General features: G+C 52.3%; 7 protein-coding genes across 12 annotated transcripts in view; 2 read left to right on the forward strand and 5 right to left on the reverse strand.

Moving 5' to 3' along the window:
• The first annotated feature begins 4,974 nt into the window (after positions 1-4,974).
• On the forward strand, positions 4,975-16,752 carry SLC25A29 (solute carrier family 25 member 29). 3 transcript variants are annotated; one of them, XM_079769463.1, is made up of 5 exons: positions 4,976-5,319; positions 10,674-10,731; positions 11,084-11,172; positions 14,528-14,611; positions 14,908-16,752. In XM_079769463.1, exon 5 carries the CDS (start codon positions 14,929-14,931, stop codon positions 15,652-15,654), a length of 726 nt encoding a protein of 241 aa, XP_079625589.1. In that variant the 5' UTR covers positions 4,976-5,319; positions 10,674-10,731; positions 11,084-11,172; positions 14,528-14,611; positions 14,908-14,928; the 3' UTR covers positions 15,655-16,752. The 3 variants fall into 3 exon arrangements, with proteins under 3 accessions (XP_079625588.1, XP_079625589.1, XP_079625587.1); XM_079769461.1 differs by lacking the exon at positions 11,084-11,172 and adding an exon at positions 9,926-10,254 and having other exon boundaries at positions 5,295-5,319; positions 10,674-10,717; XM_079769462.1 differs by lacking the exon at positions 11,084-11,172 and having other exon boundaries at positions 4,975-5,319; positions 10,674-10,717.
• Positions 16,753-25,431: 8,679 nt separating this feature from the next.
• Positions 25,432-58,742, reverse strand: YY1 (YY1 transcription factor). Its single transcript, XM_079769879.1, has 5 exons — positions 54,810-58,742; positions 37,871-38,033; positions 29,138-29,198; positions 27,296-27,454; positions 25,432-26,595 (listed from the first exon to the last, which is right to left on the reverse strand). Exons 1-5 carry the CDS (start codon positions 55,471-55,473, stop codon positions 26,413-26,415), a joined length of 1,230 nt encoding a protein of 409 aa, XP_079626005.1. The 5' UTR covers positions 55,474-58,742; the 3' UTR covers positions 25,432-26,412.
• Positions 58,743-105,090: 46,348 nt separating this feature from the next.
• On the forward strand, positions 105,091-122,148 carry DEGS2 (delta 4-desaturase, sphingolipid 2). The gene is made up of 3 exons (XM_079769031.1): positions 105,091-105,238; positions 118,181-118,923; positions 120,531-122,148. The coding sequence occupies exons 1-3, from the start codon at positions 105,157-105,159 to the stop codon at positions 120,675-120,677; spliced, it is 972 nt and encodes a 323-aa protein (XP_079625157.1). The 5' UTR covers positions 105,091-105,156; the 3' UTR covers positions 120,678-122,148.
• A 146-nt stretch (positions 122,149-122,294) lies between these two features.
• Positions 122,295-231,738, reverse strand: EVL (Enah/Vasp-like). Of its 3 annotated transcripts, none has more exons than XM_079769029.1 (14): positions 231,260-231,738; positions 165,030-165,198; positions 156,259-156,436; positions 138,181-138,244; positions 134,942-134,997; positions 134,026-134,255; positions 133,227-133,348; positions 130,377-130,437; positions 129,007-129,070; positions 127,734-127,800; positions 127,576-127,638; positions 124,405-124,471; positions 124,019-124,076; positions 122,295-122,750 (listed from the first exon to the last, which is right to left on the reverse strand). In XM_079769029.1, exons 1-14 carry the CDS (start codon positions 231,262-231,264, stop codon positions 122,713-122,715), a joined length of 1,242 nt encoding a protein of 413 aa, XP_079625155.1. In that variant the 5' UTR covers positions 231,265-231,738; the 3' UTR covers positions 122,295-122,712. The 3 variants fall into 3 exon arrangements, with proteins under 3 accessions (XP_079625155.1, XP_079625154.1, XP_079625156.1); XM_079769028.1 differs by lacking the exon at positions 231,260-231,738 and adding an exon at positions 177,492-178,083; XM_079769030.1 differs by lacking the exons at positions 127,576-127,638; positions 231,260-231,738 and adding an exon at positions 177,492-178,094.
• Positions 231,739-243,981: 12,243 nt separating this feature from the next.
• On the reverse strand, positions 243,982-393,224 carry EML1 (EMAP like 1). Of its 2 annotated transcripts, none has more exons than XM_079769026.1 (22): positions 393,068-393,224; positions 307,657-307,839; positions 296,199-296,334; positions 285,176-285,310; positions 273,985-274,013; positions 270,613-270,742; positions 267,153-267,302; positions 264,926-264,995; positions 262,866-262,976; positions 262,035-262,130; positions 260,007-260,141; positions 259,158-259,257; positions 258,011-258,165; positions 256,606-256,731; positions 255,967-256,098; positions 253,259-253,326; positions 251,963-252,051; positions 247,947-248,044; positions 247,760-247,847; positions 246,286-246,381; positions 244,889-245,019; positions 243,982-244,330 (listed from the first exon to the last, which is right to left on the reverse strand). In XM_079769026.1, exons 1-22 carry the CDS (start codon positions 393,093-393,095, stop codon positions 244,205-244,207), a joined length of 2,412 nt encoding a protein of 803 aa, XP_079625152.1. In that variant the 5' UTR covers positions 393,096-393,224; the 3' UTR covers positions 243,982-244,204. The 2 variants fall into 2 exon arrangements, with proteins under 2 accessions (XP_079625152.1, XP_079625153.1); XM_079769027.1 differs by lacking the exon at positions 393,068-393,224 and adding an exon at positions 349,894-350,077.
• Positions 393,225-401,783: 8,559 nt separating this feature from the next.
• CYP46A1 (cytochrome P450 family 46 subfamily A member 1) lies at positions 401,784-427,180 on the reverse strand. Its single transcript, XM_079769820.1, has 15 exons — positions 426,961-427,180; positions 421,061-421,141; positions 420,428-420,509; positions 416,266-416,339; positions 415,716-415,802; positions 412,567-412,705; positions 410,725-410,835; positions 409,507-409,657; positions 409,312-409,374; positions 408,394-408,466; positions 405,217-405,301; positions 404,300-404,410; positions 403,411-403,499; positions 402,663-402,729; positions 401,784-402,513 (listed from the first exon to the last, which is right to left on the reverse strand). Exons 1-15 carry the CDS (start codon positions 427,080-427,082, stop codon positions 402,343-402,345), a joined length of 1,506 nt encoding a protein of 501 aa, XP_079625946.1. The 5' UTR covers positions 427,083-427,180; the 3' UTR covers positions 401,784-402,342.
• Positions 427,181-433,839: 6,659 nt separating this feature from the next.
• Positions 433,840-440,639, reverse strand: part of HHIPL1 (HHIP like 1) — a 16,702-nt gene continuing 9,902 nt past the window's right edge. Inside the window, exons 6-8 of the mRNA XM_079769327.1 lie at positions 440,072-440,153; positions 437,148-437,230; positions 433,840-435,034 (exon numbers count right to left, since the gene is read on the reverse strand). Coding sequence (XP_079625453.1) covers positions 434,385-435,034; positions 437,148-437,230; positions 440,072-440,153 — 815 coding nt within the window. The 3' untranslated portion in view covers positions 433,840-434,384. The remainder of the gene's footprint in view (positions 435,035-437,147; positions 437,231-440,071; positions 440,154-440,639) is intronic.

Raw genomic sequence — 440,639 nt, forward strand, 5'->3', positions numbered from 1 at the left:
CCACCCAGGAGCCCCGGGTAAGCTTGACCGGGGGGGGGGGGGTGGGGGGGGTGGGCAAGGAAATTAATTTCCTCCCCGATGCTGCAGCCGCCTTCTCTGTACTCCTCCCAAACCCTGGTAAGTCACCCTCAGAGGCTGTAGCCGTTACAGGCAGGCCTGGGAAGCTAAGAAAGAGATCTTTTTCTCAGCCTTTAGGGCGCAGCTGGGGTACGTGGTTCCTTTCCCATCCTTCCTGACCCTGCAGAAAGCCTCACATTCACATCAGAAACACCATCCTCTCAACCCTGAGGCTCCAGAAAGACTCAAAACTCTAACAGGCCATCGATTTTAGAAGCCCGAGGTTTATTGGAACCTTGTCGTAGTCCTTACAATACCCCCATCTTAGGGGTACAAGGGCCGAATAGAGGGGGAGGACTAGTTCAGGACTCATAACTAGTCAATAAGACAGTGATTCCTACCCAGCCAAGTGTCCCTAACCCTTAGGCTCCACTTGCCCAGACTCCAGAGGACACAGAGTGGTTTACAGTCCTAGATCTCAAGGATGCCTTTTCTGTATACCCTGCCTCCTCACTCACAGCCCCTGTTTGCCTTTAAAAGATCCCAGTCATCACAGCCGTCGGCTAACATGGACAGTCCTGCCCCGGAGCTTTGGGGAACAGCCCTCATGTATTTGGGCAGGCCTTCGAACAGCCCAAAAGACCCTTTTACAGGCTCTATCTTTAAGTGTCCCCACAGGTCAGCAGCACCGACTCCGAGATCCACCTGTCTGGAGGGAGCCTTCAATGCCAGCACAGGAGGAGGACGAAGCTGCTTTGCCATCAACTAGGTCACCAATTTCTACTCGTGTGAGCCTCTAAAGGACCCGAAACTCCCCTTTCGAAGGGATCCTGGGAAGTCAATGAGTGCCAGATAAGTAACATTCTCTGGTCTTTCTTTCTTTCTTTTTTTTTTATATATATTTTTATTGATTTTTTTACAGAGAGGAAGGGAGATGGAGAGAGAGTCAGAAACATCGATGAGAGAGAAACATCGATCAGCTGCCTCCTGCACACTCCCCACCAGGGATGTGCCCGCAACCAAGGTACATGCCCTTGACTGGAATCGAACCTGGGACCCTTCAGTCCGCAGGCCAACGCTCTACCCACTGAGCCAAACCAGCCAGGCTCTGGTATTTCTAAATAATCAGTATTTTCGTCTTTTTAACAATTCTTTTTCTGTCTTTCCATAAGTGTCACCTGAATCCTAGGCTGGTACCTGGAGGAGACCTTCTCTGTCCTCACTGGGACCCAGAAACACCACAAGATTCTCCTACTGATAGCCCCTCTCTGTAACCCTGGTACAGTACATTTCTCAAGCCATACTGGCTCCCCAAATCCCTAACTACTAAGTATAAGCAGCCCAATTCAGGGTCAAATAATCTCACGTAGATATATCTCTCCCACATCTCTTTCAGAGTAAAATGTGCTAAACCTTAGTCTATAGGACAACTTATGCTACCACTACCACCAGCCAGAACCACTTCTCAAGCCTCTACAGATTTCTATCCACAGAAAGCCCTTGACTGAGCCAGGCAAAGTCTGTGCCATACATAATACTTCTTGCTGCAAGCAGCTTAGCTAAAGGAAAAGGCCCCAAAGTGTATAATACCACCTCTATTAACTAGCGCCCCTCCTCAGGCCTTGGTTTATACTGTTTCATTATTACTCACCTTTAACCACTCTTGTTATGTTTCACTAGAGGCGTGGTGCATGAAAATTCGTGCACTCAGCCCGGCCTGCCCCCTCTCACAGTCCGGGAGCCCTCAGGGGATGTCCTACTGACACAGGGAGCGGGCCTAAGCTGCAGTCTGGCCTCCCTCTGCTGGAGGCGACCAGGCTGATCAGGGGAAGGCGCTGCCCCCATCACCCCTCTGCTGCTGCCACTGCCGGCTGTGGTGGCTGCTGGGCCTGAGCCCCGGGCCTGGCAGCCACTGTGGCTTTGTCCAGATGGACATCTGGATGGATGTCTGGAAGAATTCCCCCCTAATTAGCATATTACCCTTTTATTAGTATAGATAGCCTCCCATTTAGATGCCCTAAAGCTACAACTGATCCTCCTCATGGAACGGCAAATGGAGGCCGCTACATCCATCTTCTTTAGACCACCCACTTCTGATGGAACCCTGACTGCTGCCCCAAACTATGACCCCTTTGCCAGCAGGAAGCAGCCAGAAAGATGCGGCATCCCCTGTCCCCAAAGGCAGTTGGGGTTTCCTAATTGAAGTGGGGACTGAAACAGGAATGTTAGGGGAATATAGGGAGGCTTAGGGAATTTTTAGAATTGGGGTTCATGGAAAAACACAGAGCTACAGACGGGGAGAAGGTGCATCTCCACAATACAAGGAAGCCAGGTGCAGCTACATTTCCATAAGACAAGGAAGCAGTTACATTTCCATAAGACAAGGAAGCAGCAACAGGGACATCTCCATCACTGTAAGCCAGGTGCAGGCAGCAGCAACAGTTGCATTTCCATAAGACAAGGGAGCCAAAAAGGTCTATATTTACAAAATAGAGAAGGAAGCCAGAAAGAAAAGAACAATGAGGGAGGAGGGCATCATATGTCCCATGTGGTGTTCGGCCTTTGAGTTCAGGAGTTACTATAGTAACCAGGCTAAGGGAATAGTGACCAATCAGAGGGGATATCAAGGCACCAGGATCTGCAGCCTTTATAAGCCACAGGGAAAAGGAACTCAGTGGGACCCTTTCCCCCTCCCCACGTGGGAGTCCGTTCTGTGGGACTCTTTCCCCCTCCCTACGTGGGAGTCTGTACTTGTTCTTCAATAAATTTCCACCTTTGCCATACTACTCTCTGTCCGTGGATTCCTTCTTCGACGCTGGCGGATAAAGAATCCAGGTTCCAGTCCAAAAATTCCGTTTCACAACCCAGCGAATGACTGACAAGACACAGGGACGAGGGCTGCAGGAGTGCCAGGGGCATATGGTGGCCTGTGACAGACAGGTGACTGCTTATTATTGACACGGTTCTGATATTGATCTCGGCTGTCATGCCCTCCCGGCTGTTACCGACAATGCTATTCATGGCTACAGTTTAAGGAACGCCAAGGATCATCCACTAGAAGCCTTTGCTTTCCTTGCTAACGACAGTGAGCCTGGTCAGAGGTAACAGAGATGGAGGTGGTTTTGTTCATTTTTTTCTTTTTTGGAGTTGGTTTTGTTCACATCCACATTCGTACGAGGACTTGCACAACCCGCCCCAAGCGGGGCATTCACGGACCTGCACTGTTCAATGGTTCCATTATAATTTGACTACCTGCCCTGTGAAGGTACGGGACTTCCCCTCAAACCTCCAGACACAGGGACGGATGCTGCACGCCATTGTGCTTTACCTCCCGAGGTCTGGGCAACCCCGGGACACCCCTTCCTCCCTGGGAGCCAACTGGACACAGGGCTGCCCTGTTTAACGGTCATGGTCTCCGAGGCCTCCAGCCACCGGAGCAGCCCCCCACCGTCAACTCCTGCCCTGTTGTGGGTCTGGACCTCTGGGGCCCGCACTACAGCTACGGCTTTTCTGGCTTCTTGGTCCCCTTCCACCCTCTGCCCCCGCTGCAGCCCTGAGGCATGGAGCCGGGGCAGAGGCTGGAGAGGATTCAAACCCAGGCCTCCGGACCCTCACCGAATCCAGGGCCCACCAGCCACCACAAGCACTGCACTACGAGTCAGCAGACCTGGGTTTGGGTCTCTTCTTAATGACCGTTCCCCTTAGATTCTAAGAAGAATGAAAGGAAAGCACACTGATTGATGGTTGGCTTCCCAGGGGCCGCTGTCTCACTATTCTTCACTGTTTACACAGCCTGACATATACCCCCTCGTACCAAATATCCCCTTTAAAACCTGTCGATGGGATACATCCACGGAAACCTCCATCCTGATAGCAGAACCGGTAAAACTAGAGTCAACGGCTTTGTGGTCCTGACCGCAGGCGGCGAATAAGGAAGTTGGCCCCGAGTGTTATTTGACTCCCACAGTGAAGGAGTGAGCTCCCAGCCAAGCTCAGCCCCAACCGGACAGTCCGGGCTTCCCGAGGCGCTGGGGGAGGAGTGTGGGGGGAAGTCTCCAGAGAGTGGCCCCAATCTCAGAGACTCCCAGGGTGGGGGTGGGTGGTGGCAGCGGATTCGGCTGCTCCTTACCCCCTCCCCCCCCTCCCCCCGCTACCCGGAGCTGCACTCCGGCTCCCGGCCCCCTCCGGCCACAGGGTGTCCTGGCCGCCGCGTTGGACGCGCTGCGACGGCCGGGTTCTGCCCCGCGGCTGCCGGCCCGGTCCGGGAGCCTCCCCCTGCTCCCGCAGTCCGCAGGCCAGTGCAGGACGCTCCTTTTTCAGGTTCGCTCTCCGCCCCCCGAAATGCCGGAGCGCTCAGACCCTGAGACGCCACGTTTTGGGCCGGGCGACCAGGAGCCCCGGCCGCCCCCCCGCACCGGGGCGCGCAGGCGGGAGGGCGAAGGCTCTCCGAGGGGGCGAGTCGCCGCCGCAAGAAGGTCACAACCACTCAGTTGTGTCCGAGCCTGCAGGGTTGGAGGGTCCAGGCGTTTTCGCGGCAATGTCCCCATTCTACAGACGAGGACACTGAGGTCCAGCGGCGGAGCCGGGATCTGAGCCCAGGTCCCAGGTCCCAGGGCCCAGTCCGGAGCGAGCGCACCCCACGTCCCTCCCAGCCAGCGGGCACGCGTGGCGCACGCCGGAGGGTTCCTGGGCTCGCAGGCCGGGTCCCACGGCCCGGCTTCCGCGAACACCGCGGGTCTCTCCGGCCCCGAGCGGCGCGCGGGCGGGCGCACGAAGCACACTCTTTGTCTGCCTCGCCGCGCGCCTCCCCCGCCGCCCGCCCGCCACGTCCCCGCGCCCCGCCCGCCAGGCGCGCCCGCCAATGAGGCGCGGCGGCGGCGCGCAGGCCTCGGGGCGTTGTCCGCACCCCGCCCGCCCATTCGCTGCACCCGGCGCCCCGCCCGAGGCCCCTGCCCCCCACCCCGCCGGCCGGCCGAGGGGCGGGGCGCGCGGCCCGAAGTAAGGGACCCCTGGCCGGGCGCACCGCCTCGAGGGCTCGCGAGCCGGCCTGCGGGAACCTTTGCCGGGCGAGGAGCCGCGCGCTGAGCCGCCGCCGCCGCCGCCGCCGCCACCCCCGGCCCCTGCGCTGATCAGGCTCTGCGCCAGGAGGGCCGGGGCGCTCCCGACGGCGACCTGCCCCGCAAAGGGCCCGAGAAGGAGAAGGAGAAGGACGTGGAGGAAGGACGGCCATGGCACTCGACTTCCTGGCTGGATGCGCTGGGGGTAAGGAGGCGGGCGGGGTGCGCGCTGGGCGCCAGGGTGAGGGGCCCGCTCACCTGCGAGCGCTCGGCCCCGCGGCGGGCACTCTGGCCGGGGCTTCTCTTCGGTAAAATGGAGATGGCAAAGCTCCCATCTCACGGGGCTCTCGTGGGCGTGAACTGACACCAGGCCCGAGAGCTGGTGTTTTTAAATCCTTCGAGGCGCGTTCGGACCGGAGTTCCGGGGCCCCGCGGGCAGCTCTGATTTGGCGGAGACGGGGGGCCCCCAGGAAGGTGCTTCGCGGCCCCCTGCGCCCTCCTCGCCCGAGGCCCCTGGTGTCCTGCAGGTGTCCTGGGAGTTCGGGGTTCGGGGTAGGAATCCTCGTCCCTCAGCTCCATCCCATCTGGAGCGGGGTCCGCTCCCTGGGCCCGAGAAGTTTGGGGCTGGCTCCGCCTTCTCCTGCAGCCTTCTGGGCAGGGCAGGGGCACCGGATCGCCCACCCGCGGGCTGGCCTGTGGGCACCGTCAGGCGCCCGCTTTGGCACGCTGCCCCCTTCCTACCTTTATCCGTGAGCTGCTGGGGGGCGGACTCCACCCGAGTGGCAGCGTGGGCCTGACACGCCCTGTGGCTAGCTCTTGGGCTTACGTGGACGTGTCTCCCAACGTGGGACACCTCCACGCAGGCCGGGCCTCGATGCTGGGGTCCAGGCCGGCTTTCCCTGGAGGACCTGGGTCCCTGTGCAGTCCCTGTTTGCTTATAGCTTCTCTGCTTTTACTTGGACAGTTAATTTATTCAACAGGCATTAATTGGGAGCCAGGTTTAGCGATGGGAGTTTGGTGATGAGCTGGCAGGCCCTGCCTCCTGGGCAGAGAGAGGGCTGGCGGGGTGTCCCAGGCCCAGTCCAGCTCTGACCTCCGGCTTCTCCCCTCCAGCACCTGCCAGTGGTGGGCGCCCCGGAGGAAGAGGCGTGCCTTAAGCTCTGGGTGAGAGAAGGCTGGTGAGGGGAGTGTGGTGTGTGGGAAGGGATTTAAGAAATTACCAGACTGTTACCCAGTCAGGCCTCAGGAAACCACAGACTAGAGTCTCAAAAGCGGGTAGAAACCCCGGAGTTTTCAATAGGCCAGTGGAGAATTTCTCCCAGCCCTGGCACCAGAGGAGACAGCAAGGAGGGGCTGGGGCCTCTGGCCATCCAGCTCTCATCCCTCCACCCTCCGCTGATCCCACTCTGCTCATCCTTCCCTTCCCTTGATGTCTGCCCCTCTCTGCTGCCCCTCCCCCCCACCCCGTGGTGGCTCCAGAGGGTGGGGGGCTGTCCCAGGGCCAATGCCCTTTTCCAACTTCTTGGGGAACGTGGGTTCTCTCCGCAGAGGGGCAGGATTCCTTCTGTTTTCCTGCAGGTGTCCTGGGAGTTTGGGGTTTGGGGTAGGAATCCTCGTCCTGAGGCCGGGCCTGCTTAGAGGTGTTCGGTCACTCTGGGCTCTTGCTCAGGCAGCGCCTCTTCCTGGAATGCCTTTCTGCCCGTCCTCACCGGGCCCACCTGGGAGAGGCCCTATCCACGCCCCAGGGCCCGGCGGCCTGCTGAGCTATAGGCGCTTCACCAGCTGCCCCCCACTGTCCACTGGGGTCCCCACGCAAGCACAGGGTGGGTGGTGCCACCTGCCTCCCTGCTGTGCGAGCCGAGGCCTGAGGCTCCCAGGTGGACGAGGATGGACGTCGCTGCCGGGAGGGGTGCAGAGGGTCAGTGTGAGGGGGAGGGACTAGGACAAAATCATACGGCCCGCTCCTACCACAGGGCCGGCAGGGCGGGCCTCTCCCCTTGAACCCATGCAACAGTGACGTGACTGTATCCCAGGGCCGCCGTGGGCCCCTGGCATGGCCTGGCCCTTGCAGGGAGGCGGCAGGAACCATGTGCAGGGGGACACCTCCCCCTCAGAGCCTGGCCCCCAGAGGCCCCTGTCTGGCTCCTCAAGGCCTGGAGGCTCAGGGCAGATGAGGTCGGAGCTCCTCAGTGGCCGGGGTCCCTAGCTTCTGATTTCCCAGGTGGTGGGGGGCGGGTAAGGGGGACAGACAACACACCAGGTGGTTTGTCTGAGGATGGATCTCCTGTTCAGCTGGCTCTTAGAGAGGCCAGGCAGGACCTTGATTGACATCACCCTCCAGGCCTTGGGAGGCTCAGAATGCCTGCTCTCCCTCCCCAGCCAGTGCCAGCCTCAGGTCTCCTGCCTGCTTAGACCCTGGGCTCTGGTTGGGGGTCTCCCTGCTGGGGGCATGGATAGGAGGAAGTGCAGAGAGAAGTTCAATGTGGGCAGGGGGGCCCCCTGTGGGGAGGGCAGGCACCCCTCCCACCACCTCTGCTGCCAGGTGCCTTCAGGATGGTGGCTCCCTCCGCCTTTCTGGGCTGTCATGGGGTGGGAGGGTGCCTGAGAGTCCAGCTTTTGTGGGGCACCGGCTTTGGAGTTGGGAGACAGGGTCCATTTCTGTGGCTGCAACGGTGGCCTCAGGGTCCTCCCGGGGAGATGGCCCGGCGAGGCCTCCTGGCTCTCAGGTGACTGTGAGGGTAGAAGGGTGAGGCTCTGGGGGCCTGAGGCCCTGCTGCAGGCAGGCCCCGCGCCCACTCTGTGCCTGCGGATGTTCTGGGCGAGGGCGCGGAGACCCGTCAAGGGAGCGAGTGGGAATGCAGATGTCTGCCCTCGGAGACCCTGCCTGGGACCTGCCGGCAGAGGCCAGTGGGTGAGGGTCTGGCCCTCCCATCCCAGAGGCTGAGACAGGTCCCGAGCCTGAGGCAGGACCTCTACCGCAGGGCGGGGACCTCCAGCGCTCCCGGCGTCTGCATCCCTGGGACCCGAGGCTGGGCCCGGGCACAGGAGCTTGGTGGGCCGGAGCCAGAAGGAAGGCCAATCAGCACACCACGGGCAAGTGTTAGGTATCCAGAACACCCCAAATCCAGTCACAGCTGAGGAAGAGAGGTTCTGGATCTAGGATTTTCAAATTCAAAACATGAAATGGAAAAAAAAGGGGGGTGGGGCTGATCTCAAACTACAGGAGCTAAGTGTGTCTCAGGACCAAAGATACAGTGTGGAACCCTTGTCTCCTCATCCACCTGCGGACAGTGCTCCGGGGGGAAAGGCTTGGCCGTGGCGACCGTGATGAATAAATAAAAGTGGAAATTTTCTCTGATCACAAAAAGGTGAGTCTGCAGAATGACAGGGCTGGGGCAGTGCCAGGCAGGGCTGTTTTGAAGAAAGGCACACACCCTTGGCATCTCCAGTGGCATTCCGGAAGTCCACGATAAAATCTCCGTCTTCCTGTCCGAATAAATCAATATTGAAATTAAAGGCCTGGAAGCCAGAGGACTTCTGGGACGCCGCCCCAGAACCTCAGCAGACACAGAACCGTTCCCTGGCGGCCTTAAAAAAATGGCTTTAGTAGGAGAGCTGATTCCAGGGGGCATTCCCCAGTCGGTTACAGGGTTTGAGTCCTGGCTCCACCATTTCTTTTTAAAAAATATATATATTTTATTGATTTTTAAAAAAATATATATTTTTATTGATTTCAGAGAGGAAGGGAGAGGGAGAGATAGATAGAAACATCAATGATGAGAGAGAATCATTGATTGGCTGCCTCCTGCACACCCCACACTGGGGATCGAGCCCGCAACCCAGGCATGTGCCCTTGGCCGGAATCGAACCCAGGACCCTTCAGTCCACAGGCTGATGCTCTACTCATTGAGCCAAACCAGCTAGGGCTATTTTATTCATTTTTTACAGAGAGGAAGGGAGAGGTAGAGTTAGAAACATCGATGAGAGAGAAACAATCAGTTGCCTCCTGCACACACCCCCCACTGGGGATGTGCCCACAACCAAGGCACATGCCCTTGACCGGAATCGAACCTGGGATCGTTGAGTCCACAGACCGACACTCTATCCACTGAGCCAAACCAGTTAGGGCTACCATTTCTAATATGTATATTTTTTATTGATTTCAGAGAAGAAGGGAAAGAGAAAAATTGAAACATCCGTGATGAGAGAGAATCATTGATCGACTGCCTTCTGCACGACCCCTACTGGGGACGGAGCCTGCAACACCAGGCATGTGCCCTGACTAGGAATCGAGCTGTGACTTTCTGGTTCATAGGTCGACACTCAACCACTGAGCCATACCAGCCGGGCCCGGCTCCACCATTTCTAGCTGTGTGGCGTGGCCATGTTACATGCCTTAGTTTCCTCATCTATCAAATGGGCTAATAGTCCTTTCTATATAGGTATGAAGAGAGAGAACTAGTATAGGTACAAAACTGAGAATAGGAACCAGCAGGCAGAAACGCTACATGTTAGCTGTCTTAATTATACATAAACACTCCTGGCAGTAAAAGGACTCTAGGATGTACACACTTAAAATCCTACGGAGAAGCCCTGGCCGGTGTGGCTCAGTTGGTTGAACATTGTCCCCTGCACCAAGGTTCGATTCCTGGTCTGGGCACATGCCCGGGTTGCGGGTTCATTCCCCTGTGGGTGTGTGTATGGTAGGCAACCCACCGATGGGTGTTTCTTTCTCACATCGATGTCTCTCTCTCCCTCTCCCTTCCTCTTTTTCTAAAACCAATAAAAACATATTTTTAAAATAATTCTAGGGAGGAAAGCGTGGCAGTTACTCAGTCTCCCTGAGCCTCCGCATTCCCGCCGTGCGGTGGGGTAACGAGGCGTCTGCAACCTGCACAGCATGCAGGACTCTGCGAAGCGTTTGTGAGCCTTTGTCCCTCGAGGGGCGCTGAATGTTGGCAGGGCCGGGCCAGCACATCACCGGGCTCCACCACAGTCACAAGCTGTTCCCTGGGTATCGGGCGACTCCCACCAGGGAAGGGCGTGGTCAGCCGGCACTCGCCACGCTCCAGGTCCTGGATGCGTGTTTCCCGGGAATGCCCTGGGGGAAGTCGATGCTCACACCTGGACTGGCCCCGAGGTGAGGCGCAGACCCTGAGCCCTGTGTGAGCTCGGCCAGCTGGGGCAGAGGGGAAACTCAATCTGAGGGAGGGTCCAAGTCCAACATTTCTGGAGTCCCCTGCCACTGCCAGGGGTGTCGGGGGCAGTGGGACCATCTTAGAAATAGCATGTGCAGCCCCCCCCCCCCCCCCGGGACATCTGTTTCAACTGCGTGAGCAGCAGGTGAGGGAGAAACACCAGCGTTGAGTTGGACAGATCCTGGCGTGACCTTGGGGATGTCACCCTCACATGCTCCTTCCCTCCTCCCCCCCAGCCATGAGGATTAAGGGGCTCCCGGAGGAACCCGGGCGCACAGAAGATAATGGCCTCCCCATAGCTCCACCCCCCACTGCAGGTGTCTGAGACATCTGGGTCTCAGGTCCCCCTTTCTTCCTCCAGGTGTGGCAGGCGTGCTGGTGGGACACCCATTTGACACGGTCAAGGTGAGTCTCTTGTGGTTTTAGTGTCGCGCCTGTGGAGGCCCAGACAGGACAGAAGCCTGCAGGGTCTGGGTGGCTGGGCTCCTCCAGTGCCACCTTAGGAACCCCTCGGGGTCTTCCCACAGGCTCCAGCGTAACGCGGAGTCTGGGTCTCTGTGACACCAGATGGGTGACCACTTACCCTCTGAGCCGAGTGGGCCGTGCCTCCTGGGTCTGCCCCACATCTCCCAGCGGGGCGGCCCGTCCAGGTCCATCCTGGGGCTCGGCCAGTTGAGGCGGGCGGGGGGGGGGGGGCGGCTTCCCCTCGCCGAAAGCAGGGATCCCCAACTGTTCTTGCCAAACTCCTCCAGACCGCTTCTTAAAAGAAAGAAAAGCTCAGGGAGAAAATACGGAAATACAGAAAAATCCAAACTTGTCAGGATTCCCCAGGAAGGTGATCGTCGTTGTCAAGACATCGGGTGGGCGTTTCCCAGGGCAGGTGCCCACCTGCGCGGTGCTGTCGGGCGGCACGCCGCAGGCCCTGCGCCCCGAGGAACCCGAGTTCCGGGTTCTCAGACGCCTCAGAGCAGAAACCAAGCAAATCCGTGTCCTCCCTCCAGAGGTTCCAGCTCAGACTTTCCCTGTGGTTGGGGTTTGACGCCCTTGAACTAGCCAGGTCAGGGCCCTACCTTATCTGCTCCCCCGGAGCCAGGGCGGCTGTTGTACATGCAGGGCACAGGGCAGGCCTGTCCGCTGTGAACACTGCCTCCCGGGGGCGGGCAGAGCTCAGGCAAGGACGTCACCTCAGCTGGTTCGAGGCGGGCTTCGGGCTCCGTGAGTCCGGACCCAGGTGTTCCTCTGCCAGGAACAGGACTTGCGAGCTGGGGGCTGGGTTCCTGCAGCAGAGATGTTGGGGCCCCGCCCTGTGCACTGGCTCCTGGGAAAGGTCTGCCCCTGGGCCTGGTGCAGGGCCAGGCCTCCCTCCCGCTGGTCTGCGCAGTGACGTGGGCCTGTCACTGCTCCTGGACCCACACGTCCTCATTGCACCGTGAGGGGTTGGGCAAGATTCCTGAGGCCTCGTGGCGACCAGCGACCGGTGTGGACTACGCGGGACGCGCGGCCAGTCCCGACGAGCACAGGTTTCCTTCCATCGCACTGCGGGCGGGTCTGGGGAGGAGGCCGAAGGGCCAGGCTTTCTGACCACACAGCGGCCCCTGAGTTCCCTGAGGGCCACCGAGAGGGCCTGGTGGCGCCTGTCCGCACGGCTGCCCAGGCTCTGCTCCGCGGCCGCCTGTGAAGCCTGCCCACAGCCGGGCAGCCCAGGCCAGCCTGGCAGTGTCCACGTTGTGCTGCGTTTGTATCTGTGGTCACGTGCTGGAGAGGCCTCTGGAAGCTGCGTCCAGCCAAGAAGTGGCTCTCCACGTCCTCAGCCCAGCTCTGCGGAGGCCGCTCGGAGCTGTGACTCAGCCCAGGCCTGGCCAGGCCTTCTGCAGGCTCCCCTGGGGTCCCTCAGGCCGGGAGCACGGTCCTGGCATCCCTGCCCCCTCTGGGCTCCTGAGCCGGGACCAGCACCCCTTGCAGCAAGTGGTGGGGTGCAGGAGCTTCTGCACCTGCTGGGCTCATGCTCTTTGGAACCCCCTTACCTGGCACCTAGAGGGAGCAAATCTGTGACTTTTTTCCCCCCACCAGCAGCACATCTGGGCAAACTGTCTTTAAAATCTGCGTTTTTTATAAAAGGGAGAAAACCTGTCCCCGTCCTCACCTTCCGTGGCCGTATTGTCCCGCCCAGGGCTCACGTGGTGCTGGGCGTGGAGCACTCGTGGTCTAATGTAATGTTATAATGGCTTTATTTTTTTACTGGCTGTTTTCCATTATGAAAGCTAAACGCTCTTCTTACAAGGAAATTGGGAAATGTAGGAAAGCAGATGACCTCCCCCAGCAGACCAACCTGCCCCACCCCCCGTGCTTGGCCTCGCCCTGGGAGGCGGCGTTTCTGTGTGTAGTCACCAGGTACACACAGTGTTTTGGTTGGCTTTCTGTTACAAAAGTAATCCAAGTTGTAAAAAAATCTAACCGTCATAGAGACACATAAACGAAAAGGAAAAAAAAAAACCACAGTCCTTCATACATCGTCCCCGCCCCGTGGGTGATTTCTGCTGAAAAACAGAAATGTCGTACCTTCTTGCTTTTGCAAAAGTGGGATTTGTTTCATAGCTCTGCAGCTGAAATGAAAATTTATTTATTTATTTATTTATTAAAATATATTTTATTGATTTTTTACAGAGAGGAAGGGAGAGAGATAGAGAGTTAGAAACATCGATCAGCTACCTCCTGCACACCCCCTACTGGGGATGTGCCCGCAACCAAGGTACATGCCCTTGACCGGAATCGAACCTGGGACCTTTCAGTCTGCAGGCCGATGCTCTATCCACTGAGCCAAACTGATTTCGGCTGAAATGAAAATTTAATGTATAGCAAAGGGCAAAGGTGCTAAGAGTGCAAACCTAGGAATCATGGGAAAAGAACAAGCCCCCTCCCCTCTCCAGACCTCCCCCTCCTCACTCCCAAGGCCAGGGCCCATGCTCTTGGCCTTTCCTTGAGCCTCATGTAATCGGACCTGGGGTCCCGAAGGGGCGAGGGGACACCTGTGTTGTGTGTCAGCACACGGCCTCACAGCAGGGACGTTCCCAGTTATTCTAACAGACCCTTGGGACCGAAATTTGAGCCCAAACTGTGGTTTCCCTCCATGGAGCCTAGAACCACAGCCACGGTCTCCGGCCACGCGGCCCTCGCACGAAGGCGGTTTTCTGTCCTACTTTAGGGCCACGACCGCAACCGGGGACGCCGTGTCCAAGCCCCCTTTCGCCAGGGAGTGGCGCTCCCAGGGCAGGGGAGAGGCCCCCGTGCGATGTTGAAATTTTGTGTTGCTTTAACCGCCTTTACTTCCTGAGCTGGAGCTGCCTCCACCCTAGCAAAAATGTAACTGTTACAGGGGAGCTAAAGCCTCACCCAGAGACCAGGTGAACCCACATTTCTGTCCTCCCTGAACCAGACCCTGGGCCTGACCCCCAAGTTCCCTGTGGGCCTAGCAAGGGCAGGAGGGGCACTAGGACCTAGCACAGGTCCTGGGTTGGGGGCCTGGGCGGGGCTGGTTGAGAAAAATCATCCCCCTCTGGTTCAGGGGTCTTCCTGGCTTGTGTGAGAAGGACCACTTTTCTAGGGGCGAGGTCATTAGTCCTAGACGAGATCCTGACTCCCAACACCTTAACACTCTCCATTCTGGGCATCATAAGACGTGGGTCCTTGGGCCACATTTCACCCAGACCCAGGGGTCAGAAAGGTATAATTGACACTACCACCAATTGGATATTGATCTCGGTTGTCATGCCATCATCCCTGCGGTTACTCACAATACTCTCCATGGCTGCCCTTTAAGGAACGCAGGTAATCGTCAACTAGCGGGCTTTGCTCTCCTCGCTAAGGACAGTGAGCCCGCCCGGTCAGAGGTCACAGCATGGAACTTAAATCTTGGACACACAGACGAGTTGGTCTTGTTCACACGTAGTAGCCTCTGCCTGTCGAGGTCGTGGGGGCCCCTGCCCCTCTGGGCGTCGTCCCGTGCAGCTGGCTGTCTCTGGCTGTCTGCTCACTCATACCCCTCCCTGAAGAGGTGCGGGCACCTGGCCCCATCGCACCTGGGAATTCCGAAAGCCACAGCAAGCTAGCTGCGTGGCCCCCTGCCCTGTGGGGCTGGCCGCTGCCGCTGTCATGGGTGCCAGGGAGCGGGGTGCTCTGTCCCTGGCTTGCCCACCTCTCACTGGGCCCTCCTTCCAGGTGAGGCTTCAGGTCCAGAGCCTGGAGAAGCCCCAGTACCGAGGCACCGTGCACTGCTTCCAGTCCATCATCAAGCAGGAGAGCGTGAGTGGCGTGGGCAGGGGCGGGAGCCAGCCAGGAGGAGGCTGCGGTGCTGGACCACAGGGCGGGAAGGAAGCCGGGGGCCCAGCGGGGGAATCGGGACTCTGGAAATGGGGTGGTGTGGACGCCCAGGACGCTCAGATGGAGGACTCTGGCTCTAATGACGTTCTGTTTGACCCCTAGGAACACCGGGGGTGGGCTGGGGCTGCCGCCGCCTGCAGTGCAGATTCGGGGGAGGTAGGCTGGGCTGCCCAGGCCCCAGGTAGGAGGTGGGCACCTGACGCCCCTCTGCCCCGCAGGTGCTGGGCCTGTACAAGGGCATGGGCTCACCACTCATGGGGCTCACCTTCATCAACGCGCTGGTGTTCGGCGTGCAGGGCAACACCCTGCGGGCCCTGGGCCAAGACTCGCCAACGAACCAGTTCCTGGCGGGGGCGGCGGCAGGCGCCATCCAGTGCGTCATCTGCTGCCCGATGGAGCTGGCCAAGACGCGGCTGCAGCTGCAGGACGTGGGCGCGGCCCGCACCTACCAGGGCTCCCTGGACTGCCTGGCGCAGATCTACCGGCACGAGGGCCTGCGCGGCGTGAACCGGGGCATGGTGTCCACCCTGCTGCGCGAGACGCCCAGCTTCGGCGTCTACTTCCTCACCTACGACGTGGTGACGCGCGCCCTGGGCTGCGAGCCGGGGGACGCGCTGCTGGTGCCCAAGCTGCTGCTGGCGGGCGGTACGTCGGGCATCCTGTCCTGGCTCTCCACCTACCCCATGGACGTGGTCAAGTCCCGGCTGCAGGCCGACGGGGTGCGGGGCGCCACGCGCTACAGCGGGATCCTCGACTGCATGCGCCAGAGCTACCGCGCCGAGGGCTGGCGCGTCTTCACGCGTGGGCTGACGTCCACGCTGCTGCGCGCCTTCCCCGTCAACGCTGCCACCTTCGCCACCGTTACCATCGTGCTCACCTACGCACGTGGCCCGGAGGACCAGTCCGAGGACGAGGGTGTGCCCGCGGCCTCGGGGTCTGCGCTGGCCCAGCCCTCCAGCCTGTGAAGCTCCACCATGGACAGGCGTGGCCTCCCCAGAACCATAACCCGACGTCAACATCAATGGGCCCCCTGCCCAGGCCGGAGGGCTGGGACTCCATCACATCTGGCCCGATGCCATGCATTCGCTGGGTTACCTTGGCCACAGACTTGACTCCTCATTTTTCTCAGCTGTGACGTGGGGATGCTCAAACCCACGCTGAGCACTCAGGAAGCTGGCCCTGTTACCTGGAAGCTTCCAGAAACCCAGCCAACACTCCAGCCTTCCCTGGGATCCCACCCACCACCACCCCAGCTCTCCCAGAGACACTCACTGCGCATCCTCTACCTGGCAGAGCTCCAGGGCCCTTCTTGGCCACGGGTCCAGGCTCTGTGATGAGGACAGAGGCAGCCCCGGTGCCTCCTGGTATCAGAGAACTGAACCTCTCCTAGTGCACCCCAGCTTCTCCACATGGCACTGCTGGGGGTACCCCTACTGCTGCCACTCCCGGTGGAGGCTGATGTGGGACCACCGAAAGGCCCTGGGGTTTGCTGGAGGCTCCATATCCTCCATAGTTTTAAACACAGCCGTGGGGAGGGGAAGTCTGTACCCTCTGGGCCTCAGGCTGCCCATCTATAAAATGGGGACACGGGTCGGCTGATATCTAGAGCTCTGGCCCACTTTTCCAAAGTTGAGTGGAGGAGTGGAGAGGGAGATAGTATGGGCCCCCCACCCCCCACCCCCTTCTCCAGCAAATGGGCAAGCTCCTTGGTGCCTGGTGTTCCCGTGAGGTGGGAGGGCCCATTGGTGGCATGGCTGTGGCCAGTTTGGGCCCCTCCGGGTTGAGGGGGAGCCGAGCCCACGCTCTGGGGCTTCTACTCGAAGCTAGTGCTGCGGTAGGAACTCGGGGTAGCCCCGGCACATCCAGTACAGCGTGGCCACGTGACGGGGTGGGGAGGTGGATGGTTTTGCATGGATGGAGGTGCCTGTGGCCCCCTTAGCCCTGAGTGGGGCTCAGCCTCTGGGGCAGTGTGACAAGCTCCCCCAGGAGGCCCTGGGCAGGGAGACAGGACTCCCACCCTGTGCGTGGGTGTCACTGGTAATAAAGTCACTTGTTTTCTAAGAGGGTCAAGGCTTCATTTGTGTATCACAGAAGGGGCTTCATTCCACACCCTCCCCGGAGTGAGAGGGGCCGGCTCGGTGGTCTGTGCCCTCCGGCCCTGATGGCAGCCCCAGCGGTGTGACCTGGGGTCAGCTTTGGGGCACATCTTAGCCCCTCAGTTTCCTGGTCTGCAACAGGGGGCTAACGGAGGCATGAGGATCGAGTGAGCAAAGCCCAGACGTGCTGGGCGAGGGCTGGGCGTTCAGCAGGAGCTCCTGGGGTGCCTGGCTACCCCAGCCACAGGAGGCCTGTCCCTCTCCTCCCGCTGCGCAGGGCTGGGAGGACCGAGCTGTGCTCAGGTCAGACATGGCCGCTGGCAGGAGGGTGAGTGGAACTTCCCGCCCGAGATTAGACCTAACCCAGCCGAAGAGGTCCCTGAGGGCGCCTCGAGGAGGCCTTGGGTGCCCACCCCCACTTCTCGGCCTCTTGGGGTCAATCCTGGACACCCTGTGTCTCCCAAGCTACCAGCCTGGATGGAGGCTCTTTCCTTCCCAACTGCTGAGCCAAAAAGCTTTGCCCACGCACGGCGGGGGTGGGGGGTGGGGGTGGGAGGGCAGGAGAGAGGGCCCCCAGCTCTCCCTGCAGGAGGGGAGCCAGCTCTCCGGTGCCTTCACACCCCATTTAATCCCAGCACCAGCCTGTGATGTTGGGCTTGTCTGCAGTGTCCAGGGAGAGGAGGCCGGGAGGGGGCCGGGTGAAGTGTCCTCAGGTGTGTCACAGGCCCTGTTAACCCATGTCCCCTCCCTGGGGTCCCAGGCAGCAGCTCCTCCCCCCATAAGGTCCCTGGCTTCTCTCTCACTTCTCTTTCCTCTGAGAACCCAGGCAAATGCTAAAAACCAGGGTCCCCCACTCCCACTGTGAGGACGGTTAAACATTACCAACAGGTTGGGTGGAAGAGGGGTTGAGAGAACTTTTTTTTTTTATCAATTTATTTGACAATTTATTTTCTTCCTGACTTAAATTTATGTTTATTCTATTTGGAATAAGTAATCTATTAATGTGGCAAAAAATAAAAGTGCAGACGAAACCCAGACTGTGTAATGAAGGGGAAACCTGGTCCCCAGCACCTCCCCTGCCAGCACCCTCCCCCCCTGGAGCCCGGGGCTGTCTCAGTACCTGGAGGACGTCAGGCATGTCCTGGGTGAGCCCCAGCCCGTGGGAACACTCCACTCCTGCAGACTGTGGCCTAGGTACTGACTGTTCTTTGAACTTGACAGTTATCTTGGAGATGTGGCTCAAACAACAGGCATTTATCCTCTTGAAGGTCTGGGAGGTCAGAAGTCACATTCACTGTCAGCATTGCGGGCCGCTGGGATAGAGGGAGGACCTTCCCGCCCTCCCCCTGATGGCAGCGGCTCATCCCTGTGCACACACCCTTTCCAGTCCTCATAGCCTTCGTTTTGCAGGGGGAGGTGCCCGTGGGGAGGGCCCTGTCCAAGGTCACATGGCCAGTTGGTGCTGGGTCAAGAGCCCGAAGGCCTTCCTGGTCTGCAGCCCTCACCGCACCCCCGCCCCAGGCCTGGCTATGCACCTCATGGCCCACCTACGCCAACAGTCCAGGCTGATCCCCGGGCTCCCGTGGCTGCAGTGACCGACACCCCGGAAGGTTGTCGGTCACTGCACAGGGAGGGGCAGGAACCTTGGATAGGGAGGGGCAGGAACCTTGGACAGGTTCGGGACCCACCCTGTGTGCCCCTTGGTCTCGGCTCCCTTGCTGCTATGCCTCCTTACCTGGCACCCACCGGCTCTCCCAGGGGAGGGTGTGTCCTCTGTGACGACGGTGGAGGCAGTGGCCACGGGGAGCTGGGCCAATACAGCCCTTTGCTCACCCCCCACACTGGGAAGCCCTGCCGTGGCCCCCTCCCACCCAGGCCTGCTGATGGGCATTGTGTGTCCAGCCCTCCCAAGGCGAGGACGCTCACCTGAGCGGGGCGGTGTGCTCCACATTAGATGCTGCTGGGTGGGAGCTGTGCCCTGGCAGACTGGCAGGGCAGGTCTGCAGTGTGGACCGTCCATCCCTGGAGCTCCGTCAGGAGCTCTCAAGGTGTGGTGGGCTCCTCAGCCTGTTGGGCAGACCCTGAAAGCCACCCCTGGGCATCCAGGTGGGTTTGGGAAACCAAGTGGGCAGAATTGATGTCTGAGTGGATGTGAGGGGCTAAGAGATGGGAGGCCACCATGACACGCTCTTCTGGCTTAAATGTCCCTGTAGATGGTGGAATGCAGGATGGGAACGGGGGGCACAGAGAATAAATGGCTGAGTGGGTAGATGAGGGCAGAGGCTGCTGAGCACAGGGCCAGGTTGGGTTTTGCCGGAGAGACAAGGGAAGGCAAGAATGTAGGAGGGGCGGGAAGCTGGGACATGGAGCTTTGTGGGGCCGGATGGTGAGGAGGTGATTGGCTGAGGGCACTGGGGCGCAGTCCCATGGAAGTAGGAGTGGCAGTGAGAGAGCAGGACCCCAGGACAGAGACTGGGGGCTGCAGGTGTCGAAAACACGAGGTTTGGGGGTGGCCATGGCAGTGGCAGGTGGAGTGGGGTCATCAGGAGGGCAAGGCCATGGATGGACCGTCCTCCAGAGCGATGCTGAGGTGGCCAGTGAAGATGGGTGGGGAGCCAGCGGCCCAGCATTAGAATGAACGGGGTGACTGGCGGAGTGGGGCTGGGAGGTGGGGGAAGGATTTGGAAGTGGAAGTGGGCTGAGGAAGGGGAGCCCCGTCCACTGCTCTGCGCTATGGGGGTGAGAGAAAAAGCAGCCCGGCTTGGAGGGCTTCTGGTCCCTCTTCCCAACCCACACCAGGCCTTGACTTCACCCAGGACTGGACAGGGATCCGGCCACCTCTCCCCTGGTCTAGGGGTGCACTGGGAGCCCTCCCAACCCCAGGCCTTGCTCAGGTCTCCCCTCTGGTCCTACAAGGGCACCACGAGCACCCCCGCTCCCTCCCGGCCTCTCCTGGGGTCCAGCCTGCCCCAGCCACCCTTCTCCCCTCCACCCAGCTTCTGCTGAGGAAAAGGAAGCTCCCGACAAGCCCAAGGTCACCTGCCCTTCTGCCTTGCCGAATCCCGAGGCCTTTCCAACTGGAGTGTCCCCTTAGCAGCAGGTGGCCCTACAGGTGATGGAGGACAAATGAGTGACCCCCCCTCCCCCATCTTGTGGGTCCTCACACAGGGCCAAGCGTGTTTGCGGATGGCACGAATGGCTGTGGGCGCCAAGGTGCAGGCTTCTAAGCTTGCCCCGTGGACCTGGGCTCGGGATCCAGCCAGGCAGGCCTACGCAGATGGGTCCTGGCTGCCCCACTCTGTGTGAGCGACCGCAGCACAGCGCCCTCCGGTGGCGGAGGGAAGGCGCACCCACCGGTGCCGGCCCAGTCAGGGGTCTAAGGCTGGAGAACTGACTAACCCTCAGGCCTGGGGGCCAGAGCAGCGGGGAGGCAACTCAGGCAGCGGAGGGGTGGGGAGGATGGGCGGGCCAGCCCTGTCTGGGGGTGGTGCACGGGGCTGGAGAGCGGCTCTGGCCACCAGCTTCGGGGACACTGGTAAGCAACCTGTTGCAGTTGGTGGAAGAGTTGGGGCAGGGGTCCTCAAACTTTTTAAACGGGGGGCCAGTTCACTGTCCCTCAGACCGTTGGAGGGCCAGACTATAGTTAAAAACAAAAACTATGAACAAATTCCTATGCACACTGCTAAGTCGGCTGCTAAGCAGGACAGGCAGCGGCGGCAAAAACACCTGGCGGGCCGGATAAATGTCCTCGGCGGGCCGTCGTTTGAGGACCCCTGAGCTGGGGCTTGGGCGAGGCCCCTCCCCCTCCGGTCATCTTCTATCTTCTGTCTCCTCCACTAGAAGGAATGCAGTTCCATTAGCACCTGAAAAGGCCTGACACATAGTGGGGCTCAGGAGCTGCCGAATGAGTGAACCTGGGAGTCGGAGGGTCCAGAAGCTTTGGGAGTGAGAAGCTGCGAGGGGGGCTGAGGTTGGAAAAGTAGGTCAGGGCTGGACTTGGTCCCGTAGGAAGTGGGGAGCCTCTATAGGTTCAGGTGGGCAGGGAAGACCCACGCTGGAGCCCCATTTGGGAGATTGCACAGCGTGGAGCGTCAGGAAGCTGGAGGAGTGGCTGGGCCAGAATAGGCGGATGAGGAATGCTGGCGGTGGGGGCCCAGAGCCAGGGCCCCAGGCTGCCGTGCTGGGAACCCATGGGAACCGAGGCGGCCAGGGCTTCTTCCCTAGGGGTTGGAGATGAAGCCTGGGTTTGACTTCCTGCTGCCTAGATCTTTGCAAATGACCCTCATCCATGACATGAGTTGAATGAAATGGTGTCCACAGTGTCCGGCATGGTGCTGGGGACAGTTATACATGTTGTTACACCTAGGTGGAGATGCTGGCAAGTGTGAAATAGGGACAGGGGGCTCAGCTATGGGGTGGGGGTGGGGGCGGGGTGCCTCCAATCTTGGATCACCAGCTCTTCTTTGGCCCTTCACTCAGCAGCATCCTGCCAGCAGCCCCTTCCACCCCAGGAATGAAGGAGCTCTGCAGCGCCCGACTGCGTTGGCTTTTGGCCAAATCCTAGCTAGCTCCCGGTGTATTTTACCAAGTTTTGAAGAGCCTCATTACAGTCCAGTTTCTTACTGGAGTTCCCAGGACTATCACCTGGGGCTGAGAATTTGCTTTCTGAAAAGTGGGTGTTTCTCATTAAAACTCTTCCAGTCCATCAGTCCATCCCGAGGCTGAGAAGCTGAGCTAAGGAAGCATTTCCTGCTGGTGAGACAGAATGAATCCCGGAGTTTCCATTCCTGGGCCACAAGGGAACCCAGGAGGATCTGCCTCAGACCAGGCAGGAGCCTCCGGCCAGGTTCACTGTGTGATGAAACGCAGGAAAAGAGGCGGCTTAGAGGTTTGAGGAACAAACAAGAACCACAGGCATTAAAAAGCTTAACATTATGCGTTTATTATATCTTATAGAGCCATGTTATTATACATGCTTGGTGCTTCAAACTGGGTTACGTTAAATGTTTTTCCGGATGCAAAGCCATCTTGCTCGATGCTTGAGATGCGGATGCCTTAAATGCGATAATACTTCTGCATCTATGACCTATGAGCTAAGGAAAAACCAAGGACAATTCCAGAAATGGCAAAAAACATTTAAGAAAAAGATGCACATGAGACGCAACGCTAAGTCCTTGAGCCAGGGCCTACAGAAGTTACCAGAAAGCGAATAAAAACAATTGTTCTATGAAAATGACTTGACCAATCACCATCTGTAGATAATAGAGCCTCATAACAGTTACGGATATTGTAGAAAAGGTGGTTTGGTATCGATGCCTTTTTTCCCTCCATGTAAAGTACACGCAGACATCGTGCAGCCCCGCCCCCCCCAGAGCGCAGCCAACAGAATACAGCACAGCAACTGGCCCCTCCCCGTGACACCCCAATGCTGTTTCTTATGACAAGAAGCAGTCAATCTGGTCAAATCTGCCACTTTGTGGAAAGTCACTGTGCTGTAGGATGAACGTGCTACCATCACTCTCACCCTGTGCAGACTCCCACATCCTGGCCAGAACCATGGGGCCAGGTGACCAGCTCATGGGAATTTGATTTACTTGCTGTCAACGTTCCCTTCCAGTTTTTATAAGAGCTGATCAAGTGTGTGGACAATATGCCACCTGCCTTCCCAGCTTACACCTCTCTGGCTCTCTGCTCACCACTTAGGCCTGGAGGCGACGAGAAGCCCACATGTGGAGGCACCTGACTGTTCCTGTCTGATGCGGCTGCTCTGAAAGGCCTGCACGGCATTGTCTTCAGCGACCAGGGACCTGAGCACAGCCCACACAGTAACCATCAAAGTCAACCAAGGTCAATACGTTAGGGTGTAGGAGACCTAGCCACCCACTCAAAGTTTCTGAGCTGGCAAGAGGTGCCTTCTGCCATGTTGGAGAGCAGGCTGTGGAGCGCACGACCGAGCTGCAAGGGGGCAGAGCTGGGGTTAAAAGTTCGGGTGGAATGAATGTACCTGCTGGGCCTGACCGCTGACAAGGTGCACCTGCCGGTGGGTCCGAGGCCGTCCAGTGACAGGCAAAGTGCTGGCTTCGGCAGCCAGCGGAGCAGCTGCAAGGAAGCCTCGTGGCGTGGGTATGGCATTAAGTGGGTGCCTGTCGGCAGCTTCAGTTCTCACCACCTCTTTGACCCCTGGGATCCATGCTCTGGCTGGTGCCAGACGTCAAGAAAGCAGGAGGAACTTGGGAGAACTTAAGATGAATAACACCGTCTTCCTAACCCATGCGATCCCAAATCAGTCAGATACAAGAAGTGACCAATTCTCTCTGCCTGTCATGGGGGTACAACGATCAGATTTCCAACTGAAAAGCTTCCGAGGGCCCGGTTTTCCTGTGCCACAGACAAACCTGAGATAAGTTACAACAGGTAAGTTTGCTAAGCAGATGGGGGTGCGCAGAGACAAAGCCCTCTGCCCACCCCCCGCCTGCCCTGCCCTGCGTCCCTCCGGGCTGCTCGCTGGATGGAAGAGTCTCGTTTGTGAGGAAACAAAGCAGCATTCTGCTGGGAACACGGGCAGGCAGTGGGCTTCTTCTGCCAAGGGTCTTACTTCACTCAAATTTAGTAAAATAAGTGACGTGTAAAAGAACTGTACGTGAAAGCCAGATAGAAAAAATAATCTCGATAGTCCTCAAATCCTCAGGTCTTCAGTCTAGGCAAAGCACACAAACACCATATGAAACTAAGAGTGTGAGTTCAATGTCACCCTGGAAAATAAATGTCACTCTGAGGTGACAGTTCTTTATACAAATATTATGCTTCCCCCTAACTTCACTACCAAAGAGGGGGGAAATAATAAGAAATCCAAAAATAGAAAACAACATCTTATTAAATGTAAACGTATCCTCTGGGCTCTTATATTACATATCCTACAAACATGCAAGTATCTCAGCTCAGATGTAGGAAAATATGTCTATCAGTATTACTTATAAATCAGGTTAACCCTCAAGACCACCAACTGACTCACTGTTCGAACACCATGTCAAAGTTTTGTCATGTACATCCTCAGCAAACTTAAGAATTTTAACCACAGCGAACTGGGTTTCAGTTACCCCCCGTGAGAACGACTCTGCTCTTTAACTGTCACTCACCTACTCGTTCTCTATACAGGGGTTGAGTGTTCCGTCAACAAGGAACTTGGACAGTACATTTCAACCTCCCCCCGCCCCCATTACAGTCCTTTCAGAAACCAACTCTGCAGATGGAGAGAAGACACATGAACAGAGTCAAGGGGGGGTGATGACTTCTTCACTCAGAGGGATGGAAGAGATGACCAAAGGCATCCCCCTAGGGGTCAAGGCACGGGAAGAGGGACCAACCTCCTCACAGGGTCCTGCTTCTGTAGGTCATAGGACACAGAGTGGCTCTCTGGACTGCCAGCATGTCCCCACAGCACAAGGCTGCCCTGCCGTGGGCCCTGGGGGAAGGAATCCCAAGGACAGTGCCAGGACTAGGCTCCACGGTGGTGCAATGCTAGGAAGGGTTATGCAGCTCCAGACCGAATATGCCCCCAGGACTGCTTGCCTGCTGGCAGGAGGGAAGGAATGGGCGCTCACACCACGGGCACCTGTGGAGGCCTCCGCCCCAGGTCTAGCCAGAGAAGCACTCCGGGCGCTCAGCTTCAAAGGGGAGCTCCATCATGGCTTACCTCGCCCCCGACGGCCAGATACAGCCACTCCTGGCTTATCGAGGGGACAGCTGGGCTCTTCGGATTAACTCAGTTCCAGCAAACTACTCACTCAATGGAAAACAGATTCTGAACGAATAAAAAAATGGTCTCAAGTTAAATTTTTCATTTATGAATCAGAAGGCACTTCGAAATTCCGGAGAGCCACAGTGTCACTGCTCCTGGGCCACCAATCCTGCACAGGACCGGAGGAGGAGCTGGAGACAGGGCAACGTTTCTGACCTGACGTGTCCTGGACATCAGTTGAATAAATCTGGTTCAGCTAGTTTGTCGAGCACACAGCACAAAGACACACGGATGTTTGCATTCTGAATAAATGGGATTTTGCTGTATTGTGGCAGTTTATAAAATATTCCCATGGGTCTGATATTTGACTCGAAGTAAAATTCAAAAAATCATAACCGTACATTTAAGAGGTCACAATGTGAGAGGCAAAGTACTCATTGAGTACAATTCTCTTAGCTGAATCACCTTGCCAATCAGTACTCAGTGTCCATTTAGAAGCATGAGATTAAGCTGCTGGCGCTCAACTGCTACATGTGCTAGCACTGAGGACTCCACTGCCAAAGGACCCAAGGCTCTCAACCACACAGCACAACCAGGGCCTGCCTCTGGCTGGGCGAGGACCTGCTGGAGCCGCCCAGAGGCGGCCTGAGCACTGGACACCTGCTTGTCCCTGCCAGGTTAACACCTTACCTTGAGAACAAAGGCCAGGGTGCAACTGTCAGTCACATCTTTGCTGGGGGAGCAAAAATCAAAACCCAGTTGCCAAAGGGCCTGGTTGGGAGTCCTCTGAGGTAGTTCCTTAACTCGGGATGCCTGTTACCTACTCTCTCAGAACTCAGTCCATGCGGGAAAGTATTGAGATACCCATGCATTGCTTTAATCATAAGTCACTGTAACTGAGTGCAAAATAAAGGAAACTCGAGTTGCTTTATTTAGCTTCCAATTTCTGGGAGGCTCAAGAATTATAATTATTCTGGACAACAAAAGGAAATAAGACTGTGCTTACAGATCTTTTTCTGCCATATTCTTTCTGTAGGATTGCTATTTTATTGTTGCCCTTTCTGTTACATGGATGTACACACCAGGTGTTAAAAGGTACAATACATTCTACAACTGAGCACCACTTTCTGTAACTGAACAGGCAAAGAGATTACACTGAACATCAGCATCTGGCAGTATTTTTCGGAAAAAAAAATGTGACTAAAATGGGTTTAAATTGATTAACACTATTAAATCACATCTAATATTTGATACTACATGATTCAATACAGCTATACGATACAATTATACAAAATGTGTTAACATCAAAGAATACAACCAAAATTAAGATAGCAAACAAAACCTATATAACTTTTTTTTACAGGAAAATACTTTTGAAGTATGCATGTAACTGCCCATTCTTTTAAAGAAAATCTACTGCAAGCAAAGTTATCAACCTCCAGAAAAATCACACATAGCATTACTAAGCATATCCCCAAAAAGTGTACAATATGCACACTTGGAAAATACAAAATTAAAAAAATTGTAAGCAACAGGTGAGCTTCATATTTATAAGAATGTGAAAAGAAGTCCCATTTTTAGCACTGTTGTATAAAGAATTGTCTTTTGATGAGAAGTTCATGACTTGTCCTCATGTTGGGACCACACTTTACAAAACACCGTGTTTTTGAAACGAGATTACAGAGCTAGATAGTCATATCTTAGCAATGTCATCTTATTAAAGTTTTTTAAATTTTTACTACTTTATCAAAACATGTCCCTTAAGTGTGTAGGATTCATTTTTAAAATTCTTTCCTAGAAACAATATACAAAGGAGAGGCATAGTTATTCCCAAACACACTCCTGGAAGATGCTTTCCGAGGTCCAGAAGGCTCTTCTCTCTCGTCTTCTCACTGGTTGTTTTTGGCCTTTGCATGTGTTAAGATGTGAGATTTCAGGTTAGTCGACTGAGCAAACTTCTTATTACAACCATCGAAGGGGCACACATAGGGCCTGTCTCCGGTGTGGATTCGCACATGTGTGCGCAAATTGAAGTCCAGTGAAAAGCGTTTCCCGCAGCCTTCAAACGTGCACTGCCGGGGAAAGACCAGAGAACCTGCTCAGCGACACAAGGACCCACCGCTGCGCTGGAGGGCAGCTTACTTCTTTGACCGAACACTTTCCTCCCTGCCCAGGGGAAATTCTCTAGCTGTTCTAGAATTAGTGGGCATGGAGCTCTAGCTCTGCGAGAACAACTCCTAAGACCCACAGGAGCGCCCTCCTGAACCATTTAAATATCAAGTAAGAGAAACACTCGGATCTCTCTAAATATTATGTTATGGTCCTAAAACTTATGTACAAAAAAACACAGGAAAGCTTCTGGTGCCAAATCAAGAACCAGGTCAGGTTTACTGTCTGCACTGTGAGTTTGTTCCCTGGTTCATAGGCTTCTAAAATGAGACAAAATGTTAACTGTACTTACTCTCGTACAGTAAAATTTTAGAAGTCCCCTGCCAATTAGTGATTCAATATATTACTAACTACCCAAATTAAACTGCTTTGACCCCACCGTGGATGCACCCGAAATTTAGTTTTAGGCTTGCTCTTGAGCAATCCTTTCTCCTGATGTGATGGAGACTACAATGGTCTCCAGTATGTCACAGAGCAGCCCTCCTGTGACAGGACACCAGGCCATCTCTCCCTGAGCTGGAGCTGCCTGCCTACACTCGAGGTGTATGTGTATGTATGGGGGGGGGGGGGGGGGGGTGGGAGGGGGGGAGGGACTGGCTCTACCTGAAAGGGCTTCTCTCCAGTATGAACCAGTTGGTGCCGTTTTAGTTTTGAGCTCTCAACAAAAGCTTTGCCACACTCTGCACAGACGTGGACTCGGGGGCCGTGGGTGTGCAGATGCTTTCTCATGGCAGAGTTATCCCTGAACATCTTTGTGCAGCCCTTCAAACAGAGAGAGAAGCTTAGTGGTTCACACTGCAAAGTGCGACAAAGGGTCAACCACTGAACAGCCTTCACTGACACATTAAAACAAAACAACCCCCAGCCCCATTTTAATTTTACTTAGTATTACAGCAGAAATATTAAAATATTTAAGACAAAAAAAACAGACAGCTGAAAAAGGCCTTATCATTTAATGTAAACCCTTGTTTTACAGATGAGGAAACTGAGGCTTAGAGATGTCTTAAGTAGACTTGCCCAAGGTCACACTACTAATAGTAGCCGAGCTGGGAGTAGAACCCAACACCCTGGCTTCCAGCTATACCACCGCTGCCTCACCCAACTCCGTCCCCCACATGAAGTAACAGAAGCCCTGAGAAATAAATGGAGTTAAAATGACGGCAGTCCACCACTACCTTTGGTGGGCCCCATATTCTGTGCTGCAAGAATGGGCTGTCATTCTCCATCGCCTACTGTTCCCTCTTCTCTCTTTGCCTCTTTCCCCTTCTTGACAGAGAAAGAAGCAAGAGGGTCTCCAAGGAATGGCAACTACAGAAGAAATTTATTTTGTGAGACACTAGGAAAAGAAGCAGGCAAACTGATACGAGAGCGGGGCGGCAGATGGGAGGGTGGCGCTCAGAGAAGCATGTCCTGCCCAATTTCTTCTGCAGTTGTTGCCCAGTGATGGAGTGGGTGGGGGAAATGACAGACAGCACAACAGAGGACAGCACAAGCCAACCAGTGGACAGCTTCACAGGCAGAAGGGCGGGCAGGAAAAGCCACAGTTTTTTCACCTTGACCCCTAGGTTGAGTTTCCATTTAGAAGATGGGATTTTAAAGAAGTAGACAGAGAAGCTAGAGAGATGGCAGGCACTCAAAGGCAGAACTGTTTTCAAATGCTTATCTATATTTTGGTCCCAATGAATATCACTTTACATTTCAAACTCTCCACACGAAGAGCATTAAAAGGAACAAAGAACTTGTGAGTTGCATAGTCATTAGAGGTGACACCTCAAAGGTAAATCTGTCCTACAACCCGTCGTTTTAAAAAATTATTTATTCCATTAAAAAATTCTGCCCTTTGTTTTTCTGCACCTGTGTGATATTTTCTGTTAGTTTTACATCCAACTAAATTTGAAACCGACCCAAGCCAATACCTCAAAGTACCTTTTTGGGCTATCATTTTATTTTAAAAGACTAAATCACATTTGAAAACAATTAAGTACTCCTTTAGTAACACACAATTAACAGAGTAAATTGTGAAGAAAATGACGAAGTCTTATTAAGCTTACTTTAGCAACATCCAAAATAATCCCCAAATTCTTGTAACGCACCTACAGTCCCAATAAAGTCCATGGGTGAGCACACAACCCAATGTCTAAGACTGACTTGTTAATGATCCAAAAAGAAATAAAATCCTAACAGAGTATATTCAATATATAGTAATAATAAAAACACTAATGCCCTATAGTAACCCCATTTAATAGTATTTAAATTTAAGTGGCCTTTACTGAACAAAACTTACATTACAAAATATAGTCTCTTGAATTTAGACATCAAAGATTATATAGTTCCTCACTTAATCTAAAAAAACATGAAAACAGAAATAAAAAGTACAAATTTCTTATAATCTCTCTAAAACTTCATTAACAGTCTAATGAACACTTTCCCCCTAGCATTACTTACTTTATGAGGGCAAGCTATTGTTCTTGGAGCATCATCTTCTTTAATTTTTCTTGGCTTCATTCTTACCAAAAGAAAAAAGAGAGAGAGAGAGAGAGATTTGTAGGAGTGGGTAGACTCAACTGGCATAAATCATATAGTCCCTAAAATGTTTTCCTTACAGGTCCAAAAGCTAAGATTACAATATGCTTCCGTGCAGGGGAGGGACGAGACAACTCACATTCGGAATACCTATGCGTGTGAAGCTCTTCCCACTGGCCAGAAAAGAATGATGATGTTCAGAAAGACCGGGTTGCTGCCTAGGGTCGCAATGCTAATGAGCTGGTGGGGCAGTTTAGGATGGCCATGCTGTGATCTGTGTGACTCAAATATCTGCTCCTTCCCCGGAACTCTTTAAAAGATACAAAAGATCAGCAGCCCAGATAAACAGAGGAAATCTCCTAGTGGGAGTGAAACAATGTATCTAAGAGCAGTTGCTGTGATAATAGGGATGGCTTATACTCAGAGAAACAGATATGGGAGGCTCTTAAAAACATAGATCCCGCCCGCGCTGGCCGGTTTGGCTCAGTGTATAGTATCAGCCTGTGGACTGAGGGGTCCCAGGTTCAATTCCAGTCAGGGGCATGTGCCTTGGTTGCGGGCACATCCCCAGTGGGGGGTGTGCAGGAGGCGGCTGTTCGATGTTTCTCTCTCATGGATGTTTCTGGCTCTCTATCCCTCTCCCTTCCTCTCTGTGAAAAATAGGTAAATAATAATAATAATAATAATAATAATAATAATAATAATAAATATATTACAGCCAGCCCGCATTGGCTCAGTATTTGAGCATTGACCTATGAACCAGGAGGTCATGGTTTGATTCCCGTTCAGGACACATGCCCAGGTTGTGTGGGGCATGCAGGAGGCAGTCAATCAATGATTCTCTCTCATCATCTCTCTCTCTCCAAAATACAAATACTAAAAATATATATACATATATCCTAACACAAATACTTAAAAAAGGGAGGGGATCCACTCACACTGACAGAAAGGACCTTTTAGATCACACACAGGTGTGATAGCTTGGGAAGGGAACCTAACTGTTGTTAACTATAGTGTTGGCTACTTTAGGAGCCCCCGAGGGACTGGTGGACAGATGGGAACACCCATATCTCTTCATTCTGCTTAATTTTTAGCACACTATTGGTGTTTGTTTTTTTAAAGAAAATATGTATATATATATATAAGAGCATTTCTTTAAAAGGACAGAGATGTCTGGCCCTGCTTGCGAGAGAGGGAGTGCAACAAGAGTTCTGATCCCGTGAGCAGCCAGATTGAGCCCTGCATTAATTACTATCCAGAGAGCTTGCTGAGTGGGTAACTTACCTACCTGCTATTTCCACTGAGCCAACACTTGGTCTTTTGTCAGAACTTTCTCTCCAAATACTCCCTACAGAACTGTGTGTGGTGGAGGGGTGAGAAATTAATAAGAGTTCCTAGAAAAAAGAAGTACATCTCTGGAACAAATGTTCTTTCTGTCCCTAGTTTTGCCATCTCACATCCTACAGGAGGATGCATATTTAATGAACAACTAAGTCAATGATTCCTCACCAAGAGCCAATTGACCTCCACCTTTTTATTAGAGTTTTGCTGTCATCTTTGTAATTGCAAAGGCCCTAACGACATCCTTCTTCACCCTTCATCTGGGACAAGGACTAGCTTCTTACTTTATAAAGTCTAACTCAGGAATCACCTAAACTTTCCGTGCCCTGGAGGAGCAGAGGTGAAACAATTTATCTGGCAGCTGTAACTTATTTCTAAGGAATTTGTTCAAGACTACAAATTTCCTGTTTTACATGACAACATTTTCAGTCTAGTATCCTACCCGTACCCCAACATTGTAGGTACTGGCCTTTCTTGTACTTAAGAGAATTACCACATCAATTAGCAAATATTTTCTAAGTGCCTGTTGTGTACAAGGGCTCTGAGCTGCTAGCCTTTGTTATTTTAAATACCACTCAATCCTAGAGTTTGGTTGGGTCTGAGTTCATAAAACTAGATAGGACAAAAATTTGATGCCACTGCGCCACCTGGAGGTTATATCAAAGTTTGAAAAACTATAGTGGTTTATATGAAAGGGTTCTACTCCAAATATCCATTAAAAAGAGTAATTAAGGCCCTAGCTGGTTTGGCTCAGTGGATAGCGTGTCAGCCAGTGGACTGAAGAGTCTCGAGTTTGATTCCAGTCAAAGGCCATGCCTAGGTTGCAGGCTCAATCCTCAATAGGGGGTGTGCAGGAGGCAGCCAATCAATGATTCTCTCTCATCCTTGATGTTTCTATCTCTCTCTCCCTCTCCCTTCCTCTCTGAAATCAATAAAAAAGATATATTTTTTTAAAAAGAGTATATCAAGAACCAAGCTTCAGTCTTCCCAATTAAGAATGTTTTAACCTTTGATGACCCCACTGACGTGTTCTAGGTCTGGACTCTAGAGATAGCTACACTACTGAGTGCCTAAATTCATAAAATGGTCCTCACCTAAAGAGCGTCAATTTTACTGCCTGCAAATTCTCTCAATAAATCATTTTTTTAAAAATGCCCATTGGAATGACAAAGAAGTCTTACAGACAATCCTTTCCCTGACCCACCCATCTTGGGGTCTGAATGTGGCAACAGTGGAGGTCCCTGTACCAGGAAGGCAGGTGTGGCTCAGCTGAGTTTCCACACCCCATACATTTTCTTAGAGTATTCCTAGGAACTGCATCTTTAAAAACATGATAAACTTTAAATACACACAAAAGTAAAGAGAATGGTGCCATGTACTCAACTCTTAATTTAAAAAAAATGCTATTTATTGAGTGTTCCCTTCCTTTAAATGTCATTTTCAAAATGTGTGCAAGTTTAAAATGCATTTGGACAAAAAGGAAGTGGAAGGTGTTTAATTGCAGCCACTCTTAAGCTGCTTGGCAAATCACCCTGCTTCACTCAGAGCATCGAATGAGGCAGTAAATGCTGGTACCTTTTACACTCTATTCCAATGCAAACACTGGGAAAAGGTCATTTCCCAAAGAAGTATACTTGGAAAGAGTTTTGTGAATAAAGACTAAAATCTTCACAGCACCAATTTACATATAACTTGCAAACAAAAAATACATATTCTATATTTGAAATCCAAAAATTGTAAAAAAAAAAAAAAAAAAAAGAGAGAGAGAGACTAAAATCATATTACTACCATTTTGAATATCTTCTTGACTTGCCCAAAGTAGACAGAAGTAGCCAAGATTGGAGTTTTCATGGACTGTGATACTTTACACAGATCTTTTGATCCAAAGACGACAATGACAACACCAAAGGCACTACAAATGAGACGAAATGGGATGTGCGACTTGATGCTGACTTGTACTAGTTTCACGACCTTGAGCAAATTACTTAACTTCTCAGCCTCAGTTTCTTACTCTGTAAAAAGGTATAACACTGCCTACTTTAGAGCTGTGAAGGTTAAAAGTTGCACATTAAACTCTTGGGAAATGATAGCTATTATTTTCACCAGCTGGCTGTGTGTTAAATGGGCCTAGCTAAAAATGAGTTAATTCCTTAAAAAAAAAAAAAAAAAAAGCCAGTAAACCCAAGTCTAGTGCTCCACCGAACCACCTTTCAACTAAAGGACTGTGAGACTGGAGAAAGAGGCACCGGTAAAGTAAAAGGCCTCCTCGAGGTGTTAGAAATTATATGAGGAGCAGGTACCAACAAGAGATGTTTCCCTTTCAATTAACATGGAGAACCCGCTCCCTATGACATGATTGCTGTCTCATTCTGCATCTGTGGAAGGAAGACATGGTAAAGATTGGACTCCAGGACCAGGAACTGTAGGAATTTCCTGGTATGATTTCCTGCAGGGCATTGAGTAAACCAGAAGTTCCAGTCAAGTTAAATCTGCAATGTCCCAGAGCTGAGATTTACATTTCTGAAGCAATGATTCTTGAATGAAAATAAGCCTCTTGCCTGCAAAAGCTTACTTGACTTCAGACTGGAACCACCAATTGTGACCTGTGCTGACAGGACAGAGGTTTCTGTGTAATACAGTAGCATTTGCAAGCATGGTAAAGAACTATAAAAAGAATAATGCTGCCTTAGACAAGTGAGACAACATTTGTTAAATGAATTATCTCCTAAATAACAGTGCATAGTCATGTGATGATACTGAAGAGATTTAAGGTACTTTCAGCTCCATGATCACATTCACGTTAATCCTGTGATTAAAGTCGCAGGATGGGAAATGAACAACAAAATAACCAACCTGGGACTAACTTAAGCACTCTTTATTCTGATCTTTCTAGACCAAAAGTTTCCAAAGGGCTAACTTTAGTTAATGAAAAATGCACAAAAGTTGTCCATTTAATCAGGAACAGAATTTGCCAGGTCCCACCCACTGACCCTTTTGGAAGAATTTACTAAAAAGACATTTCAGGAAATAAGTGATCCATAGCTCCACCTTTCAAATACCATGACTTCCAAGTGTAAGTCATTATTATACTTGCCCACACACTAACTGATTTACTAAGCAGTCTAGGGTCAGTGCAGCAGGAGCCTGAAACATCCTGTGGTCTGTTGCAAGTCCAGTGCAAAATCCCTGCACCCAGTATATGAGGAGAAAAGAGCAGCTACCACACCTCCTTAAGCCAGCAGCCAAATTACAAGAGGAAGTGGATGAAGAGTGGAGGCCAGCAAAACAAGTTCTGTGGATCTTTATAAGCAAACAAGATGGGGTCTGGCCCAACAGTTTGAAACTTGGTGCCTTCAGCTTTCAGAGTCTCAGTCACCAATTCTGGGGACTCTGGGAAATCCCATTCAGCTGTTGTTACTCACATTCTCAAAATAGGGCATTCCTGGCTCAATATTTCTCACCACCACTACTGTCTAATTAGAGATTTGCTCCGTTTTACATGATCTTTCAAGATACCATGGGAAATGGGAGTGAGAATGAGCCCAACCCTATACACTTCATATACATTGTCAAGGTGAGCAAGATCTCATTCTATTGTATATAAGGGAAATCTTGAGCAGGTTGGCCATAACAGAAATAAACACATGCTATATTCAGGTGATCATGTAAATACTACTTACTACAGAACTTAACTATGTGCCAGGATCACCCTGCTTGCTCTAGAAATCCAAAGGAGTACCCATAAGAACCTTCTCCTACAGTGAGTCAAATGAGCTCTCTTCAAATACTGTCAGTAGTATGCCCCATTTTTATGCCATTGCTTTCCCTCATCCTGGCCCCCTTTTCAGGGAGTTTCTGACTTATCTTTTCATTTTTAGAAGACTCCCATACTACCAAAATCTTCTAGCTTCTTACTCATTCTGTCCACTACTGAATGAGATACTTTTAAAAAATATATATATATTATTGATTTTTTTTTACAGAGAGGAAGGGAGAGGGATAAAGAGTTAGAAACATCGATGAGAGAGAAACATCAATCAGCTGCCTCCTGCACACCTCCTACGGGGGATATGCCTGCAACCAAGGTACATGCCCTTGACTGGAATCGAACCTGGGACCCTTGAGTCCGCAGACCGACGCTCTATCCACTGAGCCAAACCGGTTAGGGTGAGATAGACTTTTCTTATAGCTATTCTCACAACCCACAGACTTCCTGTACCAAACTGCCTCTTGCAAAGCTGTCTTCTTGGTTTTCTTTTCACTGTATTCTTTAGGAAGTCTTCCTTTTGATGTCCACTCTCATTTTACTAGAATAGATCCTCAAGTAACCTCCTCGGAAAGCATGCATGCAACATAATAAAACAAATCTTGTATTTGATCGATAGCTTTGCTGGATCAAGAATTCTACATTTAAAATTTTTCCTCAGAAACCTCAAAACACCGTTCCACTGTCAGATAATTTCTTGTTATCTATTGCTGTTGAAGAAGAGTCTCAATCATTCTTTTGTAGATGAGCAATCTTTTCTCCCTCAAAAGTTTTTAGGTTCTTTATCCTTAGTGTTTTGAAATTTCATAAATGGTACCTTTAAGATATCTGGTACCTGGGTCCTCAGAAGGAAGATCTTAGGGAGCCCCGATACAGAGGCAAACCACGTATTCCACAACAGTGACACGTGTCTCCTGGGTTTAGGGCTGAAAGACCCTGGGCTTTCTGTTCAGAGGACTGGGAGCAAGCTTCCAGATCAGTGGCTCTGATTCTCCCGCAAGGTCAACAGCGCCAAGGGTTGTCCACTGCTCACTACCCACAGGTTCTCTTTCTGCAACACTCTGCTCCTTCACGAGGTCACATCACAATGTACATTTCAGTGCTGCATTCCCCCCTCCCTGGCCTCCTGCAGACTATTGGCTCTCTCCATGCTGTGCTCACTTACCCGAGTCTCCTCCTCCTCACCTGAATGATCCCCTGTTTCCTCTTACCCTCTGAATACCAGGGCTTTCCAAGGACTTCCTGAGGAGTCTTTTCCCTCCAAAACATCTTCCTCAGAGAGCTGACTTACCTAACACTTCCAGGCTTTCAGCCACCCCTCATCAGCCCCAACTTCCCGAAACCACCTCAAGTCCAGAATGGATGTTTCATTAGTACCTAAAATCAAACGCTGCCTTACCCTGAACCCCAGACCAGCACCGTCTCTCCATTTCCCATCATCTAAGGCAGGCGTCCTCAAACTACGGCCCGCGGGCCACACGTGGGTGTTTTTGCCGTTTTGTTTTTTTACTTCAAAATAAGATATGTGCAGTGTGCATAGGAATTTGTTCATAAACTATAGTCCGGCCCTCCAACGGTCTGAGGGACAGTGAACTGGCCCCCTGTTTAAAAAGTTTGAGGAGCCCTGATCTAAGGAGTAAAGATTTTTTTTAAAAAAATGTTTTTATTGGTTTTCTTTTTTATACAGAGAGCACCCTATCTCCCAGGCACACCTGACTGCTTGCTATTCTCTGATTATACACTGGATATGGAATGTGTGCGCCATGATCATGCCAATCTAGCATGCAGCCCACCACAGAAACCCCACCTACCCATCAAAGCTCCATGCTCTTCAAAACCCCAATCAAATGCCACTTGCCACAAAGCTTTCTTTGACCCCGTTGTCTTATTATCTCTACCCCTGAGGTAGAGCCTATATCATACATATCTCACTAAATTCTGAGTACCATAAGGAAGAGGTCACTAACTGTAAGAACACATGACAATATTAAACATTGGCATGACATCTGCCCTAATCTTCCCCAAATCTCTAATCTCACTAATGACTATGTATCCTACAGATTCCATCTATATTTGTCCTGGGGTGGGGGTGGGGTGGCTAATATTTGACACAGGTCTGCATTTAAAATATGAATGGCACATTAACAGCTGGAACAATGTCATTAACGTAAGTATTGAGCCTTAAATTTTTTGCTAAGCCATAACAAATTAGAAATAAATTAATGTATTTTTCTCTGTAACTAGTTTCACTGGACAGGAGAACAGTGTTGGAACCCTTGTTAAAACAATGGAATTCTTAAACTCATTTATTTATTAACATGTGGGGAAACTGAAGCTCCAAATGGCAAGAGGTCGCCCACCTTGTTTTTGGCAGGGCTGGGAGGAGACACTGGATACTCCAGGGCCTCCAGCTCCTTCCTACTCTGCTCTCGAGAGAAAGAAAAGAAGGTGCCCCACTCTGTCCTTAAGAGTAAGATCACAGCCCTAACCGGTTTGGCTCAGTGGATAGAGCGTCGGCCTGCAGACTCAAGGGTCCCAGGTTCGATTCTGGTCAAGGGCATGTACCTTGGTTGCAGGCACATCGCCAGTGGGAGGTGTGCAGGAGGCAGCTGATTGATGTTTCTCTCTCATTGATGTTTCTAACTCTCTCTCCCTTCCTCTCTTTAAAAAATCAATAAAATATATATTTAGAGAGAGAGAGAGAGAGAGAGAGAGAGAGAGAGAGAGAGAGAGAGAGAGAGAGAAAAGGATCACAGATTTCATTCTTCCTGACCCAGCCCTTACTAAATTTCCTGGGTGGTTCCAGGCTCCATTCAACCTCAGGCAGGGGAAAAGAGGACCCTCTGCTCCAGAGTTTATTAGTTCATTTCATTTTACTTAAAATTTTACATCTCTGTAAACTTTTCTATGCCCTTGTAAAAACTGCCCAATAATACTGGAAAATAAATAACGTAAAAAGGGCAGAGGCTTCTAAAGGGAACTCGGCCTGTTTTAGGCAAGACAAACATCCAATGGATTCAGACCTTCCTTGCTGCTTACCTCTTCACAGTCATAGGGTCCCAGCCATGAATACCTGAACTCTTACTGTCCCACCAGCTTACATTAACAAAATGCTGGGAGCTTCCCTAGTGCCCCAGTGAATCACGAACGCATGAAATCCTCTCTAGTGGTCAGCTGTACAAAGTAATAAAGACCCAGGTCTCCTGTAGCTTAGCCCAGGACAACACACTGCATATGAAACTTACAGGAGCAGGCCAGGGGATGGTATAAAGATATCCATTACCAAACAAATTATGTCCAATTTACTGATTCACAAGCAATGTCATTTATGGAATTAAAGAGTATTTACTTCATCTTATTGTCTTCAAGGATCAAAAATGGTGCCACTCACATTAACAGTATAGTTACTATTAAAAAGAAAACCAACTGCTTTTGTTTTCAAATGTTTCCCCCTAGAGCAAAAATACAAACCACCATTGTAACTTAGGCACAAAAAAATACAGCTGACAACACTCAAGTAAGATGAAAAGGAAGTTCTTGTAACTTACCTAGCAAATTCTGCCAGTTGTTTGGGATCTGAGAGGTCAATGCCAGGTATCCCTCCAGGAGGAAGTTTCTTTCCTGTCATGTACTCTGAATAATCAGGAGGTGAGTTCTCCCCAATGATCTGTTCTTCAACCACCGTCTCATGGTCAATATCTTTTTTTTCATCTGAAGCATACCAAAAGATGATCTTAGCTAAGTAAAAATGTCTATGTGGGCAAATACATTTTAAAAACTATATAAAGTGTTTTCATTACCAGCTTCTTAAATGGGAGATTTATAGCCACACCTTAATTTCTTAAGCACCCAGTCTTTTTCCTTAATCTCTTAAAATCCCATTTTTGCAGTCACCAAAATCTTCAATGCCAAACCCAGCGGGTCTGTCTCTGAATGCTCCTTCCCAGCCCACAGGGCGGTTCCCCAGCACCTGCTTCCCTGAATCCATCCACTTCTCTCTCTGGCTTATCTTCAGCTTCTTGCTTCTCCTACCACCTCTCTCAGAGTTCTGCTTTGGTCTATCACACACATTTCCTGTTAACCACCAACACTGCAACAAGTCTCACTTTATAGCCTTCACCTCAGGTAGACTCCTGCCTACCTCTCCAGCCTCCTCATTCTTCACTCTTCTCTCCTCACTCTGCTCAACTCTATTGGCATTTTAGTTTCTCAAATGCAGCACGGCTCAGCGCCTTTCCTCTGCAACTCGCTCTTGACTGTGACTTATAACTAACACCAGACTGCCAGCCCCTCCAGGACAGGGGTGCTGGTCAGTCCTGACCCCATGTATCCGCAGAGCCTTGTTCAAAGTCTGCACATGATTGGCCCTCAATGAGCACCTGGCCTGAAGAATGCAGGACACATCTCTAACTCATGTGTTACCAACATCTCAAATCCAATAGGGTAAAGGAATATTGACTCCCATAATTAATCTCCTGCATCACAGACATCAAATCCTATTGATCATTTTTAAAAGGTCTTCTCTCCCTTTCTCCTACCACCATCACTTTAGTTCTAATCATGTTCTGCTCTAGTGATGCTCCAAAGGATAAACTGATACAGAAAATAAAACCTGATACACTTTCACTGGTAGTGCCTCAACAGAGTATGTATAAACTACTTCAGCCTGGCACTCTGGGTCCTATGCTGTCTAGTTTCATTTTAACACATCTAGGCTCAACCTCTATTTCTCCTGTACACGTGACCCTCCATACTCCAACCAGCCATTTCCCACAGGTTAATTCACAAGTGCCTGGCAAGATACTCCATAAGCAGGAGTTCCCCCCTCGGCTCTCTCTAATTCCAGCCTACCTCTGAGCCTCCCATTCTTACTTTCAATTTCTATATTATTTATTGCTATTAACACTGCCAAACACTAAAATCATGCTGTTGTGAGTTTTTGTCGGCCTCTCTCCTAAACTGGAGGGAAAGGCCCAGAGCCCAAACCAGCCTTCTACAGCTCTGGCGCCTAAAAGCAGAAAATAAGTGCTCCAAAAACACAATGGTAACGGAAATGTTCTTTTTCTCCACCAAAGTGATTCACAAACAGCAGGAGCACTAGAACTTTCAGAAGTGAAAGCTTGGTTGTCCAACTCTTGCATTACCTTCCACCAGTTTGTTAAAACCCATGACCGAAAACCAAACCAAATTCTGCAATTAATGTCACTACCAAAAATAGCACATGGCTGTTTAGCTAGCACCCTGCTCTCTGACACCAGACGTGAGGGAAAGATACAAGTAGAACAGGTAGGTTCATTTGATTCAAGTTCCGTTCCTCTCAACAATGAAAAGCACAGAATACAACTGCTTTAAACTTTAAGCGCCTCTCTTCGCCCATCACTCTCCATTTTAGGAACTCTTGTTGGTCATTACAAGGAATTGCAGAATAGAACAGCAGCAGACATTTCACTGAATGTGTGTGTGTAGGCACTAGTTTAATCACACATACATCACCCTACAAAGTGGGAAAATTAGCAACTGCATTTTACAGAGGAGAAAGATGAGGCACAGAAAAGTTAAGTCAGTAGCAAATGTGAACTCATGAAGTCTAAGACCGTGTGCTTAGCCGTTACGCTCAGCTGTCTCTTATTTGGAACTAGAAAGGACTAGATAGAACTGTGCACCTGAACCTGGATAATTTTGTTAACCAGTGTCACCCCAATAAAATTAATAAAAAGTAAAAATAAAATAAACCACTTGGCACAATGCCTAGCAAAAACAAACACAAAAAACACTAGATAATATCTCCCGGGTTACCCATTGAGAGATGAAGAATATCCATCCAGGAATGAAGGGGTCTAAGAAAACAACAGCTGGGTGTATTAATAAGAAAGTTCAAGAAATGTAGTTATTGATCGTAAGTCACGAGGCTGGGGTTCTGCACTGTGACCAGATTCTTTCATCCCTCTTCTTTTCTCAGGGCTGAGGCGATTCTTTCACCTCCAATCTCTCCAACTCACACGACTGCTACTATGCATCAACTAACTTTCAAGTGGCACAGAAACACATTGGTGGGCAGGGAAGCTATTTTTCTTCACTGATGTTTTATATTTCTGATATTAGAATGATACCAAGACTCAGAAACATTGCTGCTCTGAGCAAGCTACGGATGAAAGCACATCTCAAGTATGCTGGGGCAGAAAAAGACTGACCTCCTAGCATAAAGAAGTCAGGCTAGGCCCTGACCGGTTTGGCTCAGTGGATAGAGCATCGGCCTGCGGACTCAAGGGTCCCAGGTTCGATTCCGGTCAAGGGCATGTACCTTGGTTGCGGGCACATCCCCAGTGGGGAGTGTGCAGGAGGCAGCTGATTGATGTTTCTCTCTCATCGATGTTTCTAACTCTCTATCCCTCTCCCTTCCTCTCTGTAAAAAATCAATAAAATATATTAAAAAAAAAAAAAAAAGTCAGGCTAAATCACTCGCTGTATTAGTTCAAACTGTGACTAAGGGCTTCCTATGTGCCTGGCATTGTTCCATTTCTGGCTGTTGAGGAACAAAAGCCAGAAACAAAACAAAGTTTTTGCCCTCTGTTCTCAAGATCAAGGTGCCAGCCAATTCAGTGCCCAGCAAAGGCCCTCTTCAAATGCTTTCTTGCTGTGTCCTCACATATCCAGAATTCCTGTCTCTTCCTATAAGAGCACTAATCCCATTCACCAGGGCTCTATCCTCATAACTTAATTAGTTCCCAAAGGCCCTAACCCTAACATAGGGATTAGGGCTTCAGTTTCTGACTTTTGGGGTGACACAAACAGAAGTCAAATGAGGAAATACTTAAGGCTCAGTTCTTAGTTTCAATATTCAAGATGAAGCATGGGGGGTGAGGGGGAAGGACGACACTAAGATGATTAAGAATTAGAATACAGCCCTGGCCTGGTGACTGGGTTGGTTACAACGTTGTTCGGATACACCAAGGTTGTGGATTCAATCCCCATTGGGCACACACAAGAATCAACCAATGAATGCATAAATGGATGAAACAACAAATCGATGTTTCTCTCTAAAATCAGTAATTTTTTTTTTTAATGAACAAAATAAACCCAGAGCAGAGGCTGGCAAGATTTTACAATCTCTAGGAACAGCCTGTGGGTCAAGCTCGGCCTGTTCCACGCCACTCATTTTCATTTTTTCCTTTTTATCCTCACTTTTAAAAATTTTGGTAAAAGATATTAACACAGCCCCAGCCGGTTTGGCCCAGTGGATAGAGCTTCAGCCTGTGGACTGAAGGGTCCCAGGTTCGATTCCGGTCAAGGGCACATGCCGGGTTGTGGGCTTGATCCCCAGAAGGGGGTGTGCAGGAGGCAGACAATCAATGATTCTCTCTCATCACTGATGTTTCTATCGTTCTCTCCTCTCCCTTCCTCTCTGAAATCAATAAAAATGTATTTTAAAAAACGATATTAACATAATATTTAACTCTCTGTAAATGTGCAATTCAGTAGCATTAAGTACATTCACAATGTTGTGTAACTATCACCACTATCTATACCCAACACGTAATTGCCCCAACAGAAACTTGGTACCCATTGAAAATAACTCCTCCTTCTCCAGCCTCAGGTAAGCTCTATTCTACTTTGTTTCTATGAATTTACCTATTCTAAGTATCTTTTATTAGTGGATCCATACATTACTTATCCTTCTGTCCCTGGCTCATGTCACCAAGCATGTTTTCAAGATTTATCCCATGTTGTAACACGTATCAAAATTTCATTCTTTTTCATGCTTGCATAATATACCTGTATGGGCATACCCCATTTTGTTTATTCATTCATCTATTCATGGACACTTAAGGTTATTTTCATCTTTTAGCTACTGCGAATAACAGAATGATGGGTGTACAAATACACCTTCTATTTTTATAAATAAAATTTGATTGGAACAGTCATACTGATTTGTTTACATACCTCCTATGTCTGCTTTCCTGTTACAATGACACATGGAGTTGATTAGTTGTTGCAACAAAGATTGCAAGATTTTCAAAACCTAAAGTATCACTATCTAACAATTTTACAGAAAAGGTTTGCTGACCTTTGGTCTATTTAATGAGATTTCACTTAGGAAAAAATGGAATTAAACCACAGTGGAAAGCCTTATATTTGAAAAAAGAAACAATTTTTGATGGCGAGATTACTAAACAATGGGGTTTACTACCAAAAAAAGGACATCTGTCAAGGTTAAAACAGATTAGAGTGAAGTTTTATTTTGGAGGAGGAATAAATATGACTGGGCAATGACTTTGATGCCTGGGGGCAGGATAAGAATGTTGAGTTTCTTGTTTCCATTTCTTGGAGGATGGTGTATTACCAGCTAATATGGAGGACAATGGGGGGGAAGAGACTGTGCAGGAGCAGGTCTGGAGTTCCACTGAGATCTGTGTGACACCCAGTGGACAGACCTCAAGGAGGCACTTGGAGATGCAACTGTGGAGAAGAAATCTAGGTTGGAGAAATATATGGGAATCAATGGCATACAGACTGCATTTAAAGCCACCAAAGTATAGAATATTATCTACTGAAAAATATATAGACAAAGAGAGAACTCAGAACCAAAATCCAGATAATTCCAATGTTGAGAATGAGGAAGACTCTGCAAAGGAGACTGAAGAGGTATGTCCAGATGTAGGGAGAAAACTAGCTTTGTCTACTGAGACTTTTACTCAGTGACACACCAAGTACAAGTGGTTCACAGTGAAGGCAGTCTCTCCCAAGTACAGACAGTAAGAGCATGGTCTGTGCATAATTTAAAAACTGATTAGAAGTCAGTCTGCTTTTGATTATCAACATACACCCGCATTTCTAAACAATGTCAGTGATACAATATTCTTGCCTTAAAAAAATCTTGTTGGTCTAAGTTCCAAATAATTGCTGTGGTTACGGTACACTTCCATGTTTTTTACTTATTACTTAATAAACAGTGTATTAAATACCTGGAAATAAATTTGGAAAACTTGAAGACTGATGCACAGAAATTGTAAAGAGGGTCATTAACTCTTCAATAACAAAATGCAAGGAAATAAACTATTTACATAGAAAAAAAATTATATTCTGAAGAAGAGAGATTGCCAGAGAAATGACAAAAGATGCTGGGTTCTTTGACCAGGAGAAATCAAAGACAATGTTTGTCTCATTTTCACCAAGTGCTGGGCACATATTAAAATAACATCAAATAATGTCAGTGTTTGTTATTACTTAGCCATTTTATTTGATTTTTGCAAAAGAAAATATTCAGAAATCTTTGCCAAATAGAAATTTATGATGCTCTAAAAGAGAAATTAATATTTTATTAATTGAGTATGTTCAAAATAATAATTTAATATGTTCAAAAAATATAGCAGTAAAAAGTTACTCATTTCTTTTTCTTACAATTTTATTGTAAAATGTTTTACAATTGCTTTGCCTATTGCTTAGCAGCAAGTCTGTCCCATTGAGATAACACATTCAAATAAAGAAGACTTTCACTGGCCACATATTCATTTCTATGGAAATAAATTCGCCATATAGAGGGAAAAGATGTTAACTGATCCACTCTCAATGTCAAATGTTATGTACACACACTATTGAGCTGTACTTACTGGCAACGGGGTGATAGCAATACCCATCTAGGTAAAGCATGTTAATGAAGCAAAGTATCTAAATCTGCTTTAACCCTTTGCACTCGCTTGCTTTTTTCTCGATTCCTTTATTCTAATGCTAACCGTGTCGAGTCACACTCGACATCCGAGTGCAAAAGGTTAAAAACTTGTTGTATACAGTTGATCATTAAACAACACAGGCTTGAACGAAGGTTCATTTGTATGAAGGTTTTTTCAATAATACCTGTTACTATTTTCTGTAGGAAGTGGTTATAGGGTTAAGCCTGGGACTGACCTGTGGCAGGATCACACACAAGTTCATTTGGAGGGCAGACCCCTCCCAGCATAATTAAGCCTGATCCTGTAACTGATCCCTAGATCTTTCCTGGGTAGCTAGTGGGTTGTGGGAGGGGCAGCAAGTGCTGCCAAAACAAGTGAAACTTACAAGAACATTGTTAATTGCCTTGTTTGTCCCTGATTATAAATAAAGCCTCAGCTTTGCAGTCTGGATCTGTTCTGTGGCCTCAGCCAGGCACAGAAAGATAGCTTTCAAATCTATCTCTCCTCTCTTTATTTCTAATATTTCTCAATCCCTGGCTGCCTCCACTTAGAACCAGTTCGTTCATCTCTCTTTCCGCGTGGGATGCGGAAAAGGGAGATCCCCGCCATGTTTGGCCCCGGCCGCATCAGGCCCCCGCAATTTTCTATCAGAGGTGGGGAGTACGTGGAATTTCAACTGTGCGGATGTGGCACACATGACCTCTTCTTGTTCAAGGGTCAATTATGTGTATACTAGGTATACATACTCTCTGGAGTTTTCCTAGAGGGCGGACTTAGTTAACTACCCCTGTTTCAAGGAGACAGGGTCAATCCACATTAGAAGTTTCATTGCAATGAGTTTCTATAACCAGTGTTAACTTAAATTTAAAATTGTGATTACTAGAACACAACTGGGCAAAGCACATTAAAACCTATGTCACAATGCCCGGCTGGCGTGGCTCAGTGGTTCAACGTTGACCTATGAACCAGGAGGTAACGGTTTGATTCCCGGTCGGGGCATATGCCTGGAATGAAGGCTCAATCCCATGCAGGAGGCAGCTGATCAATGATTCTCATCATTAATGTTTCTACCTCTCTCTTCCTCTCTGAAATCAATAAAAACCTTTTTTTTTAAAAAAACACCAATGTCACAATTCCTATATGAAAAAAGCTGAGAATGCAAGGCACTGCTTCATACGGATAGTAGGGTGGTGGGGGGAGTTATATTGAGAACTTCTCATCAAAATTGTGGATTGGTCAGGTGTCACTAAGCTCTGGTCAAACACAAATGACCTGCTACAATCAGACCAAAATTTAGTTTAATGGCCTAAAATGGAACATGGAAAAGCTAGCCAATGCCACCCATAAATGGGACACACATTTTTAATTATTTCAGCAGGATAATCAATTCCTTCACATTTTAAAGATATTCTCTATTTTTTGCATATGAAACTATTCAAAGGGTAGAAAAGTTGTATAAGTCCATTTCTCATCTATGCCTTTTCCTTCTATGTTAGCAAAGCTATAATCACTGAAAGTCTAGTTTGAGAGGCAAAGCAAAGAGACTCAAAAGAATTTACAGTCCAAAAGGTATGATTAAGGAACTAAATGAAAAGGCTGGGAGCATTCTACAGGTCTCCAGAGAAGAGGTGAAAAAGTGGAGTCTCGCCCTACGTTTTGCTCAGTGGATAGAGCATCAGCTGGCGGACTGAAGGGTCCAGAGTTCAATTCTGGTCAAGGGCACATGGCCAGGTTTCGGGCACGATCCCCAGTAGGGGGCGTGCAGGAGGCAGCCGATCAATGATTCTCTCTCATCATTGGTTTTTCCTCTCTCTCACTCCCCCTCTCCCTTCCTCTCTGAAAGCAATAAAAATATATTGAAAATATAAAAGATAAATAAGGACTGTTTCTGGGCTATTTAAAAAGTGCAGTCTCGCCGAAACCGGTTTGGCTCAGTGGATAGAGCGTCGGCCTGCAGACTCAAGGGTCCCAGGTTCGATTCCGGTCAAGGGCATGTGCCTTGGTTGCGGGCACATCCCCGGTAGGGGGTGTGCAGAAGGCAGCTGATGGATGTTTTTCTCTCATCGATGTTTCTAACTCTCTATCCCTCTCTTCCTCTCTGTGGAAAATCAATAAAATATATATTAAAAAAAAAAAGTGCAGTCTCACCTGCCCTCCATGCTCCAACTAAACTGGCTTTGTGTGATTCAATGTCTGATATAAGGTACATGATAGCCCTGGCAGGTGTGGTTCAATTAGTTTAGAGCTGCATCCTGTACAATGAAAGGTCACTGGTTTGATTCCAGTCAGGGCACATGCCAGAGTTGTGGGCTTGATCCCCAGTAGGGGATGTGCAGGAGGCAGTCGATCGATGTTGTGCTCTCACATTAATGTTTATCTCTCTCCATCTCCCTTCTTCTATCTCTAAAAAAATAAAAAAGTATTTTTAAAAAAGACCTCTTTCCTTCAAGAGGCCTTTTCTTCCTATTCCTGAACCTTGCTTGGTTTCCTTGGTTAATGAATAAAGAGAATGGCACCTACCTTATAAGGTTAAGACAAGATAACACAGTAATGCCAACCATTCTGTCTGGAATAGAGGAGTGTGCAGAAACTCCTTCAGTCCACTTTCCCCTCCCTCCTGGGTTTAAGGAGACAATAGGTGCTATGCTTAATGGTTTTTAAAGAATGTAGTAAGCAAGTAAAGAACATAGAAAATCTTCAGTTAGGTTACACTTTAAGTCTTTTTGGCCATTCTAAGTGTGTGAAATGTGACACTAGATTGGTGGGAATCTGCATTACTAGCAGTCAGTGGTCCCCTTCAAATATAAAGCAGTTTATTTTAGAATTCAGTCCTAAGTAAAGCTTGATTTTCCTTATAATATTTTCCCATCTTGGAATCAGATAACAGTAGGAAGATTTCCTTTTGTACCTTGATTGCCAGGAAGCTCATTAGGGTTGACCCTAATGCTTCCTTATTTCTATTTTTTACTTCCTTATTTTGTTGTTGTTAATCCTCACCCAAGAATATTTTTTCCATTGCTTTTTTAGAGAGAGTGGAAGGGAGGGAGAAGAACATCGATGAGACCGGTTGCCTCCTACATGCGCACCGCCCTTGACCTGGAATTGAACCCAAGATCCTTTGGTGCGTAGGGTGGTGCTCTAACCACTTAGCAACTGACCAAGATGGACCCTAATGCTTCCTTTCTTCTGAGCCTGAGTTTCTATTTTCACCAATTCTCACAATTATTTACCTATTTACTTACTTATTTATGGGTTAATTCGAATTTATTTCTCCACACCTTCCATTTTAGGGCATTAACTTAGGTCTGACCATTCTAGGTGACTTTTAGCAAAAATGACATTCCTTATTTACCACTACCACCTCTTTCACTTAAATGGGACAGAGACTCATGCTAAGCAATAGGCAAAAGTGAGCCATAGGCTGTTTCCACCTTTCCCCACCAATGAAGACCTTAATTAAGGATAATATCACTTACTGAGTACCTGGTACCTGGTTTTATGCCAGCAACTATCACATTCCTTAATTCAAGCAAAAACCTTTAAGGTATTAACCCCATGTTTTTTGGTTGAAGAAATCAAGCCCCAGAAATACCGAGTAATGTACCTAAAGCACAGTGAGTCACAGATCTAGGATTGATTCTGAAGTCCATGCCTTTTCTAAAAAGGGAAGGTTTTTCCACCCCTCCCCATACTCAACACTTCTTTCCCACCTCTGTCGTAATAGAGGAGTGTGGCATTTGGGTCTATAAGCTAGGATTCTGCCTTGTGGACTCAACTAGTTACTGGTCTTAGGCTCTACAGCAGCGGTTTCTCAACCTGTGGGTCGAGACTCACAGGTTGAGAACCGCTAGCAGGGTCGCCTAAGACCATCAGAAAACACAGATATTTACATCACGATTCATAACAGTAGCAAAATTACAGTTATGAAGTAGCAATGAAAACAATTTTATGGTTGGGGGTCACCACAACATGAGGAACTGTATTCAAGGGTCGCAGCATTAGAAAGGTTGAGAACCACTGCCTGAGTCTAGAGCAATAGTTCCCAATGTGGGGCATATGCCCCGCAGGGGGGCAATTTGATTTTGAAGGGGGCAGTAAGAGAATGAGTTATGAACAGTGAATTTTTTCACATTTCTTATGGTTCTAAGGGCCTCATATACAATATATATTGTGACATACTTATGCATTTGAGTTCTCTATTATATGTTCTGAAACTTTGCTACTTTTCATATCACTTCATATCATTTTAACAATTTCTTAGTGATTTGTTTCTCAGTACTTCAACTGTCCTTTCGTTCTTTTATTTTTCTCTTTCATGGATGCCATGTTCACTGGAAGCTTGTTTAGACCAAGTTAATGGCCTTTTAGGTTTCCTCCACGTGAATAGAAGTTCACTTTTTGAATAATAAGAATTATATGTCACGGGGAGTGGGGGTGGGGGACACAGCAGGATTTTAGAGATGCTTAAGTGGGGCATGATCAAAAAAAGGTTGGAAACCACTACTCTAGAAAAAGTAGACAAGAAAATTAAAAGAAAAAGCGCAAGACGTTTGCAGACAGTGCTACAAAGAAAATAAAATAACAGTTATGAGATAGAGTGACAGAGTGTGTGTGCGCTAACTTGAATGAGCAGAGAAGGCCTCGTAGAGCTGAGACTTTTAAAACAAGGTTGCACTAAGAATGGGAGCACCGGCTCAGAGCACTGGAAGCAGAGCAAGTGCTAAAAAACAAATTTAAGGAACTGAAAGAAGGCAGGAAGGCTCGAGCATAATGGGAGTAGAGGGAGGAGCGGGAAGGAAGCAGGGGCCAAATCATGTGTGGCCCTGCAGGTTATGCTAAGGTGTTTGGATTTTCCTGACAATAATGGGATGTCTGTGGGTGTGGTTGTGGGTGTGTTAAAACATACAAAATATAAAGTTTACCATTTTAACCATTTCTAAGTCTATAGCTCAGTGGCATTAAGCATATTCATTGTTGTGAGGGGTTTTTAAGCCAGGGAATGAAGTCAACTGATTTCCAAGTCTTAGAAAATTCAGAAAAGAATAGATTGTGTGTGTATGTGTGTGAAATCCAGAGGTCTGTATTTAGTCCTTATTAAAAATCTATAAAAACTTATTTAATATAGAAACCATATGTATTTATACAAGAAAAGAAAGCCCATCACAACCAGTTAGATTGCTTTAATGTTTAGTCATATCTGAAACCACCGTGTAAGACTAACTGAATGATTATTAAGCATTTTACACAAGAGAGTTCCTAATATTCAACAACTAAAGAGCTATGCTTTAAGAAATGGAATATATTGTTTCCTACTGTCACAGAGGAATTCGGAAAGGAGAATTCCTTGGTATAAAGGAACTAAAAATGCTTTTAGGGATACCCCTACTCCAAACAAGTCATTTTACAAAGATCCCAAGGTCAGAAGTTAAGATTTTACAAGGTCAGATAATTTGGGTCAGTGCCCTCTAAAGAGGAAATCTGATGGTTTACTAATATGATTCCCAAAACCACTGGGCTGCTGTTATTGGTATTGAACCACTAAATTAAGTAGAATGGGACCTGCTAACACAATATAGCATTAGAAAATGGTTCCTTTCCTGTACTGAAATTAAAGCCCACCATACCTATAGGAAGGTACAAATTTATACAACGGAGTTCATTAACTTCTATGACCTCCCCACATCTTCCTAATGTTTTGCTAACAATAGGGAAATGTGTTATTTCCAACATCCAAGTAAGACAGCAAATTTTAAATATACAAGGTTTAAGAGTTTATCCAATATTATAAAGTACAACTCACGAGTAAATTTCCAGATCCTAAAGTTACAAAAAGTTTTCACTTTTGCATCCTCTTCCTATGGGAAGCAGTTAGAGCAAGATTTATAAAATGGTCACCTGGAAAGAACAGATCTGGAGGTAACAAAAAGCAGACCTTAAGAACTGTTCGTTCTAAAATATATATATGTATATGTGTATATATATATATGTGTGTGTGTATACACACACACGTATATATGTATATATATATATGTTTTTTGCTAATAACCTGTTATGGGCCCTAAATTTCGCCGCCTTAAAACAAACAGACCTAACTAAGCAGACTTAGTACATACCCGAGCAGGAGTCTGGCATACTTTCAAAATATTATTTTATTTATTCTCTTCCAAAAGCCTAAAATGCTATGAGGTAGGTCAGGAGTTCTGACCTTTTCCAGATATAGATTCTTCTTTCCCCACTAGGGAAAGTCTGCTGTTGAAGGTGGGAGGGAGAAGAAAAGGTCAATAATGTGCACTGGAGAGTCTAACAGTGGAGGCTTCATCAGTAAACCAGGCTTCCAGAGCTACCAGGTCAGGAATCAGGATCCCACGTAGCTGTTAACGTCATTACTTTGGAGAGGACTTCTTTGGCTTTGCTCCATGGAAATTTATGTTTATAGCATTCCTACTTAGTGATAAATAGCACGGTCAAAAAGGAGAACTTGAAAATCCACAGAAGAGTGGCAAATGTTCACAACTAGTAACGGCATATCTGAATTTTTTGAATATATAACATTAAAAAATTTTTAAAATATATTTTTATTTCAGAGAGGAAGGGACAGGGAGAAAGAAACATCAGTGATGAGAGAGAACCATTGATCAGCTACCCCTTTCATGCCCCACACTGGGGATTGAACAGTGACCTCCTGGTTCATGGGTTGATGCTCAACCACTGAGCCATTCCAGCCAGGAAACACTGAAAAAATGTTAAGACATTTCGATTTTCTTTCAATTTACTAATTCTAGTATCAAAAGTTTTCTGGTCTTAAATGTTTTGCTCAATCCACCACCAAGCACTTCTGCATGTGGTCTAACAAGATAATTAAAACATCAACAGCCTTGAGTGAAGGCCACAATTTTTAACTATCTGAAACATCAAGATTTTAAAGCCTTCTTAGGTCTCTCTCAAAACTAAATGTTTTAAATACTCAGCTTTTATCATTAGCCTCCCTACTCCATCTAATGCTCTAGAGTTAAGTGGTTTAGTTTACAATAAGCTCCGTAAAATAGTATGTCGCTCCTATACAGTAGTGATGAATAATATTGTGCCCCTAATCCAGCAATATTGAAATAGTCATTAATTATATGCCAGGGGGAAAAAAGAAAACATGGGCCTTGAAGTAATGAATTAAGAATAATGAAAACAGCTCTAGCTGGTTTGGCTCAGTGGATAGAGCATCCGCCTTCTGACTGAAGAGTCCCAGTGCAATTCCAGTCAAGGGCACATGCCAGGGTTGTGGGATCTATCCCCAGTAGGGGGCGTGCAGGAGGCGGCGATCAATGATTCTCTCTTATCACTGATGTGCTTCTCTCTCTCTCTCTCTCTCTCTCTCTCTCTCTCTCTCTCTCTCCCCTTCCTCTCTGAAATAAAAAATAAATAAATAATGAAAACAGTTGAACTGTGATTAAATAGTGAATGTGTTCAGCCTTACCTGGGCCTTAACCTTCTCATGTGAAAAATAAGGTCCTGTTAATCCATACAATGGAGCACTATTCAGCCATAAAAAGGAAGTACATCCACAACATGGGCGAACCTTAAAAACAGACTAAGCCAGACACAAAAGGCCACATACTATACAATTCCAATTAAATGAAATGTCCAGAACAGGCAAATCCAGAGAAACAGAAAGTAGATTAGTGGTTGCCAGGGGCTGGGGAGAGAAGGAAATGGGAGTGACTGCTAACAGGTATGGTGTTTCTCTTTGGGATGACAAAAATGTTCTGGAATTAGATAGTGGTCATGGTTGTACAACCTGGTGAATATGTATTAGAAACTACTGAACTGTGCACATGTGAATTATATCAATTAAAAAAGGAAAAAGCAGATGTCTAAGGACTTTATCTTTCAGATCTAAAACTACCCTATTGCTACTGCTGTCCAATTCAAAGGTACCACTGTTTCCCACCAACCATAGGTACCACTGTTACTCTGGTGGGAAATCAAAGAAGATGGCATATTAGCAAAAGAAACCGATAAAAACCAAATATTTGGTTTCCACAAACATGCTGGGGCCCCGTTCAGCCTTTTTTTTTTTTTTTTTTAAACCAAGAGGCACTAATAAGTAACTAGAGTCCTGAGAATATGACCCTATGTATACAGTTCCTTTTATTAAGAACTTCAGATAACTAAGCTTGGTGTTAGACAAACTGTCACCTCACAGAACTCATTCCAACCTAAAAGAATGTTTTAGTGAAACTCTAGTGTAGTTGAAACTTTCGAGACTAACATCAAATGAGAGAGAGCAAGTATGTGAAGCAGTGAGTACATTGCCTGCCTACACACACACACACACACACACACACACACACACACAGCTTAACAATTAACCTGCTTTGATTTCTTTAATAGATCTTTATTGATTTCAGAGAGGAAGTGAGAGGGAAAGACAGAAACATCAATGATGAGAGAACCATTGATCGGCTACCTCCTACACGCCCCAGTGGGGATTGAGCCACAACCCAGGCATGTGCACTGACCAGGAATCCGACCGTGACCTCCAGGTTCATTGGTGGACACACTCAACCACTGAGCAATGCCCGCAGGGCTGATTTCTTCACCTCTTAGCAATTAGCTCATTTCAGGTCTGAAGATGAAACTACAGTGTATGCAGAATTTTAACTTGGGACATGTATAGTTAATTACCAACTATTTACCTTCTCTTTGGCAATAATTCCAAACCACACGAAGAGGGCTAGTTTACCAAAAAACATGTCTTAGGAATAGGCCGTATTATGTTATTGCCATCAAATATTTACCACATTTATGCACAGAGGACTCTGTAACACCAGACATTCTTTAAAAAAAGGAGGTTGGGGGAAAACAATTACCCCATACTGTGCAACCAGGTAAGCAGCCACTTGCACAGGGATAGTAATGACTTTTAAACTAGACTTAAGTGTAAATTAACTCCCATTAGTCAAGCCCTAAGACTTTCCCCCCTGACTGATTTGATATATACCACTTCATCAAGTAAAGCCTCATTATCAAATTTTCATGGTATTGAAAATAGGTTAGCAATTTAGTAAGATCAAATGCAGAATCTGTAAAAATTCCCTGGTTTTCTAAGTCACCATAAAACCAACATGACCATACCATAAGAAAAAGTAAATTTAATGTTACGTGGTTAACATATCTACCTAAATATCGAATTTCAAAGAAATCCTCCATTCAGCCAACTCAACATAACCAACACTTTTTCTCCCTCCCTTATTCCATGCCTATTAGTGCAAAAACATGGTTTTTAGTACCAATATACTCAGTGGGCAATTATTCTGAGCTACCAAGACATACAGAAGGCATCTTTTGATAATCAGTAGGTCCTAAAGTAGAGATTTCTAACATAGAGCTCCTGCTAAACTAAGGGCCCTCTGAAATGCAGAGCAGCGCCTGTTAGCACTTGCTATTGAGATTGTGGCAGCAGCTCTGATCCCCTTTGCTTAGTTGAGTCACAGGTCCATCCAAACAGCTTTAGTTATTAGTTATCTCAACTTGGGGCTTTCAGTAGATACAACCAGACCAGCTTTTCAGTCCAGACTTTTCACCTTCTATTTAAATCATTCCTCTAAATTTTAAAAATCCTTTAATACTCAAAAGGTCACATTTTGAGACTCCATGCAATTTTGAGAATTTATGAAATAGCATTAAAGTAACTTAGTACTAAACTTAAACCATCACAGGTACTAGGTTAGCTACGGCAGGATTATTCTCAGCCTACTTAATATCCCAGCAATTTAACTTGTTAGATTCATAAATAAGATACAGACATAAAAAACCTCCTTTTGAAAACTATAAATACCCTATATAAGAGATTTACACATGCCTGAGATATTTTTCTGGCCTTCGTTCAAAGCAGTACTAAAATAGTAAAAAGACGCTTTTCTAGAGTACTTTTCACGGGAAAAATAAGGTAGCTTTCTACCAAGTAGAAAGCATGCAGAGACTAACAGTACTCGGTTTTATTTAGTGGAATAGCCAACCAACTTATTTGCAAAGAGACATACTTTAAAAAACTTCCGGAAACGTCAAGAGCTAACAATTATCTACAAACATTCGTGGGCCCTGTCCACGACGTGCTGCGGAGCGCGGTCCAGGCCGGGCCGCGACACGGTGACAGGCCTGCCGACGCCAAGCCCGCAGACGCCAAGCCCGCAGACGCCAGCCCGACGTGCCGCCCAAGTCCCGCCCCGCGAAGACGAACGCGGCCGCGGGCGGGGCCCGGCCTGCGCGGTGCGTGGGAGCAAAGGGCCCGGGCACTCCCGCCCCCTTCGGAAGGCGCCTCCCGGGAGCAGTGGAGGGTCCGGGGAAGGGGGCGGGGGCGGCGTGAGGGTGAGCGACGCCCTCTACAGGAAGGCGGGGAAGAGGCGGCGGCGGGACGCTGTGCCGGGCCGGGCGCGAGATCCGTACGCCCCACCAACGCCCTCTTCGCGCCCCGAGCCGCGGGCCTCGCGGGGAGCCGGGCGGGCGGGGGCCAAGGACAACGAGCCGACGGGCCGTCCGTTGGCCCGAGCGCGCCCCGCCCCGCCCCGCCCGCGCCGCGGGGCCGCCCAGTCCAGGGAAACTACGCCATTGCGGCCTAGCGGGCGGCGCCGCTCCTCCGCCGCCATCTTTTCGGGCCACGGCCGCCGCCCGCCGCCCCCGCCGCGGCCCGCCCGCCATCTTTTGGGGCCGCCATACTTGCCCTGCGAAGAAGATGGCGGCGCCCATCACACACATAAAACATGGCTTCCCTTCAAAACAAAAACATCCCGGGGGCCGGCGCGGGCCGGCGCGCGCGGTCGCTCACCTGAGGACCACATGGTGACCGAGAACTCGCCCTCCAGGGTCTTGATCTGCACCTGCTTCTGCTCCCACTTCTTGTTGCCCGCGTCCGCGCCGCCCGCCGTCCCGGCTCCGCCGCCGAGGTAGCCCTTCTTGCCGCTCTTCTTGCCGCCGCCCTTCTTGACGCGGCCGCCGCCCGACGACGAGCCGCCGCCGCTCTTGCCGGCCGCCGCCACGGTGACCAGCGTCTGCTCGATGTAGTCGTCGTCGCCGCCGGCCGGCGCGGGCACCGGGATGAGGATCTGGTCCTCGAAGCCGTCCTCGGCGCGCAGCCCGTCGGAGTCGTCGCCGCCCACCACCTCCTCGCGCGTCTGCACCAGGATCACCTCCTGGTGGTGGTGCACCTGGGTCGGGTCGTCGGTGACCAGAGGCTGCAGCGCGATCATGGGCGGGTGGTGGTGGTGGTGGTGGTGGTGGTGATGATGGCCCATGTGCCCGTGGCCGCCCCCGCCGCCGTGGTCTCCGCCGCCGCCGTCCTCATCGTCGTCGTCCTCCTCCTCCTCGCCCACCACGGTAGTCTCGATGGTCTCCACCGGGATAGTCTCCACCTCGATCTCGTGTAGCTCTACGATCTCGGCCGGCATCTCCGAACCGTCCGCGGCGATGTAGAGGGTGTCGCCCGAGGCCATGGCTGAGGGCTCCTCCGCCACGGCCGCGGCGGCCTCGGCTCCGAGCGAGGAGGCGGCCGGCCGTGGGGAAGGAAGGCAGAGGGAGGAAGGCGGCGGGCGGGCGGGGGGAGAGGGGGCGGGCGGCAGGGGGAAGGGGCGGGCGCGGCGGCGGCGGGCTTCCCCGCCTCCTCGCCTCGGTGCGCCCCGCGCTCGCTCGGCCGCTGCTCACCCCGGCGCCCCGCCTCACCGCGCCTCGGCCTCCTGCTCTGGCCGCGCCTCCTCCCGCCCTCCGGGCCGGCGCTCCGCTTCCCCCTTCCTCCTGCACCTCCGCCTCCTTCCACACAAATACCAACTCCTCACCCCGAGCCCAGATCTGGCCGTCGCCGCCGCCGCCGCCGCCGCCACACTGCGCTCGAGGTCGCCTCGCGAGACTTCCGCGCTGTCCCGGCCCACCCCGCCTCGCTCCTACTCGCCAGCTTGCCCTCTCGCTCCTCCTCCTCTGCCAATCGGTCAGCCGTTCGCCACCGAGGCCCCGCCCACTCTCCCAGGCTCCTCCCGGATTGGGGCAGGCGGGACGGCCCCCGCGCGCGCTGGCTGGCCCGCGGCGCGTGATGTCACTGCGCCGTCGCCGCTAGTCGCGCGACTCCCGCCCTCCGCGGTGCAACAGCGGCAAAACCCGTCGCCCCAGGCCCGGGCCGCACTCAGGATCCGGGCGTCGCCGCGGCAGCCGCTACCTCGGGAGATGGTGAGCGGTGCGCGCGGCCCGGGGCACCGCGGGGGAGGGACGGCCGGCCGAGCGCGGGGATCGGAACCGGGGGACCGCGTGGGGAAGCGGGCGGCGCGCGCGAGGCAGCCCCGGCGCCCCAATAAAGTCTGTTTTGACGAGAAACGCCTGAGCCTCCTTTTTCTCGCGGGACGGCGTTTGCTCTTGGCGACTGTCTTCGGGCAGGCGATGACGGCTGCGACAAGTGTGGGCGGACAACCGAGGAAAATGAAAATGTCCGCGGTCTGCCGCGCTCCCGCATGGCCCCGCTGGGCCCGTGGCGGAGCGCAGATTGGCCGCGCGGAGCGGGCAGGTGGAAGTGGCGCGCGGAGCCCCCAGGTCCACCGTTGGGAGGGCGTCCGTTATCCTTTTATGACCCGCGGAAACCTGGGACGGAGCCGTTGGTGCCTGCTTCCCGGTAGATCTTAGAACTGGGGGGACGTCCCGGCCGCTCGCCGTGGAGCTCGGCTCCTTTTGGTTTCCTACAGTTTCCTTCGGAGCTTCCCTTTCTTCGCTCTCCAGCCAATCATGGCTTCCCTTGACCTCAGTCTTCACCGATTTCTCACATTCATAGATGATGCTCCTTACGCCCACCAGGCTTTGCATTGGTCTCTTCCTTTAAAATAACACAATTTTTCCTGCCCTGTTCTTCATTATACCTGCCACGGAGCCTAGACTTTTCCTGGCACGAATTAGCGGGGCAAGTTGAACCTCCCTGAATAGCTAGCTCTATTACAGCGAAGTGGTTTTGCCCGTTTACTCTTTTGGCCTGTTTTAAAGCAATAGGAATAAAGGTGTGCTGATTTTTTTAAGAAAGCCATGAAAAACTGAAAACTTGGGAAGGTGTGTCTTTGCTGTACGCGTTTGGCCCATGTGAATTTCTTGAACGTGTATGTTCTCCATGTTTACTCTTGTCTTTTGGATAGTGTTTTTGCAGTTGAAGCCCCTGATCATATGAACTGTAATACATTAATCTTAGATCCATCTTGTTAAAACAAGTTGTTGTCTTTATGGGACCATATTAGGGAAATGTTTGCATTTTGATTAAGTGATTTGATCAGTCTTGATTTAATTCCTATTTCTAAATGGCATTGGACTTGAATTTTGAGAATAATACTGTAAATGAGTGAAAAATTAGATCATTTTGAATCTGAGATTTAAAACCTGAGTAATTCCCCTCGGAATGCTGCACCCACACAGTTTGGCAAATCTGTTGAAATACGTCCTTTATAGCTTCGTAGCTTGTAAATTCTGCAGAAATATTTCACATATGAAAACCAGTTGTGGGAGAATTTTTGTGGCTTAATTTCCCCATCTCTAGTAATTGATGGGAAAATGTCTTTGCAAGTTGTTGATACTTTCCCTTAAGAGAAGAGAAAAGGGGAAAGTACCCAATTAGGTAGCCTAGCTTCTGAGTCACAGATCTGTAGACCCCAGGCAAGTGTGGAGAAAGCTGAAAAGGGTTTTTCAAATTGTCAGGAAGGTGGTATGTGTGCGATGCTCCTAAATGCTATCCTAGCACCTGCTCATGAATAGTTTTTTTAACTTGCACTGGAGCAGGTGACCTGTCAGACTGGCCTCCAGTTTTCTGTGGGGAGAGATGTTCTTGTCTTCCGCTCTTTAGCTGTGGAGTATCTTTTGGCTTGACATGCAGAGACACTGCCCTGAATCAGCTCTAGCCTGCTTACACTTGCTGCTAAAAGTGAAAATGAATTTAAAAGATCAGATTAAATTGCAATTTCAGAGCCATGAAGCTTTAAATGTAGGATAATCTCACTTTTATTATGCTCTGTTTGAGCAGAATGAATTGGACCAATGAGCATTTCCTCTGAACTTCTGCCGTCCCGTACCCCCGCCAAGACAGATGATTTAACATCACTTAATCTGGTAGTTCTCTTACACCACCCGTGTTTTTACCCTCTCCACTTCCAAAGGCCATGGCTATGTCTGTCTACAGCTCAGTGCTTTGCACATGGAGTTATTGTTTGCTTCTTTCATCAAAAAAAGAAGTAGAAAGCACTGACAGAGGAGTTCTGTGGGATAGTGCTTGACCTTCCCACCTGTCTCAAAAGCTCCAGCTTTGGCCCTGGCAGGTGGTACAGTGGTTAGAGCATCAGCCCATGCACAGAAGGGTCTCCGATTCAATTCCCAGGCACATGCCTGCTTTGCAGGTTGATTCCCAGCCCCATCATAGCATGTGTGGGAGCAGCCAATCAGTGTGTCACTCTCACATTGACATTTCTCCCCCTCTCTCTGCCTTCTTTTTCCTCCCCCTCCCTTATTTTTTCCCTCCTTTTTACTCTCTCTAAAAATCAATGGAAAAAATATCCTCAGGTGAAGATTAACAAAAAATAAATAGCCCAGCCAGCATGGCTCAGTGGTTGAGCGTGGGCCAATGAACCAGGATGTCACTGTTCCAGTCCCAGTCAGGGCACATGCCCAGGTAGCTCAATCCCCAGTAGGGGGAATGCCTCTCATCATAATGTTTCTGTTTCCCTCTCCCTCTCTGAAATCAACAAAAATAAATTAAAAATAAATACATAGCCCTAACTGGTTTGGCTCAGTGGATAGAGCGTTGGCCTGTGGACTGAAGGGTCCCAGGTTCGATTCCGGTCAAGGGCATGTACCTTGGTTGCGGGCACATCCCAATAAGGGGTGTGCAGGAGGCAGCTGATCAATGTTTCTAACTCTCTATCCCTCTCCCTTCCTCTCTGTAAAAAATCAATAAAAATATATTTAAAAATAAATAAATAAATACATAAATTCTATCCTATATAATAAAAGGCTAATATGCAAATAGATTGAACAGTGGAACAACTGAACAACTGTTTGCTATGATGTGTGCCGACCACCAGGGGGCATGCGTGGAAGATGGCGGGTGTCGGCAGCAGGCAGCAGAGCGCGCAGCGTGGCAGGCGTCGGCCACGGTGGGATGGTGGAGCAAGTGAGTGGGAGTGCCAGACCAAGGTGGGATGCTGGTCACTGTCATCGGGGCGAGTCTCTGGTGGTTACTGAAAATTACTTGCTTCGGTGCGCCACGGTCCCGCCCAGCGCTTGCACCTGATGCTGGTGCCCAGCGCCGGCCCCTATCACCCCTCAGGGCTTCACCTTCCCCTGCTCCTGAGGAGCAATTGGGGCTGGCAGCTGCCTCTTGCATCTGCTACCAGCGATAGCCCCGCTTGCACCTGCTGCCGGCTCTGGAGCTGCCACTCGCACCCACTGCTGGCGCCTGGCGCCAGTCCCGATCACTCGGCGCCGTCAGCAGGTGGGAACAGCGGCTGCTGGCCCCGATCGCCCCTGAGGGCTTCTCCACCTCCCCCTACTCCTAGGGGCAACAGGGGCTGGTGCCAGCCCCAATCGCTCTACGCCTTCAGAAGATGCGAGCAGGGCCAGCGCTGTCAGCATGTGGGAGTGGTGGCGGCAGGAGCAGGGCTGCTGGCTGACAGGGAACCGGGGGCCGCGGTGGGAGGGGCCGGACAGGGTTGCAGAGGGTGGGCCGAGACCCGCCTCTGTGCCCACCGCAGCCTCACAGCTCACAGTTCTTTCAAGGTGCACAAATTCGTGCACTGGGCCCCCAGTCCTATATAATAAAGATGTAATATGCAAATGGATCAGCAGGAGGGTGGGGCTACAAGTGGGCAGCGGAGAGCTACAGGAGGGGGCAGGGCAGCAAGCTATGAGAGCGGGCGGGGGGAGCTACAGGAGGGCAGGGCAGTGGGCAGAGAGCTACTGGCGCACGGATTCGTGCACAGGGCTACAAGTATAATAATAAAAGCCTAATATGCTAGAAGAGAAACAGTCCAGAGATGGAAGACGCTGACCATGCCTTGCCATACTAGCAGTCAGCAGATGTGCGTCACTGCAGATTGCCCAGGACCAAACCAGAGAGGGTCGGATCTGCATTACCACCATTTGTCCACCATCCAGAACTGAAATATCATTGCTGTTATGAACACATAAACAACTGTTGGACATAGAAACCAGGACTCAAAAGAACTGTTGGCCCAGAAAGAAACTCACTATAGACTGATTCATTTGCCTCTCAGCATAACTATTATTGCTTGTCTCATTTTCGGTTCCTATAAGTGTATTCCTAGTATCACACGAGCTCACTCATCTAGGGGAAAAGATGAACAACATAGACTGAAGAACAAGAACAGCATTGATCAGACTGTCAGACCTCAGAGGGAACGTAGGGGAGGGTGGAGACAAGGGAGATAGATCAACCAAAGGACTTGTGTGCTTGCATATGAGCCTAACCAGTGATCACGGACAACAGGGGGAGGGGGGAATGCGTGTAGGGGGGTTTGGGAAGGGAATGGGGGGGTTGATGACAAATATGTGATACCTTAATCAATAAAGTAATTTTTAAAAAAAAGCCTAATATGCTAAGTGTCTGACCATTCGTTCCACAGTTCGACCAGTCGCTATGACGCACACTGACCACCAGGGGAAGACACTCTGACTGGTATGCTAGCTTGCTGCTGGTAACGGCAGATCAGAACTGGGTGAGACGGGCCAGACACGCCCTGGAGCGCTCCCACGGTCCCTCCCCGGCCCTGATTGTGCACTGGTGGGGTCCCTCCACATGGTCTGCGCCCTCACAATCCAGGACCCCTATCCCTGCAGGCCTGGCCAAGGGACCCCACTGGTGCACGAATTCGTGCACTGGGCCTCTAGTAAATGAATAAAAGCTCCAACTTTGTACAAAGCTTCCAGTCTACTGTGGAAATTAATATCAACTACAGAAGAAAGTAGAACATTAGAATTGTTAAGAGTTATATATATCTTTCTAGAATCTCTAAGAAGTTAAAGCTCACTAATGGTAAGGAAATGAGAATAACTCTGGAGGAGAGTCCTAAACAAGATTAACCCCAAGAGGCCCACACTAAGACACTTCATAATGAAAATGCCAAAGGTTAAAGACAGAGATAATCTTAAAAACAGCAAGAGAAAAGCAGTTAGTTGCCTACAAGGGAACTCTCCATAAGACAGCTAAAGTCTTCTTGACTTTGGACTAACACTGGGATTTTCCAGAGTGCCCTTGGAAAAAATCTCAAAATATATGTTCTCTCTCATTATGAAAGAAATAGTAAACTAATTAGGCTCACAAACAAGAAGTGATCGTAATTTTTGAGGGTATATTTGTATGAAATTCCTAAATATGTGCTATGTCAGATATAACTTTATAAGTCACAATTTTAAAATGTATGCCACTGAATTCCTTGTTAATTGTATTATATATTTTTTTAAATATACTTTTTATTGATTTGGGAGAGGGAGAGAGAGAAACATCAATGATGAGAGAATCATTGATCGTGCTGCCTCCTGCATGCCCCACACTGGGGAGGCTTGAGTCTGCAACCCAGGCATGTGCTCTGACTGGGAATCGAACCATGACCTCCTGGTTCGTAGGTTGACGCTCAACCACCGAGCCCTGCCAGCTGGGTGTTAATTATATACTAGTGGCCTGGTGCACGAAATTCGTGCATGGGGGCGAGGGGGTGTCCCTCAGCTGGGCCTGCACCCTCTCCAATCTGGGATCCCTCTCGCAATCCGGGCACTGGCTCCTAACTACTCGCCTGCCTGCCTGATAACCACTCTGCCTGCCGGCCTCTCGCCCCCAACTGCCCCCCCTGCCAGCCTGCTCGCCCCCAACTGCCCCCCCCCGCCAGCCTGCTCGCCCCCAACTGCCCCCCACTGCCAGCCTGCTTGCCCCCAACTGCCCCCCACTGCCAGCCTGCTCGCCCCCAACTGCCCCCCACTGCCAGCCTGCTCTCCCCCAACTGCCCCGCCCCCCGCCAGCCTGATCACCCCCAACTGCCCTCTCCTCCTGGTCTGATCACCTGTAACCACCTCTGCCTTGGCCCTGCCACTATGGCTTTGTCTGGAAGGTCTCCCAGTCTAATTAACATATTACCCCAGTGATGGCGAACCTATGACACGCGTGTCAGCACTGACACACGTAGCCATTTATGATGACACGCGGCCGCATGCCGAGGATGAAACATTTGCGACTAGAGTCTTGGAGTTAGTTTTTTCCTCAAAGTGACACACTACCCGAGTTATGCTCAGTTTTTTGGCGAAGTTTGACACACCAAGCTCAAAAGGTTGCCCATCGCTGTATTACCCTTTTATTAGTATAGACTAAGAGGCCCAGTGCATGACATTTGTGCATGGGGGGGGGGGTGTCCCCTCAGCCCAGCCTGCACCTCTCCTATCCGGGACCCCTCGGGGGATGTCCAACTGCCGGTTTAGGCCCGATCCCAGGGATAGGGACAGTTGGACAGCCCTCTCACAATCCGGGACCACTGGTTCCTAACTGCTCACCTGCCTGCCTTCCTGATAGTCCCTAACCGCCCCCCCCTGCCCCCGCCAGCCTGATCATCCCCTAACTGCCGCCCCCGCCCCCCCCCCCCACCACCGGTCGCCCCATGCAGCCTGCTGGTCAGTCGTTTGGTCATCCCTCACTAACCCCCCTGATGGCCTTGTCACCCCACAACGCAGCCTGCTGTTCTGTCATCCATCCCGTTATTTTGGTCGTGATGGCCCCTGGCTTTTTATATATTAGGATTGAATTTTCATCAAAAATAATTTCCCTTACCACAAACTAATTTAGCTGCCTATGAAATTGCCCTGCTCTGCATCAGTTACAGTATGGAGACTGTTTGACATGGGTGGGGCTAGTCTTCAAGGAAACCTGCCCAGAGAGGAGCTCATGGTCTCACTACAAGGCAGTACTGGGGTTTGCAGCCAGTGCCAGCATTTCCTGCCCTTGCTAGGCTGCTTCAGATCCATGCTAAGTTTCCAATAGAGTATTTAGAAAAGTTAGGATGAAAATTCATGTGTGTGCATCTAAATTGGTTGCCCCCAGTTTGGATTAGTACAAGTTAAATGAAAACTTACAGATGTGTGCGGTTTTCTTAGTCATTTAAACTATCATTATTTTTCCTAGTTGTGGGATCTATGAAATATGAGCCATTAAAGGGATAACTCTCCAAATCAATGCATATATTAGATATGGAGTTAAATTATGGTGACATGGCCTAACTGTACATGTCTATTAAGCCCACCTATAGGTGTTAGTCAGTCTTTTTCTGGGGCTAAGTGGTTTATTACAGTAAATGAATCTGTTATTGCCCATAAGTATAAGGAAAGTTGAAATCTTTAATAATAGATGAACCTCAAAAAAGGGCTTCTGTCCTGAGTGGCACACGTAGGGTAGGGCAGCTTGATTGTTCCACGTGCATACTCGACATTAAGAGATTTCAGAAGCAGTTTTTTTTTGTTATTTGGGCAGCTGGTGATTGTTGGTCCTGGCACTCCTCCCCTCCGCCCCAAATAATAATAATAGATGAGCCTTATTTTTCTCTATTGTTAGAATGCGCCTTCAAAGCAGCTACATCAACTTATTTGTATGGCAGTTGCTCCTGCCACTGCCCTTCCAAACCAATGCAGCCTGCACACTCCAGCAGAAGGGGCAGAAAATTCTCCTTCAACCCAATGTAATGCACCACCACACCTGTTTCACAGCATGCTTACTGCACTGTAAGAAACAGGATGCCTTATTCACGTGCTTGTGAGCGTGAGACAGGTTAGTGTGGTGGAATGGGGAGAGCTCTAGTGGACTGGGACTTAACCTTGTTCTCTGCGAGAGTGAGCGGAATAGGGGTTTTTTGTTTAGTTAAAGAGGACAGAACTAGGGGATTAGGTAAGCCCAGTGTTCCTGCCCCATTTGTGAGTACCTGCTCTTGCAGTGTGAGCAAGAGAAATAGCTGTCTTCATGATGCCTGCAGTACGGAGGGGAGATAGGCTGTGGACAGACAGCTCACAAATACTTGTCTTGGTTCTTGTCCTAGGAAGAAGTATAGAGGGCAGAGCCCAACCTCATCAGATAAAGGCCCTGGAAGGGTTGAACAGACCACACAGTGCCCAATGCAGCGCTTAGCTTTTTCTGTGATAATTTCTATATGAAAAGGGAGTAGATAAAATAAGTCAGGTGGTAAAATTGTAAACATTTGGGACAAGCCAATAACACTCAGTACAAAAAGTGTATTTTTAGCCTTGGAAATTCATCGAATTAATTCACTGAAACTTGTTGAGGATAGTTGAGGTTTCTCAGTACTTGTTTTCTAACATCATGTGCCACCTCCAACCCGCTTTTTATGAACCTTGTTCAAAATTCCCACCGTGACTTGGGGATTAATCCTGGAGATTGTTTGGGAGTTTCAGGCTTTGGAAGGTAGGACAGCTGTGGAACTGATCAGTGGGAAGGACACATGAGTCCTCACAACTTGACTTCGGGTCCTGGTCATGCCATTTATCATTCCAGGTAACATCAGCAAAGTCCTGGAACCTCTAAACTCTGCATTTTCTCCACTATCCAATGGCCTGAGCACTGCCAGTGTCAGGTTATAGGAGTAAGCGGAGATGGTAAGGGGACTGCCCAACTTGGGCAGGAAAAGTTGATGCTCCCAGGCCTGGTTCGGGTCCCTTCTCACGGTTCCTTTTCATTGCTGGGTGAACCAGCCCTGCCCACACCATCTCCACTTCTGTGCTTGTGCTTTGCCTCCACTGCCAGCTTTGCCAGGGCCCAGCACTCACGGGGTATCTTAGAGCAAATGAGAACTCATTTGCCGACCAGACTTTCTGTCATCAGCAATAGGTTTTTAATCTCTCGGAGCTAGGTGGATTATTTTCTATTAAAAGTAGAATAAACAACTTGCTTTTCTGGTTTGTGTCAGAACGCACTTTCTCAACGTTGGAGCTCCTTTAGGGAGTGTGTCTATATCTGTGATCCAGGTGCTGCTGTCTTCCTGGTCACTTTCCCCCTGTGACACGGTGCTTTGGATAGGGAGGGTAAACCCAAGAAGACTTGGCAAGGACGTTATCATGGTGGGTCAGCAGCTGCCACTCGACAAAACAGCAGCCTAGAGGTGCAAGACCGACAAGAGGAACACCATCAGCCTCTTCTCGCCACGCTTCAGCGAACCTCAGCCCAATTCAGAATTGTCACCAAACCGCCATGGCACTCTTCCTGGCACAGTTCTTCCCTCTCTTAGGTCATGTAGCGTTTTAAAGTTGGGTTGAAAGGATGGGGTGGGGAGGAAGGACTTCATTATGTTGTAAACTGTGCCATCCTATTTCTGCCTGAGAGATGGATTGGGAGTGACCACATACTATTTGCTTAAGTGGCATTGTCACTGTAAGAAGGCAATCTTGGATTGCCTGAATCTTTCCCTTTTTTTCTTTTTCACTGAATTTATTGGGGTCATACTGGTTAACAAAATTATACAGGTTTCGGGCACAGTTCCAGAACACATCATCAGTACACTGTATTGTGTGTTTACCCCCCAAGTTCCTGGTGACTTTCTGACCACGTCACCCAAAGGCAGTGCTTACTCTGACATGACTCAAGGCTAACGCCGTCGCAGATGCCACCCTCTCTACCATCTCAGCTTCTCCCGTGTTCATTGAAGACTTGGCACTTTATCTACAACTTTCCTCCTGAACCTAAGCCATACCTGACCCTTGGTGGACTTGAGCCAGCACAGCCTCCTTATATGTTGGCCTTCTAACTTGTTACTCTCATCTCCACCTCTTCAGCTGCCATGTCCTTGTCATGCTTACGAACAACACCACATCTGGAATCTTAACTCCCAGTATCCCATCCTCTCTGATGCTCACGCCTTCTCTCCCGTTACTGCTATATTTCAGCCTCACACCTTTCAATCCCTCTCTTTCCCAGACCAGAACACTGGTTGATCACAGCATCCTCGGCTGCCAGTACTACTTTGTCTGATGAAATGTCACCAAACACCACTTCTGAAACCCTGGGATCTACTGGAAACCCCACCGGTGTACGTAGATTTTTGTCTTCCTTTATTCATGGTCTCCAGCATCAACTGAGTGTATGTCACTTGAGAACCCTTCCTACTTGTCCTAAGTCAAACTCCCTGCACCATTTTGCTCAGCAAATGCTCTAAATGACTTTCCTCAATATCCTTAAGAAATCTGCTTCTGTCCATTTCTCATCCCTACACATTAACAGACAAGCTCCCTCCACTCGCAGTGCTGCTCCATGCTGAGCCTGTGTCCACCTGTGCTCTCGCCCGCCTCGTCCCTCACGTCCCTGCACGCTCACTCATCTTCTCCCATGCGCCTGCCATTTTCCCTGGCTCTCTGCCTTTGCATTACGTCCTGCTCCTTAAACAAGACTCTCGTGACCCTGTCTCCCTCCAGCCATTGCCTTATCCCCTTCCATTCGGAGACCAGGTCTGTTGTAATGGTCTCTGCTTTATCTGTTCATCCCGGGATCGTGTCTGCAGCAATGTGCCAGACATTCTGTCATCTACCTGGTCTTGTGCCCAAACAGGTAAAGACTCCTGACCTTGACTCATCCTCTCTCAACACTTGACATGGTCTGCCTCTCTGTCCCTGGGACTCCCACCACTCTCCTTTTTCTTCACTTCCCGTCTCTGCCTTTGCTTCTCTTGCTGCTCTGTTTGTTCTGCTTGTCCTCCTGGGTCATCTGATCCACTCTTGTGGCTTAACAACCACCTGTGTGCTGACCGTGCTTAGTTTCTGTCTCTCTCTGGATTCTCCCAGAGCTATAAGTCCATGCCCCACTGTTCCAGGTGGCCCTGCTCCTGTCCCACAGGCTCACTCTCACTGGGTCCACCGACCTTCCCTGCACCCTTCCTCCTTTCTGCTGGTGTCTCTCACCAGTTGACTCCTCTCACTCCCTAATCCTCACTGGTAGCCACCAAATCCTGATGTGTTGACCTCCTAAATATTTCTCAAGCGGACTTTGCTCCATTCCTGCTGCTCCTGTCCCATGCAGGCCCTGGCTCTCACCTAAACCTTTGCCAACCAGCTGCTCTACCCTCTGCAGTCTTCCTTCCCCAGGCACTCCTGAACTTTTCTAGCATGCAGGTCCAACACACCCTCCCGGATCAAACTGCAGGGGTTTCTGGGGGCCTCAGGGTCTACCAGCTCCTCGGCAAGGCATTCCAAAACGTTCTGGCCTCCTTTTCTGTCCTGCTACCTCCACACATATCCGCCAGGATGTTCATACTTTTTTCCTCTGCCTAAAATGTCCTTTCCCACCTCCTCAACTTTACTCCTCTTCCAAAACAGCTGAGACGACTCTAGGAAGCGTTCCCTGGACAGGTGTTTCCACAGCGCTCTGCCCCAACTGCAATTGTTCTTTTTTTTTTAAAAGAGAAGAAGGGAGAGGGATAGTTAGAAACATCGATGAGAAAGAAACATCGATCAGCTCACTCTTGCATGCCTCCTACTGGGGATGTGCCCGCAACCAAGGTACATGCCCTTGACCGGAACCGAACCTGGGACCCTTCAGTCCGCAGGCAGATGCTCTATCCACTGAGCCAAACTAGTTAGGGCTGCAATTGTTCTTATGCTATTACGAAAGTGGCTGTTAATGTGTCTGCTTTCCCACAAAACCACACCTTTGAGGGCAGGGAAGCAGGGCCAGACCAGGTAAAATATGGGTGGAAGCAATCAGCAGAAATACCTGGTGATGCTACTGCCTGTGTCCTCTCCCCTACTGCTTGGAAAGTCAGGTCCAGGACCCTTAGCTGCATTAAGGAAACATGGCGGAGTAGAAAAAGGAGTTCTGAAAGCAGACAGGTCTGGATTTGCATATTTGTTCCATCAGTTATTAGCTAAGTGGTCTCACGTGAGTTTCTTAACCTGTCTGGGCCAGTTTCATCTGTACATTAGGACTATTACTGTTTAAGATGGTTGCAAAGTTTGAGTGAAATAATATATACAAAGCCCCTGACATGTAATAGGTGCTAAATAAATGTCTTTATCTGTTACTGCTATTCCTCTCTCACTCCTGCTCCATCCTGACATCCAGCCTCACAGAAGTTTCCTTGTTCTTGCCCCTCGGTCTTCTTGCCTTGGCTCACACTCCCTTCATGAAGGAAGCTTCCTCACATCCACCTGCCTCTACTCGCTCAGATCTTCCCGTTAGAAAGAACCCCTTCCCCGGGCTCCTGTTCGCCCACAGCGTGTAGGAATCCTCACGATGCAGTCAGCTGTACTCATAGATGGTTCCTGGGTTGGAAGCTCCTGGAAGGTAGGGGTGTTTCTTCTACCTTTTTGAAGCTCTTTATGCTCAGGGCTGGGACGCGGAGACTTAAATAAATGGTGGCTTACTCTGAGGGGGTGGCAGGCAGGGGAAGGCTTCTTCACTGGGCTGAAGAGTTGTGAGAGTCTGCATATCAGCTCACTTGTCCTTAAGATTTTGAGTGATGGGAATTTGCAAGCAAATCATCATATGTCTGGAAATTAGACACAATTCTAGAAAATTCACTTCAAACAGTGAAAAAGCACCCATCTTGGAATTAGTTTATAATGTGAAGAAAGAATATTGCCTGCCCCAGATTGCATGAAAGTGATGTGCATGTCTCATTATCTCTCAGAAGCATATTCAAAAGAAAGCCATTAAGTAGACTGAGCTCTGGAAAGATCACCTTATTTTGACCAGCTCAGATGAAGCTGACATAATCTGTCATCCAGCCCTCTCAAAGCAAACGCATTACAAGTAAAATCCTGTTAGCACAGCTACCACAACAAAGAGAGTGCATGTAAAATGACCATCTCCTGTGGAAATAAATGCCTTATTGATTGATGTATTAATCCAGTGGGTAGCAGATGATGGGCGTACGAGTAAACATCTATTTTATAATCAGACAAAAGGTAGTAGGCCCTGGCCGGGTAGCTCAGTTAGAGCATCGTACTGATGCACCAAGGTTATGGGTTTGATCTCCAGTCAGGGCACATACAAGAAGCAACCAATTAATTCCTAAGTAAGTGAAACAACAAATCAATCAATAAAAATGTTTTTAAAAGTAAAAATATGGCCCTGGCCGATTTGGCTCAGTGGATAGAGCGTCAGCCTGTGGACTCAAGGGTCCCGGGTTTGATTCTGGTCAAGGCACATGCCCCAGTTTCGGGCTCAATCCCCAGTAGGGGGCAGCCAATCAATGATTCTCTCTTATCACTGATCTCTCCCTCTCCCTTCCTCTCTAAAATCAATAAAAACACATTAAAAAAAAAATTAAAGACAAACGTACTGTTGAACTCTGAAGCTAGGAGGAGGCTGGCAGCCCACATCTGGTTCACTAGGAAGCAGATTGTTGCATCACCACCGGGCGCTGGAGTTGGAGACCGCGTCCAGGCGCACGGTGTCTCTTGTATTGACAGTGCAGTGAACAGAGCTCTCCCTTACGGGACGACGGTCAGGATCACCTCCCTCCTCACTGAGACCCACTGTCGGTGGCTGCAGCTGCAGCATCCTGTCCCCCTTCCTTCACCCCCCCTCCGCACCCAGCTCTCACCTCTTCCTCCCTTAGGCTCGATCATTTTTCCTTCACCATCCCCCACACCCTTCCTCCCTGCCCTGGGCCACTCGGAGCCTGCCTCCTTAATGTAGTCAGTGTATATGTTCACACTCATCCCATTGATCGGCCGTGGCTTTCTGAGTTATGGTGTGGAGCTTTTTTTTTTTTCTCCCCCTAGAAAAATTCCAGCCCAAGTTATCTTTTCAGTCCATGGGCTTGTATTGATTTTTCTCCCCGCGGATCAATGATCTACAGGAAAGCCCCACCGCCCTGTAAGTACAGGCGGGAAGGACTCTCAGAGCCTCCGCTGCGTGCGCAGAGCTGCCCCCTGGCCCTGGAGTCGGGTCTCTATAAAGTGACCCCCAGCCTCGGGCAGGGGAGAGCGGGGGGCTGGTGCCTTTCCTGAGCTGCTCCCCGCACTGCAGAGAACAAGGTGCAAACATTCCCAGACTCCCTGGTACCTGGGCTTCTGGGCGAAAATTGGGTTGCTCCAGTCTGATGCCCAATTTTGGAAGACTGAGGTCAAGTAGGTGAGAAAGGCTCACCTGTCCGAATTCAAATAATGGGCGCGGAGAAAGACGTATGGCAAGAAACGAGACTTTTAATAAGTCCCAACGTACAGGCACACGTAGAGGAGTGATCACAGGCTATTTATCCCCTAGGGAACGAGAGTCCCTCCTCCGGTTCCTCATTGGCTGAGTACTATGGGGTTAACAGTTTCCTCATATGTTGCCTGGGTCTTATTGTCTCTTATTGGGTTATTTTAAAAAAATGGGCCGAGTCCTTTTCTAGTTGTCTCCACCTCCCCCCTGTCTAGTTGAGGCGGCCCAGGTGTTCCATCCTGGGCATGTCGGGGGTTTCCACCATGATGCTGGCTCACATCCACAGTTCTTTGTTCTTACAGCCTCTTCCCTCCTCCCTACATTCCGTTTGCCCTGGGGAAATTCAGTAACCGGTTCCATGAAACGTTGACCGTGATGAAGATGGATCACACAGGCCTATTTCCTACAGTAGGCTTTGGTGTTTCCGGTTATGGATGAAGAGGGGGCTCGGTAATAAACCTGAGTCCAGTGACGAAGTAGCCTCACAGGGTGGTCTGATCACAAATCCCTAGCTGGGCAGGTCCTGGTGGATAGATACGCCCCAGGCACAGAATTTTTTATTATCGGCCCCGCCCATTGTGTCTGTGCTTCTAGGTTAACACAGCTTTGCAAGGCCAGAGTGAACCTGTTTTTCAGGCCCCTCAAGGCATAAGCATCCTCCCGAGGGCACATAACCTTTCTTGTTAACTACCCTGAAATCCACCCCGCCTCGCTTTCTCCCGGCTGTCTTAATTCTAAATGAAAAGAAACTGCATTGGAGACCTTGCTCGTGGCCTCTCAACAATTTGGCTCGAGCTCATAAACATTTTCTACAGGTCTGAGCATTTCTTACGTCAACAAGGTGTATGTGATGTGTAAATTACAGCCTGAATTTAAAGTACCCAGTGGCAGAATCACCTCCCTCCTCACGGGAGGCCCACTGTCTCTACCCCATCCCTATCGCTCTGTTTTCTGGGTCCCGGGAGGCAGTTTGCAGCAGCAGTCACCCTGTGTTGGGTCCCTGGGTCACCATCGAGCTGCACACCGTAGCACGTAGCGCCCCCCCCCCCCCCCCCCCCCCCGCCGCCTGTGTCCCCATTCCTGGATCTCTGGCGCATTGTTTTCAGCCCATCCAGTGGTGTGGTAAGCTCCTAATTCCCTGTATTAGTCCTTGTCAGTTTAACATATCACCACTGCAAAGAGCCTGCTAAGGTCTGAATGTTTTCCCACCCAAAATTCACATGTGGAACCCTAAAGTCGATGTAAGAAAAGTTCAAACCTGTAGAGAATGTTTTATTTTTTTAAAATATATTTTTATTGATTTTTTACAGAGAGGAAGGGAGAGGGATAGAGAGGTAGAAACATCGATGAGAGAGAAACATCCATCAGCTGCCTCCTGCACACCTTCTACTGGGGATGTGCCTGCAACCCAGGTACAATGCCCTTGACTGGAATCGAACCTGTGACCCTTCAGTCCACAGGTCAATGCTCTGTCCACTGAGCCAAACCAGTTAGGGCACAAACCTGTAGAGAATTTTTATGAGTTTGAGCCAAATTGACAATTGCCAGGTATGAAAACCTCAAAGGATTGAGAAAATGCTCCAGAAAAATGGCAGTTTTGCATCTTATTTTATACATTACAATCAGAAGAGGAGGCGTACCAGGGTTACATGAAATCCTTTAGTGATAGATTTGGGAGATGGGAGAAAGCAAAATGGGAAACCTCTGGGATTGGATTAAAAGTGAAATGAGAAAAAAACAAAAAAGTGAAATGATAGACACATCTTTTACATCGGTGGGTGCGGGATACTCAGGTGAGGGCTCTGAAAAAAGGAAATTACTTGACATTCCTAAGGTAGTTAGCAAAGATAATAAGCTCAATTAAGGTAAAGATAGACTTGTTCAGGAAAAATACTGCCTTAGTACATGACTACTCGCTGAACTGCTTTTAGACACTTTTTTATATACTTTTATTGATTTCAGAGAGGAAGGGAGAGGGAGAGATAGAAACATCAGTGATGAGAGAGAATCATTGATTGGCTGCCTCCTGCACGCCCCACTAATTGGGCATAGAGCCAGCAACCCAAGCATGTGCCCTTGACAGGAATTGAACCCGCGGGACCTTGAGTCTGAAGGCTAATGACACTCTATCCACTGAGCCAAACTGGCTAGGGCAGGAAGTTTTGGTTTTTTTTTACATTTTTACTAGAGGCCCGGTGCACGAATTCGTGCACCAGTGGGGTCTCTAGGCCTGGCCTGTGGGATTGGATTGAAACCAGCTCTCCAACATCTCCCTAGGGGTCCTGGATTTCGAGAGGGTACAGGTCAGGCCGAGGGACCCCACCAGGGAACTATTGGAGCCGGGGAGGGACATGGGAGGTTGGCCAGCCAGGGAGCGACCGCGGGAGGGCTCCAGGGCGTGTCCAGCCCATCTTGCTCAGTCCTGATTGGCCAGACCCCAGCAGCAAGCTAACCTACTGGTCAGAGTTTCTGCCCCCTGGTGGTCAGTGCACGTCATAGCAAGCGGTTGAACAGCCTTAGCATATCATTAGCATATTACACTTTGATTGGTTGAACGGATGACCGGACAACCAGACACTTAGCATATTAGGCCTTTATTATATAGGATTGATTTCAGAGAGGGAGAGAGAGATAGAAAGATCAATGATGAGAGAGAATCATTGATCAGCTGCCTCCTGCACCCCCCCTCCCCCCCTCCCGGGGATCAAGCCCGCAACCCAGGGAATCAGTCATAGGTTGATGCTCACCACTGAGCCGCGGTGGCTGGGCTAGAAGGTTTTCATTTCAGAGCATCCTATGTGGTTGCTCTAGGTCTCTGAGTTTGTAAGGCTGTCTTACAGGTCTCCTCTGAGCTCGTCAGGTTTAGTGTGTCGCCCCTCTTGGTCCACACTAATCCCCAAAGATGTTCCGGTGCAGTGGTACGAGTTGTCAGGAGTGGAGCCTTTGGGGTGATTAGTCCGAGGGCAGAGCCCTGGTGAATGGGATTGGCGCCTTTATTAGGCCCCACCGAGCCCCTCTGCCCTTTCTGTCATGTGAAGTCACAGAGAAGGGTCTTCTGGGACCGGGAGAGAGCTGTCACCAGAACCTGGCCATGCTGGCACCCTGATCTCGGGCTTCCAGCCTCCAGAACTGTGAGAAATAAAGGCCTATTTTTATAAGCACCCCGTCTCTGGGGCTTCCTTATAGACAGCAGCTGGAACGGACTAAGACAGAGCCTTGCCTCGCCCTGGACCCCTGCTCCCTCCCTGCATGTCACAGTGTGTACTTGGGTGGGGTTGGGTGCCTCGTTTCTCTGCCATTCATTCCTCTGCCATTCGGCTGTGAGGTACTGGGTGCAGGCTCTGTGCATCGGCCTGGCCTCCTGCTCAGGGCTTGTCCGCGCTCACTGAGTCACCTGAGGGGTCCAGTGCCACACCCGCCCACAGCAGCGCCTCTGGCTGCACTTGGCGGCCAGCAGCCACTCTCCCAGGCCGTGTGGGGAGGGGAGAGCTCCATCATCGGCACTGTCACTTCCTCCTGTGACTTCAGCCTGTAATTTACACATTGCTTATGCCCAGGTTGGCGGAAGCTGGCTGGGTCCCTGCCTGAGACCAAGTTTCTGGGAGGTTTCACAAGGTTCTGATCCCGCAAGACCAGAATTCAGGAATTCTGCCAGGCCCTGGGTCCTGCCTGTGATGTCCTGAGGGCAGCTTTCTGGGCCTACCTCAGGGACAGAGATTAAAGGAGGCTGGGGCATGTATCAGCTGAAAAGCTGTAAAACAAGTTTCTGCTCTCTCTCAAGTGGAACAATTGTCTCAAGATCAAGGGAGGGAGGAAGCCACCTGGGTTGGTAAAACAAAGTGGATGGAGGTGACTTCCTGAGGCTCGAGGAGGCAGTGTGGAGTGGGACTCCGCCCTGTGTCGGGCTTCCTAAGGACCCTGAAGTCTGTGGTAGGCACAGAGTTCCCTGGGGCAGAGCATGAAGAAAGCGGATTGACCGAGAGCGAGGGAGGAAGCCAGGCAGCCTGCGCTGTGTTCCCGCCTGGGCGCGCGGGTCTGGGGCTGGACCCTGCCTTTCCTTCTGGGTGTGGCAGGAAGCAGCGCCTGCCCCTCCAGCTCTCAAACTCTGCTTCTGTAGCCAGGGGTGGTGGCCAGGCCTCAGCCGGCTGCATTGACCTCAGGAGAGATGTCTCCCAGAGGCATGGGCAAGGGAAGGAGATCGAACCTTCCTTCTTATCCAGAAAGGCTTCGAGGGGCTGTTGGGACCCATTCCCTCTATTTCAAGCAGCTAGTAAGTGGCAGAGAATCCAACCCCATTGCTGAATATGGGAATTTTACTGTCATAGTTTTCAGTGTTGTAAATAACATTGGCAAGGAATAAATTGTGTTTTATTCTTTTGGATGATTTTTCAGGAGCAAAATTACAAGGTCAACACATAGGAGCATGTTCATAGATCTTGATATATTATGATCAAATTTTGCCCCCAAATGGGTGCATCAACTTACAAGGCCAGCAACCATGGACCTGTTCACCTGAAAATGATCCCCCTCCCCCAGAAACACTGCTGCACCCCTGAAGCTGTGCCCAGTCCTGACCATGACCCTCCCTTCTCCCTGCAGGTGAGCCCAGTGCAGAGTTCCGTGACACAGCCCGGCTTTAACTGGGATTGCACTGAACGTGGGTATCACGTGAGACAGGGGACCTCCTTAGAATAAGTCTTCCAATCCATGGACATGGTATATGTCAACAGGTCTGAGGCCTCTTTATCTCACAATAGTTTTATCTCCAAAGAGCTCTTGTACATGTTGTTGTTGTTTTAATTCCTCACCTTAGGATATGCTTATTGATTTGAGATAGAGAGGAAAAGAGGGAGGGAGGAGAGAGAGGGAGGGGAAGAAAAGAGGGGGAGAGAGAGAGAGAGAGAGAGAGAGAGAGAGAGAGAGAGAGAGAAGAGAGAAACATCAATTGGCTGCCTCCCCCTTTATGTGCCCCCACTGGGGATCAAACCCACAACCTTTTTGGTGTACAGGATGATGCTCCAACCATCTGAGCCACCCCGCCGGGGCTTGAGCATGTTTTATTAAGAGGCCTATGTTTGATGTCATTGTAAATGGTTGTTCTTCATTTTCTAATTGTTATTGCTAGAATTGTTTCTCTCTGTGTGTGTGTGTGTGTGTGTGTGTGTGTGTGGAGTGGGGGGGTGTTGCACATTGATTTTTATATCCAGCAACCTTGCAAAACCCAATCTAGTAACTTACTTGTTGACTCTTTGATGTTTCTATCATCTCTAAGTAAGGAATTTTATTCCTTCTTTTGGAATCTTTCCTGATACCCTTTTTCCTTGCCTTGCTGCCCTGGCCAGGTCCTGCTTGTCCCGTTCCCACTCTCACAGGGAAAGCGGTCAGGTCAGGTTGCAGCGCCGTAAGTGAGGTCTGTCAGTGTGGGCTCTGTAGCTGCCCTTTATCAGAGCGAGGAAGTTTCTCCCTTCCCATTTTGCTAAGTTTTTCTGGAGAATAGATCTCGAGTTTTATCTATCTTCGACCGCAGAGAGGACGCCTGACCTCTCCTTTCTCCTGGTAAGTGGCAGATTATGCTGCTTTCCAATATGGAGCCTATTCCTGAATGAGAGTGCCCTGTGCTCGTTCACATTTCCCTTACCAGGTTTTGGTGTCAAGGTTATGATTGCCTCACGGAACGGGTTGGGCAGTTCCCTCTTTGTCTCCGTGGAGTTTGTGTAAGTGGGGCTGTCTGTTCCTCTAATGCACGTGAGAACCACAGGTGAAGACCCCTGCGTCTGGGGTTTGCTCCGTGGGAAGATCGACTGCTGATCAGCTTTCACGTTCAGAAATCTCATCCCATCCTCCCAGAGCCACCACCTCACAGCTGGACCGCTGGGCACCCTGGGGTCACTGTGAGGGGCCTTCCTGAAGCTCCACCTGGCTCCCAGCTCTCTCCTGCCCCAGGGCGTCCACAGTCCCACTGCTCCTAGGTCAAATCCAAATCCACAGCAAGACCCTCAAGTGAGGCTGGACCCCCCGTCCACCCTTCCCTTCCGCTGCGCCCTGCCGAGCTCCTGCCACGCCCGGGCTTCTCGTGTCACAGCTTCTGCCCATGAAGATGGACACAAAAGTCTGTCCCATCCTGGGACCTCTCCTGCCACTAAACCCGCCTCTACCAGGAAGCCTGCCCCTCCCCTTTAGCTACAGTTGCCTCCCTCCTGTAGCTCTGTATTTTTGCATATTATCAAAACTGATTTGGGTAGAATTAATTCTGCACTCAAGTGAATGTTCTGAAAGGGTAGGCATATATTTGTGACCATTCACTCAGTCAACAAACATGTCCAGTCCAGTGCACAAGCACTGTGCTGGGTGCTGGGTACTGGGATGCATCAGTCACTAAAATGGGTTCCAACCACTTCAGAACCTTCCAGTCAATGGGAAATAAAGCAGCAGATGAGGGGGAAAATCACCCAGAATCCCACCAAGGTATTGGAGCATTTCTTTTCAGCTTTAAAAATGCATGTCATGCCGAAACTGGTTTGGCGCAGTGGATAGAGCGTCGGTCTGCAGACTGAAAGGTCCCGGGTTCGATTCCGGTCAAAGGCATGTACATTGGTTGTGGGCACATCCCCGGTAGGGGGTGTGCAGGAGGCAGCTGGTCGATGTTTCTCTGTCATCGATGTTTCTAGCTCTCTATCCCTCTCCCTTCCTCTCTGTAAAAAATCAATAAAATATATTTTTAAAAAAATGCATGTCATAACCTGCCTAAACTACCTGGGTGGGGACATACGACTCTACAGCTTTACAGGTGAGGAAACTGACACAGAGAACTTAAGTCAAAGGTCAAAGGAATGGCGGGTCTGAATTTTTAACTCAGGCAGCCCAGCTCTGAGCCCGCTACCCTAACCCACCCACTACCTTTTAAAAAATATGAGTCAAGTTGTGTGTCCCTGTTGGAAACCCCAAATTATCACTTCTGCCTGACCTGTGTGGCCCCGTGGTTGAGTGTTGACCCATGAATCAAGAGGTCCCTGGTTTGATTGGTTTGATTTCCTGTCAGGCACATGCTCAGGTTTCAGGCTCGATCCCCAGGAGAGGGTGTGCAGGAGGCAGCAGATCCATGTCTCTCCCGTGGATGTTTCTATCTCTCTATCCCTCTCCCTTTTCTCTCTCTCTCTGAAAATCAATAAAAGCATTTAAAAAATATTTTTTCACTTATCTTACTATATTCATCTTACCATGGGAACTCTCCCTTCGAGGGACCTGTCCATCAGTTACCTTCAGATCCAGGCTGCCTGGCATGGAGTTGTCCCCAGTCCCACAGACCTGCCCCTAACCAGTCCAGCTGAGGTGAGGAATCCTGGGCCATTCCGCCTCTTGGAGCTTCCCTTGACTTCCCAGGAAAAGGGGACCCCAATGCATCACTTCCAGGGCTAGCAGGGAACCGAATGGCAGTCAGCCCTATCTATAAAGTGCCTGGCTTGGGGCCTGGTACCCCGATGATGCCCAGGGATGTTAATCCCTTAAGTCATCATCCCTCTCCTTGGTTCTGTTAACATAAAAACATTCAAACCTGTAAAGAATTTTTGTGAGTTTATTTGAGCCAAACTGTCGACATATGCCAGGAAGCAGAACCTCTATGAATTAAGATAATGCTCCCGAGAATGGTGGGTTACATCTGTATTTATACATTGCAATCAAAGGAAAGGGATGTAGGTGGGTTACATGAAATCTATTGGTGATAGACTAGAGGGGTGGGAGAAAGCAATGCAGGAAAACGCCTGGGATTGGATAAAAAGTAAAATGATAGACACATACTTCGGTGGGTGCAGGAACAATTAATATGATAACAATGAAGGAATTTGTGATATTTGTCCTGGCGCCCAAGCACATTAGGTTGTGCCCCAAGGGGTCCAGAAAAAGGGATGTTACAAGTTACCCAGACATTTCAAGGGTATCCTATGTAATAAAAGGCTAATATGCAAATTGAACGGCGGACCGACCAGTCACTATGACATGCGCTGAACACAGGAGCTGCCCCCTGGTGGTCAGTGCGCTCCCACAGGGGGAGCACTGCTCAGCCAGAAGCTGGGGTCACGGCTGGTGAGCACAGCAGAGGCCTCTGTGGCAGCACTAAGGTGTCCCACTGGGAGCGGGCCTAAGCCCTCAGTCAGACATCCCCCGAGGGCTCCCAGACTGCGAGAGGGCCTCTAGTGCTATCATAGATGCAAAAAGACAGGCTCAGTTAAGGTAAAGGCTGATCTTGTCAGTGAAGATACCAGCCTAGGATGTAACTGCTTTTATTTTTTTTTATTTTTTTTTTTAATTTCTTTATTGATTAAGGTGTCACATATTTGTCCTCATCCCCCCATTCCCATCCCACACCCCTCCCCTTGGATGCCCCAACCCTCTGTTGAACTTAAGCATTGGTTAGGCTCATATGCATGCACACAAGACCTTTGGTTGATCTCTCCCCCCTCCCCCCACCCTCCCCTATTCTCCCTCTGAGGCCTGATAGTCCGATCGATGCCTCCTTGTTTCTGGTTCTGTTCTTGTTCATCAGTCTATGTTGTTCATCATTTCCCCTAGATGAGCGAAATCATGTGTCACTAGAGATATACTTATAAGAATTGAATGTGCGACGAGCAATAATAGTTATGCTGACAGGCAAATGAATCAGTCTGTAGTGAGTTTCGTTCTGGACCAACAGTTCTTTTGAGACCCAATATCAATGTCCACCAGTTCCCTATGAGTACATGTCGGCACTGACCCCTCAGCTCTGGATGGTGGACAAATGGTGGTAATGCAGGTCCGACTCCCTCTGGTTTGGTCTCGGCCGGACCCAGGGGCACTGATTCACCCGGATCCAGGGGCCCACGGCCTCACCCGGACCCGGGGCCAGGCTCACCCGGATCCAGGGGCCCACGGCCTCACCCGGACCCGGGGCCAGGCTCACCCGGATCCAGGGGCCCGCGGCCTCACCCGGACCCGGGGCCAGGCCCACCCGGATCCAGGGGCCCGCGGCCCCACCCGGACCCGGGGCCAGGCCCACCCGGATCCAGGGGCCCGCGGCCCCACCCGGACCCGGGGCCAGGCCCACCCGGATCCAGGGGCCCGCGGCCCCACCCGGACCCGGGGCCAGGCCCACCCGGATCCAGGGGCCCGCGGCCCCCCCCGGACCCGGGGCCAGGCCCACCCGGATCCAGGGGCCCGCGGCCCCCCCCGGACCCGGGGCCAGGCCCACCCGGATCCAGGGGCCCGCGGCCCCACCCGGACCCGGGGCCAGGCCCACCCGGATCCAGGGGCCCGCGGCCCCACCCGGACCCGGGGCCAGGCCCACCCGGATCCAGGGGCCCGCGGCCCCACCCGGACCGGATGTAACTGCTTTTAGTTAAAGTTTAATTTCAGACCATCCTTTGTGGTTATTTTAGGTGTCTGAGTTTGCAAGACGGCCATGCAGGCCTTTCCTGAGATGGTCAGGTTAGCATGTGGCCCCTTTCGTCCAGTTCAGATCATCACTGTACCACGATACGTGTGGTGGGGGAGATACAGAGATGTAGACAGGCAGGCCACCAGCCTAGAGTAGGGTGATGGGTGCCTGGAAAAGGAGCGTGCACAGGGTCGGAAGAAGCCCCCAGAGGAACCTTAACTCACCGCCACCTGGGTCTGGAAAGGCCAGTCTGAGCAAGCTAGAAGGGGAAGTGGGGGGAAGGCAGGCTAAGCAGAGGGCACGGGCCGGGTAAAAGCTTGGCGCAGGAGGGACCAGGCGTAGAAGGCCAAGCTGGCTAGAAAGGAGGCCGCGGGGTCCCAGAACTGGCAAGAATGTATGTCTTCATATTAAAAAAAACGACAAACAAACTCCTTTGGGGTTTGAAAGCCGCTCCAGCCTCAGAGCGGAAAAGGGAAGCGAAGCAGCAGGTCCAGGGCGCACGGCGGGAAGAACACGCACTTGGCCTCCCACCGCCCCGCCCCCAGCGCGCCGCAGGTGAGACCCCGCCCCCGCCTCTGGTTGGCCTGGGCCGGGGACCTCGGGCGGGGACCTGAGCCGGGCCGACCAATCCCCGCGCGGGCAGGGCTCGAGCCCGCGGGTCTAATCCTCCCGCCCCAGCGGCCCTGGGAGCAGCGAGCAGACCGGCCCGCAGGGGGCCGGCAGGGGGCGGCTCTGGCCCCGAACACGCACTAATAGAGGCGGGGACAGCTGTGCCAGGGTTGGCTCTGAGCAATTCCCGGACGTCCGCTTGGCCAAATGACCAATTTCTAACAATTTCCTAGGATGTGTCCGTTCGCCCCCCCCCCGCCCTCCGGCACCCCCTGGGCAGTGATCATTTCTTGTGTGGTCTGGCGCGTGGTCACCGTCCCACCTGCTCTGCAGAGCCTCAGCGCTGGGCTTCCGAGGTCGGGGGGCCTGCGGGGGCCCTGGGAGTTACAAGTCCCTCTCCCTCCGCGGCCCCCGCCTCCTTGTAGCTCTGGGTCTCGGAGCTCCAGCGTGCGCGCCGCCTCCAGGAAGCCTTCCCTCCGCCCCCTCCGCTGCTCTCAGTCTAGAAGGTTATCCCAGAGTCCCGGCTTCGACAGGCTTGTTGGAGGGGTAGGGGAGGGGGTCCGTTAAGGGGAGGTAAAGGGCTGAAGTTGGCTGGGACCACCCTCCACTGCTGGGAAGAGATACGGAGGGGGCGACCCCTTGCCAAGACCCTTGTGAGCTGTGCGGTCTGGGACGCGGGGAGTCTTGATCTGGCTTCCGAGTTCCTGCCTGTGCCGGTCCCGGTGGAGACTGGAGACTAAAGCTTGGGGAGAGCACCCTCCTGAGGGCTGCAGGCCCTGCTAGGGAGGCCACTCTCTCCCATGGGAGCCAGGGCTTTGCCCCAACAAGGGGCACGAAATGGAACCCTATTGATTTGTCTCCTTAGGCCTGCTCTGCACTGTAGGTCAGCTCTAAAGGCAGCAAAGGGTATTCAAAAGGGTTTCTGGCTCCGATTCCCGGGCGTGGGGAGTGGGGGGTGGAAGGGGGTGGTATGCCCCACACCAACAACAAACAGCAGGGTGTGGGACAGTTCAACTCAATTCTGACCAATGGACCCGGAGACAGACTCACATGCCACAGGCGAGGGGCTCGGGCCCACAACACTGCCCTCCGCTTCAGAGGCAGGAGCAGGCCCAGCTGTCACCTGAGCTCCTGACTGGCCGTAAATCAGAGGTTTCCAAGACCCTGTCTTTGGGCTCAATCAATTTGCTAGAACGGTTTGGCAGTCAGGAAAACCCATGTATTCCCTGGATTGTTGCTTTATTACAAAGGACCTTAAATGGTGCAAATCACCAGTCGGATGAAGGTACTTAGGGCAAAGTCCCGAGTGAAGGAGTTTGTGTCCTCATGGAGCCTGGGGCCCGAAGGTGGCACCCGGAAGCATTGTCCTCCCCCCCCCTCCCCCCGGGAAGCTCTCTGAAAAAGGGCCAAGGAGCTGTTCTTTTCGGGGATTGTATGGAGGTTTCATTACCTAGTCACGACTGACTGTTATTGGCCATTGGCCATTGAGCTCCACCTCAGCCTCTCTCCCCTCTCTGGAGGCCCTGGGGTGGGACCGAAAGTTACAAACTTCTAACCACTTGGTTGGCTTTCCTGGCCAGCAGCCCTCACCCTTCAGTGGGGTCCAAAAGCCATCTCATCAACCTAACAAAAGACCCCGGTGTCACTCTCAACTCTTAGGAAATGCCAAGGATTTGGGGAACCCTGAGTTAGTTAACTATGGATGAAGACCAAATATCTTATAAATCACTACAGCGAAAGTGTGCAATAAGAAGTCTGGCCTTCGGCCCTAACCGGTTTGGCTCAGTGGATAGAGCGTCGGCCTGCGGACTCAAGGGTCCCAGGTTCGATTCTGGTCAAGGGCATGTACCTTGGTTTCGGGCACATCCTCAGTGGGGGGGGGGGGGGGGGGTGCAGGAGGCAGCTGGTTGATGTTGGTTGATGTTTCTCTCTCATCGATGTTTCTAACTCTCTCTCCCTCTCCCTTCCTCTCTGTAAAAAATTCAATAAAAATATATTAAAAATAAAAAGAAGTCTGTCCTTCGTTACTATTTTTTTGAGTGTATGTGTATTTTATTCCTTTCTTTTCCCGACTAGATCAACTACAGATTTAGCGATTGCCAAATTTTAAAATTTTGTTTCTACTCAGTTTATTTTATTTAGATTAGTTCTACTGATTTTTCTAAATCATCACTTTAAACTTTTATCTTTATTATTTCTATCCTTCTGTTTTTGTTATTTTGTTGTTGTTTATCTCTATCTTGAGTTAGATACTTAGCTCATTATTTTTTTATTCATCCTTATTGATGTGAATATTTAAAGCTATGAATTTACCTCCACGTACTGCTTTAGCTTAGGTCCTGCTATGCAGTGTCTGAACTACGGTTATTTTCTATGAAATTTTAACTTGATTTATTTTCTGACCAAAGACAGTTTAAGAGTTTCAAAACTGACAAGGTAGTAAGGTCTTTTTTGTTTTGTAGTTTGATATTAATTTCTGGTAATTGGAGAATGCTGTCTATTCTATACTTTCTTGGTAAATATTGTTTTTTAAAAAAATAATTTAATAGGTGGTCATTTGTGAACGTTCAGATGTTCACCTGCAAAGGAGTAGTCTGTTTTTAAGATAAAGAGTTTAATATACATTAATTAAATCTCAAATTATGTTATTAGGTCCTTTCTAATCTGACTTGTTTTTTTGTATGCACATCTATGAAAGATGAATTAATTAATACTTAATGGCAGGGGAGTTACCATGATCACCAAGGTGGTTTTCCCAGGTTGAGGCTTATCCATTGCTCTCGGATGTGCTGACCCCTACGATTTCCCGAAATGCGGGAAACTTGACTGTATAATTTGTGGTAGTGGAGCGGGGGTGGGGGGGGAAGAAAGATGAATTCAAATTTCCTACTACAATTGTGTTTTTCACTCTTTCTCCTTGTATTTCTTTCCATTGTAATAATGCAGATACTGTGTTATTTAATGCTATCGAACTAACTCAAAAAGAATCTCGAAGCTTTGCTAGAAATAAATGATAAGTTGTTGTTTTTTTAATTGAGGGAGAGGAAGAGAGAGAGAGAGAAACATTTACTTGTTGTTTCACTTATTTATCCATTCACTGATTGATTCTTGTATGTGCCCTGACCAGGGATTGATCCCACAACCTTGGCGTATCAGGATGACACTCTAACCAACTGAGCTACCTGGCCAGGTTGATAAAGATTTATTCAAGTATCTTAGAGTTTAAAAACTATGAACATAGCTAGACCAGTGTTTGAAAGAAGAAAGAAAAGTTAAGATTTTTTCTAGTAAAAAGTACCTTTTTGAGAAGTATTACTCCTGCACTCAGCCCTAGAATCAGTCCAGGATGGTTATCAGTCAGGTGTCAGACATCTGGATGAGGGCGCTGGGTGGTCAAAGATGGGCACCACGAACTCTGGTCACATCGAATGGTCTGGGTAACGAATGCCAGGTGGTCTGGATATGAGTCCTTTTGGGTGGGTGGGGGTCAAGTTCATCTGGAGGTTTGATGTATGTGTATCGAGGCATGGATGCAGGACTAGGAAGTTCAAAAGTTTAAATTCCCAGGCTTGTTAGAACAAGAATAGAATCATTTCCTCATGTCTCAACCCACTCGATTTTAGTAATTTAGCAGATTGACTAGAGCTGTGGTCAGCAAACTGCGGCTCTCGAGCCACATGCGGCTCTTTGGCCCCTTGAGTGTGGCTCTTCCACAAAATACCACAGCCTGGGCGAGTCTGTTTTGAAGAAGTGGCGTTAGAAGAAGTTTAAGTTTTAAAAATTTGGCTCTCAAAAGAAATTTCAATCGTTGTCCTGTTGATATTTGGCTCGGTTGACTAATGAGTTTGCCGACCACTGGACTAGAGTAACTCCATTTTATGTCTTCACTCTATTTCTCAAGGCATAAATATTAACGCACGCGCTCTGGTGCCGTGTAGGTACGTGACATCTTCCTTGTGACTGCACGCAATGTCATTTTAAAGTGCTCGTCCTGGCCTCGTCTAATGTTTTGCCTTGAACCTGACCCCTGCTTTCTGTTGGCTTTTGCCTGTGACCTCCTGCACCATCCTTCTAGCTGCTTTCTTTCTGAGTCTTCCTGTCCGGGCAGTGTCTTTCGCCTCCAGCTCAGAGTCAAATGTGAGCCATCTAACAGGCATTTCCCTGTACAATGAGTTAACCTACTTGCATATACTGATGTGACAAATCTTCTTAGACTCGGTGAAGTCCTCTTATTTAATACTCTCTAGGTTTTGCAGGTTATAAAATAGTTGCTTAATTTGGGTGCAAGTGTTTCTCCTGGTATATTGGAAATGTTGTAGCTGTGTACTTGTGGTTACTTTTATAATTTCACATAGCTCACTTAATCCTTTATTTCTCTAAAGAGCATCCATTGATTTCCAGCTATGAGTAGTAATGACACTACTATTTGTTTGTTTTTTAATATATTTTTATTAATTTCTGAGAGGAAAGAAGAGAGAGAGAAAGAGGGAGAGAGAGAGAGAGAGAAACATCAATGATGAAAGAGAATCATTGATCAGCTGCTTCCTGCACACTTCCCACTGGGGACCAAGCCCACAACCTGGGCATGTGCCCTTGACCTGAATCCAACCTGGGTCCCTTCCATCCGCAGGCTGACGCTCTATCCACTGAGCCAAACCGGTTTCGGCTTAAAAACATATTTTTAAAAAATAAAATAAAATGCTCCACTGATGTAGTAACAGCTCTTTGAATGAAAAGAAACCTGTCCCGCTCTAGCCGGTTTGGCTCAGTGGATAGAGCGTTGGCCTGTGGACTAAAGGGTCCCAGGTTCGATTCCGGTCAAGGGCACATGCCCGGGTTTCGGGCTTGATCCCCAGTGTGGGGTATGCGGGAGGCAGCCCATCAATGATTCTCTCTCATCAGTGATGTTTTGTCTCTCTCTCCCTCTCCCTTCCTCTCTGAAATCAATAAAAATATATTAAAAAAAAAAAAGAAAAGAAAAGAAACCTGTCCCATCCCACAGGCCCTGCAGAGGGCTGACAATGGTTGCTTTCCAGATGGAATTCAAGGGCATGTTGGTTTTCTTGTCTCTGAGCCCTATGTCCCTGCCCGGGCTGCGGGACAAAATTCTTGCCCTCCCAAGGGCCACTTGGAGGAGGAGTCCGGTTCCCTGGGCAGTGACCCAGCCCTGAGCGTCTCAGCAGGAGCCCCGTGGGTGGAGGGGCTCTGGCTGTGTCACCCTGGATTCCAGGCCGCACAGGCTCTGTGTCTCAGTGGGTGACGTCAGTTCGGCCTCCACAATGCTCTTCTTTCCCTAGCCTCTTTCATGAATCTGGGTGTGGCTGACACCCGCTCCAAAGCAGATCATGTTTGATAACATCTTATGAAAGTGTTCTGCACAGAAAACAATCAATTATAGAAGAAACACAGGCACTAAACTTATGGACCTTGGTCTTAGGATTTTATGAATCTGGCCCCAAAGGCAAGGGAAGTGAAGGCAAAAATAAATGAATGGGACTGTATCAAACTAACAAGTTTCTACCCAGCAAAAGAAACCACCCACAAAAAAAAAAAAAAAAAAAAGGCAACCAACCGAATGAGAGAAGATATTTGCAAACAACAGCTCCAACAAGGGGTTAATATCCAAAAATATGTAAAGAACTCTTACGCGTCAACACCAAACAAAAAGACAATCCAATTTACAAATGGGCAGAGGGTCTTGGCTGGTGTGGCTCAGTTGGTTGGGTGTTGTCCTGGGCATCAAACAGTGGCCAGTTTGATTCCAGGTCAGGGCACATGCCAGGGTTGCTCATTTGATCCCTCATAGGGGGCGTGCAGGAGGCAGTTGATCAATGTTTCACTCCCACATTGATGTTTCTCTCTCCCTCTCCCTATAAAAATCAATTTTAAAAAAATCTTTTAAAAAATGGGTAGAGAGCCCTAACCGGTTTGGCTCAGTGGATAGAGCGTCGGCCTGTGGACTGAAAGGTCCCAGGTTCGATTCCGGTCAAGGGCATGTACCTTGGTTGCCGGAAACCAAACATTGAGACATTGGAAGTTAAATGTGAAAAGGGAATCCCGAATGCTTTGGTCAACCTTAATCGCTCTGAATGGTCAGAGCTAGTCACTCATTGTTTAGTTGAGACATTGGTAGTTAAAGCAACTCTCACCTGTTAATCATATGTAAATTTTTGCTGATTGTCTATTATTGGAATTTCCTGCCTAAAGGACCTGGGTGTATCTCAGAACCCCAATAAAAGGGATGGCAAAGGCCAGAGCAAGGAGTAGTCCTCCCCCTAGAGGTGGGCTCCTGCCTGGCCCCCCATTTACCCAAGTTGATTCTTTTCTAGCTTCTCTTCATTTTGATTGCGGCCTTCTCCAGAAACCGGACCTGAATGGGAACCCTGAAACACGCAGGACGTGACAAGGGATTCCACATTGGTTGCGGGCACATCCCCAGTAGGAGGTGTGCAGGAGGCAGCTGATTGGTGTTTCTCTCTCATCAATGTTTCTCTCTATCCTTCTCCCTTCCTCTCTGTAAAAAAGCAATAAAATATATATTTTTTAAAAAATGGGTAGAGAAATAAACAAAAAGAAAATAAATGGGTAGAAGACCCGAACAGACACTTCTCCCAAGAAGACATACAAATGGCCAATAGATATATGAAAAGATGTTCAACTTCACTAGCTATTAGGGAAACGCTAATCAAAACCACAATGAGATACCACCTCACACCTGTTAGGATGGCTCTTGTGAATAAGACAAGTAATAGCAAGTGTTGGAGAGGTTGTGGAGAAAAGGGAACCCTCATTCGCTGCTGGTGGGAATGTAGACTGGTACAACCACTATGGAAAGCAGCCTGGCGATTCCTCAAAAAATTGAGAATAGAGCCAGCAATTCCTCTCCTGGGGATATACCCAAAAAACTGGAAAACATTTATTTGAAAGATATATGCACCCTTTGTTCACTGCAACATTATTCATGGGGGCTAAGACATGGAGACAACCTAAGTGTCCTGTGATCGAGGACTGGGTAAAGAAGATGTGGTACAATACACAATGGAATACTACTCAGCCATAGGAAGAGAGGAACCCAGCTCAGCTGGCATGGCTCAGTGGTTGAGCATCAATCAGTGATTCAGGAGGTCGAGGTTCGATTCCCAGTCAGGACACATGCCTGGGTTTTGGGCTCAATCCCCTATAGGGGGTGTGCGAGAGGCAGCCGATTAATGATTCTCTCTCACCATTGATGTTTCTATCTCTTCCTCCCGCTCCTTCCTCTCTGAAATCAATAAAGATATATTAAGTCCTAGCCTGTAGAGAGCACCTGGGAAGGCACATGAGCATTTCTTTAATTATTGTCAGCTGAATCCAGTGTCATTGGCAGAGCCACGTCCTGGAAACACACCTTGCCAGAGGCAGGTGTGTTGTCAGCTTGACCTTCACCTTAGGCGCCAGAGGGTGGGTTTCATTATCTAAATCCAGCCAAGCACCATGAACAAACAGGATTATCCTGGCCCACCCAGAAGAGACCATTACAAAGGAGCCACAAGAATGCACATAATCTCCTTTGTCTTGGGCTTTAGTAAAACTTCCTGGTATTTTGCTGTATAAAATAAACGAGCTGGCCCTGACTGGTTTGGCTCAGTGGATAGAGCGTCGACCTGCGGACTGAAAGGCCCCAGGTTCGATTCCGGTCAAGGGCATGTATCTGGGTTGCGGGCACATCCCCAGTGGGAGGTGTGCAGGAGGCAACTGATTGATGTTTCTAACTCTCTATCCCTTTCCCTTCCTCTCTGTAAAAAATCAATAAAATATTTAAAAATAAAATAAACGAGCTGTATTGGCTCTGGGTCACTGTCTCTCCATCAGAGGACAGCTGTCCTACCCGGCCCCAGCCTTTTCCTTCTATCTCAGTGTCTGTCTCTTTCTTTCACTTTCTCAGTTCGCTGCAGCCCCTACTCAGGAACCAGACCGCTCTCTAGCCGAGCTGGAAATGGAAAAGAGAAATATTTACACTAGCCAGTATGGCTTAGTGGATAGAACATTAGCCTGCAGACTGAAGGGTCCTGGGTTTGATTCTGGTCAAGGGCACATGTCTGGTTTGCAGGCTCAATCCCCAGTAGGGGGTGTGCAGGAGGCAGCCAATCAATGATTCTCTCTCATCATTGATGTTTTTATTTATTTATTTATTGTTTTAAGTATTACATATGTCTCTTTTTCCCCCATTGAACCCTCCCTGGCCACTCCCACACCCCAGGACAAGCCCCCATGTCCTGTGTCCTAGTCCATTGGTTATGCTAATATGCATGCATACAAGTTCTTTGGTTGATCTCTTACATGCCCCTCCCCAGCCTTCCCCTGCCTTCTCTCTGAGTTTTGACAGTCCATTAGGTGCTTCTCAGTCCCTGGATCCATTTTTGTTCATCAGTTTATGTTGTTCATCATATTCTACAAATGAGTGAGAACATGTGATATCTTTCTCCTACTGGCCTATTTCGCTCAGCATAATGCTCTCCAGGTCCATCCATGCTGTTGCAAATGGTAAATGTTTCTTTTTTTATAGCAGCGTAGTATTCCATTGTGTAGATGTACCACTGTTTTTTAATCCACTCATCTGCTGATGGGCACTTAGGCTGTTTCCAAATCTTAGCTATGGTAAATTATGCTGCTATGAACATAGGGGTGCATATGTCCTTTCTGATTTGGTGTTTCTGATTTCTTGGGATATATTCCTCGAAGTGGGATTACTGGGTCGAATGGGAGTTCCATTTTTAACTTTCTGAGGAAACTCCGTACTGTTCTCCACAGTGGCTGCACCAGTCTCCATTCCCACCAGCAGTGCACGAGGGTTCCTTTTTCTCGGCATCCTCGCCAGCACTTGTTTATTGATTTGTTGATGATTGCCATTCTGACAGGGGTGAGATGGTGGTACCTCATTGTTGTTTTGATTTGCATCTCTCGGATGATTAGTGACTTTGAGCATGTTTTCATGTGTCTCTTGGCCTTCCTTATGTCTTCTGTCAATAAGTATCTATTTAGGTCCTTTGCCCATTTTTTGATTGGATTGTTTATCTTCCTTTTGTTAAGTTGTATGAGCTCCCTGTAAATTTTGGAGATTAAACCCTTATCAGAGTTAACATTGGCAAATATGTTCTCCCATGCAGTAGGCTTTCTTGTTGTTTTGTTGATGGCTTCTTTTACTGTGCAGAAGCTTTTTATTTTGATGTAGTCCCATTTGTTTATTTTCTCCTTAATTCCCATTGCCCTAGGAGCTGTATCGGTGAAGAAATTGCTTCAGCATGTCTGAGATTTTGCTGCCTATGGGTTCTTCTCATATTTTTATGGTTTCCCATCTTACATTTAAGTACTTTATCCATTTTGAGTTTATTTTTGTGAATGGTGTAAGTTGGTGGTCTAGTTTCATTTTTTTGCATGTATCTGACCAATTTTCCCAAAGCCATTTATTGAAGAGACTGTCTTGACTCCATTGTATGCTCTTGCCTCCTTTGTCAAATATTAATTGAGCATAATGGATTAGGTCGATTTCTGGGTTCTCTGTTCTGCTCCATTGGTCTATATGTCTGTTCTTGTGCCAGTAGCAGGCAGTTTTGAGAACAGTGGCTTTGTAATATAGTTTTATATCTGGTATTGTGATCCCTCCAACTTTGTTCTTCTTTCTCAGGATTGCTGTGGCTATTTGGGGTCTTTTTTATTCCAGATGAATTTTTGGAGTGTTTGTTCTAGGTCTGTGAAATATGCCATTGGTATTTTAATGGGGATTGTATTGAATCTATACATTGCTTTGGGTAGTATGGACATTTTAATGATGCTGATTCTACCAATCCATGAACATGGTATATTCTTCCATTTGTTTATTTATCTCTTTTTTCAACGTCCTGTAATTTTCCGAGTACAAGTGTCTTAATTTTTTTGGTTCAATGGTAAATGGGATTTTTATTTTTTTTTAGTTTCTTTTTCTGTGAGTTCATTATTGGTGTATAAAAAAAGACATAGGTTTCTGGATGTTAATTTTGTATCCTGCTACATTGTCGAATTCATTTATTAAGTGTAGTAGTTTTTTATGGAGTCTTTAGGGTTTTCTATGTACAATATTATGTCATCTGCGAATAATGACAATTTTACTTCTTCTTTTCCAATTTGGATACCTTTTATTTCTTCTTCTTGTCTGATCATTATGGCTAGCATTTCCAGGACTATGTTGAACAGGAGTGGTGAAAGTAGGCATCCCTGTCTTATTCCTGTTCTTAGGGGAAATGTTTTTAGTTTTTGCCCATTGAGTATGATGTTGGCTGTAGGTTTGTCATATAAGGCTTTTATTATGTTGAAGTATGATCCCTCTATTCCCACTTTGCTGAGAGTTTTTATCAAGAAAGGGTGTTGGATTTTGTCAAATGCTTTTCCTGCATCAATTGATATGATCATGCGATTTTTGTCTCTCAATTTGTTTATGTGATGTATCACGTTTATTGATTTGCGGATATTGTACCACCTTTGCATCCCTGGAATAAATCCCACTTGGTCATGGTGTATGATCTTTCTAATGTATTGCTGAATCCTTTGTATTTCTATGGGGTCATCAATGATGTTTTTATCTCTCTCTCCCTCTTGAATCCTCTCTGAAACCAAAAGAAAAATACATACATATATATTAAAAAAAGAAAAAAACCGACGAAATACTGCAATTTGCGACAACATGGATGGACCTTCAGAATATGACTAGTATGCTAAGTCAAATAAGTCAGACAAAACAAACTAAGAACCATATGATTTTATTCATATGTGGGATATAAAACTGAAACTCATAGGCTCAGGCAACAGTATGGTGGTTATCAGAGGGGTGGTGACGGGGGTAGTAACGGAAAGGGGGCCAAATATATGGGGGTGGACGACGATTGGGCTGTGGGTGGTGGGCGCACAATGCAACATACAGATCATGTCCCAACGGAATGTAAAAATAAATAAATCAAGTGTTCTGGAGGTTTCTGAGGACCCCAGAGTTCCAGCAGCACCCAGCATTGCCTGGTGCCAATCCGTAGCTGTGCCAGGCAGGCCCGCCCGGCTGAGCCTCCTCTGGCTCCTGCGTGCCAGCCCCCCCAGGGCACCCCTGTCCCACCACACTGTGCACCTGCCTCTCTCCCGGTCTGGGCTTCTGCTGTGTCCTCCCCCCGCCCGCCTCGGGCTGCTGTGCTGTCCTCCCTCCCGTTTTTTTGTTTTGTTTGTTTGTGTTTGTTTTTTTTAATATTTTCATTGATTTTCTACAGAGTGGAAGGGAGAGGGATAGAGTTAGAAACATCAATGAGAGAGAAACATCGATCAGCTGCCTCTTGCACACTCCCCACTGGGGATATGCCCGCAACCAAGGTACATGCCCTTGACCGGAATTGAACCTGGGACCCTCTCAGACTCAGACCAACCAACGGTCATCTCCTGCTGGAAGCATCGGAAGCATCCGTCCCTCCCTCCTCCGCCCCTCACAGTCTGGAGCAGGGGTCCTCAAACTTTCTAAACAGGGGGCCAGTTCACTGTCCCTCAGACTGTTGGAGGGCCGGACTATAGTTTAAAAAAAACTATGAACAAATTCCTATGCACACTGCACATATCTTATTTTGAAGTAAAAAAACGAAACGGCAAAAACACACGCGTGTGGCCCGCGGGCCGTAGTTTGAGGACGCCTGGTCTGGAAGCTCAGCCTCACCCTCTGACTCACACCTCCGCTCCCCTCCCCGGGCTGGGGTGGCCACGGAGCTTTCCGGGAAGAACTTTGGAGGCGGACCAGGCCCACCTGCACCGGTTGCAGTTTGCACAGCTGGGAAGTGGGGGTAGCGGGGACACTGCTGCTCGTGCGCTGCGGTGAAGGCGGATGGGAGGGCGCCTGCCGCGCGGCTGCCCGTGCTTGGCTCTGGGCACACAGGTGGAGCCAGCCCTGGCCGCCAGCACTGGGGCTCAGAAACGAGGAGCTATCATTAGCACTGGCGGCCTGTTATTATTAGATCAGCCCTATAGGTTCTTTACATTAAAGGGCAAAATCTCACGTGACTACGCAGATGAACTTTCCCACGTCCTCACTGTGGCTCCAGGCAGAGCCCCCTCCGAGGGCAATTACTATTTTGACTTTTACCACAGTAGGTGAACTTTGCCTGTTTTTTTTTTTGTACTTTTTATTTTATTTTTTTATTTTTTAAATATATTTTATTGATTTTTTACAGAGAGGAAGAGAGAGGGATAGAGAGTTAGAAACATCGATGAGAGAGAAACATCGATCAGCTGCCTCTTGCACACCCCCTACTGGGGATGTGCCCGCAACCAAGGTACATGCCCTTGACCGGAATCGAACCTGGGACCCTTGAGTCCGCAGGCCGACGCTCTATCCACTGAGCCAATCCGGTTTCGGCTATTTTATTTTTTTAATTGATTCTTTTTTTGAGAGAGAGAGAAACGTCGAAGTGAGAGAGAAACATTGATCGGTTTCCTCCCGCCCGTGCCCAGACGGGGAATTGAACCCACAACCTGGGTATGTGCCCTGACCGGGAATCGAACCTTTTGGGGTACGGGATGATGCTCCAACTAACCGAGGCGCCCTGGCCAGGGCTGCTTTCTGTACTTTTTACAAATGGAATCATGCAGTCTGTGCTCTCAGGTCTGGCTTCTTCCACTCAACATCATTCTGCTGTTTGCCTGTATGCTGTTGTGACAGCAGCCATATTTGTATTGTCCTTCCCCTGGGACCTGGCCCCTGGCAAGGGGTTACTTCATAGGGAGCCTTGGTGCAGGCAACGTGACCCATTCAGCTTCTTCAAATACTAGGATGTGGCCTGAGCCGAGTCCATTGTTGAGAAAGGCACGCACAGAGCAGGGCAGAGGGAATGCCAAGGAGTTCGTTTTACAGGCCGATGCCATCCAGGTTGGCTTGGCTGTTTGTAAATACCCTGGCAGCGTCCTGAGGTCACTTCAGGCCTCCGGCTCACGGGGCCCTGCCCCGCCACTCCACCCTGGTCCATCCAGGCCCAGTGCCTGCTCCTCACCTAGCCTTGGTGTCTCCACCTGTCAGATGGGCCCCCTCTCTTGGCCTCTGTGATCTGGGGGGGCACCCAGGAGGTGAGACAGGCACAGAGCCGCTGGGCTTGGTCTCCAAGGGAGAAAGCATCCCTCACCCTGCTCCGAAGGCCCCAGGTGGAAATCTCCGGCTGGTGTCTCAGGCCCAAGGCTCCCAGGGGGTAGGTTCCCGTTGGTCACGAGGCCCCTGGCTCCAGGCCCTCCCTTACCCCCTCTGTGTGACCCCGTGCTGGCTCCATGGTAAATCCCTCCCTGTGAGGCATGGGGAGTGGGGTCAGGGAGTCAGTGAGCCAGTGACTGGGGTTTGAATGCTGCAGTCTGGGCCAGGGTGGAGCCAGCCCCCTAGACACATCCAAATTACCAGCATCACTGCTGCTGCATTTTAGGGCCATTATTAAGTAAAATAAGGGTCATTTTCACACAAGCTCTGTGGTAGGTACTAGGACGGTCTATCTGATAACCAAGAGGAGTCACTACTAAGTGGCTAAGAGTGGGCAGAGTGGGCAGCGTATGCAGTGTGGAGACACTGGACAAAAGGATGATTCACGGCCCAGACAGGACGGAGAGGGATGGTGTGAGATTTCATCAGGCAAGTCAGAACTGTGTGCCATTTAAAACTTACAACTTGTTTATTTCTGTAACTTTCCGTTTAATATTTTGGGAATGCACTTGACCACCGGTAACGGAAATTGTAGAAAAGGAAACGGAGGATCAGGGGGAACGACTGTATTAGTCGTGCTCTCTGGTCTCACCTCCTGGAGCAGGCCATTCCTGCACTCCACCTTCCAGGGGGTCCACCTCCGTTTCTCTGGCAGAGTCGACCAGAGCCTGACCCACTTCCCCTGGTTCAACCAGGGACCAACTTCCTAGATGCACTTGGCTCCTTCACGTGCCCCCTTTGCCTTAGCTTTTTGAAGAGGTGGACGTGTCATTGACCTAGCTCCTGGAGCAGGGCCTAAGAAGGAATGTCTGAGGAGGATTCATTCTTTTTTTTTTTATATATATATATTTTATTGATTTTTTTACAGAGAGGAAGGGAGAGGGACAGAGAGTTAGAAACATCGATGAGAGAGAAACATCCATCGGCCGCCTCCTGCACACCCCCTACTGGGGATGTGCCCACAACCGAGGTACATGCCGGTGACCCGGAATCAAACCTGGGACCTTTCAGTCCGCGGGCCGATGATCTATCCACTGAGCCAAACCAGTTAGGGCTTTTTTTTTTTTCAAGACTTTTTAATTGAGTTGGTTTTATTTTCGTTTGTTTGTGTGTTTGTTTTGAGAGAGAGAGAGAGAGAGAGAGAGAGAGAGAGAGAGAGAGAGATATTGGGGGAGAGAGAAATAACCACGTGAGGGAAACATTCGTCAGCTGCCTCCTAAATTCCCAATTCCCCCTAATGAGGTTATAGCTGGCAACCCAGGGATGCCCTGACCACCAATAAAACCCACAACCTTTCAGAGCATGGCCACACAGCCAACTGAACCACACTGGTCAGGGCAGAGGAGGACTCATTCCTGAATGGATTGTTTTACTGGACATTTTAATGGTCCCCTCCTGTGGCTGCCCCTCTGCCACGCCTGCACTCCCCACCCACCGCTAAGTCCCTCCCCAGCCCCGGGCATTCCCGCTCCCGTACCCCCCTCCCGCCCCCCCCTCGCCTCCTCCTGCAAGCTCGCTCCTTCCCTGTGCAGCCTCTGACCCCGCTGTCCTCCCAGACAGGGGACAGATGGGCAGAAAAGGGTTAACATAAGAATTTCAAGAGAATTTCTCTCCTCTGCCTTTCGCCCGCTGCTGAGACGCTGACTGGCGATCCCCGGGCCCTCTGCGGCCTTCTCCTCTCGGGCCGAGCTTGTGGAGGGTGGGATGGGGGGCCCCCTGGCCGCCCGAGCCGGGCTCCCACCCGCCGCATGCACATCCCTGCCCCAGGAGAGCCCCGAGGTAGGGACGGGGGTGGCAGGTTCTGGGGTAGGGTTTGCGCTGCCTCCGCGGGCCGGGGTTGTGCGCGGGGGGCGGGGGGGCGGGGGGGCGGGGGGGGTTAGGGGGTTGGGGGAGGGTCAGAGGGTAGTGCTCCCAGGGGTGGAACCGCGAGCGCCAAGCGCAAAGGGAAGGGTCTGCCCCGAGCCACGTGCGGCTCGAGGAGCGCTGATGGGCCTCCTGGCCAGCAGGGGGCGCGGGTGGGGCGTGGAGGAGGGCGAGCCCCAGGGATACTGGCCCGTAGGAGTCCACTACCTTAAAAACATGAAGCGCCCTAGCCCGTTTGGCTCCGTGGATAGAGCGGCGGTCTGAGGAGTGAAGGGTCCCAGGTTCGATTCCAGTCCAGGGCACATCCCCTGGTCGTGGGCTCCATCCCCAGTAGGGGCCGTGCAGGGGGCAGCTGATCAGATGATTCCCTCTCATCATTGATGTTTATCTCTCTGAAATAAATAAATATATATATATATATTAAAAAATAAAAACATTGTTAGAAATCTCTTATTCTTTTATTTTTAATTTTTATTTATTTTCATGAATTTATTTGGGCCAAACTGGCGGCGTAGGCCAGGGAGCAAGATCTCAAATGCTCAGCGATTTCTTGTCCCTTTAAATGACCCAGGCCTGCAAAGCTCAAACAGAGCAGAAATGTTAAAATAACTACCCTCGACCCAAAGCCTCGCCTCCTAGAAGTAATCCCTGCTTCCGGGTTGGGAGCATCCTCCACGCCTTCTCCAGAGCGTTTACTCACACAGGAGCAGGTGCTCACTCCCAGATGTCGCGCGCAGACGCGCACAGACACACATCCGCCCAGAGGCACTCGGGAACACACGTGGGAGCACTTGGATTGCATAAAGAGGTCGGTCAGAATAATCTGTGGTGTGGGCGTGTTTACGCCGAGGCCTCTCTAATGATTAATCATGTTAATTATGTAAATTTCCTCTTTACAGGTGTTGCTGGGCGAAACCTCACCTTCCCTGGCCCTCCCTCCTGCCACGCCATCAACAAGCAGGTCGCGTTTCCATGCCGTCTTCCACGCTGTGGGGAGGCCCAGCTGAAGCTGCTGGGTGCAGAGCGTCCGTATCTCAACTCTTCCAGCCGGGGACACCTGGCAGGGCGGTTCCGGTGTCCTGGGTGTGGGCGTGGGATTCAGGGAGATGCCCTGGGTGTGAGGGCACAGCCACGGTGAGGAGAAGTCAGAGGCCAGCAGCTGGACCAGGGCTGACCCTTGACCTTCTGGAGGCACGTGTCCGGTGTCCGAGACCTTTGGGACTCACGGATTTGTGCGGACCACAAATATTGATGATTCGCTGGAAACGCAATCACGTTGAACTTGAAAGAGATCCCCGAGAGACACCTAAGGAGAGGGCTCTCCCATATCCAGTCTCCGGTGTATCTGAACACACGCTGCCTGTGATTCTACCATTAACCTGCCCCAACCCTCCCCCTCCCCCACCCACACACACACACACACACACACACACACACACACACACACTCTGCTGAGTTCTGGGAGTTTTCCTCTTCAAAGCCACTATGGCCCGGGTGGTGTGTCTCAGTGGTTGAGCATCGACCTATGAACCAGAAGGTCACAATTTGATTCCAGGTTAGGGTACATGCCTGGGTTGTGGGCTCGGTCCCCAGTTGGGGGCGTGCAGGAGGCAGCCGATCAATGTTTGTATCTCATCATTGATGTTTCTATCTCTCTTTTCCTCTCTCTTCCTCTCTGAAATCAATAAAAACATAAGTTTTTTAAAAGCCACTATGCCCCAATTGAGGAGGTAACCCTAACCCCAACAGAGCCCAAGGGCTTGGCAACACTGATTTCACTGTGTGTGTGTGTGTGTGTGTGTGTGTGTGTGTGTGTGTGTGTTGGGTGGGGGGAGCTGAGCACCTTGCTGCCTCCCTGCCAGCATTTCAACCTCAGCTCCTCTGTCCAGGGACCAGCTCCAGGCCCTACTTGGAATGTGTTCTGTAGGGTGGGGCCAGCAGCAAAGGCAGTTAGTGGCCTCACACTCCCCACAAGATCTGAGCTTCAGGATGCGTCTCTGCAGGCTGCCGGGTCAGGTGGAGGCCCTGCAGAGGTGCATCCTAACAGGACCCACAGAGAGCTAGGGAGGGAGACAGAAGGGCACTGGGCTGCAGTGTGCCAACCCCGGGCTGCCCCTGTGCCTGGCTGCCCACTGGCATACCTGGGCCTGGGCTGGAGACCATGAGCATGCCAGAGCTTTGATTTGGAAACCTCAGTTCCGTGGACCTGGATGTCTGGTGCAGTGCTCACCGCTAGGCAAGCCTGGGCCGGATGCTGAGCCTGTTTCCTTCATTGTCCAGCTTCCAGAAGGGCAAGGCACGTCGCTGTTGACCCAGGCGTGGAGCTGGCATGGCCTGGAAAAGGACCTGGCTTCTGGCTTGGAGTTGGCTCTCACCTGTGGGCTGGTACCACATCCCCTGCTCCACATGGCCATATGACTGGTTTTGTTTGCATGTGGTCTGCAGTTGGAATTTCCTCCCCAGAAACAGGGCAGACTTCTCCAACTGGTTTTTATTTTGTCCTCAAGCCACATTCGAAAGTGACTTAATCAAAGAGGTGTCCTGAATGAAATCTTAGGGCCTGGCTTCTGGCAGGCCTGGGTCCGAGGGCCCCAGGACGATTGATGAGCATCCCAGGGCAGCCAATGACCCCCACTGCCCCATGTACACTCCCTGCCCCAGCAGCCTAGGAGTACCAGCGGACCATTGCTGGTGGCTGAGGGCCTACTACGTGCCAGGTGAGGTCTCGGGGTGCTTCCCATGCAACTGCTCTAGAAAGTAGGGTAGCTCTCCCCACTTTACAGATGAGGAAACTGAGGCTGGGGGTTTGTGAGGTGGTTTGCTCAAGGCCACCTGGCCTGTGAGGGGTGGAGCTGTGGCCGCACTTGCCCCTGTCTGTGTCCAGAGGCGGTGCTGCCCCTTGGGCAGGGTGGGGACGACATCGACCACAGACGCAGGCCGGTGCTCAGCCACCGCTCTGCTGTCCAGGCTGCTTTGTAGGATTCTTAATAGCCAAGCTCCTGAGTGAAACCACGAGGCCTGGCCTCCCTCAATTAGGTTTTATAGGGTAAGTCATGCTCCCCGAAGGCCCTGTTTTAACTTGCCTTGGGCCAGAGTAACTATTTTAAGTGGAGGTCCAATTAATCAAGCCAATTTGTAAACGCCAGAGACTTTAGTATCAACTTATTATTCATCCCGTTAGCCCATCTTGGCCCAATAGGGGATATTTTGGGGCAAAGAGTACTTGACTGTGGAAATTTAGGCAAAGCTGCAGTTTAAATGAGGTATGTCTAGTTTCCCTCTACTTAGTTACTTCCCTAAGATTATAGGGGCTACCATGTTTAAATTTAGTGGGATCCCCACATATGACTATCATTTCCTCCCCCCCCCCCCAGTATTGATTAATTCCATAAGGTTTTGTCAATGGGAGACCTGTTGTAGAGGTGCCAGAGCCAGTCAGCACTTTTAACAATATTTTTTATAGAAATTATTTTAGTATATAAATTCTGTTGTATATTTGTTACATATATATATATATTTTTAGGGTATAAGCTTTTAAAATTTTTTAATATATTTTAAAATTCTCACCCGAGGACCTGCTTACAGAGAGGACTTAGGGAGAGAAAGAGAGAGAGAGATGAGAGAGAAACATTGATTGTTGCCTTCTGTACCCTCCCTGACTGTGAATCAAACACACAACCCATGTATATGCCCTGACAAGGAATCGAACCTGCAACCTTTTGGTGCACAGGCTAATGCTCAACCAACTGAGCCACTCTGGCCATGCAGTGTATATACTTTTAATTTCCAATTCAGTCAAATTATGGACTTTTGTTTTATATATATATATATATATATATATATATATATATATATATATATATAATGTATTTATCATATCCTATATAATAAAAGCCTAATATGCTGGTCATTCGGTTGGCCATTCAACCAATGAAAGCGTAATCTTATATAATAAAGAATTAATATGCAAATTAACCCTCACATCCTCACAAGATGGCTGCCTACGACCAGGCCAGCAGGGGGGTTAGTAAGGGATGACCAAACGACTGAACAAGCAGGCTGTGTGGGGCAACCAGGCCAGCAGGGGGGGCAGTTAGGGGTGACCAGGAAGGCAGGAAGGTGAGCAATTAGAAGGTGAGCCAGTGGTCCAGGGTTGTGAGAGGGATGTCCTGGATTAGAGAGGGTACAGGCTGGGCTGAGGGGACCCCCCCTCCCCATGCACAGGGCCTCTAGTATGCTAATGATATGCTAAGGCTGCTCAATAGCTTGCTATGATGTGCACTCACCACCAGGGGGCAGACAGTCAACCAGTCGCTATGATGTGCACTGACCATCAGGGGGCAGATTCTCTGACCGGTAGGTTAGCTTGCTGCTCGGGTCCAGCTGATCAGGACTGAAAAAGACAGGCTGGACACTGGAGCCCTCCCATGGTCCCTCCCTGGCTGGCCAACCTCCCGCATCCCTCCTTGGTCCTGACTGTGCACTGGTAGGGTCCCTTTGCCTGGGCTGCACCCTCTCACAATCCGGGCTGGGGACCCGCCCCCCAGTGCACGGATATTGTGCACCAGGCCTCTAGTGTTTTTATAAATATACTAGAGGCCTGGTGCATGAAATTCGTGCATTGGGGAGGGTGTCCCTCAGCCCAGCCTGCACCCTCTCCAATCTGGGACCCCTTGAGAGATGTCTGACCACCCATTTAGGCCCAATCCCGGTGGATCGGGCCTAAACGGGCCATTGGACATCCCTCTCACAATCCAGGACTGCTGGCTCCCAACCGCTTGCCTGCCTGCCTGATTGTCCCTAACCACTTCTGCCTGCCAGCCTGATCACCCCCTAACCACTCCCCTGCCAGCCTGATTGACACCTAACTGTTCCCTGGCTGGCCCGATTGCCCCCAACTGCCCTCCCTTGCAGGCCTGGCCCCCCCCAACTGCCTTCCCCTGCTGGCCTGGTCAACCCCTAACTGCCCTCCCCTGCCAGTCTGGTCACCCCTAACTGTCCTCCCCTGCAGGCCTGGTCACCCCTAACTGCCCACAACTGCTCTCACCTGCAGGCCATCTTGTGGCGGCCATCTTGTGTCCACATGGGGGCATCCATCTTTGACCACATGGGGGTGGCCATCTTGTATCTTGGAGTGATGGTCAATTTGCATATTACTATTTTATTAGATAGGATAAAATATGTAACATTTATTAACCTTTAGTTTCTTTTCCCTGTAGCTAGGGGTTTTTCTTCCTTTTTTCCTTTCAGCCCTTCCCACCCTCCTTTTTTCTGTTTTAAGCTTTTAGCCTCCTGAGGCTGTGGGCTTGTTTTCTCTCTCAGGCGGATAGGAAAGAAAGGGGTCAGGGAGAGGGGCCTGGTGGCCGGCCTCTAGGCCACAGCCTCTACCTGGGAAGGCCCCTTCTCCTCTTCCTCACTCCTCCCCCACACTCCTCCTCCTCCTTTCTCTCCTTTTTCTTCCTCTCCTCTGTTCCTCCTTTCCCTTCTCCCCTCCTGCCCCTTCCCTCCTGCCCCCTGCTCTCTCCTCACCTTCCTCCTTCCCTTTTTCCTCACTCCTCCCCCACACTCCTCCTCCTCCTTTCTCTCCTTTTTCTTCCTCTCCTCTGTTCCTCCTTTCCCTTCTTCCCTCCTTCCCCCTGCTCTCTCCTCACCTTCCTCCTTCCCTTTTTCCTCACTCTTCCCCACACCTCCTTCTCCTTTCCCTCCCCCTCCTTTCCCTCTTCTTTTCTTCCCCCTCCTGGTCCCCCCTTCCTTCCCCTCTGCTCCCTCCTCCTCCTCACCTCCCTCACTCCATGGTCTCCACGGGTGTGATCCCACCTCCCACTGGATCAGGGAGTACTCAGGACGGCAGCCAGACAAACCCACAGCCATCAGGACCCTTCCCACAGGACCTGCGGGTGCCACGGTTGTGGAGGGGGTGCCTTCACGGACTCTGTGTGGTGACAGCACCCCGCTGGGCTCCTGGGAGGGGGGCAGGATGAATGGTACACATGGCACCTCAGTTCCCCACTGCTTAGTGCTCAGGGTCAGGAGGACGTCACACTCCTCCCCCTTTGGAAGATCCTTCCCTGAACTTAGCTAGGCAGCCGGGAAAGGGGCCGGGAACATCCCCCCAGAGCCCGGGCTCAGACCAGGGCCCCAGGAGGCCCAGCTTTCTCGGCCTCAGAGGGAATCGCAGCCGCCTGGCAAGTGCAGCAGCAGCAGGGACGCTGGGTGCCCGTGGTGCCAGCAGGCGGCGCACCTCGGGCTGCCAGGGACACTCGGGGGAACCACTCACTGAGCCACCCGCAGTCTAGTGGCCTGTCATTCCCAGTCTGAGGCCAGCCACCTGCTCCCTGCTGTGTAGGCTTCATTCATTTTTTTTTTTAATATGTTTTTATTGATTTCCGAGAGGAAAGGAGAGGGAGAGACAGAAACATCAATGATGAGAGGGAATCATTGATTGGCTGCCTCCTGCATGCCCCCTACTGGGGATCAAGCCTGCAACCCAGGCATGTGCCCTTGGCCAGAATCGAACCTGGAACCCTTCAGTCTGCAGGCGGAAGCTCCATCCACTGAGCCAAACCGGCTAGGGCTAGGCTTCATTCTTATTTAATTATATGTAACCAACAGGCCAGGAGGCGACTGCCATCCACAAGACGGCTTGTTAGGAATAGTTCCCAGGAGGTTCCCCCCCTTCCCCCATCCCCCACGCACCAGGGCGGCCAGGAGCAGAGGGAGGAGCGGCAGCCGGGGCAGGAGCCTCTCACCAGGTTTCCTGGGAAGGAGGAAGGGACAGGAGGAGGGTGAGCGGGCTCAGTATCGGCTTGCTTGAATAGGTTCATTCCAGTCGTCGGCCCAGTGTGTGGGGCCAGGCCTGGCGCTTAGGGTGGGGGACGCTGGCCTGGTCAGTGTGTCATGAAGGCACCTCCCCGGCGAGGCATTTACTGTCTCCGGAACTGGCTTCCCGGGGAGGGGCAGGCTCCTCAGGGTCAGCAACGCCCCAAGGTGTCATAGCTCGGTGACACACCGCGTGGGTGTGGGCCGCCGTGTTTGTGTTGTGGCCGCACACCACTGCAGCGCACACCGCCGTGAGACGCCTATCCACGCGCCGTGAGGGGAGGGCGGGCTGTCCCAGGGCCGGGCTCTTAGCAGTAAAGCGGTGCCGCACCTCCCCGCACCTGTGGGTCCCGGCTTTCATTTCCCGGGGCCTGTGCCCAGGAGGCGAGGCCGGGTCCCAGGCTTGGACCAAGTGGGTCCGGGCACAGCCTCCAGGCTCTTCAGCCTGCGCGCCTGTCCTTCTGCTGACCTGGGGGCCCTCCGTGGTACTTGTTTAACAAGATCTATTCATCCTTTCATTTAGCAAATCAGCATTAAGGGCAACTCCTTTGCCAGAAACTGGTATGGCTACCAGGGGTGACTCCAAGAGCGCAGACACCCTAGAAGAGGGGACAGGCCATCAACAAGTAAGTAAATACACGCTATAAAAGTCATTTCAGATAAGGATAGCCATAGTCACACATAATTACATTGTAACTATAATCTCCGTGAGAGAGGACTTCCGTAAACAAAACAAGGTAGGGGACGGGTCAATGTGCCTCTCCTCCATTCTCTGCCCTTCTAGAATTTCATTAGATGGAGGCTGGGATTCTGGCTTCCTTGTCTCTTTCCTTTTTTCATTTCATTTTATTTTATTATTTTTATTTTTTTAAAAAAATATATTTTATTGATTTTTGTACAGAGAGGAAGGGAGAGGGATAGAGAGCTAGAAACATCGATGAGAGAGAAACATCGATCAGCCGCCTCCTGAACACCCCCCACTGGGGATGTGCCCGCAGCCAAGGTACATGCCCTTGACCGGAATTGAACCTGGGACCCTTCAGTCCGCAGGCCGATGCTCTAGCCACTGAGCCAAACCAGTTTCGGCTCATTTTATTTTTTTCAATTGATTTTAGACAGGAAGGAAGGGAGGGAGTGAGGGAGGGAGGGGAGGGAGGGAGAGAGAGAGAGAGAGAGAGAGAGAGAACCATCCATATGAGAGAGATACATCAATCCTGATGGTTGACCAGACAACTCCAACCAGCTGAGCCTGGGGGCCTGTCTCTTGTCTTTCATGTCCTTTCATTTCAAGAGAGGGTTATTTGTTTTTCCCTTTTCATTTTTTCTTTATTTTTATTAGTTTTATTTTTTATATATACCTCTCTCCCCCTCTCCCTTCCTCTCTGAAATCAATAAAAACATCTTTTACAAATATCTTTCAAAAACATGTTTTCATTGACTTTAGAGAGAGAGGAAGGGAGAGGAGGAGGGAGAAAAATCGACTGGGTGCCTCCTGCACCTATCCTGACGCGCTGGGGACCCAGCCTGAGACCCAGGCATGTGCCCTGACTGGGAATCGAACTCGGTGACCTTTCCGTGAGCAGGACGTCACTCAACCAACTGAGCCACACCGGCAGGGCTAGTTTTTCTTTTCTTTTTTTTTTAAACAAGCAATTTATACTTGTCCATCTCTGCTTTATTTACTTACTCACTTTATGAATGAAACAGCCTTTTGCGTCTCTTGGGAGAGGTTAGCCTCTGACCTTGTCCGGGCGCTGCCCCTCCAATAGCCTGTCTCCCTGGGTGGGAAGCTCTTCCCTCGGTCTGGAGCGCCTCCCTCCGAGGCGGGCGGCTCTGGGCTCTGGGCTCTGGGCGGCTGGCTGTCACACGCCGCTGGCCTCAGGGGCTGGGAGGTGCTGTGCCCCATGCACTGGGCAGCACACACCACAGTCAAGACCTTTCTTTATTTTAGTATCGTATAACAGCATGGTGCATGTGTTACAATCAACAAACTAATATTGACACACCATCACTTATTTTGCTTTTTACAATTTTTATTTATTGATTTGAGAGGGAAAGAGAGACATGGACTTGTTGTTCCACTTATTTATGCATTCATTGGTTGATTCTTGTATGTGCCCTGACCTGGGATTGAACCCACAACCTTCGCGTATGGGGAGAATGCTCTAACCAAGTGAGCTACCCAGCCAGGGCTTGCCACACTCTTGTATTTGTTAATTTAATTTTAATTTTTTTTTTTTTAATTCCAGAGAGGAAGGGAGAGGGAGAGAGAGAGAAACATCAATGGTGAGAGAATCATTGGTCGGCTGCCTCCTTCCCATTCCCTACTCGGGACTGAGCTGGCAACCCAGGCCTGTGCCCTGACTGGGAATCCAACCCTGACCTCCTGGTTCATAGGTAGACACTCAACCACTGAGCCACACCAGCTGGGCTCAACACACTGTTTTTCACCAAAGCCCACCCTGTATTCAGAGTCCCTTGGCTTGTCCCTAATGCCCCGGTGTCCCCGTGGCCCCGAAGGCAGGGTGGGGTCCGGCTCCGCCAGGAGTTCGTCAGGGACACATCACCGGCCTCCGCGTTCCTGCCTTCGGGAGTGGGAGGAGGAGGGGAACACGGCGTGGCGGAGCTTCCGTGAGCACCTCCTGTCTACCGACTCGACAGCGGGACGTGAGCAGCAGGAGCGCGCGTGGGTCGGGGTTCCAGGGAGAACAGAGGATGGCTCCCCTGGACGGGCCGCGAGCGCCCCCGGCGTCCCCAGCACCACCTCGGGGCCAGGGACGGCAGCGGGGCGCGCTCAGTGTCATTTCCCCACGGAGGTAACCGAGGCCCCAGAGCCTCCAGGCCGGGGAGCCACCGCCCCAGGTTTGGCAGTCCCCGCCCCTGAGGCCCCGCCCCCGCAGTCCCCGCCCCCGAGGCCCCGCCCCCTCAATCCCCGCCCCCGGAGGCCCCGCCCCCAAGCCCCTAACTGGCCTCGCGCGGCGCGGGCCCGGGACAGGTGGAGCGCCGACGCCGTGCCCTGCTCCCTGCTCCGTGCGCGCTCCCGGCCCACCATGGGCAACAGCGCGGGTCGCAGCGACTTCGAGTGGGTCTACACCGACCAGCCGCACACGCAGCGCCGGAAGGAGATGCTGGGTGAGCGCCGCCCGGGGCCCCTGGGCACTCCCTACCCCTGCTCCGGGGCGCTGGGAGCGGCTCCCCTCCGCCGGCGTCCCCGGCCCGCGTCCCCCCGCGTCCCCCCGCCCGGCCTCTGCCTCCGTGTTGGGACCCGGGACGCGGGGACCGGTGCGCCGGGGAGCACGTCTCAGCTGCTGCGTCCCGGTGGGGACCCGGGCGCAGACCCGGGCGCAGACCTGGGGCCTCGGGACGCGGGACGCGGCGGCGCAGGTGTTGGCCACCGGGACCAGCTGCGGGGGATGCGCGGCCCCGGCCCGGGGACGCTCCCGTCACTCCCGCGGCCGCCGAGGGGGCGCCGTGTAGACAGAATGGGGGCACCCCGATGGAAGCAAATGCTGAACCAGAGATTCAGCTGCTTTAAAAACCAGAGCTTGTACCGAGGATCCCGCCCAGAGGATCCTGTCCTGGATCTTGTGGCTGAACGCGCGGTGGCCGCCCCGCTCTCGTCTAGGGTCCCACCAGGTCATTGTTACCCACATGCAGCGCCTTCCTCTGGGCCCGGGATCGAGGGATAAAGGGCCCGCACCTCCAAAACAGCTTTTATGAGATGCCACCGGGACGCGCCCACAGTGCCAGGCGGCGTCCGCGGGTGGACATGCGCCTGCCTCCCTCCCACACCCCGCTGGCAGCACTTCTGTCTTGCCGGTGAGGCTGAGAATGCGGGAGTGTCCGCTGTGGGTCTCATGTACATTTATTTAATAACCGGATTGCGTGGTTCTCTGGCCAGCGGAGCTTCTTTTTCTCGGGTTGGTCTTTTGCGTGTTGATTGTTAGAGCTCTTGGTATTGGAGGCTTTTAACCCCGTGTCTGACATGTTGCAACGCATTTTCTCCTTTACAACTTGCCTTGTGCGATCACAGGAGCTGTTTTCTTAATGCGTTTGGAGGGATTCGTTTTTGGCTGTAGTGCTTGCCCTTCGGTGTCTCCTCACCCCCCCCCCCCCAAGACTATGGAAATACGCACCTTATTACTTTTTAAAATTGTTACTGATTTTTACAGAGAGAGAAAGGAAAGGAGAGAGAGAGAGAGAGAGAGAGAGAGAGAGAGAGAGAGAGAGACATTGATTTGTAGAAGGACCTCTCTAAAGAGAGGAGCCACGGCCCGGCACCAGTCCTGGGCGCTGGCTGCACAGGTGACCAGGAAGGCCGGAGGACTGGGAGCAGGGGGCATCCTGGCCAGGCCAGGGGCTACACAAGTTCTCAAGGGCTGAGTCTCCAGGGAGCCTTGATCATTTCCACTCCCACTGGGTGCTGTGGGGTCCTCCCTTTGCATCTAGTTTGAAGCCTGGGACTGTGCCATTCTCCCTCCCTCCCTGGCATTTGCTATTCCCCTGCCTGAGTGTCCTCCCCTGCTCTGCCCAACGGGCTCTTGCTCAGTTCCGCCTCCTGCAGGAAGCCCCCCTGGCTTCCCTCGTGGACCCGGGCTGGGCGAGGGAGCTCCGTGGCTTCAGGCCAGGGGTCCTTGTCTCTTTGGGGCAGTCTGCAGGGGTCCAGGGCGTGGCTGTGCAGTGACCTCCTGGCAAGGACTCAACACGCACTCACTAGCCATGTGACCTCAGGCAAGCCAATAAGCAGGTGAGGAAGTTGAGGCTTATTGGCATTAAAAGGGATTCGTGGTAATACTTTCTAACAGAGATGTTGTGCAGGTGAAATGGAGGGAATGTTACGTTACCTTCCTGACAGCTGTTACCCCCTGCGGTCAGGCCCGCGTTTTCCCCAAGGACAGGGACCACCTGTGCCATTTCCAGCTGCAGAGATGGCTTATGGGTAACTGCCAGCCAGCATCTCTTTACAGAAGAGGCAGCAGCATGAGGTTCAGAGAGGGGAAGCGGCTTGCCTACGGCCACACAGCTTGGAGGCCACAGAGGCCGGGCTGGTGTTCAGGCAGTCTCCTGCTCAGGACGTGCTGCGGCCCTACCCAGGCATCGGCTGTGTCCCACCCAGGTGTCTGCTGTGCCCATGCCAAGCTGCCAGGGCAAATGGATGCTCAATAAAGATCCTAATCTCAGAGTCAGGACCCAGAAAGTCCTGGCACAGAGCTGCCGAGTGCTCTTCCGGCAGGGCCAAAGTCCACGTGCAGCTCTGCCTGCCTGCCTGGGTGGGGACCTGCTCCCAGGACTCGGTGTCCCAGCAGAAGGGGATCCCACGGCAGCCCCTCGGAGCCCTGTGTCCCAGGCGGGGCCCAGGCTTCCTGTGCTGGGAGTCTGTCTGGTGGAGATCAGAACCCAAGCCAGGTGTGGCCAAAAGGCAGGCTTTGGATTTGTCTTTTCAAAAACAAATAGCTTTGTGATTTTGTTTTTGTTCTTGACTTACAAAAATAGGGCACACGAATAGTGAAAAGCAGTTCAAATAATCAAAGGAAAACAAGGAAGTAAGACTGTTGGCACGGGTTGGATCATTTGCTCAGGGAAGAACTTGGCTGGGGATGTCTCGGCGGCAAAGCGGTGAGATCCAGACCAGAACTGGCTGAGCCCTCCGCTCCGCGCTCTGGGGATGTGGGGACGGTTCTCACCCGACCACAGGGATGTGGCTGCCGGGGGAGAGCAGGTGGGTCACAGGGCCATTCTCTCGCGCCCCTGTCCCTGCTGCAGTCAGCACACAGACCCTGCCCCCTCTTCCAGGCAGGCTGCCGGCGATGCCTAGTCTGTGCCCGCCCAGCCCCAAGATTCCACAGAAGAGAGGGGGTGCCTCCTTCCCCTCCTGCTCGGAGTAGCAGGACCTCCCCTGGAGCCAGCTAATCTCTGGCCCGAGCTGTGGGCCCTGTGATTGGTCGGTGAGCTGTGATGGGCATGCGGAGGGCATGGGTGAGGAGGCGGGAAGGGGTGCTGTGGGTCTGGCCCACAGCAGCACAGAGAATAGGTGATCCTGGCGGGGTTCCTCCTGGACCCTGACTGACCTGGTTATGTCCTCTGTGCTCAGACCCTCCCCGGGCCTCCCTGCTGGAATCCCCGCCTCTGCCTGGGCCCGTGTGGCACACCCAGGCCCTGGCCCGGCCCCGCCTTACTTTTCGCTCTCTAGCCACGTTGTGGAACGCACCCTGCCTTCTGCCCATTTCCTACTTCGTGGCTTTTGCAAATGCTGTTCTCTCTGCCTGGATTGGATTCTTTCCCTCTACCGAACTCCTATGCATCCTGCAGGTTCCAGCCTAAATGTCCCTTTTCTCTAAAACACTCCCTAACAACACACACACACACACACACACACACACTGCGTGCTGGTAAACGTTACGTGATCGAGTCTCTGGAGGGAACAAGAGCCCCGATCGGTAAATATTTGTAAATATTTCTACTATGATCAATATTAAGTGATCAACATGCATCATCACTGATCATGGAGTTGGGAAGTGAGGAGCTGGCCCACGCCACGACCTACCTCCCCCTACCTCCCCTTACCTCCCCCTACCTCCCCGCTGAGCTCCTCCTTCCTGCTCCCTGCTCCTCACCTTTATCTGCGGCCTTTGCCCTGTCTTCAATCCTGCCTTGATCTGTAGGGTGATTGCTTCAACTCTCTGACTTCCCCAGTCACCTGTGAGCTTCCCCGAGGGCAGGGCCAGGCCCACCTCCACCCGGCGTGGCCTGGTGCGGCCCTGGCTTCCGAGGGTCTGAGGGAGCCCACGAAACAGCCGGCGAGTTATTGGCTCCAGCCCAGCGCTTTGAGGGGCACGCAGTGCGAGGTGTCATCCTTGCAGCTGGTGGTTGGGAGGCACCCCGTTTTTGAAAAAAAATATTTTTATTGATTTCAGAGAGGAAGGGAGAGGGAGAGAGAGATAGAAACATCAGTAATGAGAGAGAATCAGTGATCGGCTGCCTCCTGCACACCCCCCACTGGGGATCGGGCCCTCAACCTGGGCATGTGCCCCTGACTGGAATCGAACCCAGGACGCTTCAGTCCGCAGGCCGAAGCTCTATCCACTGAGCCAAGCCGGCTAGGGCGGCACCCCGTTTTAAGTGGCATTTCTCAGCCGCTTAGTGAGGCTGAGCTGCTCTTCCTGCTTTCACGGCTTTCTTTTGTGAATGTCCTGTCATGCCCTTGGTTCCCTTTCCATCAAAGTTGTCCTTTTTCTTGATTTCTGAGTGTGTGTGTGTTTTTTTAACATATATTTTTATTGATTTCAGAGAGGAAAAGAGAGATAGAAACATCAATGATGAGAGGGAATCATTGATTGGTTGCCTCCTGCACGTTGGACTGAGCCCGCAACCCAGGCATATGCCCCTGACCAGAATCGAACCTGGGACCCTTAAGTCCCCAGCCGACGCTCTATCCACTGAGCCAAACTGGTTAGGGCCTGAGCCTTGTTTTTCACTCTGTCTTACGGTGGCCCTGTGCTGGCCCAGGTGACAGCTACCTCCCCTGGCTGGCCCGTGGTCTTTTCACTGGAGTATGTCTTCTGTCCTCTCTGTTCTGCCTCGTAGACATTTGCACGTTTTATGCACAGCAGCGCCCCGGGAACTTGTTGCTTGCCCACTGTTACCCAGCGAGTTAGAGGTGGGACCGAGCCGCTGTCTGTCCTCGGTCCCTGACACATGACCCCTGGCAGGTGCTAAATCACGTGTCCCCTTCCAGCCTCCATGTAGATGGGTGTGTGGCCCCCCCCCCCCCGCCTTCCTTGATTTGCACCAGCTTTTGTGAGGTATGATTTACATACTGTAACATTTACTCATTTTAAAGGCACAGTCCAGTGGTTTTTAGTCATTCAACTTAGAGTATCTCTGTTACCTGAAAAAGATGCCTTATGACCGCTCGAGGTCACTCCACAGCCCCACCCCATATTCTCAAGCCCAAATCCCTTTTTCTAAGTCCTCGCCCAGGAGTGAGGATATTTTCCCCATTGATTTTTAGAGAGAGTTGGGGGGAGGAGAGAGAGAAACATCAGTTGTCTGCCTCCCACTCTCTCCATGACCTGGATTGAACCTGGGTATGAGGTACATGTCCTTGACCTGGAATTGAGCCCACTACCACCTGGGCCCCTGGCTGGGCTGACACTGAGCAAACCAGCCAGGGCTCCAAATCCTTTTAAATATTTTTAAAAAATTATTGACTTGGAGAGTAAGAAAGAGAGAGAGGTGAGAGAGAGAGAGCCAGCGCCCCGTGCACACGTGAGAAACACCGGTCCATTGCTCCACCCGCCCATGCATTCATTGGTTCATTCCTGCACACATCCCAACTGGGACCGAACCCGCAACCCTGGCACATAGGGACGATGCTCTAACCACTAAGAAACACCGGCCAGGGCCAAATTCTTTAAAAAAAATATTCACTTTTTATTGAATTTTAGAGAGAGAGGAAGGGAGAGGGAGAGAGAGAGAGAGAAACATTGATGAGAGAGAAACAACACCGATTGTCTGCCTCCTGCACCTGCTCCCCCCTCCCCCCCCGCCCCGGGGGAGATCGAGCCTGAAACCTGGGCATGTGCCCTGACCAGGAATTGAACCCTGGCACATCGGGTGGACACTCAACCACGGAGCCACACCTGCGGGGCTAAATCCACATTCTTTCTCCTTTGAGTTTGGCTGGCCTGTCACTGGGCTTTGTGTGTGTGTGTCTCCTTCTCTTGGCACATTGTATCCGGGGCACACTGCCCATGCCCGGCACCCCACCCCGCGCAGCCTGGGAACCCCTTCCATCTCTGTGATCGGGGCCTGGCTGCCACAGACCTTCAGCAAATATTTGTCAACCAGCAAAAGCAGGTTTAACAAGCGGCAGGTGAGGAGGCGAACAGCGACTGCTGAAGGCACTTTGGGCCACTTTCCACCTTTTCTCGGTCAGACCGGGTCCCGGAGTGCCTCCCACGCAGACTAGACGGGGCGAGGCCGCCTTCTGGCTCCAGAGCGGAGAAGGCGGGAGGCTGAGCTGGGAGCTGGCGCACCAGGCGCCGGCCGTGCTGCGAGGAAGCGGGCTGGGACGCGGGATTAGCAGGGCTTTGGCGCCTTTGTCAGGAGAGGCTGTCGGAGGTCCGGTTACTGGGCCGTGGGTGGGGACCGGGAGGGAAGGCGCGGGCTTGTGTGCGTGCGGAGGGTCAGGCGGGAGCTCGGAGGCAGGTGGCAGCAGGAGCTGACTCTGCGATGGAACATTGGAGACTTGGGCCGTCACAGGAGACGGGCAGCAGTGGTGTTTGGCGGCCCTGGGGGTGGAGCCGTCCTAGCCGGTGCCGGTGCCGGGCCTGGTGTGTGACAGGTCCAGGTGAGAGAGGGGAGGAGCCCCGCTGGAGACCAGGGGGTGACTTCATCGCCAGCCGGACCCCAGGGAGGAGCGGAGGCCTGCGCTGAGGGCAGGAGCCTGGTGCCCGCCTGGGGACCCCGCTGTCCGCGGGGGTGCGGGCCCAGCGCCTCCCCTGCCCGGCTGCGGCTCTGCCATCTTCCCTCCGCCAGGCTGGCCCAGCAGCAGCAGCCAGGAGAGGTTCTGGGGGGAATCGTGGGTCCACAGCTGAGATTGGTGTGGGGTTAGGGTCAGGCTGCCCTCCCAGCAGGCGTGTCCTCCTGCACTGCTCTCTGGGTCCTGATGACCCAGCCTGTCATGTATGTAAATATATGTAATGCATGTAAGTGCACACACCTGCTGGAGCCCTGCTTTCCAGCCCCTGAGCACCTGCCGCCTCCTCACCCCACGGTGGCCATGTGCCCCCAGCCCCAGAGCAGACCCCACCTCCATGTGCCCCCAGCCCCAGGGCTGTCCGAGTGGGCACCCTGGTGAGGAAGCAGCCCAGAGAGGGACAGGGCCTTGCCCAAGGGCACACAGCGGTGGGCCTGAGCCGGGCTGCAGTGCGGCTCTCCTGAACCGGGACCCAGATTCTCCGGGCGCTTTGCCCGAGGCAGCCCAGCTCCTCTGGGGGCTGAGGTTCATTCCACCCTCCAGAGGGGCCCCTGGAAACTAGGCAGGTGTTTCACTGGTGGTGGAACCTGTTTCCTCTGCTCTGTGATGGGGGTGGTCCCCTCCTGGGCGTGTGTGTGTGTGTGTGTGTGTGTGTCTGGGTAAGTGTGTGTCAGATGCCAGGCATGCAGCCGCTGCTGGTCTCTGTGTCCAGGCCTGGTCCCGCTTGCATCCTGCAGGCCTGGCCTGGGGGGTCCCAAGGTCACGTCTGGCTCTGGGTCCCAGAGCCAGGGTCCTCTCAGCTGCCCCAGAGCCAGCCTTCCCCTGCCTTGTCTGACCGTCTCTGGGCCGCCCTGGGTCTCAGAGCCTCCCTTCTGTGCTGTGCCTGGACAGTGTGACTTCTGGCAACGCTGTCACTCACGGCCAGCGGCTCTGGCCGGGCCGCTGCCCGGAGCCGTCTGCACGGGCGTTGGTGTTGTCTTTGGTTCCAAGTGGCCACCCACGCCTGCTCTGGCTGAGGTCCCACGGGGGCAGAGCCTGGCCAGGGCTCCTGGGGTGGCTGGGGGGTACGGTTCTGGTTCTCTCCCCCTCCCCACTCCCACCCCCTCTCCTCGTCTGCCTTCCCTGAGCCCCCGGAAGAGGCCCTCCTGTCGGGCCAGCACTGCTTGCCTTGTCCGTGACCCCACCCTGCGTCCTGCCCCTCCATGCCCGCACACGCCCCTCACCACCTCACCTCTCGGCCATCTCAACCCTGGCTGTGCCGAAATGGCTCCTGCTGAGTCCCCCATGCCCTTGCCAAGTTCAATGGGCCCCTGTCTTGTCTTCCTGTGACTCTCCCTGACCTCCCCCAGCTGACACCCCAAGCCCATGGCTCCAGTTGCCCCAAGTCCTGCCCTGCCCAGTGACCTCAGCCTTGGGTCCGTGTGGCTGGTGATCCCCAGAGCGGCTCCCCGGGAGGTCCCCCAGGCCTCCCAACTCGTCAGGGAGCCGGAAGCTCTGGAACTGAAAAGGTTAGATATTTGTTTCCCTTGAGTGAGGATTGAGTTTCCATCTGGCAGGCGTGGGTGAAGGGATGGGGAGGCGGGGTGGGGAGCCAGCGGGCTCCTGGCCACAGGGCTGTTAGGACGGTCCAGAGGAGCCCTAGTCCTGGAGGGGCCTTCTGGGGACTCCACTGGAGGCCTCCCAGCACGATGGGTGCCAGCCCCCCTCTGAGCCTGCCCCGCCCCCATGCTTTTAGCCCAGGCGCCCGGGACCAGGCTGCAGGCCTCGGTGCCTGCTCTGCATGCTTCCCTGAGGGCTGTGCTGGGCCTGCGGACTTGTGGGCTCCTCCCTGCTCTGTGGGGGAAGGTGCTCTCAGGCCCAGTGAGGTGATCTTGGGGGTCGCCCCCGAGCTGCCAGCATCCAGCTGCCTCACCCCTCGGCCCCGCATTTCATTGCTCCAGCAGGATGGCCAGGTCCAGGGACCCTCCGGGCCGGGAGCGGAGGTAAAAGCCAACCTGGGCCAGTCTGGCCTCCCCGAGCGGCACCCACGGTCCCAGAGGTCAGAAATGGCCGTGCGTGCCCTCAGGTCTGAGAACTGTGCTTCCTAACTGCAGTCATAACAGCTCCGGGGGCTCGGGGGCTCAGGTGGGCATCCGAGGTGCTGAGCCCAAGCTGGGAGGTGGGGCGGCTGGGGGAGGGGCTGGGAACCTGGCTCCCTGTGCCTGAGCTTCTACTGGGAAAGGAGGAGGGGGCTCCAGGCCCCCCGAGGTGGCGGGGCAGGGGCAGGGAAGGCACCCAGGGGTCTTCTCCTTTGCTCCCACAGGCAGGACACTATCTGCTTGATGGAGGGCACCGGAGGCCCACTGTCCAAGGTCACCGCTGGCAGCTCTGTGCCTGCCCTGGCCTCTGAGGGGCACAGGAGTGGCCTGTGCTGGCCTGGGCCCTGGGGCCAGGGTCCGCTCAGCTGCCCCGAGCTTGCGAGTCAGTGCTCACCTGGCGCAGGTGTGGCCTGCCCCGCCCTCCGGCCCCAGGCCTGGCCCCCTTCCAAGGGGAAGCAGGGAAGGCCCCCCGCCCCCCCCCCCCTCCCGTGGAGGCTGGTGGCTGGGCTGGCTCCCAGGTGCACCTTGGCAGGTGAGGGCCTGGCCCCCAGTTGCCCGAGGGGAGAGGCTGGTGCCCAGAGGCCACGGCTGGTGAGCGGGAGGCTGGAGCCTCTGGGTCTGGTCCCCGCCCCGCAGCCAGGTATGCAAAGGTTCAGGGCACTTTGCATGCGATTGCCTGGCTCCCGGCTGTAGGCGAGGGCTGTGGGCGAGGGCATTCCTGACCAGGAGGTTGCTGGCACCTCCTTCTCGCCCTGGCCATCACGGGAAACTTGTTTCCCTGCCGGATTCCCGCCCCCAAGCCCCCATCCTCCACTGGAGCACCCATCTTCCTGGGCAACACCCTCAGAAGTATCCTGTTCACTGTGACCCCTTTTGGGACAGGAATACGCTGGGATGAGGCCTGCCCCCTGCCCCCCTCCCAAGTGGGGTCCGCAAGTTGCCCACCTGCCTCTCTCCCCCACCCCCCGCCTGGGTCTTTTGGTCTCTCTCGCCCCACCTGGTGGGATGATGCTGGGGTGCCGAGCACCCTATGGGACCTCTGGCCTTTCCTGGGCAGCCAGCTGGCCCCCCACTGTGCAGCCACGCCCCGAGCAGCCACCGCGGGGCAGGACCGGGAGAGCAGTTACCCAGCCTGGCATTGGCTCAGCAGGGTCCCCACCATCTCCCAGGCCTAAGGCTTTCAGGAAGCGTGACGTGCAGCGGGGGTCTGGCACTGTGTGCGCCTGAACCCTGCTCATTGGGCGCGTGTGCTGACCAGCCATCGCCAAGCATAGCGTAGCCTGAGTCCCTGCTCCCGCCTCCGCCTGGGCGTCCTGTGCTCACCCGTTCATCCTGCCGGTGACCGCGTCCGTGGTTCAGAGACGGCTCCTTGGAGCTGAGAAATTTTTTAAAAAGAGAAAAACAAAAACAAAACATAGTTAAAATGGCAAATTTTATGTTCTATATATTTTACCACAATTAACTTTAGAGAGAGGAGAGACAGAGAAAGAGAGAGAGAAACATCGATTTGTTGTTGCACTTATTGATGCCTTCATTGGTTGCTTCTTGAATGTGCCCTGACCTGGGATTGAACCCACAGCCTTGGAGTATCGGGACCGTGCTCTGCCACCTGGGCTCCCCGGCCAGGGCTTACATTCTTCTAGGTGTGTATTTAGGAGCGGAATTGCTGGGTCACATGGTAATTCTGTGTTTAACTTTTTTTTTTTTGAGGAACCATCAAGTTGTTGTCCACAGCAGCTGTTCCGTTTTTGTGATCTTACCAGTAACGTACAAACAAGGGTTCCCGTTTCCCCACATTGTCCTCACCGGTCACTTTCTGCTTTTTAAATGTAGCCATCCTGGTGCGTGCGAAGCAATATCTCATCGTGGTTTTGATTTGCGTGTCCCTAGCGACGGATGACACTGAGCATCTTCCCAGGTGCTCATTGGTTAGTTGCACATCTTTGGAGAAATGCCTATTCAAGGCCTTTGCCGGTTTTTAAATCGGGTTGTTTGCCTTTTGTTGTTCAGTGGTAGGAGATGGTTACGTATTGTGGATTCAAGATCCTTGTCCAGCCCTCGCTGGTTTGGCTCAGTGGAGGGAGTGTTGGTTGTGGACCAAAGGGTCCTGGGTTCAGTTTCGGTCAAGGACACGTACCTCGGTTTCAGGCTCCTCCCCAGCCCGGCCCTGGTCGGGGTGCGTGCAGGAGGCAACCAATTGATGTGTTTCTCTCACATGGATGTTTCTCTCTGTCTTTCCTTCTCTCTTCCACGCTCCCTAAAAATCAATGGAAAAATATCCTCAGCTGAGGATTAACAAAAAATAAAGTAAAATAAAGAAGATCCTTGTCCAGAACTGGGTTTGGAGTCACTCTGGACGCGGCTGCCTCCCAGTGCTCAGAGACGGCTGTGGCCTCCCGTGGCCGGAGGAGGGGGCTGACTCACGCTTTCTTCGCTCGCTCACTCTTCCTGCGCTGTGACCGCCGTGCTTGCGGAGCTGGTTGGGTGGTGTCGTTGGCCGGTGGCAGGGAGGGAGCTCCCAGGATCACGGGCTTAGGCCCCGGGTGGCTGGGGTGGGAGTGGGGCGGCGAGTCCTGGTTCTACCCACCCACGTCAGCTGCTGTTGGGTTGAGACCCATCGGCCACTCAGCCAGTGGCAGGCTGTCCGGAGGGCTGTGTGGAGCCCACATCGCCGCGGCTGCCAGCCGAGGCCAAGGCTGGGGGGTAGGCGGGCATGTGGGCAACTGCCTGGGGGATTCTGTTGGCTTCCTGGGCAGAGGTGGCCTGTGATGCTAGGATTCGGGGACCCCGATACCCCCAGCATCTCTCAGCAGATGAGGGCTGTCCTGCTGTCCGGGAGCCAGGACCGGTCCGAGGGGACAGACACACTGGGAGGCGCACCGTGTCCTCGCCGTCTCACACTGGACACCACAGCCCACAGAGGCGGCACGAACCCATGGCCACACAACTCCGATTGTGAGCCTGAGTCTTCCCTCTGGAGCAGAATCCCTTTGCCATGTTGCTGCGTTTCTCTCTGCATACTCCCAGGGACAGGCAGCTCACCACCTCTGAAACAGCCCGGTCTCCTGCTGGGTGGCTCTGACAGAAAGGGTGCTGTAGCCGGACATCCTGGCTTAGCTTTAGTCACGGGAGAGAAGTCACTACACCTTGAAGGCTGGCGTCCCCATGCCAGATGCATCTTCTCAAGAGGGAGGCTGGGGACATGGCCTCAGGTGCCGGCTGAGCCCGGGCATCACCCTGAGACGCAGTCTCCTCATCTAGAAATGGGACACAGGGCTGGCAGGAGGGAGGAGGGCCTTGGGGCGGTTGAGCTGGGCTGTCACATCCTTCCGGACCAAGCACAGAGGGGGAGCCACTGCCTGGGTCACTTGGACGGAAGAGCTGGGCAGAGCTGGGCAGGACTCAGCCTTGGCCTGGCCAGTCCAGTTGGGGCCCAGCCTCTGCTGCTGTCCTGGGACCCTCTTCATGGGACAGCCTGGGAGGGTGAGCCTGAGGCTGCCCACGGCTGAGGAGGGGGCCCTGGGACAAGCCCCACCCTTATAGCCTCAGTTTCCCTCTGTGCATCGCGGCGCTGAGTGCCCGCCTGCTGTGCCCTGGGAGGCGGGACGGAGCAGACCTGGCGGGCGTCTGTCACCCTGTCTGTCCCTGTCCCTGGACGTAGCACCCTCCCCGGCCTGGCCCTGCCGGCCCCTCCTGCCTGGCAGCTGCAGAGGTTTCTAGAAGGCACGGCTGTCTTGATAGAGGGTACCCTCCCCACACACCCCTTCTCCCTGTTCCTGCAGGGTTTGCTGCTTCTGGGCCGGGAAGGCCTCCGTGGGCGTGGCCAACCCCAACTCTCATGGTTTTTTCCTTTTCTGAGAAACGAAACATAGAAAATACAAAAGATACTATAACGAATACCCACCCTCCAAAATAAACACATTCAACATTTTATGGCCCTTCCTTCAGATCTTGTTTTAAGAACTGAAACCCTTGAGAGCAAGCCAGAGCCCTCCATGGCCCCTCCCCTGGCCGCTGCCCCTCCCGGTTCCTGATGTGCCTGGTCCACCTGGTCCCAATCCACGGCACCTGCTGCACTGCGTGCGGGTCATGGGCGCAGCCAGCGGCTCCTGGCTCTGCAGCTGCTCTGATTTCTGACCACGTTTCTGTGACCTGTGGTGACACCTGCTCTTTAGGCTGATGGCACAGCCCCCCTACCCCCCCCCCCCCGGAAGTGTCCCCAGCGCCCCCAGGCGGTGGGGAGGAGGCGGGTCTGACTGTCTGGGCGCCCACAGGCCTGGCTGGTCCTAGGTCCAGAATCACACGCAGGTCAAGGTCTTAGCATGATCCTCGAGGGCTAAGTATCCCGTGTCACTGCCCGGGGGCTTAGTGGATGGTGGAGGAGGACCAGAGGGAAGCCAGTGGGACAAATGGAATGAAGGGAGGAAGGGAGGGAGGAAGGGAGAGGGGGCATATGGCTGGGGGCCCATGCAGCCACACCCCTCTCACCGCCTTCTCTCCTGGCTCTACCTGCAGCCAAGTACCCGGCCATCAAGGCCCTGATGCGGCCGGACCCTCACCTCAAGTGGACGGTGCTGGGGCTGGTGCTGGTGCAGCTGCTGGCCTGCTGGCTGGTGCGGGGGCTGGCGTGGCGCTGGCTGCTCTTCTGGGCCTACGCCTTCGGCGGCTGCGTGAACCACTCGCTGACGCTGGCCATCCACGACATCTCGCACAACACGGCCTTTGGCACGGGCCGTGCCGCCCACAACCGCTGGTTCGCCATCTTCGCCAACCTGCCCGTGGGCGTGCCCTATGCCGCCTCCTTCAAGAAGTACCACGTGGACCACCACCGCTACCTGGGCGGCGACGGGCTGGACGTGGACGTGCCCACGCGCCTGGAGGGCTGGCTCTTCTGCACGCCGGCCCGGAAGCTGCTCTGGCTGGTGCTGCAGCCCCTGTTCTACTCCCTGCGGCCGCTCTGCGTGAACCCCAAGGCCCTGACGCGCATGGAGGTGTTCAACGCCCTGGTCCAGCTGGCGGCCGACGCGGCCATCTTCGCCCTCTGGGGGCTCAAGCCCATGGTCTACCTGCTGGCCAGCACCCTGCTGGGCCTGGGCCTGCACCCCATCTCCGGCCACTTCGTGGCTGAGCACTACATGTTCCTCAAGGGCCATGAGACCTACTCCTACTATGGGCCCCTCAACTGGATCACCTTCAACGTGGGCTACCACATGGAGCACCACGACTTCCCCAGCATCCCCGGCTGCAACCTGCCCCTGGTAGGTGGCCGCGTGGGCAGGGGTGCGGCGGTGAGGGGTGCACGGTGTCTGAGGAGGTGGGAGGTGTGGCGGGGTGGACCTGGGGCCAGGCTCTGACCTCCTTTTCCTTTCATGCTGACCATGGAGTGGCCACATTCTCAGTTGTGGTCTCAGGGCCAAGGGAGAGGCCCAGAGGGGCGGGGCGTGGGCCTGGAGAGTGACAAGGTGAATCCGGGCAGGGCAGGGGCTCGAGGCGCTTTTACAGTTCAGACCGCTTAGTGTAATGCAGACCTGATGGAGCCCAGCCAGGGCCTGTACCGGCTGTGCATCCTGGGGCAAACTGCTTTCTAGGGGCCCCACAGGGCAGAGAGGACAGGGAGGGTTTGTGACCCCAGGGGCTCGGCCTGAGTTGGTGCCGAGTGGAAGCGTCTGGGCTGGTGGCTCTGCCTTGGGAGGCCTGGGGATGGAGAATGTCTGAAGGAGGAGGAGGGCAGGGCGGGAGGAGGAGGCATTCAGTCTGGTGTGGGTGGGATAGGAAGAGCTGAGGTGCCCCTCAGGGCAGGAGAGGGGGCAGTGGGGTTTTCTGTGTGTGCATGGGGGTGCACATGCCTTTGGGGGTTTGCATGTGTGCCTATGAGTGTGCCGGCGTGTACATGTATGTGTGCGTATGGTTATGTGTGAGCATTTGTCTGGGTGTGCAGGTGTTTGCGCCCTGGCCTGTGTGATGGAGAGTCTGACATCCTGTGTGTGCAGCCCTCCCCCTCCCGTCCTGCTGAAGGCACTGAGGTCCGGCTCTGGGCTGAGCACCACCTCACTTAAGCCTCACCACAAGCCGATTTGGCAGGTGCCCGCCTTACCCATTATCCCCATTTCACAGATGAGAAGGTAAAGGTGGAGAGGGGAGGTGCCTGTCCCAGGAAGCAGCAGAGCCAGAACCTAGACTCGGGTGGTTGTGAGAGTCTTTACTTCCGGGCAAAGTGAACGGCCCCGCCTGCGCCCGTGCAGGTCACCTCGTCTCCCTGAGCCCGTCTGCAGCTCTCACGCAGGCCCTGAGCACTGGTGTGCCCCGTGCCCTCCATGGGGGCGGCGCTGCTGCTGCTGCAGGTGCTGAGGCGGGGAGCACTTCCCGGAGGAGGCAGCTGAGGGGTCGTGTGCAGGCAGGGGCGAGGAGCTGAAGGGGAGAAGGGTACAAATAGGCATTTGGGAAATAAGTACTGAGGTTGAGAGGAGGGCGATGGGGGGTGTGGTGGGAGCCAAGGCCAGAGGGTTGGCAGGCTGGGAGGGCATTGGACGGGTGAGGAGCATGAATGACCGGGCCAGGCTGTGCCTCGGAACTGGGCAGGTGCTTGAGGAGACAGCCCGGCCGCCCCGGCTCCTGGATCAGAAACTCCAGCTGGCTCCGGGGACAGGTGCATTTGAACCTGGGCAGGGGGCGGACTGTGCCCGGGCTAACGGCCGGCACCAGCCAGCCTCCTGCCGGGCTGAGCTGGACACAGGCACCCTGGAGATGACAGGGTGTGTGTCATTGTGTACACGCTCACGTGTCTGGGTGTACATGCTCACGTGCACACGTGTGGCAGAGGCCTGTCTGTGCCAAGGCCTGGCCTCTGACGCCCACCTCCCCGCAGGTGCGGAAGATCGCGCCCGAGTACTACGACCACCTGCCGCAGCACCACTCGTGGGTGAAGGTGCTCTGGGACTTTGTGTTCGAGGACTCCCTGGGGCCCTACGCCAGGGTGAAGCGGGTGTGCAAGCTGGCCGGGGACGGCCTGTGAGCTGGGCCGCCGGCGCCGGCCCGTCGCTGCGGAGATGGCCGTCACTGCCCTCGGCCTGGTGCTCAGAACTCCTTGGCTGCTTTGGTCCTGGACCCCCGGGCTGCCGCTTGTCCCCAGGTTCCGGGACCGCGCCGGGACAGCGGACACAGGCTCTGCACGCGGACTCGCTGCTGCCTCAGGCCAGGCCGCCCTTTCTGGGCCTCCCTGCCTCCCACGCTCTGTGCGCAGCCTCCACGGGCTGATTTGTCTGGTGTGCCCCGCCCTAAATTAAACCAGCGTTCCTTTCCACATCCACGGCATGCTTTTGAGGGGTCTCGGCCCCAGCCTGGGCCTGAGAACGAGGCCCCTGGCTGCCTGGAGGTGGTCCCCACCTGCTCCCGCCCCTGGGGCTGCTGCTGCTCCCACACTTGGGTGCTTAGGCAGCATTTCCTGAGGGCCCTGCCTTTGTGGGGGGCAGCCTTTGTGGGTGTAGGCAGCAGAAGGCCTTGCATGCCTGCCAAGTCCATGTGCCCCGAAGCCCTCCTTCATGTTCACCCTGCTGGGTGCTGCAGCCATGGCCTCCCCTCGGTCCATGTCATCTGCTCCAGTCCCCCCACCCCCTGCTCAATCCAGCCTCGAGCCTGCACCCTCGTGGGAAGCCTTCAGAGCCTCGAGGGTTCAGGCTTCACACCATGGGGTCTGTCCTCCCAACCAGCTGAGATATGGGACTTGAGATTCTCACAGACCAGGGGCCACAGTCAGAGGGAGACAAGCGGGTGTCCCGTGTCTCTGTGAGGGGGACATGGCTCTGGCCTGACTTCGATGAGGCCGATGGCACGGCTGACCTCGGGAAGCATCCTTCCTGTCCGCCCTGGGTCCCCTTCTCCCAGCCCTGAGACTGCAGGCCTCCTGGCCTGGGAGGCGGGAGGAAGCAGGAGAGCAGCTGACTCGGGCCAGCACTCAGAGACTGGAGCCTCGGGGCCCACCTCCTGGCGGGCAGATCAACCCTCTTCCCTTCAGAGCTGAGGACACTCAATGGGATGAAGCATGTCCAGAGTCTGACCAGGAAAATCGGTCCCGTCATCAGCCAGACCGGGGCCTGCCTCCCCCCTCCTCCCGTGGCCCTCACGCGGCTGGGCCAGGGGCTGGGCACACTGCTGTGTCTGGTGGCCGTGGGGTGGTCACTGGACTTCCAGGTCTGCCCACTGGCTAGGCCGAGAGGCAGACTCGCCCTGGCTGGTCTGAGAAGGGCTGGCAGGTGCCTCGGGGGCGTCCCTGCGGGGGCTCAGCAGAAGCCAAGCCAACCAAGCGGTGGAGGGTGCAGGGGGTTCCTCCTCCCAGCCCTGCTGGTCAGAGCGCACGCGGACTCCCTCTGATGTTCCAGGCCAGGGTGCCACTAAGACCACTTCCCACTCCCCTGTGGGTGTGGCTCCCGTGGCCACCCCAGGCCCCACAGGAAGTGCCTGAACTGCCTGCTCACCCTCCCGACCATCCCACGTCTGAATTCAGCCCAGCTACCCCCCAAGGCCCCCATCTTGTCCTACTACTCCTGGTCACCTGACGGGGGGCCTTCCCCCACAAGGGGTGCCCCAGCCAGCAGCGACTAAGAGGAGGCGAGAGAGTGAGCGGAAGCCGGTGTGTGGACAGTAAGCGTTTATTACCACGTGGACACAGACACCGAGGGGCGTGGACAGACTTCACACCGTGACGCTGGGAGGAGCTGCTGGCACAGTGCGCCAGGCCCAGGTGCGAGGGGCACCCAGGAGGAACGCGGAACCACCTAATGAAGCGTGTGGTTTGGGGGTGTCTTTTCTATAAACCAAAAGAAATTACACTTAAATAGACAAATATAAAATACAAAAAAAGGCGAGTAGACCTGGTGTTTTGTGTCAGGTAGAATCTAAAAAAATCCAGGAATTGAACTTCCCCCTCATTGTAGTATTTCTCACAGGTTAAGACTTGAAGTGAAACACATCCAGCTTCAGTGCGCGCTCGGTGGCTGGAGACCGGGGCTGCGCTCCTCCGTCCGTCTGGGCCGTGGTCGGGCCCTGCACACTTACGAGGTGCTGATTCCGCTCAGCTCCTGCCTGATGGCTGAGGACAGGAGGAGAGGAGAGGGAGGCTCAGGTGTGGCGGGAACCAGCCCCCCTCCTCCTCCGCTGGGCCTGCCCCCGGTGGGGTAGCTCCGGTGCCTCTGGTCTCCTGAGACCCAGGCTCACCGAGGTCAGAGGCCCGATGAGGTCTGTGGGCTCCCAGGCACCCCCAGCTGGCAGTCTTGCTAGAGGCCCACTGGGGTGGGGCAGTGGCTGCAGGAAGCCTTGGAGCCGGGAGGGGCAGGCAGGCACAGGTCTGGGCAGGTGGGCACCCCTCCCCCCACTCCCTGGCCGGAGCTCTTCCCCCAGGAGGGCAGGGATTCTGCTTCCTCCTGTCCCACCCCCAGCATTTCCCCCAAATCTGGGCCTTTCCCAGGACCGGGCCTGGAGCCAAGGCCGCCAGAGAAAGTCTGATGAGAGCGGGGCCTCGTCAGGTAAAAGGCTGCTCCAGGCCGCAGAGCAGAGCCCGCTCTCCCTGGGCCGCCCACCGCTGAGGCAGCTTCCCCCTGTGCCCGCTCCCACACAGGCTGCTGCCAGCCCCAGGCAGCCCCTCCTGGGGTCGCCCAGCTATAAAGCCGAGTTAATGGTTGGCCTGTCTCCGTTCTGGCTCCAGCTCCATCTCGCTCTCTCTATTCATTAACTCCTTATCTGTCCAGCTCAGGCCTGCGGGGACCCGACAAACAGGAACCCAGTGTTCTCCGCTGGGACCAGAACAGGGTGTGGCTCCGTCACCCAGGTAGGCTCTCACCCTTACCTCCTCTCTCCAGAGTCCAGGCAGCCCTCTGCCACCCAGCGGTGACTTCATCCCCCGCTGGTGGGGAGCAGGTGGGGCCCGAGGCGCCTCCCTGCTGTCCCAGGGCCGAGCCAGCCCTGCTGGGAGCCCCGTCCTCCCCTCTGGCTCCAGATCTGAGCCGCTGTATCGAAGGCTGGGTGGGGGCCCGGGCGGGTGTGACTCATGGTGGCCGACCCTGCCCTCTGGAACCAGGCTCCTTGGGGAGAGCCACCACCTGCTCCCCCAGCCCAGGCCAAGGTCACACAGCCGCTCTGCTTCCTGGGAGGTGTGTGCACTTAGCGAGTCCCTTCACTCATCTGAGCCTCAGTTTGCTTGACTAGAGAATGGGGAGGGCCTGTGGGCTGTTAGGGGGAGAAGGAAACCTCCCAAGTACAAAGCCAACGGCCTCGGGGCCCTGGACGCCTCCTGGCTGGGCCGCCCTGGCTCCGTGCTGTGCGGCTCTGCCCGCCCTCAGGACCAGGGTGAGCCCGACTCACCGTCGATGATCTCCTCCTTCACTTTGTGGAGCTCTCGGACCACCTCCTCCAGGATCTCCTGTGGGAGCAGAGCCTCAGAGGCAGGGACGGGAAGCCGGCCTTGCAGGGGTGAGGTGTTGGAAGGGGTGGGGGTATCCTGGGCCTCCCTCCGGAGCACAGCCCCTACATCACCCTCACCCACACCCTAGAGCTGGGGGGAGGATGGTGTGCCCGGGGATGGGACACCCTGGCCGGCCCCGCCTGGCCTCCAGCACCTCAGGCCCCGCGGACAAATGCTACCACCGCCTCCACTGCTGGCTCCCTGACTGTGCTGCAGCGAGGGCCCCCCTGGGGCTGCCCCAGTGTGCCCCCGAGGGCGTCCCAGCCGAAGGAAAGGACACGCTCACCTGCTTCATCCGGTCCAAGTCGAAGGCGTCCAGGGCCACGTCGTTCACACTTCCGGCCGGCTTCATCCTGGGGAGAGGACGGCGGGTGCAGTTGAGGCAGGGGGCGGGGACGGAGCCTGAGCAGGCACTGGGCGCACCAGGGCCTCCTGCTTGGGGCGGGCCCTGCGGGATGAGACTGCCCCGCCCCGTGGCCCTTCAAACCCTCTTCGCTGGTGTCTGTGGCCACTCCTTAGCTACCGAGGCGGGCTCGGCGCCGCCTCCGGGACCTCAGGGATGCTGTGACCATGTTTCCCAGCCCAAGAGGCAGGGCTCAGGGTCTGACCGAGGAGCTGCTCTCTGACCTGAGAGCTCTCTCAGGCAGCGATGCCCGCGCACAAGGCCTCTCCGGGAAAGAAAACACCGACCGACAAGCTAGTCCTCGCCGCGGGCTCTATGTTCGTGGCCAAACGGGAAACCAGCAATGGCGGCACTGAGTACAATGCGAACCGCAAAACCCGTGCAGCAAACACGCCCCTTACAGGCCTGACCGCAGGCAACGTCCTTGGACGTGGCTTTGCTCTTCGGAGGCAAAGGTTTCCGTTTCCTGGGCTGCGTCTTTGAGAAGTTTCTGAACTAAAGCTGGCTGGTTTGAAATGTAACGTCTCTTCCACATCAATCTTTCCTGGAAAATCTTAGCAGAACGCCCGATTTCTCTCCACGTGGACAGAGAGGTGGGCGGGGCCTGCGGGTTCAGGGCAAGGACGTGGCCGAACGGCTGCAGGGCCCGTGGGAGTGACGGCTGGTGGACACACCGTGACTGGACGGATGAGAGCGTGCGGTGAAATCGAGGACTGGTGTTGTCCACGGCCAGGGAGAGGAGGCGTGACAGCTACGGTGCTGGCGCAGCCTCGCTGGGAAACAGCACGAGGCTCCGCAAACAACGAAAACAGAGCCAGCAAGCCCACGTCTGGGTTTTATGTGGAGGAGATGCAATCGCTGGAGGAGGGAATCATGACAAGGTACCTGCACCCCCATGTTCACTGCAGCATTAGCCACAGCAGTCAGGACACGGAAGCCACCCAAGTGTCCATGGATAGACGGTGGGTAAGAAGGTGTGGAACATACATATGTGGAATTATTCAGGCGTGAGACAGAAGGAAGCCACGATTTGTGGCAACACGGATGGACTAGAGGGCATGAGGCTGTGTGGACTAAGCCAGGCAGAGAAAGACAGACATGGTATGATCTCACTTGTATGTAGAATCTAAAAAAAAAAAACAGACTTATGGATCCGCTCTGGGGATGGTGACTGGGTGGCAACACTGTATTGTGTGCTTCAAAGTAGCTAAGGAAGCAGATCCTGAGATTCTCACCGCACACACACAGGTAACCAGGCGAGGCTAACTGAGCTCCCTGAAATCACTGTACAGTGTACGCACATGTCGAATACCACGCTGTCTGCCTTCCACCTGCACAATGGAGGTGTCAATTATAACAACACAGCTGGGAAAATCCGCTGCATGCCATAGGAAACTTCAGTGGCCCAGGGCACAGAACTGAATTAAAACGAATGAATAAATAAAATGCTCCCCCGCCCTCCCAGATGAACTCAAGAGAGAGGCCAAACGTGGTCCCAAGTGAGTTTGTAAGGAATTGTGGGTTCAGCCTGAGACCCCCAGGGCCATCACGCCCATCTTGTAGGTTCAGTCCCTGTTGCAACAGAAATTTTCTCAGTCACCTGGGCCAACTGCCTCACCTCTCCGTGCCTCCGTTCTCTCCATACGGCGTATGTACACCCAACAGCCCCAGATGGTGACACTGTCACACTCCGTGAGCGCAGGGATGCCCCTGCCGGAGGGACGGCCACGCTAGAGAACGGATCTGTCTCAGGGCTGGAGAGTCCCCTTCTAAGGGGCACGGGCAGCCCGCCCTTCCTCCAGCAGCAGGAAGTGACCACCGTGCCCTGGGCACCCTGCCTCCTGCTGGGCCTGCTCTGTTCCTGCCCCTCCATGTACCTCCTTTCACAGCCGAGTGAGCTCCCCAACAGCTGACAGCCCAGCGCCTGTGTTGAGGGCGCGCACACTGGCCCGCACCCAGAACCCAATCGACGAGACGCCTTCCTGCCCACTGCCCTTCCTCTTCCCTGCTCACTTCGTAGCCACAGGGCCTCAGCAGTTCCACGCCGACTGGAAGGCAATCCCCCCAATCTCAGAGCCACCCAAATGCCACTGAGGGAGGCCTGCCCAGCCCACTCGCTACAGCGCCTGTCCCCAGTGCTGCCTCCCAGGTGACCCTCCGGGCCTCCCGAGCACCTGTCAGAACCCACAGCCGTCCAACCACAGGCCTTCCCAAGAGAGACGAGGTCCCTGCAAGGCAGGATGAGCAGGACCCCCCCCCCCACCCCCCCAACCTGGCAGACACAGGCCCTGGACAAGTCCTGGCTATCCCCGAGTCCTCCCCCTGCTCACCAAGTGTCATCGCCCCTCCGGCCAGGGCCAGGCCAGCGCGCTCTGCCCATCCCCCCTTTTGCTCTGCAAGACCAGCCTCAGAGGCCACCTGCTCTGCCACACGAGTGGCTTCCCTCAATCTTGGTGGCAATGGAGACATTTCTTACCCGGGTTCTGGAGCTGCAGTTAAGGCCAACCTGGCCTCTGGTTACTATGGGGCTGCTAGGCTCTGACTTTCGGGGCTTCCTCAGTTTCAAATATCCTATCCTGTTACCATACCAGCTCTGGGTTTGGGAAATATGGTCAGCATCCGCCGGAAACTGTACGGGGAGGAAGGTGAGGAGGCGGCGTGCCGGGCCAGGCCCCGCATGGCTGAGCTGTGGGGCGCAGCTGTGGCTGGTGAGCACTTCCTGTGTCCAGCTCCTGTCCACACAGCTGTCCACACGACCGCCTGAGAGGCAGAGGCCGACAGACCTCTTCACGGGGTGGGGGAGGGGGGACGTGCCAAACGACACAGGGAGCCCAGAGCTGGGACTCACTTCAGCTCAGCTCATGCCCTGTGGGCAGGCCACCCTCCCGGCCCGTCTCTCCCTCCCTGGGAGGGAGGGGGAAGCGGTCCCAGCCACACCTGGCCCCAGGTCTGGGGGAGATCGCCCACAGCACCGTTAGATGACAGGACAAGGACAGGGCTGGTGTTAGTCACGGGCAGGGGACGATGGAGGCCCCAGAGAGAGGCGTTTGGTACCTAGAGTGAGGCTGCGACTGAAGGGGGCTCTTAGCTTCGGGGCTCTTGGCCACGGACGGGGTTCTAGGGCAGGGGAATGAAACAGACATGTGAATGGGCACCATGGCGGCCTCGGCCCCACCGACGGCGCAGCTCGAGCCTCCCCGGGGCCCGCTCACCTGGACAGCAACGAGGACACGGGCTTCTCCACGGAGTTGCTCCGCTCCCAGGGCTTCCGGCCGGCCTCTGTCAAGTCAGGACGAGGAGCCTTAGGGCTGAGAGGACTCCCAGGCCCCGCCCAACATCCCCGACAGGAGGCCCCCTGTGCCCTTCAGGAAGCTCTGCTTTGGGGGAGCTGACGCCTGGCCTGTCCTCAGTCCCCTTTGGCCCCGGCAGCTCTCGCAGGCTGTGGATGACCCTGCTGTCCCCCGTGTCTCCCCCACGCAGGACCCGGCTGGCCTTGACGTGTGGTCTGGTTTCGAGCCTCACCATGAAAGCCCACCCTCCGTGAAGTGCAAACCAAGCGCCAGGGAGCTCTCAGCTACGCCCTCTGCCGTGGGCGTGGCGCCAGCGGGGGTGAGCGGGCAGAGGCAGCTGCGCCAGGTGCTCACCAGCCTGAGGCCCACGTTTGCTTTTGGGGGCCAGGCCCCTGGGGCCCCATGAGCACCTGCTGCCTCTGACTCCGTGGTGCTCCCCACAGGACAGCTGGCCCCTCCCTGTCCTGGGCGTGAGGGCTGGTTTGGTTTTCCCTTTTCTTTTTTAAATTAAGTGGCATTAAATGATATTTCCCTTTTTGTCACGAGATCTGTCAAACTGAATGGAATTCACTGACTTCGTGGATGAGCAGAGGCAGAAGGGAAAATGCCCAGGCAGCAGAGGCCGACCGCAGGCCAGGGCAGGGCTCCTGAAAGCCACCCCCGGGAACTGCTGGCACAGGCGCTGGGACGCATCCACGCTGCAGGCGTGTGGCCCTGAGCGAACCACCACGTAACCACACTGAGCTTCGACCTCCTACACTGGGCCAACCCAGGCCCATGGCCTGGGCGGGTGGTATTTACACACTCATTCACCGAGAGCCCACGCGGCATCACACAGAGCCATCCCGCCAGGGAGGCAGACGCGCCAACAGAGCCCAGGCCACGAGGCGGGGCAGGTCGGAGCTCCTCTCGTGTGGGGAAGGCAGGGCTGGGTGGGTGGGCTCTGCGGCCTGGCAGCTCTGATGCCCATGGGCAGCCATCCCCTGAACGCTAGCACTCCTTGCCCTGGGCACCGAGGGAGCCTGGGGCTCACCGGAGTGGTGGCTTTGGGGGAGGTGGCAGGGAGACCCCTAGCGCAGCCCCGCTGGCTGTCTCTGCTCATTTGTAAAGTGCGGCGGAGGGACCGGATCATGTTCCTGTGGGAGTGCCTCCTGCTCTGAGACCCTGCGCGCAGGCCGGGCAGGGCGCCTCTTACCTGAGGAGTTGGGTGGCTGGCTGGCTGCTCGGGTACCCGGAGATGGAGAGGTGCTGGGCTCTTCCTAAAATGGGGAAAAAAGCTTGGCCGTCAGTCTGCTTACAAAGGCTGTTGGGCAGGGGCAGGATGCCTGTGACCAGGGCCATCTAGAAAACCCTAGATTTTTTTTTAAGGAACATATGTTACTTTTATAATTGGCAGAATGAGTATTATTAACAAATGAAACCCTAAGTCCGGGTGGGAGGTGGTCTGGCCCATGGAATCAGGGAAGGAGAGGGCTGCAGGGAGACACAGGCTCCTGCCTAGTGGGGCAGACTCTACGGCTGCACCAACCCTCCGCAGCCCACCGAGGGCCCGACCCTCCGCACAACGGTGGCCTGAGCTCCTGGGTGTGCCCGCCACTCCCGGCCCAGGAGCAGCTTCTGCCTTGCTGTCCATTGTGAGGGGCGCAGCCAGGTGGGACCCACCTAAGGGACCTCTGCTCTTTGGGCCTGGCTCCCGCCTCTGATGGCTGATGTGAGGACCAGATGTCTGGGTGACCCTAGAGGGTGCTGTGCCACCCACAGCCCCCTTCCTTCCCAGGGACCAGGCTGGGGAAGGCTGTGAAGGCCTCACTTGTCCTTCACCTGAGAGGTGGTGCTGAGAATCGATCCTAAGGTTATCTCTGTCCCCATCAGCCCACAAGTTCATGAACGCTGCTGCCAAATGAGTTCTAAACCCTAGGTCTGTCCCTCAGCCCCTCTGTGGAAAGTCTCTGGAGTCACCTGGTGGGAGGTGGAGGCAGCGTGACAGGTAGGTGGGCAGAGCCGCCTCCCGGGCCCTCGGCCTGTCTGTGCTTTTGCTGACGCTGCTCCCTGCGCTGCGCTCTCTGCTCTGGTCTGGGCCTTGAAGCTCAGGGCAAACGGCGCTTCTCGAGGGCACCCCAGGCAGGCTTTTGGGGCTCCTCATTCAGCTCCCAGGGCCCCTGGTGCTCCTTCTCTCTCTGCCCTCAGTATTTCCTGTGTCCCCTCCCTCGGCTGAATGTAACCTCTGCCCTCTCTGGGGCCCCAGCACGTGCACAGCCTGGCCCAGGGCGGGGCGTCTCTGCCAGTCGCACAGCTGGTGCGGCTGCCTGGCCAGCGTGCCACAGGGCTGTCGGTGGGACTGGCCGGTGGGACTGGTGCCCAGAGCCGTGGGGATGACAATGAGTGCTCCACAGGCCCTCCCGTCGTCCTCCTCCTGCCCCCCTGTGCCCATCGCTCCTATAGGTCACCTGGGGACGTACCTATCACGTGCCCCAAGTGCACCTCATGCCCCAAAGGCCTGGCTTGAGGCCAGAGAGCCTTCCCGGGTATTCACGCAGGTGGGGTGTGCGAGGGGCGCTTGCTCACCGTTTGGCTTTCATCTTCCTTCTTATCAGCCGGCTTGTCAGTCTGGGAAGCCGCTTTTCTCCTAACACAGAGCAAGAAGCAAATCAGCTCCTGGAGGTTCCGCATCCATCCAGATGCCTCTGTGTGGACACGCTTGGCCCTCAGAGGATCCCGTGGGGGGATCTGACCTGTTTTGAAGCCCCCATCTGGTCTGTGGCCAAGTGTCCAGGTCTGTGCTGGTCCCAGGACCCTGGACACGAAACTGGCCTGGCCACATGGGACAGGAGAGGCCCCGTCTAGGCTGAGACCTGCCAGCCAGGGCTGTGGGAACGCTTCGTCTGCAGGCCCACTGCCTGGGTGAGCAGACCACCTTGCGGAGGGAGGAGGGACCCTTTTTGTTTACCACAGCATGGACCACCACTGAGAACGGACATGCTCAGGAAAGACTCTGAATAGCCGAGCTGATGCCTCTAGACAACTCACGCGTTTCCACAATCTTTAAAATCTCACCTAAGTGGCCGCCTATGTGTGAGATGGGAAAAGGCAGCTTTGAAATAACGCCCGATTCCCAAATCTACACACACAGAACTTGGATATTCCCCAAGACCTGCCTTTGGGGTCTTCAGCTCTATGAAGCCGCCAGTGCACAGAACTCTTAGATCTGGGGGGTGAGCAACCCATCAAGAAGGAAGCTGACGCCCGGCCAGTGTGACTTGGTGGTTGAGCGCTGACCTATGAACCAGGTGGTTATGGTTCGATTCCCAGTTGGGGCACATGCCCGGGTTGTGGGCTTGATCTTGATCCTCAGTAGGGGGCATGTAGGAGGCAGCCGATCAATGATTCTCATCATTGATGTTTCTGTCTCTCTCCTTCTCTCTTCCTCTCTGAAATCAATAAAAAAATATATTTTAAAAAAGAGAAAAAAGGAAGCTGGCCTGGCGAGTGGTGAGGGGCTGCAGGTCGGATGTCATCATTCGGGTGACGGAGCCCACACGGTTGGCTCCTCAGCCACACAGGGCTCCTTCTTCAGTCTTCTCGTCGTAGGAAGCAGGTCCACCCACCTATCGCTCCTCAGACACCATCTTCCTCCCCACACAGCAAATCTGCCTTTCCCCATCTCACTTTGGACAACTGGTGCAAGCCACCATCATCGCTTCCCGGACGACCCACTGTCACTCTGCCCTGTGATGCTCTGCTCCCACCCAAAGCAGGCCAGGCCACCCCAGCCCGGTGGCGCTGCAGGGAGGGCTCACAGCGAGGAGGCAGTCTGCCATTACCTGCATGAAGAAGTGGGCTCCGCCACATCCACCTCTTGGTGGACGTCAAAGAGCAACTCAAGCAATCCCGTCGAGTTGTGCAAATGTGTTTGTTCTCGGCGGGGCCCACCAGCGTCCGGGCGTCCCACCCGCTCTTGGCAACGTGCCTTTTCCGGTTCTGAGGAACTTCCTCTCCCTTTGGTCTGGGCCATCTAGGCCAAGCTGTCATTGTTAACGTGTTGGTTTTGGACTCGGGGGAAGAATGAATGTTTTCTTTTGAAAAACACCTTGTTTTTCCAGGAGGCCCCGCTCCCCTCTCTGAGATAGAATCCAACGCACCTGCGAGGAGGCTGTGCTCTCCACTCCCAGGGCTCAGGGTGCGGCTCAGCCTTCCCAGGCACTGAGCCCTCCACCCTCTGCTCGTTTTGCCTGGACTGCTCTTCTCTCCCACCTCAGCCCCAGAAGTGTTCTCGTCCTTCAAAACCGGGCACGTGTGGAACCTCCTCTGGGAAGCCCTCCCGGCTCTCTCCCCCAGGAGCCGTTCCCTCCGTGGTGCAGCCGCGGTCACCCTGCACCTGGTCACTGTCTGTCCCCTCTTGGTTACCTCTGTACACTCAGGCCCCGCTGCAGGCTTGGGAGGCCCTGTGCTGTGGAGGCCTTGGGCAGGAAATGCTGGCTCTGCCCCAGCCGAGAAGCGACAGACCAGGTACCTGCACGCTGGGGCCTCTGCTCCCACCTCACCCTCACAGAGCCGAGCGGATCTAAGGAGGTGAAAGGACACGAAGACCCCGGGCACACAGGGAGCTCGCACTCAGCTGACTTGGAGGGCAGAGGGGAGAGCCCGGAGGGTGACAGCAGCAGGAGGGGTCCCGGCTGGAGCAAGGTCCTGGCCCTGGCTTTTCTTGAACCACAGGGAGCACCCGACAGGTGAGCCATGACACCGGGTACCTGTCAGGGCATTCCTGCTGCCACGCCACATTAACGAGTAAAATCAAGTTTTGCAACTCTCCCGAGGAACTGTGTGATCTCTCCACTTGCTCAGGTTCCACCTGGGAAACGACTAAGAGCCAGGGACAGGCGAGTGGCCTTGGGCAAGCTGGAGCCACACCTGTGGGTGTGGGCAGAGATGTGGCTGGCAGGCCGCAGGGCCCAGCCAGGACACGGATGGAACTGTTCCTCCCCCTCAGCGTGACGTCCCCGGGCTCCGGCCGCCTCACAGTCCCCTTTCCTGTGTCCTCCACAACGGCTCTCACGTGGGGCAGCCATGCCGCCCAGCCCTGGGCCCACCCCGCGTTTGTGTTGGGATCCTAAGTGCAGGGAATACTCCTCATTTCCCTCTGAAACTATCGCCACGTTTCCCCCTTCTCAGGACGGCTGTACAGGAAAGATGCTTCAGTATCTGTTACACTGAAATGCGGAGGGCTTTCAAGTTCACGGACTCCGTTCGGCCTGACGCCTCAGACTGACCCCAGGACAAGGGGAAACTTAAGGGTTGTCCGCCTGGCTGAGCCCAGGTGACGAGGCGTCTTGGGCTCAGGCAAGGGCTCTCATTCGGTGCTGGGGCCGCTGAGTTGCGCCAATACCCTGAACACCCTAAAAACCCCTAAGCACCTACCTCTTGGCCAGCAGCTTGTTCATCTCTTCCATGAGGCCTCCTCCTCCGCCCCCACTGCTCGCCCGATTGGCGTCAGACTTGGAGGTCCCGCTGGGACTGGAGCCTCCGGACGCATCTTCGGGCTACGGGGAAGGACCAGCGTTCAGTCTGCTGTTGTAGACATCACTCGAGAGGAACAGGGCACGTGTGTGTGTGGACGTGTCATTCCCACGATGGCAGCACAGAGGAGGCCCGAGGGGTCATCGAGTCCCATCCCCCCGACCCACAGGTGACAAAACCAGAGAGGGACCAGGCCTGGCCAGTCACAGTGGATGCTCTCCTGGCGCGGAGCCAGCGCCCTTGCGTGACCCGAGGGGCGGAGACAATCCTTGGGAGGGAGCGGCCTCCCATCAGAGGTGTCAGAGCCCCAGCCGCGGCACGGTCCAGGGGCTCTCCTTCCAGGCTGCGGGCGGAGGGCTCGGGAAGTAAGGCTGGGCCTCGGGGGCTGGTTTCCATGAGAAGCACTGATGGAGGGAGGGGCCCCGGGCCCAAGTCCTAACTGCGCCTCATGAGGGAACTACTTCCTGCCTGCTCTGAAGGTCGCCGTGAGGGTCAGCAGCAGGTGACAAAGCTGCAAGCGGCTCCTGGTCTAGCCAGTGCCGTCCTGTCCGGTTCTCACTGAAAACAGCCGGCAGAGCTGGCGTCCAGGTTGGGAGGGCGGGGCTTTGCTCGGGGTCTCGGGGACAGGGGAAGGCTCTGTCTATTCAGTAGTTAGAAACTGGCCCCCCAGCCTATCCGGCCTGTGCTCAGGGGCGCTTACCCGCTGGACCCTCCTCAGCTTGGCCCCCGCCAGGGCAGCGGCCAGTCCTGACACGGAGCTCTCGTCGTGGCTTGCGCCCTGGGCTCCTCCGGCTGGCAGTGGGGGTGGGGGAGGGGGAGTGGCCCCCGTGGGTGGTGGTGGGACAGGGGGTGGGGGCGGGGGTGGAGGCCCACTACACGAGAGGGGGGCGCTGACTGCAGATGAGGGGTGCCCCGGTGGGAGGGTGGGTCCTGAAACACAACAGAGGGGCTCAATTAGTCCCTAGCCCCCCCGCCCCCGCTGTGCTTCCTGGGAGGGAGGAGGGACAGGGCAGCCTGTTGCTCTGAGGGAGCAGGGACAGCTCAGGCTGCCTCTTCCATCCCCTTGGGGTGAGCTTGGCCCTGCTCCGGCCACTCCCTAGGCTGGTCCCCGTATCCCCAGCATTTGGAGGCCTGGCTGGACCCACAGTGCCTAACACCCCGTGAGCTCAGCTGCCATTGTCCTGCTCTAATGGTGGGTCTCCAGGGGGAGGAAGGCCTTTGGTGGCTCAGACTGTACCCTTTGCTCCTGTGTCCCTTCTCCGCGCCTTGCACCACCCTAGGCGCCAGCAGACGCTGGTCCCTGAGATGCGACTGTGAGTGACCCTTGGCCTCTGGGGACTGTGGCAGGTAACTGTGGGTCACAGGGCTGACCGGGCCGTATGTCAGGGAGCAATGCTGAGTGCTGGTCAGTCCCCTGTCCCTGTCTCCCCTCAACATCCAGCACCAGAGGCTGAACCGCCCACTCTCTCCTGTCTCTGGGTCCCCTACTCTCATCGAATGTGACTGGCACACGTTGAGGCCTATGTAGCTCTTCACAGAGGGCCCGATGCACACTGTCACCGCCTCGGTGGGGCTGCCACCGAGCGGGTGTGGGGAGCAGGCCTGCGGGCTCTCACCTGTGGCTGAGGTTCTTCTCTCTAGAGACTCCTGGCGCTGCTGCTCCATCACTTGTCTGAAAAGCAAGAGAACCAGGGGGTCCACACCCACTGTGCGCCCTGGGCTGGGGGCGCTCACAGTGAGCTCCCCTTATCCCCTCCCTGGCTCCGATGGCCACTGGGCTTGCTTCCCCCACTTAACAGAGGAGGCACGTGACTGGTTCAAGATCTCCAAACAGGTAAGTGCCGGCAGCCTCCTGAGTCTCGGGCACCCCTAAACAGGGAGCCCCCCACGAAGGCTCAGGCACCATGTGGACGAGTGACCATGCTTTCCCCTAGGCTGGATGGGCCTCCTGGCTTTTGTGCCTGTGGCCTCAGCTGACCCGACCTCCAATGTCCTGTCCCTACGGCACCTGGGTAATCCCGGAACACTTCCCAGGCACCGTGGGCTGTCAGGAGCGGACACTCGGCGGGCACGTGCTCATTCTTTTCAGCCCGATGTAGCCGCAGGCCTGGCCTCCATGACGGGGCCATGTGGTGCGGGCAGTGCAGGCGCTGAGCCTTGCGGGGAACTGACACCGAGCTCCTTACGGCAGAGCAGCTTCGGGCACTCTCACAGGCCGGTCGAGTGAGGACACTGACCCACAAACGTGTCCGCAGAATCTGGGACGGTGGCGCTGGAGCAGGAGGGGGCTCAGGAACCATGTGGACCAGGGACGGCAGCGGCCTCCCCGTGTGTGCCCACCCTGAAAGCCTGCTGTGCAGCATGGGGCCGGGCGCTTCGATCCACCTGGCTCAGGGGGTATGTGGGCCGTGAGTCTGCGCCCTGTGCACGGCGAGCTGGCCTTTCCCTGGTGCCTGGCACCGGGTCCCACACGCAGCAGCTGCTCAGTAAGCGCAGCTGCTCGCATCTTAGAGGAAGGTCACAGTTTACTGCAAAGGCCATTCAGAGGGAGGGAGCTTTCTGGCTTCCATTCTGAGGTTCCTGGCTTTGTGGGCTCCGATTCTTCTCCGTAAAATAAGCATAATATCACCTGTTCTAGGGAGTTCTTTTAAGAGTTATACCTGGGACCTAAAAAATAGTAAAAAAGAACCTTTGGCATTAAAGGTGTCTGAAAAACTCCCAGCAGCACCTCCGTTAGCCTCTCCTTCTAAACTGCCGAGACATCACCCAAACTCCAATCTGCCCAGCAGAATTCACATTTAGAAGCCCTCAGTAAAATGAGGTGTTTGGAAGTATTTACAAATCGGGCTGCACTCATAACAGCTCACTGTGCAGGCTCCGTGTCAGCCATCTCTCCCTCTGTGTGGAGTGGCAGGAACCAGCGGAGTCCCTGCTCTGCGTTTGCCTCTTGCCGTTCACAGACTGACTTCCAGGGGCGCTCCGGCCTGCGGACAGGTGGCTGCTGGCAACACTGAACTGTCTGCAGCCAGTGGCCTCCCACGCCTTGGACGTGGGTGGTGGGTTAAGATAATGCAGCGTGGTGATGTTCAGCCAGTTCTGAGAGAGCTAAGGGAGGGTCCGCTTGGGCCCACATGCCCCTGGTGCACCTCTCGCAGTCTGGTAGGGCTCACTCATGCCCTCTGGGCCCAGGCAGCCCTGGGACCTGGCGGGGGGCTGAGCTGGGATGGAGGTAGTGGGGGGTAAACCTTGTGAACAGTTGCTGTTTTCATGAGAGGCCAGAAGACAGGCCCGAGGAGTTAGTCAACATGGGAAATGGTGCCAAGGAGTCTGTCCAGGGAGCATTCCCTCCCTCATTGCTTGACCGGAGAGAGCAAGGACTAAGCTAACACTGTCATCCTCCAGCACAAATGACCTGGAGGGTGTTGTGCTCAGTGAACACGTCAGACAAACACCATATTTCACTTACGTGCGGAATCTAACGAAAAAATAAACGAACGAACAAATTAAAACAGCCTCACAGATGCAGAGGACGGATGGCGGTGCCAGGGGGAGCGGGCTGGGGACTGTGAGAAAGGTGAGGGGACTGAGAAGTGAGCTGGGCGGTTACAGAACAGTCCCGGGAAGGGAGCACACACAGGGCGCACAGGCAGTCACATGGCAATAACCGTGTGCTGCAGGTGGTTCTGGGAAGGCGGAGGGGACCACTTTGTAAATCACACGATCACCTAACCACTACGCGGAACACCTGAAACTAATACAAAATACTGATGTAAACTTGAACTTAAAAATAAAATAGACACAAAAAAGAATGAAAACAAAAACAAAAATAAAATCCCTGTCCTATTCAAATGGGAAACTAAGGCCTGGGAACCTGCCGAGGGTCCTAAGTCCACGTCAGAGCAGAGAACCTTCTCTCCAGGGGGAGGGAGAGGCTGGAGAGAACACCCCGAGGGAGCCTCAGGCCAGGCGAAGCTGGGACATCCCTCCCACCCCCAGCCTGGGGTTCTACTGGCATTTAGCCACCGCCCTTAGGGTCCTAGTCTTTCTCAGAAGCTGGGGAGCATGGTGGGGATCAGGATGCAAAGCCTCACAGAGAGGCAAGGCCCCACAGGGCATGGCGGCCAAGGTTCAAGCCCTAGCCCTGCCTTTCCTGGCAACATGACCCGGGAGGCCACGCCCCCCTTGGCCACCAGGACCTCTGCTGTAATGTCAGGACAACAGCACTGCCCTTCCTCCCAGTTCGCACCCTGTAGGAGCAGCTTGGAGCGAGTGGGGTGCCATCCTAGGGCCCGTGCCCCCCAGGAGCTGCCTCCTCCACAGGCTGGCCGCACAAGGACATCGACGCGGCCCTGGCCCTGGCCCTGGCTCACACAGCGCTCTCATGGCCTGCGCCGCTTTAACCTTCCCAGGGGCTGAGGTCCTCCAGAGAGGCGTGGCACTGTCCAAGGCCGCCAGTGGAGGGGGGTGGGGCCAGGTCTCACGAGGCCTTCAGATAGAGTGAGGGGAGATGGCACAGGACGGTGCCAAGGCCGGGGCCTCAGTCAGACAGACCCGGGCAGCCTTGGCCACGTGACCCAATCCCTTCCCGTCATGACAACTACCTCCTCATACACCTGGAAGGCATGTTAGCTCAGAGCACAGCCCGCAGGACACGGCCCGGTTCATGAGGGCTGCGACAGGAGGCCGCGGGGCTCTCTGTGAAACAACAATGGCCTGGCCTCCCTCTTCCTCTCTGCTCAGGCCTGTTCCCTGTCCCGGCGGCGCCTCTGGGAGACCTGGCCCTAGCTGCAGTGTGTCCTGCGCTGGCCGAACGGTGCCCTGGCCACCAGGCTGGGCCCTGCTGGGGGGGCATTACCTTCTCTGGATGTCCATCTCATCAGGAGAGGGGCCATTCTGCACCTGCCGCTGGGTGGACGGGCCTGCGGGGCACAGAAGCACAGAGTACGGTGGTTAGTGGAGAAGAAAGGCCCGGCAAACACACCTGGCCCTGTCTTTGCCCTCCTGGTCGGTCCCATGAGGCGTCCTTGACCTTTCGACAGTGGCTCTGACACCTGTGTAACAGCCGGCCCCATCTCAGCCTCTCAATCACCTCTCTCGCCCTTTCTGTGGCTCTTCTGTCAGAGCCGATAAATGGATGGCGTTTTCACATGGTGCAGACCACCCCTTTTGGCTACCGACGCCTCTCTAACCACATCTGCCGTTTCCACTTCCTCACTTGCCACGTCTCCCGAAGCCACCATAACTAAAATCGCCAGTGCACTTACTTGGCGTCACCAAACCCCGCAGAGCCATTTCTTCCGACTTTTGAGCAAAGCAACAGCACTAGAGCAGGGAGGTGTGAGAGCCAGGGTCAGCCCTGGGCTGCCTGCACCTACGGGTCTGCAGCGGTGGGTGGGAGTGGCCGGTGGAGGCAGAGCTGTCTGAAGGCAGGGCCTGGAGCTGGGGGCGGGGGGGGGGGGCGGAGGGGGGAGGCCTGCACATGACCCATGTCCGCACGGGGCTGATGCTGTGTCACGTTTATAAGAAAAGCCAGGCTTCTGCCCCGACCCAAGAAAGAGCTGATTGTTCCTTGCCTTTGCCAGCTCAGGTGTCACGGGAAGCGTGGCGTCTCAGTGAGGGGGAGGGGCTCGAGCAGGTCTCATTCTCGCTGACCAGGAGGTGACAGCATCAGCCTGTGACAAAACCCACCGGGGCAGAAGGCCTCTCTGGAGGGGCTTCAGGCAGCGGAGGGGTGAGCGGGCTGTGCCCTGGAACAAGGGCCCGGCGGCTATGGTGACAGGACCTCAGAGCGGAAACGGACCATCTGATTGCGGGCAGCCTCCTGCCCAGCACAGGAACCCCGTGTGCCTCCCGGGCACGTACTCCTGGTGCGTCCCACTGCCTCCCAGGTGAGCAAGGGCTTTCTTACTCCGAGGTGCCAAACCCACCCACCCTCCAAGGCCCTATTTCCTCCACCATGTGACGCAACGTGGTCTGAATACTTTTCTCTGCTTGACAGCCCTTTCCAGACCCTATATTGGCCTCCATATCTGACAGTTTCAGACCCTGCTGGCCAGGGCCCCGGCATCTATCTGCTTCCGGCATGGTTTCCCTGAGCCATGCTTTGTGGCTTGCCCGCCCCCGGGTGGAGGATCCCGATGGTGGGTGGGGGCCAGGCTGGGTGGGAGGAGGAGAGGCCGCCAACACTCGAGGAAAACTCCCCGGTGGACCTGCCAGGCCTGCTCCTGGCTCCACGCCTCCTGCTGCTCTTGGGGGAGCAGGGGAGAGGCCTGCGGACTTTTTATAGAGGTGACCAATGATGTCTGGCGTGGTGGCCTGGCTGGAGTATGAAATAAGTGTTATGTTCTTTCCCTGTCTCTAAATACTTTTTTTCCTTTATTTAACACATCATTCAGTGCTCTAAAACATTTATTTTCCTGACTATAAATAACATGTAATATATGTTCATTAGAAAATGTGAAAAGTTTAACAAAGAAAAGAAACACTCTCAGTTAAAAAGATCCGGAGGGACAAGCTTTTCCCTCACCCAGCGGGCCAGGCTCAGGTCCCGGGCGCCTCCCTGGTCATCAGGAAACCAGAGCAGGAACATGAGAACACGGATGACAGCGGCATCAGCTCTCCTCAACGCCCTGATCCTAACTCCCAGCCCTACCCGACAGCGCCGCTTGTAACAGGCAAGGAAACAGCCCAGAAAGGGGAAGCGACTCGCTCAGGGCCTCACAGACGGCAAGCGGTGAAGCCAGGTTCAAACTACGTGCCAAACACACTTTTTTTCTTAAACTCAACCACACTGCGGGGTCGGATGGCCGGCTTGGGGAGGGAGAACGCAGGAGAAGGGGCAGCTGGCCCGCTGCCCAAGAGCCAGGACCACAGGGCCGCAGCCTCAGGGGTGCACAGCTTCTGCCTGGTGTCCACACAGCAGACAGGGGTCCCCCATCTCTGACCCACCCACATCCTGGCCGAGGCAGGAGGGAAGGCGTCCTAGCCCTGGTCTCTGTTGCTGAGCCCAAGGCCTGAATCTGGAGGTTGCCCTTCTGGAGGCTGAGGCCCTGTCCCAGAGACCCGGTCTAGTGCCAGGCCTGAGGACTGGAGCCACCATACCCTGGCCAGGCCCCACCCTGGGACCGAGGTCTTACACCCGGGCAATACTGGCTGCTCGGAGGCCTCTGCGTCTGCTGCACTGGCCTGGTCACAGGAAGTGTTTGCCATCCCTTTGTCAGGACCCCAGAGGGCAGCCAGCTGTCCACACAGTAGTCTGTGCTGATCCTGCGCTTGGGTCCCCCACCAGCCTGTCCTCCAGAGGTGGGGGATCTAACAGGGCCCTCGCTGTTCCCAGGGGCCCTCGCTGTCCCCGGGGGCTCTGGCCCCTGTACTTGAGACATGCTTTAAAATTAGACAGCTGGCATCTTAGTACGGAGGGAAGAGACAACACTGGGTTGCATAAGGCCTTCCATACATTCTGCTTAAACTAAGAAGTGTTAGTCTGCTTTGAGCTCTGAGCGTCCTGAACTTTAGAAGTACAGTCCCTCCCTGTGGAGGGGTCTGCTCAGTGGCCCACGGTACCCTTAGCAGTCTCCTGGCCGATTCCCCCCACTGGCCTGGCTGCCCCCTGGCAGAGGCAGGGTGGAGAGACCAGAGAAGGATTGCTCCCCCAGAACTGCGTGGGATCCCTTGGGAAATTGCTGGTACAGACATTTGTAGGTGCTTCCTCAGTGAGAAAATCTCAGGGTGGGGCACTGGGTGGCTGGTGGCCACTTCCCTGTCCCGGTGTTGAGTCACCTGCATGATTCCTGGTGGAGCATCGGAAGCTAGGGAGGAGGCCACAGGCTCTCCTGTGTCATGGAGTCACGTCCCACCTTCAGGATCCAGGCGAGGAGTGGGTGGGCCAGCTCCGTCTCCTCCACCCCATAGCTTGTAGTCACTGAGACCCACTGCTGCTGTGTCTGAACCCCGACAGAACCCATCCCCACGTGGCTGCCCCAGCATCTCCCTCCTGCGATGCCTCGGTTTATCTCGGAGCCTTTTCCACCCTCCCTCCTCCTGCCTGCCCTCCACACTGACCGTGCAGACTGCGCTCTGGAAACACAAGCCTGACTTTTATGGGGTTCGGTCCAAGCTCCATCGAACGAGATTCCAGCCCACCCCGCAGCCACTTCTCCTGGAAACGCCTCCGCACAGACCTGCCTCTGTTGCCCAGCTGGACCCCCCACCCCGGAGGCACACAGAGTGAGTGGTGGTGGCTCTGAGAGGTGAGGGGGCTGGCCCAGTGCCATGGGGCTCATGATGCTGACCTTGGTGTCATGATCTTGCTGAATCTGGGAGCTGACTGAAGTCGGGGGGCACAGCAGAGAAAACAACACTGGGGGAGGGGGTTGCTGGGCCAGACTCCAGCCATGAGCCCACCTGGGCGGGGGCTGACCCCGAGCCACAGACGGGGGCCAGACGGAAGGAGGCAGTGGGGCCAGGAGGTCTGAAGTCATCTCTGCGTTGGTCAGCGGTGTGTTCCTCCTTGCACCGCCCTGAGGCCTGGGGAGGCACCCCTCAGTTTCTCACCTGTGAGCAGGTGGTAATGAGCTCAGGCACCCTTTCTAAAGGCTTCCATACCTGACTCTGACATGATCTGACACAGGATCCCACCATGAGGGATGATCACACCCAGGAAAGCTGCCCTTGTCTAACAGAGAGGGGCGGGGAGAGCCGATGAGGCTGGGCTCCAGGAGAACGCTGCAGAGCTGGGGCAGGCAGGGAACAGGCGGGCCCAGGTCACGCTCGCCGCGCAGGGACTCTGCCAGCGCTGGGCCCTCGTCCCAGGACACAGCCTGTACACCTCCACATAGTCTGACTTTTTCGCTCCAGGGAGAGAACTGTTCTGTTCTCCAGGTTCCCCACAGAGTTCTTGGCCTCTGGTCAATACTCAATCAATATTTGTTGAAAATAAATGACTGGGCCCTGGGCAAATGGTCTGCGCATCTCCAGCCAACTGTGGAGACGAGAGCAGGTGACATCTGTACAGCTCTCTTCTCGCCGCTGGAAACTGGCTGGGCTGGGACTGTGCCCATAAGCCTCGGGACGTGAGAGCAGGTGAGACACTGCAGGCCAGCGGAGGAGGCACTTGGAACATACAGTGGGAAGGGAAGAGAGAACATACAGTGGGAAGGGGAAGGGAAGAGAGAACATACAGTGGGAAGGGGAAGGGAAGAGAGAACTCAAGTTTACTGGGCAGTTTACGGAGGAGCCTCATCGAATCCTCACTCATATCCATTTTCTCCACGAGAAGCTGGAAAGCTGGGGACGTAAATCACCAGTGGAACCAGCTCCAGGCCCAGAACAGAGGCTCTAAAGCCAGTGCCCGTGTGACCCCAGGGCACGTGAAGCACATGCTGGACTTCCCCTCCAGAGGAAGGAAGGGTGGGCAGAGAGGTGTGTGTGTATGGGGGTAGCTAGGGTCCTTCAGAGGATCAGGAAGAGCTGAGCACAAGAACCACGTGGGAGAGGGAGGGGTGGGGCGGGCAGGAGCACAGCCTCTCAGCCCCTTGCTGACCTCTGGAAAGTGAGGCTGTGGGTCCGCCTGAGGCTGCCCCGCCTGTCCCTGCCCTGACGCTCCGTCCCCAGAGCGCTTGGGTGAGGTGTGTGCGAACGAGTGCCTGTCCCAGGCTCTCGGGCTGCCCAGGTCTGGCCTCTGTGCGGGGGGCTGAAGGTGTGATGGGATTGATCACAGAGGTGTCCCGGGGAGGGCGGTTCTAGCCGCCGGTGGCTTCCTCCCAGTGCGCTGAGACCCACCTCGCTAGCACTGCTCCCAGCGGTCCCTGCGGGACCTGGCAGACGGTCAGTCTTTCCAGTGGTGGTGGCTTGGTGGCCGCTGGACAGCGAGAACAGTGCTTGTGCCCCCTCCAGACCTCTGCTGCCCCTCACTCCCGTTCCCAGTCCTTCCCCATTCCTGGCTGGCCTCTTCGGGACTGTTCCAGTTTATACAGACCCCCCCGCAGAGGGAACTTGGAGCCAGGAGACCCCAGTTTTTGCTGGCGTTCTGCCACAAATAATTATGGGGAGCCCCTCTCTGGGCCCCAGTTTCCTATTAAAACGAGAAGGACGGAACCAAGGCCATTGGGTGACAGTGTGAAGGGACAAAGAAGAAAATGTACCAGAATGGTAACAGTGGCTATCTCTGGGTTGTGGGATTGCTTTCCTCTTTTCAACTTCCACATCAGGCAAGTGAAGGACGCACTACCATATACTAAAGACAAATGGCAGCGTCCCCACAGGGGGAAGAGCCCTCTGGGACCCCAGCCCTGTGAGGCTGGCTGGCGCAGGGCACAGCCTGCAGTGGGCAGACGCGCCAAGCCACTGCTGACACCTCCTCCTGAGAAAGGCCCTCCTTCTGCCTACCCATTAACATTTATGAGGCGCGGGGACACCGGCCCCCGGCTCCTCTGGGACAGAGGGACGGCCAGGTTTCGAGTTAGCCTCCATAGGAAAGGCATCCCCTGGGCCTCCTGAAGGGACGGAACCTGAGCTCGCAGGAGTTCCTAGACAAAGGATCCAGCACCTGCTCCGTGAGGCTCGATGGGATTTCTGGCCAGCACACGACAGCCACCTGGTCGGGGCTGGGCAGAGGCCCAAGCCCCGTGGCGCCCCTCCCCCCTCTGCCATCTCTCTGGCTGGCTCCTCTCCTTTATCAGGAAGGCCCCTCCATTTTGGACTGACTTACAGCCACACTGTGACATGGGGGGAGGCAGCCTTCCCAGGCCAATTACCTAGCACGTCTTCTCTCGTTTCCAGGTTCCTGCTGCCAAGCAAGCAAGTGACCATGCGGGAATGGAGCCTGTGATCTGGGCCTACAAATCAGAGTCACCTTGCCAAGGCCACACAGGAATTGATGGCAGAGCTGGGACCAGTGCCCAGGACGAATGTCACCCAGTCCAGGGCTGTGTCCACCCCAGCACACTGTGCCCAGCACCCCCCTCCCCCCCACCCCCCCCCAGCTCAGCAGCAGACAAACTCCAACTGCCTCCCTTGTTGAACACCAGTTTCCTTGCTTGTTTACGTCACCCAGGTGTTTTTAGTGCCCTCTCTGCCCGGTCCTTACTACTGAGTTACTGAGTGCAGGCTCGCAGTGGGCTAAAGTGGGAAGCAGCCTGTTCGCTCAGACCAGCAGAGTCAGCTGATGCATCACCCACTGCAACGCTGCAGGAGATCTCCCCCAACACCCCCCCCCCCTGCCCCGGGCCACCAGTGTCGGTGCAACCCCAGGGTGACCGATGGCTTCAGCTGTGTCTCCAGGGCCCGTGTCTGCATGACCTGTGGGCCTGGGAGGTCAGCATGTGCAGAGGCAGAGACTCAATCCAGAGGGACTAAAGCCCAAGGCCACAGCCAGAGCGCCTACCGGTGGCTAGAGGAAAGTCCTTTCCCTGGGACAAGGGCGGCAGGAGGCCGCTGTGCCACCCCAGGGCCAGCGAGCAGCACTCCCTCCCCGAACCTCCCCTTGTACAGAGGATCCTGAGGGAGGAACACATCCTAAACGCTGTGGGGAGCAGCTGGAACCCAGGTCTCCCAGCTTCTAGGCTGGGACATGGCCACCAGCCTGCGTGGTCCCCCTCAGGCTCTGTCAGGCCAGTGAGCTTCCTAGTAAAACAGTGTTTCTCCCTTTCCCAATAAGCTCATTTCAGGACACACAAGCCTTTCAAAGAATCTCAAACAGAACGAAGAGCAATAAAAACCTGCCACACCCTGACTGTGTGAAAAGCTCCTGCACATCATTTTTGGATTAATCTGCTCAACTATCCAGGGCAGGGCCTATCAGACCTATTTATAGATGGGGAAACTGAGGCTCGGAGAGGGCGAGTGACTCGCCCAAGGCCACCTGCGTCTGGGACAAGTGCCCGCATGTCCCGACGCCCAGTCTGCACGCTGCTGCTTCTGCCCGCCCCTCCTGCAAGGCCTGCGTGCAAACAGCGTCCAAGCCCTCTATGGGTCAATGGCAGGTACTCGGCCCGGAGGTCCAGAGTGCGTTACCCTCCCCCCACTCCCACCCCAACCCCAACAGCTGGGCGAAGGAGGGGCCCGGGGAGCAGGAAGGAGGGAGGCGCCGTCACCTACAGTTCACTCTGCAAAGCACGGTGCAGTCGCAGTGGCAGAGGCAGAAGCAGTGGAAGGTCCACTCCCTGCTGACCATACGGCCAGGCCCCTGGGCGCAGTCCGGGAGGCGCGCTCCTCGCATCCTGGCCACTTACCTCTCCTTCCTCAGCTGCCTGGCTCCGGCAGTGGGAAACCGATCCTCGGGCGCCCGTCAGATGGGCTTCACGCTTCAATCTTTAATGCGGCTTCCCAGCTAACCTATCAGAACCCTCCTGTCTACCCGATTCCAGGGAGCCCGGGGGAGGGTCTGCCAGAGAAAACCTCCTGCCACGGCTCTCCTCGGGTCCCCTGTGGGCGATGGGATGAGACAGGTGGGCGCGGAGCCAAAGGGAACAGGTGACCGGCCAAAGGAAGAACCCCGGGCCATCCAGGCGTCCCTGCTGGCTGTTCCTTGGCCTACCTTTCCTCACCATCGTACAGGCTGCTATCCTAACCTGCTCCAGTGAACCCTGTTTTTTGTTTTTTTTTTTTACCAGCCTGACCAGCTCCAAGGCCCACAGGAAATGGATCCCTCAACCTGCCATCACGCCTTACTGTCACCAGACCTGCAGGGAGCTCATCTGCGCTTCCCTAACTGGCAGACCCACAGGAGTAACTCGGGTCCAGGCTGGGCTTCTGTCCGCCTGGAGCACTCCCGGGCCCTCTCCCACCCCCCTGCTCTGTCCTAAGGATTGCACTCACTGCCCACATGGAGCTGCTGGTCACCCCCCTGAACCGTGAGCTCCTTGAGAGGGAAGCCCAGGCCTTACCCTGCTCTGGACCCCAGCCCCCTGCTCAGGGCCTGGCACAAAGTGCGCAGAGAATGTCTGTGGGACATGCCCAAACTCGGCACCGCCTCCAACTCTCCCTGTCCGAAACCACGTCGGCCCCTTCGCACAAAAGCAATGGCTGCTTCTCATCACTGAGGTTTCTCCTGCTCTCCGCCCCCCACTTGTCCCCAGAGGGGCCAGAAACAGCAGAAAATGCTGTTTCTCCCACACTGTCCTCAGGTCACCTTCGCTGCCCTGCCTAGATCCCAGACGCGTGCTCTCCTACTGGGGGTCTTCGACAGCCCCCACCTGGTCTCTCTGCCCCAGGCTCGTGCCTTTGAGCCCCTGCTTTCAAGTGAAACAGAAAGCTTAGCTCCTCCATGCTGTTCCCCAGCCAGGAAACCAGTGGTTCCTGCTGGTTCCCCTGGGAAATCCTGCTTTGGGACCTGAGGCCTCCTACACTCTGACTTGCCTGGCCTAGGTCCCCCCCCTCCCCAACCCCCGCACTGCCTCCAGCCCTGTGTCCCCACTAGCGACCTGCCGGGGCCAGACACCATCTCCCTTACAGTCTTCCCTCGTGGATACTGACTGCTCCCTCTTCACCTCCCTGGACTAAAATGCAAAAGTGCAAAACACGAATGAGTCTCTAAGGCACAACGCTGGATTTCAAAGGAATTTGGGGAGCCCCCACTCACTGCCTAGGAAGGCCATCTGAAGGCTGGCATCTCCTCTCCCGACTCAGGGCTCACACGGGCCCTGCCTATCCAAATCCTTCCCCAGACAATTAGCACATCGATTCTAGTGGGCTCTGCACCTCGGGCAGCGGGTCACTTTCCCTCTCTGGGACGTAATCCATGCCCCTCCACCCCCTGGGCCGTGCTGGAGAGGAAGCATCAGATGCTGGCAGCAGCAGCGCCCACCACCTACTGACTGCTCACCAGGCTCAGGCACTGTTCTGAGCCCGTGGACCTGAAGCCCCTTAGAGCTAAATGGAGTCCTGGCTCTGTCACTTACTCTCTGACCTTGGGCAGGTGACTGAACCTCTCTAACTCTGTTTCTTGTCTGAAAATTAACAAAAGCACCACTTGTCTTGGTGTGTGGATCAATGGCACACTGATCAGCCTAGAGTGGATACAGTCCAACTCCACAATACCTGCTAGGTAGTTCTGAGTGGTTAGCATTTCATAGTAAATGTTGTCAATGAAATTCTCATAACACACCGCACGAAGAGGCCAGCAGTGGCCATCATTACCCCACTGGGCCACGGATGCCCAGAGAGATGAAAAAGTTGCCTGCGTCAAATTAGTGAAAGATATAGCCAGAACCAGACCAGGGCCTGCAGCCTCAATCCCATGCTGTCACAATAGCTCCCTCTGTCTCTGTGGGGCCACCTCTACCGTGGGTTCTGTTGTGAAAACTCCCAAAGGAGAGGCCTCAGTGTCGTACCCAGTGGGCAGACATCCAACTTGAGACCTGCCCGCCAGCAATGGGCCACTTTGCTTCCAGGAGCGGCACAGGGACATGTCAGGAGGAAAGCGCTGGAGAAACTGAAAGTGAAGTTGTTACCAGACCTGGGACGGGGCTCAGCAGATCTGTGTTCATTCTCCATCAGTCCCACCAGAGAAGCTGTGCTGGATGGGATCACAGACTCTCCTGCCCTCCCAGGTGGGCAGTGCCCACCAGCAAGGCTCAGACCCCGGCGGAGCTGGACGCCCAGGAGGGGAGTGATGACATTTCAACGTCAGTGTGTGCAAAAGGGGTCAGGAGGAACAAGTGCCACTGAAACCAGGCGGCTGGCTGGGTTTGAACCCCGTTTCTCCGGGTCCGACGTTCCCAGCCAGTTTCTCCACCTCTAAGATGAGGGTCTTGGCTGATATGACCACAGGGCCTTTTCTCATACCATGAGCCTATGAGTTTGTTAATGAAATGTATTTGTTTCTTCAACAAGTACTCACTCCCAATTTTTACTCCAATGGAGGGAAGGTATTCCCAGAACAGATCTCCAAGAACATGCTGTTAATGAGGCTGGCCACGCCTGCTCTGCTAGCGGCCCGTGCACTCCCTGACGCTACTCCTGAACTGGAATGGCCCTTCCAACCCAGGGGTGCGCACCCCAACAGCTTGGTGGGCTCTGGGGGTATGTGGAGAAACAGGGAGAATGCTGACCACCCTTCTACAATGAATGGTAAATAATTCAAAACAGGGAAATATTCATAGAGTAGAAAATAAAATCTGCATGAGTTTTTACGACACAAGACTTTCAAGGGCTCAGGAGACTGGGGGTCACTTTAGGCCACACACACACACGCGCGCGCACACACACACACACCCCAGACATAAGAAAGGCAGGCTGCTGGGTATGTAACCTGACTGGGAATTGATCTAGCAACCTTTCAGTGCATGGGGCGCTGCTCCAACCAACTGAGCCATACTCACCAGGGCAAGACCTGTACCTTTTCTTAAGGAGCATGGGAGTTAGCCCTGAGGGTGTCACCGCTTCGTCCACCCAGTCATGACTCGCTGTGTAGAGGGGTGAGAGGCTAGGAAAGTGTCTCGGGACTGGGTGCTCCAGCAGCAGCCTGCTTTCTTAGTGCTGACAGCTTAGAAACCATGTTCCCATCTAGTTTGTCATCTCAGCCTCACAGCTTTGTAGGTGGCTATTAGGTTCATTTTAAAGATGAGGAAACTAGGGCTCGGGGTGGTGAAATGGCTTGCTCCAGGTTTCACAGCTGCTGTGTGCCATGGCCTGGAGCATGGGCCTGGCGCCCTGTCATCTGCCCCCGACTCTGTGTCATTTTGTCAGTCACCTGGGTTGCCCATAGCTGCTCACTGTGCCCAACCCAAGGCTCATTAGGCAGGCCTGGCGAGGCAGCATTCCGTGGGAACCATTTGCTATCTCGGCCTGACCGGGCGTGGTGCCCAGGCTCACCTATGGAAAACTAAAAGCCCCGAGGACATCTTCCGTTAGTGTCAGGGAGAGAATCGCGGGCTGTGGAAGGAGGTACTTCTCCAGGAGGGAAGTACAAACACACTTCCTTTAAAGGAAGGCAATGGCGGCAGCAGGGTGTTCAGAAGTTGGGAGTCCCCAGGAGGGATACAAAGTCCCACCAATGTGCAGAGGGAGACCCCAAGGGTCAGGCAGAGCCTCTTCTGGGACCCCCAAACCACCAAGATCTGCTTGTTCCACCAGAATCCCCCTTACCATCCGGTCCTCCCCACCTGCTCTCAACCCTGCAGGCTCAGGCCAAGCCCTGCTTTCCTCACCCCGTGGCCCAAAGCACAGGCTGCAGCATCGCCCCAGGAGCTGGTGTGGTTAACTTTTCAAATATTGAAGAAAAGAGTAACTTCTGGTAGCTACAGTCATTGACAGCTGACCAAGAACCTTCACAAGCATCATCTCCTGCCACCCTCACAACCACCCTGTGAGGCAGGTATGACTAACCCATTGCACAGATGGAGAAGTGGAGTTTCTGGAAGAAGTGACTTGTCCAAGGGCACACCCTGCCAAGCTGTACTTGAACTGAGGTCTGAGTTCATGTCTGATGTACACGCACCTCAGGGCCACAGCAACTGCAGGTCCGTGGACACCGGGCTGCCGGCTGGGCAGGCGCGCTCCGTCGTCAGGGGTGGTGCGAGTTGGGCCAAGGTGACGGGTGCGATTTCTGTGTGAGACAATTCTATGTGCCATGTCCCTCAATCACAGATAGCACCCCTCACCTTGCGCCCAGTTTCAGGCTTGAGAGTGCTGCTGCTTCAGGAAGGTCGCCGTGGTCTTCAGAGGACGGTGTGATGGCAGGAAGCGCCAGGCTTGCGAACACACAAAACAGATGCGGGAGCAAATGGCGAGCCCTCCACTCACCAAACACCTAGGATGCAACAGCCCTTCTTCAGGGCGCCTGCCCTTGAGGGCTCACAGTCTAGGAAGCAAACCATGAGTCCAATCCAGTGGGACACAGCGTTCAGAGTGAGGGCAGGTGGGCAGCAGAGGGCAGGGCGCCCAGAGCAGGGAGCATGACCCCGTCGGGCATGGCTCAGCACCAAGTGAGGTGTGTGTGTGTGTGTGTGTGTGTGGGGGGGGGAACTGCAGTGAGCAAGAGCCCGGCTGCGAAGGGGCCTGGTGGGAGTGATCCTGTTCTTTAGAGAGGTCACCCTGGAAGTGCCAGCAGGGAGGACAGACTGAAGAGGGGAGAGAGGCTGCCAGGCAGGGTCCTGCTCCAACCCTTTGGGGGGAGGCATGGGAGTGTGGGGCTGAGGTGTACAGCCCTGTGGATGTGGCAAGAGCTCCCAGGCTCGACAGAGCATTGGTTCGGAGAACCTGAGACCTGACTGGGTTCAATGCTGGAAGAAGAGGACACGCCAAGTGGTGCTAACTGTCATGATGGAGCACAGGTAAAGCCCCACGGGGTGCGGGGAGCGGGTCCTGCCACGTGGCTGCAAAGGCTTCACCGAGGAGCAGGTTCTGAGAGCAGGGGCGGGGCCTGAAGGTGTGGGGGGAGGTGAGAGGGACGGCGCAGGGGGCTTCCTGCTAAGTGGCCGTGCCCTGTGAGACCTGGCCAGGAAGGGAGCGAGGGCCTGCCTGACCCAAGGTGAATCTGAGCAGAGGCTGCGCCAGACCCAGGCGCCTGGCACTCAGGAGCGGCCAGCAGAGGGCAGTCAGGAGCAAGGCCGGGAAGGGGCAGCTCCTTGGGCTTCCAGGAGCCCGAGCTGGGCCTCCTTCCTGTACCTGAGGGGAGTAAGACAGCCCAGAATGTCTTCATCTTTAGGAGAAAAACGTTCATAAAAGGTTTATGAGAAGCAGAATTCAGCCCGACTCTGACCTCTGAGGGGAACAGGGTGAGGAAGCGGCTGCCTGGGCAGGAGTCCTGCCTGGGCCTCCCCTGGCTCGCACTGACGCTGACCTGGACGGGGGTTAGCACAGGGACCCAGGAAAAGGTGGGAAACACTCACCACCCAGTCTCAGGACAGTCACATCCTGAAATACAGCCACGATGTTATCACAAGCAAGCCAACTAAGGGAGGCTGTACTGTTAAACCCCGAGGCTGATGAAAACAAGCGCTTCACCGTGTTTTAATCCACCCCACGTGCATTCCACTAAGCTACCAGGTGCTCCCCCTTTTCCTTTCTCTCAGAGCCGAGCCCAGAGCCTGAGCGGTAAGAGTGGAACCACTCCAGCTGCGTCAGGGAGAGGCCCCTCGGAACTCCTCAACATGACCAGTTTGAAATTCACTGCATTCAACCCCAAACTCGAAACGAAGGTGCCGTTGACTGTTCTGCTTCTGCTCCAGTCCTGCCCAGCCCCCCAACACCTGCCTCGGCACCGGAGGCTCCCACATCTAACCGCGGGCCCAGCTAAGGCCTCTGAAGGAAATCCACACGGCGCACTGAGCCTGCGCACCAGAGGCTTGAACTCCTCATTTCCAGGCACAGGCTGCCTGGTCAGCGCGTCTTCAGAGCTCCCGCCATCAACCTGCGCTCTGCGTACACCATGACCTCACTGGAGATAAACATCACCACGTCGTTTTACAGACGGGAAACTGAGGCTTGGAGAGGGTCCTGTGCAAGGTTAGACAGCCCATCTGCAACAGCCGGGTGGCTCCCGACTTCGACCCTGTGAATGAAGTCTATGCTACTGTCCCACGGGCCAGTCCTGCCTCAGAAGTCCGGGTGCTGGGACACGTACCCCAGCGCCCCTCCCCGCTCAGCCTACTGGATGGATGTGTCCCTGGGCCCAGGCCCCGGTGGTCTGAGCGGACGGCCTACTATACGCCGTGGGGGGCTCTCGGGCTTTCTCTCCCCTCTCCCTGATATGCTCAGGCTCAGTCACAGCATGAAGCGTGGCCAGCTCCCCTTGTCACTCCCGCCACCTCCTGGGAGTATCTGTGATTGTGATGATTAGGGGGTGTTGGACCTTCTGACCTGGGAAGAGTTTCTTGGGGTAATCTTAGTGGGAGCTGAGACAGAAAACCTGTTTTGGTCTGGGGTCGCCCCCTCTGTCCTGAGCTGACAGTAAGGCAGGGGAGGCCGTGGGAGCGTGAGCTGAAGGATATCCTGGCTCCTGAGGCGAGAACTCTGCGGAAACTTAGCCGCAAGGGCAGGTGGCTCCACCCACGGGGAGGATCTGCCTGGATTTCATTAGTGAGAACTCAGGCCTCCTGAATACTGGCTTCCTGTCCTCAGTTCTCCTCCTACAGCCTCACAGCAGCCCAGGTCCGGGGAAAAGGCTTTCGTAGGAAGGAGTGGGTGTCAAACCTGAGCCTCCTGGGCTGGAGGGAGAAACCAGAGGTGCAGGCCCCAGCTCTGCCCAACTTGCTGTGTGACCCTGTACAGGTACTGCCCTCAGCGGGCTTAGCTTTGTCATCTGCAAAATGTAGGTGCTGTTTCCTGACGCCCGAGGCTCCTTCCCCGCCCCCACTCCTCAGCCTCACCTGGGCCTCAACTATCGTCTCCCCCGCAGCAGGGGCTTTGAGGATGAAGGTTTTCTTAGAAATTTTCTCCCAGCAGGTGGCTGGATCCCATCAGTTTGGCCCTGCTCTCCTGGACAATGGAGCCGGCCTATAACCAGGCGAGAAGTTTTCGGATCACTAAAGCAGTGTCGCGGATGACTACTGGACCTGGGAACAAAGTACTGGATCTGGGAAAAAGCACAGGCAGGGTGGGGCAGCCGAAGGAAACAGCTGGACACAACAGCGATGAGGTGCCCACACAGGTATTGTGTCAGGTAATCCTCCAACCCTCAGTGCCCGATCCTATCTGCTTTACACACGAAGGGACTTGCTCAGAGTCACACTGCTTATCAGTGGAAGAGCAGATGTGCTCTGAGTGTGGAGTGGAGCAACAGAGGCACGATGCTCGCGCCCCTCCCCCACACCTAGCCCCACGCGTCTGGCCCATCTGGCTGTTCCGGTTACATCCTTTACAATAAACCAGTGACCTAGTGAGTAAAAGGTCTTCCTGAGCTCTGTATAAAGCTCTAGTAAATAAACTGAACCCCCGGGGGGCGTGGTGTGGGAACCTCTGATTTACAGCACGGTGGTCAGAAGCACAGGTGACTGACAGCCTGGGTCCCTGCTGGCGTCCGAAGTAGGCGGGGCAGTCTGAGAGACGGAGCCCTTCACCTTGGGGAACCCACCCTCTGGTATCAGAAGGGAGGCACAGAGGGCAGCGGGGCAGGGGAGGTGGGAGGCGTCCTCGGCACCACGACACCCAGGCTCCGAGGTGCGTGCTTCCGCCTCACCATGTTGCTTCTTTGGATGTGGACGGGGAGGAACGGTGTCCTCGCCCCAGCCCCTCTGCCAGGCACGGCACGCCAAGGGCTCTGTAAACCAGTAGTGGTCGGCAAACTCATTAGTCAACAGAGCCAAATATCAACAGCACAACGATTGAAATTTCTTTGGAGAGCCGAAAACTGACTTCTGCGCATGGGCCACGAAGTTTCAATCGCACTGAACGTGCGCGCCCGCACGTGGTATTTTGTGGAAGAGCCACACTCAAGGGGCCAAAGAGCCGCATGTGGCTCGCGAGCCGCAGTTTGCCGACCACGGCTATAAACATTGCAAGTTTAATCTTCACAACCCCCTGAGGAAGTAGGTTAATGATCCCTGGCCACAGGTGGCAGGGCAGGGGCTGACTATAAGCTCTCGCTGCCACCAAACAAATGCTCTCTTCACTACTACACACTGCCCCCACCGGAGGGAGGGCCAGCGAGCGGGCAGCCAGCGCAAAGGCTGAACTGCCGAGAGCAGGAAGGCTGGATCCGTGTGGCACAGCCGCACCATGGAGTCCCACCCCGCAGCCACAGGATCCGACCACGGAGACACAGCGTGGAGGGGAAGAAATTGCGTGGCGTGCACACACGATGAAGTTCAAAAGCCAGCAAAACTGCTGTTGTTAAAGATTCCTGGTTGTCCTGGCGCACACGTGTAAAACCTCAGCTGCCCATCTCAGACCTGAGCACGCACCGTCCACCGGCTATCCCAGGCGAAGGAGCAGCACAGCCCTCAGTGGGCGCGGGGCCCCCTCCACAGCAGCTCGCCGCGCGCAGAAGCAGACCTGCCACGGCCGATGGACCCAGACGGGCACCTGCTACTCAGGATGCAAGTGTGAGACCAGGCCACTCACACTGTGACCCACTCCCCCCAACAAAGACATCCCTTCACCCCGGCAGAGGAGGTCTGGGTTCTGAATCTGAGCTCCTGCCTGACACCAGTAAGTTATTCCTCATAACGGATCACAGGTTTCTTATGTGAAAACGGTAACAGGTGGATTAACTGATTTCCTTGTGATTCTATGGTGAACTTAATAAAGTAACTAGATTTTTATTTAATGCAAGCAGTTGCTTTGAAAGAGTTAGTTGTCTGACTCAATTGAAACCTTTTTCTTGTGTTTTGACCCTCAAGGTATCCAGATGTATAGTTAAAACAGAGCTGAACTCACATCCTGGGGCAGGTGAGGTAGTTCAGATCAGAACCTTAAACTCAGCTCCTTTTACAAGGCTCAAGGCTCTTGGGTGGCAACGTTTAATGTGCATTTGTTCATTTTGTGCCTACAATGTTTCAGGCCCTGCTCTGAACATTCCACACGTCATGGATGAGCAGCTGCCCCAGCACGCACCCCAAGTTCGCAGCAGAAAATCCACACTTTGGAGCCACTTCAAGGCGGGAAAGACCTCTGTAAGTACCTCTTCTGTGTAAGACTTATGGGAAGCATACTCAAAACATGTTCATTTACAAAAAAACAAAACAAAACAAAACAAAACAAGAAACACACAACAAACTTCCCTAGGGCTTAAACTGGGTCGCACAGCTGCAGTGAATCAGGACAATAGATGTCTGCTCGCTCCCCCAGGTTCTAAATACCACGACTCTCCGCTTCCCACCCCAGTTCTGGCAGCAGCAGCAGCAGCGACAGAAATTATACCCACAATACTAACACGGGGGGTCGATATGTGTCAGGCAGTCTGCTAAACACTTTACATTCTAGTCAGTTAAATGTAAAAATAACCCCGTAGCACCCCCCCTTTACAGATAAGGAAGTGAAGCACAGAAGAATGAAGTCATTGTCCCAGGGACCCTCGGCAGAACCAGTGCTCACGCCCAGCCGTGGGTCCCGGGCTCCAGCAAGGTAAGGTCTCTAGCCAAGTGCAGGACCATGCCTGTGGCCACTGAGTCACCCACGCCCGGGGAAGCCTCCATCCTCCCTCTAAGTTAACGCTGCAAATTTCCAATACAAGCCACATGTATTTTTTTGCTCATCGCTTTAACTGCCTACTTAGGAACTTTTGCTAGCAACCCCCACCCACCCACTGTCTGCAGAAATATCAAGTGCATCCAAGTCTTCAGGTTGTGGGGCCTTTCACTATGAGCCCCCCACTTTCTGGGTTCCTTTCCACCCCCTCTCCACCTGCACCCCGGGCCTTGGGAACGCTGCAGTGTCTGCTTAGCACACCCCGAGCTTTCATGCCCGGGTGCCCTGTGTGTGCTGCTCCCTCTGCCCAGGCGCGCCCCCACCTCTGCCTTGTGACCCTCTCATCCTTCAAATGCCGCCACCTGTCCAAGCCTCCCTGGCAGCCCAGACGGGCAGTTAGTTGTTTCCCTTCCTGTGCTCACACCTTACCGAGGACTTACCCCAGGACAGCGTAATTGGCAGCTTATGATTCATCTATTCACTTCTTATATATTCTGCCTACCAGGTTCTTACCCTTGGTCAATGTTTACTAAAAGTTTGTTAGGCATAAATAATCGAATTAAAGAATGAATGGCTGCTCCCTCCCTCCCACCTCTGCCGAGTTTGGATCTGGAACCTGGAAGCAGGTGACCAGCGTGACACAGGCCTGGACATATACTCCTAGGAACACATCAGCGCAGGTTTGTATCTCACCAATGGCAAGAGATGTCAACACCATACGTCTCCCTTTAAACCTACAGGCAGGCAGCAGTTCCTGCGAGCCAGCTCAGCGCAGGTGGGAAGGAGGGCGCCCGAGAGCCAGAGCTGTGGGCGGCTCTGGGAACAGGAGAGGAGCTCGGCGCAGCTGGGGCAGAGCCCCGCTTACCTCCTTCCTGGGAATTCATGATGTTGAGGGCAAACAGCATGGCGTTGGAGAATGTGGTCGCCTCCTCCTTACTGGCGAAGTTCAAGCCATAGACCTGGCGGGCGTCTCGCCACTGGTGGAAGGTTGGTGTCGCCTGATTGTACTTCAGCCCTTTCACGATTGAATAATTGATCACAACCTGGAGGAAAAAGAGCGAGAAATACGCGTAAATAAATAAAAGGTAAGTGAGCTGGAGGGAGCGGCTATGGGGCAAGGATAGTGTGTCCCCAGGGGCTACCAGAGGACAGGAAGGTGGGGGGCGGGGTGGGGGTCACAAGCAGGGGAGAGCATGGCCAGGCAGCTTTCCCACAGGATCTCTGGTCACGTCATTTAACTGTAATGCTGTGTAGTCACAACATCCAGAGGACAGCCCTGAGCTGGGAGTCGGGTTCCTTGGGTCCTTCCAGCTGTGTCGCCCCAAGTGGTCACTGCACCTCTCCGGGGCTCAGCTTCTGCAATTATAAAAGGGGGATGGTAATCCTGGCTGTACTGCCCTCATGGGATTACTGCAAAGGTCCCACTGTGATGCATAGCTCATCTAGACTTATAGACACGGAGATCCGAAGGGCAAAAGTCTTTTCCAATTCCGACATGCCTTCTAGGGCCCTCTGCATGAAGTCTAGTACTTGGGCTGCATTAATAAATGGGCCCGTAGTTAACAGGATCACTTGGAAAAGTTAAAATGTGCCACACCAATGTAAGCATTATTAATATCTTTATTATTAATCAAGCAAGAAATATCAACTGACTGCCAGCTCAATGCCAGGCCCACCAGGGAAAGCTACAGAGAGCAGCTAGAACCCGACATTCAGGTTCTCACAGCAGGCAGGGGATTCCACACCAGGTCCGCCTGACCTCTAGCCTTCCCCCTTCAGACGTGGAACAGGATTGTTTAGCTAGTCAGGCTCACGAAGGGTTGGGAGGCCTGGAGCCATTATTCTGCGTCCCTGTTCCCTCTGCTTGGGTGACTGCGTTTCTGACCATTATCACCATGAGTTACTTTCACCTGTTCTTGAACTATACAGATGTGGATTCTTATGGTATATATATACTCTTGTTTCTTTCACTCAACATAATGTCTATGAGATTCATTCATGTTATTACATTTATAAGTATTTAATTCTTATTTATTGCTACATGATATTTCGCCTTATATTTTAGAGAGAAGAAGAGAGAGAAACATCGATTAGTAACATTTCATTTTTTTAAAAAAATCCTCACACAAGGATGTGTTTTTTCATTGATTTTAGAGAGAGGAAGGTAGGAAGAGAGAAACATTGATGTGGGAGAGCAACATCAATAGGTTGCCTCACATACACCCCCTGATGGTGGTGGAATCCACAACCTGGATATATTTCCTGACTGGGAATCAACCATGTGACCCTTTGGCGCTTAGGAGCTCTAACCACTGAGAACAGCAGCCAGGGTACATTTCATCTTTTGATATGCCATAAATAATCCATTGTCCTGTTCATAGACATTTGTGCAGTTTCTAGCTGTTGGTTATTAATAAACCTAGTATTTTCAGACATGTCTTCTAGTGGATGCAGGTGTGTACTGAGTTGATACAGTCTGTCTAACCATTTTTCGGAAGGCTCTATCAATTTATGTTTCCAAAAACTCTTCTCACATCAGAATCATGGCGGAGTGAGAAGAGCCCTTTGTATCTCCCCTTAAATTTCCATGTCAGATTTCTATAATCCAACAAAGGTTCCTCTGCTCAGCACAAAAACATGCCTGAGAGACCCACAAATCAGTACACCTGAGGGTGGACATACTGGAACCTGCAGTGGATGTGTGACAGAAGGAAGGGCAGGGACAGTGTCTGCAGGTGAAGTTCAGCAGCTGCCAAGGCCCCGGCTGTGTTCAGTAGCAGTGGAGGAGTCAGGGGGTGGCCCCCACACTATGGCCTAGGCCCTAGAGGAAGATAAGCAGGGCAGAAGCAGGGTTGGTGCCCATAAAGCCAGCTCCCTTTCCCTCTTCTCCCCCACACTGCTGGGGAACACAGTAGCAGCAGGAGCCGTTATGGAGATGCCCCTAACAGCACAATGGTGCCTGGGGCTACAAGGCCACTAGTACAGGAGTCAGTGCTGCTGCTCCAGAACCTGGCTCCCCCACACCTGCCACAGTGGTGGTGCCCTGAGACTGAGGCAACCTGGACGGAGTGGGAACACCCACCACCCCGGTCACCCAGGAGTCAATTTCCACACCACCTGTGGCAACCAGGAGGTGCAAGTAGCGGTGGTAAGAGAAAACAAAACTTGCTCTACAGCACCATCTACTGGAAAACAAAAGAAAGATATCTAATTATCAATCTGCTGAATTAAGATCAAACGGTACCTGAACAAGAAGAGTCTATCCCAAGTGTACAGAAAATGACAAGTCTCCAGAAACCAACCTCAAAGTCATGGAAGACTGATATGTAAATGACAGAGAATTCAAGACGCAGTAATGAAGAAACTCAACAAGATACTAGAAAACTCAGAAAGGCAGTTCAATGAGCTCAAGAATAAAATTAATGGAAAGGAGTACTTTACCAAAGAGATTGAAACTATATATATATATATATATATCTGTGTGTGTGTGTGTGTGTGTGTATATATATATGAACCCACACAGAAATTCTGAAACTGAAGAACTCAATAAATGAGATGAAGACTGCATTAGGGAGCACTGGAAATAGAGCAGGCAAGATGGAAGAGAGAACTCATGAGCTCGAAGACAGAAATCTGGAAATGATTCAGGTGGAGTAAGAGAGAGAAGAACTAAGAGTTAAAAAAGTTAAGAACTCTATGAGAATGCTCTGACTCCATTAGAAAAATGGGTATCCCAGAAGGAGAAGAGAACAGAGAGCCTATTCAAAGAAATAATTGATGAGAACTTCCCAAACCTACGTAAGGAATTGGGTATTTGAGTATGAGATGCTAATAGAATAGCTAATTATCTCAACACAAAAACTACTTCTCCAAGACATGTTATAAATTATCAAAAGTTAATGGTAAAGAAAAAATTCTCAAGGCAGCCAGGGAAAAAATGACAGCAAGGAAACCCCATTGGATTATTATCAGATTTTTCAGCAGAAATCCTACAGAAGAGAGTGGAGTGATGTATTATAAACTACAGGTCCAGTGCACAAATTTGTGCATGGGTAGGGTCCGGCTGGCCTGCCCCGATCAGGGCCAATTGAGCTGGGCTGGCCAGGGGGAGGGGCCGCGGGTGGTTGGCCAGCTGTCCCCGCCCCCTGGTCAAACTCCCAGTCGAGGAGACAATTTGCATATTAGTCTTTTATTATATAGGATACTGAAAGAGAGAAACCACCAGCCAAGAGTACTATATCCAGCAGAGTTATCCTTCAGGTGTGAAGGAGAAATAAAGGTTTTCCCATATCAACAAAAGCTGAAGGTATTTAGCACAAGATCATCATTACAAGAAATATTGAAAGATACTCTTCTACATGAAGCAAAAACACAAACGTATACAAAACTTTGAGTAAGGTGACAGACAGAATCAGGATATAAAAGTTAACCTTTTGCACTCGGATGTCGAGTGTGACTCGACATGGTTAGCATTAAAATAAAGGAATCGAGAAAAAAGCAAGCAAGTGCAAAGGGTTAAAGGGAAAATAAGCATTAAAAATAACTATAGTTAGTACAATTTGGTGATAATTCCTGTATCATTATCCTCATGGAGTTATTGGGAGATTGAAATAATCTATATTTATAAAAGCCTAAGCAACCTTTATGACCAGTCAACTGAACAATTGGTCAACTGGTCGCTATGACATGCACTGACCACCAGGGGGCAGACGCTCAACACAGGAGCTGCCCCTGGTGGTCAGTGTGCTCCCACAGCCAACCTCCCATGGCTGGCCAGCCAGCCAACCTCCTGCGGCCCCTCCCTCTGGCTGGCCAACCTCCCGCAGTCCTTCTCCCGGGCCAGCCGAGTGGTCAGTGCACTCCCACAGCCAACCTCCCAAGGCCGGCCAATCTCCCATAGTCCCTCCCCCTGGACTGGGTGAGATAGCCCCGATCGGCCTCGATTGCCGGCCAGGCCGAGGGACCCCACTTGTGCACAAATTTGTGCACTCAGCCTCTAGTCCTACCTAATAATAGACGAATATGCAAATTGACCATACCTCCGACACACCCACAAGCCACGCCCACCATCCAATCAGAGAGAGCATGCAAATTAACCCAAACCAAGATGGCTACAGCCACAGAGAGCAAGGTTTCCTAGGTAACAGAGGAAGCCAAGCTTTCTGCCTGCCATTGCCAGGCCTAAGCCTCCACTCAAGCTACAAAGTTTCAATTATAGAAGGTAAACAAATTCAAACAAATGGCGGCAGAATGGAGCTTGAGAGAGCAGGCCAGGGTTGCTGCCGGCAACAGGGGAAGCAAAGCTTTCCGCACACCCTGGCCGGGCCCACCCGCTTAAGGCAACAAAGTTTCAATTATAGAAGGTGAATTAACTGCCACAGAAATGGCTGCCACCGCGGAGGGAGCCCCAGGCTTGGCTCCGCTCCAGGCTACAAAGTTTCAATTGTAGAAGGAAAATAAATTCCAGATACCAGGGCCTCCGCTTGGGTTGCCAGGGGGCGTGGCCAGCCTGCAAACCACCACAGGCCCCTCGCTCAGGCCACCCCACGCCCCAAGGGAACCCCCACCTGATCCGGGACACCCTTCAGGGCAAACCAGCTGGCCCCCACCCCTGTACCAGGCCTCTATCCTATCTAATAAAAGAGTAATATACAGATTGATCATCACTGCAACACACAATATAGCTGCCCCCATGTGGTCAAAGATCCTGCCCCCATGTGGACACAAGATGGCCACCACAAGATGGCCAGCAGGACAGGGCAGTTGGGAGGCACCCGGCCTACAAGGGAGGGCAGTTGGAGGTGATCAACCCTGCAGGAGGGGGCAGTTAGGGGTGACCAGGCCGGCAGAGGAGGGAAGTTGGGGGCAAACAGGCTGGCAGCAGAGTGGTTAGGGGGTGATCAGGCTGGCAGGCAGAAGAGGTTAGGGGCAATCAGGAAGGCAGGCAGGCAAGCAGTTGTGAGCCAGCAGTCCTGGATTGTGAGAGGGATGTCCGACTGCCCGTTCAGGCCCGATCCCACCAGGATCGGGCCTGAACGGGCAGTCGGACATCCCTTGAGGGGTCCCATATTGGAGAGGGTACAGGCTGGGCTGAGGGACAACCCCCCTCCATGCACGAATTTCGTGCACCGGGCCTCTAGTAAGATATAAAGAGACTAAACATGTAAGATATCCCTATTTGGTAAAATACCAGGAATATGTCTCCCTTAAAATGTCCAACCTTGTAATCCACACTGACTGGGAAACAGACCTGTGAAAATTAGTCTTCACTCTGGAGGTCCATAAAGTCACTGTGAACCAGGTTTCCTGCCACTCTCACAATGCCTTGGGTTATTAAGAACCTCTTTTATGTTCCTACTAGAGGCCTGGTGCATGAATTCGTGCACCGGGGTGGGGGGGGATCCCCTCAGCCTGGCCTGCGGGATCAGGCTGAAACTGGCTCTCCAACATCCCTTGAGGGATCCCAGATTGCGAGAGGGCGCAGGCCAGGCTGAGGGACCCCACTGGTGCACTATCAGGGAGGGATGTGGGAGGTTGGCCAGCCAGGGAGAAACCATGGGAGGGCTCCAGGGTGTGTCTGACCCGTCTTTCTCAGGTCCGATCAGCCGGACCCCAGCAGCAAGCTAACCTACTGGTTGGAGCGTCTGACCCCTGGTGGTCAGTGCATGTCATAGCTAGTGGTTGAGCGGCCTTAGCATATCATTAGCATATTACACTTTGATTGGTTGTACGGCTGACCGGTCGACCGGACACTTAGCATACTAGGCTTTTATATATATATATATATATATATATATATATATATATATATATATATATATATATATATATATATATGACTAGAGGCCCGATGCATGAAATTCGTGCAAGGGGCTTGGCCCCCACTGCCGCGGTGGCTGCCTCTGCCTCAGCCCCTGCCTGCTTTGGTGGCCGGGGGCCTCTGCCTTGGCCCCTGCTGCCATGGCTTCATCTGAAAGGTCGTCTGGAAGGACATCTGGTCTAATTAGCATATTACACTTTTATTATTATAGATTGCATGTTTATGAACATGCAATTGCAAGCACAAGGCTGTGCTGGTAACTTCTCCGCCAGACTCTAGATCTCCAGGTTAGAGTCAACACAGCCTCTCTGCATGCGCCCAGGAGTCACTGAGGGCTGCTGCCAGAGTCCCTTGCCCGGGAAGTCCTCCTCCCAAATGAGCCCGCCATGTGGTTTCCTCGGCAGGAGGCAGCGAGGTGTGGAGCCTCCTGAGAACAAGGTGAATATTAGTTTCCGGGAATCCTGTTCTCCAGTCCCGTGCCCCCTCCAGCGTACCTTCCATCTTCCCAGAGCACCCTGAAGGGCAACCAAGAGGCATGAAGGGGGGGGGGGCGGGGAGAGAACTGGTCATAATGAAAGCAATCACTTAGGGACACCCACTGTGATTCGGAAACGGCACTGGGTAATGGGCCTTCTGTCAAAGGTGGTATGCCCACGTCAGCCCCACACCAGAGTGGTATGCCCACGTCAGCCCCACCCATGGGTATGTTATGAAAATGGGTAAGATGTTTTGGTTGCCACCATAATGGGGACTAAGGGTGCTATATATCCTTCAATGTATGGTGTGGTGTACCTCTATAAGGCAGAACTAGAACTGATGAACTGGAAGAACAGGGAAGCCGCTTCTAGGAGGTTTTTAGAGAAACCTTCCTATCAGTAAGCTTGTCAACAAGGGAAAGGGATGCCTCTGAAGGTACCGAGAGTTCCAGGTTAGAGAGACTACCTTTAGTCAGGAGTCCTGAAGCGGGGATGTCCCTTTTAGCCACAAGAATCTGAAACTTAGGGCTATTTTGGCCAAAGCAGAAACACAGTCAACTGGCAGCCACTAAAAATAGTCTTAAGTTTCTGTTCTCTCTTTTCTTTTTCTTTTTTAAATCCTCACCCAAGAATATTTTTCCCATTGATTTTTAGAGAGAGTGGAAGAGAAGGAGTGGGGGCAGGAGGGGGAGAGTGAGAGAGAGAGAGACAGAAAGAGGGAGAAAATGAGAGTGAGAGAGTGAGAGAGACATTGACTGGTTGCTTCCCACATGCACCCAGACCGGGCTGGGGATTGAACCTGCAACTCAGGTCTGTGCCCTTGACCAGGAATCAAACCTGTGACCCTTCCGTGTGTAGGCTGACACTCTAACCACTAAGGCACACCAGCCAGAGCTGTCCTCTCTTTTCTAATTGCTAACATGCTGATTCTTGCAGATAGCAGCTAACCTGCTGTTCAACTTAGCCAAGGCCTGACCAACAAAGGATGCCAGAGATGCTATTTAGGTCGAGTGTTTCACAAATGCTGAAACCACAGGTCTGTTGATTTCACTGCTAAATGTGTCCCTTTCAGTCTCTAAGAGAGAGGGGCGAGCACTGAAGCACTAACCAGCGTCCCCGTGGCTAGGCCACACGAGCCCTCTCTCCACGTCTCTATTCTGGTCCTGTCACATTGGACTGCTCCGTCTTAGTCATGTGTGCACGACTGTTCCCGACATTGGTGGACCTATCCTGTATCTGTGGAGGTACCTACCAGGTTCACTCACAAACTACCTTATCCGACATGTCTGGGATGTACTATTAGGGAGAGAAATGACTCCAGATTCCTCAAATCAACTTGCTGTTCCTTCCAAAGTAAGACTTAGGGCAAGCATGTCAAACTCGCGGCCTGCAGGCCGCATGTGGCCCACAATGAATATTTTTGCGGCCCAGCCAATATAACAGTATGTAAGAATCTTTTTAATAAAAATTTCGTAACTTAATTTTTACAATATCCTGTTATACATAATTATTAATAACAAACTATAATGTTCACTAATGACCAATTACTATAATCATGTTGCATTCATTTCCCTTACGCACAGGCGCACCATTTCTCTCCACTAATACTAGCAGTGAATATTTCAGCAACTGATTGCCACATCATTAGTCTTGGACTGACTTGTTTGGTGTGCGCAACAGAAAATATTTCGCTTTCAGAGAACAAGAAAAATAGGTTTATTTGCGTTACACTTATTAATTTGTGCAGTTATTCAGTGCCTGGTAAGTTAATGTTCAAGAAAAAATATTTTTTATTAAAATGTTCTATTATTTTATGTTAACTATTACTCATTTATTTCAGCCCTTTGTATTCAGCATGTCTCTATCGAAATAAACCTACGTTTCTATGAAAATTGAAACTTTTGTGGGTTTTTTTGTGGCCCACATAAACTTAAAACTTAAACCTTGTTTATTTGGCCTGTGTTAGCCTTTGAGTTTGACATGCTTGACTTAGGGGGTTGAACAAAAAAATTTTTATATATTTGTACAATATATTTTTCAAAGCTGTTTCATATCTATTATTTTAATCTAATGTTACATTAACACACAGAAGTATGCAGGATGTGGGTTACTGTCTCTATGAGACAGATGTGAAAAATGGTGTTCAGAAAATATAATTTGCTCAAGGTCTCATAAGAGAATGTGGGGTCAGAATCTGAACCCAGATCTTCTGACGCCAAACCTGACCTTATTTCCTGAACCTCTTTTCACTATAGTGTGTGCATGTGTGTGTGTATGTGTGCACATGTGGGTGCGCATGCGCGGCACAGGCTCGGGTGTCACGGTGGCTCCGGCACTCACCTGCTGATCCTGCAGCTTCACTCCGACGACTCTGAAGGTGCTGCTGGCAGTGTTGTGGTAGATGTTGATCCGGCTGAAACCCTGCTGGCCGGGTTTGATGGGTACCCATTTCTTACTGGTGTCATCGTAGACCATCACGGAAGCCCGGGCTTGGCAGATGCTCTGTTCACTGCAGAGCAAGAGAAAACTTAAGTGTCAGGGGCAGCCATGAGGGATGGAAGCTGGCTCTGCCCTTTTCTGAGCCAGAGGCCACCTGCTATTTGCCGCAGAGAACCTCCTAACTGCCAGCGCTTCCTGCAGTCTGTGGGAGGGCTGCTCTGGGAGGCGGAGTCAGTCTCCAGAGACCCCGGGGCTGGAGGGGAGTGTGCTGTGCCAACACTCTCAATGGCGTGGAAAAGCACAGCTTTCCTTTTAGGGGCAAAGGTGCTGGAATGTGGAAGGAATTACAGTGACAATTGGCGAACTGTCCCCAGTCCTTCAGGCACTGTGTGAAACAAGGTAACGCATGAGAGCACTGGGCTTCACAACTGTGAAGTAGCCACCATCACCCCACTTTGTAGATGAAACAGAGGCTTAGAGACTTGGGAAAACTGATACCAATTCACACAGGAGTTCAGTGATTACATTTGGGATTTCCAACCAGTTCGTCCGCCTGTGGAGCACACGACATAGACACTCTTCTTCACAACAACGCTAACGCTCGCTCCGTTTGTGATACTGTGACAGGGCACCATCACACACGCTCCGTAGACAACAAAACATGAGGCGGTCCTCTCCGAACAGAACAGAGCGAGAGCAGTCCAAATAAACACTTGGCGGCACCAACTTTGCTGGACACACTGAGTAATAAACAACGTCATCTGTTCAGAATATGACAGGAATCCAGGGAAGAAGCAAAAGAAGCCCCTGGGAGAGGAAACAGCCGTCGCTAAAACCGGGCACTCCTGCCACTGACCGCCAAGGAAGGCCGGCTGCCTTTGCACACCAGCTCCTCATCCTGAGCAGCTCCTTGCTCAGCCTTCAGCGCATCAGAACCCGGGTTAGAGAGGTAAGACCCGGTTTTAAAGGCAGGCGCACCGACAACAGTGAGGTGTGGCCGCTATCAGAGAGGGAGGCCATATGAACACAACTGCGTTAGAATTAGAAACAGAAGTTAAAGCCCAACAATTTGAGCCCCAATAATTTCGTAGAAGCAAAAGTGTGTGCACTAATGGACGGTCATCGAAATGAGCCCAAGCTGTCGGGAAAAGTGACATTAGGGTCACTTTACCATATTTCTTGGAGGGAAATAAAATGTTTGAAAAAGGTCCCACTCCCAGCCCCAGTGGTTACTGGATGACGAATCGGTGGCTTTTAGGAGATCAGCCCTCGGGGACTTGGAAACCCCCACCTGGCCAAGGTAGTGGGTGCCTAAGTGTCCCCGAGGGCTGAGCTTCCTCAGGACCTGCCCAGCTCCCTGCTGACGTGGATGGCGGAGGATCAGTGTACAGATCATCATCATCATCATCATCATCATGGTAACAGTGGCTCAATGGACAGTGTAGACAAGCCTTCCCACATGTCCCCTCACTTCCCTTCCCATGAGTCCCTCGCACATTGGGTCCAGCCAGCGACTTCGCGTGCCAGTGCTGGGTGTCGAACCCCCTGGGAAAGCCTACGCTGGGCCTCAAACTTGCTGTCGACCTCCAGCTCTGCTCTGGGGTTTCGGAGTCCAGGGTACCTTGACATCAGCTGTCCACGCCTCATGCTGGGGGTTCTGTCCGGGAACAGATGCATCAGAACTGAGTCGCAAGGGCCTTTTGGTGCAGTTGTGCTGCATCTTTCCCCCCACAGTTCACCATCCATTTAACAGACATTTAAGGGGAAATCGGTCACAAGCAAAACTGGCACGGTCTTCCCTGTGTGATACCCTCTGGGAGGGAGAAACCAGCCTCTGCCTTCTGGCGCCTGAAACCACGTGTTCTTTTATTTTGTTGTTAATCCTCACTTGAGGGCATTTTTCCATTGATTTTTAAAAAGAATGGAAGGGAGGGGGAGAGACAGAGAGAAAGATTGATGTGAGAAAGACACATCAATTGGTTGATTGCTGCCTTCTGCATGCACGCTGACTAAGGCGGGGATCGAGCCTGCAACCAAGGTACGTGCCCCTGACCGGAACAGAACCCAGGACCCCTTCAGTCTGAGGGCTGATGCTCTATCCACTGAGCCAAATCAGCTAGAGCCCACGTGTCTTTTACAAAAGAGAATATGCTTAGGAAGAGGTGCCCTCCCTCTGGCTAGGCCTTTGGGCCTTGTCTTCATGAAGTCTGGTAGAAATTACACTGTACACAGAAACAGACCTCAGGTTAAATTAGTTTCCTTCCAATATAAACGGACCAGAATCAGGTTACGGGCTAAGCTGTGTCACTGCCATGCTCAGCCGCCCTGGACTGCCTCAGGGGCTGGGAGAGATCACGAGCTGCAGCCTGGTGTCAGTGAGCAAAACAAGGATGTTACTGAGCCTGAGGGATGTGAGCTGAAACCCCCGCTTTACCGCTTGCTGGCACGTGACCACAGAGGCCCTGAGGTGATGTAGAGCTGAGTGTCCTCACCGGGCAGGTGCCGGGTGGCAGGGCAGCGCTCTCCAGAGCCCCTGGGTGGCGGCCACGGAAGTGCCTTTCAGAGCTCCAGGAGAGCCTGTGACGGAGCAGAGCTGACTGGTGGTCCCAGTGGCCACCTCTCGGGATGCCACCATGTCGCACAGAGGCCATGCTTCTCCAGGCTGCTCCGTCAGTGCCCGACACGGGCCTCCTCGATGGGGAAACCCTGCTCGGCCTCCTCAGCAGCCTGTGTGCTGTGGTCTGAGAGGCTCCCACTCCGTCCGTCCTTCCTGCCCTCTCGCCGGCACAGATGTCGGACCTGCACCCTGGCCTGAAGCCCCCTGCCTGCTCCTGCTCCCTCCACCCTGCACTGATGTCCCCAGGGCCTTGGCCTCTGCTTCTTGGAAGACCCAAAGTGATGCACCTGCTACAGTGTAGGTTCCCTGAGGGCAGGGGCAGGCCCGCCTCATTCTGCTGTGCCCCTGGAACCTGGCACAGACCAGGTGCCTCATAAATGCTTAGGGTAGAATCTCAGGGCTGAGCAGAATCCTCGAGATGGCCCGATCCACTCTCATGCCTTCTAAGTGGCCCTAAGTGGACGCTGAGCCTCTGAATGAAAACCACCAGCGAGGGAAACCTGCCCCCCAAAGCAGCCCACCCTGCTGAGGAGTGGTCTCAGCTGTGAGGCATCCCTCCTGTTCTGGGACAGTCCACGCCCTGCCCTCCCGTGTTACAAAGGTGTCTGGACAGCGCATGACAGTCCAGTGGACGACTGAAGGGACATCTTGGTTCTTCCATCCATTATTCCCACGACATAGCCCCCTTGCCACCTGTCACTCTCCTTTAGTGAGTTCTGACTTGTTACATTTTCTCTGAGTGTCTGGGTCCTACAACTGGATATGACCATGGCATCTCAGTCTGACAAACACAGATGCCAGTGAATCAAACACATGTATTGACACTGAGCCGAATGTGACAGCCACTGTCCCCAGAGCTCACAGCCACTCAGGAAAGGGGACAGGTGATTACACCTTCCAGAGCCTGGAGGGTGGGGAGCTGGGGAGCCTCTCTGCAGGCAATGCTGTGAGTGCCCCCCAATAAAGAGCTTTCAGCCCAGTGAATCAGGAAGGAGATGTGGGGTGGTAGGGAGAGCAGAGGCAGGGAGGCAGGGCCAGGTGCCGTGCAGAGAGCGCACACCCCACACGCTTTAGGGGTGCTTGGACGGAGAAATAAACAAAGTACCCACTGCTGTGCTTGCCCCTAGTAGGTACTCAAACACCAAGAGTGACTTTTCTTATTGTAATTATCGCCATGGGTTCTTTCTGCTGCTGCTGTTTTAACACTAGGTTCAAACTGAACTCGTGGCTAACCAAAAGCCCTGCTGTCCCCGCCTCCCTGTGAACAGTGCTTGTCTACCTGCTTACTTTATTCCCACTGACAGAACCCAAGGGCAGGAAAGACCCGCTTACTCTGCTTCAGGGTTGTCTCGCTTACCATCCGTTTGGGGTTTTGTTTTGTTTTAATAAAATCCTCACAGAACCCAAAGGCTTCAGAAACTCCATCTGTCTAAATCACGGATCATTTGAGGAAAGCATGTTTGACAGACAAGTATTTTCTTTTTAAGTATATTATTTTTGAATGACTGCACTATTTTTTTTAACACGAACACACAAAATTCCTTTACTAAATTTAGAAAGTCTGTCCCACAGGCCCCATACACTTTGTGCCTGTGTAGATGCGGCCTCAGTGCTCCCATCCTGTCTGGCTCTGAGGAACCACGTGGGTCTGGAGAAAAGCTACAGCCGATTCTCACAGGGCTGCTTTTATATGACCAAACCACCAGCTGGTAAGTGGGAATAACTGGTGAAAATGCAGTTGGGTTTGAGCTACCAGATCGATGGATCGCCCCCCCCCGCCCCCCCCGCCCCCCGCGCCCCCGGGATCTAACACTGCTCACTCGGTCTAACCCTCCGGAAAGCACAGGTTCCTGCCCCACCAGCTGCCGCTCTATCAACCCCACTCCCTACTGGACCAGGGAGTTTCTGAATTTGTCCCAGGCTGGCAGCCGCCAGCCCAGCCACGCTCTGCCTATGTACAGGCACCTGGACTCCCTCCCCACCCTGCGAATACCTGTCAGGGCTTTTCCAGGCATTCCTACGAAAACCTGCAGAACAGAGTAAGTTCACAAGCCAGGGCAGAAGGGTGTAAAGCCAAAAAGGCGACAGAAAGGAACAGGGCTGATCACCAGAGGCTTGCGGGTGGAGAGCATCCGCCCAGGGTTGAGCAGGAAAGTCTAGCACCTAGGCCTGCGCTCGCTTCTGCCTCTCAGCACGGAACTCGCCCGTCTGTCCTGCTTCTCAGTGTCTGCCCCACTGGACTGTGAGCTCCCTGAAGGCGGGGCTCGCTTTTCCTTCCTACACCCAGCCCTGTACGTTGTAGACACAAAAGCTCGCTGAAGAAATGATTGTGAAGAAGAGCGTTTATGATGGTGTGCCCATGGGCACCTGCCTTTCAAACCCCACTCTATTTATTCTCAGAGAGCGGCTGCCAAACAAGAGCACCTGCTATAGATTAGCATCAGGTTCTCTGTCTCGCCACGGCCTGGGATCAGTCAGGAAACGCAACCCCGAGGGGTGGGCCTACTGCGCTGAGCGGGGAGGCTGCTGCCTCTGACGGTGCGTCTCGCTGGCCAGTTCCAGGGAACACGGAAATGCGGGCGCCGGCCTCCGCTCCTCTGGAGGCTCAGCCGAGGAGCCACATTCTTTGCAGCCTGGATCTCTTACTGGAAAGACAGGCTCATGGCCCCCCTGTCTCTCCCCAGCGCTGGCAGTGGCCCTGCTCGGCCCGATGCCCTGACTTGGTGGCCCCTTCAGAGGGAACAACCCATCGCTCTGTCCGTCATGTCTCCCCAGCAGGACTGGGAACCCGGTTTGCCTGGGACGGAGCGACTTCCAGGGAGGTAGGACATTCAGCGTAAACCCAGGATAGTCCCAGCAAACCAGGGTGCGTGTCACCCTGCTGAGAACTCCTGCTCTCTCACCCCAATAACGACCACAGGGTTGAGCACCTAATGAACCACTGATGGGAGCTGGCTGCTGGGCCTGGCACCTACTCTCGACCCAGCTCTCCCTTTCTCTCCTGTTGGCTGCCCACTCGATTCCTTTCCCGGTGCCCACTGGCACCTGGTCTCTGTCCCTAATATACTCATGGCCCCTGACAGACCCTACTCGATGGCCCCTTTGTTCTATCTAACTCATGCTGTCCCCGCTGCCTGGGGTGCTTTCCCAGCGTAGGCTGCCAGTAATTCCTACGTACCCTAAAGCCACCTCATTTAGAAAGGCCTCCTTGAAGACACAGGGCCAGCAAGGGCTCTTCCCCGAGACTGGCTCCCCTGCAGGGTGATCCAGGGCTCAGGCCACAGTTCCCTTCCCCGTTTATATCTGGATTTCTCAAACAGGACAGATTCTTTGCTGGTTCCAGGAACCGCATCCTTGCTCTCCTGTGACGCTACCCACACCTTGCCTGGTGCAGATTAGGGAGGGAAGGGCAGTCTGTCCACACAGCCCAACTGGCAGCCCGGTGGTAAGGCCTGGTCTGACAGCAAAAGCATCCTCTGGACATTTGGGCCAATTACATCGACTTCCTGGTGTTACTCAAGAAGTTAAAGAAGACGCTTCCTCTGCCTGATATGCGTTTTCCTTCCTACAGCCACAGGTTTGCACCTCAGCGTTGCTCAAAGCTCAGGTCATGTCGCTGCCTTCAGAGAACATCTGTTCATTCATTCCCGCTCGCTGCTAACTACCAAGAGGAAGACCCTCGGCTGGGCCCTGGGAAGGGCGTGGCATGTCTCTGCCCTTAAGGAGACCCCAGGACAGTGCCATTATGTTTTTCTATATGAGGGTGCCCAGTACCCAGCTGGTGCTGTCTGTGCCAAGGCCCTGTGAGCCTCTGGTTACTCTCCAGCTTTCATGGGGGACAGTTAGAGCTCATCTTCTTCCCCAGACCATGAGCCCCTTGAGGGCAGTCAGGTCTGACCACCAGGTCCCGCTCCACACCCTCCTCGAGGTGGCACGGTAGGTTCTCATTAACAGGCACGGGCTCAGTAGCTGCCAAGGGAATAAGCGAGTGAGGGAGCAGTGGGAGGCCAGAGGGAAGTGGCTATAAATAAATGTTCCCAAAGCCAAGCAGAAGCAGAGCCAGTCTGTGAAATCCTGACTTGTTTACTTTCAATATACAAGCCAGGAAAGTGAACTTGAAAAGCAGGCTGAGCTTCAGAGCGGCCGCACCAAGAACGCAGGCTCTGGCTACTCATCCGTGGCTCCAGGACAGGGCGCGCTTGACATCACCGCCCAGGACCACGGCCGGGAACAGCACCTGCCAGTTCAGTGGCCCCTGCAGGTCAAAGCCTGTGATTTCATGTGATGCTCAAAACAATGATTAGGAGGGAATGATCACCTTTACCCACTTTACACTAAGTGACTTCCCCAAGGCAGGGAGACACCCCTGGCCGGGACCCCACCTTCCTCCTCCTTTCTCTGGAGGCCTCTCCTTCAGGCTTCTCAGACCTCGCTCCCTCAGTGGGTCCGTGGACAGGCTGATGCTCTAACCACTGAGCACGCCAGCCAGGGCTAAATGCTTGCTTTGAGTTTGCCTAGTTTTGCCAGGTATTGTATTTCTCAGCCTTCAAGGATTCCTTGGGGGTGGGAGGGACCACAACGCACCTTCGATCTGGCCACCCCCATTCTTCCTATCTCTTTTCCTGCATTCGTTCACAAAATAAACCAAGACCACACCCCATTTACTGAGTACCGACCATGTGCCAAATATATTCCAAGGCCCAGTACTCAGACAAAACTCAACCTTCTCCTGAATAAAAGACGTCGTCTCTGTTAATGGGGGGGGAGGCCCACAGTGTACTAGTGTGTGCCAAATGCTGTGGGTACAAGAAGGGCATGCTTCATCCTGCCAGTGGGGAGCGGACCATTTCAGGCAGAGCGAACAGCGGCAGGAAAGGCTCGGAGAGGAGAGCGCAGCATCCTCAGCCATCAATCACCTGGGGCTGTAGCTTCTCCAGGCTCACCGGGGGAATGAGAAGACCTACACCAGGCATGTCATCACCAGGTCCCGCCAGTGACTGAGAAACAGAGGTTGGGAGGCACAGCCTCGTCAGAGCTGAATATCTGCAAGTACTTTTTTCGGATGGAGGAAACAGGCCTGGAGAGGGAAGTTTCTCAATGTCCTGCGGCTAATATGTGGAGGGGCCGGGACTAGGTTATAGGGCCTACTTTCTGCTGTACGATAGGGCTTCCTGCTTCACTTAGCAAAACATTTTTACTACACCTGACCTTTTATGTCATTTTTCCCCATTTGAAAGTAAGTTGCAGATATACTGCAATCCTAAGGTGTTCAGCCTACATCATTTAAAATAGTGACATTCTAGCCCTAACCGGTTTGGTTCAGTGGATAGAGCATCGGCCTGCGGACTGAAAGGTCCCAGGTTTGATTCCGGTCAAGGACATGTACCTTGGTTGCGGGCACATCCCCAGTAGGAGGTGTGCAGGAGGCAGCTGATCGATGTTTCTACCTCTCTATCCCTCTCCCTTCCTCTCTGTAAAAAGTCAATAAAATATATTTAAAAAAATAAAAAAGAAATACAATAAAAAATGACATTTTAATGTGTAGCTTAAGTGCCATTATTGTACCTAAGAAAATTAATAATTTGCCCAATTGTTCCTGAAATGTTTTAATCTTTAGGGATCCAGCATCCACTTCACGTGTTACATTTGGGTTGTCTATTTACCCTCTTTTTAAAGCTGGAAAGTTGGGCCATTTTTTTGTTTGTCATTGACACTGATTTCTGTGTGTGCAGAGTGTAGGCCAATTGTCTTGTAGGCTGTCCCCATTCTGGGTTGTTTCCCCTGATTAAATCCAGAGCAAACAGCAAGAATGGGACACAGGTGTGACAGTGGGGACCTATTGTGTCACATCCCATCAGGCACCCCCTAATGCTAGTTGCCTTCTCTCTGAGAGGCAAGGTGGGTGCAGGGGTGATCACCAGGTCTCTGCAACGGAAAGGTACATTTCCTCTGGGCAACTGGTGAGTCACCTGCAGGGTGACTGTTTTTCCTTAATGGGGACAAGTCTGAGACAGACTGAATGTGTTCTAAGGTTCGTTCTGAAATAGTTCACGCCTGTGAGAAGGTTCCCTGATGCCACCACCCAGACTAGGACATATGCTGCCTCCTAGGCGGTGAGTTCAGGGGGAGCCCCTGCATCCCCTCCCAGTCCCAGCCCGCTCCATGTCTCCATCGTGCCTCTCGAAACTTTCTGTCTCAGGACCGCTTTACACAGATAAAAATTACTGAGTGTGTCAAAAAGCTTCTGTTTGTGTCAGTTAGGTCTGTCCATATGTACCATATTTGAAAAGAAAACTGAGAACTTTTAAAACACAAGCACACATTGCATTACTTGCCACAGTGATAATGTCAACACATGTCATGCGGCCTCTGGGAAATTCCACTGTTCACTCATGACATAAGAGTGAAAAAGGCAAATAATGTCTCAATATTGTTATAAATATAGTTTTGAGTCATAGACCACTAAAAGGCAGGCCTCCTGACCACATTTTGAAAACAGTAAGTTAGATCTGCATATATTAACATGAAGAAAGTCGAATGGTGACGTTCAAGCCCCGTTTCTGTGAGCAAGAGAATTAAAGAAAGGCTCTTGGTAAATAAAGAATACATTTAGTGTTAAACCCGGACATCTTTTCTTCCATCCAGATTGGGTGGGACGATCAGACTGCGCGTCACGTGCCTCAAGACGTTCGCCTTTTCTCCACTATGGCCGCGTCCCAGATGCTCGGACAGCTGGTCTCGCCTCTCTGGGAAAACATCCACCAACTGTTGGGACAGTCTGAACCTGTCTCACACCCACACTTTCTTTCAAGGCTCCCAACACAGCCCTTTCCTTGGGGAGCCATCTGGTAGGCCATGTGGACATTAGGGCTATTACTAGTACACATTCCAATATATCCCAGTGTCCCCAGAGTCTGTGACTCTGACCACTTGTGGAAGTGGAACGAATTTCAACACAGCCTTGGGTCAGCTGTAAAGAGCTGGGTGGGCCGAGGACTGGGGCAGTATGCTCATCTCTGAGGGTGAATTAACAGCCCAGCTAACATCCCTGCCCATCAGCATGGCGACTCGGCTCAGTTCAATGAACACCTGGGTGAGGGCACAGCATTACCTAGGCACAGCGATGGTCAGAAATGAGTAACCCTGCCTCCTGCCCGGAAGAGTCTAGGCAGGGAGGGGAGATGGTGAATGAAGGGATGATGGGCAGAGAATCGCACGGGAGCTATAGGACAGAGAAGGTCTTTGTCTCATGGCATCCACCGTGTGAGATCAGAGACTGCAAAGGGCCTTGATTCTAACCCTTACTCTGCAATTTGGGGCCAGTTCCTTTGAGAGGCTACAGTGAAGTCTAGCTTCTGAAAACACAAGGGACCTGGCTTCACAGCCCAGCTCTGCCAGTGATACCAGTGGAACCTGGGACGAGTAACCTCACTTTGCTGACCCTGGTTTTCTTGTCTGTAAGTGGGAATGACAGCAGAGCACCCGGAGGATGAGGATTAAATACAGCGTATGCAACATAATTAGCATGATGCTTGGCATGTAACCCAAACGGGGATGGCTGTTGTTATTTTCTCTTTTATGGGTTCAATTACCTAAGAGAAGCCACTGGACGAGACCAGTTCCCAGCCACCTGTGCCAGGACACCTGAGGAACACGAACACTCTCACGAGAATCACCTAGGTCCATTATGCTAATGCTGCTCGCAGAAAGCACACAGCATTCTCTGGAACAGAAGACAGAGAAGCTCCAAGAAGCTCCCAAATGATCTGGTTACACATCCAGGGGAAGAGTAATGGGACACCATGGCCTCTGAGACCCCAGGCCTCAATATCCCGATCTGTGTACCTCACGGCTGGACCAGCCAGGTACTTTCACACTTCAAATTCATCACCAGGAGCAATGCAACTTTTTCCCCCTCAAAGAAATATTAAGGAATACTTAAAAAAGATGAGAGTTAATTTGGCTGAGGTGGAGGGTAAGGCCCCGAAGCACCTCTAACCTAGACGATCTAGTGCAGACAGACGGTCTACGGTCTCCTAGGTCCTTTCAAGATGGAAACCTCTTGGATTCCTACAATTTAAAAAGACCTTTAAAAACATCGCATGGCTTCCTCCCCACTCACTTCTGAGACCATTCCCTGCAGTCAGCAGCTGACATTAAAAAAAAAAAAATTTTTTAAAAATTGATTTCAGAGAGGAAGGGAGAGGGAGAGAGAGAGAAACATCAATGATCAGAGAGAATCATTGATCGGCTGCTTCCTGCACGCCCCCTACTGGGGATCGAGCCTGCAACTCAGGCATGTGCCCTTGACCAGAATCGAACTTGGGACCCTTCAGTCTGCAGGCCGGTGCTCTATCCACTGAGCCAAACCAGCTAGGGCCAGCAACTGACATTTGTAACTGAAAGAGACTTGGTTCCTCCAGACTCTGGAAGTAAGCATGCCCCTGAAGTAGCAAGTTTTCTGTTCTCCACAGCTGCACCCAGAAATTCTTTAACCCTCAAGGCAAATTACTAAAATATAGAAAAGTGGCTGGAAAGGAGCAGGAGTAAAGCCAACCATGAAAACGCAGCACGTGTGCCCGGTCCTGTTAGATCCTGGGCTCTGCCCCCCCCCCCCAGAGCGTCATCGGGCAAGTTCTACTCACTGTAATGTCAGTGTTAGCAACTCACGCAGCATGCTTCCAGAGAGCCTGTGTGTCCTGGAAAACTCCAGTCCTTCCTCCAGAGCCACATGACTGTGAGCAAGTGCCCGGGCTGGGCTGCCTCGCCCACAAAGCCAGTGATAGCACCTTCCTCATCTGCCCAACACGGTGAAATGAACCAAATAAGAAAACTGGGCCCTGGCTGGTAGCTCAGTTGGATAGAGCATCATCCTACTATGCCAAGGTTGCGGGTTCGATTCCCAGTCAGGGCACATTACAAGAATCAACCAGTGAATGCATAAATAAGTGGAACAAGTAGATGTTTCTCTCTTTCTCTTTTTCTAAAATAAAAGTTGGTAAAACTGCACTTTGGACACTGTGAAGTACTTTTTAAGCAGGGATTAAAACTTTATGCTAAGATCCAGAGCTGTAATGAGTTAATCAAATAAATGCCCCGTCCCAGGAGGTAAAGCTCTGCCTTATCACCCACCATCTTTCTTGGAGTTAGTTGTAGGGCAGAGGAGTCCTGTCAGATGTAACGTCACCCTCAGAAAGCCGTTAACCAAGCAGACACTGACCCGCTGTGGCCCACATTCGTGCTAAATAGCAACAGTCCCGGTGCTGACGGCCCAGGTAGTCCAAGTCTCTCAGGCTGAGGTCAGGACTCTGTTTGGCAGTCCACAAAGTTTCCATTGTGAAAGGAACCTCAGTTCTTCCCTCTTTGCTCCGCATTCAGAGAAAACAACCTGAATGTTTTCAGGCCATTCTGGAGAGACGAGCCAGGACCCATCCATAGCACCCGAGCCAAACCACAAGCCCCTTAGACAGATCAGACCCCCTCTACACACAGAAGCCATTAAAGACCACAGGCATCGAGAGACACAGGCCGTGCAATGGACAGACCAGCAGAGGCAAAGTGCACGGCTGTCAGTATCTTGCTGGGTGACCCTGGGTAAGTCCTATGCCCGCTGCTCTGTTCCTGGATCTCCCCACTGTACAACAGGGGACCTGGGGTGATTTCTATGGCCCCTTCAGCTCTACACCATTATGATTCTAGGTTTCCTCTTGACATCCCGCTGTCCCCTTGTTGGTCCCAGTACTCACACCATGGCCATGGCTGGAAGGCTTTAGCACAGGGAACCCGAAGAGGTGAGTCCTGTACTCCTACCAGGCTACGTTGATCACAGGACCACAGACCCTCGGGAGGCAGCAACTTGATTTTCAGACTCTACTTAAAACCAAACAGGAAAAGGAAGCTGAACCAGAGACAAAGGGGAAACAAACCCCAGCTGGAAACTGAAAGCTAGGTAGAAAATGGAGAAACAAGAGGCTCCCAGGCAGAGCCCCACCAGCGTGGGTGGCCGAGAGCCACGGTGGGGCCTGAACCACCACCCACAGTTGCAACCTCAGGCCTCCAAGTGCTTCCTGCAGAGGCAGGGGCCGGGGTGGGACCAGGCTGTGGTGCTGCCTCCACTGCTAACCCTCCAGCCCTATCTCAGAGCCCCCTGACAGGGCCACGCCTGGGCTCTCCCATCTGTTACAGGAGGTGGGTCAGCGCGCATGCTCCCTACAGGCCTTTATGAAAAGCTCCAAGACTCAGAAGCATCCTCACTCATCTTCCAGGGAAGAAGACTACATGATGATGCTGTAATAGCTTACTTAATAGTTTACTCTGGTAACCATTTAAAAAATATATTTTTATTGATTTCAGAGAGGAAGGGAAAGGGAGAGATAGAAATATCAATGATGTTAGAGTCATTGATTCCGCTGCCTCCTGTACGCCACTGGGGATCAAGCCTGCAACCCGGGCATGTGCCCTGATCGGGAATTTAACTGCGACCTTTTGGTTCATAGGTCGATGCTCAACACTGAGCCACACCAGCCGGGCTCTGATAATCATTTTGCACTTCTTTTGGGGAGCTGCTTCTCTCTAATGGTGATATTTCAGTCAGTGACTTAGGGCCTGAAAGGAACATGCTTGGGGATTACTGGAAACCTGGTGTCACTTGTTCTGTAAGTAACCTGGGGCTTCAGTTTCCTCAAGTGTGAAAAGGGGCTGCACAGGGTCCTCATGAAGATGATAAGATCCATTCATTCCCAATCTTTCATTCAAAATTTCCCGAGAACCCAGAATTACACACTGTGCTAGAAACTAGAGACAAAACACGGAAAAGAACACAGCACTTGTCCTAAAACAGCTCCCACAGTTTAGCAAGAGACTGACATGTTAGCAAATAGATGTAATAAAATGTTGTTACTGAGAGAGTAAAAACCAGCTGTACAGCGTACAGTACAAAAGAAAGATCAGCCCTAACCGGGGAGCTGAAAGCACTTTGAACGTTGACGATGCATCCTGCAAGGCTTTCAGCACTGCACAAGGTGCAAACCACAAATTTTGACATGTTATGACTTTTGTTTTCTTTTAGTTCAAAATATTTTCTCTTTTTCCTTGTGATTTCCTCTTTTATCCAGGCATCATTTTAGATTTTGTTTAATTCCTAAATATTTAGTGTTTTCCTACATCTGTTACTGTTATTTTTTAAAAAAAGAAAGATTTATTTATTTTTATTTAAGAAAGGGAGAGGGAGAGAAACATCAATGATGAGAGAGAATCATTGATTGGCTGCCTCTGCACACCCCACACTGGGATGGAGACCGCAAGCCGAGTATATGCCCTGAGAATTGAACCATGACCTCCTGGTTCATAGGCCGATGTTCAACCACTGAGCAACACCGGCTGGGCAGTTACTGTTATTTATTTTTAATTTAACTCTACTATGGTCAAACAACATACTTATTATGATTTCTTCTTTTGTTTTTCCTGGTATGACTTCAGGCCTTTAACATTTATGGAGACTGGCTTTAAGGCCCGGCATTTGGCCTACCATGGTGAATGTACTATGTGCACAAGGAAAGAACGTGCATTCTGAAATTAGGGGCAGCGTTCTAGAAACGTCAATTAGGTCCAGCAAGGCCATTCAGACCTTCTACGTCCTTACTGGTTTGTTGATTTATTTGTTTTTGGCTAATTGTTCTATCAACCGCTGAGAGAAAGGTTTAAGAAGACCTCCAACCGTGATTGTGGATTAGTCTACTTTAATGCTGCCCATTTTTATTTCAGGTATTTTGAAGCTCTTGTTAGGTACACATATTTTTATGACTCATATCCTCCTGATGTGTTGAGCCTTTCCTCAGTATGAAATGTCCTTCTTTATCACTGGCAGCACTCTTTGTCTTTACCTGACATTAATGTAGCCATTTGAGCTTTTTAATGCTATCTGCCAGGTATACCTTTTTCCATCCTGTATTGGTTTTCTATTGCTGCTGTAACACATTACCACAGGCTTATAGCTGGTAACAACACAAACGGATTATCTTAGTTTTGTAAGATAAAAGTAGGTGAGAAGTCTGACATAGACCTCAGGTGTTGCAAGCACTGTTTCCTTCTGGTCAGGGCACGTATTCTAGAGGATCATTTCCGTGCCCCTTCCCGCTTCCAGGGGCCCCCTGCGCCCCCTGGCTCAGGGCCCCCGCCTACATCTTCTCAGCTGGAGTGCAGCATCACTATGACTTCTCTTCCATCCCAACATCTATTTCAGACCATGGCCAGAAAAAGGTTCTCCACTCTTATCTCTTTTTATGGTCATATTTTAATTTTTTTGCTTTTATTTTTTTCCTATCTTTATTGAGGTATAATTGTAAAAAAACACCTGTGTATTTAAAGTATATGACTTGACGTTTTGATATATGTATACATTGTGAAATAATCACCACAATCAAGCTAATTAACATATCAATCCATATCAATCATCTCATAGAGTTATCATCTTCTTTTCTGGTGTCCGCCCTGACCAGGAATTGAACCTGCAACCCTTTTGGTGGATGGGACGACACCAAACGAGCCCACACTGGTCAGGGCTAGATACTCCACTTTTAAGGACGCATGTGATTAGACTGGGCCCAATGGATAACCCAGAATGACTGCCCCATCTCAAAGATCGTAACTTTAATCACATCTGCAAAATCCCTTTTGCCAGGTAAGGTAACATATTCCGAGGTTCTGGGATTAGGGTGGGGGTGGTAGCATTACTCTGCCTACTACACATCTTTTTATCCTCAACCCGCCTATTTCTTTGTATTTAAAGAGTGTTTCTTGTAGACAGAATATGATTTTCATCCAGTCTAATAATCTCTACCTTTTAATTGGAGTATTTAATCTATTTACATTTAATAATGTAATGGTATGGTTGGCTATTGGTCTGCCATTTTGCTATTTGTCTCATCTGTTTTTAGTTTATCTCTTCCTCCTTTCTTACATTCTTTTTTTTTTAATACATTTTATTGATTTTTTTACAGAGAGGAAGGGAGAGAGATAGAGAGTTAGAAACATCGATAAGAGAGAAACATCATTCTGCTGCCTCCTGCACACCCCCCACCGGGGAGTGCCCGCAACCAAGGTACATGCCCCTGACCGGAATCGAACCTGGGACCCTTCAGTCCGCAGGCTGACGCTCTATCCACTGAGCCAAACCGGTTTTGGCTCTTACATTCTTTTAAGTAAACTAAATACCTTTTAAAATTCAATTTTAGTTTTACTACTGTCTTTTTAGCTATATGTTTTTATATTATATTTTAGAGGTCTTTCTAGGTATTACAACATGCATTCTTAACTTTGAATACTTAGAATTAATATTGTACCATTTCATGCACAATCTAAAAACTTTACAACTGTGTAAATCCACTCCTATCCTTTATGGTATAGTAGTCATATGTATTACATATTCACAATAAAATGTCATATATTTTTGTTTTAAATGAACACACACACACATTTAATTATAAAACATTCTTTTATATTTACCCATATATTTATCCTTTCTGGTACTCTTCATCTTTTCTAAACCTGAGTTTCCTAGTATAATTTATCTTCTGCCTGAGGAACTTTAACATTTCTTCTATATCAGGAATGCTGGCAATAAATTCTCTTAGTACTTTTTTTAATCTGAAAAAATATCTTTATTATTGAAGGTACTTTTTTTCTGAGTAGAGAATTCTGAGAATTGTTTTTCCTTTCAGCACTTAAAAAAATGTTGTTCTACTGTCTTCTGGCACCCATGGTTTCTGATGAGAAGTCGGCCATCACTCATATTGTCATCTTCTGTATATAATGTACCATTTCCTTTGGTAACTTTTAATATTTTCTTTTTCTTTGGTTTCCAGAGTGTGACTCTGATGAGCTTAGTGTGGTGTTCTTTATATTTAGCCTGCTAGGGGTTTGCTGAGGTTCTTGGATATGTCAGTTAAGGCTTTTCACCAAATTTGGGAAATTTTTGGTAATTATTTCTCCAAGAATTATTCTTCTGCCCTTTGGGACTACAATTACACATATACAGATCTTTTGGTATTACCCACAAGTCATCAAGGTGCTGTTTTCCCCCCCAATATTATTTCCCTGGATTTCAGATTTCATGATTTCTATTGCTCAGTCTCCAAGTCCACGAACTCTTTCTAATACAGTCTCTGATCCACATTTAATCTCATCCAGTGAATTTCATGTCTAATACTAGGATTTCCATTTGGTAAATTTTTTATAATTCCCATTTCTCTGTTGAGATTCTCCATCTATTTACTCATTATATTCACCTTTTCCTTGAAGTCTTTAAACATATTTATAATAGCAACTTTGAAGGACTTGCCTGCTAATTCCAACTTCAAAGTCACCTCAGGGTCCACTGATTTTTTTTTCCAATTAAATACAGGTAACATCTTCTCTTTAATGTTCATTAATTTATGATTGTATGCTAGATGTTATAATTCATTGCAGAGAGTCTGGGTTGTATTATTTTCCTTTAAAGGTATTGAGTTTGTCCTGGCAGGCAGGTAAATTATTGACAGATCCTTTAGATGCTGTGGAGCTCTGACGAATTATTTTTTAAGTTCTATTTCCATTTTAAACTTAGTCCTAGGGTGTGACCCTTATTCAAGGACACAGTCCTTAATGCTAAGGTGTGGTTGTTCTGGGGTGCCTGAGGTGCTCAGTAAGGTGTCTTCATTCAGGTTGACTGGGATCTCCAACATCTCCTAGCAATGCATGACCTTAAGCATCATCATTCGTTAGCCTTTACAGTGTGCAATCTGTGCTAAGCCTCATGGACAGTCTCATTCTATACACAGATAGCTGGCCCTTAGCCAACAAGCCAAAGTGAATACCTATACAGACTTTGCTATCCTTGCCCTTACCATGAAGCCTCCTCTTCTCTATTTCCTTGCCCTGCAATGTCCAGCTATTTCAGTAGCCTGGGATTCCAATGTCTGCCCCCTGAGCTTATTAAGATTAGCATTTAGCTTGAGCTCCACCATTCTGTGCCAAGACCAGAAGAGACTCCAGCAGAAAGCCAGAGCTACTGTGGGGCTTATCACGTGTGTTTCTTTACTCAAGGATCAGAATCCTGTGCTGCCTGCTCAATGCCTGAAATACCAAGAATTTAATATTTTTTTTGTGAGTTTCAGTATCCTTCATATAGTAAGGTGCTCTGTATATTTTGTTCAGTTTCATAATTGTTTTGTCAAGAGAGCAAGTCCATCATCAGTAGTCTGTCATGGCCAGAAGCAGAAGTAGATTTATGATTCTTAAAGTACCAAAAGGTATTTATTCTTTTTCATTTTGTGTGGATTTCCTGAGGATGTTAACCTGGGTGTAAACACCTTCACTGAGAGAATGTGCCTTTCACTTTCATCCCTCATTTCCTGTCCTCCACACAGGCTACTGCTGCCTTTTCTTGGTTTCAGAAGTAGGTAACAGGTAAGAGTAAACTTTTGGGGGGCATTCTTTTAACTCACCAACCTAGCTTTCATAAGGCACTTGAGTAGAATTTATGAGAAAGTGCAAGAAATGTGGAAAGATTTCTGGCCAGGGTGTTATGCGACATGGAGTCTAGCCCATGCTTTATTATGTTCCTGGGCATTCACCTCCCCACTCTCCACCCTGGATTCCTCCTCCGTTCAATGCAAGGACTGGCTATGTTAATAATTATGGATTGCAGGTACAGCACCAATCCCTAAATCAGTTGGGTCAGGGCAATAAAAAATGTTGGAAAATTAGGATAGGAGCTATTGGCAAAGAGCAATTTAGTGAGAAAGTTAAGAAATGTCTGTTTTGTGTTACTATAAAGTGACCTCAGCACCTCCTATACTGTTTAGGATATGGTAGGTATGAGGTACATGTTGATTGCATGAATGGATATATGAATGAATAAATAAACGAAAAGGAAGGACACCAAATCTCACACAGGAAATTAAATGCTAAGGCATCTGGCTCTGGATCTTGAATAAAGTAAATATTCAATAAATGACAACGATATTGACTTGAATTGAAAGAGGCGGTTTCCATGTGTCTAGAGTCCAAGGTCAAAGAATGGCACAGGAAATGGATCAGGGAGCTATACTAAAAGACACTCTACTTAGTAGAGTTACTTATCTCAGCTTCTTTTTCTGTAAAAAGATACTCCTCTCCCCCTTGGTAGGATGTTTGAGCATAAAAGGGTCTATAACTAAGATATATAAAAAAATTATGTTTATATAATACTGGTTTTTCATGAGAATTTTCATGACAAGGTCCTTGTGTCTTAGGAGTGCAACAAAAGGGAATGGAGAAATGGCTACACAGAATTAGTTACCATCACTGACACATTATGAAAACCTATTAACAAAAGCTGCATGACCAACTGTAATCCAATTTGGGTTTGCCCTTCAAGACCCAATACACACATCACCTCTTCACTGAAGTGTTTATTAAACCCCAAAGATAGATAAAATTACTCCTACTGCTGTGTTACTTCTGTTACAACATTATCAATTGAGTTGTCACAGATGACTGACCTTTAGCTAGGGGCTATCATGTTTTAGTCATTTCAGAACCAATCATGCCCACCACAATTCTTGCTACATAGTGGGTTTCCTTTTGGGGCGACAAAAATGTCCTAAAATTCATTGTGATGATGGTGGCAAACTGAATATACTAAAATCCACTGACCTGTATACTTTATTTGTTTTGATTTTAATCAAGTAATTGTTTTATCAATACACTTTAAGTGGGTGAATTTTATATCTCAATAAAGCCATGGTTTTAAAATGCCCCAAATGCAGACCGAAATAGAATGCTTTAAAATGGGTTATGAATTAACAGTAGGTCTTTGAGATAGTTGAAAAAAATCGTCCCACCATCCGGGCTCACATCAGATACTAGTAGAAAGGGAGGATGACAACTGTCCAGTCATTTCAGTTCTAGAATGTGAAGAGAAGGAACGAAGCAGGGCACTCTGGCGGGATGCAGCAGCTACAGTCCAAGTGCTCAGGCTTCAAGAAAAGCTCATGAACTTGACCCGAGAACTAGTTGTTTCTCAAGCTATATGTTGAGTACTTTAATGTTTCCAAACCTTTTGCCCCCTTTCAATGATTTCCAATGGTTTTAGTGAGCATCTGGAGAAATAGGACCCACTGGCTACTTTTGGTTAACTATAAATTAAGTAAAACCAAAGGAACATAATGAGAAACTATTTTTTCATCATTCGAATTACAGGAGCTTTGTGTTTGTTTCTCAGAACTTTTGGTTTGGTCTGGTTTGATTGGATTTCATTTCTATGAATGGAACACCTGGATGAATCTGCGGAACCACTACCACAATCAGGAGCTAAAGTCCATCACTCCCAAAACCCCTCTAACTGTCCCTCAGGGGTCACACCCTCGCCCGCCACTCACTTCCAGCAACCCCTGACTTGTTCTCGTTTTCTTCTACAGAATATCATACTAACGAGATTATATGGGATGTAAACTTAAAACCCAGGCACTTGCCTTGACCAGGAATCGAACCAATGACCTCCTGGTTCAGGGGTTGACACGCAACCACTGGGATGCACCAGCTAGTGTCCTCTTATAATTTTAATTTGTATTTCTCTAATGAGTAATAGTGCTGTGTATCTTTGCATGTTTTCATGTGCGATCTGTATATAGTCACTTTGGTGAAGTGTCTATTCAAGTCTTTTGCCCATTTAAAAAAACCGGGCTGTTTTCTTACTGTTAAGTTTTGAGAGTCCTTTATGCATTCAAGACAAGTCCTTTGTACAATTTGCAAATATTTTCCTGAAGTCTGTCTCTCGTCTTTTCATTCTCCTAACAGTGTCTTTCACAGGATGACAGTTTCAATTTTGATCAAGTCAATATAATTTTAATTTGATGAAGTCCAATTTATCATTATTTTTTCCCTCTTTTTATAAGGGAAGGAGCTTTTGCTGTCACATTTGCAAACCCTTTGCCTAGCCCTAGGTTGTGAAGATTGTCCCAAATTTTCTTCCAGAAGTTTTATAGTTTACATTTAGATTTAGAATCCATTTTGAGGTAACTTTTGTATAATGTATGGGGATTAGGTCAAAGTTAATTTGGGGCATATTTTGCTTCATGTTCCAACTCCATCTGTGGAAAAGACAATGCTGAGTCCATTGAATTGCCTTTGCATCTTTGTCAAACATCAAGTGACATATCTGTCTGGACCTACTTCTGGACTTTTGACCCAAGTGTCCAACATCTCCATAAGTCATCTTGAAAAATCAGGAGGCCAGCTTGTTGGTGTCATATACATGTCTCATCATCAGAACTCAGAACCTGGATCAGGAACGGTGATTGGGTACCTGATTCATTTATTTTGTGATTCAGATTGTAGAGTATGTAATCCATTCTCTCTCCAGCCTGGACCACACATAGAATACTGAGATCAGTTTTTGATATTGCAATACCAGAGGTACTGGCAACCTGGAAGCATTCTGAGAGGGTGACTAAGATGATGAGGCAAAAGGAATCATAAGCCATGAGGACTGACTGAGAAACCGGGCTGTCCAGCCTGGGAGATGAAAGGGGGATGTGAATACTAGTTCTGAGCCTGTGCAACGGAGCTTGCTGGAAAGGAAGACTCCTTCTTTATGTGATCTCCTGGGAGCTGGTTAGGTGCAGTGCTGGTGCTGGGAGTCCATGGGGGACACCGCAGGCTTCTTGCTTTCAGAGGAGAAGCCATAGAGACGACGATCTTGCTGTGACAGAGGCCACCCAGCCGACTGCAGGTGTAACACACATCTGTGTTAGTAGAGGGTTGGATCTAACATTTGCGTTGACTCTGATTTTGCATGGTTGCCAAAGACGGCCCACGACTCTATTTTGTACAAATGACCTGTTTCTGTCTTTGGGTTTAATGGCCTCATGAAGAGCCTGAGGTCATGTGAAAGAAAGGTATTTGCCCAAGGTCTCAAAATAGTGGCTGCAAAACTGAATTTGGAAAGCAAGCCTCCTGAAGCTTGGTCCAGGCCTCCGCTTTATTCTCCGTGTTTGCTGAGAAACAAATAACCCATAGCTCCTTCTTGCAGGCTCTCCAATTTTGCAGGCTCACCCTTGTAGAGGCCTTTAACGACAAAGGCAGCCTCTTATTAGAAATGTTAACACTTTTTTTTTTTCAATGACAAGATGGGGGGGAAAATCATATCAAATCAGACCGGTCTCTTCTGCTCTGAGCTGTTTTGGGGTGACCTACTGCTCTAATTAGGTTGGAGAAAACCTGGCTTTCGTGAGGTTCGGAATATGGCTGGAGGAAAAATTGTCAAGGCTGGTTAAGTTCATCAGTGCCCCGCTGGCCTCAGCATTCCAGGAATTCATCGATTCATTCCACTGGTGAACCACAGACACAGACATGCAGGGACAGCAAATACCATGGCTGAGCTAGTCTGACTAATGTACCCAGGGCAGCACAGAGCAGGAAAACAGTCACCCTTCATTCACTGCTGGCCCCTCACCCCACACCTCAACCCCCCAAGCTCCTCAGATGATGGGGTGGGGGTGGGGGGAGAGAGTGCTACAGAAGGAAGTCAGGACCGAGGTTCATAGCTCCCTCTTCCTTTCTAACGTGTGATCACCTACCAAGGGCAGACACAACACCAGTCCTTTCTTGCTGACAGAGTTCTGGTGAAGAGCAAAGGAGACGGCGGGTGGAAAAGTGCTTGGCAAAGTGAAAAACACTGCACCTGCGTGAGGATTTACTCATTTAACAAGCGTGTGCTGGGCACCTGACGAAAGACATGCACTGTGCTAAACACCACGGGTACACAGCTGACAGACCACGGAACCTGCACCCAGAGACAGCCCGGTCTGACAGCGCGGCAAGGCTGAGGGTGGGAAAGCGTAGGTGGCGGCGCTGCCTGTCCTGATAGCAACAGAACCGCAGAATCACCTTAAGAGCACTCCCTGCTCTACAAACAGGGTCCTTTCTATTTAAAGTTCTCTTTTCCTGAAGCCAATAATACTGTCCTCAGTATGGCCAGTGAAAACTGTTATTAGGAAGGCAGCTGGTATGGCTTAGTTTCTTAGTCTAGGTGGACAGGAAATATAATTACTTTGTTAATGAATTAATTTTCACAAAAAACCCAAAACTAAATCCTTAAAAAAATCTTTGTCCAAGTTTCCCGACTGCTGTTTCAAGCAAATTCGCTGCCAATCTTGGCAGGAATCGCACACAGATGTGTGCCGAGTGGCACGTGCTAGACGGACATGGCGCTGAGCTGGGAGGCAGGAGACAAACGCCACCTGCTCTCGGCTCCCAGGCGATCAACTTCCCTTTCGAGCCTCAGTGTCCTCATCTGTGCAGTGAGAGACTCGGTTAGCAGGTCACCCAGCACCCCAGCCCCTCATCTGGGTCTCGCTTTCCTCATTTCTACTCTGCTTGTGAAGATTAAATTTAAAATGACTGGGAAAGACTGCTGAAAAGCAGAACATCCACTTGTCAGAGAAGCTTATCAGGGGAGTGTGGAGCTCAGCATGTGCCTTTATTGATCTATTTATTTTTTGTTAATCCTCACCCAGGGTATATATTTTCCCATTGCTTTTTATTTTATTTATTTATTTAGAGAGGAAGTGAGAGGGAGAGAGAGATGGAAACGTCGATGAGAGAGAAACATCGGTCAGCTGCCTCCTGCACTTCCCCTACTGGAGATCAAACCCACAACCCTGGCACCCCGACCAGGAATCGAACCTGCGACCTCTTGGTGCATTGAGCCACTCCAGCTGGGCTGCCATTGCTTTTTAGAGAGAGTAAGAGGGAAGTGGGGGGGGGGGGGGACATCGATGTGAGAGAGACACATCAATTGGTTGTCTCCTGCACACACCGGACCAGGGTCGGGGAGCGAACCTGCAACCCAGGTAACATGCCCTTGCCTGGGAACTGAACCTGAGACCCCTCGGTGCGTGGGCCGATATTCTAACCACTGAGGAACATCGGCCAGGGTGCACGTGGCCTTATTACTAACATAAAGGACCACTGGGACCGCCCGGGGATTTCTAGCAGTGGTTCTGACTACGGAACTGCAACTCCCCTGTGTGAGTAGGAAGGGTCTACAGAAAAACTGCACTGACAGTAATTACTATGAAGGATCAGCGTTTGCACGAGTTCCTCTTCCCATTGCAAAGCCCAATCTCTCCCTCCAGAGGCAACCGCTGGTACTAGTTTCGAGTATATCCCTGCTGTCCCTCACGCATTCAGGCAGGTTTGAGAGGCTCCCAGCTCCTTTTCTTCCCCATAAATGGGCGCACACCAGCCCCTTCTGTTCTATACCTGAGGTGCACAGGTGGGCGGCCACACAACCCATGAAACTGCCTGCAGCGTTGTGGTTTAAAGCATGGTGCACTTCCAGGGGACTGTGTTAATAACTTCATTAATATTTCAAAGGTGCTCTTGACCTCCAAAAAGTGACTGTCCCTCCACAAAAAGCACATGAACTGCCCTGAGCTCAGGGCTCACTAGCTACTAAAGCCCTGTCACAGCATGCTCCCCTGCTGGGGGTCACGGAGCTCACAGCTGAAGGGGCTGAAGGAGGTGCATCTCCCCTGGTCAGCAACAGAGGAGCTAGGAGCAATGCACAGTATGTGGAAGCTTCCGACATCAATGCAAATCGAATACAGAGCCAGGAATATTGCACACATCTGGAAATTCTAGAAAAGTGAAGGCAGTGTAAAAGCCAGGTTTCAAAGACCTAATACAAGAAAGTCATCGATAGCTCATTCATCATTTTCTCATTGACTACATGTAGAAATTATAATATTCTGGATATAGTAGTTTAAATACATTATTAAAATTACTTTTACCTGTTCTTTTTACTTTTCTTAACAGGGCTGTTAAATATTTAAAATCCCCATGTGACTCGCACTGGTGGTTATGGTAGTCCTGCTCTGGGGAATGCGGCACCACTATTCACTCTCCTCTGTTCTCCATCAATGATGACTGATTGAGCCCCACCTTAGAAATGTTCTCTTCTTACTCATGGGTACAGAAAATAGTTGGGCCTGATCGCCCCTAACTGCCTCTGCCTCAGCCCTCGCCATTGTGGCTTCAATCAGAAGGATATCCGGTCTAATTAGCATATTACCCTTTTATTAGTATAGACTAGTGGCCCGGTGCACGAAATTCGTGCACGGGGGGGCGGGGCGCGTTCCCTCAGCCCAGCCTGTACCCTCTCCAATCGGGGACCCCTTGGGGGACATCCCTCTCACTATCTGGGACCTCTGGCTCCTAACCGCTCACCTGCCTGCCTGCCTGATTGCCCCTAACTGCCCTCCCCTGCCGGCCTAATCTCGCCCCCAACTGCTCTCCTCTGCCAGCCTGATCTCGCCCCCAACTGCCCTCCCCTGCTGGCCTAGTTGCCCCCAACTGCCCTCCCCTGCCAGTCTGATCTCTCCCAGTCTCTGTCTCTGTTTTTCTCAGCAGTCCTCCAGGCCTCCCTCTTCCTCTTTCCCAACTGGGAGGGGGCAGGGCCAGTGGGGGCCCGCTCCATCCTCTGCCCGCCCTCCCTTCCATCCAGGCCTCTTCAGGCCTAGTCTGTTTTGTTTCCTCATTCTAAGAGAGGCTCCGAGAGTGAGCTGGGAGGGAGGGAAAGAAAGGGAGAAAAGGCTGTGAGCTGGTGGGCGCTGTGTGTGTCTGTGCGTGTGTGCGGTTGTGAGTGAGTGTGAGTGCCGGCCCCGCCTCCCCCGTCCCCCTCTCCGCTGCCACAAGTCCCCACCCACCGGAGCCTGCTGTGCATACAGCCTGGGCATTAGGTCGAGCCTCTGGTTGTCGTGGATGTGATGGACCCAGGGTTTTTATATATTAGGATAAAAATGCAAATTCAAAGACAAGTTAAGTGCCACTATTTCTAAACTCATGTGACTGCACATTATATATTCATACTAGAGGCCCAGCCTATGAAATTGTGTGAGCATAGTTCACCGCTGCTTGCCGCCGCCCTGCCCACCACCGTGAGCTGCTGCTTGCGGGCCAGGGGAGGGACCAAGAGGTGGTCAATGCACCTCATGGCGACTGGTCAAGCAATCGTTCTGGTCGTTATGCTTATGGTCCCTGGCCTTTTATTATATAGGATATCACTAATGAAGTAATAGCACCATGAATTTATGGTGTGTTATTTTATGGGCCAAACAAACTAAACACACAGGCAGAGGTAGTGAAGGTAATGAAAACTTAAACAGAGAAGCACCGTGGAGAAACCTGTCCACTTGGTCTCTAATGGCCCAGGAAAGGCGTGTGCTGGAATGTAAACCCTCTGGTCGGGAGGGGAAACGTAAAACCAAAGGGCAGGAAGATCACACAGGGTGAATTCCTCGGGAGGGAACTGCATTCGCTGTGTAGGAGTCAGGCGAGTTTTGTTGAGGCGAGTTTTCTGAGGAGCAGGTGAGCAGCCACACGCTACCCACTCTCTGCCCCGATGTTTAAAGTCAAAACTGGGGACCAGTGAGAAAGAGACATCATCCACCCACAGAGGAGGCGGAGGGGCCTGCTGCAGGTCAGAGAGGAGGCCGGGCCAGCCCGGAGGGAGAGGTGCACCAACCCCACGGCCTCTGAGGAGTTCAAGAGGAAAAACACAGTGATTTTCAAAGTGCACAAAAGCAGGGAGGGGAGAAAGCAGAGCAACAAAAGGAGCTTGTAAGAACGTGTGGAAGGGAGCATCGTGCTAGCAACACAACCGCCATGCACTGAGCCACTTGCCGAGTCGTCCCGGGACCAGGAGCCAGCACGCAGAGGGGCCGGGACCCGTGGGAACAAGTGTCAACGCCGCCTGGACACCAAACCAGGGAGGACAGAGTGGGTTCAGATGCTGACCAAGTCCAGCCCAGGAAACCACTCCCCACCCTCTTGGTCTGGGGGGATGGACTGCAGGTGCCGTGTAGTTAGAACTTTCCTGCGTGTTCATTCAATACCGGTAAGCCCAATTCTTTTATCCACACTGTGCGCCCAAGTCATTCATTTTATTTAAAGTTCCACTTTAAGAAGGATTTTTTAATATTAGGAAATGACCGAGCTTCATCCTAACCAATGGTGGGAAAGTAGGAAAGCTGCGATTATGGGGTAGTTCCACGAGGAGTCGTGTGTGGGGCTCTGCCCCCGCAGTCTCCTTCCCCTTCAGGTCTCCTGCGGCTCGTTACCTGCAGTCAGCCAGGGCCTCCTGGGGAATGACTGGAGGAGATGGCCCCTGTGCTTGAGGAATTCTGCTTTTGGGAGAGGCAGCATATATTCAAGAGAACCCAAAGGAAGTCATAAAGGTGATCAATAACCCAAACCTTGCCACTGAATTTCTAGTCTGTCAGTAAACAAAGCCATACTCTATCTTACAGCATCACGCGCGCGCGCGCGCGCGCGCACACACACACACACACACACACACAATCCCAGGCCACACAGGGTCCTAGGTTGTATCTGAGACCGTCTCAGGTAGCTTCCTACCTGAGTGTTTAAGGATCTTGGTGAAGTTCTATCATTGTTCTCTTTGAACTTTTTATTATAAGCAGTTATTCATTTTTCAATGACTAAAACCAGCTTATTGAAAAACAAACAAAACACTTAAGGGTGCAAAGGGACAAGTGAAATGAAAATGGGGCCCGGCCTGCTCTCCATGTTAGGACAGTCACTGATTGTGCCTAAGGCCCTGGCCATCCACACGCTTGGGCATTCAACACAAAGGAGAAGGTGGTGGCTCACCACGCCTGCCCGTCTGGGTCCATGGCTCCTGCCCTGAGAGGGCAGGGCAGGGTCCTCACAGCCCACCGGAGCTGAAGTCTGTCCAGAGAACGGCATGATGAGAGCAGTTGGTCTCAAATCTGCCGTATTTGCTTTGCCTGTGCTTAACAATTCTCTCCACGTGCCACAACTCCTTTAGATTTTAATTTCTTTTCTTCTCCTAATTTTATGGGGCATGGCCAATGTGGTGCCTCATTAAACCACAGTGCTTCCGGCTCTCTCAGCGTGGAGCCAGGACCCATGGGCCACCTTCAGTTCCCCACCCGCTGGCCCCCACGCAGCACGGATTTCTGTGCCAGCCTCCCGCCTCCCAGGGCCAGAAACAGGAGCAACAGAACAGGAATCAGGCGCGTTGAGCCCTAGAGCGGGTCCTGGGGCCCATGACCACGTTCTGACCCTTTCTAGGTTTGTTTCCTCATTCGTAAGGGAGTATATTTCGAACTTGCTGAGAGTGATGTTAATGAAATAGCATATTGTAACTAGAGCTTTTGGCACTTAATAGCTGAATTAGACGGAAGCTATCTGGCTGGATCCCTAAGGTCTAGCGCTGAATGAATGAGAGAGAACAGAGGGTGTTCAGTCAACATTACTTCCCTTTCCCGTTGGAAATGCCTCAAGGGACCCTGACCCGTCTGCTTCAGGAAAGTGAAAAGTCAATGCTGTGTCCAAAGGAGTGCCTCCTAGAGCTCGGAACCAGAGGCTACCGAACAGCTGTTTCAGCGCCGACACAGCCTTTTCTGCTTCTTTAAAATATATTTTTCTTTTTATTATTTTTAAAATATATTTCTTTATTGATTTCAGAGAGGAAGTGAGAAGGAGAGAGAGATAGAAACATCAATGATGAGAATCACTGATCGGCTGCCTCCTGCACGGCCCCCACTGGGGATCGAGCCTGCAACCCAGGCTTGTGCCCTTGGCCAGAATCGAACCTGGGACCCTTCAGTCCGAAGGCTGACGCTGTATCCACTGAGCTAAGCCGGCTAGGGCTATATTTTTATTTTTAAAAAAATATATATTTTATTGATTTCAGAGAGGAAGGGGGAGAGAAAGAGATAGAAACATCAATGATGAGAGAGAATCATGATCAGCTGCCTCCTTGCAGGCCTCCTACTGGGGGTCGAGCCTGCAACTCAGGCATGTGCCCTGACCGGGAATTGAACTGTGACCACCTGGTTCATAGGTAGACAGTCAACCATTGAGCTACACCAGCTGGGCCTGCCTTTTCTTCTAAAATCACACAGCAAGCCCTCCATGGACTGTCCCACAGATAAGGTCTCGACTCCCCTCGCCACCCTCCTCTCTCTCTTTTAAATGTGCCTGCATTCGTCAGCTCGCGCTGCCATAACAAAATACCAGTCCAGGTGGCTTAGTAACAGAAATGTACTTTCTCACAGTTCTGGAGGCTGGAAGGCGAGGGTCAAGGGGTCAGTAGGCTTGGTTTCTCCTGAGGCCTCTCACCTTGGCTTACAGGTCCACCTTTTTGCTGTATCCTCACATGGCCTTTTCTCTGGTGTCTTCCTCTTCTTAGAAGGACATTGGTTCTACTGCTCAGGGCCCCACACTCCTCACTTCATTTAATCTTCATTAACTCTTAAGCCTTATCTCCAAATATGGTTACACTGGCGTTAGGTCTTCCATCTATGAATATGGGGGACACAACTCAGTCCAAACCAGTGTCCCAGGCCACAGTGCTCTGTTAAACACCCGGATGAAACACAACACTGCAATGTGGTCTGACGATTCTGACGACGACTAGTGTGGTCACCTCCAGAGGAGGAAAAAATGGTACAAGTGTTAGTCTGCTTTTTCTTTATCCTGCGCAGTTTTTATTATTTGGAATTCTTTTTTTTTTTTAATATATATTTTATTGATTTTTTACAGAGGGGAAGGAAGAGGGATAGAGAGTTAGAAACATGGGTGAGAAAGAAACGTCGATCAGCTGCCTCCTGCACACCCCCCACTGGGGATGTGCCCGCAACCAAGGTACATGCCCTTGACCGGAATCGAACCCGGGACCCTTCAGTCCGCAGGGCGAAGCTCTATCCACTGAGCCACACCGGTTAGGGCATTATTTGGAATTCTTTAGGTTGTGACAGATTCTGATGGGGAAAAAGTGGAATTTGTTATTTCATACAGTGCAAAAACAACTACCTTCATGGCAGGGCCGAATGCCTGAAGCCCAGGCTCAGTGATGCCATGAGAAGTCGGTTCTTTGGCCATCACTGAACTCTACCCCATCTGCTGGTACCAGAAGGCTACCACCAATGACTTGAGGCTTTCATCATCCCACACAGCTCTTGATCCCAGAAAAAGCAACATCTTTCCTCACAGATCTAGCCCAAGACTCTTCCCTTAAACCAAGCATGTCAAACTTGTGCCAGCGGGCTGCGAGTTTGACATGCTTGCCTTAAACCAATCACCATAGCCAAGGGATTGAGTCATGTGTCACCCCCAAAGAGGGGGTGCGGGGTTGGGCCAGGTCAGATCACTGTGGAATGGACTGCTGGTTCCCCTCTTCTAAACCCTCCTCTCTAAACTGGCTGCTGGGCAAACAATAACTTTCTAGGAATAACAATGCTAGTAGAGGAAACAGATAGGCATGCTAAAAGATTACCTGCCTCTCTCATTTTAAAAAGTTCTCGATCTTTGCACGTTTTACTTATCGGAATGATCTCAAACTCATTCTCTGCCCAGGTGCTAACAAAAGACTGATCCAAGGTAAAGAATGTCTTTGCACATCTCAGCTCTTTCCATCAGTGAGAACTGCATGGGTGTGTGAAATCGCAGCAATTTCTCCTCCTGGCACTCCCGAGAAAGAGTCCGATTTGCCATGGACACATCAAGAGTAATTATATCAAGTCCGGCCTGTGTAGCTCAGTGGTTTAGCACTGACTTATGAACCAGGAGGTCACGGTTCAATTCCTGGTCAGGGGACATGCTGGCTTGTGGGCTTGATCCCCAGTAGGGGGTGTGCAGGAGCCAACTAATCAATGATTCTCTATCATCATTTATGTTTCTATCTCTCCCTCTTTGAAATCAATAAAAAATTTTTTAAAAAAATTCACTGTCAATTATCCTATATAATAATAGAGGAATATTCAAATTGTCTGTTACTCCGTAACGTCACAACCGATTGCAGGAGGCCGCCTGTGTGTGTGTGGCGGGGTGTTGCTCCAGAGACTGGGTGGAAGCGGGGAGGTGCCCAGAGGAGGTGGGTCCATCCCATGGTGGGGAGGGCGGGGGTGAGAGCCTGAAGTGGCCCCCTCACCAGTCCTTTGCCACCCATTGCTCGCACTCAGAGCACCCCACCACCCACCTGCCAGGGGAAGGAGCACAGCGCAGCAGGCGGGAGGCTTCCACGCTCTCCTCCGCAGCCATGATGGGTTGGAGCCGCCACGTTGCTCCGGAGATGGGGTGGAAGTGGGGAGGTGCCCAGAGAAGGCGGGACCAGCCCCAGGCGACTCGAGGGACTGAGGTGGGGCTTTAAGCGGCCAGAGAAGGCCGGAGGGGTGGGGGGCTGGGCCAGGCGCACTGGAGCTCTGCGTGGAGAGGTTCGGGTGTCAAGGCAGGGCGGGGCCACACGATTTCACGTGCTGGGCTCCTAGTATCTTAATAAAACTGAAAGAAAAATATTTTCAGTTGCAACAGACCAATTACAGAACCCAGAGATCACTCATTCATCCAACAACCACTAACTGCCCATCAAACAGCTGGAAGGTGCTGTGCTAGGTCCTGGGACAGACATGAACAACTAAAAAAAAAAAAACCTTTCAGGGGGAAAGAGAGAGGGGGAGATGGGAAGGGGGCATAGAGGGGATAAATGGTAATGGGAAAAATAAAATAAAAAACAACTTTCAGTTGTACTGCTTACAAAGCATTTTTGCATATATACTCACACTTTTCCTCACAATGAACCAATTTTACATATTAGGCAAGTGAAACCCAAAAAGTATAAAACAATTTGCACCAAATTACAGAGCCAATAAGAGCAGGAGTCTGAACTTACCCTCCAATGAGATTTCGAATCTCACACTCCTATCTTCTTCCATTATGTATTCTGCCCAAAGATTCTCTTCTTCCCCATTTCTAATTCTCACACTCAGATTACCCTTCAACTACAGCAGTATTTTCCTGAGCGTAACTAAAAATTAAGTGTTAAGCAATAAAAGTTCCTTCATCAAACAGATGTGGGAAGTTCAGGGGCAAAATTCCTACCCTCCATCCTCTACTTCTGCGAGATTTCTCATGCTCCCACACTGACCTTGCCCAGGGGAGTGGGGTGCACAGTGTTTCTCAAACAACTGACTACAGCCTTCCACTCCCCATGCAGCCTCCTGCGTGACTAAGAGCCGTCCAAAGCACAGGCCCCAGAGTCGGGTGGAACTGGGTTCAAATGCCGGCTCTGCGTGATGCTGGAGAGGTTATTAAGCCAGCGCACACCTTGCTTTTTTTTTTTTAAATCTGTGAAACAGATATGACAGTAACAGCCGCGATCTCCTAGGAATCTTACGAGAACAACAAAATCAGGGTGAGAGGCAGCTATGGAGTGACAAAGGCAAGCATGGACTTTTCAGTTAGAAGACAGGGCCAATTGCCAGCCCTACCAATGAAGCAGACCGTGTCACTTGGGGAGTGACCTATTCCCGGAATCTTCTCAGGCACGAGCCTGTCAGGTGAAACGGTAAGAACAGTACCACGCCCACAGACTGATGTGGAAATTGGAGGTGATAACAGGTCCTGGAACATGTGCCTGTACTTGCAACATGTCTTGTATTTGAATCTAGAAGAACCAGAAAGTTTACATTTTAATACGTAAGGACCTGTTAAACTTCATATTTGGTGCTGGCTCAAACCCTTTTGTAAATCCCTACAGCTCTGAAATCTACCATGTGGCCCTTTAGTCCTTGCTGCTGACCTGCTGCCTGGACCAGTTCTGCCCATGCAAACTGCTCGGCGGACTCATTTTCCCTCAAAATCCCAGGCATGCCTCATGTGCTGAAATGAACAGACACCCAAGAGGCAGCAACTGCCTTGTTTCCTGCCATTTCCCCTTCGAGGGCCTATAACAATGGCGTGTGGCAGGAGGTTTAAAAAAAGCTCATAAAAGTGAATAAATAAGTGCCGGGAAGCCACGATGCATCCGGCTCTGTTCAAGTGTGACAGGTGGAATGACAAGGTATCAAACCTTCTTTCTGCCTTCAAGTAACCCTCAATCAAGTCAGGAAAATACGACAGGAAAATTAAGTACTAGATTATTTTCTATACGTCCGTGTTGTATGGAGGTTCAGAAAAAAAGAGACATTCATGTGGGCTAGAGTGGGAGAAGGCTTCCTGAAGGAAGTGTGCACAGAGCCGGGTTCGGAAGGGTTTCATGGGGAGAAAACACAGGTTGTGCGCAGATGCCCGACTAAATCAACGTGCAGCGGAGGGAAGGCTCCTGCGACCGAGGTCCCAGAGAGCGCGCAGTCAGGCCAGGGAGGGCTTCGCTGGCAGGGACAGGGCTTTATACTGCCACCTGGTAAGGGACTGGGAGACGGTTCTCTCTTTGCCACCCTTCTCTGAAACAACCTGTGTTTAAGCTTTCACCCAGGGCAGGATGAGCTGATTCCCACTTCATTCACCCCTGGGATCTGGTTATCACGAGGGTCCCTACCAAGACCAGGACAACAATTTTGTCAATTGTAGCACATGTGTCCACCTCCCTCCACCCGAGAACCTCTACTTCCCTCAGTCTTCAACAAGGTGGAGAGTAACGCAGGTGGAGTCTTCACTCTCCGACTTTGGAAGTGCTCCAGTTCATCGGACTGGGAGAGCATCCTCTCCAGGAAAAGGGACTCCATAGGATCCCCAAGTTGAAGTTCTTCCCTGAAGTCCAACAGAACCTCCCGGAATTACCCATCATTTCTACAACAGCTGCTTCTGGATGGAAGGGTGCTCACCACTGAGCTCTCACTTGTAATTCACTTCGTCCCCCTCCCCCTCAGTGGAACAGACCTCACACATCAAACTGTCAATGCAGTCCACACAGTTCAACAGACATGTATATCTTGCGCCAGGCTCTGGAAATAAAGAGCGGTGAGGCCAAGGCATGCACCGGGGAAATGTCGGCACTTGGTGGTGGGCTCTGGCTGTGTCATCGTAATTAGACGGAAAACACTGAAGGCCCAGTTTGTCAACTGCAAGAACTTAATTAATCTCTCAGGCCAGTGTATCTGCGTGTCAACCAAGCCCCGATCCAAGCTCTCAGCTGATTAGTCACATCACAGTTGGTTCATTGTGTCATAAAATTTCAACAAGCAGGACTGTCATCCAAGGACTGCATTCCGGCGGTCTGAGCACCTAGGAAGACGGGAGTCCAGGGCGCCCCACCTGAGTGTCAGGCCTCTCTCCTGGCACCTGTGCAATTTCTAATCAGGATTAGAGTAGAACAGGATTTCATTAGTCTAATTAAATGCTTTGCTGCTTGAGGGAAATTAAAGGAATTAATTTACTGAGTATCTACTAAGTGCCAGGCATCTTGCAAAGATGCTTTAGCAAGTAATCTCATTTAATCAACCCAGCAACTCTGGGAGGTAGGTAATACCCCCATTTTACAGAGAGGCAAACTGAAGCACAAAGAGCTTAACCAAGCTGCTCAGGTAACAAGGCCAGTGGGAAACCAAAGGTGCCAGCGCTGCAGAGCACCGAGCAGTGTCCCCGACCACATGGTCCCTGAAGGTGAAGTGCTTACCTCTGCAAGGAGGTGAACTTCAGGGCAGAGAAAGTCACCAATCACGAGGAAAAGGCAAATCAGACATGGGTAACCGTGAGGAGAAGGAGGGAAGTCGCTCCTCCTTGGCTTTATCAGCCCACTCTCCTGACTCAGCCCCTACACCGCTCCCAACAGCCCTTCCCTTTATTCTCATCCACCCAAATCCTACGCTTCCCCAAGACTCAGATCTCCCTGAAAGTCCCCGTACCCCTCAATACCGCAGAACCACAGCACCGCTAATGGGATCTACCCCAGCTCACCTGCCTGTGCCTTGGCTGCCCCACCCCATGCTTTTGGTGCTGGTTGAGGACAGCAAATTCCTGAAGGCGGGGCTAAGGATCACACATATTTGCACCTTTTACTATGGCTTATAGTTAGTAGACGTCCAGGAAGTGTTTTTTGAATGAATGTTCTGCTATCAGCAAAAAGGCCCTCCCCACCTCTAAAAAGACATAGACAAAATTTCCAGAACCTACACAGCGGGTGCGATCTTTGCAACTATCCTAAGTAGCAACAAGCAGCGTGCGGACCCAGGCTGGTATCCTGTTCTGGACTTATTCCTCGCTGAGTCCCGTCACCTCTCTTCCCCTCCCCTCCCCTTCCTTCCTTGGGGGTGCCATTGGTCAACATGAACATACAGGTGTCAGGTGTGGGTTTCTATGCTACAAGATCTGTACATTGCACCGTGTGGTCACCACCCAAAGTCAAAGCTTCTCCCATCACCATATATTAGGATCTTCTTCTCTCCCCACCCTCTTCCCTCTGGCAACCACCACACTGCTGTTTGTGTCCACGAGTTTTCATTTATATCCCACATATGAGTGAACTCATATGGTTCTTAGCTTTTTCTGACTTCTTTCACTTAGCATAATGTTCTCAAGGTCCATCCATGTTGTTGCAAACGGTGCTATTTCATCCTTTCGTATGGCTGAATCCATTGCGTAGATGTACCACATCTTCTTTATCCAGTCTTTATCGTAGGACACTTCGGTTGTTCCCATGTCTTGGCCTTAGTTTTCTTTTGATTCATTGTTTTTAACATGAGATGACTACTGTGCTATGCAAAAAGTGTAAGGAATGGGAATGAGACCGAACTGGTTAAATATTAACTGATTAAGCTTCCACTAATTCCAAACTATAAGTACAAGCATTATAGCAAAACTTTATAATTTATACGCTTCTGTCTTACATATTATCCTCAAAGTAGCCTTTTCCTGTAAGCGCAGAAACTGCGGCCTGGAGAAATAAAGTGGCTCACCACGTACAGCGTTTAAGTTTACATTGTATGAAGTGTATTCAAATCTTTGGACTCTGATTCCCAGCACTGCCTCTCTTTGAATAAAACTCAACAATAACTGTAACACATTTAATAATAGAGGATAGACTGGTGTTTTAAAATATATACACTTTGCCATCTCAAGAGCTAAATTGTTTGTTTCCCAAAATAACATTTTGCTTGTGGCTTGTCAGACAAACAGGTGGAACTGCCAAGTCCATGAGATGTGTCTGTCCTTCCCCTCCCACCTGCTCTGTTTTTCTCCTTCAGCTCTCCACCCGCTGCCCACTTCCTCCAACCAGGTGCTCCTGGGATGGGTCTGGGTAAAAGTACCATTTGGGGGCTCTCTGTGTCCCTGAGCCTCCGTTTTCATTTATAAGACGCGATGTGGTTAAAGTTACCAGGGGCAAAGCACCTAGCAGTGCCTGGCGCACAGTAGATACTCAGCAGTCAAGTTGTGTACCTACCCCGTCCTGCCCAGTCCAGCTTCCATCTCCCGCTGATCTGAGATGTATTTCCACACCACAGTGGAATGTCACTGGACAGAAACATCTGTTTCTGCAAGGAATGCAGGACCCTGGGGAACGGGAGGGTGGGCTCTCCTTGCTTTCGAACTTCAGGTGTTCGCTGAAACCACTTATTTTAACTCGTTTCAATATTCCAGTCGGAGGGCAAGAAAAGGTACATCTTTCCCCAAAACCACATATCAATTTGCATGAATAAAGATAAAGCTAGTTGGAGTTTGAACCTTAACCGGTTCAGAACATTTAAAAATGAAAACAATTAAAACAGACTCAAAGTCGTAACTTCCCATTTTCATGTGACTGATTCATTCCACCTGTGGATTTGAGATCTGGCATTGGTATATCACAGTGGTCGGCAAACTCATTAGTCAACAGAGCCAAATATCAACAGTACAACGATTGAAATTTCTTTTGAGAGCCAAATATTTTAAACTTAAACTTCTTCTAACGCCACTTCTTCAAAATAGACTCGCCCAGGCCGTGGTATTTTGTGGAAGAGCCACACTCAAGGGGCCAAAGAGCCGCATGTGGCTTGTGAGCCGCAGTTTGCCGACCACTGTCCCAAGCCAATGGTTCTCTGGTTCCAAGACCTACAGCATCGGAATCACCTGGGAACTTGTTAGACATGCAGGTTTTAAGCCCCAACCGAGACCTACTTACTGGGTCCAAACGTCTGGGAGGGGGCCCAGCAATGAGTTTTCAGAGCCCTCCAGGTGATTCTTCTGCCTGTTACAGCTTGAGAACCACCTTGGCCTCAGCTAAAAAGCTAAGCTCCTCTGTAGTGCCTGTGCTGCCCCACTGTGATCACCTGGCACCGCACATGCGGGCCCGGTGACTGAAAAAGACAGCCGTTTGTCTGGTACTGTGCAGCGGTCACAAAATGCAATCACACCCCAAATGCCAAGTGCTCAGGGCCAGCTCAGGCAGGAGCCTGAAAGGGGTCAGAGACTTCTTTTCTGGCTTCTGGTACTTTCCATAGAGGGCCCACTTTCTCGGGTCAGCAGTGTGGTGGCCTTTCACTCGGACCCTTCTCACCTCTTCAGACCCAGCTCTGGGGCTAGGAGCCCTCCACAACGGGAATGGCTTTTTGATACACATCCCTCTTCAGGAAATGCAGGGAAGGGCTCCGAGCTCTGTTCAAGCTAAGGCTTACTCCATCTAGAATAAATGCTAACAATAAAATATGAACTTTACAGTCTTACTACTTTCTACAATTCACAGAACTCTTCTGAAACTCTCATAAGGATCAGAGAAACGAATTTTGAAACTGGGATTAGAACCCAGAACTCCTATTTCATTCTTTGTTTTTTAAGTGTTTTTATTGATTTATTTAAGAGAAAGAGAAAAACATCAATGTGAGAGAGAAACATCGATCTGCCAACTCCTGCGTGCACCTTGACCCAGGATCGAATCTGCAACCGGACATGTGCTGTACCAGGAATCAAACTGGTGACCCTTCGGTGCATGGGACAACACTCAATCAACTGAGCCTCACCGGCCAGGGCTCCTGTTCCATTTTTAAAGGACAAATCTACTGTAACGTGTCCAGCATTAAATAAATTCTTGTTAGCTGTTAATGGAGCTATTATAAAACAATAAGCCTGGTCCCTATGTAAGGGCACAGGCCCCATGTCACCAGAGCATGTTGCCACATGGAAGGAATATCCCTTTCACAAGCCCGACCCATCAGGAATAATGCAGGGGCACACTCTTACACAAAGGATAACTTCCTGGATCCAAACCCCAAGCTCACAGGAAGGGCGGGGGACCTGTGTGCACATCTGATGATTCTCTCAGCTACTCCCTTGATTTTGATTAAAAGGTCTCTAGTTTCCTCTTGCAAATAATGAAAAGTGGTTATTCTATTATCATTTTAATGTTGGTTGCAGCAACATTTGGAGGGAACAAAAAGGGCCTAAAAGACACAGAACTGAGGTTCCCGCATAATCTTTGCCCATCAACATGGCATTTATGCTCAGTTCTAAGATACACAGAAATCCCATGTGAGAAATGAGAAGCTGTCCGAGGTCAGAAGCAGACACATATATGCTCTCCTCCATATGTTCCACATGGAAACATGCACAGGAATGACTGATGGCCCTCCCATTCCACCTCCTTTATTTTCATTTCTTAGAAACTATCTCTATTGGAACATCCCTTCCCACATTCACCCCCAGACACAGATTCCCGGAGAAGAGATGGAGGAAAGAGAGGGAGTAAGATTCACAAAAGGCTCCAATTTGCAGCATTAATAATTACAGCAGCTGAAAAGCTTACAAAAGCAAAGAAGGCTCCTGTTAACAGGACATTATCAAGGCACTTCCCAGAAAACCGCCCAGCCATGAGATTACTATCAACGATGAGGAAAATCAGAGCCAAAATCAAATCTCAACTAAGCAGACACACTTGCAGAATTTTTCACCTTCACTGCTACCATTAGCATTTTTTAAAGAGAGCAGTCGACTCCATGAGTTTGACAAAGGAAGAAAAACAAAAGATAGCAACAGTCTCATTCTGGATAAACAGTTGCTATTCTGTATTCTTAACTCTACACCTGCAACAGCATCTCAAATGAGGCACAAGGTGGGGTCCTCGGCAAATTTACACACCAGCAAACAATTACCCACGCTGCATCTGTGCATGCAGCAAACACCCTGACCAGCACCACCATGCACCTCCGACCCCCGTGCCTGGGGAGACCCCACCAAATGCAGAGAAGAGCCCTTTCTGTGTGTGAGAACCAGCCAGAACCTAAGCTGTCATTACACAGCAAAAACCCAGCGAGAACAAAAACCCAGCGGCAGACAGATGTACGAAACCAGAACATACCTGAATTCTTCAAATGCGAACATGACCTAGACAGAGACAATTTCCTTAGATTGTCTGGTAGCCTTTTTGGTTCGGAGGACAACCATTTAGTCAGTCATATGGTGCAAAGTGCAGAAAAAAGAGGCGGGGTTTCCACACCCCCCAATATTCCGAAGTAAAAGGCTTTCTGCAGACAGGAGCCTGCAGCCTCCAGCTCCGCCAGCTGCTGACAAGCGGCAGCTAACAGGGGAGGCAGCGAGAAAACCATGTGATCATTACAGCAAGTCTGATTAATGCAGTGTGTGCTCCGGCTCCAGGCTGGGAGGCGGATTAGTCCAGAGAAAAAAGTGGAACCCGGGGTCCTGGGTAAACCACAGATCACATCCCACCTCCAGACCAGGATTTCGCCGGGTGGTAAAAGCTTAAAGGGATGAGAATACAACCTGTGCCACTGTGACCTACCTGATTACCTCATCTTCCTGTGCCTGCTGCTGCTGAAATGACCAGGTGTGACCAGTGTGGTCAGTAAAGAGAGTGGACAGTGCTACTGCCTCCATTTCACTGACAATTCTGCAGAATCCCATATTATACCTATCCACTACCCAACGCTATATCACAGATGCATACACTGCTGTGGAATCAGAAAGGCACGTTGTATGCCCACCACTGTCCCATGAACAATATGACCTTGCAGTCAATTGTGATGGTGATCTCACTTCTTTGATTATTCATTTATTGAGTATTTAATATGTAACAGGCTCTTACCAATTCCTTGAAGTACAAAAATTAGTGTAATAATTTCAGAAGTTAAAAACAGTAAAAAAGGAAACGAGGTGTCAGCCAAAAAAAAAGAGCAATGTTTTCCAGTTTGTAAAGCCCAAGTTGGTAAAATCTGGCAAATGAGCTGAGGCTGTATTCTAAAACCTGTCCTTAAGAAGAACCTTCAGCACTGGGGCTGCAAACCTTTATAAAACAAGGGGGACAGATCTCCAAAGAAACCCTGAGAGTCGCTCTTGACTTCTTTCTCTCCCTCACACCACAAAGATAATCAGTCACTAATCCAGATTCTACCTCATGAAGGTTTCCTTGAACCTGTCCCTTTGCCCACTCCCTGCCCACCGCCTGAGCCCCCACCTTCAGCCTCTCTCACCTGGTCTGTTGCATTATAACTGGCCTTCCTCTCTCCGTCCCTTCTCGCAGATCCTGCCAGAGCAGTGTTTCTGATTCTCACGCCCCCTATTTGAACCCTGCATTAGTCCCTCAGTGCCCATAGTGTTACGGAAAACCCCTCAGCCCAGCATACAGAATCTTATTTTTCCAACTCCTGTTTTCCATTAATACTCTTAATAATCCCCAAATCCAGCCAGACATTCCTAGTTCCCAAAATATGCCGGGGTCTCCTTTCTTCAGTCCAGGGGCCAACTGCCTAAATTACTCCTTGCTCCCTGTGACCTGCACCCTTCCACGCGCCCACACCGTTCCCTCGGCTGTCCGTCCCCAGGAGCCTTAGCATCCCGAGGACAGCTGCTCTCCTCGCGGTCCCTGAGGGGTGAGTGAGAGGAGTTACTCAATAAAGTTTTGCTGAATGAACCTCCTTTTGCCCCAGCTTTCCACCAGGGAGAAAGGGACCTCGTCCTCACGTTAGGTGCCCTGGGATGAACACACCCCTCTCCGTATGTTATCCCTATCTGAAGAGAAGTGAGAGTCCAGAACTTGCCTCAAAGAAACGAAGTAATAACAGCCAATTGGGGCAGACTGATTAGTAAGAAATTTGGGGGAATCCTGCGGTCCCTCAAACATATAGCAATCAGCAACTAAGCTAATCCAGAATGCCTTCCACGATATTCCTGACAAGTCTCCGCCTGAGACCCTTTCCTTGGCAGAATCATGATATAACAGGAAACACAGGACAGTCAGAATCATGCAATAACCCGTTGGAAGTCCCAGGTCTGCCACTTAGTGCCTGTGACCACAGGCAGCTGCTCTAGTCCCGCCTTCTCCCCACAGTGATCATGGGAAGTGTGCTTCTGTGTCCAGTCTACTGTCCACCTGGGATGCCTTAGACATAGTCTCACCCATGTAAGCCTCAGTGTGTGTGGGTGCTACACAGATAAAACCCCAGCACACGGAACCACCACCGGTGATTGCTAATATCACATACGCTTTAAAACCCCATCCAGTCCCGCCCCTGACCAAAACCAGCCTATGGTGATCTCTAAAGCTCCCAAATTCCTAGGTAGTCAATATCCTATATAATCCTATATAATAAAAGGCTAATATGCAAATAGACCAAATGGCGGAACAACCAGTAGCTATGACACGCGCTGACCACCAGGGGGCGTGTGCGGAACATGGCAGGTGTTGGCCTCAGCAGGATGGTGGAGCAGGTGAGCAGGGGCGCCAGACCAAGGTGGGGCGCTGGTTGCTGTCATCAGGGCAAGCCTCTGGTGGTTACTGAAAATTTTTTGCTCCTGCGCACCGCGGTCCCACCCGGTGCAGTCCCGCCCAGTGCTCCCACCTGCTGCCAGTGTCTGAGCCACCGCTCGCACCCGCTGCTGGTGCCTGGCGCTGGTCCCAATCACTTGGCACCATCAGCAGGTGTGAGCAGCAGCTGCCGGCCCTGATCGCCCCTGAGGGCTTCTCCACCTCCCCCTGCTCCTGAGGGGTGATCAGGGCAGCAGCCGCCGCTCACACCTGCTGACAGTGCAGGCCCCACTCACACCCGCTGCTGGCGTGGGCCCCAATCGCTCTGCACTGTCAGCAAGTGCAAGCGGGGCCAGCACCGTCAGTGCGTGGGAGAGGCGGTGGTGGGAATGGGGCTGCTGGCAGATAGGGGACTGGGGGCATTGGCGGATGGGCTGAGACCTGCCCCTATGTTTACCGCAGCCTTGCAGCCCACAGTTCCTTTCAAGGTGCATGAATTCGTGCACTGGGCCCCTAGTGTATATATATGCACACACATATCTATACCAATAAAAGGGTAATATGCTAATTAGACTGGACATCTTCCAGACATCTTCCAGACGTCCTTCCAGACAAAGCCATGGTGGCAGGGGCCAAGGCAGAGGCGGTTAGGGGTGATCAGGCCAGCAGGGGGGAGCAGTTAGGGGATGATCAGCTGGCAGGGGGGAGCAGTTAGAGGGCAATCAGGGCAGCAGGGGGTAGCAGTTAGGGGGCAATCAGGTCGGCAGGGGGAGCAGTTAAGGAGTGATCAGGCTGGCAGGGGAGGGAAGTTAGGGGGCAATCAGGCCGGCAGGCAGAGGCAGTTAGGGGCAGTCAGGCAGGCAGCCAGGAGAGTGGTTAGGAGCCAGCAGTCCCGGATTGCGAGACGGATGTCTGACTGCCGGTTTAGGTCCTGCAGGATCGGGCCTAAACCGGCAGTCGTACATCCCCTGAGGGGTCCTGGATTGGAGAGGGCCAGGCTGAGGGTCCCCCTACCATGCACAAATTTCGTGCACCGGGCCTCTAGTGTGTGTGTGTGTATAAATATATATACACACACACACGCATAAATATACATATTTAATCTCACGTATCATCTTGTGCTGAGGTGTAGCCTCTGTCCATTCCACGTCTCAGGCCTCTAACCAGGTGAGTCCCTGGTGACAGGGGCTGAGGGGACTGGCAGGAGGAAACCTAAAGAGTTTAGCTTCTCATGACCTCCATCAGAAACACTCTAAGTAAAAACAGCATGCTTGCTATGCAAACACAGCTTCAAGAAAATTAAATTATAATTTTGGGCCACCATCCCCAAATTCTTCTATTTTGTAATTATGGGGGCCTCACTACCAGTGACCTTTGTTTTTAGTCCTTTTTAAGCCTTCCCCCATGCACAGCACACTTCTGGTACATAGTAGGTCTCTGGTCAAAATATGTTTTTATTGATTTCAGAGAGAGGAAGGGAGAAGGGGAGAGAGAGAGAAACATCAATGATGAGAGAGAATCATTGGTCAGCTGCCTCCTGCAGGCTCCCTACTGGGGATGGAGCCCGCAACCCAGGCATGTGCCTTGACTGGGAATCGAACCGTGACCTCCTGGTTCATGGGTCGATGCTCAACCACTGAGCCACACACTCTGGGTTGGTCAATATCTCTTTTTATTTCACTCAATGCATTTTCATTCCAATTGAATTAACCTTTCCAAAAATTAAAAACAAAAACAAACAAAAAATGCTTCTTGAATTGATAAGAAATGTGTGAGTCCTACACTGTGAATTAATTTTTTCCCCTCAGATTACATAATTCAACTGAGCTTCTACAGTGACATTTAACTTTAAAATAATAATTTTAAATAAGCTACTAACCGAAAGCTAACCCCCAATACTGTAAAGCAAATACAACTGCAATACATCTTTCAGTCTACTGCTTCTCAAAAGCAGTTTACTGCTATTTATTTCTGCATTCCTGTCCATGTCTATCTATCTCCCCAAATAAGTGCTCTCTAAATAGCTGCCCAGGTCATTGCATTCACCCGGCAAGTGCTCGAAGGGCTACCATGTTAGATGCTGTTGGAGGTGCAGTGAAAGCCCTGAGCTTCTCAGTGCCTCTGCTCTAAGGAAGGAACTCAGAGACTGAATGGGTGAGAAAAGGAGAATAAAATAGGGCAATGTGCCAGAGCGACTGGGGCTATGACGAGGTGATGGGAAAGGCCCCTCAGGTAGTGATATCTACGTTGAGATGTGGATGATAAGGGGACAGTTATGCAAACATCAGGGAAAGGTCACTGCAGGCAGAGGAGACAGCTGGCACAAAGGCCCAAGGTGGGAGGGCAGCAGCCTGGCATTCCTCCCCCTCCTACCGTGGTGTGGTTGGCCTAGAGCAGCCAACGAGAGCGGAGGGAGATACGACAGAGCTAAGCAGGGCTTTATCAGCCAGGAAAGCCCTGGAGAGTCTGAGAGGGCAGTAACATGACCTGATTTTCACTGTTGGAAGGAAAGTGAAGCGGGAGACCAGTCAGAAGCCACTGCAGCAGTCACAGGAAGTGACGGGGTCTGGACTCGGTGGCACCAGGAGATAAGCAAGAAGCTGATGGGTTTTAGGTAGGTAGGGTTTAGAGATGGTCTTCCTCACAACTCGGTTGTTTCATGTGGTTCTTAGATTACTAGCAAAGACGAGCAAAGGTTAAAATATTTAAACAGAAACGCTATGGGCACCACTAGGACCAGAAGCCAATGAAGTTTAAGGACCTTTCTCATCTTTATCATTCTATCCCAGGGTCCGGCACCGAATCACTCGGTAAGTACCTGCTGAATTAATGAACCAGCAGTTTGTTGATTCAGAGAGAAGGTGTCATAAAGAGATGTAACTGGATTAGGCCAGCAGTCCTCTTTCTGGTGCAAGCATCCAATAAAAGGGCAGATTGTCCTTCTGAATAGACACATGCAGCTGCTCCAATGTCACTCAGATACTCAGAAACAGGCCAAGAAAATCTTACCAGGAAAAGAGGAAGAATCAAGAAGATAAAAGCACGTGAAGCAAATTCCCATATTCAATCAAGAAAGATCTCCTGGGCGCCGGCTATGAGTCCGCACCACCCTATCCGAGAGGGGAGGGAGGTCCAAGGAGACCCAGGCCCACTTCAGGCCTTGCCAACAGTCGGGAACAGACCACACACTCCAAACCCTGAAACGAGAGTCCAGATGGTGCATCGCAGGCACCGTGCCTGAAGCCGTGGCACAGGACTTTGTAGTTACTCTGTCAGTATTCGGGGTGTTGTCCCACTTGGACTCACTGTTCTTATCAAGACCCCTTGAGTCCTGGTTCCGCCATGAGGTGTCCATGAGCGTGGAGGGTAAAGAGCGGGGCAGTCTCAGCGCCACTCCTCACCAGCCGAGTGCCCTTTGGCAACTGACTTCACCTGCCAGAGTCTAGAGTCTCAGCTTTTTCACCTAAAAATGTGGGTAATTATTCCTGCCCTGCTCCCTTACAAAGAAACGGTGAGGGCCAAATACAATAGCAGGTATGCCAACGTTCTGTAAATTACAGGTGCTTTATAAAGAAATAATTGTACTATTATGAACAACAAAGGTCATGATCCTTTTCTACTTTGTGGCTCTGAGATCTTGATAATGCAGGAATTTTAAGTATTCACCCGGGCCATATAGTCAGATGACCCATAAATGCAACTTACTATCCAAGTGACCAAGAAGGAATTTAGATAAAACCTGTAATTGTAGGTATTCAGGGCTAAGATGACCTTAAAGGCAAATTACTCAAACCCTACTCAGCCTAGCCACTTAAGATGCTTATTCCTCAATATGTACTCATCCTTTTAAAGTGTAATTTAAAAAAAGCTAAAAACATAACTCCCACACAAACAGTATGTATGTGTGAAGGACTGATGTAACTCATTGGTGAGGGAACTAGCAGGACGCAAGGCTGGTTCAAAGGTAATAAGCATATACGCAGGACCAATGGACACACAATAGAGTGGTGAAGGCCTGGGAGGGGCGGGTACCAAGTGGAAGGGGTCAATGGAGAAAACAACAACAAACAAACAAACAAACAAACAAAGAGGACATCTGTAATACTTTCAACAATAAAGATAAATTAAAAAAACAACAACAAACAAAAACAAAGGTAACACGGAAACATACATAGTAGGTGGACAAAAAGAAAGCTGTGATAATCTTTAAAGTTAAATACAAAACTGGTTAATGTACCACAGAGCAATTAAACCAAAACTTTTGAGGTTATCTTTTCCACTAAACAGAAATCAATTTTAGATCACCACTGGACAAAAAAATCATTTGTAACTTACCAATTTTCTACAAGTTAACATTTAACTTGACAAAAGTAAGTCTCCAAAATTATCCCTTAGATGGACTTGCTGAACAATGCTCCGGAATGATACTGAAAAGCACACAATAATCTTTTTGCTTTTTCTCCAAGTTTTAGATACTTTTCCTAAAATACCTTTTAACTTTCTGATCCATCCCAGTCAACTGCATGATAAGAAGTTCTTTCCTATCTGGTCCATTTTTGCTTCTGCCTTATTTACATCCTCTTAATTTCTGAAAATCTTTCAAATGAATGAAGTTGATTCTAAATTACTGCTTAGTCTTCCTGAAATTTGGGGGGCCCTATTTTCCAGAACTTCCAGTCTTCAACGCTTCTCTGAATTCTAATGATCACATGCACGGGTCTCTTAAAGAGGAGAAAGGAACATGTTGAGCTCTTAAGGAAGAGAAAGGGAATGTCTGATTCAGAGAAGCTGATTCACAGAGTCCCCTCCCCCAGACTCTGGCTATTCTGGGGCAGTTACCACAATTAACACTAATTTCCTAACTTCAAAATCCACCCCATCACCCCTTCATTCCAATATAACCCTGCTTGAAAGTCACAAACGAAACCCACAACACAGTCACATATAAACTCAACCTACACTGCCAGGTGCAATAATATCAAGTCAAAGAGGAAATCTAGTGAATCAGAGAATGTCTTGTTCAAAGTCTGCATTTCCCACAGAGACTGGGAATTGGAATGAACGGATGCACATATCAAGTGACCTAAAGAACTGAAAGATGACTCAATTCCAAGGGCTTTGGCATGCTACGTGTCTTTCATGAAGCTAAGTGAGGAAGGGAATTTCTGGGGACTAGTCCCACAAAGCCTTCAGAAAAGGAGCCTGCGTTACTCCATTTGGGCTGTGGCACAACAAAATACCACAGACTGGGGGCTTATACACAAAGTTATTTCTCACAGTCTGGAGGCTGAAAGTCTGAGACCAGGTGAGGGCCGCTTCCAGGTGGAAGACTTCTCACTGTGTCCTGACTTCCGGGAAAGGCCTGGGAGCTTAGCCCGTCTCTTTGGTAAGGGCACTAATCCCATTCAGGAGGGCTCCACCCTCATAATCTAATCACCCAAACGCCCTCACCTCCTAACACCATCACACAGGGAGTTAGGATTCCAAAACACCAACTTGAGGGGGACTGGAGCACAGCATTCAGGCCATAGTAGAGACCAAGTGAATGAACACTGGGAATTCCTAGCACCTACTGGCAAGGCAGGAATGAAGGTATTTTGTTTTGAAGGTAGAGAAGTAAAGGAGAGGAATAAATGTGTATTTCTAAAATCAAACCACACAGGTCGAAAGGCACCTCTGTTGCCTCCAAAGGGAATAGTTGTCCCTATTTGAACCTAAGGCAGGGAGTCTGGGTCCCAATCCCGTCCACGAAACCTGTTCCCAGCCTGCAACCGCACTGCAACGCACTAAAAAGGAAAACCTTCACACAACACATCTGCTGACTGGAGAAGGAGTTAGAGGGGAGCCAGAGATGATGCTAAAGCAATTGCATGAATATATGCCTATGAGAGTTTGTGATTTGAGAAGTCCTGCTTTATGTAAATGTATTTTGTTCCCTCAAAAAGCTAGTTTTTCTTACTCACATTTTATTTCTGAAAATCAGGCTTTTTCTATTTCTGATTTCCTACTAAAATGTACAAGGGTGGTGTTTTTTCTCATCCAAAATAGCACTTCGTCTTAGTTTCCGAAAGAGTTCCCATTTGCATGAGTCTTGCAGTGTGTTTATATTATTTCTTACAAAAAGCTCCGACCCCAGCAGATAACTCTGGTGTGTGTGTGTGTGTGTGTGTGCCCACACACGCTCATTTTCACTAGAAGCATTGATCTGAAATACCTCGTTCACCATTACTGGAAATGGCAGGTCTCTCTGAGTGGTTTTTAAAGACCTCTAACCTTTAATCACATCATGGCACTCTAGAAAATGATACTATCTGTTTGCCACACTAGGGAATTGGATGAAGTTGCTTGCAATGGGAGTGACTGGCCTCGGGGCTGAGGCTCTGGTTCACAGGTGGTCGAGAGACCCAGATGCCAGCCCACCTTCCCTGGTGGTGGAGGCACACCGCTTGAGGGGATGCACTAACCCTCCACTCGAGGGGACAGGCACTGAGAGCGCGACACTGACAACTCTCCGCTCTCCTCTGCCCGCCCAGCAGCAGGTATGGAGCAGGGTTTCTGCACCTCCCGTATCAACACTGGGGCCAGGTAAGTGTCTGCTGTGCAGGCTGTCCTGTAGAGAGCAGGGTGGTTAGCAATATCCCTGGCCTCTACCCAGTAGCACTGTCTCACTCCCAGCTACAACAGCTAAAAATGTCTCCAGTGCAGACAGTCTGGAGGCAGGGTGCAGAATGCCCCCCAACCCCCTGAGAATCACAGGTATCCTTAGAGCAGCCAGTGGTCCTCAAACCTGACCGTGCATCACAGGCCCCTGGAGACCCTGTGCAAGCACAGAGTGGTGGGCTCCATTTCCCCCAAGTCTCCTGCTCAGTCTGGGGAGGGGCTGAGAATTCTCATCTTTGATAAGAAATCTCTCAGGGGATGCTGAGGCTGCTCGTGGACCCCACTCTCGAGAGCCACTGGCGTGAAGGGAAAGCATCAACTTAGAAATCAGGAGACTCCGCCCTGTTCCGTCTCTGACAGCAGTTGTGTGACCCTAGACAGGTGCTATGTTTTTCTCCTTTGATCAAAATGAGATTGGGCTGACATTTTTCGTAGGTCGCTGCTGCATTAGGGAACGCTATGCAGCCTCCGGAAGCCCCTGTCCTGATGTAATACGGCGGTTCCTGAAGTTCCGTTCATTCAGTGCCCGCCTGCTTTCGCACTCTCTTTTCTCTTGCCTTTGTTCAGCATTTTCTGTGGGACCCAAGGAAGGTAGTATCATAGGAGAGTTGAATGGTTTCAGAATGATATTTAGAAAATACCCAAGTGCTCATTTCTCTCATGTTATCAAGTGTACATCTTTTAAAAAGTACTCTAGTTCCAAATTTAACCAGCTACCTACCAAATCTCAGCTCAGCAGCAGCCATCCATGGGAGGTCTTGGTCACTTTGTCCTCATACCTGTTCATGAACCCAATTTATTTTTTTCTTTTATCATTTGTTTCTGTGTCATTTCTAGGGAACCGGTGCTTAACCCAGGGCCATGAAGATTCACTCTTGTATTTTCTCTGTAAGAGAATGAGAGTTTTAGCTCTCAGATTTAAGTTCATTATCTATTTTGAGGTAACTTCTGAACATGGTGTGAAGTAGTGCTTCAACTTCATTCTTTGGTAGGTGGATATTCAGTTGTCTCAACATTTGCTGGAAGGCTGTTTTCCCCACTGAAAAACGATGTCCTTGAAAAGCCAGTTGCCTAAGTACAGCGGTAGTGAGTTCAGTTTTAGACATGCTGAACTTGAGCTATATGTGTAGGAAACCAGGTCTTCCACATGGAGCCCAGGAAGCAGCAGAGTGAGCTCAGGAAATACTCGGGGATGACTATGCACCTGTGTGTTCACAGGGTGCTGCCTCGTCACCCATAGACGCGGCACTCTGCAGGGTACCACTCTGGTTCTCTTTCTAGTGATGCTCTTCTGTTGGGGACTGTTTCTTTCCCTGATTCACTCTGTTGCTTACAGTTCCATTTGCATAGTGACACAAATCCAGGAGAGCATTCCCTTCTTGCCAGAAAGGAAGTGTTTATAAACAGTGCCCTAAAGCTGCTCAGTTAGACATCTCAGCTGGTCCAAGAGAGCTATGCCAGTGGACACATCTGATTTTGATCTGCCCATAGGCACACAGGCTCCGAGGTGTGGTGTGTTTCTATGTTGTGTGATGGGTTTCATTTGTTGCCAGGCCCGGCGTCTTTCTGTGTGCAAGCCAAAGTTAGAGAATTTAAATGTTTTCACTGCTAATGGGCTTCGGCGGGTCAGAGCTGAGAGAGAGGAAGGCCCTTAAAGGGCCACTAACTAGAGCTTTACCATGAGTAACTGCAAGAACCGAGGACGTTTAAGTTAGGCGAGGCAAGCCTTTCTGAAGACCACTGTCTTCAAGGAACTGAAAAGCCAACTGAAGAAAGAATAAGCCAGGTCAAAGAAGTGCAGCAGGGAAGACCCGGAGCAGAAGATAATATCCCCTGGCCTCGTCCACCACAAACACAAATCAATCAAAGTAAAAACAAATAAGTAAAACTGTCTTGCTCAGACCTCTTTTCTGGCACTTCCATCTCAATGGCCTGTGTGCCCCCCTTCTGGCCTTTGTACTCCTAAGGCCCAACTCTCACTCGCGTCTGTAGTTCTATCTCTAGCCCCACTGTCTTACATATGCTAGGCACTCAATATACAGCTTGCAAGTAAACATTTAAGCAAATATAATACATGAAAACATACATAAGTAATGTATTTATAACAAAAGTCTACACTTTTAAAAAAATTCAGGTTGACTGTGGTAAATTTAAATTTTTAAAGTTTTTAAAGTATTCACATTTATTGAAATTATGCTAACATTAACTATTTCACACTACCTTTGTTGTATAAAATAATATCCACATGTGTTGATATTGCCTAAACCAGTGGTCGGCAAACTCATTAGTCAACAGAGCCAAATATCAACAGTACAATGATGGAAATTTCTTTTTTTTTTTTTTTTTTTGGAAATTTCTTTTGAGAGCCAAATTTTTTAAACTTAAACTTCTTCTAACACCACTTCTTCAAAACAGACTTGCCCAGGCCGTGGTATTTTGTGGAAGAGCCACACTCAAGGGGCCAAAGAGCCGCATGTGGCTCGCGAGCCACAGTTTGCCGACCACGGGCCTAAACCAATCACAATGTACACTTCTCTCAAAAACAAAAGCAAAATAAGGTCAAAGGGGGCTCTTCCCGCTCAGAGATCTAAAAGCCTGTGATCACTCCAATTATCTCCTGTCCCCCCTCTAAGCTACCACTGGGGGACCAAGCAAAATGTTTACAGCCGTGCAAACACACCGAGGACCCATGGCAGACACGCTTGGTCACACATGTCCACCACACACTATAAACACTCTTGTCTGAAGTCTAGTCAGCCTCTCAGCTGGGATGGCCGTGGTGAACAAGAAAAGGTTCCACACAATTGATTTCCTTTACCATACTACTCTCAGTTCTTTTAAAACCCAAGTCTGATCATTTCCTTATGACAATTCCTAGTGTCTGTTTTCTCCGGGTTTTTAAGTCTTATAGTCCCAGAGATCGGATCGTTTCTGAGTGCCACTGGCGGTATCTGAAAGCTCTTCAGACAACTTGGGGCTCCTCTAGAGACGATTTTCTTTTGCTCTGATGGGCAGGTAGGTCAGGGGTAAACACAACCCCAGGGCACCTTAATGTAGTCAGAGATCCGATGAGTCAAAGCAGCGCTCCAGTTCTGGAGAGGCCCCTCGACTTCTGGTTCACCCTCGTCCCTAAACAAACCTGGGGTATTTACTAGGGCTCCTCCTCCTGGCAGGTTCTGAACAGCAAGTTGTTATTTTTTCTCCTCACCCAAGGACACGTTTTTTATTTTTATTATTTTTAGAGAGAGAAACATTGACGTGAGAGAGAAACATCGATCCATTGCCTCCTGTATGCGCCCCAACTGGGGATCGAACCCACAACCTGGGTATGTCTCCTGACTGGGAATGGAACCTGCAACCTTTTGGGGGATGGGACAATGCTCCAACCAACGGAGCTACACTGGCCAGGGCCTAAACACCAAATTTCATCTCCCCAGCCAGTCCCATGAATCTGCCTAAAGCTCTAATCATCTTCTCAGCTGACAAGCTTCATGGGAAGGAATGGTGCCAGGTGCCAGGCTCACCTGTCCATCCTCTCCCATTGAAATAAAGCATTTATCAAAAAGTAATGTCATCATGTATTCCGATCTACAATCTAACATGCTTTACTGCTGGAAATGGGGATGCGGGACTCCGTTCAAAAGATGTGAGAGCTGGAAACCCCCAGCTCACACAGCAGGTGCACAGCAATGTCCACTTCCTGTCTCCATCCCCGCCCCCACCCCAACCTGTTTCAGCCTCGTCCAATGATCTTACTACCTTCTAGAGCTCATGCCCAAGTTTCTGCTGTACTGGGTAGGAGCTGGGGTCAAGGCCACAAAAATGGACAACACATGAGTCGAGAGAGCAAATGCTCTTGCCTATTTCTGCCCATGACTGAAGAGGAAAATATGATGGAGGAGAGTGAAAAAAGACCAGTCTGAGACAAGGAACCTGAACGTCATGTCCCTGTTACCCCACTGTCTGTGCACCTGAGGCAAGCGACCTCTGGAGTCTGTTTTCTCATCTGAGCAATGAGGGACTCGTATATTATGCAACACAATGAGCACTTCCTCCATTCCAGGTACAAGGCTAGGTGTTGAAAGCACAGTGCTGAGTAAACCAGCCCTGCCCCTGACCTCAGGACTAGGTCAGCAGTCCTCAACTCTGACTGCACATTCAACAGCCTAGACCAGTGATGGGCAACCTTTTGAGCTTGATGTGTCAAACTTCGCCAAAAAACTGAGCATAACTCGGGTAGTGTGTCGCTTTGAGGAAAAAACATTATTTCGCAAATGTTTCATCCTCGGCATGCGGCCGCGTGTCATCAGAAATGGCTACGCGTGTCAGTGCTGACACGTGTGTCATAGGTTCGCCATCACTGGCCTAGACACTTTGAAAAGACAAGACAACTCACTCCAGAGTAATGGAATCTCTGAGCTAGGGTCTTGGCACTGGGGGGAGGGAGGGCAGGGAAGAGGGCTTTTCAAATGTTTCTGATGCCCAGTGAGGATTAAAAACCACTGGACTTAGAGTAAGTTTCTGAATCTAACTTTTTATGACTTTACAAATGAGTACTTTTTTACAGGTCAAAAACCTCCAAAAAAAATAAAATAAATCCTGTGGTTTCATTAATAGTTTGGGGGAGAGTGACTAAGGGTAGGAGGTACCTTGCCATGCCAACAATCCTATGCTGAAAGGTCAAACTGCCGTGAGTCACCTCTAGTCTCAAGCACGCCTCCTGGGATTCAAATTCAAAAGCCACAGGCATCAAGTCATAAATGAGATCACCCCCCTCGCCCACCAAGGAGCCACAGATGCCTGCATCTTGCCCTTCTGGATGTGTTCCTCTGGGTTAAAGTACTACTTACCAAGCTTTGGTCATTCACAATTTTTGTCATGTCTGTTTACCACAAATGCTATTACTTAACCTTTTTCTTTAAAACCAACTCACTAGAACAACAAGAGTATTAGCCCTGCTGAATATTAAAACATAGTACAGAGCCTCTTTAATTAAAAGTGAGATGTTGGCACATGAATAAACACAGACCAATGAAACACAATAGAAAATCCAGAAATAGGTCAAATTAATTAAATATGATAAAAGACAGCATCTCAAAACACTGGGAGAAAATGGAATTTAATTGATTGACTGTGAAGATCTAATTGGCTTTATGAAGCGAATCATGAATTGGGCAGCATTTCATCTAGCAACTAGAAGGGTGCTCCCAGAAAATGGAATTTTATTATTATTATTATTATCCTCACCTGAGGATATATTTTTATTAATTTTAGAGAGAGAGGGAGGGAAGGAGAGAAAGAGAAAGAGAGAGAGAGAGAGAGAGAGAGAGAGAGCGAGCACAATTGGTTGCCTCCCATACTCAATGCAACCAGGGATCGAGACTGCAACCTAGGTATGTACCCTGGCCAGAATCGAACCCGAAAACTTTGGTGTATGGGATGACGCTCCAACCAACTGAACCACCCAGCCAGGGTGAAATGAAATTTAAAAAATTTTAAAATATTTTTTAAAAATTGGTTTCAGAGAGGAAAGGAGAGGGAGAGATAGAAACATCAATGCTGCAAGAGAATCCTTGATCTTCTGCCTCACACTGGGGACCGGGCCCACAACCTGGGCGTGTGCCCTGACTGGGAATCGAATCACAACCTCCTGGTTCATAGGTCGATGCTCAACCTCTGAAACATGCTGGCAGGGCCGAAAATGGAATTTTTAATAAGTGGTATTGGGATAACTGAAAAATTAGATAGAAAAGGATAAAATCGGGTCCAGCCCTCAAACCATATATTTTATTCCACAAGGATCAGGAAAACAAACAAACACACACCCCACTATGTAAGCAAGTACCAGAAAAAACACAGGTGAATTCAACCTAGAAGTGTAGAAAACTTTCCAGCACGAAGCAGTGAGTAAAGATCAATGGGTCTGTGCTGCCTGTCACTACTTGAGCCAATTAGGCAGAGACAGGGTTGAATCCTATATGAGCGTTTATTCCAATACTGCTGGCAGTATGGGAGAGCAGCAGGTCATCCACAAACATCTACTCTGCCTCTCCCCATAAACCAGCTGCTTATATTGGGGAGAAGAACAAAGATTACGTGGGGAAGTAGGCTAAAGGTTATGCCAAATGGGCAGTTAACAGATAATGCAGGCTGGAGATTGGCAAAGGCAGGAGCGGGAGGGTGGTCTTCAAAGGGCTGGCGGCTCTGATTTTTGCAACAAGGTTGTTAATCTTTCCATGATAATGGGCTGAATTTCTGGTGAGCTCCCCGGTCCCAGGTGCAACTCCCAGCCAGGTTAGAATGTGCTTTCTTTAACCAGAACAAAACAATTACGGTTAACAGAGCATGACTGATATTTCTTACAATTATAGCTGGACCCCAATATCCTATTTCTGCCACTATCAAAGAGACTGGAAAAAGAAATCTACTTCCTTTCTATTTAGTGACAATATCCACAAAACCACATGCATCAAGAACCCCTTCTGCATCATTTCGGCGCCACCTCTGCAGAACCAGCTTGCCCAGGCTCTGACCTGCTGCCCAGGGGATGCCATGCGAGCCCTCTCAGAACCCACCTGGGAACTCCTGTAGTGAGGACAATCCTATGTCACACAGAGGGCAGTATGGAGAGATGCTTCTCCTTCCTCCCCGAACATCAGTCCTAACCCATAATGGACACCTGTCCTGGCTCTTCCTCCTACACTTCTCTCCCACTCCCCATTCCTGCTCCCAGAGGTCACACGCCTTCTAAAGCTCCTCTCCCAGGAGCCTTCATCTTGGGTACAGCTTTCTGGAGAATCCAGTTAAAATTAGTGGAGTTAACACACTAACTGTTTCTAATACCCAGAAAAATACTTCGTTATCAAAATTTAAAAAGCATTCCTCAGGAGAGTAGCATGCCTCCCTACTCCCTGAGGGTGGGCTGTGAGTAGAGACTTCCGGGGAAGAGGACAGTATGATGGGGGGATAAATGAGTGACGTTATAGCGATGACACCTCAACAGTCATAAATCCTGCGGTAGTATCTCCCTCTATATGTGATGCATGGGACTTCACCACTGTGTCTTCCTCCCTAAAACGTATCACCCCAGTCTAATCATGAGAAAGGCACAAGAGAAATTCTAATGAGGGGCTCCCCACAATATGCCTACCCAGCGCTCCTCCAAATCGTTGAGGCGACCAAACTCAGGAAAGTCTGGAAAAGGACCAGAGCCCAGAGGAGCCTAAGGAGGTACAACAACTACTAGTCCATGTCATGTGCTGTCCTAGATGGGACCCTGGGATGAAAAAGGGAAGGAGGAAACTTGAGGAAAGGATGGACTTTGATTAATAATAATGTATCAATATTAGTTCACTAAGTATAAAAAATGTTACTATGTAAGATGTTCACAGGGGAAACTATATTTGGGACGGAGTATGGAAACTCTCTGTAGTAGCTGCTCAATTTTTCTGTAAATCTAAAATTGTTCTAAAATATAAAGTCTATTAATAAAAAGAGAACAAAAGCTTTTAAAAAGCTTCCTCCACCTCTGGCAATGGGGCCTGGGATCTGCATTTTGGAAAGAGATACACACAGTGATTCTTATGCACAGTAAAGTTTGAGAAACACCTGGGACACTGAGAGTTATCTATAATAACAAAAGCATGATATGCTAATTAGACCAGACAGCTGAACGACCTTCAGGACGTCCTTCCAGACATCTGGAAGACAACCTTCTGGACGAAGCTGGGGCTGCAAGGGCTGAGGCAAGCTGTCCTGGCTGCGAGGGCTGAATCAAGCTGCCGAGGCTGTGACCGACCAGCGGGCTGCGGCGGGCGGGTGGGCAGGGCCCAGGTGCCTGCTGGGGGCCAAAGGGAAGCCTGGGTCCCGGCTGCCAGAGGGAAGCCGGTGCCAGCAGCCGGGGGAAGGAAGGCCTACTCTTGCACGAATTTCGTGCACCGGGCCTCTCGTAGTACATAATGTCCTTACAAAGAAATAATGGAAAACACGCTCCACATCATGCCTCATGGCGGCGGGATGGAAACACAGACAAAAGCACTGTCCCCCCAGCAAGGCATTAATCCATTAAGCAGGTAATGAAACGGCTTTCATCTTGGATGCCAGCTTCAACTGCTTGGGGTGGCTGCCCGGAATGTTGCACCTGGAAGGACCCATGCCAAGCGGAAAGGAAGGCATGATTTACAGTCCATTTTACGGCGCCAGTGTCAATATTTACTAAGCATCTAGCAAGTGCCAGGCACAGTGCTAAGCTCTAGGGCCTAATCCTTTATGAAATGCAGGAGAAAGTGTAATTACAAATACAGCTACGGAAGAAGAAATATGAGATGCCATAGCGACAAATAACAGGGAAGGGCCCTCAGGCAGCCTAGAGGCCACGCACTGCCTCCCTGAGGAGGTGGCATTTAAACTGAGATTTGAAGGCTAAGAAGTTAGCAAGGTGAGAGGAAAAGGAGGTGGACTTTGGTCAACTCATGAATTAGTCCCTTAATCTTACTTAAGGATTCCTGGAGAGAGAACAGAGAAGACCAGAACAGTAGACACAGTTCCTCAAAGAGGCCAGAGTGGAAGGTAGGCCCTAGAGAAGGTTTAAGGGTGCTGGGAGCCTCTAAGGAAGGGACTCCGGGCAAATATATCACGAGGGGGAGAGGACTGGAGCAGGTGTGTAAGAGGCTTCCAAATCCAAGCTCGTGTGAGCTCTCGTAAGGTAAGCTGTCCAGTGTCTCTAAAGATACGGGAAGAGGTGTCTCTGGAGCTTTACACAGGCTTGTCTGTTTTACTCTAGAACGAGAAACACACACATCGGCTCACGTTTCCCCTTTTTCCATGGCTTCCATGAATTTCACAGCTAAATGCACTCAATTACATAAACTTTCTTTAAAAAAATATTTTTTATTGATTTCAGAGAGGAAAGAAGAGGGATAGAGAGAGAGAAACATCAATGATGAGAATCATCGATCGCTGCCTCCTGCACACCCCACACTGGGGACAGCCTGCAACCCAGGCATGTGCCCTGACTGGGAATAGAGCCACGACCTTCTGGTTCATAGGTCAATGTTCAACCACTGACGCACACCGGGTGGACACAGTAATGATTTCTTAATCTAAATACTCTGGTACAATGATCTCTACCCCAAAGTAGCATGCCTCCAGTTTTGTCTTTATTTCAATAGTTCTATTTTGTGTCTCTTAGAGAGAATGTCCCTGAATCTTTTGTAGAAGTTGAAGCATCAATAGCAGCTGTGGTTTCTAAACCCAATACTAATGATCACATATGATCGGTAAGTCATACAGTGACCTGACAAAAGGGCAGAATATTTGAAATCAGAACCGTGCCAGGTTTTCCTTCCTCATAGACGCAACAGACTGGGGTGGGGAGGTAGATCACTAACCTCTCTCTACGGAGCACTATACTCCAAGAACCTTCGATGTGTCCTCATCTGACCCTCACAAAACCCTGTGAAGGTGCAGCAGCTCTTCGAAGAGCCCTAAAGACACGTGCTCCGAGTATCTTTAGAGACAATGGCCAGCCCACCCAAAGCTTGGATTTAGGAGCCTCTCACACACCTTCTGACCTATGTTTGTGAAGGTTACCAGTAAGAAATCGGCTCCATGTCTGCCAGCCTTCAGGAATGGCTCTGGGGCAGAACCCAGGTCTGTCTGACTCTAAAACCCAGCCCGCTTAGAATACAGGGGACAAAATGTGACCTAAATCAGTTATAACAAACACAAACTTCATGCACAGCTACATTATCTCCAAAGCAAGGAGTAGATGACGTCTTTCGCACGGCCTTGAGGACAAAGACAGTGCATCTTCAAACACAGCAGCTAGGGAACTCAGGAACAGGGCTCCCTCCACTGGTGAGCTCAGGGAGCCACCCACTTCCTTCTTTTGAATCCTTTCCTAGTCCTTGGCCTTTTTTGGGGGGGGGGGGAGGAGGGGCGGGGTTGGAGGGAACCTCTAAGTTAAGACCAGGATTAAACTTCCTTTCATTAACTTTATCTCTTTCTTTCTCTCTTCTTTGTTTAAATTTAACATTCTTATAATTGTTCAATATTTGAAGCCCTAATGGCTGATGACTTCACAAAATAATTTGTTTCAATTTAACACTCAATAACTTTAAAAATGTTTATACCCTTTGGCATCAGTAATAATACCATTTTGCTAATTTACCTTAAGAATATAATCAGAGAAGCAAGCCAAGATATATGTACACAGACATTTACCATCATGGTATTTTAAATGATGGATTGCTAAACACAAGCTAACTATCCTAAAACTGGGGTAGTGGTAAATAAATTATGGTATATCATGTGATAGACTATTATCAACTATTTAAAATGTTTTCAAAGAATATTTATGACAAGGAAATGCATACATGTTAAATGCAAAATTTCCAATACAAATGCATAGTACAATATTAAGTTTGTAAAAATGTTACACGTACACATGAAAAAATTAAAGAAACTAAATCACATGTTTTACGGGATTATCCCTAACCAGCAGGATCAATGCTGATTTTTAAAAAAGTGGTGACTTATGCCCTCGCCGGTTTGGCTCAGTGGATAGAGCATTGGCCATGCACTTGACCAGGGTCGATTCCTTCTTTAGACCTTTCTATGTTTTTTAATTCTCTACATTCAACATATATTCCGTTTAAATCAGAAAAAAATATTTTTTAAAAGTAAAAGAAAACTGCCCCCAGAAATTATTATCTCTATGGGGAATCTCCTCCTTTTGGGCTAGGAAAGAGAAAACTGTGCCCTTGATGAGGGACCGGAGCCCTTCCCGCATCAACCCTGAGTGCTGGGCGTGCTCCTCGCTGAGTTGCCAGCGCATTACTACTGCGCACCTGATGCTCACCCGATAACCTGGAGTCATCGAGCGTACAGGCCACTGCAAGGCTGAAACCTGGGTAGTATACATGTTCCCTTTAAGGGGAAGCAATGTTTATGTGAAACAATGCCGACATAATTTATTTTCATGAAGCTTATTTATGTACAATTATCAACTAGGTCTAAATTTTTGTTTTACATAACTAGACACAAACAACCAAACCAGTAAGATTCAAGATGGCATTACGTCAAGATAAAAGGATGCAGTCGCTCAAATTAAAAATCGTCACCCACAAGGTAAATACGGTAATGACACTGCCATAAAACAGGTAGACAGAACAACGGAAGAGAGCCTAAAGGATGCACACACACAAGTCCCATAGCCCCGAGAGCTGGCCTTCCTGACGTGACTTCTAAAGACATCTGGAGGGATGCTCCCCCCCAGGCCCCCGCCCTCATTCTGCAGCACTAAGTTCAGAAATGTACTTGGACCAGCTGTTAGCGCGGGCTACTGGCGATAAACAAGGGCTGTGTTCGTGCCTGTGTGTCTTATACTGTACCTTGTATTCACACTGCACTCTGTAGGTACTCCAAGATGGATCAAGTGCCTTTGGCCCAGATGGGGCAGTCCCCTGGCACATAACCAGACCTCCAATATGCTAGTCTGGCCCTGACTTACATATACAAGGCTGGCTTGATGGGGGCAGGTAAGCTTTCTGAGGATCGGAGGTGATCCTCACTCAGATGTTACCAGCAGCGACTATGCACCCCTGAAGAGGATTTTGGGATCCAGGTGTTTGTACAGCCATTCAACTTAGAAAACATGGCTGATATCGCTGCCAGGTATCTACTGATATAATCAAGTATCTGATCAGCAATTTTGAAGAAAAATATAATTTTGACTTTCATCTCATTCCAATCTGAAGAATAACTTTTAAAAAATTCTTACATATAAAACAGAAAAACAACTTAATACGTAACCAATCTTCTAGAAGAATGCCGTCCTAAACATAGGAAATGATGAGGGGGGGGGGGGGGGAATAAAGAGAAAATTATTCAGTGACATAAAATTCTCAAACTTCTTTATATCAAATCTTTAAAAGATAAAAGGGAGATAGTGGGAATGTTCACAGAAGAGACTATACCAACAAATGACTAAAGTATATAAACAGAAATATATTCATATACTGTGTATGTGGGGTTTGTTGATGTTGTTTTGGTAGAAAGGGATTCAGTAAATGTCTGTAAATCTTTTAGGGATGGGGGATACTTGGGGGAGAGGGAGGTCTGGTTCCGTCCACCTCCTTACCCATATAATCCAGTACCATGGGGGACAGTAAGCCCTCAAAAAATGATTTCTGAAAGATATGAAAATACATTAAGGTCTGTTAGAAAAAGGTCTGTTACAAAAAGAATTCAGGCAGTAGACTAGAAAATAATGAAAACCTCAGACACAGCTTCTTCTTTTTTAAAAAAATCCTCACCTGATAGAATTCTTTTAGGTAAGAGTGGAAGGGAGGGAGGGAGGGGGAGAGAGAGAAAGATCGATGTGAGAGAGACTTATTGGTTGGCTGCCTCCTGCAGATGCCCCAACCCAGGTGGGAATAAACCTGCAACCCAGATACCTGCCCTTGACTGGGAATTGAACCTGAGACCCTACGGTACATGGACGGATACTCTAACCCAGGCGTCCTCAAACTACGGCCCGCAGGCCACATGCGGGTGTTTTTGCCGTTTTGTTTTTTTACTTCAAAATAAGATATGTGCAGTGTGCATAGGAATTTGTTCATAGTTTTTTTTAAACTATAGTCCGGCCCTCCAACGGTCTGAGGGACAGTGAACTGGCCCCCTGTTTAAAAAGTTTGAGGACCCCCTGCTCTAACCACTTAGCTCACCAATCAGGGCAGACACAGCCTTTTTTATCTGAGTAACTGATTCAACAGGACTTTTTTTTTTTTTAAACACATCAGAATTTTATTGCTTGAAGAATACAGCATATGAAATCACAAGAATGTCCAAATGCAAAATCACTAGGCTTCAAACATATAATACATTATCAGATGCAGTAAAATATTAATTAACCTGAACTCTGCATCAGAAAAAAAGGTGTGAAAAAATATCTAAGTTGTTTACTTAAGAAACAGAGACACTTAAAATAGCAAGTATAAGGATGTTACAGTACAAATTAGAAAAGCCAACACTTATTAACTTACTGTGTCTTAGACCAGACTACCTTTGGTACTTAAACTTTAAAAAAACACACAATCCCTTCTATGTTGTCCAAAGCACGTCATAGATACAATGTCAACTTCAACTTAAAACATTCTACAAAATTAACCTTTTTGTGGCATGGAGAAGTGTATTTAATAAATGTATAACAATATTTCACTTTTCCTAAAAGTCAACAGGACTTTTTTTGCTAAAATGTGGACCAGTGCTGCAAGTGTTCAGCTTATTGGTTAGAATGCATCTGCAGCCGATGGCTTTCTGAGACACTCCTTCGAAGGAAGAGTTTGGAGACTACATTCTAGACCTTTATCATTGGGTCACATCTTGGTAACCGAGGTTACCTAGGTAAAATGATGTGTTATTTTCATTTTAAAAATTCAGGATTGAACAAAAAGAAAAGTGCTTTTCATGGATGAAACAAATTGTTTATACGCATCCAAATCAAATGAGCTGACAACAGACGTGATGAACAGACATAATGAATAGATTCCCTTGACATTAGGTCCATTTGAAAGAGCCAAGTATTTGAGGTCCATGTAAATATACTTATATAGATATTTAACTATAAATAGTCTGCAACAGAAAATCATGTTAAACTGCCAACAGCATTTTAAAAATGTGTAAAAAACCAATGACTTAAAGGGAAAAGTGCTGACTGACTCATTTTGGAAAAAACCTTTAAGAACTTCCATTTCTATGTCCATGTCTTTTTTTTAAAAAAATCTGATCCAGCCCAGCTGGCATGGCTCAGTGGTTGAGCATTGACCTATGAACCAGGAGGTCACGGTTTGATTCCTGGTCAGGGCACCTGCTCAGGTTGCCAGCTTGATCTCTAGTGTGGGGCATGCAGGAAGCAGCTGATCAATGATTTTCTCTCATCATTGATGTTTCTCTCTTTCTCTCCATTCCTCTCTGAAATCAATAAAAATGTATTTTTAAAAAAAATCTGATCCAAAAGAATGGGACCTAAGAATGCTATTCCAATACTGTTGATAAAAAAATTAAATGTTCTATTCAAGAGGACCAGATAAACGGTAATTTTTATCAAATAAATAATAAAGGAAATCAAGACAGGAGAAAGATAGATCCATGGAAACAAGAGAGGAAAGCACCCACTTCTAAAATCCTTTGCTTCACAGTAATAATCTGAATTAAATTACCATATTTTCAATTAATTATATATTAAGAAGAACTAAAAATGTACTCTTAAAATTATCTTGATTCCAGATCTTTTCACGGACAGAGACAACCTAATGTAGTTCCAAAAGAACACGAGAAATATTATTCTCTGCAGCTTCTGAAGCCCGGCAACTTAAATCTCCTCCAGAATTGAATATAGACTCAAACTGCCCCTGAAAATGCAAACATCGGGGCTTCTTATTTCCAGCAACCATGGACTAAGTAAACCTGAACAGAGAACTAGAAAAGCAGGGAAAATAGAAAAAAATATCTGCTTGGAGGCTTCGGGAGGTGAACACAGTTTTGGGGACTGCTTTTCCTGGGAGGGTGAATGCTAAAAGCTGGGCATTGGGTTGCGGGTGAAGGTGCTGGGACGAATTGGACACTAGGAGGCTCTCAGAAGGACTGCAGCTCCGCTTAGAAACATCTCAGTCCCTGCGACTGCATTGAAGTGGCTCCAGATCTTAAGTGCCCCATTTGCCTGACAAAAGCAAATGTGAGTTATCACTAAAAGAGAAAAACATCATGTTAGGCCTCTAATTATTTCCACAAACAATTCCGCAAATATGATGTCCAGCACACAATTATAAAACAAAACAAGGCACGTAAGACAAGACAATATGAATGAAAACCAACAGAGGCAGACACTGGAAACGACTCACACGTACTCCCATAATCAAACTTTAATTATACACACTGTAGTCAAGGAGATAGAAGACGAGACTGAGTGTTTTGCCAGATAACTTTTAAACTATAAAATGAATTAACAAGTAGAAATTAAAGAATAAAAAATATGTACCTGAAAGTAAAAACTCAACTGACAGGTTTAATAGCAGATTATTCATAGTGGAAGAGGAAGAGGTAAGTGGGATTATCAGAATGAAGGACAGAAAGACAGACAGAAAACATAGAAGAAAGGTTAAGAGACACAAAAGATACAGTGAAATGTTCTAACATGTGTAACATGTCTAAATGTTCTAACAAGTCCCAGAAGGAAACGCGAGAGAGAATTGGGCAGAAGCAATATTTGAAGTCCTAATGGCTGATGACGTCACAAAATAATGAAAGACATGAAGCCACAGATTCAAGAAGCCCTAAAAACCTTAATTATATATTTTTAAAAATTGTTGAAAACCAAACACAAAGAAAACACTTAAAAAACAGTTTGATTAAAACAGACAAGTGATTTCTCAACAGAAACAATCCCAGTCAGAGATAATATCTTTAAAGTGCTAAAAGGAAACAGTGGCAAATCAGGAATTCTGTAACTACTAAAAAACCATTCAAAAACGGAGGAAAATGTTCTCAAATTAAGACTGTGGTGATGGTTGCACAATTTTGTAAAATTACCAAAAAACCACTGAACTGTACACTTTATTTATTTAAAAAAAGTTTTTAATATCCCAAATGGGAATCAAACCAGTGACCCTTTAGTGCATGGGATGACGCCCACCCAACTGAGCCACAGGGACAAGGGCACTAAAAACCACTGAACTGTACACTTTAAATGGGTAAATTTCATAGTATGTCAGTTATACTTTGATAAAGCTGTTTTTGTTTTAACTGAGGGATAAATAACGACATTTGCCAATAAGCACTATAAGAATCTGTCACCAGCAGACCTTCACTAAAGAAATCCTTACGGGCATTGTTCCGGCGGAAAGAAAAGGACCCCAAATGGAAGATGACAAATGTGCAATGCAGAGTTATGGGTAAAAGATGACCCTTTTGATAAACAGTGCTCTGAAAGGGTTAACTGGAGAACACAAGGCTTGAGCCTTACAAAATCTAACAAATGTCAAAGGGAAAGCTCATTCTGTTAGCCTAAGCCTTGCACAATATGCTCCCCTTGAGTGGTTATTTTATAGAAATTCCTGAAGACCATCACCCCTGCACAGCCCCCCGAGAAAGGACATGGCCATAAAACTATGAAGGGGGCGCGGTCCTGATACCTGGGTCAAGCCGAAGCCCAGTCTGCAGCTCTCCCGAGCGCATAAAAGGCCTGCTCCCTCCCCAATTCACCGCTGGCTCTTTCTTGAGTCAGACCACCTGCACCCAGGTGCCTCGAATAAACATCATTTTGATTACACTAAACCTTGAGTCCGTTCTGTGTGCCCTCAGCCCAACCCTAAACCTTTCATGCTCAATAAGTGGTGCTGATAAGAAATAAAATTTGAACCCATTTTCACAAAAATAAATTCCAAGTGGACTGTAGATCTTAATTTGAAAGACAAAACAGTAAGATTTCTAGATGTTATAGAAAACTATCATTTTTTTTCTAAAAAAAATACGTTTTTATTGATTTCAGAGAGAGAAAGGGAGAGGGAGAGAGACAGAAAAATCAATGATGAGAGAGAATCACTAATAGGCTTAGGAGGATCAAGCCTGCAACCGCAGCATGTGCTCTGACCGGGAATCAAACCCTGACCTCCTGATTCTTGGGTCCATACTCAACCACTGAGTCTCACTTTCGGGGCAGGAAGCTATCTTCTTGATCTACAAATAGAACTCGTACAAATTAGGAAGAAAAAGACATGTAAGCCGAAACCGGTTTGGCTCAGTGGATAGAGCGTCGGCCTGCGGACTCAAGGGTCCCAGGTTCGATTCCGGTCAAGGGCATGTACCTTGGTTGCGGGCACATCCCCAGTAGGGGGTGTGCAAGAGGCAGCTGATCGATGTTTCTCTCTCATCGATGTTTCTAACTCTCTATCCCTCTCTCTTCCTCTCTGTAAAAAATCAATAAAATATATATTAAAAAAAAAAAGACATGTAAACCCCAAAAGAAAACTGGGCAAGACATTTGAACAGGCACCTCATAAAAGAGGATACCAAATAAACATGAAAGATGTCCAACCTCATTAGTCAGCAGGAAACTGCAATTTAAAACCACTCACCGGGATGGCTAAAATTTAAGGCTGACAATACCAAGTGTAAACAAGGATGTGGAGCACAAGAACTCTCATACACTTGCTGGTAGGAGTGTAAATTCGTAAAAACACTTTAGCAACTTGGAACAGTATCAGCTACGGAAGTTAAAGATAATGCACATCTTGTGAGCTAGAAATTCCACAGCGAGGTATATACCCATGAGAAACGCATGCACCAGGAGACACATAAGAGTAGTCATAGCAGCATTAATAGCCAAAAGTTAGAAACAATTCAAATGTCTACCAACAGTGGAATGGATAAATCGTGGTGCATTAATACAATGCAATACTATCTATAATAATAACAGCGTAATATGCTAATTAGACCGGACAGCCCAATGAGAAGGCGGGGCTCCGGGGAGGCAAGCCCCCTTGGCTGCGAGGGCCGAGCCCCTTGCACGAATTTCGTGCATCAGGCCTCTAGGAGAGCAATAAAAATGAACAACTACAACAGAATAAATGAATTTCAAAAACATCTTGAGTGAGAGAGCCAGACACAAAAGAATACAGATTGTATTATTTCATTTAAATGAAGTTCACAAAATAGGCTAAGTGAAACTACAGACACTATAGTTTATGGTACATGTGTTTAGAAGGTAAAATTACACACACAAAAAAGCAAGAAGTTATCTCCCACACGTCGGGGCCGGGATGCCGCTGGAGCGGGAATTCGGGGCTGCTGGCAATGTTTTAGTTCCGACCTGATACCAGCAGACCCCTGGCTGGCTGGTACCCACAATTGGGTCTTGCACTTGATGGGCGTTCGGAAAGGAAGGGAAAGGGAACGAGGCAGGGGAGAGGAGGAAAAGCACCGCTTGGCAAGTAAACCGAAAGGCGGCTCAGAGCGCCGGCACCGGGCGGCTTGGCCCGGGGGTACACAGCCGGAGAGACGGAAGCCAGAGGGGCTTCGGACCGGCCTCCCGGGGCTGCAAGGCACCCATCCGGGCTTCGGCCACCATGTGCCACCGCGCGGCCGGCGCGCGGCCACACCTGCCTGAGGCGTCGACACCCCGCAAGGCCGGCGCGCCCGCTCCCTCCAGCGCGCCCCCACCTCGACACCCCCGGCAGCTCCCACCGTTCTCGACGCCCCCACGACTCCCCCGAAGCCAGCCCCGCGCCCCGCGCTGCCCGCCGCGTCCCCTCCCGCCGAGGCGTCCGCGAGGCTCACCTCATTGTCGCTGCCGGGGCGGGCGCGCGGGGCCGGGCGCGCGGCGCGGGGCGCGGGGCGTTAGCGGGGGAGCCGGCCCCGGGCGCGGCGGCTCCGCGTCTCGCTGGGCTGCGGGGGGCAACGGGGGTTCATCTTCTCGGGGCGGGTGTCCGGGCCGCTAGCTGCGGGGATGGGCTGCGGCCGCGGCGCCTGACAGCTGGGCCCCAGCCCCTGCCATCTTGGCGGGCGCGTGCCCGGGCCGGCGTGTGCGCGCGCCGCCGGGGAAGGTGGAAGGAGGGGAGGGGGCGGCGGCCCCCAGACCCGCTGACGGAGAGGCGAAGGCGAATTCAGCCCGAGGGCCGAGACGGAGGGTGCGCCCCTCCGCCCGCTGAGGGGGTGCGCGCGCGGCCGCTGAGGGGAGAGCGCGCGCGGCGGTCCAAGCCCGACACAAAAGGCGCGGGGCCCCACCGCCCGCGCCTCCGGGAGATGGAAGCGGGGAGCTGCGAGGGGCGGGGCCTTGAGGGGGCGGGGTCGTGATAGGTGGGCGGAGCCGTGAGAGGCGGGGTCGTGATAGGTGGGCGGAGCCGTGAGAGGCGGGGTCGTGATAGGTGGGGCGGAGCCGTGAGAGGCGGGGTCGTGGTAGGTGGGCGGAGCCGTGAGAGGCGGAGTCCTGTGAAGTGGCGCGGGGCCTTGGGAGGCGGGGTCGTGAGAGGTGGGGTCGTGAGAAGTGGGGTGGAGCTGTGAGAAGGGGATACGGAGGGGCGGAACTTTGGGTAAAGGGTGAGCGGTGAGGGGCGGGGCTTAAGGGCGGATACAGGAGGTGTGGGGTTGTGGGGGGGCGGGGCCTAAAGGAAGCGGGGCGTTGGGCCCGCACGTGGAGCGCTGCGCCCCGCCCCGCGCTAGGCGCTCCTGCACTGATGGAAGCCGGTGAACGCGCCAGCGTCGGTGCGCGGTGGCTGGAGGATGCCCGCCACCTCCGGCGCTGCAGTGCGCCCCGCCTGTGCGGACGCTGTGGGCAATCCCGACCCGAGGGGCGTCGAGGTCACCGACTCCTGACGCCCCTCTTTCTAAATAAAGAGCCACGGCTGGGGCTGGGAGTCGCAGCTTTTGGGAAATACCAGCACTTGAAGGATTTCCTGCGGCCCAACAAGAGCCCCACCCAACGCCCCAAACCTGTGAAGAATCACCTCAAAGTAGGTCAGACAGGTTTTCTCTGGTTGTTAAATCCCCATCCTTCCTAGAGGTTAGCCATTCCTCAGGGTCTCACTTCCCATATCCAGGTAGACATCGCTCCAAATCCCTTTCCCCTCTGTCACAGCAACATTGACATCATGTCTGCCTTTTAATAACCTGGCTAGCGTTTGACAGTGCCTGGCTCACAGTAGGTGGGCAGTGAAGGGTCGCTATTTTACTCCGGGCCCAGATTGAGAGGAGGCCCTGTGAGTGCTGTGGTTTTGCCCAAGATAAGGAAGTGGGGGAGCCAGTTCTCCCGCCAAGGTTTTTCTAACTCAGAACCCTAGCGCCCATCCAATGGTTTTCTGCGGTTGAATATCATTCTCGGGTGTTGCAGGTTGGTCTCTACATATTTATCCCCCTCCCCAACCATCTACTTGTCAGAGTTCCTTAGTGATGGGTTGTCACAGCTCCACTTTCCTTCTCCTGTTAGTTTGAACCTGAAGCTTTAAACTCAGAAGGGCACCTTGGTTCCCTAGTCTGGTTAGCAGCCCCTCCTAATCTGATTTGTCCCTCTCTTCCAAGGGTCAAGATTGGTCTTTCTTGACCAATCAGAAGAGACTTGTTAAGCCCTAAAAATTACTAAAATGGACAAGCCCAGGTCACTTGGTGTCATTCTGGCGTGCTCTGCAGAGGCAGGGTTACCCCTGGTCAATGCATCTCGAAGTTCTCTGAGAAGATTCCCTGGGATATTGGCCTGTTTATTCCCAGCTTGGTTTGTTGAAGCATGTGGCCCACTCTGACCTTCAGATCAGGCACTTTCCTTGCTGACTTGGAATTTGACAGGTTGTTACTATCCAGTGACTGGAAGAAGGTTTGCTGGGAAATGTTGATGGTAGAGTTGCTATAGAACACTAGTACCAAAGGCGAGGGGTACGTACCCACCCCCTCCATCAACCTTTCCTGCTAACTACCAATCCCCTGGAACAATAAAGATATTCGCATTCCTTTTTTTTTTTTTTTGGTTAATCCTCACTTGGTATTTTTCCCATTGATTTTTAGAGTTAGTGGAAGGGAGTAAGAGAGGGAGAGAGAAAAACATCTATGTGAGAGAGAGACACATCAATTGGTTGCTTCCTGCACACGCCCCAACCAGGGTCGGGGATTGAACCTGCAACCCAGGTACGTGTCCTTGACTGGGAATTGACCCGGGACCCTTTGGTGTGTGAGCCAACGCTCTAACCACTGAGCACACCGGCCAGGGCAAGACATTCACATTCCTTTTAGGGGGATCCGAGAATGTTGATGCTGGAAGGGACCCACAGATCCTGCCGGTGAAGGGTGAGGGCACAGCACACTGAGAAAGGGGAAGGGACCGGTCCAACATCACTCAGTGTATTCATGGAAGTAGCTGTGTTGGGCTCCGGAGAGGTCGTTTCTTGCATGTGATGTATGTTCCTCAGGGCATCATGAGCAGCAGGAAGGGTCAGGGAGGACAGGGGACCGCTTGTGCCCTAAGCTGCGCTCCGATTCCCCATGCATGGGTGTTGGTCTTTGTCTAACCAGCCCACGGAGGGGAGAGCGCGCACACCCAGCTGCACACCTCTCTGAACCTCCATTCTCATTCGAGAGAGGGGACACCTGATTCTGTCTGGCAGGCCCTGCTGAGAATCAGCACAAAGTAAGCTCCCCAAAAGCAGCCTTTCCGCCCTTCTCCAGCACCTCACTCACGTCTCCATCCCCTTTCCCTTCACCATGCATCTTTTGAAACATGTCTTTTTAGCGTGTTTCCATTTACCGAATAAAGGCGTTCTTCCTTCAAAGCTCATGGATTCATGTTTCCCATTCTTCTGATAAAAAGAAAATTCACATTTTGGGGGAATATGTGGCCCCCAAATGATTTGTTTGTGGAGGTCACCAGTTTTGGGATTTGAAAAATAGCTCACCGAAGTCAGTGACTTCGTGACACAACAGTCGTTTTCTGGAAATACAACACAATTTGTATTCATTCATTCATTCATTCATTCATTCAGTGTTTACTGAGCACCTACACATTTTTGCCTCCTCTCACACCCAGGCAGGCCACTGCCTTAGTCTACGTGGCAAATCATCTTCAGACCCCACCCCCGTGATCTTGCTCCTGGAACCCTGAGCCCCCGCATGCACCATTCTCCACGCTGCTTTGGGGCTTTGGGCTCAGCCCATTTTCCCTGCCACGATGGTCTTAGAGCCACCAGACTGGGAACTTCATGCATGTTTTGCTCCTCTTTGCCCCCCTGCGAAGAAGAACCGAAGACACCCTGCTGAAGCATCCTCCTCATCGAGGCAGTGTCTGCGGGGGTCGGACCAGCCTGTGTGCACAGGCATCACACGTTGGGAGCGGGAGTTCCTGCCTGTATTCTGGTTCCATCTGGCAGGAAATATACACAGCTTCCAGCCCATTTTGCCTTCCTCGTGCTTGAGGATGGGTCACAGCTGGCGCTTCTCATTTGACTCCGTCTCATGGGCTCTTTGGCTCAAAATACAACTCTCCTTAAGGTTATGTTTTACCCACTTTGAAGACTCAGGAGAGGGAGGGGCTCTTGGGAAAGGAGCCTGCTGGTGTCATACGGGGGGAGCGACCCCAGCTTCCTGATGGGGTAACTCAAAGCCCCGGGCCAATCAAGGGGAAGCTTGGCCAGATGTGGAGGGGACCTTGGGTACTTGCCCGGCAGATGACAACGTCTTAGTGCCATGGTTGGCAATAGGAGGAGGGCCGAGTCCCAGGCTGGAGCAGGCCTACCTTTCCGGAGGGGTCTGGGGCCAAGTCCTGCCGTCCCAGGCTGCATTGAGCGTTCCCACTTCATTAAGTTAAGAAAACTAAGCCAAGGACATGCCTCAGGCCAGCCGAGCCGGGAACCCAGAGGAAGCTGCTGACTCCACAGGAGCCTATGCCCTTTCCCAGGAGCCCAGGACTTTGGGAAGGGATGCACCCCGGCCTCCTCCCCCCGCCTCGGAAAGCCCCCCTCTCCAGTATCCCAGCCTCAGTCATCAGGTCCCAGCATGGGGTGTGTGTGTGTGTGGGGGGGGGCGTGGGGGGGTGCGTGGAAGGGGTGTCAGCCCTGGGGAAGAACTTCCTGGTCACTTCTCCCTGTTGGCTGTCTCACACTGGCCTTGGCCTTGGAGAGCCTGACAGCCAGGCCTTCGTGGGGGCCGATGGCACTCACTCCCACGTGGGGCTGGAAGGGCTGTTTTAAAAACAGTCCGTGCTTTTAGAATGTAAACTTTAACTAGGGGCAGTGAGAGACGGGAAACACACCGATCTAAACTCGGGTGGCACACTTTCTGCAAAGCGCCAGGGAGTACATATCTTTGGCTTTTTGCAGGCCATTCAGTTTCTTTTATAACTATTCCACCGGGCCTTACAGTTTGGGGGTTGCCACAGGCCATATGTAAATGAATGGGCATGACTGTTGTCCAATAAAATGTTGTTTATAAAAAAAAGAGCGGGACCTAGAAGATCAAATGAAAAAAAATTCCCTCACCAAACAGAGTAAAATAGGAGGAAATGGAAATTATCATTTTTGTCAAAATGAGACACGTAAGTGATACATTCAAGGGGCCCAACTTCTCAATAATAGCAGTTCCAAAAGGGACGAAGGAGCAGAAGCCATAATTGAGGACAAACTAGAGTTTTTAAGTTAAAAGAACTCACCAGAAGAGTGGGTGTTTCCCCCTAAGATCAGGAACAAGGCAGGTTACCTATCTCACCACTGCTTCTCCATGTTGTACTGGAAGCTTGTCAGGGCCATTAGGCAAGAAGACATCCCTAATGGAAAGCAAGTAAAACTCTTATTTGCAGATGACGTGACTTTGTGTATAGACAATCCTAAGAAATCCAGTAAAAAACTATTTAAATAAACAAGTTCAGTAAGGTTGCAGGATGCACAATTAATGTACAAAAATTAATTGTACTTCTATACACTTGGTTTGAACATCCGAAAATAAAATGAAAACAATTTTATTTACAGTAACTTCAAAAAGAATAAAGTACTTAGGTATAAATTTAACAAGAGACGTGTAAGACTTATACACTGAAAACGACAAAATGTCATTGAAAGAAATTAGAACCTTAAAACCAATTATTTTCAACCTTTCTCACCTCATCGCACACCTAAACCAATTACTAAAATTCTGTGGCACACCAAAAAAAAAATGTATTTTTTGCTGATCTGACAAAAATGTGAGTATAATTTTGATTCATTCATACTGGACAGCTATTGTTGCATTGGCTGTTGTCACTTTTTATTTGACTATCTTAGGGGAAAGAGGTCAGGGCCCCTGGCTAGTCAGTATCGTATGTTTAAAAAATTCTTGCGGTACACCCGTGTGCCTGTCGTGACACACTGGTTGGAAAATCGCTGCCTAAAACCAAATTGGTAGCTGGGGACCTCTGGATGGCGAGCGTTGGGAAGCCAGTCAGCTCCGGGACCAACTTGGAGAAATGTTATGCACTGTGACTGACCACCAAGCTGGCTTGTGGCAAGACCGCAGGTAGACAAGGCTGGGAGCCCAGCAGGTGACCCTGCTCTGCCTCCACTCAGTGTGTGGCCCTTGCTGGGCTTGGGCTTCCTCGAGTTGGATTCTACAGGGTAGACTTTGGTGTCCCTGGGGCAGCTGGAGGTGGCCGGGGAGGGGTGGGGTGTTGAGGGGAGTGGCGTGGGTGGGAGAAACGAACATAGGATCAGAGTATTCGTGGTTACCTCCCCCCGGACTCTTCAGCCCAAGCAGCGGCATTCTCGCTCATATCACCGAGTGGATTTTCCTGTGCGGTTTTGTCTGAAGAAAGCTTTTGCTGCTAAAACAAAGTTTGAAAGCCAGCTGGCCCCCCAGCCCCCAAGCTGCTTTCCCTCTCATCTTTTCATAACATTCACCTGCCACAGTTCATCGGCTCTGCCTTGATGACTTCGTGGTCTGTGAGCATTTTGAAGAAGTTCATAATGTGTAAGTTCTTCTCCTTTTACAAAACCGCTGCTTAATTTGGAACGTAATTTAAACTTGCTTTTCCCAAACGACCTAGAACTAGGCTAGTGCGCAGGGCTGACGGGCTGGGGAGGCGGGTACAGTTTCCGCACGAAGCCCCACTCTCCTCTGAGAGTGATGAGGTTTACAGCCCTTAGGTAAAAATAGCTTCGAGCAGCTTCCGGCAGGAAGACACTGACAAAGGGAAAAAGGATTCATTTGCTAAAAAAAGAAAAAGGCTCCCAAATTGCTACCATCATTTTGGAATTTATTTTTGCAAAATGTATCAGGGGGCAGAAAGATAATCTTGCGCTCAAGTCAGCCAGTCCACTCGCCCTGAAGAAGTAAACCTAGCTTAAAAAAAAAAAAAAAAAGCCCTTGCCCTAACTGGTTTGGCTCAGTGGATAGAGCGTTGGATTGCAGACTCAAGGGTCCCAGGTTTGATTCCAGTCAAGGGCATGTACCTCGGTTCCGGGCACATACCCAGTGGGGAGTGTGCAGGAGGCAGCTGATCAATGTTTCTCTCTCATCGATGTTTTTAACTTTCTATCTCTCTCCCTTCCTCTCTGTAAAATATCAATAATATATATTTTTAAAAAAGCCCACTGGCTAGCTGTATCCTCCTAAGAGGGCCATAGCTCCTGCGGGGTGGCACCACGCAACCCCCCTTTCTGGGCTCTGTAAACTGCTCCCCACAGCACTGCAATATCTCGTCCTTTACCCTTCAATTCTGTCCACACCTTGGTCAACACCTGTAGACCTTGATTAAACCCTCCTCAGACTACCCCGGTTAAACGTGCTGTCTGGTTCCTACCAGGACCCTGGCGGATACACTGGTAAAATGTATGAATGCCCCTCCTAAATGCATTTACTCATCCTCTCTAATAAAATGGTAATATGCAAATTAACCATCACTCCGCTACATAAACCACGCCCACCAGCCAAGCCACGCCCACCAGCCAATCAGGGTGAGTATGCAAATTAACCCCAATCCAAGATGGCTACAGCCACAGAGAGCAATGTTTCCCAGGTAACAGAGGAAGCCAAGCTTTCCATAGCCGTTGCAGGCCTAAGCCTCCACTCAAGCTACAAAGTTTCAATTATAGAAGGTAAACAAATTCAAACAAATGGTGGCAGAATGGAGCTTGAGAGAGCAGGCCAGGGTTGCCGGCAGCAACAGGGGAAGCAAAGCTTTCCGCACACCCTGGCCGGGCTCACCCGCTTAAGGCTACAAAGTTTCAATTGTAGAAGGTGAATTAACTGCCACAGAAATGGCTGCCGCCCCAGGCTACAAAGTTTCAATTGTAGAAGGAAAATAAATTCCAGATACCAGGGCCTCCCCTTGGGTTGCCAGGGGGCGTGGCTGGCCTGCAAACCACCACAGGCCCCTCGCTCAGGCCGCCCCACACCCCAAGGGAACCCCCACCCTTATCTGTGACACCCTTCAGGGCAAACCAGCTGGCCCCCACCTGTGTACCAGGCCTCTATCCTATCTAATAAGAGAGTAATATACAGATTGATCATCACTGCAACACACAATATAGCTGCCCCCCCATGTGGTCAAAGATCCTGCCCCCATGTGGACACAAGATGGCCACTACAAGATGGCCAGCAGGAGAGGGCAGTTGGGAGGCACCCTGCCTACAAGGGAGGGCAGTTAAGAGGGACCAGGCTTGCAAGGGAGGGCAGTTGGAGGTGATCAACCCTGCAGGAGAGGGCAGTTAGGGGTGACCAGGCTGGCAGAGGAGGGAAGTTGGGGGCAAACAGGCTGGCAGGGGAGCAGTTAAGCATCAACCAGGCTGGCAGCGGAGTGGTTAGGGGGTGATCAGGCTGGCAGGCAGAAGCGGTTAGGAGCAATCAGGAAGGCAGGCAGGCAAGCAGTTGGGAGCCAGCAGTCCTGGATTGTGAGAGGGATGTCCGACTGCCCGTTTAGGCCCGATCCCACCAGGATCAGGCCTAAACGGGCAGTCGGACATCCCTCCAGGAGTCCCAGATTTGAGAGGGTACAGGCTGGGCTGAGGGACAACCCCCCGCCGTGCACGAATTTCGTGCACCGGGCTTCTAGTTTAATCATAAGAATGATCCTGCAGAAGTAAGTCACATTGCTTTAGAGATGAAATAAGCTATACGGTTGCTAGATGGTCAGTGGTTAGAGCGTTGGTCAGCAGACCGAAGGATTGCAGCTTCGATCCCTGGCCCTGAGTGGGGTGCTGGCTGTGTGCGGGAGACAACCAATCGATGTGTCTCTCTCACACTGGTCTTTCTCTCTCTCTCCCCACCTTCTCCTTCCCTTCCATTCTGTCAAAAAAAAATAAATAAAATAAAGCCCACTGGACAAAGCTGTTCTCGGCAGTGCTGTGGGCAAAGGTGAAACAGTGAAGCAGGAAAAAATACTCAGGGTTGAGGGCGAAGGTTTAGGAATCCCATTCATTCATTCATTCATTCTCGTCCACCCAACACCTACAGGTCACCTGTCCACACCTGGTCCTGTGCGAAGTGCGGGAGGCAGAGCATTCAAGCCTCAGGGAGCTTAGGGACATGAGGGCTACACAGCGCTTACAATTCAATGGGATCGGGGAAGCACAATGAGCGGGGACACAAAAGAGGGACCAGAACTCAAGGTTAGGTACTCAAGGAAGGCTTCCTGGAGGAAGCGACTTTTCAGCTGGGCTACGCATGTTGTGGTCGCTGGCAAGGAAATATGGGAGGAAGAGTGTTAGGGCAGAGTGCGTGGAAAGACTGCGTGGTGGCAGAGCAGGCTTAGTGTCAGGACAGACAGCTCGGCTGTGGGAACTGAGCCGGTGTTACAGGGACACAGCCCCCCGAACAGGCCCTGTGCGCCACGTGAGGAGTGTTCCCTGAGAGCCCTGTAGGGCTTTAACCAAGAGAGGGACATATTTCGAAAGCTCGCTCACTGCGCTCACTGCCAGCGAGGCCCGTGCAGCCAGGCCAGCTGTGACAGGGGCCGGCCGGGGAGGAGGCAGGGCAGATCAGGGGGAGCCCAGGCGACAGTGAGTGTTGGGGAGGCAGAATGGTGCTGTGGTTCGTGAGAACTCAGGATCCGACTCCTCAGGTTCCCATCCAACTTCCTCGCTGTGTGGCTCCTCGAAGTTCAGGGTCACGGTCAGAAGCCGTCTCACAGGCTTGCTGAGAGGACGGAGGAGTCGCCATGTGTCAGGCACTCATGGTGCCGCGTGGGGTCACTGCTGCTATTCCGGTCACTTACTGGCAGCCGCTGATATGGGCAGCGAGTCAGAGAGAGGGCGAGACGGATGCCCACAGTGCTGGTCTGGGCACTCGGGAGGACCGAGTGCAGATGTGGGGGGAGGGGTGGGCGCGGTGGTTTGGGGCCTGAGACGGAGGCACCAGGGGGACGGCAGGGGTGAAGCTAAGGAAGCCGAGTCACATACAGGGATGTGGGCCTTCGAGAGGCCGGCCGAGCACAGAGGGCCAAGCGACAGACAGGGAGGTTCTTTCTAATGGGAAAGAGCTGAGCTGCCTCCAGGCTGGTGGGAAGAGCCTGCGGAAAGCACACTGAGGACAAATGCCCCCACAGGCGTGGCCTTTATGATTCTTCTTGCCATTGACCGTGAGAGGCCTGGACAAGGAGCCGCGATATTAATCACAGCCGCCTGCTAGGCTGCTAACAGGAGTTATTTATAACGAGGTTATAATGACATGGGAAATTGCTTATAAAGTGATACGAAAAAAGCGATATAAAGCCTTGTCTATGCAGTATGTCAACTATGGAAACACCCAAAGATGTTCGCGTAGGGAACTATGCAGGGAGAGATGCCTGGAAGCAGTGGTGCTATTTCTGGGTGGTAGCAGTCGAGCAGGCTTCCCTCTGAATCTGCCAGAATGGGTGCAGGTTAGCTTTTTCATTAAAAGGTCAAGTAAGCTTTATTTTATAAAAAGAAACCAACTAGGGTGGCTAGGGGCTGCCCCTGCCAAGGTCACCAGGGCAAATCCTTGCTCTCCGAGGGCTTTAGTTTCTACATCTATAGAAAGAGCGGGCTAAAGAAAAGGTTCCCCAACGGGTGTTTCTGGAGACCCTGCCTTCGGAGACGTCCCAGGAAGGAAAGGCCGTGTAGCCAGGCTTTGGGAACTCTGTGTGCTCACAAATTCTGAGAAGATCCATCCGGAAAAAAAAAAAAAAAAAAAGCCCTGATCAAACCTGTTGAACTGTCAAACACAAGGTCTATTAACACCCTGTGGAATGGTGTTCCAAGGAACACACTTTGGGAAACACTTCCCCAAGTTCCCTTGCAGCTCCACCATTCTACAAGGCGTTCAGATAAACATCCTTCTGTGGGGTTGGCAGAGCACCTGGGGGACCTGGGGGGAGGTGAGACTGTGGTAGCTGCTTGGCTGCCCTCCTGGACCCCACATCTCCCTTCCCCCCCACCAATGGCTGTCCTGAGCACCTGTGTTCTCCCAGCCTCTGCTCCCGGCTGATGCCTGAGTTCAGGTGTTGCCTCGGCCTGGGAAGGAGACACGGGAGGAGGGAACATGCCAGAACAGGGAAAATCCTCTCCTTTTCCATCTCTGCAAACTGCATTTCTGAAAATGCTTTCACATCACCTGATGTCATGACCCTCTATGACTGATGTGAGGATGGGGCAGCTGAGGTTCCCCCAGGCCCGGAGCTCTGGGATGCTGCCTGGCTCCTCCCCCCGTGGCCAGGGCCATTGCTTGCTATGCTAATGAGGGAGGGAGTGAATGATGAATACCCACAAGGCTAATCCTGGGCTGTTTAAAGAATTTCATTTAAATGCAGGCAAGTAGGAAGATAGCAATAATGGTTTACAATACTCTTTTTCTATTATTGAGCTTAAAATATAGTGGAAGTATACAGAAATAAAAATAGATCTTATAAGTAAACTAGAGGAGTTGTGCACAGATTTGTGCACCGGTGGGGTCCCTTGGCCTGGCCTGCAGGGATCGGGCCGAAATCGGCTTTCCAACATCCCCTGAGGGGTCCCAGATTGCGAGAGGGCGCAGGCCAGGCCCAGGGACCCCACTGGTGCACGAATCTGTGCACTGGGCTTCCGACATCCCCTGATGGGCCCTGGGTGCGGGTGAAGCAGATTTGGGGCTGACAGTGCCCTAGGTGCAACCTAACCCAGGGCCGATTCCGCAAGGAATTGGGCTCCCTCCTCTACTGGTCAGAGCGCCTGCCCCCTTGTGGTCATTGCACATCATAGCTACTAGGAGAACGGTCAGACGGTCGCTTAGGCTTTTATATATATAGATAATGGTTCCCTTTTCCTTCCCTGATATGGTTATTCCCTCAATTAATCATTTGAGAATGATTATTTATACACCATATGCAAATTATAGTCCCTAGGTGAGGAAAAATATCTATATATGAAACAGAATATAGTGTGAATCATAGCTAATTTTAAATACTTTAATTTATATACTTTCATGATTATAGGTCAATAAGAAATCCACTTTTCAGATTTTATTTCATTACAGAATATATTTGATAAGGATACATACAAACAGCTTCACCTTTACCACGTTCACTGGCGCCCTGTCTGCAGCAGCCGGGAGCCGTCTGTCACCACAACGCTTCGCCGTGTCGTGCCCAATCGGCTGGCGGAACAGCCAGGGCTGAGTCCAGACAGCTCGACTCATTTACTTGCCTAGAACAAGTAAAAATCTTAATATTTGTGTTTAAAGTCTGCTTATTACTCTTCTATTTTAAAATCTGAGATACATTCCCCAATGTAAACAATACATTTCAGTCTACCTCACAATCGAAATGGATAAGGCCTTCTTGACAAACGGACGGCGCCTACGTTTTACTCATCAGAACGCAATCTTCTTCCATCGCCCAGCGAGCCGGCCAGGCACAGAAGACAGGAAAGAAGCTGCCTTGTGTACCTGGCGGAGCCTCCCAGGCTCCCCGCTGCAGGCTGGTGGTGTCTTTTTGACTTGGTCTTAAAGTACAAATATACAATGTCCATAAACATAAAATAGTAAAGCCTAGCCTTACGTATTTATTTTGAATCGCTAAAATCCTATACAAGTACAATACCATATCATGCCAATTAATATACAGAGGAAGGTGGCCACATGTCTCCACTCGTGGGGCAGGTGGACGGGGACCACAGGGGGTGCCATTCACGAGGGTGTCAGGGCTGACTGCATGGGGCTTGGCGGGCATTTCTAGAACTCTGAAATGCCTGTATCCCCGGCTGAACCGTTAATCAACCCCCTTCCCGCCCGCCTCCCAGAGGGAGAACTGAATGGAACCGTAGACAATGGAACCAAATAAAGTCGTAGCTGCATTTCCTGACTCAGCTGTGCAGTCGGTTCTTCCCTCTACTCAATCCTGAGTCCCTTTAGGACCAGTTAACAGTGATCGTGATGCAGTACCTCGTTCTCATAAATATCCGGCCTCGCAGGCTTCACGGTGAACGAGCCAGCCTACGTACAGGATCTGAAAAGGCATTCTGTGACCGTTTGGAAGAGTTCATAGAAAAGGTAGGAAGGATATACCAGTTAACCTGTCGATGTCGCCGTGCTGTAAACCTTGGCTTTTTTTCTTTCTTTCTTTCTTTTTTTTTTTTTACATTAAATGTGTTTTATTTATTGTACAACAGAGAAACCTGAACTGCTGATCCGACGTGGCGCTCTCTGATCCACTACGCTAAGGTAACCGGTACAGGGAGTGGTTTTCCTGAGGTTTGTGAGAACTTTTCAAACAAAACAGAAATCACAGTGACCGAGTAACCGAGTCTGTGCCTTGGGGCCTGCGCTGCGCCCGGGTCCCCGCCGGCACTAAATGACCCGCCACTGCATGATGCTGGTGTCTTTGCCGCCCGTGGAGATGAGGTGGCTGTCATCACAGAGGAAGTCAACGTTGGTGACGTGACTGCTGTGCCCGCTGTACACGTGGCTGGGGGCCTGGGAAGAAGACAGGGAGGGAGCTCAACGCAAAGCGCACGAACTGGAGCGGAAGGTGTGGGAATTCTGTGCGCGTTCCCACATTCCTGCATCTCCCTCACTCGGCTGTGCTAGTCTGTGCCGTGCTCTGCACAGCTCAGGCGGGACCCGGCACAACCACTGGGGCACAGACAGGGGCAAGGGACTGTCCTGGGCGTATACATTCACTCCCAGAGATGCCAGGGGCGGAGGGAGAGGGGTGTCCTGCTGAAGGAGGGTCAGGGAAGGGAAGGGCCAGGAGGGGCGTGCTGGGCAGAGGTGCTGGCTCAGCACAGCAGGGCTGCAGCAGAGGGGCTGTGGTGGAGGGGAGAGGAGTGGGGCCCACGAAGGAGGCCACAGAGGTAGCGGAGCCAGGTCTAAGGGCTTCCTGGAGGGCAGGGGGAGCCCCTGAAGTGCTCGAGGGCAGCGGGTGACAGGGTCAGGTCTGCACCTGTGACAGGTGGCATTCACTCATGGGCCTTTCTATGTAAGTGCCAAACGCATCCCACGAGGGTGAGATGTGTGAAGACCAGTCCTTACCCTGAACTGCGAACAAGGGTAAGAGAAGAGGTGTACTTTGCCGAAGTCATCGCCCGTCGACAGGACTTTTTTCTCGTGGGCCCGACAGACGGCATTGATGTCCGTCCCGTCCGAGCCTTCTGGCCACACTCCTGAAACAAAGACCACAGGCAGCATTGAAAATACCAGAAACACTGGCCACGCTGCGTGGGGACTGCTTTAAAGTCTCGCCAAAGTAAAATCGCCCAAGCCCCGGGCTCAGACCAGGGCCAGGAGAGCGCTCTGTCTGGTTCGGCCTCTCCCTGTTCCTGCGAGCGGCTCACCCCAGGCCTCCCAGGAGCCCCTTCAAGGCTTAGCCCGCTCTGTGGCAGGGCAGGAGCAACAACAGGCTCGCTGGACTCCCACCTTTTGGGGGCCTCTTCTTTTTTGTCCTTTTTTGGGGGAGGGGGTGGCTTCTTGACAATGCAGCACAAAGTGCGCCAGAAACCCTGCTTCTGGACACAATGCCTTTCTTTTGTCCCAAAGTGTCTGATGGGAAGCTGACTAGTCCTCAAGCATGCGGTTTCCTAACTTTTCTTTTTTCGAGGTAGCTCTTTACATGTGAAAGTCTCTCCCAAGAACTTTTTAACCCTGAGTCTGAGTGTGCCTTTCAGACATTTCTTGGGGTCAGCTCTTTGTGGCTGCTGCTTGCTTCTGACACCGGGCAGGTGTTGTGTCTGCCTGCCGTGGGCCGGGGGAGGCAGCAGCTCTGGCTCTGGTGGGCATGAAGCCTGGTCTGGGGGTGGTGTCTCCTGACCATTGCGCCAGGAAACCCCTTGGGTCCCAGTCACTTCGGCTCTGAGAGAGCTGTGTGTGCATCAGTTTCTCAGCTGGAAGTTCTGCGGTAAACCCGGGGGTCCTCGCTTTTAATACCAGAAAATGGTAAAAATGCCAGCTCTAAGGAGATTTGTGAAATTCTGACCAAATGATTGACCTATAGTCTTACAGAAAGAGGTTATAAATACTGCTTTTTTCCTACTGCTTTGTGGCAATTTAATTTAGATCATTTATGAATATATTCCTAATCTGAACTTAGAAGTGAAAATTCGAGTTTAAGGACCAAGAAGATGGAGTAATAACTAGCAAAGGATGAGTGAATTGACTGAGGGCCATCGGCTCCATCTAGCCAGGAACTCGGGCACAGCCACACGTGAGAAGATGCTAGAGACCCACTTCACACACTAGGAAAGGGTGAACACCGTGTCCTGGCTCCTCTCGCCCGGCCCTTCCCGGAGCTGCAGGGACTGGGTCCTGCGGGGCTCACGCAGCGGCACAGCACGCTGACGGAACTGGCGACTCCGAGCCTTCCTGACGGTTAGGGGATATTCTGAAAGCGGACACACTTACATCTGAACCGCGTGAAAGCTGCGGGGACTTACCAAAGACATGGAATCCCAAAGTGCAGGTGTATGTAGCCCATTCGATGTCCCGTGTAGTTTCCACACTGACGACTTGCTTGCATGCAGAGGGAACCCCTGGAAAAAGCACACGCAGGTGTGGTGACACCTGAGCAACAGCCCCCTCTCCTTCTGGGGCGAGGCAGGGCCCTCAGAGCCTCATCGGCGACAGAGCCCTCAGGAGAGGGACCCATCCACCTCCCAGCCCAGCGGAATCGCACTCCTGGCCGGCACTGAGCCCAGCCCGGGGCCTGCGAGGGGGCCACCTCTTCCTCGCTGTCTTCCCCCAGTTTGGGCCTGTCTCCCCCAGTCTGGCTTCTCTTTTCTCTGACCATCCTCTGGCTCCTAGGCCTCTACCTGCTCCTGTCCTCCCTGGAGCCCTGAACACATACATGTTCTCTCTCTCTCTCTCACACACACACACACACCAATCCCTTTAACTCCAAGCATATGGAAACCAGTCAGCCAAGCACCTATGGCCTCCCAGGTGACTGGTTTGTTCCCCACATGAGCTCTTACCAGTGAAGTGTGAGACTGTGTCTGAGAAGAGGCTAGACCCAGGGCCTGCCCCTGAAAACCTTCCCGTTTCTGCCCCGCATCAGGCAGGACCTTGGAGAGGGCGGGAGGGCTGACCCTGGCGGCCTGCCCTGCTGGAGGGGGCATGGTCCCGGCCCAGGTATCTTCTCTTTTCCTCCACCTCCAGCTGCCCTGCCTATCTGGGCTCTTCAACAATTGGGCGATCTCTCCCCTTCCCCCCTCGGCCACCCGCTGGCTCTTGATGCCTATGGCCTCGTGTCTGGGCCCCGATTTCCTTGTCTACAAAAGGGGGTGAGCCTGAAAGGGCTGTGGCTCCTGGAGGAGATGGAGGTCGGAGCCGCACACTTTTCAGAACCTTCCAGCAGGTGGCGCCCAGGCCCTCATGCTCTGTGACCCGTGCTTAGCCAGAGCTGGGCATGCGGCAGGTGCTTGGCAAGTGTTTGCTGAAGCAGAGCACGGCACGCGCCATGTGCTCAGTAAGTGCCAGCCATTATGACCCTCACCACGCCCAGGTCCTGCCTGGGCACAGACACTGGCCAGAGGGTTTGGGGGAGGAGGGGGAGGGGTCCCAGGGGACTGCTGTCACCCAGGCGGGAGAGCCTTCGTGGTCTGCCTCAGGGGGGTGACGTTCCCACAGGGTCCCTCTCCCTGTGACGGCTCTGACCCCACTCTCTTCGGCCGCATCTGCCCCCGCCAGCCTCTCTCTGCAGAGCCTGGCCTTCTCCTTCTCGGGGCCCTTATCGCCTCACCAGGGCCATGGTCGGCCCGGTCTCAGGTGTCTCAGCAAGGACTTGAGGGGTGCCCAGTCCACCTTCTGTCTCACAGAGGACAGAGCCGAGGCCCGAGGTGTACGGCAAGTGGGTTTCTGCGGGAGGCCACCTTCGGTCTCTGAGGAAACGTAACCCCGGGTGCTACTCACAGTAAAGGATTTCGTAGTCTCCGGAGTTTGACACGAGGAACTGTGAGTTTACAGACCAGTCCAGGTGAGTGATGAAGCTGGAATGACCCTGGGAGAGAAACACATCGTATGAGGTTCCCTGGCCTAATGAACTCCTGACCAACAAGTAATGACCGCCGGCACGTGCACGAGAAGTACGTGGGCTTACCGAGCATTTGCCAACTCGCGTGTACTTCCTCCCGTTGTCACTGACTCCGTATATGTAGATACAGTTGTCATGGGAGCCTATTGCTAAGAAATTCCCATCTACAAAGATAGGACGGATTGTAATTCAATTATTAAAAATAAACACTTGATCAATTATAAGGGGTAATGCTAGTTGCCATCACAGATTTAGAAAACAGCCAGATTAATGAGTTATTTCAAAAAGAAAATGTGTGCTTGAATGGCTCCTCTACCACTTCTAGAACTACCTCTTGAAAACCGCCCCTGGCCAGTTCCTCTCCTTATAAAACCCTTCCCCACTCAGAAACTGAGGGGCCGAGGCTCAGTTTGTAAGTGGGGCCCACAAGGCCCTCCAGGATGTAGCCACTCATTGCTCACGGAGCTGCAGGCTCTCTCAGGCCTCTGAACACCACCTCCCCCGCTGCCTGGAAGGTCCTTCCCGCCTCATCTCTGTGCACACTGCCCCTCCCTGCCTGATTATTTGAAAAGATAAACAAAGTTGACCAATCTTTAACTAGATTGACCAAGAAAAAAGGAGAGAAAACACAAGTTACCAGAATCAAGAACGAAAGAAGAGACTTCACTACCAACTTCAGAAAAATGAAAAGGATTGAAAACAAATGTTATGAACAACTTTATGCCAATAAATTAGACAACTTAGATGGAAAAATAAACACTGACTTAAGAAAAAGACCAAAACATTTGAATAGATCTATAAGAAGCTGAGAAATTGAATTAGAAATTAAAAACCTCCCTACAAAGAAAAGCCCTGATAACTCACTGAATTCACATGAATTCTATCAAATACTTAATAAGGAAATAACACCAGTCTTTTATAAATTCTTTCAGAAAATGAACAAAGAAGAAACATTTTCCAATTTCCTCTATAGGCCAATAGCAGTCTCATAACTAAGCCAGACAGAACCATCACAAGAAAACTTCAGACCAATATCCTTCATAAACATGGATGCAAAAATCCTTAACAGAAGATTAAACAGAATCCAGCAAAATATAAAAAGGATTAGACACCATGACCACGTGAGATTTATCCCAGGAATGCAAAGATGGCTTAACATCTGAAAATTAATGTAATGCAGCATATTAATAAAATAAAGGACAAAAACTACATGATCAGCTTGATAGATACAGAAAAAGCATTTGGCAAATTCTAACACCCATTCATAATAAAAACTAAACAGGTTAGGAATAGAAGGGAACTTCCTCTTCCTACTCAACAATAAATGACCGTTTTCACCCTAACACTGGGAGCAAGGCAAGGACCCACTTTGCCACTTCTGTTCATCGTCATGTTCGGGGTTCTAGCAAATGCAATAAGGAAAAAATAAAGACACCCAGATTAAAAAAGATGAGTAAAACTGTCGTCGTTTGCAGATGACATGCTCCCGTATGAAGAAAAGTCCAAGAATTTTACACACAAAAAACCTACTAAAACGAATAAAGGAGTTTAGAAAGGTCACAGGTATAAGATCCATGTGCAAAAAATTTTTATTTCTCTATACTAGCAAACTACATTCTGAAAATAAAATAAAAGACAACTTCATTCACAATGGTATAAAAAGCAACTTAGGGACAAATTTAACAACGGAAGTATGAGACTTGTGCACTGAAAACTATAAAACATTGCTGATAAAAATTAAAGATCTAAATAAATGGAGAGACATTCTAAGTTCAAGGATTACAAGACTCAATCTTGTAAAGATAGCAATTCTCCCCATATTGACCTATAAGTTCAACATATTAAAATCCTGGTAGGCTTTTTAAAATTAGAACTAGACAAGTTGATTCTAAAATAAGGACCTAAAATAACTAAAACAATTTTGAAAAAGAACAACAGAATTGTAATAATTACACTATTCAATTTCACAACTTACTCCAAAAGTACAGTAATCAAAATTGTGTGGTATTGGTATATGGATAGTTATATAAATGAATGAATAGAACTGAGAATCTTGAAATAAACCTTTATATTTATTGCTAATGGATTTTTTTTTGTTAATCCTCACCTGAGGATATTTTTCCATTGTTTTTTAGAGAGAGTGGAAGAGAGGAGAGAGACACAGAGAGAGAGACATCGATGTGAGAGAGACACATCAATTAGTTGCCTCCTACATGGGATCGAGCCAGCAACCCAAATATGTGCCCTTGACCAGAATTGAATCCAGGACTCTTCAGTCTGCGGGCTGACACTCTATCCACTGAGCCAAATTGGCCAGGACATGTTAATGGGCTTTTGACAAAAGTGTCAAGATAATCCATTAGGGACAGAATTGTATTTTCAACAAATGGTGCTGGGACAAGTTGATATCTACATGCAGAATAAATAAACTTAGACTGCCTTCTCACCAGACACAAGCATTAACTCAAAATGGATCACAGACCTACATATAATGGCTAAAACAATAACCTTTCTAAAAGTAAGCATAGGAGAAAATCTTCGTGACTTTTGACTATGACACCATAAGCAAGATCCATAAAAGAATAAAATAGATAAACTGGACCTCATCAAAATTAAAGCGCCTGCTTTAAAAGACCCCATTGAGAAGATGAAAAGACAAGCCATACACTGAGAGAAAACATTTGCAAATCATATATCTGATAAAGAACTCATAGACAGAATATAGAAAGAGTTCTTATAACTCAGTAGTAAGACAAGCAACCCAATTAAAAATGGGCAAAATATTTGGATAGATAGTTCATAAAAGAAGATACAGAAATGACTGGTAGATACATGAAGAGATGCTTAACCTCTGTGACAGTCTTTATGGAAATGTAACTTAAAACCACAGAAGAGACCACTACACCTCTATTAGGAGGGCTCTACTGAAAAAGACAGACTATGGCAGGTGTTGGTGAGGATATGGAGAAACTAGATCCCTGACACAGTGTTGGTGGGAATGTAAAATGGGGCAGCCACTTTGGAAAGCATTTTTATCAGATGTTAAATGTAAATCTACCCTATGATCCACCAATTCCACTCCTAGGAACACACCCGAGATAAATGAAAGCAAATGTCTACAAAAAGTACTTATCATGACTGTTCATAGCAGCGTTACTCCTAATAACCCAAACGCAGAAACAATCCTAGTGTCTGTTAACTGATAAATGGATAAAGAAAATGTGGTATATCCACAAAATGGAATACTATCCAGTAATTAAAAAGGAATATGTAGGAGGGATAAATGGTGATGGAAGGAGACTTGACTTGGAGTGGTGAACACACAGGACAATATGTAGTTGATATATTATAGAATTGTACACCTGAAAGCTATAATGTTATTAACCAATGCCACCCCCAAAATTCAATTAAAAAAAGGAATAAAGTACTGATATACGCACAACAACACAAACTAATCTCAAAAACATTATTCTAAAAAGAAGAAGCTGATGTAACAGGCTCCATGTTGTATGAATCCACTGATATGAAATGTCCAGAACAGGCCATTCACAGATCAGCACAGCGCATTAGAGGGTGCCCAGAATAGGGGTAGAGGCGGAGGTTAATTGCTAACGGGCAGGAAGGGGACTTTTTGGGGGTGCTGAAAAGGTTCAAAAATTGGATTGTGGTGATGGTTGTACAACTCTAATTCACTAAGAATCAATGAGTTATACGTTTATAATGGGTAAATTATCGTATGTAAATTGTACTTCAATAAAGCTGCTAAAAGAGTCCTCACTTTTTTGAGACTCAGCGATATTAACAGAAGAAAGGATAAGATGTCTATAAATTGCTTCAAAATAACATGGGGCGGGCAGTGAGGCTCTAATAAAAAAGACGAACGAGACTGGCTGAGAGTCCGTAGCACTGCAGCAGGTGACGGATACACGGGGGCTCATTATGCTCTTCTGTCCAGTTTTGTTTAAAAATTCCCATAATAAAGAGTTAGAAAACAACACAAGCATAGCGAGCATCCTGGAAGGCATGTGAAACCTTCTGTAAAGGCATCTGCACAGAACTTCCCGGGAGCGGTGCGCGCTGACCTGGCGAGTACCGCATGACGGACAGCTGCTCGTTCCCATCCGTGTGCACGGTGACCAAGTCTTTCGTTTCTGTGTCAAACACAAACCACCTGTTGCCAACATGAGAAAAGCACAATACGCGATTTAGTGGGAAGTGAAGCAAGACGATTACAACAACAGTAAGGCTATTAGAAACTTTAACCCGGGGGCTTAATAAGTACTCTGTATTTACTTAGCAAGAACACGTATGCCCAGCTTTCCTGTACAGAGAAGGTCCTATCTGAGCACACTCTACCACCAGAAACGATTCGGTTACCAAGGCGATGACGGCTTCCTCAGGTTTGAGTTCTGCCACTTACATGTAAGAGGAGGGTCAGCTCTGGGCGGAGAAGTGGGACCAACACTAACTCGGGGTTGTGGCCACAGGAAGTGGCAAAGGGACCCCCTGCATGGCCCCACCCCAGGGTGAAGCAGAGCAGGTGCCGGAGGGGGGGCTGGGGCACCCTTAGGGGTGGTGATGTGCCGAACTGCGTGGAGTGTCTGACCTCCGGGAATGCTGGCGTGAAAGAAACGATGGAGGGAATGGAAGAAGAGCGAGCAGAGGGCTGGCGTTTGAAGTTAACCCCTCTGGGCTGTTTGCTCAGCTGTCAGGTGGGGGTCAGGGCCCAGAACCACCATGCAGACCCAGTGCTAAGCCAGTGCAGGTTGTAACAGACGCAGAAATGATTCGAATCCCTAATAAGGACATGGCACTTGGCAAACGCCGAAGAGCGGAAGGACCACACTCTCCGAGTGGAGAAGCGGGAGCTCCTGCATCAATCGGCTGCCTGGCCTTCGGAGGCACATGGCCAGGGAGTGTGAGCCGAGTCTGAATATGAGGCTCAGGATTGGGGCGGTTTCTAAAATTCTGAAAGGGCAGCAAGAAAAAGCATTCTTAAACTCTCAGTGCTGTGAAATGCTTCCTTGCCCGATTCCGAATTGAGGTTCCTCCCACCATGGGCAGCAGAGGGCTCGAGGAACCACGCATCCTGTGAAACTGGATGCAAGGGTGTGTGTGCCTGTGTGCGTGTGTGTACGTGTGCATGTATGTGCATGTGCCTGTGTGTGCCTGTGCATGCATGTGTGTGGGCACTCCTCCAGGAGAGGGGGCCACAGCGTCCCCTAGGGCTAAAACCTGAAGGACCCTGTTTGTTTCCCTGTGGGGTTCTGGCCGAACTTGGTAAGTCGCCAGAGGCTGGGGCTGCAGCCGAGAGCGCTGGCGCCCACCCGGGGAAACACGCCCTGAACCCCGAGCACAGCGCGCTGCTGTGGACTTACCTCCCAGTCAGTGTTCCAACTGCAACCACAGACCCTGAAGGATGAAAACCAGAAGACTGAGCTGGATCCTAAAACATTTTAAAGGAAGTGTAAATTGACGGCCAGACAGCACTGTAGCATAAAAACACAGCCCAGCCCAGTCCCTCAGGGCCGTGTGGCCCCATTTTAAATCTTTCCTCTCCAGGGAGGAAACTGTTTTCCTACTTGGACCACGTAGGACTTTCCCCTTTCTGTCTTACACCCTTTCACAGCTACAGTAGTCAGGTGACAGGCAGGAAGTAAGCGCCCGTCCTCCAAGTCCTGGGAGCCGGCGCAGGTGACCCCAGGCCGCAGGGTGAGCGCCATCTGTCGGGACGCATGCCCACTGCACCTGTTCCGTGAGGTGGACTCTGGATGAGTGCGGGACAGCCCGGAGCCCTGGAAGGATGGAGACGAGCAAGGCCCGTTCCCATTTGGGTCTGGGGGTACACACACGTGTTCAATGCTAACTATACAAGATGTACGTGGTGGATGACAAGCTGTGGGGTCCCAGGAGCAGGGAGTCAAGCGAGTCAGACAGGGAGGCGGGGTGGAGGCTGGGTGGAGGCTGGGTGGAGGCAGACGCCTGACTCCGCCTTCTGCCACAGAAAGACCCATCGGTGGTGAATGTGGAAGTAGACACACCAGTATTTGGGGGGGATCAAGTGTTAAGGGGACAATAATGTGATAAAAAAAGGTGGAAGCAATGTAGTTTGGGGCCCAGCTGAGGAACGGCCGTGGGTTTGCAATGCAGAGTCCACGGGGTGGGGGACGGGGAAGCGTGCGGGTGACACTGGGAACGGGGCTGCGTTGCTATGCTGAGGACTGTGGTCACTAGGAAATAACACAGCGAGTGGTCTTTTTCTTCCAGTAAAAGGAGTGCGTTATCGAATCTGTGCTAGACAGAGGGCCACCTGGCAGGGGTGTTTAGGACAAACTGAAGTGAGAAGAGGCTAATCCCGGGAAGACAAGAAAAGAGCAGCGATGGAAACGGAATTAGGAGAAGGAGAAACTTCTGGATAAACTAAAAAGATGAGACCAGAAGCTCTTCAGGTATTGATTCTATTACTGCGACGCTTTTCCCAAAGTGGGAGCTGTAATGAAGCTCAGGCTGCTGCGGACACACAAACAGAAGTCACGGCCACCTGAGGCTCCAGCATATAATTCATGAGATGAAGACACCGAGGTTCAGGGAGGTCTTGTCCAAGGTCATATGGCCAGTGGAGAAAGCCGGTAGGACTTAACTCTGGATGTTTCTGGCGTCCGGGTCAGTCCCTACCCTTACGCAGGTGGAGGGAGCTCACAGCCGGGTGCAGGAGTGGGTGCGTGCCCGGATTGCTTACAGCAGGGCTGCTGTGCTGGCCGGGCCCTCAGGGAGGGCCACCCTCCCGGACTGCCACTGTTCCTGCTGTGTCGGTGGTGGCTGTCAGATCTGCACAAACCCCTCATGTATTTTTCATACGTGAAGCCCCTGCGTGGGGACAGGTACAAGGCAGAACCTCCTATAGCCATGCCCTGCCATCTCGGGCCACACCATTCTCTCCTCTGAGCAGCCGGGCCACCCCTCAGGCCCTGGCATCCCATGATCTGCTCTCCCAGCAACCTGACCTCTGAAAGCAAAACGCAGGCGGCTGAGACTCAGACCCAGCGCACTGGGGCGTGCTGGCAACTGTGTGGGCTGCAGGGTGTGTGGGCCACAGAGGAGTCCCCCTTACACGGGGCCCTGCAGGATGTGCTCCTGGCCCACAGCAGCGGGAGCGGTGGGAGACCCCGGGTTTGGGGATCAGGTTGAGCTGGGTGAACACTGGCTCTGTCACCAACTCAGTGACCTTGGCAAGCGATGTGACGCCTCTAAGCCTCAGTGTCCGAATCAACAAGAGCAGGGTAAAAAGACTTCAACTCGCAGGCTGCACCCGGGTGAAGGGTATAATTAATGCACGCACGGTGCTTGGTATGCAAATGGCGCTCAATACATGCCGTCACAGCTGCCTTACGCGTAGGAGGACAGTTCAGCGCCGTGCTATGTGAACTGAGGCCTTCCATAAAAATCACAGACATGCGGACTTTAAAACGAAAGCTTTGCCGTTATCATCGAGTTGTAGAGAGAAACTACACTTTTAGAACAGTTTATAATTCGCATTCCAGAGGCACATGGTGAACAGAATGCAGGCTCAAACAAGGGCTTCTCAGCACCAAGCCGGTGGATGGCACAGTCAGGAAACCTAACCACCGACTCAGAGGGGCTGACTTGCTGTCAGAAAGTTCAACAGTGCCCGGCCGGTGCGGCTCAGTGGTTGAACGTCAACCTATGAACCAGGAGGTCCTGGTTAGATTCCTGGTCAGGGCACATGCCCGGGTTGCAGGCTCCATCCCCAGTGTGGGGTGTGCAGGAGGCGGCCGATCAATGATTTTCTCTCATCATGGATGTTTCTATCTCTCTCTCCCTCTCCCTTCCTCCCTGAAATCAATAAAAATATATTAAAAAAAAAAAAAGTTCAACAGCAACCTTCACAATTACATGGTGAGACCGCTCAGGAATGCTTAAAGCAACAGAATTCGAATTGAAGGAGATAAATTAAGTGACATTTGCATCGGGACAATTTTACATCTATCCATTTCATGCAAATAAATAAATAAACACGTTCCAGATGAATTTCCACCAGGAAAATGGGTGCAACGTGCACATCTACCTCTATTATCTTGTCCCAGACGGGCCGGTGACCGACGGCGTCCCAGAGAGTGGCGTGTCTGTCGTGCCCACAGGTCAGGAACTGGGGTTTTGAGGCGTGGATGGCCAGTCCCCAGAGCTCGTCAGTGTGACCCTAAAGAACCAAGACAAATGCACGCTCTCTGAAACACTACAAACACCACTCGGGAGCTTTCCTTTATTTTCTTTTTTAAAATATATTTTTATTGATTTCAGAGAGGAAGGAAGAGGGAGAGATAGAAACATCAGTTGATGAAAGAGAATCATCGATTGGCTGCCTCCTGCACTCCCCACACTTGTGATCGAACCCTCAACCCGGGCATATTCCCTGACTGGGAATCGAACCGTGACCTCCTGGTTCATAGGTTGACGCTCAACCACTGAACCACGCCGCTGGGCCCGGGAGCTTTCAGGGATTACAAGCTCGGCTTGCTGCCTGGTGTACAGTTAACCTCATCAGCCTCTTCCTCCCCCACCTCAGTCAGGACAGCCAACGGGAACTCCCGCAGCGCAGGCAGGCTGTGCTGGTATCAAACGCAGCCGTAACCTCCTCCGTGTGGAGCTTTATCAGCGTCCAATATTCTGTCACAGGGACGCGTGGGGTGGGCCTGCTGGGACGCACCTGAGTGATGGCCGAGAAGTCCCCCGACAGCGTGCCCTGCAGAACAAAGTTCCTGGTGGTGCCTATCAAGATCACGTCGCCTTTCCCCTCGGCCACCGTCCGTATCGGACCAAACTGTTCTGGAATCTGCATTGCAAAGAGGAGATGTAAGGCGCCATTAAAAATGCTTGTTTATATACCATGACAACAGCTCCTGTCACAGTCTCACACACACACGCACACATACACACACAGGTATGCACGGAGAGACAGGGAAAGGTCCACAATCAAATGGTTGAGTGAATGATCAAAACCCCAAATCTTACTTTTAAACTCTGAACATTTTATATATCTTAAAAAAATCAGCAAGAGTAAAGCTGTTAAAAAAATAATAATAAAGAATAAAGCATTTCTGCCCGGCTGATGTGGCTCAGTGGTTGAGTGTCAACCTATGAACCCAGGAGTCACAGTTTGATTCCTGGTCAGGGCACATGCTGGGTTCTGGGCTCGATCCCCAGTAGGAGGCGTACAAGGATGTGTCTCTCTCACATTGATGTTTCTCTCGATCTCTCTCTCCTCTCTCCCCCCTCTTATCCCCTTCCATTCTCTCTAGAAAAACAACAACACACAACTCCGTGAAGGGGAAAGTGATTTCCAAGTTCAGATAAAAGCCTTCCTTTATTAAGAGCAATAATCAGAAAACCAGGTTCTTCCACAGCCAAAGCACGGTGCGGTGCGGCACTCTCTGATGGAACTCGTGCTACAGGATGCAACGAGTTTGAGAGTCTGCCTTCCAGGCAGGAAATGTGCTACAGCGTGTCCCCTCTACGGGAGGGAGAAAGACCATCCACTGTCAGACTGACGTGGCATCTGTCTGCTCACAATTTCCTGGGGCCTGGGGGGGAGTGTGCGGAGGGAATATTAGATTTCTCGCCTCTGGCTCCTACCGACGGCAGGCTGCTAACCAGGTAAAAGGAGGTGACAGAGATGGTCAAGGACTCAGAGCTCACGGGAGAACATGCTGGCACTCAGCCAGGTGCAAAGTAGATACTCAGTAAACATTAGCTCAAAGCGATAATGTCTCCAAAGTAACACCCTGGAGATTAAAGTGAACAAAAGGAGAAAGATTTTAATGGTAAGTAGAAACGTAGACAATATTCCCTTGGAAAAGTGGGATTGGTTCTATTATAAAAATATTCTAAATGTGAAATATGTTACCACCTCAGATTTTATACATCGAATCCCATGTTAATAGCTGTACTTAAACTGCCTCCAGGATTTTAATAAAATACTACACTACTTAATAAAATGTTATCAAAACAACTTTCAAAACTGTAGGCTAAAGATTTCAAACCAACAAGGAAACTGGTTAGGACAACAGTTGCAGGTTCAAAACGGATGTCAATAGGACTGCTTGCTGTCTTACCTCGGTTTTATGAAGTTTCTGATAGTTTCCATTCCAAGAAATGAGCTTCCGGTCCTTCCCGCCTCCCGACACCAGGGTGCCGTCCCTTAACATACAAAGTGCAAAAATACCACCCTCGTGGGCCCCTTGAATGGCATAGCTTATTCGATTCGTACCTAGACACACCAAGAAAACCATCCTTAGTCCCTTGCGAAGAGGCTCACCTCGGCCCGCCGCTTCCACTCTTGTCTTAAGTTGACATTGTCGGTTAGGACATCACTGATGTGTAAGTCTACAAGGGTCTGACTGGCAGCTGTTCACAGAGCACCAGGCAGGCTGGGCAGGGCTACTGCACAGTTAAGGAAACTTGCTGACGCGAAGGCGGTGTGATGAGAACCCAGGGACCCGAGCTCCGAACGGGGACTCGAGTGCGGGGAGCTGTGTCTCCGGCCAAGCGACTTAACCTGCCCCATCTCAGTTTCCCCTTTGGCCTGTTCTAAGGGGGGAGAAAACACTGCAGCAAGCACCCGGCACCCAGAGGAGCGGGGACTCCACAGAAGTCACCCTATTGGCTGGAAAGAACATCGATGGGTCTTTCCCACCTTCACCACAGCCCAGACTCTAAGGTCCTGGGCCAGGGATGGTGTGTTTCTCCTTATTTCCTGGCACGTGGTGAGCGTGCATAGCTGCTCATTGAATGGAACTGAATGGATGTTTTCTGAGTGACGGCTCCTCCGTACCACGCTGTTTGCTCACTGGCACGGGGGACTCGGGTCTGACTCATCTGTATGCCCCGGCGTCTAGCATGCTGCCTCTCACATCCTGGTGATCGGTAACGTCTGCCAAATGCTATGAGAACCAGAATGCTTATTAAATATTTCACAGCTAAGCAAACAGTCATGGATGACTTCATCCTTACGATATGTTACTAGGTCTTCTAACAAAGCTATTATTCCATCCTAACATCTGGGCTTAACGAGTCTCTCGGTGATGGAGGGTCACTGCCTCTTGCCCTCCCCTTTCCTCGGCTCCTGTGTATTATGTACCTGCATACCTTGGGATTTCAGTCATCCTGTGGACTTACTGACAGACAGAGCTCACAGAAGTCGCCTTTGACCTCTCAGAGCGCCGCCAAAGCCAGGCAGCTTTGGGAGCAACCAGGCGTTACCTTTTCCCCAGACCAAGATGTTGCCACTCGAGTCTCCGGTAATGGTGTCACCGTTTTCAGAAAACGTCACACAGAGGACAAACTTGGGCTTCTCTTGCTTCTGCAAATGTTGCAAAGATACAAACACAGTCAGTCAAGGCAGGTTTTCGTCTGTATGAACACTCCCTGGACTCCCGATCATCCCAGCCGGGTGGCGCCCGCACTGATGCTTTTCACATTCCTCTACCGTCATGTCCCTTACGCTGTGAGATGGTCTGCTCTAACAGAAATGCCTGGGATGTATCAAGTTGCAGACAGTTCGAGCGGAGGAAGGTGTTGGAGGGGGCGAAGGGGCGGGTGGTGTTGTCATGGCTACAGCCTGAGGAGCGGGGTCCTGGCCCCAGAATAAAGAAACTCTAACTCCACCTCCGGGTGTCGCGGCCATTGTCCCCACAGAGAAGGTGTGCGGTTCCCGGGGCTCTCACAAGGCCCACGTGGCCGGACTAAAAGGCACAGAGTGTCCACCGCCCTTGGCAAAGGCGGGCCACCCAGATGCCCCCCTACGTGCCTTCTCAGCTGCTCTGGGCCATCATGGCCGCTCCCGGCCACCCTTCCCCTGTGCGCCCCGTGTTGGCCCACCGTCCCCCTCGGCATCACCACTGTCATCCCCAGGACACAGGGGCTCCCCAATCCTGTTAGGGATCTGGATCTGGGAATAGTCTTTGTCACGACACCCCCATTTGCACCCCCACGTTGGCCACTGAAAAAAAATGCTGAGACCGGATGCCTGACAGCATCCTGGCCACAAGCAAAGCCAGCTGATCACCAGACACTCAGTGAGAACAAACTGCCAGTGTAACTGAACTTCACCTCGAATAGTCCTTGCTTCTTAATGAGGCAGTTTCCTTCTAGCGTCCAAAAGTAGAGGTGTGATTTTCCGCAGGTGACGATGATGTTGGTGTCCGTGGGGTGGAAGTCCACGGCAAACACGGCTTCGTTAGAGCACTGAGTGGAACAGGAGACTCACATGTCTCGGATCTCGCAAGCCCCCACAAACAAACCACCCCCTCCTCTCCATTTTCCCCATTGAATTTAGCGTCTATAAACACCAAGCCTCTGGCCTTGGCCTCTCTGTCTCTCTCCCCCACTGGCCCGTGGCCTGAGGGCAGGGCAGGGGCCCCCCCTCTGTGAGGACCCATCACAGGAGTGGGTGCAAAGCAGGCCGGGCAGCAGGCATTTGTTGAAGGAGGGGTCGGGGCAGCAGGGGACTTAACTGCAGGCATTTGCCCTCCTCGTCCAGGCATGGATCCCAGCCCCGGCCGAACAGCAGGATCAGCTGGGGTGTGTCTCGTGCAGGTGCCAGGTCTTGTCCCCGTCTAGTGAGGGGACCTCGAGGAGGGCCTGGGAGTCTGCATGTTACACAGCTGCCCTGCTCCTGGACGCTTCGGCACCACTCGCCCTGGGAGTCCCTCCTGGTCTAATTCCTGGACTGGGCCGGTGGGATGCAGGAATGCAGCTCTTTGGGTTACCCTTCACCCCGTTATCTGGCTCCTATGCACCCTGGCCAGAGGAACAAGACCTGCCTGCTCCTTCCGCCTGATAATCAATTACACCTTCTCACACCTGGATAATAACCTGCCTCTGGTTACTGCCCACCTAGCAACGTAGCAGGAATGTCAGCGCTCGACCAGATACTCGAGGCAGGCTACAGCAGAACACAGGTGCCAGGAAACCTGAGATTAGTATACAGGGTCTGCCCCAGACTTGCAAGTGAGTAAGGTGCCCAATGCTGCCCCTCACGTCAGGGTAAGGTGCCCAATGCTGCCCCTCACATCAGGTGAGTAAGGTGCCCAATGCTGCCCCTCACGTCAGGTGAGTAAGGTGCCCAATGCTGCCCCTCACGTCAGGTGAGTAAGGTGCCCAATGCTCCCCCTCACGTCAGGTGAGTAAGGTGCCCCTCACATCAGGTGAGTAAGGTGCCCAATGCTGCCCCTCACGTCAGGTGAGTAAGGTGCCCAATGCTGCCCCTCACGTCAGGTGAGTAAGGTGCCCAATGCTGCCCCTCACGTCAGGTGAGTAAGGTGCCCAACGCTGCCCCTCACGTCAGGTGAGTAAGGTGCCCAATGCTGGCCCTCACGTCAGGTGAGTAAGATGACTCAATGCTGCCCCTCACGTCAGGTGAGTAAGATGACTCAATGCTAATATTAACGTGAGGGAAGCAATGTTCCCTAAGGTCCATGGATGCCAGGATGAGAAATATGAAGTTGATTCTATAAAATAGACTGAACCAGGACTTAACAGGGGGAAACATAAGAAAGGGTTCGGGAAGGTCACTGCTAGTTTGTGCAGGACGGATCCAAGGTGGGAGAGAGAAACCCTAAGGGCACCAGCACGGTGGTCCCACGGGAGCCTGGGACCCGGCGTGGCCCCTCCTTCCCCAGTGCTGACCTCTGGGCCCTGGGCTGGAGGTCAGACCTCCTCCCTCCGCTCCCCCCACCCCCATCGGCCCCTCCCCGCCCCTCCCTGCCTGGGACTCAGTGTCACCACACCTCCGGTGCCTCCTCAACATGTGGGCACACAGGGGACACTTGGCATTTGTGGAATCAAAGGGAGGAAAAGTGAACAAAGGAGTTTAAAGGGCCGTGGCTGTACAGTGAGGTCGGCAGACGCCGGTAGACACTGTGAAGAGAGGAAGCAGCCCCGCCAGGCTTGCGCATGGCATCCTGGGAGGAGCGGGGAGGGCGGGCCACCGGGATGCTGGGGCAGGTGTCCCCCGAGGCTGCCTTGGGATGGGGACCCGCAGCCTCTGAGAAGCAGGGAAGTGGCCCGTGGCCCGTGGCCTGAGAAGGCTCCACACGGACAATGACAGCGTGGCCGGCGCCGGGCTGGGAGAGAGACCTTGACGTCCGCCAGCCGCTCCTCCCGCTGCCAGTCCCACACGGACAGCACGTGGTCGTTGGAGTCGTCCACAGCGCACAGGCTGCTCCCTCCGTTCTGAAAGGGAAAGGCATTGCCGGGAAGACGGCATCCGAGGATAGAACAGGTTGAGCGCGATTAGAAATGAACAATAACTTTACTTTTTACATGGAGTCTGCCGCACGTCGGCTAAACAATGTTTGCCGACTGCCTTTGAGATCCCGCTGACTTGGGCGGACAGACAAGGAGAGCCGGTGAAGGGGGGCTGATGAAGGGACAGCAGCAGGAGAGGGGCTTCGGGGGGGGGGGTCCCCACCAGCCGGTCCACTAAAAACAGCCTCCTGAGGGCTGCAGAACCCTCCCCCGGCACAGCACAGGCCCGGGACTGACGGGGTTACTGAAAGGTTGTGCCAGGAGGGAGAGCACTGGGGTGAAGCGGGTGCCGCTTGGATGTGGACACAGGCATGCGCCTTGGATGTAAGTCTCTGAACTGGATGAAGACGTGGTTGACAGGGAGGATCTGGGGGAGACCCTGGCGCCCGTCCAGCCCCTGTGACAGACAGCGAACCAGCCTGTGAGGACAGCAGGGGCCTGCTGGGGTCCCCTAGGGAGGGGCAGGTGACATTCAAGGCCCGCGGGCTGGAAGGTCTGACTGGAAGAGGGTGGCTTTTGAAGGTGGGGACGGGGATGTCGGCGGGTTTCGGGGTCAAATCTGCACACCCCCCCAGGAGCCGCCCCGGGTAACTCTCTCCCTCTTTGGCCGCGAGCTGACTCCCGGTGGAGAGAGTGCGCTACCGCAGAGCTCAGACTTACAGACTTAGAGAATGCAATGCAGGTGACGGCTCGGTCAAAAAACCCGGCTCCGATGACGTGCAGGGTGTTCAGTGTCACCGAGTCCCAGATGCGCACGTGGGGGGGCAATTGCTGTTGAGAAAAAAACGCAGTCGCTATTTGTGAGAGTTAGCAAATATACCTTTACCTGGAAGCTACAAGATGACTTCAATTTTGTCAAGACAAAAGGTCTTTTTCTGCATTTGATAATTCTGTCTTTTAACATAAATGACAGATCCCCAATGTCTTCAGGGGACCACAGCCTCTGTGCCATTTAACCTTAGGTGAGGTCTGCCAAGTTTTACATTTTGAATAGCCAATTCTTGATCACATAGGAACTGATATTCTAATGTATACACCTGGACGCAAATGAATTATAAAATTAAAGAATGACAAGGAGAATGGAATCTCGTATAAGGACCAGTCTTACAAAGTTCATATTGTTGTGTGTGTGTGTGTGTGTGTGTGTGTGTGTGTGTGAATTCATCAGGATGGTCACCACCAAATCATTTTAAGGACTCTGTGGGGCCTGTAAGAGCAAAACAGGCAATTAATTATGCACAAATAAAATGTAGAACTGCTATGACTCAGTACAATACCCTCTCAATTGTGTTTCAATGTGATTTATACCAATTTTTTTTCTTCCTCAACAGAGAAAAGCAGCCCAGAACGATCAGCAGATTTGTCAAGAAAAGGCCCAGCAGTGCACCTAGCCGCGGACACGGTGGGGTCGGGTGAGTTAGGTTCTGGTGTGGACTTGTCTCTAAGCAGCTGGACGGCTGCAGACCGTCACGTGACCTCCCTGGACTTCGCTGTAACTTGGAAGGAGAGGCTCAGACAGCCATCCCATTTTCTCTGGCTGCAAAGTTCTCATATCAATGCCAGAAATGGAAATACGCGTTCAATTCACCGGAGGGAGGAACAAATGGCTTACCACTAATTTCAAAGAACTTCTAAGGTCATTTAACATTTAACAAAAACAGGAGACTCTGTTCCACGCATGTGTGTTTACATAATGGTGGTCTGATTTATTGTTCCTATTACTTCAACTGTAGAACTTCAATGGAAAATAGAAAAGTTAATATTTAAAAGTTGATGTTATTGAAATATTTTCCAAAAAATAGTAACACTTGTGTTTGCTGGAAGGCAATGTTGATAAAAATGGAAGTATTTCATGTGATAAGTATCAGATCATTTATTGCTCAATAATAAGCTATCCTAAGGCAGGTAACAAAAAAGCTACAAGGAGCCCTAGCCGTTTGCTCAGTGGTAGGCGCGTTGGCCTGAGGACTGAAGGGTCTCGGGTTCAATTACTGTCAAGGGCACATACCTCAGTTGTAGGCTCAATCCCGGGCCCTGGTCAGGGCACATGCAGGAGGCAACTAATCGATGTTTCTCTCTCTCTCTCTCTGTCTCACCCTCTGTAAAAAACAACTATCAGTGGAAAAATATCCTCGGGTGAGGATTAACAACAATCACAACAACAAATAAAAGCTACAAGGAGTTTTGGATAAGACATGGCAATGACCACAGCCCGCAGTAAGGAAGGAACAGACAGCCAGTTCTGAATTGTTCTCTGTTGAATTCCACTAACTCCCCCTTCGACTGCTGACGTGCTTACAGAACTTGTGCGAAAGCCCGGCGGTCTCTGCATCTCACACAGATGCAGACTCCGGGGCTGAGGTCTTGATTACAGGGAGTAAGAGAATGTGCCTGAAATCACTGGAGAGGCAAAAGGCCCACTTCAAATGATGTCGTTACGATTTTAACTTTACGCATTAAATGTGTACTTGGTATTTTAATGTTTATCGTGTATGTAAATATCTTAAGAATTAGTGAATTTTTAGGCAAGAATGATGTTATTTAAAAATTGGCTAAAATTAAGGTGAATTAAGGAGTTTTTAAGATTACTGTAAAATTTTAAATTTGCAGTGAAAAGTTCTAATGAGAGATCAGGAAGTGTTCAGTAGCTCTATATCTAAGCGGCTTGTTCACCAGCACAAGGTTCAGTGATACAAAGAGGAAGCGATAACGTAACTCACCTTCCCATCCTTGGACGTCCCCGCGACTTGTCCTGTTGCTATTGTAATCTTATCCGGATGAACTGCTAGGCTATAAAAAAAGATACTTATAAAATTCTTCCTCGTTAAAGGTAAGCTTTATTTTTTCCCTTGATCAAATATAATCTAGTTGACAATCCTATATAATAAAAGTGTAATATGCAAATCAACTGAACTGCGGAAGGACGGTCGGCGGGGGGTGGGGCCGGCGAGCAGGCGGCGCCAGATCAGCCAAGGTACATGCCAGCGGGCAGTGGGAGGGGACGGCAATCGGGGGCAGTGGCGATCAGCAGCGGTGGAGGGGTGATCGGGGGAGCAGGGCCAGCAGCTCGCCGCCAGCGCCTCCCCTGATAGGCCCGCCGGTTGCCTCCTACAGAGGGAGCCCAGACTAAGCCATCAGTGGGACATCCCCTGAGGGCTCGATGCTGCGAGAGGGTGCAGGCTGGGCTGAGGGACTGTCCCCCCCAAGTGCATGAATTTTTGTGCACCAGGCCCCCCCCCCCCGCGCTCTCTCTCTCTCTCTCTCTCTCTCTCTCTATATATATATATATATATATATGGCTAATATGCTAAGTGTCCGTCCGACTAGTAGCTATGACGTGCACTGACACTCAATGCAGGAGCTGCTGAGCTGCAGTGACTTGGCAGCAGCGGTTCTCGGGTGACACACCCTGAAACCAGAGAGGAGGGAGCCTGATTCCTCATGGGGCTGTGCGATTCCACCTTCAGACGTTGGTTATGTTGTTGCTGGGGCACTGTTGGCTCTGAATCTGGTTTACTGCACACTTGTATTTGCGTTCCACACCCTGTACAACAGCAACTTTGCAGAGTGCCCTCTCGCACTCCGAGACCCCTCGGGGGATGTCAGAGAGCCAGTTTCGGCCCGATCCCCACAGGCCAGGCCAAGGGATCCGACCTGCTGGAAGGACCCTGCTCACTTTCGCAGACGCCCTTTGAGCTATGGCACCACCCCAGGTGCAGTCAGCAGGGAAGGACCTCGGGAGGTTGGCTCCAGGATGTGTCTGGCCCGTATCACCCAGTCCTGCTCCACCGGCCACCTTCTAATTAATTTCCTTTCAATGTGCATGAATCCGTGCACCGGGTCACTAGTTCAAATATAAAAATATAGAATGCCTAACTTCTTACAGACTCACAGTAAATCATCTGAGCACCCCAATGGCTTTAGACAATTAGTGCCTATTTCATTTAATCTTAATTCCTTCATCTCTAGAGAATTTTCAACTCAAGGAAAAAGCATTTATTTTTTTGCTGGAAAATATAATTTTAATCTCAGAACTACTTAATTAGTAGTCTGCAAGCTTTTTAAAGAAGTCATTTTGATTATATCAAATAGCAAAGACATTACTGTTTCAACAGGACTTTTATAACGGACTAGGGATCTAGGGCAAATAGAAAAGCATAAATCCATCGCTTCATCCATCCATCCCTCCAAGATACATAAAACCCCACCGAACGCTGTGAACAAATTATGGGAATAGCAGAGCCAGCCCAAAACACGAGGCAAAGCATTTTACTTTTTATTAAAAAACTAGAGGCCCGGTGCACAAAATTCGTGCACTTGGGGCAGGAGGGGGGGGGGTCCCTCAGCCCTGCACCCTTTCACAGTCTGGGAGCCCTTGGGGGATATCCGACTGATGGCTTAGGCCTGCTCCCTCTGGGCCTAAGCCAGCAGTCGGACATTCTTAGCGCTGCTGCGGAGGCGGGAGAGGCTACTGCTACCGCTGCTGTGCTCACCAACTGTGAGCCTGGCTTCTGGCTGAGCGGTGCTCCCCCTGTGGGAGCGCACTGACCACCAGGGGTCAGCCCCTACATTGAGCGTCTGCCCCCTGGTGGTCAGTGCCCGTCATAGTGACTGGCCGTTCCGCTGTTTGGTTGATTTGCATATTAGCCTTTTATTATATAGGATAAAGACCCAAATTAGAAGCCGTTAGCATGAGATGTGTTAAGAAGGCTTCTCATCAGGGGCCTGTTAGAGCTATTGGTTCGGGGAAGGTGGGTGGGTAAGATTATGGGTTATAAAGAAATAAAACTACAGAGGTGCCTTAGAGAGCCAGGGAGCTAGCGAACGAATGGACAGCACAGAACACGAAAAGCTTCTCTCAGGCCCCTTTTCTTTAGTGATGTCCGATATGATGTTCCGCTAACAGTGCTGCACAGGTGCACCTGCCTCAGCGTGTGGGGGACTCACCACTTCACGTCGTCATTGTGGCCGGCGTAATGCCTCTGCAGCTGCTCCTCCACGTTGTACAGCACGACCACGGACGCGATGAAGTACACCGTCTCGCCCGTCGGGAGCAGGTACAGGTTGTTCCGACAGTCCCGGCCCCTGTACCCGTAGCTTCGTGTGTGTCAAGAGAAAACTTGTTTTCTTGCGAAGAGCTGACAAACGTCAGCTTTATCTAACAGGCACACCATTCTCCACGACTATTACCATCAATTTCACAACGTTAAATAATGTTAGGTTGCAAACGGGGCCGCATACATCTCCCTCCCTAAATAGGGAGGCAATGAAGTTGGAAATGGCCATTGATTTAATGTGAACACTTATTTTTAACAATATGAAGGTTTGGTTTTATTTTAAGAATATGTTATATATATATATATATATATATATATATATATATATTTAAATTTTTAATTTTTTAATTTTATTGATTTCAGAAAGGAAGGGAGAGGGACAGGGAGAGATAGAAACATCAACAATGAGAAAGAATCATGGATCAGTTGCCTCCTGCACACCCCACACTGGGGATCGAGCCCACACCCAGGCATGTGCCCTGATCACGAATCAAACTGTGACCTCCTGGTTCATAGGTCGACGCTCAACCACCAGCCACACCGGCCAGGCAAAAGTATGTATTATATTTTGAAAGCTGAATTGTTTAAGCTTGACCAAAAGTGGTAACTTATCACTTTATTTACTAAAGGTAACTAGATCAGACATTCATGCCGTCACCGGCAGACGAACTCTTTCTGATTCAGCCTATTAATCCTGGCTCTGGGAAGCGACAGCCGGGGCACATTTTTATGCTGAGCTGTTGGAATGTTACGTGGACGCCTGTCTTCTCTGCACCTCATCTCCCTTTAAATTTGGCCAAACCGGTGTTCTCAAAGGCTGACAACCGGGACATCCTGCCTCCAGAATTAAAGTCACCTGAAGCTGTAGACACTAATCTCACAAGAAAGCTACAATACTTGCACCACGGTTTGCCTCTCGCTCCTTCCCGCTGCCTCGCTTGCGTAACGTTTATCTCCAGTTATCACACTTGCTCAGACCTGCTGGACCGTCGCCGGGGCCCATGGGTGTTCACGTTCCCTCGTGCACCTCTGCTCTTCTGACGCTGGGAAACAGAACCAGGAGCGACAGGGCCCGCGGAACCTGCCCTCGTCCATGTCTCCTTGTCACTGTCGTCGTGAGGCACAAACCTACAATGGGGACCTGACGTGGCCATTGCTCTGTGGGTTAATGAGAGAGCAGGCCTGGTTCTAGAGTCACGACTGGGAAATAAATCCAATTCCTCTTATAGTTCGTGTCTTTTGTAGCTTGTATGGAAAACAAAATACATCTGAAAATGGTAAGTGAGGTTATCAATCCTACTCCAAGAAAAAACTTGGGAGCTTTGATAATTCCTTATGTTTTAGAGTATTTCAAAAAAAGTTAAGATGCTGATAATGGACTTTAACATACGATGGTTATTAAGTCAATTATGGGCTTCTTATTGTAACCTTGGAGCTCAATCTTTATAAAAGTACTTGTAAAAGGTGCAAACCACACACAGTCTCTCTCTCACACACACAAATAAAAAGTAAAATATTTAGGTCCTTCCTCCAACCACTCCCTGCTGCTTAGGCTAATTAACCACTGAGATTTTGGCATGAACACTTCCAAACCTTGAAAATTATTTTGCGAGAAAAACATGTGAACTTGGATGTGAAAAAGTAATCTGGAAAAAAACAGCATGCCACTTATTGGGAGCAAATTCCACTGTTTTATATTTTCTACAATATAGACAGGGAGTAGGCTGAGCAAATGCGATTTTTCAGTAATGCTTTCCAGATCTGATTCAGCCAATTTGACAATTACTGACTTAAAGAACTCCAATTCTATGAGCCAAAACAGATCGAAAAATTGGGGCAGGGAAATGCTTATGACATCTGAATCTGAAAAATAAAAAATATATTTTGGAGGGAGAAAGTTAGGTACGGATGCTAATTCTAAAAACATTCCAAAGCATATGATTCCATAACTTCAAATACAGTAGCAATTCTCGTAAGTGAAACCGCAGCAGCTTCCGTTTAAAACTGCTTCGTATAACCTGTGCTTAGGGCTTTGCATTCAACTGGAAATCAATCAATAGCTGTTTAAGGGGGCGGCAGGGTTTTTGCTTTGTCTTAAAATCTGCGTGGGCTGGAAGGTGGCCTCTGCAGGCTTCCGCTAAAGCAGTGGTTCTGAACCTTCCTAATGCCGCGGCCCTTTAATGCAGCTCCTCATGTTGTGGTGACCCCCAACCATAAAATTACTTTCGTTGCTACTTCATAACTGTCATTTTGCTACTGTTATGAATCGTAATGTAAATATCTGTGTTTTCCGATGGTCTTAGGATCGCGACCCACAGGTTGAGAACCGCTAGCAGGGTCGCCTAAGACCATCGGAAAACACAGATATTTACATTACGATTCATAACAGTAGCAAAATTACAGTTATGAAGTAGCAAAGAATTTTATGGTTGGGGGGTCACCACAACATGAGGAACTGTATTAAAGGGTCGCGGCATTAGAAAGGTTGAGAACCACTGCTCTAAAGCACAAGGAAGTAAAGTAAAGTAAAATAAAGTAAAATAAAACGTCAACCTTTAATTCAGCCCTTCCACAGGCTCTCAGCGTCTCCCCTAAGGAGCTTCTTCACTTTCCAAATCCCACCCACGAAGGCTGGGCAGCAGCTTTATTTCAAGGACGGTAGTCCTGTGGCCGACTGGCATTGTTGTGGCCTCGATTTGGGGGTGGGGGAGAGGATTTTTGTAGTGTTTAGGTGGGATCATAGCTATGCCACGTGGGGGCTCCCGTTGAGGACTGGGTGTTCGCGGACAGAAGCCGTTCAGTGAGGCCGTGTTAACCTGCAGTCAGCTCCGCAGGGGCGAGTCCTACTGGGTTGGCGGGGAGTATGTCCTTCCTTCAGCGCTCTCATTTTCATTAGAATCCTAATCTTTACCCATTGACATTATTTTTGCTAATTTTCCTTTTCTAGGAGTTTTTAAACTAACTTTATCCTATCAGAAAAATTAAAATAGAGGCCAGGAACTAGTGATGCATTTCCCCACAACCGCCCCGAAGAACCATTCAACCATATGACATTTTAATATTCTCTCTTCAGGAATACGATGTGTATGTATTTGAGTGAGGATCACAAATATTGACCTGAGGAATGACAAGTCGGCGTCCTTCATCATCGCTAGCTCTGATGGAACGACTTTTCTAGCCTACGGGGTGCTGACTTACGGCCAATCTTGTTAAATTAATGTTGAATGAGAGAATTTTTTTTTTTAAAGAAACTTAAGAGAAATTAAGCTTTAAGAGTTTCTACAGTTAAGCATCAAGCCCAAAGCACGGTCAGCGATGGCTCGTGTGAGCCCTGCACGGGGCGAGGATACACCCACTCCAGCTTGAGCCTCTTGGTCGGAAGGTCCACCTTGGCTTCCAGGTTGTAGGACTCCACCTGGTCCCTGGGCATGTACATGGTGACCGGGCGGCCGCGGAGGAACATCTTCACGTAGCCCTCTTCTGCAGGAAGAACAGACCGTGAGACAGCTCAGCCAGGCCCCTGTAAGCCGCGCCCCTCCTCTAGCCTCTCCATGAAGAGGGAAACCCCTGCCCTTTCCTGTCACTTATAACGAATGTCTAATTCCCCCTTGTCCTCTTTTGACATTCTGCTCCCTCAAGCACATGAAGTATATGAGAGGCTGTAAAAAGCAGGCAAGAACTGGATTCCATTATATTTTTCATGAGAGATTTCAGTGCTTACATTTTTTTATCATCAGGAGGGGAGAGAACGGTACTCCTCCCATATTATAACTAACACAAGAAATCCACGGAAACTTTTTGAGCTCAATGTATGTATATGTATGTATAATTTCCACATGGAAAGTCATAAGATATCCTTCAATGTTTAAATTGGTTGGTTACAGTGCAATGTAAACATGTATCTCTACGTGTCTTTTACATTGGACAATGCCGTCCCCTTTAAAGAACCTCAAAGCGGAAGTACATGCTAGGATGCATGCAAAAAGGGAAATGCTCCAAGAAAAGCTAGAAATGGAAAACAAATGAGCAAAAGGCCCATCAGAGAGGGAAATCGGGAAGTAAAACTTTCCAGAGCAAACACTTTCATAATAAAATGACTTTCGATGTTTTCATAAATTGTGGGGATAAAAGTAAAACCCAGGGATATATCGACATGGGCATCTCCTGGACTTTGGAAAGGAAAGAGCTTGGGGTTTTCCGGCTCGCGTTTTCAGGTCACGGTAAGACCAAAGGAAGTTCTGGTGTGCTTCTGAAGAATGCGGTTCCCGCTCACTGCGCTCGGATGCGAGACTGCGGATCAAAGGACCAGCCGAGAGGCACCTAAATCGGGGAGTTGGACCAGGGAGATCTGTGTGTAACCCCACAGAAAGCCATCCACAGGAGAAGGGTGGTGAGCAAACAGGAAATCATTCCAGTACCGCCAGGTACCGCAGTCACGCATTAGTTTGTCAGTCTTAGTCCCAAGGGTGTCAAACAGCGCCGCATGCAGTGCCGCCCAGCAGCACGAGGCCAGCTCCACGCGTTGCCGTGTGCGTGCCCCCAGGCCTGACGCATGCACGTGACACACTCCTCACTCTGCACGTGCAGCGGGACTCTGAGGTCAGAGCAGCACGCGTTCACGCACAGGGTGCCGCCGCCGGGCTGTGGCTCCTGCTGGAATGCTTCACTGGGACCAGCCCACCGGAGACCCACACTGCAGCCTCTCCTATCGGTCCCCCAGGCCATCTCACATTCTGCGGCCGAACCCATGAAGGCCCAACCTGGACTTCTCTGAGTCTCTACCCCAAATCCTTCACTTGTCTTTGACCTGCTGGGTGCAAAGGTCTAACTGCCCGGCCACAACCACCCACGTGGGTTCTCCTCTCTGGCCAGCTGCGTTTCCTGGCCACCCCACACATCTGTCCTGCTCTGGACCCCAACAGGCTCTCCTGGCCTCAAACCTCTTCCCGTCCTTACCCCCTTGCCAACGTCTGAGCTCATCAGACTGCAAAGCTCCCTAAAGAACCGAAAGCACCCGGCAGGCTGGCTGACAGCCGGGAAGAGAGGGGCCGGCATGACAGAGCTCCACGTTAACCCGGAATGAGTCCACCCACTCTCCTTGTGAGAGAGGAGTCGGACGGCAGGCTAGGGGCCGAGGGAACACAGCGCCACTTCGGCAGCACACGCAGAGCCGTGCTGTGTTTAATGGGTGTCGGAATGCGATCCAGTATATCGACCTGCATATCCTGGAGGCGGTGCTGCTTACGGAGGCCTCAGACTGAGGCTTACTTCCTGCACAAATCTCAGCTACTGTCTGTGCCCTAGGAAAAGCACCGGCTTGGCATGGTTTTGTCCTGGTAACAGATGTCCTCCATCTAAAGCCCAGCGCGGCAGGGGAAGCAAGGGTTTTCAGGCATGTTAGGGTGACAGCACACAGCCACCACACCCAGAGGCGCCGGGGCAGGCCAGTGGGGGTGCAGGGGCCATCGCACACAGTGGGGGCCATCGCACACAGCGGGGGCCATCTCACACAGTGGGGGCCATCGCACACAGTGGGGGCCATCTCACACAGCGGGGGCCATCTCACACGTGGGCGCCCAGGCCTTGTCCTATAGCTCTCTCAAGGCTTATCCAGATTTTTTGGGGAAAGTTCCTGTAATCAGCCAATAATCGACCACCACCCAAATGACAGCTACTCAGTAAAACGCTCAGGGGCTCAACTTCCAGCCAAGTGTGTGCGTCGCAGAAACGCTTTCCCACGGGGCGAGAGTCTGCCTGGCGCAGGAAGAGCGTTTCTGGAGCCGGGGCCACGGCTTGGCGCGCTGGGAGAGCTATGAGGGGCAGGCAGGCGGCCTACCTTGGCAGTGCGTCACCCGGCGCTTCCCTTGGGATTTTGGAGACAGAGACAGAAGGGCTAGGTAAAGAGACGTGGAGTGCTGCAGGGGCCTGCCTGGGGGAGCGCTCGCTAGCTCTCGGTGGGAGAGACTCCCCCCTCCCCCCCCAGAAAACCCTGGACACATTTCAGGGACTCGGACAGGGAGCCCAGCCCTGCAGGCTTGCGGTCATTACACGGTGCGGAGCGCTCTCACGCTCCCTGAAACGCAGTGAGCACGGCCGCACCGGCCGGCACACCCGGCACGCTGGCTTCTGTGCTTCAGTCCCAGGTGGAAAACACGGGGAAGACGAGAATGAAATGAGTGGATGTACCCAAGTACTCACGTGCCAATTTTTCTGCATTTTAAATGCACGTTTAAATAAGGTTAGTGCGCTATAAATAGTGTGTACCTTATTATGAAATGCGTTTAAAAGAGACCTAGGAAAGGTCCACGTGAACTATTTGTTTGCAGGTTCGGAAACCAGAGGCAGGAAGAGGAAGAAAAGCTCCTTGTGGCCAAGTTACAACTTGGTGCGTGGGAGACGCTCCTTTCCAGGAAACTCGAACGCTGATGCCGGGAACCCCGCGAGCGGGAAGGCAGAGGCGGCAGGTCTGAGGACCCCGGCGCCCCGTGCTGCCCGCCCGGCATCTTCCTCCTCCTGGCAGACGTATCGGAAACCAGCTCTTAAAGGGGCCGGTAAAGGTTTAGTCTGTATGATCTGAGCGGTGGGCCCCCCGGGATCGGCCGACCTCGGCCTCGCCACGCAGACACCCGAGTTCTGGTGCCGCCAGCGGCCCTGGCCGGCTGCTGCTGAGCTGTGCCCGGGCCCCGAGGGCAGTGAGGGCACCGGCAGGTTAGCAGACTTACCCGCGCTGAAGACGGGCTCCTTGGGTTTGCTGCGGAGAAAAGAAAAGCAGATTTTAAAGGGAGGCTGACCCCAGGCCCGTGAGACCCCACCGTGGTCAGCTGGCTTGTCACACGCGTGCTGCGTGAGGGGCACGTGTTAACGAGGAAAACAGAACCACGCAACTAAAAAGGAGCAAGTGTGAGCAAACGTTCCCCACACCGGGCCGGAGGCTGCGATCCCGCCTCCTCCCGAAGCGGAAACATCCGGTTCATCGGGGTGGGCACGGCCCTGCTAAGGGTGTAGGCTTGTTTTCCTGCCCGTGCCCTTCGGAAAGGCCACGTAAAGAACTTGTTTAAAACGAGCGGGCTCCTGGCAGAGGGGCTTGGTGAGGAGCTTCAGAGCCCGATTCCGCAGGGAGGCCACGGGGAGGGAGACAGGGCGGGAGGGAGACAGGAGGAGAGAATAGTGAGGGTTGGGGGGGCATGTCATCGGAGATGTGGGGACCCTACTGTGGACTTTGGCCAGGCTGAGGCCATCCCGTGACTGCACCCGGGAAAGCAATCCCCCGAAGCCTTCAAGGTCGGGCCACAGAGGGACGGAGGCCCCCCCTGGGCAAGCTCCCGGCAGGCGAGCCCCCGCGAGGAGTCCGAGGAGTCCGGGTGCCGGGAGACAGCCCGCTGCGGGGCAGCCCCTGCCAGAGCAGAAAGGAGCTCAGGCCGGGCAGGCAGCGCACCCGTTCAGACCCCGAGCCCGTGCGTAAGCCCAGGTCAGCGAGGCTCTGACATCCAAGCGTCTTCCCCGGCCGTCAGCCCCCCATCACGTCCCGCTTTCAGGTACAGAACCAGACACCCGCCCAGGGGCCTCGAGGAGCGTGAGCCCGTGGGGGAATATGAGCTCACTGATGTGGGTGTCCCTGAGCAGGTATCACCCTAATGTGGCTTTTCTCCTTAATTTTAAGCGTGAAACACCAGCCGCAGAACGGCCCCCGCCCGCGATGTAGTAAATGATGTCCTGGATTTCTGGGAGCTGCATGCCGCTGCGGGGCGAGGGGCCTGCTGATGCTGCCGCTGTCTGCACTCTGCTCATGTGCTCTCAGGGCCCGGGACAGGGTCAGCTTCCTGACCTCTGACCTCTGGCCCCTGAAAACTCCTCACTGCACGGCACACCCATGAGGAAAAGCCCCGTCTGACCTTGGCCTAAAGGCCCTGAACCACCTACTGCCCTTTCCACTCTGCCCACGTCACTGAGTCCAGCCACGCCGCCCTCACACGTGCCAGGAGCCCCGGGTCAGGCTCTGCGCAGCTGCCCCGTCCTGGCGGCCAGTGCGTGGCCAGCCCCAGGCCGAGTGGGGTCTGTGCCGCTCCACCTGCGGGCACCTCAGGCCCTGCTCCCGAGCCTCCCAGCCCATCGCCCTCACTTTCCTCTAACACCCTATTCGCTAAGCCATCCGTTTTGCCTTTCCCCCCAGGAGGTAAGTGCAGGGGGGTGGGGTCTCAGCGCTGCCCCCTGCTGCGTTCAGGCCAGGAAGCTGGTGACCTCTGGAGTCACAGGGACTTCCTCTCCGCTGTCCCTCCTCAGACTCCAGCAGCCTGCGGGGCTGTGCCCGGGTCGGGGCGGGGGGTTAGGGGTGGGGAGACACTGCTGCCTGGTACCTGGTACCTGGTACCTGGGATGAAGCCCCCTGGGGTGGGCCTGACTCCACTCTGCCTGCACCCCGGGGCCCCTCTCTGGTCTCCCATCCCTCCCCCGTGGACGGCCTGGCACCTGCCAGCCACAGTGTGGACTTCTCCAGCTCTCTGCTCTGTCCCCGACCTGCCCGCAGTCTTCCCAGCTCCCCGAGGTCGGTGGGAGGGGGTGTGGTGTGAGGGGCCCCGTGCCCAGGGCTCCAGGAGTCTAACCGCCCTGCGGTCCAGCCCTCCAGGCCACACTCAGCCTTCCAGACTCCGAGCCTCCAGCCGCCCTCCTTCCTCCCAGCACCAAGGCTCCCTCTGCCTGCAGCTCCGCCGGACACAGGCGGCCTTACTGTGACCCTGGTCCGGTTAAAACAGCTGGATTTCACAGGCTCCCCGTGTGTCCCCTTGTGGCGGGGAAGCACCAGCCCGCACTCCGCATTGTCTATATGATTAGATTCGCAGGAGGGTAAGGACACAGGCGGAGGGGAAAACAGATCACGGGCACCCCCCCCCACCCCCCCCCCCCCCCAGAGACCCGAGGGCAGGGGCGCAGGCAGGGATCTGAAGACGGAAGTTGTTCTGTCCAGCACGACTTTGGTCACAGAAACAGGAAAATATGAGAGCCACGAACACAGAAATAAGCCGCCCAGCGCCTTTCTGGGGAACGCGACAGCAACCACGGCCTGTGCTCCTCTTAGACAGGAAACCGCAGGCACCTCCGACGCCGAGGCAGCGCAGGAGGAGGAATGAGTCTCCGCAAAGGGTTAGGAAGGGCGGCCTGCGCGACACCGGACGGTCACCGAGAGAGGCACCAGGCGGCGCTGAGCTGTTCACGCTCCTTTACGTCTCGCCCTAAACTCTGCATCACTTTTTTGGCCTATCGTATTTAGAAAGCAGACTGTCGGTACGTTGCATTATTTTAGAAAGTTACATTTTTATAGAAAAAAAAAATACTACGTTGACTTTAGATTCCATTATCCCTGCCAACGCACCAACTGTCCCGAGAGGCGAGAAGGGCGCCCGGGAAGGTAATTCCACGCAGGGGTGCACGTCCCGCTAACACAGACCTAGAACACGGCCATGAGCGGAAGGGCAGGCCCACGGGATGGGTGAGAGGCCAATGGTCCAACATCAAGGACACTGTGGCCTCTCGTCAAAATCCGCGGACACGCGTCCTTCCAGAGCTCGCGGGCAGGGGAGCTGGGCGTGGGCACCCAGCCAGCACCACGTGAGACCTGCGTGGCTGAGTTCCCTGGAGATCGCCTCTCAGGAGTCATGCATTTGTCTGATTACCATTCCTTAGTGGGGGCTCACGGAAAGATGAAGTGGGTGACAACACTCTCGGGCGGGGGACTAGGCCCTGGGACCTGATGAGGCCTCGTCCATCCCTGTCCGAGCATGGAGTCGACACAGGCGTCACCACCCTCCCGAGAGGCCCAGGAGAGAGGTCAGCCCAGAGGGGAGGAAGGAAGTGCCCACTGGCAAGCCACCCCTCATCTCTTGGCCACCCCAACAACAGGCTGCGGCCAATACCTGCAAAATGAACAGCATTGCAATCCGGGTGGTTTTACTGCCGTGTTCTGGCAGGAAGGAGGTGGGCTGGATGAGCCTGGCTTACACTCCCTAGAGATGGGGGGGGGGGGCGGTTCAGGCCTCTTACAAGCAGGACCTGGGGGCTCACAGCAGGTACGGGGAGCCTGGAGCCTGGAGCCTTCACCAGACCCGTGGCTGGGTCTGGAGGCAGCTGATTTGAAAACCAGGCAGCTGGGCCAAGGTTTGCACTCCCACAGAGCAGCTACAACGAAGCCATGTTATTACCAAGTCCCGGGAAACGCTCTGCGGCCTCGGGGCGCGGGGCTAAGCGTGGCCGGCTTCCTTTGCATCCGATAAAGCTCACACGTGCCACCTGCAGCCGGGGTGTTTCTAAGGAGAGAGACCAGCGGGGACCGTGTCCAGACTCGATCCACCAAGTGTTCACTGCCTCCTCCTCCGAGTGGGTTCGCACAGCACTTTCGTATCTGCTCCCTAATTCACCCCAAGTTCCTGAAAGGGGCTCGGGCTGCACTGCAGGTCAACACGCAGGTGACTTGTGCAGCGGGAGCCCTGGGCGGCCAGCACTGACGGGGCCAAATGCTGTTTGAGCAGAGACAGTGGCTTTTGAAAATGACCGATAAGGCTGGACCAAGGAGGAGACCTCTGCAAAGTCGAACATCTTACTTCCCTGTGACTTATCACCTGGAAACACTCAGCCCGCAGCGCACATTCCGTGAGTCCTTTTCCAAAGACTGCACCTGATGACGTAAAATCCCTGCTGGAAGTCAAAATACTATCCCATGCAAACGAAGATCCTTTACAGAAACAGCCCCCACCGGCTAGAAATAGGGTCACGTAGGAACCCATCTATTGAAAAGGTTTAGAAGGCACTGAAGACCTTATTGGGGACAAAAACTGCTGCTTCGTAGACATTTCCCACCACTGCTCCCAGCGCGCCATGTGGGCGGAGCGTGGATGGTGAAGTCCGCACACCTGTGCTCCAGCGGGCGAGTCACTTCCCTCCAGGCCTTCGTTTCCTTGTCTACAAAGCGCATGAAACCACCGAGGGGCATTGTCAGAATCAACGAAGTCGTGTGACAAAGGGCCCAGTGCATGGCGACCGGTTACTATCACTTCCCTCTTCCTCCGGACTTCGCTGACACGAGTATCTGCATTTCTGGGCTCTTCACCTACCAGCCTCAAAACTAAAGCAACATTAAGAATATTAGCATTTACTATTTTAACATTTATTAAAGGATAAATGACCCCGGGGGTCTGAAGAATGAAACAATCTCTTCAGTTAAAAAAAAAAAAAAGCCAAATTTTAATCACTTAATTTCAGTGCAAAATGTTTCAGAATCTAAAATGTACTGTTAAAAGCATCTGCCAATAGGTGGCGCTGTTTACACACTTCTTAAATGGTTTTAAATGAAACAGATAACATCCTTTCATTCATTCAGCGAATATTTATTGAGCAGCTACTGTGAGCCAGGCCCTGTGCAAAGTGCTAGAGATGCAAGAATGGTAAGTGATGCAGCTTCTGCCTCCCAGAGCCCCAGAGGGCGAGGGCGAGGGTGTGGGTGTGGGGAGTGGGGAAGGGGTTCCAGTTCCGCACAGAGTGAATGGACTGCTCCAAAGCCACCTGACCGGCCCCTGGCTCGGCCCCGAGGGCCAGGGCGGCTTCCCAGCGGAAGAGGCACCCTGCCGGGACCGGGAGGACAAGCCGGAGCTCCTCCACACATCCCCGACACCCTCTCCCGACAAATTCCCAGACACACATAGAGGGTGTCCCCCAAAATGCATGCACACACTTTAACAGCTGGTCTGTTAAATGAAGAGGAAATGTAGTTTAATAAACACTGCCTTATAATTATTCAAAGTTGTGTATACATATTTGGGGGACGCCCTGCACATGTATGTCACTCAGGAGAAAGTGCTAGAAAGTTTAATTCATTAAGCTATGCATTTGTTTGTGTTTTTTTCTTTTTCTTTTTGGTATCTGTATTTTATAATAAAGATTTTTCTAAATATGCTATCTTCTTACTTAGGTTTGCATTTCTTCAATTAAGACTTGAGTTTGCCCATCTTTTCATTAGTTGGTATTTGTATGTCTCAGAGAGAACCGTCCAAACCCTTTACCCATTTTTCTGCTGAGCTGTTATCCTTTTTCTCACTGGTTTGTGCCGAGTCCTTTGGAAATGAGGGAAACTGGCCCTTTCCAGTTGCACGTGTCACTAGTGTCTGTTGAGAGAATGGATCTTTGTGTGCAGATCCTTTCCTTCACCACCACGCTTTGCACTGTGTTCTGCGCAGAGCAGGTGCTCAGGAAGTGAGGCAGTGCTGTGGAGCTGAGTGAGGAAGGTGACAGAAATGTCCAGAACTTCTGATTCCTCCCTTCCCCCGTGGGGGTGGAGGGGTGAGGGCTGAAACAGGAGTTGGAAGATTCCAAATGTCCCAACGAGGAGATGGGCCTCAAGACTGGGGAGTGGAGCTAGTGCACACGGCAGCACCCACTCTTTGGGAGAGGAAAGTAGTAACTGCAGCTACCATTTACCGAGGGCCAACAGTAGCAAGCTCCATGCTAAGGGTTCCACGTCCAGGATCATGTTAATCCTTACGACAGGCCCGGGAGGCAGTGCTGTTTTTTTAAAAAAATATATTTTATTGATTTTTACAGAGAGGAAGGGAGAGGGATAGAGAGTTAGAAACATCAATGAGAGAGAATCATTGATCAGATGCCTCCTGCACACCCCCTATTGGGGATGTGCCCGCAACCAAGGTACATGCCCTTGACCGGAATCGAACCTGGGACCCTTCAGTCCGCAGGCCGACGCTCTATCCACTGAGCCAAACCGGTTAGGGCAAGCAGTGCTGTTGTTGCTGGCGCCGAGGAAAAAAGCACAGAGACTGAGGATTCTGTCCACAGCCCCACAGAAAGTGCCGGGCTGGGAGTGACACGGCTACGGCTGTATCGCCTGTCCGTTTAACCTGTTCTATTATTGACTGGGGTGAAAATATACACTCAACAAATGTTTACTGAATCCCTACTATGTGCCAGGCAGTGTTCTGGAGGGTGGGCTGGTCAAACTGGATTAGAAAAACCTTGTTGGCAACTGAGCGTGAAACTACAGTGCATTTGCCTAGAAAAATGATGCCCCACATCTAAAATAACGGTGGAAGAGTATATTTACTGACACAAAGACCTAGTCAGAGAGCAAATAAAAAAGAGGGCTTCAAACATATGCTAAAGAGTATAATTTTTGTCAAAATTATATGCTACACCCCAGAAACAAAACCAGATGGAAATGTAATAAAATGTTAAGCTATGAGTTCTCTTAAGTGGGCGAGATTATAGGTAATTTCCATTCCCTCTTTTTTTTTTAAACATCTGGGTTTCCTAAAACACAAGTTACTTATGAAATAAATAAGTTTCCTCAAAAACAAACAAACAAAACAAACCCCCACACACACACACACACCACACACCAAAAAACAAAAACAAAATAATTGAAAAACAAACAAACAAACAAACAAAAAGCCTTGCTGGGGAAAAGTGAGAGCTGGCGTTGAGAGGCGTGGCTCCCAGGGCACAGGGATGACGAGGAGTCAGCAGGTGGCTGGAAGCCTTGGTGGGGGACTGGGAGTGAGGCTGCACCGCCAGTGACGCTAAAGCACAAATCTCAGGGCCTCCATGTGTCGCTCAGGATGGAGCTCAGAGTGTCCAGCCTAGTGGCCTGGACCTTGCAGTCTGGATAACACGGCCGGTACAGGTGCACAGGTTGTGCAAGGCCAAAGGGCATATAGGGGACCACTTACACACGTAGCTATCTTTGTTATTATTTAAATATTTTTATTGATTTTTAGAGAGAGAGGAAGGGAAAGAGAGAAATATCTATGGGAGAGCAAAAACATCGATCAGCTGCCTCCTACACGCCCCCTCCTGGGGATCGAGCCTGAAACCCCGGGCATGTGCCCTTGACCGGGAATTGAATGGCAACCTTTCCGTGTAGCGACAACACCCAACCATCTGAGCCACACCAGGCAGGGCAACATGTTCATTATTTTGAAGTTTTTTCCATATATGTTGACTCCGAAGAAGGACAGCTTATATGTTTGTGACAACAAGGTTTCTAGCAGATGGTTGAAACATTTCTTACAATCAAACCATTAGAATAACTTTTTGATGGAAACAAAGTATTTTTTTTTAAAGTTGCTATGTCTCATTCCCGGCAGAATTATAAAGGGGGAACCAGTTTTATAATTGAAACAATTTATCAGTCTAACATCTAACATAAATTGTGCATTCTAAATAGTAACTTCTTCTGTCTGAAATAAAACACTTAAAAAAAAATCCTATTGGATTAGTATACTGGCTACATTAGATAGTCCAGGTTGTTCATCAAGATGTTACTGTCGATTCCCTATTTAAATTTAATAAGCACTTCACTGTGACATGAATCACTATATAATTGTTAGTATTTATTGCCATCAATAATATATAAGGAAAATATTACATTGCTATATATTGCTATTGTTTTTCTGGAAGTTTTGTCAGTGCAAAGATTAAGTGCTGTTAAACTTTTGTGGCTTGTTACTACCAAGTATTATAAAAACGTTAAACATGCCGAAAATGGTTTGGCTCAGTGGATAGAGTGTCAGCCTGCAGACTGAAGGGTCCCAGGTTCGATTCCGGTCAAGGGCATGTACATTGGTTGCGGGCACATCCCCAATGGGGGAGTGTGCAGGAGGCGGCTGATCGATGTTTCTCTCTCACCGATGTTTCTAACTCTCTATCCCTCTCTCTTCCTCTCTGTAAAAAATCAATAAAATATATTAAAAAAACACACCAAAAACCATTAAACATCCTATATAATAAAAGCCTAATATGCTAAGTGTCCGGTTGTCCGTTCATCCAATCAAAGCATAATATGCTAATGATATGCTAAGGCCTCTCAACCACTCGCTATGACGTGCACTGACCACCAGGGGGCAGACGCTCCAACCTGTAGGTTAGCTTGTGGCCCATCAGTACTGAGCAAGATGGGCCAGACACGCCCTGGAGCCCTCCCGTGTCCCTTCCTAGCCCCGATCCTGCACTGGTGGGGTCCCTTGGCCTGTGCCCTCTCGCAATCTGGGCTGAGGTACCCTCCTCTCCCCGAGTGCACGAATTTCGTGCATCGGGCCTCTAGTTCTAAGATAAAAGTCTACAATGTCACATGGAACACTGTCAAATTCAGTGCCCATTTCCAAAGAAAATGAGAAACAGGAGCAAGAAGACTGACACTATCATAAACCATAGAGTGGCTATGAGAGCAAAATGGAACGACTTTAAAATGAATTACATCTTAGAAAATGTGAATGTTGAGATCTCAAGAACACTATTATTTTAGGTTCAACAGTAAGATTTGCACAATTGATATGGACTGGCTTTTCACTTGCTGTAATCATTGTTATTGAGAACTATTTATGCTTAATGTGCAAAAAAGCCTCCTTTTTCTTGAGTAAGAGGAGCCTTTTTCTAATTTTCGCAAAAGTGTCACATGTGCTAATGACAGCTTGCATATGGCGTGTGGTGACTGCGAGCTTTACAGCAACTGACCAGTGACTGACACCAGTTGAAGCAGCGCCCGTGAATGACTGGTTTGTCCTACAGATCAGGGCAGACCCAGATTCTCCTTCTGAGAGCATCACCTCACCCGCCTGCATTCTGATGAGTGGTCCTGGATCATCAGACCTGCAGACCAGCTCATTCCCCCCTCTCCCCCCTCCCACCCCCGCTTTTTTTTAAAAGATATACAGTCTTCCAGCCGCCCTAGTGCTGAGGACCAGGCTAAAGCTGAGTTTTGAGCTTTTACTATATGTGACCTATTTTCTTTTGCTTCGTTTTCTGTTGTCAAAGCCTGGCTTAACGGACTGGCACCCTAAGCCCAATGTCAAGGTATCTTGGTTTCTTTTTTTAAAAAAGTTCACCCATGTCCCTCTTCCCCCCTCTGACAACCATCAGCTTGTTCTCTCTACGGGTCTGTTTCTGTTTTGTTTTGCTTATTCATTTTCTTGTGTGTTGTGTTTTTTTTAGATGCTGAATACAAGTGAAATCATACAGTAGTTGTCTTTCTCGGTCTGATATAGTTCCCTGAACTCAGACCGGCTCATTCTAACGTGACATTAACGGCCGTGGGAACCGCGAGGATTTACCACACTTGATTCCCACCTAACCACTTAGATTTCGTGGCCTCCTACCCATCACTCACTAGTACTTGCCCGTGGTTCTGGGATGCGGTCTCACTTTTGAAAAGAATGTCCTGTTGGTTACTGCCGGCAGCAAGACATACTGGAGAGGGCACGGGCGCTGGAGGGAAAGAGGGGTCTGGGTTTGTACATCGGCTCTGCCGCTGACCGTCTCCGGGCCTCGGCGCCTCCCTCTGCGAAGCAGGTATTTTATATCTAATGCCCTTGAGTCTTACAAATTTATAAGAAACAGCAGGAAAACACCCAGCCCGGGGCATGGCCCTCCGAGCATGGCGTCCTCCTGGCAGCCGCTACAGTGAGACCTATGTGGAGCGGAGGTTCTACCGGGACAGGGAATTGTTTTTAAATGGACACATTCGGTTGCTTACATTATTTTGAGAACATGACTAGTAAATTTACTCAGACCCTCATTTCCAAATCAAAATGTCCTACTGTGGCATTTATTATTTTTTGAAGAAAAAAAAAATCCCTTTTAAAATACCTTTTATGGAAATATTTACCCAGCATATTCACCAAAGCCATAGGATTTAAAAGATAAAACTGATCTGGAGTTTGCACAAGGCAGATTCCTTTTGGAAATTCTTAATGAAATGCAGATGTGCAGAGTAGGGGCCAAGTTTTCAACAGCTGCCAAATCTGGACCTCTCAGGTCAACTTGCAGCGCACCCGGAACTCAGAGGCGCCCACAGGCCACTGTGTGCCTGCCGGACTCGCCCTCGGTTGCCATTGTAACCACTTGGCCTTATTTCCAGGGTATTATCACCCAATTAACATAATCTTCTGATAAGAAGCACTAATAGTCTTCATTAGAAGACAGAACCCATGCCCGTGGTTTCCAGAGACTGTTAATCGGCCATGAACTTGACCTGCTGAGGATGTGAGAAGTGCTCGCTTCTCTGCTGCAGAAGGTATCTCTCAGAGATGAAGTGGGAAGCGGGTGAAGCTGCCTTTACAGGACTGAATCGGGACGGATCTACACACTTGGAATTTTTACAGACTGTGGGTTGGAGCTGATGGCTTGATGACTAAGCTTTTTCCTTACATGAGCACTCGCAAAAACAAAAAGAGTTTTTTTTGCCTCTGAAGCTGAAATTCCTCCCTAAACCTTGCTCAACAGAGAGAATAAAAATAAAGCACCATGTTTAAAAAGGCAGAGCAAAGTACATGAGGTCGATATACACAGAGAAAGGGATCTCATCTACACGATACATTCTTCAACATGAAGAGCCATTAACATGCCCAAAATGAGCTCTCACTCACAAAATGTTTCCATTCGTTTCATAGATATTTGTCCTAATCCATTATACACTAACCTCAAAGGAAAATTCGAAATGAGGAGTAATCGCATTTCCTGAAACCAGTAAACAAGACAAATCAGACTGCTCTGGCCTTCGCTCAGTATTGCAGACGGTTCCTAACAAGTCATGAAAGTACAACTCCTCACACCCCCCCCCCCCCGCCCCGGCCTGAGAAAACACTGCTTCCGCAGTGCGCTCACACCCCCCCTCCGGGTGTGCTAAGGGGCACAGAGCGGACCAGCCCCCCAATTCCATGAGCTGGTGGTATCAGCTTCTCAGGAACGGCGGGGAGTCCCCGGTTCCTTCCACCCGGACAGGAACCGCCGCAGCCTGAGCGGCGCCACCGTGACCTCGGGAGCGGCCTCGGCGCCCTCGAGGGCCCTGGCTCGGGTGCGCGGTCGGGGTCTCTGCTCATCTCTGGGGGAGACAGGGACCCAGCGGACTCGGGGCCCCCGTACCTTTCGCTGTTCTTTTTGCCGCTCGAAGAGCTGCTGGTGGAGCCCGTGCGGTTGCGGTTGCCTTTGGAGTCCCCGTAGCTTTCCCTTCGGCCGCCGGGGGACACGCGTTCCGAAGAGCTGGTCCTCTTGATGGTGCTGAGGGGAGGTGCAGAGGACAGTGAGAGCCGTACCGGGTGACCTTCTCTGCGGCCGAGTATGAAAGTACGCGCCCAGGACACCCATTCCCACGTGGATGTGTGAGGGACAGATCGCTTCCCACGTCCCGGCTATAGAGATCAAAACCCACTTTTCTGAACGTGACCTGGACTCTGCCTCTGCTCACTGTTTTGTAACCTTGGCCATGAGTGGCGTTCAAAGGCTCAGAGGAAACTGAAAGGAAGAACCCCACAGCACCCGGTGAGGGGACCCCAGGGCATAACGGGAGGCCACCTGTCCCGGAGCAGCTTCGGATTAGCCCCGGGTGCTCAGCTCGCGGACTCTGCCCCGGGGACACTGGGCCATGTCCCAGACGTTTCTGGTTGTCAGCGCAGGGGAGGGGGGGGGGCCCGGGACGCTGCGCAACACTGGACCGTGTCCAGGACAGCCCCCAACAAAGGCTGTGCCGGCCCCAAACGTCCATGGTGCGGATACTGAAGAGTCTGGTCGGAAGGCACACGTGGGACCAGCACGAACCGATGCCACAGGCCGTGACGGGAACGCCCCCCCCCCCCCCCCCCCCCCCGTGCTAACGCCGGTGCTTAGAGGTGGTGCCCACGGAAGCACTAACTTCCTTCTGGAAAACCGAGGACTGAGTGGAGGCGGGGTAGTTAGGTGTGAGCAGACTTTTTGACAAGTAAGAAAAGGGAAACTGACATACTAGGGGATGGTTAGACAGATGGGCCAAACAGCTGGAGCAGTTTACAGCCAGCTAGTAAACCGCCAGATCTTATCTTCCCCGGCCAAGGGCACGGGGGCAAATGGCTCCGCCTCTCTTTTCTCACCGGAACGTGAAGAGCTTAAGTCACGTGGTCAGGGAGGGAGATACCAGAGACCCAGTTAGTGCCCTCTGTGCCAGCCAAACCCAAGGACGGATTAAGTCAGGGGAACAAATAACAACAAACCCAACTAGTACCAAGCAAATCCAGAACACAGGGAAAGCGGACCAGAATGCGGCCCGGTCCCTCTGCGCCGTTCACTTGGGCACATCCGCACAGTAAGGAGCACACCTGGGAAGCTGAGGGACATTCTGCCGAGACCCTCCCAGGGACCTCCCCTGGATCCCCACCTTCGGAAAGTAGTAAGAACCCTCCAACTAAAGGACTCCAGGCAGGCTCTCTGGAGCGTGCCCACGCCCCCCCCCCTTTCTCTCCTAAACTCCAAGGGTCCCACAAGGTTTGCAGCCAGGGGAGCAGCGGGCAGCGGCGGCTCGTCCCCCGCTAACGCCCTGAACCTGGCCCCGGCCCCTTTCTCTGCCTCTCCCGTGAGCTGGCGGCAGCCCGTGAGGCTCCCTTCTCGCCCACGGCGTTCCCAGAGCCAGAGCAGCCGCCGCGTCTCTGTCCTGTCGCCCTTCTCTCCTAGGCCCTCCTGTTCCACGGTTGTTCCCAGATTTAATAAACGTCCTCTCAAAACCACCCGGGCTCGTGTGAAATCTTTCCTGTACGAAGTCAAGAAGCCACATGCTGCCGGCCAGGGCAGCCCACGTGGGGCCGGGTCCCTTTCTGGTGACGGAGTGGTTGGAAACGGGGGGAATGTGTGGGGAAGACGCCTGAAGACTGAATTCCTGGGAGATAAGGGGCTTTAACGAGCTGAAATGACACAGTGGGGAAGAGCCTGCACACAGGTAACCCACAGGCACGTCCCAGACTCAGGAACGCACAGGCGGGGGTACCCAGGGCCAGGCAGGGGCGCGCGCTGACGGCTCTGTTCTTGGGTCATGTGACTGTGACCCTGTGGAGTTTTAAAATCACCACCACCGGCCATACATTTCTTGAGGTCTTATCTCATTTATCACTCTTGTATACTTTTTGGCACTGAAGCTTGAAATATTTATTACAGGAAAGGGTGAAATAGTGACTAGTACCTGGGAGCCCCATGCTTTGACCCTGTCACAGGAAGAGACACGAGCACCTGCTCTAGAAGAACGAGGGCGGAGAGGGGAGGCTGGCGGGGCAGGCCCAGGACTGGGGCTGCGGGAAGAAGTGGACTTGGGGGGAGTCAGGTCTGGCACATGTGGAGGTGCATGTGGGGGCGGGAGGGCGTCATGATGCCAGCCTGTGACCACGCGGTGCCCAGGGTGGGCACTGAACCCCAGCCCTGGGGGAAACCACCCAAGGCGCTGAGGAGAATCCAGGTCAGAGTCACGTTTCAGCTGTGGGCTGAGCAACTGCCCAGGAGCCCGAGGCGCAGAGACACCCAGGGGCAGGGAAGGCGGGAGCAAGGAGAGTGAGGCCAGCCAGAAAATGCGGCAGGACCGGTGAGGGACTGGGCGCTGCGGGAGGGAGGAGAGAGGACCCAGAAGTCTGCGTGGCTCAGGCTGCACAGCTCCAGGGGAGGGTGGGCGACCGCCAGACCGTCCGCTGGGCTGAGCTGCGCTGTCCTCGCTCCTCCGGCGGCCCCTCCTCGGCTCCGCTCTGTCCATCCTCCCTGCGGGCACCGTGCAGCCCGCCTCCCTTCGTGACTTCCATCCCTCCGAGAGGAGCCTCAGCATGTTTTTAAAAACCGCGCCGTGTACCGGCGTTTGAGAACCCTCCCCTCTCTGCGTGAGCCAACAGAACTGAAAGGAGCCCAGCGCGGTCTGAGTGCCCTGCACCGCCCGCCGCGGGCGGAGGAAGCTCTGAAGGCGCAGCCAGCACCTCCCCGCCGAGCAGAGGGGTGGGCGGGCCTCAGGCCCACGGGAATTTTTAGAACGCGCAATTTGGGGACAGGGAAATTACAGATCTTAGGGAGAGCATGACATTTCTGAAATGTGGGGACTGACATCTTAAAATTATAGAAACCTTTGTGCTTCAAGTTCAAGATCTTTCAATGAGGAAAAGCACAAGCTGACGTGACGTCAGGGGTCATTCCGTGCCCATCATCCCGTAGGAGGCTCTTAGGCCCCGGGAGGCAGGGAGGCAGGGAGGCAGCCTCCGCGGGGTCCCTGTGGGAGTTCACGGCAAGTTCACAGCAATTTAAAGGGAGGCGGGGGGAGAAATGGTGATGGAAGGAGACTTGACTTGGGGTGGTGAGCACACAGTATAATATACAGACGATGGATTATAGAATCGTACACCTGACACCTATAGAGCTGTATTAACTAAAGTCACCTCAATAAATTCGATAAAAACAAAGGAAGAGACCGACAGCACCGTGGGCCGTCGGTCAGGTTGGCGGCAGAGTCCCCTGCTCGCTGGCTGTCGCTGCTGTGCGGACCGCGCCTCTCAGGGGCGTGGGAACAGGCTGGCTCCCTGCAAGCCCTGGTGGCAGTACCGATGAGTGGGGGGACCTTGACCTTGGACAGGTTCCTGAAACTCTAGTCTCAGCTTCCTCACCCAAAAGAGTAAAATAAAAAATTCAACCTCTCAATGGGATGAAATGCCCTGAAAAATGCCTGGAGAACAGATGCTCGTTGGGCAAATCTGCGCCTCCCATCCCTGCCCCTGGCCCTGTCACAGATGGGCTGTCTCTCGATTTGCAAAGAGGAGAAAGTGCTGACGGCTCCTCAGGTCCCTCCCAGCTCAAATGGTCTGTGAGGAGCCTTTGAACAAAGAAGATGCTGGGGGAAAATAAGTAAATAAAGGCCTGTATAAAAAACACCCTTAAAGAGCGGAAACCCCAATTTTCTGGTAATTAACACTCAACCTGGTGGCTGGAGGCATTAACAGGAATATTAATGATGGAAACCAGAGCGGCAGCAACAAGTGATGTACACTGTGTGGCCAGATTATTGTGATCTCTGAACGCGTAATAATCCGACCACTCAGTATATTTGTATCTCAAATAGGTACCAAAAGTATTCTAGACTTTTGCTGGAGATCAACCACCTATTTGCCCTGAGCTTTCTATCAGCCAGTGCAAAGGGGAAAACTGATCAGGTGCACGATTTATAGTATCTTTGATATCAAATAAATGAGGTACTCAAGAGAAAGAAGTACACTGAGTGGCCAGATTATTACACATTCAGAGATCATAATCTGTGTGCATTAAGGACCCTGCCTTTTACCTGTCACCTAATTAAACCTCACAAAGCCCCTGCAGAATCATCACTACCCCATTTCACAGGTGAGGGGACAGATTCGGGCACAGAGCCACCCGCTGCAGGTCCTTCACCCCCTGCTCTCTCCCCCGAGCCCCCCTCGTGACGCCCTGCGGTCCATGAGAGCCTAGCACAGGGGCTGAGGACCTGCTGAGTTACATCATCTGAGACCAGATGAACAGGAGGCACTGGCGAAGATCTCTCAGCTACCGTCTAACAGGGAGCTGAGCCCGGACGGTGTGCCTCAGTGGTTGAGTCTTGGCCTATGAACCAGGAGGTCAAGGTTCAACTCCCAGTCAGGGCACATGCTGGGTTATGGGCTCGGTCCCCAGTAGGGGGCGTGAAGGAGGCAGCCAATCAATGATTCTCTCTCATCATCGATGTTTCTATTGCTCTCTGAAATCTAGCTATCATCTATCTATCCATCCATCCATCTCCATTTTAAAAAGGGAGCTGAGGTTACTGGAGAGGCAGCCAGGGTTACCAAGTACAGCTGAGTGGCCCTCACCTGGGTGGTACCTTCTCAGTTGCCTGCACCGAGGAGACTCACAGACCCGTTCAACCTACGCATAAGGGCGCAGAAACAAAGCGGAATAAACGTGAGTGCCATCATCAGGGCTGGAGAAATAGCTCGGTGAGCTTCCATAAATTACAGAACTCACACCACACGCTGGAATGGAAAAACACGCGGTTTGCATATATAGATGTGGATATAATCCATCACGACTCTTTCTGCATACTTGTCCTTCACACATTTGCATTAAAATGCAAAGCTTTTATTTTTTTAGCCTACCACTGTTGTATGCATGGAAGAAACAAGACATTTTCTTGTGAGAGCCAAGAGCTCTTATGAATGCAAGGATTTACTCGGACCCAGAGTGAAGGACAGAAAATAAAGCTGGAAGACAAGACATTTGCAGGAACCAGGGCGGCCAGAGGGAGTAATCCTGTCTCCTCACTAGGAGGCGCCTCTGTAAGTAGCCGGCGGGACCATCAAAGAGGCTGTGTTCCCTCTGGACAGCAAGCGGGAAGAATGCCCTTTATTCCGAGTCGCAGGAGTGCTGGCTTGAGACACAGGCGTCTTTTTAGTGCCTACGGCACGTAAAGGCTTTCTGGTGCCGAGATACGCAGATGCCATCCTTTCTTCTTTTTCCAATATAAACACCGAAGTTCTGAAAAGATAACAGCTCTCCAGACTTCACACTTCTAGATGCCTTCAGTGGTTTTTGCCAACCTAATGAAATTTCCGCCAGGGAAGTTGGTGACCAGAAACAAGTGGCAATCTTCTTTCTTATGATCAGATAACTCTAAACATAATAAGCTATCATGATGTCTTTTTGTGTGCGTGTGTGACTCAGAACTGGGAACTGGTTTTACAAACTTTTGCAAAATGACCCACATTTTTCATAGTAGAAAAGCCAGAAACCTGACAGGTAGCTATTATGCAAGACCAGAGGTTCTCTGACGGTGTCATGGCAGCCGCGACACTAACCCTGGATTGAAAGGATCATCCACTCAGCAAACCTTTACTAGGCATCCGCCTTATCCTGGGCGCCGTGCTGAGCACTGGGGAGTCCACGTGGGGCCACAACATGACTTTTGTCCTATAAAGTCTGAGCAATGCCCTAGCCCAGTGGTCGGCAAACTCATTAGTCAACAGAGCCAAATATCAACGTACAACTATTGAAATTTCTTTTGAGAGCCAAAATTTTTAAACTTAAACTTCTTCTAACGCCACTTCTTCAAAATAGACTCGCCCAGGCCGTGGTGTTTTGTGGAAGAGCCACACTCAAGGGGCCAAAGAGCCGCATGTGGCTCGCGAGCCGCAGTTTGCCAACCACGGCCCTAGCCAGTTTGGCTCAGTGGACAGAGTGTCGGCGTGCAGACAGAAGGGTCCTGGGTTCAATTCCGGACAAGACAACATGCTTGGGTTGTGGGCTCGAATCAATAAAAAACATATTTAAAAAAAAAAAAAAGCCCAACAAAAAGAAAAAAAAAGCCTGAGCTAAATCTGACAGCCTGAGGTCACTCCTCCAATGACTGAGAACAGCTCTATCTCTCACTGTCTAAAGACATAACTTTGTGGCAAAAATCAAGTGATTTCCTAAGAAGGCTGGTGGTCTTGCCCTAGCCGGTTTGGCTCTGTGGATAGAACATCGATCGGTCTGTGGATTGGTAGATCCTGGGTTTGATTCCGGTCAAGGGCACGTGCCTCGGTTGCAGGCTCAATCCCTGACACTGGTTGGGTTGCATGCGGGAGGCAACCAATCGATGATGTCTCACATCGATGTTTCTCTCTCTGTCTCTCCCTCTCCCTTCCACTCTCTCTAAAAAAATCAATGCAAAAATATCCTCTGGTGAGGATTAACAACGACAACTACAACAAAGAGAAGGCTGGTGTTCTTGGAGAATCCACAGATGAAAGGAAGTGTGTGGGGGTTTTTCTGCCAACGGTAGCCAACTACCTGAGCCCAGAGAGGAGACGGGCTCACGCCTGATAAAGGGCAGGAGCCGAGTGGCCTTCCTCTGCTGACAGGAGAATATCTCCATCTCTATTCTGCTGCCGAGAACAGACTCAGAGCACGAATTTAACGCCTACATTTCAATGCACCTCAATGATAAAAGTAACATTAGAAGTGAACATTTAAAAACAAACTAAAAGCAGATTTTGTTTCTCTGTTCTTCAAGTCGTGCACGGCCCGTGTCTGGCTTTGGTGCATCTATAAACGATGCATCTCTAACAAGTGCGACCACCTCTCCTCAGGGCCGTCAGCTGCCTGTCTGGAAGCAAGCCCTTGACCGTCCTGCCTTCCGCCCCGAGCAGAGTGGTTTTAAAAGAATGCTCTCTGTCTGCACCAGCTTTGTTCTCTCCATCTCTCCTCTCACCGCGCCGCCCCATTGTAAAACCCCGCTTAGGAGTGGGAAGAACGAGTGATGGTCTGCGCTGAACCCGTGGAAGTGTTCCTCCATTGTCAGCTCCAGCACTCCCACTGAGCAAGGTATGACCTACACCATCTTCCCGGATTCTCCGCCTTTTTTCCTTTGACTGATGGAAACAAAGCTTTTCCCAAGGAGGCCAAATCCAGCCCCCCCGTCCAAGTCTTAATTGACAACACAAAGCACAACCACTGGGTCCTGGACAATTTCCAGGGGATTTTGTTCTTTAGCGCTAGGCTGAGCCCCGAGGAAAGAAAATAAACAGACCCATCCGCACACCACAGATGCTCCAACCCGGTTAATTTGGAACTCTGATGACAGGAAAATTTCTACATGGTTGTAAACATATTTGAAGTGCTTGGAAGTTGTTTTAAATCCTAATATTTATAATGCCCGTCTTTTTTTTTTTTTCCCCCCTTTGTTTCCAAAATTCTCTCCTCATGAGAGACTGTAAGAACTTTACAAACATGGAGTAACCATCAGACGCTACTGTTTGGGTTTCCAACTTCCCAACTATGGGAACGCACATCCACAGAAGCCAGTAAAAGCCAGAGAAAAAACGTAAGTGAATCCCTACACTCTACACAGAAACCAAGCGTCTTGGACACTCAATCTTAGAAAACTATGCATTTCTAATTGGCAGCTAGATAATAACTTATACTTTTATTTTTAAGCTCTGAAAATAATTTATTTTAAGTTCCAAGTATATAAAAGAGGCATAAATTATAAAATTATATTTTCTTCAAGAAAAAAGGGAATCTCATTTCCCCCCATTAACTATGTGCTCCTTAAAAAAGTCAACCTAAAGATTAAACAACTCACTTTTAAACAACCAATGGGTCAAAGAAGACATTAGTATAGAATTTAGGAAATATCTGCAGACAAATAGAAATAAAAAACAAAACATACTAAAACTTATGGGATGCGAAAAAGCAGTATTAAGAGGGAAATTTATAGCCATAAACACTTACATTAAAAAGAAAAAGGATCTCAAATCAACAACCTAATTTTAAGCTACAAGCGATTAGGAATAGAAAAACACAAAAGTTAGCAAAAGTAAGGAGCTAATAAGGAGTACAGCAGAGATAAATAAAATAGAGAATAGAAAAACAAAAACAAAAAAAATCAGTGAAATTAAGAATTTTTTTTAAAAAGTTCAACAAACTTGACAAATCCTCAGCTTGACTAAGAAAAAGAGAGAAGACACAACTAAAATTAGAAGTAAAAGTTATCACAGAAAGAAGGACTATAAGAGACCACTGTGAACAAATATATGCCAACAAACTGATAACCTAGAGGAAATGGATAAATTCTTCAATACATGCAACCTACTGAGGCTGAATCATAAACAAATAAAAATTCTGAACACATCTATGATTGGACGGACATTGAAGCAGTAATCAAAACTCTCCCAACAAAGTAAAGCCCAGGGCCAGATGGCCTCACTAGAGAATTCTACCAAATATTTAAAGAGGAATTAATACCAATCCTCTCCAAACTCTTCCAAAGAATTGAAGGGCGGGGGGGGGGGGGGGGTGAGGGGGGAAGAGGAGGAGGGGGAACACTTCCAATTTCATTCTATGAGGGCAGCATTATTCTGATACCAAAACCTGACAAAGACACAACAAGAAATACTACACCGATTGATATTCCTGATGAACATTGATGCAAAAATCCTCAACAAAATGAGACCAAACTGAATTGAATAGTACATTAAAATAATTATATATACCATGACCAAGTGGGACTCACATTTGGAAAGCAAGGATTGGCATATGAAAAGCAATCAATGTAATACACAGCATTAACAGAATGAAGGACAAATAACAAATGTTTGTCTTGATTGATGCAGAAAAAGTACTTGACAAAATTCAACATCCTTTCATATTAAAAATACTCGACAAGCTAGAATAGAAGGAAAATACCATAACATAGTAAAAGCAATCTGTGAGAAGCCCACAGCTCACATCATATTCAGTATTGAAAGACTAAAAGCTTTTCTTCTGAGGACAGGAACAAAGCAAGGATACCCGCTGTCCCCACTACTACTCAACACAGTCCTGGAGGTCCTACCAGTGCAATTAGACAAGAAAAATAAATAAAAGAGATCTAAATTAGAAAGGAAGACATAAAATTACCTGTTTGCAGAGAACATAATCTTACATGTGAAAAACACTAAAGATTCCACACACAAAAATTTAAAACTAATAAACAATTTCAGCAAAGTTACAGATAGAAAAATTGACACACAAAAATCAGTTGCATGTCTATACACTAACAACAGCTAATCCAAAAAAAGGAAATTAAGAAAACAATATTTGTTATAGCATCAAAAAGAATAAAATACTTACGAAAAATTTAACCAAGGAGGCGAAAGACTTGTACAAAAAAACTACATGGGAGGAGATAGAAGAGGGTAAAGGGGGGTTAAATGGTGATGGAAAGAGACTAGGAGTGGTGAACACACAACTCAATATACAGATGATGTATTATAGCATTGTATACCTTAAACCTATATAATTTTATTAACCAATGTCACCCTAATAAATTCAATTAAAAATAAACGACAAAATATTGCTAAAAAAATTGAAAGATGATAAATGGAAGCACATCCTATATTCATGGATTGGAACTCTTACTACTGTTAAGATGTCTATCCTACCCAAAGTAATCTATAGAGTCAGTATAATCCCTACCAAAATCTCAATGGCATTTTTTTGGTAAAAACAGAAAAAAAATTGTAAAATTCATAAGAAATCTCAGGGGACTCCAAACAGCCAAAATAAACTTGAAAAGGAACAAAGTTAGAGGCCTCACACTTCCTGACTTCAAAATATACTACAAAATAACAGTAATCAAATTGCTGTGGTATCTTTATGGGCATAAAGACAGATAATACAGACCAATGGAATAGAACAGAGAGCTCAGAAATGAACCATTGTGCATACGGCCAAATGACTTTTGGCAAAGATGGCAGGACTATACAACAGGGAAAGGACATTCTTTTGAACAAATGGTACATGGAAAATTGGATATCTACATGCAAAAGAATAAAGGTGGACTGTAACGTTAAGGTTGTGGTAACCTGAATTTTGCCATGTGCCAAGTGTAGACCTGGGAACAGCATTTTCTTTTTTACCTGGGTTATACCCCCATTGTTTTTTTTTCCAAAAGAGAATTGTAAGTAAAAATACAAGACGGTACAGTGTAGTTTTAGCTAATGGGTTTTTCAAAGGTACTATGATTAAATTTTACAGGGATGTGGAATATAGCACAGGGAATAGAGTCAATAACATTGTAATATTATGTATGGAACCAGCTGGGTATTGGGCTTATCAGGGGAACATTTCGTAAACTGTATAAAGGCCTAACTGCTAGGCTGTACACCTGAAACTAATATAAAATAATACAGAATGTCAACTGTAATTGAAAAAATAAATAAATAGCAAAAAAAGTGATTAAATTTTAAAAAGCAGAATAATAAATCTATATGGTTTCTGTTATGGCAACACACCAAATATTATACTTTTACAAGCTTTAATCAGAGGAGTAATTGTAAAGTGTCATATAAGAACAGAAATACATTTAAAAGATAGCCTTTTTAAAAAAAATATTTTTTTTAATAGATTTCAGAGAGGAAGGGAGAGGGAGAGAGATAGAAACATCAATGATGAGAAAGAATCACTGATTAGCTGCCTCTTGCACGCCCCCTCCTGGAGATTGAGCCCGCCCTTGACCGGAATAGAACCTGGGACCCTTCAGTCCACAGACCCACATTCTATCCACTGAGCCAAACAACTAGGGCAGGAATACATATTTAAACACCTGAGATGGCTCTGCTTTTAGACTTCCTGTCAGTCACTTTGTGCCTACCTTTTGGTTATTGCCGGCATAGCAGTTTCTTTCCTGGTCCCGGAGGGGGACGGCAGAGAGCCACTAGGTTTCTTTGGTAACACGGTGCCGTTGTTGACGGTGGTTCTTAAAGGCAAGGTCTGCACCAGGGGTCTTGCTGTAAGACAAGCAGAAAAGGAAATCAGATCGTGCCCCGGGTCAAGGTACCTCTTTAAGATACGCAGAAAGGAACCGATGTTTACCGATGCTAGCAAAAATGAACCGAGGTGCACAGGCAACTCAATGGGGATTTTTAACCAGCGGTGCTGGAACACAGCACCTCGACACCAACCTCACACCTTATCCAGAAACGAACTCAAAATGGACCACAGAGCTAAGGGTAAAATGCAAAGCTATACAACTTCTAGATGAAAACATGGGAGAGATGTGACCTGGGTTTGGAGATGACTTTTTTGTTTGTTTGTTTAGATACAACACCAAATGGGCAATTCACTAAAAAAAAATTAGTAGCCTGGACTTCATTAACATTATAAAAATTTTCCCTCTGTGAAAGACATTGTGAAGAGGATAAAAAGAGAAGTCACAGCCTGGGAGAAAATATTTGCAAATCACATAGCTGATAAAGGATTTGTACACAGAATATTAAAAAAAACCACAAACCTCTAAAAATTTAACAGTAAGCAAACAAACAGCCCATTAAAAAAAAAAAGGCAAAAGATCTGAACAGACCCCTCACCAAAGAAGATGCACAGATGGCAAATAAGCATATGAAAAGATGCTTAGCATCTTTTGTCAGTAGGGAAATGCAAATTAAAACAATAATGAGATATCTCTATACACCTATTAGGATGGCTAAACTCCAAAAACAGACAAAACACCAACTGCTGGTCAGGACACAGAGCCACAGGAACTCCCGCCTTGCTGGTGGGACGCAAAAGTGCAGTCACCGTGGAAGACAGTTTGGCAGCTGCTGTATATGGTTTTACCATACAATACCTTGAGTGACACGAGGTATTTACCCAATGATTGGAAAACTTGTGTCTATATAAACCTGCATTTAATATTGATACCAGCTTTACTCATAACTGTCAACAACCAGAAGCAACCAAGATATCCTTCAACTGGTGAGTGGATAAACAAACTCTGGTATGTCCATACAATGGACTATGACTCGGCAAAAAGGGCAATGAACCCATCCACAGGACAACATGGATGAGCCCTATTTCTATGTTGCTAAGTGAAAGGAGCCAGTCTGAAAGGCTACGACTGCAGCCTCACATGACATTCTATAAAAGGCAAACCTACGGGGACAAAGACCAGCTCGGAGGCTGCCAGAGTTTAGCGGTGGTGGCGGTGGGGGGAGGGGTTGACCAGGCAGAGCATCAGAGACTTTCTAGGGTGGTCAAACTATTCTGAAGACTACCGTGGTGGTGAAAGGCGACGCTATGGGTTTGGGTTTGTCAAAACCTGGAGTGAACTTGAATGTATGCAAATAAAATCAATTAGGAGATGGGGGAACCTCAGGATGGGATGCAGATTGGGACAAAAGAATCTAACTTACTACAAAGATATGTTCCAGCCTCAGGGATGGGAGTGGAGAGGAAAGGTGCTGACAAGTGATTGTGGAAGTGAGTGGAGGTTGTAAGATTACAGAAGGAACTGCACGGAGTCCTGGATTCTGCTTAGTCAAGTTGCTCCCCATGGGGGCACAACTCTGAAACCACTGTACATAAACACTGGATTGAACAACTGAGCAAACGCATGGAGGATGGTTGGAGGCAGGCTTCTCGCTGTAAAGGGTGGTAAAGACCAGCAGGGGGCAGGCTGGAAGGAACAGGTGGTGATGGGGCAGACGAGGAGACGTGGGATGAAGCCACGTCTAGCTGGATAGAGCTACAGATACAAAATCGTAGACACGTGTGTGTTCACAGGCTAGTATCAACACATGGATTTCCCAGCTCTGTCTGCTGAGAGCCGAAAGCAGGGACACCCAGTGCCCAAACCTTGGTTTCTAATATCATTCTACAAAAGACAGTCAAAGGGGGGCGGGAGCCAACAGAAAGCTCCTGACGGCCAAAGCTGGAACAATTTGAGCAACGAAATAAAGCTGCATTGGATGGTAGCCCCAAGTTTAACATAAATGCCCTGAGTCCACACTGGTGCACATAAGTGACTGAGGAAACGGCTGAATGGGGAGAAGAGGTAAATGCCCCCCGTGTCTTGGCCTGGCTATCTAGACTGGAGGCTCCGGGCAGTGGCACCTGTGAGACCCCCCCCACCCAGGAGGTAGTCAACATGTGTTTGTGGACCAGGCTGCATTAAATTCCCGTAACAAAATCCCCGCTTCAAAGAAAAGGTATGATGTTGCCACCTCTGAGTCACTCCCACGTTTTGTCCCTTCGGGCCCAGGCGCCTAGCACACCCCCACGGGCAGTGTGACCGCAGGCAAGACCCCCGGCCCATTTTCCTGATCCATCCAGTAGAGGCTTTGGTCTGTACGTGCTCCAAGGCATCTCCTCCCGCTCTGAGATCTAGGATACGAACTCATGTGAGAACGGGCTCTGAAAAGCAACACTCTGGTGGGTTCTCTTTGACTCGCCAACCCACAGGAAGTGAAAGGAGAGGAGTCCCAGGCGGAAGTGGACAGGCGCAGGGGGGAGGGGGACGGGAGGAGAACGGGGAGCTGGAGACCCAGGCACAGGTGTGGCACCCGGGGCCAGCAATGGCTGGGCAGGCTATGCAGCAGAAGGTCCCCGCACTCTGCCTGGAGTAAAATCCCTGCACACCGGCTCCCCGGGGTGAGGACGGCCATTTCTGGCTCTGAGGTATTCCGAATGTCAGGTCTAAAACATGCACAAGCAGGCCTGACGGGAACATGCTTTTCATCTTTCGAAGTGGTAGATTGGAGGAACCAGACTTCAAAAAGCACTGTCCATGAGAACACATTTTCAAAACTACATTGATGCAAATATGGAAATTTGAGCATAGCTGGTCAAATCTACCAATGCCTATTATGACATGGATATCCTATCTAATAAAAGAGTAATATGCAAATTGACCATCACTCCAACACACAATATGGCTGCCCCCATGTGGTCAAAGATCCTGCCCCCATGTGGACACAAGATGGCCACCACAAGATGGCCAGCAGGGTAGGGCAGTTGAGAGGGTCCAGGCCTGCAAGGGAGGGCAGTTGGAGGTGATCAACCCTGCAGGGGAGGGCAGTTAGGGGTGACCAGGCCAGCAGAGGAGGGAAATTGGGGGCAAACAGGCTGGCAGGGGAGCAGTTAGGCATCAATCAGGCTGGCAGCGGAGTGGTTAGGAGGTGATCAGGATGGCAGGCAGAAGCGGTTAGGGGCAATCAGGAAGGCAGGCAGGCGAGCAGTTGGGAGCCAGCAGTCCTGAATTGTGAGAAGGATGTCCGACTGCCCATTTAGGCCCGATCCAAGCAGTCGGAGATCCCTTGAGGGGTCCCAGATTGGAGAGGGTGCAGGCTGGGCTGAGGGACACCACCCCCTCCCCGCCCCCGTGCACGAATTTCGTACACTGGGCCTCTAGTCAAGTTATAATCTAAGATCAAGAAACCCTTTGAATTGATATTAACAACTGAATGTGCAACTTTTAATACATAAAACTTCCCACTAGGCCTAAAAATAAATTTAATTATGCAAAGCACGACTATGTATGTGATTACATGTGATATCTAGTTTAACTTTAGCCTATCTGACCAGTACGGACTTAGAATTCCCAATTATCTTTTAAAAAATTTAAAATATGTCTATATTTGGAATTGGAGAAGGCTACCTGGTTTTGCTAAATTGCAACAAAAAGTAGATAACTGATTAAGTGCTGGGGACGATTCCTGTCACCAATACCCAGGGAAATTGCAGATGCTTCTACCTTTGATCCAGTAACCCCACTTCCAGGAATCCACCCTAAAGATGTACTGGGATAATACAACATGCCATATGTACAATTATTTGTAAATTATTTGTAAAACAAAGGACCACCAATAGGGACTGGCATCAACTATGGCTCATCCCCACAGTGGAGTACTGTGCAATGGTGTAAAAGGAAAGAGGAGGCCTCTATGCACGGCAGTGAAAAGAGCAAGGTACGGAATAGTGTGTAAATATGTTACCTCCTACCTACTGTGCCAGAACTCTGCAGATTTAAAATGCTAACTCTTATTATATCATTTGGAAAAGATTTTGAAATTACCAGATGCAGATGATTCAAGTTTTAATATACTTGAGGCTATCTATGGAACCATGATTATTTATGTGACTTCTCAGGCATAGGGCTGGTAGTGCAAGAATCCTGTAACACTGAAAATTCAATGTAATGGAAATTACACAAAAAGGGATGAAATACGGATGCATGCTTTGACATGCATGAACCCTGAGTGAGAGAAGACAGTGGTAAAAGGCCTCATGTTGATGAAGTGTCCAGAACAGTGAAATCCACGTAGACAGTAAATTCACGGTTGGCAGTGAGGGTAGAGGGAGGGAGCAAGGGGGAATGAATGCTAATGGGTGTGGGGTATTCTTTGGGTGGTAAAATGCTCTACAATTAGATAGTGAGGATGGCTATATAACTTTGTGAAACTAAAAACCAATGAACTGTACACTTTAAAAGGGTGAATTTTACGTTATGTGAATTATATTTCAACTAGAGGCCCGGTGCATAAAATTCATGCATGGGAGGGCAGGGGTGTCCCTCAACCCGGCCTGTACCCTCTCCAATCCGGGACCCCTCAGGGGATGTCCGACTGCCTCTTGCAATCCAGGACTGCTGACTCCTAACCACTCACCTGCCTGATCGCCCCTAACCCCTCTGCCTGCCTGCCTGATCGCCCCTAACAGCTCCCCCACTGGCCTGGTCACCCCTAACCTCCCCTTCCTTGCCCTGCACCTGGGACCCAGGATTCCCTCCCTCTGGCCAGCCACAGGCACCCAGGACCTGGACCGGCTTCACTCGGGCCGGCCTCAGCCGCAGGGGACCATGGGCGGGCAGCTTCGCCCGAGCCACAGTTGTAGGTGCCCGGGACTGCAAGGGTGGGCGGCTTGTCCCTCTCCCTGACCGCAGGCACAGGCGCAGCTACTGGTGCCTGGGACCATGGGGTGGGCGGCTTGTCTCTCTCCCTGACCGCAGCCTGGCTGGTCCCCATTCCTCTCTCGTGAGCTCATTTGTGCCTGGCTGGTCCCCATTCATCTCTCCCCAGTGTTGAGTGTCTGAGCCATTATGGTGTGACGACCATTGGCATATTAGCTCTTTATTATATAGGATAAGGTTGCTATAAAGAAGTCATTTATTAGTTAATCGGGAAAAATCTGAATGCTGACTTGATATTAATTGTTCTTTTAAAAATGTAATAATGGTATTATGGATTTTTAAAAAGAGAATCCTTATATCTTAGAACTACATAGTGACTTATTTACAGATAAAATAATGTAATGTCTCAGATTTGCCTTTAAATAGTCCTAATGGGGTGAGAAGTGAATGGGGGTGGTGGTGGGGGGGAGGAATCCTATTTAATAAAAGCCTAATATGCAAATCAACTGAACGGCGGAATGACTGTTGGAACAACTGGTCACTATGACACGTATTGACCACCAGGGGGCAGATGCTCAACACAGGAGCTGCCCCTAGCCCGCAGGCCCCAGGCCAGCCAAGGTGGGTGCCAGTGGGGGCCCCCCAATCACCCCACCAGTGGCCCCACAGATCGGCCCTGATTGCTGGCCAAGCCTAGGGACCCTACCTGTGCACGAATTTCATGCACAGGGCCCCTAGTAATAAATAAAACAAAATTGACTACATGTTGATATATAATGAAGCAACTAAAAAATAAGAGGTATTTTTCTTTCTACTTTTATATACATGTGAACATTTTCATAAAACAAAGTTTAAAAACAATCTTCCTTAGTCTCTGAAAATGTGACTATACCTACTAAGCCTTTTCTATAAATCACTAAAGAATTCCTACCTAAACCGGGGAGGGAGCTAGTGAGAAAAGGGAAGGAACTGTGGTGTGCGCTGCACAACAGGAAGCAGAAGTGATTTTCTCTAATAACCGACGGGTAAGGCGAGAGAAAAGGAGAAAGCACAGTCGACGAGAGAGAGGGAAAAATTGCACTGTAACTGTGGTTAACCAGGATAAAGAACTAAGTTAATTATTCATTAATGTAACTCCCTGCAAATTTGCTGGTTGTATTTATCTAATAAAATTTGTGAAGGGACCATAGCATAGTATTCCACACAATTATGTGCTGAATATGATCTACTGTACTTGGGATACTTTGCAAATCAAATCAGTTCTTGAGAAAAGAACCCTCATTGCTAGTCATATAGTTATTCATTTATTAAATATTTGACTTGATTTGAATAATGCACATTTAAATAATATTGCTAAGAGGTGAGCACAGCAAAGCAGCATGGATGGCGGAAAGAACCCTCTCATGTGTCCAGCGGGCCCTGGGGTCCAGACTCAGATCCCCCCCTCACTAGCCGTGTAGCCTGGGGCAGATTATTCAGTCTCCTGGAGGCTGCTTCCTCCTCTGTGAAATGGGCATGTTAATACCTCCCTCAAAGGATTGTGGGGAGGTGAGATGAGCTGGTATACCCAAATATCTACTGCAAAGCCCAGCCCCGGGCCGGCTAATGAGTGGCAGCTACGGTGACATTTTAAACATCAGGAGAAGTGTCCGGTAGCAGAGGCTACATTGTTAAAGATCACCCACACCGCCAACAGGGGTGTTTGGTTATATTTCTTAAGTCTCTGATCACCAATGAGGCTACTAATAAAAAAGCCTGCAAAGGTACAGGAAAGTTTTACAAAAGGCAAGCTGTCCAATCACAGCAAAATTAAAATGAGCAACAGGAGCTACTCGCTGGTTAATGTCAACAAAGCCCACAACCCAGATGCTGGGGCAACACCTATACTGCAGCCCACATTTTACATGTAAAACCCCACGCCGCTCTCCTGGCACTGACACGAAGTTAGCCGAGCACGTGTGCAATGGATCCGTTATTCATTCAACCAATTCGTGAAGCACGGGAGCCAACTCCAGCCGCGGAAGTCAGCTGAGAGCCTGCCGCTCGCCTCAGAGCACTGAAGGTCAGATTCGGTGAGAACGGAATCGCTTTTAGACATAAATGTCTTTTGCTTATGAAGGAATATACACCAAAGAACATTGAGAAGCCAACTAAAAGTAAAAAAAAAAAAGAAAAAAAAGAAAGAAAAGAAAAAGATCATAATCCTACCACTGAGGGGAAAAACCGGTAATCACTGTTGGTATAGTTCTTTCAGATGTTTGCACAGATTTGGTCTATGCCGTCGGAATGATACAGCGTATACAGTCTGATATCCTGCTTTTGACTCCTAACATAAAAACACAATACATGAGCATTTTCACTGTTGTTACCCATCAGATAGTGTTAAAGACACACAGCGTTCAGTCAGGAGGTGCCAGTGTTCTGGCCATGCCCTGTGCTTGCTTCCCCTATTGTTTCCCATCCAGTTCCCCCTGTGCAGAATGCCACAATGAACCCCTTTATTCACCACGCACTTTCGGTGTTTACACTCACAATAGCGACAGATAAAGGGTCAGTTCATGCCATTCTCCCAGCAGTGAGTGCAGCCCCACTGCAGCCACAGCACGCAGAAAACCTGAGTATTAGCGCGAGTTTCAGAATACATGCCCACCAGCGGGGTGGTTCTCGCTTCTCCGCTCTGTGGTAACCCCAGTTCAGCAAATCTTCCCGTCTGCCCGTGGATCCAACGTGGACAAAGCTAACTTTGCAGGCAGCCGTTCTCTACAGTAAAGACACAGGCGAGGGCAACCAGTTCTTAATATTAAAAAATACATGAAAGGATGCCCTGACCGGTGTGGCTCAGTGGATAGAGCGTCGGCCTGCGGACTGAAAGGTCCCAGGTTCGATTCCGGTCAAGGGCATGTACCTGGGTTGCAGGCACATCCCCAGTAGGAGGTGTGCAAAAGGCAGCTGATGGATGTTTCTCTCTCATCAATGTTTCTAACTCTCTATCCCTCTCCCTTCCTCTCTGTAAAAAATCAATAAAATATATTAAAAAAATAAATAAATAAAAAATACATGAAAGGAAAAGGAAAAAGAGAGAGCACAGCGTGGGGAGCTTGGCTGAGTTTGGCCCAAGAGCCAGTATGGCGGGGTTAAGAAGAGCTGGCGAATGAGTGCAGGAGGCCATTCTCAGGACGGGAGAACATTGTAAAGAAAGGAGAGTAGCCCGAGACACACTCCCTCTACTTAAACTAGGCCCGCGGGCGTTTGGGTGGCCACAGTCTCCCGTCTCAGGAGGCCTCGCACTTGACCTGAGTGGGTTGCTGTCGGGAGACCGCAGCTCTCACGGTCTCACCGGTTAAGTCCTACGAAGAAAGACCAAGTGAGTCCCAGCTCAGACGGCCTGCCTTTCCTCCAGCAAGTGGAGAGGAACAGAATGATGGTCAACGGCCTCGCAGGCCACGCTGAGGCCAGTGAGAGGACGGGGCAGGCCAACAACCGGGGACGGGTCAGCGCAGGCCACAGCTCACCCTGCACTTGCTCTGAGCGCTGGATGCTGACTGCGACCCAGCCACCATCCCTGCCGCTGCGAACAGCACAGCGATGTGCACCCAGGCGCAAGACAGAGCCCTCAGCTCTGACCACTCACCTCGGGGTGGGGTGGGGAGGGGGGATCACTGAATATTTAGAAGTTAGAATGCCACGTGTGCAGTCTAGTTCAGGCCTGTATGAGGATGGCCGGCCAGTGTGAAGTGAAATAATGTGGCCTTTTAGAGGCCAAAGGAGGTTTGTCTAAAATCCATCTTCTCTAAAAGATCCCCAACCAAACCAGGGCTACGGAGTGCCAGCTTCCCAGGCAGAGGGGCACGTGGGGGCCCACGCGGGCCGTTGGGAGCAACAGCACCCGGCGCCGGTGAAGGACACCCCTCCCCTGCTCCAGGGTCCTGTGTGGAGGGAGCAGCAGGGGAGCGGGGAGAACCAGGCCCTCCCTCAGGGCTCCACCCTGCACTCACCTCTAGGGTCTTTCTCCATTTCCTGACGAGACCTTCTGGCTGTTCTGCTTTGATTTACTTTCACTTATAAAAAGGGTGGTACGAGAAACATCAGCCATAACCATGAAAACAATGATTTCTCCTAGGAGTTTTATAAAAATCAGGCTTCACTTTTTTTTTAAATTTTAAATCCTCACTGGAGGATATTTTTTCCATTGATTTTTAGAGAGAGTGGACAGGAGGGAGGGAGGGGGGAAGGGAGAGAGGGGGGGATATAACCTACAACCCAGGTATGTGCCCTTGACCGGGAATCAAACCTGAGATCCTTTGGGCGCCGGCTGGCACTCCAACTGCTGAACCCCACCAGCCAGGGCGAACTTGACTGTGAATCAAGAAAAGATAACTCCAGCCGAAACCGGTTTGGCTCAGTGGATAGAGCATCGGTCTGCGGACTGAAAGGTCCCAGGTTCGATTCCGGTCAAGGGCATGTACATTGGTTGCGGGCACATCCCCAGTAGGGGGCGTGCAGGAGGCAGCTGGTTGATGTTTCTCTCTCATGGATGTTTCTAGCTCTCTATCCCTCTCCCTTCTTCTCTGTGAAAAATCAATAAAATATATTTAAAAAAAGAAAAGAAAAGAAAAGATAACTCCTGGACAGCCTTCTCTTATGATCCCTCCCCCCACCACCCCCAATTTTCTAAAAATAAAGACATTGCAGAAGTTTTTCATGAAGCAACTACCTCGAATGTACCCTTTAGGATACAGTAGTCATCAGAATTATTTTTGGAAAGCTGAGTAGGTCAAGAATACCTAAAATAACCCGGTTTCTATTTAAAACGCCCAATTGCTTTGCCACTTAGAAGGAGAGAAAGATTACTTAAAAGAATTATTCAAAATGTAGATGTTGCCAGCGTGCGTATCTCACAGGGCCTGGCGGTGATGACCCAAAGGACAAAGAAACAGACTTCCTTCCACAGAAACGTGAACGCAGCCACGTCCTTGAGGAACAGCTCGCACCTGCGGGAGACAGGGCCCCTCCTGACTCCAGGAAAACACGGGAACTGAATCACCTGTCAAATCCAAATTAAATAAGGAAGTCCGTTTTAAAGGGACATTACAGCCTGGCCGGCGTGGCTCAGTGGTTGGGCACCTCTATCTATGAACCAGGAGGTTAGGGTTCGATTCCCGGTCAGGGCACATGCCTGGGTTGCCGGACTCGATCCCCAGTGCAGGGTGCGCAGGCGGCAGTTGATCAATGATTCTCTCTCATCATTGATGTTTCCATCTCTCTCTCCCTTCCTCTCTGAAGTCAAATTAAAAAAATAAAATAAAATAAAATGAAGGGACATTACAGGCCACAATCTCAAATGTTCTAACCGAAGGAATTCCACAGACAAGAGGAATTGAATTCCGCTTCCGAGGGCTGGCCACGAGGAAGTCATTCTGGCAAAAGGTGAGCCACTCTTATCGGCTGGAAGCCGACAGCAGGGCACCAATTAGCCGGACAGAAGCTGTCAAGAGGCAATTCCCAAAATTTCAAAAAGAAGGTCACTACCAAGTGACTTAAACAAAAATACTGCTTTTGTCATGTTGTTCCCAGTGCCCCGGGGAAATGAAACCGGTGTTTCAATTTGCCAGAAGCCCACGGGGCACAGGAGCCTGGGGTAGGCTGCGCTCACGGAGAGCAGAGAAGGGGATTCATTTTTTTAAAAAATATATATTTTATTGATTTTTCACAGAGAGGAAGGGAGAGGGATAGAGAGCTAGAAACATCGATGAGAGAGAAACATCAACCAGCTGCCTCCTGCACACTCCCTACCGGGGATGTGCCCGCAACCAATGTACATGCCCTTGACCGGAATCGAACCTGGGACCCCTCAGTCCGCAGGCCGACGCTCTATCCACTGAGCCAAACCGGTTTCGGCAGAAGGGGATTCAAAGGAAAAGGGGGCTGCCCAGAAGGAGCTCACTAGCTAGCGTGTGTGTGCGTGTGCATGTGCGTGTGCGTGTCTGAGGGGACGAGGATAAACCTCAGGGCTCTGAGCTCCTCAGGGAGGGAGGGCCTAGCTCCGAGCCTGGCATGCGGCCCAGGCTCAGGTGTAAGGTGAGCACTGAGAAGGGGCGGGAGTTAGCCAACGCCTCCCAAGGGCACCCACGGGAGGGCGGGGTTTTTCGCATCCGAGCTCTATTGCAGAGAATCTGGATGAACAACTGTCCTCATCCCTCGGCCCACCGAGCATTTACTGGTCACCGACCTCATTTGTGTCCCCCTCTGGGCCGCACGTCACCAGCATCAAGGAAAACCGCCTGCTCCGCGTGGTGACTGTCCACGCTGCGGCTGTGCATCTTCTTCTGCGGTGGGCTCCCTGTCTACATTGCAGCAGTGCATCGGCCGGGCCGGGGCGCCCAGAGACCGACCCCCTCGCCCGCCTGGTGACGCGACCACCCACCTTTGGTAGGTCCTTTCCTGCTGAGCACGGCCTGCTGCTCCTCCGTGATGTTCAGCCGCCGCACCACGTCGGCCAGAGCCGACTTCAGCAGCTGGATGTCGTCCTCTTGCATCTGCACCCGCTGCTCCAGGGAGGCGATGCGGTCCGTCACCTCCATGCTACTCGCCGCAGAGGCGCTGTCATCTGAACCAAGGAAAGGAGCAAGTGAGTCTCACGTGCACCCCAGGGAGGCCAGCCCAGTGCGCACAGCCGTCGCTGTGACGGAGTAATTAAACCCCAAGGTGACGGCCTTCCTGCAGAATCACGTGCAGCCTTTCATACAAAGGGCTACACTTCCTTCTACTACAGTCTTCCTCCGCCGTGGGAGTGCTCCTCATTGTTATTTATTATTATTATTTTTTAATCCTCACCTGAGGATATGTTTCTATTGATTTTTGGAGAGACAGGAAAGGAGAAACATCGATGTGAGAGAGAACATCGGTTATCTCCCATATGTGCCCCAACCAGGAATCGAACCTGCAACCTTTTGGTGTACGGGATTGATGCTCCAACCAACTGCGCCACCAGCCAGGGCAGTGCGTCTCATGTTTTAAACTGTTTTCATTGCTGCTGTATTTTTCTAGATGCAGGCCGCCTTATCTCGTCCATGAGATCAGAGAACCTCGGAGGTAGAGGGATATGGGAACCTGTCTATTTCTACTTCCCACACATTGCCCAATCCAGCGCACCGTCTTCCAGCTGTTGCTCCAACACACAGGTAGGTCAGAGAGTCACGAGGCCACACCATCCCTCGGGCAAGACTTTTAGGGACTGGCTACGTGGACCAAGCAGTATGAGGGGTCAGTCTGTGCGGTGTGCGTACCCGTAGCCATGGTAACCACATTTTCTCGTAAGGAATCGCTGATTCCCATTCCTCCGCAAGGTGCGCCAGGCCTGCGTGATCGTCCCCGCCTCTCTGACCCCCCTTTATGCCGTTCTCCCCTTGGGCACCCCATTGTGGTCGTGCTGACCTCCCTCCCACCTGAGGGTTCTGTACCTGCTGTTGCCTTTGCTTAAAACATTTCTCAACCAGCTTTTCCCATAATCAAAGTCCTCGATCTTTACGTCTCCACTCAATGGGAGCCCTTCAGGAACCTTTTAAACAGCCTTACTGACGCTGCCACCTGGCAATACTTCAACCCCATTTCTTCCTTCACAGCTTCACTACGAACTCTGACGGCTCACGGGCCTGCTTACTGTCTAGTCTCCTGGCTGAAACGTGCACAGGGCAGAGTCGCTCCGCTTCCAGGCACAGCAGACCCTGTGGGACGGCACCCGCTGCAGAAAGCAAGTGTTAAGCCTGGAAGCACACACAACAGCTTCTTGAGGGTTCTAGAAGTGGGCCCAGCAGCACAGACACTCCGACGGGGCTTTACGTGCGCTTGGCGGAGGCAGATGGACAACGAAGCCCTTTTCTGTGGTGTTCAGCCAGAGCCGAGTGCGCACGACGGGGGAGGGTCCGTGTGGAAAACCCGTCACAGTTTTACCCCTAAGGAAACCCAGAAGTGAAGTCCGAAGACGGTGAACACTGAAGAGAGCGGGGAAATCCCGGGAAGGAAAAGGCCAGAGAGGGGATCCCCAAACTGTCTGTTCACATACAGGGCCCCACGGACTCAGCCATCCAGCTGACTACCTACAGAAGCTCCGGCTGGGGCTGGAGCTGCAGCCTAGAAACCGAGCTCGCAGTTCAAGTCCAACGAGAAAGGTCCCCACGGGACACAGGAAAGAGTGCTCGTCAGAGAGAGCAGAAACCAGGATGTCCGCCACCGAACATTCATCACGCCCGGGGGCAATCCCAGGACACACAGGACATCGAAGGATCAAGACACGGGACACGTTCTCAGGAGAAGAGAAAGTAAGCTGAGTACAGACCCAAAATGAACAAAACATGGGCACTAACAGAAGACACGTGGATATCCACTTCCTTCAAGGACCAACAGGCCTGGGAAAATAGGCTCAATGTCAGCAGCCATAGGAAGATGCAAATGAAAGCCACAGTGCGACCGCACTGCACACCTGCAGGAATGGCTCAAATGTAAAATGCTGACAAAACCAAAGGCCGTGAGGATACAGGGCGACGGGAGCTCTGCTACAGGGCTGCGGGGCACACGTGACGGTCTGGCCACGCGGGAGAAGGTTGTGCAGTTCCTTGGAAAGCTAAACATACACTTAGCATGTGACCTCGCAATCCCCAGGCACGGACTCGAGAGAAACGAACGCTCGCAGTATAGTGGCTCCACGCAGACTTGGTAGATGGGGAACAACGCAGGTGTGCTCCCCCTGGTGAATGGACCGGCGTGGCACACCCACACAGTGGAGTACCGCACCGGGACAGGAAGGAGTGACCGATGGGTACCGGCAACAATTTGGACGGCTCTCATGGCATGACGCTGAGGGAAGGAAGCCAGTCTTACACACTGTACGATCCATGTATGAGCTTTCCACAAGACAGAGCTTAGGGAAGAACAGGTCAGTGGGTGCCAAGGGCTGGGGGAGGGGCTCAGCACAGGGAGATTGGGAGAGTATAGGCAAGCTCTGCGTCCTGGTGGAGGTGGCAGTTACATGCATCAAGACTGTGTTAACATACACAGGGTTATCTCAAAGTGGGAATTTTGTTGAATGTTAAGCTAAAAAATAAAATAACTTTTTGAAGTTACCCTGGCTGGGTAACTCAGTTGGTAAGCGTGTCATCAGGATATGCTAAAGTGGCAGGTTAGATCTCCAGTCAGGGCACATACAAGAAGCAACCAATGAATGCATAAATAGGGGAATAGGAATTCCCAATAAATCAATCTCTCTCTCTCTCTCCCCCCTTCCCTTCCCTTCCTCCCTTCCATTCTCTTTAAAAATCAATGGAGCCCAGCTAGCCTGGCTCAGTGGTTGAGCACTGACCTATGGGCGAGGAGGTCATGGTGGGATTCCAGGTCTGGGCCCATGCCTGAGTTATAGGCTCAGTCCTCAGTAGGGGGCATGCAGGAGGCAGCTGATTAATGATTCTCTCTCATCATTGATGTTTTCATCTCTCTCCCTCTTCCTTCCTCTCTGAAATCAATACAAATATATATATATATATATATATATATATATATATATATATATATATATATGTGTGTGTGTGTGTGTGTGTATATATATATATGTGTGTGTGTGTATATATATATATATATATATATATATATAATAACTTTTCGAGAGTCCAAGCAACAGCAGGTCTACCTACTGGCTTCGTCAACCAGGGGTTACTTTTGCTTGTTGAGGTTGGTTGCTCTTATACCATCTCAGCAAAGGGACGTTTCAATGAAAACTGAGTCCTTGTGGCTCATTTGCGAGAGGCCGTCCTTAAGTTCTCCAGCACATCTCGTGGATGGACAGGTCCTGTGGGATTTCCCCACTTGCCCTTGGGCCAGCGTTGTCCTTGGGAAAACAGGCAAGTCCCCCTTCATAACGTCAAGAGCGAGGGGGTGAGGAGGACCAAAGGGCATGTTACATCTGTCTTCCCTCTGAGGAGCTGAACAGCTGGATGAAACCCTCCAACGTGTGAGCAAAAGACGGGAGGGCAAGTCTGTGTGACAGCTGCCACGTGGGATCCTGGGCCACCGCACACCTCGCCAGGAAGGCCGTGGCTGCAGGAAAAAGGCAGGGAGGGTCCCCTTGAGCTAAGCCCACGTCGGAGAGGACTTGCAGGAGAGGCAAATACTGTGGTCATTCTTAGCACGGACTCTGGGTTCAAATCCGCCCACTACTTGCCAGCCGTGTGGTGTAGGCACAGTATTTCATCCCCATGTGCCTCTGTTTCCCCATTTGTAAAACAGGGACAACAGTTATCTAATGTTATAATAGGAAGTGAATTAATATATGTAGAGCACTTAGGCTATCCTTTTGCAGGTAGTAAGTGCTTTATAAATGTAAGCTATGATTAAGCGATTGTCATCATTACTGATAAAAATTACCAAAGTAAATTCAAGTTGAACATTTCCTTGAAAATTCCTATATGCTGTCTAAACACCGACATGCAAAATAGTACTGAAAAATTAATTGGAAATTGGTGCTTTATTAATGGTAGGTGTTTTCCATGTCATAAAAGAGCCTGGCACACAGAATCCCACGCGTTCCTGTCCTCTCCTGGGGCTGAGCAGACAGCGGCCGGGGGAGGGCACGCCTGCTCACGGCTGAGCCTGAGCACGAGGCTGTGGGGCCAGCACGGCGCTGACAGGAATGCACGGCAGCCTCTATGGCGCAACCTTGTGTTTTCAAAACAATCACAACAACGTATCAAGCACGACAGGCCTGCTCTGAGTTCTAAAAACTTAGGGTGCAAAGAGCATCCGTGTGGCCTCAGTCTGGCCTGCAGACGGCTTTACTAAAACTGCATGCACCGGACTCTGCTTTCATTCTATTGTGAAATTTGTATAAAAAAAAAAGTCTCATTTTAAAATTTTACAACAAAAACAAAATAAAAAACAAACCCCGCACCCCAAACCCAACGAACAAAACCCGAACCTCCTGAACACACCTGCCTTCAAATACAAGTGATTCTACACCGAATGTCAGGCCCGCTAAGAGACCCTCCGTTTATGGGACTGGCTGAGCTTTTCCCTAAGACACGACCCGGTGCTTTCCGTGTGACCCTGGGAACCGACCGCCCCCGCCGGCAGCCCCTCTCCGGACGGGGCGTGTGAGCGCGTGGCGTTCTGACCCTCATGTGCACGGCAAGGCCAGGGGTTCAAACGACCTCACCCTCCAGGGCCGCCGGGCAGGGGCTGACTCGCATAATGAAAGGCAAACCCCAAAGCCTGGTGTAACGACACCCCCTTTCCCACCTCTGAACCCGGCACAGGGTTCCACAGCACAAGACGGGGGAGTTCACCCGAGTTCCATCCAAGGAAACCTCATGGGACTGGGAATCCCACACAGAGAAAACCCTTGTTTATGTTCAAGTCGTTTTCGTTCCTGAACCTCTCCAGTTGATCCAAGGAAGTCGTTAAAAGTTTTAACAATCCAGCCTCCATCTTTTCCTCCAAGTTTCACATCCTTGTCAAGCACCCTAACCTCAGGAGTGGGGGGCGGGAGGGGCTTGGAAAAAAAGAACATTCTCTCTCTCTTCTCACCTGTTGGGTTTTTAAACTTCTGTCTGAACTAGAACCACTGGCTGGGGCCGGGCACCCGCTCCTTTCCTGAGGAAGCCAAGGGCACCCGCTTACACGCGTCAGGCAGTGTCCCGCACCTCAGCATCGGGGACTCTCTCAGTGACCAGCCGCACCAGCCGGTGCTCTGGCAAGGGCAGGCAGGACTTAATCTGGGCAGGAACCAGCCGCCGGGTGCCAGGCCCCCGATGCAGACGTCCCAGCGGCCACCGGCCCTGGAAGCTGCTCTGCCTCCCCCGCCAGCAGCAGACCTTCTTGGGGCGCAATGCCAGCCTCGTGGCATCTTGTCGAGGTGCAGGCACAGCTCAGGAAGCCAGTCCTCGGGAAGGCTGGTGAGCGGCCCCCCTGCACTGGGCGGCTGGGCCTGGGGCCCCGGGAAACGCACTGACGTGGCACCCAGATCGGGCAGGGCCGGTTCCTGGGTCTGCCACTCATTAGCCGCGTGACCCTGGCAAGTGGCTGACCACCCGGGAACACCCCCACCTGCTTTCTGAGGTTGGTGAGGATAATGTTAATGTTCATGAGACATCTGAGACAAAGACGGCAGGCAGATGCTCAGCACAGGCGGCAGTGGGCATTCGTCCAGTTCGTTGTTGTTACTATTATTGTTCATAACAGCGAAAGGCAAACTCTGACCTTCGGTGAAATCAACATCAACAATAGTCACTGAGCACCTTCTGCGAGAACTGTGCGTGCTGGGCCCCGGGGAGGCCCGGACTAGAGCAGACGGAGCGCCTCTGGTCAGTCCAGGAGATGTGACAGTGACCTGAAGGGAGAGGACAGTTCCATATACCCGCCCCCCCTCACTGGCAGCACGTGATTCGTGGGCAAAGGACGGAACGGGCCTCACATCCACGGCTCCGTCTCAGACTTGGTGCTCGTGAGAACCGAGCCAAACGCCTCTTCCTTCCGAATTTAAAGTGATGTCATGGGTCCAGGTAGCACCTACGTCACCTCTGGTTCCACAGGGAAAAGGATGACCTTGAGGCTCTGCCCTTACCCTGGATCTGCAGGTGGCTACGGTGGCTATGACTTTTAAGTTGAATTACCACCTTACGGTAAAAAGTGGCACAAAAAGATCTTCCAGGAACCTGTCTGTTTCATTGTATTCAACAGGCGAGGGAGGTGCACTCTTCTCCATTCCCAAGACCGCCTCACTATGTAGAGATAAACAGCTCTGCGCCCTGCAGATCTGGTGATACGAAGACCTGCGGCTGCCAAGTGAGTCCCGGCGTCCAAGGGGCCTATCAGTTTAAAAAGGGTCACTTAGAACCTGCCCCTGCGTCTTGAGATGTTCCTACTTTCTTCTCTCTAATTCCTTAAGACAAGAAGAGCTGCCCTCTATCCCCACTGTGTGCCTGACGCCTCGCCTCCCGGAGTCTCTCCAGGCCACACAGCTTCCTCCCGTCGCACAGATGATTCATGCAGCAGAAAGTGACCAGCTGGGGACCAGCGGAAGGTCTCAGCTCTTCCCACTGTATCGCGTGGTCCACCCAATGTCGGCATTAATTCCAGTGGGACTTGCATGGTCCTGAGTAAAATATGCATCATTTTACCTTTTCCAAATTAGACAAAGGTATTTAGGGGGGAATCTTATTACCGGGTTTTAGTATCTTAGACCCAGTCAGGTGAGCAGTGAGGAATGAGCCTTCCTCTCCGTAACCTGCGGGTGGACATCTCATCACAGCTGGCTTCCCCTGTGCGCACTGTTTGCGGAAAAGCCGTGTTACACTGTCACACCTGGGCCACCTGAAACAGGCCGTGTGGGGAGGCCCCACCTCCTCTGCTGTGTCAGGGCCTGGACCGGCGCCTCGGATGTGCGGCTCTGAGCCCCTGACCTGGCTGGGGGGCTGCCGCTGCCTCTCTCCTAAGACTCCTTGTTCTCCCGATTGTGTGGGTCAGTCAGGAACCCTGAGCCTTGTTCGTCCCTGGGCTGGACCTGCCACGTGAGCGCCAGCCCTGAGATTCATCACAGAAAATCACATGAACAGACCCTACCCAGCGGTCAACCTGTCTCGACAGCTACCGTTCGCGCGCCTGACTGTGAAGGGATCCTACAACAGCCCTCGGCTGGAGCGGATGCGGCCTCTGCCTGTTGATGACAGGAACTTCAGCAGAGCCTCTTGAACTGGGGGGGGAGGGAGGGGAGGAGGGGAGAGGGGGGTAAGTGGTATGAAGACCTTTTCTGAGTCTTTGGTTGTGAAACTGGAGACCAGGAGAAACACATACATCACCTTGAGAAGCAACACGTGACTATGCTGAATTCAGATGACATGGTGTGGTTTAAAGCTAACACATTTTTTGTTCAATTCAATAAAATATTATTGAGCATCCTTCTGGGCTAGACCTCATGCCGGGCAATGCAGTGACGGTGCAACCTTCTAAACTCCAGGGCGCTCAGTCTGCCAGGGGAGAGACGGGCCCACAGATACCCAGCCCAGAAACGGAGGAACCAATGGGAGCGATCGCACAGCCCCCACCGCCCCGATCACCCCTCAGCAAGAAGTCTGGCTCCAGATGCAACACGAGGACCAGACAAACCCAGATCAGAACACAGGCGGAGGAGGAAGAGCAGGGTTTCAGGCGAGCATCTGAGCTTCCATGAATGAAGCAAGAATAAGTACAATCACAGCAAGAACAGCCTGGGCATTCTCGAGTTGAGTATTTAGGAAACTTGTTAATGACTTTATTGTGAAATATACTTTCATTTCATTTTTGCCTGACAAAGACTTCCCAAGGAAGCCTGGGAGCCTTCAAAATCTTTGGAGTGTCCTTTTAATACCACGCACACACATGTGCACACACACGTGCACTCACATACATGTATGCACACACGCACACACACACCTCTACCTCTGCAGAAGTTATCTTGCTTCCTGTTTCTGTGAGAAACTACAAGACTCAGGTACTTCAAGGTTGTTCGACCCTTTCCCCCGCGGCTTTAAAGCAAACGCGGGATCCTGCCTGCAGTTGAGCAGGAAAGCCGCCCCCAGTGACGCGTGACACAACCTGCTTTACAGCGTGGCCCCTGCGCTGGGTTCAGTGGCACCAGGAGCCACAGGCGGGAAGGGTGCATCCGGTGTCTGGGACAGCTGGGATGTCAGAGAGGAAAAAGACTACAGCCTTTGAGCAGCACTCCTGGCAAGCCCGGCAGGGTTGCCAAGTCCTAACCATAGAAGGAAAGATGAGCATGAGGGTTGGACTGAAAAAGGTCTGGCCGCTGCAGTCCCAATTCTAGTTCACCGGGAGACCAGCTACTGCAACATTCGCCCGTCACACCTCTGGATAAGATGTCATCGGCTCCTAACTGACTTAACAGAGAGTTATCTAAAAGGTAGCTTTAAGAAAAGTTTGTTTGCTACATCATTTCAAAACCTTTCAGCAAAAAGAACATGCGTCTTGGCTGGTGCGGCTCAGTTGGCTGGAGCATCATCCTGAGCACGGAAGCGTCTTAGATTCCATTCTGACTGAGGGCACACCCCGGGGCTGCAGGTTTGTTCCCGAGGCAATGGATTGATGTTTCGCTCTCACATTGATGTTTCTCTCTCTCTATCTCTTCCTATCTCTCTCAAATCAGTAAAAATATGTCCTCAGGTAAGGGTTTTGAAAGAAGAATAAAATAAAAGCTATTATTATCTTAAATTTTTCTATTAATTTCCATTAGTATAAAATTTTTCTGTTTGAAGTACTATGCAGTTACATTATCAAAACACTGACAGTCTTCTAGACTAGTGGTCTCCAACCAGTGGTCCGTGAGGTCCAAAAGGTTGGCGACCGCTGTTCTAGACTGAACAGTTCGGATTAGTTTCAGACAATATTCCCTCGCATGAAAGTTTGTCCTTTGATAGTTGAGATGAAAACTCATGCCCGGCTAGTCTGGCTCAGTGGTTGAGTGTCGACCCATGAACCAGGAGGTCATGGTTCAATTCCAGGTCAGGGCACATGCCCAGATTGTGGGCTTGATCCCCAGTAGGGGGTGTGCAGGAGGTCAGCCGATCGACGATTCTCTCTCATCATTTATGTTTCTATCTCTCCCTCTCCTCTCCTCTCTTTGAAACCTGAAATCAATAAAAACATATTTTAAAAAAATCAGTGCATGTGTCCTCAGCTAGTGACCACATCTTAAAAATAAAAACCAGGAAAGAATAGTTCAAATGTTCAAAATCCACCAATGGGGCCAACGCCAGATAACTGGTTCCCCAGGACAAAACTTCCTAACACTCATTGATGCTGGTGGCCCGTCTTTGGGGTAATCCAGTGGGTACGTGGCTCATGGCAGACAGTAACCCTGAAAACACCTGGCTTCTCGTTGTACAGCTCACCTGTTAGGCTCCTACCAAAACAGTGGAGCTGCCACATGCTAAGGTTAGACTCTAAAGGCAGGCCCGGGTCCTACCCTCCCACCACCCCCATCCCTTTTCAGTGGTGGCTGTTGTTATGGTAAACCCTTTTCTCGGCTTTTCTCAGGGACATTGTGTAACTACTTCTTAAAAAGTGCCATCAACTTCTGCTTCTAGCCAAGATGCAGTAACAGCTGTCCTACTTGAAACAGCTACAATGAAAAGAAAACTACACAACACAGACAGGGTGGGACAGCGATTGCTCCCAGGTGGGGAGCAGGAGAGGAGACCCCGAGGCAGCTCCCAGGAAGTGATGTGGGGAGGGGACCCCCCTAAGCTGGGGAGACAGAGCTGGAAGCCCAGAAAAGCCACCAGGACTAGAGTTCGCGGGACAGAGGACTGAAGAGGAGGGGGCTGCAAAGAGAGGCAACTTCGGGAATGAGCCTTCAGCTGAGAACTGACCAGCAGGATGCGGGAGGACATTCCCCAGAGCGGGAAGAGCTATCAGCAGAGAAGAGACAAATACCAGGCCTCACACAGCGCTGGAAGAGTCCCTGCCACCACCAGCCTGAGTGGAGGGAGACACAGAAGCCAAAAGGCTGGGGAGAGAGGCCGCACGCTGGTCCCCTGACAAAGCTGCTCCCGAGGACCTCAACCACAGCCCAGCACAGAGCTCGGGGTGTTCACAGGAATACCGAAAGGTCCGGCTCCCAACCAGCTAACGTTCACAAGGCCTGGTACCCAGTCACAATGGCCAGGCAGGAAAATATGGCCCACAGTCAGGAAAAGCATCAACCAAGCAAGACTAACCCAGAAATGACACGGATAATAAATGATGAGACAAGGAAAATTAGACACTTAATTTAAGTGGATTATGTCTGTTAACGAAGCCTAGGAAAGGCTGGGTATGTAAGGTAGAGGTATGAAAGTATGCGTGTATGTATTTATTTTACATATATACCCTATTTTATATTATGTATTTATATTACATAGTCTACATTTTATGATACATTTATTTATATATATGTTATATATGCATATTACATGATTTTTAAAGTCAAGCTTCTAGAAGACGACAATGCACTGGATGAGATTAACTAAAAAATTAGTGAACATAAAGAAACAGCAACAGAAACTATTCAAAATGAAATACTGAGAGAAAACAAATATGAGAGAGAGAGAATAAATGGATGGATGAATGGATGAATATGAATAAGAATAGAGCACCAGGGAGTTTGTAAGATAACCTTAAGAGTCCTGATACCTATATAACTCAAGTCCCAAAGGGGAAGAGAGAGGAGAATTTTAAAAATCATTAGAAAAATAATGGCTGAAAATTTCCCAAATTTGAAGAAAGTGATAAATCCACAGATCAAGAAGTTCAATGAATCCCAAGCACAAGAAACATGAAGAAAATTTCACCAAGGCAGGGAGGAATCAAACTGCTTCGGACCAGTGGTGAAGAGATAGTCTGGCGAACTAGGGACACAGAACCCCCTCACCTATTCCACAATGGGAAACGCTTCCCCCTAAGAACGAGAGCAAAGCAAGGAGGCCTCCTCTCATCGCTCCTGTTCGGCATCTACTGGAAGTCCCGCTCGTGCAAGAAGACAAGAAAAGTAAAATATACACACTGGGAAAGACGAAATAAAACTGCAGATGACTCAATTATCTAGGTAGAAAACTCCAAAGAATAGATAAGAAAAACTCCTAGAATAGGTGATTATAACAAGGTTGTATGATACAATGTTAATATACAAAAGTCAACTGCTTTCCTATGTGCCAGCAATGAACAATTTGAAATTAAAAACACACCACCATTTGCAATAACACCAAAAAAAAAAAAAAAAAAAAAGAAAGAAAAATACATAGGTACAAATCCAACAACATATGTGTATAGGATATACATGCAGCTAACTATAAAATTATGATAAAAGAAATAAACAAAATGTGTTAAGGATCAGCCCTGGCCAGGTAGCTCAGTTGATTAGAGCATTGTCCTAATACGTCAAGGCTGTGGGTTTGATCCCCAGTCAGGGCACATACAAGAAGCAACCAATGAAATCAATAAAAATATATTTTTTTTAAAAAAAGGGAGAGGAAAGCAGAACAAAACCCACACAACAATACCAAATATATATATGTAAATTATTTCAGAAAACCTACTCAAGTGTCACAAGATATCAAAAACTCTTCATTAAATGAGACAGGATACAAAAAAATAGGAAGACATCAGCTTATAGCATTTTTCTTAATAGACCTTAAAATATTTTAAATCAAGGCCAGTGCTACGTATTACAACAGTAATAGCAAAACTTTGTTTCCACTCTACCCCACCCCACCCCCACCCCCACCCCTCAGTTTTACTCACTTAGACTAGCTTTGAAAATCCCACTGGGAATTTCCAATTCCAAATTCCACAAAAGATACCACACCCCTCCCCTCCCGCCGCTCCCCCTCCCCCGTCACAGCTGCTGATGGTGCCCATTCCAGGGGGGCTGTAGCTTCCCCCACCCGCTCTCTTCCCCTTCGAGCTCGGAGTGAGGCTGAGATTAACCACCAACTCAGCCACTCGGCTGGATATTCAGATCTACCCAGGAGGACCTTGCCTCTCTCCCTGCTTCCAACCCCGTGCAAAATGCATGGGAAATACCACTCGGACTACGTCGCCATACCATCAGTTTAAGGAGCCTTCAAACACCCTTTGAGAAGGGTCCCTGGGCACTGACGCGGAGCATTTCCCACGTGACATTCTGCAGGATGATTCTTCGAGTATCATTTGAAGTTTAATTTGAAATGTGAATACAGTATGGGGGGGCGGGGAGTGAGTGAGAGAAAGTAAAAAAGTGGGAGGGGGAGGCACAGGAGACAATTACAACATCCTCGTCAATCTAGAACCCGCAAAGAAGAAGCCTCCTAGACAGCCAGGCGTTAGGAGGGTCCAGCCTTTTAGGGAGCCCACTTTTTAAAGTTCCACACCTTTTGTTCAATGATTGATAAAACGATCATCCAATTTAAGAAATGGGCACAGGACTTGAATGAACATTTCTCCCAAGCAGATGCACAAATGGCCAGTAAGAACACGAGGAGATGTTGGACATGGTTAGACATTAGGGAATTGTAAATCAAAGTCACGAGACACCCCCTCACACACACCAGGATGGCTATAATCAACGAAATGGAGAACAGCCAGCTTTGGCGAGGATGCGGAGAAACGGGACCTCATGCGTTGCTGGGGGAAGGTAGGGCAGCGCAGCCCTGGGGAAAACAGTGTGGTGGTTCCTCGGGGAGTGAGACATAGAATTACCATTCCATCCCTAGGGTGCGCTCCCGAAAGAATGGGAAGCAGGGACTCGAACAGACTTACACACCCGTGTGTTATCACAACGGCCAAGGAGGGACACACCGAGTGTCTACAGCACATTCACACACCACAAACGCACGCCGGCCTACTGGGTCCAGGCGCTCTCCGAGGGCGGGTGAGCCTGCTAGGGCTGCCATAACAAAGCCATACAGGCGGGTGGCGTAAACAACAGAAACGTTTTCCTCGCAGTTCTGGAGGCTGGAAGTCCAGGACCAAGGTGTGGGCAGGGCTGGCTTCTCCTCAGGCCTCTGTCTCTCCTCGAGCCTTCTCTGTCTTCACCTGGTCCTCCCTCTTAACGCGTCTGTGTGTCCTACTCTCCGCTTCTTATAAGGACACCGGTCCTACTTAACCAGGGCCCATCCTAGCGACCTCTTTAAAGACCCATCTCCAAAGACAGTCACTTTCTGAGTTACAGGGTTAGGGCTTCAACATATTGGGGTGTGTGTGTGTGTGTGTGTGTGTGCACAATTTGGCTCCTAACACACGGTGTTCACGGCACCCAGGCCTTACTCTGCGAGGGATTTGCACGCACTGCTGCCTCCCGGCTCCCGCGGCCGCCAGGGGATCTGCAGTCCCCGAGAGGATCCCTGTGGCGCAGGACCGTCACTGTTGCATTTATTTTGCACCTACTATGTGCACAACGCCTGGTTTTGAATGAATCAGGAAGGGTGGGTTTACTGACACTGTCCACGGGCTGAAACCGGTATCTGGAGCCGCCCTGACTGGTCTCCCCAGTGTTCACAGCCGCAGTGCGGGTCTGTCTTTGCCACACGAAGGCCTTTGCTTGTAGAACATTCCTGGTCACAACAGGGTCCTGATGCCCCTCTGTTCCCGACTAGTTCCTTCCCTCTGGCACCAACGTGGACTCCAGCCTTTCCCTCTAGAACGGAATTGCATTTGTAACGCTCACAGGGTCCTCAAACAGCCTAGGAGTCATTTTTTGCTCTAATTTTTTTTTTTTTAAAGAAGCAGGGTGATACTGAAATCGGACAGGACCCTGTGTTTAAGGTGGTGGAGACGACGGATTCAGAGAACAAGGGAAAGTCTCCATTCGTGGCGGGACCCGAGCCACAGCGCTCATTCCCGAGACCGATGGGGACTGCAAGCCGGGCTGCTGGGGCTTAAAGTGACGATGCTGATGCTCCCAGCGATGCTCCGGGCGGCATTGCAGGCTCGGGCGGGAGTGGTCAGGTGGAATTCCTGCCCTCCTCCAGCGGTGCTGGGTGCTTCCTGGTTCATAAGTCAACCACTGAGCCACACCTGCCAGGCAGGATGTGGTGCTTAACCCTGGCAATACCCTGGGCCACCAATCTGAGTCACTCAGTCATTGACTCATTTTCTTCCGGCTCCAGCGAGAAGGACCTGTTCATCGACTTTGCTCACTTGTTCTCTGTCCCTCTCCCAGTAGGACAGGGGTGGGGAACCTTCCCTCTGCCCAGGGCCATTTGGATCTTATAACAACATTCACGGGCCATACAAGGTTATCAACTCAAAAATTAGCCTGTGCCCAGATCACAGTTCATAGACATGTGCCAGCGGAATATCAGAGCACATGCCCAGGTTGTGGGCTCGATCCCCAGTGTGGGATGTGCAGGAGGCAGAGGATCAATGATTCTCTCTAATCATTAATGTGTCTCTCTTTCCCTTTCCCTTCCTTTTTGAAATCAATTAAAATATATTTTAAAAAAGAAAACAAGCACAGAAAAAAATAGCCTTCTATATTTGGTCAAAGATTTAATTAGCTCCCACCTAATGCCTTGGCAGAGCCAGACCAAAGGATTTCTCGGCCCTTATATAGCCCCTGGACTGGACGCCCCCCACCCCTGCAGTAGGATATAAGGACCTGTGTCCCCAGAGCCTGGAGGAGGGCGTGGCTTGGCGCAGGCACTCAATAAGCACACCTTGGAGGAATAAGCCAACTACCACGTCTCCGGTGCCTGTGTGGTCCGCATACATTGTTTCACTTGCTTCAGGAATTGTTCCATCACTTGATCCAGTTTCACAGATGGTGGAAATTCAGGCTCCGAGAGGATCCAGACTCGAGGCCTCATGCAGATGTCACGAGGCCGGCCCTGACCCTCTGCCACCCCACACACCCAGGAAGGACTGGCCCTGAGGCCCGAGCCGGGCCAGGCTCCCGCGGGGCCAGGCCATTCTGCTGGCAGCAGGGGCTCCAAGTGGCAATTTTCTAACAAGAAATGGAGCCGGTGTAAAAGACGCTAGTTACACTTCCTAAGCCGGCCCCCTCCCCACCCCCTGGAACTGAGGGGCATGGCAGGATGGCAAGGCTCCAACTGGAAAGGCAGAGGGGGGTCTTGGTCGCCTTCCCGAGGCGGCGGCTTCAGAGGGCCCGGCATGCAGGCATGCGGGACCCGGCCTGTCCAGGCGCTGACACGCCACTGTGAATCCAGAAAGCACAGATGGACCGGACTGGCGACAGCCAGCATGTCTGGTAGGGCAACGCAGGCCAAGAAGAGGGAGTGTTAGAATACGACAAGGCTCGAGAGGTGTCAGCTGCCTGAAACGGGGCCCAGAGGAATGGAAATAGGAGACACGGTGGGAGGAGGGAGAAGAGAGCAGGGCTGGCCGGGCATCCACCTCGAGCCTCCTCCACCGCTGACCGAGCGGCACGTTCAAGCTCCAGGGCCTGCATGAGGGAACACAGGGCGACAGAAGGAAAAGAGACGGTGTTTTTCAACGAAGCAGACACGAGGGAGGCGGAGAAAGGAAAGGGAGGAGGGTGCATTCTATGAACGAGTGTGAGTCAAAGCACTCAAACAGGAGGTAGAAGGGGCGAGGGGACAGCCGAACTCTACCCCCCACCCCCGAGCTGGGGGCTCAACTTCCTCAGAGCCCTGATGGGAACAAGAATGACACGAGCCCTGTTAGCAAATGACGTCTGTGAGAGCACGCTGGACAGTGACCGCACCTTGTAGCTATACGGGATCATTACCAGCGTCAGCTCCGACAGCTGGATGTCGTGACATGATCATTCATCGGCTACCAGGGTCCCCGCGCTCTGGGCACACAGGCTCCTGCCATTGACATTCAAAAACACCACTGAGAGACAGCACTATGGCCCAGAAAGGGGTGTGTGTGTGCGGGGGGGGGGGCGGGGGAGGCCAGAGTGCTAATAGTGGGAACCGCACTGGAGAGGAGGCAGCCGCCCTCTGCTCAGGCGCCAGACCTCCGTTCGCCATCACTTGCAGGCACCGCACAGGCTGCGAGCGCCTCCGTGCCCAGGAGAGCAGCCGAGTCTGGCCGCGCGCGCCGGGCTGGCCGTCTGCTCCGGCCACTCCATGGCGACGACGTGGCATCACTGGAGGCTGCACGGCTGACTCCCTGCCTCGGCGGGCAGCGCGCACGCTGGTTCCCTAACCGCAGACACACAGACTGGCGATGGCTGTGGTTAGCCACGGACGTAATCAGAGACCGACAGGCATGCCAGCAGGCAGGAGTGCAAGGGCAGACGCGGATCTGCGTGCTTGTTGGAGCGGCTCCCGTTCCATTTCGTCTCTTCTGTCACCTGGCGCGGACGGCCCGGAGTTGGCAGAAACCAGTGTCTCCTTCTTCCCGTCCAGGAGGCAGCCAGGGCGAAGAACAGAGAGCCGCTTAGAAGACCCGGGCGAGGGTCCCGTTGCCACAAAGAAGTCCTTTAACCCTGGACCCAATGTCCTCATCTGTACAACAGGGACGAACGACCTGGCCTCACGGGGTCACTGCCGAGCCTCCAACATACACAGCTCTCACCGGGGCGGGAGGAACGCACAGTCAGTGAGAATCCCTCTGCAAGGACCGTGTTCCTCACCACCCGGCCTCTGCTCCGACCAGCAGCCGACACGGGGCAGGGTGCCTCCGAGGCAGTGACTCCACGGTTAGGAAGTGTGCTGGTGTTTTAAAGGAGTGTTTTTATTTACGTGTTTATATATTTATTTATTTTAGACAGAGGGGAAGGGAGAGGGAAAGAGAGAACATCGATGAAATGCGAGAGAAACATCATCGATCTGCTTGCTGCCTCCTGCACGCCCCGCACTGGGGATGGAGCCCTCAACCAGGCCTGTGCCATGACCGGGAATTAAACCATGACCTCCTGGTTCATAAGTTGACGCTCAACCCGAGCCACGCCAGCGGGGCTGTGCTGGCTTTTTAAAACTCGCAGCTGAACTCCGCCACGGGGCCTGTGAGAGGCGCCCCACATGCTGCCTCCGCGTCCTGGGCCCTGTCACTGCTGCTCCGTTCCCTGGGAGGCCGCTGCCTGGCCGGCACACCTAGCGCTGTTAACGGGGCGGAGCTAAAGGAAGGCGCACTTCCCTCTGGGCCCACCCCGCTCCTGATCTGATGTCGGGGTGCGGCGTTGTTGCAGGTAGGGATTCGTGTGCCTCTTATTACAGGAAAATGCTGACCTCGGTCACCGCTGGTGAACATCCACCCGCCCGGGCTGGTTTTCTAAGAAATTGCTTCAAGCCAAACAGTAAAACTACGATGCCGCCACCACCCTGGGAAGGGGCTGCGGGGTTGGGATTCTTCCTCTACATCCGGACAGGCCTCTGCCAGACAGCTGCGGGCCCTGACAGTGACGGAGGAACCCAGAGCCCCTCCCTCTCCCCCAGTGCGCTGCTCCCCTCCCGCCGAGGGCTCATCAACTTTCATGCTGGGCCAGAGCAGCATCCGCACATTCCGAGTAAGCGCAGAACCAAAAGCAAAATACTGTTCACCCCTTTCCTCCTCCGAAAAGAAAGTACAGAGGTAAAGCGAAAAAAGCTTTAAATACAAGTATTTAAGGGCAGGACAGCCCTAGCTGCTTTGGCTCAGTGGATAGAGCACTGGCCTGCGAACTTAAGGGTCTCAGGTTCAAGTCCGGTCAAGGGCACATGCCCGGTTGTGGGCTCCATCCCCAATAGGGGGCATGCAGGAGGCAGTCAATCAATGATTCTCTCTCATCACTGATGTTTCTATCTCTCTCCCTCTCCCTTCCTCTCTGAAATCAATAAAGACATACTTAAAAACAAATAAATAAAAAGAGCTGCTTGCTGCTAGAAGGATGAGGAACAGCTCTTCAGTGGGCACCTTCGGGAGACCCGGCCTGGTGCCAGGTGATGTGCCAGGGCCGAGGCTTCCAAAACGGACGCGCAGGCCTTGTCGGCAGGAGCTCACAGTCGGGGGGAGGAGGGCTCAAGGCGGCGGGTGCCTGCAGGACTTGGCAGTAAGGGCCATGGTCATGGTCAGCCCCGGGGGTGACAGGGCCCGTGCAGAGGGTCAGCCGACCCAGCTTGCTTCTCCAGTGCTGGCGACGAGGGCTGTTTCTCGAGGAGGTGGCCTGACCCAGGAGCTTGTGCTGCAGCGGGTGAGGAAGAGGGAGGAGGGATGGCTCGGGGAGGGCTCGGGGGCAGGAGGCCCAGGTGTCCGATGGGGCTAGAGGTGTACAGAGGGCAGGTGCTGGGTGTTCGTCCCAAAGACAGGGAGACCCAGCACAGGACGTAGGCGGGGATGCGACGGACTCCGTGTTTGAGAAAGAGCCCTCCGCCATGTTGCAGAAGAGTGGGGAGGGGTCTGTCAGCTTGTGGCGGGGGAGCCAGCCACGGCTGTCGCAGGAGCCCAGAGAGCCAATGGCCAGGGCCAGGGGTGACCATGGGCGCGGATCTTTGACACGGAGAAGGGGTTTCGGATTCCGAGTATTCAGACATCTGGAGCGGCTGGAGCTGATGGTTGAGTTGATGTTGAGGGTGAGAACTATGGGAGCGGTCAGAGATACCCTGAGGTTTGTGGGTTACCGATGGGCTGCACAGGGGTGCACTCACAAGGTGAGGGAGCCCAGGAACCCACATAGCACACGCGCACGCACACGTGTAGACCCCGGTGCATACCCAGGTCTTCGGGTGAAGGAACAGTGGGCGGAGGAGTCAGATCTGGAACTGAGGCGGCCTGGGCTGGAGGTCTCAACAGAGGCTGTCGCTGCAGCCCCGAGTTAATAAGCTCACGTGGGGGGTGGGGAGGTGGTGCGGCTCCAGCCAGAGAGAGGCCTCTGCTGGTCCCCAGGTTTGGGAGAAGGACACCCGAGACCCAGGTCTCCCTGGTCCTCACCCACAGAAGGGAGTGGAGAAAAACTGTCACATTGTAGCCCCTCAGCTACATGTTGGTTTTGGGCCAGTGTTTTAAACGCCCCACTGAACGGGCGCTTACTGAGAGCACAGCCGGCTTCACACACATCCCGCCCCGAGCGGGCACCGGCGCTGGGGGGTGGGCGATGGTGAAATGCCAGCCTCGGCTTCCGTCTCCTCCCCACGCTCCTGAACACTGTGCTTTTAAAAAAGGGTGGCTTTTTCTCCATCCACGTTCCCCAGTTCTCAGGAATGTTGTTCCGTCTTTATACTCATAAGGCCTGCTGCTGATTTGGGGAGTTACTATGTTCATGATGCCTGGTGGCCAGCGTGGGGATGGTAACGTGACAAGTGCGGCTGCCACACGGGGCTCGGGCGAGCTGGGCCTTGGCTGGCCATGACAGGGAGGGGCGTGAGAGGGACTGGTGGCGTCGTGGGTGACACGGCTGTGGGTCGGGAGCACACGCTGGCAGTTTCTCTCCATGGTGGTAGGGGTGGGGCAGGTTGGGTGGTAGGGGTGGGGCAGGTTGGGGGGGGATGAAGGAGAGTCTGGACGGGACTCTCAGAGAGGGAGTGATAAGACATCAATGATGACAGAGAATCACTGATTGGCTGCCTCCTGCACGCCCCACACGGGGGATCGAGCCCACAACCCGGGCATGTGCCCTGACCGGGAATCAAACCTCAACCTCCTGGTTCAGAGGTCGATGTACAACCACTGAGCCGCACCACCCGGGCAGCAAGCAGTTCTTAAAGTCTGGTCCCAAGACCCCTGAATATCCCTGAGCCCTTTCCGGAAGTCCAGGAGGGCAAAACGATTTCATAATAATACCGAGACGTTGTTTGCTTCTGACCCTGTGCTGACGTGGAGCGTAGCCGGGGGTGGGAGGGCAACAAGAACCTGTGCTCTTTGCTGTCACTGACGGTAAAAATGCCCGGCTCGTGTAAGAAGGTCTTTGACGAAGCTGCAAAACATGTTAATTTCATTAAAACTCAATCCTCACGAACACGTGCCTTCATATTCTGTGGGAGGAACAGGAGCGCTCACGGAGCACCTTGGCCGGAGCGAGCCCACTGCCTGCGGGCGGAGCCTGCGCCCCGAGCTGCCGGCGGAACCGCGTCCACTGCGGAGGCAGCTCACTCCGCGAGGCCTGGCATCGCGTCCCCAGCCGCGAACGCAGTGAGGCCGTCACTTCAAGAAAACAAGGGACAGAATTAGCCGCCGATGAGAGGATGGGAGCTTTCCAGAAAAACCAGGGCCTGGGACACGGCAGCACCTCCGGGAGCCGGATGCTGCCCGAGGCCTCCAGGCCCTTCGGACGACCCGGTGGGGCATCAACAGCCCCTGTGACTCCGATACTGTGTAACGAACCGTGTCAATATGAGTGAGACCTGCCCAGTGAGTCCCTGTTTTTCGAGCAAAATCGCACGTGGGTCAGAGCGTTCGAAGGCAGGATGGACTCCAAGGTTTGAGACCCCTGACCTCCCGTGTCCACCTGAAGGACTCCAGGCAGAGAGACGGGCACACCGACCTCCACCAGAAAAGCCCTCCCCTCTCCAGGGACGGCGCGGGCCCCGCGGTGAGAAACAGCTGGGACTTCCTCTCACCCTGCCCCACCTGAACCCACGCTTTCCTCGTTTCCAACAAAGCACGCAACTTTTCAAGCTGGACCGAACCGAGAGGCCCGTGAGACACCTGCGGACCAGGCATCCTAAGAATGGCCCTCCAGCTGTCACCTGGGGGCACCGGTGCCGGCCGGCGAGCCGAGCGAAGTGCCCAGCCCCACGATCGCAGTGTCCTGCCTGCGGCCCGAGGAACACTGTCTGCCCACAGTGTGTGGGAGGCGAACAAAGCGCGAGGGTGGGCGCCCCCCCGCCCCCCCCTTGCCCCGTCAGAGCGGGCACAGGCGCTCCCGGACCACGCTGCCCGCTTCGCCCGCAGGGTCTGGTCTCGGTCACCCCCGAGAGGAAGGGTGGGACAAGAGGAAGCGTGAGGACAAGTAAAAGGAGGCGGAACCTCCCTCTGTGCTCTGCGGTGTCAGCGGTTAGCAGGTCGGAGCACCTGCCTCGCAGGGAGCCCCACCTTCCTCCTGGCGGGTCCGCCTTGCAGGAGCCACCTTTGACCTCTGAGCAAACACAGTGCTCAGCTTGAGGCGTCTCCGCCACGGAAGCCACACCAGAGTCACCCGCGTGCTCTCCCTCTCAGATCACAAAGCAGACACAAATGTCACAAACCCCAGAGCCACTCACAGGGTCCCCCGTGATCACTAACGAGCCATCAATCGAAGCCGTCCTTCCAGCGCGGCAGCTTCACGGCTGCGACCCGGCATCAAAGTGAGTATCTCCTCATCCCGTCTCAACAGACACCCCGTCTAACCCCCAAATTCTCTCCAACGAACCCATGTTAACCTGACAGTCGGTACCCCATGAGAAGGTGTACGTTTGCTGTTGAGACAAAGCCTCCTCGCTCTGTGTGAGCAGGGAGGGAAATGCAAGCTCGCATACCAGGGACAAGGCAGCCGCAGCTGCGGGCTGTGGCCGCACAGGACGGCTCCGGAATCCAGGAACTGGAGCTGGAGTACTGGTTCTGCCAGCCCTGGCTGTGTGGCCGGGGGAGGTCCCTCTGCCTCTCTGAGCCTCAGCAGTCCCAGCCTGCCTGCCACCGGATCCTGGGGAGAGGAAGGAGCGCACAGACCCAGCACAGGCCCTCCCTCGGGGTTTGGCTTCGCAGGAACAGTGGCCACCGAGACACGCCTGCATGGCGGCCTGGGAAAGTGGCCACCGAGACACACCTGCATGGCGGCCTGGGAAGGTCATCTCTGGGCTCTGAGCTAACTGGTCCATGGGGGGCGGGATCCCCGAGGGAGGGAGGGGGCGGGAGGGGGCTCGCTGAGCGGCGCGCAGCCTCTGTGTAACTCACCTCTTAACGCACCCCACTCCGTAATCCACTCTGCCTCACAGCTCTGTGACCTATTCGTTCAAAAACTGCTTCATAATAAGATGGGCTCCTTTCATCTTCTTTTCAGATTCCTTTTTTAAGAAGGTGAGCTCAGCCCTGAGTCCCTTTAAGCTCCAGGTTTCTGTGAGAAGGAGCACAGTGCCACCCCTTCCCTTCCGTGTCTGGGGGAAGAGCAGGGCCAGCGCTCAGCGTTTCGGTAAGGCGGACACTGCGGGAGGCTGCAGGTGTGTCAGGCACCTGGGCCGTCACGTCGGCGTAGGTCGTGGCGTGCGGTCTGCAGAGCAGGGAGCTGAGCAAGGCTCCAGGCGGCACGGCCGACTCGGCACCGGCCACCGCCAGGCAGGCGTGAAAGGGGCTGGGGTCCGAGTGTCCAGGGCATTAACGTAAGTGTTCCACTTATCTACGTTTTAGTTAATGTTGGCTGGTAGCTAGTCATTAACTTGGATTGGTATAATTACAGTCACGCACAGCTTAAGGACGAGGGCACATTCCGAGGAACGTGTCGTTAGAGGACGCGGTCGCTGTGCGACCGTCAGAGCTCGGGCACGCACACCGAGGTGGCCTGGCCTGTGACACACCTGTGATGCCGCCTAGCGCGCCAGGCGACGCCTGCGCAGCACGTCCCTGTACAAAACAACACACAGTCAGATCGCGCACGAGCGAACAGACGTGATGGGAGCTGGGCGCAGCCGGGGGATGACGCAATCACAGCCAACGCCCGTGCGAGGCTGCTGGGGCGCCGCACGCGCTTTTACAGAAACTTCTCTTATAAGTGGAAAGCGTGCGCTCGAATAGCCATAGAGCACTTAACCGGTAGGGGGGTCGCTGGCGCTCATTACCGAGTGCTGTGTCCTGTACACCGCGGTACGGCCGCCCTTCCACGAGTGGCAGCCCGTAGGAGCGCTCACAGCCGCATCGCCACGAGGCCGCAGGGATTTCCCAGCCCCGCCGACTCTTAGGAGACCACCTTGCATATCCGGCCTGTGGGTCATGACTGTGCACGCAAAGTTTACAGTCTTCTTACGTCTCTACATGTTTTTTTAGTTATTTTTGTCAGTTCTGATAATCTACCAGATTACCTGTTCTACAACCAAAAGACCACATAAATGTCTATGCTAAGGCATTTAAGCTTTTGCCTTGAAGATTAAAAAAAAAAAGAAAGAAAGAAAGCTAAGTGACTGTTTTATTCCCCCCTCCCCCTGCCCCCAGCTTAACTCAAAAGCCAGCATTCTCCTGCACAAGCCTGTCATGTGCTGCTCAAACCAAATCGACAGGCTGGTATTTCACAGCACACAGCACAGGCTCGGCCATAGCCCTTCTCGGCCTAACAGCTCCATCTCCTTCCTCAGGAAAGGTAGCTCAGGAGATTCCTGGGCCAAACGGGCTACTCCGCTGCCCGGGAGGCATCTAGTGTATTCATCCCTGAGGAGGAAGATGGGGAGCTGTGGGCCGGATTCTTTTTAAAAAATGTTTTTTTACTGATTTTTATTTTATTTTATTTTTTTTAGAGAAAGGAAGGGAGAGGGAGAGAGAGAGAGAAACATCAGTGATGAAAGAGAATCATGGATCAGCTGCCTCCTGCACGCCCCACACTGGGGATCGAGCCTGCAACCCAGGCATGTGCCCTGACCAGGAATCGAACCGTGACCTCCTGGTTCATGGGTTGAAGCTCAACCCCTGAGCCACACCGGCCGGGCTGGACCGCATTCTTGGCAGAGTAAACCAGAGGTCCTTTCTCTGGTTTACAGCCCCTCTGCCCACTCTCCCAGTGGATCAGAAAAGATAATTGTTACACTTAGAGACACTTTATCCCTTCACTTGCTTTTAAAACCATGTAATAATGTTTGGCTACAGAAAAGCAAATTGTGACAAAGCCGTTAATAACAGAGATGCTAGCCACTGGGAACTCCAAACAAACTCCTATTCAGGAGCCTCTACTCAAAGGTCTACATGATTTCCTTGACCCTTGGAACTTGCAGCCACCCTGCAGGGAAGCCTGCGTCCCCCTCCCACCCCCCCCACCCCCACGTCAGAGGGCCCTAGATCTTGACTGACACCGAGCCTCTTGGTATAGAGCCAGGCACCCTGTGGAGGGCCGATGCAGCCTGGGGTGCACAGTGCCACGAGGAGGGTCACCCCGAGGCACCTAGCAGGGGACGAGTTGTGAGAAACACCTGAGTGCCGTGTGGCTCCTCCAAAAGCCACGAGGTTCTTAACCCACGGCCAGCCGCCCACGGGCTGTTCCTCGTTGCAGCATCGCAAACAGCAGCCACTGCTGGATGTTGCCTGAAATCGACCGTCCTAGGTTTAAGGTGAAACATTCATTTGCTTGACTTTCTCCGTCCACACCCAGTTGTTGGGGTGTCAGACACGTGTGACTCGGGGGGTTAGGGGGCCATGGCTGCTGAGGCACAGTCAGCAAGACCAGGCCACCACTGGCACCCCACCCACATCTCGGGGTGCGACTCCCAGCAGGCTCACTGCTCACTTAGCGCGGAGGCTGCACGGCTGAGTCCTGGAAGGTAGAGACTTGGTCCTAATCACCAAGTAACTCGGGGGCCTCGGAGGCAGCAGGAGAGGAAAGCACAGGCCTGGGACCTGCAGACGGAGAGGGGCATCCTGGGGAGCACCGGCCCTCACGCCTCCGCCCTGAGAAAGGCCAGAGCCCAGGGTGAGTGCTTGCAAGCGCGAGTCTGTGAGCGCCCTTTAGGAGGACACCCGGGTCTCCATCATCCTTCCCTCTCCTCTCACCTGGACAGACAGAATCCCTGCTGACCTTCACGCCAGATGTTCTGTGGGCTTCTCTTCCCGATGCTGGTGTTCCTGGCTGGGGAGCTCGGTATGGGGCCTGGCCCCCTCGTTTTTCAGGGGGGCCCCTGCAGCTGAGCTGACCCTCCTGATTCTCAGCCGCCACACGGGGGTGTGGGGCCAGCCCTTTCCATGTCTCTGCCTCTCCTACCCTTCCCCACGCGGCTTCGTCTTTACATCCTTAGCGACGGGCTCTGTTCAGCCCGGCTCCAGGGGGCTCTCCGGGTTGGTGGTCCTGCGGTTTGCTTGTGATTTGAGGTGGTCCTGGGCGTGGCGAGCACAGTGCTCACCCTCTCCACCCTCTTGACTGGAACTCTCAGGAGTCATACTGGGACTCTCTATTTTAACTTCATTTACTTTCTTTTACTTAGTACATAATCCCAGTTAAACCAATCTCCACTGTTGTACTGTTGATATTTATTTGGCTCTGTTGACTAATGAGTTTGCCGACCACTGCACTATGCTATACACCTGAAACTAATGCAAAATAATATTGAATTCGTTGTTGTTTTTTAAAAAAACACCTATAATAGCAAAAAAAATAAAATTACCCTTGGACAGCATGCGTGGTCTTGAGTAAGCTGTAGCATCCCTCAGTAAGTCCCTCCAGTGTTGGAGGAGATTACAGCGGTCGGCCTGTGTGTGGAGGCCCCCTCAAGCAAAGAAATAGGTAAATAAGCAAAAAAACAAACTGCTATGAAAAATACATTGCTTTTCACCAGGTACGCATGCAAATATGTACACTCCGTTCTACGGTCACGAAGGGCTTTGCCTACGAGTGATTTCACTATGCAAACAAGGAAACGTGTCCTGGGTGGTCCCGAAGGGCTCCCAGCATCCGAGGGCCTCCCCTGCCTTCCACGAGCGTCTGAAGGTAGCACGGCCCTTGGTGTGGTGTTCGTGTTTGACTTGTCATTCAACAAGCATTTACCAAGCACATACTCTGCGCAAGGCCCCATGTGGAGCAATGGAAGGGAGCACACGTACAGACAACACAGGGTCCCTGCCCTTAGGAACTTACCAGCTGGCAGTGGAGGCAAAGGCTGCACAGCTCGCCACAGTGCAGGGCTCGTGTCCACTGTGGAAATGCAGAGGAAGCCCGGAGCCCTGGTGGATGGGGGCGGTTCCTGCAGGCTGTGTCCCAGGGGGAAACAGGAGGGGCGAGGATCGATGAGGCGTGACCGCAGAGCCATGACATTCCCGGCTTACTGGAGGGACAATGTGCACAGTAGGCAGAGGGATGTGCTAGGACCCCTGATCCAGCATTCAGGGGGTACCTACTTGGCCACAGGAACTGGGATAGGTCAATGTGGTTGCAACCATGAAAAGGTGAAGGCAACATGTATGACTCAGTAGGAACGTCTGCATTCTAGACTACATGGCCGACCTCTCGCGTTAGCTCTCCAGACCTCTCCCCCCTCCTCTGCCGCGTCCCCCGTGCTGGGGGGCCACCCAGTACCACCCGCAACGTGCTCCCTGGCTCTCCGCTTTCCTCTGGGTGTGCCCAACAGGGCACAGAGCTGGAAGAGAGTGGGGCCAGGGCATTTGTTTTCCCAGCTTCTCTGTAATTCGCAAAATCAAAATTCAAACCCAGACCTGCTCCAAAGCCCCCGCTTTGAACATTGGGGGGAAGTGCGTTGGTGAAAGATTCCAGCGGGTCTTGAAAGGCAAGTGTGCGATTTTTTCTGCTGGTTTTCGGGAGCTGGTTCCCTTTGGACACGTGTAGCCTGGGCCTGCTTGTCTTTTTAAACAAAAAGTCCCGCAAAGGAGATGTCCCCGCCAGACATTCCTGTCAGGGGACGGTGCCCATGTGCAAGAGCAAGCTTCAAAAACAAAACCAAAACAGAAAGCCAGAGCTATTCCAAGCCTCCGGCCCACATCGCGCCTGCGTCACGGGTCCCACATCTGCTGTTTCCTTTCTTAGTGCGTTAGCTGGCTGCGAGGGAGCATGCGCTATTGGTGATCAGAAGGCACATTCCGTGGAATTTCTTCAGCAAACGTATGCACCCCCCTCATCATGTTCCCAGACTGCTCTGCATGGTTCCCACCTCCCCCGTTCCTCCGAGCGCCCAGACACTGGTCCCCATTCTCCGCGCGTCAGAGGGGCCCTTTGTGGCTGCTCGCTGGGCGTAAAGGGCATCGCGGGGTCTGAGCCCCGCTCCAGGACTCCGGCCGGCCTTGTGCTGACGCCAGCTTGGGGGTGGGGGGGGAGGGGGGGAGGAGAACATGCTTTGTATTACAAGGATTCCAGAGATAAGATGCTTAGACTTCACAGGGCGGAGCAGAGCGCCGGTAGGACATGTGGGTGTGACCTGGGGATGCCTCGGCAGAGCCCTGATGGCCTCGGACATTAAGGTGGTTAGCCCACTCTGCGCCTGGCTTCGAACCCTTACTTAGACATTGTTCACTCTGGATTCTGGAGCGTCACCAAACTATAGCTTCTGCAAGGGACATAAACGAGTCACAGAGGGACAAAAACGCTACGATTCCACTCTCATGAGGGACTGGGAGCAGTCAGAGTCACAGGGACAGACACAGAATGGGGGTTGCCAGGCTGGGAGAGGAGTTAGTGTTTCATGGGAAGAGTTTCAGTTTTGCAAGATGACGTTCTAGAGATGGATGGTGGTGGTGGTTGCAGAACATGAATGTACGTCTCCCACTGAGCTGTAGGCTTAAAAATGGTGAAGATGGACCCTGGCTGGTGATGCTCAGTGGTTAGAGTGTTAACCTGTGCACAGGAGGGTCACCGGTACAATTCCCGGGCAAGAGCATGTATCTGGGTTGCCGGTAAGATCCCTGGCCTGGGTCACGCATGTGGGAGGCAAGCAATTGATGTGTCTCTCTCACATTGATGTTTCTCTCTCTCTCTCCCCGCCCTTCCACTCTCTCTAAAAATCAATGGGAAAAATATCCTCAGGTGAGGATTAAAAAAAAACGGTGAAGATGGCAAATTTTATGTTAGGTATGTTTTGTAATAATTAAGTATAAAAATGTTCTGAGAAAGGAGGAGACTAATGACTAGAATAAGGCCGCTGGAGAAAAACCGAGAGAACCAGAACTGCTGACCAGAGAGGAAGTTTCATTAAAGCTGCCGACAGAGGATGCGAATACCTGCCCCAGAGGCCATTTCCAGACCAAAGTGACCACTCGGCGTTTCCACTCGGAACTGACCCAGCCCTGGTTCAGCACACAGGCACCGAGGCCCACGGCAGGTCCTCTGGGCGCTGCTGGTTCAGAGGGAAACGTAGGTCTGCAGGGCAGTGAGAGGCACGGCCTGGGGCCTGGGCACCCCGTGCGCCCATGGCGTGCGCCCACTGCGTGCACCCACTGCGTGTACCCACTGCGTGCACCCACTGCGTGCACCCACGGCGCCTAAATGAAATCCCAGCCAGGGAGGCGTGCAGGAGGCAGCCTATCAACGTTTCTCTCATCGATGTCTCTCTCTAACCCTCTCCCTTCCTCGCTCTCTAAAAATCAGTAAAAGCATATTTTTAAAAAAATTATAGTAACTCGATAAAATTTTGAAGGCAGGCAAAGAAATGCCGCACAGGCCAGATTTCAGTCTGCGAGCAGCGGAGGGCGGGCACTGCAGGTCACCGCTGTGCAAAGGCCCAGGTCGGCGAGGCCCTGCTGACAGGCCGTTGTCTCCATCATAGGGCCCACAGGGTACCAGCGAGCAGCTTCCACGGTTTACCCGGGAGGTAGCGTCACAGGCGACTTGATAACAGAGGAAGGAGCCCACTCGGCCTGTTCCTGTCTATGGGGCTGTAACGGGGCGACAGGGCTAATGCTGGGGAGCAGGCGAGTCCCAGCCCCCCAAGGGCTCTCCGCTGGAGCACGGTTTCCTAAGAACGGTTACCCCCGTCACACACATGACCTCGGGGGCTGATCTCACAGTCAGACCTTTGTTAGTGCTAAACAGGCCGGTTTTGCCAACAACTACTTTACTGTGTCAACTACTTTGCTGCGAATAATTGTTTTGGGCTTAAATCACCCAAGGCTTTCTGCAAATGTTTCCACTTCCCGATTCAAGCGACCCCGTGTCCGGCGGGGGGGAGCTCTGTCATGTGTGTGCAGGGGAGTTCTGACTCCATCAGGCCTGGCTCCTCACGGCCCCTCTTCATACGTTTCTGAGTTTCACCCACCGGGTTCCTCGCCTGGAGAGCCTTCCCTTCTCAGTGCCCACGTCTGCTAGTTCTCTGATGAGGGAGCACGTCCCATATAACATGCGTGTATGTGTACATGTGTAGGCATGCACATGTGATACTTAGCATAGGAGTATATGCACATTGTTTCCAGCATACAGAAGGGTGGCGGGAGTGCTTTCCCTCTATAAGCAGGTCAGTGCACACCGGTTCCAGGCGCCTTCTGCCCGCTGTGTGCGTGTGAGGAGCCGCTACAAGGAAAAGACTGTCCCTGCTTTCATTCCTCTGACATTCATGGGAACCCATCACGGTACCTGACCCCCACACCAAGGCGCTCTGCCGGGAAGGCGGTGAGTCTTCCGGGAGATGTGCAAATAAGCCACAGCGACGGCCCCTGGGGCCATCGTGACGACAGAGGTTTACACGAAATACCCCGTGGACACCGAGGAAGCACGCCTCACTGCCCTGGGAGCGGGCCGGTGGCAGGGCACGGAGCTGGGACTTGCTGAGACAGGCAGCCGCCCGCTGCAGGGCCCGCGTGCCAACCTGGGAGGAAGGGACGCTGGACTTCCAACAGGAGGCTGGCAGGCTCGGGTCTGTCTCCCAGGAGGAGCACGCTAAGTGCCCGGCTCGCCTCCGTGGGCTCATGCGGGCCGGGACCAGTCACCATCTATCTACCGACGGCGCTCACGTTTGTTATCTCCAGTCCAGACGTCGCCCGGGCTCCAGACCCTGCCTCCCACAGCCTGCTGGCCCCCCAGCTTGATGTCCCACAGGCCCCGATGCCCCATCCATCCTTCCTACTCCCTTGTCTGGGCACACGGCACCCACGCAGGAGAATGAGCCACGCCTGGCGGGGCAGATCCTCCCTGTCCCAGGTCCTAATGACACAGTCCAGGCGAGGGGAGCCCTACGCATCCCCAGCAGGGGAAACGCTGTGGCCTCTCCCCTGCACTCACGCAACAGACGCCCGCCTCCCCCTCCCCTGATCTCCCAGCCCCGTGGTCGGCAAACTGCGGCTCGCAAACCACATGTGGCTCTTTGGCCCCTTGAGTGTGGCTCTTCCACAAAATGCCACGGCCTGGGCGAGTCTATTTTGAAGAAGTGGCGTTAGAAGAAGTTTAAGTTAAAAAAATTTGACTCTCAAAAGGAATTTCAATCGTTGTTCTGTTGATATTTGGCTCTGTTGACTAATGAGTTTGCCGACCACTGTCCCAGCCCAGCCTCCTTAGAGAATCCCTGGACATCTGACCACGCCACTCCCTTGCCTCAAAATTCTCCCCACATTCCCTCTGCTCCTCGGAATAAGACCAACCTCCTTAACGTGGCCGAGGAGCCCTGGGACCCACCCCCCACACCAGCCTCATTTCAGGCCACTCGCTCCTTTTTCTTTTACCGTAGGAGACGGCTCAGTTTCCAAAAGGTCCTTTCTGCCTCGGGGCTTCCTACACACGCCCCTGGGGGACTGGAATGGCCTCCCGCTCCCTCCCAGCCCCTTTCTGTTCATCCCACAGGGCGGCGCTCCCAGGGGTCTTCCTTCGGCAGCACCAGCCCAGCCCACGGCGGGCAGCACCACCACTGCCCCACACGCCGCCGCTAGGACCACCCCCACTGGGGTCTTTAATACCCAACCGCGGGCAAAGGGGGAAGGTCTAGGTCCCAACGGCAACGCGGGCCGCCTGTGCGCTGCTGGAACCCAGATCACTGGGCACAGCGGGCTCTCACGGCTGGGTTCAAAAAAGGGCGTGGCCTGAAGGGGCTGAGGCTGGAGGCAGAAAGTCTAGTTAGGGGCTGCTGTTTTTATTTTTTTTAATTAATTAATTTATTTATTTAGTTAGTTAGTTAATCCTCACTCGAGGATATTTCTCCATTGATTTTTAGGGAGAGTGAAAGAGAGGGAGAGACAGAGAGAAACATCAATGTGAGAGAAACACATCGATTGGTTGCCTCCTGCACAACCTGGACCAGGGCCATGGCCGGGGAAGAGCCTGCAACCGAGATGCGTGCCCCTGACTGGAACTGAACCCGGGACCCTTTGGCCTGGAGGCTGATGCTCTATGTACTCAGCCAAACCGGCTAAGGCAGGAGCTGCTGTTTTTATTTTGGTTTTTTTTTTAGAACAAAATCCCAGATGAGAGCTGACGAGGGTCTGAGCTAAAGCAGGAGCAATGGCAAGAGCCCGGACGTAAGCCCAGGCCTAGATGGTCAATTAATATTTGACAAAGGAGGCAAGAACCTACAGTGGGGTAATGACAGTATAGTCAGTGAAGGGCGTTGGGAAAATTGCGCAGATACATGCAAAAGAATGACACCTTTCTAAACCACCTTTCTACACCACATATAAGAAAGGACTCTTTTCATTAAAGACTTGAAACCATAAAACTCTTAGAAGAAAACATAGGCAGTCAAGTCTCTGATATTTCTGTTAGAAATATTTTTTCTGACATACCCCCTCGGGCAAAGGAAACAAAAGAAAAAATAAACAAATGGGACTACATCAAACTAAAACGTGTTTGCACAGCAAAGGAAACCATCAACAAAACTAAAGACAACCTATTAAATGGAAGAAGATATTTGCTAGTGACACAAAATTAATATCCACAATTTATAAAGAACTCAGACAATTCAATACCAAAAGATAAATAAATTACAAAATGGAGAGAGGACCTGATAGAGGACACACAGATGGCCAGTATTCACATGAAAAGATGCTCAACATCACTAGTCATCAGAGAGATGCAAATTAAAACCACAATGAGAAGCCACCTCACACCTGCCAGAATGGCTGTCATCAACAAATCAACAAACAACAAGTGTTGGCGAGGATGCGGAGAAAAGGGAGCCCTCGTGCACTGCTGGTGGGAATGCAGACGGGTGCAGCCACTGTGGAAAATGATATGGAGGTTCTTCAAAAAAGTTAAAATGGTCCTGGCAAGTGGTTCAGTTGGTTGGAGTGTCGTCCTGTGCACCAAAAGGTTTCAGGTTTGATTCCTGATCAGGGTACATACCTAGGTTATGGTTCAATCCCTGTCCGGAGGTAACCGATCTCTCTCTATATATATATCCCCCCCCACCCCCCCACCCCTGTCTCTCTCCCTTCCTCTATTTAAACATATCCTTGGGTGAGGATCACAACAACAACAACAAAAAATAATTAACAATGGAACTGTGTTATGGCGCAGAGATTACACTTCTGGGTATATAACTGAAGAAAGCCAAAACCCTGATTCAAAACAATATATGCCACCCCATGTTCATTATACGAGTAGTGTTATTTACCATAGCCAAGATATGGAAGCAACCCAAGTTGCTGGTCTGGTAACAACAGACGAGTGGATACAGACGATGTGGTACATATACACAATGAAATACTACTCAGCCATAAGAAAAGAATGGAATCTTACCATTTGTGTCAGACCTAGAGAGTATTGTGCTAAGTGAACTAAGTCAGTGGGAGAAAGACAAATAACATATGACTTCACTTATATGTGGGATCTAAAGAACAAAATAAGTGAACAAGCAAAACTGAAAATACTCATAGATGCAGACAACAGACTGAGGGCTGCCAGAGGGGAGGGGTGGTGGGGGCTGGGTGAGAGAGGTGAAGGGGTTATAAAGTACAAATTGGCAGTTACAGAACAGTCACGGGGATGTAAAGTACAGCATGGGGAGTATAGTCAATGGTGTTGTAATACCTATGAATGGTGCCAGGTGGGTGCTGGGAACATCAGAGGAAACACTTGGTAAAGTATACATTGTCTAACCACTGTGCTGTATACCTGATACTAATACAAACTAATATTGAAGGTAAATATATATATATATATATATACTAGAGGCCCGTTGCACGAATATTCGTGCAAGAATAGGCCTTCCTTCCCCTGGCTTAGCTCCTGGCTGCCCGGGAGCCTGCAAGTCCTCGCTCCTGGCAGAGCACCGCTCCTGTAGCTCCCTCCGCCCCCCTCCCTCCCTCTCATAGCAGGCATCCCACCCCACCTGCCTGCTCCAGGCCTGCGTATGCAAATTAACCCGAAATCTTTGTTGGGTTAATTTGCATACTTACGCCTGATTGGCTCATGGGCACGGAGGTACGGACAATTTGCATATTTCTCTTTTATTAGTGTAGATATATTTATAATAAATGTATAAGTTAGCAAAGAAAACATTAAGCCTCTCTTCTAGAATGGTCAAAGGACATGAATGAATAATTCAGGAAAGAGGGAGTAGAGATGGCTGAGAAACATAAAATGTTCAAATTCTCAAATAATGAAGAAATACACATTAAAACAACAATAATGTACATGTAAGACACCTCAAGCCTACCTATTTGATTGTAAATATTTAAAATAGACATAACATTCAACGTGTGCAGAGGGAGAGTACTAGGTGTACTGGTTAATAATGGCGGATTTTGTAATCAAAGAAAACACGATAATTTCAAGAGAAACATCAAAAGTGCTCTATTCAAAGTAATGTCCATCACTAGCTACACATTTCCCCAACTTTCAGGTAATTTGTGGAGACCGTCCCAATAGAACTTTTCTTGTTTTGAGACAAACAAGAGACCCAATTTTCCACTTCTTCGTACGTTTTGAAGTGCTGCTCAGAAAGTGCGTGTGCCATCGATCGGAACAAGTGGTGATCTGAAGGAGCAGGGTCTGGTGAATATGGTGGGTGGGTTAATACTTCCCAGGCAAGATCTGTTAACGTGTCTTTAACTGGTTTTGAAGTGTGTGATGGTGCGTCATCATGATGCAAAATTACTTTGCCGTGTCTTCTGGCACATTCTGGTGGTTTTACAATCAAAGAGTGGTTCAAATTGATTATATGTTGTCGGTAGCAATCAGTATTAATGGTGTCACCTGGTTTTAGAAGCTCATCATACACCACACCTTCCTGATCCCACCAAACGCAGAGCATTGTCTTCTTTCCGAAGCGATTTGGCCTTACTGTCGATGTTGATGGTTGACCTGGATCAACCCATGATTTTGTGCGTTTGGGATTCTCAATATAAATCCACTTTTCATTGCCAGCCACAATTGGATGCAAAAAGACTTTCTTTCATGCCGTTGAAGCAACATTTTACTGATGACTTTTCAGTTTTCCACTTGTCTTTCATTCAGTTGATGTGGCACCCATTTTCCTTCCTTTAAAATCTTTCCCATTGCTTGAAAACGATCGGAAATTGTTTGCTGAGCAACATTTAATCTTCCTGCAAGTTGTTTTTGAGTTTGACACACATCTTCATCCAATAATGCTTGTAATTGTTGGTCTTCAAACTTTTTCGGTTGACCTGGATGTTCTTTGTCTTTCACATCGAAATCATCACTTTTAAAGCGTTTAAACCAGCGTTCACACATATCCTGAGATGGAGCATGTTCACCATAAGTTTCCCGAAGTATACGATAACTTTTTCTTCAATATTAAGTAATGAATTAAAACTTCCCGCAAGTGCTCTTTTTTTGGCATGAAATTCGACATTTTTAAGTGTAAAAATATCTATGATGTTAACACCTTCAGAAAATATGACATATGAAGTTTTGAAGCTTGCTGTCAATACAACAAAATAGCATACATATCAAATTGCATATGTATCAACATATGTGTAACTCCATCTATTGAAAAAAATCCGCATTATTAACTGGTATACCTAGTATAGTGGTCGGCAAACTCATTAGTCAACAGAGCCAAATATCAACAGTACAACGATTGAAATTTCTTTTGAGAGCCAAATTTTTTAAACTTAAACTTCTTCTAACGCCACTTCTTCAAAATAGACTCGCCCAGGCTGTGGTATTTTGTGGAAGAGCCACACTCAAGGGGCCAAAGAGCTGCATGTGGCTCGCGAGCCGCAGTTTGCCGACCACGGACCTAGTATGACAGGCAGCTGGAACGCAGTGTAGCGATGCACCTGTGACCTTTGACTCTGATCCCACTGCTAGGAGTCTAAGCTAATGAAATTACCAGAAATATAGCAAAATGTAGATGTACAAATAAGTGACTCAGGAAATGTCTTACATTAAAATTAAGTAAATAAATAAAGCAGGAGCATGGATGTCAGAGATTTGGGAGTAGAATCTACCCAGCCGACTGAGATGGGCCATGTGTGAGGAAGCAGAGTCTGGGATGATTCCTGGGAAGCCCATGTTTTGAACAATTTTTTAAAAATCCTCACCAAAGGTTATGTTTTTATTGATTTTTATAGAGAGAAGAAGGGAGAGAGAGAGAAACATTGATGTGAAAGAGAAACATCAATCAGTTGCCCTCCCCATTACACATCCCGACCAGGGATTGAACCCATAACCTGGGTATGAGCCCTGACTGGGAATCAAACCCCTGACCATTCGGTGCACGGGACGACGCTCCCACCTGCTGAGCCACACAGGCCAGGGCTGAACATTCTTAACTGCTCTACACTGCAGGGATTCATTGGAAATAGGTTCCATCCGCCAACTGGACTTACAGGCCTTAAAACTGACCTGACCGTTCCTATCCTCAGTCCTTTTCACTGTGAGCGGGCCCCTGTCCTTGCAGGTGATGTGTGGGGACCGTTTGCAGTCCAGGACGGTGATGCACAGGACGACGGTGCCCAGGATGAAGGACACACCCGGTCCTGGACCACGTAGCAGTAAGCGCACCATCTGGCCGCCGCCCTGAGGCCAGCATGGCCGGTTCTCCCTCCTGCAGGTGCCCAGCGCCTCCTGGCAGACTCCCCCGGGCCAGGCTCTGGGCTCAGAGCGCTTGCCCTCCGGCAGCATCCAAGCCTGTGAGTCAAATCCGTGCCTACACAGTGCGGGTAGTTTATAAAAGACAGAGCGTTTAGATCTTTTCCAGAAAGCTGGCCGAATAGCCATGCTACTGCATTTTTTTATTTTATTTTTTTAGGACACAACTAAGTACTCTGCAGAAATGTGGTTTTCCAAACCCACAGTATTTTCCAGTAAAGATACAGCTTACGAGGAAACAAAGTTAGAAGGATGCCCATCTAACTCTTTAGTTACAAAGTAAGCACTCGGAAGAAAGAGAAACTCTTCTAAAGAACTCTTCCTTTAAGACCAACCACCAAGCGGGTGTGCCTGGCGCCTCCTGGCACCTCGGACGCCCGGTGCTGCCCGCCCGGCCTCGCAGCAAAGGCGCTGTGTCAGCATGCTACTGAATTCACGTCAGAGTCCAGTGAGAAAAACATGAAGCTCTGGGAGGGTTTTATTGATAATAAAATTACAGCGTTTAGAATTTACAGCATACTTCTTTTTATTACCGATGTTTCTGACGTCATTTAAAACATCTTGCTAATCCTAGACAGCCTCTATCAATGAGCTAGGATTTTAAAAGGGGAATAATAATATTTCTCCTGAAAAAGATTTTTTGCATGTAGTACAAAATACCCTTGATTTTAAGTGCTAGGAGAAAGTAACTCCTTACTGGTAAAGCAATACTTTTCCACGCTTTCCGTGGTTAAGGCTTTCACGCTACCAGGTTTATAGCGCCAACAGACTGTAACAGTAGAAACGAGAGGTTATTTCTCTTTTCTGACCCACCCTCCACTCCACTAAAATGTGTATTTTGTTAAGAGACTATAGGGAAAGGCTTATACTATCTCAGAAATTAACAATAACCAACGAATGGTTACTTTTTAAACACAGTTTCTTCAACTTTCCACCAAAATGCCCGGGTTTGTTTACAATGTCATAAATGCTTGTGGTTTGGCTATAAAATAAATTCCTTGCGGGTGGAGCACCAGGTGCACCAGTGAGAAGCGGCCGCCCGGCACGGCGCTGGCCCTGCCCGAGTCTGCCCTCTCGCAAAGCCCGGGGGGCCTCCCGTCACCAGGGCGGGTGCAGAGGGGGGTGAAGACACTCCCTGCGGCTGAGTTCAGAGGACCGCCTTCCCCGAGTTCCTGGACCCTGCTTTCCATCCAACTCGCTGCCAACTTGAAAAGTCTGTCCCCGCGTTAAGAGGAAGTCATCTGTATTACAGATGCCAAACGCTGTTTAAGATTTTAAATACATCATTCCCAATTCCCCACACAGAAGTGCTTGGAAACGAACACTATTTTCCATTTCAAAACTAGGAAATAAGTCAATGGCCAATAGCGCAAAAGATGATGGAAGTGATTTCAACATGCGCCTGAGAGCAGCAGGAAGCGGGACTTGACCCGCCGTGGTGATTCGAGGAGCACCTGCAGGAGAAGGCGGGTATCAGGGAACGTCTAGATACACGATGGACAGGCGTTGGAAGGAACATAATCAAGTCCCTCATGGCGCCTTCCAAGGCAAAGGAAAAAGAGGTGATTAGTCAGACTCATACCCTTTAAGGCAATGACCAACTTCCAAGTTACTGCAATGCTGAAATGTGTTGCAGGAGGGCTGGGGTGATTTACAGCATGACAGTACAGATTACCATTGTGTTATTTATAATCTGACAGGGTTCTGCTCAAAAGGAAAAGTAAGAAAAGAAAGGGTTTAGCCATGGTACATGTAAACAAACAAGAATTTTAGATGAAAATCAGTAGGAGGTTAAGAATGTGAGGTGGCCGACAAAAGAGCAAATGTGATCTTGGGCTGCATTAGTAGAAATATAAACTATAGAATAAGGGAGGTGAAGGATCCTGTTCTCCTCTGCTCTGTTTCAAAATCCTACCTGGGCCGAAACCGGTTTGGCTCAGTGGATGGAGCGTCGGCCTGCGGACTGAGGGGTCCCGGGTTCGATTCCGGTCAAGGGCATATACCTTGGTTGCGGGCACATCCCCAGTAGGGGGTGTGCAGGAGGCAGCTGGTCGATGTTTCTCTCTCATCGATGTTTCTAGCTCTCTGTCCCTCTCTCTTCCTCACTGTAATAAATCAATAAAATATATTTAAAAAAAAAAATCCTACCTGGGATACCACAATCGGTTGTGTCAAGTTTTAAAAGGCCTACAGACAGAAGAAAAGTATAGCTATGGCAAACGAGGGTGATTAAGGATCTAAAACTGTGTCTTGAGGGGAATTTTTTAAAAATATAATTTTATTGATTTCAGAGAGGAAGGGAGAGGGAAAGAGAGACAGAAACATCAATGATGAGAGAGAATCATTGATTGGCTACCTCTGGCATGTTCCCCACTGGGGATGGAGCCCGCAACCTGGGCATGTGCCCTGACTGGGAATCAAACTGTGACCTCCTGGTCCATAGGTTGACACTCAACCACTGAGCCATGCCAGCCAGGCAGTTTTTGGTTTTCTTAAGCATCCCAGAGGTGCAGGGCACGTGCAGGAGGCAACCTATCGATGTGTTTCTCTCACATCGATGTTTCTCTCTGTCTTTCCCTCTCTCTTCCACTCTCTCTAAAATCAATGGGAAAATATCCTTGGGTGAGGATTAAAAAAGAAAAACTAAAGTAAACGAGGAGATGAGATGATCTGTTAGGGCCCTTCAAATGCTGAGAGTCTTATAACCTATGGCAACGAAGCAAGGGTGTGCTTTGTCACTTTGGTGAGCTGTGACAGGGGCACGTAAGTGTTGAAAGTGAAACGGAATGGCAACATTTTGTTCTTCCCACCTGCTCCTCTTTCATCCAGGGCCTTAATTCCCTATTCTTTTTACTAGCAAGGTGTAATACAAAGAGCGGGTATTTAGATTTCACAAACTGCAGACTGATTTCTCAAAAGTGTTAAACCCTGAGTTACAATATAACCCAGCAATTCCACTCCTAGGTATCAACCCAAAAGAAATGAAAATATCCGTCCACACAAAAACTTGTCCACGAACGTTCCTAGCAGAATTATTCATGATCGTCAGAAAGTGGAATCACCCCACATGTCCATCGACTGACGAAGGATGAACAAAATGTGGCCGACCCATCCGATGGGAGGTTATTTGGCCAGAAGAAGGAATGAAGTACTCACGTCAAGAGGCTACAGCTTGGATGAACCTGAAAACAAGATGCTCTGTCAAAGAAGCCAGACACAAAAGGCCAATGATTGCAAGGTTCCATTTACATTAAACACCCAGGATCTAACTTAGAGACAGAAAGTAGATTTGTGGTCATCAGAGTCTAAGGTGATGGGGGAATGGGAGTAACTGCTCCTAGGTACTGGGGTCTCTATCCAGAGTGATAAAAAATGTCCTAGAATTAGAAATGTGGATGCTTGCACGATGCTGTGAATATACTGGAAGCCACTTCACTGTATACTTTAAAGGGGTGAAATTTTATGGTATGTGACTATCTCAACAACTAGAGGCCCGATGCATGAAATTCGTGCATGGGTAGGGTCCCGAGGCCTGGCCGGCCATCAGGGCCGATTGGGGCCTGCCAGCTGCCGGCCGGGGCCTTCCTTCGTTCCGCGCCGCCCCCTGGTGGTCAACACATGTCACAGCAAGCAATCGAGCTCCCGGTCTCCCAAACTCCTGAGGGGACACCTTGCATATTAGCCTTTTATATATATATATGCTGTTATTAAAACAAAGTCACACTGGTATCTAAGCCTTAGCAGTTGTGTGGCCTTATAAATTTACACACTTCCCTGAGCCTCATATATAAAAAATGATGGTGAGACTGCCTCCCTCAAAGGGAGGCCTTGAAGAAAGTATGGAGGAAAGGATGGTATTTTCCAAGCTGTAAATTGGCTGACAAATGATAGCTTTTTCCACTTTTCAACTGCTGTCGGTTTTCTTAGAGCAATAAAGGAAGTTTGTGATTTCCAGCTCACTTGACAAAGTTCTAAACACGGAAGAAAAACACCGCACAGACTCTCTGCTTCTGTGAGAAAGCTAGTATCTACACGCTGAGAATGGCTAGTCTTTCGGGAGACGAGAAGCTGCCAGACTTTACGTGGAGCATCAATGACAAAGGAAGTAGGAGAAATAGCAAGGAAAAGAGCACAAGGCGAAGACAGAAATGTCATTCATGAGGACAAAATTCCCTCCTGCTCCCGTCTCATTTAGATACGATCTTCTATCTTGAGCATGCTCAGTGTGCCCGTTGTCCAAACGGTAAGTATGGGTTGTATTGTCTGAAGCTAATAAGTAACTATGACTTTTTAGTTCCTGTCACTACCAAAAGCATGGAGCTGTACTCAACATATGAAAATTCATGAGTTCATACAGTATGCTGTGTAGTCTTGCCATTGTAATGTAAATCTATTTTAAAAAGTGTTTCAATGCAGCTGATAAAAAAAAAATCCAAATGTTCCGTTTAGCTCTTGGTGGAATGGTGTTTCTGCGATCCAATGTCTTAATTGAATCACCATAGTAATTAACTGAATTGTATTTATTTACATTTTCACTTAATGGGAGCCTCTTAAAATGAATAATCTCACATCAAAACATCTGTTGCTTAAGACATCACCCGTGAGCATTCATTTCTGCCCCACAGACGACTCTGGCTTTAAGCTGTCTTCAGAAGGTAACCCAAAAATAATAACAAGAGCTATGAACTTTTTGAGAAAAGTAATTCAACAGTCACGATTCACTCCTTGTGTTTTGAAGTGATCTTATTGTTTGCCTCTGGCTGAGGTGATTTTTCTTTAAACGGATACATACAATAGGTAAGAGTTGGTTTTTACTTTCTCTTAGACAGGATTACCAGTAAAATATCTTACCAATATCTCTAAACTAGCAAATAACATGAGAGGGCAGAAAATAAAATAAAAAACACTCATGAATATGTATGTTTAGGTCAACCCTCTGACTGAACTATTTAGGAACAATATGACCAGGCCTCCCTATCAGCGGCTCCAATAAAAACATCGAGGCTCACTCCATAACCTAAATCAAACTGTCAACATATATGACCACACAGTAATTTTTTAAAAGCCTCCATGCCTGGACTGCCGAATCTCAGAGGGGAGGCGGGGGAGGGTGGGTGGGTGGGAAATGATAAAAAAAAAACCAACCAAACTCCAAAACCTCTATGCCTGGAAATCATTTAACATAATTTTTCAGCCGCATGCCTTGCACAACTAACACAGAGGGAATTCTACCATAAACACGTAGGAGGGGGTACTACCGTTTACATTAAATACAGTAATTCAAATATGATTGATTATAAGTCGATTAAGAAAAGTATTCAAAATCTATTGGAGAATAACACCGTTCGCGTGACTAAACTATGGGGGATTCCAGCGGCCAGCTGAGTTCCAAATACCCTCCATCTGCCTTCCCACCTTCTGAGGATCAAAACACACGGGGGTTCTGCTCTGGGAAACGGGTGTCCAATTGGAAGGGAGTCAACACTTTCATCCCACTGTAGCGGGGAGGGCGTTACTAAGGTAGGGAAGGCCCCGTGGGATTCATATGAAAATTATAAGCAGCCAAAACCGCTTCCATGAAAAGGTGATATCCCACCAGAGATGAAAATACCATTATAGAGGATGCATCAGCACACTCACTAATATCAACCGCTACAGCTAATACCCCCTACTGCAAACAGGTGTTAAATGGCTCGAAAAATTCCCCTAAATCACAGTTGCAAAATAAATAGCTTGAGTTGTCAAAGCATCTAGAATTCCAAAAGATTCCAACTGCACTCCAGACAAATCCTAAAAAAAACAACACACACACACACACACCAACAACAATACACACTTTTTTTCCTTTACAAACTTTTGGGGCTCTCTGATAAAGCAATCAATCCAAGATATGTATAAAAAAAAATCATGTCGTTTGTGCATGAACTACCACACATCGTGTTCTGATAAAATAGGTGGTGTGCCGTGGGCATCTTTCTCAACCTTACCAGGGAGAGTAAACATTTTAAAGATGCCATATTGGTAGCTATTAATGTTTACTTCCTGTTAAAAAAAAAGAATTAAATTTTTTTTTAAAAATCGATCACTGTGTGAGCAAAATAAGTGGAAACACTTTTAAGGCAGGTCCGCTTTGCCTGCGCATCTAGATGGCATGAAGCTGGGATGATCTCATCCACGGGGAACCGAATGGATTCTGAGGGTCCATCCGCAACAAATGTGCGTGCATCCCCGCGGCACTGTCGTGTTATTAAGTGATTTGTTTGCCGAGTTCTCCATCTAGACCTTTCCAACCAGATGGGAGCGCGGAAGCCGAACGCCACCGGCCCCGGAGCCCCCGGGCGGCCGGGCCTCCCCACGCGCTGCGGCGGGTGCGCTCGTGCGGGAGGCGCCCCGACCAGCCGGTCCCGCGCGCGCTGGCCGGAGCCGGGCGGCGGCGGCGGCGGGCAGGGGCGCGGGGAGCGCGGCCCGGGCCCGCGGCCCAGCACAATGCGTCCCGGCGGCGGGAACCGCGCGCCCCTCCGCCGCAACTTTGCGCGGCCTCCTCCCCGGCCGCCCGGCCTCTCCCCTCGGCCCGGCCCCGCCGCGGCCCCCGCCCCCGCCCCCGCCGCCGCTCACCGTTGCAGAACTGGAGCAGCGAGGACGTGTCGTACAGGCTGCTGTAGCTCGAGAAGCCGTCCTCCATGCTGAGGCCGCCGGGCAGCGCCCGCTCCCCCGGCCCGGCCGCGCCGCCGCCGCCGATCACCCCACACGGAGCCGCCCGAGCCGCGGCCAGCGCTGGCGCTGGGGCGGCCCTGCTGTGGCGGCTGCTGCCGGTTACCACGGCAACCCCGGGCCCGCCGCCGCGCACGCCAGCGCGAGTTCTGGCCGCCAGGGGGCGCCCGCGGCGGGGACGTGGCCGGGCGGGGCCGGGCGGGCGGGGCCGGGGGCGGAGTCGGGGTCGGGGTCGAGCCGGTCCAGTGCCCAGAGAGGAGGGAGGGCGCGGGGCCGGCGGGCGGGGATGCTGCGGGGGCTCCGCGGCCAGGCCCGCCTCCTCTACAGGGAGGCCGAAGCGTGGGGGACGCGGGGACAAAGGCGAGCGGGGAGGGCGGCGGCGGCGACGCGGGAGGGGCGGGGAACCCTCCCGCGGACCCTACACTCCCTTCGGGCCAGGGCAGCCCCTCCTGCGGACGCCAAAGCCCGCGCTCCCTGGAGGCGCTGTCCTCTGGCAGCTGCAGGACCAAACATGGACAACTTGCAGCCCAATTCAGCTGCCTTTCCACCCCGGAGCAGCTCCGCTCTGGGCCGCGTCCTGCGAGGCGGGCCCCGCGGTCCCCACGGTCTTCCTTGCAGCAGGGCCCGCCTCCGGGGAGAGGGAGCGCCGGGTTCCTAACTCCGCTGGAAGCTTCGCTCACCAGTGGCAAAGGATGCGGCTTCCCACTTTAAACAGCACCAAGTCTGGGCCTTCACAGGAGTGAAAACATCTGCTTTGTGCGCTCCGCCTCCATCAGCCCCCGGGGTGTGGGGGGGGGGGACTTGCTACATTACACACTAGTTAACTTGTTACGGGACCCCAGGAAATCAGGATTGATTCTATCTCAGAAGGAGAAACACACACGCGCACGGGTGTGTAACTTTTCCAGTCCACCCATGCACAGGCGACCCTGTGAGTTGCATTGCCCATGGCCTGGAGTCAAGGCGCTGGCAACAAGGAATCCGAGAGTCCGCGGATTGGACCATCTCCTGGCCGCACAGCCAAATCGGAGTGGCTTCGAATTGTAGGTTGGACACAGGTGAAATGGAGATGGAGTCAACAGTTCCTCTTGGGAAAATCTGTGCTCCTCCCCGTGGTTCCGAGATGGAGGGAGGCCTGTGTTCCCCAGCAGAAGGCAGGGTGAGGCCCGGGGCTCTGTGGCCCTGTGTGGCACATTTGGCTCCCGGGTTGGCCACGTCTGCCATTGGATGCCGAAGGCAGAGGGAATGGTGGGAGTCCTTGTCAGAGAGACCAAGCCCAGAAGACAAGAGGGATTGTGGAGGAGAAAGGGACATGTAGGAGGCGGAAGGGCTACAGGTGCCGTTGGCTGGACTGTGGCCTGGTATTGGAAGGACGATGTTAGTGATGGCGAAGGAAGGGAGCAGGGCCTGCTGAGGGCCAAGGGCTGATGGGACAGGACTGGACAGCTTGTCTGGCGGGCAGCGGGAAATCAGAGTGGACAGAGAGACGGGGTCAGGTGGGAGGCCTGGCAGCGGGTGGAGGGAGGCAGGCGGTCTGCACGCAGGTACGTGGCTGAGCAGAGCACTGTTGGGGAGATGAGTGTGAGTGTGAGCTGGACTTGCAGGGGCCAGTGCCCGGAGCCGGAGCAGCCGAGTGTCTGCGTCGCTCCCGAAGTGGGGCACGGAGGCACGGGCAGCCAGAGGGACTGAGGGCCGAGCCAGAGGACCACACAGCTGGAGAGTCAGAAAGGCAGAGAGGGGACAGCAGCCGCCCATTAGAAATGCCCTGTGGCTCCTGGAGGGGCCAGACCCGCTCCCCAGTGAAAGAAAGGGGACTTGGGCGCTGTTGGCAAAGAGGTGTGAGGGGGCTGCCTGAGGGGGAGGACGGAGGAAGGTCGGCAGGAGCTGGGCAGAGCCTGGGAAAGGGAAGAGGGCACAGTCAGAGGGGCACGGGAGTCAGCCACGGGTGCAACCCAGTAAGCTAAGAGCTCAGAAAGCTGCAAAGAGGCAGGCTTTGCCCTAGGCGGTGTGGCTCAGTGGATAGAGCGTTGGCCTGGGGACCGAAAGGTCCCAGGTTCGATTCTGGTCCAGGGCACATGCCCGGGTTGTGGGTTTGATCCCCGGTGGGGGACTTGATTCTCTCTCATCGTGGATGTTGTTATCTCTCTATCCCTCTTCCTTCCTCTCTGAAAACTATATATATATATATTATATATATATATTTTTTTTTTTAAAGAGGTGGGCCTTGTCACGGAACAGTCCAGGAGGGCGAGGCCGGGGAAGGCCCTTCCGCCTGGTGGCCGGGGCTTGCCGGTGACCTGGAGCATCTTAGTGGCCCTGGGCTCAGGAGCAGGGCCTCCGGGCAGTGAAGGGGGGGTACACGCATATGCACATTGGAGAACTTCTGGCAGGAAAGGAAATGGGCCCAGCACAGAGGGCAGGGGTGCCAGAGGGTTACATAGGTGCCCCCCCCAGAGTACTGAAGGACCCCCTGCACCTCGAAGGCAAGAGGCATGTGTGATGGAGAAGGGGCTTTTGAAAGGTGAAACTTAACACAGCGACTCATTTGAACTTGGCCCTTCTCTGTTTTCTCACTCCGCACCCCTCCGCTTCCGGTCCGATCTTTACACTCTCCCGACTCCACTTGATGATTTTATGTGTCAGGAAACATTGGATAATTGATATAAAAAGCTGAACCACATAGCATCTTGACCTTGGAAAGGAAATGAGAACCATGAGTAAATGAGTAGGCGATGGTTCTCTTTAAGAATGTTGGTATTGTTGGTTTGTAATGTTAAAGGTAGATATTTGGTGACACCCCCCCCCCCCAACTACAAGAGGCGAGGGAATAAAGAAAATTCATAAATGGGACAGGGTGAAAAGTTCAGCTGGGCATTTCTTTAGTGGTTCTCAACCTTCCTAATGCCGTGACCCTTTAATACAGCTCCTCATGTTGTGGTGACCCCCAACCATAAAATTATTTTCGTTGCTACTTCATAACCGTAATTTTGCTACTGTTATGAATCGTAATGTAAATATCTGTGTTTTCCAATGGTCTTAGGCGACCCTGCTAGCGGTTCTCAACCTGTGGGTCGCGATATTTACATTACGATTCATTAACAGTAGCAAAATTACAGTTATGAAGTAGCAACGAAAATAATTTTATGGTTGGGGGTCACCACAACATGAGGAACTGTAGTAAAGGGTCGCGGCATTAGGAAGGTTGAGAACCACTGCGTTAGAAGGTTTTACGTCCACTAGAGCAAGATGACAAATAACAATTAAGAACTCAGTCCACTTGCTTTGAGACGATAAAGATCATTATCACGCTCTTAACCTAGAGTATTGGACAACTATGTTTTCCCCACAATAGTAAAAGTGTACTCTAAACACACACACACACACACACACACACACAACAGCAAGATTTAGTATAATTATAAGGATATGCATGTTAAATCAATTAGGTATAATCTACACAGCATTAAAAAAAAAATTATGGAGAAAGTTCAAGAAAAATCCCTGAAAACTTAGTTAATAATGTGAGATTTTGTGCCCAAACATTTTTTAAAATATATTTTTTATTTATTTCAGAGAGGAAGGAAGAGAGAGAGAGAGAGAGAGAGAGAGAGAAACATCAATGATGAGAGAGAATCATTGATCAGCTGCCTCCTACACGCCCCACACTGGGGACCAAGCCCACAACCCAGGCATGTGCCCTGACCGGGAATAGAACCATGACCTCCTAGTTCATAGGTTGATGTTCAACCACTGAGCCACGCCGGCCAGGCTTGTCCAAACATTTTAACAGATCGTTAGTCTACATCATTTTGAGATAACTTATGGCCTGAGTCCAGAGAACGTTGTCATTGTAACAAGGAACGTGAGCTCTCTGGGACAATATGACCACAGTGTTCCATGCACGACATGCACCCTTGTGCAACCTGCGGAAAGGAGAAAAGGAAGTGGGGGCCCTGTCGCCTTCATTCACCGAGAAGTAATACAATTGCCCAGAAGCATGATCGATCGTCTATTGTTTAACTCAACATTCCTCCAAACATAGTTGCCCAGTGATCGTGGGGCTGGGATACACTCCCGGCAGGTGGCTGTGAAGTCGATTTAAATAGTCGCATCAGCACTTTAAACAATGAAATAGAAAATTCCACTCCGGGTCCCTCCCCAAAGGAAGTGAAAGCAGGGCCTCAAAGATATCCTGTACCCCCATGTTCATAGCAGCACTAGTCGCAATAGCCAACTTGTGGGACCACCCCAAGTGCCCACGGATGGAGAAATGGGTAAGCAAGAGGCGCTCCAGCTGCACGATGGGGCACTGGTCCGTCTCACGAAGGAAGGAAACGGGCACGTTCTACAACGTGGATGGGCCTGAGGACCCAGTGCCGAATGGAATAAGCTGTCCCAAAGCGACAGATCCTGTCCGATTCCACCTCTATGAGATCCTAGAGCTGTCAAACCCATAGAGACAGAGAGGAGAGAGGTGGCTGCCAGAGGCTGGGGGAGGGAGGGCTCGTGGGGACAAGTTTCCGTTCTGGAGATGATGGTAGTGATGGTGGCACAACAAAGGCAAATGTGCCGAAACCGGTTTGGCTCAGTGGATAGAGCGTCGGTCTGTGGACTGAAAGGTCCCAGGTTTGATTCTGGTCAAGGGCATGTACATTGGTTGCAGGCACATCCCCGGTATGGGGTGTGCAGGAGGCAGCTGGTCGATGTTTCTTTCTCATCGATGTTTCTAGCTCTCTGTCCCTCTCCCTTCCTCTCTGTAAAAAATCAATAAAATATATATATATAAAAAAGAATTTTAAAAAAAACCACAAAGGCAAATGTACTTGGTGCCACTGAACCACACACTTAAAAATGGTGAAAGCCCAGCTGGCGTGGCTCCGTGGTTGAGCGTCGATCTATGAACCCGAAGGTCACAGTTCGATTCCTGGTCAGGGCACATGCCCGGGTTGCGGGCTCGATCCCCAGTGGGGGACGCGCAGGAGGCAGCCGATCAATGATTCTCTCTCATCATTGATGTTTCTATCGCTCTTTCCCTCTCCCTTCCTCTCTGAAATCAATAAAATGACATTTAAAAAAAAAGAGTTAAAATAGCAAACGTTATGCTATCTATAGTTTAACACACACACACGCACACACACGCACACACACACACACACAGAAGAACTGTAACAGGAAACGTCAGAGTGCACGGAGCAGAGTAAGAACAAGTATTTTGCTCGAAGGATCGTCTTCACTTGAAATGTCTGTGCGCTGCGCGGTGATGTCAGGTGCATTTCTCCCTATGGGTCCCCGAGTCTGGGAAAACATTCAGGCGTAGAGAGTCATACAAGTACGGGGGTCGTTACACATTGTAGTGTAGTGAAACCAAAGAGAGGGGTTCAGATGAGTGGGGGGCGTCTGGGTTGGGCTGAGCAGGGGCAGGGGGAACAGGTAGCAGGGGACAAAGAGCAGGAGCCACAGGCAGCGCCGGCCTAGCTGAGGGACCCGGGAGAAGACAGGCTAAGGAGGAAGTGGCCTGTTCGCGAGGGGGCTCCGAGTTGATTCTAAAAGCAAAGGGAACTTGCCTTCGTTAATATTAGGGGTTACATTGTGTCCTCCCCGCCCTGTCCCCCCACCACACACACAAATTCATGCGTGGAAGCACTAGCCCCTCGTCCTTTAAAATGATTTGGAAATGGGGTTTTTACACAGGTGATCTGGTTAAAGTGAGGTCCCTATGGCGGGCACTAATCCAACATGGCTGGTGTAATACGAGAGGAATTTAGGACACACACAGGGATGACCCGTGAAGACGCCGGGAGGGGACGGCCATCCAAGGAGCTTGGCCTGGGCTAGATCTTTCCCTCGGAAGGCAGCACCCCACCCTGATGCGGGGTGCCCAGCCTCCAGCTCTGTGGGACAAGGCGTTTCTGAGCTGAAGGCTCCCCGTTCGCGGCCCGTGTGACAGCAGCCCTCGCAGACGAATGCAGCTAGTCTGGCTCTGTCACAGCGTCGGGACACCGCTCGTTACCGACGGTAAAAGATAGCGTCTGCTTTCTCGAGATAAGATCGTCACTCTATAAAATGAGAGGTAATCACAGACTCCTAGCATCAGTAGAGAACGTGAAATCCAGTGGCCCCCAGCCCTCCAGCCCGCCCAGCTGTGCATGGCTGCAGCCTCCCTGGCGCCTGGGCACGCAGGCCGGCGCCGAGTTGAAGAGCCTGCATCGTTAAGAAGGTAGTTGGGTATTTTTATCCCAAACCGTCCTTCCCAAAGCACCCTTCCCGGATCCTCCTTCTGTCGGGTCGATTTCACCTCCCTCGGTCCTGGTGCGGGCTTTGGTCTGCTCTGAAACGTTGCGGGAACAGCCCGTGTCCCGGTTTCCACAGCCCTGGGCGGTTAACTCGCCCGAAGAGGGCTGAATGAGGTCATTTCACCCTCTGTCGCCTACCCCACGAAGCGCAAGCATCTTGGCTCAGACTTCAAGTCTGTGTTCCTGCCGCAAATGCTGTCTTTGGCATCTGCCACGCTCCTGCCACGCCGCGCTACCAGCAACGCCTCCTCGCGATGCTCAGACACGCCATGTCCTCGAATGCCGGGGACCCCCGCCCTGAGTGCCCGCCTTCCCGCCCGCCGGCGTAGAAGCTGCCCATCATCGGCATGAACTTGGCGGCCTCTGTGGTCATGAGCGATGCTGTCTGCTGCACCCCCACACCTGCTGGCACTTTACTGTACCCCTATGTCAGCCCTGTGTCAACCCACCTTGCCTGGGGGAACTGGTGTGTGTGCGCGTGTCTTCCAGGAGATTAATGGTTTTAGGCTCTACAGCATCGGCTGTAGATTAATGGTCCGATGGTCTTAGGCTCTACAGCAGCGGCTCTCAACCTGTGGGTCGTGACTCACAGGTTGAGAACCGCTAGCAGGGTCGCCTAAGACCATCGGAAAACACAGATATTTACATTATGATTCATTAACAGTAGCAAAATTACAGTTATGAAGCAGCAACGAAAATAATTTTATGGTTGGGGGTCACCACAACATGAGGAACTGTATTAAAGGGTCGCGGCATTAGAAAGGTTGAGAACCACTGCTCGGGACAAAAGCAGTTGCCCATTACAACACAACAGGCTTTCCACTGCCTAGAAAGCTCCTGTCTTCTCCAGGTAAAGTTCTCCATTTCCTCCCTACCCATCGTGTGACAGTTTCTAGACCTTCCCCCCCCCCCCCCCCCCCGGCCCCGCCTTCATCTGCATAGATGCCCACCCCACGCCATGGACCTCTTTTCTACTGGATCCTGGTACCCAGAACTGAAAACAATAACCTTGGAGGACTGAGCCCGGCGGCATTTCCCTTTAATAACTTGGATATTATGTTTCTTTTGATGCAATTGAAGTTTGTATCGATGTCTTTTGAGCCGCCAGGATATATACTGTCAGCTCCTTTGAAACTTCCCATCAATTACAAACTGATCAGTCTTGGCAAATGAACTGCGGTTGGGTCTTCTCCATCCTGTACTGAGCTAATTGATTTTTTGATTTTTTTTTTACATCTAAAGACAAGATTAGCTTTATCCCTGTTAAATGTCATTTTGTTGGTTTCAGTCCATCCTGTTAGCCAATCAAAATCTTTTAAACTCTTAAATCTGGCGTCTAACACATCAGCCTTTGACAGCAGCCAATGTGCCACAGCAAACCCTTTAATGTCTCCTTCATGTCGCAACTGACAAGCAGTTAGCAGTGCAGGAGGCGGGAGCCCGGTGCACAACCTCAGGACGCCCCTCCCCCGGACCCCCGCAACTCCATCGATCTGTCAGTACTCTGAATATGCTTGTCCAACTAACTACGAAATCAGCCCAATGGTGCGTTCGCCCAGCTTCTCTCTCTCTCTCTCTCTCATCCTCGGGGGGTTGGGAAGGAGTTTCGCCAGCGCTTTGCAAACGCCGCGGAAAGAGAGAACTGGTTGCTTTGGCTCCTGGTAACCAGCTTCCCTTCCAAGTCATACGTACACACATTTGTGCTCAGGACCCACATTAACATCAAACTCATCGTCTTTGGTCCCCGGAACCCAACTCTGTCTGCTTTTTGGAAATTATGACATTTTTCCCTTCCCAGTTTTCTGCGACTCCCATCTGGCAAAATCCCAGATGGCGTGCCGAGGCCCCGAGCATGGGTTCGCAGTAGCTCAGCGGCCCCCGCCCGCCCTCGCTGTCGTGGGCTCGTGACAATTTCTCATAAAGGCCGTTACTTCAACTCTTCCCAGTGTTAAAATTATTCTCCTTACTGGAGAAAAAGAACCCAGCAACGTCCTAAATATGCAGACAGGCGCTCAGAGTCCTTCGTGACCCCCGTTCCTCAGCACCCCCGTCAATCCACTGTTCATTCCCCGAACCCCCCGCAGCTGCCTGCCCCTGGGGCTTCGCTTGTGTGATTCCACCAGAAATGCCCTTCCACTCAGTCTGCGTGCTCAGCCCAGACGCCGCCTCCCTGACCTGCCAGAGTCGCTGCCCCCTCGGGTGCCAATGGCAGCCAGCGCCTGGCTCCTGTGCTGACCAACCTGCCTGTGAAGCCCTGTACACACCGGACTGCCGACACCACGGAGGCAGAGCTGTGCTCTTCGCCGCGTGTGCGTTCATCCTGCCGCGGCAGCCAGCGTGGCGGCTTCCCAGGGTCTCCCTGGCCTGGCCCCCGGCCGGGAGCCTCAGCCTCAGGCCTGGAGGCAGGCCCTCAGCTCACCTCGCAAAGGTGAGGCATTCCCAGCCCGAGGCACCCGGCGCCTGCCCAGCTGGCACCACCGGCCCTGGGTGGGCTGGGGGCGTGAGAGGCGCTGGACGGGACGCGCTGTGATGAGCACAGTCTCAGGGGGCTTGCCCGCCGCTTTATCCCATCACTGAGTGTCCCAGGCAACCTGTTCGTAGTCCCAATGGCTACGAGAGCGCCTGAATAGCTAAGAAATCGGTGGCTTTGCCCCACGTAGATTATTCACTCCAACGTGTTCTGAATGGTTTGCCTCCATTGAAAGAACTGGCATCTTTGGAAGTGTCTAAAGTGAAACGTTAAAAGCAGCACTCCGTTGGTTTTCTCTTGTAAAAACGGACGTTTTAATGGTCTCGGAGTCACACCGTCACGCAGGTGCTCCGGAGACCGCAGACAGAAGGCCCATCCCAGGCTCTCCACCCAACAATGTCACTTTCAGGCATTTTTTTGTTCATTTGCTCCATCGTGTTGCCTGTGAGGTTTTCTGGCCATTCTTGGCTTACCACCCAGCGACCACAGAGTAAATACGCTAATATTAGGTCCACTACTCATCCCTGTGCTGGGGCAGCTGGGTGTACGCCGGCATCCGGGGCCCTCGCCAGCCAACCCCCTCTGACCCCGAAGTATTCTGGTTTGGATGACAAACCCTGTGGTCATCCTAGCTAAGACGGAAAGACCTGGAACATTGAAACAATGATTGAGGTTCATACAGGTGTATTTAAAAAGCCATCCTACGCTGCCTCATAGCATCCGCGTTGTAAGAAATAGAAATTGCTGGAAATTTGGGTAGTTATCAGGAAAGTCACGTAAAAGCCCTGCTTCTGAGGTTTGCCCGTGTTGGAGGTGGTGGGAAGGAAAACCTCAGAAGCAGTCCAGATACACACTACTCATCTGTAATTAACCAAGTATCCGGGAACCTTGCTCAAACTTGGGACCGTGGAGTCCAGTCTCCAGTTCTCCCACTGTTTAAGGCAGTGGTCGGCAAACTCATTAGTCAACAGAGCCAAATATCAACAGTACAACGATTGACATTTCTTTTGAGGGCCAAATTTTTAAAACTTAAACTTCTTCTAACGCCACTTCTTCAAAATAGACTCGCCCAGGCCGTGGTATTTTGTGGAAGAGCCACACTTAAGGGGCCAAAGAGCCGCAGGTGGCTCACGAGCCGCGGTTTGCCGACCACTGGTTTAAGGCAAAGATTTAGGGCCTTCTGATCAGAGGTCAGTGGTGAGACGCTGTCCCCCCGCCTCCCCCCGCAGTCATGGCTCCTTCACGGTGTTCTTCCTCACAGGCTGGGGCTGACATTGCTTCACTTGTTCACACACACCAAGTGCCCACTGCGTGCTGGGAAGAGGGGGCACAGAGGGAATAAAGCACCAGCCTGCCCCTGAGGGTCTTGGGGTCCAGGAGGGGAGAAAACATGTACAAACACACCAAAACCCACAGGAGGGCCCCGGCACACAAGAGCTCACTGGGGGAGCGTGGCAGTCACCATCCAAGCAACCGCTCCAGTCCAGTCTCTCTCCCCGTCTCTGCCATGTGAGGACGCAGCGAGAAGGTGGCTGTCTGCAAGCCGGGAAGGGAGCCCTCACCAGGAGCCACCATGCTGCCACCCTGACCGTGCCCCTCCAGCCTGGAGAACTGTGAGAAATAAAGTTCTGGTGGTCCAGCCCCCCGTCTGTGACATTCTGTGATGGCCCCTGAGGTCACTACTAGAGAGGCAGGCCGACCCCTCCCCCGTCTCCTTTCTCTCCCTGCAGAAGATTGGAGATTCAATCTCTGAAACAGGTGAACGAAGGGGTTCTCTGCACAAAGCGATACCAGGGGACCATCCTGAGCCTAGGACAATGGGCAGCCTATTCAGGCAAAGATCGAGGGTCTTCTGACCAGAGGTCAGAGAACGGTGACACATCCCCCAGCCCCTTCCCACCGCAGCTCGTGGAATCCTGGCTGCCAGTGTCTGCTCTGCAGACAAGACTGTGAGGACCCTTTTTTAGGGAATATGACAGACGCTTGGGAAAACGCCTGGAGTGTGGAAGGTCAGGAATCACAAGGAAATCCTCAGGTTGACAAATCTCATCTGTGGACTCACAGCTTCGAGGCAGTTGTTGAATGCTCCTCTCTACACCTTGAAGGGAGAGCCAAGAATCTCTAAACACTTGGGAAAGTATAAAAGGAGAAGAGGGAGGAGGACTGTGAGTTAACAGAGAACAGGAGGAACTAAGACTATCATTGACATCCTCAAAGGTCAAAGTCACTGCGGCCACGAAACAGGGACAGGGTGCTAAAATTAAATGATAAAAGGGAGTTTTTGGAAATGAAAACTATGACAGTAGAAATAAAACCTCCACGGAAGACTCTAACACAGAGTTAAGGAAATTCCTCAGAACAATAGAACAAAAGGAGAGAGCAATATAGAATACAGGAGAAAAAATTCAATAATCATATTGGGAGGTTCAATGTCTGAATAAGAGGAGTTCCAGAAAGCAAGAAGGAAGTGAACAGAAGGAGGCGAGCCATCCAATAAATCATCCAAGAAAAGTCCCCAGAACAAAGGGACATGAATTTCTAGATTGAAAGGGCCTACTAAGTGCTTAGCACAACGCGGAGAGAAAGAAACATTTCTATCCCCGTTATATTTTAGAACACTGGAGAGAAGGGAAACATTCAAAAAGCGTCCAAAGAGAAAGAACAGGTTTAAGACAAAGGGTTAAGACTTAGAATGGCACTGGGTTTCTGAACAGCAATGAGAGGAGCTAGGAGACCGTAAGAAATGCAAAAAGTTAAGTTTTTGAGGAAAACCGATTTTCAACCAATAATATCACAGGCCCAGACAAACCAACAATTCAGGTGTGTGAGCAGACGAAAGGTATTTTCAGTCATGGAAGGTCTCAAAAACATAGCTCTTTCTCAGGAAGCTACTGCAGGATGCGCTCCACCAAAATGAGGGAGTTGCCAGAAAGAAAAAGACATGGGATCCTGGAAATGAGGAATCAAACCCTGGAAAGAGATGAAAAGAATCCCCAGGAAAATGGGCCCAGAGATCCCGGTGCATGAATTCGTGCATGGGTGGGGTCCGGCCAGCCTGGCCAGGGGGAGGGGACATGGGCAGTTGGCTGGCCTGCCTGCTGGGTGAACTCCTGGTCTAGGGGACAATTTGCATATTAGCCTTTTATTATATAGGATACACACTGAGTGGCCAGATTATTATGCGTTCAGAGATCATCATAATCTGGCCACTCAGTGTATATCTTCAAGGAGGTTAAAGATTTATGTGCCTTTTTACTTGTTTTGCCTAGGAGTTGGATTTCCCGAAGAACTCTAAGTTCTGCATTTGCAAGTCAATTGAAGCCTCGGGACAAAGAGGGGCTGAAGCTTGTGATTTAAAGGGCTCTAATGATCAATCTTTCATGGGGGAAAAGGCCCCCATAACGTATCTATGCGAACCCTCGGGTGAGAAACAAATGTGGCAGCAGGAAAGGTAGTCTGACCACGCAGTTACGGGCGGCACCCGGCCAGGTGGGAAGAGAGGAATCCTTTATGACCAATATTAGTAATGACAACAGATTAGAATTCACATGGTGCTCAATCACATTACGACAGACATTCTCAATGACGTCATGTAATGATTAAAAACTATCCATATCCAATCAACGGGATAGTAAAATGCCAGCTACCCGTCGGGGTTCTGCAGGTATGGACTCCACAGGATTGTGATTATTATTCTATCTGTTACAGACGTACAGCTTCATCCACGGGGGCACCCAGGAGAATCTCTTCTCTGTATTTCATGTGCAGCAGCTGTGTCACCCGCTAGGACTTTATTTTTGCCTGTGAGACACTTTATGGCACCGCGGAGAGCAGCTGGGAAATATCCTTTTTTTTAATTTTTTTTTTATTGATTTCAGAGAGGTAAGGAGAGGGAGAGAGAGAAAGAAACATCAATGATGAGAAAGATTCACTGACTGGCTACCTCCTGCATGCCCCCCACTGGGGATCAAGCCCACAGCCCGGGCATGTGCCCCGACCGGGAATTGAACCATGACCTCCTGGTTCATAGGTCGACAGCTCAACCACTGAGCCATGCCAGCTGTACAGGAAAATATTCTTAAAAGACAGCCATCATTTGGAGGAACCACGTGTTTTCATTGGAAGAGGCTACACGTTAACGGCACCATGAAAACTTGCTGTGAGCCCTAACCGGTTTGGCTCAGTGGATAGAGCGTCGACCTTCGGACTCAAGGGTCCCAGGTTTGATTCTGGTCAAGGGCATGTACCTTGGTTGCTGGCACATCCCCAGTAGGGAGTGTGCAGGAGGCAGCTGATCGATGTTTCTCTCTCATCGATGTTTCGAACTATCTATCCCTTCCCCTTCCTCTCTGCAAAAAATCAATAAGATATATTTTTAAAAAATAAAAAAGAAAACTTGCTGTGAAAATGCTCTTTCTCCCAAATATAGCCTGGTGTGCGCGACTATTTATACTGTCCTGGGTGAATCTACCAAACGTTTTATTCCAAGTCCTCGCTGCTATCCCCGTACTGTGGGCCATAGAGCAGGTTCCTCGGTTATCCCCGTGGATTAGGCACGCCTTTCAAATGGGAACAAAGCTGTTATTAAGTAAAGTACACCCCACCCACCTGGTTCATCTCTAATGCCACTTACTCAAACGCCCCCTCCTCCGGGGACCCGCCTCACTCTCCCTGCCTTATGGCCCGCCCCTCCTCTGTCCAGGTGAACGCGGGTCCTTCGAGGCCCTGCCTTGTCCACCCAGTGGGCTCTGCGCTCCCTGACGACAGAGACTGGGTCCCTCCGATGCTCTGCGATGAGAAGACAGATTTGACCTGGAGACAAATTCTTGTAACTTTTCAAGGAGGCTCTGCCTGTGTCTCGGGCACTATGCCAGCAAGCTGCATTCCTAATTATAAAACAGCATTAGAATGTAAAGTGTGTGTCCGTGCGAAGAGAGGAACAACTGCTTTCTTCTTTCTTTTTTACTTTTTTTTTTTATTGATTTTATTTTGCAACCAGAAAAGCTCCTTCTGATCACTGGGCTAGTTTCCATTTTAAGCTAATTAGTAAATTGCATTTTTGGCTCTTTCACTAACTAGGTTAAATTTAGCTCATCTTTTCCCTTCAAGTCAAGCTGTCAGTGGGATTTGCAAGTAAAATTTTCCCTCTCAACTTTCTTTCCCATTCAGGGCATCTTGGCAACGCACCCCCCTCTTCCAGCCCTTCCTCCCCGCAGCCTCTCCCCAACCTGGGCTGCTCCAAGCAGCTGTTAAAAATTTGCAACAACCTAAAGGCCAGGGCTGGAGCAGGGGCCTGGAGACCCCCTGATGTGTGAGGCAGGAACATTTTTCTTGCTGAACATGGGGAGGTCTGGCGGGGGGAGTCCTAGAGGAGGAGAAAAGGGTGCCGTTGAGGGAGGACTGGGGGTCGGGTAACGTTACAGAAATACTGAGCACTACAAACAGTGTTTGAACACATTGGAATCTTTCGACAATCGCCATGGCCAAGCCCTGGGTGTACCAGCTGACTCTGGCCCTGCCAGGCCCCAAAGATGCCTAAGAGCATCATGGTAAGGGGCGTGGACCTGTGTCAGTGGGTAGCATACCAGCGCCCCCTGCACACTGCCTCCACTGACCAGGGTCATTCTGAGAACCAGCCGGAATCCCCCCTCCCCGCCATAGAACCCCATCCTCTCACCTCCAGGCCCCCTGTTCTTTGCTTGGGACTTGGTTTCACCCTCCCATCTGCCTCCCCTTCAGCTCTACTGAGGGCTCTCCCTGCTCACCCCCCCAGTGCAGGTCAGAGGCCCCCATGGCCCAGTACCCAGCCCTGCAGCAGCATGCCTTACGGTGGGAGGGGGAGATGCTCATCCAGCGTTCGGCAGAAGGAGGACGCCAGGCCAGGTCCTCCCTGGGCAAGCAGCCAGGCCGCCCCTCCTCCAAGGAGAGATGAGGAGGCAGAGACCAGCCTTATGCCCAGAGTGCCTGCGTCTGACTTCTCTCGTGGCCATTAAGCTAGAAGGGCTGGTGATTGCCAGGCGGAAAGGGGCTGCACGATGCAGGCACTACTGGGTCTCGGGCTCCAGCGCCCTGGGGAGCTAGCTGGGTGGGCTGTGAGGGGGGACCAGCACCCACTTCGCTGGCTGGATCCCTTCCCATCCACCTCTGCTCTCTGCCCCGAGACCCTGCGTGTCTGGTGGTGGCAAGTAGGCAGAGGAGGCCTCCTCAGGGGACCGACTGCTGTGAGTGAGATGAGCTCAGTGGCTGTGAGTCCAGGAGCAGAAAGGGGTCGGGGAACACGTGTCCAGGGCTCTGCAGGCGGGGGCCCCCTGAGATTTCGGTGAATTACCTGTGGGAAAACTGGAAAGCATTCTTTCTCTCCCAGATGTGTGCCCTTGGGCAGATGTCCACGCCTCTCTGGGCCCGACCCCGAGGGAGGAGCATTCTGGGACCCCCCAGGATCTTTCTAGCCCCGAGGCTCCCAACACCTGTGGGGCAAGGGGGGTAGCGGGGGAAGGATGGTGAGAAAAATGGGAACTGCGTTGGTCGTGGCACAAAATGAATTTGGTTTTAGGGCTTTGCCGAATTCTGAGATTGCCCACCTGACATTTTCTTAGCATTGCTTTTATGAAATGGTGGCCAGGGTAGAGAGTCGTCATTTTAAAAATGCCTTACTTAGCACCAGAAGGAGTTGGCAGCCTTACGTGGCGCCCAGGGGGCTCAGGGACAAGTCCCCGGGTGTGAGTGACGGTCAGCAGTGAGGCCGGGCCCCTGAAGGACTGTCCCTTGGGCTTTGGTCACTGTAGGCCCCAGAGGGGGGCCTGGGGGAGGGGACACAGATGTGCACCCCATCTGTGGGGACAGCACTGTGGCCACCCTGCTCGCAGAATGTCCAGGACCCAGAGCCTTCAGAGCCTTGGGTGGGGGCGGGGAAGCGCTAGCATTTATCTTTTCAATGAGCCTGTGGACAGAGCACCTGCTCCTGGTCAACCAGCCATTAGGGCGCCAAGGGTCAAACTGTGGGCCGTGCCCCACTCCTGGGTCATGACATCAATTTAGCAAGAGACCCTCTGGGGCGCATCTTAAAAATGAAATGTTGTGGAGCAGAGCAGAAAACATCTGGGCTTGTCATATGTCCATATGCAGGAGGGTATGTATTCATTCATGAACCTTTTGCTTCCAATATATGTGTATTTGTTTTTGAAACAAAATATATATATATTCAATACGTGTATAATGTATATATTCCTCTCTGTATGGAGAAGTAAATTCTTCACAAATCAACCCTCCAGCAGGCAACATCTGCAAACTGCAGACCAAATAACAGAAACAACACCCTGGGGGCCCTAGAGAATAAACAAAAGCAGGTGGGTTTTGGAGCAACATCAAAACCTGGAAGAATCTATCCCATTTTGGGTGGCTTTGCCCTGAGCGCAGCCACATTTGTGGTGGGGGCGCAAGGTGGTCCCTTCCAGGAGGAGGCCTGTGGTCCCTCTGGACGAGGGGAAGGAGCCTTGGACCATCATGATAGCTGGAGACGGAGCCTCGTAAAGGAGACAGCCAGGGAAGGAGAACCCCACATTCTGTGCACAGTGTCACAGAGTTTGGAGTTTGCATCTAACAAGTGAGTTGCCCACTGAAGCAAACCATCAACACGCTTCAAAACTGTATCGCAGAATCCAGGTTGCACAACAGAACGTTCACAACGTCCAGGATACAATTCAAAATCCCTCTAGACAGGAAGGGCCGGGAAAATGCAACCCATTCTCAAGAGAAAGCCAATCAACAGATACCTCCCCTAAGGTGGTCTAGGTATTGAAATTATGACATAAGAACGTTAGCCCGGCTGGAGTGGCTCAGTGGTTGAGTGTCAACCCATCAACCAGGAGATCATGGTTCCATTTCCAGTCAGGGCACATGCACAGCTCTCTTTCCCTCTCCCTTCCTCTCCCTGAAAAACCCATAAAAACGTTTTTTAAAAAGAACTTTATAGCAGCTACTAAAACATTTAAAGAACTTTAAAGCAACTTTACTCAGTGAGGTAAAGAAAACTATGTCCATATAAAGAGTAGGACATCTCAGTCGATAAATGTAAAATATAAGAATGAACTGATCAGCAGTATTATTCACAATAACCAAAGAGTAGAAACGATCCAAATGTCCAGCAACTGATGAGTGAGTAAACAAAATATTGTGTATTCATCTAACAGTGTATTATTTAGTCATAAAAAAGAATAAAGTACTGACACATGCTACAACGTGAATGAACCTGGAAAACATGATGTTAAGTGAAAGAAGCCAGGCACAAAACACCCCATATTGTTTGATTCCATTAACAGAAAATTTCCAGAATAGGAAACCCTATAAAGACAAAAGGTAGATTAGTAGTTGCCAGGAACTGGGAAGAAGGGGAAATGAGGAATTATTGCTAATGGGTATTGGATTTCTTTTGGGAGTAATGAAATGTTTTAGAATTATATAGTGGTGATTATTGCACAACTTTGTGAACATACTAAAAACCACTGAGTCATACACTTTAAATGACAAATAAAACAGTTAGAACCGGAAACCACATTATCTAAAATAAAAAAAATTCACTGGATGAACTCAGAATGAGAATGGAAATGACACAGGGGCGGGGGGGGGGGGGGGGGAATCAGTAAACTTGAAGAGAGATGAATAAAAAGTTTCTAATTTGAAAAAGAGAGAGAGAGAGAAAAGGTAGAATAGAATTAACAGAGCCTTGGGGACATGTAAAACAACCCCAAAAAGCCTAAAAGTGCCAGAAGAGAAAAAAAGAGAAAATGGGGCAAGGAAAAGTATTTAAAGGAATACTAGCTGAAAACTTTCCACATTTGGAGAAAAACATAAATTATGGTTCCCAGAAGCTCAGCAAAATCTGAGTAAGATAAATGGAGAAAACTATGCCTTAGGCACATCATAGTCAAACTGCTGAAAACCAAAGATAAAGACAAAAATCTTTAAAGCAGACAGAAAAATCATACATCACATACAGGGGATCAATGATTTGAATGACTGTGGACAGCTCATCAGAAACCATGGAGGTCAGAATATAGTGTAACAACATCTTTAAAGTACTTGAAAGAAGAAATATTGTCAACTCAGAATTCTATAGCCAACAAAATTACCTTTCAAGAATGAAGATGAGCCAGTAGGTGAGGCAAGGTGGTGGAGTGTCATGAACCAGGAAAGTCATGGTTTGATTCCTGGTCAGGGCACATGCCTGGATTGCGAGCTGGATCCCTAGTAGGGGGCGTGCAGGAGGCAGCTGATCAATAATTCTCTCTCATCATTGATGTTTCTTTCTCTCTCCCCTTCTCCTGTCCTCTCTATGAAATCAATAAAAACATTAAAAAAACATTTTTTAAGGAATGAAGATGAATTAAAGACATTTTCAAATAAAGGAATTCCTCACCCCAGACATGTACTATAGAAAATGCTATAGGAAGTTCTTCAGTCTGAAGGAAAATGATGCTGAAGAGAAACTCAGGTCTTCATGAATGAATGAAAACCATAAAAAATAGTAAGTAGTATTTTCAGAAATATAAAATCTTATTTTAAAAATATCCTGTGACTGTTTGAAGCAATAACTATCACGCTGTTTTATGGGTAAAGGGTGGTGGAAATTAGGATAAATGGACCTACTTGGTTGCAAAGTTCCTACATTTTATGTAAAGTAGTGTAATATTAACTTTAAGAAAACAGTGAAAATTAAGATGTATAATCCCTAGAGCAAACACTGAAAAGGCAATATAAAGAGGTATGGCTGAAAAGTCAATTGGTAAATGAACAGAATCCCCCATAAAGGGCAGGAAAGGTGAATAGAGAAATTGAAAACAGAGGTGACGCACAGGAAATAAATAATAAAATTATAGACCCATATTCAGTGAAGCCATAATTACATCAAATGTTAACGGGCAAAATAAACACTCTAGTTAGAAAGCAGAGATTATTGGAATAGTAAAAGCAAGTAAGATACCACTATATCCTGCCCTCAAAGACCCACTTTAAATATAAAGATATATGTGGATTGAAAGCAAACGGAATAAAAAATGATGTAACATGCAAACAGTGAGTATGACAAGGTTGGAGTGAATATATTAATACTAGAGGCCTGATGCATGAAGATTCATGCAAGAATGAGCCTTCCTTCCCATGGCTGCCGGCATCGCCTTTGCCCTGGCCAGAGCCACCTTTTCGCCTTTTCATGCTGCCCAGAGGCCTGGAGCGGCTGGGGCGGTGTGGAACGCCTGCATCAAGAGTCCCGCCCCGTCCCCACCCCAGCCGCTCAGCGCCTGCATATGCAAATTAACCCTCTATCTTTGTTGGGTTAATTTGCATACTCACTCCTGATTGGCTGGTGTGTGTTGCAAAGGTATGGCCAATTTGCATCTTACTCTTTTATTAGTGTAGATCAGATAAAATGGACTTCAGAACAAAGAATAGCTACTAGAACTAAAGAGGGATACTTCATAATGATTAAAAGATCAATGCATTAGGAAGAGATAACAATAGTAAATGTATATGTGCCAAATAGCAGAGCCTCAACATATACAGAGCAGAAATTGGCAGTTTTAAAAGGGAGAAATAGACAATCCACAATCACACTCTTCTCTCAGCAATTTATAGAACAGTTAAACAAACAAACAAAAAATCAGTAATGACAGAGAGTATCTTGACCTACTTGATATTTATACATACGGGTTATAATGTAAAACATTTTTTTATTGTGACTCATTTCTGAAAAAGGTTGGAAAACTACTCTTCTAGGGCAAACACAGAGGACTGAATCAAAAACCCCGTAAAATTCAACATCTAGTGGGTGAGGCAGGTCATTATAATACGAATGGAAATTGCTATAAAAAAGAGAAGGAATTAATGTTTATTGAGCATCTATTATGCGCCAGACCCTGTGTTCAACCTGTTACAGAGTTAACTAATTCTTGTTACTTGGACAGGTGGTATTGCCACCCCCGTTTTTCAGATGGGGAGACTGAGGCTCATGGAGATAAACTAACTGGGCTAGTGTCAACTGGAATTTGAACTAGCTCTGACTCCTGCAAAACGACCATGTAATCCTTTGCTTGGGAGGAAAACGGGGAAGAATGGTACAACAACATTTAGGTACTAGAGGCCCGATGCACGAAATTCGTGCAAGAGCAAGTCTTCCTTCCCCCGGCTGCTGGCACCGGCTTCCCTCTGGCACCTGGGACTCGCAGGTTGTCCGGAAGGACATCTGGTCTAATTAGCATATTACGCTTTTATGATTATAGATTATTGGGACTGGGTGGGTGAGGAGAAAAGAGCAATGTTGTGAACAAACGTGAGGAGGAGGGAACGTTTGTGTATGACATTTATGGATGTCATGTGGCAGGAACTTGGAGGACACAGGAGGGACTGATGGGAAATGCAAGGGGCTGACAGGGGCTGGATCAAGTCCAACTGAGCCTCCCTTTCTATTCCCTGGCAAAGGGAGAGAGGGAGGCGGTAACGGAATAAAGAGGACTTGGGGTCTTGCTCATCTCCCCTCTGCGTGGCTGGCTGATCTGGGAGATGTGGCCTCGGAGTCGTTTTCCCTACATTTAAACTGAGTGTCCCCAGTGTAATCGCCTGAGAAAACCTGACCATCACAGGCAGCTACGTCCCGAGGGCATCATGGCTCCTGTCCAAATGCTGAAACACAGACGGCCCGCCCTTGGTCCAGACGGATGTAATGAATAAAGGATGGGACGGGTACGTGGGGAGACGTGCACACAATTAGCCTCCCACTCACTAGATGTGAGACCCCAGAAGGAGTGACATCACACTGACCACCGTCACCAAGGGAGCTGTGCTCCATGCATGGCCGGGGAGAGAGAGGAACCCCCAGAGATGAGAGAGGCACCTGTCTGTCTGCCCACTGCCGGGAGGCCGCCGTTCCCGAGGCCTGGGGCCAGCGCCGAGCCCTGAAGGTGAGCTCTGTGGAACTCCAGTGCACGCCCGACCTTCCAAGGGGCCGCCTCCGCAGGTGTTCCCGGGCCGCACCTGCTGCTGCCTCTGCCGCGGCCCCGGGCCAGAGCCACGCCCTGGACGACGGTACTTTCCCTGGCATCTCGGGAGCAAGTTCTTTCCACAAGAGGACCTGCCCCTGGGCCAACGGTCCCCACAGGTGCCTACGGTGCCACCTGCAGAGCAGGCCTTGCTGCCTGCATGCTGACACCTCTCAGCACCCCAAGTGCCCAGCGTGCTGCCAACCCTGCCTGGCTGCCGTGCCAGAGTGACGCTTCATGCTGCTCCCCCTCTGCTTCCCAGGCAAGTCCCGGGCAAATGGGAGTCTCCAGAGGCCGGCTGGGGGCGGGGGGGGGGGAGCAGCAAGGCTTCCCTCGAGGGGGGAGGGGTCTGCAGTCCTTGGCTATCTTAGCTCCATGTCCAACCCACGAACCAGTGCCAGTTGGGGTCATCCTGGAGCCCCAAACTGCTGCCAAAAAAGACACATGCAGCACTGGGGGTTTTGTAGAGGCATTTCTGAGGCCCCCCCTTGAACCAGCTGTCTGGTGGGCGTGCACACGATCGGAGTGCGGCTTCTCTGTGTGCCTGCCAGCCCGGTGCTGCGGGATGTGGTCAATCCTGGCCCGGGGCCTGTCTGACTTCTCTCCGCCTCCTCCCTTGTCTACACTCCAGCCACCTGGAATGACTGAGTTCCCTGAACGGCGTCGAGCTCCGTCAGCGCTGTGGTCCTTCGCCCTCCAGCTCGGACATCACCCTGGGACTCAGGGGGCTGCCCCCTGGGACTCTCCCTCCCTCCTCCATATCACCTCTGCCCTCCAAGCACTTCGCTGAAAGTGGGCAATGTGATGACCGCACTTCCTTCTTCGACTCCGAGACACCCCTCTGCTCCTGAAGGCCTCTGAGGTACGGCTTAAAGGGCATCTTACTTCGATGCCCTTGAGAGTCAGGGTGCTTCTCTCTGGCCCTCACCCCCAGGAAACCCAGGGCAGGTCTCCCCGGGGTTATCTACGTGACCCCGCAGCCTGGTGCAGACTGGACCCGGCAAATATTTGCTGGATTCACATTTGAATTCAAGAGCCCCTTGAGGCCTGTTCCGAACGAACTAATGAGCTGGGCAACGTGGAGGGTTTGGGATAAATACAAAGTACGTTTCTCGCCCTCCAGGTCACAGGTGTGTGTGTGAATGAGGGGCTGGGGTGGGCCATGAGGAAAGCCACCGACATATTGTGAGACACAGCCACCTGCAACAGCACCTTGCCCTGGACTAAGGGGCTGTGCAATTGTTTTCTGTGTGTGATTTTTTTTTTTTTTTTGGAAAGGGGATAAGGTTTTACAATTTTAAACATCTTGCGGTTTCTCCATCAGGTCCACAGAGAGTCCCGATTCCCACTGTCCCTCTCATCTTACAGAGAAAGGAACGGAGGCTCACGGAAGCAGAGTCTTGCCCGCGGTCAACAGGTAGAAAGAGCCAGCACCAGCTAGAAAGTGCCGGAGCTGGGACCCGCTGCCCACCGTCTCGCTCCCCGGTCCCTGCCCGCCCAGAGAGTAAACGCTGCCTAGTGGGACCCAGCTTTTCCCTGTAAAATACGAACACACAACCCCCCACCCTTCCGCAGAGGTCTAACCTCTGTTCTGCGAAATCAGAATAAACCCTGAGGTTTCTCACTACGCCTTCTTCTCACGCAGTCGCCATGGCGATGGGAAAATATTATGCCGGGGAGGAATTATGGGAATATGAATCAGCAGAACCAGCAAAAGGACCTTTGGAAAACTGTGGCTCCCAGGGGACTCGCCGCGTTTTCCAAGCGTCCAGTCCGCGATGATGGATGGCACTTTGCTTCCTACAGAAACCCCGCGGCCAGCCCTGTTCCATCAGCGACAGGCCCGCTGTCTCCGTGCCAACCCTGGCCGCCTCTTTCCTCAAGAAAAGCACTGGCCATTTATGAGCATGATCGCTGCTTGGCAACACGGGCTTGTGGATATCTGCTGGCTTCGCTCGATTTCAAACATTTTTCCTTGCCAAGTGGAACAAATTACTGGTGTTGATTCTGGTGGATACGCAACGTTGCCCAAGAGAATTTCAATGGTGAAGAGTTCAAACCGGTTTCTGAGTCGAGAATGATGGCGCTATGCATCAAGCACTAAGTAGTGTCACTAGTAGAATGTGTGATGCCTGGCTTATCCTGTTATTGGTAAGTTTCCTTTAAATGGTTAGTTAGTCTAGGTGCGATAAAAAATAGTGATTGAGTTGCTCAGGAAAGAACAAAACACACCACAGAAACAGAATTACCGTTCGAGCCAGCAATCCAACTTCTGGCTAAACACTCAAAACGATGGAAAGCGGGGGCTCAGGCAGATCTCTGTACAGCCCGTGGTCATAGCAACGGTATTTGCGGTCGCCAGAACGTGGAAACAAACCGAGTGTCCATGGACAGCCGACACATAAACAAAACGTGGTCCGTCCGCACAATGGAATATTACTCAGACTTCAAAAGGAAGGAAATTCTGACACATGCACAGCATGGAGAAATCTTGAGGGCATTACGCTATCGGAACTAAGCCAGTCACAAAAAGACAAATACTGTATGATTCCACTTACGTGAGGTCCCTAGAGCAGTCAAAGGCATAGAGACAGAAAGCAGGATGGCGGATACCGGGGGCTGGGGAGAGGGGGTGGGGCCTGAGTGTTTAATGGAGACAGGGTTTCTGGTTGACAAGATGAAAAGAGTTTTGCAGATGATGGTGGCATGTGAATGTACTTCATGCCACCGACCTGTACACTTAAACATGGTTAACATGGGCCCGGCCGCGGTGGCTCAGTGGTTGAGCATCCACCTATGAACCAGGAGGTCACGGTTCGATTCCTGGTCAGGGGACATGCCTGGGTTGTGGGCTCGATCCCCAGTGTGGGGTGTGCAGGAGGCAGCCGATCAATGATTCTCTCTCTTCATGGATGTTTCTGTCTCTCTCTCCCACTCCCTTCCTCTCTGAGGTCAATAAAAATATATCTGGAAAAGAAATGGTAAATTTTCCATGTGTATTTTATCACAATAAAAACTTTATTTATTTATTAACAATAAAAATGTTGGGGATTGAGCAAGGCAGTGGTTTGGGGTCCCTGAACACGGACTTGGATTACTCCTGGCCAAGCCAAAGGTCTATCAGAAAGTTGAGTCCGTGGCTCACCAAGCGGGCGTGGCTCTGTGGGCCTCGGGGAGTCCCCCTGCGTCTTCTGCTCTGCACCTGGGCGGGGACGCCGGTGCGGGCCTCTCTCCTTCCTTCCCCCATCAGCCTCCTCCCTCTTTTCTCCAGCAGCTCCTCTGTGGGATACCCCGCAGGAAGCCTGCCGGGCCCTCCTTCCCCTCCCCCGTCTGCAAGGCCACGGGCTCCACCCGGCTGTAGCCCTCGGAAGCAGGATGCGGTGCCTTGGGGCCCAAAGGCATCAGTGGCGATGCTGGGCTGTTTGTCAGCTTCCACCCGCCCCCACGGCTCAGCCGCCGGCCACGGTGATCGACGGTGTTACCCACAAGCAGCGTATCGGGCCAACGGTCCTCCGTTCGACAAACACTGACTGAGCACCTCCCCGGGAGGCCTGTGCCAGCCACGGGAAGGGCAGAGAGGTGGACTGACGCTGGCCCGCACGGAGCCCACGGGAGCGAGGTGGTTTTCATGACGGACTCTGGAGCCAGAGGGCCCGAGTTCAGACCCTGACTCTGCCGTGAAAGCGGTGTGACTCTCAGCCTCTCTGAGCCTCCGTCTCCCCGTCTGGAAGGTGGGATAATGATGGTGCCCTCAGAGTGTGGTGAGGACTGAGTGAGGGGACCTTTGAAAGCTCTTCACACAGAGAAAGTGTTCTACAGCCTTGGTGGACGTTCGGGGCTGCCAACATAGGGCTTCTGGGTTCTACCTGGGAGTCCTCAGTTCCCCCCTCCCTGCCCCGTCTGGCTGCGGCTCCCCCAGGGCCAGGCCTGGGTCATTTCTGTGGCCCTCGGGCAGCAGAGAGCGAAATGCACCCGGGAGGCACCCGCGTGAGGCGATCCCTGCTGGGCACTGGCTGAGGGCAAGGGTCCAGCTGGTACTGTTTGCTCAGCCTGTGATGGGGCCGGGGAGGCCCGAACGGGGACCGTCCAGCCCGGGAGGTGCGGACTTGATGAGACCATGATCGATGCTGGCGGCTGGTGGCTGGCGGCCTGTGTTTGGGGCTTGAGCCCTAATAGAGGCTGGGAAGAAAAGTGTGTCTGTGCCACAGGAGGCTGGCTGCGTGGAGGAGGGGTCCATGGAACCCCCCCACCCCCACCCCCACCCCCGCTAATGTGACGTCAGAATTAAGTGAGCAGAAGGTCGAAAGGCATTTCCCTTGAACAGTGATGTAAAACCCTGCACAGCAACGCCCACGGTAAGGAATGGTGCATGCGTGACGTTGGGCAGTCGGTGAACGCCGTAACTATGGGGATGATGCCGCGATGTGGGGACCACGTGCGACCTGGTCAGGGAGAGAAGGGGGAAACGGGAGATGCCCGCGTCTGGGCGGCTTGATCGGGCAGCTCTGCTCAGAAACGCCACCGCCGCTGATTCCAGGGGCCTCTCCTCCGCCTGCTGCCTCTTCCGCAGCGGCTGCTCCTCACACCCCTTTGGGTGCTTTGCAGACCGAGTGGGCGAAGCCTGGCCCTCGTTGCTGACCGAGGAGATTCCCGGGGTCTGAGGTGGCTCCGCGGGCCCTGCGGCAGGGGAGGCGGGGGAGGCTCAGCTGGGCTCCACCCAGAGCCACCGCGCTGGGACAGTGACTCAGCTTGGGCGACACGCTCCACACCCTCAGGGCCCCTCTCTGGCTGAGGCCGGCCCGCAAGACATGCACGGATCCCTGCCTGGGCTGCTGGGGGCATGGGGGGAGGGAGGCTGACAGGCCCACGCGTGGTGGCTGTGGGTAGCAGGAACGGCGCCGGCAGTCACAGGACACGCACGGAGAAGCAGCCCCGGCTGCACGCAAGGCGGGCGGAGGCGTGGCTGCGGGGGGCGCTGGGCCACCGCCGAACCCAGGGCCAGTGAGGCCAGGAAGGTGGGCAGGTGTGGCAGCAGCTGGCCAGGAGGAGGGAGGGCCCCTGGGGAGAGGCCACCTCCAGCCAAGCAGGCCTGCAGGGACCCCCAACCCTGACCGTCACGCCCGCTGCATGCCCTGCAGCACCTCCGGGAGGCCCAGGCTGGCCCGACACCTGTGGTGGGTCCAACGGAACCCCGCCCTTCCCCTCCTTCTAGAACCTGGGCCCCGCCCTGACTCCCTGCCCCGTGCTCATTGGGTGATGTCAGTGCCACCTGGACCCGAGTAGGCTCCAGTTCGGAGGAACGTGAGCTCGAAATCTAAACACGTGAATCCTGCGTCTGGGCGTCAGTTTTCCCGCTGCGAGAGCGGGCCTGACCCCGGCGCCCTCCAGGCGCACCCACCCTGCACCAGCCAGGGAGACCCAGATGCTCTGAGGACCAGAATCCCGAGCCGCGCTCCGCAGTCATTGTGACGGGAGGGCGGGCGGGCAGGGATGTGAGAGGCCCTTGTGCATGAGCCTTCTGTCGCGGGACTGAGCCATTGCAGCCCTCCCAGCCGCCCCGGGAAGCCCTGGTATCCAATGCATAATTTATGAGGATGAGCCTATGCATATTCATGAGCTCATTGCCTTCCAAGGCCAGTGCTGTCTGTGAAAAATCCTCACATAATGAATTATTGCCCGAGGGGAGGTCCTGGGTTCAGCGCAGGCCTCCAGGCCTCAAAATCACGCCAATCTCTACACCTTGCTTTGAAGAAAACGCTCCGGACCGACCGTGCCTGCCTTTGGTCAAGTGTGGGGAGGCGCAGAGAATGAAGCCCCCGCCCTCAGGAATCCCTTGGCCCCCAGGCTGCACAGGCTGGGCCACACCAGCAGCCTTCCAGGGAAACCGAGGCACGTGTCCTTTCCCCAAAGCAACCCTGGGTACACGGTGGGTGGAACTCAGTAATAAGCCCTCCTGTGCCTCAGGTCACATAATAGCAAGAGCCCAAACGCCACGTGGCTGGTTTTCACTCTCTTGGCCTCAGTTTTCCCATCTGTTGACTGGGAAGGCTGCTGCCTCCGTCCAGCACCTCTGAGACTGGAGTGTGGTCCCCCCCTCAGTGCCTTGGCTGGGGCCCAGGTTTGCATGGCAGTGTTCCTCTTCCTTAGTGGCCAGAAGAGGGCGTGCATCTCCGTCAGTGGGATCCTGGGCTCTGAGGAAATACCGCAATAAGCACCTACTGTATACCAGGCACCGTGCCTGGCGCTTACACACAGTGGTGCATAGATAATGCGTGCACATCACATGTTTGATGGTACAGGGCGCGCCACATAGTAGGTGCTCAGTGCGTGAGAGAATTCCCCTCCTCCTTCCTCAGCAGGAACGGTGCCCCAGGCATCAGAATTTGTCTGGTAGAGAAGCGTGTCCGCGGAACTCCGTACGGTGAGCTCCGTGGCGTTTGGACTGTTCAACCAGTGCTGGTTCCGTGTGGGTTTGGGTGGGAGTGGGGCAGCTGAAAAGCTTTCCCAGACTAGTCAGAACCCAATCAAATGTTACTCACGAAACCCAAGACAGTGATTCAGTTCATACTCCATCTGGTGCTTCTCGCTTACCAGCAATTCACACATGACTCAACTCTGTGCCTATTAAACATTCACCAGCCCACTTCCTCGTCCCGATAAACAGTCCTTCTGAGAGACATGCCACCCAGGGGAGTGTGCCCCTGAGCGTGCGTGCGTTCACGCTGTGGGCAAGGTCACCCACAAGGGTCCTGGGATGTGTGCCCCGACTGTCCTCTTTGTTCAGGGGTGACCCCTGCCGTCACACAGGGCCTGTGCCGGGTGCAATGTTCTGCTGCTACCACCTCAAAATGTTTTAAACGTCCTCGAACGTTATGCACAGGGCCCTGCAAATCTTGTGACCGGTCTGCATGCATGCATGTGTGTATGTCTGCATGTCTGTGTGGGTACCAGAGCCCACACGACCCTGGGAGCATGGGTGTGAGTGCCCACAGATGGGGTGCATGTGCCCTTGCAGGATGCAGACCTGTGTGAGGGCTGTGGGGGTGGGGATTGGAGAAAGTGGACGTGATTGGGCGTTGAGTGAATGTGCGAGAGGGTGCCTGAGACAGGGGCGTGTGAGCCACATGGGGAGCCCCAGATTCCACGGCCTACGTGGGGCTCAGGAATGTGTCATTGTGGGGAGCCCCCCCCCCCCAGGGGACCAGCGTGCCCATCAAGGTCTGAGAACCACTGGCCTTGGGTTTTAGGCTCTGGGAATCGAGGCTGATGACAGCAGAGGTGTTCTGTATGGACAGGCTTAGAGCTTCACGCAGCTCAGCACCCCCCGCCCTGTGACCTGAAGTTCAGGTTCTAAAGGAACAGAAGTCGCCAGGAATGCCAAGGAGCTGCCCCGAGGCTGCTGACCGGGGAAGCCCAGCCAGAGGCCTCCCTCTGCTGCCTGTGCCCGAGCCGGCCAGCGACTCCCGGCCTCGCAGGACGAAGAGCCTTGGTGGCCAGCCCTCCGCCCCCCGCCTCCTGCATCAGCCACCCTGATACTTAGATTTATCACTGTGGGTCCTACCCTGGGCCCTGCTCCCCGGCGCCCCACCCCTGCCCGGGTTCCTGGCCTGAGTCCCCCCCCCCCGCACGGAGGGAGACCCACCCTAAATCAGAGGTGACTCATGTTGGTCAACACACCCCACCCCCAAAGCCATAGGGGGTGCCACCTCCAAAAGCACAGGGGCCGATCCTCACTGCCCCCTCCTGGGGCCCAGCACATGCTGACCTCACCCTGATAACTCCACTTCTAGGCTTCTTTCCTTCCTTCCTTCCTTCCTTCCTTCCTTCCTTCCTTCCTTCCTTCCTTCCTTCCTTCCTTCCTTCTTTCCTTCCTTCCTCTCTTTCTTTCTTTCTTTCAATATATTTTTACTGATTTCAGAGAGGAAGTGAGAGGGAGGAGGTGGGAGAGAGAGAAAGAAACATCAATAATGAGAGAGAATCATTGAACAGTTGCCTCCTGCACCGCCCCCCATCGGAGGTTGAGCCCGCAACCTGGGCCTGTGCCCTGACCAGGAATCGAACAGTGACCTCCTGGTTCATAGGTCGACGCTCAACCACAGAGCCATGCCGGCCAGGCCTACGCTCCTTCTCACTGCAAGTCATCCCAGGGGCAGGACGCTGTCCCTCACTGAGCACATCATGGCTGGGGGCGGTGGCCTTGGGAAGGTCCCCTGAGCTCTCTGAGCCTCAGTTTCCTCATCTGTGAAACAGCCTTTGCCTGTGTGGACCCTGGGCCTAGGGCCCAGCCCTGCCCTGTACCCTCCTCCAGACCACACCTTCCCCCGGAGGCCCCTCCTTGGCCCGCAGACGCACATCTCAGTCCCCCCCCCCCCCCAACCCGGCACAGGTCAGGAACAGAGCCGCCAGTTGGCATCATTGCCAGTTAGAATTGGAGTCCCGAAAGCTTCGGGGAGTGGGGGCGATCAGCACCTCCACCGGCCCCGGGAAAGAGGTCCAGGATGGGGAGGATGCTGGCCCCAAAACCATTAAGAGAGGTGGGCAGGGATGTCACAGGTGAGGAGATGCGGGCTCAGAGAGGTTAGGTGTCTTGCCCAAGGACACACAGCTTGTGAGGCCTGAGGGGTAAGCCCAGGGCCTTCACAGTGAGGCAGAGGCAGACACCTTGCCTTTCTGAGAGGCACCGGCCCAGCCGAGCGCCCCTGGCCTGGAGGATCCCGGAGCCATCTGAAGCTGCCTGTCCCCTGTGGTCCCTCCCCTCCGCTCCCGACACAGCCCGGCGGCGGGGAGCCCGTGCCAGCCCTTCTATTATTCACGCCTCCCCTCGGTTGCCAGCGGGCCTGGGCCCAGAGGCCCGGGCTCTGCCAGGAAAGATAAGGGCCAACCCCTGACTCGCCGTCTTCGGAGCTCCATCTCGATTTCCCCAGAGCACACAAAGGCCTGTTGTTCCCGGCCGCGGGCGGAGCGGGCCGCCTTCTCAGGAAAGGGAGATAAACCACCCGCGGGATGGTCGGCGGCCGGTTAGATTTACAGCTTTTCCTGTGGCCACCTGTCCCCTCCTGTAGCTCTGCACGGGCTCGAGCGGCGGCGCCTGCTGTAGGAGGGGAGCGCGGGGGGCGGGGGGCGCGGGGGGGGCGCTGGGGGGGGAGGCATCAGCTCCCACGTGCCACACTTCCTGGGACCAGTGCCCCGGGGCCCCGTCCGAGGTGAGGACACTGAGGCCCACGCGGCTGGCGAATGGCCGGTCGGTGCTCCCTGTCCCGTGCTGGATGCCCAGCTGACCCATCTGTCCTCTAACCAGGACTCGGACGACACCTCTGCCTCCAGCTTATAGCCCGACGAGTGGACATTGAGAGCAGAAAGCAAAAATGCAAGGTCCCCGAAGGGAGCCCAAGGTCTCTGTGGCCCCCCTCACGCCTCCCTCCCTCCCCAGCACCCAGAGCCCCACAGCAGGCAGGTCTGGGAGGCGGCCTGACAGAGGCCCCTGGCGTCACAGGATTCCCTCGGTCTCTGGTCTCCGAGGGTCATGGGTGCCACCTCAGTGGGGGGCGGGGGGAGCAGGGAGCGGGGAAGAGGAGACGGGGCCCCTCCCCACCTGGCAGACCCCGCCACGCTGATGCTGGTGCCGACTCGGCCAGCCACAGGACTGGGGTGCCGGGAAGGGAGGGGTTCAGTGCTGGGACAAATGGGCGTCTTCCGTTCCAGGGCTCAGAGATGTCTTGTGTCCTCACCCCCCATGATGAGGCCTTTAGAGACTCAATGGCAACCCCCATTTCACACGTCGGGAAACCGAGGCGCAGGGAGGGGAAGGGATTCCTCCATGAGCCCCCAGTGATGCAGGGCCGGGCCAAGGAGCGTTCAGACGGAGCGGCGTGGGGGCGTTGATGGACAGCCCTCTGGTTTTGTGGCCTGGCAGGCCTGCCGTTGAACCTGCGCTCCTCCCTGGACTAGCTGTGTGGTGGCTCACCCCACCCCGCCCCGAGCCTCAGTTTTCTTGTCCATAAAATGGGAGTGATGATCAGACCTCGCTGACGGGCGTCTGGGGAAGAGAAAACATTTGCGCGCAGAGGGCCTTGCGGCCAGCTCTCAACCCGAGTGCTCCATGAGGCCGCTGGGGGAGCACGGACCGCAGCATCACAGGAACGACAAGACCAGTCGCTGAGCACCTACTGTGTGCCAGGTGCTGGGCCCAGAGGTGACTCAGGCGTGGACCCCACCCTCAAGACAGTCACCCTCTGGCGAGGGGACAGGAGCAATGGAGAGGCAGAGAGGAGACCCCCTGGTGGGAAGGGCGAGGGTGGGAGAGAAGGGGGTTTTGCTGGGAATGACGAATTCTCCCAGGAAGAGGCACCCCGAGGGGAGAAGCACGTGGGACTTGTCTGGTGCCCTGACCTGGCTGCACTTGGGGGGTGGGGAGGGGGGGTGCTGAGTGCTGGGCAGGGAGCTGGGGTGGCCAGCAGGGTCAGACCAGCAGGGAGGCCCCTGGGTGCCAGGCTGACGGGCTCAGGTTTAGCCCCAATGGGGAATTCTCCCTGAGGGTCCCGCTCGCTGAGGGTCAGGGCCAGGCCCCTGGGCTGAGATGAGAGGGAGCAGCTGGAAAGGGCGGGGGTGTGTGCGTATGGGGTGGGGGGTGGGGGGAAATGGGTGCATTTCCTGGGAGTCAAGACAGCGGCCAGAGGTCTTTGCAGGCAGAACCCCCTCCACGTGTCCTGTGCCCACTGGGCCTCCGTCCCTGCTTCCCCTCTCGGCCATCCTGAGGGAGCCTCGGTACAGACAGGGACGCCGAGGCTCGGCCGGGTGCAGCCCCTCGCCCACTCAAGGCAGGGCCACCTCGCACCAAAGTCCCGCTCCTTCCGGCCCGGCCTGCCTGTAGCTTCCTGCCGTGGCTCTGCCATCACTCACACCATTCAGGGCTCCTGTCCTTTCTCAGGCTTCGCTATTAAAAACAGACAAAAACACAGAAAACCCTGCTGGTTTAAAATGTGTGCTTTTTTAAATGTGCGTTTTTAAAAGGCAGCAGCTGATTCTTCCGGGAGTCAGGCCGCCCTGTCCATTGCCTCCCACGGACCCTGTTTCCTCAGAACCACAAATTACTTTCTCTTCTTTCTTTTTCTTTTTATTGATTTCAGAGGAAGGGAAAGGGAGAAAGAGATAGAAACATCAATACTGAGAGAAAGTCACTGCTCGGCTGCCTCCTACACGCCCCACCCTGGAGATGGAGCCCGCAACCCGGGCATGTACCCTGACCAGGAATCGAACCCTGACCTCCGGGTTCACAGGTTGATGCACAAACCACTGAGCAACACCGGCCGGGCCATAAATTACTTTCTTAAGGGGCCAGGAAAACCAAGGGGAGAACATGCACCTTCGCGGCTGGCAACCTGCCATTCACCAGCCAAAGAGGGTTTGGGTCTGGGCTCCGGAGGCCCAGAGGGGGCAGGCCAGAGGGGCCCCGCCCTGATGCAGGCCCCCCTTCCCTGAGAAGTGAGCCTCCCCTTGGGCCTGCGCACCCCCCATTTCCCAGGCAGCCTCCGCGCCAGCAGCACCAGACCCTTTCTGTGGCCCTGAGCCTCAGGCACCTGACCCCACCCGCTCCGGCTCCCACCCAGTGCTCAGGGAGGTGCTGGGGCGGGCGCCATCCTCAGAGGTGCTCCTGGGGGTGGGGGCATCTGGTTACACTTACACTAAACATGTACCTGCTGTTGGTCTGGAATTCAGATGCCCTGTGTTGGCCACACGAGTGACGCGTGAGGGACTGTGTGTGCGTCCTTGGTCCAAGGCCTTGCAGCGGGATCATCAGGAACAAAGCTTGAAGCCAGGAGGGTCTTTCCAGGTACTCAGGAGACACGCCTCCTCTGGGGGCTGTGCTGTCTGCCCTGTCTCCAGGCAAAGAGCCGGAGCCCCCGGCACATCTGGACCAACAGGGCTGGCTGGGTGGCATTTTAAACATCGCCGGGTCCGTTCCCGGGGCCTCGGGGCAGCTCCGTCGGGGACGCTGTGGTTAATGACTCCCGCGTGAGGGCAAGGAGGCCTTGGGTTGGGTGTCTCTTACCTTCTGACGCTGGGAATCACTGGAAATGAACAACCGCACTTGCTACGCTTGCTAGTAAAACCCCAGTGAGATCTCATCCCTCCGCTGCTCAAGACCTTCCCCATGGCCCATCTCACTCAGGGTCAAAGGCATCTCACTCAAGGTCAAAGCCAACTCACTCAGGGTCAGAGCCAATGTCCCCGTGGGACTGCAACAAGGCCCTTCGCAGCCTTCTCTGAGCGCCTGGCCTACTCTCCCCTTCGCTCTGCCCAGCTTGGCCTGCTGGTGTTTGCTGAAAAGACTTGGCACTCCCACCCCAGGGCCTTTGCACCTGCTGTTTCTTCTGCCAGGAGCACCTCCCCTCAGCTGTTCCCAGGGCTCGTCCCTGAGGTCCTTCTCCAGTGTCACCTTCTCAGGGAGACCTTCTGGCCTCTCCCCACAGCACACCCTCTCTCCCCTGATTCACTGCCCTCCATCCTTATCGCCCTCATCACCACTGCACATACTCTGATGATTTATCTTGTCTGCTGTCTGCACGACCCCTCTCCACCTCTGAGTGTCAGTGGGTGTTGAATGACTGATGGACTAAGTGCTGCTGCCGCCTCTGCTGCTGGGGCAGGGCTCCCAGGGCTTGCACACGGCGGGCTGCCCTTGAGGGGCTCAGTCCGCAACAGGAAGGCCCACGGGCAAGGCTATCTCCACCACGCACATGGTACAGCATCTCCCCGGGCCCGGGATGGCTGTGCTGCCCTGGGATCTGGAAGACCCTCCCTTGTCACCTCCCACTCAGACCTCAGACCTGGCTTGGGGGTCACCTCTTCCAGGAAGCCTTCCTTGACTACCCCTCATCCCTCTCCCAGCACACACTCGCTGGGTTCTCATTGTCCTCGGCTGTGACAGGCTGTCCTCTGAGTCCCAGGACCCAGCTGCGGCCTGACCCACAGCAGGTGCTTGGGACATGAGGGGCGGCTGAGTGCTTGCTTTTGTGGTTTCTTCACCTGGAAGGTCTTTACAGACCTGCTCTAGACGGGTTCCTTTCACAGCTAGGGAAACTGAGGCCTGATGGATGGAAGGCACGGGAACCAATCCGTGTCCAGCATCTCCTCTGAGCCAGGCACTCACGTCTGAGCAGAGTGGCTCCTCCCCTGGGCACCCCTGGCTTCTGTGGGACCCTCGGTGGCCATTCCTTGGGGAACAGAGGTTATGGCCCTGAACTGAGGCCACGACCGTGGCATTCTGGGATGCCCAGCTTAGACGGAGTCCTCCTGGAGACTTGGGTTCCAGGTTTCAACAATGAAAGGGGTTTCTAAATCCCAAAACTTCTCTTTCCCTATCGAGAGAAAAGTCTGCAAGGCACAGAGACGGGGAAGCAGGAGTGGAGGAGCGGGAGGGAGGGAGAGGGGCAGGGGTCACGGGCAAGGAGGGCTCCAGCTCTCTCTTGGGGCAAAGCCACCTGGAGGTGGGTTCCTGAGACCCTTGGCCGTTTTCCTGGGGTCCCCAGCTAGACCCTGGGGTGGGGGGAGAGGGGGTGCTACAGCTTCTCTGAGGAATCCATGTGGTGCCTATAGCGGACTCACGGGGGGCCCCAGGGTATCGGGCCCTCGTCCCTGGACCCTTTGTATGTTCCCAGATGCGATTAGATGCAGGGTCCGTGACGGGAGATTCTGCTGGGTTGTCCGGGGGCCCCAAACACCATCACATGTGCGCTCATGAGGGAAGCAGGCAGAGGTTTGCCGACAGGAGCGGAGAGGGCGATGGGCCACAGAGGCAGGCTGGAGGCAGGAGGCAGGAGGCAGGAGCACCTGAGCAGCAGACACTGGAAGGGGGGCGGGGAGGGAACGCATTCCCCGCGAGGACCATGACCGTGCAGACACCTCGACTTTGGCCCGGTGACACTAATTCCAGACCCCGGGCCCCAGAGCTGTGAGACAATAATCCCCGTGGCTTCAGACCCCGAGTCTGTGGTCGTTACAGCAGCCCCCGGGGTCTAATACCAGGCCGTCCAGGCCAGCCTGTGCAGGAGCAGAGGAGGGCGGGAGGAGGTAAGGAGCTGGGGGGCCCTTGGGGACGGAGCCCCTTGGGACCAGGCTCCGTGGAAGGTCCTATTGTAGTATTTCAGTCCCCCTGGGCAGCCATCCTATTGGTAGCATCAGAGGCCCAGAGCGACGACATGCCTTGCAAGGATCCCACAGCACCAGGTGGCAGAGCGCGAGTGCCAAGGCCGGGCAGGCTGAGCCCCGGCCACGCCTCCCCCCTGCTTCTCACCTGCTGCCCGAGGGGCTGGGACGCAGTGGCAGGATGAGGGAAGAGCCTGGGACTCCTGGCTGAGGCAGCGCCCACACCCATCCCACCCCTGGGGTCCCCTTCGGATAGGACCTGCCATTCCCGGATTAGAGACTCCGCAGAACACCCAGGGCCTTGGGGTGGCCCCTCCCGTTCTCCCACTGGCTCCAGAGCAGAACGCAATTGCACCCCTGGGCGTCTGCCGAGAGCTGTGTGGAGGTGGACGCGTCTCCCAGCTGTGATGAGCTGATCTGTTCCCTCGACTCCCGCCTGACTCTGGCTCGGGTTACTCTACACAATCAGCCTGACCATCAGCACGCCACCGGCCCCCAGGCTCCGCCCAGCCCCACGGGAGGGTGCTCCTGGCCTCTGTCCAGGGCTCTCCGTGACAGACGCAAGCTTGTAGGTCCAGGAAGTGCAGATCAGCCCCCTCGGGAGCAGCCAAGGGGAGGAGGCCAAGGAACTCCAGATAAGAAAAATGCAAGGCACCTCCTGACCAGGAACCCGGAGGACGGGCTGGGCTTGTCTTCACCGAGCCTGTGACCGGGACACCCACCTCGTCTATGTCTCTCGGGGGCTGTGTGGACGCGGCCGGGTCACCTGGCCTGCCCACCGAGGAGAGCTTCAAAGCTGGGGAGGAGGCACCCCGGGCTGGGCCAGTGTCGGGTGATGGCATCCCTTTCTAAACGGGCTTGGAGCTTGCAGAGACGCCGAGATCTCCAGCTTTCTCCACATCCCTCCCTTCCGCCAGCCTTCAGAGGAGGGACTCCAAGCCCAGCCTGCAGCTCCAAGCAGCAAACGTTTGCTGGATGGCCACCCTGCGCCAGAACCCAGAGTATGTCTTTGTCCCCATTTTACAGATGAGGAAACTGAGGCTTCAGTCCCCAGAGACAAGAGGTGATGGCGAAGAAGCACAAGATGCTCGACGCCATGAGCCACGAGGGAAATGCCTATAGAAACCACACAGAGATGCACGAGCACCGAGACGCATGGATCCCAAAGAGAACAGCAAGTGTCGGCGGGGCTGGTGGGAGCCGGGGCCTTCATTCCCTGATGGCGGCAATGCCCTGGGGCGGCCGCTATGGAAACCGGTCCGGGGCCCTCAAAAGGTGAAACGTAGAGTCCCCATACGACCCAGCGATTCCACTTCAGGTGGACGCCCACGAGAGGGAGAACGCACCTCACACAGCACCTGTACACTATGCTAGGGGAAGGGAGCCGCATTTCTTAGCGCCTACTGTGTGCACGCTCGGTTACTGCTCTAGCCGCCTCAGTCTATTAACCCCACGAACGAGGAAACTGAAGTGTGAGGCGAAGGCAAGGCCCCCGGCTCTTCCCTCGCACCACCGTGCCGGGCAGGACACCAGGCACACAGTAGGTGCTTAGTAAGCACCTGCCGAACCAGCATGTGCCCTGGGCCCAGGAGCTCACGACTTCAGCGGGAAGAGGGGGAAGGGTGTTCTCTGCAGCGGAGCCAGCGATTTGACATGTTTTTCCACCCGAAATAAACGAGGCGAGAGTCCTGGAGGATGTGTTTAAACTTGGTAGCGCTCTCCCAACAGTTTGGCTTGGAGGTTGGACCGTGGACGCAGAGCTGCAGGAGGGTCGGATCCCCCACGCAGAGCCCGACCGTCCCCAACCAAATCCCAGCTTTCTTCCTAGCGGCTCAGTGGACATCAGCGGCTCCGAGGGAGGGGCGCGGGGACCGCCTCTGGTCTAGGGAAACGTGCTTTTTAAACCAGGTTTCATCTCATTCTATGAAACGGTGTGTGCTATCCACCGCCACAGCCCTCCGCGGGGCTGTGCGTTTTCATAAAATTAGTTTAGTTGTGTGCTGTGGAGAGTTAGCTGGGAGGCCTGTTATTAATGCGAGGCAGCAGCTTCTATCTGGTGGGCTCAGATAGACAAGGAAGCGGTGTCTGCATTAGCAGATGAACCAGACTCTTCATCGTCCGTATTTTCCAATATTTTTCTATAATCATTTCCTTCTCAACTCATATCCCATTTTTTAAAAATACATTTTTATTGATTTCAGAGAGGAAGGGAGAGGGAAATAAACATCCATGATGAGAGAGAATCTTTGATCGGCTGCCTCCTGCACACCTCACACTGGGGATGGAGCCTGCAACCCGGGCATGTGCCCTGACCGGGAATCGAACCGGTGACCTCCTGATTCATAGGTCGACGCTCAACCACTGTGCCAGGCCAGCCAGGCCATAACCCACTTTTTAATGTTGGCTACGTTTATTAAACAGAATCATGAACTACCCATCCCCACTCCCTCTTTTGAGCCTTAGCAAGTAATAAATCAACGGAGCTTTAGGGCAATTAGTAAGTATTGCTTCCCTTGGTTACGCTTTTCCTCTGGTGTCCTGACCAAATCTCTCAGAAATTTATTTTTGTGCTTTTAAATGTGAATTCGAGGCTGTGGGAGAGAGATGTTTTGAAAAATCTGGCCCCTCGCTTTGTGATTTGCATGTTGGAGGCTTCATGAATTACATCTCAGATGCTCCGAGCATTTCCCAACTAAAACGGGTCACTTTAAAAAAGGAAGTTGCCCGGCCGGTGTTGCTCAGTGGTTGAGCGTCAACCTATGAACCAGGAGGTCATGGTTCAATTCCCAGTCAGGGCACATGCCTGGGTTGGGGGCTCGATTTCAGTGTGACGCATGCAGGAGGCAGCCAATCAATGATTCTCTCTCATTATTGATGTTTCTATCTCTCTCTCCCTCTCCCTTCCTCTCTGAAGTCAATAAAAATGTATAAAAAAATAAAAATGAAAAAGGAAGTCAATGGCAAGCAAAGCCGGAGGGGCAGATATGACTACTGGCACCTGATGGAGGGCTGTACTCCGCCCTCCGGCCCTGAGGTGTGGCCAGGTGACTGCCTGAGCCAATGAAATGCCGGTAGCACCAAGATCAGTCACTTCCTGGCGTGAACATTGAGTTGCCAGTGTGGCATCTCCGCCTGCCTCTTCTGCCTCAGCCCGGGCACGCGTGGGGCACACGGGGGCATCGGGCTGAGCCACTGGGTAGGGGAGCTGCCCTGAGAGGGTCCAGCCTGCAGGGCAGTCCTCTGTTGCTTTAAGCCAGGCGTCCTCAAACTACGGCCCGCGGGCCACATGCGGGTGTTTTTGCCGTTTTGTTTTTTTACTTCAAAATAAGATTTGTGCAGTGTGCATAGGAATTTGTTCATAGTTTTTTTTTTAAACTATAGTCCTGCCCTCCAATGGTCTGAGGGACAGTGAACTGGCCCCCTGTTTAAAAAGTTTGAGGACCCCAGCCATGTACTTGCCTGTAGGGTTCAACAAGGCAGATTTTTCAAAACATCTCTCTCCCGCAGACTCGAATTCACATTTAAAAGCACAAAAATAAATTTCTGAGAGATTTGGTCAGGACACCAGAGGAAAAGCGTAACCAAGGGAAGCAATACCTATTAATTGCCCTAAAGCTCCGTAGGCTCTACAGCAGCGGTTCTCAACCTATGGGTCGCGACCCACAGGTTGAGAACCGCTAGCAGGGTCGCCTAAACACATATATTTATAATACGGAAAACACAGATATTTACATTACGATTCATAACAGTAGCAAAACTACAGTTAGGAAGTAGCAACGAAAATAATTTTATGGTTGGGGGTCACCACAACATGAGGAACTGTATTAAAGGGTCGCGGCATTAGAAAGGTTGAGAACCACTGATCTAGAGGCTCCCACATCTGCCCTTCCCCACCCCACCCCCACCCCCAGCCTCGTGTGCAAGGTCATTGAATGCGGCTCAGGTTAAGTCCTTCTTGTCATCAACACACCTGTGCAACCAGCTTAAAGGTTCATGTCCAAGGTCACCTGCTGGCTACCACCCACCCCTGCCCCTGGCCCACTGTTCACAGATATTGTGAAGGTGTCATCTCATCTAATCCCCAGGACACTCCCCAAGGTCATGGTGTCACCTTCACTCAACAAACGAAATGACTAACGGTCAGAGAGAAGGACCTGCCTGTGTCCCACGTGGGGGACGGGTCCGCCCGGCCCGGGGGGCCATCCTCCATCCGCTGCAGTGTGCTTTACGGTGACCCCCGGGTCTCTGAGCAGCCTGTCCTCTAACCTTCCTAACGGGGGAGACCGCATCAGGCCCCAGCCGCCCCGCCCCCCACCCCTGCGCTTTCCCAATCCCCCATTCTTCCCCTCCCTTCAGCTCTCCTCAGGAGCATCTCCCCAGCCTCCTCCTAGGCCTCTCGGCCTCCAGATTCTCTCTCCAGCCCCTCCACCCCCAACACGGAAGCAATCCAGGTATTTCCCTGGCCCCAGAGTCTACCCTGGCTCCCGACTGCCCAAGACATGGAACTGGAACCCGATGTCCTGCCTAGAAAGGGGGCAGCCCTCACCAGCATGAGGGGAGCAACCTGGAAAGATGCTGAGCCCAGGGGCCACGCCCGCCTCTCCTGGGAGAGATCCTTCCTCGCCAAGTGCGGCCCAAATAACCAAAGGCTTTGCCTTCATCTCCCGGGTCATCAGGAACCAGAGAGGAGAACAACCTCCTGCACACAGGCCGAGGGAGGGGCCGCGAGAGCCAAGTACGGGGGCCGTTTGGGGTCTCCAGAGAGCTCTTAGTCCCCCCCCCCCCCACCCGAGTCATTGGAACCCCTCCAGGCGCTGGGAACACTGGCAAAGGCAGCCACTCCCCACTGTACAAACGGGGTGACTGGTGCCCAGAGCGGGGGCTGGCGGGAGGTGACAGGAGGAGAGAGAGGGTCGCTCTGCTGGCTGAGCATGTGCTCGAGTTAGGGGTGTCCATTCTAGGGCCAGTGCCCCCCCCCCAGCGGAAGCTCAGAGAGGTTGGGTGACTTGTCCAAAGCCACAGAGCCAGGGACTCGAACCCTGGGCTCCGGTGGACCTGCTGAGGGCACAGTGCTGCTCTTGGGTGCTGGGAACTGTGACGCTGCTTTGCTGGAAACTGTCCCAAACACCAGGGAACTGACAGCCCGGAGGCTGGACTTCTGCCGACAGGGGGGCGGGTGGGTCACACGGTCAGAGGCAGGAAAAGGCCATCGGCAGACCCAGGGTGCGTGGAGCCAGCACTTCCGGCCCCACGATCCAGGCAGTGACAAGTCAGACACTGTCCCCAGGCCCAGCGAGGGACTGCCAGGGCCCCATCCTGCCGACGAGGAAACCGGGCCTCGGTGGGGGAGTGGCCCGGCGACGCCCCACCTCCCTGAGGGGCAGAGCCAGGCCGGAATCGGGGCGACTGTAAGGGCAGCACCTTCCCTGGCCGTGTGTGCGGGCTGGCAGGTGTGGGTGCAGCTGAGTGTCTGCTATAAATACGACGCTGACTCCGCTAACCTTAGCCTGCAGGCTCCGGGCCCAGCCTGGGGCCACACATCCTGGAGCCGACCGCCGACCGGGTCCTGCTCTGTGGGGTGCTCCCGACGCCCTAACACGGTGCCACGCTCTTTGTGTCCTTTCCCCCCCACATTTTGTGATAGGCTCCATGTTCGTGGGAGACAATGTCGAGCTACCATCTCTGAAATGAGGAGGCCTGAGGGCCAAATAGGCCTCTGAGACCACCAGCCCCCTTGGGTGGGAGCAGGGCGCCCCCCCCAGCCCCCCAGAAGGAGCACCGAATCTGAGTTCAGCACAAACAGGGTCTGCGGGGCTGGGTTCGAATCCCAGCCTTGCCGTTCGCCAGCTGGGTGACGTGTTTGCCTCTCCGAGCTTCAGTTTCCCTGGCTGTACCGTGGGGTTCACGCCATGCCCCCTCTGGGGACTGAACGCTGTGTCCAACATGGCCAGGACACGGGACGCAGCAGACGATCCGCTCCCGGCATTTGCGCGGCGACCGCGCCTCACTCGCTGGTTGAACAATGGCATCTACAACCGCTTACAGAGAGCCCGGCGTTACTTTAAGAGCTTTACATGCTTTCGGCCACTTAATCCTCCCTGGGACTTGAGGAGCTCATGTCCCATTATTGTCCCCACTAACAGATGAGGAAACTGAGGCACGGTGCCCTTGAGTAAGCCGCCAAGGTCACTCAGGCAGCCGGTGGAGAGCTGAGAATGTTGCGGCTGTTGACACAGGCTCGGGGATGGGTTCCTGAAAATAGGTACAAATATGTCACAGCAGCCTCCTGGGCCCTCTGGCTTCTGCGGGGTCCCTGTAGGAGACCCCCCCACACACACAGCCTTGTACCCGGGCGCTGTCTTCACGTCTACCAACCAGGTCCTATCACAAGCCCCCTCAGCAGAGACCAGAGGCCATCACACGGCATCTCACAGGCGGGCAGCCACCCGCTCAGCCAGGGTGGGCAGAGCCAGGATGGTGCCCGCAGGCCCCCAACCCAGGTGGCCCTCTTCTAAACCGTGAAGGGGCATGAAGGCCGTCTCCCCCCAGCCTCCTAGACACACAGGCACAATCAGACACACACACACACACACACACACACACACACACACACACACACACACACGCTCAGGGCTCATTCCATAGCCCCGGCGGGCTAAATATTATCCTGGCCTTCCTGAAATACACATGTCCACGGGGTGGCTTTACAAGCTGCTAAAAGCAGGGCCGTGTCCCTGGTGGAGGGAAAGAGCTATTCCGGGTTCATGTCAGGTGTGGACAGAGCCAGCCAGAAAGGGCCTGTCTGCCCGCCCGCCCCCCCCCCACCCCCACCCATGCTGGCTCCTCAGCCTTCACAGCCACGGCGGACAATTCCTGGCAGCCAGCACCACTGGCGCCCGGCGACAGAGGGTGAGGTCAGGCTAGGCTTGTCGGGGTCCCCCTCCCCAACACACACACACACACACACACACACACACACACGCCCCATTCCAAATCTGACTAGCCAGGCCCAGGCACTGGGACTGTCCATCAGACACCATTCAGGGTGGGGCCACACCATCCACTCCCCCAGCCCAGCCGGACCCCCGGGGACAGCGCCACATGATTCTCCCCAGCGGTTTGACAAAGAAGGAACCCACGGCTGTGCAGCGGCATAGGCAGGGTGGCCCGGCTGGAGGGGCCGGACCAGGGCCCACAGGCCCCTGCACCCCTGGACTCCTGCCCAGACCCCCACCTGATGCTTCACGGAGGCGCCACGGAGCGCTCCACATGTGACCGTTACTCCTCACACCTCCTGTGGTCAGGTCCCGTTATCACTGTCCCTTCCCCTGGGGACACCGAGGCTCAGAGCAGTTAAGCCACCTGCCCCAGGTTCCCAAGTTGCAAGGGAAATATCTGGGGTTTGAACCGACTCCAGAGTTCTCCGTGTGCCCCCGGGATTACACGGTCCCCGGCCCAGCCCCACCGAGGCCAGCTCAGGGACATGACCACATCACAGCTTGGCCTTGCACGGGAAGGAGCCAGGGGCAGCTGGCCAGGGACCCACCATCGCCCTCACCAGGGGCAGGACAGAGGGCACGGGGCAGACCCAGTGTCTGACCGCCCCTCTGCTGCCTGTGTCCCCAGCCATCTCCAGCCTAGAGGACCTGGGGGTCCGTGCTGGCCGACCAGGGGCTCAGAACTTCCCATGGGTCTCAGACCTTCGGGGAATTGGCGGAAACTGTAGGATCCCCACTTCAGATAAACGTTCACACACTCATTTGCCCGCTCACACCCCAGGCCTGCCCCATGACACCCTGAGCCCACCCCCTCACCCCCGGAGTCCAGCCACAGCCCAGGCCCCCACCGCACTGTGGGTCAGCTCCGGGCGCCCTGGCTGGCAGCGGAGGGGTTTGTAGCAAACACGGCTTCCTGCTGCAGCCTCCCGGGGAAGCAGGGGTGCGGAGGGGAGCAGAGCTTTGCTTTGAAAGTCAAGCTCCCCGCTCCAGGAGCACAGGCCCCCCCGGGCAGCAGGCCAGGAGGCAGGGGATCCAGCCCCACAGCTGCCTGCCGCCTGGGGAGCGGGGGCAGAGCTCCCCGCGACCCGTGGCCTTGACTCTGCCACCGGACCCGTCGTGGGTAAATATAGCGCTGCCACTCACCGGCCGAGGGGCCCTCGCCGTCCGACATGGTGCAGGAGACGCTCCAGCAGCCAGCCGCCCGCCTGCAGGGACTCGGGAGCCTTCCCGGCTGTCACCCACCTGGTGGGGCTTGGGGCTGCCGGCCGGTCCTGCTCACGCCCAGTGTCCAGGCAGCGTCCCACCCCCGCCAGCCAGGCCACCCCCCCAGGCTGGGCTGGGCAGATAAGAGCGAGCTCCAGGGCCAGGGGCCCGTGCGATTGGTGGATAAATCTGGGCACTGCCCTCCCTGCCCGGGTCTCTCTCAGCAGCCTCCGAATGGTGCCTGAGGAACCACTGCACCCTTGGGTGCCTGGTCAGCCCCCAGAACCTGAGCCCCAGCCCTGGGGACCCCAGAATGTCTGCACGCTCCCTCCCTGGGATGGTCCCCACATGGTCAGCGAGGGGAGTTTATGGGCCTCGGAGAGAAAGAACGCGTGATACCGCCCACTGAGTGTGTGCCCTGCCCGAGCAGGGTTAAGCGACCCACCCAGGGCCACTCCGCCCAGGGAGGGGTGTGGCTGGAGGAGGGAGCAGATGCTGGAGCCGCAGGGTCCCGGAGCCTCAGAAAAGTGAGGGGGTGGAGTGGCACCCCCCAACACCCAGCAGCAATGCCGCCAGCACCAGAGACCTGCTCAGAGCCCTGGGGAGAGATGCAGGGGGGGGGAGGGGGGCCAGGCCACGGTGTTCCCCAAGGAACCCCCTTCTGGGACGGGGGGCGGGGGGCGGGGGAGTGCAGTCACCCCGGCTGTCGGACCAACAGCTAAGAAGTTCAGTCCCTAGGAGGCGCTGCCTGGCCTCCTGGCCTTTGTCTGTGCCGTCCCCGCGGTCAGGGATCCCGGTCCCCGCCCCCATCTCTCCCTCTCTCTCGGGGAAGCCTTGTGTGACTGCCCCTGAACGCGGGCCAGGGTCCCCTGTGCTCCGCTCACTCTTCCCTCACGGGGGTCGGAGCCTGGTCCTGGCTGTGTCCCCCTCTTGGCTGGCTCTTGCTGTTCTGTATGGTAGTGAGCTCCCTGTCCCTGGAGGTATGTGAGCAGCGCTGGGCAGCCACGAAGGGAGGACGCAGTGGAGAGAGTTCAAGCATCGGGTGGGGTTAAATTAAATGGCTTTGGGGTTCCTCTCGGGCAACCAACTTGTCCTGGTCCCCCTGGGCCTTCTGCTATTTTGGCCCCGAAAGTCCCGCATGCATCCCGGGACCTCGGCGCCAAGCTCTTGGTCAGCCTGGGTCCCTCCTGGCTGATGTTTTATTTTAAGTGAGAAAATGAAAGACAAAGCCAGATTGAAACTGTCTCTGGAGCCCTAGAGCCCCACCTGCTCCCTCGACCCCCCGAAATCGCCCTCCTCCCCCTCAGGGCCAGGCCTGCTTCTGGGACCCCTCTTGGGGGCGGATGAGGGGAAACCCCTGCTGCTCTGTCTTGGGTGGGTGTGAGGGGAGGAGGCGGAGAAGGGGAGCACCTGGGGCCTCCTCGCCGGCAGCGTGGGGAGGAGTCTCACCTGCGGGCAGGTTGCAGGTTGAGGGGATTAGCGGGAGAAGCTGCTGGTCTCTGTCGGTGGGATCAGGGCCCACAGCCCGGCCCTCGCTCTGTCCCTGACGCTGCAGCGGGTTCAGGCGAGGGCGGGTCAGACCTGCCTTGCTGGTGGCCTCCGGGGAGGTGGTGGGCCTCTCTGTGTGTGTTCCACCTGTGGAGCATGTGTGAGCGGCGCCTGGGCACCCGCCGTGGGCCAGGCTCGGGGCAGGGGGAGCTCACGGTGCTGCCACGGGGGCCTGTGGTCAGTCTTGGGGTGCCTCCTGCAGCCCCTGCCCTGGGCTCGCTGGTGGAGGGGCTGCAGACCAGAGCCGGAAGCACGCGGTGTCCGATGGGCCTGGGTCGAAGGCCATCTCCACCAGCCGCCCCGGGGACTGGGACAGGCCTGGCCCCAGCCTCAGTTTCTCACCTGGAGATGGGAGAGGTGGCACTTCGGGGGCTGTGGTGAGGAGGGGCACCAGGGCCCAGATGCCTTGGAGGGCATTCCATCTCCCATCTCCCACGTCTGTCTGTCTGTCCTGAGTCCCACCCACACAGGCCCCGTAGTGTCCACGGCGGGGGCAGCTTCCTGCGCGCAGGCCACGCCCTCTTCCTGTCTCTGGCCCCGAGTCCCTTCCTGTTTTCTTTATTGTAGGAACATGTGGAGGGAAAAAACAGCTCGATTCCTGTGATCCTCAGGCCACCGCAGCATCTATGGGCCACTGCATGTGTGAGCCAGCGACAATGTGTATGAGTGTCCACATGTGTGCGTGGGCTGGGTACATGTGTGGGAAAGTGTGTGTGCATGTGAGAATGCATATGTGCGTGTACAGGTGTGAGTGTGGGTCTGAGTTTGTGCAAGTGAGCACGTGTGGATGACAGTGTGTATGAGTGTGCACCCATGTGCACGGGTGTAGGGGAGTGTGTGTGTGTGTGCCCATCCCGTGTGCATGTGTATATGTGCGTGCAAGAGAGCATGTATGCATGTGGGAGGTGCTCCCATGTGAGCATGTGTGCAGGAGCAGGTATGTGCATGTGTATACATATGGTGGGTACACACGCACACGTGCCCTCAGGCCCCTGCCGGCTCATGCTGCAGCTTCGACTCTCCAGCCAGCCGTGGGTGTCCCTGCTGTGGGCTCTGAGACTGGCATCTCCACGCACCAGTGGGCATGGCCATGGCGGCCCCCGAGGCTCACAGGCTGGGGGAGTCGTGGGGAAAGGTAGGGCAGTGACCGGGGTGAGGGGTATCGTGCGGGCAGACACCTGGAGGCGAGCCCGGAGCCCAGGCAGGACCAGGGTCAGGTGCAGACGGAGAGAAGGGCCAGCGCGGGGCAGGGGCTCCCGGATGGACAGCAGTGGGAGATGCAGGCTGCCCAGGGGCCTCGACAGGCGGGGGAGGTGGGTGCCGGAAGAGCAGAGTGCACATTTACCAAACACCAGGGACCAGCCCCCCCTGAGTCACAGTGGCTGGGGGAAGCTGTTGTCCCACTTCCCAGGGGAGGGTGACCGCTGGCCGGGGCACCCTGTGCTCAGTACCCACCGGCACCCCACCCTGAGTTACCACACTGCTCAGCACCCACCGGCATCCCACCCTGAGCTCCCACACTGCTCAGCACCCCACCCTGAGCTCCCACACTGCTCAGCACCCCAGCCTGAGCTCCCACACTGCTCAGCACCCACCGGCATCCCACCCTGAGCTCCCACACTGCTCAGCACCCCACCCTGAGCTCCCACACTGCTCAGCACCCACCGGCACCCCAGCCTGAGTTCCCACACTGCTCAGCACCCCACCCTGAGCTCCCACACTGCTCAGCACCCACTGGCACCCCAGCCTGAGTTCCCACACTGCTCAGCACCCCACCCTGAGTTACCACACTGCTCAGCACCCACCGGCATCCCACCCTGAGCTCCCACACTGCTCAGCACCCCACCCTGAGCTCCCACACTGCTCAGCCAGCAACACCCCACCCTGAGCTCCCACACTGCTCAGCACCCCACCCTGAGCTCCCACACTGCTCAGCCAGCAGCACCAGTCTGCGGAGAGGGTCCAGGACGGACGGGAGGGTCAGGGGAGGCCTCTGAAAATGGAAAGGGCGTCCGAGTGTGGTGGGGTCAGGGAGGAAACCCCACTTCCTGCTCACCCCACATGTATACACACCCCAGCTGGGTCTCAGGGGTCCCACATGCTCACATCCCAGGAACACCCAGTGCAGCTGGACGGGCTCTCAGTACTCTCTCCTGGAGACCCGTGCTGGGGACCCCTGCTCCCTGGGCCTTGGGGACCCCTGCTCCCAGGACAGCCTCCTCACCTGGGCCTCGTGGCCAGCACTCAGAGAAGGACCGTGATGTCTACAGTGGCTGGACCACGCCTCCTGGGGGTGTGGCCTTGGGCCGCCTAACCTCTCTGGACCTGAGTGCGGGTGGAATTCCCGACGCACAGCAAGGGACGGGCCCCAATGGGGCCCCGATGGGCCTTGTCCTACTTCCGGGTCTGTCCACTCCCTCACGTTAGAGCTGACACCTCCTCACGGCTCGGGTCAGAGCAGACACCCAGGTACACGCAGTGGAGACGCCAGACACGGACCCCGAGACCCCTGCACAGCCTCATGCCTGAGACAGACGCACAGGGACGGACCGAGACCACAGAAACACGAGACACAGGGGACATGAGTGGACACATACACGTGGGGCTCACACACACATGGGCTCACATGTGCAAGCTCACATACACGCATGCACAGAGGGCTCACACACATGCACAAGCTCACAAACGCACACACATGGGCTCGCGCGCGCACACACACGCACACACACACACACACACACACACACGCTCCGGAGCTGGTTTCCCAAACCCCGGGCCCGTCCAGCCCAGGCACCTAAGCTGGTGGCAACCTGGTGGCCTTGGGGAGCCCCCAGTCTCCAGGCTCCCAGCCAGCAGAGAGGCGCAGGGCCGTCCGGCTGCACTGGGTGCTCTGGGTGGGAGGGCGAGGGCAGCCCCTGGGTCCCTTGGGGCAAGGGCTCCGGGCTCCTGGGTCCACCCCACCGCTGGGTGGGGGCCAAAGAGCTGCGGTCCTCTGGCGAGTGAGAGGGTGGGGGCGACCCAGGGGTCATGGAGCTGGTGGCAGGCTCCTCCTCAGGCTGCTGGGCTCGCAGCAGGGGGGGCCTCCGGGGACAGCGAGGCCCCCCCTCTCCGGTCTTGTCCGTAGAAAGGGCCCGGGTTCCAGGGAAGCCGGCCCCAGGCCGGCCACACGCAGGCACTCACGCTGACCCGGTTTCCTGGAGCGAGAAGGACGTGCGGGAGACGCCGCGCTCCCCGAGGGAGTTTAAGCTCCAGGCCAAGCAAGGGCCTGGGCTCCCCGGCTGGCACCCCTCCCTGATTCAGAGTCGTGGCCCTCCTGCCACAAATACCCCCAGCGTCTGCCCCTCCCTGGGCTGGGGTTATTTGGGGACGTCCAGGCGGAGATGGCGGAGGCTGTCTGGAGCCCAAGGGTGAGCTTCGGGCAGATACGTAGGTTTGGGAGGCACCCACCCCAGGCTGTTGAGACCCTCCTTTGGGTCACACCCACTTTGGATCCTGCTGGGGACACGGGATTCTCGCCCAGAGGAAGGCAGCACCCACGCAGAGGGGTGAGACACTGCGGGAGCCGCTGGCCTGAGCCCCTCTCTCCCTGCCCCGAGGCCCCCCCAGGTGACCGTCCTCTCTCGTAATCATCCAGGACCCCACACACACTGTGTTTGCAGTGGGCCACCTGGGCTGGGCCCACCTGCCTCTGGACTCGTGTAAAGGACACCACACCCCTTTGGTCAAGACAACAGCAGGGGCCACGCCCCATCCAGAACCTTCCCAGGCGGGCAACTAACGAACTGCGATCCTCTGCCCACCCACACCGGCTGCCACCGAGGACTAGCAGGGCTCCCAGGGGACTCTGGAGCCCGCTTCCTGTCCCGGTCCCCAGCGCAAAGAGGGGGAACCTCTCACCGACCAGGCTGGGCCTGTCTTCTCACCGCAGCCCACAAAGGTCAAGGTTCCCTCGGCCTTGCCCCCAGCCCGGCCTGGGCCACAAACCTCCAGGCCCCCGGGTCCGAGGGCATGGGAGGTGGCTTCCACTCTTTGCAAAGAGCTTTTAAAGCCTGGCCAGCGTGGCTTAGTGGTTGAGTGTCGACCTATGAACCAGGAGGTCACGGTTCAATTCCCGGTCATGGCACATGCCCGGGTTGCGAGTTAGATACCCAATGTGGGGTGTGCGGGAGGCAGCCGATCAATGATTCTCTCTCATCATTGATGTTTCCATCCCTCTCTCCCTCTCCCTTCCTCTCTGAATAATACTATATATATATATATATATATATATATATATATATATATATATAGAGAGAGAGAGAGAGAGAGAGAGAGAGAGCATTTTAAGCGTTAAAGCTGCTCAGCTCTGTGGACCACGGGGCACTCCGGCCTCCCAGGCAGCAGGAGGCAGCCTGCAGCCTCCTGGACTCTCTGTGCACGTTTCTCCACCACGGGCTCTTCTTGCCAAAGTGGCTCCTTCCCAACAGCCCCACCGCCAGGCCCAGGCCCATTGCCAGGAGGGGTGAGAGCGAAGAGACGGGGAATCACCGCACCCCCATCTGCATGACCGGGCTCCTTCCACCTCCACCCGCTGCCTCACCCTCCGGGCCTCGGTGGCCCCATCTGTGAAGTGGGGACAGTGATGACCATCTCCCCATCCTCACCCTAGCGGTCAGTGGATACCTCATACCACCTGCGCCTGCACCAGGTGGGGTTTGCACCCTCTCGCCGGGACCAGCCTCCAGGAGACTGAGCTTGCATGCCGCGGGCCCTCCCTGGACCCTCCTGCGGGTGGGAGTACCGCCCATTTGGCCTGCAGTGGACGCACAAACCGGAGCTCTGCGGCGCGGCGCCACCGTGTGGCTGTATTTGGAACTGCATGGCCTGACCACGCAGGGAATCCTTCCTTGAAGGCGACAGTGATAAAGCTGCCACCCACAAGCTCTATGCTAAGCACGATCCACACAGAACGCTCTTAATGCTCCCACCAACCCTAGGATGTGGGTCCTATTATTTGTTCTCCCTTACAGATGGGGAAACTGAGGCCCCAGCTCCATAACCAGAGACAGAGGGGGTAGGATTGGACCCCAGGAGGCCCAGCTGCAGGGCCTTGGTCTTTATCCCACCCATCTTGCCTGGCCCCAGAGTCTGGCACCTGCCCTCTGCACATTGGGGTCTCCGGGGAAGGTGGGGGGGAGAGGGGCTTAAAAGAGAAGTTTTCAGGCCCCACTGCATAGACTGATCCAGCTGGTCCAGGTGACGGTCTATGCAGTCAGGCAGTCAGGTCTGAGAACTACCTTCTGCTCCCAGAAAGCCCATTTTTTGTAAGAGGGAGTGACTCAGGAGGGTCAGGATGGGTGCCCTGACCCCCCAGAAAATAACAGCAGACCTGGGGTGGCGTCGAACACACCTCACCTCCCGCCCTGGGTTTCCAACACTCAGAGGCAAGCAGTGACCCGGCTTGTCGAGCTGGTGGGAGGTCACGGGATGCAAAGGGCCAAGGCTCTGAGTCCTGAGTCCCCTATGGCCTGGCTGTGTGCTGTGGCCTTGGCTTTCTCACCTGTGAAATGGGCCGTACTCTAGAGGATTTGAAGAAACGGCGATGCAAAGGTTCAGGCTTAGCGATCGACAGATACTTTCTATGTCAGGGGATGGCAAAGGCAGTTTGAAGTTTCCAGGGAGCTGACCCCTGCAGATCTCTCCAGACACCTCCAGGTCGTGTGCCTGGAAGCTGAGGCTGTGGCCTGTGGGCGCTTTACATGGTCCAGGCTCAGCCATGGCAGAGGCGGAGGGCATGGAGTGGGGAGGCTGTGCTGGGGGCCTGGTGTGGGGTGGCTGGGGGCCTGTATGTGGAGGGAGTATGGTGAGGGGCATGGAGTTTGTGGGTGGGGGCTGCTGTGGGACTTCCGGGGGAACTGCAGGGGCTGGTGAGCGTTAGAGAGTGCCTGCAGTGGGCAGGGGTGGGGGCCACAGCAGGACAGGCTCCGGGCGCAGAGCCGGGCTGAGGGCCCGGGAGTGAGACGAGAGGGGGCAGCGGCGTTCGTTCGGGCAGCCCTCAGCAGGGGCTGCCTCCAGGCAGGGCAGAGGCAAGCAAGGACCGGGTTTGGCCACGCAGCTGGAGGCGGGGCCCAGGATACCAGTCTCAGAGCCACAGAAGGCTCTGGACTCCCAGGCAGGGAACTGGAAACAGAGAGGGTGGGGAGAAGCTTGATAAGGGCCAGCCGAGTGCCGGCTGGCACTCCAGAGGCCAGACCCTGCGCCCAGAGGCTCAGGTGAAACCACGCCAGCCTGGGCGGGGTCCCAGCTCCACCCGGTTCAGGCGCCTCCCGCACTGGCATGTCACTGCCGCCCTGAGCCTGTGCCTGCGCCTGCCACACGGAAGGTCCTCGGAGCTGCTGCTCAAGACGCAGCAAGGACGGAGGGGCCCCGGGACGGCAAGGCCGCCCAAATCCACCCGCTGCCTCGAGTGGGGGCACCTTTCTGGGCACGTGCCCAGGCAGTGGGCGAGGGCATTTGGGTGTGTTTGCCCCTGGCCACCCGGGGGCCCTGGGAGGCGGGGCAGCTTCTTCACCCCCCACCACTGTGAGGGCGACAGTCCCACCACCTGGGGCTGGGCCGCGCCAGCCTCCTCTGCCCAGGCTGGGAGGGGCAGCGTATGGCAGCGGGTGAAGAGGATGTCAGGGGGGTGAGGCCAGATACCCAGGTGCTTGGCTCTGCCAACTCCCCGAGAAGATTGTGGATCCAGCCTCTGAGCCAGTGGCCTGGCTGGGAGTAGACCAGACTGCACAGGGCCCCGGCCCCCGGCCCCCGGCCCCCGGCCCCCGGCCCCCGGCCCCCGGCCCTCTCACATCAAAACCCTGCCTACAATCCCAGCCTCACGCCGCACCCAGGAGCAAGGCCTTGCATGCAACAAGGGCAGGTGTCTGCTAACGCGGGGCTTACAGTAACCTGGGCAGTTTTGTCCTGAGGGCACGGTGTCTGGGCCTCCCCAGGGGCAACTTTCCAGAGCGGTGCCAGCCCTTAGAGAGACGGGCCTCCGCATCACCCCCGTTTTACAGATGAGCAAACTGAGGGCAGAGCACCCTGGCCTGGTCTGGCCGGTCATTCATGCAGTCAACACATATTTATTGAGCATCGACTCTGTGCCAGGCCCTCGGTGGGCAAGGGGGCCTCAGAGACGAATCACACGCAGACCCCGCGCGCTTGAGGCGCTCACAGCCTGGCAGGGTGACCGGTCACTTCGAAGGGCACTCACGAAACAGTGGTCAGTGTGGTGTTAGAGGTAGCACAGGTGACCAAGGAAGCACAGAGGAGGGGCCCCTGGCCCGGCCGGGGGTGGCAGGGAGGGCTTCCTGGAGGAGGTGACACCTGAGGAGGGCTTTAGGGAGTAAGCAGGAGTTAGGGGGTCTGGCAGAGGGAGTGGCCTGTGCAGAGGTGGGGGGGGGGCGATGGCACATCTGGGAGGCAGCTGGGAGTTAGGCAAGGGCGGGTCCAGGAAGGGCAGTGGACTAGCAGCGGACAGGGAGCTCTGAGGGGCGGGAAGCAGGAGGTGGCTGGCAGAAGGCCCTCTGGGAGCCGGCGCGGAGGCCCCCGAGGAAGAGGACAGGCAGCAGGGTGGGCGGCAGTGGGTTGCAGAGGAGGGTGGGTGCGGCCCCTGCCCAAGGAGTCCGATTCTACCCCAGGCGCCCTCAGCAGGGCGGGGGCGGGGGCGCGGGCTGCCAGCCCCGGGGCTGCAGGGTGCAGAGCACGGGGTCCAGTGGCTTGAGCGTGGCCTGTTCCTGCAGCCCGAACCGCTGCCCGGGCACCAGCCGGAACTCCAGCCTCTGCAGCAGCTTGGCCATCACCACCTTCACCTCCATCTGCGCATGCGGGGTGGGGAGAGCGGGAGTCGGTGAGCACTGGGTCCCCAGCCCCCCCGCCGGGGCAGCCCGGGGCAGGGCTCCGACCGTGTCCTGGCCCAGATCAAGTCCCTCCTAGCCCTGCAGTCCCTCCGCAGCCCGCCTCCTACCTGAGCAAACTGCTGCCCGATGCAGGAGCGCGGGCCCAGCGAGAAGGGGAAGTAGGTGAACCTCGGCCTGTGGGGAGAGAGGCGTAGGAGACGGGGCCCTTGATGGGCGGACTGGGGTTTACAGTCGCTGCCTCTGCTGCTCTCGGCTCGGCGTTTTCTCCCGCATCCTCCTCTGAGCCTTCCGAAGGAGCTGTCGTTACCCCCGCTTCACAGATGGGGGAACTGAGGCTCAGAGAGGCAGAGCAACCCGCCCGAGGCCCCATGTCACTTATCATTGGGCCGGTCACACGTCCGGCTCTGGGCAGCCTGGGTCTGGACTCAGGGGCCTGTCCCTGGAGCCCGGCCCCAGCACTGCTTCAGCACTTTCGCCTGTTCACCGCCACGCCGCCTCCAGAGGGAGCCGGCGGTGTGCCCATTTCTCAGATAGGAACATCAAGGCCGAGGGAGGTGCAGTCACTTGCCCAAGGGCCTCCCAGCATAAGGGGCTGGTTATAAGCATGGGCTTTAGAACCAGTCTGAGCGGGGCTCACATCCCAGCTCTGCCCCTTATGGGCTGTCCACCCTCGGGCTAACCTCTCTGAGCTGGGATCTCCTCCCTCTAAAAGGGGGCACGATGGGGTCACGGCTCCCTCCCAGGGATCTGGGGGGCTACATGGGCTCGTGGGCAAGGGCGGCTCAGACCAGAGGCCCCGGGGGCCGTCCTTGTGCCACCAGGCCTCCCTCATGGACAGCTCAAGGGGACACTTACTTGGGTGCTTTGGGCCCGAAGCGGTCTGGGTTGAAGGTCAGCGGGTCCTCAAAGTATGTGTCCATCCGGCCCATGACGTAGGTGCTGAACTGCCGGGCAGAGGACGCGCTGGTCTCTGGTTCCAAGAATCAGTCCCCTCGCACCTCCCCCCCCCTGCTGCGGCCACCCGATGGGGTGATTTGGAGCAGAGTAGCCCCCCAAACCCCCACTCCTGCTCTACTCCACCCATCCATCGCTCCACGCACACACCCATCTCCCCACCCTCCCGTCTGGGCCGCTGTGGGATCCCACTGGCCCCTGGGAAGGCTCTAAGGGGGAGAAAGGGGGCGGCCAACGTGCCCCGACCACCAGCTGGTGTGCTGCATCGTCCCAGGCCCGCCCCGCCCTGTGGGAGCGTGACTCTGACCCCTATTTTACAGACGAGGAAACTGAGGCTCAGAGAGGTTCACGACCAATTGATGCGTTTCTCTCACATCGATACTTCTGGCTGTCTTTCCCTCTCTCTCCCACTCTCTCTAAAAAGCACGGGAAAGACATCCTCGGGTGAGGACAATAAATAACCACATGAACTTAGAAGGCGATGTCAGGGCGTGTGCCGAGCTCAGGGCAGGGAAGGGTTTCTTTCTTACACAAGATGAATCGCCTCTCTGCGCCTCAGCGCCCTCAGCTGAAAATGGGGCACCCCGTCCAGAACCCTCCCCTGTGATCTAAACGGGACAGAGTGAAGGGGAGAGAACGACCTCACGGGGTTACGGTGAGACCCGGATGAGAACACACGGGGCAGCCAGTGAAGAGAACGGGGCCACAGACACCCCCACCCCCACCTCAGAGGGGCGCCCACATCAGCCACCCTGGGGCAGGCAGGCAGGCAGGCAGGGCCCCCACGCACCAGGAGCGGGGTGTTGCCGGGGACTCGGACCCCGTCAATCAAGGTGTCCTCCTCCAGCAGGCGAAAGGTGCCCCACGCGGGCGGGTACAGCCTCAGCGACTCTTTGAGGACCTGCAGAGCCACACGCGGAGGACGTGAGAGGAATGGGGAGACCCCGGGGGACGCGGCCCAGCCCCATCTCTGCTCCCACTCCCGGCACTGACTGTGGCCCCGAGTCCAGGACTGGGTCCCGGACCCCTGCAGAGTGAACTTCACCTTTGTGTTCAACCCTCACTCGACCGAAGGAGAAACTGAGGCCCAGAAGGAGAAGGGGGTTTGGCGAAGCCACAGCAGCAGAGCCCGGACCGGGAGCCACATCCCCCTCTGCACTGGGGGCCCTCCATCCTGAGTCCCCACCGCTCAGGCGAGGCCCCTGCTGCGCTCTGTCTCCCCGGGGAGGGGTGCTGGGCCTGCTCCCCAGCAGGGAGCTCGGGCCGGTGGATCTCTGGCCACGTCGGGAGGTGCAAACACCGCTCCACGCAGGGTGCGCTGTTTCCGACCTTGGCTGCATCCTGGAGTGTTACCTGCGGAGCCTGCCCAGCAGCTGCCCGGGCCGCCCGGCGACTGCGGTGTCCTTGGCCCAGGGCAGCCGGGCGTGGGGCTTTGTTAGTCTCCCAGGGGCTCCCATGAGCAGTGAGGTCAGAGGACCCCCATTCTAATGGGTTAGGGTGGCTGCAGGCCTAAACCCACCAGTCCCCCGCATCTGCCCCGGAGTGCCTGCCCCCCCTCCACACACACACACAGACACACACACACTCACACACACACACACTCACACACACACTCACACACACACACTCACACACACACACACACACATACACACACACACATACACACACACACACACACACACACACACACACACACACACACACCTGGGACAGATACTGCAGCCTCCCCAGGTCCTCGTAGTCCAGGTGCCGCTTGGAGCCGATGACCTCGTCCACCTCGGCCTGCAGCCTGTGGGGTCAAAGACAAGTTCCTCTCCAAGGACAGACTTTTAAAAGGGGGGATGGAAGGAAGCCTGCAGAGTGGGGTTGGGGTGCCCCGCCTGTGAATACTGCCCGCCCCCCCCCCCCCCTCGAGCTGCCAGGTCCAAACCAAGGAGCCCAAGCAATGGGAGCGTGTCCCAGGCTCTTTACAACTTTCACCCTCCGTGTCGCCGCTGGGAACCGGCTGCAAGAAATCAACGCACCCAGAGCGAGGGCTTTGCTCACAGGCACCCCTCAGCCCAGATGCGCGGTGCGGGGGCCTGGCAGAGGGAGCCTGGGGATGCCCCCGTTAGGATAACGTGAGGCGCTGCGCGTGGGTATGGGCCCCCTCACACCCGCTGGGAGGGCTGTTAGCGAGGACAGAGGAGAACAAGGTGGCGGATGTGCAGAAGCCGGGACCCTGGCGCTGCGGATGGGAAGGTCCGTGGGGCAGGTGGAAAACGGTGGGGCAGTTCCTCAAAAATTCACATGGAATGAGCACCTGACCCCGCCATCCCACCTCCGGTGTGCGCCCCGGGGGACTGAAGGTACAGATAGATCTCTGTACACTCATGTTTGTAGCAGCGTTATTCACAGCAGCCAAAGGCGGAGGCAACCTCATGCCCACGGGTGCCTCCCCAAGAATGGCCCGGCCGCACAGGGGAAGAGGACCCGGCCGTAAGGACGGACGTCCTGACACCTGCTCCCACGTGGACGGGCCTCGAGGACATGATCTTGCGTGAAACAGCAGGTCACAAGGGACAGACAGCGCATGGCCCCCTTCCATGCAGCACCTGGAGAACTCGGGTGCTAGGCAGAAGGTAGAATGGGGGTCACCAGAGCTTGGGAAGAGGGGGTGGGAGTTACTGGGTGATGGGGACAGAGTTTCCGTTTGGGAAGATGGGAAGGTTCTGGGGATGACGGGGGGCGATGGGTATGTGGCAATGTGAATCCACTTGATGCTCCTGAGCTGCACAGTTAAAAGAGTTAAAATGGTCAGTTTTATGTTATATATGTGTACCTTACCAGGACATTTCTAAAAAGTGGATTTGAGAAGAGGTTACAATCACATGAGGTGATGTTGTGGCAAAATACATGGTGAAATTCAGTAGTTAACCATGAACTGCCTCTGGGAGGGTGGGGCCACCATGGACAGATTTATTATTATTACTAGAGGCCCGGTACACAAAAATTCATGCACTCGGGGTTGGGGGGGGGTTCCCTCAGCCCAGCCTGCACCCTCTCGCAGTCCAGGAGCCCTTGGGGGATGTCCACCTGCCAGCTTAGGCCTGCTTCCTGGGGGATCAAGCCTAAGCTGGCAGTCAGACATCCCTCTGGCAGCCCGGGAGCCCTCAGGGGATGTCCACATGCCAGCTTAGGCCTGCTCCCCGGGGGATCAGGCTTAAGCTGGCAGTCAGACCTCACTCTGGCAGCCTGGGAGCCCTTGGGGGATGTCCACCTGCCAGCTTAGGCCCGCTCCCCGGGGGATCAGGCTTAAGCTGGCAGTCAGACATCCCTCTGGCAGCCTGGGAGCCCTCGGGGGATGTCCGACTGGCGGCTTATTCACAGTCAGACACCCTTAGTACTGCCAAGGAGGCGGGAGAGCCTCCTACCACCACTGCTGCGCTCACAGCCATCAGCCCAGCTTGTGGCTGAGTGGAGCTCCCCCTGTGGGAGCACATTGACCACCAGGGGGCAGCTCCTGGGTCACTCCCGGTCTTTCCACTGTTATGGTCAATTTGCATATCACCCTTTTATTATATAGGATTATTATTATTACGAGAGGCCCACATGCCAGGCCAAGGGACCCCAACAATGCACAAATCTGTGCACCGGGCCTCTAGTATGCATATAAGGTCTTTGGTTAATCTCTTCCTGCCCTTCCCCCTCCCCCTTTCCTCTGAGATTTATCAGTCTGTTCCATGTTTCCCTGCCTGTGGTTTCTGCTCTTGCGTTGAGCATCTGCCCCCCTGGTGGTCAGTGTATGTCATAGCTACTGGTTGAATGGTCGGCCGGTCGGCTGGTTGCTTAGGCTTTTATATATATAGATGATTAATGTTGTTGTTTTAACTTTTCTGCTCTTTTCCAAATTTTTTTATAAAGACCATATTATTATGACATTCTTTTAGAAACCTAATAAATGATTTCAAGTTCTCAAGAAGCCATTCCCACTGCCCTTTTATGCCATGATTACCACTAACCATAGGCCTCTCTCCACTGCCCCAGCGCCCTTTTGGCCACGCTATGTGGGTGACGGCATGCTCACTGACATTGCCTGGCATTTTTAGAGCACTCTCACATTTGGCTCAGTCTTTGGGGGAACCTGTTTGTATTTAAGGAAGCCAATGGCCCACTCAGATGCCATCTGCACAGGCATCTCCCCTTTGTCCTGCCAGCTGAAGATGGGCGCCCCCTCGGCACTTTACTTAAAATTCTGTGCAGGCCTCAGAGGCAGTCCCTGGCCAGGCACTAAGTACCTGTGGGGAGGGAAAGAGCCACGGTCCCTGGAGTCTTGGGGCTTCCAGTTCCATGACTGAAAAAGCTTGAAGCAAACAGTCCCAGGAGAAAACGCATTTGTGAGCTGGGAGGAGGCTAGTGGCTATTTAGGGGACTGAGAAGTATGTGAAGGAGAAGCGGAGGAGGAGGAGGAGGAGGAGGAGGAGGAGGAGGAGGAGGAGGAGGAGGAGAAGGAGGGGGAAAAGGAGGGGAGGAAGAGGGGGAGGAGGAGGAGGAGAAAAAGAAGGAGAGGAGGAGAGAGGTGGAGAGAGGAGGATGAGGAAGAGGAAGAGGAGGAGGAGGAGAAGGGAGGAGGAGGAGGAGGAGGAGGAGGAGGAGAAGGAGGAGGGGAGGAGGTGGAGGAGGAGGAGGAGGAGAAGGAGGAGGAGGGGAAAGAGTTGTTGTTTTCTAGGAGAAAAGCAGGGAGAAGAGCTTCCCGAGGCAGGAACAGCATGTGCAAAGGCCCTGGGGTGAAGAGAAGCAGGACACAATGCCGAGGGCTCAGCCAAGGGCGGTGAGAGCAGGTGGCCCTTGAGGAATAAGACATTGGACAAACCCCTTCAGGCCCTGGCCCCCTCTGCGTACCTTGCCAAGATCTCGGGCTGGCGTGACAGCTCCATCACCGTGAATGCCAAGTGATTGGCGGACGTCTCGTGACCTGCAGGAAAGGAGGAGAGTGGCAGCTCCACGCGGGATCACAGAGTGCCTGCTGTCCGGCTTCGGAGACCCCAAGCCCCTGGTGGCAGTTCGGGCCCTCACTTCTGCTCCCTGGGGTTGAGCTGGGCATACGGATATAAAGGGACGCCTGCCCACCTCCACATCACCCGATGCCAGCCAGTGTGGTCAAATAAATGGCATCTGCCCCAGGCATCCGGTTTTCACACGCTGAAAACCCCTTCCTCCAACCATCCCTGGGCCTGGCCGGGCCTGGGGGGATGTCCATCCCCATTTTGCAGAAGAGAAAGCTGAGGCTGAGACAAATGTCTCTCTGAGGTCACAGAGCACGCCTCGTCGATCGAATCACACCGACAAACGTGCAACTTCAACTGTGAGACGTGCGGGCCGAGGAGCTCTGGGCACCATGGGGAGCTCCCGGGGGCCGGCTGCGTCTGGGCAATCACGGAGGGCTTCCCCGGGGAAGAAGCACCTGAGGGGTCCTCAGGAGTGAGGAGGAGTTTTCTAGGTGAAGGTCGATGCTCAAGAAATATCTGATGAGCAATGAATGAGGTTGCCCGCCCCCCGCCCCCCATCCTCAATTCTGAGTGAGGCGGGAACCTGAATTCACACGGCCAAGCTCTCCTGAGCCCAAGAAGATGCCACCAAGAGGGCCTCCTGGAGCCCCCTAGGCATAGAGAGGCTTCGCTCCCCTCCGCCCAGCCCCCCAATTCCACAGCCTAACTCTGCTCAGCCCGCCAGGAAAACCTCCCCGAGTCCAGATTCCAGGGACCCATCATTCCCATCGCTCCTGCAGCTCGGACCCTGGGTCGCCACGCAACTACGAACCGGCAATGAAGAAGGTGACGAAGTTGTCCAGCAGAACCTCGTCGTCCTGGGCGCCCTCTTCGGCTGGAAGACACGCGGGGGCTCAGGGTCTGGCACACGCACATCCCTTTCCCCAGACCCAAGGGACAGGCACCTAGTCAGGAGGTGCCCGGCCGCCCGGCCGGCCGCCCGCCCGCCCTCGCCGAGGGCTCCCACCTTTGAGGATCTGCGTGAGGATGTCCGCAGGCACGTCCTCGCCCCGCTTCAGGGCCTCCCGGCGGCGCTGCACCCAGTCCCTGCCAACCTGGCGCAGGAAGCGCACGCTCTCCCGGATCTCACGCAGCTGCTTCCACTTCCCGGGCATGAACTAAACAGGAGGCCCAGCTCAGGACGGGCCAGATCACCCCCACCGCCCCACCCCCTCCCCCGCTCCCAAAGCACCATGCATCCAGGGCAGCACCGGCCAGCTGGGAGGTGGGGAGAACATGAGGGCATTTTAGAGAAGATAAAGGAGCCAGGGAGACCGGCTAGGCCCAAGCATCCACCGGCTTCCCCTTTCCGCACCAAACCCCTAGAAACGACGGGAGAGATGCCTGAGAGCACTCGGGGAGCCCTGGAAAGGTGAGGGGCCCCTGAAGGATGGAGGCGGTTAGCATGGCCGTCAGGGGGGGAACCACAGCCAGAGGGCAGCGAGCGGGAATCGGCAGCCGGAAAAACGGGGTGGCATCAGAGGACTGCAAACTCAGAGGCCACGTCTCGGGGAACGGGAGGGGGCCCTGGGCATCGGTCTGAGAATCAACTCAAGCTCCACCTTCTCCCTTCGCCCTCCTTCCAGCCTGGAACCAGGGGGTGATAGCGGGAGCTGCAGCAGCCAGCTTAGGACAATGAGGGGGGGTGGGGCGGTGCTGGGGACAGTAGAACAATAAGAAAATCCAGCCCGAGCCAGTGTGGCTCAGTGGGTAGAGCTGCGGACTGTAGGGTCCTGGGTCCAATTCCAGTCAAGGGCACATGCCTGGATTGCAGGCTCCATCCCCGGTTGGGGGCGTGCAAGTGGGCAGCCGATTAATGATTCTCATCATTGATGTTTCTCTCTCCCTCTCCCTCTCCCTGACTCTCTGAAATCAATATAAATATATTTAAAAAGAAAATCCAGGAACATCTGACAGTGTGGAGCCATCCTAGCCATCCTAGAGTGCCTGTTTCAGGGGTCATTGTACAGGAGAAAGGGTCACTGCTAATTTACATAATCCACTTCCATTTTGAGCCTCCACTTTAGGCAACGTGTGCAAATCCTAACCGAGTCAGGAGTCGCCTCGCATACACAAACCGGAACTCAGAACTCATTCTGGAAGAAATCACTGGAGGAGGCGCCCCAGCGGACGAGGACGACACAAACGCGGGGGGCTGGCCGCTGGAGGGGCGCGGGGGCCGTACCTTGGCCAGAGTGTTGCGCGATGCAGTGATGCCCTCCAGGATCAGCTTCACCTTCCCGGACAGAGGCCTTTGCGCGCCCAGCAGCATGCCAGTCTCCATCCCAAAGGCCGCCTGGGGAGACAGCAGGACGGGCTCAGACCTCGGGGACGGGAGGACCGAAGACCCGGGGCAGAGCCGGGCACCGTTCGGCTGGAGACCCGGACCCTGGGCCAAGGACGGACCTGCACCGTGTCAGAGACTCCTTACAAGGAGCCATAATCCCAACCCCGCTGAATGTGGTGAGAATCATGGCGCACAGAGTCACCACTGAACAAACCTCCAACTCCCTCCTTGGCAGGATGCATTGCCCCTGACACAGCCTTCTGCGGGTGTCCACTCTGCTCCCAGCTCCCCAGGGGGTGGTTGAATGACAAGGATGCTTCACTCACTGTTCCTGCACTCCAGCTGCCTGGCCTGCCTCCGCCTGGGTTTGGGGCTATCTGGGCGTCTGCCGGGGTAAACAGCCAAGCCGCTACCCCACGGGGAGCTGAGGGGCAGGTGGGCTTCGGGCTGGGAGGACGGCAGACCTCAGAGCCGGTCCTGCTTCTGCCCCCGACCAGCCTCGGCCAGTGCCCACACCTCTCGGTGCCCATTCTAGAGAACGAGCTAGTAGCTCCGGTCTCACGCCGGGTTGTTTTGAATAGTTAAGTGTGGGGAACGGGCTGTAAGCTGACACGGTCCTTGCACCTGTAGGGGCTAGCAAGGCTGGCACCTACCCGCACAGACTTCCCAGGCCTGTTTGGGTGGCAACTCATCAGTATAACGAGAGCAGCCCCTGCCTACAGAGCTTTCCCAGGGTTTGTTCATATGACTGCTATCAGTAGGACAAGAGCTACTTTCATGGCTTACCAAGAAATATGTATCCAGCTAGTGAGATTTATTGTCACAAGAAACCTGTCCTTCAACGTATCCCTCCAGTAGTGATTTTAGAGAAACAAAGAATGTTTTCCTTGTGATTCCCTGCTTAGTGTCTTATGTATAAAAAGCACTGTATTACTAATAAAAGTTGCCAGAGCTTCTCGAGAGCTGTGGACCTCCCGAATCCCGCTGTCCTGTCTTTCTTTCTCTTCTCAAATCCCACCTCCCTACCTCAGCCCGGTTCAACCTGTCAGGCTGGCCCTGACAGTTAAGGAGATATCATTGCTGACATCTACACGTAAGGAACTGTTTGACATTGAAATTGGGTCTCAAAAGAACTGTTGGCCCAGAAAGAAACTCACTACAGACTGATTCATTTGCCTCTCAGCATAACCACTATGGCTGGTCTCATTTTCGGTTCTTACAAGTGTATTTTTGTATCACATGATCTCACGCATCTAGGGGAAATAATGAGCAACATAAACTGATGAACAAAAACAGACCCGGAGACAGGGAAGCATCGATCAGACTCTTAAACCTCAGAGGGAAGGTAGGGGAGGGTGGGGGAAAGGGGGAGAGATCAACCAAAGGACTTGTGTGCATACATATGAGCCTAACCAGTGGGCATGGACAACAGGGGGGTGGAGGCATCCGTGGGGAGGGGTTTGGGGTGGGAATGGGGGGGGATGAGAACAATTATGTGATACCATAATCAATAAATTAAAATAAATAAATAAATAAATGAATAAATAAATAAAATTTTAAAAATGTAAAGCTTCAAAAAAAAAAAAAAGGGGGAGATACAAAGCACTCGGCCCAGAGAAGGGGCCCCAGGCATGGAGGAGCAGCAGGGAGAGGCGGAAAGCAAGGAAGGGGAAGAGGGAGGGAAGGGGAGCCCTCTGCCCCGGGGTGGAGGTGGGGGGTAGGGGGCCATCCACCCCTCACCTTGGCCAGGATGTCCATGGTGGTGCAGGTCAGCATCTCCTGCATGGACACCGGGGTCTGCCCATCCGCCTTGGCCTCCAGAATCTCCACCAGCTGCTCCGCTTTCTCGTTGAATGTTTCCATCAAGCTGACCAAGGAGCTGGGGAAACAGCACGCGCATCAGCGGCCACGGGGACCGGCCCAGGGCTTCGGCGGGAGGCCAGCGTGCAGGGCGGAAGTGGGGGCCCCTCCCAGCCTCCTGGCCTCCCTGTGAGGCACAGCTCCCGGGCTTGGGTTCCAGTAACCAAACAAGCCCTGGGGTTTCACATTCCCCTCCACTCAGATGCCGCTGTCCCTTTGCCTAGTCCACAGGGTCCCACGGGTCCGCGTTCTGCCGTGGGCCCCTCCACTCCGACCTCAGGGTGATGTGACAGTGTAGAAACTCCACAGGGAAGAAAGGGAGGAAAGGCGTCTGGGGTCTCCAGAATCCATGAGCTTCCCCACCAGCCTCTCCACTGGCACGGCCCTGCCCTGCCCTGCCCCCCATCTGCGGCCTGGCTTCCCCATCCCATTCCCTGCCCCTGAGCAATCACAGTGCCAGACCTACACGGACGTGAGTCCGCAGAGCCAGGGATCCCAACACACAGTGCCCCCTGCCCCGGGACAGCCAGCCGGCGCATCTGGCAGGCCTCGAGCTTAGAAAGACGTATGGAAGGATGCACTCCAAACTCACAAAAATGGCAGCCCCCAAAGGGGGGAGGGGGAGACTGCCCCTTGGCACATCACACATTCCTGATTTTTCACTAACAGAAAATGCTGCGTTTGAAATGAAAAGCGCTTTTTAATGTTAACAATCTGGGTAGATATAGGGGTGTTCTTTCTCCTATTCTTATTCTTAAAACGTATCTAGAAATGTGAAGTTTCCAAATACGAAGATTTTTTAAAACATAAAAAAGAAAAAAATGGGAGAAGAGAAAAAGGATCCATTTTTTTTAATTACGAAAGAAAATCGTTCTTTGCCGCCCATCCACCAGCCCTGCTCTGGCTTCCCTGCTCCGGCACAGGCCCAGCATCCTCCTGCTGCCGCTGGCCGGCCCCGCCCCACGCTGGCTGCACGTCTTACCCGCTGTAGCCCAGGCCAGACAGAAAGCACCATTCTGATGGGGTCCCTTACCTAAAACACGTGGAAGCACCCTGTCGCTCTTAAGAGGGAGGCACAAATCCTCACCTGGACCAGGAGGCAGCCTCTGTCCCCTGCCCACTTCCACCTGTAGCACTGCCTTCCTGTGACAACGGCCTTTTAGCTCCTCCAAAGCACAATGCTCCTCCCCACCTCAGGGCCTTTGCACATGCTGTCCTTTCCGCCTGGAGCTCTCCTCCCTGGCACCTTCCATCCCCAAGCCCGTTCCCACCTATGCCTGTCCACTCTCCAGATGGACACCCAGGATAGCATGTCCCATGTCCTCGTTTTGATAACTAGATGGTAGTCATGTGAGAGAAAGTCCTTGTTCTTAGGAAATACACACAGAAATATTTAAGGGAAGGGGTCACACTGTCCCCCACTTACTCTCAAATGGCTTAAAAATATGCACTCTATTAAATAACGTGAATAATGCATACACACAGAGAGAGAACCGTATGCATGCTTCTGTTTACACACAGAGAAGGAACGATAAACAGGTGTGATTTGAATAAAGGCAAAAAGTGAATCTGGGTAAAAGTCACACGGGAGTTCCTTAGACGATCGTGGCAGCTTGCCTGCAAATTTGAAGTTATATCGAAGTAAATGATTAACCTTCCTCAAAACGTCAAACACAGGCTGGCCATGTGGCCCTGCAGCCTCACTCCTAGGGGTTTACCCCAGAAAAACGGAAACGAACGTCCACACAAAAACTTGCACTAAAACACGAATGCTCGCGCAGCATGATTCACAAAAGCCAAAAAGCGGAAACAGCCCAGGTGTCCGTCCGCTGATGAGGGGGGAGGAGCCAGCGTGGTCCACTGAGGCAAGGGACCGGCCCTTGGCAATAAAAAGGGATGCGTTCCCGGTGCATCGTGCGGCCTGCATGGACCGCACGATGCTGCGTGAAAGAAGCCAGACACAAAGACCGCACGTGTGTGAGTCCTTTTATAGGAAGAGTCCAGACTATGAAAATCCAGAGACAGAGAGCAGGTGAGTGCTTGCCAGGAGCTGTGGGCACAGAGGGGAAATGGGGGTGACTGCTTGGGGGCCTGGGTGACGAAAATGTTCTAAACTTGACGACGGTGATGGCCGTACAAGTTTTGAATATACTAAAAACCATTCAGTTGCACCCTGTAAATGGGTGGATTATATGGTATGTGAATTGTATCTGAAGGTGAGTTACTTAAAAAAATAAAATGTTACCCAAAAACGAAAATTATAATAAAACTAGAGGCCCAGTGCATGATTAAATTGTGCACGTGTAGGGTCCCCTAGGCCTAACCTGCCATCCAGGCCATATCCACTGCCCCACAAAGCCTAGCACGCTCTGCGGACACTGCTAGCAGCCTGCTCCCTGCTTTTGATGGCAGGGGGTCCGCTGGTGCCGGAGCGGACACACAGCTCCCCGCTTTCGATCGTGGGGGAGCTGGCTGTCTGTCCGCTGGTGCCTGAGCGGACAGACAGCCAGCTCCCCCGCTTTTGCTCCCCGCTTTTGATGGTCTGCAGCAGGACGTGGGCTTGCTGCCCCAGAGGCCCCTTCTGTGCCGCAGCACAGCCATGGCGCAGACGCTGGCCCAATTGGCCACCCTGGCCACCCCGAGTCCCGCCCCCTGCGCCTCCTGCTGGCCCAATCGTGGGCGTAGCGGAGTGATGGTAATTTACATATTACCCTTTTATTATGTAGGATAAAAAGCCCAGATGAGAGTGATGAGGCCTGCGCTGGGGGAGCTCCTGGCAGACAGGGACCCCCACACGTCTAGACGTCCTTGTCACAACCCTGATATCTGCAAACCAACAGGGACCTCTCTCCGCCTCACGCCCCACTGGCCGGCCTCCTCCCTCCGTCCCTTCTGCCTGGATGAGCCCCTCCCCCTCCCCCTGCCCAGCAGCCCAGCAGCCCAGCAGCCCAGCAGCCCAGCACCGCCCAGCACCGCCCAGCACCGCCCTGCCCAGCCAGCACCCACGCTGCCCGGCGGGCCGCGCTCACCTGCGGCTGAAGGCCAGGTCCATGACTCTCCGCTGCTTGTGCCAGCGCTCGTAGTCACACTCGGACACCAGGCCTTGGCCAAACAGCCTGTGGGGCACAGACACTGGTGAGAGAAGCAGGCTGGGGGTTGGGGCTGACGGCCAGGAGGCCAGGGGGTCACCTTTGGGGCGACGACAATGTTGTGGGAGGGGACAGCGCTGACGGTTGCACCACGCTGTGAATGCACCAAATGCACTGAACTGTGCCTGCAATGTGGTGAACAGGGTGGATTTTATGTAGGTGAATGGAACCACCCGAAACATAAGTAAACACAGAAGAAACGAGGTGATCACGTGCCCCTACCTCAGCGACCCCCACACTCCCACCTGCCATGGGAGGGGAGAGAGGAAAAGGGAGGTGCCCATGGCGAGCGGTGGCCACCGGGCCTGGGGCACGTGCTCTGTGCCTGGCAGCCGGGAGCGCGGCCCCTAACGCCACCCCAAGGCTCTGGAGCCCATGAGTCCTCCACTCCCAGCCAGAGACCTCTCCCAGGCCCTCCCGCACGCCTTACCTCTCACCAAACACCGTCTGGATGGCGTGGTACATCTTGGAGTCCTTGTTGTACTTGGTGGACATCAGGAATTTCTAAACATCCAAAAAAAAACAACATCAGCGCGGGCACCCGAGAGAGGACCTCGGCAGTTTCGATTCTTGTGACACACACCCCGCCCCCCCGCCCCCAGATAACCACCAGGAGCCGAGCCTGCTACGGCGTGAGCGCTTCACACACAGGGCCTCACCTGATCCTCTGGAGCAAGAGCATCCCGTTCAGGGATGAGGAAAACGGGGCACAGAGGGGTGAAGCAGTTGTCCTGTGGCCACACAGCTGGAGAGCAATGTTGGGGGTTTCCTCACTTCAATACCCATACCTTGCCACCTTCCAAAGTGGCAAGAACCAAGAAGGACATGGCTGCTCTGAGCCCAGAGAGCCTGGAGGGAGAGTGCTTGGGACATAGGAGAGACACTCGGCACAGACGCAGGATTGTGGCTGCCAACCCAGCCCTGGCAATCACAGCAGGCTTCCTGGAGGAGGCTCAGCTTCCTCACCAAGAGCTGCTGGTGCAATAGTAACATTAGCTAACAGCTCTTTTTAAACAATTCTTTATTGTTTAAAGTATTATGTATGAATCCCTTTTCCCCCATACCTCTCCCCGCTCATTCCCACGCCCACCCCAACACATGCCCTCACCCACCCCTACTGACTATGTCCATGGGTTATGCTTATATACATGCATACAAGTCCTTTGGTTGATCTCTCACCCTCCACTCCACTCCCCCCGCCCCCCCCCCCCCCGCCCACCACCTTCCCCCTGAGGTTGGATGGGCTGTTCGATGCTTCTACGTCTCTGGATCTATTTTAGTCCATCGGTTTATGGTGATCATTATATCCCACATATCAGTGAGATCATGTGACATTTCTCTTTCTCTGACTGGCTTATTTCGCTTAGCATAATGCTCTCCAGTTCCATCCATGCCGTTGCAAATGGTAAGAGCTCCTTCTTTTTCACAAGGGCAATGTAGCGCAGGGGTTAACAGCTCAGAGTCACGGGGCCTGAATTTGAATATGGGCTCAACATCCTCACTCCTGCTTTGGCTAACACCCCTATGACCCTGGGCAAGTCCTTCACCTCCTTGGGCCCTCAGTTTCCTCATCTTACAAGATGGGGGAAAAGAGAGCGCCTGCCTGGCAGGGCTGCTTGAAGAATAAATTGGTTCCACATGACAGGGATGAGCATGGTGCCCGGCACCCAGCAGGCGCTCTGTAAATGCCAGGTGCGCCTCGGCACCTGGAGATCATTCAATGCCCAGTCAACCCTAAGGCGTGGGTGGTACTGCTATGCTCATTTACATCGAGATGAAGAAACCTGGGGTTTAAAACTGGCCCGAGATCACACACACACGGTAAATAGCCACAGGCTTTGGATCTGGACGATTGGCTGCGGGGGAGGGGAGAGATGACCTTGGTCCAGGCAGGGGAAGCAGAGTCACTGGTGCATCCGCAGAGGGCAGGGAGTGGGGGGGCTGGAGGGGCCCGCCCTGGGGACGCTGAGCTTTATTCTGGGAGGCGACATTTCTGCTGCACATCGCCCAGGGGGTGCTGGTTTCTGTGAGATTTGCTCCCGGGGAAAAGTGAATATCACACAGATCTGGTAAACATTAAAAGGATAATAAGCAGCCCTAGCCGGTTTGGCTCAGCGGATAGAGCGTCAGCCCTCGGACTGAAGGGTCCGGGGTTTGATTCCAGTCAAGGGCACGTACCTTGGTTCCAGGTGCCCAGCCCTGGTCGGGGTGCATGCAGGAGGCAACCAATCAATGTGTCTTTCTCACATTGCTATTTCTCTCTGTCTCTCTCTCTCCCCCTTCCACTCTCTCTAAAAATCAATGGAAAAAATATCCTCCGGTGAGAATGAACAACAACAAAAAAGGTACATAAATACTGTGGACAGCTTTATACCAAGAGTTTCAACAATTTAAAAGAAATAGACAAATTCCTTGAAAGACACCAGACTAAGAAAAAAATAGAAAAATCTGGATGGTCATATAGCAATGAAAGAAATTGAATGTATAATTAAGACAAAATAACACTTCTCTAAAAAAAAAAACAAAATGCCAGGCCCAATGGCTTCACCAGTGGATTCTATGAAACATTAAAGGAAGAAATAACACCACTCTTACCCAAGCTCCTTCAGAAAAAGTGTGGAAAGAGAACATTTCCTAACTTATCTTATGAGGCCGATTAAACTGATACCAAAACCAGACAAAGATCGTGTAAGAAAAGAATCAAGATAGAAACAAACATTCTTAATGAAAGATGAGCAAACTGTATCCATGTACCCGGGAGCAAATTGTATCATGACCAGGAAGTGAGGGTTGGTTTAACATTTGACTGTTTACCAACGTATTTCATCATATTAATATATATCTTTCAACTTCTTTTCTCATTGAGCACCATGAAGGTTTTTGTGGATGGCTTCTGGTAGTATGCTTTTAAACATCTTAAACTATGTCAGTATTTAAAATTAAACTTTTTAAAATAAAGTTACTTTTGCCCAGCCAGCGTGGCTCAGTGGTTGAGCATCAACCTATGAACCAGGAGGTCATGGTTCAATTCCCGGTCAGGGCACATGTCTGGGTTGTGGGCTTGATCTACAGTGTGGGGCGTGCAGGAGGCAGCCGATCAAAGATTCTCTCTCTCCCTCTCCCTTCCTCTCTGAAATCCATAAAAATATATTTTTAAAAGTTATTTTTATCATCTTGTTAGAGGCACTATAATAGTTCAGCTTGTCTCCTGATCTGAACCCTAAGCTGTTTTCATCCCTCTTTGTGTCACCCTCCATGCAGAGAATCACCCCACACATCACCTGCGTGAATAACAGCACCATCATTTATTGAGCAATTGCTGTGGGCCAGGCGTGGACCAGATAACTCCTATACATCATGGCAGTCCCATTCTCACAACCCCTGTAAGAGAGGCGGCGTCCCTGTGTCGTAGACAAGGAGACTGAGGCCCAGAGCGAGACAGTAACTGGTCCAGGTCCCACAGCCATTTGGTGGCAGAGCCCAGGTTTGAGCCCAGTTCTGCTAACTCCCAAGCAGAGGACCTGATGGCCCCTCTTTACAAATACCTGCAGAGCAGACACCATCCTGCACACATTACAGACCTCTCAATGCCCCCGAGTCCATTTCCTCATCTCTAAAATGGGGACTAATAAGAGTTCCTACCCCTTGACAGTGGTCAGCAAACTCATTAGTCAACAGAGCCAAATATCAACAGTACAACGATTGAAATTTCTTTTGAGAGCCAAATTTTTTAAACTTAAACTTCTTCTAACGCCACTTCTTCAAAATAGACTCGCCCAGGCCGTGGTATCTTGTGGAAGAGCCACACTCAAGGGGCCAAAGAGCCGCATGTGGCTCGCGAGCCACAGTTTGCCGACCACGGCCCTATGAGATCTAATCTCTCTATATAAAAAGCCAGCAACCAGAACGCCGGAACGACCGGTCCAGTCACTGTGATGCCCACTGCCGCCAGGGAACCAGCCTGATCAGGGGGCGGGGCTGGCCGGCCAACCTCCTGCAGCCCCTCCCCCGGCTGGCCCTGCCCCCGCTGGGCCCCCACCACCCCAGTCGGCCAGTGGCCCCTCCCCCCAGCCAGCCCAGCCCTGATTGGGCCCTGATTGGGGCTGGGCTGGCCGGACCCCACCTGTGCACGAATTTGTGCACTGGGCCTCTAGTGGGGTAATAATTGGGATTACGTAGAAAAGCACACGGCCCACAGGCAAACACGGTTAAGTATCCTTTGACCCTTATTTGTTAAATAAATCGATCAATATTTAATTTGCATCACAGCCCTGAGAGAGAGAGAGAGGTCAGTTATATTCTCACCTCACCCACGCAGGCACTGAGGCTGAGAGGTGGACTAACCAAACGTGTGTGCACCAAATGGGTCCCACAGCGAAGTCCCCTCGCTGCCCACGCCCAACAGCCCCGCCCTTAGGAGCCCACCACGCGGTGGGGGGTTAGGAAGAAGCCATTGCCTTTGGGTCCTCGGGAAACCAGCCCCCATATGTGTGACTCTGGAACATTTCTCCCATAGTCCCCAGCGCCAAGCTTCACACACCCAGCCACGGGCAGGGGAGGTCCCTCCCCACGGAAACCGCTCTGTTTCCTACCTTGACCGACTCCGGGCTCGTGACGATGACCGAGGTTTTGTGGAAGACGTTGACCCGCACGACAGGCCCATACTTCTTAGCCCTGGAAACCAAAGTGACCCAGAGGAGGCTGTCAACTACCGGAGACGTGAATATCACCCGCCCAGGCCCAGCAGGAGGAACAGGGTGTCCCCTCCCAGGAGGGGGCTCACCGTGGGCTTGGGGCCCAGGCTCTGTCCTGGGGCTGACTCACTACTGAGTCACAGCTCCCAGTGGGTCTCAGTTTCCACATCCATGAAACGGGGTTGCTACACTCCTCCTTTGCCCCAAAGGTTGTACTGGGAATCAAGCATATCAGGTCTCTGAAAATGCTTTGAAAAGTATAAAGCACCACCCCAAACAATGACTCTTATCCAGTCATGCCCCGCACCCAGGTTATAGATGAGGAAACTGAGGCTCAAAGAAATTCCGATGGCTGGTTTAAGGTCATGGGGTTGGCTTTCCAACCAGCCTGGTGTGCCTCTCCACTCAGGGAGGACCTGCTGGCGGTGGGAGTGACCTGGGCAGGGGAGCAGGGAGTGTGTGTGCTGGACTGGGCTGGCCCTATGGGACCTGGACTGGAATAAGGGCAGTGAATGACAAGGTAGGACCCACCAGTCCAAAAACACATCTTGGAGCACGCGGCCGCAAGCCTCATCCTTTTTCCAAAAGTAGGGCAGGTGTCCTAGGAGGAAACTAGAAGAAATGAGAAACATTATGATCCCTGGAAGTCACCACTGAAGAGTGCTCCCTTACCCACAGGGCCCTGGGAGGTCGGCGTTGTTAGACCCACTTCATGGATGGGAGGACTGAGGCATGGGGAGCTACGGCACTAGCTTGGAGTCCCCAGGCAGGATGCAGACCTGAGTCTGACCGACTCCAGAGGCCTCCTTGGAGAGGTGATGGAGAGAAATAAAACCGTCTCCCTGGTGCAGGTCAGGGGCGGGCGCTCAGTGACACTGTGTGGAATTACCTTGAGACATGCATCGAGCACTTCCCGTACGTTGGGTGCTATGCTAAGCCTCTCCCCGTCTGACCGCCCCGCACCACCTGGAGGCAGGGCAGCGGAGGCTGGACAGGGGAGGCCACCTGCCCACGGCTGTGTGGCTGGCACCAGGGCTCCCCAGCGTCCTTACCACCAGGGGATGGACGGGTCACACTAAGCCTGCATGGTGATCACCCGATCCCAGGCAAGCCTGCACGGTGATCACCCAATCCCAGGCAAGCCTTTTGGTGTCACCTGGAGGCCCGTTCCGAGGGACGCGTGACCTCCTGTCTCCTCTAGGACCCTTCTCCAGTCAAGCTCACTTCCTACAGCATCCAGACAGCAAAGCTGCAGTTGGATTTTCTGGGTTAGGGAACTCCTCCCGGGGGAAGACAGGAGACACGCAAATATGGACGTAAATAGGAATTCAGAAAGCGATGGGAGAAAAATCCGAGTGGGGGGTAAGGAGAGCTGGGGCTGGATGCGGGGTGGCCATTTTACACAGGCAGGTGGGGGACCGCCCCTCTAGGAAGGCGTCACGCGAGCTGTAAGAAGTAAGGGACTAAGCCGAGCAGGTATCTGGGGGAAGAGCATTTGAGGCAGAGGAATGGCAGGTGCAAAGGTCCTGAGGTGGAAGTGTGCTTGGTATGTCCAAGGAAGGCAGTGTGGCCAGAGCAGGGTGCATAAGGGAACCAAGATCCAGGGTGGGGTCACCAAGGCGGGGCGGCTATGGACGGCCTTGTGGGCTACTGTCCACACTTTGGCTTTGCCCTCAGTGAGGGCTTTTGAGCAAAGCACAGGCGGGACCTGGGTGTTAAATGCATGGTGCTGAGAGTGAAGGGGCGAGGAGGGCTCCGGGGTGGAGGCAGGGCCCCGGGAAAGGGCTGTAAGAGGTGAAGGCTCAGACCGGTGGAGGTGAGAAGTAACCCGATTCTGAGCGAAAGTGAAGCCAGGAGCCCGACCACGTGGGTGTGCTGAGTGGCAGGCGTCAGGGGAGACCCTGGGCCGCTGGGAGGAGGTGGAGCCGCATTCACGGAGGGGAGCAGCAGCCCCTCATGGCCCCCTGCCGTGGGGTGCAGGGGTGCAGGCTTCCGAAGGCCAAGCCCCCTGCCTCTGGGGCCCTGCCTGCAGGAGGGGCAGGCGGAAGCTCCAGCTCGACACCCCCCAGAGCAGCCTCCGCCCACCGGGGGCCCTGCCCCTCCACCTCGGGGCAGCGCTGCGGTCCCAGGTTCCCAGGGGGTTGCCCTCGCTTTCACCCAGAGCCCCAAGGACAGGCAGCAAGGGGACAGCCCGCCAGGGAGGCTGAGCAGGAGGCACAGGAGAGCCAGAGCGAAGGGCCGGGTCCTTTGAAGGGAGGCTTCAAGCAGGAGGGAGGCATCCGTCTGCCCCGGGCTGTGGAGGGGCCCGGCCCGCTAGGACCGTGGAGGAGCCCCATGGAGGTCACTGGGACCTTGACCAAAGCAGGTGGGGTGGAGAGGTGGGGCCAGAGCCGCTGGGTGGTGGGTTCGAGAGAGAACAGGAGGGACCAACGGGGGCCCGAAGACAGAGGCTGCTCGGCAGGCTGCAGTGGGGGTGCAGGGACGGGGCGGCTGCAGGAGGGAATGCGAGTGGGAAGGACGGGGCTGGTTTTGAACAGCGTATTATATAAAAACGGGAAGGATGCAGAGGAGAAGGAGGCTGGTGGCGCAGGGGAGGGGCAGTGGGGGCCGAGTTGCTGAGCAGCGAGGGCAGCGGGCCTTGGCCAGGGGCCCCGGGGCCCAGCGGGAAGGGGAGGGCGAGCGGCCCGCTGTGGGCAAAGGGGTGGCGGTGGCGGCGGAGGCCTGAAAAGAAGTTCTCTCGCTGATCCATTTGCTCCGGGAAGTGGGAGGCAAGAAGAAAGGCTGGGGTGCGGGTGGAGGGGCGGAGGGGCGTGCGGGGACTGCAGAGCGGCAGGGAGGCTGGAGGCAGGCAGCAGGCGCCCGCCCGGGAGGAAGGGAGGGGGGCTGAGCCCCACCCGAAGTGAGGACTTGAACGTATCCCGCTCCACCTGCAGACAGGTGGACCGGGGACACCACGCACCGCTGGCTGTCTTTCCAGAATTATCTCATATCCACGGTCACGCCCCAAAGCTGCTCCTTCTCAGGAAAGCGTTCTGTTTTGAGCGAGAACAGCCTGTAATTGCTCACGCTCCCAGGCTACTCTGAGATCCTGCGCCCTAACTACGGGGGTCCATGCCCCAGGGGAGGAAGGCGAGTGACGCCTTGAGAAGGTCAGGGGCACAGAGTGGCCACGTCCACTGCCAGGCAAGAAAGGGAACTAAAGCCCGTTCCCTCCAGCTCCTGCAGGGGGCGCTGGGGAGGCAAAGGCAGGGCCGGAAGAAGATGGGTTAGAGATGAGTAGGTAAGGGACCAGGATGAGGGTAGAACACTGGGACGGGGCGGGGCAGCAGAAACCCACCGGGCATGCCCTGTGGTGGACTGGAGGTGGCAGGGCAGCCCAGGAGAGAGGGGAGGGCAAAACCCCCCTCCTGGCTGGTCCCCAGGGCATGCAGCTCCCTAAAACACTGCGGCGTGCCCAGCGGGGAACCAAAGTTTCCTGGGGGCAGAGAAGCGGTGGACAGTCACTGGAGCAGAGGTCATCCGGGGAGCCCCCTGTGCGAGCACCCAGAGGGAGGCAGGATGGGCCGCCTTCTAGGAGAGGGTGAGGGGCTGTGGTGGTGCCTGTGCTGGAAGGATGGGGGGGGGGGAGGTGAGTGCTCAGCTGGGCACCAAAGTCCAGCAGTGGGTCTCCACCATCACTAGGAAGCACCCGGCCCCTGGTTGAACAGCCCCGCCCCCCAGCAACTGGGCAGGTAGGAGTGGGAGGAGAGAACCAACATCGCCCGGGAGTCAAAATTGAAGAACTTACGGCAAAAGAAATAAAACATGGGGAGAGCGAGACTTTTCATTGTCAAGTTCACGCCCCCCCCCCCACGCTAACAGGAGAGTGGGGGCTGAAATCAAGAAGCTCAACGTGTTTGCCTGGGACCTGAACACTGAGCCTGAGTTTCCAGCCACCGCGTGGATTGGTGTGCAGTAGGAGGGGCACTCAGGGAGGGCAACCTGGAGGAGAGGGCATCTTGGCGACTCCTGCAGAACAAGGAGGATAAAGGGTTGGCGTGCAGGAGCCCAGCAGCTGCCTCTTTGCAGGGTAGAGCCGTCCTTGCCTGCCAGCTGGCCAGACTCGGAGGCATCGAGGGGCAATTGCCACCCCTGGAGGCTCTTGCCAACCACGGGATTGCCAGTCACGGGCTAGGGATCCCGGCTTTGGATGCCAAAGCACCTGATTTGTGCTAGAAGAGGTTTCAGAACTTTCCCTTAGTGCGGTTTTATATTTGATCACCAACCAGCGTTTAATCCAAAATCTCTTCCCTGTGCCCTATGCGGCTCACCTCCTTAGAACACAGAGCCCACCCATAATTACATCCGGCCTCCTCCCACTCTCTGCCCACCCCCCACCACACACAACTGTAAGATTTGGGGGGAGAACTCAGATCTGAAAAGGAAAGAAATGGGGACACACGCTACTCCACGGTGACCCTTGAAAACATGCTAAGTGCGAGAAGCCAGACCCCGAAGGCCACGTCGCGTGCGATCCCATTTACGTGCAATGTCCAGAACAAGCAAACCTGTAAAGACAGAAAGCAGAGGAGTGGTTGCCTAGCGCCGGGGGTCGGGATGAGATGAGGGACAGCTCATTGGTGTGGGGTTTCTTTTGGGGCCGATGAAACACTAGTGCTGAGGGTACAGTTTAGAAGGGCAAATGATATGGCATGCAGAATTTTATTTTTTAAATGCAATGACGGGGGTGGGAGCGGGGCGGGGGGGGGGGGATGTGGGGAGAGGAGCAGAGAAAGGCTTGACTTAAGAGACTGACAGGGTCTGCAATGCTGGAAGCACTTGGGTTCCAGAGAAAGCCAACCATAATGAGATCGATCAGAACAAATGATTTGAAAACTTGCCAGGTGATCGTGCCCCTAACAGAACTCTCAGGGGATCTCCACCAGCCACCTGGAATCAGTTGTTTATCAAGTGCCTACTATGCGAATACCAGACACTGCTGTGCTAGGTGTGGGGTACCACAGCAGCGAACAAGACAGACGGACACTTAACAAGAGGTTGCACAAATACTTAATTACCCAATTGCCATTAGGTTCACTTAGCGTGTATAAAATGAATAGAATATAGTTAAGCATGGAAGCAGGTAAGGCCTCCCTGAGGAGTTAGTATTGAAGTCAAGTCTGGAGAGCTGGGAAGAAACATGGAATGAAAGACAGAGCTGCTACAAAAGGGGGAAAGGGTCAGGAAGACCCCAGGGTGGGAGAGGGCGCCTGTGAGGACAGAGCCAGCAGGAAGACACACCAGCCACAGAGATCTTCCCAAACCCACCAAACAGGAATTCAGGCTTCTAACACCAGGATCTGGCTTGTTCCGGAAGTGGGTGCCTTCCAGAATGTTCAGGTCCTGAGGTTTTAAAAAGTGTGTCTAATACTGTTGTTTATTCATTCGTTCAACAAATATTTATTGAGGATCCTCGATGTGCCCGGTGCTGGGGATACACAAGCAACACGGCATCCCTGCCCTCCCGGGCTCACATTCTAAAGGGGAAGACAGTCAACAGGTGAGCAGTCAACAGGTGACCAGAAGGTAACTTCACGGGGAATGGCCCCATCAGGAGCCTGGGGCTAGTGGACTTGAAACAGAGCGGATGGGGAACTAGCAAGAAGGGATCCGCTGGGGAATGGGGGTGCGGGCTGCCTGGGGCAGCAGTGAGTAGCAAGGGGGAGGAGGACCTCACAGGCAGGTTCTGACAGCTCAGCAGGGGCCTTGCTGGCCAGGGACCCGGCTTCATTTAGAATGAGACTTAGTTCTAAGCGACGGGAAGCCTTTGGAGCAGAGAATTGACACGTGATTTAAGCTTCAGAAAGGTAAGCTTCTTGTGGGGGGAGGGGAGTTGGGAGGATGGGGGGGGGGGAGGGGGCGGCCAAGGATGGAATGAAGTACCAAGGAGAAGACGAACAGGATATACCAGGACAGAAATACAAAAGCGAATGTGACCAAAGTAACAGCGTGTTCCAATCCTGGTTGAGTGACCCCGGCCAAGTCACCAAAGTTAAGAGCGCTCACTTGAGAGCCCGGCTGATCTGGGTTGCAATCTAGGCTTAAGCTCATCGATGGTGTGACCTTGGGCAGGTGACTTTGCCTCCGCGCGCCTCAGTCTCCTCGTCTGAACGATGGGGTAACAACAGTGCCTACCTAACAGGGCTGTCGCTGCCATCGCGTTCGTGGGGCCCAGCCGAGCGCGGTGGTCGCCAAGCAGCTGCGGCGACTGTGAGTAATTCGTTACTAAGAATAGTTAGCGCCCCTCTCCCCGCCGCAGTATCCAAGCCGCCGCCGCCGCGCGCTACGGCGAGGCTGACCCTTGGCCTCGACTCCGATTCAGGCTTGGATGCGGTCCCCCGACCCCCTATTCGAGCGCCCCTTCCAGGCCCCCGCCCCCACCTCCCGCTCACCTGGGCCGCGGCGGCCCGGGGATGTGCTCGTAGCGGCTGCGAGCGCGGTGCACGAAGGTGCAGCAGAGGCCGAAGGCGACCAGGACGGCGCTGCCGAGCAGCAGCAGCAGCCCAGGGCTCATGGCTCCCGGGCAGGCCAGGCCAGGGTCAAGGCCGGGCACGGAGGGGGCGGGAGGCCGCGAGCCGACTCAGCTGTCAGCGCCGAGCGCCGCCTCGGCCCCAGGCCCGGCGCGACCTAGCACCGCCCCCACCGCTCGGCTCCGCCCCCGCCGGCTCCGACCCCGCCCAGGGCGCTAGGTCCCCACCAACCACTTCTCCGATTCCAGCTCCACTCTCGGGGCCCGCCCCCGTTCCGCCCCGCCCCTCCTTAAGCTCCGCCCCAGCCTCAATAAAAGCCCAGTCTAGGCCCCGCCCATAACATGTGGTCTTCGCCAATCACAACTCCGCTTCTGGCTCAGACCGCAGGCCCCGCCCCTCCCCGCCTCTCCAGGCTCCGCCCTCAGCCCTCAAGCGTCTACTCCAAGAGAAGCTCCGCCCAGAACGCGTTGTCCCTGGCAACCTGGTTCCTCGGAGCTTGCTGTCTGGAGGGGCTCTAACTCCTGCTGGCTGGTTCAGCTTTCTTTGGCGCCTCCAAATAGCATTTCTCCGCGTGCGCGGTCCTAGGTCCCTTCATTTTTCCCTAAAACCTTCCTGGAAACCCAGCCCAGTCTCCAAATTTCTGCATTACACCAACTGTTCCCAACCCTCTCCCTGGAAATCCCAGCCCCCAATGCTGGTTTCCCCCGCCCGGCCTGTCCACGTCGAGCGCCCTTGGTCTCCCAGCCGGGCTCATGGGACAAGTGACCAGCACCCCGGGGACACAGGGAGGCCTGTGTCTGCTAATGAAGAGCGCACGAGGCTGCTCTCCAGGAATCTCGGGCGCTTCTGGAACCTCCCAGGTCCAAGGAAGCCGCGTCGGAGGCGTTGACACCGGTCCCAAGGAGCTGGAGTCGGAGTGGCTGAAAATCTGGGTATGGAAGGTCGGTGTGCCCAAAGGGTATTCTTGAACCATAATGACCAAGACTTCCCTCCCTTTTATAACCTGCTTCTCCGTATCCATATGGCCGGATAGGACAGACGAGGCCAGCTCTGAGCTTGTTAGCTCCCAATTCTACACTCAGGGGCCCCCCGAATGAAAGCAGTGGATGGGGAGGGCCAGGTGTGCCCACTCCTAGTCCAAATAAAGATCCTCCGGGTTGGTGAGGGGGCGCCCAAAGACAAATGCTGCTGGATTTTTGAGGAGAGGACATGTCCCCTGCCCACTCGTGGACCAGTCCAGGGGAGGTTTGGGGACTGGAAAACAGAAAAGTACAGCCAAGGACAGTCCCCATTAGGAACATGACGGTCAGGGGTGTAGGGGCTGCGGGGTGACAGACAGCGCCAAGCTTTAGATCTGGGCCCAGCTCATAAGAGACAGGATTTCTGCCCCGGGGTCGACAGCCAGGGCATCCTTCCTGGAGAGGGAACAGGAACGACCTCCCCGAAGGGCCAGCAGATGGCGCGCCCCCGTGTGGCGGTGAGCAGCAACCGCAGGCGCATACAGGAGACTTCTGGCTGCCCAGGCTGCGGGGCGAGGGAGGCGGAGAGGTCACAGCCCTTTCTGGGCTGCGAAAGCTCCAGGGGTTGGAGGCAGTTTGAAGGGAGGACCCCCAACAATTGTTCTTTGAGGGCAAGGAGGACAGGGCCAGGTCCTCAACTGTTGAGGTCCCATATGAGGCAGGCATGAAGCAGCCTCAGGGTGCAAGTGGGAGTGGGAGCCTATACAGCAAGAACTAATGAGATGAGTGGGTGTTTCTTAATATTCTCTGCTGCATAGGTCAACACCAGTAACTTCTGGGTCAATGTGACCGTGGCTCAACCTGGCATCTCTGTCAACAGAGCGCTCCTGTCCCTGCTGGGGCGAGTTAACAGTGCCCCTCCCCCTAGCCGCCTCATCCTCATCCTCATCCTCATCCTCATCCTCATCCTCATCCTCATCCTCATCCTCAGCGCTCCTGTGATTCGGTGGGGAATAATGAGCCGGCTGGCAGCACAGGGAGCTACTAGCAGAGGGCGCCGCTGGGAAGCACGTGGCCAATCACCTGCGCCCCCCCCCCGCCCCCCCTCCTCTAGAGCGGTGGGGAACCTCTCTGGCCCTCCTGGAAATCATTCGGTCACATGTGACTATCAAGCACTTGAAGCATAAGTAGCCCAAACTGAGATGGGCTGTGTGTGTAAAATACACAACGGATCCCATCAATTTAATACAAAAGGAATGCAAATCTCATTGATATGTTTATATTGATTACCTGTTAAAATAATTTCTGAATATGTTGGGTGAAATGAAATTATTATTAAAATTCACATCACCTGCTTTTCACTTTTATCATAGGGCTACCAGAAAATCTGAAATTGCCCATGTGGCTCACATTACATTTCTGTTGGACAACAGTGGCACAGGCAATGGTTCTCAAAGTGTGGCCCCAGGCGTGCACATCAGCATCACCCAGTGTCACAGTGCAAATGCTCAGCCCCACCAACACTTACGGAGTCAAAACCTCGGGTAGGACTCGGCAACTTGTGTTTTAACCAGCCTTGCAGGTGATTCTGCTTAAATTTGAGAATCACCAATTTGACCCAATGACTCCACTTCTAGGAATATGTCCTAAGAACCCCGAAACACCAATCAGAAAGAATGTATGCACCCCTATGTTCATAGCAGCACAATTTACAATAGCCAAGATCTGGAAACAGCCCAAGTGCCCATCAGGAGATGAGAGGGTAAAAAAGCTGTGGTACATTTATGCCGTGGAATACTATGCAGCAGTAAAAAAGAAGGAACTCTTACCCTTTGAGACAGCGTGGAGGGACCTGGGGAGTATCATGCTCAGTGAGATAAGTCAGTCAGAGAAAGACAAGTATCGCATGATCGCACTCATATGTGGAATCTAAGTAACAAAATAAACTGATGAACAGAGTGGATCCAGAGACATGGAAGCAGGGAACAGAGTGCAGAATCTCAGACGGAAGGTGGGGGAGGGTGGATGGGTGGGAAGTAATCAACCAAAGACCTTGTATACATATATGCATAACAATAGGGTGGTGAAGGCCTGGGGTAGGGGGCGGGCTGGAGGAGGCCAATGGGCGGGGGGGGGGGGGGGGGGGGGGGTAAGGGGACATATGTAATACTTTCAACAGTAAAGATTTATAAAAACAGAAACAAAAAACAAAAACTTATTCTCTGGAGTATTTGAGGTCTTGCTCCCCAGCATATTCTCTACAAAAAAAATCTCTACAAGAAAAAAAAAGAAAAGAATCACCAGTACAGATGATGCCATAAAGGAAGTGGTTTCCCAGCAGGCATTGTGGAGGGAGCCACAGGCAGAAGAAAGAGGTAGCTCTGAAGTGGCCGTCCTCAGTTGAGTGGCCTGGCAGGGGACAGGTAGCCCAGGGAGCGGGAGGGGGGCTGGGTTCAAAGCTGCCTCACCCTCTGAAGGTGGGACCCAAGACCAGTTAGTTACATAGCCATGTTGGGGGTCCACCCCCTCATCTGGAAAAGAGACGGTGATATCAAGGGTGCCTTTTGGGGCCTTTGTGAGGATTAAATGAGCCGGCACACCCGAGGAACCCGGCATTTAGTAAGTGCTCAATAAATGCTAGTCCTTAGCAAGGGGCTGAGGAGATGGATGTCCCCTCAAGAAGACACAGGTTCTACACGTTAGCGTGAAGAGGCTCATCTTCCGCCCGTTTTAGGTATTTGTCCTGGGTCATTCTGTTGTGGTCCCTCCACGTGGCACAGCCCGCCCCACCCTGTTGTGCAGGGGGCAGCTGCCAGCATGGGCACCACCAGCCTGGCGTTTCGCTTTCTGTCCAGGAAGCAGCCTGGAATGAGCTGGGCATGTTTGCAAACGTTACCTCGTTTTTCTTCCAATAATCCTGCTGAATACCTCTGTGTGCCAATGAGGCTCAGAGAGGTTAAGCGACCTCCCCAACAGCACACAGCCAAGGCTGGAACCCCGGAATCCAGCCGCGCAGTCAAACATTTGCAAGGTGTAAACACAGGGATGCCTTGGGGAACTGAGGTTGCCCACTAGCTTCCCAGCCTTCAGCCACTGACTACAGCTCTCCTGGCCGCCGGGGACAGAGGGCCTTGCCTATTGTCAGAGGAGGAAGGTGGCTACTTGAGGCCCTGGCCCAGCTGGAACTTGCCAGAGAGTTACAGGTGAACAAGGAACAAGCGAGGCACAGACAGGGACCTGGGGTGGTATTACTTGAGGCTGACTCCGTAGATGCAGTACTGGGCCCAGAGCCATACCTGGGGCATCCCTACAGCACTGGGCTTCAGAACTAAGCTGTGTGACGCTGGCAGAGGCAGCCTCTCTCTGGGTCGGGTTCTGAGAGATCACTCTGGCCACTGTGTGAAGACTGGATTAGGAGGGCTGAGGGCAGGGGCCTGGAGGGAGCAGGGCGAGCCCCGTCCAAGCCTATGTCCCCTCCTCGGAGACCCTGAAGGACTCTAAGCAGGATGGAAGTCCCTGGGAACAGTCACTTGTGAATACCTCTCAGGTGGCCAGCCACAGGTGATGGAGGGGAAGGAGCACTGGGCAGGGAGTCCACACCACCTCTGCCCTCCCTGGACTTGTCCCCATCCACACAATGACAGGGACACTAAATTCAATGCTCTTGCAGCAGCAGAGCTTGACGGCCCATGGCCGGGCCTGCTGAGCCTACCTGCCCAGTTTTAACATTGGCTGTGTGACATTTAGCAGGTAACTCAGCTTCCACATCTGTAAATGGGGTGTGTGTGACTACAGCACCTGCCTCATAGAGTTCCAATTAGGATGAGGTGAACACGCAATACAATATACAGAGGATGTATTATAGAATGGTATGCTTGAAACCTATATCATTTTATTAACCAACTAGAGGCCCGGTGCACAAAATTCATGCATGACTAGGGTCCTTAGGCCTGGCTGGCGATCAGAGCCGATTGGGGCCTTCCTTTGTTCCGCGCCTCCCCCTGGTGGTCAGCGCACGTCATAGTGAGCGATCGAACTCCCAAGGGGACACTTTGCATATTAGCCTTTTATATATATATATATATATATATATATATATATATATATGTCACTCTAATAAATTCAACAAAAATTTTTTAAAATTTGTATTAAAATAAAAAAGATGAGGATTAAATGAGTGAATAAAAGGAGCAGTGCCTCGCATGTAGTAAGTGCTCAACCAATGTCAGCCGTCTACCCTGGTTAGTGCTATTTAGGAGCAGTGAGTCTGTTGTCAACTCCCTTCTCAGGAGTCCACAGCCCAAGCCTTGTTTGGAGCCTACCCTGCCCAGAGGACTGGCAGGCTGAGGCCAGCCCTGTCCAGAGGAGTGGAGAAGCCTGGACTCCCCCCGGTTACCCCAGCAACAGCAGTGATGCTCCAGGCCCCAGGAGGGCTGGACCACTCCTCCCCACTCCCTGGGGAGGTGCCGAGGAGCCCACACGGTGGCCCAGACTGTTGGTGGGGAGATGCTCCCCACCACTTCTGCCCCACCTCCCGGGCCCCACCTTGCGGCCTTGCAGCGTCCAGGCTGTGACATGAAGAGGGGAGCTGGGCAGCACGGGGAGGGCATGGGGGAGCCCGGGAAGAGGAGGCAGAGGCTGCTGCGACCTACCCCCTGCCTCTGGGTCAGAGGGACCCACAGCTCTGTCCCTCTGATGGGCAGGCCAGGGTGCTGCCTGCTCTGAGAGTCTGGAGGGCCACCCCACCTTCCTGGGCTCTGGGCTCGGCTCGGCCTTCACAGCCACAGGCTCTCCAGCCTCCGGGACCACGCTCCCCTCTGCACAGCGAGGAGTCTGGCTGGACGGACCGGCCCCCCCCCCCCCCCCCCCCAGCTCCTGACACGGCTCAGAATTTCCCGGCGTCCTGGGAAGGCACCAGCCGCACCTTTCTGGGCACAGCCTCGCGCTCTTGGGAGTGCAGTGGCCAGGGTGCCGGCAGGCCCTGGGGCGAGGCTGCTTGGGTTCAAGTTTGGTTTCTTCCCTCCCCGCCTGGGCGCCCCCATTTAAGCTGTTTAGCCTCTGTGCACCTTAGTTGCTGTGCAGTCTCGCAGCGGTGACCAGCAGAGGTGACACGCTGTGGCGGGGCTGATGGAGGTTTCCACCAGGGGCTCAACGGGCCGACACGCTGTGAGGGCCGGGCCAGGACACCTGCTCCGAGCAGAGGTAGGAGTCAGAGAGATGGCCTTGCAGCCCGGACTCTACACTCGGAGCCGGTTCCTGGGCCGCCACACGGCCCCTAGTGCCCACTCCGCTCTCACTGCCCGTGACCATCTGCTTCTGTCCCTGGCCCCTATCAGAGGCCGGGCCAGCCGTACCTGACGCCCCTCCACAGGCCTGGCACGAGCCAGGGCCAAGGCCATCCGTGGTCAGAGAGACTCAGAGAGAGGCTGCAGGCTCAGCCCCCATCCCAACGCCCCGGCAGGCGGGGGCAAAGAGAAGAGGCAGGAAGCGGTTGTACACAGTCATGTGTCGGCACGGCCCCTGGTGACAAAGCATCAGTAGTCTCCCTGGGCCACAGCCCTGGTCGCCCCTCATGGGGCTGGAGGGAAGGGAGGGTTCCGTGAGCAGGGCTGGGTTTGGAGACCACACAGGGGGCCCCACAGGCCCGGATGCAGCCTTGAAGGTAAGTGGAGGAGCCTGGAGTCCCCCACTCACCTGGGACCTGGGCACTGGGAGTGGCTGGTGGCTTCTGTCCTGAGGAGCAGGGCAGAGTCAAGCCTTAGGGATGGCTGTCCCAGTACACACACACCCACCCCCCCGCCCCGCCCAAAGCATCCACAGGGGTCCAATGCAATGAGAGGTCCAAGGTGACCAGGAGGCTTCTCCCAGGGTCACCCCGTGCCCCCAGCCAGCCAGCCCTCCCGAGGCACTGCCTCCTCCCAGGAGCCTGACCCTCACTGGGGCAGCCACGGGCCCACTGATGCCTTCCCGCTCTCTGCAGCGCCCCTGACTGCGGGCCACACTGCCTCCGCTGCTCTGGGGCCTTCCGCTCCAGCCCTGGCAGGGCAGGCCCGGTCCCCTCCCCCGGCCCACCAGCGGTGCCTCTGTTAGCACAGCCAGGGGCCATGTCCGTCCGTAAAGGGTGGCTGCCCTCAGTGCTCAGGGTCCTAAGGCCAGACGGTGTTCATGCTGCTGCTCAGAGGTAAGAAAAGACCAGGACCACCCCGACAGGGCCCCGGGCGCCAGCACACACGGGACACGTGAGCAGGGACACACAGAGAACACGGTGCACCGCGCACAGCTCAGTGAGGGCCGCCTCCACCCTCCACTCGGCGCACGCCCCAGGCACACGCAGGCGGAGGGCCCTGCCAGGCTCTGACCCGAGGCAGGACAGCCGGGCCCGACCCACTACCCTGGCCCACGGTCGGGGTCCTCCTGGCTGCATATGACGCCCGCATCCTCCTCGTGGCTGCAGTTGTGCGTGCCCAGGCCCGCGTGCCCGCACTCCAGCAGGGTCTTCTCGTCGCCCGCGCAGCGCACGTCGTCCAGCAGGATGGGCAGCGCGCGGCCCTCCCCAAACTCCGCGCCCTTGGTGGCCCGCACGGCGTGGGCAAAGCCCAGCTGGCGGCACACCACGGCGGTGGCCTTTATGTCCCAGCCGTCGTCGCACACGGTGCCCCAACGTCCGCCTGCAAACACCTCCACGCGCCCGCGGCCCGGGCTCAGGCCCGCGGGCCGCACCAGGCGCACGGCCCCATTCAAGGGCGCAGAGTTCTCAGCGCCAGGCCGGCCCCGCCGCCGTCCGCCGACCCTCCGTCCGCCGGGCCGCCGGGTGGGCCTTGCGGGGCGTGGGGTGGGCCTTGTTGGGCTCGAAGTAGGCCTTGCCAGGCGCGGAATGGGCCTTGTTGGGCGCGGGGTGGGCCTTGCCGGGCGCGGGATGCGCCTCGTTGGGCGCGGGGTGGACACGGGCGGAGGGGCTGTGGGGCGGCCGCGCCGGGGCACCTTCGTGGGCGCGCGCGCTGTGGGCCGCGGGGTGCTCTCGGCCCTCCGGATGAACTCTGCGGAGAGGAAGAGCCTGCAGTCAGAGCCTCCCTGGCCACCCAGCTCTCCATCCCGGAATGCAGACCCCAGGGAAGGATGTCCTTGTTCTACCCTCCATCAGACACTGAGGCTGCGTGCCTCCCCGTCACCCTGGCCCTCCGGTGTGAACCTGGAGCCGGTGCAGATGCTCCTGCAAGTCAGTCATCCTGCAAAGCCCCTGGCAGCTGCTGGGCCTGCCCTCCCAGCCCCGCCTCCTGGGAGTCCCCGTCCTCACACCGTAAACTCAGGAGCTCGTGGAAGGGGAGGCGTGTCTGAGAGGGCTTCTCTGAGCAAGTGACCCTTCCTGGTTCCAGTGGGTGGTTCAAGGGGGAAGCTGAGACCCTCTGATGGGGGTGGGGGTGGGCACAGCAGACAGGCAGGATGAGAACCAGCCTGCCCAGGGCCCGCTGCTCAGGGTGCAGCCTCCCGCCAGGCCCCTGGCTGCCCGGCTTCTCCCGCTTGGCCTCTTGCTGCTCCCTCTGCCTAGACTGCCCCCCCCCCACACACACACACACACCCCGTGGTGCACCCTTCTTCTCCCTTCCAGGTCAGCCCTCAGCCTCTGCTGCGAGACCACCACGCCCTCATCCTGCACTGCCCTGGGTCCCCATGGCACCAGCACACACTCTGTCACTGGGCCTGGGACGCTAAATGACGTGTCTGTGTGTCCGGCCAGGACAGGGCCTGGCCTGACCTGGAGCGGGTCACTCCAAAAGTGCCGGCAACTGCGGACTGAGTGGCTGGAAAACTGGCCCAGGCCCGAAGCCCCCTGAGGCTGGACTTAACTCCCCCCAAACTCAAGTTCCTCTCTCCCCCAACTTCCTCTACCCAGGGTACCCTTCCTCAGGGCCGGGCACCCCGCCCGCCCAGGGGCCTAGCCTTCCCCTCCTCCTACAACCCCCACCCACACCCCGCCTGCCAACGGGTGACGTGCTGGGTACGCTTGCCCTCCTGAAGTGGTTCCTTTCGCCCACAAGGTGGTTTTTCAAAGCCAACATTTTCAAATGAGGAAATCTGTATGTAACAGCTCGGAAAGGCAGACACCACGTCCATCTTGCTCAGCGCTACATCCCCAGAACGAAGCCCACGGAAGTGCCATGAATGAACGGAATAATTAACGGACGGGTGTCCTGCTTCTCTTAAGCATGGAAAGGTCTGGCCCTAACCGGTTTGGCTCAGTGGGTAGAGCGTTGGCCTGCGGACTGAAGGGTCCCAGGTTCGATTCCAGTCAAGGGCATGTACCTTGGTTGCGGGCACATCCCCAGTAGGAGGTGTGCAGGAGGCAGCTGATTGATGTTTCTCTCTCATCAATGTTTCTAACCCTCTATCCTTCTCCCTTCCTCTCTGTAAAAAATCAATTAAAAAATATTAAAAAAAAATAAAAAAGAATGGAAAGGTCTGGCCTGGCCAGCGTAGTTCAGTGGTTGAGCATTGACCTATGAACCAGAAGGTCATGGTTCGAGGCACAGGCGTGGGGCGTGCAGGAGGCAACCAATCAATGATTCTCTCTCATCATTGATGTTTCTATCTCTCCCTCTCTCTTCCTCTCTGAAATCAATAAAACTATAAAAAAAATTTTTAAAAAAAGGAATGGAAAGGTCTGGCAGCGCTGGGCCTCGCTCCCACCTAGCCTGGCCCCATAGAACAGCCCCCTCCTCAGGACAAGCCCTCTCAGTTGGCCCCTGATCCCAGGGCAGCCACTGGTGGCCTTGCCCGGCCCCTCAGGTCCTGAAGATTGGCACCCCTCCCTCCCTCCCCTCCAACCCAGCCCCGACGCCCCCTCCCCTAGGGACCCTGGCACCCAGAATCACTTTCCAGTATTCCTTGCTCACACAGGGCACACCCTCTTTCTCTGTGCCTCTCAGGGACTCCGAGTGCACTTCCCTGGAAACAGCTCTTTCTCCCCTTCATGCCCCCTTTGAGACCGGCAGGCCCTTTGTGCCACCCACCCAGGGCCTGGGGCTGGCACACATGGCCCACTTTAACTGAGTGCATAACGTGTGCCCAGCACAGGGCCCGGCAGAGGGTCCACCTGGGTGTGGGCTATGGGAGCGTCCCTCCCCCACGGGGTCCCTGTCGGTGGACACTTACTTTCTTTGGGCACAAAGCGGATGAGGCGGCTCCTCACCGTCACCTGGGCGGGCTGGATCTGACACTTGCCGGGGGGTGCCCGCCTGCCAACACATGGAAGGTCATGAGCCCGGCCCTGGGAGCCCGCCCTGAGCATGTCCGTGTGCTGCCAGGCCTGGCCAGGTCACGCCGGTGGCCATGTATGGAGCACCTACTGTGTGGCCCCGTGGCCCCACAGGCTCCATGCCCCGGATCTCCAGGAGTCCAATCCCAGGACAGGAACCCCTCATCCCGCTTCTGCATGAGGCGGGTGGCTCACCTGAGCCACTTCTAACGCTGAGCACGGCCTGTCCTCTGAACCTGGTCGAATGGCATCCTCCTCCCCCCACAGCCTGCCAGTCCGACTCCTGTCACTGGAACGACCCCGGCCCTGGCCCCGGCCCACAGCCTTTGCGGAGGGTCCCTGCCCCCCCACCCCCTGGCTTCCTGGATTTCTGGTGATGCAGAAACAGGGGCTCCTCTGCCTGCAGGAACCAGGGAGAGATTCAGTCCATGGAAATGAAAAAGGTGGCGAGACAGTGTGTCTCAGGGTTGGCAGCAGAGCTGGGGGGCCCGGGGGCCTTTTGGGGGGGAGAGTGGAGAGCGTAGAGCGTTGGGAGAGAAAAGAGTCAGAAGAGGTTGCCAGGACTATGAATTGGGCTCTTCTGGCATCTTCGAGGGGCACCAGGAAGGAATGGAATTTCGTTTTAATTAGTTTTTGGCTCTCGATCTGTGAGTCTTTGAATGGGACCCGCCGATCCTGGGCTGACCACGTGGGTACAGACTTCAATAGGTCCCACCAGCTCAGGGGAAAGCCAAGGGGTGAAGCAGCCACGTGACACAAGGGGCTTCCAGACGGGCTTGGCCAAAGAGGGAAACCGTGGCCCCACCCCCCCACCCCGCCGCCAAGGCTGAAGAAGCACGTGCAGGAGGCAGCACTTGTCAGAGCTGGAGAGGGTGGGTTTCCTGATGGCCCTGAACCCAAATAATATCCACAGGCCCAGCAGGGGCTGGTTCCTCAAGGAAATTATGAAAAACATGTTTGTTGTGCAAAAGGTAGGAGCTACACCAAAAACTGCCACATTAACGCGGTTATGTTTGGGCGGTAATGAATAGCCCGCCCCCCCCCCCCCCCATGTCTCCGTTTTCCAAAGGTGCTGTCATGGGGCCTCCGTGCAATGTGTTGCAGGGCAAAGCAACACGTTTATTCCAAGAGAGAAAAATGAAAGGGATGAGGAGGGTCAGGAAGGAAGGGAGGGAGCCTGGCCGGCTCCGGCCTCCTCCCACACACGGGACCTTGAGCAGAACCGACCTCTGCCGCGGGACAAGCCGATACCGTGCGGCACCAACTAAGGCAGTGCCGGTCCGAGGCACATCTGGCGTGAATCAGGTGCTCCGTGCGTGTGACATCTCCTTAGAGAAGCATCTGCTCTGAACGCCGGGAACGCCCGGGAAAGAGAGCGAGGGCACCATGACTCAACAGAAAATTACGCGGCCGTTAAAACCCATCCTTCTGCGGGTGATGTTGCAACGTGGGCATGTTTATGCAGAACGGGGAAAAGGAGCGAAGGAAAATGCAAAGTTTGCAGGTGCCTCCCGCAATGAGGTAAATCCTGGCGCCGCCCACGTAAAGATGGGGGGGGGCCTCGGGAAACAGAAGGGGTGTGGCGAGAGGAAGTGCTTATGTTTTTCTTGAGAAATATGTCAATAATGAACAGGCCCTAGCCGGTTTGGCTCAGTGGATAGAGCGTCGTCCTGCAGACTGAAGGATACCAGGTTCTATTCCGACCAAGGGCACATGCCCGGGTTGTGGGCTCGGTCCCCAGTAGGGGGCGTGCAGGAGGCAGCCAATCAATGATTCTCTCTTATCATTGATGTTTCTAACTGTCCTTCTTCTTTCCTCTCTGAAATCAATAAAGAAATAATATTTTTTTAAAAATAATCAACAGGCCGATTTGGCTCAGTGGATAGAGCATCGGCCTGCAGACCCAAGGGTCCCGGGTTCGATTCCAGTCAAGGGCACGGACCGCGGTTGCAGCCTTGATCCCCAGCCCTGGCTGTGTGCGGGCAGCAACCAATGGATGTCTCCCTCTCCCCGATGTTTTCCTCTCCGTCTCTCCCCCTCCCTTCCACTCTCTCTAAAAATCAATGGAAAAAATATCCTCAGGTGAGGATTAACAACAACAACAACAACAAAATAACAGTAATAATGAACAGACCTGTGCTTTAAGAAAAAAATGCGGTAGACAGGAGGGTCTGCAAAGCTGTCACAGACCAGAGGAAGCTAAGGAGACGTGACGACTAATGTAATTCTGGAACAGAAAAAAGAACGTGAGAGAAAAACTAGAGAAATTCCCTTTAAAAAGTGCAGTTACCTCAATTTGAAAAAGGAGTATGGAGTTTAATGAATAGTGATGTGCCAACATTGCTCCTTAATTGTGACAAAGGTGCTATAATAATGTAAGACATTTAAATAATAGAGAGAAAGAAAGAAAGAGAGAGAGAGAGAAAGAAAGGTGAGGGGCATATGGGAAAATGCTGTATTATCTTTGCAACTTGTTTGTAAACCTAAAACTATTCTAAATTCTAAATGCTTTAAGTTTTTAAAAGATGTGATGATGGGGCTTGCGCTGACGAGCCCCCATCAGCATCTCTGACTCCCTCCTACCACGGACAGAGGTGGACTTTGAACCTGGCAGTCCGGGTTTGAACCCTGGATCTGCCTCTCACCAGCAGTATGGGCTTGTCTAGTCACTTCCCTCTTGGGGCCTCAGTTTTCTTATCTGGAAAATGGGGGTATGGATAATCTCCACCTTAGGGAGTGCCAGAGAGGGAAACTGAGGTAACGGAGGTGCAGGCTCCTGGAAGGCGGCGTCAGCTTCGGCAGCGCCGGGGGTGTGACTCACCTGGAGGGGTCGATGATCTTGTAGATGACCCCACGCGCTGCTGTGGCACTCGGCACGCCCGTGGACATGAAGTACAGCTCCCCTTGGACGAGACACAGGCAGGGAGTGAGCACGCCACCTGGAGGCCGTCCCAGCGGCCCCGCCCCCACCTCAGGCTCTGAGACGCCCCCCCACCTCAGGAGGCCAGCCCTGAGGGGCCCAGGCCCACGCAGCTCCCCAGTGCCCAGAACTGGAGACAGCCTGAGAAAGGCGGCTGACGTGTCCAAGGGCCTCTGAAGCTCTCCAGGGCGGTGGCCACCCTGGAGCCCCCGGTCACCTGCCTGGGTTTCACGCCCAGCACCACACACTTCTGGGCACAATGAGGTCCGTGCCCCAGCTCCTTACTAACTGCCTACTGGGCAATGAGGGCACACCTGGCTCTCCCCCCCCCCCCCCCTTCAGCTTCCTCATCCCAAAATGAAATGCCTCATAGGACTATCATTTGGATCTATTTTTATTGATTTCAGAGAGAAAGGGAGAGGGAGAGGTAGAGGGAGAGAGAGAGGGAGGGGGAGGGAGGGGCAGGGGG

The sequence above is a fragment of the Cnephaeus nilssonii genome, assembly GCF_951640355.1.
Source record: "Cnephaeus nilssonii genome assembly, chromosome: 4".
In the NCBI taxonomy this organism is placed as follows: Eukaryota; Metazoa; Chordata; class Mammalia; order Chiroptera; family Vespertilionidae; genus Cnephaeus; species Cnephaeus nilssonii.

Bases quoted from the DNA above. Each gene is read 5' to 3' on its own strand.
- SLC25A29 (XM_079769461.1), top strand. From the start codon at position 10,194: ATGCGTGTTTCCCGGGAATGCCCTGGGGGAAGTCGATGCTCACACCTG. The intron at 10,255-10,673 runs GTGAGGCGCAGA...TTCTTCCTCCAG, and splicing joins ACACCTGGACTGGCCCCGAG to GTGTGGCAGGCGTGCTGGTG. The intron at 14,612-14,907 runs GTGAGTGGCGTG...TCTGCCCCGCAG, and splicing joins CCATCATCAAGCAGGAGAGC to GTGCTGGGCCTGTACAAGGG.
- YY1 (XM_079769879.1), bottom strand. From the start codon at position 55,473: ATGGCCTCGGGCGACACCCTCTACATCGCCGCGGACGGTTCGGAGATG. The intron at 38,034-54,809 runs GTGAGCGACCGC...GGTATGCTTCAG, and splicing joins GGTCACCATGTGGTCCTCAG to ATGAAAAAAAAGATATTGAC. The intron at 27,455-29,137 runs GTAAGTAATGCT...CTCTGTTTGAAG, and splicing joins CAATAGCTTGCCCTCATAAA to GGCTGCACAAAGATGTTCAG.
- DEGS2 (XM_079769031.1), top strand. From the start codon at position 105,157: ATGGGCAACAGCGCGGGTCGCAGCGACTTCGAGTGGGTCTACACCGAC. The intron at 105,239-118,180 runs GTGAGCGCCGCC...CTCTACCTGCAG, and splicing joins GCGCCGGAAGGAGATGCTGG to CCAAGTACCCGGCCATCAAG. The intron at 118,924-120,530 runs GTAGGTGGCCGC...ACCTCCCCGCAG, and splicing joins CCGGCTGCAACCTGCCCCTG to GTGCGGAAGATCGCGCCCGA.
- EVL (XM_079769028.1), bottom strand. The intron at 133,349-134,025 runs GTAAGCGCCCCT...CCTTCCCCGTAG, and splicing joins AGCTGAGGAGGGTCCAGCGG to CCCGAAGATGCGTCCGGAGG. The intron at 127,801-129,006 runs GTAAGAGGCGCC...CTGACTTGACAG, and splicing joins CCAGCCACCCAACTCCTCAG to AGGCCGGCCGGAAGCCCTGG.
- EML1 (XM_079769027.1), bottom strand. From the start codon at position 349,960: ATGGAGGACGGCTTCTCGAGCTACAGCAGCCTGTACGACACGTCCTCG. The intron at 267,303-270,612 runs GTATCCTCGCCC...ACACACACGAAG, and splicing joins AGGCTCAAGCTGGAGTGGGT to CTACGGGTACAGGGGCCGGG. The intron at 262,977-264,925 runs GTGAGTTACGTT...TTTTCTCAACAG, and splicing joins GGACGTCCAAGGATGGGAAG to CAATTGCCCCCCCACGTGCG.
- CYP46A1 (XM_079769820.1), bottom strand. From the start codon at position 427,082: ATGAGCCCTGGGCTGCTGCTGCTGCTCGGCAGCGCCGTCCTGGTCGCC. The intron at 421,142-426,960 runs GTGAGCGGGAGG...CATTTCTTCTAG, and splicing joins CCCGGGCCGCCGCGGCCCAG to TTTCCTCCTAGGACACCTGC. The intron at 416,340-420,427 runs GTAGGAAACAGA...TTGGATGTTTAG, and splicing joins CGAGCCCGGAGTCGGTCAAG to AAATTCCTGATGTCCACCAA.